This window comes from Musa acuminata, chromosome BXJ1-6, assembly GCF_036884655.1.
Source record: "Musa acuminata AAA Group cultivar baxijiao chromosome BXJ1-6, Cavendish_Baxijiao_AAA, whole genome shotgun sequence".
In the NCBI taxonomy this organism is placed as follows: domain Eukaryota; kingdom Viridiplantae; phylum Streptophyta; class Magnoliopsida; order Zingiberales; family Musaceae; genus Musa; species Musa acuminata.
The window spans coordinates 7,494,393-7,962,211 of NC_088332.1; the positions used below are offsets into that span (position 1 = coordinate 7,494,393).

At 40.8% G+C, this 467,819-nt stretch overlaps 67 protein-coding genes, 3 long non-coding RNA genes, 7 other non-coding genes and 3 pseudogenes across 114 annotated transcripts; 38 read left to right on the forward strand and 42 right to left on the reverse strand.

The window, feature by feature from the left end:
- The first annotated feature begins 3,237 nt into the window (after positions 1-3,237).
- On the forward strand, positions 3,238-6,912 carry LOC103987264 (transcription factor ICE1). The gene is given in 4 exon segments (XM_065186676.1): positions 3,238-4,534; positions 5,473-5,703; positions 6,271-6,441; positions 6,589-6,912. Coding segments are annotated over 4 exon segments (1,662 nt in total). The 5' UTR covers positions 3,238-3,361; the 3' UTR covers positions 6,676-6,912.
- Positions 6,913-9,189: 2,277 nt separating this feature from the next.
- LOC135675972 (auxin response factor 24-like) lies at positions 9,190-15,190 on the reverse strand. Its single transcript, XM_065186677.1, has 15 exons — positions 14,665-15,190; positions 14,447-14,559; positions 14,196-14,291; positions 14,040-14,096; positions 13,758-13,910; positions 13,595-13,679; positions 13,055-13,145; positions 12,814-12,978; positions 12,490-12,609; positions 12,315-12,390; positions 12,070-12,241; positions 11,042-11,988; positions 10,134-10,324; positions 9,850-10,045; positions 9,190-9,521 (listed from the first exon to the last, which is right to left on the reverse strand). The coding sequence occupies exons 1-15, from the start codon at positions 14,816-14,818 to the stop codon at positions 9,513-9,515; spliced, it is 2,625 nt and encodes an 874-aa protein (XP_065042749.1). The 5' UTR covers positions 14,819-15,190; the 3' UTR covers positions 9,190-9,512.
- A 6,439-nt stretch (positions 15,191-21,629) lies between these two features.
- LOC103987266 (chromophore lyase CRL, chloroplastic) lies at positions 21,630-26,665 on the forward strand. Of its 2 annotated transcripts, none has more exons than XM_065186681.1 (9): positions 21,630-21,929; positions 22,036-22,085; positions 22,634-22,694; positions 22,794-22,829; positions 23,304-23,354; positions 23,725-23,829; positions 25,836-25,940; positions 26,061-26,153; positions 26,250-26,665. In XM_065186681.1, the coding sequence occupies exons 1-9, from the start codon at positions 21,753-21,755 to the stop codon at positions 26,391-26,393; spliced, it is 822 nt and encodes a 273-aa protein (XP_065042753.1). In that variant the 5' UTR covers positions 21,630-21,752; the 3' UTR covers positions 26,394-26,665. The 2 variants fall into 2 exon arrangements, with proteins under 2 accessions (XP_065042753.1, XP_009403792.1); XM_009405517.3 differs by having other exon boundaries at positions 21,631-21,929; positions 23,725-23,817.
- A 325-nt stretch (positions 26,666-26,990) lies between these two features.
- Positions 26,991-30,944, forward strand: LOC135675973 (obtusifoliol 14-alpha demethylase-like). 2 transcript variants are annotated; one of them, XM_065186678.1, is made up of 3 exons: positions 26,991-27,163; positions 27,273-27,836; positions 29,721-30,944. In XM_065186678.1, the coding sequence occupies exons 2-3, from the start codon at positions 27,360-27,362 to the stop codon at positions 30,720-30,722; spliced, it is 1,479 nt and encodes a 492-aa protein (XP_065042750.1). In that variant the 5' UTR covers positions 26,991-27,163; positions 27,273-27,359; the 3' UTR covers positions 30,723-30,944. The 2 variants fall into 2 exon arrangements, with proteins under 2 accessions (XP_065042750.1, XP_065042752.1); XM_065186680.1 differs by having other exon boundaries at positions 27,357-27,836.
- A 911-nt stretch (positions 30,945-31,855) lies between these two features.
- LOC103987269 (endoglucanase 12) lies at positions 31,856-34,805 on the forward strand. The gene is made up of 6 exons (XM_009405520.3): positions 31,856-32,200; positions 32,444-32,834; positions 32,927-33,234; positions 33,302-33,905; positions 33,993-34,165; positions 34,244-34,805. The coding sequence occupies exons 2-6, from the start codon at positions 32,465-32,467 to the stop codon at positions 34,643-34,645; spliced, it is 1,857 nt and encodes a 618-aa protein (XP_009403795.2). The 5' UTR covers positions 31,856-32,200; positions 32,444-32,464; the 3' UTR covers positions 34,646-34,805.
- Positions 34,806-37,453: 2,648 nt separating this feature from the next.
- LOC135675975 (ethylene-responsive transcription factor ERF113-like) lies at positions 37,454-39,396 on the forward strand. The gene is made up of 2 exons (XM_065186684.1): positions 37,454-38,163; positions 38,709-39,396. The coding sequence occupies exons 1-2, from the start codon at positions 38,013-38,015 to the stop codon at positions 39,263-39,265; spliced, it is 708 nt and encodes a 235-aa protein (XP_065042756.1). The 5' UTR covers positions 37,454-38,012; the 3' UTR covers positions 39,266-39,396.
- A 1,621-nt stretch (positions 39,397-41,017) lies between these two features.
- On the reverse strand, positions 41,018-41,090 carry TRNAK-UUU (transfer RNA lysine (anticodon UUU)). The gene has a single exon. It is a non-coding gene; the product is annotated as a tRNA-Lys (tRNA).
- Positions 41,091-41,712: 622 nt separating this feature from the next.
- On the forward strand, positions 41,713-45,999 carry LOC135675974 (probable glucuronosyltransferase Os01g0926700). 2 transcript variants are annotated; one of them, XM_065186683.1, is made up of 5 exons: positions 41,713-41,941; positions 42,075-42,311; positions 44,421-44,809; positions 44,900-45,141; positions 45,234-45,999. In XM_065186683.1, the coding sequence occupies exons 2-5, from the start codon at positions 42,206-42,208 to the stop codon at positions 45,745-45,747; spliced, it is 1,251 nt and encodes a 416-aa protein (XP_065042755.1). In that variant the 5' UTR covers positions 41,713-41,941; positions 42,075-42,205; the 3' UTR covers positions 45,748-45,999. The 2 variants fall into 2 exon arrangements, with proteins under 2 accessions (XP_065042755.1, XP_065042754.1); XM_065186682.1 differs by having other exon boundaries at positions 42,086-42,311.
- A 341-nt stretch (positions 46,000-46,340) lies between these two features.
- LOC135675976 (mediator-associated protein 2-like) lies at positions 46,341-49,632 on the reverse strand. The gene is made up of 6 exons (XM_065186685.1): positions 49,508-49,632; positions 49,234-49,339; positions 49,045-49,129; positions 48,731-48,814; positions 46,977-47,075; positions 46,341-46,822 (listed from the first exon to the last, which is right to left on the reverse strand). Exons 1-6 carry the CDS (start codon positions 49,519-49,521, stop codon positions 46,512-46,514), a joined length of 699 nt encoding a protein of 232 aa, XP_065042757.1. The 5' UTR covers positions 49,522-49,632; the 3' UTR covers positions 46,341-46,511.
- Positions 49,633-50,208: 576 nt separating this feature from the next.
- On the reverse strand, positions 50,209-51,571 carry LOC135675407 (chalcone synthase 2-like). Its single transcript, XM_065185560.1, has 2 exons — positions 51,554-51,571; positions 50,209-50,775 (listed from the first exon to the last, which is right to left on the reverse strand). Exons 1-2 carry the CDS (start codon positions 51,569-51,571, stop codon positions 50,209-50,211), a joined length of 585 nt encoding a protein of 194 aa, XP_065041632.1.
- A 1,023-nt stretch (positions 51,572-52,594) lies between these two features.
- On the reverse strand, positions 52,595-54,241 carry LOC103987271 (chalcone synthase 2). Its single transcript, XM_009405523.3, has 2 exons — positions 53,959-54,241; positions 52,595-53,803 (listed from the first exon to the last, which is right to left on the reverse strand). Exons 1-2 carry the CDS (start codon positions 54,134-54,136, stop codon positions 52,803-52,805), a joined length of 1,179 nt encoding a protein of 392 aa, XP_009403798.2. The 5' UTR covers positions 54,137-54,241; the 3' UTR covers positions 52,595-52,802.
- A 1,494-nt stretch (positions 54,242-55,735) lies between these two features.
- Positions 55,736-55,816, forward strand: TRNAL-AAG (transfer RNA leucine (anticodon AAG)). The gene has a single exon. It is a non-coding gene; the product is annotated as a tRNA-Leu (tRNA).
- A 3,046-nt stretch (positions 55,817-58,862) lies between these two features.
- On the forward strand, positions 58,863-62,458 carry LOC103987273 (nudix hydrolase 12, mitochondrial). 8 transcript variants are annotated; one of them, XM_009405525.3, is made up of 6 exons: positions 58,863-59,644; positions 59,807-59,913; positions 60,470-60,584; positions 60,680-60,763; positions 61,629-61,778; positions 61,874-62,458. In XM_009405525.3, the coding sequence occupies exons 1-6, from the start codon at positions 59,618-59,620 to the stop codon at positions 62,036-62,038; spliced, it is 648 nt and encodes a 215-aa protein (XP_009403800.2). In that variant the 5' UTR covers positions 58,863-59,617; the 3' UTR covers positions 62,039-62,458. The 8 variants fall into 8 exon arrangements, with proteins under 8 accessions (XP_009403800.2, XP_009403803.2, XP_018683654.2 ...); XM_009405528.3 differs by having other exon boundaries at positions 58,865-59,644; positions 61,956-62,458; XM_018828109.2 differs by having other exon boundaries at positions 58,870-59,644; positions 59,813-59,913.
- A 2,535-nt stretch (positions 62,459-64,993) lies between these two features.
- LOC135675977 (retinoblastoma-related protein-like) lies at positions 64,994-74,645 on the reverse strand. The gene is made up of 18 exons (XM_065186689.1): positions 74,270-74,645; positions 74,062-74,163; positions 73,852-73,985; positions 73,672-73,768; positions 73,538-73,584; positions 70,770-70,971; positions 70,562-70,628; positions 70,274-70,453; positions 69,971-70,164; positions 69,008-69,878; positions 68,080-68,233; positions 67,916-67,985; positions 67,621-67,797; positions 67,320-67,439; positions 67,121-67,247; positions 66,913-67,025; positions 65,504-65,619; positions 64,994-65,419 (listed from the first exon to the last, which is right to left on the reverse strand). Exons 1-18 carry the CDS (start codon positions 74,378-74,380, stop codon positions 65,269-65,271), a joined length of 3,033 nt encoding a protein of 1,010 aa, XP_065042761.1. The 5' UTR covers positions 74,381-74,645; the 3' UTR covers positions 64,994-65,268.
- A 488-nt stretch (positions 74,646-75,133) lies between these two features.
- Positions 75,134-79,766, reverse strand: LOC135675978 (multiple organellar RNA editing factor 8, chloroplastic/mitochondrial-like). The gene is made up of 4 exons (XM_065186690.1): positions 79,309-79,766; positions 78,370-78,467; positions 78,219-78,284; positions 75,134-76,211 (listed from the first exon to the last, which is right to left on the reverse strand). Exons 1-4 carry the CDS (start codon positions 79,686-79,688, stop codon positions 75,415-75,417), a joined length of 1,341 nt encoding a protein of 446 aa, XP_065042762.1. The 5' UTR covers positions 79,689-79,766; the 3' UTR covers positions 75,134-75,414.
- Positions 79,767-80,081: 315 nt separating this feature from the next.
- LOC135675979 (probable magnesium transporter NIPA8) lies at positions 80,082-87,322 on the forward strand. Of its 6 annotated transcripts, none has more exons than XM_065186692.1 (15): positions 80,082-80,358; positions 80,515-80,568; positions 83,505-83,757; positions 83,912-83,999; positions 84,102-84,163; positions 84,722-84,807; positions 84,898-84,971; positions 85,050-85,152; positions 85,312-85,437; positions 85,543-85,642; positions 85,762-85,881; positions 86,006-86,096; positions 86,175-86,238; positions 86,799-86,898; positions 86,986-87,322. In XM_065186692.1, exons 3-15 carry the CDS (start codon positions 83,665-83,667, stop codon positions 87,205-87,207), a joined length of 1,329 nt encoding a protein of 442 aa, XP_065042764.1. In that variant the 5' UTR covers positions 80,082-80,358; positions 80,515-80,568; positions 83,505-83,664; the 3' UTR covers positions 87,208-87,322. The 6 variants fall into 6 exon arrangements, with proteins under 6 accessions (XP_065042764.1, XP_065042767.1, XP_065042763.1 ...); XM_065186695.1 differs by having other exon boundaries at positions 83,569-83,757; XM_065186691.1 differs by lacking the exon at positions 80,515-80,568.
- A 981-nt stretch (positions 87,323-88,303) lies between these two features.
- LOC135675980 (uncharacterized protein At5g41620-like) lies at positions 88,304-93,511 on the reverse strand. The gene is made up of 3 exons (XM_065186698.1): positions 91,505-93,511; positions 91,286-91,408; positions 88,304-89,966 (listed from the first exon to the last, which is right to left on the reverse strand). The coding sequence occupies exons 1-3, from the start codon at positions 91,958-91,960 to the stop codon at positions 88,557-88,559; spliced, it is 1,989 nt and encodes a 662-aa protein (XP_065042770.1). The 5' UTR covers positions 91,961-93,511; the 3' UTR covers positions 88,304-88,556.
- Positions 93,512-97,237: 3,726 nt separating this feature from the next.
- LOC135677679 (uncharacterized) lies at positions 97,238-98,773 on the reverse strand. The gene has a single exon (XM_065190048.1). It carries the CDS (start codon positions 98,166-98,168, stop codon positions 97,476-97,478), a length of 693 nt encoding a protein of 230 aa, XP_065046120.1. The 5' UTR covers positions 98,169-98,773; the 3' UTR covers positions 97,238-97,475.
- Positions 98,774-100,663: 1,890 nt separating this feature from the next.
- LOC103987281 (ribonuclease TUDOR 1) lies at positions 100,664-111,121 on the reverse strand. Its single transcript, XM_009405541.3, has 17 exons — positions 110,941-111,121; positions 110,056-110,219; positions 109,675-109,749; positions 109,474-109,587; positions 109,281-109,385; positions 108,766-108,972; positions 108,418-108,633; positions 108,225-108,332; positions 105,923-106,093; positions 105,631-105,828; positions 105,208-105,555; positions 104,893-105,123; positions 104,624-104,812; positions 104,405-104,482; positions 104,126-104,320; positions 101,985-102,362; positions 100,664-101,152 (listed from the first exon to the last, which is right to left on the reverse strand). The coding sequence occupies exons 2-17, from the start codon at positions 110,203-110,205 to the stop codon at positions 100,967-100,969; spliced, it is 2,949 nt and encodes a 982-aa protein (XP_009403816.2). The 5' UTR covers positions 110,206-110,219; positions 110,941-111,121; the 3' UTR covers positions 100,664-100,966.
- A 2,866-nt stretch (positions 111,122-113,987) lies between these two features.
- Positions 113,988-118,392, forward strand: LOC135675981 (uncharacterized). The gene is made up of 3 exons (XR_010514095.1): positions 113,988-114,206; positions 116,194-116,359; positions 117,535-118,392. It is a non-coding gene; the product is annotated as an uncharacterized LOC135675981 (long non-coding RNA).
- Positions 118,393-121,765: 3,373 nt separating this feature from the next.
- Positions 121,766-123,336, forward strand: LOC103988292 (BOI-related E3 ubiquitin-protein ligase 1). The gene is made up of 3 exons (XM_065186699.1): positions 121,766-121,945; positions 122,088-122,520; positions 122,631-123,336. The coding sequence occupies exons 1-3, from the start codon at positions 121,887-121,889 to the stop codon at positions 123,156-123,158; spliced, it is 1,020 nt and encodes a 339-aa protein (XP_065042771.1). The 5' UTR covers positions 121,766-121,886; the 3' UTR covers positions 123,159-123,336.
- Positions 123,337-126,429: 3,093 nt separating this feature from the next.
- LOC135675982 (nascent polypeptide-associated complex subunit beta-like) lies at positions 126,430-129,182 on the forward strand. Its single transcript, XM_065186700.1, has 6 exons — positions 126,430-126,538; positions 127,755-127,822; positions 127,996-128,144; positions 128,222-128,278; positions 128,426-128,464; positions 128,841-129,182. The coding sequence occupies exons 2-6, from the start codon at positions 127,755-127,757 to the stop codon at positions 129,002-129,004; spliced, it is 477 nt and encodes a 158-aa protein (XP_065042772.1). The 5' UTR covers positions 126,430-126,538; the 3' UTR covers positions 129,005-129,182.
- A 2,139-nt stretch (positions 129,183-131,321) lies between these two features.
- LOC135675983 (acetyl-coenzyme A synthetase, chloroplastic/glyoxysomal-like) lies at positions 131,322-137,978 on the forward strand. The gene is made up of 18 exons (XM_065186701.1): positions 131,322-131,663; positions 131,887-132,030; positions 132,116-132,271; positions 132,353-132,475; positions 132,556-132,724; positions 133,017-133,099; positions 133,252-133,353; positions 133,432-133,520; positions 133,623-133,713; positions 133,939-134,052; positions 134,967-135,043; positions 135,135-135,213; positions 135,375-135,443; positions 135,522-135,697; positions 135,813-135,869; positions 135,946-136,036; positions 136,133-136,231; positions 137,483-137,978. Exons 1-18 carry the CDS (start codon positions 131,439-131,441, stop codon positions 137,666-137,668), a joined length of 2,130 nt encoding a protein of 709 aa, XP_065042773.1. The 5' UTR covers positions 131,322-131,438; the 3' UTR covers positions 137,669-137,978.
- A 744-nt stretch (positions 137,979-138,722) lies between these two features.
- On the reverse strand, positions 138,723-141,496 carry LOC135675408 (uncharacterized). The gene is made up of 9 exons (XM_065185561.1): positions 141,433-141,496; positions 141,234-141,310; positions 140,808-140,923; positions 140,452-140,563; positions 140,212-140,328; positions 140,028-140,119; positions 139,890-139,956; positions 139,741-139,822; positions 138,723-139,657 (listed from the first exon to the last, which is right to left on the reverse strand). Exons 1-9 carry the CDS (start codon positions 141,494-141,496, stop codon positions 139,452-139,454), a joined length of 933 nt encoding a protein of 310 aa, XP_065041633.1. The 3' UTR covers positions 138,723-139,451.
- A 152-nt stretch (positions 141,497-141,648) lies between these two features.
- LOC135675409 (uncharacterized) lies at positions 141,649-144,034 on the reverse strand. Its single transcript, XM_065185562.1, has 2 exons — positions 143,629-144,034; positions 141,649-141,798 (listed from the first exon to the last, which is right to left on the reverse strand). The coding sequence occupies exons 1-2, from the start codon at positions 143,860-143,862 to the stop codon at positions 141,649-141,651; spliced, it is 384 nt and encodes a 127-aa protein (XP_065041634.1). The 5' UTR covers positions 143,863-144,034.
- A 6,174-nt stretch (positions 144,035-150,208) lies between these two features.
- On the reverse strand, positions 150,209-157,590 carry LOC135675984 (RNA-binding protein Y14A-like). The gene is made up of 4 exons (XM_065186702.1): positions 157,271-157,590; positions 154,405-154,541; positions 150,841-150,986; positions 150,209-150,493 (listed from the first exon to the last, which is right to left on the reverse strand). Exons 1-4 carry the CDS (start codon positions 157,533-157,535, stop codon positions 150,445-150,447), a joined length of 597 nt encoding a protein of 198 aa, XP_065042774.1. The 5' UTR covers positions 157,536-157,590; the 3' UTR covers positions 150,209-150,444.
- Positions 157,591-158,227: 637 nt separating this feature from the next.
- LOC135675985 (DUF21 domain-containing protein At4g14240-like) lies at positions 158,228-165,215 on the forward strand. Its single transcript, XM_065186703.1, has 13 exons — positions 158,228-158,660; positions 158,891-158,967; positions 159,418-159,501; positions 159,604-159,717; positions 161,525-161,611; positions 161,701-161,772; positions 162,668-162,735; positions 163,459-163,546; positions 163,655-163,728; positions 163,797-164,136; positions 164,425-164,471; positions 164,552-164,633; positions 164,891-165,215. The coding sequence occupies exons 1-13, from the start codon at positions 158,390-158,392 to the stop codon at positions 165,011-165,013; spliced, it is 1,527 nt and encodes a 508-aa protein (XP_065042775.1). The 5' UTR covers positions 158,228-158,389; the 3' UTR covers positions 165,014-165,215.
- A 426-nt stretch (positions 165,216-165,641) lies between these two features.
- On the forward strand, positions 165,642-171,282 carry LOC135675986 (cytochrome P450 734A1-like; annotated as a pseudogene). Its single transcript, XR_010514096.1, has 4 exons — positions 165,642-166,106; positions 167,015-167,259; positions 169,916-170,273; positions 170,643-171,282. The product of XR_010514096.1 is annotated as a cytochrome P450 734A1-like (transcript).
- A 218-nt stretch (positions 171,283-171,500) lies between these two features.
- On the forward strand, positions 171,501-172,504 carry LOC135675987 (protein DMP2-like). The gene has a single exon (XM_065186704.1). The coding sequence runs from the start codon at positions 171,693-171,695 to the stop codon at positions 172,308-172,310; it is 618 nt and encodes a 205-aa protein (XP_065042776.1). The 5' UTR covers positions 171,501-171,692; the 3' UTR covers positions 172,311-172,504.
- Positions 172,505-172,701: 197 nt separating this feature from the next.
- On the reverse strand, positions 172,702-173,199 carry LOC135675410 (uncharacterized). Its single transcript, XM_065185563.1, has one exon. The coding sequence runs from the start codon at positions 173,197-173,199 to the stop codon at positions 172,702-172,704; it is 498 nt and encodes a 165-aa protein (XP_065041635.1).
- A 2,909-nt stretch (positions 173,200-176,108) lies between these two features.
- LOC135675988 (autophagy-related protein 18g-like) lies at positions 176,109-185,264 on the forward strand. Of its 2 annotated transcripts, XM_065186705.1 has the most exons (9): positions 176,110-176,642; positions 179,245-179,703; positions 179,800-180,234; positions 180,383-180,628; positions 180,725-181,552; positions 181,647-181,819; positions 183,789-183,865; positions 183,992-184,570; positions 184,671-185,264. In XM_065186705.1, exons 1-9 carry the CDS (start codon positions 176,472-176,474, stop codon positions 184,673-184,675), a joined length of 2,973 nt encoding a protein of 990 aa, XP_065042777.1. In that variant the 5' UTR covers positions 176,110-176,471; the 3' UTR covers positions 184,676-185,264. The 2 variants fall into 2 exon arrangements, with proteins under 2 accessions (XP_065042778.1, XP_065042777.1); XM_065186706.1 differs by lacking the exon at positions 179,800-180,234 and having other exon boundaries at positions 176,109-176,642.
- Positions 185,265-186,008: 744 nt separating this feature from the next.
- LOC135675989 (uncharacterized) lies at positions 186,009-189,066 on the forward strand. The gene is made up of 4 exons (XM_065186707.1): positions 186,009-186,316; positions 186,408-186,551; positions 187,082-187,290; positions 188,493-189,066. The coding sequence occupies exons 1-4, from the start codon at positions 186,069-186,071 to the stop codon at positions 188,648-188,650; spliced, it is 759 nt and encodes a 252-aa protein (XP_065042779.1). The 5' UTR covers positions 186,009-186,068; the 3' UTR covers positions 188,651-189,066.
- A 1,206-nt stretch (positions 189,067-190,272) lies between these two features.
- LOC103987292 (leucine-rich repeat receptor-like protein FASCIATED EAR2) lies at positions 190,273-192,378 on the forward strand. Of its 2 annotated transcripts, none has more exons than XR_010514097.1 (2): positions 190,273-192,045; positions 192,116-192,378. XR_010514097.1 is itself a non-coding variant. In XM_065186708.1 (2 exons), the coding sequence occupies exon 2, from the start codon at positions 190,739-190,741 to the stop codon at positions 191,975-191,977; it is 1,239 nt and encodes a 412-aa protein (XP_065042780.1). In that variant the 5' UTR covers positions 190,273-190,451; positions 190,545-190,738; the 3' UTR covers positions 191,978-192,378. The 2 variants fall into 2 exon arrangements, 1 of the variants encoding a protein (XP_065042780.1); XM_065186708.1 differs by having other exon boundaries at positions 190,273-190,451; positions 190,545-192,378.
- A 3,981-nt stretch (positions 192,379-196,359) lies between these two features.
- Positions 196,360-200,677, forward strand: LOC135675990 (uncharacterized GPI-anchored protein At5g19250-like). Its single transcript, XM_065186709.1, has 2 exons — positions 196,360-196,563; positions 200,065-200,677. Exons 1-2 carry the CDS (start codon positions 196,494-196,496, stop codon positions 200,577-200,579), a joined length of 585 nt encoding a protein of 194 aa, XP_065042781.1. The 5' UTR covers positions 196,360-196,493; the 3' UTR covers positions 200,580-200,677.
- Positions 200,678-201,669: 992 nt separating this feature from the next.
- LOC103988294 (E3 ubiquitin-protein ligase SGR9, amyloplastic-like) lies at positions 201,670-202,829 on the forward strand. Its single transcript, XM_009406842.3, has one exon. The coding sequence runs from the start codon at positions 201,805-201,807 to the stop codon at positions 202,684-202,686; it is 882 nt and encodes a 293-aa protein (XP_009405117.2). The 5' UTR covers positions 201,670-201,804; the 3' UTR covers positions 202,687-202,829.
- Positions 202,830-207,313: 4,484 nt separating this feature from the next.
- Positions 207,314-209,438, reverse strand: LOC135675991 (WAT1-related protein At5g07050-like). The gene is made up of 7 exons (XM_065186710.1): positions 209,187-209,438; positions 209,035-209,097; positions 208,831-208,947; positions 208,486-208,744; positions 208,232-208,390; positions 207,997-208,148; positions 207,314-207,781 (listed from the first exon to the last, which is right to left on the reverse strand). Exons 1-7 carry the CDS (start codon positions 209,387-209,389, stop codon positions 207,451-207,453), a joined length of 1,284 nt encoding a protein of 427 aa, XP_065042782.1. The 5' UTR covers positions 209,390-209,438; the 3' UTR covers positions 207,314-207,450.
- Positions 209,439-214,226: 4,788 nt separating this feature from the next.
- Positions 214,227-217,942, forward strand: LOC135675993 (tubulin beta-1 chain-like). 2 transcript variants are annotated; one of them, XM_065186711.1, is made up of 4 exons: positions 214,227-214,376; positions 214,936-215,335; positions 215,969-216,238; positions 216,974-217,942. In XM_065186711.1, exons 1-4 carry the CDS (start codon positions 214,290-214,292, stop codon positions 217,651-217,653), a joined length of 1,437 nt encoding a protein of 478 aa, XP_065042783.1. In that variant the 5' UTR covers positions 214,227-214,289; the 3' UTR covers positions 217,654-217,942. The 2 variants fall into 2 exon arrangements, with proteins under 2 accessions (XP_065042783.1, XP_065042784.1); XM_065186712.1 differs by lacking the exon at positions 214,227-214,376 and adding an exon at positions 214,407-214,427.
- Positions 217,943-218,250: 308 nt separating this feature from the next.
- On the forward strand, positions 218,251-222,888 carry LOC135675994 (uncharacterized). 4 transcript variants are annotated; one of them, XR_010514101.1, is made up of 4 exons: positions 218,425-218,637; positions 221,168-221,331; positions 221,907-222,032; positions 222,186-222,888. It is a non-coding gene; the product is annotated as an uncharacterized LOC135675994 (long non-coding RNA). The 4 variants fall into 4 exon arrangements; XR_010514099.1 differs by having other exon boundaries at positions 218,434-218,637; positions 221,907-222,888; XR_010514100.1 differs by lacking the exons at positions 221,907-222,032; positions 222,186-222,888 and having other exon boundaries at positions 218,251-218,637; positions 221,130-221,533.
- Positions 222,889-225,930: 3,042 nt separating this feature from the next.
- LOC135675995 (protein THALLO-like) lies at positions 225,931-237,139 on the reverse strand. Of its 4 annotated transcripts, none has more exons than XM_065186714.1 (18): positions 236,833-237,139; positions 235,632-235,752; positions 235,504-235,542; positions 235,354-235,400; positions 235,011-235,113; positions 232,052-232,197; positions 231,805-231,960; positions 231,403-231,539; positions 229,436-229,520; positions 228,491-228,670; positions 228,184-228,324; positions 228,038-228,100; positions 227,817-227,941; positions 227,573-227,696; positions 226,610-226,872; positions 226,464-226,527; positions 226,309-226,377; positions 225,931-226,216 (listed from the first exon to the last, which is right to left on the reverse strand). In XM_065186714.1, exons 2-18 carry the CDS (start codon positions 235,741-235,743, stop codon positions 226,085-226,087), a joined length of 1,986 nt encoding a protein of 661 aa, XP_065042786.1. In that variant the 5' UTR covers positions 235,744-235,752; positions 236,833-237,139; the 3' UTR covers positions 225,931-226,084. The 4 variants fall into 4 exon arrangements, with proteins under 4 accessions (XP_065042786.1, XP_065042788.1, XP_065042787.1 ...); XM_065186716.1 differs by having other exon boundaries at positions 231,403-231,536; positions 236,833-237,087; XM_065186715.1 differs by having other exon boundaries at positions 228,184-228,321; positions 236,833-237,086.
- Positions 237,140-237,518: 379 nt separating this feature from the next.
- LOC103987299 (F-box protein At2g32560) lies at positions 237,519-241,619 on the reverse strand. Its single transcript, XM_065186718.1, has 5 exons — positions 240,251-241,619; positions 239,856-239,935; positions 239,365-239,543; positions 239,081-239,155; positions 237,519-238,032 (listed from the first exon to the last, which is right to left on the reverse strand). The coding sequence occupies exons 1-5, from the start codon at positions 240,728-240,730 to the stop codon at positions 237,845-237,847; spliced, it is 1,002 nt and encodes a 333-aa protein (XP_065042790.1). The 5' UTR covers positions 240,731-241,619; the 3' UTR covers positions 237,519-237,844.
- A 1,959-nt stretch (positions 241,620-243,578) lies between these two features.
- Positions 243,579-243,651, reverse strand: TRNAA-UGC (transfer RNA alanine (anticodon UGC)). The gene has a single exon. It is a non-coding gene; the product is annotated as a tRNA-Ala (tRNA).
- Positions 243,652-243,715: 64 nt separating this feature from the next.
- TRNAA-UGC (transfer RNA alanine (anticodon UGC)) lies at positions 243,716-243,788 on the reverse strand. Its single transcript has one exon. It is a non-coding gene; the product is annotated as a tRNA-Ala (tRNA).
- A 271-nt stretch (positions 243,789-244,059) lies between these two features.
- TRNAA-UGC (transfer RNA alanine (anticodon UGC)) lies at positions 244,060-244,132 on the reverse strand. Its single transcript has one exon. It is a non-coding gene; the product is annotated as a tRNA-Ala (tRNA).
- Positions 244,133-244,358: 226 nt separating this feature from the next.
- TRNAA-CGC (transfer RNA alanine (anticodon CGC)) lies at positions 244,359-244,431 on the reverse strand. The gene has a single exon. It is a non-coding gene; the product is annotated as a tRNA-Ala (tRNA).
- A 1,766-nt stretch (positions 244,432-246,197) lies between these two features.
- Positions 246,198-255,078, forward strand: LOC103987300 (probable peptide/nitrate transporter At3g43790). Of its 2 annotated transcripts, none has more exons than XM_009405560.3 (17): positions 246,198-246,623; positions 247,064-247,104; positions 247,243-247,303; positions 247,428-247,530; positions 247,663-247,765; positions 247,866-247,919; positions 248,027-248,089; positions 248,477-248,526; positions 248,605-248,680; positions 249,388-249,600; positions 249,930-250,017; positions 250,716-250,801; positions 250,894-251,001; positions 251,453-251,497; positions 251,599-251,687; positions 253,943-253,986; positions 254,516-255,078. In XM_009405560.3, the coding sequence occupies exons 1-17, from the start codon at positions 246,470-246,472 to the stop codon at positions 254,626-254,628; spliced, it is 1,491 nt and encodes a 496-aa protein (XP_009403835.2). In that variant the 5' UTR covers positions 246,198-246,469; the 3' UTR covers positions 254,629-255,078. The 2 variants fall into 2 exon arrangements, with proteins under 2 accessions (XP_009403835.2, XP_009403837.2); XM_009405562.3 differs by having other exon boundaries at positions 254,827-255,078.
- A 1,141-nt stretch (positions 255,079-256,219) lies between these two features.
- Positions 256,220-257,831, forward strand: LOC135675411 (uncharacterized). The gene is made up of 4 exons (XM_065185564.1): positions 256,220-256,640; positions 256,731-257,255; positions 257,326-257,385; positions 257,455-257,831. The coding sequence occupies exons 1-4, from the start codon at positions 256,496-256,498 to the stop codon at positions 257,829-257,831; spliced, it is 1,107 nt and encodes a 368-aa protein (XP_065041636.1). The 5' UTR covers positions 256,220-256,495.
- A 1,265-nt stretch (positions 257,832-259,096) lies between these two features.
- On the reverse strand, positions 259,097-269,000 carry LOC103988295 (COP9 signalosome complex subunit 2-like; annotated as a pseudogene).
- Positions 269,001-269,939: 939 nt separating this feature from the next.
- On the reverse strand, positions 269,940-273,936 carry LOC135675996 (probable protein S-acyltransferase 1). Of its 3 annotated transcripts, XR_010514102.1 has the most exons (7): positions 273,505-273,929; positions 272,836-273,039; positions 272,431-272,739; positions 272,087-272,320; positions 271,312-271,822; positions 270,114-270,291; positions 269,940-270,001 (listed from the first exon to the last, which is right to left on the reverse strand). XR_010514102.1 is itself a non-coding variant. In XM_065186719.1 (6 exons), the coding sequence occupies exons 1-6, from the start codon at positions 273,547-273,549 to the stop codon at positions 270,281-270,283; spliced, it is 1,314 nt and encodes a 437-aa protein (XP_065042791.1). In that variant the 5' UTR covers positions 273,550-273,929; the 3' UTR covers positions 269,940-270,280. The 3 variants fall into 3 exon arrangements, 2 of the variants coding, with proteins under 2 accessions (XP_065042791.1, XP_065042792.1); XM_065186719.1 differs by having other exon boundaries at positions 269,940-270,291; XM_065186720.1 differs by lacking the exon at positions 272,087-272,320 and having other exon boundaries at positions 269,940-270,291; positions 272,560-272,739; positions 273,505-273,936.
- Positions 273,937-275,070: 1,134 nt separating this feature from the next.
- Positions 275,071-279,473, reverse strand: LOC103987302 (probable serine/threonine-protein kinase PBL2). Its single transcript, XM_009405564.3, has 6 exons — positions 279,286-279,473; positions 277,026-277,402; positions 276,801-276,936; positions 276,520-276,656; positions 276,307-276,430; positions 275,071-275,634 (listed from the first exon to the last, which is right to left on the reverse strand). Exons 1-6 carry the CDS (start codon positions 279,344-279,346, stop codon positions 275,297-275,299), a joined length of 1,173 nt encoding a protein of 390 aa, XP_009403839.2. The 5' UTR covers positions 279,347-279,473; the 3' UTR covers positions 275,071-275,296.
- An 895-nt stretch (positions 279,474-280,368) lies between these two features.
- LOC135582537 (guanylate kinase 2, chloroplastic/mitochondrial-like) lies at positions 280,369-285,779 on the forward strand. The gene is made up of 5 exons (XM_065186724.1): positions 280,369-280,708; positions 281,779-281,910; positions 283,273-283,464; positions 284,392-284,738; positions 285,510-285,779. Exons 1-4 carry the CDS (start codon positions 280,439-280,441, stop codon positions 284,728-284,730), a joined length of 933 nt encoding a protein of 310 aa, XP_065042796.1. The 5' UTR covers positions 280,369-280,438; the 3' UTR covers positions 284,731-284,738; positions 285,510-285,779.
- A 339-nt stretch (positions 285,780-286,118) lies between these two features.
- Positions 286,119-287,364, reverse strand: LOC135675997 (uncharacterized). Its single transcript, XR_010514103.1, has 2 exons — positions 287,124-287,364; positions 286,119-286,944 (listed from the first exon to the last, which is right to left on the reverse strand). It is a non-coding gene; the product is annotated as an uncharacterized LOC135675997 (long non-coding RNA).
- An 81-nt stretch (positions 287,365-287,445) lies between these two features.
- Positions 287,446-291,265, forward strand: LOC103987304 (ADP-ribosylation factor 2-B). Its single transcript, XM_009405566.3, has 7 exons — positions 287,446-287,589; positions 287,865-288,023; positions 289,042-289,112; positions 289,401-289,520; positions 290,174-290,292; positions 290,725-290,806; positions 291,032-291,265. Exons 2-7 carry the CDS (start codon positions 287,876-287,878, stop codon positions 291,032-291,034), a joined length of 543 nt encoding a protein of 180 aa, XP_009403841.1. The 5' UTR covers positions 287,446-287,589; positions 287,865-287,875; the 3' UTR covers positions 291,035-291,265.
- Positions 291,266-292,279: 1,014 nt separating this feature from the next.
- Positions 292,280-295,078, reverse strand: LOC135675412 (putative disease resistance protein RGA3). Its single transcript, XM_065185565.1, has one exon. It carries the CDS (start codon positions 295,076-295,078, stop codon positions 292,280-292,282), a length of 2,799 nt encoding a protein of 932 aa, XP_065041637.1.
- A 1,326-nt stretch (positions 295,079-296,404) lies between these two features.
- Positions 296,405-298,384, forward strand: LOC135582542 (E3 ubiquitin-protein ligase SIRP1-like). 2 transcript variants are annotated; one of them, XM_065186722.1, is made up of 2 exons: positions 296,405-296,867; positions 297,248-298,384. In XM_065186722.1, the coding sequence occupies exon 2, from the start codon at positions 297,289-297,291 to the stop codon at positions 298,267-298,269; it is 981 nt and encodes a 326-aa protein (XP_065042794.1). In that variant the 5' UTR covers positions 296,405-296,867; positions 297,248-297,288; the 3' UTR covers positions 298,270-298,384. The 2 variants fall into 2 exon arrangements, with proteins under 2 accessions (XP_065042794.1, XP_065042793.1); XM_065186721.1 differs by having other exon boundaries at positions 296,413-296,698.
- Positions 298,385-300,425: 2,041 nt separating this feature from the next.
- LOC135582549 (NAC domain-containing protein 92-like) lies at positions 300,426-302,310 on the reverse strand. Of its 2 annotated transcripts, XM_009405571.3 has the most exons (4): positions 302,197-302,310; positions 301,851-302,045; positions 301,453-301,733; positions 300,426-301,318 (listed from the first exon to the last, which is right to left on the reverse strand). In XM_009405571.3, exons 2-4 carry the CDS (start codon positions 302,035-302,037, stop codon positions 300,743-300,745), a joined length of 1,044 nt encoding a protein of 347 aa, XP_009403846.2. In that variant the 5' UTR covers positions 302,038-302,045; positions 302,197-302,310; the 3' UTR covers positions 300,426-300,742. The 2 variants fall into 2 exon arrangements, with proteins under 2 accessions (XP_009403846.2, XP_065042797.1); XM_065186725.1 differs by lacking the exon at positions 302,197-302,310 and having other exon boundaries at positions 301,851-302,187.
- Positions 302,311-305,675: 3,365 nt separating this feature from the next.
- On the forward strand, positions 305,676-308,473 carry LOC135675999 (transmembrane emp24 domain-containing protein p24delta10-like). The gene is made up of 4 exons (XM_065186727.1): positions 305,676-305,923; positions 306,025-306,234; positions 308,034-308,110; positions 308,194-308,473. The coding sequence occupies exons 1-4, from the start codon at positions 305,711-305,713 to the stop codon at positions 308,336-308,338; spliced, it is 645 nt and encodes a 214-aa protein (XP_065042799.1). The 5' UTR covers positions 305,676-305,710; the 3' UTR covers positions 308,339-308,473.
- A 141-nt stretch (positions 308,474-308,614) lies between these two features.
- On the forward strand, positions 308,615-312,760 carry LOC135675998 (uncharacterized). Its single transcript, XM_065186726.1, has 6 exons — positions 308,615-309,651; positions 310,030-310,194; positions 310,299-310,478; positions 310,605-310,793; positions 311,192-311,356; positions 312,508-312,760. Exons 1-6 carry the CDS (start codon positions 309,124-309,126, stop codon positions 312,550-312,552), a joined length of 1,272 nt encoding a protein of 423 aa, XP_065042798.1. The 5' UTR covers positions 308,615-309,123; the 3' UTR covers positions 312,553-312,760.
- A 531-nt stretch (positions 312,761-313,291) lies between these two features.
- Positions 313,292-324,826, reverse strand: LOC135676000 (uncharacterized; annotated as a pseudogene). Its single transcript, XR_010514104.1, has 12 exons — positions 324,696-324,826; positions 323,617-323,812; positions 322,724-323,223; positions 322,410-322,491; positions 320,148-320,283; positions 319,944-320,020; positions 318,567-318,735; positions 316,483-316,571; positions 315,957-316,121; positions 315,725-315,802; positions 313,968-314,071; positions 313,292-313,493 (listed from the first exon to the last, which is right to left on the reverse strand). The product of XR_010514104.1 is annotated as an uncharacterized LOC135676000 (transcript).
- Positions 324,827-327,646: 2,820 nt separating this feature from the next.
- On the forward strand, positions 327,647-329,135 carry LOC135676001 (high mobility group B protein 6-like). Its single transcript, XM_065186729.1, has 4 exons — positions 327,647-328,087; positions 328,181-328,246; positions 328,384-328,449; positions 328,897-329,135. The coding sequence occupies exons 1-4, from the start codon at positions 327,671-327,673 to the stop codon at positions 328,966-328,968; spliced, it is 621 nt and encodes a 206-aa protein (XP_065042801.1). The 5' UTR covers positions 327,647-327,670; the 3' UTR covers positions 328,969-329,135.
- A 336-nt stretch (positions 329,136-329,471) lies between these two features.
- Positions 329,472-330,794, reverse strand: LOC135676002 (bZIP transcription factor 11-like). The gene has a single exon (XM_065186730.1). It carries the CDS (start codon positions 330,122-330,124, stop codon positions 329,705-329,707), a length of 420 nt encoding a protein of 139 aa, XP_065042802.1. The 5' UTR covers positions 330,125-330,794; the 3' UTR covers positions 329,472-329,704.
- Positions 330,795-338,494: 7,700 nt separating this feature from the next.
- Positions 338,495-341,391, reverse strand: LOC135676003 (trans-cinnamate 4-monooxygenase-like). The gene is made up of 3 exons (XM_065186731.1): positions 340,550-341,391; positions 340,327-340,457; positions 338,495-339,301 (listed from the first exon to the last, which is right to left on the reverse strand). Exons 1-3 carry the CDS (start codon positions 341,332-341,334, stop codon positions 338,712-338,714), a joined length of 1,506 nt encoding a protein of 501 aa, XP_065042803.1. The 5' UTR covers positions 341,335-341,391; the 3' UTR covers positions 338,495-338,711.
- A 4,481-nt stretch (positions 341,392-345,872) lies between these two features.
- On the forward strand, positions 345,873-349,241 carry LOC103987317 (CBL-interacting protein kinase 18-like). Its single transcript, XM_009405581.3, has 2 exons — positions 345,873-346,006; positions 347,413-349,241. The coding sequence occupies exon 2, from the start codon at positions 347,741-347,743 to the stop codon at positions 349,079-349,081; it is 1,341 nt and encodes a 446-aa protein (XP_009403856.2). The 5' UTR covers positions 345,873-346,006; positions 347,413-347,740; the 3' UTR covers positions 349,082-349,241.
- A 3,477-nt stretch (positions 349,242-352,718) lies between these two features.
- On the reverse strand, positions 352,719-354,710 carry LOC135676004 (adenine/guanine permease AZG1-like). Its single transcript, XM_065186732.1, has one exon. It carries the CDS (start codon positions 354,573-354,575, stop codon positions 352,860-352,862), a length of 1,716 nt encoding a protein of 571 aa, XP_065042804.1. The 5' UTR covers positions 354,576-354,710; the 3' UTR covers positions 352,719-352,859.
- A 3,359-nt stretch (positions 354,711-358,069) lies between these two features.
- LOC135676005 (peroxidase 4-like) lies at positions 358,070-360,022 on the reverse strand. Its single transcript, XM_065186733.1, has 4 exons — positions 359,772-360,022; positions 359,367-359,558; positions 359,089-359,254; positions 358,070-358,734 (listed from the first exon to the last, which is right to left on the reverse strand). The coding sequence occupies exons 1-4, from the start codon at positions 359,970-359,972 to the stop codon at positions 358,343-358,345; spliced, it is 951 nt and encodes a 316-aa protein (XP_065042805.1). The 5' UTR covers positions 359,973-360,022; the 3' UTR covers positions 358,070-358,342.
- Positions 360,023-364,024: 4,002 nt separating this feature from the next.
- TRNAG-GCC (transfer RNA glycine (anticodon GCC)) lies at positions 364,025-364,095 on the reverse strand. The gene has a single exon. It is a non-coding gene; the product is annotated as a tRNA-Gly (tRNA).
- A 1,954-nt stretch (positions 364,096-366,049) lies between these two features.
- On the reverse strand, positions 366,050-367,548 carry LOC135677680 (protein LIGHT-DEPENDENT SHORT HYPOCOTYLS 5-like). Its single transcript, XM_065190049.1, has one exon. The coding sequence runs from the start codon at positions 367,033-367,035 to the stop codon at positions 366,367-366,369; it is 669 nt and encodes a 222-aa protein (XP_065046121.1). The 5' UTR covers positions 367,036-367,548; the 3' UTR covers positions 366,050-366,366.
- A 4,194-nt stretch (positions 367,549-371,742) lies between these two features.
- Positions 371,743-374,513, reverse strand: LOC135676006 (peptide-N4-(N-acetyl-beta-glucosaminyl)asparagine amidase A-like). Its single transcript, XM_065186735.1, has one exon. The coding sequence runs from the start codon at positions 374,471-374,473 to the stop codon at positions 371,954-371,956; it is 2,520 nt and encodes an 839-aa protein (XP_065042807.1). The 5' UTR covers positions 374,474-374,513; the 3' UTR covers positions 371,743-371,953.
- Positions 374,514-375,300: 787 nt separating this feature from the next.
- On the reverse strand, positions 375,301-380,902 carry LOC103987323 (NADH dehydrogenase [ubiquinone] 1 alpha subcomplex subunit 8-B). Its single transcript, XM_065186739.1, has 3 exons — positions 380,745-380,902; positions 380,470-380,678; positions 375,301-375,634 (listed from the first exon to the last, which is right to left on the reverse strand). The coding sequence occupies exons 2-3, from the start codon at positions 380,655-380,657 to the stop codon at positions 375,499-375,501; spliced, it is 324 nt and encodes a 107-aa protein (XP_065042811.1). The 5' UTR covers positions 380,658-380,678; positions 380,745-380,902; the 3' UTR covers positions 375,301-375,498.
- Positions 380,903-385,855: 4,953 nt separating this feature from the next.
- LOC135676008 (large ribosomal subunit protein uL13w-like) lies at positions 385,856-387,948 on the reverse strand. Its single transcript, XM_065186738.1, has 4 exons — positions 387,566-387,948; positions 387,297-387,413; positions 387,121-387,208; positions 385,856-386,168 (listed from the first exon to the last, which is right to left on the reverse strand). The coding sequence occupies exons 1-4, from the start codon at positions 387,835-387,837 to the stop codon at positions 386,025-386,027; spliced, it is 621 nt and encodes a 206-aa protein (XP_065042810.1). The 5' UTR covers positions 387,838-387,948; the 3' UTR covers positions 385,856-386,024.
- A 241-nt stretch (positions 387,949-388,189) lies between these two features.
- On the forward strand, positions 388,190-395,203 carry LOC135676007 (isovaleryl-CoA dehydrogenase, mitochondrial). Its single transcript, XM_065186736.1, has 15 exons — positions 388,190-388,604; positions 388,875-388,958; positions 389,034-389,091; positions 390,487-390,611; positions 390,703-390,747; positions 391,175-391,223; positions 391,327-391,436; positions 391,786-391,862; positions 392,252-392,302; positions 392,395-392,459; positions 393,154-393,308; positions 393,404-393,444; positions 393,529-393,583; positions 393,915-393,971; positions 394,666-395,203. The coding sequence occupies exons 1-15, from the start codon at positions 388,494-388,496 to the stop codon at positions 394,810-394,812; spliced, it is 1,230 nt and encodes a 409-aa protein (XP_065042808.1). The 5' UTR covers positions 388,190-388,493; the 3' UTR covers positions 394,813-395,203.
- Positions 395,204-395,339: 136 nt separating this feature from the next.
- LOC103987327 (uncharacterized) lies at positions 395,340-398,600 on the forward strand. Of its 3 annotated transcripts, none has more exons than XM_018827816.2 (4): positions 395,340-395,804; positions 395,900-396,073; positions 396,168-396,613; positions 398,140-398,600. In XM_018827816.2, the coding sequence occupies exons 1-4, from the start codon at positions 395,799-395,801 to the stop codon at positions 398,390-398,392; spliced, it is 879 nt and encodes a 292-aa protein (XP_018683361.2). In that variant the 5' UTR covers positions 395,340-395,798; the 3' UTR covers positions 398,393-398,600. The 3 variants fall into 3 exon arrangements, with proteins under 3 accessions (XP_018683361.2, XP_009403871.2, XP_065042809.1); XM_009405596.3 differs by having other exon boundaries at positions 395,950-396,073; XM_065186737.1 differs by having other exon boundaries at positions 398,151-398,290.
- A 1,589-nt stretch (positions 398,601-400,189) lies between these two features.
- On the reverse strand, positions 400,190-402,701 carry LOC103987328 (ABC transporter G family member 20-like). The gene has a single exon (XM_009405597.3). The coding sequence runs from the start codon at positions 402,554-402,556 to the stop codon at positions 400,382-400,384; it is 2,175 nt and encodes a 724-aa protein (XP_009403872.2). The 5' UTR covers positions 402,557-402,701; the 3' UTR covers positions 400,190-400,381.
- A 932-nt stretch (positions 402,702-403,633) lies between these two features.
- LOC103987329 (ABC transporter G family member 16-like) lies at positions 403,634-406,025 on the reverse strand. The gene has a single exon (XM_009405598.3). The coding sequence runs from the start codon at positions 405,989-405,991 to the stop codon at positions 403,907-403,909; it is 2,085 nt and encodes a 694-aa protein (XP_009403873.2). The 5' UTR covers positions 405,992-406,025; the 3' UTR covers positions 403,634-403,906.
- A 7,920-nt stretch (positions 406,026-413,945) lies between these two features.
- LOC135676009 (uncharacterized) lies at positions 413,946-419,766 on the forward strand. Of its 3 annotated transcripts, XM_065186744.1 has the most exons (11): positions 413,946-414,090; positions 414,213-414,370; positions 414,519-414,579; positions 414,737-415,272; positions 416,030-416,063; positions 416,283-416,477; positions 417,878-417,967; positions 418,421-418,486; positions 418,579-418,670; positions 418,799-418,846; positions 419,371-419,766. In XM_065186744.1, the coding sequence occupies exons 4-11, from the start codon at positions 414,914-414,916 to the stop codon at positions 419,486-419,488; spliced, it is 1,002 nt and encodes a 333-aa protein (XP_065042816.1). In that variant the 5' UTR covers positions 413,946-414,090; positions 414,213-414,370; positions 414,519-414,579; positions 414,737-414,913; the 3' UTR covers positions 419,489-419,766. The 3 variants fall into 3 exon arrangements, with proteins under 3 accessions (XP_065042816.1, XP_065042815.1, XP_065042814.1); XM_065186743.1 differs by having other exon boundaries at positions 414,519-415,272; XM_065186742.1 differs by lacking the exon at positions 414,519-414,579.
- A 774-nt stretch (positions 419,767-420,540) lies between these two features.
- On the forward strand, positions 420,541-427,835 carry LOC103987332 (protein NSP-INTERACTING KINASE 3-like). 2 transcript variants are annotated; one of them, XM_009405603.3, is made up of 11 exons: positions 420,541-421,648; positions 422,372-422,504; positions 422,613-422,684; positions 422,906-423,049; positions 423,169-423,240; positions 423,356-423,415; positions 423,529-423,569; positions 423,760-423,909; positions 424,893-425,231; positions 425,920-426,311; positions 427,212-427,835. In XM_009405603.3, the coding sequence occupies exons 1-11, from the start codon at positions 421,546-421,548 to the stop codon at positions 427,527-427,529; spliced, it is 1,824 nt and encodes a 607-aa protein (XP_009403878.2). In that variant the 5' UTR covers positions 420,541-421,545; the 3' UTR covers positions 427,530-427,835. The 2 variants fall into 2 exon arrangements, with proteins under 2 accessions (XP_009403878.2, XP_009403877.2); XM_009405602.3 differs by having other exon boundaries at positions 420,542-421,648; positions 423,529-423,626.
- Positions 427,836-429,868: 2,033 nt separating this feature from the next.
- On the reverse strand, positions 429,869-436,903 carry LOC135582588 (NEDD8-conjugating enzyme Ubc12-like). Of its 2 annotated transcripts, none has more exons than XM_065186747.1 (6): positions 436,753-436,903; positions 434,480-434,592; positions 432,209-432,317; positions 431,739-431,817; positions 431,539-431,655; positions 429,869-430,273 (listed from the first exon to the last, which is right to left on the reverse strand). In XM_065186747.1, exons 2-6 carry the CDS (start codon positions 434,586-434,588, stop codon positions 430,136-430,138), a joined length of 552 nt encoding a protein of 183 aa, XP_065042819.1. In that variant the 5' UTR covers positions 434,589-434,592; positions 436,753-436,903; the 3' UTR covers positions 429,869-430,135. The 2 variants fall into 2 exon arrangements, with proteins under 2 accessions (XP_065042819.1, XP_065042820.1); XM_065186748.1 differs by lacking the exon at positions 436,753-436,903 and adding an exon at positions 436,534-436,556.
- Positions 436,904-437,583: 680 nt separating this feature from the next.
- On the reverse strand, positions 437,584-443,592 carry LOC135586073 (uncharacterized). Its single transcript, XM_065186745.1, has 7 exons — positions 443,382-443,592; positions 442,948-443,076; positions 442,241-442,327; positions 441,930-442,141; positions 438,213-438,260; positions 437,863-437,969; positions 437,584-437,728 (listed from the first exon to the last, which is right to left on the reverse strand). Exons 1-7 carry the CDS (start codon positions 443,491-443,493, stop codon positions 437,599-437,601), a joined length of 825 nt encoding a protein of 274 aa, XP_065042817.1. The 5' UTR covers positions 443,494-443,592; the 3' UTR covers positions 437,584-437,598.
- Positions 443,593-448,609: 5,017 nt separating this feature from the next.
- On the forward strand, positions 448,610-457,442 carry LOC135676010 (FKBP12-interacting protein of 37 kDa-like). The gene is made up of 14 exons (XM_065186749.1): positions 448,610-448,918; positions 449,011-449,065; positions 449,176-449,237; positions 450,355-450,422; positions 450,498-450,534; positions 451,127-451,214; positions 451,297-451,361; positions 451,449-451,526; positions 452,535-452,582; positions 454,039-454,092; positions 454,329-454,490; positions 455,232-455,301; positions 456,132-456,187; positions 457,102-457,442. Exons 1-14 carry the CDS (start codon positions 448,892-448,894, stop codon positions 457,255-457,257), a joined length of 1,026 nt encoding a protein of 341 aa, XP_065042821.1. The 5' UTR covers positions 448,610-448,891; the 3' UTR covers positions 457,258-457,442.
- A 2,053-nt stretch (positions 457,443-459,495) lies between these two features.
- Positions 459,496-462,655, forward strand: LOC135676011 (galactinol--sucrose galactosyltransferase-like). The gene is made up of 4 exons (XM_065186750.1): positions 459,496-460,818; positions 461,125-461,302; positions 461,436-461,803; positions 461,936-462,655. The coding sequence occupies exons 1-4, from the start codon at positions 459,565-459,567 to the stop codon at positions 462,497-462,499; spliced, it is 2,364 nt and encodes a 787-aa protein (XP_065042822.1). The 5' UTR covers positions 459,496-459,564; the 3' UTR covers positions 462,500-462,655.
- Positions 462,656-464,323: 1,668 nt separating this feature from the next.
- LOC135675413 (uncharacterized) lies at positions 464,324-465,301 on the reverse strand. Its single transcript, XM_065185566.1, has one exon. The coding sequence runs from the start codon at positions 465,299-465,301 to the stop codon at positions 464,324-464,326; it is 978 nt and encodes a 325-aa protein (XP_065041638.1).
- Between the last annotated feature and the right edge of the window lie 2,518 nt (positions 465,302-467,819).

Below are 467,819 nucleotides of genomic sequence, written 5' to 3' on the forward strand. Positions count from 1 at the left end.
ATTCTCATTTGACAGGCGACGTGGATGACCGCAACCGCCAGAGCTCACCTTCGGTTGGGTTCAAATCCGAACCTGGTTTACCCGACCCAAAACATTTGGGCCGGGAAATGATGCAAAACCCTATCTAAATTAAATCCAAACATAATACATTATTTACTATAGCTCATAAATTATCTTTAACAACTCCAGTAATTGACTCAACCCTTCTCTAACCCGATTCAATGGTAGACCAAGAAATTAGTGTGGGGATTTAGGATTTCTTATACGACGGACTTAAACGGGACAAGTACTTCGGGTTTGGCCCGTTTATTTGGGCCTTACATGGGCCCAACATTTTGAACATAGGAAGACAGGAATCAATATGCCAAATACAATCCCTGATTTAAAGATGAAACCGAGTAGAATGCTTCTCTTTCTAATTGAAATATCTACACTTTATATTTCAAGGAATATGGAACACAAAATTTGTTCACGAGATCCCTTTTTAAATCTTTTATTTATGATAAGGATAATCCTGGTAGTCCTCGGCTCCTCTCGCCACATAAACAATACCTAAGCAAAAGCCCGGAAATCACCTATTTCCTACGATCGTTAGTAAGAGGTCATATCGCCTACCATTCCTTTCCAAAATGAGCTCATAAGATCCACTCCTCACCGAACCCATAGCTGAGAAAGAGAATCTAACTTACATTAATAATCGATGGTATAACCTGGCTTCACTAGTTTTTCCTTCCGGATAAACGATGAATGGACCACACCCTGCCTGACCCAAAGAAGCAAGGAAAACAAATTGAAAAACCTCACCCCGACAATCCATAGGCATTGTTCTTGGGGGCACACGCCAACAAGCTGCTCGCATTAAATGTCTCCACTACAAAGGGTAAATGGGACATTAACGGAGATCCATTTGCTTTACCCAACGCCTAAGCATAAATGTCAAGCTGGGGCAAGTAAAAAAGATTCTTTATTCTATTATTTATATCACTAATATTTTTGTCTTTCCTTTTTTGTTTTATTGATTTAAGTATCTGAAGGATCGAGCTGGAACACCCTCGACATAGGCTTATTGTGCATAATCATCAACGTAGCTCGGAAGCATGCCTAGGAGACTACCCAACAGAGAGGAGTGCCCAACTCCTGAGTAATCATCACTCCCTACATATTCCTTCAGGGATTCGTATTTTTTATAGTGAATCAATTAGACTGACTTACCAGTCGATCGTTTTTGTATGTTAACAATTTATATTTATTTTGAAGAGTTAGAATTATAATTATTTTATTTCTCGAACGTGTTATGATATTACAATCAATTTTAATAGACACATCACGTAAATATAATAAAAAGATGTTGCATGACTTCATTTATGCTGCCCAAGATTGGATGGCATGGAGGCTGCACAGTCAACAGACACCGCGGAGGGGGTAGGCAGTCAGCAATAAAGAAGGAGAAGGCATGGGAGGTGGGGTTTGGACTTTTCCTGCTTCATCCTTCGCCTCTACTAACATATGCATTGCTTTGTTCTTTCATGAACTGAAAGATCACATACAAACTATTTTATTGCATGATCTGATGAACAAGAAACATCAAAGATGATCCAACAACAGTTTTACCTCAGCAGAAAGCCAAACCAAATCAAATCAAAGCTACAAGTCGTTCAGCTTCACAGGTTCTACTGTTTCATATTACCCATGTCTTCTTCTGGAATTGATGCTGTTAAAGTTGATCTCCGCCTGTCAGACTCAACCCCTTCTTCATTCTTGCTGCATGTGATCGTGATGTTGACTCCCTGAAGAGTGTTTTATTGTCCTCGATGCAGATGCAGCTCAAGTAATTCTCATCTCTTCCTAACTTTGGTCATAAATGTGAAGGAAACAGGGTGGTAAATCTTCCATTTTCGTTCTGTAGGAGACTATGTTGGGAACGCAAGCTGAAGCCAGTTGCTCTGATGGTGCGAGTTTAGAGAGAGAGAGAGAGAGAGAGAGAGGTGACTGCGTGCAGCAAATGGACGATGACAGGGCGAGCTTAGCAGTAAGCATCGGTGCGACATGCATGACAGCGGAGGAAACCGATCCCAAGTTGAGCAGAGGGGACGATCACGAGAGTCTTGGGTTCCTCCAATCCTTTTCTCTCTCCCATTTATTCCCACCCTGCACCACTTGGCAGCCCCTCCCTCTCTCTCTCCTGTCTCCCTGTTTGTCTCCTCTGCCATTAATGACGCCTTGCTTGGGACCTCTTCCGGCCGCTCATGCACGGCCCCCACCCACCTCACCCCCTCTACCTCCTTGTGCGGTCATTGCCCGTTTACCAGGCAAGACAGTAGAGCTCCACAGCTTGCCCAAGTTATTATTACCACTAGAAGAACTCCGTTCGCCAGCTCTCGAAACGTTGGCTGGCGTCTAAAGTTCCCTCGGCACAGAGTGAGAGAGAGGACTTGCCCATGTCTTTGTTCCCTTCTCACTCCATAATTTTACGCACAAGAAAACCTTAATGTCCTTCACATGAACATGGCTGGCCTCATTTGCTGATCTCCATGGCACATGGACCACTCCTCGATCCAATCCAGACGTCAGTGATGTTCTTCTACCTGCTCTTGTAGCTGCCATTGCTACAACAGAAGGTACCGCCACACATCGGTGAAAACTGCAGGTCAAAAGCTTTTATTCTGAAAAGCAGCAGTCAGATCAATAGTTCTACGCTTTAGAGTTTCCTCGCAATCGATAAGCTTATTTGAACTGTCTTGTATAGATCAAGAAGCTGAAATGTTTTTTCAGCTCTTTTCGATCTCCCATCAATGGACAAAATCGACACAAACTTCGCCTTTGATGCAGAAAACTTCTGTTCATTGCACGAGTGGGTGGCCACTCGATGGCCAAGCAAAAGCAAACCGAGCCTTATTATATTATGTCTCATCTTAGGCCACCACCTCAGGACATGATTCCAAGCAGAGAAGCTGTTCCCAGAAGTAGACGCAAGTCGCAGATCTTTGACATGGATGAATTACCAGCTGGCGGCATTACCAGCTGCATTAGATTCAGAAAAAGAGGCGTGAGCGGTCCGTCGAACTTGCAAGACACCAGATAAGACAACAGCCGTGGGAACGTAAAATGAGTGTGTGCATTTAGCCACGGCTGTTTTGGGACTGTAAAACGCTGTAAGAATAGCTAGGGGCAGAACAGGGCAGACGACGAGCACACCACGCGTCTCTCTTCAAGAACAGGACGAAACGTTTCAAACCCCACTCCTCCGAGTCCGAGAGCGACCGCTGCAAGAGGTTTAAAGCCGGAAAACCGAACCGGGATTCCTCCGTCTGTCTTCTTCTCTAACACGAGCTAGGAACAGGGGAAGGAGAAGGGAGAAGCCATGCTGTCCAGGATCAATGGCGTCGTGTGGTCAGAAGAAGGAGGCGACGAGGAGGAGGACGCGGCGTCGTGGACGAGAGCAAGCGCGCCCGGGGCCAGCGGTGGAGCGATGGGCCAGAGCAAGGACGAGCTCGGCCTCCCTAGCTTCAAGTCCATGCTCGACGACGACTGGTACCTGGGCGGCGTCGCCGCCGCCTCCAACGCCTTGCCTTCAGGCGACGCCCAACACCCCTTCGAAGCCTTCCAGACCCATCAAGACGTAGCCTTTTCCTCGAGCGCGAAGCCGCACGAGGCCTAGCTGCTCCCACCCGTCGACGAACTCGATCAAAACCAGCCCTTTTTCCCGGCAAAATCCGCCCTTTCCTCTCTCTTCGGCGCCGTTTGCTCCAATCCCTTCGACGCCGGGCTTGATCTCGGGTGCGACGCTCCGGCGTTTCTTGCGGCTCCCCATATGTCCCATTCCCCTAACCTGATGAACAGAAGCGGCAGCGGCGGGGATGGAGTCCTTGGTTTCGGCGGAATGGGGGCGGACGACCAACTCGGTTGTGCCGATCTGAGCCCTGGAGCTGATTTCTCCGGTGGCCGCCTGCTGCCCCCGTCCGATACTTGTTCCGGTTCCATCTCCGGTGGCACCTTCGGCCCCATGGGCTTCGACAGCTTCGAGAATTCTCCATTGCTCAACCGTTCTAAGGTGTTGCGGCCTCTGGAGATCTTCCCTCCTGTGGGCGCGCAGCCGACTCTGTTCCAGAAGCGGGCGGCGGCCGCTCTCCGCCAGAATTCAGGGGTTGCTGGCGAAAAAGGTGGCTTCTTGGGGCTATGGGGCTCGGAAGGAGTGGGACACGGTAACCGTGGGAAGTCAGCTCTGGAAGAAGAGAACGAGAAGAAGAGGAATGGGAATGAGGACGACGAGATAGACGATGGAAGCATGGACGCATCAGGATTGAATTACGACACGGATGATGCTGCAGGGGAGAGTGCCAAGGGCGAGGAAAATGCGAAGGACGGTGGTGGAGGTAGCAACTCGATGGCCAACAGCACAGTGACGGGTGGTGGAGACCACAAGGGGAAGAAGAAGGGCCTCCCTGCAAAGAACCTGATGGCGGAGAGAAGGAGAAGGAAGAAGCTCAATGATCGGCTTTACATGCTTAGATCTGTTGTCCCCAAGATCAGCAAGGTGAAAAATCTCACACCCGTCAGCTCTTGGTTACTGCCATAGAGTTTCTTAAAGCTTCCTTAATCTTTTAGGTTATTCAGCTGCATGTCTCCTGTAAACCAATTTGTAAGAAGCAAAATTTGAAGTTCTCGACTTTTAGTTGTTTGTTGCTCCTCATGTTCTTGCAGTGTTTGCTTGGCATTCAATTATCTGATTGATTGCAACAAGGAAACTCACTTCAGCTTCTGCATAATATAGCAACACATGTAGTGCTAATTAGTTTACCCTTTGCACAGTTTTATCAAATTCCAATCATCTTGTTTGTAATTATGTTTGTTTAATCTGATTGTATTTTTTTTTTATTTTTTTCAAATGACCGCAAAATTGTGTAACAAATCTTTTTTTTTTCTTTCTGTTTGGGTTGATGATATGAGATGATTCTATGGTTGGTTTTGCCGGACTTCTAAGCTTTTTATTTCTTGTTTTAGAACCTTATTGCCCCTTGTTAGTTAAGTACCTTATTTTGTATACTTTATGAAGTGGATAATGTTGTTCATCCTTCATTTGGTTTTAGATGCTAGATTTTTAGCGAGCATGTTATAAAGCTCTGGATTGCTATGAATCAAAGGACTTTTGTTGTGACTTTTTTGGTAGCTAGGAATTGAGCAGTACTCAATTTATGTTTGTTAGTAAAATATTCATAGTTTTCCGAAGCTGGATCGAACAGAACATATGGATTCTCTTTGACTACCATGTGAAGATAAAAGGTGGATGCCACTATGCATACGGTATCATCTACATATGTTTCCTCTTCGCCGTTAACAGCCATCTAATGTTTTTGTTGGTAGAGTGATTACTAATCTTTGACATCTATCTGAATTACTAAAGGGAAAAAGGTCATCTTGTTATTTGCATCTTTCTCAAGAGTTTAACATAACTGATTCTTCTTGTCCTACTAGATGGACAGAGCTTCCATTCTTGGTGATGCAATTGAGTACTTGAAGGAGCTTCTGCAAAGGATCAATGACCTGCACAATGAACTTGAGTCGACACCTTCCAGTTCTTCAATGCCAGTTGCTGGTGGGACAAGCTTTCACCCTTTGACCCCAACACTACCCACTTTACCATGCCGTGTGAAGGAAGAGCTCTGTCCAAGTTCTTTACCAAGCCCAAATAGTCAACCAGCAAGGGTTTGTGTCCATCTCTCAGTCTCTTGGTTTTATATTTTCTATCTGCTAGTATCATCCTTTATCACTATTGGAGAGTCATGATTATTTTAACTGAATGATGCTTTTCTACCTTTCTTGTCATCGGTCAACCCTGAAGGATCCTTCCTTTTGTTGATCGACAAAGGTTTCATGAAAAATATCGACAAATTTGATAACTAGTTGTCTACCTGATGTCAATCCTAACAAACAATCTCGGCAAACTATTTGTTGCAAATCCTGAGGCCAAATCGCCAAGTAGAATTTTAGTTATGTTGGTGACTGCAGCTCAATGCTCTTATAGAGGAAACCTTTGAAGTTCATTTTTTTCCCAAATTATCAGTCCTTGTTACAGTTTAAGTTATGTGCAAAGCTGTTCTTGTCATTCGCTAAGATCGGAAGGCTGCTGTGAATCCTTTCTTTGTAATTAGATATTGGAATTATAGAAGGCATATTTGCTAACTTTAAAGGACTGGAATCTGGTTTAGACAATTTGCAACCTAATTAATGTTGTTATGTGATGCAAACTGATCTACTCTGTGTGATCTATAGGTTGAGGTCAGGGTACGAGAAGGCCGAGCAGTTAACATTCATATGTTTTGTGCCCGTCGACCTGGTCTATTGCTCTCCACTATGAGGGCACTTGATGGCCTTGGGCTTGACATCCAGCAGGCTGTCATCAGTTGTTTCAATGGGTTTGCCCTAGATGTTTTCCGAGCTGAGGTGAGCTTTGCTTTCATTGCACCACCTGCAAAAACTTAACTTGTATTCTCTCGGTGACGTTGCATCAGATTAGTGCCTCTTGTTTCGGCTTGCCTCACTTTAGTTTCATCGAGGGCGCTAAGCTTCTTCTTGTCACTTTCTTTTCAGCAATGCAAAGAGGGTCCGGGTGTTTTGCCAGAAGAAATCAAGGCAGTGCTCTTGCATTCCGCAGGCTTTGACAATACGATATTGTGAGAGATCAGAGGGAATCAACAATTGTATCGATGCCAGTGGTGCTCGGTGGGTCATAAACAAGGTGATGAAATTGATGGTCATATTAGCATCGTAGTAGTTTCTTAGTACCTGTTTTCTGTATCATTGAGGAAGTTGCCGAGCGGCACTATTCCGAATCTAGCTCGCAGCCAGATAACAGTTTCGCGCTCTGTCTCATTGTGGAATAAAAGTTTATCTATGGTCTAAAATCTCTATCTACATGTGTTTGGATTTTAAGGTCACATATAATCATGTTACCAAGTAGCAGTCACTGCTTGTGCTCTGAATCAGATTGGTGAAAGATTGTATTGCTCCTTGCCTCTGGTCAGAATCGTTATGTGAATGTGTTGTTCTATCTAAATCGAAGATAAGAAAAAGGCCTTTCTTTCATTCGATTAGCAGCATGGGATATGACGAAAGCTGAAAGCTTCCTCAAGAATCTTAGCTGTTCAAGAAAAATAATTTATGGTGCGCAGTGAGTGCATGGCCTTCGGTAAGGCCTCGAGGTATGAGGGCTGGTTGTATGAACAGTGCCATGGCTTCTCAACTGTGTTCTCAGTAAATGCCGCAGGATAATCTGCATGGCTTGGCATGGCAGGTTGTCATGACCTCATCTTCATTCGCTCGCCCTCATTAAATTCTGTCACTCGAATCTTGCGTTGTTGTCATCGTCTCCGGCTCATCTTTTCCTGTGGATCACCAGCCCATTCGCCATTGCCATTACCAGTACCGACAAGATCCTTCGCCGTCGCTACTGGTTGCTGCTCCGAGCTTGCTGCTGGTGTTTGCGTCATTATTTGGCGCTTCTTCGCTGCCGTCAACCCATTCTCATCTGGCATAGCTCGTCTACGATCTTCCTTGAATATATGGTGCAATGAAAAGAGGGTCCGGGTGTTTTGCCAGAAAAATCGTAGACGAGCTATGCCAGAAAAATGGTGCAATGAAAGCAAAGCTCCTCAAAAAACAGTTTGAGGAGAGAAGAAAACCAAAAGCCATGATGGACTTGACTATATGACATCTGTCTCTGTCCCTTCATACTATTTATTACTCGTAGCAGAGTGATCTTTCGTTTACAATATTTCATGGCAGATTTGCGAGAACGAGATGTTGCGGTGCTACGGAACGGTAGATAAAAGGGAAGAGCCAAAGGATTGCAATTACTGATTCCCCTGCAAGTACTTATGGGTTGGACATCGATCGAAGTTGGGGCTTCGCTGACAAGATAAATTATTGATCGAGGTCTATTCCTTTCTGCACTACTGAGAGATCACGGCTGGGGCCGGGCAAGCCAACCAGCCATAAGTGGGCGATGATATATGTCTTGACCGTCACCGGCATTAACACCCCACAGCATCTATCTCATCAGAAAAGAAGCGTCTGCAATCCTGCCCGGGAAAGACGAAGATCTTCCTGTCTCTGGTTTTTCCACCCAGCAATCCGCCTTTGTTTGCCGCCAGAAAGAGAGAGAGAGAGAGAGAGAGAGAGAGAGAGAGAGAGATTCCCCGGTCCTTGTTGAACTTTCGCCCAACATAGCGTAGCTCTGACTGGAGATCCGATGTGCTCATCTGCTGCTGCTTCCTTCCTCCGTTTGGACAACGCAAAGTCGAGCGGGAAAGAATTCCTGCTCGAGAAAGGATGGAACACAACCGGTGGTTGATGCAGGCTCGATCGATGAGATTCCCCCTCGAAAAGGCCAAGAGAAAATTGACGCTCTCGATCAAATCCTGTGGAGTGGATTAGGAGGCTGGGAAAGTGAGATTCCAGCCGACACACCTATCAATCACTGATTTATCATGCTTGATCTCCAGAGTGGAACACCGATGACTACGTAGCATCCCGTGTTCCGAGTGGCTCCCCTGGCCCATGTCCCAACCGTAGGAAACACTTCACGACAGTTAGCATCTGCAATTCATACCAACTGTAGAAGGCACTCCCAGTTTGAAGCCCTGTCTGTGGTGATGCCTCCTGCCCACTAGCCGATGCCCATCTCATCAGAGAGTCAAAATTTACGAGACGAGATGATCAACAAACCCATCTTCGATTCACGGTACCAAGATCTGTGAACATGGAAATAAAATACAGAGCTCAATCGTTGTTCCTATAACAAGATATACACCGTAACAAATACACATCACGTTCTTCTCGTCCTTTGACCGTCGACCAGTAAACACCAAACCCTTGGGGGCGCGTACCAGTGCGTGATTAGCAGCTTTCAAGCTCGTCGGTAGAATTTTCAGGTACATTACATTGCACAGGGCTCTGGCCACTGCATTACTTTAGCAAATCGACATAAGAATCAACAAATATAACTATCAGAAACACTATCTCGATGTTTAGGGCAGAACCAGTGCCCGGAACATGTATTTAGAGTATTAAATCACAACTTGGTGTTAACAAATACACCACAGAAAAGTGCAGAACACAGCCATTTCCTAAGATCGGTATGATTTCGATTCATCCATACATTCTATGAAAATTATCATGACAGCACAGAAAGAGGCAAAAGGATGGGGGATGTGCATTATACTTACTATAATAAAACTGAGAAGCTATTTACATCATAGGTGCAAAAGATTAAGACGACTTTACCTATTCGGTATATATATATATCACAAGCGATTTTGTAAGGAAAAAAAAAATTACAATACCAGCAAAACTGTAGGAATAAGAAAGGTTCCATGCCCCGGGCTAGGGGAAGAAGCACGAGCGAGCAAGGTGGACAAGGCCGGGCTTTACCAACAAGAGTTTCAAGTATCTCATATGTTGGACCCACCACAAAAAGCTACTTCAGTGTTAAGTTCGTTGCTTAGCTAGCATCTTCAAAAGGCCTGCACAAGACAACCACACACTAGAAAGATTACTTCTTTCCAGTTCAAATCATAGAAAATAAAAAAGGATGCTCCAAATTAAACAGAAAAATATGTCTGCAAGTATATATTGTCATCATCATGATATATGGTGAATGGTCAATGATATGGTCATTTTGACATTAAAACAAAGTTCAAAGATACAGAATTCTGCATTTCAGATGTAAATATGAAGATATATAATAGCCTCATCTTTTCACAGAATCAACAAATGAAAATCAGGAACAGCCACATGCATTAAAATCAGGCTTAATTGTCAAAGTAGGAAAAGCTTAAAACCACAATATACCGCATCAACTCCAGGACAACCCTCAGAATTCTCAGAATTAGCAGTAGGCACAGGGCGCTTTGTTTCTTTGCCAGATATCCTTTCTTCAGAAACAGCTGGAGACTCTTCAACTCTAGAATTTAGTGTTCCTGGATTCATTCTTTGGACCTCCTCTCGAGTGTAGATGTAAATCTTACGAACCATGTTACAGAATTCACTGCAACGAGAGATGAGTCATCTTCCCTGGCAATTAAACTGTACCAAAGTGAAGGTAAGCAGAAAAAATGTTAAATACAATTACTTACTTCCAGGGATCATCTCCAACAAGCATCATATCACCTTCATTGTCAGTGTATACGACAAGCCAAATTTTGTTGGGAGCTATTAATGCACCCTCAAATTCAAACATTTGATCTAGCTCAGCAATCAGTTCATCATAACCATTGAACTTGGTAAGATCAACAGATCTGCCAAGAGCAATACCTTGCTTATGCACCTGAAATGAAAAGAATTAGGTCAAAGTCCTTGCTACATTTACATAAAATTTTAACCTTTTCAGAAATCTACCATATTCTCACAATAGTCCAACACCGTAACAACTAGTAATGACAACTCGGCAAATTACTCCATACAATGCAGAATGAGAGAATCATATATTTCAATAGTTCCAGAATAGGAAAACTTGAGCCAAGTATTGGTATCTGTCAGCATTTATTCATCGAATTCACTCCAGCTACTACAACGTTCAAGAGTTACGTGGATCTTTATAACTATTCGACAACAATCTAAAGGTCTTTTACACCAAGAACTTGTTTCATGAAGAAAGCTGCTGGTTCAAAGATTTTTTTTTTTCTGAAGTTATTGAGAAGGCACTAACTTTTTGCAACTTGTCGAATAACAGCATATTTACTTGTTCTGATTACTAGTATTCTGAGGTGGAAACCTACACTGTAGTACATATGATCTCCAGCTGAAAATGAAATATGACTTCCATGATTAAAACCAAGGACACATAGCAATAACACTTACATAATGCATAACAAAAGTTACAGCTTCCAGTCCATGGCATTTTATAGCTGTAACATGAAAGAAAATTGTAACACAGCAGCCAAAAATCATCACAGCAACATACCAATACCATAGATTAAGACAGCAACAAAATGAATTTTATAGAATCATGTCCAACATTCATTATGCTAAAAAGAAAGGTTACCTTGGTGCAACTCCTGGTTGAACCACCTTGCATTTTGTTCTGAACATCCTTAGAAGCCTGTGGACAAACCTGAATAGGTTTCTCTGTATCACCATTTGTCAGTGTGGCGGAGACCAACTTTGCAGCTATGCATGACTCAGAATGCTTGGCAGCCTCTAGACCTTGCGGTTGGGGCAATGCTGCAGCTAGATGGCTATGTGGCATCAGAATTTCTGCAGAGTTGCTCTGTCGTACAACTGATTCAGATGCCACAGGTTTGCTGTTTAGATGAAACCCAAATAGCTTGCAACCACTATTATTTGCTTTGTACTTTGCCACATCATTTTGGGATGGTACCAGGGGCTGAAGTGTGATGACCCTGTGCTGTGGCACGTTATCGGTTTGAGAATCGGGAAGCGAACATCCTAACCAATCTGATGACTGTTGATCACCTCCTAAGCCCTTCAGTTCCGACTGGCCTCCCTGCATTCCATATATGCAACTTCCAACTTTCTGAAAGGATAGCTCACCAACATGTGCAGTCATTTTCAAGTTGCATTCACCCAAATTTAAATTTGAATTTGAAGGCATCAAAGACCATAAGCCAGGAGAACAGTTATGTTTGGCCTCTTGATCCCGGAAATGAGGCTTTAAAAAAAATTTATCACCTGAGGCCTGCTCAAGAAATGGTGAGTGAAACCCACTTGAATCACCAGAAGGCTGAAATCCTGATAACATGTCAGTGTACATAGGTTCCTGCCTCTTTATGTGCATCCAGCTCTCAGATCCCAATCTTCTCTGAGCAGAAACATCATTTTTCTCTTCGTCATGTGTCAACCACATGATTGGCTTCTGAGCAGTATCTGCCTCGTTGCTAAAAGTACTTCTCAATGTTGCCATGTCTTGACCTTGCAATACCCTTGGGACTCCATGTGATTGGGAAGGGTCCATAGAGATTTTCGAAGAGGCTGACAAACATGTTCCAATAGTTAACTTTCATTTGAAAAGAAAGCTGGTGAAATAGTAGGATGGCACAAGTCAGACTTTACCTTCTTTTGTAAGAACAGATGAATCCGGGGAAGAAGGAAAGGCAGTTGTTCGAGGCCTTTTTGGCCTAGGCATAGGAATAGGGTTAGGAGGCAGAGGCAACTGAACAGGTTCAATTTTCCATGGGGACACCCTATCTGGACGAGGAATTGAAGAGGCTTCATCCCAACGTACCTAAAATTTAAAACATATTACCACTCAATTTAGATCAGGTAATGCCAACAGCTGTAACTCTAGGATAAATCACCTTCAGGCATCTCCATTTCGATCCAGGCCACCTGCTTGGTTCAGAATCTCCAATGCCAACAATGGTGCCAGTGAACCTTCAGGTACAGATCAGAAACGATTACTTCAATTTATCACAAGCACTCCTAAGGTAACCTTATGTATGACGTGAAATGAAAGTAAAATACATTTTATACCTCTGTTCTGGGGCTTCTTCACCTTCAAATCTCATTTTGAACCTCATTCCTATAGAATGGTTGTTTTTTATTGAATCAACATATTGATCAAAAGGAACAATGAATTCAGTTGGACAAGTCCTGTCAAAAATAATCACATGGAATAATTAGACAAAGGAAGTATCTCAGTTGGTTTGTACTACAAACAACTGTAGTGGCTTGACAAGTAATGAGATTCTCTTCTCCTACAATCTGTCTCCATGCTTCAAATCTATACCAAAATACATTGCAGTTGCTTTATTAAGTGTGATATGTTGCATGTAATACAATGCATAGGCCACATACCGTGGTTTGTAGTAAACAGTAAACATGGTTCCAGTGTTGACAGCATGCCATGCTGTAGCAAGGACACCCAGGTGCATACTGTGACTGGATATAACTGAAGATGGAACATTTGTCTGCTGTCTCATAGCTCGTCTCACGCCTACACGTAGTTCGCCATTGTCCCCTCTGCTAGCAATGGAGCAATCACTTAGTAATAACCCTGAATGTTGAACATGTTTGGAGGGGTTGGACATTAGTAGACCTTAGAAAGATAAAAGCATCCCCAGCAACAAGCCTTTTAGAACTAACAAAGACGCTCCATCCACTTTGAAGCAGGTGTCTTCGCGGTTGACCTAGTTTAACAACACAGCAGATTATCAGGTCCATGGATAACTAGCTACCACAGGTGGCCATAGTAACCAGCACGAGACTAGAGCATACAGATCTCTTTAAAGGCATATAGAGCTTAGAAACAGATGTGTGCCATGTTGATGTCTGTTTCAACCGAGCTTGCTCATTTGAGCTAATAGGCTAGCCATCTACAATAAAAAGTCGGAAGAAAAAAAGAAACCATCTATGATAAGCCAACATCAAACGATTTCACCAGAAAGCCAACATTTTTGGTGAACAAGACTGGAGAAAAAAACACCCATAAAACCTTTAAAATAGACCGGGGAACTACAACCTTTAAAACCAACAAATCCAGAAAAAAAAAAAAAAAAACAATAAAGGAATTCCCACAAACCCCATTGATTCCATAATCAAAGAAGTATGAAGGGCACAACTTATAATATAGTCTTACCACGAAAGATGTGGCGGAAGCGCCATTCAACTCCATGCAAGTCCTTCGCCACAAGCTCTTGACTTGGCGGCTGCTGGCTCATATCCTGATCACCAACCAAACAATCAGCAAAAGGGGAGATAAACCATCCACAGAGGGGAGAAAAGGATACTCGAAATCTAACCAGCGGAGGTAGGCACTCATCAGCATGCCGTCTTAGCACTGAGAACCCACCGTGGGTGCTGGTGTCTGACGCGGTCAGCGTCTTGCAGAAGGAATACACATGAGGCCGTGGAGGTGGAGGCTGAAGCGTGTCCTTCTCCACGGTGTTCTCATCCTGCTTAAAAACGAGAGCCGTGTTGTTATTATCTCAGCGAAATACTCTACTTTATCGCCTTAGCTCAACAAAAATCCACAGCAAAAACAACCAAGAAGTAACCAAAATGCATGGTCACTGAAGAAATACCTTTGAATCAGGGAGCAAAGTGATCTGAGCAAATACCTCATCGGTGTCTGGTTCGGCCTACCAACACAGCGATAGCTCTTTAAAGCTCAGAACAGAATATAAGGGAGAAACAACACTTACTTTACAACACGAGATAGGAGGGTTCGCGGGAAGCACCTTCAGATGGACGTTCATCACCCGGCAGAGGATCTTCCACGGGAGATTGTAGACAGGCATCTGCTGGTCCGCAACCTGATTTGTTGAAGCTTCTACCTAAAACACCACAAAAGACCACCAAGAAACGGAGATTAACAGCACCTTTACAAATGCACAAACAAGAAAAAGATGACCCAAAACAACCGGGGGGATTCCGAAGCGTCACAGATTTTGGGAGGAATTCGAGCAAAGACGGTGCTCTCAAGTCTCACCTGCTCCATATGACCCTGTGGGAAGTAGAAGACCCTCTCCCCCACTCTGGGAATCGTCACCAGCGGGCCTGCGCAAGCGTGCCATAGCTCCGTATACAACGCATCCACCGAATCTGGAACAAGAACCATTCCAAAATCAAAACCTAACCGAAACCCTAATAGTCAACAGAGAACCCTACTTCTCCGGCCAGCGAGCGGAGATCGAGGCCGGAACTCACCTTTCCCGCCGACCGCGCCGCCGGAAAGCCCAAGGCTCCCCTCGGTGTCGCTTCCCCTCACCGGCGCGCCGTCGTGCAGCTCGCTACATCCCGAGGACACGGTATCCCCTCGTCCTTGACTACTCCCCTTCACCGACACCTCCGACGACGCCATCCAACCCAACCGAGCTCACCAGCATCCACCGCGCTTCGGCAATTCCCTCATCCACCACCGATCCAACCAAAACAAACCATCAAAAACCCTAAATCGAAGCCCCGAACGCCTCCCAACCCAAATCGTTCGAGATCAGAAGCCAAAAAAAAAAGTCCCAATTCTGAGAAATAGCTCCCAAAATCTCTACGAACACCCAAAAGTCTCCCCCTCAGTCGCCCTTCGCAACCTCCGCTCGCTTCTTCTAAATCTTAAGCCGCTCTCCATCCTTCTCTCTCTCTCTCCTCTTTCTTCTTTTGTGCGCAGAGAGGAGCTCGGAGGAGGGGAGAGAGAGAGAGAGAGCCGCCGTACTGTCGTCGACCGGGGCCCCTTCGGATCCTGTCCAGCACACGCAGTCCAACAACCGTCCTTCTAATTGTTGTGAGGGGATCCGGAGTGGGACCCGCAGCAAGGAAGAGCCATCATTCGAAATGACATCGGCTTGTTGCGTAGCAGCCCAGCACGAGATCACACCCGGCTTAACTCGGGTCAAAATCCCGAAGCAATCATTTCAACCACGGTCAATTCCCCAACCGGAACCGGCCGCGAGGACGCCGTCAATGTGCCGTTAGGCGAGCGGCTCCCTCGAAAAGGAAAAAGCCATGACGGCGTCGTGCCTTCCCGTCTCGCCCCCGGGGGACGCCTGTGTCGTGCTATTAACGGACAGCGCCCTGAAAATAAAAAACCATTTTCCTCCAGTTTTATTAATTCGAGTCCTTTTCCACTTTCCATTTTATAAATCTACCCTTTTAAAATTCTGCAAATAACCACACTTTACTCCTGTAAAGTCTGGTACCACATATTTAATTTCTTAAATATTAAAATATATTTTTAGATATTTCTGTCAGAAAATTCATGATTACTATGATCCTCAGATGTTAATTTAAAATAGATTCTTTTTCCAAATATATTAATTAAAGTCAAAGAATTAACAAGAATTTGTTTTTTTAAGGAATATATATGTTAAACCGAAATCTAAACGAGTAAACACGGAAAAAAAAAAGGATTTTAAGGTATATAAATATAAGTTTCTCTTACTTTTTCTTTGTCGTGCTCCGGTGGTCCCGGGCCTCGACATGACACGCGTCGGATTTCTGGTGGCCGTTATTGGGCCCAATGAAGTCCTATGCTGGAGCGGTGTCGGTTTTTCGGGAGGTGAACGTAACGCCACCCGCACCACGCTTCGATGCGTTACTCGTCCGAGGTAACGGCCTCCTTCCTTCCGAGTAGGTGTTTGGATGTGGCGCTACAAACAGCGGCCTATGAACTGCCAAACGTGGCGTGTTTCGTCCGGCTATTGAGGACAGCTTGCGCGATATACGAAAATGTAGACACTGTTTTCTGTTCTATATAGACATCTGATCACAAATCCGGCGACGGAGTAGGTAAGTGGCGAAGCTGCTTGGCCCATACAAGCTCGATGATACGATCCTGGCCGTCCATCGAGCTGTGGGTAGGCAGGTGATCGTGGGGAACGTTTTGGCCAGTAGAAAACGCGGGTGGGTTGTTGGGGGGTGAGGTAGGTAATTAGCGAATAAAATGGAGGGAAAAGCAGTTGTCGCCAGGGTGCGGGCCCCGAGGAGCTGAGGAGGCGGGTCCCACACATGCCCCTTCCTGACCCGACAACTCTCCCGCCTTACCCAAGCAAGGAGGGCCTCCGGTCCCCTCTACTAACCAAACCCAACCAACGTGTCAGAATCGTTAACTCGGGTTAAAGCTATCAGCAGAGTCACTTTTCGTACGCTTTACCGCGACCGGTCTCACCGAAAGGTGGGCTCCTTCGGTCCTGCAATCGCGAGGCAGGTAGGCACGCCGCGTGACTGCACCAGGGTTTGGAAGAGCATCTCTCGACGATTGCTTTGCGGGTCTCAAACTGAAGTGCGACCCGTTCAGGTCTCGAAAAACCGATCCGCTCTAATCGTGCCATTCATATCTCGCCACGTCCGATCTTCACACCGTCTCTGCTCGACACGAGTAATTTTTGACGGGTCGGGGTGCGAATTCGGGTTTCTACGCCACCCGCCACGTGTGAGTTAAACGGCGGTCATTAGCGTGGAGATTCGTGTTCCCTGCTACGCTATTTTAAACGAGACGAAGTCACGTTAATGTTAGCTTAATGTTCGGATCAATCACACAATATATATATATATATATATATATATATATAGAAAACGTCATGGTATTATCATATTTTTGGTCAGACCAGTCGATGTGACTGTAACAGTTCTGCCCTATGTTCTTCTTTTGTCTTCTTCGTAGATAATATCTAAATATTCTTCATTTAATTAGAAGTTTAGAACTTTTTTTAAAATAATAATAAAAATTTCATGCAAACGTTTAAGCTAATCGAAACGTCATGTCCATATGATACTTATGTGAGTATATATTTGATAATAAAAACAGATTATGATGGTTGAAAAGACATTAAATTAAGTAAGATATGATATTTATGGATCCACAAAAAATAAATATTTATTTGTCACGACCGTCGACGAGACAAAGGCACTCGATGATGGCAAAGAAAGGTCGTGAAAAGTGGGCGTCGGGTACACGGAGAGAGGAACAAGAGGATGAAGAAGACCTGTGATTGGAGCCTAGGGCAGGGGCCCGTCCATCCACCAACGGGGGGGCGCACCGCGTGGAGCAGAGCAGACGTTGCAGGCGGCCAGCGAGCTGCCGAGACTCGTGAGAGCTCCGCAGAGGTGCGTACCGACGAGGCGCTGACCGTCTCGTTTAGTCTTCGATCCTCGTTTTTCCTAATAGGAATATCATCAAACGACTCGAGTGCTGTTGGCCGGGATTAGAACTTTTGATATTAAATCTATATAGAATGAACTTTTGATCCCCTTCATAACTCTCGTCCTAACTGAGAGAGAGAGAGACAGAGAGGAGCGGATAGAATCCCTTATGGAGCTTCACTCTCTTACAGTTGGTGATCAACCATGAGAGACTTGGGAGCCTGTGTTAGAGGAGATGTAGTTGGCATGACTTGAGATTGGGTGTGTGCCAATTGCTTCGAATGCGATAAATAGACAAAACCACTCCTATTAATGTGATAATTATTTTTCACATTATCATCTTCATATATCATCATGTGATAATTATTTTTCACTGGTCAAAATGTAAATCATCCAATCGATATTTATTATACGTGTCATGTTAATTTCAGAACAGACAAAAAAACCTGTTAGACGTGTCATATCAATATAGCATATATTGTATATTCTCTCAGTAAATCGATAATTATAATAAAAATAATAATTATATAAAATGATATTAGTATGTGTGTTTTTCGAGACATAAATAAATACGGTTGTATATCCAATATAAAATGATATTAGCATGCATGTCCCACTGTAGACATACATAGAATGTATACATTTTATGTGTTAAATTTTTTTTTTCCATCATTCAAGTTACAGATGCTAAATGATTTCTCATATGGACACTTTGAAAAGTAAATTACATTGGATTAATTTAAATTGGATATACAACCGTATTTATTTATGTCTCAAAATGCAAAATATTCGGACATCTTTCTCATTGATCAAGCTAAGTTATTTAGGTTATAGGCCAATATTAATATAATTTTTTTTGGCTATTTAGTGGTTTACATATGTGTATATTTATCTTCTTCTTTTTTTTCAAAGAATATTCACCTTTATATCTACACATGAATATCATTTTAGGACTTAGTCACTAATTTGAGAGGATCAAAATATTTTTGTGTTGTATTAGTATCAATACTTAAAAGGATTGAATTTGGGTAGCTTAGAATAAGATCTTGCTGAAATGCTAGTTTAATTTTATTAAAGATAACATTAAGTGTTGATTCAACGTATTAGTGTAGATTATAGTTATTCAAGTTGGGATGGTGATTCAAATCAAATCGATGTTCGTTCTAAATCAGTTTCACTCTAGGTAGGTTATTATTCATAGAGTATCAAACCTGTAAAACTAAGTTAAGGATATTTCTGTCTCTCTAATGGTTAAGTTAGTTATTGGGTTCGATCTGGTTGGATTGATTGGATCGATCGACTTATACTGAAGTGAAGTAATGGAAGCGCACATAGGATCTCTTTTACGAGTGACTTTAAGGACGATTATGTTTGTAATCATCGATGATAAGAGGGGAATGTGTGACATTATCAAGCAAAAACTTTACGTGATGTTTATTGAACCTAGCACCTACATAGGCTGATAGTTCCAATCATAAGTTTGGACAAACATTCATTTGACCATGTATCATCCCGTGATGAGCATATGTCTTATAATAAGACTGTCACCTGCTAGCTATGTATGATTCTTGTGTTTTTTTATGATCAACACATTGGCTCATTAGTGGACATGTATCGTCCTATGGTGAGTATTATCTCATGATTTGATCACCACTTATCAGCCACATGTGATCCCCATGTTCTTAGTGTTTGACTTATTGGCCTATCAATCCATCGACCATGTGATGATATTATATCCAACATGTAACTATTTATCTATTACTAGACTCCCACGTTGGGTTTAATAGATTATAGGATTATTAAGCCAATGACGCTCTGGCCTATGTTGTTGTCTCTAATGATAAGTTTGTTCATCATTTTTTTAATCATATGTAGTCAAAATGCACGTTCAACCCTCAAGATGTGGAGAGGCGCAAGTCGATAGAGCCAACGAGGAATCGATGTCTTGAAGTAGTTGATAATTAAAGTGAGTGTTGACTAATATTGTTTCAGTGATGTACTACTAATGTCATATGCAGATATCATCGAGAAGGCTCAATTGTAGAGGGTGGAGGGGCTCATCGAGCAGCTTCGGGTCCAGGAGACTTGGTGCCTCGAATATGAGATCGACGAAGTGGTTAAGTATAAAGTGTCCAAGAGGTTATAGGTTTGGTAATCTATAACTTTCCTTATCACCCTCTAAGAGTTATTAAAAATGTATGACATACGAGGGAATCTACCATCCCGAATAATGTTATATTTGAGGTGAATATAACTATGTAACTATATGTTTGGTGAGGTCAAAGCTTCCTGCATATGGTTTTAAGATTGACATTCGAAGTCCCTATGCGATTGGATCCTTCATAATACTTGAAATAGAACCTTATATATAGATCGACTTTAGATTACATTTCATTTTTGATATCCTTATGGTCCATCTCGAAAAGTTGGACTTACATATTTTGAGATAGTTCAATCATGACTCCTTTGGTCCCTCTAGTTTTTGGGATGGATTATTGAGTGGCCCGTGAGAAAAGTTTTGATGAGAGTTATTCCTTTAATATAGATCGACTGGGTGCAACTCTACCATTAAACTAGGGGCTATAGAAGATGGTGGAATTGGAGCTAGGAAACAAGGAGTAACTGGAGTTAAGTGTAAATCATGTTGTATCATTTGGATTAGCAGAAGAAGATGAGAGGCCACGATTTGGAATGCCCAAATCAACTTGTCAAGTTAGGTTGTAGAAGGTTTCCGTGGGTATAGTTATAATTTGAGTATCATTACGTTGGAGGTTTGGCAAACGATGATAGATTGACTGTTGAATCTTAGAATAGTCGACGAAAGAGCTAAATCTAACTTAGGAGGATTGAGAATGATGAGTTTTGTATAAGTAGGATCATAAGGCACGGTCTCAAATTGCAACTAAAATTTTTTTCTTATACAAGTAGGATTATATACATTGATCATTTCTAAATAGGAGTTACTTTGATTGATTCATCCTTAATTATGGTTTTAGATGAGTTTTTACCTCACAAATTATAAAATAATTAATTATATTTTTTATTTATTAATACAAGATTCAATCACACATAAATAATCAAATGACTTATGATATCGTAGACCAATGCTAACTCAATACCAATACGAAGGTATACAAGATCTTGTGTTATAGTTGACAAGTCATAGCATTAGTATGAACTGTTATCTCATAATCATTTACCGAGTCAATTCTCATTTCAGTTCATTGATTACATAACACAGTATAAAAGATCCTTAGTATGTACTTATTTCATTGAAAAAAATTTATTTTCTACACTTTCTTAGAATCCCATAAAATTAAGTATTAAAGGTATCTTTATCAATAAAAAAAAAAATAGATTCGAATGGTTGACATATCATAGCATCGTAATCTAATCGAAAATTCGATATATGATAATGCTAGATTATTTTAAATAATTATTTATCGAGTCTTTTCTTAATTCAATTGACATATTAGAGGGTCGTAATCTAACTGAAAATTCGATACATGATGATTATAGATTATTTTAAATAATTATTTATCGAGTCTTTTCTTAATTTAATGACATATTAGAGGGTCGTAATCTAACTGAAAATTCGATGTATGAACTTATTTCATCGAAAAAAAATATTTTCTATAATTTTCTTAAAATCCCCACAAAATTAAATATTAGAGGCATATTTATTAGAAAATAAACCAAACTAAGATCCGAGTGGCAGACATATCAGTCCGTCACAATCTAATTTACGATCTATTATGTAAAACGTTAGGTACGCATATAATGCTAATTTCATTTCAATCCTCACTACAAATAACTTCATTAAGTTGACATGACACGGCTACACGTTTGCTCTTAATAGCATGTGAGCGTCGGTGGTAGGTATTTTTGTAATATCTGACATTATCGGGGTTTAAAAGAACCAGCATGTTTGATTCTAAAAACAAAAACAAGGAAACAAAAAAACAAGCCGCAATAGTTGCGTTTGACGTGTCTTTATCCCTCCCCGTCCCTATTTCGCCAAGCATTGCAAGGAGAGAACCAGACGCCACTACACCGCGACGCGAGAGTTCGATTCGGTAGACTGCTTCTCGTACCCCGGCCGTTGATTTCTCTTAGAGGAAGCGCAGCGGCGGCGGCGGAGGAGGAGGAGGAGGAGGGCGATGGGGACGGGGACGGAATCGGAGTCGAGCAGCGGTGGGGCCGCGGGCCGCGCGCGAGGGCTTGCTCTGAAGGCGCTCCTGCTGCTGGGTGGCGCGCTGTTGCTGAGGCGGATGAGGAAGTCCACCACCCGGTGGGATCACGCCCGCGCCGTCGCCGATTCCCTCTCCGGAGAGAAGGTTCTCCCCATCTTATAATCCATCTTTCTCCTTTCTTGCTTCGAATTGGGTTTCTGTATGCAGTGTTATGGATTCTAACTAGTTTGTTTCGATTGCTTGTGTAAAGTTCTCTCGAGAACAGGCTCGTAATGATCCCGACAACTACTTCAACATAAGGTGCGCCCGTGTATCTCAGTGATTAATGCTTCGTTTTCTTGTCAAAGATTGTCAAGTTCTCTGATCTCGAATGCCACGGATGTGTGTGCATATCAAAATCTAATAGCTTATATTTGGAGTTGTGTGTACATCATTTACATGTTTTGATAAATAATCATCATGGTTACATTTGTTTCTCTTCTTCAAATTAATTTCGTTCCAGTGGCTTAGCGGGTCGCACTAGTAGGAGTTAGATCTTTGAACTAGTGATTATTTTTAATCAACCAAATTGAGTTACATCCGGTGCAAATATGAAAAACGTTAAGATGATTCAAATGCTCAAAGGCATAGTGCTCATTATGCTGAAGTCTCCATCTAGGTCGGCTTATTGGTGAGTTGGGTTGCTTTTCAGATGATCTCTTTGCAGCTCGTACCAGTGAGAGTTGCCTACATTCTGTAGTTTTTGCCTTTTGATATGTGATCAGCTGATTTTTTTTATTAATAAAATGTCATTGTGGTCATTCTTTATGTTGCAAGCATTCTTCTTTAATAGCATTACTTCTAAACAGAATGCTAATGTGCCCAGCGGCTGAGATGGTAGATGGCTCAAGGGTTTTATACTTTGAACAGGTCCCTTCTCGGCTTTTCCTCCTTGACGTTTTGTTCTGCTTTTTTTTTTTTTTCAAAATATGAATTTATTATTTTTTTTCTTCTTTTATCTTTTTGCAGGCATTTTGGAGAACTCCTCACAAACCTTTTCGACAAGTACGATAACTATTTATTCAGAACTTATGCCATCAGTGTTTAGTTTTCCTCCTCTGTTATTTCAGATTCAATGAATGAGGCCTCCCCCCTTCTAAAGAATGATAGAAGAATTGATCACCGTCGTCCTCACTCCTGTCTAGAACAGGCTTGACTTATGTTACCTATCCATTTCCTCGCTTCCAAATCACCTGCGACTCTCTTATTTATGATTATGTGATGTTTCTTGTTTTCTTAAGCTGGAACTCATCCACTCCCCTTTTCCCAAAAAAAATGAAAAAGTATAATTATGATATTTTCTTTATTATTCCTAAGGTCTAAAAAACATGTAGATCAGTTAAAAGACTATGAGGCTCAAATGTTATGTCCAATTCTAGCTGTTGCAGTGTCTCTCTTCACTTTTGACTACAGTTTTTCAACCAATATTGACTTGTGTGGAGCATGATAAGCTGCTTATGGCTCTTAACATCATTGCAGAGATTTTATATGGTGAAGCCTTGTCCAAAAGAGATGAAATGTGATGTTGAGGTGAGAATGGCTTTAAATTCCTTTAATAAGTCAGCAGAAAATCTTATTCTATCTTAATCTTCTGGATTGCTAATGTTGCTGTTTTGGTTCCTGGACTTCATATTATTGTTTTTATCAAATTTAGAATGATTTACATCTCAAAACATTCAAGATTTAGTCTGCCTATGTTGTCTAACAAGTTTCTGAATGACATTGCATCCAAACGGTCTTATGAACTGGAAAAGATACCAACATGTTCTGGCTAGTACACATTTTTACCTGAACCTTGGAGCCAACTGCATGCTTGTTGATACTCCTATCAGTTGCCTAGCATCATCTTATGTGTTTACTATCGTGGACTCTAATTCTTTGAAATATTTTCAATTGACAGTTGAGTTCATATGCAATAAGAGATGTGGAAGAGTACAAAAACTTTTGTGATCGTCCAATGGATCAGAGGCCACAGCCTGAGGAGGTTATTGGGGTATGTCTTAGTGTAAGGAACTTGACTTGATTTCTAGTATCTGTCCTATTTTTTATATGGATATATTTGCAGTGTGGTCTATATAAAGAATATTTCTTTGACAATTGAAATGGAAAAAAAAAGGGGTTTTACAAGATATCATATTCTCTTCTGGTTTTAATCTTGAAATCTTTATTTTAATATCTATTGATTTGCTGCAAACCATAATGCTTAATTAGCAATGTTGTCATTAGTATCTTATGACATGGTACTGCTAATGTTGCAGTATTTAAACCTCTCATGTTTAATCGCATTATAACACACAAACAGTATGCTCATTTTACACAAGTTTCCAAATAATCGGCAAATACTCCTGAAGATAGATATATCTGATCACAGGGGGCTTATTCATGAATTTGGAAAGATAGGATTAAATAAGTTAGATGGACAAAATTATTATCATAGTTGAAACATGAATAAGATTGCTCCTAGGAGTAGCTCCTGGAGTTGGGAGGTACAGTTGACTTAAGAATACTGCAGGCTGATATTCTAAAACAAATCATAATAAAATGAAAAAAATTGTAGCAAAGCTGTTGGTGCCACTGTTTTCTTTTTTCAACGATGCTAGTCACAAGTAAATTGCTTATTCAAAAAAAAGGAAAAAGAATCTCCCACATAGTTCCACTGATTGCTGCTCAAATTTGATAGGTAAACCTAATTGTAATATTATGAAATATTATATTGCAACTGGAGGAACATGAATTACTTATACAAGGAAGTTTTTTTTATGTCCTTAAAATTTGAATTTTGGCATTATTAGCATGATAGTTGGGTAAGGTAATACTGAAGATTTGAACTTATCCAAAGATACTTTAAGTGAGTTGTGGGAAATCTGAGTTGATTCAAATTTATACATTTTGTTGACTCAAGGAAAATCATGTCAACTTGTTCAAAAGAAACTTCAATTGACCATTAAAAATATCGTATAGCTAACCCCTATTAGATCATACTAAACAATTTATGTATTAGATTTATGTTGTCATATTTTTAGCTCTAATTTTTCTTTCAAGACTGTTATCAGGTGTTTTCTATTTGCAGCTAAATTCCATTGCCAACTAAGACTACAATATTGGATCTTTGTCACTGTCCCTTCTGTTCTATCAGCAAAACATGGTAAATGAGAAAGTAAGGAAAGCAAAAATGAGATGCACTGTGAATTCAGAAAAAATCTCCTTCAGTTAATTCTCACTTTGAAATCATTTTCCCATATTTTTAATCCTTAGGACACAAGTTGTGAGAAACTGAATCACAGCAATCTACACAACATTTTTCTGTTCCAGTTCATCTTCAATATCTCTCCCATTTAACTGCAATATGTTTGATTTCATGTCTCTCCCTGTCCTTTTCTTGTATTTTTCTCTTATCGCTTTATTATTTTGCTAAGTGTAAACCGCCCTGAAAGTTTACATCTGGAGGTCTCAGATTGCTGGAACTCTTGGCTGATCATGTACTCTTTGGAATTTGCATAACTGAAGTGGTAGAATGGAGAATAAGAATCATGTCAGGACCCTAAGAGTAGAAACATGGAATTCCTATGTCTGGCTTTGCGCAATTTGAGTTTATTCCACCAGTTAGCTTCTTCCATATTGATAGGGTTATCTTTAGATAGTTGTACAAACTTGATGCAAAATTTCTATATTTAATCATCTGTTGTTTGAATGATACCCTGATTGTTGTAACAGTATACTTTCGTTATTTGGGATAATATTTTGACATCCCCCATGCTACCCGAGATTGTTCAGCAGTAGGTTAAGGTATACATAAATTATTGCAGGCTACTGATTGAGCTCTTTCCCTGCTTGCTTCATAATATTTTCTGGACAGCTAATGCCAATGCTCGTTACTTTTTTTAAGTTTTTATCCTTTGTCAGTTAAATGTGTGGAGCTGTCAGTGTAGTAGCAGCAGCAGTGAAATTCAACATTGTTGCATGTTTGTTTGTCTATAACATGTTCAAACATTTATTATGGTTGTTTTTCAGGATATTGCAGAACATCTAACAACAGTTCACCTCAACCGTTGTGAACGTGGAAAGCGTTGCTTATATGAAGGTTCAACTCCACCAGGTGGCTTTCCTAATACATGGGTATCCTTCTTTGAACCTCTTATCATAGTGCAGGATTTGCTTCCACTCAACTTTGACTTAGACTGAGAATTGTCCTTAATTCTTCACCTTTGAATAAACAAGATTCATCTTCATTGACAGAACGGCGCATTGTACTCTACATCTGAGCTTACAGTTCATAGAAACGGTGAAATACATACATGGGACAGAGGTTACGATGATGAAGGCAATCAGGTGGTCTCTAAAATTTGCTGCACTACAACTTTCCTACATATTGTTTCATAGTAGATTCCAAGGGTTACTTAATTGTGTGATTTCACAAAACCACAGGTCTGGGGTCCAAAGGCAGGTCCTTACGAATTCAAACCTGCTACGCCGTCAAGTTACGACGACATGTTTTCACCATTGAACTTCCCCCCTACATTGTCACTCGAGAAGAAGATGGATAATCCTTTTGTAGTCAGTGAACAATAGCCTTCATAATGTAAATATTTGGTAGATAAAATCTTTATTCTATGTTCGTATTTTGACCCACTCACCCTTCTCCTGCAAAGTTCATCGACAACACTCATGGTTTTCCAAGGAGATTTCTGTATCACCAGATAACCTCAGTGCATGAAGAAGATATATAGTCCATGGGATCTGTGTTCTCGACAGTGTTAGTCACTGCAGTGATGCTTCACAGGTGAGCAATTTATGCCCCTTGGAGGATAATTGTCTTGAAACTGGATGTGGTTGATATTTTACTCTGCTGTTTCTGTTCATCCAAGTTACTCTCTGGATGGCACAATCATCAGTTGTCTACACGAGAATTATGCAGCATCTATGTGATCATCGACAACTACAGCATCGTTCCTCTTGATTTTATATCAGTCTTTCCTGCCTTTCAATTATGTTAGCAGAAATTTACAGGTTGACACGATGCGTGGCACGAATCTAAACCAAAAGAGCAAAACAGGAAACACAAACTGTACCGGTCGCCACACAAGATCCACATTTCCGGAGTCACGTGGACTCGAGCGTACAAGCAGCATTAATTGTTGGTCGGATACGACCCAAGCGTGTCGATCGATGTATCGATTAGCGAGGTGAGACGGAGCAGTGTGATTTTTCTGTCTCGCATGCGTTTCACGTTGTTGGGATGTATCGCGTACCGCTACTTATGCCCTCACCTGGATCTCTCCGTATCCAAACCCTAGGGTTCTCCGAGCCTAATCTGCTCCCCCCTCCTTCTCGGATTTGAGGTAGAGAGTACACACCCCTTCTTTGCCTTTAATTTTTTCTTTGTTTGGTATTGTTTCGTTTTCTGACATTTAAACTCGATTTGTTGACCTTTTCCTGCCTCTTCCTCAGTTTTTGGCTCCCAGATGATGTTCTAAATCTCTTCCCCTCCCATTTTTCGAAAGATCGAATTTTGTTTAGTTTTTCTCGGTGCAGATCATGGTTTCAGCGATGGATCTCAAGGAGCACAAGTTCGTCGTCGCTGGGCTCCTCTTCTTTGTGACCCTTGTCCTCGCGAAGATCGTGGCCGCCGTCCTGGCGCCCAAGTCCAGGAAGCGGCTGCCGCCGACGGTGGCGGCCCTGCCGGTCGTCGGCGGGCTGCTGCGGTTCATGAAAGGCCCGATTCCGATGATCCGGGAGGAGTACGCGAAGATCGGTAGTGTGTTCACGGTGAACATCATCAACCGGAAGATCACCTTCTTCATCGGGCCGGAGGTGTCGGGGCATTTCTTCAAGGCGCCGGAGGCGCAGCTCAGCCAGCAGGAGGTGTACCAGTTCAATGTGCCGACCTTTGGGCCGGGCGTCGTCTTCGACGTGGACTACTCGGTCCGGCAGGAGCAGTTCCGTTTCTTCACGGAGGCGCTCAGGGTGACCAAACTGCGAAGCTATGTGGACCAGATGATTGTCGAGGCCGAGGTAATTATGCGCCTCTTAACTAAAGGTTTTGGGTTGCAATTCCTTTATTCTATGCCACTTGAGCATTTCTTTCTAATTATACCGATCATTATGAACAAGCTTTTGGTGGTCTAGATTGTTATTAACATTTATTTCTTCAACGTTAGATCCATGATCTACATAGCCTACTTTTTCTGGCCATAACTCATGAATGTTAACTTTGTCTCCTCTCACATAATTTTGTCATGGCATAGAACTTTTGAGACAGATGCTTTTTGAGAGAACCGCTCTGATGTGATGGTAGATGTTAATGTCACATATTAGGTAACCTTTTTTTTTTATGTTTTTAGATTTCATGAGCATTTATTATTTACAAGAATCAATGTGCGCCATGAACTTCTGAGATTTCCATAATTTGTATTAAAAGTTTCATGGTCGTAATAAGTATTCTTAACTGATGAGATATGGTCTTTTTATTTATGTTAAAAGTTCTATTGGAAGTTTCATAGTTGTACTAAAAGTTCTAATTGAAGTTTTATAGTTGTCATTCTATCTAAAAGGCTAACCCTTAGATGAGACATGATCTTTAAATCTACATTTTTAGCAGAGACATATACTTCTAAAAGGAACCATTTTGATGAGATGATTCTGTTTGTGATGTCACATATCATGGAAGTATTTATCTCCAATAATGGTTTTTAATATTGAGGACTTTTTTCGTTTACAAAAATCAACATTTTGGATGCCATAGACTTGGAACTTATTTACCAGTGAATTAAACAGTGAGTTCTGTGATTTTCATAATTCAGAATAAAAGTTTCATAATTGTATATAATATTGCACCTCCAACCCTTCATGAACTTCTTATGAAGAATGGTTAACTACTCCTATGCTTCATGGATACTGGAGTAGTTGTTACTCCTAACCCTTCATGAAGTTCTTGTAATTACAGTTTTGTTTTACTTGATTGATTCTTACATGACCATAATTTAGAACACATTTTTTCTACGTAGAAATATTTGTTCAATGGTGGATTGCTCAAAAGTCCATTTCTTTTCTGCAAGTTCTGTTATTGCTATTTCCAGTTCCCTAATGTTTATTGATGACAGTAGATTCTTGTAAACTTGTGAGGTATAACTTGTTTTTGAAAAAGAGAAACATGAGCCCTGCAACACAGAACATTATTTGTCTTGAATGAATATGATTTTGTTGTTTATCCAGATTATTCTTTTATCATATTCTGTTAGATGTTTGCTTCCTGGATCTTGAGCTATTCTCTTGAGATTTATAAGCATGCGAATGCCACTTAGATCAGCATTTGCTCACTATGATGTGGCTGGAGTTTTAAATGTCAGACAAGTTTTGTTTTGCGCAAAGATATCATGTTATTTAGATGGACTGAGGTGTGATTACCCTCAGATGCCATGCATGGAATCCACATGTGGGACTCATTCATCAGGTCTGCAAATAATGACATCACACGATGAGATTTGGTCTACCTTAATAGCAATATCCTTTTGCAAGGGGTCTAAAAGTGCTGCCCCTTCTGTCTTCATTAGAAAACCTTTGTTAATGTATTGGTTCAATATCAGTTGTTTGGTTGGGGTGAATCTCTCTATCCAAATACACCCAATCCTCATAATGTATTTTTCTTATATTTATAGAAGAAAAGCCCAAGGTTAATGATGTAGATGGTCCTTTTCTTAAGGTCTCATATTTAATTTCATCTTCTTCCGGTTTCACTGCTTCAATCAACAATGACATAGTTTAATGTTAACATTGGTAAAAGTTCTAGTTTAAAACAATAAGGGTTAAATTAGTTTCTGTATTTCTCCAAGGACCATGTGCAACTGCTGTTTTATAGTTCAAGTGATTATGAAAAATGTTTGTTATTAATTTCTGCAGGACTACTTTTCGAAATGGGGAGAGAGTGGCACAGTGGATTTGAAATATGAGCTGGAGCATCTGATCATATTGACAGCAAGCCGATGCCTGTTGGGGAGGGAAGTTAGAGACAAGCTCTTCGATGATGTCTCTGCCCTCTTTCATGATCTCGACAATGGCATGCGCCCCATCAGTGTCATATTCCCCTACCTCCCAATCCCAGCCCATCGCCGACGTGATCGTGCCCGTGCTAGGATAGCTGAGATCTTCTCCACCATCATTAAATCGCGCAAGAGTTCTGGAAAATCAGAGGATGACATGCTGCAGTGCTTCATCGATTCAAGGTACAAGGATGGTCGTCCAACCACTGAAGGAGAGATCACTGGGCTGCTCATCGCCGCCCTCTTTGCAGGACAGCACACCAGTTCTATCACTTCCACCTGGACTGGGGCTTATATGCTCAGCTACAAGAAGTACCTCACAGCTGCTCTCGAAGAGCAGCGGGGGATAATGAGGAGACACGGCGATAAGGTGGACCATGACATCCTATCCGAGATGGACGTCCTCTACCGTTGTATCAAAGAAGCTCTGAGGCTTCACCCTCCATTGATAATGTTGCTCCGCTACTCTCATGATGACTTCACAGTTGCAACAAAAGATGGTAAGGAGTATGATATCCCGAAGGGCCACATAGTAGCCACCTCCCCAGCTTTTGCAAACCGGCTACCCTACATCTACAAGGACCCAAATACATATGATCCCGACAGATTTGCACCGGGGAGAGATGAAGACAAGGCAGCTGGAGCCTTCTCATACATTTCATTTGGGGGTGGGAGGCATGGGTGCCTGGGGGAGCCCTTCGCATACTTGCAGATCAAGGCGATATGGAGCCACTTGCTGAGGAACTTTGAGTTTGAGCTGATATCTCCCTTCCCTGAAAATGATTGGAATGCGATGGTCGTCGGGGTCAAAGGAGAAGTGATGGTGCGATACAAGCGGCGTAAGCTGTCCATTGACAATTAACAGGTGTGATGGTGCAGTACAAACCACGGATGCTGTCCGGGGACATTCAACTGTTTGTTGTCTCCATCTCTATCCTAGTTCGAATCTGTCATCGTTCTTCTTCGAACCTAGCTGTTTCATTGTTGTAGTATGCATGATCTTAAATCTAGATGTAATTGTAGGATGCGTGCTTTGGTCTTGTGGTTTGCAGTACTCTTGAAGCCATCCAGTGTTCTACTGTTCTGAGTTGTTTGTCAGTGTGTGTTAAGCAGTTGGCAAGTTGATCCCCAAATTGTCATTTGTCACATAGTCGATGCATTCCTTCAAACCAACCTGGACTGGCTTGAAATGTTGATCTAAGTATAGTTTATGATTATGAGGGATGCATAAAATAACAAGAAAAGGAGAGTAAATGCAATTGCCATTCAAACTATGTTCATACAAAGAATATTCTTATGTTTTCGACTTGTATGCATAACCTTTTAAATCAACCCAATTCATTTGTATCAATAATTTCACTGCTAATAAATGTTGTCTCATAACTACTGTGAAAGAAAAACAATTACTTATCACATCAAACAATGCAATTACCATAATTTATGATGGTATTTAAAATTTACAACAATGATTATATTATATTTTTATAACAATATATAAAAAATATTAAGCACAAAAAATGACATGTAACAAGAATAGATTGACGCCTCTGACGTATCGAGATGGTAACGACATCGGTGCATTCATATGATCCAGCAAAGGTTTTCTTTGGAAGGATAATTAGCAGACTTATAAGTTCACTTTTTGTAAGGCGAGAAAGAGAGAGATAGGAGAGGTGCGATGCATGATAGCTGGTGCCAATGTGGGATCCAACTGTGGGAGCAAATCATAATGGTAAAGATATTTCGGAAAAACCAAATAAATATCGTCATAAATACTAAAAGCTAAAGAAAGAAACGGATAGCATTTGATGTCTAGCTGTGTCAGAAAATGCCAGAAATAAATAAAATATATTATAATTTCTCTCTCGTAAAGAAGAAAAAAAGCACCCGATCTCGACCGTAGGGTTTCTAATTAACGGTACAGATTGGTTGAATGTTTTTGTAATTATACATTACAAAGGTGCTGTTTTGTGGATTTCATTGCTCCTCCTCACCGATGCGATTCTTCACCCCGGAATATTAGCGTCACCGCCGCCGCCTCCTCCGTCCCTCCCTCATCGTTGCCTCTTTACCTTCCTCCATCTCTCTCTCAGGATCGATCTGCTGCTCCGCCGTACCCCATCTCTTTCGTCGGCGCTTCCTTCACTGCCTCTCTCTTTCTACCTCGGTCGCTGTCGTCGTCGTTGAAGTGGGGCACCACCACCAACAGAACGAGATCCTTGTATTTGACGAAGGGTCATGGCTTGTTAGGAGGAGGAAGAAGAAGAGAAAGGGCGGGTGCAATCCTTAGAGACCGCTTCATGGGGAGACCGACTCGGCATCAGTCTTAGTTCCGCACCAGTAAGTGGTCGTACCTCAACCCTAATCTCTGCTTCAGAATTTTGGGCGTGAACTCTGTTACATATCCAAACATGGTCCATTTCTTGTCATTGATGCTTTGCTGCTGCTGCTGCTGTTGTTGCCCATCGTTGGTGACGAAGATTATCCGCACTTGCAATATGATATTGTTTGTGTTACGTTACATGGCTATTCCAATTCCTAACGCTCTTTACTTTGACCCAATCGAATTCCGATTGTGGCAAGGAATTACCTAAGAACACCACGATGCATTATTCCAATCGATGGGGCGGGTCGTTCGACATCCAACACGATTCTCACGCGGATGACGTGCAAAGCAGCAACATGGCGATCGACAAGGCGGCGCTTCTCCGCGAGCAACTAGACGAGACGCAGCAGGGGTGGCTTCTCGGTCCCAGGGACGTCAAGAAGGACAAGTACATCGACCTGTGGATCGTTGTCTGTAAGAAGGAGATGGCGAAGTGGGTAGTGTACTCACTTTTGATTGCATTCGTTGTCATCGGAGTCCCCATCATCGTCGCAAAGATGATTCCGACGCACAAAGAGCCGGTGCTGCTGCCGGACGAATACACGGTGGCCCTCCGCCTAGCCCTCGAATTCTTCAATGCACAAAAATGTAAACCTCTCATTCTCTTCTTCTGCTCTTTCCCACCTTTCAATTGACTCATAATTTCGATTCTTCTCATATTGTTCTGTTGAATTCATCAGCTGGTAGGCTGCCGAAGAACAATGGAGTGCCATGGAGGGGGAACTCTGGCCTGCAAGATGGATCGGAGTTATCGGACGTGAAAGGTGGGTTAGTTGGAGGTTACTACGACGGCGGGAACAACATCAAGTTCCATTATCCCATGGCCTTTTCCATGACACTGCTAAGCTGGTCCGCCTTGGAGTATGGTTCAAAGTATGAAGCCATCGGAGAATACGACCATGTCCGGGACATCATCAAGTGGGGCGTCGACTACTTGCTTCGCACCTTCAATTCCTCTGCCTCAACCATCAACAAAATGTATTGCCAGGTATCAAGATGTTGTTTCCAAGTAGAATTCTTTTCTCCTTCGAGCTTACTGCATCTACTGACGTTAGGTGGGGGTTGCACAAAGAGATTCCAACAATCCGGATGATGAATACTGCTGGCAGAGGCCAGAGGACATGAACTATCCTCGGCCGGTGCTGATTTCTACTTCCGCGCCTGATTTGGGAAGCGAGGTGGCTGCAGCCTTAGCTGCTGCTTCACTTGTATTCACGGAGGAGGACACTGCTTACTCTACCAAACTGGTCAAGGCAGCGAAAACAGCTTACCGGTTTGCTACAGAGTCAGGGCAGCAAGCACCATACTCATCTGGGAACCAGCAGATAGCAAGGTTCTACAACTCCACTGGGTATTGGGATGAGTTCATATGGGCCTCTGCTTGGCTGTTCTATGCCACTGGAAACTACACCTATCTGTCGCGTGCGACCGATCCCCGCGTCTATCGTAATGCTAATGCTTCCTTCTTGAAGCGCCCGGATTCGAGGGTGTTCAGCTGGGACAACAAGCTTCCCGCAGCCCAGCTACTCTTGTCAAGGATTAGGGTTTTCTTGAATCCAGGATACCCTTACGAAGACATGCTCAGTGAGTTCCATGCTAACACGGACATAAACATGTGTTCTTATCTCCGTCAGTTCAACGTCTTCAACTGGACCAAAGGTAACTTCATCTGCTCCAAACTTCAGCCTGCAGTGCCCGCACGGATCGAGGTAAATACACATCTGTTATTGCTTGTGTGCTGTGTAGGAGGACTTGCTCAGCTGAACCGTGGGCGGCCTCGGTCACTGCAGTATGCAGCGAATGCAGCCTTCCTTGCATCCCTCTATGCTGACTACATGAATGCTAGCCGAGTCCCCGGATGGTATTGTGGACCCAATTACTTCAACTCAAGCACACTTGGAAACTTTGCAGCCTCTCAGGTGCAGTATCAGCCTCTCCTCTACTTGTTTGCGATTCAATTCTGTTTCCGAGACCTGTGTAACGTTTCCCTCATGCAGATCAACTACATCTTGGGAGCCAATCCCGGTAATATGAGTTATTTGGTAGGCTATGGGCATAGATACCCGAAGCATGTGCGCCACCGAGGTGCTTCTACCCCCAACAATGGCCGCCGGTACTCGTGCACTGGTGGACGGACGTGGCGAGACTCCAAAGCAGCGAATCCTAATGTCATCACCGGTGCCATGGTCGGTGGCCCTGACAAATACGATCGCTTCTTCGATGAGCGGAAGAACGGGAACTACACCGAGCCGACGCTGGCCGGGAATGCTGGACTCGTTGCAGCTCTGGTCTCTCTTACAAGCAGCAGTGGCGTGGGCGTTGACAGGAACACCATCTTCTCTGCCGTGCCATCTCTCCACTCCAATAAACCTCCGCCACCATCCAATTGGAATCCATAACTCACTTTTGAGTGGAATTAAAACAATAGCGTTCATACCAAATTCAGTCAAAACCTTGCTAGTTCTTCTATTTCCTGCAGAAAAAACTTGCGATTCACATGGTGGTGGTGTTGAAAGTTTGTCTTAGTACAATAACATGCAACAGTAGTTTTTATTAGCAGATGATTGTTCGTTAGCTGGACCTCTCATCTTTGTTTGATCTCAAATCTGCCTTCATAATGGTGAGAAAATTAAGTGGTCCGTAAGTTGTCTCCCTCCGTGCTCTGCATTATTTGTTAGTTTATCATGTTAACTGCATTATTATACATTTGCTCAACAAATTTATATTGGTTAGTAATAAGATACATTCGGTATAGAGAAGAAACACTATGCACTTAGAGTAAACAGAAGGTACTTTGTTTTGTTGATAGCCATGGTACGCTAACTCCAAATTTTCTACTACATTGCAATTTTACTTGTGCAGCAACTTTGTCCAGGATGGGGTGATTGCCTATTTTGCAGGAAACAGAAGATGCTCTGGAAGGCTCTGATCTACCTTTGTCAATTCTCATTGTTGGAGTTGGTGTGACTGACACTTCAAGAAAATGGAGGTAAATTTATTTTTAGATAATCATAAACCTTCTTTTAGCAGCCAATTTTGAGGAACTTTCTTTTGTTTGAATTTTCAGTCACCGAAGCATCAATAACAATCTCATCTTGAGTTATTTGTTTTATCCTCTGTAACAATCTCACTTACACATGGTAAATTTGATGTATCTTTATTTAATTTAGTTTTCGATATTAAAACTTTTTTTGTATAATAGTAATGTAATGATGATTTTTCGCATATTATTAAGTTAAAATATACTGTTGTCGATCAGCCATTAATTTCATAGATGTCTTCTTACCACACCTTTAGCTCAGCTTCAATGAGACTCTGAAAGGAATGTTTCGGGGTATTCACATGTTGAAGAGATAAATTGTGGACTTGCATGTTCGTTGGGACAGATGAATCCTCTTGGACAGTGGATACTGGGGTGAGTCCCTTCCTGAAAGAAACAAAATTATTTGATTCACATTCGTTTCGAGATACTTCATCTTCTGCCACATACTATTTAATCTTCATTCAATCTCTCTAGGTTGCATCTATTGCTTATAATTTGTACTCAGTTCTATCTAATGTTGCAGACATTGTTTACAATTTGCACCCATCAATTGTCTTTTTGCTCCATGCCCAATTTATGATTTCTCCTCTTTGACCCGTCGACTGTAACTTCACGTCTAATATCCACTTGTAGGACTGACTACAAAGATCACTATGTTTTCGTTTACTTTCATGGCCACACTATGACACATTGCTACTTTTTCTTGGGTTACAATAATTAGAGCAAGTTGAGAGAACAGGGAATCACCCACCACTTTCCCAAAGTCTGCCTGTCAAGAAAAACATGCTCCTCATTGGAATGTGTCTCAGTTAATAATGCATTTGGTGCCAGTCATTGTGTACTTTACAATGCATTTGGTGCAATTTCTCTCTCATATGTAAAGATTATTCTTCTTCTTCTTCTTCTTCTTCTTCTTTTGGATCTCGTGTGTAAATGTTTTATAAGCTTAGTACTGATGGTAACCTCCTTGTTCTCATACACCACTCATTTGCTTGTCAGGTTGAGTTTGGGTCACATCTAATTTGACAACAGTGTCAATTTTTTTTGTTGTAGTGTAGCCTTCTTCTGCAAGCAGTTTCTTCGATGAGATTACGGGTGCAAGCATCAGTCGTCATCCAAGTTATCTTGACAAGGTATGATGATTGGTAGGTAGGTTTAGTCCGGATATTGACCGGACACAACTGTGATGGACACAGATGTCCGCCCGATCATTGTAAATGGTTCGTCGCATGTAGCAAAGTTTTACTCCGTTTATTCCAATCATCGCTTAAGATACACATCCATTTTTGGGGGGCTTATTGTCTTTGTATCCGATGATGCAGAACCTTTGGAATCCCGGCATGAAAAGGCTCACCCACATTGGTACGTTGATTCATATATACCCGTCTCTTGGCAAGGATTAGGTTACTGTTCTTGCTTTTCTCGATCAGGAGCATCATGGGGTGATGGAAAGGCCCCATAGTGCTTTCATGTGGTGGTAAATGCCCTCTCAAAAAAGTGAGAAGAGGAACAGGAAGCAGCACCGAGTCTGATGGGTTTTATCATACAAGGCGGTGAACACTGAGAGCTTCGCCAGAACAGGGAGCTAATTAAGTCGATGCCATCGACTTTGATTACACCTAAGAGAATTTTTCTTGAAAGGATGTTCAAATCGAAGAACTTTCTGTGACGACCGGGAGCTTAATTCGGAAACGTATCCGGTGAGAAGAAAAGGCAGAGTGGGAGGGAGACACCTGCGATTGACCACGAAGGTCCTTTATGGCTGCCTGTAGCTCGGGAACTGCGAAATGGAAGCTCCGAGAAGGAAAGAGGAAGAGGGCGAGGGGGTGGGAAAAGGCCAAATCAAAGGTATAGTTTTGCAGCGGTAAGCAATCTCCAGAAGCAAGCAAATAGCCAAGGAAAGCTCGAGGGGAGCAAAGACAGGCACGGCACGTGTCTAGCTTGGCATTTGAGGCTCGGTAGATGCCACCCAGAACAAGCTTAGATACTTGTTGTAGACGCTTACTTTGCACAAAAGCAACCGTGATGCTGATGCTGAGAATAAGTAGGTAATTAAAGGTTTTATCATCTGGCTGATGGTATCGAGTAGGGATGACAGAAACTTGCTTAGGTTTTAGCAGTCATCTGCTCTTCTTGTGTTCTTCTTCCTTAGTGTTTGACCTTGAAGCTGCAGGGAAGGAAGGAGTCTTGGTTCGATTCACTAAATTCTATTGACTTTTTTGGCATGATCAACACTACGCTTTGACCTTCTCATCTCATTTCTTCTATCCATCCTTGGTCAACGGTCAAACGGTACAGCAAGAATGTAGAGCTCATCAAAGCCGTCGCCCAGCCCAATCATCAGAGCGTCTGTTCTTATCGCAATCCCGAATCATCCACTCTTTATCTTTCCTTCTGCTGCGACTGCTCCTCGATCGGCTGCCTCTCTCTCCTCTCTCTGCTGTAAATATCTCCGTCTCTCTCTCTCTCTCTCTCGCTGCTGTATATATCTCCGTCTATCTGTAGTCTTTCTTTGTCGTCGACGTCGCTGTCACCACCAACGTATATCACCGGATCCTTTGTCGGGGGGACGGAAGGAAGAGGAAAGGTCAAGAAACGATAAGGTGGATCGAAGGCCTGGGAAGAGGCCCCTTCCTCCTGATGAGCTGGAGAAGAAGGAAGGAGACCAGCAGCAGGCGGTCTCACGCTTCGCCTCGTCACGCGCCGACCACGACGCATCGGCCATGGTGTCCGCTCTCGCGCACGTCATCAGCTCGAGCTCATCGGTTGTCGACACCCGAGGAGGGGAGCCAGCGTCGACCCAACAGGGCATAAAACTGGAGGAGGCTGTAGGTCGCGGCGACACGGAAGCCGCACAGGTCTCGGAAGAGCAAGGTATACCTTAACCATCTTGCACCACCATGATCTTGAGCGAACCTGAAACTTAGGTGACCAGATTCCACAGTTCTATAAACCGGTGAATGCAATAGCAGACCTCCAGCTACTGTTACTATCTCGTAGGTTTACTGTTTCAGCAAAATCGTACTATTTATTTGCTGTTAAACGAAGAGGAACACCAAGCTTTTGGTTGCAATAAGGTGACGGTCTCGAGAGACTTCCGAGCACAAGCGAGAGAGAGAGAGACAGAGAAGAAGCCACAACAGCAGTCTCTGGAAAACGCTAGAAGTAGGTAGATTATTCTATTTCTTCGTGGGCTTAGTACTGTACCAACTATCAATTTTTCGGAATTTGACCAAAAATAAGCATCAAAATTGAAGTAATTGCCCCTTGATTTCTTGTCGTTCGAAGCTCGTAATTAAAAGTCTTCACAGATGAATTATTGGTAGGGCAAACTGGTCGTAACATGTCAGTGAGTTATCACGTCTCTCTATATAGTGCTCGCTACATGCATGTCGTTGATGTGAACTGAAATGATGAAGGGAATGTGAGGAGAAGACACTACAGGGGAGTGAGGCAAAGGCCGTGGGGCAAATGGGCAGCGGAGATAAGGGACCCCAGGAAGGCGGCTCGTGTGTGGCTCGGGACCTTCGACACGGCCGAGGACGCGGCCGTCGCCTACGACGAGGCAGCGTTGCGGTTCAAAGGCACCAAAGCCAAGCTCAACTTTCCCGAGAGAGTCCAAGGCCGGACCGACCTCGGCTTCCTCGTCAGCCCAGGGGTCCCCGAGAGGCAGCCACCCCGAGTACCGCTACAGCTGCCTGCGACCTCGTACCCCGACCTGCTGCAGTACGCTCAACTCCTCCAGAGTAGGGATGAAGACTTGCAGAATGTAGCTTCGGGGCTGTACGTCGGCGGCACCTTCACGCCGGTGTCCTCTCAGACGCCAACAACTTCTGCTTTAGGGTCTTCACAGCACTTCTTGGACTTCTCATCTCAGTCTCAGTATACGAACTTTTCTTCGTCTTCTTCTTCTTCGTCTTCTAGCTCATGGGTTCATGGAGAACAGAAGGACAAAGACGGCAGTCGACCTCCATGAAGATCAACAATCGTGTTGAGGAACGAAAGTAAGATAAAGTGAAATGGTATTTATTTGGTAAATGTACCTGTTTGTTTTGTATCCACAAACTTTTGTTTGTGAGAATCCATCTTCCTTCTATTTTGCTTTCATCTTCATCTTTCAACAAGTTTTTGCACGAACAGTCTTTGTTCTCTTCGTCGTCTGCTACTGGTGACTAATGAGCTCACGTAAGTGCAATTGCTATACATATGAAGCACGATGTTTTTGGATGTGGAAACAATAAGATTAATCATTTAGAGAGAGTAGCAGATGGGAGAAAGATGATGGAATACCATGAGAGAGTTTGGTCAAACGATGGAGAGCAGCATGTAGAAGAGAGAGCCGGAGTCTGGTCAGAGGCTCTTGCCGCATGCACGTGTATCGTATTTATTACTAGGAGGGCTGCTTACTATGCACGTCTCCTGCACTTCATATGTTTCGGGTCACAGAAACCAAGTCAATCTGTTCTTGCTCAAACGGATGGTACACGCACACATGCAACATGTTCTTGTTTCACTGTGTTCTTGAACAGTCAACGCGAGCCTGTTTCCACCATGATCTCTTCAGGTGCGCACGTACGAGCGTGAGGCCGAAACCTGGGTCGTATGATATCACTACTTCCGACATGACATCAATCGGTATCTACCCAACGATTCTGCAGCCTTCCTGTCTGTCTTCCGGAAAGTTCAACCAGCTTCCACGATTAATCTTCTTCCGCTCGTCTTCACTGCAAGAAACGGTGGTCACCAGAGGAGGTCGATCTCAGATGTCCAACACATGATAAAGAAGCACCAAAGTACAGTCTAAGATGGAGGAAAGAGAAAGAAGGAAAGCCATCGATGGCATGGTCTTTGTTCAACCTCTCAGCATCATTCTTTGCGTTGCTGGTCGTGGAAGTCGGCAGCTTTTTTACGGTTTGGTCTTTGTGAGGCACGTGAATTAATGAATGAACGAAGATAACATTTGTCGAGCAGAAGAAGACCGGGAGGCATATAATAATGGGAATCTCAGCTTTATGGCTTGCTTCAGTCAGTGACTCTTGGGATGACAATTGGCGAGTGAATACTCGTCCACCGTCACAGTCATGGATTTTAGTCCTCACGTCTCTTTCTCCATCAAAGCCACTCCTACGGGACACGTTCGAGTCTGCCCTTTGATCCATCTTCTCCTTCTTTAAGATTAGGAAAAAAAAACAATCAGGATTTACTTGCACGCGGCCACAGTTAGGTTTGCAATAAGAAAAACTTTCGTACCTGGCAAAGACTACCCACTGATTTACCTGATATGTGGCTTCTCAGAGAAATTTTAGTCGCTGGGAGCCCACAATGGACCCTACATTTTTTTCCGAGCATTAGGTCAGCGAAAAGTTGATTCGTCTCCTGTAAGAGTGCAGTCACCGCAGGTTAGAAGAATCCGGAGGAATCTTCAGGGATATAATTTTCTTGGAGCCTCTTTACTCTCTGAGTTTTGAGCGGTAAGCTTACCGTGAAATGATTGGACCTTTAATTCCTTCCTGGGCAAATATTTGGGGTGAGATCTTACATGTGGGCCGATCCGTTTGCCGTACGGCCCACGATTACAAAAGAGCCCGTACATCGTTGGGCCATGTTGTGCTTGCCAAACAAGGCCCAGCAAGGTAATGGTCCGATAAGTATCAGGTAAATTTACCGCCAGCAACCTCAAGAGAAAGGAGGCTGTAAATAACTTTTAATTTTGGCCTCGGTTAAAAATCGCCGTCTGTGGGAATCGAACCCACGACCACATGGTTAAAAGCCATGCGCTCTACCGGCTGAGCTAAGACGGCTTACATTTATGAATTAATATAAAATTATATAACAAAAAAAGTATTCGAATGATATTAATACGAAAAGAAGTTTCAAACTATATATATATATATATATATACACACACGCACACTTTGTCTCACTCTCCATCAAACATAGAAAATGAGATTTCTTTAACCTATGAAATAAAGGGGGAAATTATGAAAACATGCATATCACATTACATTTGAGGAGGACCTGATGGTAGTCCTACAACTGTTGATGGCCAAACTTTGAATTTTCCACATAAATTTCTTTGATCTGGTCTACACCTTCCATCAGTTGTTTTTGTCTTGAAATTAATATTGTCTTTTGTTGAATGACTTGCTGCTGTCAATGATGGCAGAAAATTGACTTAGATTGAAGTCAGGTGCATTACCTATGGGAATGAATACAAAAGAGAGCCCAAGTCATGGTGAAGATGATGTAACATGGATTCTGATAACATGTGAATAGCAATGAGAATGCCAGCAGAAGAAGCAACAGAAGTTGCCACTTCCCTGTCATCCATAGCTTCTTCTACTGAGCTAAATGTGAAATGTATGAGAAACACTTGAACATCGATGCTTTGGGCAGAGGCAATGAGGGACTTCCCATGTGGTTGATGTGAAGATAACATGAGAAAGGAAGAAAGGAAGGAGGTCGGTGGGTGATGGGCGAGTGAGGGGAGAGTTGTTGAATTGTTAATGGAAGGTGCCCCCTAAAGCTCTTCATTAGGTGAGAGGTTGACTTCTCATCAAACACAAAGCCTTCGAACTCTCAAGAAAATTACATCTCCACAAAATCTACAAGCAAAAGGACTGCTTGTTTTCGCTTCATCCTCAAGCAAAAAGTACATTTAAACCAATCTCTCTCTCTCTCTCTCTCTCTCTCTCTCTCTCTTTTGAATTAAATTTTATATATGTATATATATGTAATACTTTTTCCCTTTTTTGAATTAAATATTACCTCTCACCTTCTATTAGTTTCCATTCAGCGCAACCACCGTCTTTAACATTCCCACACTCTTGAAAGGGAATCTTCCACTGTCCTCGCGGAAAGCTTTTTCTTTGATTTCTTTGGTGATTCCTCCGTCCGAGGGGCTGAAGCCACGGCTATGGGGAGTGGGACTTGGATTCTTGCACTTTTAGTTCTTCAGTCTGTCTTTGATGGGATCTATGGCCTGGAGCAGGAGGTCAATCGCCGGACAGAGAGGATTTCTGGTGAGTTTTGTGTTCAAAGTTTGGTTTTTTGTTCTGTTGATTTTGGATTTTGTTAGGATTTTATTTTTTGTTTTTCGAGTTTACTCTGCTCTTTTTTCGTTTGCCGGGGGGGGGGGGGGGGGGTGGGGGTCGTCTGGATCTGCGTTGGGTGTTGATCCATTGGGATGATGATTATGGCTATATTTCCCCTTTGGAATCTAGGATGACCTTTGCTGTGCTGATAATAAAGAAATTTGATTGCTTTTGGACTCGGCTTTTGCTTTGCCTGTTGCGTGATGACTTCGTGACGATGTTCTGCTTTACGATGGCATGTTTTGCTTGATAAGTTTAGTGGGTTTTCAAGTTTATTGCGCACTTCAATTTGTTAGAGTTGTGGAGTTTTCATTTCTTGTTCATGATGCCCTGAAACAGAATGCAGGTTTTGCAAGAATGAGAGAGAGTCTTCATATTTTACTGGTTAATTGGTGTAGTTGAGATTACCATGGTTCCCATAGCCATTGAGAATTTGCTACTTATTTCTCGCAGTTGAAATGTGGCTTTATCTGAAAAAAGGTTAATGGGATGAAGTTTGTGAATATTGGGATGGGAAATTTGTGGATATATCGATTAGAGCTTAGAGAACCATCTTGTTTTGTTCATGTTTTCTCCTAGCCCAACATATTCGTATTGAACAAGCAGTTGGTTGACATTCACCATGTCTTCTTTTGCATGGTGTTCTCATATGAATATCTTTCGAGTTAAATTGTCGAATTGCCAGTGCACTCTCATCTACCACTCATATGCTGACTGAAACAAATAGTCCTAACATGGGAACCAGGGACAATCATGTGACTCTTGGGACTCCAAAGAACTGGACCAGAATTCTTTTAAGATTTGCTTGATTATGTAGTTTGTAGCTCTGCAAAAGGATCTTCCTCATTGTTTACACTGTTTTTCATGATAGTGTTTGCCTGTGATGTTCCATTAGTTTGCTGCATTACTACGTTATCTGACTGACGTTTGAGGCAAAATTACGAGTAGTCATCCTTGTGATTACTCCTCCTGAATATCATATTTGGGTGGTTTTTCTCATGTTTTAGGTTGATGAAACTTATGCTTAGTATCGCCTATGTTTGTGAAGTTTGAAGAAGTTGAAGGCCAAGATCTTAGTTACCTCATGCATGATGCGTGTGTTTGATGAAACTTATGCTGCACTCTTGCTTCCTGGAAGACGAGGTTATCTGAGATCTTGAAGGGATCTCCATCAAAGATTGCTATTTCATGTATGGTACCAATCTCGAGCTAACCAATATGTACCGGCCACCAAAGTATTCTGTGATACATGCTGATGGTCCATACCCATCAGATTTTCAAGGATATATTGGCACGACTTGGCACAGCATGAGAACCCATATCAATATCCTATCAGACTTATATGTACTGGCTGGTTAATCTCAGTATAATTTGTCATTAGACTATCGATCCTCAATTGGATTTTCATCAGTTTAGTAACAAACTAGGTTTTATTTCAAGCTACAGAATAAATTGAATAAAAGTCTCTCGCTTGACTAGAATTTTAGATAGAGAAATCTTGAGATATGTGATGATATCAAATTTGATGATACTTTGGGATCCATCCTTAGTTTGCCTACAAGAAGGTTCCAAAAAGTTGTCTCATGTTAGCATATGTTCTTAAACTTTGGCTGAAGTTCAATTCTCTACGTTGTAATTAAAGGTTAACTATCTTACCAAGTAATTCACTAAAAATATTACCTGCAACACGGCTTTGAGCCAGTAATAGCTCTAACTTGGTCAGCAGTACTACTGCCAGACTATTGGAGGGCTAGGCCCCAATTTAGCATTACTAGTATTTTTCAATGAGTGCCTATCATAAATCAAGGTCAAGAAAGTTGGTTTATCTTTATGGATCATGCATGTATTTATGCTGGAAAATATGTTTGTATGTAATATTAGGTATTTCACTGATATGATTTCTTCTTAACAATTGTATACAATTTTGATGACATTTCCAAATTTGCTAGCTGTCAAACTTGTTGGTTGATCTGGAATTTCTTATCAGTTTCTGGAAAGAAATTCTGGCCTCTGTTTAATGGGATATTTTTACTGTAGGGAGTGCCGGTGATGTTCTGGAAGATGACCCTGTCGGTAGGTTGAAGGTGTTTGTGTATGAGCTACCCAGCAAATACAACAAAAAGATTCTCCATAAGGATCCCAGATGCCTGAATCACATGTTTGCTGCGGAGATCTACATGCATCGATTCTTGCTCTCTAGTCCTGTTCGAACTCTCAATCCTGAAGAAGCTGATTGGTTCTATGCACCGGTGTATACCACCTGTGACCTAACTCCTAGTGGACTCCCCTTGCCCTTCAAATCACCTCGGATGATGAGAAGTGCAATAGAGTTGATTTCCACTAATTGGCCTTACTGGAACAGAACCGAAGGGGCCGACCACTTTTTTGTTGTTCCACATGATTTTGGAGCATGCTTTCACTATCAGGTGTGAATTTTATAATGGTCAAGAATATTGCGCTTCTCTTTGTAATGTCTTTTTATTTTGTTATATGTCGACCATTTTCCTGTGATTTAGGAAGAAACAGCAATTGAACGCGGAATCCTTCACTTGCTCAAGCGTGCCACGCTGGTCCAAACCTTTGGGCAAAGAAATCATGTTTGCTTGAAGGATGGTTCCATCACCATTCCTCCATATGCCCCTCCACAGAAAATGCAAACTCACTTGATTCCTCCGGATACTCCTCGCTCAATCTTTGTCTATTTTCGGGGTTTATTTTATGATGTTGGCAATGATCCAGAGGGTGGATATTATGCAAGGTAAGCTTTGATCCTTTTATATTTGTGCATAAATCTGCTATGTGAAGCTTATATCTGGTGCAATTATATTTCTTACCGACTCTGTCATGCAGAGGCGCGAGGGCATCAGTATGGGAGAACTTTAAGAACAATCCACTTTTCGACATCTCTACCGATCACCCTACTACTTATTACGAAGATATGCAGCGGGCTGTTTTCTGCTTGTGCCCATTGGGCTGGGCACCATGGAGCCCTAGATTGGTAGAAGCAGTGGTGTTCGGCTGCATACCTGTTGTCATAGCAGATGATATAGTGCTTCCGTTCGCAGATGCAATACCATGGGAGGAAATTGGTGTGTTTGTGGCTGAGGAGGATGTGCCAAAGTTGGACACAATCCTCACATCAATACCGATAGAGGTAATTCTAAGAAAACAAAGATTGCTTGCTAACCCTTCGATGAAGCAGGCGATGCTGTTCCCGCAACCAGCCCAACCCGGTGATGCTTTCCATCAGATACTGAATGGACTTGCTCGGAAGTTGCCACACGACGAAGGTGTTTTCTTGAAACCAGGTCAGAAAATTCTGAACTGGACCGCTGGTCCTGTAGGTGATCTCAAGCCATGGTAGTGGCAGCTCACAGCCCTCTGCAGTTGCCGCTCCAAGCTGCATGCTTAAGCTTTGTTGCTCTTAATTGCTTGAAGTTTACACCTTGTTTTGTTGCCAAACCATGGCATTATCCATTTTTTGTAGCTTTAGAATGTTAAATACCTGATGCATGGTATGGGTTGTATGACTGAAATATGGTGTTAAGCAGTCAAATAAAAAAGATGGTATGAAGAAACTGTCCAAATGATAAAATATCATCATATCCTTTTAGCTTGTCTGGAGATTTTTTGCTTCTTGTGAGTTCACATCAGATGTGAATCGCTTGCATAAGAAATCTAATGTAATTTTTTAACCAGCAAGACGAGAATGGGGATATCACAATTAGAATTGCAAAGGATCTAACAAGCACTCTTCTCCCAACAGCAGTCAAAATAGAGAAGATGCTGCATTGATGCCAGAGAATTACATCAGTGCTTGGCCTTTTACAGATTCCAAGCCATGCAAGAAACCCAAGTCTTCCAGGTGCTTTTGGTGGTCATGTGTGCTAAAATGAACTCAAATTGTAACTTATGCAAACACATTTTGGTTGCTGCTAAAAAGTACAATTAATGTCGTAACTATAATCGACTTTGAGCGGCAAGTAATTTGGATAATTTGGAAAATACAATGTTTGTGTTAGATCCGAAACCCTCATATCATGCAAAACACACAAGATGATAGTGGCTTCAGAGAGCAGTAGCAGAAATTTTAATGCTTTGCAGCTTTATAGCAATAAACAAAAATCACTACTCCTCCAATTTGATCTTCTTCTTCTTCGATTTCTCCCTATGAGATCTCTCGGATGTTAATGAATTATTGGTAATCTCACTTTCTGGACCTGAAGCATGGGAAGAACGGTCAGCAGACCTTGCAGATATCTCTGAAGGTGCTGTGCTAGCTGCATGTCTCTTCCTGGACTTCAATGGAGTTTCCATGCTTCTTTCTTCAGGGTTATATACAGAGGTGAAGGTATCATGAGAAGTTCCTTCCGTTCCTAGCAAGCTTCCATTTCTCAGTGGAGTGACAGAAGGACGAGAGATGCTTCTTCGAACTGAACCTGTGAAGTCAACAGTTGTGATGTCAACAGATATGTCACACTCAATAGTGTGTAGATAATGTACAAAGTAAAAACACAACTATTGGAAATTGACTGGATCAAAAATGTGCAATTTGAGCAAAATCTCAAAAAATCAACATGAAGTGATACATACCACCCTCAGTTCTCTGACTGCTTAGACTGAATCGAGTCTTCTCCAGTTCACCAGGCTCTGGATAATGAACCAGACAGACTCTGCGAGAAATCTTCCCAACTGAAGAAAGACAGGTTTGGGTGAGAAGATGGTTCTTTAATTTCTGGACCAGGAATGCAGATTTAAGTGAAATGATATTACAAGTTAAATACAACCAAAACAAGAACTGATAAATATGTGACACATGAAGCCACACAATCAGGTTTATGGTCCTTAGTAGCATGCAAGAGTGGCATGCCAATCAGCAAATATCACAAGTTATTGTATGATGGGACAAGATGGAGACAAGGTCACAGTGTTCTGTATATTTGTGAGGCAAGTGGCATGGTGAAACTTGCTTAAAATTAATCAATTTAAATCTTGATGGTACATGATGAGTAATATTTAATAACAGAGTTCATCAGTTCATCAGATTTTTTCATGGAGTTGATTAAATATCAGTTGTCCTGGAAACAGAGTTGATGATAGCTGATTGCGGAGTTGTGGAAGTCTCCAAGAATATGCATATGACACTATGATACAGATATTAGTTGTTAAGGATCATGGTACATGCATAAACCATAGATGTAAATGTACACATACACACTGAGAAAACTTTGTACATGCCCAACCACTCGCCTCTAGTTTTATGAAACCCCCCACAAAGTTGCAAATACTACAAACATTCATCAGAAGTTAATGAACTTTTATAGATGCCCTTTTAGCTAAAATGCAGTTTGCATCTGTAATTTAATCACTACCAATAGAAATTTCCGTAATTGCCCTTCGTGATCCTAAATTAAGAAAAAGGTACATGATTATGGTATACTGAGCAAAACACTGCCAACTGATAGATAATATTAATAATAAGTCAAGCTAAATCAGCTGCAGTCTACTATACAAAGTTCCACCAATTAAGAATAAAAAATTGTAAATTATGAACTGTGGAAAGGAAAACAGAACAAGAATAAACTTCAAACTAAATAGAACTTTAGCGCACATGTTTTCAAACTGTATCAAATCAAAACCGACATAACAGACTCATTTTTCAAAAGTTGACTAACGTTGGCTGTCGAAGCATAGAAACATCATCTGTCTAATTACAATACCCTTTTCTATTATACTTAAAAGACTAGTCTAATTAGTGAAATTTAGCCACTCTGTGATGTTTCATAAATAATGAGTGAGATCAAGAAGATATTACTTAGTCAAACTTTGAACATCGATAGGAAGTTAATTTAAAGAATGACATGGAAAGCCAAGAGTAATGCACTAAGAAATCGATTGCCAATCACAAAAGTTTAACTGTGACTGCCTCGTAATTGAACAAGTTCAATTGATCAAGGTAGAAGGACACACAAATTAACCTAATGACAGAGGTATCTAAACTTATCATGCCATGTTGACAAATAGATAAATAAATAAAAAGGCTCACAAATATCAACAACAACTGCCAAAAGGAGACCCGGTTAGTGGATTAAGCTGACTCTGCAACCCTTATACACAAATATTTCTATTACTTAGAAATAAACAAATGCAGTCAAAATTTAGAACAAACTAATAGCATAATCATGAATCTTTGAAACAACAAAGTTCGCAGACACATAAATACTAATGAGAAATAAACCTTTCAGACAGCTTGTCGGTTTATTTATTAACCAAAGGGTAACATTTGGCTTAAGTAAACACTGAGAACATCAGACAAGGAGCAGGAATGGCAAAGGTCTAATACACACCTACTTTCGTCTCTGATCCAGAGGGTACAAACACGGTGGCATCCGGCTCATGTGCAGCAAAGCTCACAAAATCATAAGACTTACCTGGAAAATTCAAAAGCTAAAAGATCTCACATAGTGACCTACTGTGTCAAATCACTAATTCTTCCCACAGTATCCAACAAAAAAGAGATTTAGATGTAAAAGCTGATAGTAACATATAAAAAACTTATCACCCATCCACCTCAAACTACAAATTCTGTTAAAAAGGGTGCATAGGTGCACTTGTCAGCCCAAGAAAATCTCTATGCCCATAACAAAAGAGTACATCTTACCAGATGCACTCTCGAAGCTGCCAAGCTTCCCATCTCGATTGAGCTTGAGCGTTAGCTCTTTCCCGTCGAAATCAGCAGGTTGTAACTGCATCGTCAACAGCAACAAGACCATATAATGTTAGCTTCAACGAATAAAGAACAGTAACCCAATTAGCACAAAACCAGAACGATCAAGCCAAAGGCACTCGCTTGATTAATGGGCCACTGGATGAGCCAAAGCTCCGTCGAGTCCGTCAACGAGACATCAACCAGAGGAGTCTTCGTGTCTTCTTCGAAATCTGGCCCTGGCTTGTACCTAGGAACCACAGACACACAAAGGTAAAGAGGAATTGAAGCCACGCCTCAATCAGAAAGAAAAGCTTTTGGAACAATCGGAGGAAAGATCGCACTTAGGGCTATCAGAGCCACAAAAAAGCGAGCCTTTTTAGGACAGATAGTTAATGAAGAAGATCGAAACGCGTACCCTTCGTCTTGCATGATGACGGACTTCGATCGCTCGCGTCTGCGGCGCCGCCCGACCTCCACCAGCGAGCGAAAGAGGCTTCGATGTCCGATGAATCCACCGAGGGTTTTTTCAGGGGACAGGATTTCTAGGTCGGTGGTCCCACTGCCCTCGAACCGGGTTCGATGATTCGTAAAGCTTTCTCGAAGATTTACCGAACCCGACCGAACCGGTTGATCCGAAACAAGTTCGGCTCGAATCAACATGGGTTGAACCGATTGACCGAATCCAGGTTTACTATCGAACATGATTCCGTACAAATCATCATATAATTTTTTTTATTAAATTATGAATATACTGAATTTGTTATAACTCAAAAAAATAATATCATAATAACTTTAGATAAAAATTAAATTTAGAAATATAAAAATTAAATTAATTAATATCCATCAAATGAATCATGTTTAAAGATAGGCTAAAACTATTGGTCAAAATTATTTTCAACAACGATAAATCTTTCATAAAATAAATGACAAGATGAAATCTATTCATTATCACAAACATAAGACACGGTCTTATTCTTAGGACGTGCATGCACGTCTTCCTTAATACACCACAAGTTTTGCCTCGCATATATCTTACTACATACTACGTATATTTATAGTAATAGAATCACAACTGAACAAGTCGATCCAGTTGACAGTGGCGAAGTGAGGCTTGTATCAAAGGATGGCCATTCTGCTTTCAACGGGAAGATATGGCGACGCTGCGCAAGACCACGGTCTCCACAGTGAGGCCAGGACCGAACCCGTAGAGCACCCCCCACTCCAACCCCTCGCCGGTGGTCGCCTTCGCTTCCTCATCTCGTCGAGGATGAACAGCACGCAGGCGCTGTACATGTTCCCGTATTCGGTCATCACCTGCCTCGTCGCCTTCAGCTTTTCCTTCTCCAGCCCCAGCTTGGCCTCCATCGCGTCGAGGATGGCGGATCCACCGGGGTGCACGATCCAGAAGATGGAGTTCCAGTCGCTGATCCCCAGCGGCTCGAAGGCCTCCACGAGATTCAGCTCGATGTTCGTGGAAATGATCTTGGGCACGTCCTTGAGCAGATGGAAGGTGAGGCCGACCTCCTTGAGGTGGCCCTCGATGGTGCCGTCGGAGTCGGGGAGGAGGGTCTGGCAGGTGGTTGAGCTCTGGGAATAGTCGGGGTGGTTGTTCTTCGTGATGCGGAAGTAATAGTCGGGGTAGTCAGCCTGGAACACGACGTCGTCCGGGTTGGAGGTATGTAACTATAAATATGGGGGTAGTCAGCTCTGAGAATGTTATAGATATACTCACCAAGCTACTTTCATTTTAGAAACATGTTTATTTTATATTTTAAATCGATGTGTGTAACTATAAATATGGGGGAAGTATTGAGAATTAATTCATAGGTAGTTAGGTAGTTACTATATTTTAGATCATTTTAAATAGTTCTAAGTAGCTCATTATCTAAGAAATTATTATCATAGGAATAATTTACATATATAATTTAATTATTAGTGACATGATAGGTTGAGATAATTATCTATAAATAGGACTATGATTTATGAAATAAAGATATATATTTGGAAATATTTCATAAATATTTTTAGTTTTAATTCTTGTTTAATATAACTATAGTTTTCTTGATTGAAAGTATTCTCTTTCAATTATATCGTAATATGCCTCATATCTACTAATTTTACTTTTCCTCGAAGAATCTCTGCGTTTGGCAGATTGATGAGCTGGGATTCGTATGCTTAATATCAGTCAATAAAAGCATTGTCAGAAATATTCTACCTTAACTGCAATCCTTGGTCTTCTGTTCCATGCATGAAGAATGTATTACTGTGAGAAAAGCTGTAATGGCATCGAGAGGACGAAGTGTCGTTCATTTACTCATATCCAGGCAAACTTGCCTTTTCTCTTCTCAAGTTGCAGTTTCGTCGAGTTTATCACCGACCGCTCTTTCTTTACCTATGAGAGGCAGTCTTCTCATCGCTACTTCCATAGATAGGGTTGAAAACGTAGCAGATACGGACCCACGGAGTAGGAAAACACCATCTGTCTGAAACAAGCAGTGATATGAAACGGATGTATTGCAGCCGTATCAAGTGACGTCGGTACGTATACGTTATGAGATTAGAGCTTTGGATCGTGATATAAATTTCGTCACCGAGCTGCAACACTAGAAGAATCAAAAGGAGGTGACAGTGGTTGTCGTCAACTCCGCGATGTCGTTTGCGGCCTGCCATGGCTTCCAGAGACGAGTTGGTGGCGCAGAAGACTGCAATGGTAATAAAGTTAAAACATTTATAATATATTAATAAATATAAATAATAATTGGTAACAATTGTTGAGATGGCAGAGTTGGTCTAAGGCAACAAATTTGTTTTCTTTATTATTTTACTGGACTGCGTTGCACAGGCCAAACCTTGTCTTAAAAGTTTTGTGGATCCATTGGAGGAGGAGATCGCCAAAAGCATGCTAATTATCATTAGAGAAAGGAAGAGATTTAGTTATCATTTGATGAATTATTTTATCTCTTATTGGGCTTTGATGTATTATGCTCAACCAAAGACAACTTGCAGTCTTATATTTCAGAGTTGAGCCTTACTGCATTGCACGGTGACAAGATGACAGGTGACAAGATGACAAGAGAAAGGTTTCAAGGCAAAAGTACAACGACAAAATGAAATATATTAATTACCACAAACATACTAGCCACCGTCTTATTCTTCGGCACTTTCTTTAAGATATGCATGCAGAAGGTTCACATGGTCCGAAAGGAAAAAACTGTATGGGTAATAAAGTTGCACAAGCCAAACTTTGTCTTAAAGGTTTTGTGGATCCATTGGAGGAGAAGACCGCCAAAAGCATGCTAATTATCATTAGAGAAAAGAAGAGATTTAGTTATCATTTAATGAATTATTTTATCTCTTATTGGGCTTTGATCATCATATAAACATTTGATGTATTATGCCCAACCAAAGACAACCTTGCAGTCTTATATTCCAGAGTTGAGCCTTGATTGCATTGCACGGTGACAAGATGACAAGAGAAAGGTTTTAAGGCAAGAGCGACAAGATGAAATATATTAATTACCACAAACGTACTAGCCACCGTCTTATTCTTCGGCACTTTCTTAAGACGTGCATGCACGTCTTCCTTAATACATCACAAGTTTTGCCTCGCATATATCTTACTACATACTATAATAGAATCACAACTAAACAAGTCGATCCAGTTGACAGTGGCGAAGTGAGGCTTGTATCAAAGGATTCCCATTCTGCTATCAACGGGAAGAAATGGCGACGCTGCGCAAGACCACGGTCTCCACTGTGAGGCCGGGACCGAACCCGTAGAGCACCCCCCACTCCAACCCCTCGCCGGTGGTCGCCTTCCCGTCCTCGGCCGACCGCTTCCTCATCTCGTCGAGGATGAACAGCACGCAGGCGCTGGACATGTTCCCGTACTCGGTCATCACCTGCCTCGTCGCCTTCAGCTTTGCCCTCTCCAGCCCCAGCCTGGCCTCCATCGCGTCGAGGATCGCGGGTCCGCCGGGGTGCGCGATCCAGAAGATGGAGTTCCAGTCGCTGATCCCCAGAGGCTCGAAGGCCTCCACGAGATTCTGCTCGATGTTCTTGGCAATGATCCTGGGCACGTCCCTGAGCAGATGGAAGGTGAGGCCGACCTCCTTGAGGTGGCCCTCGATGGCGCCGTCGGAGTCGGGGAGGAGGGTCTGGCTGGCCGAGATGAGCTGAAAGAGGGGTCGCTCCGTGGCGGGGTCGGGGTCAGCTCCGATGATGACGGCGGCGGCGCCGTCGCCGAACAGGGCCTGTCCGACGAGGTTGTCGAGGTGAGTTTCCGCCGCCCCGCGGAAGGTGACGGTGGTGAGCTCGGAGCAGACCACGAGCACCCGGGCGCCGCGGTTGTTCTCTGCTATGTCCTTGGCGAGGCGGAGCACCGTGCCGCCGGCGAAGCAGCCATGCTGGGACAACGTGAAGCGGTTGATGGAAAGGTTGAGTCCGAGGAGCTTGACAAGCTGGTAGTCGTGGCCGGGCAAGTCGAAACTGACGGTGGTGCAGAAGACCAGGTGGGTGATCCTGGACTTGGGGTGCCCCCACTCTTCGATGGCCTTTACTGCCGCCTGCATGGCCAGCTTCGGCACCTCCACGGCCATGATGTCCCGCCGGACGTCCAGTGACGGTGCCATGTACGCGCCGATGTTAGGGTACGCTTTCAGGATCTCCTCGTTGAGGAACATGTAACGTTTACGGATCATTGTCTTGTCACCTGAACCATCACGAAGTACGAGCATCACAACCAAGACTCTATCTTTCTTATTAGCGACGAGTACAGTTAGTAGATCTCTGTCTGTCACTAGTAATAACGCCATGCAACAAAGCAACTACCAAAGAAACGGTAGAGAGTATGTACAAGTCACTCACACATTCTCTTAAACTTCTGTTTGAGCTCAGGGAGGTGGTTGCTCCTGGTGATGCGGAAGTAGTAGTCAGGGTACTCGGCCTGGTACACGACGTTGGCCGGGTTGGCGGTGCCGATGGCAAGTACCGTCGCTGGCCCCTCTGCCCTCTGCGATCGCCGGATCTCCTCCACTTTGGCCATGACTCCTGCTTTTCTCTCTTCCTATCCTCACAAACAACTACCACAAGCCGAGCACTTCAGCTTGCTTTGGATGTGGTGGAGATGGATGGAATGGAGCTTGAAGATTTATAGTAGATGATAGGTGGGAGGGACCGGCTATACGTGAAGCCACGAGGGGTTTGGTGAGTGCGTCGGCATCTTCCTTGTTGCATCAGCTGGAAACCTGGAGATGCGGCAGCCCAATGTGATGGAAACCTAGACGTTATGCTATGTGTTTCATTTAGAAGTGTTTCCTTTCGTTGTTGTAGTAACGAGTAAGTGTTGTCTTTTCGACATAGAGAACCCAAGAAATTACACCACCCGCGCATCCTACCCTCCACCAATTTAATCTTAGGTTAAAAAGATTTATGACTTTTTTCCTTCTGAAACAGATTATATTTTAATTTTAATCACATAAATGTTCTTCTTTTTTCTTTTTGATTTTTTCCCCTCAACTCGGTGATCATTTTTACCTTTTGCTTTAAGTTAGAAATCCTGCATAGTTTCTAAATAAAAAAGACAATCTAATTAAATGAAACAAACGAAAAAAAGAGACTGAAGAAAAGAATATCGAGTGAAATTGAAGTTGGAAAAACGTTTGAAGGACCTAAGCTTGTGGTTTGGTGAGTGATCACCATTGCTTACTGTTGTTGACATCTTGTTGTTCTCCAGTAACAGAAGATGGGCAAAAGAGACAGATAAACGTGGAGTTGGCTCCCGTTGTTATCATCTAATCGTGTCCTCTTTGTGGTCGATCTGCTAGATATAACATGAATGAACACCGGCCACGAACTTTTCCAGAACAGAAGGATGGGAAGTAAAGGAAGTGCCATTGAAGTAAATCCACCTAAACCATCATGCCCGGTCAATAAGATTGTCTCTTAACTTGGATAATATGCCTCATATCTACTGCTTTTACTTGTGGATACAGTTGGAAGTCCCCGAAGATTCTGTGTTTGGCAACTTAATATCACTCGTAGCAGTCATCGGAAACAATCGATGGGCTGGGATTCTTCTACTTAATATCACTCAATAAAAGCATTGCCATAAATCTTCTACTTTAACCGCAATCCTTGGTCTTCTGTTCCATGCCTGATGAATGCATCACTGCGAGAAAAAGCTCTAATGGGTGCGAGAGGAGGAAGTGTCACTCATTTCCTCAGATCCAGGCAAAGTTGCCTTTTCTCTTCTTAAGCTGAAGTTTCGTCAATTTAATCACCTACTACTCTTTGCTTCTGAGAAGCAGTATTCTCATCAGCTATTCTCAAGTCACCCACCTACATGTTTCCGTAGGGTTGGAAACGTATCAGATACGGATCAGAGTAGAAAAGGGCAATCTGTATGAAACAAGTAGTGCTACGATACCGATGTATTGCTTACGATATGAGATAAGAGCTTTGGATCGTGATATAAATTTCTTCGCTGAGCTGCAACACCAGAAATATCGAAAGTGGTGACTGTGCTTGCCGTGATCTCCGCGCTGTCGTTTGCGGCCGTGCCTTGGACAGACAGTTGGTGGCGCGGTAAAGTTAAGAATATTAATTTATAAAAATATAATATAAGATGAACTACTGTCATATCGTTGAGATGGCCGAGTTGGTCTAAGGCGCCAGATTAAGGTTCTGGTCCGAAAGGGCGTGGGTTCAAATCCCACTCTCAACAAGTTTCCTTTTTATTTTGAAGAGTATACTGGACTGATTGCACAGCCCAAACTTTCTTCTAAACGGTTTTGGGGGCCCACTAGAGAAGGAGACCGCCTAAATCATTCTAATTATCATAAGACTATGTAAATTGATTTTTATTATTATTTTCATTAAAAATGATCAAAATATCTTAAAAATAATTATTTGTATCACTATTGAGAAGGGCAAGTTATGCATTTCACCCTTCAAATGATGCTCTCAGTGTCAGCCCAACGGAATGCTTTCGTCGTTGGTGTTCTTTTCGATCTCTATGTATTTCATCGCTGTACTGAAAATTTCATCTGGGCTCTTTTTTATTTCTAAAATTTTTTGAGAATTTGAATATGATAAAAGTGGAGTGTCGGAGTATTTTTATGGATCGATCATGTCATATAGGCTCGGTCAGACATCAAATTGCTTAAGAAGGAAGCTCGTTTTAAGATTACAACAAGAAAACATATAATGATAATATCAAGGGATATAAATCTTTTTATATAATAATTTTAATATCGATAAATCATTGGTCCGACCCGATTCAATTTCGATTGAGTCCGATTTGATTTTGGTTCGAAAGGAACCGGGGCTACCAACATGATGCCAAACGGCTACGTGTCATCGCTTTAGTCCACTGCTTTCCACTCGATTCTTTCTACGATACGCCGCACGAAATGCGACAGCGCAGTCGACAGGAGCCGGCCTTATCGTTTCCACCTGCATGGATTCTGTTCTCTCCCACGTACGCAGCCGCAAAACCCGACACCTCCACCCGCCGTCGACAAGGACTGCCTCTGCCACGTGTCTTTACCCACTTGGTGCGTGTCATGGGCCCACACACGGGAGAAGCTGAGGGCGTACCTGCAGCCGGACGCACTCCATGCATGGACCGCGGGGCTTTCACGTGGGTGGACTCCTGCGTCCCATGCACGTCAGAGGACGGCAGGAAACGGAACCTCCTCTTTTGTTGTTTCTCTGCAGCGAATGGGTGAGGAGAGATGACAAGACACCTGCATGTTTTATGCACGTTGGAATCCTTTCTAAAAGAGATCTGCCGTCAGATTAGGACTCTCCCTCACTATATGACAAAGAATACTCATCCGGAGGAGAGAAACATGTGGCGCAGAGAGCTGATCATAAAGAAACTTCCGAGCCGGTCATGTCCAATTCCCATGTCGATCACTTGCACCTATTGGTAGATGTGATGTTAGAGAGAAGACTACATGTTGCCACGCTCACAGATTTTTTGGCAACACGCCACGTGCCATCTCTCACCTGGTTCAATGGGTGGGGCTTAAATGATAAGGAGACCATGTACATAAGGAGCCGTGCAAGGAAAAATAGGGGAGAAAGAAAAGGAGAGAAGTACAGCTTGTGACTTGGAAGTCAATGTTGACGACCATTTTTATCAGAAGCATAGGTTGGATTTTGATCCCTCTCCGGGTCTTGTTGCAGGGGACTTAAGATTTCCTCGGGGCTGGAAGAAGCGTCAAAGAATTCGCTTCGAAATGCATGCACCTCATATACACAGCCTAAGTTCATCCAGATGCAGGAACTGGGCATGCATGAGAGCCATGTCTTCGATACATGCACCTGTCTCCTCCCTCTCACGACCAATCTCAAGGTGGTCGCTTGATTCAGTAAGCATTGGCATGCCAATGAATAAAAGGAAGAAGAGAAATATATGATCCAAGTCATGCAGTAGTATATATAAATATATCTCCCATCTAACAATGTGCAATCAATCGGAGATAATATTCCTGCTGTCCTGAAGCGATTCTATTATTTCTTGAGAACTGCAACCCTAGTCGAGCCCAGACTGTACAATGCGCAACTAAAGAAGACCCTAAGGAGTTGTCCATGCGACTTTAACATGCTTGCAAATGGGAGCATCCATGCGTGTGGAAGACACAACACGCAAGTATAAACTCCACTTCAAAATGGAGTATCAACATAAGTACGTATATGTACATATACATACATATGTAGAGAGAGAGAGAGAGAGACTCGTGATAAATTTAAGAGGCTGTCACATCATCTATGTCGGCACACAAATGGGGGCCACCAAATAGAACCATCGATTAATTAGAGAGGACTGGTCATCATAAACTTTGAAACATGGAGCATTTCACATTGCCACCGACCAATCCTAAGCTTGTTATTGCACTAAATAAAAGCAACATTAGGTGAGCTTTAAAGAGTCGCTCACAATAAGTATGTAAGAATGCCTTTGCTAGAGATCATCATATCTTAGGCAAGGATGGTGCGGCTTTCGTGGATGGACGAACCTCCACATAAAAATACAGGTTAGTACACAACTACCGAGGTATACAAAGAAATAGTTTAAAGGGGGGCGAGTGTGAGTTCATACGGGCATTAAATGTGCATGTGGATGGTCATCAACAGTGGCCTGTGCCGATGTGGTGGAATGAGTCAAGCGGGCGAGTCCTCCTCGAGTTTATCGAAGTCATTGTTGAACCACTGAGACGTTGATGGGCGACCAAATGAAATGCAAAAGATCGGCATAATTTGGTGTTGATGGAGAGAAGACTACGTCATTTAGTCTCAAGGACTTATAAGTCTGTCAGATTTCTTTTACTCTTAAATATATTTTTTAGAATTCATATGTTTTGAAAGAAAAAAATTGTACACGAAATATATTGTAATATCTAATATTTTAAAAAAATTATAATAAAATTAGATAAAAATTTGATTTTGATTTTAATCTGACGATGCACGAAGTTTTCATTATAGATACGTTGACATCTGAACACACTTGTGATCGAGACAATTTTCGAGCAGTTGAATCTTTCAAGCAGCTTACGAGAGAATCTGCAGTTGGTTTGTCCGAGCGAGGTCAATTTGTGAGACAGTTCAAATCAACAATCGACGTGTAGGTATGTTTCGTACGTTGAATTCCATCAACCACAACCTACCTGGATGGATCGAGCAGTCTCGTCAGTAGATGAGAAAAACGCAGCTTGGAACTTTCTGTTCGTGGTTTTAATTGCCATGAGAATGCATGACTGCAGGCCGTGGTTGCGGTTTCCAGTGGCGTGACGGAGGAAGAAGACGCCGCCGCAGCTCGAACGGGGTTCAGCAATGGTCATCCATCTTCAACAAAGTTCTGCTGCTGAGACAATTCCGCAGTCTCCCTCGCATCCGTCAACTGTTTCTCCACGCGACGAGGATGCGAGAGTAACTCGCGGTCACTTTCGCATTACCAGGAGCAACCGAAACGGGATAAACCCTCTCGCTTGGCTGTCCCGTTAGCAGAAAGTTCGCTCTTTTCTGTCACCGTATACGCCAAGAGTTGATTTGGTCTCCCTCGCTCTGCGCTTCGGTGCAGGGGAGCGCGGCTTCGCTGAAAGATCCCAACACCTCTGGTTGGTAGTTGCTACGAAATAATTTAGTGCGAGTCCAGTAATGCGCATATATGGAAAGGATAAAAAGGAGAGCAAGTCTTCGTTCCGAGGCGCGCAGGGTCTGCTCTCATCCTTCCCTGTTGTCAGTTCCGAGCTCAATATTTTTTGCCTAACATACAGAAGTTTGGTTGACCGATGAGGCATTAAATTCGGCGGGAAGAGGCAGCAGCTCCATCCGACGGTCGGTCTTCCAAGTTAGAATAACGTTCTCTTCTCCCGTGGCCCTAGCGTTTGCTTGGGGCTTTGGGCTTCGGAAACCTCGATTGCGGCGGCGAGGAAGGTTGGGAGAGCAAGCAACGGGGTTTAGGAGGAGAAAGTTGTGATCTTTTCGGGGGGAAAAGAGGGTTTGAATCGGTCTCCTGATGGCACTGTCCGGAGGGGGTTTTGAGGTTGGTATCCTGCTCCTTGGTTGTAACAGTTGGTGGTAGTCTCAGGTGAGATAGGAGGAGTTCATATATCTCTCTTTTCCGTTCTACTTTTCGCAAGGAGACGATACCTTTTGGCATTTACTCATCTCCCTTCTTCTGTTTGGTGTTGTTCATTTGGTTGAGGTTAAGAGCTTTTCTTTTCGTTGCGCAAGGATGTCATCGTCTCCTTTGCTATCCCGCAAGGGCCGCCACCAGCAGCGGTATGACAACCAGCGCCGGCTTGTCGCAGGGTATGACAACCAGCTCCGGCTTCTTGTCTGTTAGATCTTATATAATCTTATATGTTGTTTTTGGGTGGGATGATTTTGAGCTTCATGTGGTAATAATTCTTCGATGATGATCTTCTTAAGTAAATGAAGATGGTAATTGGAGCATCCAGATAAGCTATAAAACAGGGTTTCTGTAGCTCCCTAAATCAGCAGTAAAACCGGGCTTATGTAGTACACACACCACGCTAGCAAATGGCATGGTGAAGTCTGTCACTGTGCAACATCAACAATCTCCACCAATGTTGTCTATGGCTAACTTTCATCCAAGCAACAACAAATAATGTGTAAAGAGTTACGGTTCCTAATGCTAAGTTGTGCTATAAGTCATCAATGATTTCACTTCTATGTTACTCGGTGTGGATTCTGCATGATCTGAACTGTGTAAGAAGCATAAACTATGTCAAGGTGTTACACCATTCACTGGTCTATAATTCCTAGATGCTAAAATAGCATGAACTATGTAATTGTATACAGTGAATCAGTGCTTAATTTATCCATGTTGTTTTGGTCTGAGCAGATGTATTCCTTACAAGCTAAATAGAGAAGATGATACTCAATCTGATGATTTGCTTGATAGAGTGGAAGTCCTCATGATATCTTCTCCAGGTCGATATGATCTCATCTTCCCGAAGGTAAGAAATCCCCTTTCTCTTTGGATCTCAGCTCAGAAAGAATAGTTATGTTGGTTTGAAGGTTCCTTCTCTGAACTATATATCTGCTGTGACAGGGTGGATGGGAGACTGATGAGACTGCAGGTGAAGCAGCGTGCCGTGAAGCTTTGGAAGAAGCAGGAGTAAGGGGCATTTTGAATGTGAGTATTTGAGTATCAAAATTTTTTGCTTACCGAGCTATGATTGGCCGATCTAACTTTCAATTTCTCCAACCTTTTTCCGAAGACAAATTCACTTCTGTTTCCCAACTGTTATAATTCGATTACTAATCATGCAACAGTTTAATTACTTTGCAAGAGAGACTTGGGTCCTTTATGGCTGATTGCAAGACAGTATAATTTGATTGTTTTGTATCTGTCGAAAAATCCAGTTATCCTGCACCTTCATTTATGCTTCTCCATCAAACTGCTCTTTACTTCTCAGTAGTAGGATTCTGTTCTCATCCAAACACCATGTTCTTGCTGCAGAAAAGTTTTAACATGACTGACAGTCTTATATTTCTCATATCTTATATGTTCATTATTTTCATCATGGACAATATTTTACTCATGTAATCCTTTTGAATCCTCAAGTCAAAGAGATTTCATTATTTTGCAGCCTTGTCTAACTACTGTGCATGTGATGTATTTCTTGTTTGTCCAACTTCTGCAATCTCGATTTTTCAGTGACGAGGCTCTGACTACTCAAGCAAGTTACTTACAATTTTTTGAAGTGCTACGGTAACCTGGTTTTGATAACCTTATGTTCACTTATTTAAGCAGTATTTTAGTTAGCATCATTGACAAAGAGTAAACCTTTTGTGTGCCAAGGTTTACTCAAAGGAGTCTTAAGTGTGCCAATCGACTTGAAGAAAGCATTTTTTTTAAGGACAGAGCATACTTAGGCTGAAATTTTTGTGTCCTCGATCTTAATAATCATCCATGGGCATCCTTCTTGATACTTTATATGAAATGTTTCGACCATTTGAAATTATTATGTGGTGATCATTGGTCTTTCACTTTCTAGGATACTGTCCTAGGTGTTTGGGAGTTTAGAAGCAAGAGCACACAGGATACCTGTAGCCTAGAAGGAGCTTGTAGAGGTTACATGTTTGCCTTGGAGGTCACTGAGGAGTTAGAATGCTATCCAGAGAAGGACTGTCATGAGAGGAAATGGGTATCTAATTCTACTACTCTCAATTTGTTACTGATCGAATGATGAACTCCAAACTTTTTTTTGCTAACATCATTTTTCTCAAAAAAAAAAAAAAGGTTCATTTGGCAGAAGCCTATAAACGTTGTCGATACGATTGGATGCGTGAAGCTCTGAATTCATTCAAAAATCTTCTGACAGGAAAACCTGTATCGACTGTTCCTGAGTTATCTGAGTCATCAAGCCTCTGGATTGTGAAGCCTAACGCCATAGCACTGTGCTGATGGTTCCTTGCCACACTAAACATGCCACATTTTGATGAGGTTGTCCAGCATTCAACTTCCTACCATCGTCACCTAGTGAAGTGTTTGCTGTGTGGAGTCTCAATCAAATGCATTGCTTCAAGTTGTTTTAGGTCTATCCCTCACAAATCTTTGATTAACCCAATGGCTGTGCTTGAGAATCCATGCCAGTTTATGTGCAGAGTTTGGTCATCCAGATATCCATGCTACCAAATTGTGTTGTTTAGTTGGAGGTACATGGTAGAAGTGTCATCGATGTGGTGAAAGGATCTTGTTTAGTTGTGGCTGTTATCCTTGTTCTCTGGATGTGGTGTTTGGTCAATAACTTTGTTGAACTTGGTTTTGTTTGGGTGTTGGGTGTAAATTCTTTTATTCAGTCATTAAACTATGAGATGATGAACACATCTTGCTGTTTGATAGGATGCAGCAGTGGTTAGAGTTATCAACTCTCTTATATTCTCTAAGAAGATATATATTTAAGTACCTTAAAGCAGGTAAGATATATTGTACTCAAAAAAAGTATGGCTATGATGTGGTGGGTCTTCAAGTCCCTTCTTTTTGTCAATATGCTTCATCTTTCATTTATTTCAGTCATGTGCTACACAAGAAGATTGGCATCATACAGGCAAGAGCAGAGAACGAGGACAAGGTTCCATGTTGGAGTACTGTACCATCTCAGATTTAAATATGCTGATGAGCATGGGTTGCAAGAGGTAAACTGTTTGTTCATGATCAATGCAATCACATGCCCTCAGGCCATCTTAGTCAAATGTGCATAAGAAAAATGGATATTGTTGTTCTCTTCTCATATCCTTCTCATGTAAACTATGGACGCCTAACTCAACTCTATCTTCCTCAATCCTGGATTTGTTTTTCCAGTGGTAGGTTTCTTAGAAGGGGTGTGGTGGTCAACCTATGTTTCAGTATAGGTTTCAACTGATCTTGTGCAGTAGCTTCCTTTTGATTTCCTTTCCCTATGTAAGAAGGCAGTGGAGAGGAGCTATGACAGGCTTCTTTGTTAGGAAATCTTGTATGTTTGTGCTCTTTCCAAGTCCATCTTGATGGCAGTGAATTGATTTGCTATGAGTTTTCCTTTGCAGTAGACAATATTCTCACTCAGCCTTGTATGGAATATAAATGTGTGCATCAATTGTCTCACTGGAGACCACCATCAAGAACAATTGGAATAAGTTGTTCTTACTCAATTAATGAACTGATTTGGTTTGAAGAAGATATTGTGGGTTCATATTGGAGTAGACTAAGAAATAAGAGAACATGAACTTAATTTAGCTAGTTAATTTCATAGCTATAGGATCATATTTGTGGATCAATTTCATGAGTTCCTCAGAACCCAAACTACTTTTGAGTTGAACAGCCACATGATCATTTGGTAAGACTGCCCCTATGATTATTTACTCAAAACAGTGTATTGGATGCCTTTGGTTGATGCTCTTCACAAGCTTGCAACATCTTATAAGTTCCTCTTTAGTTTATCTTCCTACCAAACTCTTCTGGTCTCCATTACCATCTTGTATAATTTACTCCATTTGTTGAATAATAATAATAATAATAATAATAATAATAATAATTATTATTACCATCTCAAATTTTGTTGTGCACTGACTCTTTTAACCCCTACAAATTTTGCTTACAATACCAATTTAGCATCTTAGTACCCACACACTTTTTTTTGCCAACATCTTTTACTCGGTTAAGATGGTCAAAGTAGTTTGTTTTCGGTATATTTCATGAAATATAAATGAAACTTCTCATTCTTCCATGAAATATAATCGATCTGTTCAAACGAGTGTGTGTAAACAAATATATTCATCCATCTTTGTATATCCATTCAAGTGAATCCGTACAAACAAAATCGATCCATCCTCGCATATTCCTTCATTCTGGACACTCTCCTTGCACCTCATCCATATCCATACTATCATCACCCAGTGAAGATATATTGGACGATAGCTCTCTCCTCGCACCACCTCTTCCAAAATCATAATAGTATCTTCATCTAGGAAAGACGTTGGCTGATAGCATTCTAAACGCTCTGCTCGCACCCCATCCTCCAAAGTCATACACTATCATCACCCAGTGAAGATACATTCCGGTGGTGACACTCTAGACAATCTCATCGCACCTCATCCAAAATCGTACTATCCAAGATACATGGAATGACAACATTCTCCTCGTCCCTCATCCAAAATCGTATTATCTTTATCTAGTGAGGATGCATTGGGTGACGACATTTCGAATGCTCTCATAGCACCTCATCCATAGCTATACTATCATCACCTAACGACGATACATTGGGCGATGGCATTCATCCATAGCTATACTATCAAGATATATATCGAGCGACAGCACTCCCCTCGCACCTCATCCAAGTTGTACGTCATCGCATAATGAAGGTATGTTGGACGACAACACTCCGCCCAGTTAGTCGCGCCTGGATGCTCCCCCTACCTCCTCATCTAAGTCGCGGCCTCTAAAGATTTCTATAACCTCCCAGCATCGCCCGCTTGCAAGCGTTCTTCATCTTCTTCTCGTTCTCTCCTCAAGTTTTCTGGTGACGTCGTCCGTTGCCGATCAACCTGCAAGGAGGAGGATAGCACCACCATCGGAACGCTGATGACCTATGGCGGTGGCTGCCACATTCCTCGGCGGCATCGACGACTAGAGGAGAAGTCATACAGCATCGCCGGCCCACTCGTTGCACCAACCATCCTCTGTTACCTACAAGTGTCACCCTTGCTTCTTAATATTAACGATCCATGTACCCCGAATTAAACTCAGTTAAATAAGAATGTTATCAAGACTAGATAAATTTGTAAGATACATTCACCCATAAATCCAATAAGTAGCACACACACACACTACAAGATCTCTATGTGTGCACTTAGAGAGGTCCCATCACAGCAAGTGCGAGCTATATACCTAAGAAAATAAATAAAAATTTTATTAATTTAAATCAGTCATTCAACATACATAAGTCGCACTTTGGACGTGTATAGCAATTGGGGAATGACATGCAGCAGCTCTGTTGGTTATTCTACAACTCGAGCTGCTAACTCTATATTTCTATGTACCTATCAGTAAGCACATGTACAAACCACGAATCAAACTTGAGATTCTCCTGGGTAAAAACCTAAACTATTGTACTGGTTATAGATTGGCTAGTTAAAGGCATGTGTGTATCAGAGAGCTATTCAGGGGTCAGGTTCGTCACGCTTCATGGGCAAGTTGGTAGTGGCACAGGCATCTGAGGAAGCAGAACTGTTCTTCCCGAGAATGCGAGCGACTACCGAGTCACTCACGATGTCGAAATTTATTCTGCCCTTAAGATTCCTGCCATCGCCGCTGGAAAAGTCCAAGTAACAATGGGAAATCAAAGCATCCCCTGAGAGGCGAAATTGACCAAGTTTTTTGTTTCAGTATACATACCCATTGAGGCGGTTGTTGATGGCAGTTAAGTCACTGGATGGACTTCGATAAGCATGAGTGCTCTCACCGATGCACGCATAGAAACTCCTTGAACTCGGAGAAATCAAAGCATCCATCTGTTCAAACAAGTAAATATGTTGCTCACTAACAAGCTCATAACCGGTAAAAGAAACCATATAAACCCTACCGGTAACTACCACAAAGATATCCCTATAGCATTAACCAACTTGATAAGACTGTGTGCAGAGGTGCCGAGTACTTGGATTTATTTATGATAAAAAGGTAGGAAGAATCTCATAAGACATTAGTGTGGTATGTGTTTCTATAAAAATGACCAAGCAGCCATAAACAAGCCATGTACTCAGCTGTCGGTCAAGGATTTTTTCAAGAAGGGCCAACTAATGCTCCAACAATCTCATTCAACAAAGTTCTATATCTAGGATGTCAGTTTATCTGGAATTTAACAAAAATGTAAAATTACACTATAAAACACAAAAGGAAATAAAGAAACATCAGAAAAAAAAAGAACAGATGAACAATTTTGAAGAATACAAAGTTAAAGATGGATATACACCAATTCAAATGATCCCCAGTTGATTATCAACTGTTACAGTGAGATTTGAACCACACTAATGGCTGGTTTCACTTTTCTTTTTTCATTTTCCTAATCTTTAATATTGAGCTCAACATCTGTGCATCTAAATATGCTAGAACGCACAAAGATGATAGGAAAAATCTTATCATACATGGACACATTCATTTTGATCAATATCTGCAGAACTATAGCTAAAATAAGATCATTCTTAATCTTTGTTTTGGCAATGCAAGTCTAAATGAACTTCAAATCAGATATTACCAAAAAAAACAAACAAATATTAAAGCTCTATTATGATACAAAATATGTATAGTAGACTAATAAATAACCAAAATATAATTTTTAGGGTCATCCAAGCATTTCTATAAGAAAATTAAATTTAATCCATACAATGTTCTGAATGATCTCTGGGTTGTGCATAAGTTCATGACCAGTACTTCAGAGTTTAAACACGTTGATTAAAGCAGTTTGATCTGAGAAGTTTGATAAAATTATTATGAAAGTTTGTCCAAAGTTCATTGGTAAAATGCTACATCTTATTTTTTTCTCAATAAAATACTGATTAGGTGTCTGAAAACAGCCTAAGGGAACATACACATAACTGAAAAATTGCATCATACATATGCACTATGGTTCTCATTTCTCATCATCTATTCACCTCATTTCAGTTTTACGGATCCTAATCCTTCAACAAAGAGGATCATCGGCAACAAAATGATTTCAAAGAATAGAGAAGGCATTATGTTGCATGTATTCTGAAAAACAGTTCCCAATTCCATCAAACAGAATTACATAGTCGAGCATGAAGACACACCTTTGTTTGTCGTAAGGGAGAAACATAGACATTATGCGCAGCAGAAACTTTCTTTGGTGACATATCAGGAAGATTTGGGAATGAGGACAACTTAGGTGACCCAGGAACTTGACCTGTTTGGCATAACACACACGCAAAAATCAGATTCATCAGTAAAAGTTTCAGAAATCACCATCCAACAATCAGAGGGAAACAACAGGCAACATACTGTCAGCATGATTCTTATCTTCTGCAGCAACTCCAGCTGGGACTAGCTCCACCAACAAAGGCTTTACAGATGGAATAAATATTTGATTGTAGAAAGTAATAATATTCACATATTCCTGGACCATTCTCTGTTTGCAGCTGGCAACAGATTAGAAACTTAATAAGAAATTAAGTTAGTTGGACTAGCAAAAGTATTTTACCCCATTTCGATTTGCTGATGGCACAGCGACAAAGATGTTTTTGACAACATGAGGTTTACACTGTGGTTGAGTCTTGTAATAATTGACAATACTCTTGAAGGTCAGATCTACACGACAAACCTGCACCAAGCAACATAAGCTTTGAACTTAAAGATTGTCATGAAAAAAAATAAAAAGGTAAGCATTTGCAAAATTCTGCCAAGTTGATTAATAGGCTTTGATATCATCTGCCTAAACATCTAAAGAAAACAAAATTTGACTAGTAACAAGAGGTAGCTTCTGAGGAAGTAAATTGGTGTACCTTAGCAACTCCATACAAGCTGCACAGAATAATTTGATCAATGTGTCGGTTGAAAAAAAGAGATGTCCTTTGACAAAGGATTTGTTGAAACATACGGTAGACATATTCCAAAATTTGCTGAGACAGCTGTAGCTTCTCACCCAAGCTTTTGATCCTTATAGCAGCTAACTTCAGAATCTACAAGGACCAAAAGACAAATAGTTGTCAAATCAAAAGGCAACATCATAAACAATAAACAAATACAATATCCACTAAAAAAAAAAAGTAACTAACACAATATCTAGTAAACAATTACTTTATTGCAGAAAACTCTAATTACTGTTTCAGCACATATTTCCCCTCCGGCAGGGTTAGGTTGGGAAGGACTGCAAATGAGAACCAAATGGATAACTGGCGTTAGACACAGACCTGATATGTTTCAAAATTAGAGACCAACAAAAGAGCAATTCAAACACAAACCTTGCAAATTTGGACTGGAGAGGTGGTGTCTTGAATTTGAGATAATTAAAGGTCAACATGTGTTCCTTGCGTGTTGGTGTAGAATTACATTGCACAAACAGACTTCTGTTTTCGGTGCATGGTCTCTTTGGTGATCTGGCATCGTCCCTGTTATCTGCAGTGGGAGTAATATGTTTGAAAATCAACACTGAGAAATATGGCAAAGTTCAGGAAGATGATAGTTTGTCTGGAAAACTGATATTTTTGTTCTAAAATTGACTTGAGACATGTCAAATCCACTATGGCCACTACAATATTTAGCATGTGAATCCTCATTCAATCACTTTTCTTGTTCAAAATGGCAATTTCCTTTCCCAAAATTGAAGAAACACCAGTGCAGTCGGTGCTTTCATGGGCAGCTGAGATTGTTGCAGACCTTAAAGCTCAAGACATCAAGCTAGCTGCTTCAACAATTTGAAGATTGTGGCCCTGACATTTAATAATCAAAAGAATAAAGAGATAAACTTGGACCATCAATGGGCCGATCCAAGGGAAACTACACTATTAGAAAACCTAAAATTTTTATGAACTTCTCTCTAAAGATCCAGGTACGAAAAGGCAAAATAATCATCCACATAGAAGTTTTCAGCAGCATTGTTTGTCATGCAGACGAGTTAGTTAGGTGATTATGTTGTATACATTTTGCCTTTTGGTCACAAAACAAAGCATTATTTGTTATGCTAGTTATGCAGATCATTACTAACAGAACTTTTAGAAGTTCTCATGCACACTTCACCCTGTTTTATGCATATTTGTTCCACAGCATGTAATAGGTTCTCTAAGTAATTATTAACAGAGACTGCAAAGATTGTTATTTATTGAAGAACAAAAACCATAAGCCAACATGATTTCTCAAGACCATGAATATTCATCTAAAGGATAAAGCTACCTGGACAAGTAACTGCTTTTTGGGAGAGCTCAGGAAGCAAGTCTGCAATTGAATTATCATGATGCATTCCAATTGCATCAAGAGATGGCATTGGTTCAGCTAATAGCCCCAGGCTATTTATTTCTGCAGCAAGAGCTGGCCTAGCAATGATCAAAGAATTGTATAACGATGAACCCCTCTCCCATGCCATGCTTTCAAGGAGTCGCTCTTCCAAAGAATTCAGATGTCTCTTTAACTCTCTTGGTAGAGTCTCTTCGTATCTAATGAAAGTCTCGATCACCCTGCTCATATCAAAAGCTGTTAATCCAGTTCTATCCAGGACAGCAGGAAACATCAAAATAACTGTCTTGTGTGTTGCCAAAACTAATTCTGCAGAACAAGCAAGCATGCACCGATGAAAACGCTCATTGGATAATAGTGATGTAAGATTATTATGATTCAGGAATCGTGATTCTGCTAGACAGATTTCCCTCAACACCTTATAGTACAACTTAAGGGCCTCCATTTTTCTCTCTTGTGCCCATGCCACGTCTTCAGTCATGTTAACACTCTGAAGACTCCCAGAAATGGATCGTTCTCCAAAAGAACTACTTGGAAAAATTGCCTCCAGTATTATGTTGGCCCTTCGGGTCACAGTGCTAGTAATGTCTTGATCACAAGATGTAAGGAAGTGCTCAAGTTCTGCTGAAGGTTTGTAATGAAGAGGGGAAATAAAGTCTCGAAGCCACTTCGCAGTTGTCATTGCTGTGCTTACAGGTGTTGGAGCTATCTTAGAGTTACAATTGAGCGAACCATTTAACAGTGGAGGAGAATGAGGAGTCAAAAGGCTAGCTGCCCACTGTGCAGGAGAGGCTAAGTCATCCAAATTCGACTGCAAAATATAAAATGCACCATAAATATACTTCCAAAGGGAAAATTAGTTAACAACAGTGGAGTAACACGGGCATGCTTAGGCTAACATACCTTAGTGCTGAATAACCTAGTAGTACCTCCAGACACGTTTTTAGCATCAAGTAAACTATCTTCAGTGTTTATGAAAATGCGTTCATCCAGCTCATACTTAGCGTTCAATAAATCACTATAATCTTTTTCTAAAATTTCCAAACTTGATTGCAATGACTTCTCCTCCAGCAAATCCTCAAAAACCTTCAGTCCTTCTGTCATCAGGTATAGTTTTAAAGAAATTACCTTATTGTAATTAAAAAAAAAGTGTTCATAAACTAGCTTCTGGGACAATGGAGAAAAATGCAGTAGCAATTTTCTTACCTGTATCAATGTGGTCTAAATTTTCTGTTTTGCATCCTGAAGCACAGCACGGATTCTTCTTCAAAATATCTATTATTAGAGAGTAAGTTACTTCCATTGATCTCTTCAAATCATCTTCAGAAGTATGATAAATTTCAGATAAAGAAGCAAGAAGGTTCACTCTGCCGTTTGATTGCTTAACTGAAACACAGGAGTTAAAATCAACCATATGTAGGTCGTTAGCAACATGTTAGAACCAGAAGCATTAAGAAAGTAGAAAATTTAACACAAGTGCAAAGGAGCCACTACCAAAGAGGGACATGTCTTTGACAGAGAAATTCCTGAATCCTATAGGCACATGAAGAATGAGTATGGCCTGTCAATAAGAGACAAGTATTTAACATTTACCATGATGTATATATTTCCCCATGCTAACTAATATAGCATGATATCCACGGGACAGGAAATATTGAATATAAAATATGAACAGAATGAGAAAAAATGGAAAGAGACAAACCAATATAGAGACTAGTCCATTGGTGCATATCACTAAATTTTTGCAATGGGTAAAAACATGCGTGCGAAGTGCTAAGAATAGCAACCATCCAAAGCGGTAGAAGTCCTGGACATTTCCCACACTGCCAGAAGCTGCAGAATCTTGATCTTTCCTCCTCATGTTAGAAGTGGAAAAAAACCTCCCAAATGCCTTGTCATAGAACCTGGTGCCCGTGCCAAGCTCATTAGCTAATACTACCATGATCAATAAAAAGTGTAAAACAAAAAGTATCCAAACTAGTATTACCAAGTAAATATTAACCATCAAAAAATAAATAGTATAATATTTCTAAGGTGAAACAAAAATCAGAGATGACAGTTGAAAGATTAGGAAAATGCCCTTTCTACCAACAGCCCATTCACTAGCCAACCCTTATGCCAGACTAGCTAGTAGTGGTTGAAAGACAAAAAATATGCAGTGTATCTTCATTCTAATTACCACTTTCATCAAGCAAGCTACTCCATGTTGACATCTATCATCTATTTCCTCATCTTTTTCTCAGAGAAACAATTAATAGAAACAACTAATATTCTTTTGATAAGCTTTTTTTGGCCAATCAAGAAGGCAGTGCACAAGTCATAGTGTGAAACTCATGTACCTTCAAAACACTTACAACTTCAGTTAATTCCATTCCACTACAAATTGATAAGCAGCGACTGGTCATGTGGCCGGTTCAGCATATCACTTATATAACAATTTCAGCTTCCTCACTCATTTATCCAAACGACAGTTGGGGATGCATTACATCATAATGGATAAATGACCAATCAATCTCCACCTTTGACACTACATAATGTTCTATGTTAGCCTTCGTTCATTAATAGTCTCATATCAGCAAAGAAAATTAATTTGCTCTCATTAATATTTTCCACTAATTTTGTCTTAAACAAAACTTAGATGAATATGATGATTAGAGCATGTACACTAGGATATTTCACTTTTCCAAATAAACCACCAGACCAAGTTTAACTAAACTAACTCTTGCTTGACGTGTTGTTACATGAGTTGGGTTTTCAGTTATAGCTGCACATGGACTGTGACAACCTGCCAATTTAGGTTGCTCACATAAGGTGGCCCACTTGAACTAAGAAGGCTGATTGGGGAAAGTCCAATTCTCCAAAGAGATACCACTATGTTCGGACCACTACGGTGGGTTCTGGCCCTGTTTTGGCCAGTTCAGATTGGGTCCTAAACAATTCAAAATGGCTTTGAATAAAACAGATACCAACCAGCTTCAAGCACATCTCAACCAGTTCTAACCAAGTCTCAACTGGTTTCCCACTCTGTTCCTTTTCCAACTGTAACAAACGACTTTTGTGTTTTTTAATCAATTTTTAGTAATGTCCTACTGAGCCCCTTAACAAGTCCAGACTAATCAAATCCTAAATTTTAGAATGGATCTGAGTCCAGCATCAATACTGATACTTTTTTTATGAGCCCGCTTCTGGTACTTGCCAACTCTGATTCTAACTGGATGAGTTGCTGATCAGACTCAAGTCTTGGTCACATAAGGCTCAAAACTTCACATATCCATAATTTGTTAGATCATCTCTGGTTTCTTCAGAACCAAACAAGGAGCTTGCAGGATGTGATTTTGTCAAAGAGTTGATATAAGGCAATGACAGCCACTTGTTCTGAGCAAAAGTGGTTTCTTGTTCTTCAAGTAAAACTAAATTTCTCTCTTATTCAATGTGCAAATGTAGCATTAAGACACAATAACTGCCTTAAATATAGTAACTACTAGAAAGGTAATAGAAATTATTGTCTTATAGCTCTTGCTGTGTTGTAGGCAGAAATCAAGACTAAATATGTTTAGAGTACCAATTAGCTTGCAGTTTTGAAGTCCGGCAATGGCAGCCACTTGTTCTGAGAAGAAGTGGTTTCTTGTTCTTCAAGTAAAATTAAATTTCTCTCTTATTCAATGTGCAAATGTAGCATTAAGACAAAATAACTGCCTTAACTAGAGTAACTAGAAAGGTAATAGAAATGATTGTTTTATAGCTCTTGCTGTGTCATAGGCAAAATTCAAGGCTTCATATGTTTAGACTTTAGAGTACCAAGTAGCTTGCAGTTTTGAAGTCCTTTGGAGTTCGACAATTGGATCAACCATGAATTTGAGTTTGTGTTTTAAAATTAGAACAAAAGATTTGATGGTTGCAATTTATCACTGTGCCCTCAAAAACAGCACTTTTCTACTTCAAATCCATTAATCCATAGTGCAAATTTCCAATCAATAATGCATTTAGGTGGACTGATGAGATTGAAAAATCACTTCAATATCAACCATCAAAGACATAGCTTTATGAGGGATCACCTTTATTATATTTCTCTTTTTTGACCCCTTTAATCAAGGATTGACAATGTCATGGTATAAGACAGAATTAAATGACGAGTTCACTTTTTCCATGCTCAAGTTTGTAAGTTAGAGGAAAAGAGTTTCTTTGATTTTCAGAGCCATGATTTTGTCCTGATCATAAATCAACGTTGATCACCAATCACAAACATATCCAATTTTCAGTAAGAACCAGTGGTAGGCAGGTCTAGCAAATTCAATAGTATTTAACAAGGGCAGAAGGGTCCTAAGCCTTAAACATCAAATGAACGATTTTCCCAACACAATGAAGATCACCTTGCAAATTTCATCCCTCAATGAAAGATCAGAATTACTAGTGCAGTCAACAACAATCAACAAAGTGGGTGTAAAAGGATCAGGAAGTCAGACTACTTACTTGCTGAGATCAATTAACTGTGTAACATTCTCCTGCAATTCCTTCAACTGTTTATCAGGTATTAAAAACAGAAAGTCAGAAATATCAAGACCAAAAAAATTCAGAAACGATGATAATCCCACTAATAACTCTACCTCAAGCCTCTTGTCCCAGTCAGAGCCATAAAGATCAGTCAGAATATGGCCTGCCTTGAGAGGAAACAACGGCAATTCGTTGAAGAAATCCACAATTCTACATTGAAAACCATAAAAGCATTATAAATACTCCATAGAGACAACAAAACACTAACCAAAGAAAAGGCAGGAAAAACATACGCCAGATCGCAAGCTCTCAAGATCTGACACAAAGTAATCCTGCCTTCCTTTTGGCCCTCCTGTGCCTCGCCTGTGCTCAATCTCCGCACGCAGTAGAGAACAAATGCTGACCAGTATCTTCCGATCTCTTCCGGCTGATGATTACGAAAAATTACGAGAAAACCAACAACTTGAACAAAGAGGACAACTAAAGAGAAAAGAAAAGTTTACCGATCTGCTACCAAATGATGTCACAGAAGCAAAGAACAGATTTTTGCCTTCTTTAAACACATTCATCGCTTCTCTCTCGGTATTGCCACCAAGAGCCAATCCCTTCAAACCGACGAGATCACCAGTTCAGATTGCATACACAGAAAGCACTATACAGACCAAAAAAAGAAGGCGAAAAGAATATTAGGGAACTCAAAGCGAAACAAACCTTGCACAGATCGGCGAATCGATCGACAATTCTATCGCCGCCTCGATCATCTGCAGAAGAAATCAGAGGCTTGGGGTCCTCCATATGCGCGACACCCACGCCGGGGCTCATCGAACTAAATAGCTGCCGCAGCTAAACCCTAAAAGATGAATTAAAGCAGGCGGGAAATCGACGGATCTTGCCCAAGGGATCGATCTAAGACGTGACAACCGTGACGAGTCGTCACTCGATCGAGGCGGTGATCTGGGCGCGCACGGCGGCAGTTTGATTCCCAATAGGAGCAGGGAGGCAATTCGGATGTCGGTCGAGGGATCTGAGCTAAGATCCACGACGATGACCCCTTCCTTGCCCCTTGCGCCTTCTCACCTTCGGTGCTTTTTTAACCTTCCCCTCTTTATTAGAGAGAGAGTAATGATCGGATTAATCTCGACGTTTTGGCGCGCGAAAGGGTAAACATGAGTGGGCCCCACTACGCATCGTCCAAAGGCAGCGAGACGCGTGGACTCTAGGCGGGGGTGGGCATCTTTTACCGCCAAGGTTGATGGGCTTTAGGTGGACTCAGAGCGAGGCCTGGTGCCTTTTACGACTCGGAAATCATGAATCCTGCTTGGGCTCCACAACCGACCTGCTACTGCTTGGGCTCCAAGGTTCCTTTTCCGAGTAGAAAGCGGTAGCAGGCCCGGGAGGGACGGCGATTCCGAAAACCAGCGCGGTCACGGTCCAGGCTTCCCATGAACAGATTTCCTCTATCATTAACATTGGGCGTGGTTTCCTCTAACGGCAACAATGGGCCTTGTTCGGGCTAGAGAACGAAAAAGATTCAGCAGTTTGTCGTGTGCTGAGAAAACTGTACACCTAAAACACTGAAACAAGTTTCAGCAGTTTCATGAATATAACAACCAAATTCAGCATAACGAAACAAGAGTTCACTACAACTAGAAGCACTAGATGACACTTCCGTACTTCATATATTATTGGATTCATGCTCTAGAAACTAAGGGACAACCTATAAGCAAGCCTAAGCAACAACATACAGATCAAGATAAAGATCGAGTCTCCAAAGAGTGCACCCCGCATGTCTTACAACAGAAGCAGAAACTGTAGCACCTTATATCAGTTTTGTACAGAATATCCAAGGATGCTGCCTATTGATCTCTTCCAGGCAAGTCTCTTCCTTGATGAGGAGGACCCCCTTGATACCCAGGTCCACCTTGCTCGTAGTTGCGGGCACCTCCTTGATAACCAGTGCTGCCTGATGGGGAGCCAGAGAAGCCACCTTGATAAGGTGGATTACCTCCCTGATAACCAAGGTTTCCTGACGGGGAGCCAGAGAAGCCACCTTGATGAGGTGGATTGCCTCCCTGATAACCAGGGCCACTGCCTTGATATGCAGGGCCACCTCCTTGATATCCACCAGGACTGCTTCCCTGATAACCAGGCCGTCCTGCTTGATAACCAGGACCACCTGGCATATTGCCTCCAGGGTTACCACCCTGGTATCCTTGACCACCACCTTGATAACCCGGACCTTCTGGATAGCCTTGACCAGTTCCTTGATAGCTAGGTCCAGCATTTGGTGGCCTATAGCTGCTGCTCCTGTTAGGTATTTGATTCTGGTAGTTTGGTGCATTAGGTGGCATGGCATTGAAATCACGGGTAGGCACTGCAGAAACATCTCTCGGAGGCATCGGATTTTGAACATTTGGAGGCATGGCACTCTGTGCATCACGATTCCGGATCTCCTGGTTTGGCACTGGTGGTGCTTCTCTATTCTGGAAGTTCTGCATGTTTTCCCTTCTTCTCTCAAAATTTCTCGACCGATCAAAATTGCGAGGCCTGTCATTCCGCCTCGACCTCTCTTGTGCACGTGCATTATTCCTAACCCATTCTTCATGGTATTTAGGGTCATAAGGAACAGCTTTACCATCTATGAATGGTTCTCCTGCAAAGGCAGAAAAGATATTCTGTTTCTTTATCTTATGTGGTGAATTTTGCTTCAGAATTTGCATGTTAAAGTAATAGCAAAAAAAAAAAAAGATGAACAAAAAAGAACTAATCAAGTCATTCATCATACTCTGTTAATGATGCAAGTAACAATATCCAACATCCAAAGGAGGTAGGGAATGCCAAGTGATCCAATGAAGACCAAGCCTGACAATCTGAAAAGCACTAAGCATCCAGAGTAGCATCTTGCAAAGTGTCAACCGCACAAATCCGACAACATTCCTTGGAATAAGCTTTCATTTTCATGGGAGGATAAGATATGAGCCCAAATTTATATATGATAAAAAGCCAGATTAGTTAAGTCTACATGTGTGCTCATCCCCTACTTTCTTGTCCAAAATTAATAAATGCCATCTTCATTTACACATGGAAACCTATTAATTTCTAAGTACTGCAAACCCTAACAGAGACGGGACCCAGTTGACTTCAAAAGGAAGTACAAGAAGTTTATCAATATTGCATACCGCAAAGAAAGAAACAAAAGAAAACCATATTGACAAAACCTATACTCCATATGTTTCATGCTTTGTCCTATGAATGACATATCCATGTTGCTCATATATAGCTTCTCTATTTCATGAGATGAGTTTCTCATGAGGACCGAACACAATCATTACTAACAACCATCAATTATGTAAAACTTGCAATAGACCTACATACCATCCTTCATTGAAAATGATGAACTGAAGCCTGTACTTGCTTCTATGTTATGTGGATTGCTCTGAACCATCTCCTTATTCTCTTTTCTTATTCTTTTCATGTTTACTTTCAAGTTTTCCAAAAACTTTCGGTCTCCATGTCACAAACAAAAATAATTTTTATTTTCCATATTGCAGTTTCAAGTTGTCTCCTTCTTGATTCTGGCATAAACTTCACACTGCAGACCAAGCTGAATATGGTACCATGTTTAGGATCTGAAGAATTTAGCTAAAAATGGAACCGACCATAAGTTTTCTTCATAACTGAAGCATGAAAAAGCCTCAGGAAAGAGCATCACTCCATGAAACCCTTTTTATTTTGCCATCAGAAGTCTCTAAATTCATTGCACAGAGGTGCATAACAATGAACTTTGATTTAATTTCTTTAAGAAAGGCTGAAGGCAAAGGTCTTTAACTAAAGGAACTCTTAATCAGGATTTTGATCAAAAGATTAGCCTAAGGCAAACAAAAAAAATCTTCATGTTTTATAGAAGAGAAGCAATCCTGGTTCAAGTATTGGCCTACATGAACCCTCCCCCCATTTAGGGATAAGGCAATCATTTTTAAACCGATTGGTTCGGATTAGTTGTTCCTAATCGTGTATCAATCCCATTGGCCCCAACCGATGACATCCAAACCCAGGCCAATGGAAGCAAATCCTAGGCTAGTTTCATTTCAATGGATTAGATGCATTCAAATGAATCTCAACCAACACAAATGAAGTTATATCCATTTTGACACATAGTGGGCTGATCTCTGATTAATTCTAATCCAATGATCCAGGCAGACTGATCCAATTCAGTCCCAAAGTTCAATGTAAACCATGAACAGTTGCAAATTTTATAAACCTTTTGACCACAATGTACACAGCATGCAGATAAAGCTGCAATGACTGTACTATCTCATCACCTCCTTATCGCTATCACTTGTCTCGTATGCTCATCTATGCCTAAATGCTGCAAGTGCAAGTTAAAAATACAATGTCTTGGATTGCTGAATAAGAAAAAAGGAAAATGAGAAGCAATTACCCAATAATAATAGTAACAAACTGAGATCACAGGCTAGTCGTGTATAAAGGACAAAATGCTGTTTTTTTTAATCTTTAAGTTCTTTAAAAAGAACTGAGAAAAGAGGGGAGAGAATGTTTTTTTTTTTCCTTTCCCTTACCTCAACCACAATAATTTTTTTATCTTTTACTTCTTAAAAGAAAAGAGAAGAGAAAAGGGGAAGACATTTTTTTGTTTTACCTCCATAATCTTTGTTCTTAACATCCAAATATGAATCGGGCAGAACCCAACGGACCTTTGACAGAGCTGCATTATGAGTAGGAAATTATGAGAAAAAGAAGAAACATATCTTTAAAGGAGTCTAAATAAAAACTGAGTGAAACAGGCATACGCTTTATCTTATACGAGATCTCCTCAGAGACTTTACACCCAAAGGCAAAGTAATGCTTTGTCGATACTGAATAAATTGACATCCTCGCTTCTTCTTCACTGTAACATGATGTTAATTGAAGTGCAGAGAGAAGATGCAAACACAATCAAATGTAAAGGCAACTGAAACATACAGCAGCAAATAGTGAAACAATGCTTTTATAATCCAGCTAGAAGGCCTTTGATGCATAACTTGGAAAAAAAAAGAACATTATTCGAAATGTCACATAGGAACACCCAAATGGCGAACAATATGTGAATTCACATAAATTTAGATAAAAGACAAGATTAAAAAATACAAAAGTTCTGACACCAATCACTTTATAATTTATGCTGTTGTTATCTACATTTTAAATCACCTGAAACATCATAAATGAGGTACAAGATGGTAACAGATTACACAGGATAAAGCCTATGCAACCTGAAGAAAGAAACTTGTAGAGCTCACAGAAAAGTCCAGAACCAGTGAAGATATTGGTTAATTAATCATCATTTATGGCAGTATAAGCTAAAGCTACAATAAGACCCCCGTGATAGCAACACAAATGGGTAGCACATGGAGTTTATAAAACTCTTAATAATTTTTCATCCACTCTAACAACTCCAGCTATTAATCTAGAACCTTACATGAAAAGATAATGGAGCTAAAGAGAAAACCTTTTTGTTCCAAATTACCGTCACATGAACAGTGTAAACCTCAAATAACTCCAATAATCTGATAGTAGGTTACAAAGCAAATAAAAAGTAATCCCAAGATTTTATCTTTCCAGCGCTACAGGTAATTTAACCTCCTTTTTCTGTTTAATTCCCAGCGCCTAGTGCTTAAAAAATCCAACCAGTAAACCTTTTCTGTTAGAACATATAAGATTTAAAGGAGGAAAACAGGAAAAGAACATATCACCTGCCAAGGACCTCGGCCAGGGTGTTGATGTAGCTATCGATGATTTCGTCGCGGGTGAGGGCCGGATCGGGGGGCTCCATGACAACAAGCCAATGCTCGAAGTCACAACCATCGAGAAGGATAGTCTCTTTAGGAGGGCGGTTGCTCCAGTTCGGCGACGGGTCATTGAGAGAAGACGTAGTCGGCCGGGTGGAGAAGCACCGAAGCCCAGCGGCGCCACAGGTTGAGCTGAGGCGAAGCAGTGGGTAGTCGAAGGCGGCGGCGGCGGCCAGGAGGGGGCGGAAGCGGAGTAGAGGGGACGATCGGGCAAGAGGGAGCGAGATAACCCGAGAGGAGAGGGAAATGGAGTGCAGCTTCGCGATCAATGTTCGCCCCGCCATCACGTCCCGGAGATTAAACCCTAGAAATGTCGGCTAGAGCGTGGACGGAAGAAACGAAACAGAGGCACCATGGGATTTTAACGGCGATCAAGTGCTATATACGTGCCATAATGAGCCGGCTAAAAGGGGGCAGGATCCACTGAGCCTTTTGGCCCAATATAGTTCATGTATGGCCTTTGTGATGGGCCCTTACAGCAAATTGTCTATCCCTTCCTTTTCTTTTCATCTTTGTATACTTCCAATAGAAAGCAAGGTGGCTCCACGGGTAGGAATCGGGTAAGGAAAGAGTGTTTCTTCCCCACCTCTAATGTTAACTACCAAATTAATTCTTAGACGATGTTGTCGACGACTCGAGTTACGACAGATGTTGTTGGCGCACATCGTCGGGTAATTTTGGCGAACAATTTCTTTCCCTTCGTTGGGTGTTTGTCCTGGTTTTGACGGCTGAGGACGGCGGGAGAAGCGGTCGGTGAGTCGCGCACGCATCTCACAGATCCTACCCCCTCCCATCTCCATCGGCGACGACCGCAGCTTCCTCCCCCTCTTCTTCCTCTCTTCTCCTCCTCCGACCTCTCGAGAGAAATTTCTACAGGGTTATTTCTTCTTCTTTTTCTCGTATTCGTCCCGGATCGATTCTTCTTGGGTCCCGGTTCGGCGGCCCTCCTACGAGGTAAAACGCCCGTTGGCCTCTGCAGATCCGATGCGATCGCTCGTCTGCTTGTTCTTTTTAATCGTTAGCATGCTAGGGTTTCGATCTCATCGTTCTTGCATTGTTTCTTGAGGTGTACCTAAAGTTTTTCCTGATTGATCATTTCGTTGTAATCAGATCTGGCGCTAGCTATCGTATCTTGAGCTGAAAGCATACACAGCAGAGAATAAGGTTCATAGGCCATTTTTCCCATTTTTTATACAGATTCTGTTAAAGATCTTAGGCCAAATATTTTTCCCTTCTGCTGACCTTCAACGCATGCGGATTTCGTGACGCTATCTCCCATGTGTTTGTCATTGGAGATTATGTACTCTAGGATTCAGATTCGCGCTGGGGTTTCTTGTCCTCTAAATGATCATCAATTATTAACTCTAGCAGTTCATGATGTGAATTAAGGTTGGACATGACAAATGTCCTGCCGAAGTGTAAAGGAAAATTAGTTTAGGGAACAGGGAGGCGAAAAGAGAGATCTTGGAGCACAGCTAAGATTAATGTCCAAGATAATTGGATTATCCATGCCTAGAGAAATTTTTTAACAGAAACCACGTAATCACTTTCTTAAGGTGAATTGAGTAATAAGAGAGGTGTCATGGCAGTGTGTATATTTGTTTGTGGATACCAACTAGGAACGCACTCCATAATGTGTCTACAGTCTACACTCATAAATGACAATAGGTAGCAATGGAAGAGCAACATAAGCAGGAGCATTAGGGTATTAACTTGAAAAGGAGCCTACATGAGTTCTTGGAGGACGATTATTTGTTTTAGATGGACAAGGTAACCTATTGTGTCACTGGATTTGGAAGTGCAAATTGATAATGCATTGAGAAATTAGAATGTGTAATTAAAATAGAAGAAATCATTGTAAGGATCTGCTCATGGAAGATACTTCTGAGAAGAAAGCATGAGATTGTGAATGTGAGATCTCCATGATGCAAGGAAAGAGACTTCACTTTGGAGTGATTCAAGTACTTGGAGCTGCGACTCATGATTGTGAACTAATGAAAACATTAAATGATATATCTTGTTTAATGTGCCTAATGTTGAATATGAAGAATGGGTAAAGGATATTAAAACAACTTTTTCTGCCTTTTCAAGGATCCAAAAAAAAGGCAAGGCCACCTTTTTCTGTCATCCTCTTGTAGTCTCCTCATTGAATCCCTACATGGCTGTACGCCATTTCAATGTAACACACATCATTTATTTTTGATATCAGCAATTTTGTTGTGTCCACTTCTTTGAAACTTCGGATATGTGATGAACAAATTTACTGGATGTTACAAGTGAAAAAATTTTAATTATTAATACCTCCCTTTTATCTTGTTTACGTTATGTATGAGCTGAGGGATAACTTGGCCTTGATGACATACATTGTATACATTAGTTTGATGTGAAATGGCATCCTCTTATTATATTGTGCATGTTTACAGATAGAAGAATCAATATTATAGAAAGAAATGTCAGCAGTTAGGGTACCATATAATGCATGTGCTGCATGTAGCTGCATATATGGACCACACTTATGTAGTTCCATATATAACTTATGCAAGAAATTCATATGATTGCATCTACATGTATGGTCAGATGATAGCTTTTTGAACACTAAGGCTTAAATCAATGTTCAAGATTTGAGATAATCCAATTGAATGTATTTGCCAAGAACTAAAAGCATATCTGAGATACTAGTAATTGAATGACAATCATATACATTGTTTGCCATATTATGGTGATGATAGTGGGCTTGTTCAAGACAGCATTATCAATAGTTGCATTTCACATACTACTAATTATTCAACAGAAAGCTTTTACTTTGTCTGTGAACTAAACAAATATGATGCAGGATATAACAATATTGTTAAGCCAAGGGAAAGATGACTGGAAACATACTTCATAAGCTGTTAGACTTTTGAGATATAGAGGAACAACTATTGCGTGTGCATGCACCAATGGAAAGGGGAATGGTGGTTCATGTCCTTTGTTTGCAGAGTTCTCTGACCCTTTCTGCCTTAAGTACCTCTTTTGGAAGCCCCTTAATTGACACCAATTTGATGTTTCTTGTCAAATTTACATTGAGGCACAATGTGGAAGTATTTTAATTAGATCATAGCCAGGAAGGTGCAAACACAATTTTGAATGAAGCCCAAGTTTTTTATCTGAGAGATCATCTTTGAAGTTTCAAATTTAGTTTACAAGTTGAGTTTCTTAATTAAATTGGAGTGTAATTGTTATTTAACAAGAAGAGAATTTAAAAGATGCCACGTGATTTTGATGGGAGCGGCAAACTTAAGAGTTATCACTCTTTAATGGTGCTTTCTCTCTGAAGTTATCATTGCATGGAAAAGGTAATATTATGTTTCCTTGATAGCAAAGGAAACATCTCAACTTTGTCTACATGAATGAACTGTGAGATTTGAGACCTGGCAATGTGTTCCTAAACTAATGATGTCTTATTTTTATTTAGTTGTTGAAATATGGAGGATATGCACTACTTTTTCCAACTTATGCTAAACCACCCCAGACTCCACATTGTGGGAACCTTGCACTACGTCATCCCCTTTTTTGTTACTTGTGTAAAACTTAAAAAGAAAGATTCTACCTAATTCAACTACTATTATAGGTTCTAGTGTGTACAGTTGCAACTATAGAACATTAAATATGATTTCACTATATCTAAATCTGATCAACTTTTGTAATTTTTTTACCTATAACTTCATCTTTGGATGAGTTATATACAATGCCTTCACTTTGCCCCCAAAACCCAATTTGGAACTGAATTGTTAATATCATAATCTGAATTAGTTAATTTTGTTTAAAATTGTTTAGGTACATTTGGATATATGAGTGCAACATAATGTCTCCAAGCAAGAATCTTTATTTAAAATATTGGTGCAGCCATAATTTACCGTTCTTTTTTTACATTATTTGTTTTTCCCAATCACTGAAGGTCTTTGTCATTAATCATTGAGCTAGTCTAATAATCTAATTGAGCCTTTTAATTATTATCTTAAATGTTCCTTTGAAGGGTTTAATTTGTGGAAACTAGTTGCTGATATTACCTTCAAAAATTGCATGTTTTTAAGGACTTCAATCATTTGTACTTCCTGTAGTTTCTGCATGAAATTCAGTGGGCTTTAACCACCGGTTAATAAGATTCTTGCTGGCTTCCTGAAGCCCTAAGACTGCATCAATGACCTGCAATGGTCAACTACGAACAAAGTAAGGAACTGGATTTTATACTTTACAAGGTCTCTTCATCATCATTGATCCATGGGCGAGTGGGTTATCGGAGCATTTATCAACATAATTGGAAGTATTGCTATAAATTTTGGGACTAATCTTCTAAAATTGGGTCATGATCAGGTAATTCTCTATGTGCCTTCTTTGACCTACCTTTCATTTCCTGGCACAGCTAGTTGCTAGTCAAGGAAGATTCATTTGTTGAGTACTTTAAATATTGAATATTCATACCTACATGTCAATGTTTTTCCTATGGTATCTGTCTCTTTGTTTGCAGCGAGAGAGGCACTCTATGCTTAGCCGTGATGGAACCAATAGCAAACTTAATGTGAAATCAATCATACATTTCCAGACGTGGAGAATTGGTAATGTTTATTGTGTAATATTCTGACTCTTTTTTGCTCACAGTTAGTGTCTATCTTGATAAATATCTTTAAGATGCTTAATTGATGTACCTTCTAATGCAGGTCTTCTTTTATTTGCTTTTGGGAACTGCCTTAACTTCGTTTCCTTTGCATATGCTGCACAGGTCAAGTCACATACTCTGGCTTTATGGGTCTTTTGATGTAATTTATCATCCTGTATAAAAAGTTTGCCATGTGTTTATATGCCTTTCAGGGGTTTTTATTACTCGAATTTGAGGTTAGCAAGAAAATTCTGTGGAATTATTGTCTTACTATCTCATGGATGTGATGCACACTGTGCTTTTGATTGATATTTTGTTCAACTATGATAGTCTTGGAATGTAGATATTTGTGTTGACCTGATGGATTTGGTGAGCAAATTTGTACATAAATCTTATTGCTGGATTTATTTCTCTTTAGTACTTATTTTCTTTGTTTTTTAAGTGCATAAGCTATGTGTGGCATATTGGCTTTCACAATTGAGTTGTGGCATTAGTACACAGTCTTAATTGGCTTGGTAATGATTATCTGCATAATGCATTTAAAATTAGGTTTGTAAGGCAATTGTGGATAGCCATCTTGTTGAGAAAATTCAGCTTGTTCTTCTTTAAGGATCAATAATAATTACAAACCATTTATTTGGTGATTTTGCTAATAGGTTATTCTTTTTTCTGTGTGTGCAGTCACTTCTCGCAGCTTTGGGGTCAATTCAATTTGTTTCTAATATTGCATTTGCTTACTTTGTGCTAAGTAAGACTGTATCGGTCAAGTATGTCATTTCAGAAATGGCATTATTTTCATAATGGAACTATTATACTTTATTCATAAATATGATTTCATATACCAACTTGTCTTGCAGAGTCATGGTAGCGACAACATTTATTGTTTTTGGCAACATCTTTCTGGTATCTTTTGGAAATCACCAGTCACCTGGTAAACCACATTGATCCTAGTATGAAGGGAAGGAATATTCATTGCTTCAATAAATAATAATTTCTTTTTTTGTCTCAGTGTACACACCAGAGGAACTGATAGCAAAATACACCAGCTTAGTTTTTCTACTCTATTGCTTCACCTTATTATTGGTGGTCATCATCAATCAATATATTTACAGGTGATCTGACACCTCTAGTTTTCAAAATTGTTAGCATGTCAAATCCAGTTTACCTTTTGCTGTTAAAAGTCAGCCTTTTTTTTGGTTTATAGTCACCATTGTCTTACTTTTTGGCAGCAAATCATGGTTATCTCAATTCCTGACTTTTATAACTGACAGGAGAGGAGAAGCATATCTTGCAGTTTCTAATCATGACAGTCTCTATTGGTGCACACTGCTCCCATTCTCCTATGCCACTGTTTCTGGTGCTGTGGGATCCTTCTCAGTGTTGTTTGCAAAATCCTTGTAAGTTGGGATCTTAAAGAAAGATTTCAGCTGTAGATTTTTCAGTATGTGTTGTCACATTCTTCTGACATATATTTTTTGTCTCTTTATTGCATTGGCTTTCAGGTCCAACATGCTAAGACTAACCATGAGTAGCGTATATCAGTTCCACAGCTGGTTTACATATTGTATGCTGTTGTTGTTCTTTAGCACAGCAGGATTTTGGGTAATGATGTCAATAAGCCAAAGCTGAACTGTATGATTGGTTCAATTATTGTTCCTAGGTGTGCTGTATCTTTTAATTGCCTTCCTCTGAGACATCTGATTCTTTTTCTTAAATTTCAGATGGCAAGATTGAACGAAGGACTGTCTCTTTTTGATGCAATCCTTATCGTCCCCATGTTTCAGATTGCATGGACCTTCTTCTCCATATGCACAGGATTTATATATTTCCAAGAATATCAAGTGAGCCTTTGTGTGTGTGTGTGTGTGTGTGTGTGTGTGTGTGTATATATATATATATATATATATATATATATATATATATATTGCTTTTGTTAGATGAAACTAACTTTAACTGCTTTAATAGGTATTCAACATATTAAGGATAACAATGTTTATAGTGGGGATGGCATTTGTATTTATTGGCATTTCTTTGTTAGCACCTGATGAATCTAAAGGTACCAGCTTTTTAATAGTTTCTATTTATTCATCCTTGCTGTTAGCTAAATCTTGCTAACTTTGCCAACGACTTTTAGGAAGTGACACAAAGGAGCCTTCTTTTCCTACTGCAGCTCAAAGCCTTCCGACTAATATGAACAGGTACCTTGCCATTCTCTCTGAATGGTTGCTTCTCATAGAATTGATGATCAATGTAGTAGTTAAGAATCTATTTTCAGCAAAATTTGATCGGTGTCTTTTCATGTAGTTATAATCTCATAGCATAGGTACTATTCTAAAGTTTTAAACATCATAGATACGCTAAAGTTGACAAACTTTCATGAACACCATTTGAAATATCATAGACAACCCTCTAAATTTAAGAAACTTCATCAATAGCCATTCTTTTCGAAATTTTGTGCATGTAATATTTTAAAGACGAGTATATGTAGGAGCTTGTCGATGTCACAGGGGAATTCATGATATATGGAATTTAATTTGGCATACACAAAATTACACATAGGTTGAAGGGTATGCAATATGCAATGACTCCTCTATTGTTCTTATTTGCACAATCTCAAGTATGTTAATACATGTTGGATTTGCCTCGTGCCAGTCACATGTTTTCTATGTTAAGATGGTTGCCTTTTTAAGCTACCAATTAATGATGATGTGTATTGAAATCAGTCTAGCTGATATAATGATTATTATCCAAACTGCAGACTTGCCAAGCTGCCAACGGAAGAACCTGAAATAAATGATGTGGGTTCATTTGCACAAGCAGCGCTTAGCAAGGCAAAGATTATCCTGTTGAAGGCAAAGGTACTTTGATTTTTTACACGGGGGTATATATTCTTTTTTCCTTTGGTAAGATGGGCTGATATGATTTTTCTAATATTACCCTTGCAGGCTGCTGGTTCTCTCTCGCTGGGTCTTGGCGAGGAGTCAATAAGTGCATCTTCAGTACTCGTAATGCCTATGGTTTCTTCAAGGACAACAGGTTTCAGAGAAACAACTTTCGATCGAACAAAATTCATTCCTCTGAGAAACAGTAGATGGAGCAGCCCTTCAATAGATGATAACAGCGATGATGATGTGGAAATTCAGGCAAGCAGATCATTGCTGTCTTAATTTTGTCGGTACGGTCGGAAGGATGGTTATTCTTTTCATTATTTCCATATGGCACAAATGTATAGATATATTAATCTTCTCCCGTCAAATGTCAAATATGTAACGTTTTGAGTTCCGTGCTTCATGAGTTGTCTTGGTATTTGGCATCCAAGTATGTTGATTTTGTGGGAGTTAAAGACTCTTCGGAGTTGCACACCTATCATGTGATCAGTAGATTAAACTTCACTGTGGCACCATCGACACCATCCATTCACACTCGTGAGTCATTGATTCGAGTGCTTGTTTTAAATATTACATTCATGGCCGTTTTTAGAAATTGGCTTCCTTTTATATTACAAAAGCTAGTTGGGAATGATTTTTCTTGAGATCTCCGTTAGCTTTTATCAAAAAGCCCCTTTTGATCCTCCCGAGACCCAAAACTGACGCGAGTCTCATACCCCATGTTGAGTCCGGACGTTTTTTTTTTTTTTTAATCTCCGTTAGATTTTCGCTGTTGTTAACAATCTTTGTATCAAAAGATGATCGATGTGGATCTTACATCTCGTGTTATATATATATGTATATATACACTGTATATATACATATATATATACATACATATATATATATATATATGTATGTATATATATATATATGTATGTATATATATATACATGTATATATATATGTATATATATACATACATATATATATATACATACATATATATATATACATACATATATATATATATTACATATATATATATATTACATATATATATATATTACATATATATATATATTACATATATATATATATATATATATATATATATATCGTGTGTACATAGGAGAGATCATATCATTTTGTTTAGCAAATTAAATATGTTTTAAATTTACTTACTTTTCCATTGCATTGTTGGTCATATCACAAGTAAATTATGACATTCTATTCGAGCCGCACATATATGGTATTTCTGGAATTAAAATTAAGATATTACAAACAGTGCCTTCAAGTTCCTAATGAAAGGTTATCTGCCACAAGATCCAGGTGAAAAAAGCGTTCATTCTGCTAAGCATCACAACAACGCAATCCTCTGCTCCACAATGGTGCATAAGAGGCAATTTGGAAAGTAATCATTTGATCAATACAATGGGAAAGTCCAACTTCAAGTTCGATACAAGATAGCTGCATTCATGCTTGCCTTACCATTACACCCCACAGTTCAGATATACAAAGTAAATTCTCACATCTGTGATGCTGTTGTTCTTGATGGACTTGACTTGGAAAAAGAAAATTCTCATATCTGTGATGCTGTTGTTCTTGATGGAATTGACATTGAAAAAGAAAATCTTCGTCGGAAAAGACTATTGAATGGTAGCCATCTGCAACTGGGAGCGAATCTTGTTCTTCCTCACCAAACTTGCCTTTGATTCACTCTCCCTAATTGCTTTCACCACCTCAGCAACTTTTGATCCTACACAAGCCTGGCCGCCTATGCTGTGTGAAGCTTGTTGTCTGATGCATTGTCTTGTTGAGTTCAATAGCCCATGGGGAAGAAAAATTCTAGAACCTGCTGAAGTTTGATCTCTCAATTCTTCTGCTGATATGTATCGATCCCCAATTTGGTCCAGCATCTGGGCCTCATCTATGAGACTGCTGTCGCCAACTGGTCTTCCTCCATCCAAATCGTCATCCATATGCTGGAAGTTCCTTGCAAAGTTTCCTTTGGTCATGTCTCTGTCGGAAGAAAATTCACCACAGGATACATGTTCTTTAGCTAAAGCTACTTTCCTTTCATCTTCGGTCGCTCCAGAGGCATGGCTCCAATTGTAGCCATTGTTAATATTGAGTTCAATTGAATGCAAATCACTATCTTCTGAGTCTGTCCCATCGTTCTCTTCTTGATCCTTTTCTCCACTGGTGTCTCTTCCATCCACAGTTAGATTAGTCAACTTGCTGCTTCTGCTTGGATGAACCACTTGCATTTGGCGATCACTGTCCTGGCCATCAGCGACACTCTGTTGTGTACTTACAACTTCTGTTCTTTTAGCTGCTAGAAATGCTTCGAGCTCGTGCCTCAGTTGGTCAACAGCTGCATTTTTCTCCTCAAATTGGCATTTGGCTTCAGAGAGCTTCATCTGAACTCTTTCCTCGCGCCATTCATCAGCAAGCTGGAGCATTTCTCTCTCCTTCTCCAGCTCTTCTCGTACCTTGGCAGATTCTCTCTTCAGTTCTTCTACTTCAGCCTTGTCCTCACCAATTCCCCTTATCATTTCACTACAAACTTGTTCAATTATTTCTCTTGTTCTCCTTTCGCTCTCGAGCTCTTTACCTGCATCCACCAGTGAATTCTTCAATTGGGATAACTCGACTTCGAGTTTCTTACTGATTCTCTCAGCTCTTCTTCTCAATTTTCTTTCTGTCTCAAGCTCCTCAATCATGGATCGAAGAGAAACTTTTGTTCCTTCCCGTTTCTTGTTCTGCCAAGCTTCCTTTTCTTCCACTAACTGCTTCATGATGTATCTAATTCCAGTGTGATCAGATCTTTTTTCTTGGATAAGCTGATTAACCTGCACAAGGGCCCGATCGAGCTGACAGTAAAGGGCTGTAGCAAGAGAAACTGCAGATGGTTGCTGCTTTCCTATTCCACAGAAATGGACCAATATTTTTAAAAGCTCTTTTGATGTCACCAAGCCATTTTGCAACTCCTTCAAATAATTCTTTCTTCCTCCATGTGAGCTTCTTGGAACCAGGCCTTGAAAACATGCTTCAGACTGCAATACATGACAACATGCCAATTAATTGGAATTGGGGCAAAAGGAGGAAAAGAGAGTTGTAAAAAGAATAACGTTTTCAAGTGTATTTTAGAGACGAGTTACTCAAGAAGACAATAAAATCATTATAAATAGTTCTCTTTTTTTTTTCTTTTTCGTGGACTTGTAACTTGTGGGGATGTATTATCTTCAACATTTCTTCCTTCAAGATGTTATGCTGTTTTCTGTATTAATTTATTGAAAGGTTGCTCTTCGGTAAAATAAGCTTAAACAACAACAATATATGTGAATTTGCCCACCAGCCAAGTGGCATTTTAGGTTTTATGGCAATACTTCTTTTTTCTATATTTTCCTAGGCTAGAAACCCAACAATATTTTGAGAGATAAGATTACATTACACCGATTGATTAATTATTTTCCCAATCCATTACAGATCATCTACTGATTTGACTCAGACTAAACACCCTTACGGATCTTTACGGCAATACTTCTTTTTGTCTATATTCTCCTTGACTAGAATTCAACAATAGAGTTTGAGAGATAATATTATACCACACCGATCCATTAATTATTTTACTAATCCATTATATGGCTTAGACTAAACTAATAAGCATCATATTTTGTCACCATTATCAAGTAAAAGCTTTTACACATCCAAATAGTATACCCATCTACATGTCTAAGAAAATTAGTTTCTGATTACCAAGTTGTGCAGAAACTGTGCATACAGCAGCTTAGCAAACACTTCATATTCGAGGCCTGGTCACCTATACATGAGATGCCAACTTGTAGTGAGAGTTGCGATGAAAAATGGATGGGAGGAATAGTTCTCGATGTCTTTTAGGAACACAGAATGCAGTTTTGGTCCTAAAATCTTGGCATTGGCAGATCAATAGAGCCTTCAAAATATGGTTCCTTGAATTCTTCTTACTTTCATGGAGTACCAATCTGCTCCCCCAAAAAGGCTTACTAGTCAGCTGCTTACCAATTTTAGTGTGTTTAGCTTCAATACCAAGATTTTTGTTACCTATGTTACATTTTAATAGAAGATAATAATATTACTTTTCGGTCTTCGGAAATCATTTGAAGAAACAAAAGTAGATTGATGTGAAATGAGATTATTCAATTTCTGGATAAAAGCAAAAGTCAGTATGTCTCAAACATCAAAGTACATAATAAATATTACATGCATATTGTCCTATAGGTTGTTTAGCAATCACAAGAAAAATAGTAGTGCTAACAATCAACAGAACCAGACAGAAACAACCGATTGCTACAGATTTCTCTCGATAAGAAAAGGCACTGATAAGAGCTGTTACCTCCATTAAGTCGACCTTGCTCAGCAAATCTGAAATTACATGATTGTGCTCCTTACAGTGAAACTTCTGATGAACCGGTGGCAACATCTTCCTGTGACTACTTGATCGAGGTCGATTACATAGCTGCAAGATAACCAGCAAATTGTGGAGATCAACAAAAGGATGGATAAAGATAACTACCTATAAGCTGACACAAAAATGGAAGATTCATATACTCACTTCTGAGATAGGGCTGTGTAATCGGTTGGATAAATGATAAGACAGAGAACCAGCCCCGAAAGACCCAGATGTCCTGTCTTTTCTCATGATATCCATTGGCAATTTTCTCTCATGTCGATCCCTGATAATTTCTGGTGAAGGTGTATGGTTCAGTTCCCAAAGAGCATTGGCTAGCTTCCGAGCTGATACTGATATTTGGGATTCTTTGGCACCGCCTTTGGATGGCTGGTGCAGAGATGTTTCAGAAAAGCTTGCAGCCAAGCATGGTGATCTAGCATTCATTCTCCACAAGGGAACTGGCGTGGTTGATCCTTTCCTCTTCCCAACCAAAACTGTTCTCTTAAAGCGGTAATTCTTCGACATATAAGATGTCGATGAAGGTGAAGAAGAGAATCGCTTTTGGATACCGCCATGTCCTTCCAGGAGTTCGTTCACTCCTGAATCATGCCTCGGCATTCTGCAGTTGGCTTCTCTACTCCTCCCAGAAAACACACCCAAAAAACTCAAGTTCCTTACAATCTCCTAATTGAGAAGAGATCAAAATTAAGAACACCAAAGTGCTTTACGGCAAAAGAAACGAAGAGGAAGAGGATAGAGTTGGGACTTGTCGAGGCAAGGCAATCAACTCGACAAAATGATATGTCTCACCAAATGTATGGCATATCAGAAATGGAACTACACAACCACTAAGGCAATCCAACAAAAGAACTCAGAGACTTCAGTGGGTGGAAATGGAGAGAAGCAAAGTGAATAGTAAAGCCCCACCAATTATTCATAGATTTCAGTGGTGGAAAATGGATTCTTTTAACCTTCCAAAAAATCGCAAAATAGAATCATGAGCAGTGAACAGACCTGCAATGAAGATGCTAAAGATTGAGGCTTGGGGTTAAATTGTTCCCCAGAACCTGGATGCGTGCTGAAACCCTAGATTGCCCTAACTAAAAACAAGGAGAAGATCTTACTTCAACGGTGAACTTTATTTCCTTGTAGAGGGATTTCTATATCTTCTTGAACGAATGATAAAAGGAACTATAAATGCTAAACGATTTCAAAGATGACACAGCGCAATGGACGGAGAAGGGAGGTCTCCAGCTCCTCCAAAAACCTAGAGAACAATCAAAGATGGCATCTTTATTTAGATCGGGAAACCTACGATTCGCATCAAAGAGACACGGGAACCGACATTCCCATATCTCCCCCGATTCCTTTCTTTCCAGGGGTCGCCTTTTGTTTCCTTCTTCGGCTACAGCACAGCGGACGATGACAGGGGAGGTGGAGAACGCTTCTTAAAGACGATTCATGAAAGGGAAAGGCAGAGAGGCCGGGAGAGCAAGAGAGCACACGAGTGGGGGCCGATTCCCATCCTCGAACCTCTCGCCAACCTTCGATTCGCCGTAAAAATCCAATTTTTCTATGCCATCGCCAGCTGTCCCGGCGCCATCGAGCTGCTCGTGGAATTCCAGAACTGGTCCGCTGTTTCTCTGGAATCTTTAGTTCAGAAGCTCTCTGTTTCGCTTGTGATCTTCATATTGCCAAAATGACATCTCGATCACCTTACGGCACAGCTTCTGTCAATCTCGGTGCTCAGAGATGTGGGCAGGAGGGGAAATGCATCTGCAGAGAAGGCAAACATCTAATCCATTCTTTTAAGCGCCATGATCACACAATTCCAATCCTACTTTTTAGTGAAGACTCCACTTCTATCGTCAACTTGGCACAAAGATGTGGGTTAGGAAGAACATGATGTCGATTTGCTACTGTTCATTCATTTAGGCCTTTTGATCATACAAATCTAACGCCACTTTATTCGTCAAAACTGCATCTTTGTCATCAGCTTAGGCACAAAGAGAAGCGTCCGTCATCAGCTTGGAAGCTTCACCACGACTTAAAATTTGTTTCCCCGAGAAAGAACTTTGACTGTGAAGGAACATTGTGTTGCCTTTTCATAAAGCATCAGTTCAACAAAATGCTTGCGACTTTGTCTTCCGGCACAAAGCACCGATCATTTGGCAAGAACAAACTGAAAATAAAGATCGGGAATATATTTCCTGTTCGTGTTCATTACGACTAGACTAGCCTCAAGCTCTGAGTCAGAATTCCATCGAAGCACATGGCCGCCGAAGAGTGGAGGATTAGATATGAGAGCCAAACTAATATGATATTTTCATTGTTGTGTAGATCCAAAACATTCCGTTTTCGGCGACCGAACCTGTTGTGTTTTAGCATAACAAGGATGAGATGTATGAGTGTAATGTCAAGCAGGGCCTCTACCGATCATGCGACGACATGGCACAAAATGCCATCAGCTGATGGCTTTGGGGGAGAACACCTTTTGCTTGGTGGTGATGGGCAGTAGGGCAGTGGCCATTGGGGGCTGCACCGAGGAGGCATTCCCACGCCCTCCTAACCCCACTTCACACTGTGCAGTCATTGTTAGCTTATCACAAACAAGATAGGGACCAGTACAGTGTACACGCACCGATCGATTCTTTTGCTTTGGCCATGGAGTGTGATCATGATGTCAAGAAATATTTCGGAAGTAAAAGCTCATTTATTTCTGCAACTCGCACCCATTTGCCATGAACACGATCCAGAATACATGCAAAGATGATGGATTCGGTGTCAGGGCCTTTACTGCAACGATCACTCATCAAAGCTGTGGAAAATAGAAGACACGATTCCAGCTTTTATCTTGCTGTATATATCGTAGCATCATATCATCATATCCTCAATATCAGAATATAATCTCGTGGAAACACCAATCTTTTCTTGCTACAGCGTTTGCTCAATCATTACTCGGTGGTTCTGAAGCTGAATACATAGTAGTTTTACTCATTGAGGTAAGTACAAGAAACTGGACAAAGTGTAGCAATTCAATTTCTTGACGACTTCCTGAGACAACTCTGCTGGATGGAATCTGAGATGAGTGACCGACATGTTTGTTGGTTTCTAAAGCCTTCGCTTTTGACATATGCTCTGTCATTGTTGTCGCCGAGCTCATGGAAACAAAACAAAGTCCATACAAAATGAACTCTGACTTTGTGATGTGCCAAAGAACATCCGGTCAGTCATGTGTGTTGTTTTTTCTTTTCACCAAGAGAGATTTGAATCATTGGTGCTATGAAATACTAAAGGCTATTGGATCAAAAGAAGAAGAAGAAGACAATGAGTGAGAGTCCAGATAGTTTTGTAACTGTCTGCCTCTATCTTCTCCATTTTCCTTAAGAATCCATTAGGATTTATTAGAAGTGGAGGGGAGGGTGTAATTATAATATGCCTTCATGACATAAATCTTAATTAACTTAAATCAATTACCATTTGATTGAGATATATTTAAATTATTAATAATGTTCATGATTCAGACCAGACTTACACCAAGTCAAGTAGGTAGATTTTTATTTTATTTTCTAACTCAATATGTTTCACTGATATGAGAGCTCTTAAGGATGCAATGATGCCTGTTTGAGAAAAAGATGTGTAATAGACACAATAATAATTTCTCTGCTGAGATTTTTTAAGTTATTGTAAAAATTAGAATATGATTCTCATTACAAATCAGTTTCCACCACCATCTTCAATTTCATTCCTAGACATAAAATAGGATTTTTGATTAAAAAAAAAATTATGATAGATACTCTTGCAATATAGTCATTATGCTTTTAATCATGCATTATGATGTTGTTCATATGTTTTTAATGATAGATGGATCCACAAGTTTGATGCCTTTTACCTTTATCAATGGTGTGATCATTTATAATTATATGATTGAAAGTGATAATTGTCAAACCTCACACTACATAAGCTACATTTTGATGGACTAATTATATATTATCCCCCTAGTTATAACTAGTAGTATAATCATCCTTAAACTTAAATTTTCGAAAGATATATTGAGATATCTATATTTATAAAAATAAAATATTTATACTCATTTTTCTCACGTCATCAATTTTATTGATAAAAATATCATACATGTTCAATGCTAAATTAAAATAAGATACAATCAGTATATGTTCAGTGATATACCTTACAATATTTTTGTTAGTAAAATTGACGATACAAGAAAAAACGAGATTAAATGTTTCACCTTCGTAAGTATATGGATTCTAATATAATTTTTAAAATATAAAAACTAGAATACTAAAACTAACTAATTATAGAAAATAATATATAATTAATCTTATTTTAATTGGACAGGAAATGTAAAATAATTAACATGTATTAAAAAAATTCTTAGTATCTAAATATCTTGTACAGTGTTCTGATCCTTCTCTATCCATCCCTCAATGACCTCATATTAAGAGCTCCGTTAAAACTATGGGCTACATTCAAGATTAAAAGTGTCCTTGGTCACTCGTGATGGAGTGAGTACAAAGGGTCCATAAACCCAAACCAAATTACCAAATTAAGTCTGTTCTTGCGTCTTTGATGATCAATAGAAAGTTTGGATTCATCAAAGCTTTCGAGGAAAACACTTAGATTAGGCCAACATAATAAATATATACCAATGAGAAGTTTCAGAACACTATAGAATTCCCTTAGTCTGAGCTTTTCTGATGTTTTAGCTCAACTTAAATACGCTGAGCTTGCGAAACAATGCCAAGAGCAAGAGGAAGGAATGACCCATTCTCTATCCATCCCTCAATGACCTCATATTAAGAGCTCCGTTAAAACTATGGGCTACATTCAAGATTAAAAGTGTCCTTGGTCACTCGTGATGGAGTGAGTACAAAGGGTCCATAAACCCAAACCAAATTACCAAATTAAGTCTGTTCTTGCGTCTTTGATGATCAATAGAAAGTTTGGATTCATCAAAGCTTTCGAGGAAAACACTTAGATTAGGCCAACATAATAAATATATACCAATGAGAAGTTTCAGAACACTATAGAATTCCCTTAAGTCTGAGCTTTTCTGATGTTTTAGCTCAACTTAAATACGCTGAGCTTGCGAAACAATGCCAAGAGCAAGAGGAAGGAATGACCCATTCTCTATCCATCCCTCAATGACCTCATATTAAGAGCTCCGTTAAAACTATGGGCTACATTCAAGATTAAAAGTGTCCTTGGTCACTCGTGATGGAGTGAGTACAAAGGGTCCATAAACCCAAACCAAATTACCAAATTAAGTCTGTTCTTGCGTCTTTGATGATCAATAGAAAGTTTGGATTCATCAAAGCTTTCGAGGAAAACACTTAGATTAGGCCAACATAATAAATATATACCAATGAGAAGTTTCAGAACACTATAGAATTCCCTTAAGTCTGAGCTTTTCTGATGTTTTAGCTCAACTTAAATACGCTGAGCTTGCGAAACAATGCCAAGAGCAAGAGGAAGGAATGACCCAGCAGAGACGGCTGCACAGGAGTTTGACCTTTATTTTGTCGTTTCCAGTGTTCAAATGAGTACGTCATGGCGACTTCTCTGTTCTCGCCAAGGAGCAATGGCAGCGGTGGCTTCGGTGAGTGAGCTGTGGGCTGACATCTCCTCCACCCGGCTGACCAAATACATCAAGCTGATGTGATGCCTGTGCTGCAAGTGTCAGAACTCATGAACTGGGCGCTTCTGACACTGAAAGAAAGAGCATGAGTTGAGCCATTATTCTCCTCACTGAAAGCAATCTAATCCAGGATCTACCGCACAGTGAGAGGTGCCGAAGGATTGAGTTGAAGTCAGACATATAACTATGTCATTGATTGATCTAAATAATAATCAGTAAAAAGCTAACGCATGCCATAAACAAGAGATTTAAATTATTTATATCCTAATACCCAGTAAGAATACAGTCATCTTTACACTGTACGAGACAAAACTTTTGGATCAAAAGGAGAAGCAAAGTAAAAGAGGTGAAGACTTGGAGCAGTGACAAGAAGAAGGAAGAGAGCCCTCCATCTGTTCCTGCGACTACTTTTCTGTCTTGCTTTCTACAAATGCTGAAGAGTTGAGTGTAATGGAGCTGCATGTGATACCAAATTCATTGGCTCCCGTTCTTCTTCTTCTTCTTCTTCTTCCTCCTGCTCTTGAAGACACCAAATAGTCCCACCCCTCTACTCCTCCTCTCCGACTCCGTTATGGTCTCCAGCTTCGGCCTCCACTGCTTGGACTTGCACCTCATCAACAGCTTGTACTCCTTCTCCAATGCCTCTGTGGTCACGACTCTGCTGATAACAGTACAGCTCTCTTCCTCTCGGACTCCCTCGATTAGGAACTCATCGGAGACCCTTATCTGAAGCGTCCCGGTGGCCGTCTTGTGGATGTCGAACGGCCTGAGGGCGCTCTTTCTGGCGCCGCCGGCGGTGGGGGTGACGAGGGAGGTGGCGAGGGTGACGAAGGAGAGGACGGAGCGGAAGAAGTGGGAGGGGAGGAGGAAGTAGGACTGGCCCGGCTGGAGCTGGTCGCCGGCCGCCAGCGGCGGGACCTTCTGTCCGATGAAGAAGGCGTCGGAGCGGCAGACGAGGTGGGAGGGATGCTCCCTCATGAGCTCCGCGGCCGCCACCGGCCGGCGGTACACCCTGACCCGTCCGTCGCAGCCGATGAGCCGGACACCCGCCCCCGCTTGCGACGGCGGGGCCGGGTTAGTTCGCCTGGCGGCCGCCGGCCGCCACGTCGCGCCCACCACGTGGAAGCACCACGGGATCACCTGCAGACTGAGGGACTTCAACCCCATCTACTGTACTTGTACGATCTTTCTCTTCATGCACGCCCGGCTCTGTATGACGCGTTAACACAACCAGACACACACAAACACACAGAAAGAAGCAGCAGTCTCTTCGTACTCTTGTTTAGAACAAAGAGCACACAAGAGAAGCATTTCAGAGAGAAGTGGACGGCAGAGGAGGAGGAGGAGGAGGAGGAGAGGAGTGTTTATAGAATGGATGGTCAGAGTGCAACCAGTACTGGATTCAAACAAAAGGTGAAGGCTGTACTCCTGTGGTGGTGATGGCACACTAGCATATGATGAGCTTTTGGCATCTCTTTCTTTGTGGGCATGGGAGGTGAGTGAAGCGTGAGATCTAGGAACAGCTTTCCCTTACTTTCTCTCTCTCTCTCTCTCTCTCTCTCTCTCTCTCTCTCTCTTCTTTTTTGCTTGAGTACAGTATTCTTTATTTTTAGCATCTCTGGTCATGGATTGGTGACAGGTTTGTCTCTTTGACCGAGTTCTCCGACGCCTCTCTGGTTGGTTGCTGTGGTCTTCCACATGGGAGACCTCTCTCTCTCTCTCTCTCTCTAGCCGAATGAAGGAGGAGGAATGGTGGGCCAAAATGCAACTGAAGAAAAAGAAGTATAATGGTTTGATTACTAGCAGTAATCGTGAACAAAATGTTGTGGAAACACTCATAATTCTTATTTAATTGCATCAATTATCATAACCTTCAAAGTGGTAGTATGGCTTGTTTAATTTTTTATAATTCATAATTTGAAACTTGATGATAATAAATTCTATTAATAATCTTTATTGAGAAAGTCGAATTGATTAGTAAGTTATTAAAAAGTGATAAGTATCATCATATACATCATTTGATATTATAATATATTTTTAATTTAAAAATATATAAATAAATTTTACTAATCCACGTGTTTAATCTTGAGCATTCAACGCAAATAATATTTGTTAGTCCAATAAAAAATAACCCGATTCAGCTTGTCCAATCCACGCATGCAATAGATTTCTTTTATACATATAATAATGGTAACGATCATGGATCCAATATATTGCATTCTGGATGGTGCATTTCTCACCATTGATTCAACTCAACTTGGATTTATGTCTACTTAATTTTGACTCACTCTCACATTCAAATATGGGTGTGTTTGACCACTGTGCATCTCGAGAAAGTTTGGAGTACCCCAACATAGAGTGAGACACAAACGAGACGCCTTATCCAACCCCCTTCGGAAACAAACAAAAGGAGATGCGACGAAGAAGCCGAGACGCAGTCTCTTATTCAATCACCCACACCACACGGTTCAAATCTTCAAAGGCAGACTGTGTCTCGTTTTGGATGCATGATTCCTCTCTCTCTCTCTCTCTCTCTCTCTCTCTCTCTCTCTCTCTCACACACACACACACACACACACATCACCCCAAGGTTGCATGTGAAGAAGGAATGGCTATGGGTAACCGTGCAAGATCCAACTCCTATGCATGCAAAAGGAGCTCTCTTTCTTAGCAAAGAAGTCTCAAAGCCTCATCCCGCCCAATACTTTGATGTCAGAAGAAAAAGGGAACGATGAGGAACACAAAAAGAGAGGACGTACGTAGAAGAATGCATGGCATCAGGCGAACCTTTGGTATCAGATAGATTTGTTTGTCTGTAAACAACACCGGTGTTGCCTCATTGCACATCTCCAAGTGTAATCAAACGATACATTGCTTGGTCGGTAGGTGTTGAAACAGGAATCTGTAGAACTTGGAACTAATCTAAAAGCAAGTTGAATGTTTTAGATTCTAAAAATCGAGAATCTCTGAATGGATGTGAATGGATCAAACCCAACCCGGTCCGGCTGAACTCGGGTTTAGGTCTATTTTCCTTTGAACTGAGATCCTTTGCAATGCATAAGATTCACAGAGAGAGATAAACCTAATCATAACAGCATGAAATGTCTGATCATGAGCATGGTTATTAGAACTCCTATGATGGCCCCTCCTAACAGAGTAGAAAAGGTGCATGAAATCAGAGTTTGACATTACTCGACACTTCTATGTGGACAAAAATTGGTCGATCAAATATATATAGTTGGATCTTTGGAATCAAGGGCCAGAACATATTGCTAAGAAACAAGGGAGTTGCAACACAGGAATCACATTCTACGGATTGCTTTAAGATTTTGAAGAGGATGAGGTATGTTCTTGAGGCAACAGTTGAGGAAGAAGCTCATGAAAACTAATCAGGAATGTCTTGTATCACCCACCGTTACCATAGAAACATTAAAACAATCGCAGGGTCAGGAAGGCAAAAATTCTGAAAAGACTTCCATCTCAGCATAACCCTGAAATTACTCCTGAAGCATATTATAAATTTAGCAGATGCAACTATAACGCCAAAAATAATTGAACAGAAACTAACATCACAAAACTGGTGATTCCATGGTAGTGTATATTATGCTATCTGTCAGCTATATGGCTAAATGAAATCTACCAATTGGTTTCTGAAAGCGGAATAAGAATAAAGCCACCAATAGTTGATTTAAATAACAACATAACTCTGAGTTGCAACTACATCTAAGGATACATATAAGGCCTATGTCATAAGTTCTCACCAATAAGGTCTAGGCATCCAGATGGAGATAGACAAGCTATGTTTGCTTTATTTGAACATGGGAAAAATAATGTCTCCTCAAATCTTGGGTTAAAAATAAAAGCAAAACCAGAAAGGAGAAACACAGAGGTAGAAAGAGCTGCTGAAGTGAGATCTTATCTCTGGACCTAATCACTAACCTCGGCATGTTTTCAATGATTGCTCATCAGCGACCTCCAGCTTTCCTTGGAGGAGGAGCTGACTCTTCATCATCAGATTGGACATCACCATATTGCCAAATATTCAGTCTATCCCCTTTTGCTTTCCCTTGGAACTCTTCCAAGTTATCGAGAGCTGCCTTGCGTTCTCTAGTGTCCCATCTCTTCTTCCTTTCTAGTCTGGCAAGCCCTTCCTACATAATCGTAATTTAACAAATCAGAAGATGGAACACCAAAAAGACTTGGAGCAAAATGGGGAAACGTTATCATAATTGAGACTATACAAGAACAAACAATTGGAATGGTCATAAACAACCATTCATCATTTCCAATATGGTTTGTTACGATTGTTCCAAATATGTAAACACGCATGCATCCTCTTTGGATCTGATAGGAGGATATAAAATTCTAAAAATAGAACAATGTTAACTTCTACAGAGATTTCATTCTCCTACTTCAGACAAATACTATTGTAGATTAACAAGCAAACATTAAAGAAACTAATAAACCTCAAATCCTAAACACCAAACCCATCGTAGACTTAATCAAACGGAAAAAAAACAAAAGAAACATAGCAATTCATGGTTAGGGGAGTTCAGCCAAAAAGTTGAAAAAAATTGAACCTAGGGGAAATGTTTCACGAAAATAAGAAGATACAAATTCCATAAGGTAATAGCATCTAAGATAAACCTAATAAAATAAAAAAGTCCATGCATCTAATAAACAAAAGCATCCACCATGACACTAACGAAAGAAATAAACTTACCTAAGGTAATGGCATCTAAGATAAACCTAATAAAATAAAAAAATCCATGCATCTAATAAACAAAACCATCCACCATGACACTAACGAATGAAATAAACTTGACATGAAAAAAAAAAGCATAATGCATATACATGACATGGAGACTTATGGGCTAAATTGGTTTCAGTATTCACCATTGATGTCAATTGCCGATTCGGAAGATAAACAAAAAAATTAAGGCAATATGTTTAAATAACTAGGACATAGTCAGGTATTCAAACCTGCAGCATAGTAGCATTAATACTGACTTCAGCTTCAACATCAACGAGAGTCACCATTAATACAGTTCCACTTCCTTGTCCTCTGGCTTTCCCGCCTGAAGTATCTCTTTCTTCAATCATTGCTCTGAATTCTTTTGAATTGTTCATAGTGCACTCACTCAAATACTCTGCAGCTTCTTGACCAAAATCATCCTCCAAATTAGGCACTTTAATGTAAGCAAGACAACAAAGCTGAGCCAACCCAGGAGCCGACGATACTGAAGGATCAAGGGGCCTTAAGCGACTATATGGAACAATTTCTTGGTTCCCATAGTCAATATAAAACACTTCAAACTTGTCATTAGGTGATTCCACAGCTCCTCGTGGTCCACTTACAATCTATAAACGTATCAAATTAATTATATGACAATAAACCACATCTTTCAAATGCTATTACATGAAAAGTAGAAAAATGAAGAGAGATATCAAAAAAACATGAACCAAGTAGTAAAAAAAAATCTAAAGCACAATTATTTTACAAATGCATTAAGTACTAGCTTACAGAGCACAGATACATGTTTCTAAGAAAAAAGGCTTATTGTTGAACCAATACAACATACCATAAAATATTTACCATCAGAAGAACTAACAAGTAAAATGGCAATAATTGCCAGATGCTCACATTATTGCATAGGGTAGCTGCAATTGAATTAATGAAAATGAATTTTTTGGGCTTGTAAAAGCAATTTTTTGTAGATGATATTAAATGTCTTCTAGCATACCACTCTACCAACCAAATGGATCAGTGTAGCAATCATCAATGTATACACTCAACATAGATGTTCTAGAGCAAGGTTCTTAATTTCGTACCGTACCGACGTTTCGAGCTTTGCTCAATACAGTACAAAATGGGCATACCGAGCAGTACGCGATGGTGTACCTCTCGGTGTGTGTGTATATATATATATATATGTATATATGTATATATATATATATAATATAAAAAATAAGAAAAAGGAGGTGTACACTGCCTCGACAACGTCGCCTCCTTTTCTTCTCCTTATCGCGTCAGGTGAGGAGAAGACGCGGTCTTCTCTTCATCTGCAAGATTCAGCGAAGACGTTGAAGACCGCAGACGTCTCCGAAGAATGCGGCGAAGGCCGAGGCATCTCCAGCCTTCGGTGAAAAAGAAGCCGAGCCATCGCCTCTTCGTTACCTCCTGGATCGGGATCGTCGAGGGAGGGCAGCGCCAGATCGGGAAGCATCAAGGTTCTCCCAAGTCTCCCTCTTCTTCAAGCGTCTTCTCCCTCGACGCTTCTTCTTCCCTCACCGTAGCCAGGCTAATGCCGCCCGGTAGCGGGCGACGACGGTCAAAATCGATCGTTACCGACCTGTTTCGAGCGGTAACGGTCTCAATATCGACCGGTATCGCCCGATACAGCCATGTATCATTCGATACGGGGCGAGATCAACGGTATTGCCCGATAGCGAGGTATCCGCGTACCGATCTATTAGCAGACCGGTACGTATCACCCGATACGGACGGTATCATTCAAAATTAAAATCTTTGTTCTAGAGTGCTCAAGAATGAGTCCTCTTTTATAGCCTCATCGTAGAGGTTGGGTTAACCTAGTGACATGTCCCGTCACAGTATCCTGATTCCAGCATGGGGCTTGGGGAATGTAGCCAAACTTGACTGTGTTCGATCTTATGAACTTCTTCTAGAGTACATATGCCACATTAGAGTTTAGTCTGATCTCTAACTTGAGAAATCTGGGGCTAAGCTAGGTTTGAAGAGACATAGGTATTTGGGGGCATTGCGCAACTTGTGTCCTAATCATCCTACTTAAGTTTGCCTTGATTTTCTTCATCAACAGATGCAAGTTATTAACTAACTATACACTGAGCAATATAAATTGCTCATTGTCTTGCTATTATGCTTATCTTATTGCTATTGCATCATACTCTGGTCTATAGAACTCTGCTTTGATGCTTTGCTAAGGAATGGGTGAAGAAGTCTGACATCAATTTTAGCAGTGATGAACCACAATCTTTTAAACATAACAACTTTAAAAAACACTTCTATGGCAATTGAACCTTACTAAGGAATGGGTGAAGAAGTCTGGCATTAATTTCAGAAGTAAGCAAAAATTAAGTCATACCATGGCTCTATTCCAGGAATCATCGATGCTGAACTGGGCTAGTACAACATCACCCTTTGCAGGATTAAAAGAACCAATGACCGGAGCTTCTTTAATGTTTAATGCAGCAAGTTGCTGTTGAATGGCATCCACCTTCTGATCACCAACAGTTTGGACATAAAATTTTCCACCACCAAGGACTTCTGTAACCACCACCTGAATTCATCAACGAGGAACATAAGATGATCATTTTTAATATATAATTGGAACAAGCATGTTAAAGGACTCCTTGTAAAGTACCTTGAGGACTTCTTTCTGCTTTGCTTCAGCAGAGGGGCCATTTGAGACTTCTTGCCCTTCAACATAGTTCTCCCAGATCTAGCAAAAAGAAAAAAAAGAAGTTACATGTACATGTGAAGCTTAAAAGGGCAGCTCAAAACACAAGGTTCCCACCAATGCAAGGTCTCAAACAAACATAAGAAGTTCCAATAACAAAAAGAATCAGTAACTGTAGCTTACTTTTAGCTTCAGGCGCCTTGCAGACTGTTCAGCCTGAGACAAAAGGTGAGCATCTGCAATCTTGTCTGAACCAAAGGAAGTTTGAAGTTTTGCCAAACCGGCTTCCAAAAGAGTAATAGCCGTATTGGTCTTTGACTCCCACAAAGAGCCTAAGAAAGTTCCAGTCCTATCAACTGTTTCTACCTCAATCTGTCCAACATAACCAGAAAATTTGTTTAAGTGTATGAACAGGATAACATTTTAAGCTCAAATAAATAAACTATTAGCACCTCAACATCCCGTTGCAGTATTTTCCTTCTCATCAAAGCAATAGCTTCATCTGAAAAAGGCTCCTCTCGACCAGGACAGCGAACCCCGGAAAACGAGAAGGCAATACTGCATGTTTCCTTAGGAATCAACAACTTAAATCGATGACCGCTGAGGACATATTCAACAACGGCAGTATGCCTCCTACTTCTTTGCAGAAAAGGCAAGAAATCTCGAGCTTTCTTTGCGGATGCCTGTGCAGATAACATAATACTAATATTATATACCATGACAAACATATATTGCACAACACACAAAATAGTGATTCAATTTCTCACCGTCGTCAGATCAGTTATATGCATCACTGGAGGATCCCTGGCAGAATGAATCCCTTTCCTTGAATTAATTGCACGTGATTCAGCAGCCAGCAAGGCATCATAATGATTCGACCTTTCTTCAAAATCTCGATGTCTAACTATAGTGGCAAAACCACGTGAGACAACCATCTCAGCAACATTTGTGCCTACCGGTTGGTTAGGAGAGGGAGAAGAGGTTTCATCACCCTCACTCTTCACAAGGAAAACAGACCCAAAATCCATGACTCTAGTATCAGCTGAACTAGATACTATTGCATTGGGTCCATCAGCCATGCCAACCTTCCTAGAATATTCCATTGACACGTTTACCTGATAATAAATGCATTATGAGATAACTAACTTCACAGATCTGTTCCACTAAATACACCAAGCAAATAATCATACTTGATGGCCAATAAGACGAGTACGTAAAAACTCCTTAGCTTCACGGGCGTAGGGTGCTGGTTTTTCATCTCGACGAGGATTTCCCATCTTAGGTGCTCTGATGCTTGAAAGGTTGACTCTACGCTCAGCTAATGGGCTACCATAGGGAACAGCATCATCAGCAACAATTATGCAGTCTCCACTCACTATCTCTACGACCTAAAATTAACAGAAAAAATTGCACAGTTCAAAGTATATGAATGACAGGTGCAAAACAATCAATTTCATGAAGGCTTGGGTAAAAGTCACATACTTTTCCTGTGAAATTTTGATCATGAATTGCCTTTGAATTTGAAGCTGGAGGAACATAGTTTGTCCAGATTCTCAAGCGATCCTTCTTTGCCTGAAGATCAGCAGCCTTCAGTTTCCGTTTGGCATCATCCTCCATCATGTTTGCACTCCATTCCACAAACTTAGCAAAACCCTATGAAGTAGGGAAAACAATGTTATTTTATTAAGGACACCCATGTTTGTTTTAACGAACAAGGAAGTCAATGTTTATGAAATCTTCAGTCGTATGGGTAAATATTAATAATGCATATGTAACAAACTAATAACAAACATTTAGCTTTCTAACCTGAAAATAGAAAACACAAAAGCATCATTTCAGACCATAGAGGATAACAAGACAAAAAACGAGATAACAGGCAAAGGAAATACTTGGAGCATGACCTATTTTTGCGTAATCCTTGATTAAATTACTCGATGAAATAAGATGGCCAGTTTACCCAGAAAATCCACAACTAATTCGTTCTTAGCAGATGGCACCCCTTTATCTGGAATTAACCGAGGGGCACCTTTTTTCTATAAATCCTATATTTACCCTCCAATTGCAATCATTTTTTTTTCAAAAATTCCTGAACCAGTTCAGATCTTGTTCGGATCACTAAACTGATCCAGGCCAATTCCGGTTCAGGTCAACCTAGTTAACCGATTCCCTCCTCGGTCGCCTCCCCCTCTGTTCCCTCCTCTTCCTCTTCAAAGGAGAAGAAATAAGAGGTGGAGGGCTGGTGGAGATGGGTGAAAATAGAAGGGGGAGAAGGTCGAATTGAATCGGTCTGATTCAATTTGATCTGATTTAACACAACCACATTATGAACCAGATCAAGGACACATTTATCCATTTATGAAAATAAAAGATGCCCCTAGGTAAAAACTAATTTGTAAGGGTTTTTTTGGGTAAATTGTCCAAATAAGATTAGATGTGCCCCACCCTATTTTTAACTTCCATAGGCAGTTGCCTACAAAATGCATACAGTAGCACCAAAGGTCTGTCACCTCAATAATAACACTCGTAAGCAGTGTACACCAAGCATAAGCTTTGTTTGAGTAAAAGTTGCATAGAAGGAAAGAAATTCAGATGGTGAAAGTTCGGAGTTAACATTTTTTCTGTCAGTAGGATATATTCAATAAAGAGTTCAAATGTAAGAAAAGACAAAATTGTCACTTCTCAGTTCTCATTGGAATTGAAGCAAGATGAGAAAGAGGAAAGAAGAAGCAGGTCACAGCTTTGCATCACTTCTTCCAAAGAAAAATCATGATTTAAGGGAACGCCGCATTCAATGGTGAGTAATTATTTTGTTTCAATCCATTGTCAAGGGATATTATGTTTCTGTTAGAACCGGACCTCAGTTGGGCTTGTACAAATGGTTTAAGGGTAACAGAGACTGTCATATTGAAGTTCATAACTAAGAAATGTAAGAACCACTCGTTAATAAGGATAATTTCTAATTATTAATTGCACTTGCAGCTTTGCAGCAGAGGTACATTTTTGTGGCACAAGGATGCAGCTGAAAAGACATGCTAACTTGACATAAGTTGAAGAAGATAAGGAAGAATAATCATGAACAACCAAGAAACATCAGAGGAAGATAATCAATGAAATTTTTATACAACCTGAGATGTGTAATATCTTACACATCTTAGGTAAAATTGGGGAATATATATTTTATTCAATATTGATTTTGGTCGAGGTAGAGCCAGAAATAGTTACATAAATAAGTCTCTGTCACATATCCATTGTCATATCTGAATTTTGTTATACAAATCTTCAGTACATGGCCTTGGGCATGTTGGAATATATCCATACCTTTATCCGTAACTAAACATCCAAATAAAATCCATGTTAAATCTACCTATATAACGTAATGAAAATCATTCCTTTGTTGGTATATAAAATCTATATTTAGCATATTCTCTTTTTTTCATCCATCCTTAATGTTTTTCATTTTTAGTTTTGCTATACAAGAAACATTGCCGATAGAATTTGAATTATTTCCTTAATTGTTTGTTTACGTTATTCCAGGTTTATGTATGTATGAATTTGTCGCATGTGGATTCATATTCATAACTATTTGAAGATATCCATATCCAAATTCATGTATGGTGATCACTAGTCGATAGGTATCAAGTTTTTCCTGCATCTAATCCACTTTCACTCTTAGTAAAATCATCACAGAAAAAAGATTGTCATTATCTTTTTTCAGCTCACATAAGCAAAGCTTCTGTACTAAAGTTACTACTGCTTGGTATATGGTTGCAGTATGCATACATACATTCTGTACAAGCTCCAGAGCAAGGTCTTTTGCAATATCACCATCCGGATAATAAACTGAGCCAATTAGATTGCTATATTTGTCTACACCTTCCAGCACAATCCTGACCTGCACAATTTGAAATTAATTTGATATGAATTATAGATAAACAAATGCAAAAGTACATACAACAAAAGAAAAAAAAGGAGCCCACGTCTCTGTTTAAAACACGAGTTTCTGTAAAGTGTTTGGCTTCCCTCCCAAATGGATCTGGTGCAACTTCGGTGAATGATGCTGAAGAGGCAGCAAGCCTTTGGGCTGATGTTACTGGCTGCCGATTTTCACCCGAAATTTCACCATTTGTATCATCAGTAGTGACATCACTCTCAGGAATGGGGTCACTAACAGGCCTTCTTCCCATTGAAGGAGCCTATTTTTTTTCAAGAGAAACAGATTTGTCATATAAAGAAAAAGAATCAAAGTGAACACTTTCTCCTTCCAAAAATTTGTTCAGAAAATCGCATTTGAAATAAAATGTTCTCGATCACATTATAAAACATACCTGAACCCCAGCGACAAAAACTTGAACAAACTGGAACTCAGGGAGGAGGTAGACACGAACAGTGCCTCCATCACGGACCTGCTCAACAATCCCTTGCATGGGCTTGCCCTTCTTTGCAGCTAGCAGTCCCATGGCATCAAAATTACCAGGATCACCAATGGCTGAAGGTGGTAGATTTCTTACAGCTGACTCTGAAGCACCCGGTACCTACAGTAGGTGAGCAAGAAAAGCACATGACTACTCCAGCTTTTATTAATCATGCTCATGTTTAGTGATTGCTCTTTGTCATCAGTTGGCTCCTCAACATTAGCTAGATTTCCGAAGGAAAGCAGACAGTTAAGGTTTAAACATTTTAGGAGCCATTAACAGCCACACAAGCATGAATAACAGAGCCTCAATCTTTTCAGCATAGGATAAGCAAATGTACTAGACATGCTTGACATGAGAACGAAAAATTTCATCCTGTACAAAAAAAACATTCAAAAACCAACAGAACAGAGAGAAAGTGTACTAACCTTGCTCCAACGCCCTAAACCCTGTTGCTTGGCTTGCTCTTCCAAACGTTGTAGCTCTGCTAAGTATGGGCTTGCTTCACCTTTCTGTTGACCTTGTTCCCTTACCTGATGAAAACAAATGCATACACAAATATCAGCATTGAAACCATTGGAGCAGTATAGAAAGAAAACAAGGTGCACAAGTTATTCTTACTTTTGCCCATCCTTCAGAAACAACTAAAAATGCAACATTCTTATCTCCAAGAAAAACAGAACCAAACTCTCGCCCAATTGTTGGAACTGTGTAGTCCACCTTGAATGTGACATCCTGAAGGAATTAATCAAGACTGAGAAGAATGTTACCTACTGCAAATAGATATTTAAGATATTCAGAAGGAAGACTAGAATTAATAACCTTTCCAATGCAAAGTTTCCTCAAAAATTCCCTGCTCTCCCATGCAAATGGTTCATCAATACCACCTCGACGGGCCTAATTCATTATACAAAAACCAGAGAATATTGCATTAGGTGCAAGTATTATTACTTCCCATGAATCGACAACATTTTCAAGCACAAAGTGATCCTCACTGACAACAAAGAAAAAGAGGATGATTATAGTCATTACATATAGTATCATTTTAGACACAGGAATATAGCAAATAATTACTGAATAATTTGAAATGTATCATTTCATGATCAGGATTTCCTGAGTGCATAATGAGACGCCAAAGATTTTTTTTAATGATTGATTAACGTGGTGATTACGTACAATGCAACCCAAACTAAATATTCATACCAATCTAGGGGCAATCAGAGAAGACAAAGTGATGGTCTTCTCAGGAGGGATATCTGCTTTTGTGCTTCCCATAATAACCAGACAATCCCCCGAGGTAACAGCCTTGACTTTCCCCCTCAGCCATCCCGTTGCTCCTGCCGCTGATGCCATGCCAAGTGATAACCCTACAATCACCGTTAGAAACCTAACGTCAATAGAAGTAGCGAGACAAGATAACAATTGACAATTCTATTCTCCAAAGATATCCCTTTTCAAAGTGTGCAATAATTTTGCATGTAATCTTGAAAGAGTCATCAAGATAACCCATCAAAAAACTTGATCTGTAGTAATAAAAAAGCCAAAGATGAGCAGGGAAGAGATGAGATCAATCAAAAGCAATCATAACAAAGAATCATATGGGTTTAACAGCATAAAGATTGACGTTGCTCGAATTTATCCTCGCGTAAATAAAACCCTAGTATACCTAAAAAATGTTTTTTTATACAATCAGCAGCTACAGGAAGCGGAAGTTCTTTGATTCTACAAAAGGTGACATTTCTAACGATAACATCTTCATAGGAGCATGAGACGCGTACAAAACCATATTATTTTCGCAGATCTGAGAGACGAGAATGGCAGCAATCGATCTGATACAAATTCGCAACAGATCTCCACTACCTCGTAACGATAAACAACTACAGAGCCTCGACAAGCATATCAAAATGAAAAGCAGAAATCAGCTACGAAGAAGTAAGGCCATGACGGGATCAAATCAGAACATGCAAAAATCCCGGCTAAGGACGCAAATCTGTAGTCATCTCGGAAAAAAGGAACGAGTTTTCGCGATCAGAAAAAGATAGAAGAGCCGATCTAGTTCATACTCCATGAGATCCAGGGGAGGCCTACCTTGATCCGATCTCCACAGGGGACCAACCACCTCCGGCTCAGAATCGCTAAATCTAAGCCGGATCTCCTCTACAACCGGCTCCTCCTCGCCTTCGACGCAACCAAAACGCGAGGGGGAAAGTAGGGGAACGCGTCGATGGAAACGCCGCCGCAAACGAAGCTGCGAGCAAATGCAAGCCGGGGTCGGGGGGGGCAAATTTGCATATATATCTCCGCAACTCCTGAAGTTACGTATTTATCCCTCAAAATTGAAGATGCATATGATTTCTTTAAATTATTTCGAATATACCCAAAACACATCAGGCCCGCACATCAACGCCGGCACGACTTTTGATGAAATCACTGTCAGTCTTATCGGGTAATATTTATGTAATATATCAATAAAAATATATTTCTATATAATGACAATATCCAAATAAATTATTTTCTAAAACTAATAGAATGACTTTGTATACGAACAATATAAAATGTAAATGAAACTTTATAATAATGACTCCAGCTAATTTAGGGGATGATAGCCGTTATTAGATTCACTCTTGTACTCACTGGGATCTTTGAATTATCTACTTTTAAGTAATAACATATAAAACTAAAATTTCTCAACAAATTAAACATCACAGGAAATAACCAAATTATTATATATTTATATAACAAGAATGATTAAATCAATTATACTAATCAATTTATAAAATCATATATGACTAACCAAATTATTAGATATTTTATCAATTATTTGTATGAATTAACTTTATTTTTTTTCTAATGTGTACATTAATAAAACTCATTATGCATATCGAACATAAGAAAATTTTGAGATATAATTTATTATTCTTATTATTGTTATTATTGAAAAATCAAAATCGATGATTTTAGTAGTTTTAAATCAGTTGTATGCTTAAAAAAAAAATACATATAGAACTTGTGACACAATGGTTAAATTGTTTAGCTCAAATTTGGGTACTATGAGTTAGATCTTGAGAGAGGTATTTAGTTTGATTAAAAATTTTATAATTTTATTTTTTTTATATCGGTTTTGCTCATTATAGTTATACATCAATTTTTCAATTTTAGAAATAAAATTATAATTTTTTATATTTTAAATTTTATATTTATTATTCTCTAATTTTTTTTTCTTTTGTAAATGATAAATGACGAGTATGAGATTTGAATTTTAAATTTTTAATTAAAATAATAAAAAAAAATTAATAGTTCCAATTATAATTGGAATTGTCACTTCCTATTCCGAATTCAAAACCATGACAATTTTCATTATTGTAATTATCCTTTTTTTTATAGATTTATTCTTTCGATTTCATAGTATGTTCTTAAAAAATATTATTTATTAAATGATACGATATGTGGGTATGTATATTAAACCCACGTATTGCTAACTTGATACTCATTTAGTCATTGGTGTGGTCAGTAGACTCGTGAGAAATTGTCCGTTTTAAGCGATGAACGTACCAACATGTGAGCTCAAAAAACACATTTAAGAATAAAAAAAAACTTGACGTACTTAAGAGTCCTTGATTCTCATATTCGAATTATTATCGATCAACACATTCCATCGATCTCCACGAGTATGCCATCCTCAACCCCCATTTGCATGTATGTCTCACTTCTTAATGGACAAACATCAAAGCACCGAGACAATCGAGGCTGTAAGCCCCAGCATGCAATGCAAGTAAGACCGACCCTCTTACCTCCATGCACAACGATCCTGATCTCCTATAAGGAGTTGGAAATGAGGTTGTCTATAGTACAAGGGGATGAATGAAGTGACAATTAGACAAACTTGCTTGCGGCCTCCTTAGGAAAAGATTGACGTTGAAGAAAAGGAGGAGGTTGACATCATCAACCTTGGATCGGAGGGTATAAATAATGGATTAACACTAGCATGACACCTACTCAACCTCTTTTCTTATTGGAACTCGAATTGTTGTGGCTGGTTTCGATACAATAGTCGATCATGGCCAGCGTCCCCACATCACGACGACCTCATTTACGACTGATGCCTTCCGGACGTGCCCGTCTCGGCCATCCTGCCGTGACGTAAGCGGCGACGTGAATCGTTATCCCCGCAAAAAGAGGCCTTCCCTCTCATCACACTTATCCGCCTTCGATGTCACTAATATCTGTACTGTCGTTCGGAAAAACGTCACGCTGACCAGTAGCAGAAGGCCACGTAATATCGAGATGCTAATCGTCCAATCAGATACCAAGTGCCACGTCCTACTTACCAAGTCAACCAATAAATACAAATAAAGATAAAACGCGTTGGGAGGCGAAGGCTCGCCACAGAAAGCGGCGGTATGTTGGCGTTATGACGGTAACCGTGGTAATTCATATATCTCCGACGCGATCCAAGTTACGAACGGAAAAAAAAAAGTAACGGCAGGAATGGACGAACGTTCAATTTTCTACTCTTGAGTACCTTTGCCTGGGGCCCGCGCCTTGCATGGACCCCACAAAACTTCTTTTAGTAGGGTATTCGGGTGGGGGACGCGTGTCGGAAGTCGATATCCAAAGGGAGCGCCTTCTGTCACGGCGCTAGATACGAATCGTTACAAAAGAGGCGGTTTCTTTTTGCGGGAAGTGGATGGAAATCGCCTTTGTCTGGGAAGACAGGAAATACCACATCTCAATCACCAAAATCCAAGTATGGGAGAGTTTTGTGGGTCCCAGAATCTTTGTGAGGCAGGGGATAACGTGTTCGCTGGTTTGTCAGAGACAGGGGAGCCTTCACCCCTCTGATTTCCTGTCGACGAGTCCAAATTAATCATGTCATGCTTATGTATGGGTCCACAAACGCAAGATAACCAACTAACAAAAATGCATTTCGCATCTGCAATACGTGCGGTACCCGCTTTCTTACTTGCTCTCCTATTGGGTTAACGGTGGTCCACTTGCACCTTATTGAAGCAGGGAGGTGAGACAATCTTCCGAATGAAAACATACGCGGAGAAGAATTCGGGTGCACGATCTATATTTATTATTTTGGCCCTTTTCCGTCAACGGTGACCGGTGGAGACCGAAGAGAGAGACGTGGGGGGGTGGGGAAGGGGCGGATCCGGTTGGGAGCGATGGCGGGGGCGATGCTGCTGCTGGTTGGAACAGGCCGGCGGTAAGGGTTTGGCTCCGAGGTGGCTCTCCGGCCGTTCCGACGGCTGGCAAAGCGGCTGGGAATATGGGCCATCCCGGCGTACGTGGTGGCCCACACCGTCGCCCTCGCGCTCTGCTGCCTCCCCTAGGCCGTCTTCTTCGAGGTCAGCACCTCCCTCTCCTTATGGATCGGACGGTCTGTTCTCAGCACCACGTTCGTTACATTCTTTCTTACTTTTTTTCGCTTGCTCTGTTCGATCAGTGATTTAATTATTTTCTTGATCTATTTCTCTTCATACTCGCTCCATCCTTTTTCTTCTATCGTCGAGCGACATCAGTGAAAAAGAAGGGATTTTGTTAGTTCTATGACGAGAGTTAGTATTTTTTAGGGTGTCAATGCCTTCTCTCATTGTTAACAGTAGGAAAGGTTAATTGGGGCGTTATGGGAAGGGCATTCAGTATATACTTGACAATGCTGACCCACAGGTGTCACAACCCGGCCTGTACGTCCTCGTCAAGGCCCCTTAGCCCAGTGGAGCTATGTCCTCGTCAAGGCTCCGGGCCTGAGCTATGTCCTCGTCCATGTTTAGCTCCATGATGTAATATGTACGGTGGCTTCGTTGATGGATATCCTCTTACCATACACCCTAATTCTAGGTTCGTTTTTATACCAATTATCATAATTCGATGTGATGGGATAATTGTTTTATTAATTTTGTTGAGTTCAAACCATTGATTCAAAATGCTGAAGTTGGTCGGAATGCACCCATCAGATCTTATGTGACACTCATCGGGGTATTACAAAAAGATTACAAGACTTTTAACGAGTTTTGTTTGCTGAATAAATGGAACAATAATTTTGCTGCAATATATAATGTGATTTGAGCATAAGTTTCTTTAATTTAACCTACTCATGAGGAGTATTGGTCCTGCAGAATTTGGTCAAATGTTTGCATTATTTTTCGGAAGGTAGGAGCAACCAATATAGTGCTTATGTAGAAAGAGTTTCAGCAATTGCAACAAGGCATTTAAAATTTCCAATTCGTGGTTGTCTTTGAAAGACATACTTGTTAATGCTAATATTAATGGATTTTAAATTTGGATGTCCATTTGGTGGCCTATAATATCAAGAAGAGTAAACCATGGAAAAATGGATTGCTCGTTTGCTGGATCTGAACCTAATTCAAGGCTGATTCTAACTCTCGCCTTTGGAAATTTGATGGTCAACTCTTCCTCCATAATGTAGACCAGATCATTGGTGAGCTTGAGATTTTTTTTTTAAAGTAATTGGAAGGCATTATGTATTCGAGGATAGAGATCCGATGCTTCGCTATACAAACAACACAGCTTGAAGAGTGCACTGAGACTAGACTACGAATGAGATATTTTAAAATATATTATTTGTTATGATTCTCTTCTCATTAGTTGGATGGAAATTTTAATTGAAGATTCAGATTTATAGTTTTTTAAGAATTCTAAGGTGTATATTGCTTCTGATGGATCATCAATTCCGAAGTTAGAACTGCTTTAGTTCCTTAACCTAAGAGCTGCACTATTCAACAACAACAGTGGCAGATTAAGTCCTATGCCTAGGCATCAGCATTGGGACCTAGAAAGTATCATCCAATTTCCAAGTAACTCGACTCTCAGTAATCTACTGACCAAGCATGAGGTGATGGCATGGTCATAAGCAGATGGGCCTTTGGCTAATCAAAGTTGTCTGTATGGGTTTCATTGATTCTGAGTCTTGATTTTTCTCAATTGAAATAAAGTGTAAAGTCTACTTTAGTTGGTTTGTTTCCTCAACACTGTCCTCCGACATGGCAAGATAAAACTTAAATCAACTATTGAATACTGCACTAGATGTAATAAGTAAATAATCGAGGAGCCAATGAGGCAATATTTGATGTAGGAAACTGCATTTGTCAACGGTTCATACTTCATTCAACATACAATGTCAAATCTAAAAAAGCCACCAGAAGTAACACTCCTGCAGGCATGCACAATATTGCTGAAGTGGCCAGTAGTGATATGCCCTACATAATACATTCCAATTATAACTTCAGCTGGCCATGCATTTTGATCACATAATACATACAAGCCTATGCCTAACATGTCTTAACCAATAATGCCTGCTTTCATGTTGTCCAGGGCAATTTTTGGGAACTCAAAACCAGTAGCAGAGTGGGCACACAGCAGCAGATACTTCCGTCTCCTTGCCAGAGGAGTTGAACGCAATGGTTGGAGATTTGTGCTTCTTCCTCGGTTCTCACCCTTGCCCTCTTATGTCATTAACTATGGATTGGCTGCCACTTGAGTAGGTTTTCTTGTCCATTTCCTTCTTCCTACTATTGTTGGGTGCTTGCTTATGATCCTTCAGAACACATCTCTCAGCAGCCTTGCTGGGGCAGCTGTGGCCTCAACAACTGGCTCTAAGAAGTCCAGTTCTATTCATATGTTTTTCCCGTACTTGGAATTATTTCCAGTATTCTCATACCTTTGAGGATAAAAAGATATTCATCTGGGTTTGCTGAAGAATTTAAGCAACCTTTATCCTAGACGAGCACTGATGGGAATATCAATTCTGTTTGGCCATCTCATAAAAACAATAAAATGGAGGAAGAAAAATAAAATGATTTCCTGTTTTTTTAACCTCTTTACGAGCCTATTTTAGATGATACATTTAGCATTTGGACTTCAAACCAAAATTGTCAATTAATTAAGCTTGGTGCTTTCCTTTGAGGGCATGCTTTGCTCTTTGGATAGAGCATTTTGTCTCACACAAGCAATTTGTCAGCAATATTTATCCATTGCACCTAAGATTTTCACCACATGTGCACAACAGCATCTATGTAGTGGATTCATATTTTTTTATTGTTGATGATTTTAGAGACATTTTAAATCTAGTTTGACATGTTTTATATTGATTATGAGTTTTAGTGTGGCATATACACCCCTTTGATATTTGTAAAGTATCTGCATACAACAGCCATGTCATGGTAATTTGTCCATGAACATTATGTTGGCTGCAGTTTGCTATTCTCATTCCAAGTTATCAGAAGATCTCATCCTCCTCTCTGATAGCTCATGAGAAGGGATGTCACTGCCGGCCCAACAACTCCAAACCCGATCCGGAGGAACTCGATCCACAATTTTGGAATTGGATCCAATCATGGAATTGAATCCATTCATGATCTTCACCGTAGGATATATCATCTTACATCACTGTTTTGTTTTTAAGAACAATTGAGCAGATCTTCCATGAGCAGATCTACATATATAATTATTGTTTCTAATTGTTTATTATTATTTGCATATCTCGTGTACTTGCTAGTGTAGATAAATTTGATAGAGTGAAAAGGGCAGTATATATAACCTTGAAAGAAATCATGATCATTTTTGTTGTCGGTCCATTGATACTAATTGATTGGTGTTGTTAGATGTAGAAGAGATGGTCCATTAACCAGCTGCACTAAAATGTTTCACGTGTAGGTCTCCGATTGACTGATCAAGTGGACCCAACTGCTGTCTTGTCACAACTACGGCATTAAAGTTTTCATTGACATGAAAGATTCAAAAGGAGACAGAGAGCTGGGGGACCGTGTTATGTTGGTGGTTGTTGAGTCCATGTCTGTGTGCTCAAAATTAATACAGGTCAGGCATGTCTACGTGAAAAAAATGGCAGAGACCACAAGAGAGTTGGAGATTGGAATGGTGGAAGTGGCAGCCACAGAGTCGTTGATTTCTGGTGTTGGTCAAGACGAGAGAGGGCTATCAACAGATGGGAACAAGAACTGAGTCAGGGGTGGGTGAACTCATGCCTCACACATGAAACAGAGATGAGGGTCGTGAGGAGGATGTCACACGACACCGTTCAGATTATGAATGATACAAGAGGCAGGTGGGGTGAAAGGGAGAGGGCTTCATCTTGTGACAGAGCTTGACCGTATGCCTTGGTGTTTCAACTGGATGCTCTCTTTTTCTTTGTGTGTGCAGTGCAATGAAACTTTGCAATAGATGCGGCCTCCTCTATGACCACATCCAGAAGTAAGGGAAGTCCATCTTATATTTTCTACAGGTTACCAGAAAGCAGAAAATTGTCATATCTCAATAATGAGGAGTCTTTGTCTGAAAGATTATCCTGCTCAGCAGTATCTCTGAGACCAATAAGATTTAAATATTTTCTCGAAGATTTTCTCAGAAATTACACCAGTTTTTGTACCCCCTCAAACATTTTGTAGTCTGTAGGTAGGCTTTGACTTGTCAAAAAGAAATGTTGTTCATGATATTTTGTTTTCTTTTCTTTTCCTATCAGACTTCTTGAAGAAAAATTGCAGTTTGTTTTGTTAAGGAAGCCTGATGAGAATAATGATGTCCATGTGAGATTAACAGTAAACAGTTCATGAGAAATTTAGCTATTGGAGGATTGACTGTTCTGATCAAAATCCTCCCAGAGGTTAGGAGATATTGGAACCATCAAAAACGTTATTCAGGTTTCAAAGACATTCCATCTATATCACATCAGAGTCAAGTTGATATGGAATTGCATGTTTTGCATCATATTAATTCATTTCCAGAACAATATATCCAAAATCCAGCAAGTCTTAGTTTAAGCTGTACCTGAAAATTTATATCGGAGAACCTGCTCTGAACTTTCGATCGAAGTGTTCATCGGTAAATTCCCGAAAATTTAAGCCGGTCAACATTGTGAATGTTTAAAGACTGAAAAAATAATTATAATTACCTGAAATTATTAACATAACCAAACCTGATTTGTTTATAGTGATGGTCAAAGAAAGAAGCATGTATTCTGAATATGATTTTGATGAATCAAAGTCCACATTCAGAACACACACTTCTGGAATAACATGTTCTGACCATCGATCCAGAGCAAGGGATAAGAGGAAGCGAGAAATCTACCATCACTAGTATTTGTTTGTCTTCTTTTACCTTCCTGTCACATATAATTCAAACCTTTCATTGTCTTTATGTCCTTGTTCTATTATCTTCTTTATTTCTCAGAATCCTTTCACAAGTATTTGATGAGAGAGCTTTGTTGGAGAAAGCTACTGGGTGGTGTTGGCATGATTCATGATGAGGGGGGGGTTGGTTGGAGAGCAGATGATGATGTACACATTATATTGGCCACAGTAGTCTTTTGCATGGCTCCAAAAACATAAAAACAGAATCTTGTTTTTCTTTTATAGTCTGAATGGATGTGAGGAAGACTTCTCTCCGTCATGTTTTACCAGAAAACTTGGAACTGAAACAAAATATCCTGTAAGGAAGAACCAAAGCATGCAGAGAGGTATCAATAGAAATCTTCAAGTTCTTTTAGGGAAAAATAATTACTTACATTTAACTTAACCACCAAATCTAACTCCTTCCCTGCCACTAACAGCAGATGTCAACTCTTAACAAAGCTGTGCTTTACTTGCTTTTCTATTAGGTATCATAAATCTAGTAATCCTTGTTAAGCCTCTTAAGTTTGCTTAGATCCAAACTGACCCTCAAGGGATGTCAAAGACCCAAGGATATATATAGAAATAGCTATACTGCCTGCTTTAAGTAAGTAATCTACCATCTGCTTGCTAATAGCTTTGGATCAAGCTTCAATATCTAAGTACAAAAATCGAGTTCATTGATAAAGAATTGTGCAGCTATGAGTACTGATACTGCTGCTGTTCACTCAAGAACTCATAAGTCAATTTGCATCAACATGGGGAGGGGGAGGGGGAGAGGGAGAGAGAGATATTTACATCTGATGCAGTGAAGTCATCACCCTGATTCTTCAGTTCATGTGGCCCCTATGGTTTTTATCTATCATTCATGTCTTTTTCTAATCTTGTTTGATTCTCAGATGTTTTCACATGGAGGCTGCTACCTGTTGTTAAAAGCTTGTGACCCCATTGAAAGCTCTTTGTTTAGTACATTCACCTTTTGTTAGGTTAAAATATCGCCAATTGTCCTCACGTCCACCTTATCAAACATCTTAATCCAATCAACAATATGACCAATGCAAACATGCTTAAACTCTCATACTGTGAATACCATATGAGAGAGAGTGAGAGAGCAAAGGATCTACGGCACCAGTAGCAAAAGTTGAGTAGTGTAGTTCAACACACAAGCACCAACAATCTATAAAGCAAAGGAACTTTCAACCTTCTAGGGCTGGGAAGAACCTAAAAGGTGCACGGTCACTGTCCCTAGGAAGATGTTGCAAGATCCACCATAATTGGTGTTTATTAGCTATTATATCAATTCAATCCTAATCTATGTAGCCATCCTCCATTGACCTTGCCTTGAAGGCATTGGGCCACAGAATATGGTATTCCAAAACCCCCTTCATGTCAAAGACACGCACCTACATCTTACTAGAACCTCTTCATCAGAGATGTGATGCACTCGATGAGGTTAGGTGGCCCATGGGATTGAGAGAGAAGTAGCTCGCTTGCTCTCCAGATCTCCAAAAGTCAATTAATGTCATCCTATATATTATATTTCTCCTTTGTAGCTACGTTCGGAGCAAAAAAGGCTATTGGAAGAGGCAAGCTTTTAGAGCTGGCACTGTCTAGATCAGATAAACCAAGACAAAAGAGCGACATTGAGGTCAAGAGAGAGATTAATGTAATCTTTGGCTCGTTTGTTCCCATCGACATAGTCACCTGCATCAGAGTCGTTGTCCATCTCTCACATGCGATGATGAAGCAACCACGAAAGAATACGTCGGAAAAAGCAGACAGGCAGAAGAAGAGATAGATTTCTCTAGGAATGCAACAGGAGTGATGGTGACAAAAGCCCTTGCGCTAAGTCACGGCTACCCCCATTCGATCAAGTCCTCGAACAAAGTTTGGATGACTTCAGACGAGATGTGAGAACGGGTCGTCCTCAAACTTTGTGATCTTCCAAAGTAATGTCGAGATATATGATGTGAACAAGACTTGTACTGCTGATATGGAGGGAAAAGAAAAGCTGCAGCAGAGCAGTAGAACTTCACCCGTTCCAAAGCAAGCAGGTTTCCCAAGCTGAAACTTTCATCTACGTTGCGGACGAAAGGATCTCGATGGCATACTATTCACGGTATAGGATGAATAGTAGATGAGACGAAAGCACAGGCAGAAGAGGGATAGATAGAGTGGGGGACACTGTTGTTAGCTGCAGTTTGTGTACTTATATATAGAGATTTGACACCAGATCCGACACTATCAGTGCTGATGACTGTTTCCTGTGATCGCAGACGACTATCTTTCTCTCTTTCATTCCTGCCTCCTATATTCTAGTGATCAGGAGGTGGTGAGGGAAGAGAAAAGAAGAGATCAGGAGATACACTGAAAGGACTAGTGATGGGCAGCAGCCCACCCCATCCTGAGACCACCACCCACGGGGGCCGAGATATCTTGGAGATCGGTGAGCCAGAACCACCACCGTAACCACACTTCCGTGATTGCCGAGACACGGACGCGCTCCCGCCGGCGACGGGACGTGGGCGTGGCTGTGTTGCGTTACACGAACGTGTACCAGCCTCAGCTGCAAATTTGCATAGATGATGATGACATATGACGCTATTTATGTGTTTATTGACGCCAGCAGTCCCCATTAAAAAGTATATGGTTCGATTTAGTTTGTATAATGCAAATGATATATGTTCTGCAACATATATAATAAGGTATATATAGACCATATAAGAAATCACACCAAATCATAATATCCAAACCAGACCTTATGCAGATCTACTTACATCATGCTGGTCTTTACTGGTTCTCATGTGTGTATAAATACACCACCCCACGCCTTCCCCCCACATTTCGTTCCGCGAGCAGACCGTCATTGCGTACACGAGGAATATGGCCGTGCAAGCGCAGCATCTCTCCAACAGTACTTTCTCGCCGGACTTCCGCAGCTGGTAAGCCAGCCTTCCTCGCTCCAGGGCGCTTCCTTTATTCTCTTCATGTGCATGGGATTCCTTACCCTGCATGTGTTGTGCACCTCATCACGGTTTAGGAAGTCTTGTTACCGATCCATCGTATGTATATATTTGATCGCAGGGCCGGGAACGATGTTATGGAAGAACTCCATCTGGTGCAGGACCAGCGCAAGATGCTTGGGGTATACACCGGCCGTCCTGGCGGCGTCAACGATGGCACGGTGTTCAGCGACCCCAATAGCGAGCTATCTTGCAATGCTTCCGGGCCGAGGAAGCGGCCGCGGGAGGCCGAGCTGCTCGTGGCGCTGCAGCAACCCTCCCAGGATTACAAGCTTAACCTCGAGTCGCGGCTCCGCTACCCCAACCTCATGAACAGGCTGGTTCCGTTGAGCTCGATCGCCGCCAACGTCACCCCCTCCGGCTGTCAGCACAGCCGCTTGGTCGAGTCGGGCGGTACCTCCACCAGTGGCCGTCCCGTTTCCCTTCTCACTCAAGACCTTGTATCCCATCTCTTAACCCAGAAGATCGAGATCGACGCCCTCGTTCGTCTTCAGGTGCCATCTCCATCCCCACCTTCTCCCTCTCCCTTCCTGCATAGGTTCGATCGGTTCTTTCTTCCTTTCCTTCCTTGAAGTCTAAATCTTTTTCTTCCAACTATCTGGAGAGCGAGCGACTGCGGGGTGGATTGAACGAGGCGTGGAGGAGTCGTTGTTGGACGCTGCTGCAGAGGGGGGAGCAACATGCTGCCAAGCGGCTGAGGGAGAAGGACGTCGAACTGGAGAAAGCGCTGCGGAGGAACTCGGAGCTAGAGGAGAGGATACGGCAGGTGAGTGCAGAGATCCAGATGTGGAGCAGCGTCGCCAAGAACCACGAGACGGTCGCTGCCAACCTGCAGGCCAGCCTCGAGCAGGTCCTCCGGGAAGCCGCCGCTGCCCCCGACCCCCAGGAGGGCTACGGTGACACCGACGATGATGCCCACTCAGGCTCTTTCGCGGATGCTCCGGCGCCTCTGGAGGTGGATGCTCGCCGGCGTCGGAAGGGGACCTGCCAGGCGTGCGGGCATGGGAAGGCTTGCGTTCTGCTGCTCCCCTGTAGGCACCTTTGCTTATGCAAGGTCTGCGAGTCGACGGTCGACGCGTGTCCTGTGTGCCACTCCGCTATGAACTGCTTCATCCGAGTATTTATATCGTAAACATATCACAGCAACCGATTCGTTCTTTTCGGTTCCGCTTCTTTCTTCCTTAACGGATGTTGTTATCTTAGCGCATCGTTTCCTCACCGTCAATAGGCGGATTGATTTGCTGTCAAAATATTTCACTTCTTTTAAAGCACTCACTTGGTGCTGTTGATTTATGATTTTCTAACTTTAACCAAGTCATTAAAACAGAATGAATTTTCCTTTGGGCTTATTGACCTGGTGATATAAAGACTTTTGTACCCTCAAGCTAGCTTGGATTACTGTATGCATTCCATGGTCACTATTGTCACTCAGGCAATCCTCTTTTACCGTAATAGCAGGACATCATAGGAGGGAAGAGGAAAGATCCTGTGGGCCCTGCCACTGTTTGTGTGCCATGGACAAGTGATGGATGGGTGGGCATAGCAACTGCTCCGGTATTATATGGGCATTATGTAGGAGAGAACAATGACATGGGGGGACACCAAGGTGGCAGTGTTCTCCTGTGACTCGATCAACAGCTAATGTTGACACTAATGTTCCCTGTATATATTCAAGAGAGGGATTGGATCACGGTGATGCATCATGAGCTCATGCCTTTGACGGAGCCATTTGGTGGATGGATGGTCGCGGCAGGGAATGGAGGCGCATGTCATGCAAGTAACAGCCGGAAGAGACACGATGCATGCATGTGACATGATGGGCATCCGACATGGGCCTGATGCTTCGCACCTCATCTGCAAATGGCTTCTTCTCGGTATTAATAGTACCGTGTACTGGACATGAAAGTTTCATACAAGCCTGAACTCATAGGTTGATTGTTACTGACACACAGGACAGCACATAAAATTCGAGAGGTACTACTGCTTCGTGTTTGCAATTATTGCTCTCGCGAAAAGAAAAAGGGGGGGTTGTCCGTATGAAAGGCTCATGCGATGTTACAGTCAATCGCCTTACGCAATTGAAATGTCTGCAGAGACTCCCATGACATCAAATTTTCTTGGACGGGTCATGGAGTGGGCGAGAGGGCAAAGCAATTAGGATCTCATTTATGGCATCAGTTGCGTTGCATCCTGTCGTCATTTTCCACTCTGGTGGAGGCTATGAAGCCCCACCTCTTCTTCCTCCTTTGGCGGAGAAGATGAAAGAAGAAGAAGAAGAAGGCTAAGCAATCACCCACAGCTTCTGCTGATGTCTCGGAGTCCTCGTGACGGAAGATTAAAGAAGCTGTGTGCTTTTACCCAACACTCTTCTCAGCGTTCCCCTGGCTGAATAAAGAAAGTAGTGACTTACCGTATGGATGTGGACAAGCCTCATCAACCACCTTTGGCCTTCTCTCCTCTTGTTCCAATCTCAAAGCATTTTCCGAATACAAATATGAACTCGTCCCGTCCTTCATGCTGGTGAAGCAAAGGTGCCTTCAGGGCTGCTTCCCTTCGGTATCATGTGATCGATGCAGTTCTCGTGACACTTCTCCTCCTTGCCATATTCTATTCATTCGATATGGTGTCGCTACTCATGTAATCCTGAGCTGAAACAGGGTGGTGCATGTGTGTCCACGAGCAGCATGCAAACAGTCCAAAAGAAACACAGTGGGTTATGCGAACATGGAATACTCTGAAACTTGACCTAAGAATAAGCGAAAAATGAAGAGAGTCATGGGATATTGTATTAGAGTTTCCACCTGACAAGATGCATTTTAAATGGAGGGGGGATGCGCACTGTATATTTAGTCTTCATGGAGCCACGGCTGTGCAGATTAAAGAGGGTCTGCAATGGCCGGATGCTTAAAATATGAATGATTGCTGACGGGAACTGTTCGTGGAATTTGCAGAAGTTTGTCGCCTGCCAAAAGATACCATTCACATCAATCTGTTCATTGGCTGAAGGTCCAATTCATTGTCTCGATTTCGTCTTTACAGAGTACATACAATATATGAAAAAAGAGAGATCCATCTCCCTCTGCAATAATCATCTATCAGATCAAGATCCTTGTTTTGCTATCGTTTTTGAAAGTCCAAATAGATAGACGATATCAGGTTCATTCGTTTATATCTAAGACAGCAGAATCCATCTACTTCCAAGCTTCTGAGAAATCGATCAACCTGCTGTTGCCCCTCGAAGATGTGTGCTTTCACAGGAAGGACATTTACTATTGGACCGGACAATAAATGCATCGCCGGTTGGGTCCTTACCATGTCCTCTTTCTTGTTCCTATCCTGCAAATTATAAGTCCTACCTGTACTTGTCAACAACAATCGAAAAGCCACCAGTGTAACTATTTACTTTTCCGGGCGAGTCCTTGAAGAAAAAAGAATACTGCTCGTTTCAGCGGTAAACTTCATGAATGAGCAGTGAGGGGAAACAACATTGATCTGGGCTGGCCCTTGGAATCATACTGGACGAATGCAAGCTCATCCCAGCAGACAACACAGACGTCCTAGCTTGAAAGAGGCTTTTGGACTGAAGCCAGGAGAGAGAGAGAGAGAGAGACTGCAATAATGAACAGAACGATGCCAAGGACCACCACCACCACCAAAGTCACAGTTGCGGGCAGGACCGGAAGAGGGTGGATGGAAGCATACGATGAGCCGGTCCCATCCATGCATGGGCTCTCGAATTGAACCAGTGCTGCAGGATGGTAAGGCTGTGGTGGTTGCTGGGGCTCCTGTGAATCTGATCCCGACAAAGACGAAGACGTCCCGTCGGTGCGCCGGTGAGGGCCAAAGGTGCAAGGTGTTTTCAGTGTTGGCCATGGTGGGTTCTTCTTCCTGCCGCCTGCGTCCACAAATTGAACGCGTGATCCAGTAGACGTTTCGGGGTTAACAGCAACGTCATTGTCATTTCAAGATCAAAACCAAGTGTATTATATTTAAGGCGCACACTTGTACTTGGCACTTCACATCTCATTTCGATCCTATGCACGCTTCCTTCTTACTGCAACTCCAAATACCTACCTTGGCTCTCATTATAACTCTTCAAATCATATTGTTTTGACAAAGACCCAATTCGATTCTGTAATCTCTTCTATCAATAGTCAATGTGTTTATCGACTAAACTGATTGATATCTTCGAAAGCGAACACGAGTGTCGGCTCGAGTCACAACACGCTTCATATTGGGTTGGGTTCGGGCCGAGCGAACGTACCCAAAAGCTCGGGTCGGGTTGGGGTTTGATTTAGGGCCCGTTAACAGCCCTATACGCAATTGCGCCAATTCCGCGATTCTGATAGATGTTTGAGGGCAAATCAGTAATTTGGTCTTGCGTTGAGGCATTTATATTCCTTCCGCCCTACTCGCATCCTTTCGTCGAACCAAGGTTGCGGCATCGGCGGCATCGGCGGCGGTCTCCTCTTCCACTTCGTACCCCGCATAATACCTTATCCGGTTGCGAAGGTGATAATTCCTCGTCTTTATGATCCTCAAATCCGTTCGCATCGCTGATCTGATCTCTCTTCCGAAGGTTTTGGGTTCTCGCCGATTAGGTTTTTGGGTTTTTATCCGTTTCAATAAATGTTGAATGAGTATCTGATCTTGAATGTGAAGCTTGGTTTCGGTGGGCTCCTTTCTTTTAGGTTCACTTGTCCATTCGATGGTATCTTTTGGACGGGCGATCCAAGATGATCTTTCTGTGTTCATCTTTGATGGTCCTACATTTAATCGCTACTGGAGATGCTTCAAGCTACTTCTATTACTGTTCTATCTTGTGCATTGGATGGGTCATATGACTTTCTTGATTCATTATGTCAGTTCACATTCTCATTTTGTACCTCCACGAGTATAATCAGTATGCAGTGCTCTTTCTCGCATCTTCGCAGAATTGTTGCTTAAAAAGGAAAATTTGTTCTTCTCTCTCTCTCTATATATATATATATATATATATATATATATATATATATATATATATATATATATATATATATATATATATATGCGCGCGCGCTCCCTCTTTCATTGGTGTGGTTCATTTTATTGCGCCTCCTTGATATGGCCTTCGGAAAGTAATATTACTTAGTAATAATTGTTTTGAAGAGGGTTAGTGACCTATGGTGAGAACGTTGCGGTAAATGAGATTCCTTCCAAGTTTGTGGTTCTTGGTGCTTTGATGGGCTTCAAGAACTGATGTTCTTGTGCCATATATGTAACTGCCTCAACTTTGTTGCCGTATATGAGATCCTCGTCTGTGTGATTTCTTGATCTAAGTGAAATTGAAGCATATGGGGATGATATAAATGCTATTCTTATACTCAGTTCATTGTTACTATGGGTTTCTAGTTTCAGCCATTTGAAATGTGCAAGATTATAATATATTCATCAATCAAATAGCTGAAAATGGCATTTTCGTTAACGTATAGTCTTCTTTGAGGATCAACTCTTCAATGTGTAAAATGAAACCCACTATTTGGTTTTATTCCAGTTCAATCTTGGCCAAATAAGAGTGGATAGTTGGGATTTCATGTTTTACCTGATTGTATTGTATATTCTTGCGACTTTCATAAGTGTTCGAATCATGGATTCCCTTGGAAGTTATCCTCTTTTGTTTGACTGGGAACTGAAAGCATAGTGAAAGAACCTTATTATCCAAGTCACGTGGTGTTTCTTTCCCATACAGATGAACGTAGAGAAGCTTATGAAGATGGCTGGTGCCGTTCGCACTGGTGGAAAGGGCAGTATGCGCAGGTTCATTGTTGTCATATATATATTTTTTGGAATGCGAGTACCTTGACTATTTGATTATCTGCAGTTATAAATAGAGGTTAAAATTCTTGTTAATGTACAATATGTGTTAGTATTATAGAGAGGTGTATTAGACACACTCAAGTGCCTTGTATTGCTGGTTCCATTTTGATCAGGAAGAAGAAGGCAGTTCACAAGACTACAACAACTGATGACAAGAGACTTCAAAGCACTTTGAAAAGAATAGGCGTGAATACTATCCCTGCTATAGAAGAAGTCAACATTTTTAAGGATGACTTGGTTATTCAATTTGCCAACCCTAAAGGTAAAGCATATTATATTCATCAAACGAAACACTAAATTATTTTGCTAAATGACATATGGGTTGCCTTTTTTCCTCAGTGCAAGCTTCAATTGCAGCCAATACATGGGTTGTTAGTGGAACTCCTCAGACAAAGAGTATGCCACTTAATGAATGCTTCTTAGAGTAGCCTGGCTTTGATTGTTACAAGATGATACATGAGATCATGTTTTAGAATTTTATGTAATTATTATCTTTTTCTTGTATCCTTAGTTAAGTCAACTAACACGTATTTCTGGTGACAGAACTTCAAGACCTGCTACCTGGGATCATTAACCAACTTGGTAATCTAATTACTACTATGCACTAGCCTTTTTGATCATTTAATGTTCTTATAGTTTGGACATTATGTTCTGCTTCCGCCACAACCTGTGTGTCGCTGAGGGTTTACCAATTTGCAACTGCAGTAAACTAGCTTTTGTTTCTTACCTTGCTCATTTTTTAGATTCATTTTGACTACATTTCACTGCTTCCCCAAGTATGGCTGATGGTTTCTTTATCCACTAGCTCACTGAATGTGGTTGTTTCTGCTGTTTTTGCAATTGTTTGTATGAATAAGCTAATTCAATGACTGAACTTGGAATTTAGAATCTTTAAGGATTTCATATTTGATAATTTTGTTTTATATAAACTTATGAAGATATTTTAATTTTTTTTCAGGGCCTGATAACTTAGAGAACCTGAAGAAGCTTGCAGAGCACCTACAGAAACAGGTGCCAAGCACAGGAGCTGCTGTGAAACAGGAGGATGATGACGATGATGTCCCTGAGCTGGTGCCTGGAGAGACATTTGAAGCTGCTGCTGATGAAAATCAAGCTTCATAGAGAAGATATGCTTTCAGACTATCTCTAAGACCATTCGTGGAATCGTTTCTCATTTCGGGTGATCTAGATGGGATGCTGATTCTATTATTCATGTTACATGGATCACTTGAAAAGCAAACGTTTTGTACTTTCTTTCAATAGAATGTCTTAGAGTAATGCTAGTATCGTACTTCATGCATGAGATCCATTTGAACTTGATGAATTGCTCAAAGGCATAATCTACCTGTCGTACCAGCTTTTAATATTTTGTCAAGACTTGGTGAACCATTGAGCAAGATCCTGAAAATGATCTCAACAAAACTGGCTGTCCGTCTGTCTCATCAGCTATATATGCTGTTTGTGAGTTACAGAATTCTTCGGTTCATGGATCCTGATGTTTGCATCGAACATTCAGTCGATCAACTGTTGATGCATATGTTTAGTAGCTCTAGTTCATTGACATGGATTTCTGAGTTTTATTAGAGCACCTAGTGAAAGAAAAACGTAAATTACTGCTTAATCAACAATCTAGGCTTGTTTTTCTTGAATTTAGTTGTCTCGGTGCCTGTACGTGTGCTATGATAATGTGAACTAGTGTGTCACGCATCGAGAGAAGTTAACAAGTATGTGCAGTGGTTGTCATGTGTGCTGTTGTGGCTGTCTAATATCTCTTTGCTTTTCTGAAGTTACACCATTACAAAGATCGAAGGTTGGAATGTTGACGTCTAGAGTGGGGGGTGTGAGAAGCCTTACATCGTTTATTTATAGCGGTATCATGAACGCTGCCGGAAGTGACCACTGCACCGTAGATAATTTTCCCGGAATGAGTCCTAAGTATCTGATACACAACAGCTTGCTCAAATTTCTATTATAAAGTTGATGATGCAGCATCATCGGATGGCGAAGTCTTGCCACACATTCTTGGGTTTGGGCACTGGTGGGTGGGTTGGTTGTGGAGCTGCTTATGGTCTTTATGAGCTGCCGTGTTGTGATGGTTGTTCCTCCCATACTGTGCGTGCTTAGACTTTTCATCTGATATTACTCCCGATATAGTAATCAACAAAGCATGGCCACAAGAATGTATGGTTTGAGCAATCACCGCTTTTCCTTTTGGGGATTCTCTCGTTGAATTGCTGCATCATTTGTCTGTTCCTCGAGGACCCGTAGCTTGTTGTAAAGCTGAAACGACCGTCATTTCCCGGCCATTGCATGCCTTCATTATGTTGCTTTCTTGTGCGTTCGATTTGATGTTTGCTGGACGCAGTTCACCTACCCGTCTCTTTAAAGGCATCCTATCTAAACATTTTCCTATAGTGATTTGATCCCCTGACAGGTACTCACCAAAACCGCTTGCCATATTCTTGGTTTGGTGAACTCAGCGAGTATGTTGCACCGCATCATCCGTCACTATCATCACAACCGGACGTGAATTTAATTTGAATGGAAGATGGACATTAGCAGATATTTCTCACCTTAAATCATAATTTCCTATCGTTGCTTTTTCGAATTGAACGGAAAATAAAAATATAAAATTCTATAAAGGAAAGATTCAATAATTACCGAAAGAAAATTCAATAATATCAGGCAGATGTACGAGTTTGAATGGAAGATAAGATTATTATCGAATGACAATAATTCGTGTTTCAATAGTATTGTCATTTGCTACATGTTCAAATCGATCTGGAAATGGAAATGGAAATGCAAATGCAAATTCTGTGTCATTTCGGGCACTCTGAATTATTTGCAGAGACGAAACACGATAATCATCAACAAATTGATCCGATCAATCTAATATAATAATAACACGAGAACGAGAGATCCACATAGATCGAGATCGTTCATCTTACTTCGAATTGGGTCACGCACGAGTCCCACACTAATCTTACTTTAATCTATGGGAGCGTATAACGAGGAGTGGATCATTGACATCCATAGAACAAAGTAAATATAATTTAACGTTCTTGCCATATTTCAACCATGGAATCCCAAGATTTGGTTCAAAGCCCAAAACAAGAGATTTGCTCGTCTCCGGTTATTATGCAAATCCTCCAGCCTTGCTGATATACGTACATAATAGATATACAAATCTGTCATGCTAAGCAGTGCATCATTTTTTATAGTTCCTATTTTGCCAACAAAATACTGTCAACTCCTCACCATATCTCAACACTAATCTACTTCTCATCGTAGTCGAATCCAAACATCCGAACCCTTTCTTTTTTATAATAACAATAATATATTTTTGTTTTTGTTCACAGAACTGCCCGTCATGTTTGCAGTAATTAATAATAATAATAATAATAATAATAATTATTATTATAAATATATGCCGAAAACAACCCGTTTCTCATGTCAGATCTCTTCGATTCCATCTTCTTCGTCAACGCCCTCCGCCTCCTCCCGTTCTTGCGTTCCGTTCTTGGTCTCCGCGGCAGCGGCGTGACTTTGTCCTGAGATGACGACGGGCGAGGCGGCGGTGGAGGCGTCTCCGCAGCGGAGCCTGGCTTCCTCGGACCACCTCCGGCACGTGGAGTCGATGACCCAGCTGCCATCCGGCGCCGGTCAGATCTCCCACCTCAACGCCGTCATCCTCGGCGAGCCCCTCGCGTCCGAGGAGAACGACCGCGTCTTCCCCTCCCACGACTTCTCCCGCCAGGCCCTTGTCTCCTCCCCCGAACAGGTGCGTGCGTTTCGTCTCCCTAAAACCCTTAATCCGGCCTCTTGTGAGCAAAACATTAGGTTTTGAGCTAAAAACCCGACCTCCGATGAAGATTCCGTTGCTCCCGGAAGAATATATGCTTTCCTGGTGGTGGAGATTAAACGATTTCGCAGTTTGAGCAAAGTTTGTTTCCTTCACCTAATTGTATGCTTGTCATCATTGCATTTATTTCATGGACTACTAGTATTGGAAAATGTACAAGAGGTCGGTGGAGGATCCTGCAGGATTCTGGTCGGAGATCGCTTCCCAGTTTTACTGGAGAGAGAAGTGGTATCCGGAGGTCTACAGTGAAAACATTGATGTGAGCAAGGGGACCGTCAAGTTTGAGGTTGGTTGTGTAATCTTTCAGCTGGGTTTATTCATATTTATGGTATGTCGAAGACGCTGATTCTGTACTACTGTGGCGATCACAGTGGTTTAAAGGAGCCAGGACGAACATCTGTTACAATGCTGTGGATCAGAATGTTGAGGCAGGAAATGGTGGAAAAGTTGCTATCTATTGGGAAGGCAATGAACCAGGGGATGATGGGCAGTTGACTTATGCTGAACTCTTGGAGAAGGTTTGCCAGGTATGCCAGAAGCCATCCTAAGGTTGAATTTAATAGCCATTACTTTGTCTTGTTTAATTGATCAAGAGTGGTCTGTGTCAGCTTGCCAACTACTTGAAACATGTCGGGGTTCAGAAAGGAGATGCGGTGGTGATTTACCTCCCTATGCTGATGGAGTTGCCAATCACAATGTTAGCCTGTGCTCGTATCGGTGCAGTCCACTCGGTATTTTCCTAAGCTCATGAACTTCCTCTCAAGCTTTTCGGGGGCAAGATTAGTTTTAATATGTGAAATGGTCTGTTCAGGTTGTGTTTGCAGGCTTCTCAGCGGAGTCTCTTGCACAAAGAATTATCGATTGCAAACCTAAGGTTGTAATAACCTGCAATGCTGTGAAGAGAGGTTCCAAAGCCATCCATCTCAAAGAGATAGTTGACAGCGCCCTCATTGAATCTGTCAAAAATGGAGTCCCTGTAGGTATGTTGGTTCTTGCTACGAGCATCTTTAACATGTTATTGAATAATACTTGTCTATCATGGTAGTCCACTAAACATTTGTGCCTCCTGTCTCATCTTTGATGAATTACATTCACATTTGACTTCTGTTCTTTTATGTCATTTAGTCCACTTCCAAATTGTTAATTTTATTTTGGTTAAGCTAAATATGAAGAATCTTACATAGTACATATATGATCATGTTAACTAGCTTATGCACAGAGATAGATGGAGCACAACAGACTTACATGTCTGACTTTCTGTGGCTTGAACAGGCCTGTGCTTGACCTTTGAAAACCAGTCGGCAATGAAGAGAGAAGATACCAAGTGGACAGAAGGAAGAGATGTCTGGTGGCAGGTCAGTCTGCTGGTTTTCTCAGTACTGGCATATTACGGATATAACTTTTCAGTTATTCAGTTGTCACAAGACTTTCATTTTTTTGTTCACATCTTTTAATTTGCAATTGGTACATGAAACACAACTTTTTCCTTTCATATTGCAACAATCAGGATGTTGTCCCACAATTTCCAACCAAGTGTGCTGTAGAATGGGTTGATGCAGAAGATCCATTATTTCTCTTGTACACAAGTGGTAGCACTGGAAAACCAAAGGTTATGGAGCTTTCTTGTTTTATTTTTTTCAGCATTATTTTGTTGCCAAGTGCTGGGTACTTATGCCTTAATATCCAGGGTGTTCTGCATACAGCCGGGGGATATATGGTATATACTGCAACAACATTCAAATATGCATTTGACTATAAGCCATCAGATATATATTGGTATGCTAGTATTTTCGTGGTTAACCCATAGCATGTTTCTTAAGATCAGTTCCACACAAGTGTTCTGGACTGCCTTCACCTCTCTTATCCTACTGACCTCAGGTGTACTGCCGATTGTGGCTGGATCACAGGACACAGCTATGTTACATATGGCCCTCTTTTGAATGGAGCTACTGTTGTGGTATTTGAAGGGGTATTGCCTGTGATGCCATCCTTTTCTTTTTCTTTTTAGTTTTAATGAAATTGTATTATGTATTTTTTATGACAACATTCAGAGTTTTGATTCATAAAATTTTATATTCTGGTTCCTTAGTTATATTTCTGATCTCCTGATAGACGATTGACCCTTCAGATCTTTTTCTCTCAACTATGTCAACACTATCTTTTGATCTTGTTACTACAATGGGAATATCTGCAGGCTCCAAACTACCCTGATAGTGGACGTTGTTGGGATATCGTTGATAAATATAAGGTTACAATCTTTTACACTGCTCCAACTTTGGTGCGTTCACTGATGCGTGAAGGAAATGAGGTAAAAGATCTTGGGATATTTCCTTGATCATCAACATAGTTTTTTGGCTTGTTTCATAGTCAATCGTTTCAAATCATGCTTGCTCCAAAATTATCTGCTTGGTTTCAGCATACCAATAATTGTATAAGATGGATCTGCTCAGTTAGATGCTATTTTCGTCGCATGGTGCATGTCTCTTATTCAAATCCTGAAATACATGGTGTACAAACTGCAAACTAAGTAGATTGTTGAGCATTTTGTTGGTACTCATCTGAACTTTCTCGCACAAGTTTTCCTTGTCAAATCATCTCACCTTATAAAATTCAGAAGAAAGTTTTGAGTCATAAACCATTGCATTCTACCTTGCATGTGTTGTAATATTCTCGCATACCTTATAAAGTTGCATCACACAAGTCCTATCTTTAATCCACCCCCTCAAGGTATACTTTACTCTGACTCTGTTATCTAGATGATAAACAAAGTTAATAAATTATTCTTTTATACATTTTCTAACTTAGTGATATAGAAGCCAAAGACTGCATACGTTTAAAGATAAGGCTGCGTACATTGACCCTCCCGAGACCCCACATCGGCGAGAGCCTCGTGAACTGGGTATGCCTTTTTAGTGATATAAAAGCCAAAGACTGATGATCCACAGTCTTTTTAGTCAGATAAGATAATCACGAAAATTTATTGGCATGCCCTTGTGGTAGCTAACCTTGTCCAAAAAGTTGATTGAGACATACGTTGGCACCTATAGCATGAGTCAATGGAGTGTGTATTTGGGTGCACATGCGCTGGTGCGTATCTGACATGACACATTATGACTCATGCCAGTTGGCACAGCAGTCCTTGAGTTGTTGTTCAACCTATGAATAGCCAATTTTAATATCTGATTATTTACGTTTATTTACCCTTTTCGTGCTTTAATGCAGTATGTCACTCGTTACTCTCGGAAATCTCTCCGTGTTCTCGGTAGCGTAGGAGAGCCTATCAATCCTAGTGCATGGAGGTTCATTCCTGTCTCTTTGATCTAGGAGCTCTTTGCATCTTGTTTTTTGCATTTTAACAACTTCCTTATATATATTATATAAAACTTTTAGGTGGTTTTACAATGTTGTCGGGGATTCACGGTGCCCTATTTCAGATACCTGGTGGCAAACAGAGACCGGTGGCTTCATGGTAAGTAAACATCCCATCTTTCCATCCATGGATTTGGTAATATGGCCAGTAGCCATTTTGGTATATGTCTGGTTTTCTGTGGTAATATGAGTTCAATTCCTAGATGTGAAGTTTTCTGTTAATCTAATTCCTAGGTTTTAACTAACATAATGCATGTGCAGATTACACCTTTACCTGGTGCCTGGCCGCAGAAGCCGGGTTCTGCTACCTTTCCTTTCTTTGGTGTTCAAGTATGTAACGATCTAACTTGAAATAAAGGTTTTAGATGTGAAATATTTTGTTCTCAAATACTGTTAAGAGTGCTGCAGCCGGTTATAGTTGATGAGAAAGGGAACGAGATAGAAGGTGAATGTAGCGGATATCTTTGCATCAAGAGGTCATGGCCTGGGGCATTCCGCACACTGTATGGTGATCATGAGAGATATGAAACAACATATTTTAAACCATTTGCTGGTTATTATTTTACTGGTGATGGATGCAGCAGGTAACTTTCTTTCGAGCATCAATTGGTCCAAAATCACTCTTTCAGGTCTTAATAGATATTATAAAACTTGGTTTTGATGATCACAGTGTTCTTGTTAATTACATTGATATTTCAGGGACAAGGATGGTTACTATTGGCTCACTGGGAGAGTTGATGATGTCATCAATGTCAGGTACTTTGAAATTACTACATGCTTACTGTATACATTTGGATAGAGTTTCATTATGTTGCACTTGAATTCTTTTCAGTGGACATCGTATTGGCACTGCAGAAGTAGAATCTGCTCTTGTTTCACATCCCCAGTGTGCTGAGGCTGCTGTAGTTGGTGTTGAACATGAGGTACAATGCAAAACCTATCTTCTGCTGGCTGCACCATCATAAGCATCAACCAGTTGTCAACCTTGATAGTTATACCAAAACCTATCTTGTTGTCAGATTAAAGGACAGGGCATTTATGCTTTTGTCACTTTAGTGGAGGGTGTTCCTTACAGTGAAGAGCTACGGAAAAGCCTCATTTTGATTGTCCGAAACCAGGTGTGCTTCTTGTAAAGTTATCATTATAAAGTTATTTAATCCACCCAACATCACAAATAAACTGGCCTGTCACTTGTAGATGTTTTGCTGGATTTGTTTTCGTGTCCCATGTTCTGTGGTAGCTTCAAGTCTCTGGCTGTATGCTTACGATATCATGTTGAATACTGTTTTGAACCTACTGCCAGTTTATGCCTCAGTTTTACGAAACATGAATCTCTATAAACTTAATATGCAAATCTGCATGACTGGGAAAAGGGTGGCAGGGTGCAGTGCAATGTACATCTGTACCATGCATGTCAAATGCATGATTCATCTGGCAATAGATGTCTAGGTTAAGTTTGTAAAGGATGCAGTCATAGCTTGCAATTGCTGAACCCTTGTTTCAGATACAGTGACATAGATATAGAAGCATAGGGATGAGAAAAGAGACATGGATTGATTAGGACTTGGAATCATGTGGGATTATATGGTTCAGAATTGTATATGTAGTTGAAGCGTGGCTCTTTTATTCTTCTTAATCAGTTTTTTCAACAAGTGATGGTGCAGAAGTAAGTTTATTTCTAAGATTGTTGTATTCGAGTAGAAGCATGATTCTTTTATTTTGCTTATTCTGTTTTTTCAACAATTGATGGTGCAGAATTAATTTTATTTCTGGAATTTTTTACCTATTGTTAGATTTTTTTTTGGGTTTAATTTGTAGTACCATGCCATTTTTATATAAGATTTTTCACCTATATTCTGGAAGTTAAACACCATCTTGGAAATTGAATTCTTAACCCCAATAGAAGGATTTCTTTTTTGTGTCAATTTAATGTCTTAAGTTCAAGTTGTCTAAATCAAAAGGAATGAGGCTACAACAAATCACTTTTCTTTTCCTGCAGAAAGCTACATGTTTCTTGTAAATTAATTGTCAATTTAAACTAATTCAGAATTTTGATCTCATATAATAATTTGGCTTCTTGGTCTAGTTCAGATTCTCAATCTAAAATGTATTGACTCCAATGTTCAAGTGATCAATAAAGATTGCCTATCTTATTAGCATCGAACTAGAAGATTGTGTTTATAGATCAGACTAATGTTTAGAAGTGTGTGCTTTCCTTGCTTTAACTTTTCTATTGCATAGAAAATATGAATGTGCAATGTCACCTTGGTAGCGCAATTTTGCATCAGTACGATATATCATGGTCTTGACACAAATATGAGTAAGCTTATTTGGCAATGCACTAACTTCAAAGATTCCTCGTTTGTCAGATTGGTGCATTTGCTGCCCCTGACAAAATCCACTGGGCACCTGGACTTCCAAAGACAAGGAGTGGAAAGATCATGAGGAGGATCCTACGAAAAATTGCATCCAGGCAGCTAGATGAACTTGGTGATACCAGTACACTTGCCGACCCAAGTGTTGTGGACCAGCTAATTGAGCTACGTGATTGCTAGTACAAGATTATGAGATTCGTCCATTTCCTTGACTCTTGACACATTTCTTTGAGGTCTAATACGATTGCAGAAACAGAATACTCGAATTACTCGTGCCTAGTTTTCGTTCCCCGCCAGGGGAAAATCAACATAGCGCTTGTGTAATAAGCACAATAAGTGTGTGAGAGCATTGTCAGTAAGTCTTTTTGTGGTGAATGTTTCAGTAGCTTAGCCAAATGCTACTTCAGTTATGCTGTTGTCATGACATTATCTATTTGAATCTTTTGCTACATCAATAAAAGTGAGGGTCAGCCGACATGCAGTTGTGTTATATTACAAAGATGTTTTGTCATAATTGTTTTCTGGATTTTATATGGTGCTTAGGCACTTTAGCTTGAACTATTCTGTTGATGAGAATTATGAACTATTGCTTCAATTCTTGCGTAAGAAGCCATTAGCCATGAGAGCTTTTTCATCCCGTGTATTGTTATGAGGTTGTGCTGGTTATGGCAACCCTCTTGCTGCCTCTCGATGGGTCATCCGGGAGAAGACTCAACTGGAGTCGTGAAATTACTCATTTGCAATTGAATCTTTCTTGGATCATGAGTGAATTATTCGCCAATTCCTTGATTATCCTTCTTGTTCCAAGGTGTAGACTCGTGGCATGATCTTTGAATGCCTCTGACCATGCCAAATTATTCAATGCAGACTCATGTCTTTTGGTGTTTGGTTTAATTATTTCTGTATGTTTTCATGCAGATGAAAGTGCCAGTTTGAGCAAACCATGAAAGGATGATTGATGGGATCAAGGGACACTACAAGGGATGCAATCAATTCCATCTCACCAATCACAACCCGAACATACTTCTCTAAATCTATTGTCCACCTAGGTATGCGAGCATGACTTGTAAATACGGTTTTCATACATGGTTTCATCCCATCATGTCTGCAATATTTGTCTATATGTCACTTCATAAACTGATCTATCAATTGTTTCCTTCCATACGACTAGAGTCAGTATGCTACAATGATACAATAGAACTAAAAAATAATTATGTATCATAATTCATAAAACAGTTCTGACTGCATGCATAATCATAAGACCTCACAAAGAAAGTTCAAATTGTGTTTATCTTGATGTCATCACGTGGCAGTTTTTCTTGGCTAGTTTCGATTGCCCAGCTTTGTGAATGGCATTTTCCTTGTAGAATCATTAACCCACTTTTGCTAGATTCAATAGTAAAAGAAACTGATAGTTATCGTGTCATCTGGTGATCCTGAGTGTAGAGCAAGTAATGCTTGAAATGCACAGAGCTAAAACTTGTAGATGATAAAACTTGTAATATCCATTTTACATGCTCAGAAAAAACATGGTTGATCATGCATTCACACCAACACAGCAGATCCTGTTCTGCAAGCATTAGAAACTTGAACTAAGAAATTGCATACATTTCCTTCCCTTTTTGTTTGTAGACAAAAGTTACATGTCACGAGATCCTGCATTCCTCTTGTTATTGTTGAGGTTTCAGGAAATGCCAATGACCTTCAGCTGTTCGTAGATCACAACAACAAAAAGTTGTTCCACTTTCCCTGTTTGTGGTTAGCATGCACTTGTAAAAGCAAAAGCTGGCACAAGGGAAGGGTTTGTTAGATTAAGCTACTCATGACATTGTTCTTAGGCTCCCTCCAATAGAATCCCTGTATAAAGACTGGCAAGATGTTGCAACCTATTAGAATGTAGATCATAAGTGCATGCATCCCCAACCATTCCATAGCCAAGGTTGGTTTCCTACAGCCACAGACATCAACCTGTAGATATCAAGAGTGAGTAGTCATATCTGGTTGTATCCCTAGATGAAAGAATTATACATATTGAATGGAAATGTTTGAAAGAAGTGAACAGTTTTGGATCTCTAACCAACACATATAGTCCAGTGAAGAGAATCCCAGCAACCCCAGCGGTGAAGCATGTATAACTTAATGTGTACAGGGCCTTGTTCATATGCATTCCTATAACAAAGATAAAGTTTACTTGGTGTTGGAAGTTAAATCAATCTGTAATCACAGTGATATGAACTAGAAAGCTGGTATACCAAAGCCGAAGTCCAACAAAAAGGCGAACACTAATAGAAATAAGGAAGGAATCATCCACTGTATAATTCTGTTCTTGTGACCCTGCAGTTCGTTCAAGAGTGTTAAAGATGTTTTTGAAGCTAAGACAGATTCAATATATAACTAGTACCTTAAAATGTATGATAGCATGCCCGAATTGCAACCCGATCAAGCAAGTAACAATTGCCATGACAGAACTGCATCATTAACTATCATCACTTCTAGTTGTCAGGAAAAAAAGCCAAGAGACCTAAGTAACAAAGCTGACCTAAGTAGCCCTTCAGGATCAAAAGGAGCTTGGCACCATGGAGGAGCATCAGATGGAAGTGGGCCACTAGCTGGTGAATTTATGCTGCATTGCTGAAGAAAGAGTAAGAAACTAGAAGATTATGGATGGAAAGAAAAAATAATTGGGGTGATAGCTAATGAAATAAAACCGGTGTGTCTGAGACCTTTGTTCTTTCGTACACGGGACGTTGATACAGATGTTGGATGCCAAGGACTTGACGATCAATCATTCCCACAGCATTGCAAGCAGGTCCTATGTCACCCCTCACCCCACATTTGACCTGGTATTTATAAAATTTGTTAATTATATGTTTAGGAATTCATCTTAAAAAATATTTATAGGCCCAAAATGATAGTAGTTTCTAAGCATTGGTGGAGCGTGTAATGAGATGCATAGGCTTAACTGAGAAGGACTTGGTCTTGGAGCCTGCCACTGGTATCTGATATTCCCAATCAGGAACATATAAACCATACAGGAGAACCATGTAAATGGTAGTAAGAATCAAACTCACCAGCCTGAAAGAAGTCAAATTGTGAGTATGATGAACATAGCTTCATAGACAGACAAGGCAATTCAAGGTAGTTGATGGTAAGGAACTTCTAGGTATTTAGCTCTCTTGAAACGCTCTCTATATATCTGATTCTCTATTGAACTCTATTTCAGTTCCTTTCTTTTCCATGTTTTTACTTGAGAATTTCAACTTAGAGACCCATCAAATAACACCATGATTGCACAAAATATATGTACAGTAATACTTACAGTTGAAATCGGTATCGCCTGATTAGGTAGTATCCAGAGTAGACATCACTATCATCATCGTCATTTTTAAGCCGGATTTCACATACTGCAGCCAACAGATAGGCTACTGCAATTCTCTGCAACAAAATAATACTTGATTAGGTAACCTTTAGAAAGACAGTGACTCGTTAAAAGAATGCCCAGTTTTCGGAGAATGATATGGGACTTTGTTATTTGCTTCCAACTTGGAGGTGTATTGAGATTTTATGACTATGATAGATCAAAGTATTACAATAGTAATGTGCTTGAATTCATGGATAGAGAAATGATGCATGTTGGATCAGAATTAAAAGTATTGCTAGTATGATTGTATAGAAGGCGTTGTAAAGATGAATGGTTCGATAATCCATATAAATTATCTTGCTTCATAGCAAATGAATGTACTACCTGTAATATGCCCATCCATCGTATTCTCAAAATGTCAACTCCATAAGTTAAATTGTGAAGGCCATGGAAGAAACCACCTAAGGAATCAACCAAATATTATCTTAAGATAACGAAGAAAGGAATCAAAATTCCTTGAATAAATGCTTTTATATGATAAAGATCATGTATTTTGACTTAGTGAAAAGAAAGAGTGGCATACCTTGAACAATAAGGCCTACAATGAAGAGCTTCATTGCTCGAAGTACAGCTTTCTTGGTTGCCATGGCTTTGCTTGAGACTCTCTGAGAATCAAGTAAAGCGTTCTTAGAATCTTACTTTCACTTGAGAAAGATGCTTTTACCGAGGAAATATGCATACTTTTTGATCTATAATAAATTTTAAAAAATGAGCATAGGATTAAATATTTTTCAAGCCATTAGGCTTTTACCTTGTATGTGAGTGCAAGTGCAACTCCAACTATGAACAAGAAAAATGGCATGACAACATCGGCAAGGGTTATGCCACTCCAAGGAGAATGGTTGGTTGCAGGAAGAAATGCTCCAGCATAATCTACGAAGATCATGAGCTGCAAACAAATGACATTTATGAACTTCTTCTGGAGGTAAGAAATACCTACATGACTAGTAATCATACAATTGAGTTTTCTTCACAACACTAGATGGAAAACTAGATAGAAGTATGTCCATATGAAATTCATTAGCATGAATAATGAGTATGAATGTCAACACCAGATGGTTCTTTACTAGTGAAAATACGACTTCCTGACATGTTTCTCATATACTGCAGAAGTTTATTTACTCTGATGTTGTTCAACTTTCCGCACGCACACAAAAAAAAAAAAAAGGCCATATTGGCCAAAACTGGTGTTTAATTTGGTGTCATCTGAATATTGGCTGCAAATTCTGCAATGATTCATCATTAAATGTGAGGCATATTTCCTGTACAACTGGAACCTTTTCAGGATAAAATCAAGTGATATCATCCAAAAACCTGATGGTTTTTCTTAATTGAAGTAAATGTTGAATCCAAAGTACATCTTTTTGTAATGCTTTTCAGATGTATGATATAGTTTTATTTATGTCCATCATGCTTTGGTTTGTCCCAAAGAAATTATGGAAATGGGCATCAGACTTTCGATTTAATTGACAGCTTGAAGAACCTGTAATCTTCTGCTGTACATGTTAAATATCATTCAAAGTCATGTATGTAGTTCATATTCATGAAAACATTCTCCTTGCTTGTTAAAAAAATGATTTCATCTTCCCTGTTCCTTATTGTTTCGACATCAAAGAAACAGGGGATATGAAAACTCAAGCGGAATCCATAGAAACTGAGGCTTCAGACTCTGATTCGAAGGACCAGTGTCAGCTACAATGACTTCCTATTCCTTTCTGCTGTGACTCATCTTGGAGACCAACAGGACACCTGGGTGGCAGTGGCACAGCAGCTGCACCGGAAGAGAGAGTAGCAGAGATACTTCCGCAACCTCTCTGCAAGCATGGAGAAGGTTGCCTCAGTGGAGCACTGCTCCACCGATACCTCTACGCACAGCAGTTCTATATCAGAGCCATCCGCATGCCCGGTAGAAAAGCTTCATGTGCGGAAAGCACCAACCACGTTTAACATATGATCACTCCGAGAAGTCAAGGGTCGAAGGTCAAAGAACTCGAGTATTTAAAGGTAGGACGCAGTGGTCAACTGAAGTCAACTCGTGAGTTGACAACACGCAGATTCTTAATGCAGGCGAGCGCCAGATGGCAAAGCAACAGTTGGTCTAACCCAAGGAGTGATGAAGTGGCCGTGAGGTGTACGGAAGGATCGTCCTGTCCTTAAGATGTGTGCAACGATCCTGATAGACGGTGTGGATCTTGGAAGGACAGTAAAATAGAGAGAAATCAAATGAATAATATTTACGTGTGATGAATCATCATTGTTATGTTCACAACGAAAGTGTTGTTGATGCGTCTGATTGCACTCTTCCAATGGAGACAAGCCCACGCAAGAGAGCAGACACGGTGGTGACGAAGATGAGGCTGGCGAGGAAGAAATAAAGTCACAGGCGCAAACATTATTATCTATTCTACTCAGCAAAATATGAATTGCAGCAAAGTAGTCAGTAATACTGATAAAAATAAAAAAGAAGTATTTTAGAAATAAATTGTAGAATAATTAGTGACATGAATTCTAACAAAGCATGCTTAGTTACATGTGCATATAATACGTTATCGAAGAAAACAATCGTGCAGTTATTATTATCCTATTTAATGAGCTATTAAATGAAGGAGAAAGTAAGGTAATTAAATGAATAATCAAAGAAGAGAGAGAGAGAGAGAGAGAGAGAGAGAGAGAGAGAGAGAGAGAAATGGAAACAATGCGGAAGGAAGGTCGGACTTACTGCGACGGTGAACCCCCGGAAGACGTCGAGGGAGACGAGGCGCGACCCCTGGGCGGCGGGCGCTTCCTCTTTCTCCTGCGGGGTATTCGTGGCGTTCCGGACGCCGGCCTCGATGTCATCCTCGTGCAGGGACAGCAGCGCGTTGTCCGCGGCGGCGACGACGTTGCTGAGCTCGTTGTTAGGCTTGGACGGCGCGGTGGCCTCGTCGCCCTTGATGAGTTCGTACATCACCATCTCTCCTTCGAACTACACCGGAGGTGGCGAAGAAAACGAACAGTTCTTCTCTCCACGTGGAAGGAGGAGGCGGCGGAGAAGGAGAAGGAAAGGAAACTGAGGAGAGACTCGAGAGAGCCAGAGAGTCCTCTTTCTTGCGTTTCTTAACCACAAGTCATTGGGTGTGTTGGAGTGTGTCGGGTTCGCCATGGACTCTTTGCTCCTAGTATTGTATTTATAGAAAAGGAAGCCGCATAATCACCATTCTCTCTCCAAAAAAATTATATATTTATTTTCTTTTGCTATTTCAGATTAAATTCTTTTAATCCTCAATACTCAATTAAACCCTCTTTTTTTTATTATTGAATTTACCTCTACGATCTTATATTTAGTAACTCCTAAATTACTTTTTTAAAATACTATTAGTACGTAAAATATCTTGTTCGATATATATATATATATATATATATATATATATATATACATATATATATATATATACATATATATATATATATATCCATTTTTACCTTTTAAGATAGATTAACTAATCTAAAGAAAAAATAAAAAAAAATTCCACTGAAATATATTTTTATTGAAAAATCAGAATTAGCACCTGTAATTCTCTAAAAGGTCCAATATACTACACACATGGACCTTTTGAATAAGAGCCAAGATGATATTATGAAAATTAAATATTTTCACATTGAGGATGTAAAAGAGGATACGGGACACTATACAAGTATTTCACAATTGATTTACTTAAGAATAAGTTTTCATTTTAAATCCATTATAATTAGTTCATCTTCTTTTTCTAATATAAATAGAAAGAAATATTTATAAAGAAAAAAGAAGAGAATTTGTTTCTAATCTTTTTTAGACAATCTGTATTTTGATGGAATGATCATAATCAAATCGATGTATCTAAGAATAACAACTTTAATGACTCAAATTATTTATCCCTCGATCTGTTAGAGAACTATCTACTATAAAAGACATTTCACTAAAAATATTTTTGTTATTACTTTAACTCATATTCTCCAAAAAGTGGATCTTGTTTTAATGGCTCCTAATAAATTAAAGAAAATAAGGTTCAAGGAATTATATGTAAATTGATATCAACTCCTCAAAATTTGGTAAGGTCAATTTCATTAACAATCATTTAAGAATCGTTTCTTGTCTTACATCCTTTTATCTTAAGTTTAGATCTAACTAATCTATTAACACAAATAGTTCATGGGCAAAAATTAAGTTATTTGAGCCGACGTGAGTCGCTAGTTTTCGAATACAAAATATTCATCCTAGCTACTATGAACATAATTCTCTCTCTCTCTCTCTCTCTCTCTCTCTCTCTCTCTCTCTCTCTCTATATATATATATATATATATATATATATATATATATATATATATATATATATATATATATATATAATTTTATTTCATTTCTCCATTGTAAGCCACTCGCACGTCTCTTCCACCGTAGCTACGATGATGAGATCCATCCCCCTAACATTACCGCTTTCTCACCTTATATTTCTAATCACCGTAGCTTTTCCCTCATCTAATGCAACAAAAGAATATTATTTGTATATGTACACATATATAATAACGCATAATAAAAAATATATATAACTTTATTTTGATTTATATTCACTATGGCAAATCCTATCATAGGATGAATGTAGCCCACAATGGAATAATTTGAGAGATTCTTAACTATTTTAACTTGAGGAGGTTGCCAAAGATGATATCAACCGAGTTTATAGATTTTTCTAATCCATAAAATTAGTAAAAAAATAATGATCATGATATATCATGATGATAACGATATGTCATAAAACTACTGACTTGACTTGACAGAAGGATGTATACATGGTGAAAATGGATGTCAAGTAAGTTATTATCCACGTGGATGATAATGTATCATAATATTATGTTAGGATCCTCATATCAATTAAAAAAAAATTATAAATGATATCTTAAGAATATCTTAAATATTCGTTAGATAGTTGGATTTGATTTGGGATTAAAAATAAAAATAAACCCTCAAGTGGACCATTAAATCAATTCCCTGTAGGGGTTATAAATTGCAACCTCATTCCAAGATCTTAGATGTTCACTTTAGTATGGCGGCCGCGCCGTCATGGACGCGTCTCCCCCACTAAGACTATAATGGGCAAATCATCCATTAACAATGGCTAGAATTTATGCTAAAAGTTTGATGATGTTGGATTGTCAAAAGTCAGCTGTGTGTTTTTCCTCTCTCTCTCTCTCTCTCTCTCTCTCTCTCTCTCTCTCTATTGTCCCAAATAAGTAAAATTTTCATTTCTTATGATAGGAGAAACCAATACAATTTCAAACAATAAAAATGGTGCAATATTCCAGAAACAAGAATAAAAAAAAAACAATTATCATGAACGATGACTAAAATTAATCGTTTATCTTATTATTATGAAAACTTATTGTATAAAAGGTAACAACTGAACCATAGCAAACATGATTGAGTAACAACAAATGGGTGATTGACTAACAACAAATGGGGGTGGGAGTAGTAGGGTGAATCTAGACCCTACCATGACTTTTAGCTATCATAACACTTATTGACTAGCTTACGACTTCACAACATAGCATAAACCATCGCCTCTACTGATCTCTTTTCCGCTGATGGAATATATTTCGATTTTAGTTATTCATATTCCCGGCTATAACGTAAGCATCAATGGAAAGAATATATGTTCAACTTTTCTCGTGCAAATAAGAAAAGATGTTTTGTTCTTTTTGTCTTATTTGTATGGAAAAGAGTGACCTTTTATCAAAAAAAGAAGAAAAAACAAAAGACAACATGATGATGAAAAGACCCATTTCACGACGTACTACTTTTTGCGTTATTTGTGGGGCGCCTCACAACATTATTCTCAGTGATTGGTGAAGACGGAGGTGCCTCAATTATGTTGTTGTTGACGTAATGCGAGAGGGAGCGACAATGGTTGAGAGCGTCTCACGTGTCGAGCTCAACTCATAGGAGAGGCATCTCCCGCCGCAATTGAAAGAGGATACAATGGATCCCTCATTGGTGCAATACTTCTACCATATGCTGGCTGTGTTAGCTCCCTGTAGACCATGACTGCTCTTCTGCGTTAATACTATGAACCCTAATAAAAACTATAGTCACTCTCTCTATCTCTATCTCTTTCACACACACACACAACACAGGAGCTTCAGGGAAACAGTGCTTAGATCATAGTACGTGACTCGGATCAAGGTTGGCGTGGAAAGGGACGACAAATTGCAGAGAGTGCAACACGCAGTTCATGCATGACGACGAACGATAACGCTGCAGCAGAAGAGACCGTAATGGCCGTAGTAAATTAAGGATATGGCAATGACGCGTTGGAGTTGTGCTCTTGGCAGTTCCACAAAATGCTGTACTTGCGGACGCAGGTGTTGGGAATCGGGATATGCTTTACTATAGCAAATTGGCTACTTACCATCTTGTTCGTGCGTTCTTGTGCATGTCCTTCGTCCACTTGGCCAAATTTTTATTCTAAGGTAGCCATCGTCGATCGGTCTTGATAGGAGCTCTCCACTGCATCAGTAGAGACTTACTTAGGTTGTCCATGACCAACCGTCGGCTGCTACGAACTGCTTCCATATATCAATCTTACAGAGACGATCTAAACCTGAAACATCTGCAGGCTTCTTAGGTAGGATTTGTCTGGAATCAGATGGAAACATAGGGTCTTATGCCTCGATGCGTTTAACTGACCTAAGCCTTGTTATCATCTCATTTTATATATAGTACTTGGCTGCTGGCATCATCGTTCCAGTATTCTAACCACTCGAACTCGATTGTTTGTGACATGCGACGTTTCGATTATTCTTTGGAATGATCGATCGTGAGGTGTGGCAGTTGGTGGTGAGCGGAATCAACAATATATCCTTCCTGCCAAAAGAGGAGGAGGAGAGCAATCCATTCGTTATCTCGTCGATTGCTCGGCTCATTCATCGTCGATTACTCTGAAAATAATCTTTTCACACCTCAATACGTACGTGGGAATTCTTGAGGAAGAACAAACTGTAGTTGGGTTCTAAGAATGTGAGGAGTAAATGGGATGGAGTTGAAGAACACGAGATGACAAGGATGACATGCCAAACGAGGTTGGTTTTAATGCTGTCAGCATTCACGCAAGAGTCTACTTTTAACTTCCAATCGATGCCATTCATGGAAGACAATAGTGTCGTCGTAACGAGAATTCCATAAACTACAAGTAGAGGGAGTACTAAACAAGTATTCCTAATTCTAATAAAGACATTATTTTAAGCCAAATTTATAGTTGATTTGTTTGTCTTGTATTTGCTAATCTAATGGCCGTCTTTTTGACATACAGAGTATTGGAGTAAGATTTTTCTTTTTTTTTTTGTTGGAAAATTTATAGTCTTCCTTATATTACTCGTTGGTCCTAAATAAAAATATTCATAACAATATTCTCATGATTATTTCATACCAAAATAAAAACCTCTCATTTTTATTAAAAACATCCCCATATTTTTAAATTTTCTAATGAAGTTGATTGATTGGATTATAACCTTTCTATTCTTACCTTATCGATGATATTACCTCCGATTGATTCAATGCGGAGTTAGGTACTGGAGATCGGCTTTCATCCTAAATTATTCAACTAGTTTAACTAGTTTTATTTTTTCAATTTTTTTTCAACTTAAAAGGAGTAAAAGTCTTGCATATTATGTTTGTCGATTGTAACACCCTTGATCTGTGTTATGTTGAGTCTGGTGAGGATATCAAACCTTTGAGTATGAGAGATTGTAACACCCTTGATTAGTGATTAGTCATATATCGGAAGTGGGTAAGATTAAGATTGACTTATAAGGGTCTGATGAGTGCATTATTATTAATTTTAACTTAAACATTTTTGTTAGCCCATCAGGTCAAACAAAGTTAATATGTCAGTTAGCCCATCAGACTCGGGTCATGACATTGTGGACGATCTACTCCACGCCTACAAAGATAACTATAAATCTTGCTTCTACTGTTCTTAATATTTTTGAATAGATTTTCATATTTAAATGTTAACTCTCACAACCCTAACATATTCTTTTGAGAAAAAATGTGATCCTTCTATCAATTCTCTTAGTATTTTGAAGGATAACCAACCATTCAAGTAACTTGGCTCATTTCTTTTCATCGGTAGACTCTCTCTCGAGGTTATCAAAATATTCTGTTAGATAAAACCCTTATTAAAATTAAAGATTGGTATAAACAAATGATATCCCAAGCTGGTAAAATGACCTTTACAAACTGAGTCATCAACTTTATGCTTTAGATAGAATCAAATTTATTTGTGTCATCTCCTATTAAGATTATTTAATATGGAGCCTAAACCCTTTCGGCTCTCTTTCGATAAGTAATACTTATATAATATGGATCTTTGACTTAATTGAAAGTTATTATAAAACCTTTTAGTTACCGCTAAGGTTAAACCTTTCTGTAAAGATTCTTTTCGAATAAACTCCCAAACTCGGCCACTATTTCACTTATTCTTCAAAGCCAAATTGAATGGTACCTATTTGCAAACTTTTCCTCTCTCTCTCTCTCTCTCTCTCTCTCTCTCTTTCTCTTTAAATTTGAATAATATAATTTTCTTTTCCTTATAAAAAAACATGTTATGAGATGCATCCTTTTTCACACAAAAAATAAAAAGGAAAATACAAATTCATCCTTCCAAAGTATGAAGAGTATTTATTTGCCTCTACAAATCTTAACTCAAGATCCGCCTGTTATTAATAATGATTGATAACCATGGTCCTTAATTATTTTCTTGAATTTAAAAATATAAAAATACCTAAAATATTTATCGCGTTCTGACTATAATACCAAAGTTCTCAAGTGATATTAAAAAAAACACTTCTATTTAAATATATCTCTAGAATGTCGACCAAGAAGATTACTTTTTTAATTTTGCTTACAAATAATTATGTTAAAATAAAACTATTCCATTTTTTAATTTTTCGAACCGAGATACTTTCGACCTGTTGTCAAGTGTCCTAATCTATACCCGAGGCAGATCCCGTATTAACATGGTTCTGTCAAACACTGGCCCGAGCCCGAGATACGTCGATTCTAATCAACCATGTACGTAACTTCCTTTCAAGACACAAGACATTGTTTACGACAGGTAGAGCAGTGAAACTATCAAACCGATCCACTAACACTATCAACACAGCAAAGGAGGCAGAAATGACTCATAAGTTCCAACCCAAATCCAAAACTTTTTAATAAGAAACTTGGTCACAACCAAATCACAGATGGCATAAACTGTTAATTGTGCAAGATAACGCAGCAGAAATCCTCAAATTAGCCAATGCAAGCATTAAACAGAAAACATTTAACACCACTCGATCTGTTCAAACGGAGTCTTTAAAGCAGAGGTACATAGCAAGCGTTAGATAACTGTTGATAGTACAACCTACTGCTGCTTACTCTTGCGCCATAGGCTTCCCCAACAAGTTCTCATGGGCCTTGAGGTACACTGGAAGGAGCCAGCTATCCAAAAATCACGCGCTGATGGGGAAGAAGGCAGCTTCAGTATCTTCTCCTGGGCGGGCTCCTTGATCGATGAGCTCGTGGGGATCTGTGGAAGGAGAGACAACTTTCATATGGAGTAACAACACATATGATGATTATTAGAACTATGGGAGTCCTGATGATTTTTGAAGAATTGGTTGAATAAGTTCTTGATAGAAACTACAACACCTGCAACTTTGGCTGATCAATGCGTACTAGGGTGGGTCTAGTCATACTAGGAACTTTTTTCACTCACTTTGGTTCTTTAAAAGCATCAGCATTGAGATATCTAAAGTACCCAATCTAAAACTAAAATCATGCTATATTATGTTTCCTGACAAAAAGCCATTTAAAGGTCTAGTTTACTTAAACATGATATATAAGCACAAAAAGTGTTTGTATACATAACATTACCTTCTCCTTGTGTTTCTCCGCCTGATAGGGCCTTTGCTAAATGCCCAATCAACATAAATTGTTTGGGTAAGGAGTTCAGATCCATTAAGTGATGCAATTGCAGCTTGTGCTTCCTCAAAGTTCTCATATTCAATCAGGGCATAACCCTAAATAAGTGGAAAAATCAAAATTGTAACATATAAAAGAATTCTAACCAAAATAAAAAAACATAAATAGCAATATATAATGCACATTTTTAAATAATTAAACTGCAGACACAAAGGAAAATATTTAATAAATTTACTAATTAAAGATTTACTACTTATGTATGATTTCTTAATAGAACACACTTATGGCACATAAGATAAGACATGTTGGTACAGTAGAATGCAAGCTGATTCAATCATGGTTTGCTCTACAGAAGTCTAATTTGGATATGACTTCATTACATGGACTTGCACCTAATTCATTGAACAATTTAGAATAACTCACATGCCCTTTAATAAGCATATAAGGCTAGACCATGAAAAATAACTATTAACAGGTTTGACCATCTACAGGACCCAACCAATAATGTGACATAATGCAAACCTCTACACATTATAAGGGATTAACTATGATCAACTTTCACATGCAACTATAACCTAGCAATTATTTAGCTTAAACAACTCGACCAATTTGCAATCCTTGCCCTAAGGAACAAGAAGACTTGCCAACAAATAATTGTTGGGTAAAAGTAAAAAGTCTGTTAATCTACAACAATGAGCTGTGTAAGTCTGATAATCAACAATTATAAATCAAACAAAAGTCTAGTCTTTCTAGCCTCTCAAGAAATGCAACCTTGCTGCTGTTTGAGGTCTTTCTTTCTTGTGTTCCAATGCTCCTCTTCCTACTAGCTAGTCCCTAAACCTTGGTCTTAGTTCTTCAATCGCTTGTCTTCCATCTTCCATTATCACTGTCCCAGGCCTTTTATTCTGCCTTAATTTCTTATTTCCTGCTACCCTGGTACCGGCCCTATTCCCCTTCGGTTTTCTTTTTTTCCAATTCTTATTCCTTGAGACAGTTGTCAACTGTTGCATTCTGTTCCTCTTTCCTTTTATATATTTTGGTAAATGTGGAAGTACTAATAAGCATAACAGCCAGATGTTATGAAAGCCAATGCGCTGTTATTATAGATTACAACTCACCATAATCTTTACATATCTGGTACTTTCTTGTGATAAATGTGCTTGTGAATTGTGATTACGCACTTTAATCAAAAATAGCACCATCATCATCTCAGGCGCCATTCCTTTCTGTGTCTACACAGAAGTTAAATAGGTCTAGGTAACATTATCTCTCTAGCAAAAAACATCTCCACCTTCTGGTAAAATTACAGACATACGAGTTTAAGGAAAAGTGAGCAAGTAAAAGATCCATAGATTCAAGCAACACATATCCACCTTCTGGTTAACGTTGTGCTATGCTAAAATTACTGAGAGAAGGAGGGCAAAACCAACAAAAACCGATTGGACACAAAGGAATAAGAATTGAGGATAAGTTCAGATGTCAGTACACATGACAGAAAAATAATCATTTTATCAACATTGACATGTAGGAAGCAAATAAAAGAAGAGGATTGCATACACAACATCTATGAAAAAAAAAAGATCACATATGACTAGGCGGTTATCAAATGTATAGAAGAGTATAGGTCCAAGATATAGAACCCCAACTATTATGAGGCTTTCTATAGATGAAGCAACAAAAAGTACATACAATAATGTACTAAACAAGACATGTGGTTCCATAGTTGGATTATATGAATTTGTGTGAAAATTGTGAATTATCAGCATTTGAAGCTCATTAACTCATACAAAAAAGAAAATGTTGTGCATAAATGTTCTTTTGTAACTGAGTATCTTGAAGACAAAAACACACTACCGCCTCACAAGTTGTAACATACAAAGCTGCAAAAGATCAAGCAGGAACAATGTTGATCAACAAGGTATCTTGATAAATACTTGTCCTATTATGTAATCCATATTTACATATTTGATAATTGAAAAAATATTGGGAGTGAGGAAAGCCAAGAATGCAGAAAAAAGAACACAGTTTTTTGTATATTCACCACAAGATTTTGTATGATGCTTCACCGAAAATCAAGGCAATATATGCAAGTGTTATGCATTGTTAAAGTATAACTAAGTTAGCAACAATTTCATCTCATTCCAGAGTCTCATGTAAAGAGCACATAAGTCTGCAAGTTGATATCTGAGATTTCATAACAAGTAGATATTTCTATAGGAGCAAAATCTAAGCTATGATATAACAGATTAAAATATGTGTCATGATATGTTCTCCATACTCCTAAATTAAGAAATATACACACTTAGTTTTTCGATTGCCTGCTGCAAGATGTATCTTTGACAATCACCACTTGATTATTTAAAGAAGAAGCTACAAATAATGGTTTCTGCACAAAATAACTCAAAAACAATATGTTAAGCTCATGAGACAGTGAACTACTGACCAGCCTCGGGACCAAATGACCGGTTGCCCAATCTCAAAGACCCCATAAGGGCTCCGGAGAATGAGAAAACAATAAGGAATCACATAACAAGGGGCACAAAGCCAATCAACATAAACTATGAATGATCCAGATTGAAATGTGGAGTTTATGGGCTACATTAAGAATTTCACATCCCTAACATGGTATGCACTCAAACATCAAACAGAAAACAGTAACTAACCATATTTCCTACACTAGATGACTACGATCAAGTCAGACACCTGTACCCAATAAACTAGCCATACAGATCATTCCTAGTCAACCTAGAAGCAACCCCTCTAGATAGTTCTAGCACACATGCCAAATTTTCCACAGCCTTCCTTATATGGTCAGAATAGCATCAGAAGCCATATGATGAACACATACCAACACCACAATCATCAATTTATCGAGATTATCTTACTGATGTGTGACTCTCCCAAAGTCAGCAATATGTCTAGGACGAGACAACATCAACTTGTTTAGGGTTGTCAACAGATATATCCCATATTTACAAAGATCCTCATATCCCTCTAGAACTGTGATTTGAGCTATGAATCCTAGTTTGGTATGCTTTTGTATCCAAATTCCAAAATGGTGCTCAACCATTCTTTGTGCAACACAATGCCTAAGCAGCAACCATGGGAATGTGACACTCAACCCCAAGCTTAACAAACACTTCACTAATTTATCTGCAAGTCTCCATATATTGATCTCCCATATCTTGCATGTAAAAGAAATTATCTCACTGAAGGACCCCATTAAAGCTACTAAATTGATTAATGCCTCTCTCCCTTCATTGAAAAATGATATAGTTGAATCAAAAGATTATGGATGGATAACATGACCAAATATAACATCTGCAAATTAATAATTATGTCTAGAGAAGCATTGTATTCCACAACTACAAATAGAAAAAGACCAAATAGTGACTAAGCACAATTATTTCTAATAATCTTAAAAGAAAAAAATATATTCAAGAAAAAGGTTACATGATAACAATTGGAAAAGAAAATAAGTGCCTAGAAAATGACAGTTTTAACTAGTTTCCCTACCTTCACAAATCCAGTGCGACGGTCAAGATTCAGATGCAAGTTTTTAACCTGGCCAAATTCACGAAAGGAATTGTGCAGATCATCTTCTTGCGCCTCTTCATGAACTCCAGTTACTAGCACAATCCATCCCTCAATAGCTGTCACATTAAAAAGTGTGATGATCATATACAATTTCCAACAACAGAATCATCCTATGAAAATCTTTATATGAGCCTGTTATTGGCGACATTGTTCATCTTTGATAACATCAATCTGCTGTAACATTATTTGAAAAATAAAATACAGCTCCTTTGGCAAACTTCCAATGTGCATAAGTTATTAGATATTCTTTATCGAACCAAAATGTAGCAAATAAATGCAACTTAAAATAGTAACCTTGTAGAATAAGCAGCAAACAAGGAAACAGTAAGAACCTTCCAATAGATATCTTGTAAGAGACAAATAACCTCATAAGCAAACATCAAATGAAAACCACAATGAAGAATTTTCAGCAAGCATTAAATCTTCTTAACCCCACAATATCATGATTATCAAAATGCAATAACTACAAACAAACTATTGTCACTGGCATCAGCAGGATTATATAAAATATAATATGTTACCCAACTTTTAATAAATCACAAACATATTATCTTAAGTTATTGCAGTATGTCAACGACGTTGACACTGATAACCAACTGAAACTTTCTTTTCTATTAAAGAAATCAGCAAATTATGCTGCACAACAAACTCAAGCTTATATATTTAACTCGGTTTACAGTGTCCTACTAAACTTCTACTGGACAGTATAAGAAAATGTAACATTTCAAAAGTAATAAATTGTCAAAAGTAAAAATAAATAAACACACACACACACACACACACACACACACACACACACAAACAAACATAATCTACATTCTACAATCTAGGGATTCAAAATAGTCGGGATCCTGATTTCTCGTGGAACATTATTCACGCTTAGAAATCTTCCACCTTAAATATCCCACTCTCTTATTTCTTTCTGCCAAAAGACTTGTACTTATACATATGCAATGATATTTTGAAATATGCAACTTGAATAGTGAACCAAGTTATAAACATGGCACTAAGCACATAACATAATGAGAAGAAAAAAAACAAAGATGCCTGCCAATGTACAACTAATGCAATTGGACCTGCAACCAGATTGACTTCAAACAAAGTAGCATGACATGGCACTGTGTCATACATAATACACACACCAAACTTGGCCATCCTTTAACTCAACCGACATCATGCCACATAATATTGTGGCTTATCGAATCTTCCATTGATGTGATTGACAAACACATATGGCCTTAAAATCATCTCATAAGTCCTCAATTTGGTTGAAAGATATTTATTTTCAATTTTAACAAGTTTAAAGTGATGAACAACAGAGATTAAAACATTTATAATCAATAAAGTCAAGACAACTTATCCAACATAGCAATAATTTCAAGTCATTTGCACTGCTGATTAATAATTTAATGCCACACAAGGTTTAGTTAGAAGACCGTAGAAGCTTTAAATTGATTATAACGCACAAAAACAACTTAACCACACAAACTGGATGATATTCGAGTTAAGAGGCCAGAGGGCAGCCCTATTTCTCTTTCTGATCTCGTTCACTATTTGTATATTTTCTAAAAATTATAAAATACTCTATTATGGTGAAAAGAAATTAACGAATCTTATCTCTTTTTTGGCTACTTGGGTGTTATCTTGTCACTCACATATCTGTCATATTCCATTACCTCTTGTATTTCAATTTTCTTACTATTTCATCCCAATAATCTGGTTTTCTTCATGTTAATGTAGAACTATAAAGTATGGCATCCATCATCACTATTTTTTATGAAATTTAACCTTTCATTTGTCAATAAAGTATGGCATCTAACCTTTCATTTGTCAATATTATACAACACTGACAAGCTTTACCTTACCCAAAAAACGACATTCCAAGATCTGAAATATCATAATTTAGGGTTTGAAATGATGCATACTTAACTACTATCAATTGTGCTTTCATGACAACCTTTTTACGAATTGATCCTTCAGTAAGAAACTAATGACAACTTTTTAATCATTAAAGAAATCCAGCAAGCACAACTTGTATCAATCACAATTTGAAGTTTTGACCAATCTTAAGTTGAAACACAGGCCAGGGCCAAGAATGGAATTAGATAAGAAAGCCACATGAACAAGGCCTCCATGCATGCCTATTGCCTATACTGTTATAACTCTTCCAACACATAATGCTTTCTTAGTGAAAAGTTTTCTTCAAATTTCTTTTGGTCACCATAGATTTCAACACATAAATGCGCTGTCAAGGCCTCAATAACAGAACAAATAAAGATGTTCAAGCCCTATATGGATCTAAATACATACGGACATAATGAGGTAGAAGTTTAAGATGATAACTCCTGTACATACTATATCGGCCAATCAAGCATTTAACTACCCAATTTGCAGACTCCGTCTCCAGGTTGTTCTTATGCTGATAATAAAGTTCTAACAGTTTATTTAAGACCAGACAGTAGCCAGTTAGTTTTCATCAAAGAGTAAGGCACAAATCTCCTACTAATGCGAACGAAAGCCATGAAGATGATAAATCGTGTCAAATTATCCAAGAAAACAAACCAAGATAAAATCCAAATCGCCTCTTTCGTATCCAAACATACCAACATTAAAACGAATAAATAAACGGTCAAAAGACACTAACTCAGGGCAAATATCAGGAAAGCAGGGCTCAGTACAGCAGGAGCATAATGATGAAAAAATAAGCGTAGATCTAAAGCCCATAACCTAGAAATCGAAAAGAAAAAGAACCGAAAACCATCGGACTAGGGTTTCCCAAACATACATCGCTGGGGACCAGGACCCCCATCGGAGTCGAGGGAATCGAAATCCTTGGCAGCTAGGTGGCTGCCACGGTCGGGCCCAGACTCCTCGCGGAAGCCCCGGCCTTTGGTCTTCCTAGGGCCCGAGGAGCCGCTGCCGGCAATGGTGGATCGGAGCTTGGGGGCAGGGGAAGGGTCAACCTCAGCGGCGCCGATCTCCTCATCCATGAGATCGTCTTCGTCGGGCTCGAAATCCACCACTTCCACATCTCCCACGGCAGCCGCCATCGTCGCCTCTCCCTCTCGCTGATCTGGGTCGGGGTTATAAATTAGGAACAAACCAAACCAGCGCCCATTTTATGCGGTCGGCATTTGACATTATATATATATATATATATATATATGTGTGTGTGTGTGTGTGTGTTAAAATTTGATAAATATATATTATTATTAAATTTTATTATGAAATCATCATTAAATATATTAATTACATCATTAACATAACTAATTATTCTTTTATTATTATTATAAACATGTCGATTATTCTAATAAATGTTAAACATATTTAATTGAACTAATATGAGTCAAAATTTGATAATATTAATATAGTTAATTAATCTCTAGTTAGTCCTCTTTATATGTATGTACATATACATATACATATATACACATATATATATATACATATACATATATAATAATAATAATAATAATAATAATAAAAATAATGGTAGAAAAGGCAGTTGGCTGAGTCGACCAAGAAATAAAATGGTAGAAAAGGTGCTTGCACCCGTTTGATGTTAAACCTTGTCCGCGATACTCGGTACCGCAACCCTCGTTCTCTCATCTACATCTTTTGCGGATCAGGTGTGTGAGCCAGACACAAGTTGGAAGTCATCTATGATTGGTTTTAATCTCATTCAGCCCGACTTCGATGACGTGACTTCTCCTCATAGGTCTGTTTACTACACGGGTGTTTGGCTTCATACTTGAACCAGTTCCGTATTTAGTCGTTCATTATATTTCCATGCCTTCATCCCGGCGATCCGAGCCGGGCGCCCTCTCCATCCCTCATCGTCCTCGAGCGCTCGTCACGGGCGTTTGTCTCGAAGGAGCGGTTTTACGGAAGGGGAAGACCGGCGATGCACACGGTGAACGCGATAGCGGTGACGAGGATGATGACGACCGCGACGATGACGTCGGCCGCATGGGGGAGCACCGCGGTGGTGCTGCAGCAGCGGGAGGACATCCCGTTCGGGTCGCTGATGTGGTGCGCGTACGCGGGGATCTCGTGCGTGCTCGTCCTGTTCGCGGGGATCATGTCCGGGCTCACCTTGGGGTTGATGTCGCTCGGCCTCGTCGAGCTCGAGATTCTGCAGCGCAGCGGTACCCCCGCCGAGAAGAAGCAGGCAGGTCGGTTTACCGGGTTCGATTTTGCTTGGATGGATGGAGAATTCTAGTAACACCATTCCTATGTTCTTGTTGTGTCTAGAAAAAGCCACCGATCTTTCTTTTTCTTAAAGAACTTTTTGTTTTTTGCTCGGTATTCTTTCTACTTCCCTGTACTGAATTATTGCACATTGTATCTATTCTCTCTTAGTTCGTTTGTTTATCTTCCTATAATCATTGGTTCTTTCTTGCAGCTACAATTCTTCCTGTTGTTCAGAAGCAACACCAGCTTCTTGTGACATTGCTTTTGTGTAATGCTGCTGCCATGGAGGTTTGCGTCTATCTATTTCCCGTGTCCATATTATTCAGTATTCAAAATCCTTTTCCAATTCCTTCGTGCGCCATGGTTGCATACACTGTTCCGATTTAATTCAACGCAAAACATACTACACTGCCAATGCATCAAGTACCTCTAGCAATTGCCATATATATTGGTTATCCATGATAGTCAACACGAAGAAAGTGAAAAGCTGCCAGATATACCCATGAATTTGTAAAAGATAATCCTGCATTCTATATGCAATAATGCAAATCATCAAACACATTTCATGAACATTTATTGTTCCCTTGCAAAGAAAAAAAGGTCTGTCAACAATTTTAGCAAGTTATCTATTTGGTAAATATACTTTAGCTTTTCATTTGTTAATTTTTCTTATCTTCTTTTGTTTGTTCTTTGGAATGACACTAATGGTGCTGAGGCTTATGCTGTTTTTTCATGCAGGCTCTTCCTTTATACCTTGATAAGATTTTCAATCCATTTGTTGCTATTGTCTTGTCTGTAACCTTTGTTCTATTTTTTGGAGAGGTACTTTACTCTTGATCAAATATAGCTTAGCATCACTCTTAAGTGCTGAACTATGTTCATAAGTTTAAGAAGGTTATGCTAATCATATTGCATTTTATCCAGGTTATTCCTCAAGCTATATGTACAAGATATGGATTAGCAGTTGGTGCTAGCTTGGTATGGCTAGTGCAGATTTTAATGGTCATCTGCTACCCTATAGCTTATCCTCTTGGCAAGGTAATTCTGTATTAGTATACATAATTGTTCCTAAGAAACAACTTGTATGACATGTAATTTAAACTCATACTGCAAAAAACTTCATAATTCTATTTGTTAGTACTTCAAGAAGTTCTTTAATCTCTTGATCTATTTTGTGATGAATTTAGTGCTTGTGTTATGCATGTATAACATAGTTAATAACTAAGCAATGGAGATGAAATTATAATCTTTCTATTCCCTTTTCTTCTGCAGTTGATTTATCCACTACTTACTTTAGACTAAAAAAGTAATTCTCAACTTTAATTTCATGATGCTAACAAATTGCAAAAATTCCCCAAAACAACTCTTTCGACTTTCTGAACAAGTAAATCCAGAATATTCAGTGATAGTAATGGTAGTTTAGTAGACTTTAGAGATTAACTAAAAGACCATGTCCTACATAACAATGAAGTATTTCAAATCCAAACTATAATAACTTGAGAAACGCAAAGGTTTCTCCTTTTTTGATTCTACCAACTTTATATGAATACTCAGATTAATTAAAACTTGGTGAAACTTGTCCTACATTATGATAAAATGAACTCAAAAAGTTCTTCCCTGATATGCATTCTCAGCTTTGAGCAGTTTCCTGCAGAGAGACTATAGCCTCATGATTATTGATTTTAATATATGATTATAAATTTAGAAAATTAAGGATAATGTACGATATGTTGACAATTAATAACATAAGGTTGCCTTTTCTAACTGCATTTTATAGGCTAAATGCAAATTTAAGCACTGGTTTCCATAGTTGGGTAGTGAACAAGAGGAGCCTTCATCTTATGTCATTGATTTTTCTATTAAATAGCAACTTATATGTAGCTATTGTCAAAATTGAAGCATTTAATCAGTAAAATGTCTTTGCAAGCATGTCCAATTAAGACAAAGGTTGACAATCTCCAAATTAAGTTGCTACATTGGACAAATTGATCCCACAAGTCTAGATTTGTTTTTCTGCAATTTGTTGTTCTCAGACGGAAGCAGAGTCTTGGTGATGTGGATATGGACATAGCACACAAGACTTGGTATTTAGATTGCCTCTTACAATAAAACCTGCCTCCATGATTGATCTAGCAAATGTCTAAAAACCTTAATCTGATTTGCTAATTTTTGTAAGTAAACCATGAAACAGGAAAGTGGAGGAAAACTATTATCCTTTTCTTTAAATGACACCATAGAGATTGATCTTTGGTTTCATCATGTGTTGTTCCTTTGGACCTAGAAGATCAAGTATTGAGTTATATAAATAGTATTTCTACTGTAAGTCTAAAGCTGTGTTTGCTGATTCTTTCCGAATTCTGTACTGGCAGTAGTCTCATGCACTCGGCTGCCCTTGCTCGATTTTTTTTTTTTTTTGCAGCCATTCTATATTTGACCTCCTTGTTTGCAACCAATGGTACATAAGGTAATGCCCTTTGACTAGGATAACAGATTCACCTTATCCTTTTTAAAAGTTGTAGAGTTGAGTGAATTTAGTGGCATTATCCTAGAGACTTTGTTGCATTTTTCCCTTTTGTCAGTTACTGTTTTTGTCTCTCTAACTCTATATATCTTTGGATGATATAGTCCAAGCTTCTGCATTTTCCAGCTGATGTATCTTTGCTTATTATCAGACGATACGTTCCTATATTCTGCTAAGTTGAATAGTATAATCAGTGCTTTACATCTTCAAATGTATATGCTATTTTCTTTCTGAGAAACATTTGCAGGATATGCTGAATGTTCCTGTCTTGTGTTAAATGAAGGCAATGTTTGTATCATTTCTAATTATTTTGTGTGGTTTCAGATTCTAGATTATGCACTTGGACATAATGAATCTGCACTTTTTAGACGTGCTCAGTTAAAAGTTCTCGTCTCTATCCATAGCAAAGAGGTAAAGTTAAGTAGTGACATTCTTGAATATGTGTGTGTATAAAATACATGTGTGATTTGTAGTACATCTTTATCTTCCAATCATTTCAGGCTGGTAAAGGTGGGGAGCTCACACATGACGAGACCACAATAATAAGTGGAGCACTTGATTTAACTGAAAAGGTATACTCATTATCTTCTCATCATTTAATTCTCAATTCTATTGTCATCCCACAAGAAGAAATAGAAGAAGCTCCTAGTTCTCTCTTTGAAGAAGTAACTTCAGAAAGTCAAAGATCTAGGAGATCTCAAACCTTATGCCCAAATTTGTGTATATACAATCAGGTGCATGTGGTTTTCCTGCTGTCTGCAGCAGAGATATTAAGATTTATTGAGCAACAGCATTCTCAGCTTAGTCTTCTCACAGTAATTTCTTGTAAAATGATGATGAAATTATGAATTTCTTTGCTTGAGAGTAGTTCTACCAGAGTATGGTTTGTGACACATTGTCCATGCTGGTTGGCACATACCAGTCCATCAGGGGATTTGTATGTGGACCTCACGGAAAGTATATATTTTCTTAAATATTTTTTGTCATTTTTTTGTTTATTTTAGATAGATACCTCCTGCTAATATTGGACATACCAGTGTGCGTTGCTGATTCTGATGGATGAATACCATTTTTAAAATCCTTGTATCAAGATTAGTTGTAGAGTTAACTTCAGGAGCTTATATTTGATAATTTACAAGTGCAGACCTACAGTGGCAGGAAACTCATGCACCGACCTGTCTTTTTCTTTTCAGTTAGTGTTGGCTCTTATCTGTTGAATTTTTTTGGAATCCTTGCATTTTGGATAGAAATAAGAAAATAAAAGACCTGTCTTTTTTTTTTAGTTAGTATTGGTTCTTATCTGTATGATCTTGGATTCTTGCTTTCTCTATTTTAGCAGGTTAACCTTCCAGATTACTTTCTGTGATTTCTAAGTCAATTGCCATCCACAGAACTATTTGTTGCCCATCTAAAGTGTCACTATGAATGTCTGGGTTTGAATTTCTAACGATGTGCTTTCTTATACAGACAGCTGAGGAGGCTATGACACCCATCGAATCAACATTCTCATTGGATGTCAATTCAAAATTAGATTGGTGAGGCTTTCTACATGTATAAATCTCTCTTTTCAGTAATGTGGTTGTCCTTTTTCTATTAAGGAAAATTTATTAGAAACAACCCTTTTTGTAAATTTTAATTAACAATTTATTCCTGGTCAGATGCAACTGTTTGATAAATTATTCCTCTATCTGTTGTTTACATGTCATGTTCTCATATCCATAGTATTATGTTAAGATGTTTGATTTCAAGATTAAAAATGCATCTGAGCTAACTCATTTTGAACCAGAATTTGAGATGGTGGAGGAACATGGAAGGCCATCTGGACTCACTCTATATTTTTCAGCTCTAGTATAAGATATAGTTGGAAGGACCAGAATCATGCCAAGGCTCCTAGACTCTTTAGGGCTGAGTAATAATCATTTCACTTCTCTTTATTTAGACTCATATCAGTAGTCAAATTTAACTTGAATGACAATGTCATATTTGTCATGAGTCTCTCTGAATATCCAAAAGCAATACTGGATTCAAGCCTGATACAACTCAGTTATAAAAAGCAAATTCGACCTGCATAGCACCTTTTAGCCACATTAACATGCTATTTATTACCTTAATCATAAGCCCCTAAGCAAAGTATGGTGCTTGATAAGATGACAATTTGAGCTTTGTGGTAATCTATTTAGACATGTTTCAAGATGCATAAAGTGTTTTCATATTATTTACATAGATTACTTTAATGAATTGGAATTTTTCTTATTTAGGGAAGCTATTGGCAAGATTCTTGCTCGGGGTCATAGCCGCGTCCCTGTTTATTCAGGAAACCCAAAAAACATTATAGGCCTTCTGTTGGTACACATCAGTCATCATTTTGATCTCTTTATTTTCTAGCATAGTAGATTTTCCTTGCAATTATGCACTTGTCCTATTTCGCATTTGGCATATTGCTTGCTAAAACAGGTAAAAAGTCTCCTTACAATTCGTCCTGAAACTGAAACTCCTGTCAGTGCTATCTCTATAAGACGGATTCCAAGGTTCTTATCTTATACTTTGTGTTGTATACTAATAAAAAACTGCATTACTCATATCCGTAATGCTTCAGGGTTCCAGCAGATATGCCTCTCTATGATATACTCAATGAATTTCAGAATGGAAGCAGTCATATGGCTGCTGTTGTGGCAGCTGAAGTGAAAACTAAGAATATCTCACCTGCTCATGGCGACGAATATAAAGAAAACAAAGAACCAAGTGGAACGTCTGAACTTACAACTCCTTTGTTATCTAAAGCAGGAGAAAAATCAGATAATGTTGTCGTCAACATCGACAAGTGCCAAAATAAACAGGTCAATGAAACTAAATCTGCTCATTCATCAGAAGCTACTGAAGATGGGGAGGTTATTGGTATCATCACACTTGAGGATGTTTTTGAAGAACTCTTGCAGGTAAAGTTACTACCATGCTATTCTTTTTGCGGTAGTTGTTCTAGAAATTGGATGTTTAGATGTCTGTGGTATTAGATTATTTCCTTTGGTGATGTAACTGTAACACTGGATAAAGCATGCGTTGTTGTTGATTAAATAAATCCCTTTATCTTTTACTTGCTTCTAAATTATAAGCCTATTTATAAGATACAGTTAAAAATTATATCAAAACTGTTAGCTCCTCAGAAGTGGAGCATAATTGGAATTTTTTAAATTCTAATAATTATGTACATAATGTTTAACTTGCAGGAGGAGATAGTGGATGAGACAGACGAATACATTGATGTTCACAAAAGGTACTTCTTGATGTCAATTTTTGCTGCAAGTTGATTTCTCTTTTTTCTCATCCAGTTCACAGTAAGGACCATTTTTCCAGGATTCGTGTGGCTGCCGCTGCTGCTGCTTCTTCGGTTGCACGAACTCCAACCTACAAAAGGTTAACTAAACAAAAATCAGCGGTGAGTAACTCTGTTAGCTCCTTAATTTCTATTCTGATGTCGTCGTAGAACAAAGTTAACTATCAGAAGATTAAAACCTGCAGTTTAGTATATTGGAATATATCAGAAGATTAACTTTTCGTGTCCCAATATAATTAATGACTGTGGCTTTCACGGCAATGGTTCATTGAAATCCTTACATAATTATAGCAGCTTAAGAAGGTTCCATTGCATCAAGATGTGTTTCAAGTGTCAAAACTTTCTTTTTCCTCTTCCAGGGACCTGTTCCTCGGCAAGGACAGCAATCTACCGGGTTCCCAAGGAAATCCACTGAATTAGATCCAAACACTCTGCGACATCAAGTGACTCTCGTGGAACCAATATCAGGAACCAAGAGATAACAATTTTATCCGAGGAAAGAAAGCTATGTTCATGAACAACCAACCTAAGCCTGTGGAAGTTATATCTTGTTTGTCGAGATGTAAGTGGCATAGACACATCCACTTGGAACATGACTATTATCTATTATGCATGAATGATTTTTTCGTTTGCAGGGATGTCCAAGTATAATAGTATTATGGAAAAAGTAGCAGTTTTGTCCAAGGTGATGTTGGGTATCTGTCTGGATACAGTATATAAATATTTTTTCATGAAACAATAATACAAAATTTAATTAAATAGGCTATCGACTATCTGATTATTCATTCAAAACAACAGATAATCCATGTTTTTTTTGGGGTTAAATTTATCCTCTGTGATTATCTTTTTTAAAAATAAAAATTTCTTATATTTTCATTACATGAGTGCTAGCAATATAAGGCGTAAAAGCCCTTATGAAAGGCGTAAAAGCCCTTATTACAGGCCCGTGATACCTTAACAAGCCCATTTATATAGGCCCATAAAATCCAGCCCATAGAGCCTGTCTCCTCGTGCATGTTTTCTTTGTTGATTTTTTTTATCATTTATTATCTATGCACACGTGTCCCTTAAAGCACTCCATCTCCACCATCCGATAGTCCCTGTAGCAATCAATGGCCACTTTCCTCTTCTCTCTCCTCCGCCTCTCGTTTTGTCTCTTCTTGCGCGCCGTCTACTCGCTTTTATGGCTCCCGCACCGGACCCATCTCCACTTCCTCCGCCAGGGCGTCCTAGGCCCGCCCCGCCGCCCGCTCGCAGGCAACGCCGCCGACGTCCGCCGACTTTACGCAGCCGCTCAGGCGGCGCCGCTGCCGGTCTTTAGCCACGACGTGGCCGGGCGCGTGGTGCCCCACTACGCGGAGTGGTCGGCCCGTTTCGGCCGGACGTTCGTGTACTGGTTCGGGACGCGGCCGCGGCTTGCGGTGGTAGAGCCGGAGCTGGCGCGGGCGGTGCTGACGGATCCCACCGGCGTCGGCGCGACAGCTGTTCGGGGAGGGGCTGGTGGGGCTCAAGGGGACCAAATGGGCCCACCACCGGCGAGTGCTCACCCCGGCCTTCAACATGGAGCGCCTCAAGGTCCCTTCAAATCTGCCTCTCTCTCTCTCTCTCTCTCTCTCTCTCTCTCTCTCTATATATATATATATATATATATATATATATATATATATATATATATATATATATATATATATATATATATATATATTTGATTCATACAATTTGATCGTGTGTTTCAATCACCCGAAAAGATTGGCCTGTGCTTTGTCCAACTTCAATCCTACCGACTCTACGACCTTACAGATAGAGCCAATTGCAAAGAAGTTTATCAGGAACTTTGGACATAGTGCCATAGTCTTTACTGCTTTTCCTTTGCTTTTGCCTTAAGAAATGCTTAGGTTATTTTTAGCATGACAAAAGGGCTAGGTATAGCTTTGCATTTCTGTATCATGGCTTATATTTGTAGCTGGTACATTTCGTTGAATAGCTTTAAACGGCGATGCTTGATGCAAGTCATGCCCTTTTTGACTTTTGGAACATCTTATCTTTTTTATGTTTTATCATATGAGGCATGGATGTGAACATCTGACAAGATGACATGCCAATGCAAGAAATCCTAGAAAACTATTTCAGCTTGCCGACATGTATTTTTCTTGCCTTTGGGCAGTATATATTAGTCAAACTATAGTTAAATATCCTTTCATTGTTACTGTTGATGTTTTCTTGGGTGTCACTTTATCTTCTCCCATTATTCACTCTAATTGACTTATCTTGCAGCACCATTCATATGTCTCCTTTAGAGGTGTTGTACTGTACTCCTAATGCACAGACATGGTACTGTACTCCTTGGATTTAGCTTCCCGGTGCTTTTTATTTACTCAAAGTCGCGCTACCATGAAAAATTGTTTATTAGTGAATTAAGAGAGAAAAAGTTGCATTATGCTTTACTGATTGGAGGATAAAGGCTAACTAAATTTTTTTTCTAGCGTTGGGTACCTGCGATTGCCAGTAGCACATCAAGCATGTTAGATGAATGGGAAGCGCGGGATGAGAACAGATTTGAGTTTGAGATAGATGTAAATAAAGAGTTTCATGCCTTCACAGCAGAAGTCATTTCTCAAGTGGCATTTGGAAGTAGCTATGAGGAGGGAAAGCAAAATTTTCAATTACAAGAAGAACAAATGCTACTTGTTTCTCTTGCACTAAGAAGTGTGTATATTCCAGGGTTCAGGTGAGATTTAGTTATTAATTCTCTATCATATTTGCTTGAACTTGAGACACTATGTTTGATATGTTTTGCAAGTCCAATAGCATTCTTAGTGAGAAACATACTTTTCTTGTCACTGACTCTAAAGCATACGTACACCCCCATCTTTAGTAGTTGGACAGGGATAATAAAGATACCCTTGTAAGATGTTAGTAGCATACGTCTTGAGGACTCACATGACAAGATGATACAATTGTAAAAGCCAACTAAAGAAGCTTTTGAATGTGTGCTGATTCTACTGAAAGCAGGGCAATGTAAACAAGGAAAGCATGCTTTATTATTTTAGATACTGATCTATACAGCTACTAGAGAAATTAATACTCATTTGAAATTTTCATACATATTTTGTTTTCCTTTCACTTGTAATGACTACAGTGACATGCTTGTGTGGCACACTTAAAAGTTCATATTATGCAAGGTTCATCGTTTTGGGTATCGGACCTGTCTCAAAGATTTGTTAGATCAATATGTACCAGTCAATATTGGTGTACCAACACATGGTACATTGGTATGTATCGATGTTTCCGGGAGGAAGAAGAAGAGGGAGGAAGGGACGATCGAAAGAGGAAGGAGGAAGGAAGATGGAAGCAAAGGAAGTAGTGGAGGAGGAAGAAGAAAGGAGGAAGAGGAAGAGCAGGATAGATATAGTTACTTGAGAAGTGATTAAGGCAAAGATTGTGCATGGCAGTGTGCAAAGAGGTCACGGCAAGCAGAGGTCGCTGATAGCGGGAGCGGAGGTGTCGGTTGTGGTGAGAAGATGGAGGCAAGAAGTCACGGTGAGAAGTCGTAGCATTGGTTGCGATTGCATGAGAAGCGAAGGCTGCAAGGAAGTGAGATTTAGGGTTTCCCATTTTCGCTTTTATATGGTGGAATTAACCGAGGGCGGTTCGCTTACGGGTTGGCGCTTGGACCTGTACATGTCATCTGTTTTGTACCGGCCTCGGTGAAACATAAGTTGTGCCTTCATTATCATAAAGTCTTCTATTGAATATAATTGTTTAGTAGTTATTTCAGAATCATGTCTATTTTAATTTTCTTTGTGGAGCTATAGAAATATGGTTAGAAAGAACCATGATAATTATCTTCCATGCTAACGTCTTGATTGTTTCCTCCAGCATTCTTCCTAACTTGCTTTAAGATTACTTTGCAAAATCTTATTCTTGAATTTGGGACCACTTCTTCAATATCTACTTTTAACATTACAACAAAAGTCTCATATATGATAATTTTTAGTCTTATCTTAAATACAAAATTCATACCTCAAACTTGAAGGAGAATTTGTAAAATTTTTAACTTGTAATCACTTTAGTTAATTAACTTGTAATCACTTCAATTTATATCATTGGATACCTTTAAGATTAAAAGAGAATTATATAAGATAATTACGAGACCAATAATACTTTATGGATTTGAGTGTTGGGCAGTTAAGGAATAACATATTTAAAAACTTTGTGTTGTCGAGATGAGATGAGAATATTGAGATGGATGTATAGGTTAGTAGGAAAGATAAAAAAAGAAATACTTTTATTCGTGAACAATTAGGTATCGCTTTGATAAAGGATAAGATAAGAAAAAATCATATAAGATGGTATGAGCATGTGGAGCTCTCCGGATACAGTAGTCAAAAGAGGTGAAATGTTTAATGTTAACGGTATGAGCAGAGGTAGAGGATGACCTAAAAAGACTTTAATAGAAACTATAAATAAAAACTTAAATACCCTAAATTTAACTAGACATATGGTTTTTTAAAGATCTCAATGACGGTAAAAGATCCACATAATTGATCTAAAATAGTTGGGACTTACGATTTTGTTGTTGTTGTAATCACTTCAATTTATACATGAAAGATTTAAATGCTTACTCATACTGGATAGTGATACAACATCAAATTGGTTTAAGTGTCTCATTAATTAATAAATATAGAAATATGTTTTCAATCTCAAATATGTTAGTACACTTGCAATCATGTGTTCAAGTTGATAAGGATCATTAGTTGAATCCATTGTTCAAAAGATTTACAACAAATGTTTGATATGTGTTAATCTCGGATGGGCCATTTTCATAGAAAATGGAACCTCAAGTTGGAAAGGAAATTGTTGGTAAATTGTTATGTTGGGTCCTTATGAAAGTAACAGACCTGCAAGCTTGGTGTGAACATAGGTTGAATAAAGTAGTGTCTCATAATCAATGAAATTTAGTCTTCTAATTCTAAGATCTATATTAGGAAGAGTGGTTTGATGCCTTTTTATATTGTAAAGTGAGTTGCTGTCTATTCACTGCTGTATATAAGAGATTTATTAAAAATGGTGCCTTGAAGATTAGTTGCATAGCAAATGAGCTATCTGAAGTGAATTTTTACAATGCATTTTTGCATGTCTGTATCTGTTGCTGTGGAAATATTTTTTGTGGTGGCCAGTTGCTAAATATTGGAACCTGCAATTATGATAGATTACAAGCTATAGAGTAATAGAAGAAACTGTTTTTAAGTGTTTTGCAGAAATCCGTGTCTTGTGTTGATAAAATCTGTGATATGTAACCTTTGTCCAGGAATAAATTGTAAGTACCTTGTGCATTTAATAACTTGAGACTAAGAAGATATTTTATGCACCTCCTTTTACAGGTTCGTACCTACAATGAAGAATAAAAAAAGATGGAGGCTGAATAAGGAAATACGGAACTCTTTGAGAAAGTTGATCGAAATCAATGGCAACGAGTGTGAAAGTTCTAGGAACTTGCTTGGTCTAATGATTTTAGCTAATAAGAATGATGAGGAAGAGAAAATGGGGATTGAAGAAATTATAGATGAGTGCAAAACATTCTACTTTGCTGGGAAGGAAACAACAGCGAACTTTTTGACATGGGTAATTCTTCTTCTTGCGTTGCATGAAGATTGGCAGAAGAAGGCTCGAGAAGAAGTTGTTTGTGTTTTTGGCCTCCATAAACATCCAAATGCAGAAGGCTTAGGCAATCTTAAGATTGTAAGTTACTCTCCCCTGACTACGAAGGATGAAATCTTTATTATTCAAGTTATATTGATTAACTAAACTGAACTTTGGAATACTGATCTCTATTTTTTATATGATCTTGCACCCCTTTGACCACACTCCAAGTAAACTTAGGCCTCATTTGGTTCAACACCATATAATGATACATGAGTTTTATTGAAATGATTGATTTCTAGGATCGAGCTATTTTCTGTACATCCACACATCTCTTATGGATCGGATTCTGATCCATGCCAGTCCTCCTTATCCAAGTAATCAATGAAGTATCATCTCTGACCAGCTCAAGTTCTCATAAACTCTGTTTACTCCATAATGAAGATTCTTATTATATGTCATTTGTAGGTAAGCATGGTGCTGAAGGAAACTCTCAGATTGTATCCACCTGCTGTGGCGCTCAATAGGCTAACCACAAGGAGTGTCAAACTAGGCAATCTTGATGTCCCATCAGGCACACACATTTACATTCCGCAAGTCGTCATTCATCATGATGTTGAAGTATGGGGAAGTGATGCCAATGAATTCAATCCGTCGAGGTTTGCAGATGGTAAAGGACACCATCTTGGTGCCTTCCTTCCCTTTGGGATAGGGTCCACGGTGTGTATTGGCCAAAATCTAGCACTTCTTGAAGCTAAAGTTGCTCTTGCAATGATTCTCCAGCGGTTCGAGTTCACTGTCTCACCCTCTTATGTTCATGCCCCCATGCTGCTGATGACACTCCAGCCTCAGTACGGTGCGCAAGTTCTCATGCGAAAGATTTGATGCGTTGTTCCGTCTTTACTTGCGTCGAATGGCATGTAAATTTTCCAGAAATGTTAACTGGAAATGTATTTACTTGTGGATCACCTAAACTTAATTTGCATGCGACATTATTAATATCAAACATTTGCTGGTAAGCAGCTTGTTGGAATTTGGACTTGGTGTTCCTATCGAACCTTTGTCCAGATCAGATGAATATACAGAAGAAATATTTTACTTGTTTTTATTTTTCGCATCAAATATTCACTTGCTTTCTGAGTAAGCTACATTAAACATTTCTAGGCTGACTTCACAGGAAATCATCTCCAGTGATCTATACAGAAGTGCTTAAGATGTTAGGCTTATCCAACAAGAACAGAATATTCCTCTTGAACCGAAAAGAATTCTTTGAAGGAAAGATGGATAGCTTTAACAACCCTCTACGACATTTGAGAAGGATCAGTTTGAGTAAGAAAGCTTGCTGTTTAAAGAGGAAGATGCCACACTCGAGACGAAAGAGTGCAAGCAAAACAATGCCCAAACTCACTATGCTTGCAAGCAACCCTTCTCCCCTCCACCTGAGTGAGCAACACCGATTGCTCTGGGTATAAACGAGGGAGATCAAATGCTAGTAGCAAGTACTTCAAAGCAGCAACGATGGCAGCAGAAGCCCAGCAGTCCACTGACAAGATCATCAACTCATCCTCCACCAAGGCCCCCAGAGATGCTGCCCCGACCATAGGAGACAGGGCCTTCAAAGGAGCAGGAGACCTCATCAAACTCCTCCCGAGCGGGACTGTCTTCCTGTTCCAGTTCCTCAGCCCTCTCCTGACCAACACAGGCCACTGCAGCACCGTGAACAAGTACTTGACCGGCGTCCTCCTCTTCGTCTGCGGCTTCTCCTGCTGCTTCTCCTCCTTCACCGACAGCTACGTCGAGGACGATGGCAAGATCTACTACGGCGTGGTGACCAAGAACGGGCTGTGGCTCTTCTCCGACCCCAAAGCCGGCACAAGGGACCTGTCCAAGTACAAGCTGAGAATGGCGGACTTCGTCCACGCCTCCCTCGCGCTGGTGGTGTTCGCGGTGGTAGCGCTGCTGGACGACAACACGGTGTCGTGCTTCTACCCGTCGTTGGTTTCGAAGGAGAAGACGCTGGTCATGGTGTTGCCTCCGCTAGTGGGCGGCGTCGCCAGCTTCGTCTTCATGCTCTTCCCCAACAACAGGCACGGAATCGGGTACCCTCCATCGAGAACCACCACCAAGGACACTTGAGTGATGCCAAGAAGACAAAGTGGCGTTACAGTCCGAGTCCCTTCAAGTAAACTACTGCTCTGTCTCGCGTCTTTAGAGGAGAAGGAGAAGGAGAAGGATCCTCTCCTTTTCCTCTTCTGATTTGTTGGTTTATTGTGTGCGCGCCACAAACACCTCATCAGTTCATCTTCTGCAATCAATATTGGTTTCTACTATGTTTCATTTAACATACATACTCATGGTTGGATTTGAAGCCACCACCAAACCACATTGAGACAACAATTTTTACATAGATTAAAATTTATTCTCTAATTTTATTTTTCCCCCCACCCATCAACATATTTAATTTAATACGTGCTTCCAAAACTCGCACGAAACAAATGACAAATTCGGATTTGATCTCCACGCCATCTCATTCCAGCCGAAGCAACCGCCGCAGGTCCCTGGTGGCCGAGCAATCCACCACGGCCGCCGTCGCCGGGGATCCTTCTTTCCTCCTCGAGAAGCGCGGCAGCGGCAGAGCACGAGGCGACGGCGAGAGAACGAACCCGGTTGCCGCGTCCATGTCGTCCGGAAGCAGCGGCGCGGCCACAGGCGGCAGAAGCCGAAATTCCCTGGGGATCGTGGCCGGATCCGGACCCAGCGGTTCCGCGCCTAACACCGCGCGGTCCAAGTCGGCGACGGGAGTGGACGTCGGCTCGCCCTTCTTCGCCATCATGGCCTCCAGTGACTCGCCCCGGCGGAGGATCGTCACCCGTCCCATTGCCAGACGGGCTGCGCCAGCGAGGGAGCGGGGCTTGGCCGGCTCCTTGGGGGAGGCGTCCCTCCTCCTGCGAAGGGGCTTGTGGTTTCGGAGGGTGGGGGAAGGGCGGACGAGGCAGTCCTGGGGGCGCAACACCTCGGTTCCCATGGTGGCGATCTTTGGCGACGAACTCGAACAGAGAATCAGAGGGAATGACGACCCTATCGACTTCAACCCTCTGTCCTTACTCTTCTTCTTCTTCTTCTTCCCCCTCCTCCTCTCGTTTCCGATCCTAAAGAAGGAGAAGAAGAAATCAAGAAGCGAGGAATGAGGGAGGAGCGTCGTCTCGGGGCTACATTTATGGACTCCATCGCCATCGCCCCGCGCGTTAACGCCGTCCCTTCAAAGCAAAAGGTACTCCTCCTTTCCGTAACGCCGTTCGTTCGTTCGTCGTTTCACATTTCCATAATAAAAAAAAATCTCTTAATATTCTCTCAGCATTAATATCAATTAAAACCTCGATCATAATTAATTATAAGGCATAATTAAAGTGAAAGCATAAAAAATATTGGCCCCACTTGATTGTGACTTGTTGGGTATAACATTGGGGTGGCACCTTCGTGGAACTTGTATTATTTTGACCCAGCGCCACGCCCCATTAATTAATTAGGTGGTGAGTAATGCTGTCAATTTGTTTTCTTCTCTCTTTTACTTTGAATAAAGTATATTGACAATAAGATATCGGAAAGAAAGAAAGATAATGGTGTTGCGAAAATGTGCTCATTCTGTCGTTCTTTAATTAGGCGTAGTTAATTTGGTCAATTATTGTATGTCCCTGACATTAGCATAGCTAATTATATTTTTTTAATAATTAATTATTTTTAGTATATTAATTTTTTATTTTTAAAAATTATATTGAGATCTCTATACTTATTAAAGTGAAATATTCAATCTCGATTCTGTTGATAAAAATACCCGTAACATTTATCATTGAGACTTTCGCAACTACTTAAATTTTTATATTTTATTTATTTAATTATAATTACACGAGCAAGTAACTAAAGCTACTGGATCTCTTTTAAATAATATTTTTTAAATAATATAGAGTGGAATGATGTAAAAAGAAAAAGAAACTTAATTATCTTTTAAATAGTAATCGATTTAGGCTTCAGTATGAAGGCATCTGCATTTTTTTATCTCAATAAAAGATTTTTTCTGTGAAAAAAATATATAATAGCATGTGTTTTTCGAGTCTTCCATGTGATTAATATGTCGTTGAACGAGATCTAAACTATTTAATTTGGCGTTGACCGTTTGACCGCGTCTGTATGAATCTGACCATTTCGCGTGGATTCATTCCAGCTCTATGATTACATCTTACTATAAGATAAAAGTAAGATAATATATTTTTGAACACATATAAAGTATATTATGTACATTCTTGTACGCTTTGCACGATTTTTTTTTCATTTTAAGTCATTCACTGGCAAAATAATATATTAATTTTGTTTAATTTTTAGGATAAATTATTGTAAAAAACTTGGGACTTTCTCATGTCCTTTTTTTCTCGAAAAGATATTTTCTGTTTATCAGAATCTTTTTAAGTGTCTATAACAATATATATATATATATATATATATATATATATATATATATATATATATGTATATATATATATATGTATATATATATATATACATATATACATATATATATACATATATATATATACATATATATATACATATATATATACATATATATATATATATACATATATATATACATATATATATATATATACATATATATATATATATATATATATACATATATATATATATGTATATATATATATATATATATATATATATATATATATATATATATATATATATTGTATGTTATAGATTGGTTCATAAAGTGAATCGGTTATCATTGTGCTATGCACTAATCTAATTTTCCATAAACAAGATTTAAGATGTAACTTTGTTTTTATACTTTCAGTATAAGTCTATTAAAACATAAATCATATATAAATATTTTTATTGATTTAAAAATATGAATCAGATATTGCTTGGATTATCTTATCAAATAATTATTTTAAATATTATAATAAATAGTATTATTTGAAATTTGTGAAAAAAATATCACCCACAAAAGCTAATAGGCTTCAAATGGACTATGCCCAATAAAAAAAATTCACATATGGAAATAGAATCTTAAATAGAAAAAGAAAGTAAGGATACTTTTATATTAGTTATACTACATCTTTATATGGTGTAATCAAGCACTGTATTATCATTAAGAAAAAGGGGTACTTTGAGGATTATGATAAATTAGATATGTACTTTAATATATATAAAAAGATACCTCTTGTGAAAAACTAAAATAGATAGAAAAGCCTTTTCGAGGAATTTGTACCAAATTTTATACTTCCACTGCAATCCAATCATTAGGACATCAACAAATCACTACCGTCCGTACCCATCCTATCTATGATGCCATGGGATGACAAAAATGGCACAACTGACCCGCTTCTGTACGTGACTCGTGAATGGAGAAAGGAGTGGTACCCCGGTGGGCCACCCGAAAACGAGAAACAACAGGAAGTTGCAGTACAGATCCCGGTTGCGTGCAGCGAACCCATCTTTGGAGTTCCCTCTACAACTCCGGTTCCGCTGCCCCGCCGCTGCACGGCTCTTACCGTGTGCCCCTGGCTTGGGCGGGCCTGTAGCGGGTGTCGTAGGAGCCTGGCAGATCCGACCCAAGATTTCGACCTGTCCACCATTAATCCAATTGAAACTGACGGGTGGGTTGCTGAGACCCACAACACCGGTATCGACTCTAGGCACGACACATGACATGGCACATGGTACGTATCGGAGTGCCTTAAGTTGGGTACTAAATCGCAGTTTGTTTAAATCTTATTACGACCTGGATTAGGGCCAAATTTCGGGTGCGGACTTCTGGATTCGTCTCTATCGAGATCCGATCCAACGAGACAAATGACTGCCAGCGGATCATCGGAAGCCCTTTGGTGATTATTGTATAGGAGGCAGAGAGAGAGAGAGAGAGGACAGAGAGAGAGAGAGAGAGGTGAACACGAAAGCAACGGCGAAGAGGGAGCGGAAAAAAAAGAAAAAGGCGAGAGAGAGAGAGAGAGAGAGAGATGGTTTTGGTATGGTTTTTATTTGTTGTTGGTGGTGAATTGGGGGGGTCGAAAACGTGAGGAAGAGGAGAGATGATGATGACGGCGGTGAAGTCAAATCGTGCAGCGAGGAGGTGAAGAGGAGGAAGAGAAGGGGACGCAGGATTGGGAATCGGATGGTATTGGTCATCGGCGGTGGGAGTTGGCGATGGGCGGCCGGGGGACGGTGGGCGGTGGTTGGTAGCGGAGGAGGAGGACGAGGAAGAGGCGAAAGGTGGGAGGCGGGGGGATGAGGAGGGGGAAAGGTAAGAACGGCCTGCTTCCGAGCTCGTTGCGGATCATATCGTCGTGCCTCAAGACCGTGTCGTCAAACGCGGGGTCCGTCGCGAGTACCGTCCGATCCGCCGGGGCGTCCGTCGCCGCGTCGATCGCGGTGCCGGCAGAGGATGAAAAGGACCAGGTCATTTATTTTTAATTAAAATACAATTTCTCCCCCTTTGCTTGCTATTGGGTGAAAGATTGGTGTTCTGGTTTGTGGGTTTTTGATGTTAGATCTAGTGTCTTGTTAGTTTGATCGGTTTGTGATGGCATGTTGTTGTATGATTTGGATATTGTTTCTTTTATGATCGGATATACTGTGATGCACGGGAGGTAGTTGATGGGACTTCGATTTGTGGCTCTCATGTTTCTTGATTATCCAAATGGACTTTGATTCGTGGCGCTCACGTTTCTTGATTAGACAGGTTTGTGGTTGTCAGGTTTTAGCGATTTACAAGAACAGATTTTTCCCCAAGAAGTTCATTAGGAGGAACTGGGAGTTGGCAGAGCTAGTTGTTAATTGTACATAAGTAAAATTAATTGAAAGGTGAATGAAAACCGTCATCCATCTGGAAAAAAACAAAATTATATCGACCACAATAACCTTAGGGATTTCTAGGGCATTTTATTATAGTAGAAATGACGGCTTGTCATTGTCAGGTTTTAGCAATTCACAAAAACAGCTTTTCCCCTTAGAGCTTCATTAGGAGGAACTGGCAGTTGGCAGAGCTAATTGTTAAATGTACATAAGTAAAATTAATTGAATAGAGAATGAAACTTGTTATCAATCTGAAAAAAAAAAAAAACAAAATTATATTGACCACAATGTCCTTATGAATTTCTGGGGCCTTCTTTTAGTAGAAATGATGGCTTGTGGTTGTCAGGTTTTAGTGATTCACAACAACAGCTTTTTTCCCCGAGAGCTTCATTAGGATGAACTGGGACTTGGCAGAGTTAAGTGTTAATTGTACATAAGTAAAATTAATTGAATGGAGAATGAAAATTGTTATCCATCTGAAAAGACAATTATATTGACCACAATATCTGTAGGGATTTCCAGGGCATTTTGTCATAGTAGAAATGATGATTTCGTGTTCATGATTTTGACATGAATGACTCATTTGATTCTTGAAAAACTGAGGAAAATATGTCCTTTATTGATGTCACTCAAACAATTAATAAGGGTTTGCATGTCCATTTATTTTGATCCTTGTATTTCTCCTTTTGTGTGTATTTGTTCATGTATGTGAGTGCATGCCTGGAGTTTGGTTAGGTCAAGTTTTTGACACTATGAGACACAAAATTTGATGTATCTGTGTATCGTCGAGACTAGACACAATTTTATGCGGTCAGGTAGGTTCTGTTTTAAGTAAACATCATTTGGGTTGAGTCCACTAGACTCTAATTTCAGGTTCTTTATTTTCCGCCAATTTCTTTATATTTTCATGATTCCTCTTTTAGGTATATATTAGGAATGTTTTAGAGTTGCATTTTTGTGATGGATTGTGAGACATTATTTCAATGTGGTTTTGTATTGGTTGTCCTATTAGGTCATTGGGATTTGTGTTTAAGAATATGCAGAGATGTTTTTTTCTTCAATGTGATTTTATATGAACTTTTTAAGAGAAGGAAAATATTGTTCCACAAGTTTAACTTCACAATTCTCATTGAGTTATTATCTTTTCTGAATACAAGAAGCAGTTTGATTGCATATGTAACATTTCATGTTGAGTAGTTGCAATTTTAGTGCTGCATTTCTTGGTTGAAATTAAAGCTAAGTGACCCCTTAAATTGGATTCTTTTCCTGTTACTCAGTGTACCAAAAGGTAGGCTCGTTTTCTAGAATTCCGTGAGAATAAAATCGTTGACAGGTCTTTTTTTCCCCAAGATCCTTTACCAGGTATATTTACACAGGACTTCAAGTTCTGGCTTATAATTGAATGTCAAACTTTAGTGGTGGCGCTGGACCACTGGTATGGCTTTGGTACATGTAAGCTGTTGGCAGATAGAAAGCTGGACTTATACATTAGTGTATGGACTAGGTCTTTCGTGATTGTTGGTTGACTACTTCAAAATGTCTTTGTAGAATTAAATTATGTGTATCTGAACCACAGGAGAGTGGATTGTGCATCCACCATGCATGGGCTGATATCTCAATGTTTATTCCTTAATATGCATATATAAACATTGGAATTAAATTATATATAAACATTGGAATTTCCATTTATGACATTTACAAACAGAAATGACACTATATCTTTTTTCCTTGCAATGATGAAGAATGTGCCAATTAAATCTGGCCTTGTTAAGTTGGTTACAAATGTATATAATGATCCTCTGTAAATGCTATAAAATATCACATGATCTACAAGCAGATTAATACAGATTTTTTGTGCCTGTATTTTTTCCACAAGAAAAGACTGAGGAAGCTTGTGAATGGGGTGTAATTTGTTTAGTATGTATAATTTGTTTATATTAACAATTTAATCTGTGCATAGGAAAATTTTCTGTGATGTGCATGCCTGTAGAGTAACATATGTTTTAACTTGATTATTTTTTTTGTGCTGTATTTGGTTACTATAAATTATTTGTTTGTTGAGTTTGGTTAAGTCTCTTTGGTGTCACATTCCTTGTATTTGGCCAGTGTCATCTCCAAAATATTGTTCATGTTATACATTTTTACACTTAGTATTCTTAGTTTCTGATATGTAAATTTTGATTGTGAACATTTATTGATTTAACAGGTTTTATGGGCTGGCTTTGATAAGCTAGAGCTTAGTCCATCTTTCTTTAAGCATGTTCTGCTTCTTGGATATTCAAATGGATTTCAAGTGCTCGATGTTGATGATGCCTCTAATGTCTGTGAACTGGTTTCCAAGCGTGATGGCCCAGCTACTTTTTTACAAATGCAGCCCACGCCCATTAATTCTGAAGCCACCGAAGGATTCAGAGCATCACATCCTTTGCTGTTGGTTGTTGCTAGTGATGAGACTAATGGCTCAGGTGCGGTCCAAGGTGGCCGTTTGAGTGCATTGATCAGAGAGAGCAGTAGTGAGCCTCAGGCAGGAAACTGCATCTCATCTACAGTTGTTCGGTTCTACTCGCTCAAGGTTCACAGTTATGTTCATGTTCTGAGATTCCGCTCTGCTGTACATATTGTTCATTGCAGCCCCCGAATAGTTGCTGTGGCACTTGCAGCCCAAGTAAGAAAGCCTTTATTTGGATAATTATGTTGATTTGAGGTTATCAGATTGATATAGTAATTTATCCTTTTCGATTTCTGGAATTTGTCTTGGCAGATATACTGTTTTGATGCAGTTACTCTTGAGAACAAGTTCAGCGTTCTGACCTATCCATTACAAGGTTCAGCCGGTGTTAACATCGGTTGTGGTCCGATGGCTGTTGGTCCTAGATGGTTAGCTTATGCTTCCAATAATCCTCTCATATTAAATACAGGTCGCCTTAGTCCACAAAATCTTACTCCCTCTCCAGGCGTAAGCCCATCAACTTCTCCCAGCAGTGGAAACTTAGTTGCCCGTTATGCGATGGAATCTAGCAAAACATTGGCTGCTGGAATAATTAATCTTGGAGATATGGGTTATAAAACTTTATCAAAATATTGTCATGAGCTACTTCCTGATGGTTCTAGTTCTCCTTTGTCATCAAATTCGATCCGAAAATCTGGAAGACTTCCACCAACAGCACACCCCAGTGAACCTGATAATGCGGGAATGGTGTGTATGTTATCATAGCTAGATGTGTGTTCCCACAAACTCATATTTGCAGGCACTCTCTCATACTAATGCAGACCGCTTGCAGGTTTGAGTTACATATGGTACTTTTCTGGGTATATTGATGATTTTTTATGGTCTTCTTCTGCAGGTTGTTATAAAAGATTTCATTTCAAAGGAAGTCATTTCACAATTTAGGGCTCATACCAGTCCAATATCTGCTCTCTGTTTCGATCCAAGTGGTACTCTTTTGGTTACAGCTTCAGTACACGGGCACAACATAAATATTTTTCGGATTATGCCAACCCGTATACAAAATGGTTCTAGCCCAGCAAGCTATGATTGGACATCATCACACGTTCATCTTTACAAGCTATATCGTGGACTAACAGCTGCTGTATGAATTTAAGAATTCTCTTACCATAATTTGTAAGGCAAGCAACGTGCCATTTGTTTAAGACATTTGATTAATTTCTTTCTTTTTTGATACCAGGTCATACAGGATATCTCCTTTAGTCATTATAGTCAGTGGATTTCAATTGTTTCATCTAGGGGTACCTGTCACATATATGTTATATCACCTTTTGGTGGTGATGCTAGTCTTCAACTGCAAAATGTTCCCGGTGAAAGATCAATTCTTATTCCTAATCTCACAGTGCCATGGTGGTCCACTTCATGTTGCATGATCCATCAACAGTTACATCCACCACCACCTCCACCTTCGGTTACATATTCTGTGGTCAGTAGGATAAAAAATGTTAATGCTGGTTGGCTGAGCACAGTTACCAATGTTGCTGCTTCTGCAGCAGGGAAAATATCTGTACCATCAGGTGCTATTGCTGCTGCTTTCCATAATTCTCTGAACCAAAATACTTTACCAGCTCCCTCTAAGGCCAAATCCTTGGAACATCTTTTGGTATACTCTCCATCTGGTCATGTCATACAACATGAACTCCTTCCATCTTCATTTGTGGAGTCTTGTGATAACAGCTTGAAAGCTGTACCTGCTCCTCTTTTGCAACTTCAAGATGAAGAATTATGTGTAAATGCTGAGCCAGTTCAGTGGTGGGATGTTTGCAGAAGATCAAATTGGTCTGAAAGAGAGGAAGATGTTTCAAGAATTATCCCTAATAACCAGAAAAATAGTGAGACAGTCTTGGATTCTGGAGATTGTGAAGACAATGGAACTTCATATTCTATGACAACTGCCAATAGTTTATCTGGAATGGAATCAGTGAAAAGTGAAAGGTCCCACTGGTACCTTTCCAATGCAGAAGTACATATTAGCGCAGGAAAGATCCCAATATGGCAGAAATCAGCGGTATCCAATTTTATTTATTTATTTTGTAGTTCATAAAAGAAAGAAAAATTCTTCAACTTGGTTTGTCACTTATATTTCCCAATTTACATTGTAGATTTGTTTTTGTGTGTTGAATCCATCAAAGAGTATTGAAGGTTTTGGTAATGATCTTACTGGTGGAGAAATTGAGTTTGAAAAGTTACCTTTCGATGAGGTGGAAATAAAGCGGAAGGATTTGCTTCCGGTTTTCGAGCAGTTTCACTGCTCCAAATCAGGCTGGAATGATAGGTAATGTTTAAAAGATATCACCGCTATTCACATTAATCTAAGGGTCTTGATCAAGTTTGATACTAGTTTTATCCTTATAGACTTACTACATTATGATAAAGGCATCATCAAGAAGTTTATGTCCTGATCTTTTCTTACTGTTTATTTAATATTTAATGTCATAAACTCTTTGTACTTGACCTTGAGTATATCAATTTCAGCAATGTGTTGAAAAGGGATAGGAATAGAGACATACTTTAAAGAAATAAAGAAGGTGATTGTTCGATTTATAACTGGAAATATATCTTCCTTTTTTTTTTCTTACAAAGAATTAGCAGTGAAGATGGGATTTTATCCAGGACATCACCATCAACAGTCAAAGTTTTCATAAATATATTCAGAAATGTCTTCCCCACACACCATGAACTTTTACTATTGACTCCTATAATATACTTCTGTAGATGTTTTAACATGGCTTGCAACATAAATGTGATGCTGTAGGTCTTAATTGGACATGTTTGTCTTATAAAATGATGGTCGTTTGACTTGATTTTCCATTTCTCATTATCATGCGATCAGTCTTTTACAACACATATCAAGCTAGAGATTTTTTTGGCTAGGATAAGGTCAACAGGACTTGGAGTTGGATCCTATCACACTAAATTAACTAATTATTATTTGTTTTATTAACAGTTAACATGAGCGAATGAGAAACTGTGGTATGCTGGGTCTTTAACCTAAAAAAATAATAAAGATCACAAAAATAGAATAGACTTTGTATAAAAAAAATTTATTTGTAAGAAGAGTCAATAGATAATGCAGCAAGTAACTGATATTCAGTGCCAATTTACTCCTCAAAGTACATGCAAAATTTGTTACACCTCTCTTAAGTTGCAACTTGCAAGTATTATGAAATGCTGCTGCTGTTTTAAATGTTGAATTCGTATGTATCCTCTTATGCTGTCATTATCTGCTTACAAATATCCACTTGATAGTGGTTCAACTGAGTTTGAAGTTTGAACTAAGGCTTAGTAGTGCAGACTAACTAATCTACTCTTGATTTATTGCTTTGTTTTTCTTCTGTCATCACTATGTCCTTTGTATGGTGAAAAAGAGGGGTATATTTAAGAGGAAGAAAGGGGAAGGAGAGAAGAAGTCTATCCTTTAGCTGCTTCTGGATTGTGGTTCTCTTCATTCTCTAGTACGAATACAAATTTAGGTTTCATATCTGAACATAGTATTCGAACTTAAAATCCTATATTATGTGGGTTGTTGTCTGCTTCTTCACTTGGCTGCAGCCATCTAAAGACAAGTTGCTACATTCAGCAGAAATTATTTTTTGTATGTTCTGATCTAAACATTTGTTTCCATCAACAATGTAGCTTAAATAAGATCAGAAGAAGCTGCATCCTCTTTTAGCTGCAGTTAGGTTGTTGTGACTTAATATCTTATTGATGTTTTAACACTTGACCTCTGAGATCGAAAGATTATTTTAACTTTTTCTAAAGTGGGTTCCCCCTCTCCTTTGAGCCATAGTTCGTCGTACCGAGGCAAAACGCTCGGTATAGGTGGTACGTACCAGTCTGATAAGGGATCGGTATGAGCGGTACATCAGTATGCCCCTTGTACCATGTGTTAGTACACTCAGTATGACTCAGTACAGCTTGATACATATTGTATCGACAGCTGATTGGTACACCGGTACGAACCAATAACGCAAACCATGCTTTGAGCAACTTGTACAACCACAAAGCTCTCATACCAATACAAAAAATAAATTGCATAATGTGGATGGTCGAACTTGGTATAATACAGTAGGAAATTGTGACCATAGATGTATGTGTGAGGTTGATGCTATCTTAAATATGGCTTGAGCATTGGCTCTTGCATAACAAAAAAAGAAAAGAAATATAACAAAGAAAGATTGAACAATGGATGATAACCATCACAATTGTGTAATCTGACTATTCCATGATTTACATTTTTGCAGGGTTGTAGGTGGATATCAGACCTCATCATCAGGGTTTTTTCAAGCCAAAAATGAGTTTGCCAGTGGTACCATTAATGGTAAATTTGGTCCTTCTTCTTGTCCATATGTATCAGATTTCAGTAAGAATAACTTATAAATATGATGAAATTAAGATATGGAATTTGGTAACCAGAAACTCATTGGTGTCTATATGCTTATTCTAGGGTTGAGAACCACACAAGGTTTGTTTGATAAAGGAGGGCCTTATGGACCTGTTAGCTTGCAATCAATGACGAAGACTATTTCGGATGAATCTGTTCATGGTTTGTCTTCGATCGTCAGCTACAACATTGCTAGAACATCAGAACTTGATGCATCGGCTACAATGCCTATAAAGTGCTCTGTGAATGGCTGCAGTCCACTTCATTCAGAAAACAACGGTAGTTATCCTGCCAGTGATGACTCGGTTAGTAATGGTGTATCGACAAGTAGCCTGTCGTGTAATGGTAAATTGGTTGTAGATAATCACTCTTTGAATGGTAGCGAGAGCGGTAGAGTTCCAAAGGCCTGTACTACCGACGTCCACATGGAACAAGATGGAATTTCTGATTCGCACAATTCAATGGAGTTTGAGACATGTTTCAACGAGGGCTATTGTAAAGTATCAGAACTCGATGACTGCCGTGAGTTAACTGAAGCTGTTACAGATGCAGACAGCAACAGCAGCCACTGCGAGAGAGAAAAGCCTGATGAAGATGGGGACAACGATGACTTGATGGGATGTGTATTTGCTTTTAGCGAAGGTGTGAAGTCAAAGTTCTGTCTTTTGTTATCATCACTGAATCTTGGTTTCTCTATGGTCTCCCATTATTCATTATCTTACCTTCTGATGATGTGGAACAGGTTGATGACACTTGATGATGTGGATGAAGTGCTACTGTTGCATTTGCTTCCTTCTATGATGCCGGAGATGATGGTGGTTTCAAAATAGGATGTTGTAAAAGTAAATTTCTGTGCTGGACGGACGGCTGTTCGACGTATGAACTGAAAGCTCTCATCATGGACCTCTAGAGTAACAGTTCTCTTTCTATTTGATTCTAATTTGGCAGTAAAAAAAGTAAAAGTACTGTTTATATGATTTAATGCAACTGATCGAGAGACCCAGAATTCAGTTCATGAAGTGGGGGGGAAATGGTAGTTGGAAGTCTGCCTGTCGAGCCACCTTTCCATCCACTATTACTGTACATTCTGTATATTTGGATGTTTAATTCATGCAGTTGGACGTGCATCCCTACAGAGAGGAGCCCTCCATGTTTACATGTACATAACTCTTTGCTGCTGTTAACGAGTTGTAAGGGGACTCGCGGTGGTTTACTCTTCTATTTTTCTTTTTCGTTCTTGATATATGATATCAACTTTAAACTTGTATTGTTTCATGTGGATCATCCGGACTCTTACCTTATTTGTGAGAATAAACTGTAATTTGTTTGTTCTGCATATTCGTTCTTCTTTATCTTTTATTTCCCAGCATTATTGAACTTGGAACTTCCGTCATTGTTCAGCGTCAGATTCATCCACTGAGCTCACGACAGATTGACCAATTTTTGAACGCCTACAAGACGGTGTTAGGCTTGTATTTGTCATTATCAGACATTGTCGAAACCTATAAAATCATTTACAGAACTTGCTTCTTTATATAGGTCGTCTTACATGCATGCATAATCAAATTAGGATATTAGGTACTACGAAGGATAGATAGATTCAAAATAATAATAATAATAATAATAATAATAATAATAATAATAATAATAATAATAATAACTGAGATATTATAAGCACCTTTATGAGGACCACTTAGGTTAGTTCAATTTAGGATAAATTTTCTTTAAAAAAATTTTCTAATTTCAAAAATGACAAATTACCCTCAACCATTCCTTTGTCCTTCTCTCTTTTCAAACCCATTACATTAAACCAAGTCAATTTTTGAAGTGGTTTTTGTTCCAACGTTATGGTAAATTCAGCTTAAATTGATTAAAATTTTAAAAATAACATACTTTTATACTTTCAAAAAAGTAAAACAATTGATCCATATAGTCTGTATAAGTTTTTTGAAATTAAAATAAATATTTATCATTTATTGATTTATTTAATAACTTTAATGTTATTCATCTAAAATATGCAAATAATAAATACCATTATATTATGTTGCCTTAATATTCACTAATTATCTTTATATACAACTCGTAAATCTATTTCCTCCCGAGGCGGAGGCGAGAGCGATCGAGAGAGGAGGAGGCGACGATGGCGGACTACCACTTCGTGTACAAGGACGTTGAGGGAGCGAGCACGCAGTGGGACGACATCCAGCGGCGCCTCGGCAACCTGCCGCCTAAGCCTGAGCCCTTCAAGCCCGCGCCCTTCTCTCCCGCCGACGACCCCGACCTCGCCCCCAAATCTAAGGCCTGGATCGACGACCGCACCCCCGCCGAGCTCGACGAACTCGAGGACGATCCCGAACTCGATGACGACCGCTTCCTCCAGGAGTACAGGTAATCTTAGGGTTTTCTTTTTCCTGGTTCCCTGTTTGGATCTCTCTCCCTCTGGTGATGAATTGGGGTTTCTATCGCGGCGGGAGCCTAGGAAGCGGAGGCTGGCGGAGATGCGGGAGGCGGCAAAAGTTGCTCGTTTCGGGTCAGTGATGCCTATCTCAGGCTCGGATTTTGTCCGGGAGGTGTCGCAGGCACCCGCAGATGTCTGGGTCGTTGTATTGCTCTACAAGGACAGGTGTGCCCCTCGTTCAAATGTCTAGATTTTTTATGACATCCTGACTTTTTTGTTGCTTGATTTGCTACCTGGCATGTGTCCCTTCGGTAGGAGTTCAAGATTTTCTTCACAGATCGAATTGCCTGCGTCTCCGATTTCCTATCCTTTGCCAAACTGTATCGATCTCTCTGGATTCTTGTGTTTCTCTACTGACATAGTTTGTCCACTGGATTCTACCTTTTGTTTTCCCTGTTCTTGAAAGTTTTCTACCTTGATGAGCGCTCAACCGTCTCTTTGTTGTGATGTTTTGGGTGATTCAGAGCATTTCTAGTCTGCTAGAATTGCCAGTGATCCCGCTTATATCTGCGTACAGTATGTTGAAGATCGTGCACCGTTTTGAACAGGAATAATTTGTCCATTTGCGTTGATTATTACCTTTTATGATAAATTCAGATATTGGCAGTCAAATCATTATGTACTTTGAGGAATCTACCCAGGATAAACAATTATCTTTTTTCAGTTTTTATTTGGTTCTTTTAATTTGGTGACAGTATACAAGATTGCGGGTTACTCCTATGTTGCCTGGAAGAGCTTGCTACGAAGTACCCAGCTACCAAGTTTGTTAAGATAATCTCCACGGAGTGCATTCCTAATTACCCAGATAGAAACCTTCCAACCATTTTGGTGTACAACAATGGTGCTGTCAAAGGAACTTATGTGGGGTTGCATCAATTTGGCTCCCGGAGATGTACACCTGAAGGTATCTTTTTTTATTGTGTATATCATAGAGATTTTCTATCTAATAAACTGCCTGAGTTTATAAGCTATATTTTTCTCGACTACTATTTGCCTAAACAAATTTGGAAATTTGACATTCCCTATGTACCCTCGAGTAATTATATCATTAGGATGCTTGTCTTCATATGCTTGTCAGTGCAATTCTTTTTAAGGTTTTCTTGTTCTTATGTATTGATTAAAGAGTTCCCGTTTCGGAGAGGTCTTTCCATGATGATGATCAGAGACCCATTATAAAGAGCTCATTGTCAAGGCTGTCCAATAAAAATATAATTATAAGAACTTTGATTGATATATAATGGCTTGGCAAAAGAGGCTAAATGGTTGTTAATGAGGAAACGTCTGAGCCCCAATACTTTAGGTTTTAAAGCTAGACAGATGCATATTTAGATTTGTAATAATGAGGGAAAGAAATATTATGGATTAGATGATATTAGCAAAATGTTACAAACTCCATGCACTGTCGCTTCTGGTCTTAGACACAGTGAGTTTGTCCACTTGTCAGCCATCATATATGTGGTTGTAGCATCATAAGGATATGGTTGTCATCGACTGGCAAAAGAAAAAGGTATCGGCACCTGGATATGTATACATACTGAGTTTTCTTGTATGCTTGAAGCATGTGCATGTATGTTGTGCTTTTGCTTATGTGGGCGCATGAATTAACCACCACTTGGATGCATTTCTAATATAAAATTGAGTCACTAGTTGTGATTTATGGTTGTTGGATTTTGATGTGGAATTATAATGAGATAGTGCGACAGGAGTTCCTGCAGCAGATAGCACACATCATCTACTTCGACGTGTGAACCCCTTCTTTTTTTTTAGAACTTTCCTCCGGCATGTAAATTTTTCGAGTCCTCAAGTCTGTGTTACACTAGTTCAGTTGCTGTGTTGCACACCTATCTAGAATCATATGTCACAAATGCAAGTTGCAATTTCAAGAGTTAAACGATATTCCTGATGTTATATGTCTGATGATTGCACACATCTGCTCTCTTCCAATTCCCATGAAGATATATTGCCATTAACTTGAACGCTTGACAAATTTGCTATTAAACAAAATGCTATTAGAAAAAAGCAACCTGTTTGTCTAGAGTTGCTAATGAAGAAAATAATGAATTCCCTAATCTTTATTATACTTATAGCTGTTCTTTCTTTGTTCAGCTATCGCTTTAGCCCTTTGCCAATCTGACCCGGTGCTCAATGATGGACAAACTGAAAGTAGTTCGAGGGAGGGCATCATAAGGGGAGTTCAGAAGAGGTTCATAGAGAAGTTTGTAGCTGATCACGAAGAGAAAGAGGATGATGACTACAGTGATTAGCTTGAACCTTTTTCCTATGGCATTTCTGCTACAAAGTACTTAGAAAAGCTTTGTCATGTGTGGTTTGCAACAAGAGGTTCTGAATTAATTACCTGTTAAACTTAATTTTGGATTTCATCCATTCGGAGTCTGTTTGTCAGCCTGTAAAATTTAAGAAAACCTAGCATGCGGAGAGGGTAAAATGGGATTTGCATTGAAGAGGTAGCTTGCATCTCTGGTAACTGGTGCAAACTTGAATTTCATCCTCCACCTTGCATGAAGAGGCTTTCTCTTTCTTCTTTGGTTAGGTTTTGTTTTACATGTGAATGCCTTGAATGCATGTACTTACAAAAGGTTTCTTCAGTACTTAGCTATGTAAACTGCATGAGAACATCTGTTTGGCTTCTATTTTATCACATGAGATAGTTATTTGTTTACTACAGGTGTGTTCTGTGTCAATGTTGGTTATGAGGACAAAGCATGACTGTCATGACTACAACTGTTTGATGTATTTCTATCTGGCTGCAAATTCTACAACAAATGTTTTCATTGTCTGTTGTCATATGCAATAATATAATTTTCTTCTGGAATTTTTTTTTTGTTTTTTTGCAAATTGTAGGTGATGCACATGGAATTTGATGTTAGTATCTTACTAGCAGTCAACTTCTTTACTAATTAAGCTAACTAATGCCTTCATAATCTTCTTGTTTGTTCATATGTATCTTTTTCTTAATTCTGTCGTTTTCCTTTAATAGCCTCCTCTGTTCTTGTGAACATGTACAATGAGCAGGCGTGTACCCGAGTTGATCCTGCGCCAGCATGAAATTAAAAGGTGTGCAACCCAACGCCAAACTTCAAGCTTATCCTTTAATTACAATGAAAAGCCTTTCGGTATCACTAGACACCGTCGACAAAGACGATAGTCGCACGCTCCCATGCGATCGCCCTGCGCTTCCTTCTATAGCACTGCCTGTTTCACGCTGTCACGCCTCCCACCGCCGACGTACCCTTTAGGCTCGTCGTTCGACAGACATACGCGACAGACAGTGGGCCCGAGTGGGTCCCAAAATATGAGCCACTCTACTCACGGATGATGGATGAACAAGTCTTGAAAAAATAAAGGGCTGTCGACGTCCTCTTGTTTTGCCCTCTTTCACGTGAATGTCACGTGCTAGGGAGGGTAAAAGAGGGAAAAAGCGGTGGGATAGGGGAGAAAAGAAGACCGTTGCCTCCCGGCGCCCAACCTACCTTACACATCGGCAGATGTTCGCATAATTTAATTATCGCGTCGATCTTTTACTCGGGCCACTCAACCACCGAACAGCTGCACGTTTTTTCACACCTTCTCGACCCACCCGTCAATCTTACCCTTCTTGCAATCGGAAAAGAGAGAGGCCCCCCCCGAAGGGCCCCTTCAGTCCGATCACCAGTAAAGTCGTGGTTGAGTCAACTAACACTACAGGACGATGACGCGACACGTACCAGACCGCCACGTGTCTTGACAACTCGACTGACGAGTAGGTTTCACCCGCGGCTCACGTGGGATTCCGAACCACCTGCCTCGGACAACCGTTTGCGAGCCCGAACCAGACCCCCTGATATATATATAATGTTCATAAATAAATAAAAAAACAATAGAAAAGACCAATAATACAAAAAAAAAAAAGGATGATGCTTCTTCGCCTCTACCGTGGGATGAGCGGCTTGTTGGGGTGCCGGCATTGATTTCTTCTTCCTCCCCAAGCCAACATCAATTACCACAGTAGAAGAAAAAGAAGGAAGAAGAAGAAGAACAAAGAGCTAAAGAAGCCACCCGCTCCAGGTTAAGCTTCTCCCCCAAGTCTTCTTCCTTCCTCCTCTCTCTTCGCTCTTTCTCTCTCTCTCTCGCTCTCTATCATTCTCTGTCCCTTTACAGATCCGCCATTAAAGCGCTCACGCCCCTTCCCCACGAGAAAGCAAGCGAGGAGCAACCAACCAAGCAAAGCTGTAGTCCGCCTTGACCTTTCACGCACATCCACGACCACATCCCTCTTCTTTATTAGTCCCCTTCCGCGCTCTGCTTCAAGAACCAAAGAAAGAAAGAGAGCAGAGCAGACCGGAGCAAAGTAGATGATGATGGCGATGATGGTGGAGCGATGCTGCTGCGTTCGAACTCACCGTTTCTTGGCTTTGTTCTTGCTGCCACTGGGGTTCGCATTGTTGGCGTCTTCCAGGGACGTGGTGGGAATTCTGGACCCGGTGGACTTCCTGGCGCTTCAGGCTATACGCAAGGGCCTCGAAGACATGCCTGGCTCCGATTTCTTCTCCGACTGGGACTTCACGGCCGACCCCTGTGCTTTTCCGGGCGTGTTCTGCGCTGGGGACCGCGTCATGGCCCTCGCCCTGGGCGACCCCCGTGCCGGCTACCCCGGCCTCCAGGGCAGCCTCGACCCCGCCCTCGGCCGCCTCTCCGCCCTCGCCGAACTCTCCCTCGTTCCCGGCCGCGTCACGGGCCCGGTCCCCGACGAGCTCGCCGGATGCCCCGACCTCCGCTTTCTCGCTCTCAGCAAGAACCTGCTCTCCGGCCCCATCCCTGCCGGCCTCGGCGCCCTCCCCCGCCTCCGCACCCTCGATCTTAGCTACAACCAGCTCTCCGGTCCCCTCCCCGCCTCCCTCACCGCCGCTCCGACCCTTTCCAACCTCATCCTCTGCCATAATCAGCTCTCGGGCACCCTCCCGCCTTTCCCGGACGCCGCCTCCCTCCTCCGCCTCGACCTCAAGCACAACCAGCTCTCCGGCCCCGTGCCGTCGTTGCCGCCATCCCTGCAGTATCTCGCCCTCAGCCACAACACCCTCACCGGCCCCGTGGACACCGTGCTTCCGCGCCTCACCCGGCTCATCTTCCTGGACCTCAGCTCCAACCTGCTCGAGGGTCCCATCCCCGGGTCCGTGTTCGAGTTCCCGCTCGCGGCGCTCCAGCTGCAGCGCAACGCCTTCTCCGGGAAAGTGGAGCCGCCGCAGGAGGACGTGGTCATCCCGGTGGTGGACCTGAGCTACAACCGGCTGTGGGGGGCCGTGCCGCCGCAGCTGGCCGCCGTGGGTCGGCTCTACCTCAACAACAACCGGTTCTCCGGGGAGGTGCCGAGCCGCCTGGTGCAGGGGCTCAGCAACGGGATGCAACTGCTCTACCTCCAGCACAACTTCCTGACGGGTATCGAGATAGGGCCCGCGGCTGCAGCCATCCCCGTCGGTGCGTCGCTGTGCCTGCAGTACAATTGCATGGTGCCGCCGTTCGACACGCCCTGCCCACTCAAGGCCGGCACACAGAAGATGCGCCCCGTCTATCAGTGCCCCGACTGGAGAGGCTGATCGCCCACAGCCGCCACTGCCGGAGTGGGCCAAAGAATCAACCAGGGGAGGGATCAAAAGAAACAAAGGTAAAGAAAAAAGAAGTATATATATAAATATATACACAACAATAATATTCTTTTATTAATTTTGGGTTAGGGAGGAAGGAGGAAGAAGAGTTGCTGATATATATTTGAACAGTGGGTGGTAATTTTGGGATGGTTTCTGCTGCTTGATCAAGCTGTTGTTTTGATTGGTTATTTGTCTTCTTAGTTGGTGTGTGCATAAGGTATGAAATTAAGTTGTCATGTAGAGAGAGAACTTATATTGCTGTTGCATGATTTCATGGGTCTCTTGAAGTACATGATATCTGTTTTATATTCTATCCAGAATTTATAGTTATTCCTTGTTTGGCTTAGGGATGATTCTGACTATTTGTGGGCTAAGTTTTTTCTTCTTTGTGTCCATGTTAGCGAAAAAACCTTCATTTGTATCTATCATAGCATCTTCATTCCACCTAAAACATGTAATACACTGTTTGTAGTTGAGCAGACTAGCAGAGTGTGCGTGTGTGTGTGTATATATATATATATATATACAACAACTCATAGCTAAGCATTTCTTATTTGCTTTGAAATTAGTCAAAATGTTGATTTGTATGCGCTAATTCCCTTCAGTTTGATGCAACACATTTACCTAATGTGTATGATACAAATAAGTATAGGACAAGGCTACCTACTTCTTTGTGTTCATGCTACAAAATCTTAGTTTCTGCATGTTTGTCTTCAGAACACCTACTAAAGTTCATGCACTGTATATGGCTGAGCAGACCATGACAACATATATTGTCTATTGTGTATGATCTGTTGTACTGCATATGGTTAAGCAAATCATTGCAACAACTTTGCGCAATGTGTATGACTGCATTGACTATAGAGATCAAGTTTCTCATGTGTTCATGTTACCAAAATCTTGGTTTATACATGTTACTGTCTTTTATTCAGGCTGTGAAATTACGGTCCATGCGCTCTATGTTCAAGCAGAACATTGCAACAGTTTCTAACTTGTAATTCTCATGATCACAGTTTCTAACTTGATAAATGTCTCAACTATTTGAGACGGGCTAAATGGACTAATTAATTGATTTTGGTTTGAGAACACTAGATTTCTTCTGACTGGCTTCTTCTGGATTTGATTCTACATGTCAAAACCTGAAATGCCTGAATAACTCCTCTGTAGATCATTCAAGAAATGTTTTTTGATTCTTCATAATCATGATCTGTTTGTGTTTTGTTTTGTTCAATTTGGATCAAAATGGTGTTCCCTTGGATTCATTTGTAATTTGGAATGGTATATATCATGTTGACTACATTGGCGATGGAGGATGTTAAAGTTACCATAGAATGGAATATATCTGTATTATTATACAAAATGATATGTCTTAGATTGAAGACCATATGCGAAGATCATATCTTTGTAGAGTTTATGATGATGTGAATTCCGATATCTTTTCATATAAAACTCAAAAGGATTACTAACAACAACATAAGTTCATCTTCAAATTTATGGGAAGTACAAAGTAATAATTAGGTGTGTTGTCCCTATCATCTTTTATCTTATTAAATAGATTGCGAAAAATAGTCCCTTGAGAATAGTTTTATTTGGGCTATGATCGATTCGTGGATCACAAAATCAACAGCGCATATTTAGATAAAAGAAATCTTTAAGCGACCAATTCGTAACTGGGTTCTAATCACCGTGTGTAAGAGTAAGAATGCTGAAGTAAAGGATTTTGGCGTCGATTTGATGTTTATTGAGGGAATTTGTTTTTCGATAACTAGAGGATAAGCTCACCGCATGACATGAAACGCTGAGGGTTCCGCTCACCGCATCCCTGAATAATTTCGTCAAGGTTTAATTTTTAGGAAAATTTCTCAAAAACAGTATAAGTTTCTTTTTTTTTCCAGGTGGCACCGTTTTTCTATATTCCCACATAGTATTCTTTATTTTTTAGTAAACGAGATTACACGTTCCTTTGCCTCGTGCATCATCGCTTTTGTCGTTTGTCATCACCCATCACAAAGCGTATCGGTCACGATGGCAAAGAGATGGTTATTGTAAAGGTCAAGCAAGATGTAGAGATCAAGGGTGCCAAGCATAATGCTATGGTCATGGATGAAGTGGTGAAGGGCGTCACAATTATTATTGCCATAGAGGAGGGAGGTGAGAGCACGGTAGTGGTCGATAGCTTGGAGTAGAATGCAGTTAGCGATAGCACGATAGTTGCAGAGCTTGAACCTGAGAAGACTCAAGATGCAAAGGGAGAAGACGAGGGAGAAAGGGCCACCATCGATCCCCTTAAAGGCGCGTAACTATATCTACTTGAAGCCAGCACAATAATGCCATAACCAAGAGTTTATGATCAAAGATACAGATGTTGAACGGCAAGCTCTTGAGTGATAATAGCATGAGGGTCAATTGATCCTCATCATCATCCTTATGATAACTCTTATGATGTGAGCAGACAAAAGATAAAGACTTTCCTATTGAGAGGAGGAAAGAGAGAGCTAATGAAAAGAAAAAGAAAAGAAAGGAAGGTGAGGCCAAGAGAAAATAAAGGTGGATGAGATCGGAGGTAACAAGTTGGTACATTGCTAAGTTGAGATGAGGACACCATGAGGTGGAGAGAAATATAAGGTAAGAGCACGACGAGACAGAGTGGGTGAAGGTGAAGGTAACCACAACGATGGAAAGATCAGTCATAATATCTTTTACGATTTAAAAGACGCTTTGTGGGATTAAAGTGAGAAAATGACATAAAAAATTAGTTTTTTTAAAGAATTTGTCTATTTTTTTTTAATAGGTAAAAGGTAAGCTCACCACAAAACGGTTGATATTGTGGATTTAGCAGGGTTCTAGTCACCAACAAGAGAGTGTAAGAACGTTGAAATAGAACGATTTGACGCTAAAATATTTTTATTGCTTTGCTTCGTCCTCGAATTGGTGTAGGTACGCTCACCGCGTGCCCACCGCAAGCCATCCGCTTCAGTTGGTGATTTAATAGGATTCTAGTCACCGCCATGTGAGAGTAAGAACATCGAAAAGGAACTATTTCACCCCGAAATTATTATGTTTTGTCCACTTCGACCTCTATCTAGCACAAGGTAAGCTCATTCGCATGTCTCTATACCTTTCGTAAATTTTGTGAACCCTTCCTCCGCTCCGGTTCGATCTCCTCCGCCGTTCTCTGGATGCGCTCCGCTCCTCTACCTCCGCCTCCACCTCAGCCACAACCAACACACTACCCTCATGCTGATGAAAGTCTCAAAGCAGGTGTCTGTACCATGTTGCCTTTATTAGTTTATGACTAATAAAGAAGGTGTCTCATCCAACACACCCGATTGTTTATGACTACCCCCATTCAGACGAGGAAGCTTCTTTATTAGTTTTTGACTAGCCAATGATTCTTTGGTTCATACACAGAGATAGAGATATAAATGATATGGAGAAACACAGGTATCTCATTCTACCTCATATTAGTCTTTAATGTTCCTCAAGTCTTTAATATAAATGATTCATACTTCTTTGCATGATTTACCTCTCTATTTATACGTAGAAGGAATAAAAGTACTTTTATTTAGTCTTATACTAACAAAGAAATGTTATAATAAATTGACATTTATCCATCAGACACTCAAATTTAAGCTTTTTTATCTGTGCATTGGAATGGAGTCTTTGGGATCATTCTGAGTAATCCGCAAATGCATGAGATCATAGATCAATCAAATGATTGTTAGTGACTAATTTAGCAAACTGTTGCACATTTTTAATGATGTAGAATGGTAATCCTCAAGTTGCTACAACAACAAGAACAGTATTTAGGGATTAGTAATTCTTAAATCCCATCAAGTGATTATTTTTGAGAAATTAAGCATAATTCTTTGGTCAATTCCATCTGCTGCTTGCTGAGCACCCTTCCCCAGAGGACATCATACCCAAATAATTGCTTGGCCTTCACTCCACTACATTATTATTATACTTGTATGGAAATGCATAATAAAGCCAACTGGTGTGAGTTAGAATGTCATCCCATCACTTGGAGTAGTTAAGCTTTAGCTCATGCAGCTTTGTCCAAGGAACAGTAGTGCAATAACACTTGGAAATCTGCCCCTAATGCAGCTAATTGGACAGTAGTATGCATGAAGGAACCTGCGCTGACTGCTGCAGCTCACACATCACAGCTTTCTAGACAGTGGATTCACCAAATCAAAAAAAGGGACATTGCAGCTGCAGCAACCCATGTGTGAAGCTGGATTAAAGAAAAGGGAAAGAACTGAACAAAGTCTAGAGAGAGAGAGAGAGAGATGATGATGGGTGTGATGGGAAAGCTTTAGAGTAAATAAAGAAAAGAGAAGAAAATGAGGTGGGTGTGAAAGCAATGGACTTGCTCCCAGACCCCTTAACCTCCTCTTCCTCCCACTCTTTTTCAAGATCTCAGCAAAAGGAAGAAGGAAGAGTGTTGAAGAGGTGGTGAGGAATGGGCCTAAGGATCTCCCTGTTTTCCTGCTTCCTTCTCATTGTCCTGCTTCATTCAGCCAGATCTGATGGTACACTCACTCAACCTGTGGTATCTTCTTCTTTCTTCCATATATTTATGAATTATGAGTTTTGATGAGGATGATTGTGAATGACTGTGAAATCACGTTGTTCAATGACTGGTGAGTGAATCAGATTTATTAACTCCAGATTTGAAGGGTATGAAGAATGGGATGAATCTGTTCATGGAAATGACCATGAGATGGATTGTGGACTCCCTTATGAATGTCTAATATGTTAAATGATCCGTGTGGAACAGGAAACAGAAACTTATGGATTATATTTTCCATGTCCTATTTCCGTGGGACACGAAGGAAGTAGCTTCATACTGCAAGAGGGGAGCTTGAGTTCTGTGCACCATCTTTATTGATTTAGATCTTTTTGTGACCTTATTCTTGTGATGCTTGTGATCTATTGGCTTGTTCTTAGCACACATACGATGAAACGTTTTAGTATTGTTCTTGTGAATGGAGTTTACCCTGGCAGAAGGTTATTCTTGGCAACTATTTGCTAGATATGCCTCCTTCTGGCTCAGATTGCTCCAATATGGGGAACTCCCTATGCAGGGAAAACATTCATTTGAGTGAGTTTGGCCCATCTATCTCAAATATCTCTTTCATTTTCTTTCCTCCCTTTCTTTTCTCCTTCTAATTCAATCTGACTGAGTTTTCTTGTATTCTTCACATCCCTATTTTAACCTTTCTTTTCTTAAATTCATTCTTTTGTACTCATAGGCTGTTTAGCTTGAGAACTCACAGTAAGTTTGCTCCTATAAGACCTGACAACCAGGGTTTTTAGTCATGGTTATATTCTTTCTGCTTGCAAATGTAAGATTGCATGTATTGACCCTCACTAGATCCCCTCATTCGTGCAAATCTCATGCACTGGGCCAACCTATGTTGGCTGCTTAAAGATTGCTATTATTGTCTACAATTCACCCATGTAGATAATAGTACTCGACTCTTGTCATTAAGTCTACCACTCATCTCAGTTATCAAGATAAGCACATCAATCAATTGCTGATTCTATTGACTTCTTCGGGGGCCATAGGTCATTTAGCTGTCTACCAATTGTTTAGGACGCTGTTATTAGATTAGAGGTCTGGAGAACTCCAAAGAAAGCCTTTCATCCCTGCCAGCACCTCAAAAGAGTATAAGAAGAAAAATTTCCACTTCTCCCCTGGACTCGAATTCTAAAGGGCAAGTAATCTTCCCCTGGTTTTGTGTCATCTGTTCATTCCATTTCATAATAATATAGGTTTTGCCCGATAGGTAAGCTAATTATTTGCTTAATTAATAAAACATTCATATTCATGTTGATGCACATGTGGTAGTATTATGAACATAATCCAGGTCAAGTAAACTAGTTTTTTCTGCTGGAGAACTGGAATGATTGAATATAGGATGGGAACATCAGATGGACCTATAAGAAGATTATGACCAGTAAGGTCTTACAGTCGATAGCATGTCTTAATGCATATATAAACTTTGATGCGTTGTTGTACAAGGTCCAGAGATCCAGGATTACATGACTGGAGTATGTCTCAGGTTTGGGAAAATGAAATGGAATTTCAAAGTTGTATAGGCTTAAACTGCGAAAGTCATTTAAGAGCTACTGCTGAAGAAGTATTTCCTGGGTAGCTACAGAAGCTAACTAAGAGAGGAAATCTTGTTACCTGTCAGATTGTGTAAGTTGCTTGTTTTTTAATGGTTCTGGTGCACAATTCATTTGCTGCATAGATGTTCGTTATAAGTGACTATATATATGATCCAGATACATACTTGAGTACTCACATCTTTTTTTCCTAGTTGTATCATAATAAACCAATTTTGTGTTTTTTGCAGGATCTTCTACTTGATTAACATACTTGTATTCATTTGCTTTTGTAAATATTCAATGCTATTCCTCATAGTCCTTGCATTAAGGTCATCATGGTGAAAAACACAGAGAATCTACTTGATTGACGTACTTGTATTCAATTCCTTTTGCAAATTTTCAATGCTCTTCCTCAGTCCCTGCATTGAGGTCATCATGGTGAAAACCACAGAGAAGAAACAAATAGATTTTTGAAATAATTTCTCATGCAAAAACAGAGAGAAGAAACTTTGAGGCCTCCATAACTTGTAAAGCAGATAGAAGAAACAAGTAGCAAGAAGAAAGCTAGAGTAGAGAAGTTTGAATAAATTAAGAGGTAGGCAAACTGGAAAATAGAAAATGATTCACCATTTTCATGTCAAAGATCAGTAATGAAACCAAGTCAGTTATATAACATGTCCAAAAATCAGTTATATACTAAAGTGATCTTGATGTTAGCCTCCTCCCCCATTCCTATTCCCAGCACCTACCAATCCTCTCTTAATACAAATGTCGGTGGTGCGACATCATCAAAGATGATATTCTCGGGATCCTGGTTATAGAAAATGCAAATTGATTCATGACCATTTGGTTTCTTGTAAGAAATGCTTTACTGAGTTTAGTTGTTACAGGTTGGTTGTTGCTTATGCATTTGACACACGTAACGATGCTGTGGCACAAAGTATGTGGTTTGGCTTCCATGAGCAACCCAATCCTTCTGCTGTTGTCCCTAGTTCAGATATATGCCTTCTTAGTTGTGGCAGCTTCTGTATTTGTTATGGTTACAAGGATGTCTAGAGAACAGTTACATGTGCTGATATGCCTATGATCTGTTTCATCAACAGTGATTCTTTTCTTGTATGTCACGACTTCCATAAGAGCAAACAAATCCAGTAGTATCTAAATCGGAAGAGGAAAAACAATCCAAGTTGAGTCATCTAAGGTTCTCTTGGCAGTCTGCCGATACTGGGTGGATAAGTTTGGCAGCTGCAACTTAATTGACTGTCATGCTCTTGAAAGAGTCCCTTCTAATATCCTAGTCTGGTCTCGGAAAATTTTGCTCTCTTATACTAGTAAAAGTGGCATAAAAATTAGTTTAATCACATTCTGGTTGTTGTTGTCTGACCTGATTATTGATAATCACATCACTTTGAAACCCTAATCTACAGCATTCATATAAATTTTCATTAAGCAGGAAGCACTAATAAGGCCACTCTTGTATGAGGGTTGCTTGATATTGCCTTTCATAGATGTATAGCTTGACAATTGCTTGTTTCACCTTAATTCTTAACTTGATAACCTTTCCTAATGCCATGTTAAGTGATGTGTTGCCATCAGAATATGCATCGGTTGATGAAATTGATTCCCTTGCACCTTAATGGTTGTTGAAGCGGGGAACTCCACTTCTCATATCTGATTTAGGTTGTCTAGAGTGACCATTGCGGCTTTAGACACAGTATCAGCATGAATTTGCAGAAACAGTGAGTTCTTTACTAGTGTACCACCATCCCTCAACTATGATCTAATAAGTTTATAGCTCGCCAGCATCAGGAATCAAAATATTGTGTTATTTATCAGATTTTCACAGTACTTGTAAATTTCTCTGATTTCTGTACTTTCCATTGGAAAACATCTCATAGTCAATACTTTCTTTGCAGACACAAGCAGTCAGCTTCTTAAAGGGATTAATGACTACAGAGTTTCCCTCAACCTTTCTCAGCTGACAGCAAACCAGAATGCAGATTGCTTAGCAGAACAACTTGCATCGGCATACAAAGGTCAAGACTGCACCAACACGACTGGATCCGACACTGTTCCCGGGACGGAGCAGCAGTTCTCAAACTTCCCTGATTTCCTCAGCAACTGTCACCTGAATGCGACGGTGATTCGGGATGGGTCGATCATGCCAGCTTGCGTGCCAGGATTGGATCCCCAGCTTGTCTTGGCCAACTTCACCAAGTCCCAGTACAACCAAAACCTGAACGATAGTCGCTACGTGGGAATCGGGCTGGCTGATGAAGGCAACTGGGTGGTGGCGGTTCTGACCACAAATACACCTGCCGGAAACTATGGCCCAGCCACAGACACAGGAACTGGCTCGGTGGTTTCCATTGCTGATCACCGCTGTGTGATGCTGTCGCTGCTGGGCTTCTTCATGGTTTTGATCAGCTAATTAGTTCTTTTCTTGCATGACGATCGAATTGTTCCAAAGAATATGACCTCATTGGAAAGACTTGGAGGTGTTATCTGACGAGATCGTTTTCATCGCAATTCTTTTAGCTGTTATAAAAAAGGGAAAAACCTGATTGATCACATCCTCGTCTACCATTTATGGATGGAATGCAGTGCTTTGTTTCTCTGTTCTTCCGTCTGCTCCGGAGGCCACATCTGGTGAAATGAGTTCACATGGTGTGTTGATGTAGACGGAAGGATGGGCGTCGTAAGAAATCTGCACCTAAAGTCCAATCATTTCGGGAGCACAAAGCCGTGGCCTTCTCCCAGGTTCCTCTTGTCTGCCCACGTACCGACGAGACGACACTCTCTTCAATCCCGAGGGTCAATTATTTTGATCGCACCACCACCTTGCCTGCACATATGCAGATCTGCTCCCCTGCTTTGTATTCCTCTGATTCCCAAACCAATAAAATCACTGAATACATCTTTTCAAGCCCATTTGCCCTGTCCTCTGATTCCCAGCCTCTTCGTGTTCTACCGGAGGATTGAGCAAAATGCATTATAGTGTGAGTTTCCAGCAAGAGACTTCCTTAAAAACTTCCGCTCTGGTTGTAGAAGACCATTAAATTGTTTCCCCAGTTGTTAGCTTCACTGAAACTCGAACATACTTCTCTGTTTCTTTCATGTTGTGGAGAAAATGTTATGGAAAGGAATGGGTGCCCATAGTCTGAGCAGAGACCACCTCTCTCTATCGGCTTTGATGCGGAAAAGGAGTGCAGAGCTTTACGTGGGGACAAGGATATCTACGTTTATCTTCTTAAAACAACAATCCATGGGGACGCAGCCACATGACGCTACTGCCTTCTCCCATCGAGCAGAACAGTGCATGGGAGGAACAAGGGAGAAAACGACGATCGAAGCTTAATGGCCCAGTAGGACACCTGCATGTGGACGCATCTCCTACCCTTTCCACTTTCCGAGAACTCATCCTCTACACGCCTGCTGCTTTGCTCAAATGGCCAATACGTCCTCCTACAGCACACGAATGTTAGACTTAGTTTCTGCAAACCAAGACGAGGTAAGATTTTGATGAGGTCTTGCTAATTTCGTTTAGAACGGGACGTGCATGTCCGGCCTTTTATCTAGCGTACAATTAACGCAATAATTGCATCGAACACATTAGTCCTACTCTCTAAACCCCTCGTCCATATTTGTCATGCGTCATGGCATATAAGGAAGGCCTCCTGCTTCACCCTCTCCTCAGTCCTGCGAACCTGACTCTAATCCCCATGGACTTCTCTTCCCCCTCCTCTTCCTCCGGTGAAGTCGTGATGGCCGCTCTCCTCGGCCTCCCCTCCCGCTCATTCTCGGATCTCACGCGCTCCCTGTCCTCCAACGTCCGCCTTCACCGCCGCCGCCTCGCCTTCCTCCTCCTCTCCCCCATCCACTTCTCCCTCACCCTCTCCTACCTCCACTCCCTCTCCCTCCCCGAGAAGACCCTCCTCCTCGCCCGCCATCTCCTCTCCTCCCTCCAAAACCTCCTCCCCTCCCTGTGCGGGCCCTCCCGCCCCCTGCGTCTCTCTGACCTCGACGCAGCCATCCTCCTCATGGCCATGTGCGACTCCTACATCCCAAACACTACCCACCACTCGAGCTGGCACTCGACGGTCGCCGACAACGTTCTCCGCTCCATCTTAAGCCCCTCGGGGCTCGGCAACGATGCATGGGCCGTCGTCTGCGAGTACGTCGATGCCGCCGTCAAATGCCGGCGGTTGATGGAAGTTCTCTCAGGCAGCAGCGGCTCTAGCGAAAAGGTCGAGGGTGAAGTCGGCGCATCGGTGGCGGCGGTGGTGGCGCTGCCGTCGGTGGAGTGTAGAACCGGAGGGAGGGAGTGCGTCATCTGCAAGGAGGAGATGGAGGCCGGGAGGGACGTCTGCGAGCTGCCGTGTCGGCATCGGTTCCACTGGGGGTGCGTGCTGGGGTGGCTACGGAAGCGGAACACGTGCCCGTGTTGCCGGCACGAGCTGCCGACTGAGGATGTGCTCTGTGAGATGGGGCGGCTATGGAGAGCTGTGACCAGGATGGGCAACCAATGGAGGACATGAGCAGGCCACAGTGTTGGGAGGAAGATGTTTGAGTTGACTGTTTTTGGTTTATTGTGCGTGTACACATGTTGGTGATCATGTATTGGAGGGGAATATTAGCTCAAATTGACATCAATAATGGAGCAGCTTACTGGATGTTCTAATCAGCCCATCTTCTTTTCACCCTTCCTGTAGTTGCAAAGTATCATCCATTCCATCTTATTTCTTTTCACTGTATCCTCAAACCGGACGGGAAATATTTACTGCAAACCATGAAATCTGCATCTGCAATGCAGTTTCCCATCACAGCAGATGTTTCTTACTCTTCACGATCAGAATATAAAGGATGCTACGATCGATGCTTCTTCGCTTTGCTTAGACTGGCCTGTGCCTACCATTTGTCAACCGATTCAATTCTGATGGGTGATGCATCAAACCTATTTAATTACCCTATGAAAAGGGAAAATAAATAGATCTGACAATCCTCGACAACTTTTACCATCTTTTCCTTTGCTTGTTTACTAGACAAAGGTAATGTTCTCCACATTTGTTCCTTTTCATCTGACTGATAGATTTACTACGATCTACCTTTCTGATTTCTTGTAATTGTGATCTCACAGGATCTTTCTTGATCCTTTTGTTTTTAACACCAATTGACGTTTGTGACCATCAGATATGAACCAAAAAGAGAAAACGAATGGTGCATAATGTAATGTAATGTAATGTAAGAAGTCGGTCGATAGTTGGTGGGAAAAAGCTATAAAAATATAGTTGTTGAAACAAACGATTATACTTTTATTTTGGAATACTACTATCTAATTAAAAAAATGATAAATTATGTCATCTCCGATGAAGATCTTCTCTTCCACCTTCGGCCTTATTCCTCCCCAACTTATTTAAAACCCCTAAACCTCATCCACAAGGATTTCCCCCCTCCTCGTAAAGTCGAATAATAATATGCATGATACCTTCGAGGCCGTAGATGTTACCTTCGATAATGAAAGATTATACGGGATTCAGATAGACATGTTGGAATAGTGGTTAACGAAGATAGTGAGGTTATTGCATACCTCTCCTTTTTAACTTGTTTTCCATACCTTCATCAAGCAATGAGTAAGGAAGGTCTCCAGAATTGTTACTATGTGGATTGACCCATAGAGTGCCCATATTTGAGGATAATAAAGAAGAATAAAAATAAATTATAAATAATGGTATAATAATAATAACGTAAACAAAGGATAAAGATGATAAGACATAGACAACAAATAAGATGAAAATAGAGAGTAATTCCATCTTTTAAAAAATAAAAAATGTTCTATGAAAAGCATGTTTAAAAAAAATAAAAGTTTTTTAAAGAAAATTTATTTTAATGAAAAATAATAACAAATGGAAAACATTAGAAAATCACAGCCTCTTTTTTATCATTATTATTTGTACTCTGTCACTAGACCAGAATAGGGACCCACTGCTTTTTCTCATAGTCGAGTACGGTACTCGGTACTCGGCAGTGGTAGAAGAACATGTAATTGTACTGATTGTCAGCGAAGTCATATAAAAACAAAAACACACACGCTGTATTATACGTCAGAATTGATAACTACCTTAATAACACCACACCGTAATTTAATTTTACATTAAAAATAAATCAATAATTACATATCTACAAGCGTTTGATGAATATAAGCATCTTACAACAATAATTTAGGATCAACAAGTTAATCTATCTATTATATAATCTAATCTAATCTAATCAAATCAAACCAAAACAAACCTCCTCAGCTATGGGACTGGAAGTCATTGTTTATGCTGGATCGATCCATCTCAGTATTGTGGATGGATTCGTTGCATGTCTAATACCCAAACCCATTGAGAATTTAATGCTTCCTCACACCTTTAATAGATAATTTTATCTCTAGCAGCTTTGTGCTTTCTCTGGTACTACTCACCTCCTTCTAAAACATCAAGTCTATCATTGAGACTTAATGCCTTCTCACACCTTTAGTAGATAATTTTATCTCCTGCAGCTTTGTGCTTTCTCTGGTACTACTCACCTTCTTCTTTTCCTTACATGGGAGGAAGAAGAGACATGATGTTTTTTTTCAGAAAGGTGTCACCTATATTTTCATCTAATATCCTAAATACTTCTCATCGTCATTAATACCTCTTCTTCTTCTTCTTCTTTTTCATGATGATGACGCGATCAAAATGATAGAATTTTATAGTGGGACGAAAGCGATAAGCCTCGTGAAAGCGAGGGAGGCGATCACGATGGATAAAAGTGAAAGAGCCTAATGGAGGGGAAATCAATTAGGATATCATCTAAAAAAAATCTAAAAAGATAATTTTTTTTAGGGAAATGATATATTATTTTAATAGTTATAAATTAATTAAATCGTTAGCATTATCTTTTAACATAACCCCGTCGAGCATTTTTCTCCGACCCACCTCCATTGTTGTTGCAAGTTCAGTTCTGAGTGCGTTTGGATTCATGGAATGGAGCTCAGTGGCGTTCTGATTCACCATTCTGGAACACTGCAGCAGCCACACAATCTGTCGAAGTGTGTCAAGGAACAGTAGCTCCAGTCTTGACCACGTAGTGGCCATTAACTTCCCACATAGAGAGAGAGAGAGAGGAGAGGGGGATGGTCACCAGGATCGAATCCACACGCTTGGTATGCTTCCTCGATTGTTCCGTTTGCTGTCAGTTCTTCCTTACGAGGTCAAGCTTACGAGTGCTCAATACAGCACCCACATTACCTCTAAACAAAAGCTGGAAACGAACAGCGGTGGGCAGGTGTTGGAACTTTTTGGTGCATGGATGCTGTTAAGAGGCAATCGAAGGAATATGACTCGTGGATCCATGATGACACCGTCCGCAACCTATTTATGTCGTTCTACGTCTTCTCGGTAGTTCTTCCGGTGAGAAGGTAGGAAGTTTCACAGAGATTCTCGGATTGAATAATCTGCTTCCATCTTTTCACAAACCACATTCACGACTTCGATCCGAGTAAACTCAAAACTCGGATGACTGAGCCTAATTGTCGTTGTGCCTATCTATGTGATACAAGTTGAGCAACAGAGCTAGAGTGAAGTTCATCTAACACCTTGATGTGATTCTTAATTCGATGTTTATCCTCGTATCAATCATATAAAGCCCCCTCAGGACCACGAGAAGATGGCTGTGCATCATGGCCTGAAGAGCTGTCCCTTCCACGGGATCCTCAACATTGTTCGGATCTTGTGATGCATTCCTGCTCATCTGCACTATCGAAAGAGTAATTGGCAACCCAACACAAGCACAGCCACTAAAGAAAGATATCTTCTTCTCCGGTGGAAAGAAGTTGTGAGCTGAGGCTGAGATCTGTCGAAGTTTGAGCTCGGTGACGTGAGAGAAGGACTACCATATACTTCACGCACAGATAATAAACAATGCAGCTGATATATCAGAAGAACCGATCCATGAATATTCTACAGATTGGTGTATGTCATGACGAGAATCTTGTTGTCCGTAAATGATTGGGATAGGCAACCCGACAAAGCTTGGCCATGAGGTCAGATTCCAATTGCAGAGATATGCGGGGAGTTGTTGACGACTTAATCATGCAAAGGTGTCTCTCCATAGTGACTTCCATGCAGACCTGAACTAGCTTGACAAGTGGAAGACGACATCGGCAATAATGATTGTGTTGGTACCTCAAAGTAGCAATGATCTTATCCACTACCTGCGTCATGCCTTTTTTTCTCTCCCCGCAGCCGATGATTCCAAGAACACAAGGAATTCAGACACCAATCAAGGTGACGTATTAATTGGTTCCACCTTTGATTCTTGAGGAGGATCTGGATCGAGTGCCGAACTACATCTACTCTTTGTGTTTTCTTGAACTGGTCGTGGATGATCTGCTCTAACTTTGAAGAATCCTTCATTCGATTAAGACATCAAAAAATGGAAGATCAAACTCTATTCTTGTGCCTCATTTGTAGTTCCTCTGTTTATCTTGGTTGTCATCAGTATTTCAACTGTAGCTTGACCTTCTCTTCACAATGAACCTTATGAACATCATTGAATCTTCATTAAATCACAAGGTGCACGAACATGCTAATTTTAGATTCCTTTTAACTTGATTATTTCTTTTGTAAATGAAATTCTTCATTTTAGTACAATGCATATGTACAATATTTATAGTAATTCAGGGTAAACATTCTGTGATGTGGTTGATTCATCATCTCATGTTTGAAAATTGCTATACTATGGAAAGGCTACGTGAGTTTGCCAAGATAATTTGGTGATCTAATGAATGGTTATTTCTATGGCTTTCCACAATATATATGGCCATGGTCATAGGTCTCTAATGTCATTTCAATGTGGAGACCATAAAGGTTGGAACTATGAAGCTGACTTCGAGGTTTCAAATGTGTAATGATGCTGGACACACATGATTACTATATTACATGGAAGAAAATTTCAACTACGTACTAAGAGAATGCTACTAGCCAAAGAGTAGCCAGCTATTGTGGTAATTACACTTCAATATTAATTCCTTTTAATTTGTTGCATGCTTCTCGATGCACTTTCTTTGTGTGTGTTACTAATCGAAACAAGTTGGAGTGCTAATCACTTCACAATGGCATGCTTGCTTGAATCAGAGGACACATAAAACTCTGCACTGGCATTTCTTCCCACTTCCAAATTATTGGCTACATGAAGAGCTCAGACATCATGAAAGGAAGAAAAAGCAAAACAAACAAGTAAAAGAAAAGCAGCCATGAGTTGAATGCCAGTGTCGATCACTCTGTTTCTCTCTCTCTCTCTCTCTCTGTGATTCCTTTCAACCTTGCATGATATCTCGCCTCCTTGTTGACCTTCATGTGATTTGCTGGGACTGAAGCATTAACCGGTATAATGGCCACGTCGGCAGCGTCGATCACCTTGTTACCAGATTTGGCTTTCTCCAGCTCAACTTCATCGAGTTCTATGATCTCCATGACCTGCCCATCTCCTTGAGTTCCCTTGATGGACACTGGAATGTCAGCTTCCGTCGTCTTCTCCTTGTTCTCCTTGTGCTTGCCCCAGAGAACCGAATAGAGGCCAACAACAATGAGGACTGCGCCAATTATTCTACAAGAGAAATTAGTGAATGTTTTAGTCAAAGTCCAAATGATCGTTGGTTCGGAGGGTGACGAACACATGAATGATTTAGGTTTAGTATTTTGAAGATTATTTATGTAAACTATATGACTTCTTGGAGCCATGTTTCCGTATCAACTGTCTTTGTTGGAAATAAAGCAGTCAATGTTCTTCATGGTTGTTATATATGGACTTAGCAAACTTACCCTCCCAAATAGATCTTCTCAGAAAGGATGAAGGAGCCCATTATGGCCACTAGGATCATCATAAGAGGGCTGAAGGCAGAGGCAAAGACAGGCCCTTTGTCTTGTATCACAAGACCTTGGACATAGTAGGCAATGCTAGATGTCACTATTCCCTGCACATACAAATGGCAAGTGAGTGGAGAGAGAGAGAGAGAGAGAGAGAGAGAGAGAGAGAGAGAGAGAGAGAGAGAGTTACAGCATAGGCAGCAGCAAGGAGGTTCATATCCCAGCCTATGCGCCACACAGAAAGCCTGTGCTCCGTGACGAAGGTGACAGCAATGGCTTGTAGGGTACCCACGAAGCATATTAATGAAGTGAGGGAGAGGGGAGCGTTATATCTTCTCAAGGCTGCAGCCTGTTGAAGCAGGAAACTAGCATGAGCCATGCTACTAGGCCTTATTCTTATTATCACATGGAATGCGAACCGAGATGATTCCTGCAAAGGATCACCTGGAGGATGAAGAGAGAAGCCCAAGCCAGAGTTGCAATTATAAGGAAGATGCAGCCCTTGAACCAGTCCTTGTCGGCCGAGTCCGGAGCAACTGGTACGTCAACGGCTTGGTGGGCTTGATCATGCATGTGCTTGGTCCACACCATCTCCATGATAGGTCCCTTGTACAGGGTCATCAACATGGCCCCAGCCACTGTCACCAAAGTTCCAACCACCTTGGCTTGGCATCTCACCTTCTTGAGGTCCAGCTTCTCCATCCTGTCATGCAACAGTCCAATATAATCACCAAGTCTGCGTGCTGCAACAGTACCATGAAAACATCTCTCTCTCTCCCCCCCACGTACCTGCAGATAACAGCCAGCACAAAGGTCATGGCTGGCAGCATGTTGCTCATGGCGCAAGAGAAGGTTGGCGAGGTGAACTTCAGACCAGCATAATAGAAGTTTTGGTCAATAACCGGCCTTCAAGAAGATATTTGCAGAAACTATCAGTAACTACTACACCACCATGATGACATAACACTCGATCGGAAGTGAGCAAGTACTCACCCAAGGAGCCCCAGCACGAATATTTGCATGAAAATTGCAAATGTCATCCTCGGTCGCACTTTCCTGCGATCAGAAGCAAGAATGACGATGAGTACAGGAGCTGGGAATTCTACTGAGAGAACGTGAACAGCAGCCAGTACTGCTTGGTCTACCTCTCGAGGATGAGGGCGAACGGGGCGATGGAGAGGGTGGCGAATGCATGGCGGTAGACGACGAGCACGTAGTGGCTCATGCCTTGGTTGAGGGAGAACTTGGTCAGTATGTTCATGCCGGCGTAGCCGAACTGGAGCGAGATCATGGCGGCGTAAGGCTTGCACACTTGAAACAACTTCCTGCGGCTTCCTTGGTTCTTCATCTTGGTTAGAGCTTAGCAGAAAGCAAATGTAGAGAAACCCGAGGACCAAAAACTTATGGGTTCCTGTCTGCTACGGCTGGTATTTATAGCAATAGGCAGGCATCATCGGTCGAATTGACGGAACCCAACCGGGACGTAGATGGCCAACTTGGGCATGGAATCCATCCACCTGGCAGCAATAGGATGGAGTGTATGTGGAAGCAGGGGTGGCTCATGGGCACTAGTTGAGTGGCAGATGATGTGAGGTGCACCCACGTAATGGGAATTCTGGTGCGCGCTGATGATGCCTTCACAAGGCCCCGGTGCCGGCACTCCGGCCTTCCGGTGGTGGACGCTGCAATCACCGGTGGCTGTCGCTCTCGTTCCGAGGTCTGCGTCGATGCCAAGGATGCATATCTTGACGGCAGAGTAAGCCTTTCATGATGTCGCTCCCGTGGATCCGAAGCGTCAAATTAGCTGACATTTGCTGCGAGTTTGCCACTTCTCGCATTCCACTTGTCGATGTTGTACAGGTACGAAGATGTCAGTGCTTGTCGTGTTCTTTGCGTTGGATGTGTCTGATGATGGTCATTGGCTACGATTTCTCTGTTACACTGGAAAGAGAGAACGCAAATCATTAGCAATTTGTTTAAGGTTCGTGGAACAAATTGTAAGGATTCCACTTTCAGTCATCAGCTTGCACTTGCAGTGTCTCATGGCAAGAAACAGAACATCTTCTGCTAGTTGCAGCTACTAGTTGGGAATACATGACATGGTATTGTCTGTGCCTGATGGAAATACTTCATTTCATGCTTTTCCAGTTGACAAAACAGCTGGAGAATTCACTTTATTTCTTGCATGTCATGGTGGATTCTCTTTCCACTTCATTCAGCTTTCTTTGGCCGTGGATGCCTAGTTCTAAGACCCTTCGGTTTAGGATGGAAGTGAAGAAGATGAGACACAGAGTTCAGACCAACTCTGGTGAGCTGCTGAGAAAAATGAGACATCGATATGGCATTGCAAGGCAGGAGGGGTGCAGGGGAAGTTGGTAATGGCAGCATTGTGTTGATTTCTGCTCCTTTATACGAAGAGATGGTAACCTACACAAATGACGAGGTTGCAGTTCCTGCTCGCCATGAGATGGATGACATGGATCCCACTTGCGCTAGTGTTGGGTTACAGAGAACGAAGATTGACGCGAAGTGGATGCTCTTCCAACAGTTGAAATGAAATATTATTCGCAGTACTCTCACAATTCATTGCCTTTCTATGTGTTGGCTCAGTGGAATGCATGTACTGTAGACGGAAAAGAAGAGAATTCGGAGTTGAACATGCGACTTACAAGCATCAAGCGGACAGTGGTAGCTCGCGAGTAGTGCGAGTCATATCCATGGTCTCATCCTCTGCTCTGGAAACAGCACCTTGCCGAAGTACGCTTCTTGCTTTCTTTCCTTCATAGTCGTGAACAAAATCATAAGAATTCAAAGAGCAAGCTCTTCTGCATTTTTCAGGGCCATGAGACCGTCTGCTACCCTGGTGCTTGAAGGCCATAATGGCTACCGCGATGCATGATTTCGCTGTCTTCCAAAACACTGAGAAAAGCCTTCAGAACTCTCCCTTTCCTCCCCCCACCACCCTCTCTGCCGCCCCTGCCATTGACTATTGATCTCCTTGGTTGGCTTTCCTTCCATGTTAATTTCTAACCATCATTCACATCAGGCCAAAGACGCAACTTGTTCGGTCAACGATTCATCACTGTTATGATACCTCAGAACTTGGATCTAGCAGCCAGTTTTCCTTTTCTTGCTTTTGTTCTTGATTTAGAGAAGAGAAATAATATCAAATCTTTGCTCGCAGAAGTATGATTGCCTTGCAATTGTAGTTTGTTTTCTACAGCACTCTGAGTTTCTGAAACAGGTTTCGTGTGGAGTAAAACAAAGGGTGATACTGAAGGCAGGATCAAGAAATCCGAACTCCATCTGACAAACAACTAAATGAACTCTCAAGCAATCATCTTGTGTGCCTAACAAATCACAGGAGGTAATGCATTACTAAGAAGGGCCTGATCCATATAATCAACTCAATCTAAGATCACTGGCTCACTTTCCACTGACCCATTTATTATCAACCAGCTGTGTCATCCACTCTCCAATTTTTTGGTTGCTCAAAAAATGGGAGAAAAGTATGCTAGGGAAATAATTTTCTTCGAAGCTAGAACTTCAGGATTCAGACCATCAGATCCATGGGCTTGTCATGTATCAACTGAAACAATAGTAGCAAGTAATTGCTCCTGTAACATTCAAAACCTTACTAACTTGGCAATGCTATGACCTCAATGCTACAGAAAAGAAAATGCATTCATGAGAATGACTATTCCACCCAGTGACACCTCAAGTGTGTTGGTGACTAGTTCTCCTTTTTAGTCCTCCATGACTGATTCTGTATCCCTGGGAGCATTGTATGTTGTAAATGAAACACTGTGAGTTCACTTTTTAAGTCATTTACCTTGCATTCATTGCAAGGATTCATCCCCCTTGTACTCATTTTGACCACCGGCCTCAAGTCCCTCCCTATATTCTGGTAGGTTTCAAGTATTGAGGTGCCAGAGGTACTGTCTCTGTTTAATCTGTCCTTTGACCCACTAATTTTAATATTTGTCAGAATTTTCACAGCAAATTCATAGAATAAAGTTCATGTGATCTTGCTAAATAATTTAGTAATATACAGTTATTGGAGAAAAATAATCATATTCTTCCATTATTTGCTCTTTTGAAGTAGGATGCCATTATTGCAACTGATCACAGTGTTTAGACTGTATAATTCAGCTTCAAAGAGGAGGAAACATGGAGCACTTCAATCATCAGGGCTTCTGTTACATTATAAAGAACCAATTCTGTGATTAGAACTCACTCATCAGTGACAAGCTCTGCCGAATGAGAAGATCCAATTGCTTTATGGAATCACGAGACACTTGCCAGCACTAGCAATGTCCTCATCAGGGCATTCGAGTCTTGCTTTTCTTCATGTTGCCATTCTATTGTAAGCAAGCACACCGGATGAGATTTTGCAGACCTGATCATGAACATCCTGCCCTTCACAACATGATGATTTATGTTCCTCGACATGAGCAAGTAGTCAGTCAGGCTAGCTGATGCAGATTGGAAGTCAAAACTCAGCAATCATACTTGATAGGGATTGGAAGTTTTGTAATAGAAGAAGTTCATCAAGCTGTTTAGACTCAGCAATACATGATAGGTTGCATGCCTCGAAAAGTACATGGGATGTATGGGAACCACATCAGGAAACCAGTTTAATCCAGTTGACTCAAACCATGGAGAAGCATTTGGAGAGACAAGACAAACATTGCTTGACGGATTTAAAGAGAAAGAAATAGGAAACGAATTAGCCAAATCCTAAACTCGAACTACTCAAACACACTGCACTCTCATTCATGTGGGTTTGTCAGATGGAACTCCCATGGGAAGGATAAAGAAGGCAGACAGAGTCTCGACGGTGCATGATTGGCATGAAGTCATTAACAAGCTTAAATTCTAAACTACGTAAGCTCTTATGGAGGCAGAACAGTCAAGGCAAGAAGAAGTTAATGAAGGAAGAAGAGCCGAAAGAAGCCAGAACTGAAGGCAATGGGACAGAACTGTGTCAGGGCGGCAGCTCACATGGTCTCACGGCTTCTACCATGTGGCACTGCTGACAAAAACTCTGCTGCTGTTTGTCTTTTTCGTTGATACGATGCTTCACGCATTCACCTGCAGCAAAGCATGCTACGCTTTGGAAGGAGCACCCACATCACAGGTGAGCAGAAAATTATCTCCATTGAGGCCTAAAATGTCCTCATGTCACTCATTTTTTATTCCTTGAATCATGCTCCTCCAATTATTGATCTTAAGAGTACCTGCAAAAGGATGATGAAGAGACACTGGAACTTAAGGATCATCATGTCACACAAATTTGGATGATAGCTCGGGGAACAAAGAGAGAAAAGAAAGAAGAAAAGACAAGGAGAATTCTATCAACACTTATTTGAATCAAAATAGAGGAAAGAAGGATCAGTTGAAAACCTTTGGAGACAAACAGAGAGGCTGGAGAAAAAGCTGGTTCTCTCCATTTCTCTGATGAGAGAAAGTTACATTTTCTCTATTTCTTCCTCTATGATTGAATAATATCTTCTGAAAAAGAATCTCAACATTCTTCTTCCCAAGGATAGGGGAGACAATCTTACTGTAGAAATCCATTTTCTTCTGAAAATTGAAGGTTCAAATGTGTTACATTTACCCTTCATTTTTATTATAATTAGAACATTCCAAACAATAGATTTTTGACAATGAAACACATTTACTAAAATTTTCATTTCAATTCCCCAAATCATCACCTAAACATGAAACTTCTATATTTTCCTGCAAAATTGACTACTGTCAGAACAAACTCCGGAATAAAATGAAGCCAACAGGATCATTGTCAGAAACATGCATTAAATCCATTAATCCTATTTGTTAAGACACTAATATTCCACTGCTTTTCTTGATTAGAAAGAAAAAGAACTATCGCAACAAAATATCTGAACCGTCGGTCCTGAATCAAACGGCTCCCGCTGAACATAAGTCAACGCTGTTCGATAGATTCTCGCTCGCAGCCCCACGTTCTGTACGAAGTGCAGCCTACGCGTGTATGGAACTGCCCGAAACCAGTAGCAGGACAGAGAAGTCATTTGGTATCTTGTTTGAGGGCTTTATCGTCATCTTATGCTATGATTTTTTCAAAATCGAAACACAGGTTGCCTACTTCGAACTGTGTGCGATTGACCGTTCGATCCATACATCGGACGGCATCCGAGAGCCAACATGGAAAAAAGGAGAGAGGGAAAGAGTTGTGGCCTTCCGATCCCTTCTCCATCACCATTTATATGATGCCCCCAACCGCAGGTCTCCGCCTCGAGCCCTTCGCTATCCTCTCTTTCTTAGAAGCCGATCTGATCTCTGCATTCTCGCCGGTAAGCTCTCCATCTCACAAGCGATTCTTGCTTGCTGCAGATCGCTTCAAGGTCTTCGCTTCCCTGAGTCTTCTTCAAGGATCTTGCGATTTTACTCTGGTTTAATTTTCTCATTTGAAAACGGTAGATTATAGGTCTTCAGTTGTTTCTCATGAATGTGGAGGGACCTGTTTTGGTCCATGTTCTCGGTTCTTGGATCTGAGTTTGTCTTGTTCTTTTGAACTCGACATAATGAGTTTTGATTTTTAGGTGATGTTGGAATCGTTGTGGAACATTTCATGGATACATGTCCTGATATTGTGTATGGTCTATCTGATCTTTGGGATGCTATGGCTTTGTGTTCTTTTTCCGAGTGTTTGGTATTTCGTGGGCAAGTTTAACTTGAACTGTTCTACATCTTACGAACATTTCTTTTGATTTCGAAGAGAATTTCTAAGATCTTTATGTTTTTGTTTTTAGTCGAAACGTAGCGATTAAGTTCTCTCAGGTTTCTCGACAATGTACGGATATTGTGGTTTATTTGAGGGCTAATCTTTTGCTTCCTTGTGTTTTGATTTAGATAAAAATGAGAGAAATCCTCCACGTCCAGGGTGGTCAGTGCGGTAACCAGATCGGTTCCAAGTTCTGGGAAGTGGTCTGCGATGAGCACGGTATCGATCCCACCGGGCAGTATACTGGGACGTCAGACCTCCAACTGGAGCGCGTCAATGTGTACTATAACGAGGCCTCTTGTGGGAGGTACGTCCCCAGGGCAGTGCTCATGGATCTGGAGCCCGGCACCATGGATAGCGTTCGAACGGGGCCCTATGGCCAGATCTTCCGCCCTGATAACTTTGTCTTTGGTCAGTCTGGTGCTGGAAACAATTGGGCTAAAGGTCACTACACTGAGGGAGCTGAGCTCATCGACTCAGTTCTTGATGTGGTCAGGAAGGAGGCAGAGAACTGTGACTGTCTTCAGGGTATATTTGACATCTCCTTATTATGTTGGTTTAGTTCCTTTATGTTCCATGTTGATGTCTCCTTGTTCTGGTATTATCTTATGTAGTGAGACGAGTTGGTGTTGACACTTTCTAGAGAATCGTTTCATTATTCACTTTATGGGCTAAACTTGATTGTCATATATGAATTTTGATTTTTTAAAATTTTGATTTTCTTGAAGTAATGGTGAGTCTAATTTTTGTCTATTCTTTTGCTCCTGAAATTTATATTTGTTATATTCCATGTCTGATTTGCCTTTATGTTACTGTATTGACGGGCTTATGCATGTGATGTTTGAAAACCTGAGATTCTTATAGTTGCCTGCGTGGTCTTAATTTTGAAAGAAATCTTAGCTGTGAAAAAGATCAGGATGAACTAAGCAGTTTTACCACCAAAAACTTCCATTTCATTGTAAAAAATGCATTTGGACACAAAAAATCCATGTAAGTTCATGGAGTTGTTGATCGACCTTTGAGATTCTTGTGTTTGTTAATCTTGGTTTGATATTTTAATTGTGGTTTTGTTTTCATGAACTTATTTGTTCAGCAGTTATATCAGTTTGAATTTGCTTCACCTTATGCTGTTTAGATATGTTTCCATGTTATTTTTCTCAGGCTTTCAAGTGTGTCACTCTCTTGGTGGAGGAACTGGCTCTGGAATGGGAACACTTCTGATATCAAAGATCAGGGAGGAGTACCCGGATCGGATGTTGCTCACCTTCTCTGTTTTCCCTTCCCCCAAGGTTTCTGACACGGTTGTCGAACCATACAATGCAACCCTGTCTGTCCACCAATTAGTTGAGAATGCAGATGAATGCATGGTGCTGGACAATGAGGCCCTTTATGATATCTGCTTCCGAACTCTCAAGCTAACCACACCCAGCTGTAAGTCAACCAACTTAATGGATCTTTATTCTTGTTGGTGACTTATGATTCCATTTGGTACTAAACATTGGTAGCCAAAAATTGAATTTTGGCTATAATTGATAATCAAGTCACGGCATTTTATTGAATCATATTTTCTTTACTGTTTGATATGACAAAAAACAAAGGCATAATATCTGTTAAATATAGTTAAATATAGTTTCCTAGTGATACAAGGAGCATATTATTTTCCACATTTTTGCATTAATCGTTGGACATATTCAGTCAGTCGCATGAACTTTTTCACTAGGTACTTCTGGTTTATGATAGTTTTGACATGACAGTCACTACGACTGGTTTTTTGCTTGAGCTTTGTGGAGTTTTACATTTATTCTGCTCAGTTTTTTGTTGGATTTTCCATGGGAGAGAAGGAATTGTACAAAAGAAATTTGAAAAGAACGGCAAAATGAAATGAATTCCTGGCCAAAAGCACATCTTTTGTTTTATAAATTAACATAGCTTAATGAAATTACAATCATTATTATGTTTTCGGTCTCTGAGTACGTTTTCAACTTGACATTACTTTCTCTTGTGTATTTGAGTCAGTTACTAGTTCGGCAGCAAATATTGTGATGCTCCTTATTTGTGGCAACTCTTTGTGCTTGTTATGTTTGTCTTTGATTTTGTTGCTTGTCTTTGTGTTTTTTTCTTTGGCACTAAGCTGACACATGGAAGAAATTATTTGGTTGTCATCAGTTGGGGATCTGAACCATTTGATATCTGCGACCATGAGTGGTGTCACATGCTGCCTCCGTTTCCCTGGTCAACTGAATTCTGACCTCCGAAAATTGGCTGTGAATCTGATCCCCTTCCCTCGCCTCCATTTCTTTATGGTTGGTTTTGCGCCGTTGACCTCAAGAGGATCACAGCAGTATCGTGCGCTAACCGTCCCTGAGTTAACCCAGCAGATGTGGGATGCTAAGAACATGATGTGTGCTGCTGATCCTCGCCATGGTCGCTACCTCACAGCCTCTGCTATGTTCAGAGGCAAGATGAGCACTAAAGAAGTTGATGAGCAGATGATCAATGTCCAGAACAAGAACTCATCTTACTTTGTTGAATGGATTCCTAATAATGTGAAGTCCAGTGTTTGTGACATACCACCCAAGGGTCTCTCTATGGCATCCACCTTCATTGGGAATTCGACGTCAATCCAAGAGATGTTCAGGAGGGTGAGCGAGCAGTTTACTGCAATGTTTAGGAGAAAGGCTTTCTTGCACTGGTACACTGGCGAGGGCATGGACGAGATGGAATTCACTGAGGCTGAGAGCAACATGAATGATCTTGTTTCAGAGTACCAGCAGTATCAAGATGCCACTGCTGATGAAGAAGAATATTATGAGGACGAGGAAGAGGAGGTGCCACAGGAGATGTGAGTAGTCTGAAGAAGTGGCTGTGGTTATTTTACAGTATTTCTCTTGGTATTCTGCTAAGGTGGAAGTAGTTATTCCCTTGCCTCTAGGACTCTCTGTTATTTAAATATCTGTAGTATCAGTATAAACTGAAGCGGCTCTATGATGACATATTGCTCAATTTGCTTATGCAGTGGTTCTGTAAGGGCTGTTGGATTTACTACTTAGGAATGTCTGTACTTTCATGTTTATGTTAATGGCATGATTATGAATGCCCGGGCATTAATCTATGGGTGGTGATCGTTCAAAATCATTTTTAACAGAAGTCGTAGTTTCGCTCGTTATTTTTTTGAGTCTTTTATGGATTTTCCTTTACCCTTTTTTTCACACATCCAGTCTTTTTCTTTTGACGTGTCCATAATTTTATAAACAATTATTTATCATTTTATTCCCAATTAGCCGTAGTTGATATAATATGTCCATATTTCTTATACTCATAATATAATTTTTTAGTAAGGAGATTATCATTTGTAAATTTTTTTATTGTTTATATTTTTAAAATTTTAAATATTTTAAAATTATTTTTTATGAATGGATATAAATATTTTTTTTCTTTTTTATCCGATCTATCAGTGGTACACAATCTGGTAATAAACATGATTCCAATCGTACATTAGCGTCATGTAGCACATCCACTTCATTTGAGTCACCCGTGCGGACAACACGCGGAGCTCTTACAGAATTAGCTACCATATTGCAATAGTGGTAAAAGCTAGCGAAATACAGCGACCGAGCGGAAACCGGTACACGCTACGGTTGGGTCCGATAAGCTGGAACAGAATGTTGCGTCGCCACGATGTTATTATAAGCTGCCAAATGCTCTGTGGCGTCGGCCCGACTCAAAGATGAGGGAGGATCAGAGGAAGCGGAGCCCCCACGACATCGACGAGCGCGAGTTCCGACGCCTTCTCGACCTCCTTCCCGTCGTCCTGATCTCGAAACCACCGCGTAATCTTCTTCTATTTGATGTCTGATTTCGATTGCGTTCTTGAATTATTGAATGATGTCCTTTCTTTCTTCCGTGGGTTTTTCGACATGTTCCACCTGTGAAATCATTGATTTCTTCGCTTCGATATAGTATTTGTTCCCCGATCATATTTCCTTTTTTTCCTCCTTGTTTGTTCTATATCTCGATTTAAATTTTACGTTACCTTAGGTTTTATTTTAGATGAATTTAGGGTGACTCTGTTTCCTTATGGCTGTTCTCTGGGCATTGGGTGATGTATGGTGTCTTTGATGCGGTGATGATTTGTAGTTAGCTCACCAGCCAGGTCTAGTGGCATGAAAGACATGTAATTATAATGTGCAAGATTGATGGATAGGGCGAACATTTGAGTTGATCTGGGACTTTCTGGAGATAAAGGCAATAATCAAATGTTCTTTGTACAATTTTGGAGCAACAATTGGAATGATAATGTTATACTCAATGATGGTTGTCAAATGATTCAAGAATTGCAGATATACTCAAGACAAAGCCATTACTATTCCTTCTTCTAATTTGTACATAAATGATTGGTGCACAAGAGTTGTTGTAGGAGCCTAAATTGGAACAGGCTTGCACTGGTTTGTGAATTTGGCACTAGGAAAATTGCTTTCGGAATATGCGGGGAGAAAAAAGAACTTTCTACTTCAAATCTCTAGAATCTGGGCAAGGCCTCCTCGCTCGTTTCGGTTGAAATCTGAGGAATCTTGTGATTTTATCTGGTTACTTGTCGATTTGTTGCAGGAGTCCCTGTACATGGCACATTAGTTCTTAGTGAGTTGCTAGAAACATGGAATGTTGCATGTTAGAGAGGTTCGGTAATATTTGTTTCATGTATTAGAGTTCTGCAACTAAAAATATTAGCTTATCCTCTATAGAAGTGAAATATTTGAGCACATAAATATGATGTTGAGAAATTTTTTACTCTGAGGTTTAGCTACAAAGCCAATGTGCATTTGCCAATAACATGGGAATGAATGGTTCACTGGCATCCAGATCATTAGCTTATCCAAAGCGATCAGACTCTGAAGTATATATATTTTTTAGTCAGAATTCACTGTTCCAGGTATATTGAGACTACTGTGGAAGTGACCTATCAAAGTTGTAAATCCCAAAATTCCAAATGTTGGGATTACATATGACCTGGGTGGTCATTTCCTTACCACATCTTGTCATCCTGGTATGATTCTGCACAAAAGTTCATCAATATTTATCCTCAACTATATGGATTTGCCACGAAGTTGTAATCTTCTGAAGACCAGTATGATTTTGGTAGTTGTTGTGTCTAATACCAATAATGCTTGGATTCGGAGAACACAATGTAGGAGTCAATCCATTTTTTAGGCCTTGATCCACTCGAATGAAGAAATCATCTACAGGGTGTCAAGTGCTGGTTTGGGTAGTGCAGCAATCTTGAATCGTTCATGGGCTTTGTTTGGAGGACACTTCTGTCGTAAAAAGCCTGATCCCAAAACATGTTTGCACGTCTCAGTGGACCTGCTTGGCTTGCCATAGGGTGGAGCTTGTCACAGCCAATAAGCAACCTAACGTAGGAAACCAGAACAAAATCTTGTCTTTTGGTGACACTAATCTTTGCACAGCATCAGAAACAAATTATAAGATGTGTGATTACTGATTAAATAGGGGCAATTGAGTTTACCATGCGCAAAAGATATGTGTTAAAGCAACATGACAGAAAATACCTTGTCATTATTTGATCTTTATTGGTACAATCATTGTTCAACAAATTGTATGTTGAGTTCCATCAGATCTTATCTAAGAGCAGACATTTTCTTAAGGTTTTCCAGCAGTAAGTGCTATCTCGAGTCAGATGTTTCCGAGAGATGCACATGCTTCTAGTACTTGGATCATATATATATATTATGGATGCTTGTCGTAGGTCATTTATGGTGTAGCAGTCTAGCAGTAGAGATGACTCGAGTTCAGTGATAACCCGTTTCAACCAAGCAAACAACAGAGACAACAAAGTAATTTACGAAAACCAAGCCCAGACTTGGGCAGAAAGTTTGGCATCTCTCTTTCTCTCTCATTCTTATATATATATATATATATAGCTCGCGGCTGGGCAGCTCTCCCCAGGACAAAAAAAAAAGGCTCTGAATTCAGAATCCAAAGAAGCTTCCAACAACAAAACTGTCATATTTAATTATAACTGGCACCATCACCCATGCAGTTTGACTCTCAATGCGACCTTGACCAAAAGGGTAACATGTTTGCAGACTTCAAGGTATCCCACAAGCCAAAACATGGAAACACCACCACCCATACCCGTATATTAATTTCCTTGTGTCCAAGGGTTTGTAGTTTCCATCCTCACCAAGCTTCCTTTTCGCTTGTCCTCTACAAGAGTCAGACAGGAGCAGCATGAGCGTAGTTTAGGAGGATGGGTTTAAGGAAGGACATCATCTTCTCTTTAATCCTGTTGATGTTGCTGCAGTTGGTGACCTGTAGCTCATATGCCGATCGCTTCAATAGGTCCAGGAGACTGAGAGGTGGGTTTGGCTTCGCTAACTCGAGTCATGTTCAACACAATGCAAGCTTCGGAGGAGAGACACAGAAAGGAGCAGATGGAGCTGTTGATGATGAGAAGAGGATGGTGTACACAGGACCCAATCCTCTGCACAACAAATAGAAAAATGGTCACAGCTTTTTCTTTCTTTTCTCTAAACTTTGTTGTTCATGTTAATTTTTTCCCTTTCCTTTTTGTAGTATCTGCAGTGATGTTAGACTGGTAATTCAACCGTTGTTTGTGATGTAGATGCAAGTATTTCATGATTCTTAATCTGCCTCAATAGAATGACACAGAAACATATATCTGCAAATACGATATTTTTTATCTGATGTCGGAATGATGTGCGTCCCCAAAGATTTTTTTTTTTCTTCTTTCAAATCTTCAGCTTTGGTTTCTTTTGATACAAAGTTCCTACTTAAGGAGACAAGACAGCAGAAGGGAACGCAGTGCTAGTTAAACCTTCAAGTTTCTTGATAATATTGGGTGCTATATTAGCTCCACGCTCTGTTCGTATTGTGTTCATGTCAACTATAACACAGTGGAAGCACAGTCCCTTCTATCTTCAGTTGTTGTTTAAACTGTTCTAAGCTTTTCTTCTTCTTCTTCTTCTTGTGCCGGAGTAAAAGGCAAGACACCATTTCCCCCTTTGTTTTTCCGCTTTTGCTTTATTGTAACCCTGCCCTATATACATCTATACTGCAGGTAAATGTTTGAGATCACAGTTAGATTATTGGCAGCCAAGTGAGCGTCATTACTGCTGACCGAAATGGTTAAAGTTGATGGAGATCGTCTCAGTCACACACATGATGAGATTCAACCATATGATCGGTAGAGTTGATCTCAACCTGTCCCCCCTTGCCGTGGTTATTGTCCTTTTTATATCTGCGCCGGTTCTCTTCTCTATTACCCTGATGTGAGGACATAGTGTATTATCACAGCAGAGGGATCATCTACAGATTAACAGCTTCTAGTTTCTTGCAGAGAAGACATGAAATCTGCCTGCCCCCGAGAAGCGATCTTAAATCGGGAAGAAGCTTTGGGCATTAGTTTCGGAAAACATTATTCTGTGACAAACGTAATTTGCACAAGAGACAGGTAGAAGAGCCCACAGGTACTTGTGACCAGTCGGTACGTGATTACATGCTCAAGCAGACGATGGATGGCAGAGAAAGGGCATCCAAAAGGCTGCTTTACGGTTCCATCCTGTAAGGTCAGGGTGATGCCTCCAACACAGTAGATGAGACAGTTTTGAAAAGGAGGGAGGCAATTAAAATACTGTCTTTGGCGATGCATGGCTGAGGGTGGAGACATGTAGATGAGGCAGGGAGTGAGTACCCTTGGTAGGATGTACAACCTACTAAGAGCACAATAAATGCGCTCAGCGGAGGCTACCGAGAAGCGAGAGCTGCTCCGGACACAGAAAACAATCCCCAAGAAAATCTATACTTGTTAACAGATCTGACAAGTCTCGTCATAGTGAATACTTCAAAAGTCTGCCTTTCTTGTAACAGTTTCTGCTCGACATTTATTGCTCTCTCTGTCTCTGTACATCTCTCTGTCTCTACAGATATCTCCTCCTTCGGAGACAAAACACCGGAGATTAGAACATACATGTCCTCTATTTATGGTTCCCCCAACTATGCTTGTGAGTGTGGAAGTAAAGTCTTGTCCTTTTGTGTGGTCACATTGTCAACGCTTAATTTGGTATTGGTTTATAATCCTCTCTCTGTGTTCTCCTCTTCCAAGCTTGCATATGACTGCCCCCAGGGATCTGCATCGACCAATGTGGGTGGGGATCAGAGTTGTAAAGATCCCCTATTTTTTTTTTTACTCTTCACATCTTTTTAATATAAGAAGAAAATTAATTCAATGCTCGAGATCATATTATAAAACAAAAGAAAAAAGGCTGGGCCAACTCTTATGAAATTAATTAATTCAATCAGCTGCAATCATGAAGATTCAGGCGTTTTGCATCTTAATAATCAATTAAATTTTGCAAAAAAGAAAAATTGACTTCTTAAAAATAACTAATCAGTTCTTGAATTAAAGATGAATTATTATAGATATTGAGTATTTTATTATTTAATTTATAAAATCTAGGATGGATTACATGTGGATGAGTCCAAAAAATCAAATAGTTTGCTTAATGCAACAAAATAAAGTGTCGAAAGATTTAAGCCCTTCTTGTATATATACTTTTAAAACATAACATAAACATCCAATATTAAAAAAAAATACTTCTAATTTAGCAATAGATGTAGTATTTGCAAACGCATAATCGAAATCAATTGAAGAAAATTCCAAAGTCTAAATGATAATCCTTCAAAATAGTTTTTATATTTCTATAGATATTATCAAAAACTCTAAACGTAATAAATCTTTTTTCATAATCTAATTACTATCTATCCAATGATATGTGATTTTCACATTGGAGTGCATTTGCTAATGGATTATTACTTTAAATATTATAACAAGAAATAGATGCGAATAACCTTTTCTTTTCATTTTAATAAGAGGGAAGAGGGAAGAGGGAAGAGGGAAGAGGGAGAGGACTCCCAAAGGACAAAATTAATTAATTAATTTCGTCGATAATCAATCTGTTTGCATAGTCAAGGAAATAAAAATTCTATAATGATTTTTTTTCTTGCTCAGGAGATGAATAAAAAATAAAGCACAAATCTAATAGGAGATTCTTAATTTTGTAAAAAGAGAAAATATATATATATATATATATATATATATATATATATATATATATATATATATATATATATAACTGATGATTACAGAAAATCCAAACGAGGAGCGACCGAGAGAGTGAAAAACGTAGCGGGGAACGACTCTGGAAAAGCCCAAATGCAGTTCTTGGAATTCACCCAACATCATCGACCGATATTATTGCTATAAATCCCCGCATCCGTTCTTTCTCCTTGAAACCCTCTTCTTTCTTTCGTTGTTGTGCTTCTGCAATGCAATGCTGTGGTTACCGCCCGATCCGAAGAAGGAGTCTCTGATTCTCGGTCGCTTCGCCATCGATGAACACAACAAGAAGGAGGTATAAGTTATTTTATTATTTGGAAATTATGTTCTTTTTCCCTTGTTATCTATCATCCAGCTACAAAATTATCGGTTTCTGATCGTTCGATCAAATGTTTGTTTGTTGAGCTTTGATTTTTCGGTTCTGCCTCGTCCGATTGGTCGTTCTGGGTTTTAATCTGCTTACGCAATTTTCGCTTGCACCATTTGTAATAAGTTGCCTTTTCTATAAGTACTTTTTATAAAAAAAATATACTATTTGTTGTTGTCTTTGATGCCATCGATCGGGAGTTGGCATGACTTAGTCTTGACCCAAAAGCGTGAAGTCGTCTGAGTGGCCCTCACGATAGTCTAGTGGAGCGATGTTACGAAGGTGAGGTGACCGAGGTTGGTCTTCGGGCATCCATGGCTAATCCAAGGTAAGTTCTAATCTCCTCGAGGATCTTGTATAAGGGTCGATGTCAAGAGGGATTTTTCGATCCGACCCATCTAACACATAAGTTAGCTTTGTAGAATAATCGAGGTAAGAAGGTTTTCTATGTAAGAAGTCCGACCCCCAAGAAGGCGCCAGAAGTTGGCTTTTATACATAGGTGAACGTGAGGACCATTTGTGACTGACACAACGTCCTCCTCTTGTCATTTGCTCACATGGACGATTGACCCGAATGGCCCCCTACGACTTGTTATCAAGGGAGAATTGATCTCATCGACCACTCGAGGAGCATTGCCCTCGGTGGTCGATAGGATCAGTTCGAATGGCTTCTTGTGGATGGTTATTCACCAGAGTCGACAAGGACTTGACAAGTTGTTACTTCTCCCATATTGGCTGAGTGGAGATATGATCTAACCTTCGTTCTCCGTATCAACTGTTATGTGACAGTCAGTTGACGAGTTATGATTAGCGTCAGAATATTCTTTATCATTATTTATTTCTACTATTATAGATAATCTCTTACTATTTATACTCTTAAAAAATAATAACATTATTTTATTATTTATAACTCATGTATTATCGATTTGGATATCTTCCGTTCTCTCTCAACCTCTTCTGTATGAGTTAATCGTGTCCAAAATTATTGCCCATGGATGCAATCGGTGTAGTGGTGGTTGATCTCACGTAAAACATCTTGTGTTATAGAGTTCGATCGATCTTCTACCTCGCAGAATGCGCTTCTGGAGTTCTCTCGTGTGGTAGAGATGAAAGATGAGTTTGCCCACCTTACACGTCATATTTCTTGGTCAAACCATTGTAAGAATGGCTCCATATAATCTAGTATGGACCTGGGTAGCGTACAGTTCCTGTAGACGATCTGGAGGTCAAAGAAGCAGCAAACACCGTCATGCGGTTGCTCCAGTCGTTCACTAGCACAATATAATATACTCTTGTAAACTGATGGAGATCCTTCATCCGAGAGCAGAGGTTAGGCTTCTCGTCGTCTGTGATATCGTGCTACTATATATTATGAATCGTGTTTCAGTTGTTCTTGTCGACGTAGGGTTTTCGATTCACAGGTGATCGAAGAAGAAACTGCGAACATTAGCTTCGCCATTAACGTAAGGCGTGGAATCGAGTACAGGTTTGCGATGCACAAATTACTCGACGGTGCTTCTTATGTGTATTGGATGGAGTGGCCTCATCGGCACTAGTGGTATTTTCTTCAACTAATACAAAGTAAATGCCATCCGTATGTGTGTTTGTAAAGCATGCAGATTTACTGGGACTTGAACCTAATGAATAATGTGTGAAATAAACCATTCAGAAGCCGAGTGATGACAAAAAGACAAAATCATCAGTAAAATTTCCCCGACAAAATCCAATAAATAAGATCCATATCTCATTGCTCTCAACTTTTGAACCTAATGCTACGGCTAACACTGGTGTTGATTCCAGTGGCTTCTCCACCGTATGGGCCAGTTGGCTTTCTGATGTCACGTACTTGGCCTTTTCGCCGTATAAGTTGCTTTTGGTGTTTTTGCTGCAACAGCAAACATAGCATTTAGTCTAAACTTTGATATAACTTTCAGCCTAATCGGATAGATCAATCATCTCAAAACGGAAAAAGATTACCCTGTATTTCTTTCGTGGATTTTTTAGAAGCTTCTTTCGGGGGCGAGTTAGTCCTCTATTCTTCTCCATCTGGTCCACAGATTGATTGTAAGTCATAAAGATGTTAAATTATCCCACATAAAATCCATGTTTCTATAAGAGCGGGTAGAACTGACCTGATATGTGATCTGCCTCTTACCGTCAGTTTCAGCTTCCACAAAAGATGGAACAGCTAGGGTTCTGTAACATAACAGAGGGCTCAAATGAGATATTCGTCAGCCAATTCATAAACACTGTAATGAGAAGCCCATTTCTTGCTTACCCTGAATATTTTTCTGATTTAGCCCTGAGCTTTTCAACCCTTTGCCTTTTCACCTCTTTATAGAATTCATCTTCCGATTCTCCCGTTTCATCAATATCTTGATCCTTGACATCCATGGACCTGCTTCCAAGACCTCCATCTTCATCTTCCATCAGATCACTGTCATCTACAGCCCCTGCCCTTGCAAGAACTCGTAGTTCATGTCTTCGCCGCCTTTCACCAATATCATCTCTTTTTGGCAAGTCATCGTCACCGGATACGATCTACGTAAACAATAAGTTCAAAATTATGTTACTAATAATGATCCCAAGTGCTTTCCATGAAGAATGAAACTCACAGGTAGCAACAAGTAATGATTCCACAAATAAAATATTAAGGACCACAAGAAACGAATGAGAGTAATAAGAGTACGCAATACGGACACACTTATCGTATCGAAAGCAGAACATATATATCTATGCTAGTACTGCTACATATGTAATTACTAACTGATTTTTGCACAATACTTTATCTTTTTTTAATACATTTGTGATGTTTTTTGCATTGGAAATTAGTTTGGAAACTGCACTACTACAAATAAATGTTTCCATAAACCCATTATCCATTAGGATAGTTATGAAGCATATGATATTATGATAGTTGTAAACCTTATTAGAACATGAATCCCTTCATGGTAGTGCCTACAATGTGCATGTATCTATGTGGTTTGCACAAGCCCTAGCCATGCCATGCCTTTGATACATGAATAAACAATCAACAACGTTTCTAGATAATGAACCACAAGAACTGGGAAAATATGAAAGCAAATTCTACACTACACAACTGTATCTTTTTTGAGTAATGTTGCACGTAAAACTCAGCAAAATCTGTCACTCAACATATCAGATATCAGTATGCAGAACAAGTTGGACAGATCAATAATGATTTTGAAGATGTTCCAGTTGTGATCTAAGACAGGCATACCTTGGACTTGTTTGCTTTAGTTCCAACAAGCTGAGACAGTTTTCGTGACTCTGACAAACTTTCAAGATTCTTGACTGCTGTGTGTTTAATTTCATCATCAAAATCATCCAATGTCTCAAGCTGTCTGTTAAAAGTTTAAAGGTTCTTCAGATTAACCAAAATGTAAGGTAGATCTAATCTAACCAATTTAGAAAAAGCAAGCCTTTTGATGCTTGAATAGTGAAACAAAGCCACACAGAAATACCCATTAACTGCCTTCCGAACATCCTTTGGTTTTGTTAAATTGTAAATGCCTTTCTTCTTCAACTTTGCTTCTAGGTTTTCTCTCACTTTCAGCATTTCCAAGCTTTGTAGGCCCATTTGAACATCCTGGTTCATCATTTAACACTCTTAGTACACTATCAAAATGCAATACCTAGATGACAACTATCAGAATTTAAGCATGTAAAAGTCGTTCAGAAGAACCTCTTTTTTCTGACTGGCACTTGCATTATCAGCATCCTGTGATGATTTGCTTTTTTCAAAGTCCTGTATAATTATTTATAATGAGTGATTAATTGAATATTGCATAACAAAAGATAGATGTGTTGTTTTGACAAATATAATGGTACTTTAATAGGTTTTGGTTGTTGGCCTGTTGTGACAGGTTTGACTTCAAGTGGAACATTTCCTCTTGTCAGCACATTTTTCAAGCTATTTATTGCCATATCCTCAAGCTGTGGATGAAGATTCACATCAATCTGCTTCATCTGCTAAAAAGACAGGTATCACAAGTAAATACATAAATTATTTAAAGAGCCAACCTAGAACAAGAAAAAAATCAGAGAAGGAAGAAAAAATAAATAGCGAGAAGAAGGGTAAAAGCTAAAAAAAGAGAAGTGGTTCATTTGTCCATATTTTACCAAGGTAGAAACAGACCTTTTCCAACAAGTTCTTGATCTCCACTAGTCGAGCTATTACTGGATGATCTCGAACAGGATGTCCCTCCGACTTGAGAAGAAGATAAAAACTTATTGACTGGCAATAAGTCAACAACAAAACTTGTTTCACCTCCAAAAAGTGCATTCCTACCCTACCTCTCTCAGTTGTTTCTCCAACCTGTAAAAGAGACATTCACCATAGTCGAACAATCATAGAACAGGTCTAGTTTTGTCGAAGGAAATACAAGTCATAAAGTCCTTAGTAACAAAAACAAGACAAATAAAACTGAAACCTTAAATCATTTAAAGATTTTAAAAAGGAGCCACAAGATATATAAGATTAAATTTCATCCAGAAGAAAGTAAGAAGAAGCTTGATCAATCCATTATATGACGCAAAGATCATTGTACTGCATCCCACTATGCTTATATCGTGCTCCCTGCTAATGTCTTGAAGAATAATCACTGATTGTGCAAGAATAACCACCAATTCTTTAAAGAAATCCCAGCACCACCATAACAATGATTGTAGGAAAACTAAGTCAGAAACCTGATCATGAACAATGGCAAGAGGTTAAGGGCACAGTTGAATGGTACAAAATGCATTGCTGAACTGTAGCAACTTTCAGTGGGATCAGCTCATGTCAGTTTAGTAAGATGTTAAAAAACCCTAGTTTGAATATTATCATCTGCACTCAAAGAGATAAATAAATCTAGCCATCGGAGAAAGGAGAGGAAGCTACTAGGAGGAGCGGTAGCATGGTTAAGTTTTCAAATTAGCAAGGTTCCAGTAACATAGTGCATTTGACCACTTGATCTGGTCAAGGCATCAAACAATGGTCACTGTTAACATAGCTGTTCTTATTAGTGGTCAGCGTCAACGATACACTTGAAAGTTGTCCGCAAAAGAATGATCTCTCTGATCATGCTGATTAAGTGCTCACCTTGTGTACAATTGGTTTTACTTCTCGAACTTGGTCTAGAGCATCATTTAATTCTGCAAGCAAGCCGACTAATTCAGGAGCAGAACTGCAAAAAGAAATTATGGAACTTAAAACATATAGAAAAATATATATAATATCACAATATTATGCTCATAAACAGCAGTATAAGCAATAGCATGTATCTACCAATAAGCCTGCAACACTTTAACTGTAACAAATTCTGTGGCTGAAGTGCAAATTAAAATTTTATATTTCTTATAGCTGTCGATAATCTGGTTCCATAGATCCCCTCTTTTCTCTCCTCAAAAGCTACAGTTGAATAAGGTGGCAAACAAAATGTTATTCTGCTACTTGCCAGAAAATAAAGAAAATGCAGCTTGCACATGGTGCCAAATAACTGTTTAAGCAGCACTACTGTACACCCAACAATGTCCTTTTAGTCTGAAAGGATAGGCCCACGGTATAAAGCTCTTACCAATGCAGGTCGACGCATATTTACTAAACTACACATAATAATGAGAGGGAACAATCCAACACAAAAAGATATTATCACAATATCACCATAGTAGTCTAGCGGACACTACATTCACTTGAAACATGTGCATCCAATTGAGAGCTGTTTTGTCTTGAATTATTTGCATGCACGCACATAAAAAAAGGAATACAATGTCAAACATGCTTCCAATACCAGATTATCACCGAACTTGTCTTATTGCAACCAAACTTGGCCCTAAGATCAAGTCAAGTGCATCTAGCTATAAGACGGGAACTTATGCACATATCAATTATCCAATAACCATAAATTTTCATTTAATTACACTAAAGTTACATTAAAATATTAAAAAAATTGATTTGATAATAATGAACCTAAATCAATTCTAATCCGACCTAACATGACCCTCATCAAAACTTACAATCACATTTTCAATTTAACAGACAATTTAGCTAAAGGGTGTATGCTTTTGATCCAAAAAGTAGAATCAGAAGTCTTTTCACCTTTTTAATTTTAGAACATGACTTGGTTTAAAATTTTGATAATAGTTATCAATGAATGATAATAGTTATCAATGTGGACTGGTATTCAAAGGTCTGATGCTGACTGGTACTCGAACTGAGCAATTTAATAAAGTCAAATCTGAAACTAAACTTATCACCTAATAGGTTAACCATATCAGGCACACAGGATGGTAATCTGACCGGTACCAAGTTGCACCATTGATGGTCCCATTTTTATATTCTAACATTTTTAAAAGTTGTAGACAATGAGAAATACTTGTGTTGTCTTTTTTCTCTCTCTCCCTCTCCTTGCCGACTCTTCTTCTCCTCTACAACCACCTCTTCTCTCTCTCTCTCTCTCTCTCTGCTGGTCAGATATTTACTGATCAGCAACACATACCAACACTAGGTACACTGTATGGTACCAATGTCACACTGATCTGGCCACCAACAAATATGAATATTCAACCAAAATTTTAATCCTTGTGATATGAACTCAATCTTGATACGTTGAAGCCCAATATCCGGAATTAAACCTCTATCATCTACATGGATTCACAATTATAAACATAGGTTTTCTATTCTATTTTGAAGAAATACAATCTCATTTTTTGTCCTCTTATATCACCTCTTCCTTCTCTTTAGTGCAGCCCTAGCTGCAATAAATGTTGCTTCTTTTGGTCAAACGAGAATCATTTTAAGGACATTGTCTTGAAATGTAAATTAGCATGATGGCAGCACTGCCACCAAACTATAATGAAACTGAAGAGCCATACTCAATTTTTCTGATAAAATATTAGACATGAATCAGTAACATGCATCATCATATGTGCTCTAGAAGTACATAAACCATATTGAAGAGTTGTATATGAGATTGATCATTGTTTCATGCAAACAGCAATGATTTTCAAATTTTCCAAGAGCCAATTAGACAAGATTCACAAGTTTAGATGCAAAGTTAGGATGAGTACCTATATACAACATCCATCTGCTCCTCCTTTGACAAATCAGTAAAATCTTTCTTAATTTCCTCATAATTTTGATACGAATTGTCATCATCTACAGCAGATCTTCTTCCCATGGCTGTCTTCCCAACTAAAGCATCCTGCTAAGTGAAGCATTGCTTTTATAAGATACATTTGAGTATAAAAATTAGGAAAAAACACCTACCCAAATTTAGCATTTTGAAATATTCACTCTAAATTGTTGTACTCTGTGGGAAATTACTGTATAATAGAAATTTGTCTGATTAAACAGATTAACTACTTGATGTTAGTAATTATCAATCTAGTCAATACTTTCAAATACTAGGCATTTAAGTTTCTATATGTAGAAAGAAATGACTTACAAAGCAAAAGATGTAGAATCAGTACCTGATGCATGTCATTCTGCCTATCAGAATCACTTTCATCTTGTTCATTATTTTCGAGGCCAAAGTCTTCCATTGAAAGGGTTTTTGCCTTCTCTCTCTGAATCTTCAGTACCTCAGCCTCCTCCTCCATGGGAAGGTCTTCATCACTTGATTGGAGCTTGCCATATCATATAAATGGATTAAGCCATCAGAAATCCTGCAAGCTTCTTACTTGGAAGAAATATGAAACAACGGACAAGATTCACTACCTCATAGTCAACATTGTCAGCATTGTAATACAAACTCTTCCTTCTACCCCATATAGCCTTTCTTTCTTCTTCCTCTTCTTCATGATCATCCATCTCATCATCATCTCCTCCGAATTTCTGTCGAAGATACTTTGCCTGTCTTGCAACTGAATAGGATAAAATGAAATGAACATAACTTAGTCGTCAATGTAAACACTAAATAACATATACAAAAGGGTAGTAGGCCTCAAAAACTATATCCTCAAGCACATAGTTCTTTCAATGGAAACAAATATCTTCGTATTAAGCATCACAATACTACTAAAAAAGAATGATGGTTATGATTTATTGACTGCAATAGAAATAATATAAAGAAAGTAGTCTAATTATCATGGGTGCTGAGTAACACAACTATTAACCATCCATGGCAACTTGAAGCTCTAAATCAACCTGCTTGGTCTTTCAACTACTATTGGTGCTTTGCTGCACAACTCATCCATAGCTCCTCTTCAGTTGCAACACCCCAAATGTTAATCCCAAAATTATTCTCAAGAATCTCCAATTGGGCAGTGAAGTTAGTGTTCAGATTGAGTCAGGCCACTTTCATTTGTTATCAATGTGTCAAAACAAGGCCAAAATAACACAACTAAATGAACTTTAACTATGACCTTCCCTTACAAATTAGAACATCTATTAATTATCAAATGGTGAGTTGAGTGTAGCATAAAATACCTCCAAGACAACAATATATTCAGTAAGAGTTTTCAGTCACCTTTCAAGAAGCTTAACTGAGGCCTTCTTAGGTTTACAACAATACTAACCCTGCATACAAATTATAAATCTTGTTTCAGGCAATTGGACAGCACTTGTTTCCTAATGAAAGGGGTGGTGATGAAACCACCTGTATCAATATGGAACAAATTTTCTTCTCATGCCTGCTTGTTTTTATCAAATTCAGGCCAGCTCCGCCGTGTCAATCCACATGAACATATCAGACTGAAATTAAACCCTTTTAGTTATTTGAAAGTAAATTCCCCAACTTTCCTATCTTTTAACCCCTTTTTCTCTTGTTGGCTGTCAATGCTGCACCACAAGAGAGAATCAGACACATGATTAGCATCTGACAGCATCAATTGACTGCTCAAGGATGAGAAGTCACCCAAAGAACAAATCCTGGACGAAACCACCTCAAAGGCAACATGTGCACCTTTTTGAAGGGAGTTACTGATTAGGTCTTGGACATTTTCCCTCACAAGGTATTGTCACTGGTACCTGTGAGGCATGCAATTATGTTAAGATTTAAGCTTCTCCCCTTATTTGCTATTGGCAACATATGTATCATATAATGTCAGCGCATCACTCACCAACATTACAAGCTGCACCAGACACCAGCTAGAATAGAAGGTGCTGAAAGCTCTTACAGAGGAAAAGTTATCACTCAACTTATATGATCTAGTCTATGTGGTGTGGAACTATCTGCTGCTGAGATATACAGGCATGAATAAATTGACTTATCATTTATATTTCTTTTTAATTCAACAGCAATAACACAAGAGGCCAAGCATCATAGTCTTATATAAAACCATTCACCAAATCATATATGAACTTATCTGCTCCTCCAAAATTTCATGATCCTCATCTTCATCAAATAAATCTTATGCCCATTACTGGATAATGATACATCATCCAGTCCCCAAACACTATACATTGGAAAACTCTTATGCCCATTACTATCGTTAGTTACTAGTTTCAAGACAGTTTTTTAAGCCTCACTGAATTTCTTAATACATATTGAACACATAATGCAGGTTCAGTGGAAAACATGTAATACAAGTTTTTAAATACATCCAAAATATTTACCTAAATCAATTGCCTTCCTATAGATAAATAGCTTTGATTGTCATGTTAGCATACCAATATCATGGTACATGTTGTGCACAGTGCTATCCTTGGCAAAATTGTCTAGAGGAAAGGATGTGTCAATATTTCATTAATGGCACAATAGCCCCCACCCAAATGTGCCACATCATGTTTGATACTGGTCAAAAAATTTTCACACTCACCACTATGAATCATGTTAGATACAAATCCAACATGTCTCCCATTCAAAGCTTGATCACTTCAAAAACAATTTCTGTACATATGACACAAAGTGAGAAGTTGACTTTATCTTTTGGTTTCTAAGCCTTCTGATCAGCCCCTCTTATAACATTGCACATTCTCAGATTTTTAGAACATGTGTACTAAATGTATTACAACTATCTTTTTCCTATAAATCAAAATGCTCTTTGTGTGTCCCCTTGCCCCAATGAACATGCACATGAGTTTGGCTTCATTTGGCAGTTCCTCCACCAGTCACTTAGTTTAATCAATATTTTACCTTTTTTTTCATGTTCCTCAGACCAACTTTAGTGATCATGAAACAGCTAACACTGTTGCCAGCAAGTGCTTAATTTAAATTTTCCATATGACCCATGTCAACAACTTTGTACAGTCAAAGCTGTCATCTGGTTCCAAGCCAACTAGCGCCAGGTAGCATTTTCTGTAAGGGCATGTCTGCACACCACAGAATGGGATATATGTTGTACCAGTATCATGGTATGAGATCCAAAATTCTTTTAAAATGGAAACCATGAATATTAAATTATGTCTTTAAACACATTTTCAATGCCATCTTAGCTCTATAGAATATTTCCCATCACTAGTAATAATCTCAACATTATGCCCTGCATCACTAAAGCACAAATTATCTTTCTTCAGCAGTAAAGCAAGAAAAAAATAAGATTATAAAAAATCACAGTGATGTACAGCAAAGAATAGATGTTTCATCTTAAAAAACAAAACCAGTCCATGTATACAATCCCTATACTATGCATATAACTAAGTCCAAATTAGAGTTTTAAATCTATGCCTAAAAGAATATGTAAGTTTTGTATATAGAATAAGGCTTCTTTTTTTTGAAGAAGAAAATCACACTTACTTTTTGCAGCAAAGCCCTTGTCTTTGATGTTATCATTAATTCCATCAGATTCCTCACCATCATCATCACTTCTGGAATTATCACTATCATCCTCATCAATACCCTATACACCACTGAAAGAATAAGTACCAGAAGAAAGTATGGTCTTAAATCAACCATAAGAAATAGATAAAATAAAACCAGATTAACATAATTATTAATACTAACAAAAGTTGACACACTTGTTAACAAGAAATGTTACTGTATGTAAATCTGAAGTTCAAAAAACTGGGCCCTCGATGTTAAACGAGCATTATGACTTGCAAGAAAATCAGCATTATGACTGTCAAAATGTATTTCTCACCTCAAAGTCAAAAACAGGCTCAATCAAATCTTCATCCTCAGATTCACCTGTCACATACATATGCAAAATGAAATTTACAACACTAGAAACTATAGAATCCGAAAATATTTTTTGTTGGAAACAAGTCACCGCAATCATCTCCAATCTCACCATTAACATCGAGAGGCACAACATCCCGCTGCTTATGAACTGCACGTTTGAATTATTGAGATTATTAAAGACATCATAGGAGATGGGTAAAAAGAGCAAGAGTGTAGGGCCAAGTATCTGTTTTGTACAAGCGTCAATTTCATCATCGATGTCATCCTCTCTAAAAGCATTGTTTGTAGAATGATTCTTGGCTGAGCTTCTCACAGCTTTCCTTGGACTCTTGGTTCCTTTTCCCATCATTCAAAATGCCTGAGTAAAAAACCATGATTCAGAATTTAAATGAATCAAACAAACTTGAGTGTTCGACGACTTCTTATTCATCCTCAAGATAAAATGTGGTTTCAAAGATGTACTAAAGCGATATGCAAAGATGATTCTAAAGCATGGGTACCAGCCCCATGCAGTCTGTGGCAAGGCCAGTACAGGTTAGATCTATATCGGCTTACCGACAGAATAAATCTGTACATACTACAGTAACAAAAGGGGGGAGAAGGAGAGGAAGAGGTGGAGGAAGAGAAAGAGAAGGATGGAGAAGGAGAAGAAGAGGAGGCGACGACAACAGAGGAGGAGATCAAGGAAGAAGATGAGGAGGAGCAGGAGTGCTGCTTGGTAGTGTTGTCAAAGGGGCGGTAAAAGGCATCAAGGTTCCAAAACACCAAAAGCACTCGCCTGATATAATAATCGATAAAATAAAATTAGACATAATATGAATTCCATATCATTTCAAAATTCAAATTATCACCACTAAAACAACGAATTACTTTCATCTAACCATCTACAAAAAATTAAAAACATTAAAGTAGCAAACCGTCCTAATCTAACAACAAAATAACAAAACAAAAGAAGATTAACAATGCAAAATTCTAGCAGTCATAAATACAGTAATTAACACAGTTCATAAACTATTATTCGCAAGCAATTACCAATTATAAACAAAAAATTAACACAATTTTGCAAGGGAGGGGACTGAGGATAGGAGCAGGTCGGCTGAGAATAGGGGAAGGCAGGGGAGGGAGGCCGATAGCAGGCGAAGGCAAGGATGCAGGCTGAGGGGCTAGAGAGGCGGCTATCAGTGAGTCGGAGAGGGCCGTCAAAAGAAAGGGAGAGGCAGCCACGAGAGAGAGAGAGAGAGGGAGGGCTACCCCGAATCCTGCTATCAGCCTCCCTATCACCGGGGGAGGGAGTGCGGACTCCTATCACGGGGGAGAGGGATAGAGAAAGCCAGCGAGTAGAAAGAGGGAAAGGGCGTTGAGAGCGAGGAGAGGGAGGAGGGGGGGGGGGGGGCTGTTGCAGCCGCCGGAGAGAGGGGGAGAGGGAGAGAGGAGGTACCGGGGGAACGCGCCGCGCTGCACTCGCCGCTGGGAGAATCGTTCAGGTCGCCGGCCGACTTGCACCGTACCACGGTTGGAGAGTCGGGGATGCCTATAGGGTTTCCAGCACGAGGGAGAAGAAGCGGTGCGGAGGGTTTTCGGTTTGGTATTAAACAACTTCCTGGTTAAATCCAGCCAGTGTTCAACTCAGGCGTGATCACATCGGGTGCCGTGCATGGGCCTCCCAGGCCCAGGCCTAGGCCCCACTAGGCCCAGGCCCAGGCGTCGGCCCAGGCAAAACATATGCCCAAATTCTCACTTGGGTCCCTCCTCTTCCTGAAGGTGGTCATGTTCCATAATGAATCAACAAACATATGCCCAAATTCATATTTATGCTTAAACCAGAACCTGTAAGTATTTACATCCAAGAAGATCTCAGAAAAGAAAATATTTGATAGCGTACAAAGCATATATGAAAGAGCATACTTCTGCATGGCAACCAGCATCAGCATAAGGCAAGTGGTTGTGTTACTTAGGACTCCATGGAACCAAGATGGAACCAGAAAAACTTGCTGGTATCCAAGCGTTGCATGAAATCTGAGACCCCAACACCAAACAGTTGAGCAAACATTGGCATTTTGATCGGTAGTCCAAAAGAATTTTGGTTGCGACAGCTACAGAAATGCTGCTATGTAACACCAAAAGTGAGAAGTTCAAAATGTAATTTACATTGAGCTGCGTGTGTTCGACGTTACATTATGTAATCTGCTGAGCCATGAATTAGCTCTGCTTTGCCAACAGCCAAATAAAAAAGATCACGATGTGTACTGCATTGCATCATTTTTCAGCTACATGCCTCCTAGTTCATGTCTTCTGATTCCGAGCCACATGCACCACCCATAGACAGTGCAGGTAATAATTTTTGACACAACGAGTTCCAAGCAGCTGAGAGGCCTGGAGCAGAAAGGGTTAATGTCCTTGATTATGTTTTAGGGATCAAGGAGTGAGCACAGATGGACTAGGAATAAACTCTATTCCAAAATATCTGTTGGCCAAAGCTGTCTCCACTTAGAGATCTCATCCTTGCTCTGGAGTTTTCTGATCCCCCCATAAAATCCATCTGTTTCACTACCTTCTTCCCTGTGATCCTTCCGATTAATCAATGCGCGTCTCCACCTTGAGCCAGGCGTGTACTGGTTGAATTCCAAGACAACAGTATCTGAAAGTCATAGCAAATTATTAAACTTTACTGTTAGAAGATTTTAAGCAAAATCACAACCATTAGAAATTCAAGAGGAACTAATAGAGATGCAAGAATTTTGTTCATGGCACCAAGTCCACCCACGAAATGGTGGCTTAGCTTTTTGTTCAATTCATAAAGTTCTTTGTGTTATAGTTTGACGAGTGTGGGTATTTATGAACTCAACGGTTAGATGAGGTAGACAATACTGAAATTAACCCATAAAAGTGTTCAATTTTTATTTCTCAGTTACAGAGTTTTCTTTTGACATTGTTGATGCCAAACACCAATAGTTTTAGAGCATGGCTATGGATAAAGCATTTTGGTTGTCAGAGTTTTTAACATATTCACATTATATTAATGAAACAGAAAAGACAGTCTAACATATTAACGTAGATTAAGACTCAGAGATATCAGGCAGTCGCAAGATGCTTCTAACATATACATATTTTCACATTGTATTTATTGGAAGAGAATGTTATAAGAAACTGAATATGGATGTTCAGCTAAAAGAATCTCAAACCAGCCTAATCGAAGGGAGAAAGAACTGCAACATTAAGATCCATAATTTGTTAATCATGCTAAGGTGTTTCAGTGAAAACTTCTAAAATGAGATGTTAAGATTTGTGCAAAACTGATAAGAATCGCAGTCAGTTGTCCCATAGTTGTTGGCTGAAAATTCTACACAGCATGAGTGTGAAGTGTGTTAGTGAATTCTGAGATTGGATATGAATGTGTAAATCTATATTTGTTTGTGTGCTTTCTTTCAAAAGAAAAGAATGTATTCCACCATGTTCGAAAAGCAAATATAAAGATCAAATTTTTCATTAGAATAGAAACTTGCAAACCAACGTATGCAACTTTCAAGATTAGTTGATTAACCAACCGTTGATTGTATATTCTGGGAGAGACAATGATGGATCTACTGTTCTGTGATGCTGAAATAATTCATTGGCAGCCATAGCTGTTATCACTTAATTCTAAGAAGCTTAAGATCTCTCTCGACTCAACGACAAAATGAACTTACCACTAAGATGACAATGGCAGAAATGCTCACTTCCATCGCAAGATTCCAAGTGACCTATTACTCCATACCACCAGCCTGCAAAACATAAGAATTGTTTATTTTCTGCTTTTCTTACCTCAATTTTTCTACTGCACTTGATAACAACAAAAGATTTGATCTTCTGTATTTAATTGCAGACGGTATAAGAAATTTAGTTCACCACAATAGTTCATTGTCATCAACAGAAAAGGATAATAAATGTTTAGCAGTCACTGGAGAGGAAAAGAAATGGTTAAAGCACCCACCATACGGAAACTCCTTGTTTCTTCTCCACTGAATCTCAATATGATCACCAGGGCGTAAATCACTCAAGCAGTCTGAGATATGAAGTTCATGAGCAGGAGTACTGATAGGGGGTGCTCTTAGTCTATCCCATTGCACGCCCTCCTCTATGACTATAGCTCGTCGTCCATGTGGTGGGTACCTACAAGTCAGGTCAATAGATAGCAAGCTAAGTATGCATATATAAGCATCACGACATATCAAGCCAGGACAGTAAACTAATACACACTCCAGTCATGCACTTAATCTAGACTGCATAATTTCCTTTTTGAGAAACCTAAAAGAACAAAAATGTCGATGTTCAGCTCCTGCTAATACTTCCAATTTCAACACTTAATTTGAAGCATGCACTATGTGATTTTCACAGGAAATTACTACCGTAGTCTGTTAACGCAGTACAATTTATACAAAGGAGAACAGTCTAAGCATACAATTGAGGCTCATTTATTCATACCTTGCATGAAAAGTATCCGTGTGGCTATCATACCTAACTTCCGCATCATAGCACGATAACATAAACCCCACATGCCCATGCTGCAAAGAAGCATTATAACTCTTAGTAAACTAAGCTTCAAGAAAAAAAACTACAAATAATCAAGCACCAAAATCTTCGCATAAGACACCCAAGTAATGAGTGCATGGCAGGATGCATGATAAGTAATCTTGTTTCCAAGTACTAGCAACTTAACCATCATTATGTCACAAAAAACATCATAAGCTTTGGTTATGAAAAGGTTATGATAAATGACAGACATTCACAAACACTATATGAGGAAGCAAGCCATGATCAAAGGTATGAAATTTGCAAATCGAGATCATTTGTATCAAAGAATTTGTTCTGACCAATACCTCACGGTTGTAAATCTGAGATGGGAACCAGAATTTGCCACTCTCGAGTGACTGATACCAAGACATAACGGAGTCATCGGGCGAAGGGCTCTTCGGCTTGTAACTGCCGTCGATCCTAGACTTGAGCCAAGAAATAGGCCAGACACAAGAGAGCACCCCAATCCACTTCTTGCTTCTGTTGCTGCTGGTGATAGCAGCAGGCGAAGAATCCTTTGTCGAAGACAAGTACTGCTTCCACTCTCTGCGTGCCGCATGGCCTATCAATCTCCCCCATTTCTCTTTCATATGCTTCTCCCAGAGATGATCGCTCCTGCATCTCTCCCTCAGAGAGCTACAAACAGCTGCCATGTTAGACAATCCCGTCGGCGACAACTTCCCGAGGATGCACTCCAAGGTCAACTCCGGCAAATCCAAGACCGACATCTCCTCCGACTCCTCTACATTCTCCACCCTGTGGACGAATCGGTTCCTCGGAGACATCGTGGACGATCCGACACTAAATCTCAAGACGAATGAACCAGGAAAGACGTCAGCAGGGACCGCAGAGGAAGAGACTCGAAGAGGGGATGGACGGAGGGGAAGAAGTATACAAGGAAGAAATTTGTATCAAGAGGAAAAAAAGAAGCAAAGCAGAGATTTTTCAGGCGGTTGATTGGGTTCTCCACAGGAAAATCGAAGAATAATATGAAATTCCAAGTTGCTTCGAAAGCAATGGTTCGATAGCAATTCCTGCACCAGGAATGATCCTGATGCTGTGTGTAGTGCTGACGCGACGAAACCCACTCGAGTTGGGGTTCTTCCAATCGGCAACCCCAAGCAACAAGATAGGCTTTTGGAGGGTGACACCAGCCTCCTACTTTCGCAGCACCTTTCCTCGAATCAAGCCTCTAACGAAACAAAAATGGAAATCCAAGAGAGATTGAAGAAGACGAGAGATTGAAGAAGACAAGGGGTGCGCAGTCGGGGAATGGGCGAGATTAGGTGCAACCAACACCAGAACTGCAGACCTGACACAGACCCAACAAGGGCTCAAAAAGCAAGCTGCAGAATGGAGATCCGGAAGAGAGGGTTGGAGGAGAGGAAGATTGAGATGAACACGAAGTGGCAGGGGAAAGCCCTCCTCGGTTCATCAAAGACCTCCCGCCCCCAAATCTCTGTCTTTCTCTCTCTCCCCTTCCCTCGGAGAACCCAGGAAACAATGTTGAGGTAAGAGAGGGAGGTGAGGAGGAGAGATTAAAAGGACTCCAGGGATAAACTATAATTGGCTGAGAGGGAGTTTAGTAATCTTTTACTTTTCTTGGGCGGGGGAGGTTGCATCACAGCCTTGACGAGCCACCAACCATCACGCCCATCGTCCTCACAACCCACCATTATCGCCTCTTCTCCTGCAGCCACCAACAGCTCGTTGTGGTTGGTAGAAAAATACCTCACACAGTCACAACTGGTCACTGACACGACCCCAATCGAGTGCCGACAGTGTCATCATTCTTGGTAAGATTCCATCTTGCATTCATCATCATCAAGTCAGAAGATAACCTCAGGCGTGATAATGGTTAGATTACATGGTTTTTGTCTTCTATTCTGTCTCACACACCATGGCAAATATGTTGGTGTCAGATTGACTTTGAGACAGAAGCTCGTGTGAATCGGTCAAGGAATCATTGTTACCACCGGAATAGATATGTTTGTAATGGATAAGCTCGATCGAGAGGGTGGTGGAGGTTGTCAAATTCCATTGGGTTTTCTCGAAATCAATGGATGATTGGTAGGAAAAATTCCACATACGACATTGCAACATACTATTTATAAAGGTGGAAGTTGGAGTTCCTTGTAAGCTAGCTAGCTAGAGTTGATAGAGACAGCCAAAGTGGCTATGCTCCATATAAAGAATTCATTCTAGTTAAAGTAACTGGTTCTAAGACAAAGTAATACTACTTCTCAAAAGCATTATTAGTTTAGTAGTGGTAGCAAGATTTGACACATGGATTTGAGGCATGAGAATGATTGCAGATGTGGTCTGGGATGATCTCATCAAGATCTTATCTAATCCATCCCCAATCAAGGAGTCTTTGGTGTTAAAAGAAGGATGAGAATGATGGCATATGTGATTTAGTGAGGAAATATGCCAAGCAAAGAACCAAATGGATTTTGCATTTGATGCTACAAGTAGCATAGTGCCATGGAAACCAGAGGGGTTAAGTTGGAGGAGTTGTGATTGAGTAGATGCTGACAACACTAGAATCAAGAATATTTAATTGGAAGTAGACATATAATAGTGTCATAAAATCCTATTAGTACTGATATGATGCAAATCCAGAAAAAACAAACTTGTAGGATTTATGTTTGTACCATTTCAGAGTCTAATATGCCATAGTATATTGTTACTTGTGACTTAAGCAAGTAGGATTAGGGAGGATCCAACTTTCCCAATCAGTTTATTATTTTATCAACAAAATGAATTTAGTGGTGTCAAAGCTGGCATAAGGATAACAAGACTTGTTCCTTTGATTATTTATTCTCGTAGACGTAACTCTATAACAAACAATTACACAGTTTTATTTGATAAAATTATATTTATGAAGTTTATTAAATATTTTATGATAAATTTACTATTATAATATTTTTAATATTTATTTAAAAATAAAATATATTTTTATTTAAAATAAATAAAATAAATGTATGTATACGTATGCATGCATGTATGTTTGTAATCTTATAAAAAAAATGACACATGCCTAAATATATAATAAATAGAATATAATTTTAAAAAAGGAATAAAAAATCATCTTATAGAAAATATAAATCATGTTGGTTTCTAGCTGAATCATTTTGATAATTTTATAATTTCAGATAAAATCATATAATATTTCAAAAAATTTAAAAACTTACATTAACATTCCATAAGTATTGAGATGTTAATACTATCATGAGGTAACATCAGCATTTGAGCATTTTTAATATAATATTTAGAACACGGATTAAAACTTACTGTACATTTCAAATATGTACTCAAATACATATTTATTTATGTGATAAATAAATAGTATTCATGCATGCAACTGTGGATATATACATAAAAATTGGAGTTGGAGAGATGTTGATTAGGAAAAATTTGCATCATATTCATGTGTCTCGTTAATTCATCTCCCATTTTTCTCCTCTATCATCTGGTGATGGGTCCCAAGGCTTTACCTTTCTCAGCATAAAAGTGCATGGAGAACCATTGCGCAGGCCGAGCCCTAAGAAAGAGTGGCAACAAATTGGACCATGGAATGGAAACAGAGCAAAGAATTGATCAGTCGGCCCATACTAGGAGCGTAAAAAAAAATGGAGGTGCGGGGAATCGAACCCCGTGCCTCTCGCATGCAAAGCGAGCGCTCTACCATATGAGCTACACCCCCTTGATGACAGCCGTCCGAAATAATTATACATATACATAATATAAAGGTACGTAAAAAAGGTAAATGGAGGTGCGGGGAATCGAACCCCGTGCCTCTCGCATGCAAAGCGAGCGCTCTACCATATGAGCTACACCCCCTTGATAACAGCCGTCCGAAATAATTATACATATACATAATATAAAGGTACGTAGGAGAGATGTTGATTAGGAAAAATTTGCATCATATTCATGTGTCTCATTAATTCATCTCCCATTTTTCTCCTCTATCATCTGGTGATGGGTCCCAAGGCTTTACCTTTCTCAGCATAAAAGTGCATGGAGAACCATTGCGCAGGCCGAGCCCTAAGAAAGAGTGGCAACAAATTGGACCATGGAATGGATCGGCCCATACTAGGAGCGTAAAAAAAAATGGAGGTGCGGGGAATCGAACCCCGTGCCTCTCGCATGCAAAGCGAGCGCTCTACCATATGAGCTACACCCCCTTGATGACAGCCGTCCGAAATAATTATACATATACATAATATAAAGGTAGGTAAAAAAGGTAAATGGAGGTGCGGAGAATCGAACCCCATGCCTCTCGCATGCGAAGCGAGCGCTCTACCATATGAGCTACACCCCCGTGATGACAGTTGATCGGAATAAATGTATATATATACAAAGTTTAAAGGAACGTAAAAAAAAGGTAAAGGAACGTAAAAAAAAGGTAAATGGAGATGCGGGGAATCGAACCCCGTGCCTCTCGCATGCGAAGCGAGCGCTCTACCATATGAGCTACACCCCCGTGATGGCAGCTGTTCGAAATATATTTATATATATACTTTAAATTGATGACTCCAGTATTGTACAAACAAAAAAGTTTGTTGTTTTAAGAAGTTTCTTATGATCATCGAGAATAAAATTATGTACATTAATCCTCTCCGGACTCCATTTTGATATAAGATTTTACCTTCATCACTATATGCCTTTGTGCACATCAGAAAAAAAAAAAGGAAAATTGTAGCAAAACCTTTCGATTTTGCGGGCCTATAAGTTGAATCATGCATTCATGAGTTTTGTTTTATGTTCTCCTTTTTCTATAAGAAGAAGACAGTCATGGCTCATACAAAAGGTCAGCTGACGTGTGTGTGGAGCATAGTCGAGGTCACATCATCCATCCATGCGTTCCACTTTTCTGATCAATCGTTTTGCTCGAATCCCACAAAACGAATTTATAACAGAGAGAGAGAGAGAGAGACGAATTAGTTGTACGACAACGATTTTATTAAGACCACTAAATTAAATATACGTTATTGACCGATGCGATGACACCGACAGTACAACGTGGCAAATAATGGCAGCACGCGTACAATGCGGCCGATATGTAATTAACGATAATAATAATTATTTATGGCTGGTTGTCATACATTATTGGGAAAGGGTGCCGCATACGGTTGGATTGAATAGATCTCTTAGGATCAAATCTCACAAAAATAAAAATAGAAAAACCCATATGTCATGATGATGTTGAAAGGGAAATGTATTCATAACATAACATAACATAGCATGTCACTTATTCCGACTTGCATTACTAACAAAATCAGGGCATCAACGCAACAATAAGAAGGTCCGATCAACACTGAAAGGGAATATAAAGAACTGAGCTTTGATTCGAGGAACTGATTTGACCACCACCATCGAAGTTTGCAGCATCGACCGTTGATGGAAGACCGCCATTATTGCCGCAACGGGAGATTTCTAAAAGGAGAGGTCATCTCCCGGTAACTTCGAATGGGAACTAAACAACTGGAACCGACAATTGGGTGGGTCCATATGATTCCTATGCATGTGCTCGTCGAACCCTATTCGAATTGGGCATGCGAAATCACATAAATATGGCATCGAAATTAAATATTGTATTTTGATCAAAATCAAAATGGAGACTAATAAAATTTAGTGATTTTTTTTTATTTTAAAAAAATTAAACTTATTATTAACATAAATATCAAAAGATTTTAGTTATCTGACACGTGTTCGAAATAGATCTGCAGTCCTATTCTCTCAACACCATAACTCGTGACAAGTGAACTTATTTGGATTCAAACCCACTTTACATATCAAAATCAGGATATGACTTAACACAAGCTTTGCGTGAGTCAGACGGAGACATTCAAAATTCGCAGACACGTTTGACCCAACCAAATAATCGCGTGTTGATTTTTTTTCATTAAAATGTATTTTGTTTATTACATGTTTATGCAATAAGATAATTGGGGCTCAAAATAATCACACTTAGTTTATCCTATCTCGATTAACTTATGCTTACGTGGTATTTTGATGCGACTTGTTGTCCCTCAGCTGCATCGATCGTATCATATGCATCGGATTTAACTCGAGCGCGTTCTCAAGTCGGACGAATAACCCATCCACACTTGGGAAAATAGAAACTGAAATTTTAGGGATAAGGATGCAATTTTGAGATCATTGCGAGCGCCGTCCGTCTCTCGACGCCGACTTCCCTCGTGAGAACGAACCGGTGCGCGTCGACTCCAAGCACAACCTGGTCAACAGCAAGGACATTGCCATCCTCCTTCCACGCGCACGCAATAGCACGAGGAGCATATTGAAGACGGCCATCGTCCTCGTTACTCCACCGATAATTATATGCCGATGTCACGAATTTGTCTGACGTCGAGTCGTGGGAGCCATACATCTCGTCGCTGCCACTTCAGCCATCAAAGGCCCTTGGACTTTTGTTCGATTCTATGGGAGCCAGATAAGAAGACGTGTCTCTCGTCCTTGCAATCGACTGCAATCGTGTTGGGGGTCGGTCTGTTGTAGCAATGGCGGAACGAGCCGCGCCCTTGTTGGCGCCGTCGGAGGAGGCGACGCACCACGAGAACTGCCCCGGCTGCAGGCAAGACCGGCGGAACCAGCTCCATCTGGGGATTCCTTACCGCGAGTTCTTCTACGTGTGGATCGTCGCCCTCTGCTCCGGTACGACCCATCATGAGTCCACTGCCCCTTGGAACCCTTTTCCGTATCGGTTCTTGTCTCAGTGAGAATCTTGAGATCGCCTATTTTTTAAAAAAAACTTTTATAGTGCATATAATATTTTATTTGTATGAATGTATGTCGTTTTTTTCTCTTTTATTTTGTTTCTTTTTTTTTTTCCTCTTTTATGCGAATAGGTTTGGTCGCAGTTTGTCTCTGAATCTTGTTCTTCAAGCGGTAGGAATGTTTGCTGATGCCACAGACACAATTTTACCCAAGTTTCACCAGTAGAAAGTGAAATCTTAAGAAGGCTCTGTTGGTACTTTTGAAAAAGGAAAATCAAAATAATTGTTGTTCCAAATGTTGCTTTGCCAGTAGTTTATTGCCGTACATAACTTCCTTCTACATGATCTCTAATTTGTTTCTTCTTATTGATTTTTCAGCCTTACCGATATCATCATTGTATCCGTTCTTGTATTTTATGGTACGTTCGGCACAGATCGAAATCTCAACTTTTTTTTTTGTACTTGATGCATATGTCAGAAAATACGTACCTACCCGAAATATCTTTCTCCAGTTCCTATGGCTTTATACTGTTGGCTGTTTATTGTGATTCATTCAGATACGTGACTTGGATATAGCCAAAAGAGAGGAAGATATTGGTTTTTATGCAGGTTTTGTTGGTAAGATCTCTGTTGCTTTGTTTGCCACATTATTAGAATGAAACATCATGGTATTACCGTATCGTGAAGGAAGGAAATCAGCTTTTGCATGCTGACAACATCTTGTTTTTCTCTTCTTTTGAAGGATCGGCATTTATGTTAGGAAGAGCTTTGACTTCGATACTCTGGGGAATGGTGGCTGATCGCTATGGAAGGAGACCAGTTATTATGATCAGTCTTCTTGCAGTGTAAATATCTTTTTTTATGGTTTGTTTATCAATAATTGTTGGGAAATAATCCACATGGATATATCAGGCTCCGTCTTTGCTTGGTGTGTTCTGTGGTGTCCTGAACTCGACCTGTCTTCTGATCCATCTCAGAATTGTGTTTAATACGTTATTTGGGCTTAGCACAAGATACTGGATGGCAATCATGACAAGATCTTTTCTTGGTTTCTTAAGTGGATTGCTTGGTCCGATACAGGTGATTATTCTACTATGTATTGATGATCAAGTAATTATTACGAATTCTCTCGATTTTAGCTCTTGCCTCACTGTAAGCTTTTGGTTTGAACGCATTCCAGGCTTATGCCTCAGAAGTCTGCCGAAAAGAGTATCAAGCTCTAGGATTGTCAGTTGTAAGTAGTAACTTCATATATCTATTCCTTTGCTTCCCTTCCTTTTTGATTGACGAGGCTAGCTTGCTTAAATCTGTAATGCAATTTTAATTTGATATGCATTCTAGGTTGACACATCTTGGGCCATGGGTTTGATTTTTGGTCCAGCTATTGGTGGTTTTCTCGCACAGGTAATATTTCCAAAATATTGAATATAAACAAGGTATCCATCATGGCCATGTTGCCTGCATCACAGTTGGTGTGGCATCAGTGTTGAGCGTGCACCTGTCTAGATACCTTGTCCATTGTAGAATCCGGTTGCATGCTCACCATACTGTGGCCTCAGAAAGTAAACCACAGGAGAAGCATCATCTATCAACAAAATTTGAAAGAGTAACACAGAAAGTGTTGTGAACACCTGAATGTGGGACTAAATCTCTGTCCAGCATGTAGACATTCTTCCGGTAGGGACCTGCAGAATATGTTGAAGTCACTAGTGATTAACAACAATCGGTTATGTTTTGGCATGATATTAACATTTTATTGTGTTGATAAATGATGATTGTTTTTTTTTTCAGCCTGCAGAGAAATATCCAAATATATTTTCTGCAGAGTGTTTGTTTGGGAGGTAAACTCATAATTGTTTGTCTCATTGCTTTACCAACCATACCTTATCCTAAGATATGTTTTCATGTCATAACTGTAGGTTTCCTTACTTCTTACCCTGCCTCTGCATTTCACTGTTTTCAGTTGGTGCATTGATAGCCTGCTTTTGGCTTCCTGTAAGTAAGCAGAAGAGTTTTATGATTTTCAATTTTTGTCATAGGCTGTCTCAATTGTGTATCGTACTTCATTTTTTTTCTTTTCTTAATCACACAACTTGAAAAGGATGTTCTAGTTCTGTTTATTTGAGACTTTCTACTCCTTTTCCAATCATGGCATTTAATTAATAGGGCAATAAGGTATTATTGAATGCTTCTAACTAACATGCAAGACAAATGACAAGGGCGAGTTTATTTACAGTGTACATCCACTTCAGGGTGGCATTTCAAGCTAACAACAATTTTGTTTGCCTTAATTTGACTAGTAGTTTGTTGATCTTCTGAAATTCTTTTACTGTAAACAGTAAATATTTTGAGACTTTCAACTTGATGATTCTTTTTACAAATTTATTTTAGATCCTTCACATAACAATAATTTTAATGCTCCATCTGTTCTCTTATCCATATTGGGATCTCATATATACAGGATCTTATGCAATCAAATTTAGCTTCTTATAGGAGCAGTAGCAGAGCTAGAAGTTAAAAGAGTCTTAAACATTATGGATACCTCATGAACTAACATAACTCAATCAAGTCCTTGTAAGCCTTATACTAGACCTAAAAAAATAAACTAAAAAAGTGTAATAATACTTGTACTTCATATTTTATTTAATTAAATCAGAGACCATATTATTAAATCTATCTTTTAAAATCTATTGGTTTTGCAGGAAACTCTGCACATGCATGGTGAAAGTAAAGTGGAGGATGAACATATTAATGTCCTGGAGGCATTATCAAATGGTTCTAACTTGAAAGGATACAGAGGAGAAACTAAACAGAGACGATTGTTTTCTGATCAAAGTTTATTAAAGAATTGGTTGTTGATGTCATCAATCATTGTTTATTGTATTTTTGGACTTCAAAGTACAGCATATTCTGAGGTAAGATTGTTTATTTGATCACACAAGTCTATGTTGAAGTACTATTGATTGATGTCACAATTTCAGCATCTTGTGGTGTTGATTTTCTTTTTTCCAAAAGCTCAACTGTCATACTTAAACGATTAATATCCTATGATCAGTGTGTGATTCTTATGAAACTTTGACTGGGATTGTTCTTTTAAGAGATAAATAGTTGCATTTATGGAAATATTTTTTATTCTAATATTTGACATTTTTGTTCTGTTAAGAGGAAATAATAATTCCTCTATCGAGATGTTACTATCTTCTTTTCTTTATTTTATTCTCAGTCGCCAGTTTTCTGTTTCCAGATTTTCTCTCTATGGTCTGTGAGCAATAAAAAATATGGAGGATTGAGCTTTTCATCTCAGGAGGTGGGAATGGTACTTGCAATCTCAGGTACATAAGTTCTTGAAATTTCTGTGACAATTGATTCATAAGTAGTTTAAACTTTAAAGTTAAGTGTCACTTGGTTTGAAGGCAAAAGGTTTTTCATGGTGAACCTGTGCATCTCAATTCTGACTATTTGATTTATTTGCATGTACAGTAGTTAGCGTGTATTTTCTTTAGCAAAGTTCTATTATGTTACCTATCTGGTATTGTGAAGTCAAAGCAGCGTCGTCTGTTTTGGGAAAACTTGATGAAATTTGCAAATAGAAGACATAGATGTACTTTTCTTATTAATGACAAAACAGTGTATTGTCAACTGGACAGTTGCTGTAGAGTTTTATTCCACCGACTAACAAGATTCAAGTGACTAAGGAGCTGGTTAGCATGTTTCCCCTATATCAGATTGCTTACCAGTAATGGATCAATGAATTGCCACAAGCACTTGACTATTGAGTGTAGCCTCGTAAGATTGTGCTTATTGCATTTCTTGGCTCCTTTGCCTGTCAAATATCAGAGTTCATCATCACTTCAGTGATACCACTAGGATGACCTCGGTGAAGCTGACTGCCCATTTTATGTTGATTGAATTAAGTGGGCATGCCATGAACTTTTCAAAGTGAATGTAGATACATGCATTATTAAGTATGTTCTGTTCATTCTTGAATTTTTTTGATGGAATATGATGCTTGCTTAACATTTGGTATTAGGTATCAGTCTTCTGGTTTATCAATTAGTTTTGTTCCCACATATTGAGAAACATCTAGGACCAATCAATTTAACCCGTGCGGTGGCGGTATGCAATCTTTTTCTCCCTTTTTGTAATACTTTGATATTATGATTGATTTGTTTTTCTTTGTGTGATGCCGTGCTCTTTATTATTTTTAGGCTTTGTTGATACCATTGCTTGCAAGCTACCCATTCATGACAAAGTTATCTGGATTTATTCTAAAACTGTCAGTAAATTGTGCATCTTCATTGAGGAGTATTTTCTCTGTGAGTATCAATTGAACTCAAACTTGTTTATTTTGAATAAGGTGGTGACCTTTTTTTCAATAACATTACTTGCAACCAATGTTTTCTAGCATATAAAAAGCTTCTCAGATTTTTAGTTGTAATCTCCCCAACTGACTCTTTATATGTTGTCTGCAGCTGTCTAACACTTTTATATTAATTGATAACTGTCATGTACCGTTTAAACTCAATTATATCTGTCAATTTGTCAACAACACATTGTATTCTTTACCACAATAGGAGTTAACCTCCTTAATTTAATGCAGATATATATGCAATTTGCACTCCCTTTTCTCATGCAAATTAAATATGTGCGTAACTTCATATCATTGATTTGGATTGATAGTTGAAATTGCTTTTATTAGGAAGTAAAATAGTTGCTGTTTTTCCTTATTGGAGAGTGTTCTAATTTGCATCTATCTAATGAATACAGTCAACCATCACTGTTGGATTGAACATTCTGCAGAACAATGCCGTGGTAATTTTGTCCTTCTCTATTTAACATGTATTCTTTTCGTTGTTTTAGACAAATGTGCACTGTCAGGACATCTGTGTTTTGACTTAAATCCATGTTGGCAGTCTCAACATCAAAGAGGTGCTGCAAATGGTATGGCTGTGACTGCTCTGTCCCTGTTTAAAGCTTTTGCTCCAGCAGGTGCAGGAATTTTGTAAGTATCTTCTGTTGCTTGTGGTTCAGTGCCTTAAAAAAAGATTTACTTTTCCTTGTAGCTGATTCTCAATAAATAAAGTGTTGTTTTATATTTCATTAAACAGTTTAGTTTCTTTGTTGTTTTTCCCCTTTAAACAGTTGAAATTGCCCCCAAAAGATTCCGGCATTGTCCTGTGGTTCCATGTGTTCCTTAAGGTTCCTTATTAGGTTACTTTAGGTTACCATCGATGGATAAACTTCAGATGAACCTTATCAGATATAAGAATGGAGGCAATTATTTTCAGAATTAGGACCTAGGCTATCAATAATTGTGACTTTAAATTGCCAAGCAATTCAACTGTTAGGAAGCCTTCTGAGATGGGTTATAGGAGATAATTGGTTGGTGATGTAAATGATTGTCACCGAACTCATTTTTTCTGAAGTAGCCCTGTTGCTTATTCTCAGATGGTTCTTGCATTAAAGTCATAACTCTGTAAGTTGGTGTTTGATTCTGAGGTCATAAAAGATGAAATCTGTATTACATGAAATTTGGGCTTCTGTCCAGGTAGACACTGTATACTGATTTATGCAAATTCTTATGAATCCAGTTCAAAAATGTTTTAATTCAGTAGTGCTTTCTAATTTTTTTCTATTTCTTTACTTGCCAAAAGGACCAACAATTAACTAAATTGCCACCGCTATCATTCTTTGGCTTATAAAAGATGGTCCTTCGACCTGTCTTTTCTTCTGGAGAGGCTAGTGATGCAGATCTGATACTGCAGATCGTGATATAATTTCCAATATCACTTACAATCATGTAGTTTGAAACATTTGGCAAGTGTCCCAACAGAGCCAGCATACAGTTTGTTGACATCTAGGAACCAATGAGTTATGAGATCGAGAAGCTTCAGTAAACTAACCATGACCAAACTTGGAAATGGAGAGCAGACTTGAATTCTCTTATCATCGAGAGTAAATAGGCTTAGGGGTTAGGGGTTTAAATCATTAAGGTTCAAGTATAGTAAGAAGGTAATGCTGGAAAAGGAGGGTAAAAGGAGAACATTGGGATCTTACAAGTTCTTGCTGTTGGTATAAGTGTAAGAATTCTCAGATTCCAAGTAACTGGATAAATATTGTATTTTCTACCTGAAGCTGCAGTGTTAGATAATAAATTTGGATAGTCTGGCTAGTCAGAGGCAGAATGTCATAAGTTTTGTTCTGAAAGCACAAACAAGAATAAGGTTACTGGAATTAATAAAATTGGCATAGGCAGCATAGGATAATGGGTTTACAGGGCCAGCAAGTGATAACTAACTGTTGCTCAATATTCAGATGATTTGATCTCGACAAACATGGTTGCAGCATTCCACTTCTCTTAATTGATAAAAAAAGATTGTTGAGTGTCCTAATGTGATTTCTTACTGTCAGCTTCAAATAATTGATTCTCTTAATGTTAAATAATTATAATAATGTAGGCCTGAAGGTGCTTTCAAGAAATAAAATTATAGAGAAAATCTTTGGTGCATGTCATAGTCAATTAGGTACTTTTAGTACTGTTTGATGAAAATAGTTGGCATTCATTGATCAGCGGGTCAGAAATGCATGCTCATTCTCATTCAGATGAAATTGGAAAACGTGATGCATGCCTTGACCATCTCAATCCAAGCACATTTTTATACAAGGGCATGTTATTCGAATTGCATATTTCTTTGACTGGGCTTTCTTTCAATTACATGAATCAGCAACGAAAAGTTCATACTAGAATCTGGTGATTATTTCTGGATGACTATCCATAAGATGATAGTACTAGGACAGCTTTTACAATGTTGCTGTGCTAGTAAGATGGGACAGCAAATCTACATGCACAAGCTCTTGTGACAAGAAGTGAGAAACACATTTGATAGAGAAGGAACTGATACACTTCTGTAATAATTATAGCTCAAAATTTAGAAATATTCAACACCAATGATTAAGAGTTGGAAAGTACGGCTGAAACATGAGGTAGACGTTAATCAACAGATTGTGTAGTATAATTATCTATGTTTTGCGTGTACACAAATTGAAAGGATTTTGGATGAGTTTTCCTAATATCTAGAAATTTAATGGATCAAGATCTTAGATAAACTTAGTTACTGTCATGCCTTCTCCAAAAGCTGAGTCTTCTTAGCAAAGCATAGAAAATTTTGCTACTGATAATATGTTCATTTTCCAGGCATATGTCATGGCTACAAATATTTATGTTGTTTTCCCTTTTTTTTATTGGTTATTTCTCAGGTTTTCATGGGCACAAAACCATCAAGGTGTTTCCATTTTGCCAGGTATGAGTTAATTCATGGAAGATATAATGATATTGTACTTGGAAGTGTCTGGGAAAGGCTGTTAATTTGTAAATTGAATAAAGTCTTGATTAAGAAATTTGTTGATTAAAACAACTCTACTGCAAACAAAGTGTCAGTCCCTTTATGTAGGCCGAAGCCATACGGTCATCCAAGTGGAATAAGAGCCATACATACTAAATATTAACCGAAAACAGAAGAGGATCAGGAACAAATATCTAACAGAAAAAGTAGAAGTTGAGCAAAGATGCTAATTTAATGGATGATCTATATATCAGACCAAGAACCTCTTTGCAAGCTATATCAAGTAGGTTTAGCCTGCACAATCTTGGTCCTGCTGCACACTTAGTGTTTTAATTGATTAGCCAGCGAGCTCCTAGAGGACTGACTTGTGAATTATCATCGTAGATTTGCAGTCAAATAAATGGTTTCGTTCAGAAACAATCAACGTTGATTCTTTTGTTAATCGAAGGTAAATTTCAGCAGAACTAACTTGTTTGTTGGGATACAGGTGACTATATTGTTTTCTTCGTCTTAGACATGGTTGGGGTCGTTGGTCTCTTATTGACCTTCAAACCCTTTCTGACTCAACCTGGTAAGAAGAAAACCACAGTAAACACATAAGTGTTTCTATGGGAGGAGTGCTGCGTGAGTTGCAGAGTTGCTGGGACTAGATCAGGACATGATATAGAGTGCCTTATTTTTATTATTATTTATTTTGTTATATGGTCTTTTCAGAATGAATTTATGATGTTGTGTTGTCTCATATGTTGTAAGTTTTCATCACAATTGTATTGTAAAGGAGGGTGGGCATTTGTACAGGGAAAACAAGCAGCAAGAAGGCTTTAATCATGCTGTCAAAATAAAAAGGAAAACAAAAAAATGAAGAGAAAGAAAGAAAGGAAAAAAGAGAAAGCCCATTAAGTGTTCATCTTTTTTGATGTTATCAAGAAAGAAGCTTTCAGAGTTTGTCAAAGCTCGACTGTCATAAATGTACTTGGTTTCAAAAATTACAACCAGGTGATGATCGGAAATCTCCGAAGATGACTTCAACTGGTTCTGCCACTTTGCCAAGATTTATTGCTGAGCATATCCATACACATTCTTGGAGTTTCTGTTAAATTAATTTTTATTTTTGAGTGTCTCCAGCGTGTAAGCTGATGCATGTTGGTCGATATGGCAAAGAACGGAGGAGATGTAGCCATCAGTATCTTCACAAAGGCAGGCATGTATTCCATCATTCAGCTGCTGGCATGCTTCTTCACCCTTCTCTCTCCTCCCTCTACCATCATCATATCTTCACAGACCAGGGCACGTGAATCTCATCTGACATGCGAAGTCTCCTCCTCCGCTCACCTTCGTCGTTGGTGCTCGGCAAAACTTAGTGGGTGCCTGAGCTCAATGATGTCACTCTACGCTCCTCGGCTCTCCCTCGACCGGTGCACGGCTCAGAAGCCGATAGAGTGGAATGTTAAGGACTATCGTCATCTTACTTCTCCTCTCTATTATCATAAACCGAAAGAGATAGATGCCTTGTACAATGCGCTTTCAACGTAGTTAATGAGCAACAGAAAGAAACTTCACATTGATCTCTCCGTTGCTTTTTGTTATTTAGTAGATTGTTCAAAGGGTTCCTCCATCAAAGAACTACTAAGTCGAGAAGTTGGTGTGGCTTTCTGGATGTCTCCATGCCATGTTCCACGCATCTGCTCTCACTCCAACAGAAGAAGAAGAGAAGAACATGTTCATCGATGGTGGTACTGCTCTCACTCCGGCGAACTGAACTGTTATCCTGGGATGCCACTTTAAAGTTCCGCAGGACTACGTGGGTCATGTCTCCTCGGCCAGTTACAGCATCATTGTCCCCTACCCCCGGGCCCCACCACTTCAACCTTTTCTCCTCTTTATTAAAGACCACAAACAATCTTTATTGAAGACGACAAAAAGCTACTCACTGTGGGCCACCGCTGGACTTTACATCGCCACCGTCCGTCCCCGTTCACCGTCGTCCGATCGGATCATGCGTTGGTGATATTCTAAGAGGACGAACTTAATCCAAATAATCGCGATTCATTTGGTTAATGATCGACGTCATAAGAGAGAAATCAAGAGAGGCAAATGCTATGATTGTGGGATGAGTTGATAGGGTGTATATCCAGCTCGGGTCGGTCGGGCGAGCGAGCGAGCAAGCAAAACAATGTTGTTCGTGACTTAAAAGTCTGTCACCTATCAAATAGGTCGAATCACAGCCGTCCGATGTGAATTTGAATTTTGAGGCGATTGGTGTCCACAAACCACCAAGACGAGTGATCGACGCGCGAGAATCTGCAGAACGTCTGTTAGCGTGAAAATGGCATCCTGGTAATTTTGAGATGGTCCCAGCAACAAAAGCCTGGCTTCGCTCCTTCCTGCCACTCTCTCCGTCTCAACTCCTCCCTCCTCCTCGCGAAGAAGCTAAAGAGAAGAGAAGCGAAGAGGGGAGAGGAGTCGGATGGGAAACGTGGAGACGATGCGAACCTCGTCATCGCGCCGGGAGATGGGGTCGGAAAACCGCCCCAACACCATCGGTTGCATGTCCGGCATCTTCCACCTCCTTTCCCGTCACCACAACCGCTCCCGTAAACGCCTCACCTCCGGTAACCACACATCTCTCTCTCTCTCTCTCTCTCTCTCTCTCTCTCTGAAGGCCGTCCTAACTCGCCGTTTACTCCCCGTTAAAACTTCAGCGAACAGGAAGGAGAAGCCCGCCGTCGCACCTCCATCGAGACCAAAGCTGCCACCTCCGCGGCCGATCGACGACGAGGAAGGGAAGAAGACGGAGCCCCAGCGGTGCTCCTGCGAGACGCCGCGGAGCCCGACAATCCCTCAGGAGATACGGCGGCGGCCGGCCGCAGCCGTCGCCGCCGCATCCCCCGATAGTCCCCGTCGACCTTCGGCACTGGTGGCGAGGCTGATGGGGCTGGAGGACTCGCCGGCTCCGCCGGTGGCAGCGGCGGCGGACAAGCGGCGGGAGCTGCTGCGGGCGCTGGAGAAGTGTGACGAGGACCTCCAGGCCCTGAGGCGGATCATCGAGGCGGTGCGCTCGGCGGAGATCAAGGCCAAGGTGGTCCCGTCGGCAGGCGGACCAGCGGGGCGGCTCGAGTGGGACGGCGGAGATCCCAAGAACCAATGCAACGGCGAGCAACCGAGTCCCGTTTCGGTTCTCGACGCCGTATCGTCTCCTCGGAATCGGTCGAACGGATCCCCGAACGGTATGTAGCGCCGCGCTTCGTACCTGTCAAATAATTTTGGTCATCACGTTTGACACGAATCGTGATGCAGAGAAACAAGAAATCACGACCGCTGGATTGAGGATGGCGAAGCCGCCGCCGCCGCGCTTAGGTGCTCTCTTTGTTGGTATGCATATTACTTACATATGCTTCATGCGTGCGTACTAATGCCGTTGTGCAGGCGAGGAGAGATGTAATGCTGCCCAAATCTGTTCTTTCTACGGTCGGATCTCGATGGAAGCGATGCCGCGGGTGGTGGAGCCGAAGGGACGGGCGATCGTGGAGGACTTGGGACCGGCGTTGCTGACAGAGAGCGTCCGACAGCAATGGCGAGGGCGGAGGAGGCGGAGGAGCGCGAGCCGGGCGATGGGGGAGAGCGTGGAGGAGGTGTGGGAGGACGGGGTGTGGGAGGAGAGGTGGGAGGCGGGGAGAGTAGGGGTGTGGGTGGAGGCTGACATCACGTGGGACTTGGTGGAGGAGCTTGTCGTGGAGCTGTTTGGGTGGTGTCTCAAGTTGTCGCCTCCGCCGGGGACCTGCAGGAAGAGGTTGTGCTTCTAGTTGCATGGTAGCTTTGCTCACCTCTACAGAAGAAGCTCTTGTGCCAGTACTGCCTGCAAATGAATAAGATACTAGGAGAGATGATACAAGAAAACATTGTACTCTCTGGTTGGAGAAGAAGCTATCGGTGTTCATATCAAGCGAGAAGCTGGCTGACGGACGTCGATAGTGATGGCCAGATCAACCGTGAGAAGTTAGTTGGTTAAAGAATGATTGAAGCGCGCAGGTGAGAGTCGGTTAGGAGACATTCCAATGATTAGTGTGGATAGTTAAGTGATCGATTGTGTGTTACCGAATACAGTATCGGGAAATTTCATGGTAGATCCGTAAAAGAAGAAGGTGAACTGCTCTGGTGGTGGGTAATTCTCCATACGACGGTAGGCATGTGAGTTAAAAGGTGGCCCTTTTGGTTCCATTAATCGTGCGCTTTTCCTTTTTTCACGCGCTATGTACTGGAAGGAAGTGTGCGTCTGTCAGGTGGTGCTTGTTTTTATCCAATTTTTGTTCATGACAATCTGTGCGATCGCATGGTATCTGTTTGTTCCCTCTCGTGGTTCTCATGGCATCTCTCATCATTTTGCCACCGGAGTTGCTGCTTTGGCTACCCAACATCACCACTACTACTGCTACCACTTGACGGTACGTATTGGTCCTCATCTTCCTTCTATAGCTCAGAAATCAATCCTCTCTCCGTGACTGGAGAAGTCGAATTGCTCGCATGCTTACTGGGATGGATATCCTCCGAAGTAATCCAAAGTAATAAGAGTGAAGTTTCTTTCCGATGAGGTGGAGAAAATATTGGTTAGAAGATACCTATGCTTGCAATGGACGGAGAAAGAAAGAACAATAACTGTACCAATAGTCCAGCTATTGTTTTACTGCACAAACTAAAGGCTTCCACATCAAGACGTTCCGCGAATGATTTCCTTGGAAAATTCAACTGCTGCGCGACAAGGAAACAGTAAACCAGTCAGTTTCAACCAATCTTCGACACGAATATAACACAAAGAAAAAGTTCCAACCCTTTAACCTCGCTGTAAACATTGATATCTGAGAGAAAAAAATAAATAAATCCAATGAAAAAAGGGATCTCCACAAAATAAAATAAGTAAAAGATATTTTAAGAACCTCCTAATCCATCTAACGACAGTTTGAACACAGATCCCCTGGACAGTTCAGCTGCCACCTAACAAAGATAGAAGTCTTGCAGAACATTTTGTGACATTCAAAAGACAAGCAGCTGATAATTTTAAATAGCATGCCCATGAGAAAGAACAACCCACCAGAATATATAGATTCCTCTCCTAGTGTGGCCAAAAAAACCACATTCTTTGCACCAGTTATCTACACTACGAATGAACATATAGCCCTAAAAGCTCTTCTGAAGAAAATGATAATCTTCACCAACTCCATACGTACATAAGTCGAGCATACTCTTTCACATGTAAAAGGATATCCAGCAACAGCAAATGTCTCTCTAGAAGAATGTACCCTCTACAGCCTCTAACTTACTCTATTGGAAATTGTTTGGTACAGTAATCTAAGCTGAGTATTCCACTTGTCTATGGCAGTATATTTCTTCAGTCCCTTTGACCTGTACAAGAGAAATTTATTAATTTCATATCATAAACGAAAAACATATAAATGGAAGCTAGATTACAGAGGAAATTGAATGACCTGTCACTCCGCTCTAATAGTCTGTTGACTTGATCAATGTGACCTTGGATACAGTTGTCCAGAATCAAGGAGACCAAGAGCTGCTCTACATCTTTCTCTGGCACATTGAGTTCCTAAAAAGATGGAGCCAAATTTAACCCCAGCGGAGACAGGTAAGTACTTTACAAGGGCCCCATACCCAATTAAAACTTAGTAAAGCAGCAACCACAACTGCCAGAAAAACAAACTTGACAGTAATCGGAGGCAAAAGAACACAAAAATTGCTCTTTGAAACCCAAAACAGATGATTTGTGCAGTACTTTATAATCTAATGTTTGAAGCAGTAACATCAGATCTAGGATTAAGCAAAATTCTGCAGATGCAGTAGCGTTCTGAGACGAAGCCTTTTTTTAAGTGCGGTAAACAGAAATTCAATTGTCTTAACAAAAATGTCTTTCACAAGTCTATGATGAATGAATTTATGTATGTTCAAATAGTGATTGAAAAAGACGCTCGGGTGCTCGCCTAGGCGCTCGGGCGAGGCGAGGTGAGGCCCGAGCGCCTCGCTAATCTCCCAGGCGGCGCGCTTCAAACAGGCACCGCCTGGGCGCTCGCCCGAGCCCAGGCACTGGGCGCTTCGGGCGAGCGCCTGGGTAAACCAAGGCGACCGAACCAGGATTTTAGGTCTGGTTCGGTCCTGGTTCGATTGGTTAGTTGGTTCAATCGAACCAACTAAACCGATATAACCCTTACCCAACCCTAACCCGCTGTCGCTGCCACTCCCGATCCCGATCCCGATCTCGCTGCTCGCCGCTGTTGCAGCTCGCAAATGCTGCCGTTGTCGCCGCTCGCCGTTGTCGCTGCTCGCAAACGATGCCTCTGTCGCCGCTCGCGCCTCCCGCTGCTCATCGCTCCTGTCGCCGCTGTCGTTGCTCGTAAACGCTGCCTCTGTCGCCGCTTGCGCCTCCCGCTGCTCGCCGCTGTCGCTGCTCGCAAACGCTGCCTCTGTCGCCGCTCGCGCCTCCCGCTGCTCGCGCCTGTCGCTATCGCCGCTCGCGCCTCCCGCTACTCGTCGCTCCCGCTGCTGCTGCCGTTGCTCGTCGCTCGCCGCTGCTTCCTCGTTACTCAGTCAGCAGGCTCAGTATACAGTATACTGTTAATATTAAGTTTATTTGAAATGATTAATTTTCAATACTGTTAATAGATTAATAATATATTATTTTGATTTTAATGTTGTTAATTTTTATTTATTTGAAATTATTGCTAGGTTTCAACATAAATGGCAAGTGTAGAGAGCAACTCAATAGAGTCTCCAATGGTATAAAAAAAAGATCCTGCACGGAAGTATAATTATTTGAAGGATCCGAAAGATCCTAATGCAGTGACTTGCATATTATGCGATAAGACTACCAGAGGTGGTATTTTTCATGCAAAACATCTAGTAGGAAATTTCAAGAATGCAGCAACTTGCAAAAAATGTCCGCCTGAGGTAAAAGAAGAGTTACTGAGTTATATGAATGAAAAGAAGACACAAAAGGAATTTACCAGAAGACAATGTTGAACATCTCAAGGATGAAGAAGATTATTCTAATGAGTATTAACCCAAGTGAAAAAAGAGTATACGACAAAAAAGAAAAAGAAGTTATGAGTACTAAGAAAGGTAAAAAAGGACCGATGGATCTATATATGTTTCAAGAATCCCAGAAACAACAAGGGCAAGCAGGAGGCTCAAAATTTAGACAAACAAATATAAGTGATGCTTGTGATAAAGAAATAAGAGGAAGAACAATTCAGCACATTGCTCGCTTCTTCTATCGGGTTGGTCTTCCCCTTAGTACAACTCGTTTAGACAGTTTTAAGGATATGATTGAAACTATTGGAAGATATGATGCAGGATTAAAACCTCCAAGTTATTATGAGATGCGAGTTTCATTGCTGCAAAAAGAGTTGAATTATACAAATGACTTACTAAAAGGTCATAAGGAATCATGGGCAACACATGGCTGCTCTATTATGTCAGATGTTTGGACTGACAGGAGGCGCAGGAGTATAATTAATTTTATGATTAATTGTTCTTTAGGGACTATGTTTGTGAAGTCAATAGATGCTTCATCTTTTGTAAAATCTGGAGACAAGATATATGGTTTACTTGACAACTTCGTGGAAGAAATTGAAGAACAAAATATCGTTCAAATCATAACCGACAATGGAAGCAACTATGTTTTAGCCAAGGTTCGCAATACCGTACCGTACCGGTGTTTTGACTTGGGCTCGGTACCGGTACGATACGGTATACCGAGCGGTACACCCAGGTGTGCCGAGTACTGTAGCACTCGGACCGGTAACAGGCGGTCCACGTACCGACAATCTGTCAGACCGGTACGTACCACCCGTACCGGGCGATACGGGTCGGTACTACAGACCATGGTTTTAGCTGGTAATAGTCATCTTTTGATTTTGTTAATTATTTTATCTTTAATTAAGTGTGTTAAACTCTTAAGTCTTATCATTTTTGTTATCCTTTGTCTCAAGTAAATTGCTTGGATCAAAAAGACAACACTTGTATTGGACTCCATGTGCAGCACATTATATTAATTTAATGTTGGAGGATATTGGAAAGATCTTAGAAATCAAGAAAGCCTTAGAAAGGGCAATTTTTGTTGTTGGATTTCTTTATAATCACATTGGGGCTTTGAAAATGATGAGAGAATTTACAGGGAATAAAGAATTAGTGAGACATGGTGTCACCCGATTTGCTACTTCATTCTTGACATTACAGAGCGTGCATCGTCAAAAACATACTATGAGAAATATGTTTACCTCTGAGAAATGGGTGACAAGCAAATGGGCAAAAGAAGCAAAAGGCAAGAGGGCTATTGATATCATCTTAATGTCATCCTTTTGGAATCATGTAGTTTATATATTAAAGGTAATGAGCCCTCTTGTTCGAGTCCTTCGGTTGGTGGATAATGAAAATAAACCTACAATGGAATATATTTATAAGGCTATGGATAGAGAAAATGAGACGATTAAAAGATCTTTTAATGAAAATGAAGAAAAATATGAGAATTTTTACAATCATTGACGAAAGATGGAATTGTCAACTTCATCGTCCCTTACATGCAGCAGGATATTATTTGAACCCTGAATTCTTTTATAAGATTAAATCTGTTGGATTTGATGCAGAAGTTTTAGGTGGGTTATATCAGTGCGTTACAAGATTAGTTCCCAGCCTTGAGGTTCAAGATAAGATTATTCATGAATTATCTTTATATAAAAATGTCGAAGGTCATTTTGGAATTCCAATTGCTGTTCGATCCAAGACAACTACGTCTCCAGGTATTAATAATTTGATATAATTAATTTCATATATATTATGACTATGTTATTGCTAATAATAATATAAATTTTGTAGCTGAATGGTGGAGTCTATTTGGAAATTCCACCCCGAACTTACAGCAATTTGCTATCAAAGTACTTAGTTTGACATGTAGTGCTTCGGGTTGTGAGCGAAACTGGAGTGTCTTTGAGCATGTAAGGATTACTAAATATTTTTGTTTTAATTAATTATTTTATTTAGATATATATATTAATATATTTTTAAATTATATGACATGACAGATTCACTCGAAGAGAAGAAATCGATTAGAACATCAACGATTGCACGATCTTGTTTACATAAAGTATAATCAAGCTTTGAAGACTCGTCATGATTTGCAAAATAGATTTGATTCAATCTCATTGCAAGATATTGATGATTCAAATGAGTGGTAGGTAGGAGAAATGGGTGCTAACTTGCAAGATGCTGAAGATGAGCTTGTATTTGAAGATGATAGATTGATATGGGGAGATGTGGCAAGAGCTTCAGGTGCTAGAGAATTACAAACATATACAAGACAGATGTCAAAGAGAAAAATGAGTGCAAAAGCATCAAGCTCGGCTCTTGCTATTGTTGAAGACATAGAGAATGAAACATATCTTGATGAAGAGGAAGGAATCGAAGGACAAAAGGAAGAAGACGAATTCAATGAAGATGATTTGTGTGAAAATGACGATAGTATTGATTATGATGAATGACTTTGATGTAAAATTTTATTGTTTTGAATTTTGAAACTTTTTGTTAATGTGACATTGTGATTTTGTATCTTAGATTTTCTTAATTTAATAACATATTTTTATTTAAAATTTTAAATAATTATATTTATTAATTATATTATATATTTTTATATTTTAGCGTCTCGCTTCGCTCGGGCGAGCGCCTAGCGCCTCGGGCGTTTTTGGACCTTGGCGTCTTTTGGCGCCTAACGCTTTTTAAATCACTGTCAGTTCAATATCCCATGCACATTTTACATTTGTTCAAAATTGCTAGTAAGAAGTTTGTAAGCTACTTGTGCGAACATGATAAGAAAGAAAAACAATCACCTTTGAGATGAATGGAATCCTGATTGAGTGTAGGGCTTTATGAGCTTGAGGAGAACTTGGGTTCTAATATTCTTCAAAAGATCCTCAATATAGTTTCGGATGAAGGGATCATCCATGATTGTTCGTCTGTTACTCTGCAAAAAGCATCTTCGGCCTAGCTCAGAATGCATGTAAATTATCATGTTTCCAAGTCAAATGGTTAACAACATAGCACATACTTGTTACCTTCAAGATTTTCTCAAACTCCAAAATCTCATTTCGCTGATATGCTGCTATCAGATTTGCCATTGCCAAGACCTCAGGATCATTCTTGTATCTGCATAAGGTTTCAACTTTCAAGCAAATCTTTACAGGGACCAAGTCTCAGAGAATAACATTGATGAGTGTGAACCTCAAGAAACTTACGGCTTTGCCTCTTGCCCATCAAATGGATTCACTTCAGATTCCATCAACATGTTGGCAAGAACCAAATATCTGATGTGTGATCCAACATATTATAGAGAAATGAGAGCTGGACTGTAATAATTATGCCTCCAGATACACAATTCACCAAAATAATATGTTAGATATTTATATACTTAAGACATTGGATGCAACGCTGATTTCCAGCTTCATCTCTTCAAAGAAATCAGTGGCAGCTTCTGCCCATTGTCTCTCAGCCATGTGCATTTTCCTGCCACATTCATGAATTATTCCCATGATTCTTGGATGGGGTATTGCAGACTTTATGGTAAGAGCCTTCTGATACAGTTGCTGTCATACACCATATATTTAACAAAGTAAACACATTTCAAGAACTTGAGTTGAAGTTAAAAAACCAAAATCAAATAAATAACAGAAATAATGATAGCAACCTCAACGAAATCCTTACGTAGAAGCACTAACAGAGAAATCTTAGCACCAGTGCGAAGACCGGAACTAATCCATGAACCAATATGGCAATCTTTACTGGATCTTCATGAAATTAATGAATGATAATCGGATCATCTTCCGAAGAATAGAAAGCAATCCTCCATCTGCTCTTCCGAAAAGAATCCTCAACATAGAATTTACCTCTGCATAACTAGTCTTTCCAGATAAGCTGTATCCTACTTAAATAAATTTGATGGAAGATTATCCATTATTTTTGTTAAATGGATGCTTCCGCTTATATAGCCCTGCATACTACATATGAATCAACTATATATAGTTATGCAGGCCACAAAAGCAACCCAGATAAGCATCAATATGGAATTGGATAATTGCAATTATTTTTGTTATGATATCGTTTAACAGTATCAAATATGGTCACTGATAATATTTTAATTACATACATATATACACCATCACATATCATATCACTTAATAACTTCTTTAAAAGCAAGGTCTGCAATTTCGTATCGTACCAGAGTTTCGACATTTGCTCAGTACGGTACGAAACTATATACCGAGCGGTATACCGTTCGGTATATATATATATATATATATATATATATATATATATATAATATAACTCGGCGACATCGCCTCGTTTATATATATAACACAAAACTATTTTGCCAAAACAAGGATTATAAAAAAGAAGCATTCTACCTAAATAAAAGCTTTTAAACCCAACAACTGATAAAAAAAACTGACATTTCAGTTGAGAAACCGGTCTACGTGATTTGGCCATTAATTTAAAACACATCACACATGCAACTCAAATAACATCTGGGAGTTCATGTCAATTACTCTTAAGCATTAGGTATATGCAAAAGTGGGAAGATGTCAAGTTCCACAAGTATCTCCATCCTGCATGTGCATGCCATACAACCATTAATTGACAAGATTAATTTGCGCGAATGATTTTCTAATCCACATAAACACAAAGCTTTTTTCCTGAGTCACGTATCTATAAATAATTGGCAGAAAGACATGAGATAAATGTCTTGTAACCCACTAAAGACATTTTAGCCTTACTCACATTCCTAGGTTACAGATATCCTTATGCCAGTGTTTGTAAAAGTGTTAAATGCCAAAAGGCATCAAAGTCCCAAAACACCCGAGGTGCTAGGCAAGCGCCTAAGCTCCCAAATATTAAAAATTTTAAAATATATATTACGATTGATAAATATATATCTAAGCAGTATTTTAAAAAGGGATGAAATTTGAGGTGGGTGCTAACTGCTGAGCAATGTTTTTTAACCACTGTTATGTTTTAAGTAGTGTTCTATACAGTGATTTCATATCAATGTGATATTTGTGGCTAAACAGAAATATGCTAAACAAGTTGCTACTGATAGAGACCTATGCTAAACAGTGGTTTCAATATGATGCAAGTTAATCGAAATGAGAAAGAGTGGACTGAGAAGAGAAATAACTGGCGACTGTGGAGGAAGGAGAGAACAATGGACAAAAATGCAACGACAGACGGAGCATATGAAGGAGGCGAACGAGGTTGCCGATGACAGCGAATAGAGCACTTTTTCTAGCAATGGACGGCGCGTACGAAGGAGATGGACATATGGTTTCACTTTCGCTTCTGGTTTCTTTCCCTGGAGGACAGGGTGTGTTAGGGTACATTAGTTGGTTCAGTTGAACCAACTTGTCTAATCAAACCCAAGCTCGTGGCCGATCAGATTTGGCTTGGGGTGCCCCCTCGAGGCACCTGACACATGGGCTCAAGTGAGTGCCCAAGCGGCAATTCATTGAAACACCTCGCCCCAAGGTTTCGCGAGGCGCTCGGGTCTTGCCTAGTCTTGCCCAAGCGCCTTTTGAAAACACTGCCTTATGTTCAAGATAAACATGTTTCTTGTAGCCACTAATGATTAGACTTTTGTTTGTATATTAAAACAAAATGTGACCTTGAGCCATTTGCCAACCAAAACATCTGTGTATCCAACCATCTACCACATTAAAAAGAAATGTAACACCGAGCTACAAGTTACTGTATAGCGTCATGTACCTCATGTATTCTACATATATCATGCATCTTATCAAACAAAGCACAACAATCTCCTGGTAAGTGGTTGCTGTCCCATGGAACAAACCAACGACAATGATAAATGTGTCATATATATATATATATATATATATATGTGTGTGTGTGTGTGTGTGTGTATACATAGTGTATACTATGTATATATGTATATATGTATATATATATATATATATATATATATATATATATATATATATATAGTGTGTGTGTGTGTGTATACATAGTGTATACTATGTATATATGTATATATGTATATATATATATATATATATATATATATATATATATATATATATATATATATATATATATATATATATATATATATATATATATATATATATATATTGTGTGTGTGTGTGTGTGTGTGTGTACATATACACATTATATATGTACACACACACACACACACACACACACATATATATATATATACATATGTGTGTGTGTGTGTGTGTAATAGGGAAGTTATGTAACAATATCAGATGGTTACCACTCAGCTTTCTCAGGTTCCATGCACACTACTTCAGCAAAACCAGCAAGTGCTTCCTCAGGATCAGTTTCCACTAAACCTGTAAGACAAACCATAGATTGAAATGTTCAGTCCAAGAAAGATGCATATCATAGTTAGCAAGATGATTATCTGAGATGTCCACCATTTCAGCATATTACAGAAATGCACATCATCTCAAGACAATATCAAAATTAATACAAACACAATTTGACATTGAAAATGATATTACTTTAACATGCACAATCAGTTACCATAAAGAAATATAATCCAGGATCTCCAACAGTTAATGGCAGAAATGACAATTAAATGTTTTATCACATAAAAGAACTTATTGCACCAACCATCATATAGAATAAGCTGACAAAAGAGTCATCTAAGCTAATACATGTTGCCTTTATCGCATACTAAAACTCAACAGGGAAAAACCTAGGATGGTCATACAACAGAGAGCTGTGTTCCTTGTAGAGCGTCTTTCGGTGCTTGATATATGATACAGTCTGCAGTGCACTTTGTGTAAGCTTATGAAAATTATGGAGAGCTATATTCAATCTTAGTGGACTGCAGAGTGTAAATGCAAATTATGGGTCATTTAGGCCTGATTTGTTACTGCAATTGCACACTGTATGGAATCAAGTGTGATCCAGATTTGGGTTTGGCATTTGGGCTAACTTATAATATTTAGTTCAAGTAGTAAAAGTGTTAGCTGGAGAGATTGCCCTGCTTTTTCTGGCCTCACAAGTCAGATATGGCTTCCAATGCCATGGGGATCATTTTTTGCAGATTTCACATTAATTCAAGCTCATTTATAATTGGGCTGCAAACAGAATAGGAATATATAAGATTTACCCACCTGCTTATAAGGATGATTAGCCAAGCAGTTACGGACTTGCACAAGATGATTGCTAAGTGAGGCCAACAAAATTTGGCTACCAACAATGATGGAGATACAGATACCTTTGGCAGTACGTCCTTCAGCCACGATTTTAATGGATAAATTATGAAAGGATTGAGTTAGCCTTGGTAAATTACACTCTTTGGTGGAGAGAGAAAAGGAAAACAAAGGAAGGACAAAGAGACGCTATAGGGTGATCACCTTTAGAGTTGTAGTATTGGTTCTCGATGTCAACATCCTGCTCCTCAGGCTCCTCGTCGGAGTACTCGAACCCGTAGTCCTCGATATCAGCATCTAACGGACCAAAAAAGACAACATTTTCAGGACAATATGCAAAAAAAAAAAAAAAACCAAAACAAAAACAACAACAAAGTCAGTATAACACACTCATTCTTTGACAACCATTCATGAAATAGGAGGTCTAAATCCAATCCGGAAACGAAGACAACCCTGAGACGCAGCTGCCAATAAAGATCTACAACGATGACAAATCCCAAAAACATCAAAAGGAAATAGAAAGAAACCGCAAGATCGCTTACCGGAACCCATGGTTTGCAACTAAAGTTTGGTCTGGTAAAAGTATCTGGAGCTTTATACGGAAGGGTTTCAGAGAAGAACCACAAGAGAGGGAGGAGAGCGCGAAAGAGAGAAAGCCGAGCCATCGAGTTCGACCAAATTGATCGCCCCCGTTACGGGAGGTCGGGCCCTAAAACCTTAACTGGGGCGAAACCACGCCCAAACCTCCTATGGCCATTGGGCCGGACGTATTTTACAAAAATATAAATAATAAATAATTCCTCTTTTATCTGTGAGTTGAGGAACACGTGTCATTTCAAGCACAAACACGTGCTGAGTGAGAAAAAACATCTCTTATTTATTATCCTTCAATTTCATTTAAAAATCGACCAAATCGATTGGTGTCGGCCGATTGTTTTGACACATCTGATCTCCTAATCGAATCAAAAGGGTTTCGAGTGGATTTACCAATCTATTTACTATATATACCATCTTCTATCACCAGCCAGCCATATTACACTCGACACAGAGAACCGAATACAAGTGTCCGATGTAACATAACTAGAGAAAAAAAACACTCCATAAATATTAATTAGGCTAAAATAGAGTGAGATGCATATAAGATTTTAATTGATATCTAAAAAGCCTTCAAGTGTCACTGCTGAATGGGAAGACAATGACTCGATCTATATTGAGCTCTGATGCTGAATGGTGTCACTGCGGGAAGCTTTGTTTGGATCGTATATGGATGTAGGTCAAGTTTGACTCTGATGCAGGAGTTGAGCCCTTCTGTAACTTGATTCAGAAGTCTGTATGTGTTTTTCCTGAGGCACCTACGAACTCAACAGCCAACCACCAACATAGAGAAAGAGAATGTTTTCTTGTCCTTGTTGCAGCTCAACTTTTTGAGGAAATTCCTGAAGCTTCATGAATCTCTTATCACTGTTCAGCCTCTTCGATTCTCCTTGTTGCAGCTGAGACTTCCTGAGGAAGTTCTTGAAGCAGCATCGATCTCTTATCATTGTTCAGCCTCTCTTCCAGCAAAATATAACGAAAAGGTTATGCAAATCTGATAAGTAGTTCTTGAATCTGCACCCATCTCTTATCATTGTTCAGCCTCTCTTCCAGCAAAATATAACAACAAGGTTATGCAAATCTAGTAAGTAATGCTCTTGCACAAAGAACAAAAGTCCCAACTTATGCACAAGCTGTACATGAAAATGAACCAAAAAAGAAAAAAATAAGTATTAGAAGAAAAATACAAACAAAATTCCTCCAGAACTACCCTAATAGTTCCATGGATCACTAGTATGGTGCAACCTGATTGATTGTTTCTGCTTTCTTTATTGCAACATGTAACAACAGCTGCAAGGTGATCAACCATGGCAAAAATGTGGCAGGCTGATGAACATTTCTCCTTGGAGAAAGGCGCGGCAAGCAACTCTGTTTCATGTACGATGCTCATTCCTAGTGTATTGAAAGATTTGTCAAGTAACACCTGCAAAAATCATGTGCAATGATACAAATATCATTTCGCAGAAAGTAGCCTCTCAACAAAAACAGATGAATTGGAGAGAATGAAGCACAGAAGTGCCAGTCTGCTATTTTTATATTAGTTTGCAAGAGGTGAAGGCATGACAAACAGAGAAGACTAAACATTTATCCATGGCTAATGTTGCACCAGCTGCGGAGTTCTCTCTCCTCCTAAACATGAATACTTGTTCTTTTTTCTCTTATCCTTGTATCTTATTTTTCATCAGGAAGAAGCTATTTTAGTCATAAATCTTCTCTGACAAAATCTTTCACCATATGATACTTTCATGAATTTGACTGTTATCATTTTTTTCCTATATATATATATATATATATATATATATATGCATTCCAGCCGTTTCAATCATAGAACATTGATAGAACATCTCTTGTATACCATTGAACAGAAGAAGGGGAAAGAAGCTAAAATTTCATTTCAGTGATTTATAAAGAGCTTGTATAGCACCGTCTGAATAAATCAGTTAAATGGCATGCAACTTAGAAGATGACTATTTGAATCTGATAAAGCTCCTGATTGTTGGTTATACACGGGCATTGAGTAGATTAATAGTCTTCTTTAATCAGCTATTTCTTAATCATACAGAAGACTAACAATATAAACACTGGTGACAACCAATATAAGTTTTAAAAGCCTTGCTTGTCTTAAGCCTTGCAAGAGCTTCGTGTCCAGTTTCAAACTGGTATTCTTTATGATGATAACACCAGCTTCTAAATGGTAAAGAAGAGAGGACACGAAGCTCATCGCTATGTTTCGCTATGTTTTCAATCCACAATTGAACTTGTACTTAAGGAAAGAAGTTGCCTGTGCCTACCCTCTATTTGATTTTAGGTTCTGGTTCATAGCAGACACCAAATCAAAATTAAAGATATCAATAGTCAAAGGATGATATTGCAGATGGGTATGCCATTATCATAAAGGAGTTGATGGTCGTGACGTTATTCTGCTATAGGAAAGAAATCTTACCTTGCGTCTCTAGGAGATGACCATCATCATCGACATGAGTTGAAATGTCGTTTAAGCAGCTCTCCTCATCAGACATTTCATCCATAATCATTCCATCTGCTCTTATGCAGGTTTGGTTGTTGCATGTGGATGCTTGTTCTGTAGGTTCTTGAACAACAGGAAAAGCAAATGGATAAGAGGCAACATCTTCATGCCTTCCTTTTTCCTGAACATTATCATCAATGGCAGTGCAATCCAAGTCCTGCATTGTATTCGTAATCTGCATATTGCTGCTTAACTCGGTCATATTGCCCATTTCCAAGTCAATTTTCTCCTTTGAGCCAACGATATTTATCCCGCTATTCCAAGAAATAGAACTAGCTTCCGGTGAATCTTCAAGCACCCATGACCGGAAATCATTCAATGAAGGAGGAATCTTTGAGAAGAAAACATCTTTAAAATTTTTCAATAAGCCCTTGTTATATGGATTCTCCTTCTTATCATAACAGTACCGGAAGTTCTCGTATGTCGTCTGTGGAAGCATAAACAAGTAAAATCAAACTAAAAGTTAAAGAACTGGAAAACATGCAATCCGTATATAGTGATGCTGAAGTTATAGCTAATCAGACAACAAGACGAACAGAATCATATATTTGACCAGAATTTAAATTCTTAAGAAGCCAATGAAATGCCAGTGATTGCTGATGGATTAATCATTCGTGAACGCAGATCTATTTACACACAACATGATGGATCCAACAAGTAATGATGACCGCCAAATATTACATAATGCTACCTGATTTGTGCTGATTAAGTAGACATGGAATGCTGTCAGTCCACCGACAAACCAAATGGCTATGAAAGTGTACACAATGAGAACAAGTGATAAGACCTCGCTTCTCATGGACTTCCAGACAGAATTGTGGTATCGTTTTCCTTCTATAAGAATGTTTAACCATGAGAAGGTGAAGACATATATGCAAAGAAAGGTTGATGATGATATAAACAAGAAGAAGAACCGATAGTTGCGCTGCAGCATCAATAGGAGTTGGTCAAATTACAAACAAAAAATAGTGATAACAAAAGTTCTGCACTTTGTTCAGAAGGGAGAATCAAGCATGAATTTTGTAGGTTGCTTACTACTCCGATGCACTGATCAACCCATGGACAGTGGTGATCGAACTTCTGAACACAATTATTGCAGATCGAGCAATGGGAAGCCCGGGGTGGGCGATAAAGCAAGCATGTATCACAGAACTTGACTCTTACGGTAAATCCATCAACATTAACATCCTTTGTACGGGGCAGCTGTAAGTGTGGAGTTGCTGCACTCACCCACTCCATGGAAGGAGTGGTGACATCAAATGCTTCATCAGAATCCGGGGGTCGAGCATTTCTTGGCACTATGCCTGGATCTCTACTAGAAGTCAACAACAGAAAAGCCAAATCCTGCATCATCATCATCATAATAAGGATGTCACTTGGAAATTAACAGTGGGCTTTGATGGAAATTAACATGCTGATTTCTCTTGATATATCACTTACTGCTACAGTGAGAAGTGCCGTCACGATCAGCACTGGAGATCCAAGTATTCGATTTTGGTTATCGTCGTCGGTCATCTCATGGTTAAGAATTTTGGCAAGCACTTGAGAACAAAACGCAATCGATGGACCAGCAATGAGAAGCATTGATAGAGATAGTGAAGCACCATCCGGACCAAATATTAGCCTCCCACCACACCAGAACCTCTGAGAACAGACAAAGATACATGCGTGCTCATCGACGAATTAAGTGTTAATCCAAACACCAGCAGCATAACCAGTAGCAATATGATAACTTCAATGCAACAAGGTCACTGTAGAGTAACACTACCAACTATATATATGCAAAATTCACAAATTAATGACAAATAACAGTATAAAAAAGAAAACTTTGTAACCTATCCAATCAATGTACTCATCAAAGGTTACGGATAAAGTAGGAATTGCATAGGACTAAGAAAAGAAAAAGGATCCGTGCATCATTTCTTCCATGCCCTAAATGAATTTGGAGGCAAAACTCATCCGCAAATTCCGGTCATCCTTTATATGTCAAATACTCAACTAAAAACAATATAGATTTGTTGTAAAGCGAACAAATTCCTCCCTAAAAATCACAAAAAGCAAACAAACATAGATTGCACGATTAAGGGGGGAATGGCTGAGAGCCCTTACATTGTTTCCCTTCCAAACTTGATAGAGCCTCCTGAGTCGGGGCATTGCGGTGTCAGCAACCAGCAAAAGGCTAGTAGACCTTTGCAATCACTGATAAAATCCAAAGCTCGTCAGAAACTGAGATCAGAGAAAGAATCGATAAACTGCTGCTCCTTTTTCCTCTCGTCTCTCTGGTCCCCGGATGCTTGGGATTGGATCCAGACCTTCTCTAATTAGGAGAAGATCTCTGAGTTTTCGCTTGGCCAATATACGATCTTCTCAATTAGGCTGCGGGCTTTTCGCGGGAGATTAGCCAACGACACCAGCATCCGACATCCGTGGCTGATAAATAGGTAGAGAGCTACGTGACACGTGCACTCCAGACGACAAGCGCCCATCACAAGGTGCACGTGCGAGACACACGTGTTTGCCTCTGCATTTGCGAACCTGAATCCTGTTGTTGGATTTTACTGTTCTGGAAGTTCCTGGTGGAGGCGGCGGGATCGGATCCAAGTGTCTTAGGACTACTGATACGAGAGATTATTTTGGGAGAAGTAGGTATGAGTCGTATGGACAGTCATCGTACACCACTCTTTCAGAGTTCACGGTGACCGGGAAGTGGTGTCCATGTTCTTTTCAGTATTCGATCATATTATACTTGGAAGGATTATGCAAGGGTTTGACAACAATTTATGAATTCTATTCACAAGAGAAGAAGCTCGATTGATGAGCTTTCGGGATAACGTGAAGCCAGCTATCCCTGACCATGGTGTAGTTGGCACAAATGACAGGTTACGCATGCATTTGATGCAGGAAAAGAGTGCCATGAGAGTACATGGTTTTGCTTCGGTCAGAGTTCCATCCTTCGACAAGGTCAGGGACGTGAGTAACTTGCATAAGTAGTCTGAGAAAACATTCTTGCACGTTTGCAGCTGTGGAAATGCTGAATTCTGTCAACTTGATTATGGCGTTCACGACTGTGGCTTGTAGAGTACGTGGTTGACTAAGTTGTCCGCCATGAGGAAGACCGGCTCTTGATGTTTTTGCAAGGGCTGTTAGCTGCAGTTGGATCAGACGTACATGCAGGATGGTTCGAATAGCAGAGTTAAGGAAGTGATCACAAGTCAATTTGACGTAATATGTACCGGCATAGAGCTAACTGTAGGAGTTATAGGAGTCTTTCGTGTTCATGGACGGATCTCTTAATATTATGCTCTGTTTCCTGCTGGCTTCAGTTTTGATCGGTGGAATGTTGCTAGCTGTTCAGCTGTGTAAGTTTTTCCTTTTTTGTGTTTGTTTAACCTGTACAGTGTATATTTTTGCCAGGACGGATTGTGCAGTTGGCTTGTCACAATAAAGCTCTGCTTAATTATCCCCCAAAAAGTGGGTTCTTGTGAGATTACAAAGTCAACATGATCTCCAGTGAGCAACCATCACCTGGCATTATTAGCTCAGTGGTTGGTTGCACCGTTCATCTATGGCTTTAATCTGAATCTAAATAGAAAAGAGTAAGCAAACCTGCAACTCTTTTGGCACAAGTGACTACTATCTCTCCTTAATTATTTAAGCACGATTTACTTCACATGATAACATAATGAACAAAAATTAGCTGACAAATTTACATACTATTTATCGGCTTTGATGTACAACAACAACTGGTAACTGAAAAACACAAATGACTCGGATAACCAAGCTATCGAACAATGCAATTCTTGTATCTGACCATGGTTCTTAAATTCGAAGTTATCCTTGTTGCCGAGAAACCGTCTGAAACACCAGAACATGCAGTCTACACATCACAATAAGAGTAGCATTAGGCTCTTGAATACATGCGAGGTGTGTCTTTAGGTGCACGGAGCTGTTCTAATGCTGGAAGAATGTGTGTCATGTTGGGTCTGATCCTGGGATCTGCATGGAGGCACTGCAAGGCAAGAGCAGCAATTGTTTGGGCTTCCTTCTTCGAGTACTGTCCTTCCAGTCTTGTGTCCATGACCCTTAGCATCTTTCTTTTATCATTTAGGAATGGCTTCGCCCAGTCCACCAGTATCTTCTCTCTGGATCCATTATCTTCATCGAGTGCTCGCTTCCCTGATAAGAGTTCTAACAACACCACTCCAAGGCTGTAGATGTCACTCTTCAAACTCAAGTGACCTGCCATATAAATACCTCATAGGTTTGAGTACAATATATGCCACCAATCTTTCGATATGCCGAAATGATAATAGAATGTCAATTGAAACAAGAATATTATTTCTTACTTCTTTGGATATGCAAGTCAAACCGCACATAGGGCAATTAATTACAGGATCTGGTGATACCGAGTTCCAGAAGGTGATAATTTCAGCTCTAATTTTAACCTCATAATTAGGCCATTAGCCAAATTAAGGAAATTTAGTCCCTGCACCCCAGCTTGACTTCACATTGATCTTCATCATTAGGTTGACTTTCATTAATTTTCATCATATAACCATATTGACTGATTTATACATACGGCTGTATGCAAAAAGATAAAACTATACTGTTTTTATATACACCGAATATAGGACATTTTCATCTTAAATTACCTCTGTAGCTATATAATCTGTACAACCATCTAACTTAGACATTGTCCAAAGAAATTATATGACAAAACCCTGGCTTTATATATATATATATATATATATATATATATATATATATATATATATATATATATATATATATATATATTATTGAACTTTGAGTAGGCCACAGTGATCACGAGACTTTATATTTTACTTCAGCAACAATGTACACTTAACATTGCCTACAATGTACACATTATGATCTTTGAGGAGGGCTTACCTGTAGCAATGTACTCAGGAGCAGCATAGCCACGTGTTCCAACCACCCGGGTTGAAACATGACTCTTGTCTCCAGTAGGACCATTCCTAGCTAAGCCAAAATCTGACAATCTAGCATTGAAATCCTGCACATAATTTGATAGCTGAGATTCAACATGTCATAGAATATTCAAGAATTCACTTAATCAGTTATGCTGATTCAAGTGCAAACTACCGAGTCAAGGAGAACATTTGAAGCCTTTAAATCACGGAATATAATTTGGGTCTCTAAACCATGCAAGAACGACAATCCTCGAGCTACATCGATGGCAACCTTCACTCTTACTGACCAAGGAATAGGCTGCACCCCTCCTACAATAAGTAAAACCAATTACATTCATTTCATCATTAAATTTCAAGGAAAACATCCAGACTATGAATTTTGACATAGTCCCGGTGAACATTGTAGTCAAGCAAAAGAAACTAATAGAGGCTAATTTCAAAGAAGGAACATACTTTTGAATAAATGGTTCTCCAAGCTGCCTTTCTGCATATACTCATAGACAAGAAGCTTGTTGTTTGACTCCGAGCAGTAGCCTATCAATTTAACTAGATTTTCATGGCGAAGCTGACTCAAGTAGGTAATTTCTGCCTGCATGGAGAACAGCGAAGGTGAAGTTCACCTTAAACATGAGAAGCCATAAAAGAACTCCTTGCTAACAGATGCAAGGGGTTACATACAAGCCATTCCTTGTGCCCCTGAAAGCTTTCTCGTTTGAGTTTCTTGATGGCAACAACGATGCCAACTCCTGGTCTAGTGGGAGCATAGGTAAGCTCATCGATCCATCCTTTGAAGACACACCCAAAACCTCCTTCGCCTAGATATGAATTGGAGCTGAAATTTTTAGTAGCGGTCTTGAGATCATTCAAACTAAAGGACTTCAGACTGACAGTGGTCGATGCATCTCCCTTGTTGAAACTTTCAGCTGCAGTCTCAAAATCGCTCAAGCTGAAGGACTGAAGACTGGCAGTAGTTGATGGCTTGCTTTTGAATGATGAATCATAAGTTGTCTTTGACTTGTTTGAACTAAAATTATTTATGCTGGACAGTGGATTCTCTGGAGATAACATGTGAGTCATATTTCCTTTAGCAATAATTTTAAAGATGTACAGAGCATTTGAAGTAAAATTTAAAATGAAAGAAGTTTCCATAAGGAACTATGTGATCACAAATAGATCCATGATTGTATATAAAACTGGAGTACTATAAACAATTTCTAGAGTCATTATTAAGTACTGCAAACATGGTATATTTAGCAGATAATCATGACTATACTTGCTTAAACATAGAAAATCTTGTTGTCCAAGTTCATCCCTTTTCCACTTATTGCAATGCAAGAATATATCAAATTAGACGGTCTGTTTGTAACACCTCGATTAGTTCCAAATCGAAAGTGCGTAAGATTAAGATTGACTTATAACGGTCTAATGGGTGTACCACTATAAACTTTAACTTGGGCTTATTGATCGGTGATTTAGGTCAAACGAAGTTGATGGATCAATTATCCCATAAGGCTAGGGCCTTGATATCCGATCTAGTATTTAGGTACCTTGATATTTGGTATCAAGGCAAATGACAGATTTCAGGAATGGCTAGGTGGATTGATATACACCTTATTTGATATAGACAATAATCAGACAGTAAGGTTTCCCTATTACATTGTTGTTGGCAAGCATATTTGAGATTGGAGCATCAGAATCAAGCTGCACAACTGTCTTAATGCAGAAATTAAAATTGCAAAAATCTCTGTTCTAGTTAATCCTTTTGCACACATCAACCCTAGGTTATATAAACCAGATATATAACCATACTTCAAGTCTAAAAGAACAGAAATATGAAGCCTTAGGAGATGAATCCACAGTTAAGACAAAAACATGACATCTCAATCTTACAGAACAACACTATATGTTATTAACTTGTCGACGCCTTTGCTGCAATAGCACACTTCCTGTCTGAATAATCTCGCAATTAGCATGGTGCTGTAATCCTAGATCCATTCAAGTCATGGCACTGGTAAATGCTATGCAGGCTGACTTCTAGCACAGTGCTGTTTATGCGTCGAACAACAATAATTTGGTTGGTAATTTATTTAATATAAATTACTTGTGGAGGAGAAATAATTAGATGGTGCCATGGGAATTCTCAAGTGTTTGAGAGAGAATCAGAGACAATTGAGAATACAGTCTCGTTTGGTTATTTTAATTTTTGGGTTATGGAAGTACATATTGGCATGCTGAAGCCCTACTGGTTTCATGCAATCCCCACACAAAATCTCCCAAACATTCAGTTTTGTCCCTTCAAAATCAAGATAAGATCAAATTCTGAGGTTTATCTATCTGATTTATATTAGGTTGCACATCTTCTTTAGAGCAAAAAGTTCATTATTTTCTCTAAAGTAACTTGTTGCACAGAAAAAAAAAGAACAGACTGAAAAGAAGAAAAAGAACATATATATCCAAACATCTTCCCGAGCAATAAAACTACTGCAAGAAAAACGCAGAAAATGAAACCGATATCCGACCGATGAAGAACGCAATCGAGTATAGAAAAGGATAAACAATTTTGCTTCCGGGCATGATTCCTTTTTGGGGGGGGGGGGAATGCCTCTCATGGTATGTATGACATCTAGGGTTTAATCACCTCAAATTGTTCTCGACCTAACAATAATTCGACAACTATTACCATTCAATTTCTGCACCAAAAGAAGCAGGCGAGGCGGTGGCTGCTTCGAACAGGCACTTGAGGCACTACTGTACCCGGAAGCATTGCAGTAAGATTATGCGTAACACATATAGTTTCCCCCCACTTTGTACTTGTCGTTTCGAAAAGCTTATGTGAGTGATCTCCTCGGTTCTTCTCCCCCAAAATAAGAAATAGCAGGCAAACAAAGAGAAACGAGAACGAACACAGTAGAGAAAGGAAGAGTGGTTGGTTTCTCACTTGAAGCATAAGGAGAGGAAGCGTTTGCCAGCTTAGCAGAGCCCCCGCAGAAGTTCCCCATTAGAGGACAGCCAAGAAGACCTCAATCACCCATCGGCCATAGCCAACCACATATTACAGGCGTCGGAGATGCTTCCACCGTCAGCAGAGATCGGTCAAGTCTGATCTCATCATCAGATAGTATAGCTAATCCCTGACTCAAAATTGGCGGAAATTTCTATGCTCTTGACCCGTTCCAAGTCGACGCAGTGATGGGATGGAAACTTGGAAACATCAACTTCATAAAAAACTTCAAGAAATCGAGGATGCTGACACGTTGTAGTTTAAAGTCAAGCATCGAGTCAACAGATTTGTCGGAGCTTTCGTCGGAAGGAAGCAAAGGTGGGTGAAATCAACGCACCAACGTATCTTCTGGTTTGTGGCACCGTTTTATGTGGTTCTCATTTGAATTCACGGTGGCCGGATAGGAAAAGCGCCGCAAAAGCTGGAACTTAACGGGGCTGGGGCTGCTCTGCTCTTCTTCGGGAGTTCACATGGGCGAGAAGGTTTGGCATCTCCATCGGTCATCGCCGGTACAAGTGAGTTCTCCTCTTCCTCCAAAGAAGTCAAGCTTTTATCACAGTAATATGAAAGGAGATCGTGTCCGAGTTAGACCAGTGCTTGGCACCTTATGCTAAAATAACATCATTTTCCCAGTAACTATTGCCAAAAATAATATTGTTTCTCTTTCTTCAACTCTTAGCAACATATATATAGTCTTTTGATCTTCGAAGATATTGACTTCCAACTTTTTGCCTTGTTTGATGTTTCATTATGCTGACCAACAATTTTAACGTGTGTTCTAATGAGCGACACTCGTTTGTTAGACTTTTCAAAGGTTGACTGATTAATGAAGTATTTTTTAGGTAATAAATGACACGTAAGAGAACTTATCCTTTCAATGTGGGCCCGAATCATCAAAGCATTTGTTTTGCAGTAAATCCTCTTTTGGGATTTCCATGTTTTTTGTTTCTTGTAACAGAAAACAGAAAAGCGTTGCCAGATGTATGTATTATAGTTTGTTGGGCTTAAACGAGCGAGCGGATGGAGAAGGCCCGATTTCTTGCGGAGGCGCCTCTCTCTCTCTCTCTCTCTCTCTCTCTCTCTCTCTCTGATGCTGCTCCCTTTCTCTCCGCCTTCCTCGTCTCCCTTCTCCGCGATGCTCTTGCAAAGACTTCTCAGCTCCGTCGCTCGACGCCAACTCCCTTCTGCCTTCCCCCTCCCGAAATCGGTCTCCACTGTGATCTCGAGGCCTGCCGGTCGGAGTCGGCTGGGGTTTGCCCCGAGCCAGAGCTTCGAGTTGCCGCTCATGGCGTCGTCCGCCCCCACCGAGGACGCCCGCCGCTCCTCCTTCGTCCCCCTACCACCCTCCACTGCAGATAAGGTTAGGGTTCTGCCGTCCCCTCGACCGTCATTCTTGATTCATTGCGGGTTTCTTCTTGTTAACTTATCCTGCTTGCGCGGTAGGATCGTATTCCATTAAACCGGGCACTCGTATGACGCGATTTTGTGGTGTCATATTTCTTTTCTTTTCTGCTTCTTCTATTTTGTTGCAAGACCGTGGGTTTTGTAACTTTTATTAGTGAAAAATAGGAACAAAGTAATAAGTATGGAAAATATCCTTTTATTTAAAACACAAAACTTTTAATTGGAGGCTCGACCGCCCATTTTCAACGTATTGTTCCTTCTTTCGATGTGGGAATTCAGCTGCTTGCTATCCATGCCTAATAATCTAAAATTTCCTTGTGTTGGTTGTACGAATAGAAATTGAAGGAGTTGAGAAACGAGGAGGATATAACAATAGTGAAGTTTTGAGACAAAAATAAAAAGAAGAATCCGGTGATTCTGGCTGGAAAAGAAATCAGTTGCTTTAAGGTAACAAGCAGTGAAATGTTCCAGTTTCACCCCTGCTAAAGATAATTTCGGTGTAACCTCAGTGACACTTAGTATCCGATTTCAAATGGTGGAAGTTGTGTCTGCATTCTAGGGGAAGGTTGGGCACATATAATAGTACTGCTCGAGGCAAGCAAACCGTGATGAGAGTCTCACGCTGTTTGTTTCCTTTTTGAGTCTGGACTTCCTGTAATGATAAGGTTGCTCTATTATGACTTGCAAATTCGCTTGAATAGATGATCTTTTTGCATATGAGGTTAAGGTTGTTAGCATACCAGGAACCATAATGGTGGTGAACTTCATGCATGAGGCTATCCATTTTACATAAACTACAATGACTTTGAGGTGCATTTTGAGGTCTATTTTAATAAAGAAAGTTCATTTTTAATATATGATTGACACCTTCTGGTATATATGAATTCTAGTAAAATTTTAAGCTATACAAGGATGTCGATGTTGAAATTTTAATGACACTTGGTTTTACTCGTATACTCCTTTTTATTGTCTATGTTCTTGCATGTTTTTGTCCATGTTTTGAAACTGATATGATAACTATGGTAGGCTACGTTGTACAAAGGACTTGAAGCAACATTAGGATCAACCTTCAGTTCAGCTCCTTCTTTCCCGCCACCAAATCCCTTGATCCTTGTTGTCAGTGGACCAAGTGGTGTTGGCAAAGATGCAGTTATCAAGGTGAAGGACCTTCTTTGTTTTGTTAACTTCCACCATAAGACATTGATGTCATGAATCAGTATTTATCCTAATTTCTTTTGGGTTATATTAGCCCCCAGGATCTTTCATTTTTGCATATAAATGCCCCTGTAGTTTTCATCGGTTTGTGCATGTTAGTCCCTCCATTAACTTCTCTGTATCGATGGTCAATTTAGTTCAACCTAACTGTTATTGAATAACCTGAAATATTTCATTAGACATATTCCTAGGGACTAATCTGCATGGATTAAGAGTTTTTGGACTTTCATGTGCATGACTAGAATTGGGGACTTGTGCACAATATGAAAAGATTTGAGGCAGTAGCATACAGAGAACTCAAGATTTTCATACTGTCTAATGATCTAACATGGTACATTCTGTTGCATTGTTCTTATGCTTTGCTTGAACATAGTAGTAGTCTTCATTTCTTGTAGTTTGCATCACCTGATTGGTTAGATTTTTTTTACATCACTTTTCTTACTTAAGAAATATGCATTTCTTTTAATATTAATATGCTTCATATTTGTTCAAGTTCTAACATGACTAGCTTTTTCATGACTAATACAATTAGATGAGTGTCTGAAAACTTCCAGTTCACTTGACTAGATTTTCACTCTCAGATTAGTTTTTTGTGACTAATGATGACTAAATGATGGCTGGAGATATCCATTTTCATGGCTAGGTTTGTGCTGTCAGATTGAAACAAGCAGTTTATACCTGCCCTGGTGCTAACAACGGTTTGTAATTGTACAACTGAAAAAGAAATTAAATCATTTGTGTTTAAATTTTTATGTGAAATTACTCCTCCTAGCAGGATGATTGATTAGGAGAAACTTGAACCATTGAATTCTAAAATTTATACGTAAAATGTCACTTTGTATCAGGAAGATTAGTTGTCTTATTTGAGGCATGTGTGTGTGTATATATATATATATGTATATATATATATATATGTATATATATATATATATGTATATATATATATGTATATATACGTATATGTATATATATGTATATGTATATATATAATATGTATCACTATAAAACTATATTGATCTCTGTCTATTTGATTCTGAGTAACTTAATTAACTAATATTGTTTTAAAAGGTAAGAAAAAAAGGGCCGTTGGATTAGAAACATAATTTTCAGCTTCTATATATTTTTTATGTTTCACAAACTATTTTGGAGGTACTATGTTTTGAATTTTTGGATATGTAGTTGCTGAAATGAGGCATCATTTTTCTTGTCCTCTAAATTGGGTATTCTGGATTTTGTTTCAAGTACAGAAATTTGAACAATTTGTAGATGGCTATTATCAATGCTTATTCAGTCTTAGCTTAGCAGAGGCTACTAGAAGTCCGGGAAGGAATTCGTTTTGTTGTTACAGCAACCAGCCGACCACAACGACCAGGTGAAGTTGATGGGAAGGACTATCTTTTTGTAACCAAAGAGGAGTTTCTTTCAATGATTGAAAGAGATGAGCTTTTGGAACATGCTCTTGTTTATGGGGACTATAAAGGAATCCCTAAACAGCAGGTATTTATTTTGAAGTTCAATCATCATTCTGTCTTAAGCTGTTTGCTAACAAAAATTTGGCATTGCGTTTGATTGAGTTATTTACCGTATAGATTTTTTTTTAGGGTCTAGGTTTGTTTTCGAATAATTCTATGTTGCTTTTCGATAGTAGTCCTTAACATTAAAGCTTTAGGTCTTAGCCAAACAAACATACTTCCGGCTTAAGAAACTGGTTTGTCTGTCATTGGGTGTAACTATCTATTGTGATGGATAAGCCCAAACTTTTGTTATCCTGGACTGGCCCCGGCCAATTACTGCTCGTTGCTATGTCTTATAAAAGGTAAGGTATCTTACGTTTAGCCAAGGAGTTCAATAGAATGTGATTCCAAACATGACTGATACTCATCTCAATAAGCTACTCCTAGAAACATAATTTCTTGCAATACATTCTCGTTCATCCAGAAGACTTTAAAATGATATTTTTGTGGGCCATCAGATCTTTTTGTTTGTATTCCTCAAGCTAATACTTAATTCATTGGCTTTAAATTTAGAACTTTACTTCATGTCTATATTCTCCTGTTTTCTCTTGAGCTTGCTGTTAGGATTTTGCCTTAGTTGTCTTCATTTGTTGTTTGGCTATGCTGGCTATACTGTGTACTGAGTTAAGGAACCTTTGTGTCTGACTATGTTGCACATGAGGCATAAATATTTAGAATAGTCTTTACTGCAGTACTGTTACATTTTCTATCATTTGCAGTAATTGCAAAATGTGAGCTGGTAGAAACATAAGCTATTCACATTGACATTGATTCTTATAATTGCTTATGACATGTAGCTTTTAATCAATCAGGCATGCATCTGCGTGTGTAGCTAGCAATTGGACGAGTTTTGCCTATCATGCTCTATGCTTCTATTGTTCAATTTGTCAATCTTCCTTCTTGTCTCCAGATTCGTGACTACATGGATAAGGGTTTCGATATTGTATTGAGAGTGGACATACAAGGTGCTGCTACACTGAGATCGATACTTGGCAACACAGCAGTCTTCATTTTTCTGGTCGCAGAAAGTGAAGAAACACTAGTAAAGAGGCTTGTAGCTCGTAAGACAGAAACAGCAGAAATGCTTCTAGTCAGGATTGCAACAGCTAGGGAAGAGGTTAGGCATCTCAAAGAATTTGACTATGTTGTTACAAATGCTGAAGGAAAACTGGACGACGCAGTTGAACTTGTGGAGTCCATCATTGATGCTGAGAAGGCTAAAGTCCACAGGCGCAATGTCCAGATCTAGTTCAAGAGGTTCGCCATCACTCCTTTCATTTATTAAGTTTAGTCTTCTGTCTTTGCCTATCATTTGCATTTGTGATATTTTATGTACTAGTGACATTTGATAATATCCTTTGCATTTGGACTATATGAGGTTGACTACATGAACCTTTGCCCACTATTATGCTTCATGTAGGATAGTATCCATAATCTAAGAGCAATCGAGTCTCTTGTTCTTTTAGGTCTTATCATCTTCTTCCACCATTTTGATTTACCTTATTTAATCATATAATCTATAGGTCTCATGTAAGTTATGAGTCACCAAATTTAGTTGATTCCATATAAGAAGGAATTGCAACTGGTATCCATGAATTTCACCCTACTTGTTTCCAAGCCCGACTGACAACTCAAGTACCCAGTCTCTTCCCAAACCATCTGTGTCTGGTACCTGATTTCGGGCTCGTACCCATGCTCATTCCAAACTCAATCAACAGTATCATGTTCTGGCTTAAGTGGTTCAAGTAGGCACGATGTTAGTGCTCTTAACTTTGTTATTTTCATGTCAATTAGCTTTGAAGACCGAAGATTTTTGCGTCTTCCCCATGTGCAAATCTCGTTCAACATTAAATTTCAAGAGGTTAAAAGATATTTTTTACATCTATCGAATTAGGATGCATCCTTTTTGTTTCTATTGCATGTGTATGATTAATAATATTTGCACGGAATGACTATTTTGTACAGATCATGAAATGTAATCTTGGTTCTAGAAATTATCAAACTTTATCTGCCATTTTTTTCCTGCAGATATTTCACCATCCACTTTTATCCTTCGAGGGAAACCACAAGGACGAAAGAACTCTTGTATCCGTAGTTGTTAGGGGCAGTGTACATTGCCTCCTGCAGAGTTTTTGCAAGGATGTAGGTGATAAAATTGGGTTTTATTTTTTCTCTTTATTTTCTTTGTGGTGGTGCCCAGTTTATTATGAAGACGAAAAGGTGGCCTGTCACTGTGTTCCGGCGTGTTGTTGGCCATGAATCTTACCAGAATCAGATATGCCCCCATTTTCCATGCAAGCCTACCTACTTTCACTTTCCAAACATTGCAACTGTTCATTTGATGATTCAGGACATGGTGCCCCAATTCATATCCATTGCTTGTTGGGTCCACAAATCATGCAACATGGAATGGATTGGTCGGTAAAGACGTGCATACGAAAGAAGCAGGCTGAAGAATCACCGAATGAATCAACCGTTGTTTAAATGGAAGGAAAAGGTGTCCCTGACTTCGCCTGACGCCGTTGGACTCCGGGGAATGTGCTCGAGGATGAAGCAGGCAAAACATAACACGAGATGTATGCCAATAAATGGACTGCATACGCACATTTTGCCAACACTACCAAATTGGAACTCTAATGAAGTCTGTAGAGAAAGCTATCATTCCAACAGATAATTCGTGTGTTTAGCCTCCGCTGTCTCACAAGCAAGCAAGCAGGCTATTTATACAAAAACAAAATTGCAGATATTGACATTATATGAACAATACTTATTTCAGCAGACTCGACTGTACCAAAACTTTCCACAGCATCATTCCAATTTTCTTCCATGAAACAGTGTCTGAGCGTCCCCGAAAGTTGATGGCGAAATCGAGCTGCGAATCCAAAATAGTGTGGTTGGCACTGAAGCAACGTTCTCATGCTTCCCCCTCTCTGGGTTCAGCGCCGATATGGGTTGTACATCCAATCTGAGCTTCTTTCCAGCATCCCATCCCAAATTGATTAAGCAAACCAAACTCACCCGCTTTGGTCCCACATAGGTCCAAGACGTGATAACTCAACTGATTACAAGTAAATGAAGCAACGCTACAAGTTCCAAGCAATTAGGCAAACACATCAGATGCACTATTGTTGGAATGCCTCGGCAAAGAAGCCGGAGAAACTACATACGTGGTGTCGACTGCTAAATCTGCAAACTCATTTAGGTATGTTTATTATACTAAACAAACTCCATATCCTCCTTTAGAATGCAAAGAAATTTTGGTCAGTCGCAGCCAAAAAAACGAAAGCCACATTACTCATAATAAAGTCATAAACACCACCTAATGCAGCTTCTTCACTACATGATTGTATGACCAATAAACCGCAACCTTTGCAGAACAACAAAATCCCTAAAATGATCATACTTGTTTTCTATTTTGCGAGATTCCCAGAACCTTCGAGTCCGATAACGGAACACTCCCTCGCTGCTCCCTCACAGAAGCCAAAAAAAAAAAAAATCGCAGTTTTCAGCAATATAGCTCAGATAAAGAGACAACATACACGAGGGAAGAAGAGAAAATGGACTCGAAATTTAAAATTTCCGTCTAGGGCTTATGAACAGAGGAAAAACAATAAATGACCAAACCAAGATCTGATCTTTTACCCGGAGGAAGCAACGATCGGCGCACCCCGGCCTAGAATTCCGTCAAATCGATCAGAATGGAAAACGAAAGAGGTTGTATGGAGATATGTTAAGAAGTGAGAAGGAGAAGGGTCTCGGATCCTGTGACAGATCGAGAGACAGAGAAAACAGGGCAGGGTTTTGAGGATCGCAAAGATAGGAGGCCGTAAAAAGGCCGTTTTAAAGAATCTCTTCAGTTGTTATCTTTATTATAACGCAGTCGTGAAAAATCATCATAACGGCGGTGCCGTTATTTCGAACAGTTACGAACCTGACCTATACCGAACACCATATGACAGTCACGTGACATCGGTTGCGTTCTTTCTATTTATTCCCTTGCATCTCCATTTTCCCTTCCCCTCTCCGTGCGGTTTCGAAGGAAGGGAAGAAGCGGAGGCCTCTCTCGCCCCATCCCTCTCGATCTCTCCACCTCTTTCGCGATCTCCAGGTGATTCCGATCCTCCTCTCCTTCTTCTGTATGTCTGATCCAGAAGATCGCCGCAATGATCGATCGCCGAAATCCTCAATCTTCTTCTTCCGTCTTAAATCATACATCGATCTCTTGTGGGGACTCTCGGATCGGAACCCTATTCATGTGGATCTTGGGTTTTTTTAGCCTTTCCATATCTTAGTCTCATTTATTATTGTGTTGGATCTTTGATCCGTGCATTTTTGTTGTTTTTACCTTTTGGGCTGATTTTTCGTTATGTTTTCTCTTGATAGCTGAAGGAAAGATGGGGTTGTCGTTCGCAAAGCTCTTTAGCCGCCTGTTTGCGAAGAAGGAGATGAGGATCCTGATGGTCGGGCTTGATGCCGCTGGTAAGACCACAATTCTTTACAAGCTCAAGCTTGGAGAGATCGTCACCACCATTCCAACCATTGGTGAGTATTGTTCGCTTCCCTAAATGTGCTTTTCCCAATTAAAATTTAATATTCTGGAATGAAGTGTTCTTTATTTCTGTGATGGCTACTTGATACTTCAGATAATAAGGCTCACGTTCGTGTTTGGATGGTGCGCTGGTGATACTGCGCCGATCTAATTGACATGTTTTTTTTTTCTAAATATATAATAGGTGGTTGTGAACATTGATCGTCTTGTTTCATAAATTCATATTTGCTTATGCTCTATTTGCTCACAATCATAATTTTAGCTTTCTGCTTCACGAGAATGGGTCTAAAATTATGGGAGGAAAGAAACTTGAAACAAATTTAAATTCATGATAATTCTCTTTATTTCACCTGTCGAATTGAGTATTTTGTTTGCGGAACGGACTCATGGAATATGTTATCACAAAGATACTGACAATGTCGGGGCATAGTCTCCAAACCATGATTTATCTCTCCTTTATGTGTACCTCTTAACTTCTATGAAAGAAATTCCTGAGTTTTCTATTAATCTTTTATCTACTTATTGTTTTTGTTGCATTGCTAGTGTAACTGACAGATATTGCCAACAATCATTGTATCAACAGTTTTACAAAAAATTTTAGCTTTTTGGTCATATCCTGATTTGTTTGGACTGTAGTAAATGCATATGGAGTATTTAACTAGATTAGTACTTTGTTTTCCTTTTTCCTACTCTAAATATGACCTTCACTTTTTGTCCTCAAATAGCTTTATATCAAAAATAAGTTCTAGAAATCGTTGGTTGAGTTGATGAGGCTTCCAGTTGTGATGATTACATTTTCATTTAAACCGTGTTTACTTATTCAACACATGAGCAATTAAGGTTTTTTTTTGTCAATGAGCATAATTTTTTGCTTTCTTATAGCAGAAGCATGACTTTTAATAAATTATGAATGACTTAATGGCTGCTTGGTGTTTAGCAATCGAAATGTACATGCTTACACAATCGTAGATTTAAAAGTTTTTTAAATAAATTTGGTTGATTTTAATGCAGGATTCAATGTGGAGACCGTTGAGTACAAAAACATTAGCTTCACTGTATGGGATGTTGGTGGTCAGGACAAGGTATTGCTGTGATTATGTTAGCCTGTTTTTCATTATCCAAGCATCTGTGACAAGAGTTGTTTGAAGATGATCATCTTATGAGGTTAAGTTGCCTACAACAAATTATTATTTTACAAAACATTTAGGTGTTCTAAGGTATGGTTATCTTAAATTGGTATGCTACATATCAGTACTTTACTTGTAAAAAGTAGCCTGATTCTGTCTCTATGATTATTCTGGTAAAATGCAACTTGTTTGACTGTTTACTCAACGCCTATGTTCTGGTGATCTTGCTGTTTGGAAGAACAGATCAGACCTCTGTGGAGGCATTACTTCCAGAACACACAGGGCCTTATTTTCGTTGTTGACAGCAATGACCGTGATCGTGTTGTTGAGGCAAGAGATGAACTCCACAGGATGCTAAATGAGGTAACTTCTTCTAGTGATGGTATGCCTTTAAATATGTAATGTTCTGTTCGCATAAAACAGATTTGTTAAAGCCTAACTCAAGTAGAATTGTTGTGTTTATTGGATTATGTTAAATAAGCTTTGACTTCTGCCATCAATTAACCTTAGAAATGAAGAAAATGTTCTTGTTCTGCACTACTTCATACATAATCTCATACAAAATTTCACTTACATGGTTATCTAGTGGATTAAGTGAATGATTCCTACACGTGACAAAGTTGTTGATTGGTGTGATAGAAGGAACTTATATGATAACAGTTGTAAATTTCTTGTGATTTTAGATGACAAAAGAAAAAAAGATATGTATGATCATTATACCGATAAAAGCTATTAAGATCCATTTTTTATATTTTTGGATACAAAGTTAGTTGAGAAAGAAACTAATTGGGTAAATAATTCACCGGATGATTCTTTCAAATGATTTATCTAATCATGATTTTCATCGTTTGGTGGATCAACATTTTGGTATTTGAATGCCCTTTTAACCCATTTTACCAATCATTTAGTTCATATGAAATTTAAAACATGTCAGATATCTTCTTTAGCAACGTAGCATCTTTTTATTACTATGGATTACTGTTCCATCTGTTTTTAATGTGTTTCGATACTGATAGGATGAGTTACGGGATGCTGTCTTGCTTGTGTTTGCTAACAAACAAGACCTTCCAAATGCAATGAATGCTGCTGAAATCACTGATAAGCTTGGTCTGCATTCCCTGCGTCAGCGACACTGGTAAGATATTCTTCACTTGATGAGCTAATACATATGTATGTATATATATATAGGTGCAGAAATGTAAAGGAGTTGATTTTCTGCAAATAGATCAAAGCATATGTTTGATGGTGACATTAGATAAACTTAATATTAGGTAGCCTTTTGTTTGTTTCTTTTGGTAAAGGACCACTTGACTTTCATTTGAAGGTTTAAAATTTTGGTCAGAAAGCTGCTTTTTAGAAAATCCAGATTGGCTTTCTAGAAAGGACCATTGACTTTCTTTTTTTTTTTCCCAACCAAACCGGATGTTTTAGAAAATCTCTTCATACATCTGGTGACTTTCTTTTTTGAAAGGACCACTTGCAGAAATTTTCAGGTTTCTTATGATTGATTAAAAAATATAGGTCGTTCATACTGCTGACTGGTTTTCTGCACTTTATATTGTTTTAGGTACATACAGAGCACTTGTGCCACATCTGGTGAGGGCTTATACGAGGGGCTCGACTGGCTTTCTAGCAACATTGCCAGCAAGGTATCTACTAACTCTTTTGTTCATCCTTATGGTTGGTTAGAACTTTATAATCCAAGTCTATGTATGCGTGCATCGCATGCATGCACCAATTCCCTTTTTATTTGTCAAATTCTTGAGAGTCGTGGCATCATTTTCTTCTTTTTCTATTTAATGGAGGAGAGAGTTGGTATATATGCAGTCGTGGTGACCCAATATTTTGGTGCTTACATGCTTATTATTTGACAGTAACCAAGGTTGCTTGGAGGGGCGCATGACAGCATCAGTATTATGGAATTTCCCACATTGTTGCACGCTTTTGGGACACATCGGAACCAACGCAACTTATAATGTTTCACTTGAATGGGTCATCTTTTTCCCTTGTCTTATGCTTTTTCAAAACCTAAGTAATACTTTGGCAGTAAAATAACCGTGTTGGCTACCTTACACCTGTTCTATGTTTATGAATTCTTTTTGCTGGTATGCTACTCGCTTTGTTGAATAGGTTTGGGGATGATGCTGGCCCTATTATTTTATCTGATATTTTATTTTGACATAGGATTTGCTTATCTTGGTAGGGACGATGCATAATGGGCTTTTTTTACCAACCGAGCAATTAATTCAGATGAATGTAGAAAGTTTACCTTTTAGGGTGGGTGGTCGAATGTGATCAACTATATTGCCATCTGAAAAACAAAATTTTAGCATGGAATATTTGGCATACGTTAGTTATTATATTATGACAGACAGACTCATCCTCCTAAGTTCTTCAGGAAAATTAAAAACAGAGAGCTATTTATCACACTTGTCAACTCCTGAAAGAGAGCCCCTCTTCTAATTCAAAGTGAGAAAACAAAAGAACAGCGTCTGCTTTCCCTGTACCAGCAGAGAGTCATACACCTGCTGAGAAATAGAAACAAGAGAAGGGGCCAAAATGATTCCCAAGAACAAACGATGGAACCGAATTCATTACTCCTCGGCATAAGTGCTCCTCCCTTTATTTTGCACTTGCAGCAGTACAAACACTAGAGGCCAATAGGATCTTAGCTCATTTAAGGCCATGGATTCCACTCTCTTGTCACAGTTGGCACCAAATGACTCCCAATAATTCCAGCCTTGTTATGCTCTTTCGTCTAAGCAGGCCCTACATCCGTGGCTTGCCTCTTTTCTTGTCGTCGATGCGAGTCCCAACGCAAGTGGCTTCTATTCTTATCACACAAGCTTCGTCAAACATGGCTGGCTGGCTTTTCTCATCCCTCTTTCCATCCTTGCATATGCGGTCCAGTCTCGAATGAATGGTATACAGATGCAGCAACTTAATACCAATAACACCAAGTACCAAAGATGATGTGATGAATTAATTATACATGAAATTTTATACCGACGAAAAAAATTGCAGAACGTCCATCAGATGAGCCTACCTACATAAGCAGCAGCCGTACACGTGAGGTTTGCAACCGCTGCTGAATCATGATACAATTACAGAGGCTATAGAATTCAAGAAGCAGAGTTCAGAAGCTCGCAGTCACTTATTTCCAGTTTTATTGTCGTCGATGGAAGTGGAATCAGCTCACGTAATTTGGGGCAGGAGACGAGGTTAAGTTCACGGAGCGTGCGAATCTCACCTGCTTCCACTTCAAACAATTTCTCCAATAAAAGCATGTTCCTAATCGTAAGAACCTCCAAGGTTGGAAATCCCAATATATTTCCCAAGTTTCTCAGCCGGTCCATCTTTTCTACGTGCAACTTCTTGAGCCGCGGTAGCCGCCCAAGCGAAGGCAAGCGTTCGCACTTGACACAGCCGGAGAGTCTCATCGTTTCTAGCTTCCACAAAGACCGATCATCCATCCAATTCGGAAATGTTCTTCCCGGATAGTTCACAATCCATAGATGTTCGAGATTCCTATGAGGACGAAGCCTGTCAGCAACTTGCTCATGCGGATTCCTTCTTCGGTTTTCATCGGCTGAGGTCTGAAGAGGCTGAGCGGTCCACCGCAGCGCCAGCTTCCTGATGTACTTCTTCCCCATCAAATTAGCCGCTCCGGCATCGCCTGCATCCGCCATCTTCTCTAGCTTAGAGATGCAAAGCTGTCCTTTAAGATTCAAATCCTTCAACTCGCCGATGTTGCACTCGCTGCCGGCGGTGACGGTGAATCTCGACAGCGTCTGCAGAGAAGTTAGACGCCCAATTCCGGGTGGCATGGAATTCAGATCAGCATCCCTTTCCCAGTCGAGATGCAAGCCAAGATGCCTGAGGTTGACTAATTTGCTCGTTCCTTTGGGCAACTCCGAAAGCTTGTCGCACTCGCTCAGCTCCAGAGTCTTCAAATTGTACAGGTTGCTCACCGATTCGGGCAGCCGTCGAATGCCAGTTCCCCTGAGGCCGAGGTACCTAAGGAGAAGTAGATCACCGACCGAATCTGGCAATTCTTCTATGTCACTATTGCTCAAATCCAATAGCCGCAGCCATTTTAGTTTGAAGAAAAGATCTTTCGGAACTTGCCCCACTTTAGATTCGCCATACGATCTGAGTGTCCGCAGACATTCGTAAGCGTAGAGCTTCTCCAATGTCACCGTACTTAGCTTTGGGTGAAACAGAGATGCATAACGAGGCCGTCCCGGCGGATCATGCAGCACGCCATCCTCTACGATCAGTAGCTCATTCTTGGATACGAGGCGGGCTAGATCATGGATCAGGCTGGGCATTCGGTATTTCTGCTTGTGTGACCTCTCGAAGAACGACCCCCATAGCAGGCGATCGAAGTACCTGCCGCCGATGGCCTCCGGCTTCCTCGTCCCGTTGCGCTGAACCAAGCCTTCTGCTATCCACATCTGGACCACCTCGTCTTTGTCGAATTCGTATCCGTTTGGGAAGAGGGAGCAGTAAGCGAAGCACTGCTTTAGCGGGTAGGTCAGATGGCGGTAGCTTATCATGAGACGGGACAATATCTCATTGTTGTTCTCTTCGAGAGCCCACATCTCCTGGTGGATGCTCTCCCAGATTTCTTCGTCGTTTTCGTCGTACAAGATGGCGCCGAGCGACTTTGCGGCCAAAGGTGATCCCTGGCATCTGCTCACTATCTTCCTACCGATCTCCTCCAGGTTAGAAACGACGGTCTCTTCAGGATGCGGGAATGCCACACCACGAAGCAGCGCCCAGCAATCGCTCTCGTTCAGGCCTTCTAAAGGGAGCACTTGCTGCGTCGTCATCCGACTCGACACCACTTTGCTCCGAGTCGTAATCAAAACCTTGCTTCCTTTGGCTCCGTACCGCAGAGGAGCGCGCAGCGTGTCCCAGAAGCTGCAGTCGTCCGCCCAGAAATTGTCGAGCACCAGAAGGAACTTCTTGCCGTCGAGGAGTTCCTTGAGACGATGGTGCAGGATGTTCAAACTCCGATCGTTGCAGGTTTTCTTGGTTATATCATCGACGATCTCTTTCGTAGCCGTGATAACATCGCAGCCTTTGGGCAGCGACACCCATATCTTCAAGTCAAAGTACTCGTCGTCGCCAACCGCAACCGCTGGTCCTTTCCCCTTGTCATCTCCAGAAGGCCGTTTAGGATTGGGGTGATTCTCCCCTCTATCCTTCTCAGAGAAATGGTCGAAGACTAATTGGGCAAGAGCGGTCTTACCGACTCCCGCGACGCCATAAATTGGGATCACGGAAGGAACCGTCTCGCACTCCTTTGTCAGGGCACGCACGATCCTCTCGCAGTCCTCGTCTCTCCCCACGACGTTTGATCGATCGAAACACGCCACGGCCGATGGAGGAACCGAATCCGGGGAACTCTTGGCTCGCCTGCTCCCATCGGAGGGCTTCAGTTGGAGATTATTTCGGCCATCAGCGATCTCCTTGAGTCTGTCCTGGATCTTGGCAACCTCGATTCCGATGCTGCGGCGCTGGAGGAGACCGAGGTCCGGGCCGACGGAGCCGAACCAGAAGCGCTTCCGCTTCCGCGAATCACCGTCCTTGGCGAGCTTGGCGACGTCGAGGAGGGTCCGGTAGCGGTCGAGGAGATCGTCGGCGTCGAAGGCGACGGCCTTGAGCTCGAGGAGCCAGCCCTTGACGGACTCGTCCACGATGTAGCGGCGGTCCTCGGCGTCGGAGAGGAGGGATTGGGCCCGAAGTAAGGTCCTATGGAGCTTCTGGGCATCGTCCTCCACGCTAAGGAGGCGGGAGATCTCGGATCCGACAGTGGAGCATAGCCATCCGAAGCCCTTGTTCCAGAGTTCGACGAGAGGCGCTAGCTCGCCGAGCTTGGAGACAAGATTTCTGAGAAGTTCCTCCCGATCCATGGTAAGTGATCGGTCGAGGGGACAGGAGCAGGAGAATGACAAGATGGAGGAGGTGGTGGTGGCTGCTGCCGCTGGATCTTTGTGCGGAGAGAGGAACTGGAGGTGGTGGATCGACTTGACTTTGACTCGGAATACCTCTACCTAATTAATAATGATATTAAAATTACATAATTACGCCAGTACTTAAGAAAGATTATACACCTCACCTTTGGGCAATTTCCACAAAACACTTTTTTTTTATTTGTCTCATATGATGCATTTCATTTAAAATTTTTATTTTTTTATTTATTTTTTATATTTTAAATATGTAAATTGAATCGAGTAAAATAACAACTAGGGTAGGCACACAATTAGATGGAGTTAACCTTTGAAGTTAAGTAAGAGATTAGCGAATTTAGTATTACTTTAATATTACGATGCACAATGAGTAAGAAGTTAGATAGACGAAAACTATGATGGAACTAAGGGTTAAATGAAGTCGATTATGAAGAGAGTCGATCAGACAACAATGAGAGATATTTAAGGTATTAGAGAAAAAATAAGGACATCAAATGAAAAATCTAAAAATTAAACTAAAATTAATACCTTTAAATTATTTTTACTAATATTTTAATTATTTTATAATTATAAAAAAAATAAATTTAAAACTAATTTTTAATAATACAGAGTTAGCCGACGTTAACAAGAGGGCATAAGTTGAAGAATGATATTACAAAATTGGGTTCAACCACAATCCAAATCTAAATTCGATCAACTAATGGCATCTCGGCCGTGCTGGTTTCTTGATTCAGACCACGCGATCACCGAGGAGTCTCCGATTGGGCGAGAGCTGAGTTGAATCGAACGCTCTCATTGGGTCGCACCGCATCAACAACCCAACAATAACCTCAATGGTGCTGCTGCTGCATTCACAAATCTCCGTCTTCCCAAACTGTCGATCGGAAGATCCCTTTTAATCGGCAGCAAAACTGCAAGTGAGACATTAAATCCAACACCCCATAATGTCCCACCGCATTAGATCGATAGAGGTACAACCAATCCGAGCCCAAATCTATGAGACAATGATTCATCGTGGTGGGATCCATTCCAATTCTGTATAAAGCGTAAACAGCTGTACAACAACATGGGACGGTTGGTCCGACTGCCCTGCACAGCATCCGCACTCCAAATAAAATCTAAAGCTGGCTTCTTGCTGTACAGCACACGCGGTGGCGTCCCTCTTCTTTCCGGTCGTTGAGTGCCAAGTAAGGATCCAATCCCCTGTCTGACCCCCACACACACACACGCACAAGTGTGAGGAGCTCCGGTTTAGTATTGCGGTACACATAAGGTGGGCGGTGGGCGGTGGCGACGGAGAAAGCATACATTAACATCAACCACCGTCCGGAAAAGAAGACAACAGCAAAACAAAGATTTAAAATAGGAAAACAAGGAAGAGAGAGAGAACAATTTTTACAGATCAGTCGTATGGTGGTAAGTGCACAAATAGACAACCAAATGATAGCCTCTGTTCGTATATAGGGATGGTGGAGAACCATCGGATGTGCTTCTTTTTCTGACCTCCACCATTCTTTCCACCACCATACTCGATCCATCCGAGCCCTGCCCTCGCCTCCGCAGGTATATCTATCTTTCTCTTTTTCCTCGCACGAAGATGTATTCTGGGAAATCTTCCCCTTGCCTTTCTTCGGTCTCGCGACGACGGATCCTCCTCCGCATCCTATGAGGCGTGCGATTATTCTATGACCTGAATTTTCTGCCGTCTCAGATTTCGGATCCGTTGTCACCTGTAATGTTCGATCTCTGCACTCCTTTTGCGAGTTTTATCGGGGGAATCTTGATCTTGATCTCCTCGGAATATGATGTTCCCTGCGTGCAAATTGCTTTCTTGATTGGATGAATGAAGAAGAAAGTTGATGTTTTTGATGATCTGATACGGATCTGTTCTTCCGCATGTTGGAAGGTCCAGAAAGCAGACTAAATCGGAGAAACTATGTTCTCCTTTAATTCTTGTCAGTAATGTCAAGAACACAAATTTCCTTTATCGTTAGGATTTTTCCCTGCTGGATTAACATCTCGCTACGACTATTTTCACCTTTCGTGTTTCCTCTAAGCTTCCTTTGTTGCGTTTTCCATTCATCGCATCTGGTTTTGTTGTGATATGTTTAGACCGGAGGAGGGCTGTCTGTGGAGGGCGAGCGGCAGGAAAGATGGGTGAGAGTGAGGCCATAGCCGCTAGATATTGGTGCCACATGTGCTCTCAATTGGTGAGTCCGATCGTGGAGATGGAGCTCAAATGCCCACATTGTAACGGTGGATTCGTGGAAGAGATGGATGCGAGAGGAGACATGGACGATCAGGCCCTCTCCCTGTGGGCCCCGATCTGGCTCGGAATGCTCGGAGGTGGCTCCTTGCGCCGCCGGAGAGTTCACAGGGAAGAGGAGAGGGAGAACTCGGACCCGGACGGAGACCGCCAAGTGGAGACCATTCGACGAAGGCGGAGGAGGACCTCCGCCATCCTTCACTTGCTCCATGTCCTCCGGGAGGGGAACCGACGGGAGTCCGATGGGGCCGACGCCGAGAGGGAGAGCGGAAGGCGTCGGGAGAGCCTCATCCTCATCAATCCTTTCACCGATCCCATAATTCTGCAAGGATCATCGGATGCCAACCAGCTGCTAAGCCACAGCAGCAGCACCACCGGCGTTTCTCCGGGAGACTACTTTCTTGGCCCGGGTCTGGATCTTTTGTTGCAGCGTCTAGCAGAGAGCGAGACGAGCCGGTACGGGACGCCGCCGGCTCTGAAAGAGGCCGTGGATGCAATGCCGACGGTGAAAATCGAGAAGAATACGAGTTGTTCGATATGCTTGGAGGACTTGGAGGTGGGTGATGAGGGCAGGGAGATGCCCTGCAAGCACACGTTCCACAGCGGTTGCATCTTGCCGTGGCTGGACCTCCATAGTTCGTGCCCTGTTTGCCGGTTTCAGATGCCTGCCGATGAATCGAAGGTGGTCCCTAGCGCAGGCGGGAGTGTCAGCAGAGAGGGCGTCGGTGGTGGGGAAAGCCTTCCTTGGCCTTCCCATCGCTTGTTCTCTTTGCCAGGGTCTCAGAGCAGCAGTAGCAGCTCTGTTTCGTCGCCCCCATCATCGTCATCATCGACCTCAGGGAGTAACTCTCAGCCAAACGAGAATTGAAGATGCCGCTGCCTCGAGGGTTTTTTTGGGTAGCTTCTTGTACATATATCGTTTCATCTGCTGATTTAGCATGCCGAAAGAAGGAACGAAACTACATGCACTGTTCGATTCTCGAGTTCCCCTTCTATTGTGATCGTTCGCTTTGGACGCGTATACCTGCAGCAAACAGCAGGTAACAATATCTCATCATGTCTGATCGATTGCAGCGCCGGTTGATACTAGAAATCATGCAAGTTCAAATATGGAGATCGATTGCAGCAGTTCCTTGTGTTTTGGCCTGTCGATCCGCTCGCCATTCTCGAGCTGCTTTCGATCTGACGAACACGTGAAGACGTGAACTCGATAAAAGCGTGCAACAATGGAGAGTATGACTTGAGAACCAGTCATGAACAGAACAGCAATAGATCATTCGTCTTCGCCTGTCTGCCTCAGTTTTCCCAGAAGATTAACTCGCAGCACCTAACCAGAATCATTCTTTTGGGAATCATCAAGCCATGCATCCGTAACTCGGGTGGCCAAGCCAATTCTAATCGGCGACCGGAAGAGGTGTCGTCGGCTGCATGGATGCGTGCCATTTTTCTTATGACGTACGAATTGCGATGGAAGAAGCGACGAGGCATGACTTGCAAGACATGCTCATGTTACATAATCGTCTCACTTTTCCGAACTAAATAAGTAGCATAATCATCTCTTATGATCAAAAGCTTGCATAATCTTACCTCGTTGTTCGATTAAACTAAATAAGGCAAAATGCTTGCTGCCAGTTCTCGTTTGATAGACACATTCTTCATGGTTAGCATAAACAACAATACTGGTTTAGGTAGCACTATGACCAGCAGCAATTGATTGGTGTTGCCTAAGACATCCATTGGTTATCCGGTTGCTTAACATTCCAGAACTCATGAAATCTCTTGATAAGCATCACATACAGCATAGTTGGAAGTCAGTTTTGATCAAACACAAATAGAGACAGAGACAGAGAGAGAGAGAGAGAGAGAGGAGAGGGAAACACTAAGAAGGAGCTGGTTGAACAAACCATGTCATGACTTATCCAAATCATGGATGATGAGAATAGCACACTCCCGGGATTCTGCATCACAGAAAGCAATTTAAACTCGGAAAACATGATGAAAGCAAGCGACAAGTGTATACGTACACGTTAAAAGATCAGCATATTTGTGCATGTAGAAGATATTGGTCTTTGTTTTGGGAGGGGGAGGGGGTGCAAAGACAAGCCATGGCGTGATGCAATTAGCTGAGATGCCTCTCCTCAAAGCTCAGCAAGATCTGGTGCCGCTGCTCGACGTGGATGGAGAGCTCGCTTGTCGCTGTAATCTACACGGTGCTTGACGTCATACCACTGCCGAGGATACGAACTGCATGAAATAATTACAAGATCCGGAAGTCTTGGTTAGCACAGGTATATGGTGTGCTATTGCTTCCAAGAAAAGTCGTCGGGTTTCCGTAGCATGAAGCAAGGAATATATGAATGTTTCCCAACGATGACTGTGTTGCAAGTATCTGCCACTATGGCATTTGTTTTTTCTCTGTGCCAAGTTATTTGTTCGCAGTACACAGTGTTGCTTCTTGGGTGAGTTAGAACACGCTGTAGTGCAGCTGCATATAGATAGATAGATAGATAACACCAAGATTAGGGCACAAGTTGCACGTGTTCTACATGAGTAGGCAGAGAGTATTTGTCGCAAATTTTCTTTCTTTCTCCGGATTTTAATGCATGAAAGCTGAGCCTAATTACTGTACCATCGTGCAAGGAGTAAGCCATTAAGCCAAGCAAATCACACGAATAGAAGAACCCTTCCTCTTCCTCTTCCTCTTCCTCTTCCTCTTCCTCCCTCCTCAAACTTATCTTGGCTCAGCTCATCTTTACAGATTACAGTCATCGTGTCGTTTTTAGATTTTTGAGCAACTCAAATTACTGAAGAGAAGAGAAGCCGATGACGGATGAAAGGACGAGAAATTTGAAGTGAATTTAATTGATCTCAACGGGACACGCTCTCCGTGCAAATTAAGAACAAGTCTGAAAGGACTGAACAAACCAAGAAAGCAACGACGCCGGATCTAATTGCACCATGGAAAATAGTATCTGGGTGAAGATATATCATCGATTAAGACATCGAATATGCACATCCAGAACATTTTAGAACACAAAACCCAAATGATCTCGTTACAACAAAGGTATACAATTTGCAGCAGTTCCATCTGACACAATTAAGTATATGATACAGGACAGGAATCCCGGAGATAGATCAAGAGAATAAACATTCACACTAGTTCTGACACCTCCTCCCGTTTCTCTGTCCTTAGCGTATAGAGAGAGAGAGAGATACACTACGCGTACGATAGGAAATTTATGTACAGTAAGAGTCCACGCAGTCTCCTCTATGATTAATAAGACATGAGAGGAGTTGGAGATAAGATATTAAGCGATCGTAACCCCATGGAGTTAGCCCCTTCAGTACTTCCATATATTGTCCAAATTTATCACCGGTCCACATGAAGTATTGTCGAAGTCGCCAAAGTGATTTGACACCATGGAGGAGGAGATCTCGGTGTTGTGATCAGTGCTCAGGCCGGTGTCCTGGGAGGGGCAGCCCATCGAATTGTTCCAGCACTGCTCCATCTTGCAATGCCTCCTGATGGCAGAAGATGCATCATGGTCGGCAGCCAAAGCTCTCGTCATTGCTTGCTGCTGGTGCAAGTGGCCCGGAAACGACCAGTAAGGGCTTTGGGCAAGGACTTGTGAGTAGAAGACCGAACTCTGAGGCGGATTTGAGCTCACTTGATCCTCCATGCCCATCATGGCGGAAAAGCTAGGAATATCTTTGAAATCAAAGCCTTCCTCTTTGTCGATGAAGCATGAGCTAGGTCTCGCGTCGGAGTTGAGGTAAGGAGGATCCATGAGAGGGGGCAATGCGGTAGAGTCAAAGAGATCTTTTCCAAGAGAATCAATCCTTTCTGATCCAGGTGGTGGTGGGCTTCTCGTTATTCCCATGTTCTTATGAAAGACCCTACACACGACCCATTCATCCTGCGATCACAAAGTTCAGATTTCCGACAACCCGTAAGTTTTGCCCTAAAGGAATTAAGGAACGGAAAACGATTAAGTTCTCTGATGAAAGGAAATCTCGTGGTTTGGTCGCCATGGAGAAGAGATGAGTTTACCTTTGCGGACTTTGGGACACCGGGGAATGGGAATTTGCCTTCGAGCCTGAACTCATGCATCACCCAATTAGTCTTGTGTCCTCTGGGAGCTCTTCCTCTGTAGAACACCAGCGTCTTCTTCATCCCAACAAGGACTCTTCTCCCCCTGTAGATCTCCTTATCTTTTCCTGTGGCCTTCCAATAGCCAGCTTCTGTGGCCCTGTTGGTCCTCATGCCAGTCGGGTACTTCCTATCCCTCTGACAGAAGAAGTACCATTCCTTCTCTCCCATCCTCGCTTTGCCTTTAGAATCGAAACAAAGTTTGACGCCCGAGTCAACACGATCAGAAAACCAAGCAGCAAAAGGAATCAGGGTGGAAGAAAAGATGTATGAAAGAGGAGAAGCAGCAGGTCGATTACTCGGAAGATCCCATGGCTCGCACTTGTTGAGGTCCACCTCTCCCATGGCTCTTGCGCTGAAGCCGCGGTCGATAACCTTCTGCGAGAGGTAGTGAGTTATAATCTCCTCATCCGTGGGGTGGAATCTGAAGCCGGGGGGCAAGTCCATGCAGTCATCATCCATGTTGAGCACCGAAACATCGACCATGATTGCACCTTGGAAACACAAGAATAAAAAGATGAAGAGAAAGAACACAGAAAGCTATGCAACCTCACGACTTCCCAAAAATGCAAGACGCTGCAGGCAAAATGAAGACCCAGGAGTGGGAACAAAACAAGCGAGGATACATGTGAACGGAGAACATACCAAATTGTGCTGCGACTTCGAGGTGGATTTAAGAAAGAAGAAAATAGAGGGCAGGGAGCTACTTAAATAGGCGCAGGGTGGGTTCCTCGAAGCCAAAGATCCGTGCCATTCAAGTCATTTCTAGGAGAAGCCTCATGGGGGAAGGTCCCCAGTCTTTTATTGCTGCAGTTACTGGTTTTGCAGCCCACATAATTCTTTACATGAATAGAATATAACTGTTCCCACCCTATATTTTAGTGGAGGAATAGATTATACTAAGTTTGTCCTGGTCTCTCTCTCTCTCTCTCTCTCTCTCTTCTTTATGCCACTTCCTGTCCATTTTGGTAGGTATCTCAGTGCAACATGACAAGAGAGCTTGTAGTAAGGTGGTTTCAGTGTGTTGCGGCATTGATCTTGTGAGGCCAGAAACTAAATATGAATGTCAACTTTATGGATTAGTTTAAGAGGAGATGAGGTAGGCAGATGCATTCGTACGTGCAGCCGAACCGACCTTTCGAAGTCGGAAGGACATACCTACTGGCGAGTTTTTGTTCAACGTTGTAAGCCGCAGCGACTACGTGCCTTCCGATGATGCATCACCAACAGGAAGGCTCACGTGTTTCGGCTCTGGCCAAGCACATAGCTCGGCGATTGTGTTTCCACTCGGACCGAGCTGTATACTATTTCGTTGAGTAATAGTAAAGGCGTCGATGAGCCGAGCCGCCGAGGGAGAAGCATCATGTTAAGCATGTCCAGATATATATACAACCAGCGGGAATTCACACAATCCTCGCGGCCATATACTCCCAAAAGCTAACAACGGCCAACTCCCAAAGGCCTCGCTTTCACGCCCAGCAGGCCCCCCAGGCTGCCGGAAAACCCGGCAGCGGCGCGGCTTCGGGTTCAAGCCACCGCTCCTCCTCTACGTGTGTCAACGCTCCTCCGCCACCTCACTCCAACGTGTACCTGTGAGCCTACTACACCCACCTCCCCATCCCTATTCCCTATCCTAGTCCACGTAAAGGAGAAAGAGAGAGAAAGAAGAAAGAAAAAGCATTTATTCTTAACCATGGTTGCACAAACGGATGGATCGATCCATCCGGAAAAGCAGAAATCGGAGCTCCTCGTGTCTGATTCTGCTTTTCCATGGGATAAGCAATCAAACCGGGAAGAGATGGGTTGATCCCATGGGATACTTCCTTCTCGATCCACATCAACGATCCGGTTGATGTAAAGAAAATAAAAGAAAGAGTTGGCCGAGAAACATAAAAATGAAAGAAAATTGTTGTTGTTTGCTACATCGATCGACGACCAATTGTAAGAGAATAATAATTAATGGCGTCGAAAGCCGCACCATCAACCGTGTGGGACCCAACCAACAAGCAACGTGTGGAAGCTAATCTTGCAAGCTTGAAGGCAGAGCAAAAGGTTGGCGGCACAGCCAATTAATCATCCAACCTCTCTCTGTCGAGGTGCTGCTGCTGATGCCCACGATGACGTCAAAGGAACCCAAGCCGGATCGTCCTGACACCCTCGGATCGGCCGTCTAAATCATCGGATTCATCAAGTCAACGTTAAAAGTATCCAACGATGATCAGTTCGGTGGTGTGAATTGTCTGAGCATCGAAACCTATTGGGTGGGCCGTACCAGTCCAAACCAACCAGCTGTTCATCTCTGGTCAGCCATGGATTAGAAACACCGCGTGTGACGGTGATTTCCCAAGTCATCCGGTCGGTCAACGGATTAGCAATTAAGCTCACGATTTTGTTCCCCTCGATCGACGCATGGCAGGCGATTCGTGTTCTCGACGCGCCAGCGTGATGATGTATTTATGATAAGTTGAGTTCGTCGTCGTCGGAGGATTAGATGAGTCTGACCATGACACTACCCTCTCTCTCTCTCTCTCTCTTCCTTTCTGGTTTATTATGTGAACCGCAAAGGTTCTCTGCATCAGAAGCTTAGGGATGACTACAATTCCAGAATGGCATGTGGCGAGCCCTATGTTGCGGATTTGCCAGCTAAGAATACTCGTCTGCCTGTCACAGGCAGAGACTCGGATGCCAAGTGTGGGATTTTGCGATGCTTCGATCGACTGGATGATCGAGGAAAACAATGCTATTCGACGTGGATGATAAAACCAGATACTAAGATATGTTCTTCATAGCGTTCGTTATATGTCGATTCCATGCAAGAATATATTTTTGCTCCACCGTAATCAATGTGGGAATCATAATCAGTTGAGGCAAAGCATATTGGACCACTCCAAGATATGGCTTGCTAATTACCGTCGACTATTTATGGTGTGAGATCTTTGGAACGGTGACAAGTTCCAAATGCATGCTTCGTATCTGCTAGTCGCATCACATGGCCGCATGCATCCATCCTTCGTTCGTCTGTTTGATTTGTGTGGGACTCGACAGCAAGATGGACTTTTTGTGCGATTACTTATGTCTCGGTCGGAGACAGGCTGCCGAAGTATGTTCTCCCAAGCCATGTAAAGCTGTGTAAGCAGAAGCCGTGCAGCCATGTGTGGCCCTTCAGCGTTCCACATCTCGACTAATTAAATGCACGACGTACGCCTATACTTAATAGGTGGTGGTATATACATGTGAAGGCTTTAATATTTACTGTGTGGGCGAGCGACTAATGCATTCGCATTGACACCACACTAATCAGTGGCGATAAAATGATAGATAGCTAATGAGATAACACCGTGATAAGAACAAGACAATAGATCCATGTGAGACGTACGAATTAATTGGTCCGTATATATTTCTCCACATGCACGCCTGCCTGCCTGCCTGCCTTGATGCGTCCGCTCGGCATACAAGTCAAGCCAGCAATCATCTGTCCATCGCCGTATATGCACCATTGTCAGAGAAAGTGTCTGTCTGTTTGTGTGGAGAAACGACGAGGAAGAGCCCCCTACGGAATCGCATCTCTCTCTCTCTCTGAAAGCCGCAGCTCAACTGTCCCAACTCCCCCGCAGACCAGCGTCGATGTTGTGTTCGTCTGCCGTCATTGGACACACCTCCTGCATGACCAGCGTTATAAATGTGTGAGATTGGGGTAGCAGGCAAATCAAGATGGGACTCTTCTACTCACCGGCAGCTATCCGGCTTTCGATTTCACTAAAAGTCGACTACTACATGAATATTCTGCTCCAATAGATGACGACTCGATGGATCGAACCCTCGATCTGCAAAAAAGGGCCCCCTAAAGTTGGGTCGGCCTGCCTGGAGATTGTGTTACCCAGTCCAAGCCCAACTTAGACCGTTGAATGTTATCAAAGCGTGCTTGGGACGCTACAACGCGTTAGACAACCATCACGTACTAATTTAGCTTATAATGGGATGTGACGAGGATTAATGCTTGTCCTGACAAAAATATAACTCAAAAGTATAATTTAAATTACTTTACTAATTGGATAAAATAGGTAATTATGGTCCAAATATATTTATTTATATTTGATGGGATTAAAGCATATGGCCAGCCTGCATCAGATCCGGTCCTCCTCGGTCTCGCCCCTCCAAAATGGACTACTCGTCCTCTCCTCTTCGACTACCGCTGCTACTGCTGATGGTACTAGCTTTCGTGTGGTCCTCTCGACCTTCGCAGGCGCTGGTCTTCCACATCCCCTCCGGCCGCGTCAAATGCCTCACCGAGGACATCCGTGCAGGGGCAATGTCCCTCGCCCACTTTCGCGTCGCCGACGACCCCGCCTACGGGCACAACATCTCCGCTAGCGTAATCCCCCTGATCCGCAATCCCTTTACGGCGATCTAATTTTATCTCGTTGCGAAATTGATTTGATTCGATTCTCCGGTTGTTGTTATTTGGGGTCGCAGGTGATGGATCCGAATGGGGAGGACTTGCGACGGGTGGTCGGTGTGGAGTCGGGGGAGTTCGCTTTCGTGGCGACGGAGACGGGGAAGCACACGGCCTGCTTCTGGTCGCCCCATTTCCAGCTCGAAGCCGCCGTGACGGTGGATTTCGAGTGGAAGACGGGGATTGCCGCCAAGGATTGGACCTCCGTCTCCACGAAAGGGAAGATCGATGTGAGTTACTCTCTTTTTCCTCGTACAAAGTTGCGCATTTGTGAAGATTGAATAAAGAGCTTGATCCTTGTGCATCATTGTGTCCGTGATCTGAACCTTTAGGTAAAATGCTTGGGAAGAAATTTAAAGAAATTAGGTGGTCCGATTCTCGTAATGGGATAAAAGGGTTCTGAAATCATGCAGATTTAACTCAGAAGAGGTCCTGTTATTGGTTATTGGTTATACACTATTAATAACTCAGAAGAGGTCCTGTCACAAAGAGAACCAACAGTTACTATGACTAGAACTCGGAAGAGAAAATTCAAGCTCTAATAACAAATTTTGATGGATGGCATGGAAATCTCGAAATTGAGACAGCATGCCTTGTTGTTGTTGCAAGATGAAGGTCTGGAAACTAGAAAATAATATGTGACTCGAGTCAGAGCAGCTATATTTGCTAGTCTGACTCTTCACAAACAATTTGGTCTCGTTATAATCGTTTAATTTCTTGTCTTCTTAAATACATAATAACCACTGACCCCTTGATTCGCTGGCAACGGATCTCTTAGTATCTAATTCAATCGAGGCAAATAACATAGTATGAGGACTAAGTGAATATGAATTATGGTGCCTTCGAGAAATGCCAGAATCTAGAAGAAGCGAATTTAATCTTGTGCTTTGTTAGTGTTCTGACCTGATTTTATAGGAGAATTGTTCCAATCGATTGACAGATTATCTTAAGCCCAAATTATGGTAGTAGGCTCATCCAGCCTCATGAATTATCGTAACATTCTTCGACTTACTATGTGAGACTAATTACTTGTACAATCTCCCTCCTCAAGGCCTAATATCTTTGTCGAGATGCAGGCTCAACATATAGCTAAGAATCATACCCTAATATGTAGGTGGTGCCACATTGTAATATGTCTCCAACACAGAATATTTAAACTCAAGTTAGAGATAGTGTGGACCTTTTTAACTATAATAAATCATCACATAGTGCTCCTACTGTTAAGATTGACAACCTCGTCAAAACCTAAAGCCTCGATGCATAGTCCATAATCACACACTATTAGATGACGTGTGAGATCCCCCTCATCATACCTATAGTATTAGGACCACTCGTATACCAGTTATCATCATTCAGTCTATTGAAAGAACTAACCAAATGCTTTGTTAAGCTTGTATCTATAGCAATAACAACAACAAAGCCAAGTCCCAACCATTTGGGTTTGACTACATGGATCTTTTGCCATCGTTGAGAACATGATTGTCTAATTATATAAATCATCACAACACATCTCTACTTTTGATATGAGAGTAAGTAGGTAGTGACAACTACGTTGATTTTTCTTTTTGTTCTCTAATTTTGCTGTTGATTTTTACATATTTTGTTTCCTTCATATAACATGACCAGTGAAATCGTGAATAAGGAATTAGTTTACTTGCCAAACTTTGTAAATGACTACAAGATGTGTAATTGAAAAGAGTACAGATTCAATAACAGTTGAAAGAGACATTTCATCTGCTACAAAAGTGACCAGTAACATCTAGATCATGCTAGGGATCCATGGGAACTGGATTTCTATTTTTGAAGATACCGAAAAACATTGTTGGGTGGTATTCCTCTGAAAATTGGGGTCTAGCACATTATATATGAATAATTTGGATGACAAAAGAAATGGCGACGAAGCCAGCTTTTCTGTGGCTATTGAACTGAGAATGTGTTTCACATATTACGTGTTACTAAGTAAATGCTTACTTGAGCAAGCATTTTGTTAATTAATCTAGAAATGCTTATCTAATTTATCTGTTTTCAGGAGTTGGAACTGGAGTTGAAGAAGCTGGAGGATTCAATCAATTCCATACATGAAGAGATGATATTCTTGAGAAATAGGTAGGCATAATTTCTACACTGTATAACATCTTATTATAATTTTTGGGTGAATCTACCGACGCATTCTCTTCTTGCGGATCAAGGGAGGAAGAGGCCCGGAGACTAAACGAAACAACAACATCAAGGATGGGATCTTTGAGCATTTTGTCCTTCATTGTCTGCATGGGAGTGGCCGGTTTGCAGCTTCTTCATTTGAAGACTTTTTTCCAGAGAGAGAAGATTCTATGACGCCGAGAAGATGAGATGCAGAGTCTTTATTTTGTCAAGTTGAGAGCTCAAGATTTTAGCTACTATGCAATCAAATTCTTTGTATGTTCTATTGGACTTGGCCAAATCTCCTACAGACTTGTTTTCGGTTGGATATCCCTTACGTTCATAGGGTAAGAATTTACAGGAATGTAAGAAGCGTTCTTCACCTGAAAGGTACGTGGAACCTTATTCCGGTACAGAGTCGTGTCACCGACACCCGCGCATGGGTATCAACATCAGTTCCCGCGTTTCTCATCAGTACTGTTGTTCGGTAGTGTGTCCATGAAATGCTTTCCATAGGTTTCTTGGCGAGGCGGCGTTTTGCGATCTCTCATGGATGGAGCTCACATGCATGTGATGTGACCACGAATCGGGTGAAAGCATGGTGATGTAGCGCTGACCACCCATACATCATCGGGCACGGCACGGAAGCCAAGGCACAAGGCTCTTCCCTTCGTTGCCCATCACGCCACCCTCGAAGGAGACGCCTCGCCTCGGCTGCCACCATCCATCATCGGGCATACCCCTCCTCCTCCGGTGGCCCAACCGTGAAAACGTTGGCCCCGACACCCTCTTCCCCCTCGCGGTAAATCCCGTCTCCGTCAATCCCTATCAGAACCAAAGCAAACCAAGCACGATGAACTCCTCCCCCCTCCGTCCTCCGTACACACCCAACTCCTCTATCGTTATTGCTTTATTGTTGTTGTTGCTACAGAGCCAAAACCACCCTCCACTTCTTGAGTTCTTGACGCTGCCACCCACCCATGCCGCCCTCCGCCGGCCGGCCCGTTGACTTCAACGAGGACGACTTCGAGGAGTACAACCCCCACCCCTACCTCGGCGGATATGACATCGGGCACACCTACGGCGATCCCCTCCCCCCCTCGTCCGCCACCTGCTACCCCATCTCCTCCTCCGCCTCCCCTCCTTCAGAGCAGACAACCCCCCCTCCCCCTCACGCTACCACTCCTACCTTCGACCATGGTTTGCCGGAGAAGTACCAACCGGAGCCCTTCCCGTCGCCAGACCTGTTCAGGAGCTGGCCCTACTCCACCTGGGAGGACCGCCAGATCTACCACGGTGATGCCGAAGCCGGCGGTGGCTGGAACGGCTGGAGGCGGGCGCTGGATTACCTCTTCGGCCACGCCCAAGGGTACGGCGAGAGGCGCGTCGGCGTCGACAGTTACGGGATTCCCATCTATGCCAACAAGAAGCTGGGCGGGGCTGAGTCCGTCGTGGTAGAGGTCGAGCCTGCTCCGGTGCAGAGGCTGGAGTGCTACCATCCTGATAGTGTGAGTTGGAAATATGAACCTTCTCCGAACAATTCTCGGTCGCTTTGCATCTTTGGATCCCATCCTAATTCCGACATTGTTGTGCGGACGGAATTAATCGACTACGAACCTTTAATCTGGAAATCTTGCATCTTTCTTGACAGCAATGTGGGAAACTTGGAACTTTCTTGAAGCAATTTGGAAATCTTGAAACTAATCTTTGAGCATAATTTGGAAATCTTGGACTTCTCTTGAAGCAATCTCGCAAGTTTTCTCATTCGATCGTGTCTTCTTTTTATGCGTGTTTCTTGCTGCGCGGACAAGTGTGAGCGAACTGTTCGAGCTTTGTTTGGCCAGATTTTGGTGGTTGCATTCTGAATTGTTCTTGCTTCCTTGTAGAGGGCATCATGCTACGGTGAGACAACAGAGGAGAGGCATGGTTATGAGAATCCTGTTCTTGCTTACAACAAGCACTACTCCGAGGGGGCTCTTCCAGTGGCGATCGATCCAAATGAGTCCGTTTGGCATCAGAAACTGAGCCACCATGAGGCTTACCAAGATCAAGTGCATCACTTTCACTTTGAATTTGTTGGCTTCTTATCAGCTCATGGACCTCCTGTGATTCTTGTTGAAAGCAATGTTCGTCCCCTTTGTTTTACTTGGTGTAGGCATTTGATGAAAGAGATCATGTGACTGCCTTTTTCGGAGGCGCTGGTGTCGCCTACGATAGGCACCACTATGAGCAGCCACTGCATCTGCAAGTTGAGCCAATTGAAACAGCTCGGTCTCGCAGATCAAGCTGCAGTGAGGAGGTCTATCAGGAGTCAACATGCTCAAAGTCAGATTGGGTGAGTAGAGGATCTCATTCTCGAGTATCATGTGGTTCATATAACTTGTTGGCATACTCTGATAGACATCACTGTTCGAATCGATTATGCTCGGCCTTATGGCCATCCTGGTTTATTTGTTTTCAGAATTCCATGTCCTACTATGATGATCGAGATAATGAAAGCAGTTTCTTTGCAAGTTCAAGCTTTGCCTATGATAGGTATTCCCATAAGCCGTCCGATCATGTCGAGCTCGAGCCTTTCAAGCCAACATGGCCCCAGAATATGGGTTACTATGAAGTCTATGGAAACGAGGAGTCTCCCAAGTTGAACTGGGCAAGTACCTAATCTTACATGCATTTTGTGTATGTACACCATGTCTTGTTTTTTGTGTTTGTTTTCATGTTTTGATCCCAAAATGCTTTCTACTATTCTCAACATGTTAATGTTTCGGCCACAAATTTCTTTTTCTAATTTATAGTGAAAATTTTATATAATTGCTCACTTGTCACAGTGTGATTGTGGCTTTTAACTGGAATCATACCACACACACCCCAGTTTCTCTTTCATTATGTGATGATTGTTCTTTTTACTGGTGCTAGAGATCAAGTTACAATGAGGATTCCCCTTTGTGGGTGGCATTCATATTCTATATTTGTATGATTGATAGCATTCATTTATGCTCACAAACCCAATAATTCCTTATGTTAGTCCTATTGTTGTTCTGCATTCAGAATTCAATGCTGTTTGGTGATGAAGGGGACAAAACAACCGTTTCTGAAGCTCCTAGCTATTCCATCCAAAGCCAGGATTATGAGCAGGCCCAGAGCGCTCAGCTTGAGCCTTACAAGGCAACATGGTCCCAGTGGCCAAGTTATTATGAAGCCCACAATGAACATGTGAGTAACATTGGCTCCTTATGTTTTCTCTGTTTCAGTTTGGTTTTTGAACTTTTTTGCAAGGCATATATTTAGATCCTGTGCTTGTATCTGTTTGGCATTTTCTTGATTAAATAATCATTTGTGTTTTAGTTGACCTCAAAAAAAAAAAAAAAAAAAAGATGTGTTTGAATTTGTGGTGTTGTGAATGTTTCGAGTAAGAAAAAAAGATTATATCGTAAAGGACTAGGTTTCCGGCATTCGCATATGGGAACTGTGTTTTCTCATCGCTTCTAGGTCAAAAGTACTTTTTATTTGGTCAGTCAATAAGTTGAGGTGGATTGTATTGTCGTGGTAATCGATAGATATTCCTTTGTGTCGTGCCGATGAAATAAAAAAAAAATCATTATTAGTGCGCCGGCTGTGACTTTTAAAGATTGTACAGCATGTAAAAGCTTGCTAATTGGAGACTAGATGTATGGTAGTGTTATTAGCTTTAAAAAAATTTGCTAATTTTTTTTATTTTCTTTGAAAATTAGACTTGATTCCATTTTTATTGGCAGTGAGAAGAGGACTTGTGGGAATTTTGAATGAGGAATTAGAATGTGATTAAAATCAAATAAGAGACCTCTCGGTTCAGAAAAACTTACTGGAGAAGAATAATAAGATTCAAGGGAAAAATCTGCATCAACCTGAGTGCATTCTTTAACTGCTTAGTTGTAGGATCGTCCCACTTGAAGTCTTATACAAGATGATGTGGGTCAGTCATTGAACAAACATGCCATCGAAATGGTTTCCGACTGCAGCTGCATTTGTGAACATGCACTATCACTTGTTATTTGGAATGATAGTTTTTGACTTTTGTGTTTGTGCGTTGAGCTTGCAAATAATAGCAGCCTCTGATTTATCATGTTGGAGACATGGTGTTGATGCTTGTGTGTGTTAGACTTTGGTGCCGCATTGTTGATGCGTACATACTCCATCAGCAATTCTGTGATAAGATGATCGATGTTCATATGCGCATGTTTTGTTGTGAGTGATTATATATTTGCAACCAACCAAGATCATGCTTGACTTAAAAGGTCTACTACTTTCTCGACACAAATCTGTTTGACATGGTCAACTTTCTTGACACGAATCTTTTATGCACTACGTACTTTTGGAACTTACAGGGCAGCGATTGGCATCCGGACCCCTTCCCCAACTTCTTGGAGTAGGATGTGTAATCGACTGCTCCACGACGCTTTCGTCTCGGTCATGAAGTGTCATCGCAAATCTATATGGTAACACAGTTCATCAAGTGTACGGTCATGAAGTATCATTTATTTTGTTTGTTTATGATCGAGTCAAAAATACATGAATGGCGACAGTGTGATTTATTTTTAATGTACATTTGTGAGCGCGTGCTACTGTTGAGTTTTGCTAGACCTTATTCCTCGTGTGGTTTAGCTTGAGTTTTGGTGATGCATGGCCGCTTGATTAGTAAGTAGGTTATGTTTCGAGGAAATTTTTATGTACGTGCGTGGTTGTCCTGCTGACTCACCAATATCGATTTGGATCTTCGTATGAGTAGCAGTACGCAGTGAAGTCAGGGCGAGGGCGATGGCGATGCCGATACGGTTATCCATGCTGCTAGATAAATACAATTTACATGATCTTTTAACGAGATACAACCAATCCAGTCACAGTAACAGCTCGGTTTCCCTTTGGCTTTGGACCAAAAATGCTCATACCATCCATGAACAGCATCGTGAACCTCCTGAACAACATCGTGAGATAAAAATATGTTTATATATATATATATATATATATATATATGCTTTCTCTTCTGTCTATTCTGTTTATATTTCCGGAAATGTGGTATATAAATTGAATATAAGAATATGGATAGATGGGGAGGTGTCTCATCGAACTTTGATCAAAAGCCTCCCGGGAGGTGACATGGAGATCAAATCATGAGAGAACAGCAACAGCACCACAGCAAGTTCATTCCTGCATCCTTCTGACCAATCTGGCATCCGAGGAAATCAATTTATGTTACAGATGCAATAATCAAAACAACTGGTAGAATAAGCTCGTGGAACCATCGCCGAATGACCTCAGCCCTGCTGGCTTAACCACAGCTCTGCACAATGGGCATGTCCGTTCTCTTTCAAACCTGAAAATTTTCACATCTGGGTCAAGAACAGGAACACTCAGAACGTGATTCCAACTCCAATAATAATGCATATGAAAGTAAGAGGAATGCTAGGAACTACATCATATATGTATTTATGTATGTATGTATGTATGTATGATTAACATCACAGACAAAAGAAGGGGATACAGAACTTTTAACTTATTTTCATCGAAAGCAAGCACACTGGTGACACTTCAAAATATCCCCACTTATCTAATGCAAAAGGGAGGTAAGAGAACAGTCTTATCCATGTGTTTTTACAACATGGCCTTCTGCTTGGATCAAGTAGATGCACATATTTAGCTCACATTTTTTATAGATGATTAGACCAGAGTGGTAAACTTCCAATTTCAAAAAATCTATAAGGCTGTATACAGATAAATCCTAGCAAAAGAGGAAAGGAAAAGCAAGAAAAACTAAGAATGTTGAGAAGCTTAGGCATGATAATGTTACCATTCAGAGACACAGTCTTCACAAAAGATGTGTTTACAACGAAGTAGAATAGGAGAGTGCATCTTCTCTTGGCAAATGGCACACATATCACCAGCTGTAATTACCTGCATTTGTTACATAACAAGTGATATGAATCGTCAACATCACAAAAAAAAAAAAAGGAATATTTGCAATGTGCATATAAAACCCTAATAGGGTTCCTAAATATTTATTACAATAGATTTTAGAAAAGAAATATGTATTCACTAATTATATTGATGTTATTAAAGATATGTATAATAATGTAGCTACTAGTGTTAGAACTATAGGGAGTGTATCTAGTGAGTTTCCTATTAGCATAGGATTACATCAAATATCTACATTAAGTTCCTAAATTTTCACTTTGATAATGGAGGAACTTGCTAATTATCTACATGATAGACCTCTATGGTGTATACTATTTGCTGATAATATTACCTTAGTTGGTAAAACCCTAAGTGAAATTAATTATAAACTTGAGCTATGGAGGCAAACCTTAGAAACTAAAGATTTTAGATTAAGTAGGACTAAAACTAAATATTCTAAATGTAAATTTAGTAATTATAGAAATAGATAAGAGAATATATTGAATCAATTAAATAAAAACTTTAGGTATATTGAATCAATTATTCATCAAGATCGAGATATCATGAAGACATTATGCATCGAGTAAAAACATGATGATTAAAATGGCAAGAGGCGTTAGGAGTCTTGGGTGATCATCGAGATTAAAAGAAAAATTTTACAAGACAGTTGTGAGACCAACAATACTTCATGAATCTGAGTATTGGACAGTCAAAAACAACATATAAAAAAAGTTTATGTTGTCGAGATGTGATTGTTACTATTAATTTTTATTTATTTAAAATTATTGTTAGGTTTCAGAATAAATGGCAAGTGTACAGAGCAACTCAATAGATTTGATGTAAAATTTTATTATTTTACTTTTTGAGACTTTTTATTAATATGACATTGTGATTTTGTACTCGATTTTCTTAATTTAATAGTATATTTTTTTATTTAAATAATTATATTAATTATATTATATATTTTTATATTTTAGTGCCTCGCTTCGCTCGGGCGAGCGCCTAGCGCCTCGGGCGTTATTGGACCTTGGCACCTTTTGGCGCCTAGTGCTTTTTAAATCACTAATTGTGAGTTAGTTTGATTCCAACCATGGAATGATGACAAACAACTTGGACAATGATGAGGATGATTTATATTTCACAACCACATATTGGATGATGTTTTTTTACCACTCTCATGCATCTTGCCAGCATCCAGAAAAGGAGGTCATGTTTAGGTATATCCTTAGTTGTTAAGTGTTATAAAGAGGAAAAAGAAGATAGTCCTATATCATGTAAAAAGGATTGTAAAAACATATTACTGTTTTTGAGAGAAATTATCACAGAAAGACAACAAAAAATAATTAATGGCAATATATATAACCAAATTCGACATATAAACTACAGGTGCATGAATACGAGTACAATCAATAAAAAAATGTACTGTGTTGTAACCATATTGTAAATAAACTAAAAAAAGCACAGAACCAGTGCCAAATTATGGCAAAGGACTTTAAAGATGCAACACGTAATTAAAAGCATTTGACGTTGACATAAATCTGAGTTGACTAGAAATATATCTTAAAGCATTTGATAAAGAATGATAAACAAATACAATATGCGAGATGGACAAAATTAAGATTTCATATATGTTGGAACAGATCAAGACTTCACCTGTTCAGCTGTTGCATAAGACCCATAACTTACATCCTTGCATGATAGCGCCTTAAACGCAGAAATAAATGATTGAACCTGGAATTATAACCTCAAAAATATCAAAGAGGATTCGTTTTTTATAATTCATGAAGATGTTTGCCAACCTGAAAACTTCAACTTGATGGGCACTTTTAAGAATATTAAAACTACTACTGGAAACTCATTATGGAAAAACAGTAAAATACTACACCTTCTCTACTGCTGATGTCAGCTTCAAAGTAAGGTATAGCCCCGTAGTCAGAGATGAAAAGAAGCTCCCATATTCCTTGTTCAGGAAAAATCGGTACCAAACAGGAGTTGGCAAAAAAGAACGGTACAAAAGTAGAAGGTACTCCACAAGAGTAAGCATTTGACACTGGTAAAGAAATAAACGTATGAGTTACAACTATCCAAAAATCATATACTATAGCACAAGAAAAGCAAATGATTTTCTGAAGGACATGAAACTAAGATGAAATTAAAAATTAGAAATAATTAAAACAAAAGAAATGGCTTTATGAAATAGCATGACTTCTTTTCCCATAACCAGAAATGGCAATGCATGGAACATCATGAGATTGATACAAGAATAAACAAGCAAAGGACTCAATTTACTGATATAGAATTCCACAACATAACATTATTGCCAGCCATCTAAACTATAAAGAAGTGACACAAAAATAAAACAATCACATAAAGTTATTAATTAATTAATGAAAACATTAAAAATGACTAACCTGCTGACGATAGTTACGACCTTTACGATCTTTGTAATACACCAAGAGAATACACTTCACAACCATAGCTGCTTGCCGCACCATTATATCTAGACAAAAGTACTCAATAAGTAGTTGTATAGCTATGGATCCAGGATATTGTCACTATAAGGTTACAACAAATGATCCTAAATAAATATAAATTTAACAAGTAATAAACCTACAACTCGTTCAGTGTCAAACAAATAAAAGATGCAATAGAACTGATATCATAAGTTTCAGTAAGGCGGATTGAATATACTAGCAGTTTAAATAACACTTGGTTTTTGTAGAATAAATAGCATATAGTGAAATAAAGAATTACTAGAACAACCAAAGAAAGATGGACAAAGAGGCCAAAGGCCAACGACAAAAGAAACTATATTTGACATTAAAAAACTATATAAATATATTTACATGGCCCTATGTAACATCCCGATTAATCCCACACTAGAAGTAGGCTAAGATTAAGATTGACTTGTAAGGATAGTTGTACTACTATTAACCTCAGCTTAAACATTTTTAGATGGTAATTTAAGCTCAACAAAGTTGACAAGACAGTTATCCCATCAGGTCGGGTCATGACAATTGATATCAGAGTCAACCTACTATTGGGGCATGGTGAAAAGTTTGAATAGGAAAGGACTATCCGTGGACGGGTCAAAGGATACATCATACCGTGGAACCACCGTTGAGCTATGCCTCAAATGTACCATGCCAGGATTTGATCTGGACTATATTGGACCTTGACAAGGACATCAAGCCCTTAAGTAGGGAAGATTGTAATACCTCGATTAGTTTCACATCTGAAGTAGGCTAAGATTAAGATTAACTTATAAGAATATAATGGGTGTATCAAAAACAACCTACTATTGGGGCATGGTAAGAGGCTCGAATAGAAAAATCTATTCGTGGATGGAGTCAAAGGATATGTCACAGCATGGAGCTACCACCAGGCACAACAAATTTGACAGGCTAGTTATCCCATCAGATCGAGTCATGACACCTTAATTGTAGCCAAATAGAATATCTCTCTAAATAAACCTCATGCTATAGTTGTAAATAAACCTAATGACTAAATTAAAGATCATCTTCGAACTAGTACAAACCATCCTTAAATATATTACAATTAATCTCAATCTAGACTAACTAAACTAAAATATGGATAAAAATTGATAGAATAACTTTGATAAGTGCAAAATAATGTCAATGAACTCATGGTTTATATTTACTCCTTAAGGATTTTCAATGATCTAATAATTACTATTATAACTAAAATACATCCACGAAAATGATAAGAGTACTTTCAGGAGGACCCTTTATCTACCATTTCACAATAGATGATTCCACTTTAGATTTGTCATTATTAATAGTGCATCATTACACTACAATCATGTTTAGCATCATATTGTCTTATTGTCCTACCCCATGCTTTGCAATGGGGATCCATATCCACCTTCCAGTAAACAGATATTATGAAAATGACAGCTAGCATACAAGTTACAACATGGACAAAACTGCACCAGCACTTAAACCATTTGGTATGTTATATAAGATAGACATATATCTAGAAGTTACGAATACGTGCATCTTAGCATGGGAATTATTCCCACTTTCCAATAAACAAGAATTAAGAAAATGGCTGATAAAACACAGCACCTATGCCTTTTATTTGTCATAAATATGCCAATAAGCTGCACATAATCCATTTTTTTCTTGGATGGTCCTGCAACTTTTGGCTTCCAAATCCAAGAAAACCAAATTTTTACCTATATGACCACAGGTAATTGTAAAATCCAGCATGACTGATGCACAACATAAACCTACATAGAGGAATAGGACATGCAAAAAGGCGTTCTTCAAAGAATACATGAATATTTTTCATTTGACTCTAAAGTTACGAAAGCTTAATTAATTTACCTTATGCAAGAAAGAAAATAAATATATGACATCATGAAAGGCAGAGAATTAAATCTTAGACAAGAAAGAAATTTCGCTCGACATATAACAAGTACGTGCAACCGAAAGTATAATATTTGGAAGGGTTAACTAAGATCAGTGGATACCATTGACCAAGATAATAAATATGGCATGCCAAAATTGTGGTATTGCTTGGGGAGAAAACATGATAAGTGGGTATAAGATATCATCATTTCGATACCACCAGTAGATGCCAAATACATGTAACATGGAGAAAAATGCAGTTCCAACAAGCACAGTCAATTTTCGCTCTCCCTGCAGAGACCAATAACCAGTAAATGTGAGAACGAACCAAGTATTAATAAACATGAGTCTACCCAGTGCTACATAAGTGAAAAAAAAATGAGAACTTTGCAATACCAAAAGTGCCCCTAAAAACTAATATAAATCTATAATAGCAAACTAACATTGTTGAATGGTTGACCTGTCTTCATGAATTGCTGCTTCTTAGAAGCACAGGTCTCAAACCATTAACAAACAGTGGATATCAATCTAATCATCCACCAAGGAACTGGTTGTTATCAATCCAGCCATCTGACAAGGAAATCAATCTGCATTACCAAGTACTAACTATGTAGAAATTGGTTGTAGAGTTCAAGTCATAGGGGGGTCACGAATGCATGCATTGATAATTGGGTTATCAAATGGGCAGTTCCTTTAAAGTTTTCTACCTCAATTCCTTCAATTTCACCAAGAACAGCTAATCAAAGCTTACCATTGTCGATATGGATAATGGGTGGCTGAAGTCTATGAAATAGTTACACTCTACATTAAAAATCATTTGAAGCAACTGAACTAGGAGCAACTCTCATTCAATATCCCAAAGACCATTTGTCAAGGCAAATGTGTAATATGTGTCAACTAAGTTTCTAGAGTCTCTGAACATTTCTTAAATATGTTATTATAGAGATCTCGAAAGCACCTCCAAGACTTTGAAACTCATAAGCATAAAAGTTCAACAAAAATCTTGACTCTATCCCTTACAGAATTCAATAATTAATTAGAAAAAGAGCATAGAACTAAACTATCTGAACAATTAGAAAATGGGTGCGGTCTATTTATCTTCAATGTAGAGTAGGTTTAAATTGTATAACCATCAATTCAGTCGACAAATTAGCATTGTCAGCCAATAAATTTTTATCATCTATGTTGAACCCAACAACTTCCACCCACCCAAAATATCTGTCAACAAACAGGCTTTGCAATTCACAAGTGACCACAGAGGAGACAAGAGACACAAATTCATGATTTGTAATTATTATTTAATAGCATTCTTGAATGCAACTACATTAACAAATTTGGTTTACTATAATGTAGCAAATGGTTGTAAAAACTATGGAAAAACATATGACAAGCTGGTTCTTTATTCAAAAAAACTGTCTCAATATGATAGGATGATGAAAAATGAAAGACAAGTGGCACGTAGGATGAAAAGAAATCGTTATGTAGTAAAACTAACAAACCTTTAAAGCAGTTTGTTTTTTCAAGATATCATTGGATTTAAACATCACTGCTGAAATCCAAATCGTGACGAAAAAGCCTGCAGTTTTTCAACAAAATCAGCTTTGAATAGTCAGAGAAAAACAAACTAAAGCAAACCAAGACTTTATTTCCATTACAGATAATCCTCAGAGTTTTCCAAGAACATAAGATGCAACTGACATTACCTTGCAAATGCTGTCTGATGAAGACCACCAAAAGAAGCAACGAGAACGGTAGTATTTGCTCGATCCACCGTGCAACCTGCTGAATGTCATATCTCTGATATGATGAATCCCTGTTGCGACCACCCGTCATACTCGCCTCCGCGTCCGTGCTCGGGCCATCAACAGCCGCGATGGATGCTGACACAGAAGATGCGGACGAGGAGGCTGCCTCTCCGACCCCGCTATTGCTCCCTCCATCTCCTCCTCGGTGCCTCTCTGAGAAAGCAGGGTTCGATTCACCAGAGACACCGCGGCCGCCAGAATTACCCTGTCCACCAGACCAGGCAGTCGAAGGCTGCGGCTGGGTCGACGCCATCCGGAGGCTCTCCTGATCGCCACTCCCAATGATCCTAATCGACACCTCGCCACGGTCAGCAACGGCGGATACGGACGACTCATCCACCTGGGCAAGATTCAGCTCCGGCAGCGGAATCAAGCTCTCGGTCTCCGATTGGCTGGCACCAGGCCGCAAGATCCCGGAGTATTCCAAGAGCGCCGACAAAGGCGCGTGGATGAGATTCGCCGAGAAAGGGACACGGTACCTCCTCGAAGGGCCACCACTGATGCCCCCGCCGGCGGAGGAGGAGGGAAACCGAGACCCGTACGGATCGGAGTCTCCGCCGGGGGTTTCCATGGTGCGGGGGCCAAAGCCGCGGAAGCTCAAGAAACGGCGATCTATGAAGCGAAGACGGGCATCAACGGATCCCGGTTAAGATTTGCAGAGGAGAAATCGGGAGTTGGGATCAATGCAGCGGGATTCCTGGGGGTCAATCCAAAACCCTATTCGGGAAGGGGGATCAATGCAGTCGAGGGGATGCCTCGAGGGAGGAAGGCAGGGAAGGGGACAACGAATTGTTATGAGGTGTTTGTTTTCTTGCAGCCAAGGATTCTCTCTCTCTCTCTCTCTCTCTCTCTCTCTACTTCTTTTTGTCCGATTTGGGTGAGATCGACGGAAGCGGAAGGATCAACCGAGAGCGTTATAATTTAGGAATGCCTTATCGACCCGCTCGTGGGTGAATGCCAACAAATAAGAAAAACAAAATAAGTAATATTATTTTCCCCCTAACGTGCTCGGGGCCAACCAAATTGTTATTTCCCAGGTTTTGTTCTCCATACCCTACAATTAGAACACCATGTTTGTTTACTACGCCCGGCAAGCAACCAACCACACGATGGCCTCCAGCTCGATCTTAGGCAAACCGATGACCAGCGAGCTACCGAAGGGAGTCCATACCCAGCTACGTATTCTGTCGACGTGCGGGATCAAACCATAATATGTGACTGAATGCTCGACTTCATGACAAAATATATCCACCTAACTGGATATGTCCGGAGCGAGGAAAAGAAAAACCAATAACGCACCACACCAATCGCCTACATAAACACATCAATCGAAGAAATAAAGGTTGCCACCACAAGACAGAAAATAAATTTAAAGAAAATCTGATAGAAAAAAAATGGACATAATAAACTTGCAAAACTAAGCTGATAGCAAGAAAATCTCAGAACCACTAGAGCTTTCATCATCCTCCAGCTGACAGATTCTATGAAGCTTCTGCCACAGCGGCGCTCAAGAAAGCCTTTCCAGGTTGACGATTAGCAAGTGGGCATGGCACCCAAGTAACTGCACGATCAAGACATGTCGATAAGAAACCATATCGTTTTCTAGGTGGATAATAGATGACAAAAAATGGAATTCTTAAGATGTGGTTTTCCACTACCATTGCGAAACATCTGAATGGGGCAAGCAATATATTGTGGGGAGACAATTACTACCAGATGGGTGGTTAGGCCGTAACATGGTGTTCGGGGACAATTACTTCATGTACTGACATTTTACACAGCTGAATAGCAGGAAAAAGGAACTAAGCCGAAAAACTTAATGACAAACTTGATGATGTACAGAAAACTTTTTTTGTAGTGTTGGAAAGCATTCATGGCACAAAAGAGGATAGAGTAGCCCACCCAACCTCGTGTGCATTGCACATGCCATGCAGCCAACCCTTCTTTTTTGCCCATTTGAAATCTCAAAAGAAACTGATACTAAGAGTTGAAAGCCCGGACTCCACAAGCCTCTGCAAGTGCAAAGCACATCCCACACCAGTGAAATTATGGTAAACACCAACCAACAAGTCAGCATGTAAGCCTAAGGAAACTCAAACAGGTTGACACAGGTAATGTATAAGGCAGCACGATCAAGTTTTTGTCTGAAATAAAACTTACCTTGGCATTGACACCATCTGGAATGATTCTGTTCTCACTCTTCCATTTCGCATATTCAGCACGGCTAAACTTAGTAAAGCCCCTGACAATTATATTGTCATGTCAGAAACCACACAAGCAAAAAGGAGACATGTTTCTGGAGATCATATAATAGCCTAAAATATTTTGTTTTTAACATGGTTAGACCAGATGTCAGAAACTGGAATTTTGTATATAAGGAAAATAGCACCTAGAGCAAGGATGAATTTCACACCAATAATAAATCCGGAGTGGTTTGTATGCCTAGTCAATTGGACTCCCTTTTTAAGGCTTACCACTTTCCGCTGATGATTATCTTCTGACGGCCAGGAAACTTGAACTTAGCATGACAAAGGGCTTCTTGTGCATGATTGCTATTGCTATCCTTGCAGCGAACAGACAGAAGGACCTGACCAATGCTTACCCGAGCACGTCCCCTGAGGCTTCCCAAATGCACCCCTCATCCCAGTCTGGAGCCTATCTGCCCCAGCACAAGAAAGCATTTTGTTGATACGTACAACATGGAATGGGTGAACTCTCACTCGTAAGTGGAAAGCATCCTTTCCAGCATACTTTGTCATATACTTGTTGCATGCAATACGAGCAGCCTCAAGAGCTTCACTGGAAACATTCTCCTTTTCCCAGCTCACCAGGTGAACACAGAAGGGAAACTCGTCAACTCCTTTCTTCTTCATTCCAACATCATAGATCCTAATTTTAGGATCTGGAACACCACGGCAGTACCGTGATTTTGGATATGGTTTATTCTTAATCTGGCAATAACATCTTGCAGGTCCTACATGAAGAATAGCCATCTCAAGGAAAATAAGAAAAGGAACATAAACATCATGAGATGCCTAATCTCTATGATCTTAAGTCTTTTTAACTAAGCATAAACCTGCTAAGTGTCCCTGGTTTTGAAAAAATGCATTTATGTTGTACACAATTGTCCAAGAATTCATAGTACAGACTCTAAGAAACAACAAATTCCATTTTGGAGCAGAATACATATCATAAGCATCTTTTCATAAGTATAGAATTAAAAGCATAGCAGACAGATTATTTCAATGCAGGCTTTTCTGACAAATGTATTTATCCTTCAAACACCTTATTGAGTTACCGACAATATGCAAAATATAAATGAAAATGTATTTCATAATACCACTTTTCAGGCTGAAGGTATAATTACCTGACATTAGTAATTCTTCGTAGCTGGTGGGTTAGCCACCTCAACTGTCTTGCCACCTGCAGTTGAGGCATGATCGCAACCTATAGTGCTACTAATGTGCATGGAGAGAGATTTGTTGGCCCTCATCAGCTTTTGAATGTTGTACTCGATCTCACATGAGGGTTGATAACATTGTTCTTTCCACCTAGGATATGCACTGCAATATTCAAAAGATCGTTTTCTTATATAGCCAACACCATAGCTGTTGGAAAAACTCAATTCATCTTTTTGAAATTTACCTGCTAATGTTTGTGACCTCTTAAATGCGGAGCCTACTGTTCATTTGTTAAAGAATTTTGTAATAACCTTCAAGCCCCCATTTTCTTTACCCCCCAAAAAAAACCTACTCCTATGAGTTATACCATTGATCATAACTCAGAAGGAACTTTTACTTTATCTTAGGCCTCCAAACTTCCACACGTTCTAAAGTAAACCATACACTATCATATTCCAGGATCCTCTATTTTGCACCATCTACTTTCCAGTTGTCCCTTTTTTTTTGTTTCGTTGATTAAGTAGATGCATTTTTATGTGCCAAATGATCTTAATTACAATTATATATTTTCTTCTCATGATCTGTTATGTGTAACATTTTAAAGATAATTTCAACTATTAATTTTTTAATGGTCAATAAAATAATTATACAACAGTCTTTATCTCACGTCATCATTGAGGCAAAGGTCTTTTTTTTTTTTTCATGAGTAGGGTTTGTAATGAAAAAATCGCATTGAGATTTTAAATTAAAAATACTCAAGTTTCAGGAAAGAAAAAACTTCTTGAAATTTAATCTCTAAACAATGCCAGATATATTATCAAATCGATCAAGACGGGAACAGAATCATTCATACCATCAAAATTCATGGAATGGGACCAAACACTGGAAGATAATATATTGCCTATCGTGTCAATAAAACTAGATATTATTTCTGATCAGTGACCAATTTCGGTGATATATTTCATCCATCGAACGACCACAAGAGACACGATGATCGAAAGTATTAACGCATTGCAAACGACGAGGTAGAGATGGAACAACTTACGCCTCCCCATTATAGCACCCGCCGGCAAAGGATGAGATCTACGCCGCAAACACTATGGGCGCCACACAGGCAGCTCCTTATATACGGAAAAGGGACACAAGAGACCCTAACAAGAAAGAACCCACGGAGCGAGGCGGGCCGTGGGCTGACGACACTCACTGGCGATGTGTCACGTTACGGACTCATGAAGCTGCCGCTGGTGGACCAACCTGTACACGGCATGTCTGAAGCAGTCGGACTTAAGGCTGATCTGTCGCCAACGTGGTATGACATGTGCTCATCCTTCTCGTCGACAAAAGAAACAGAGTGGCATTTTCATGATGGTAATATGGCTTAGAAAACAGAACTCATGAATCTTTTGCACTAAGTTAGTTGGGGTCAATTACATATAATTCTTTTTATAATTATATTTTTAAAATTTTTATTTTTTAATTTAAAAATATATTAAAATATTTATAATTATAAAAATAAAATATTTAATCTCATTTATCGACAGAAGATATAACAAATACATGAATGATACGAAAATGATAGATAAAAAATATAATTTCAACAGTGATAATGGACGATGACGTCATGAATGGATGTGATGGTTGTACTATTCGAGCCTCCATTTTATACAATGATCAATCCTCGTCATCCGATCGAATCCCCTCCAATCGCAAGCAGTGTTGATCTGGAAGCAAGTTGACAACCACGTAATCGTGGTCGAGGCATACACATTGTTTGCAAGCCAGCTAAAGCTTGAGAGCTCGAAGTAGGAACACCTCTTCGTCGTGCTCGCTCACTACTAAGACTCCTCGCCGCCCATCTCTCTTTTTTTTAATCCATCGTACCATTGAATGAAGTGACCATCCAAGGCTTTGAGCTCAGTGCTTCACTTACCTCCTCCAACACTAACAAATGCGAGCGACTCTGAAGGATAAAAAGAAGGCAGAGTGATGTGGCATCGAGGCAGATGCCTCATCTCCCTCATTTTTCTTCTCATAATTAATGTTTAGATTGATATCGATACGGTTGACTATCGCATCGTTGTTATCGACCATCACCGTAACTACTACTCACAATATCAGTTCATTGTTGATTTTACTCATCTATGTCATTCATGCACGTACTATTACGTGCTACATCTTTCATCAATAAAACCAATGATATTAGAATAAATAAGATTAAATATTTTACTTTTATAACTATATAAATTTTAATATTAAATTTTAAAATCTAACGATCAGAACACTAAACAAATATAACTACATAAGCTAATCTATAATTAGCTAGATTGTTGGTTAAATACAATGGCTACTGACTCCAACCAAAATACATGTTCTGATCTACCCTACGATATTATGATTGGTAGAATATGTGCATAATCATGTAACAGATGATTTATTTATGTCACAAAATTAAGGATAGTTACATCCAAATACGGACATTTCTCAAAAATTAGCTTCATGAAAATACAGATCAAAAGAACATTGATCGAAGCAACTAGTACGAGGAGCCTTTGATGTCCTCGGTGATCTTGATTTCCGGCCTGTACACAGCACTCGTAAGAGGTGTGCTGCCGTGCAAGTCGTTTACGAGGAGCACACATCCCACGTGGCTGAACCGCATCGACAGATGCAAAGCCATCCACGAGTCATATGTTTGACGCAGTTTGTCGCGAGTCAGAACATGAATCCGTATGAGCAAGACATCATCCTCTTTATAAGCAAAAGACGCATGCATCGACCAAAACATCAAGTAGATGCATACGACCATCCCTTTTAATTTACTTCATGACTACCGAGAACATCATAATACAACCTACTCTCGTTGTAGCATACATCTAACTATCTAACGGCAGTTCCAACAACATCGTCTCTTTCTATTTATCATGGCGATGCCCATTACGATCCTTGTTCGATCGAAAGACCTTTGAGCTCTCGTCAAAGATTTGCGCCCTTCGGTCATAATCCTTCGGCTCCCGTCCATCGTCCTGCCTCGTGATTACCTCCTCTTCCAATTCCTCCACCTCTTCCATCCACCTCCCCTCCTCGTCCTCCTCTAATGCTTCTTCTTCTGTCTCCTCCTCCTCGAACACCGTATCGTCTTCTGCATCCCAACCCGAAGCCGGATCCGGTCTCAGCTGACACTGCATGCTCTCGCTTTTGAGCGGTGGCGCCATGCGAGCCTTACGCCTCAGCCGACTCGATAATGCCGATCTAATCGACGTCGCCACTGGCAAAGGAGGGGTTAAGACGTTCTTGTGAGACGCACAAGAGTTGCAGAGGGAGGAGGTGGGAGCTGGTTTAGGGCAAGAAACCAGGGAAGGGAAAAGAACGTTGATAGAACGGAAAACGCCGCTGGACTCCATGGCGGAGGGAAGACGACGCTTTGGGTGGAGCTGGTGGGCATGCATGGACGGGAGTCACTATGGTGGGGGCTTCGGCTGTCACGTGGCAATGTGTCGAGACACGTGTGGGATGGCAGAGAAGGTACGCTCTCATAAAACAAATCTTTTGATATATCATAACACATTTCAAATCTTTTGTATATCATAAAACAAGAAAGCATCCAACATCCAAACAAAAATCCACCTCATCAGCGCGATCATCTTTGAGAGCCCATAAAGCACACGTTGTAGTAAAGGGACGTCACAGCATCGACGGCGAACCACGTTGACCATGGTCGTCTCGTTTGACCAGCCATGCCACGTTAGAATCGCAATGACTCTCGGTTCGAGTCAAAGCCGACAGGTTAAAAAAAAAGTAGGTTCCACATCTCCTTTTTCTCGAATATCCGCATACCCACAGCGGTAACCCATTGATGGTTCGTCGTGGGCTCCACATCTCGAGGACGGTTGGTGTGACTGGTAAGGTGGGACCAGGTAAGTTGGAGTAAAAAAAAGGTTTAAACCGACTCAAGCTCCCACTGATTTAGTAGTAGCCGTTGCCACTCTTGCCATTCGAATTCAAATCTCCCATTTCGGTCACATGGACTCCTCCCCGGCCGCCGCAACGCCGACGCCCGGCCGGAAGCCCCTCCAGCCGAGGAACTTCAATCTCTCCACGACCGCCGGGCTCCAGCCGAAGCCCAAACCGATCGCACTCCGGATTCCTCCGCCGATCAAAGGAAGCCCTGGCAAGGAGAACTGCCCGATCTTGCCCCCGGAGCCGGAGCCCGAAGCGAGACCGCGGGAGGCTTCTCTGGCCGAGGAGCTTGCGGCGGTCCGGCAGATGAGGGACCGGCTCCGGGCGGATAGGGAGAAGACGGAGGAGGTACTGCGGGAGAGGGACGCGGTGATGCAGAGGTGGGCGGTGGAGCTGGAAAAGCGGGCCGAGGAACAGCGCAACCTGGAGCTGGAGCTCCGCCTGCTGATCAAGCTTCAGGACTTGATATCCTGTTCCATGGTGAAGACCCCCGTTTTCTTCACCTCTTCAGCAATTCATGGCGCCCTCGCTGAGTTCTGACGTCTTCTCTTTCGCAAAAATTTTTGGTTGCAGATTCCGTCATCCGTTCAATCTCTAAGACATCAAGAACATCAACAGAGTGCGGAAGTGCAGTCGCAGGTAGGGAAGTCTTCCCCGATTACAGATTCGATCTGCTCGGTCGATGCGCTGACAACGTGAATTTAAATGATCTCAACGATCATAGTGTTATTTTTGGGCACTCGGTAACCATGCTTAAGATAATATTTTGGTCGCAGATGACTTCACCGGTTCGATCTCTGAGAGAGAAAGAAAGGCAGAAGAGTATGGAAGCGCAGTTGCAGGTAAGAAAGCCCTGTAGGAATCATATAAGCTTAAGCCTCAGTGTATGCATTCGATTGTTGTACATGAGCTCACGTGGATACATAGAACATAGTATTACTGGCATTTGCATGACTGCATGTTTTTCTATCATCATAACTCCCTTCAATTATTTTTGTAGGATCGATCGATCGATCGAATATTTTCTTAATTTCTTAGTGTGCAGAGACGAGAAACAAGAGGCAAAGTTTAGAATTATTTCCTTTTTTTGTGTTCAAAGATATAATCTAGCATCCTTAACAATGAACAGAGAAATCTTCTAGAATGAGCACAAATTTAGACGTAGATATTGCAATCTTAGCTCTGTGGTGCAGTCTGTGATCATGGTTCTAAATCTTGTATGGATTTGTAGCAGACGAACAGAAACACCATATATATCAGACAGCTAAAGAAATCAAATTTCTGCGCAGGCACCACAAAGCGCAGAAGAGAATAGCGAAGCGGACAAACCATCAGCGACTCGGGAAAACGAGACGGAGTAGTATCTTTTCTTCATCAATGTCACTCCCTCCTCATTTTTCGCTATTGTAGGTGGTGCCTTCGGATGACGGAAGTCAAATTGCTTGTTTGCGCTCCTTTGTTGCCACTTTGGGTGTGTTTCTTTTTGGTGATCATCGATGATCATCGTATATACGTCGCTCGTATAGTTTACGACAACATTTCCATGGCAATCGATATAGTTACCATGATATCACTCGGTGCCCCCTTTATTCGCAGAAGACCGGTCTGCATCGATGGACAAATAGTTCGTCGAAAGATGACAGCAGCGTGAAGAATTCTTCCTCTCGTTGATGACGATGTGTCCAGAGATGAAAAAGACGAGATGCCGACCCGGAGACTAAAATGTGAAGGTTGCTAATCTGACTTCTTGTCTGCACAGGGAAAGTTCCGTGTGACACCAACTTACGTGACACACACAGGAGGTAGAGAGAGAGAGAGAGAAGTTCGTACACGGTCATTGCTAAACAAATAGAAGAGAAGAAGCTGGTGGGAAAAACCTTCCACAATAACAAGCAAGCTTCGTGGTCGTAAGACTAATATTCGTACATAATGGGGTGGGTCCCCATAAGCCCAAATGATAAAATATCTTGGGTGCGATTCACCCCAAACACGAGAATAACACGCCGGAAGAGTACGCAAACGGGAGATGCATGCCAAACAAGGAGGAGCAGGCACCATTATTAGCTACGGAATCTATGGCTGCCGCTCATGGATCAATCAGTAGTAGAGCATGTTCTCTGCGGACGCCATGATAGGCCGATTCATACACAAGAAGTTCCATGGGCTGATGCTGTTTTCATTCAGGTTGTCGACGATCTCATTGAGAGACTGCAGCCTGTAGGTGAGCTCCATCGCCTGAGCCCTCAGCACGGAATTCTCGGCCTCCACGACGGAGTAGCTCTGCGTGGTGAGGTTCAAGGCCACGACGGCCTGGTCGTTCTCCCTCCTCAGCCGCATCACCTCTGCCGTGAGATCGGCTAACTGCTTCTGCTTGCGCATCCTCGACCGCCTCGCCGATTCCCGGTTCGATATCATTCGTTTCCGCTTCTTCTGGTCCATCACGGCTTGCAGGTCTTCTTCTGAACCAGAGGTAAGGAGCTGGCTGGATCCGGAAGAAGTGCCACTAGGAGAAGCCATCAGAAAAATCGTGAAACAAGAAGATATCTGAATATTTAGTTGCCTTGACAAGTTGTGCTCCGGGAAACACTGCGTTCTGGTGGAGCGACAGCTGAGTTATGTTTCTGAGAAGCAAGAAAGAGGAGGAGATTAATTATTTATGAGAAGAGGGACGGGGTCTCAGTTCTTCGCGACGAGCTCATGAAACACATAGAACCAGTAAAGAAAGGCCACAGAGAAGGACTGAGCGAGGTTTGTCATGCGCTGAAAAATGGAGTGTATCATAAACTCGCGCAGGAGAATTAATTTCACTTGGGATAAGCGGCAGCAACGAGAAACATCAAGAGATACAGACACTGCATGTGAATGGAACGAAGCTCAGATATCGGTACGTAGTTACGAGTAAACCTCCCTTGCTTTAGCGGCAAATTTCGGATGCTGGTTTGTAGGATTTGGTCAGATAGAGTGTGTATGAAGATGGATTGCGCAGAACAGGGAAGAAACTTGCGAAAGGAACTCCCGAAGACAGATCTTTCTCCAAGAATGAAGTTAAACAGAAGCTAGTAGGAAGAGTTTTTCGAATTTGGATCGAGAACCCAAAGAAATTATGATCAAAAGAGCACACAGGGGAAGAAGACTAATCAAGAGCAGAGCAGCAGAACCTCAAGAAACCTAAGCGAGTGAAGAGGGGAGAAGGAGAAAAGGGAATTGCAGCTTACGAGAAGAACGGAATTTATAGAGCAAAATGGAAGAGAGAGAGAGAGAGAGAGATGTGGGGGAGTGCTTCGTCTGGAGGGTCAAAAATGGTACGACAATTCAACTCCACCGAGTGGACAGAACGTCTGCCTTTGCTTGGATGATTTATCTCTATTTACGCCCTCCCCCTCAAAAAAAAAGAGAAAAAGTTGTGGGATTCCACCATTGGCAGAAGCAGTACTGTAGCCGCCCAGTTGTGCTGGCAAGGAGCAGTATCAACCGGAGCTTGATTTCATGTCAAGATCTCAGTTGATCAGCACATACACAAGAAACACGAACTTGGGTGTTCGAGAGGAAGCCATGCGTGTTCTTGGGTTGGGCGGTCATCTGAGTAATCGGGACGTGTCTTTTCATTCGAGGGTATGGTAAAATGCTGCCACATTCCTGGAACCCACTAAAATAGAATATTCGATGATGCTATCGATGTTATTAATGAAATGCTGTGGACACGCTGATGTGGGTTAACTCGATAACGCAGGCGTGGCTATCAAATCTTTCAACTGTGTGACACGCTGATACTGTTTTTGTCGCTTAGGGACCATTTCGCGTTCGCTATCCATCCCCCGACAGGTACTGCGGACACGGCGGCCGCTTAAAGCTGATGCTCTTGCAATCTATGCGACCAGATTTAATGGTCAATTCCAAGACGCCAGGAATTCAACGGACAGCAGATCATCACGGGATGCTGCCGTGTGAGTGCGAGAGATTAGATCTCGGATTCGTGTCCAACTCCGACACCTGGCCAGAATCAAGCCTCCGCAGAAGAAGATGGCAATCTGAGGTCATGTTCATGTCAGAGCCGAGTGAATGATTCGACTACGTATACTTTCGTTGTTTTGTCTCTTCAGGCAGATGTTCGATCGATTGCTTTTACCTTGTAATCGACGATACAAGAGCTCTTGCATTCGGTGTGCCATCCATCGAATTAGCAGAGCCTCTGAGGCGATTTTACTTGTAACAAAGTGAAAAGCTGAGTTGGCAGCATCGAGGAGTTGAATGACACCAGTTTGGAAAAAGAAGAAGAGGGCGAAGCAACCTCTTCATCTTCTTCCGCAGCAGTACGACTGGGACCAAAGCAGGTAAAGAAGACAGTGATGTATTAGCTTTCCACGAGAGCCCTTAAAACATCTCTAAAAGCAAAGAAAAGAGAAGACAGTGAAAAGAAGGAAGATTCCACCTGAACCGGAGAATAAGCTTCGAGGGCCAAATACTTCAAGGCGAAGTCAATATGAGAGAGAGAGAGAGAGAGAGAGAGAGAGAGAGTCGTGGCTTGTTAATGGGGTGACCCAAAAGTGACCTCTGAGGTCCCAAAGCCGTCTCAACAAATTGCGATCGAGCAGCTGGCGCACCGAAGATACAAAACGATGTCACTCCTGACGCCATGGCTTTGGACTCGTGATTAAGATCTCAGCCAATGGTCATCGCTCGGGACGGCAAGTGCGACCGGGCGCAGCAAGCAGATGATGATGTTTTGATTACTCGGTGTCGTCCCTTCATCTCTTAATGGATACATTCGTCGGCCGATTCAAGGGTTCTTTCTTCTCCTGGGCATCCAACCCGAGTTCTAAATTGGAAACAAGTGCATGCATGCACGCCGAGATGTCGTTTTCTTATTCCCCGAGCCAACCAGTTGCAGGCGTCTTGCAGGACACCTTTCGAGCTAGCTAGCTAGCTAGCTATAGCTAGTAAAATACTACGTCAAGCCTTAACTAAACCCGACCAAGTAATAGACACTTGGGTGATAACTCTGTGATGAGATGATGGTTTCAGAATTTAAATATGCGATTTCAAGTGGCATCCTAAAAATGCAAACATGACATCATAACAGTAATATAAATCAATGTGATTTCTTCACAGCTCCCAAGACCGAAATGTCATGCAACAAGGCACGTAAACGATGATCGTCACGTAAAGCACGATGACAACTACGGTGTTAAGAAGTTGCAAGGAAGCTGGTGCTCGCACGTGTTTAGGAGGGTGATTGACACCGAGATTTCCGCAAGTGCAGCCTATGTCGGGCGAATCTAAGGTAAAAGATGGGGACCATTTAGCCACTGGAATCTATGGTCAAGACGTGGACAAGCAAGCATCCATGCATCCGTGCCCTTTGCGCATCCATCCATTCACGGAATAACGCAAAATAGTATATTTTCTTCTTCTTCTTCTTTTTATTTATGGGAAGATCTCTAATTGTACCTACTTGTGTCAGCACTTTGGTTCATCCCAAGATGGGTGGACGGGCTGCTATCGCTTTAGCATCTTCTTTAGCCTTCTGCTCGGATCCTCTAATCATTCCAAACGTGTGAAATGCGATACATCCAAAGAAATTAAAGACGAAAGCAGCAAAGCAAAAAAAAAGCACAGCCATGCTTAGATGAGGATATGTTGAATGGAGTTAATTGGCCGTTCAATATCTTTGTGGGTTTCAATCTTTGGCGATCAGAAGTGTCACCGAGGCTCGATCGGATTTGCTCGGTGGCCGACTCGATCGATCGACCTATGCACCAGCCGTCTAGGTCTTAGCAAGTAGGTAGCACAGTCTCTCCGAGAATCGAAAGACAAGACATGGTGGGTTACATCTCAGGCAGAATAAAGAAGCGAGACATAATAATTGGAAGGGTCCTGTTCTCTCGGTCTCTTCGACGAGGAGTTCGTCGCGTTTCCAATGGAGAGCCGATAGAAGATCACACACATCAAGCCAATGTTCGTGTGGCTACTGTGATTGCGTTGCCTGCACCGTGGACATACTGTAGGCCACAGTCTACTCCATATTGCACGTACCGTGCATGTTCATCTTAGCGTCAGCTAATTCAGCTTATGTGAATCTCCAAATGTCCCGTCTTTTAGGTGCATGCATGATATTTTTAGCTTTCCCGTAAGGAGGAAGAAGAAGAAGATGCTATGGCTGCAGGTTAATTTGAGAAGTCTCTTCACCTCTCGACATCTTCTTTATTGGTTTGTTGCTTTCTGACAAAGAGAATACGAAGACATATAACGTAGCATCGGATCGCACTTGGCCTTCGACGGCACATGAGCGATGGTACAGATCACGAAGGTAAGGTCGTCTTATCAACTTTGTTTGGGGCTCCTCCCACACACGAGCAATGGTGTCTTATCACCTTTTGTCCCACGTTGATGGATGGCTATTGCAGCAGAAGCTCCTTTACCAGTCACCTTTAGCCATCACCACCACCACCACCACCACCACCGTTGCTCTGTGGGTAGTGCGCGACATGTGCCTCCCAGTAACGAGAGAAGCTGGAGGGCAATCACATCCATACCTCCTTTTTCTTCTTCCTCTCCACTCCGCCGCATGGACCAACGGACGTCTGATATCAGTTGAGCAGTCGAGGTTCTCGTGGCGCTGTCGTGCTTCGTACGTAAAAGCTGTATTGCACCACGAATAATGCTCGACCAAAGGTTTTTTCTTTATTTTTTTTATAAAATTAATTTAAATAATTAGAATTAGATAAAACAACACAAACTTAGATTAAGATAAATCGACGAGGACGAAAATATTCAATGGGACATGATCGATTTTTTATTATTTAAAAATATATATTTTATCTTTTGTTTTGTTTTTATTGAATCCACTGATAAAAAATTATCATTGTTTCTTCTATTATATTGTTTCCGGAGTACGTTAAAAAGCTAATAAATATTTTTTAAAAAAATAAAAAAGATTAGTAGATCTTAAAAAAAAATAAGAAAATGGTATGTATTGGAGTAAGTGTTTCTAATAAGCTTTTCTTTATCTTCAGAAATAAAAATTATTAATTTTGAATCATTAAAATGTGAATTCTATTTAAGGATTATAAAATTTGATAGAAAATAATTTTATTGAATATGATCCACAAGATTCTAATATTACTAAAGACCATACTCAACAAAATAATTTTATACTAAATTTTACAGTCCTTATGATATTTTTTTATTTTTGAAGATAGGAATAAGTTGATTATAAATAATTACTCTAATATCTATCATCTTCTTATTTTCTTTCTAGATTTACTATTATTTCTTTCCCTCTTAGTCGATGTACTCTTTATTTTATTATTATTATTATTTTCTTTCTCTTTTTTCTAGATTTTGGTAAAGTGTGATATCAAAGTCTGATTCGAAAAATATCAATATTTTCTACGAAACTAACTAGCAGAAAACGAAAGATAGGTGGAATGAGTTACAAAAATCCATTATGTGAATTAATAACATTTCCTCTAGAGTTGGGCTTAGGCGGACGGAATCACATTTAAGAACACGCTTGAGATGTCTACGATAGATGGCCTTTTCCGACTCATTTTGACGTCTCACACGAGCCCATACACAAACCCCGCCCGAGGCCGATTCGGTTCCATGATCAGGCCTCGGTTATACGATCATCATATCATGAGAGAGATGAGTCCACCTGACAAGGTGTATTTTGGCTGAACCACCGACAAACGCTGCAGACCAATGCAATACCGTACGCCTCCAGAACCACGGGGTACATGCCACGTCAAGCTCCAACTGTGCGATTGTACGGCCTGGCCACCCCAAGGGTTGGGGGTGGTGTCATCTGTTGTTAGGGCAGTGCCTTCTGACGTCACTCAAGCACCCCCGAAGATGCCACCTCGTCAGAGAGGTTGCTCCGCCCCCAGAGTCCACTCGAGTCGTATCTTGGATAAATCTAGCGTTCGAGCCATGCACCTCGGCCATCCAATGCCCGAGTCGCATCTTAGCCAAATCCAATATCCGAGCCATGCACCTCAGCCATCCAACACCCAAGTCGCATCTCGGCTAAATCCAGCATCCAAGCCATGCATGTCGGTCATCCAACGCCTGAGCCACGCACCTCAGCCAAATTTAGCGTCCAAGCCACGCATCTCGGCCATCCAACGCCTGAGTCGTATCTCAGCCAAATCAAGCATTCGAGCCACGCACCTCGGCCATCCAACGCTCGAGTCGCATCTCGACCAAAATCCAGCGTCCGAGCCATGCACCTCAACCATCCAACGCCCGAGTCACATCTCGGCCAAATCCAGCGTCCGAGCCACGCACATCGATCATCCAACGCTCGAGTTACATCTCGACCAAATCCAACATCCGAGTCACGCGCGTCGGCCATCCAACGCCCGAGCCACACACCTCGGCCACTGTAACTCCGGGTCGTGCCAAACCCATTATCCGACCTATGACACGTCGATTTCGCCTTGACAGGCCCCTATCGTTCGATCGGCAGAGTCAATCTTACTCGAAGCACGGGGCACCGCCCCTCTAAAACGCCCCCCGACGAGTCAATCCAGCCTTGTCGCGTAGGTCTCACCTTGCCGGTTTCGACGCTTCAGTTTTGCCTTGATAGGCTTCTACCGTTCGACTGGTAGGGTCAGTCCTGCCCGGATCACTAGACATCGCCCCCCTAAATTACCCCCGACAAATCAATTTGTTCTTCCCACAAAAAGCCCAATGCTGTCATATCCCTCAAACCCAAGCATGCCTCCTAGACCGTGGGGGGGGGGGGGGGGGGGGGGGCGGGGGCGGGGTTGGAGAAAGTGATAATGCGTATTTTGGCCCTATGTGAACCACCGATAAACGCTGCAGACCGACACAATACCATACGCCTCCAGAACAATGGGGTGCATGCCACGTCAAGCTCCAACGGTGCGACAGTGCGGCCTGACCACCCCAAGGGCTGGGGGTAGTGCCGTATGTCGTTAGGGCAGTACCGTCTAATGTCGCTCAAGCACCCTCGAAGACGTCATCTTGTTAGAGAGGTTATTCCGCCCCCAGAGTCAACGACCATGCCGGACCAGGGCCCGACCAATTCCCGCATGTAGGTATAAATACCCCCGACCTGATCCAGGAAAAGGGGGGGGGATCAATTGATCACTCCACTGACTTGCTCGTCGGAGAAGCCTTGTCGGATGATCCCGACGAGGGTCATTTTTGTAGGAAAACACGATCATCTCACGAAGACGAGCTGCCAACCACCCCGAAGAAGGAGAGACGTAGCACAGCATACATAGTGCCTGGATCAGCACACCAAAGAATGCTGATCAGCACCTCATCGTGAGGGTCTGATCGATCTCGGTATCCAGCTCAGTCGACAAAAGACTCTTCGACATTAACCCATGGATCAAGCCTAACTCATCAGTCATGACACATTTGTTCAACACCAAGAAAACCACGCATCCTATCGGAGTAGATGCGATGTCATCGGAGTTGGCAATCCACTGTCCGCCTCTGCTGTTGCTGCTTGCTGGATCCATAATCTCGGTTACAGCGTACCTGATGCGTTGCCATGGTGTCGTACCTGATGCTGCCCATCATCCTCTTCCCACATGGCGCTGCCACAGCCACAGTATTCCACGTCCACCAAGTCTTCCATTGACCCAAGCGTGTCTATAAACAGTAACGTATGGTTCCACGGTGACTACGTGCAGAAGCCGCTTCGTCAATCCGTCTTTGACGCACTCAGCAACGTGAACTTCGGCTCCATCCTTCGGTTGACCGTTGGATCCGCTCAGAATATTGGAGGAGAGCGGTGCGGTGTTCCAACGTGCCATCTCCGAGACTCTTCTAATTTAAATGGCCAACGCAATCTGCAGCGCTGTTCGACATCCATATCCAGCGAGGGAACTTAAAGAGAAGTATGAGTTACAACTACTCAGAATCAACTCCATCGACCATACGAACTCATTTATGATCGATTCTCTACCTGGTAGGCGCTAATGGCAGACTATGACAGAATATATATTTATACCACCGCCACCGCCACCACCACCGACAGCCTAAGAACACTAATCGTGGCGTTCTATAAACTGGATTTTGGCAGGCAGTGTGGGGTCGATAGAAGCCCATCTTTCGAGTGGTTGCCTGGAATCTATCCATCCATCGGCATGTTAGTCTGGTCGGAAGCCGGGAATGTTGGTCGACCGGACTGACTATTAATTAGGTGAGGGCAACCTATGGTCGGGCAGCCCACCGCCTTGTTTCTTATAAATATCTTTGTTACGTGACGGGAAAACAGAAGCTCTATGCAATTCAAGATCTAAGAGATCCAAGGCGATGTATTCCCATAAAATCATAACAATTACCAACAGAAATCTTTACGCGATTGCGCATATTATTGAATGGTGCTTCTCCTCTATGGAACCGGTAAAGAGACAGTTTATTAGCTTGCTGACATGCATATGCCCCGAAGCACACGCAAAGGTACGCATCCTGCGGAAGACTACTCCGCAATATGTGTCGGTGTCCATTGGGTGGGATGACTCGAGTGCGATGGGTTTGGCTCACCTGCAAGTCTTCTTTTCTTCTTCGTGTGAAGTGCTTCACATCCTTCACCCGTGATTTATGTCCGCATATATGGATCTCACCTAATCAAGTTGGCGAAAGAGTACATTGCAACACCATCACCCAAGGACGACCGAAAGTTACACTCCGCCAATCCAATCGAAAGCCCCCATCGGACAGACAAGTGTGCTGTTTAGGCGGTGGGACGTCGGTGGATGTTCCTCCTGCTGCTCGTGGAGACATTTCCGAGTCGATGCATGTAGCTCACCGACAGATATCAACCCATTGCTTCTGCGGGACGAAGGTATAGAAGAAAGGTGGAACACACACGGCGTTCTTAATCATGTGGATTTTTCCTCCATGTAGTGATAATACTTCTCGGTAGCCATTAATATTATCACAAGTATGAACATACTTTAACTGTCCTCGTCGTCGCTTATCTCGTCACCCTAATTCGAAGATCACTTCACCCACACACCCACCACACCATGACCGAATCAACAAAACCAAAGAAGAAAACCCATCCGTCTACGAACTCCCGGAGGCCCCGCACGCCCTGCCAGGAACGTTGGGATTACGCTCAGGGCTTGCAGACGATGGTGGAGTGCTTCAGTATATGGAGGCTGAACTGGCCGCCCTTCTCGGTGGTGTCCACCTGGTCGGTCCCCGGCGGCGGCAGAAGCTCGAAGTTCTGCACCAGGCGACCGAGGGTGATGCAGAGGATGGGGAGCGCGAGGATGATGCCGGGGCAGCTCCGGCGGCCCACGCCGAAGGGCAGGTACCGGAAGTCGTTGCCGTTGGCCTCCACCTTGGCTTCCTCCTCCAGGAACCGCTCCGGCCGGAACTCCTCCGGGTTCTTCCAGTTGGCGGGATTGTTGGCGAGCCACCAGGCGTTGACCAGGATCTTGCTCTCGGCGGGGATGTCGTAGCCGCCGAGCTTGGCATCGTGGAGGTTCATGTGGGGGACGAGGAGGGGGATGGCCATGCGCAGCCGGAGGGTCTCCTTGATCACCGCCTGCAGGTAGGGCAGCTTCGGGATGTCCGGCTCCGTGATCGGCACGCCGGGGCCGAGCACGGCGTCCAGCTCCTGCCGGAGTTTGCGCTGGATCCCAGGGTGGTTCACCAGCTCCGCCACCCCCCACTCGATGGACCACAACGTCGTCTCGATGGCTGCACGCATCCACGTTAACAGACGATCAAAATCCAAGTCCTCATCTCAAAGCCGAAAACAATGATGTACACAAAAGATTTTAGATTTATCTATAGGAATTAATCTGATTCCATGAGAGCCATTACTACCATACGTCCTAACAAAAATTTCACTCCCATCGCATCTCATCATTATCGTGCACATGTGGTGGATACATGCTAAGGTCCTCTCAAGTCTTGCTTTCTTCCACGAAAGTTCAGTCCACAATAATCTTGTGGTTGGAGATATGATGGATGCACCGACGGCATCATGTTAACCTTAGTTAAACCGACTGCCTCAAAAGAACCTCTTGTGAGCCGACACACGGGATAAGGCTTTTCAAGGAAAACGTGATGGTGAATTATTATTTCCGGTGACCAAAAGCCGTCGAGCCGATCTCGTTTGACACCGTCGTGATGATAGGTCAGGCCAACAGCAGTCTGACCAACCTAACTGGGGAGGATCAATCCTACTATGAATTATAGAGCTGGCAGTGAAAACTAAATCACTAATAAAACGAGTTAATATCTTCAAAAGGATAGCGGAGAAATTTCACAGGCTCAAGTGAATAACTTTGGAATATTATATCTAAGCGTGTGCCAAAGCTAAGTTACTCGATTCTCACTTCTCACTTTGCTTTGCTCTCAAGCATGCAATGTACATCTTTACGTGCGACGTACGTAATCCCCTTGATCAACGCAGACTGTAGCATAGAAATAGACAGATTCCTTTGTCCCTGTGACGTTTGTTTTGGGGATTGTCGTTTGTTCCTCCTTTGTCAATGTTGGAGAAGAAATCTTCTCACAAGCTGTCATCTTTGACAGCGTGCATGGTCCCATGCCAGCCCATGACTTCGATGCATAAGCTGCCTTGCAGAGTGCAAGAATAGACCGACACGCAGCTTCGTTCGAAGGAACAATGAATCATGTGATCCGACGCTTTACTCACCGCTTCGAGCTTTTATGCGTGCAGAATAAAATGGTGGAGAAAACAGGAGCGCTCGTACCTGCGACGTTGATGTTCTCGACGATGTACAGAACGTTGTCGTAGTTGATCTCTCCCCTCCTCTCCGCGTCCAAGATGTGATCGATGGCGCACTTGAGCTCCATCTTGGATCCCAGTTCCTCCATCTTCTTCCTGATCCATACATAGTTCTCTGAATTAGCCCGTGGACGCACGCGAGAAATAATTCTGGAACACAAATACGGCTCGGGTGTGTCAGTCCTCACCTCTTCTCCGCGACGAAGTGGTCGTTGAAGAGCTTGAGGCGGCTGTCTTTGAGATTCTGACACTTTTTGAGGTAGCCCCTGAGGAAGGGCCTCAGGATGGGGATGAAGTCGCCGTAGTTGTACTCGAAGCTCTGGGCGAGGCGACTGCGCTCGCCGTTGGCGGCCTTGAGCTTGTTGAAGATGGGGTCGTCCATGCCCTGGAACCGGTAGTCGAACATGATCCGGTACATGTTGTTGTACATCATCAGCTGCAGCCGGCGGCGGAGAACGATCCCCTGGGTGGCGGCCTGGGGGTCCCGCTTGACGTCCTCCACCACCTGCTGCGCCTCCTCCTCCCACCCCTGCCGGTTCTGCTGTACCACCTTGTTGGTGAAGAAGGGCACGGTCATGATCCGCCGCATCTTGCGCCAGTGGTCGCCGTACACGGTGAACACCATGTCCTGCCCCTTTCCGGTGAAGATGTCGAACACGACGTTTCGGGTGCGAGAGCCGAACTCGACTCCCTGCGCGTGGAGCACCTCCCGGGCGAGCTCCGGCGAGGAGACCACCACCAGGTTTCGCACGCCCATGCGGAGGAGGAGGATGTCGCCGAAACGCTTGGCCAGGGCGGTGAGATTGCGGTGGTTGAGGTCGTCCCCCACCTGCAACCAGTTTCCGAACACCGGCACGGGGAAGGGGCCGGGCGGCAGCTTGAAGTGCTTGCCGCGGATCTTGGAGACGACGATGGCCAGCGTCACCGCCGCGAAGAGGCCCAACAGGGCCTTCTCCAGCAGGAGCAGATCCATATCGAGGACGATGGTGAGAGATAGACGTCGGTGGCAGTGGAGCTGTGAGAGTTAAAGATGAGAGGGACATACATATATAGAGGCGGTTGGACTGGTGGTAGGTTTTGACGGAATCCGTTACTTCTGACGGCGTGAAAGAGCGGAAGGTAATGAGAGTAGGTGGGGGTTGCAGAGCGCGTGCGGTGTGGCAACGTTGCTTCCGAGAAGGTGATTGCTTTATTTGACCCTCTTACGCACCTGCCGTTGCGCTGCACCAAACTCGACTTCATAATACCAATATATATATATATATATATATATATATATATATATATATATATATATATATATATATAATTTAATGGACAAATATTAGTGTTTATGGCCTTTGACTTGTGTTCTCCAGATTATGACACTTGTCTTCTTTAATACATAGATATATTTGGGGGAGACGAAACGAAGCCTGTTGTCTTGCATCCGTGGACGATATGTCCTAAAGAAATAAATGAAAATTGTGTGTGCTCATCGAAGATGGTCGACGGGAACGTCCTTTGCAGTTTGGTTGAATCCGATTGCTTGCGGATCTTACTTGCTTCTCTGCCCCATGATTTAGTGGGTTGGTGGAAGCCCAAATTGACGGCTACGTGGTTGGTGGACGGAAACGCCAGAGTTGATTCCGTCCAAGATGCCATCCCATGTCAGCACATCTTTCCCCCCATCCTTGGATTTGGATGTCCTTCTCAAACCTCCCATTTTGTCAAATCCTGATATCCGCACGTCCATTTCCGTGATCGATACAATGATGCGCTCCACATCAATTGACGGTAAGAGATCGGCCGCCAGAAGCGTGGAATGCTTCTCCTCGACCATTCAGCATCCCAAGAAATAAAAGAACGAAATGGTGGATTCCCGACGGGAATGTGTCGGTCAAACTCAACTTGGCATGCTTCTGACCCAACAAACAACGCTTCGGCCACTCGGTGGCAACTTATACTACGTTTGTCGTGGCAGAAGGGATCTACCGACGATGGTGCGGTGGTGAGGCTGTCGATCGATGGGAGACAACCGGCCTGCTACAATTTCCAGAGCGGATCACGAGACTCGGGTCAACGGTGCAAGTCGGAACAGCCTCTGCTATAATTTTCCGGCGGGAGCATACGGGCCTGCTGTAGTGTCCAGGCCGGCCACGATGTGCCAACCTCCGACGATCTGCTATTATCTCCCTCCCGGACGCGCACAATGGGCCTGCCATAGCGTCAACGTGAATTTGGCGACGCTAATGCATTCTAGAGGATAAGGGAGGCTTCCGGAAAAATCAAACCCCGGAAAATTTATCCTATTCTCGTTCGCCCATACTCAGTCCATCGTCATCTCCTCTTTAGTCTTTCATTTTTTTCTTCTTTCCTCCTCGGAGGGGAAGGAGACGACGATCGAGAGGGAACGAGGAGCGTGGTGTTACTCGTGATGGATGGATGCGACGGTGATCGGACATCATTGGCCAATACTAATGAATTTTTTAGATAAATTTTTTTTCCACGAGGAAAGGGCGACTTCTTTTAATAGCATCTCATCCTTCGTACGGGTGCGATGACATTAAGCTCATCGAAAAGCATGATCGGATCTCCTTTCCTGTTCTCGTGGTAATCCATCATGAAGGTCAAAATTTTTACCTCGTTATCATGTCAAATCTTATTACGTTGCTGCTTTTGTGCTTTTATGCATTCTTAATGTTTTTTTATTCTTTTCTCCTTTTAACATCCTATGCTCCGCCACTGTCATCTGAAAGGATCATAAAACTAAGATCCAGTGAAAAGTCAGCATTGGGCATATTGGACCACCTCCCTTGTCACTTGCCAAACACGTGTGGGGCCGACTTGGTCGGTGGTAGGAGGAGATCGACAGACATGCTCTTCTCCTACGCTGCCCCGATCTCCCTCTCCGTCTCTTTTGTTTGCCTTCCTACTTCCTCAGATATCAACATTCGACGCTGTTGCCGTGCCGCCACCGCTCTTTCCAAAGAAGAAAAATAATATATGATTCTTTTCAAACAAAGCCTGTGAATAACGTATCACAATCTATTCCTATATATTATCCGATACATATATAGCAAAATCACATCACCACACATTCTCTCTTACACCAATATTTACAGAAAATGAAAATAAATAAAAGAACGTAATGGAACTGCACGTTTGTGTTTTTCGGGAAGCAAATCGATTCATACTATAACCCTTGTCCTTCCGCCGAGTCAGTTGTTTCCTCCGTTGATACCTCCGATGGGGCCGGACGGCGGCACGGGTCCTCTAGGAAGCATGGAGAAGGCCAGCTGCGCCACGTCGAGTTTCTTATTCGTCGACCTCCTGCTCGAATGATCGAGGGCGGAGCTTTCTTTTGGTAACCCAACGTTGAGACCCCGCGTTGCACCGCATTGGTGACACCCGAGCAAGAGCAGGAGGAGGAGTAGGAGAGACAGAACTTTGATAGATTTTGTCGTACTGACGGCCATATTGGAGAACAAGAAAGAGCAAACTTTGTGACCACTAGATGCTTTGGGCAAAGGTGGAAGCGGCAGCAGCAGCGGAGAGAGAGAGAGAGAGAGAGAGAGAGAGAGAGAGAGAGAGAGAACTTTATCACCACTAGATGCTTTGGGCAAAGGTGGAAGCAGCAGCAGAGACAGAGAGATGAGGAGACCCGGGAAAGCCGATGAATGGTGGAGGAGGAGGAGGAGGTGATGTTGGATGGCTTTTAATACGACGAGGAGTGCAAGCAGCAGCGGCAGCAGTGCATGCCAAGAGCCCGATCGGAATGTCCACAACGAATTGTTTCGAGTTACAAGTGGGAGGCTACACCTGTACACCACTCCACCATAAAGCTCATGGATGATATCTAAAGAACACCTACCTAAACGCGATGCTAGTCGGTGCCGTATCCAACAGTTGGGTCATCCCGTTGTACTTGCGGCCGCGGAGATGGATCTCCGGAACGCAAGTAAACTTTGTTAGGTTCGATGCATATATCATTCATCACACGGTAAATGCCACACCCCAACGAGTCAACTCGTAGCGTTCTTCATTTCGTCGTTCTAAAATTTCTGCAAGTTATTCAATGATAATAATAAGTAATTTAAGATAAGATGGACGGGCAAATTAAATTGGGAGTTGATCGGGAGGGTCAACCCGAACACCAACGACCCCCTCCCACTTTGTAGTTGGAACACCGCGGGAAAGGAAGCCGACCGACCGACCGACCGACCTTCCTCGGCGTGTCTCGCTACGTGTTTGCCTCTTCGACACGTTCCACACCAAAAGTGGCTGGGTCCGAACTCCGCCTCCACTTCCGAGTGGCTGATGCATCTCATTCCGCGGCTTCGGCTGCAACATTTGTGTGGGAATGGCATCATGCCGCTGACTAATAATTCTACGCGCAGGCGAAGCAGGACGATGACGGTGCCCACCAAACATGGAGGCGGTTGCCATCTTTTGTGGAACCCAGGGATGGCCTCCGTATGAAAAGAGCCACTAGCACGGGTTTCGATCTTAACATTCGTCACAATCACAATGGTCGAATAATCATCTTCTCAGGAGGAGTTTAATCCGTGGTATCTGTCAAAATGTTCTTTCTTGGCAACTCGATCTGCTTCTCTCTCTCGCGGGGTCATGATCCAACTCGATCTGCTTCGTTGAAGGAGCTCCTTTCATCAGCCTCGACTATCTGGACATACCGTTTTCGTAGATCAAACTCGACGGAGGCAGAAAGGTTGATAAATAAGCGTACGTCGAATACCAAAAACAAATGAAAGCAGAAGCAATGAAAGAAAGCTTTACACGCCCAGCTCAGGGCAAAGGCTCTTTTGTGTAGACATATGAGTTCTAGGAATCGAAGAACAAGAAAGAAAGCTTTATGAGTCGTATAAATCGAAGAACGAGAAAGAAAGAGAAGAAGCTTTTCGTGTTCTGTGTGTATGCTTATGACTCGTGTTGTAAACGGAGAAGAAGCTCAAAACTCCTACTGAATAATGAATGCTATTGGAGAAACATCAAAGACGTAAAGAAGGTCAGCCAGCGAAATCAGTGCACCAATGCTGCAGATTGGGGCACACGCAACCACCACCACTTTCGAAGCAAAGGCTACCGGTTGTCATGCTACCTCATACGTACTCGTATCACAATTGCCAACGTACCATTCTTGGCATGCAAAGAATCCATATTTCATTAATAAACTTGAAATTAAATTGGCATTTGTATACTGTCTTGAGAAAAGATCTTATCGGTGCCATAATTTGCTTAATCGATGTGATTTATTAGCATAAACTAAAATAAGACAACAAAGACTCGTCTTTTAATTGATCTGAAATGATTCTAACGTATTGTTTAATTCCATAATTTGATGCTAATTTGGGTGAGTCGACTAAGTTTAGTAACCATCAATCATAAAATTGCAAGGACGGGAAGGTAACGACGAATGGGGGCCAATCGAAATGATGCGCTACACCTACACAAGAGGAGGCCGGCCGAGGGGTGTTTTTGGTAATCTACTTCGGACAGAGCGGCATACTCTCTATTTTGGGAGGGAGAGGCGAAATTAAAAGGACGGCGAGGGGTTGGGGTTTCTCAACTCCTCTCTCCCGTTTCTTGTTATTGCTCTTGGCGATTCATCCTGGGCATCGCCACCACGCTCGCCGTCGGTTCGTAAGGTATTCTCGCTGTTCTTTCCCTGTCAGTGTATTTATTTCATTTTGGCGATTGGTTTTTCTTGGGTTTTATCTCCACGAGAGATCCGATTTCGATGGTGTGTGTTCTCTTTGAAAAATCTGGTTCCGGTGGGTATGACGTGAAAGAAGGATTTATTCCGTTTCGTTATATTCTAATATGCGGTCGATCTCGTTTCTTGATTATATCATATCGTCGTCGAGGGTTTCTTGGCTTGATGTAGGGTTCTTTTGTGTAGACATTTGTGTTGGGGTTTTAACTGTTTTTGTGTTTTGAGATTGGTGTTTGCTTTTAAACTGCCCATATAATCTCAGTTTTAATTACCACTTCGTATCTCCAGAAACTGTCTGATTGTAGTATTACTTCGGATTCTAAACATTCTTGAATCTGATGCTCCGGACTAGCATTGGAATGATCTTACAGCGAGCGTGGTGGATTTACCATCTTACAGCTTTTTTCACATCATTCTTACTTTATAAGTTATATAGTTGATGGTTTTGAAAATCTTGCATTTGTTATGTAATCCTTAGCCTGAATTCTATTATCATTAGCATAAACCATTGCTTATTCTGTATGTATGCTGCTTTTTAGACTGGCTTGTCTAAAGTACGTCATCAATCCTTTCACGTTTTATGCAAATCTTTGGCAAGTATTTCAAAATCATTTGCCTCGAATGTGATTAAGAAGTTTATAATGCTTTTGTTAGTTTACATAATTGGTTAATGTGATTACGAAGTTTATAATGCTTTTGTTAGTTTACATAATTGCCTCGAATGTGATTACGAACAGGATGAAAAATCTGCAAACAGCGGCTTACTATTAATCATATTATGATTCCTTCTATAACACAATTGGTTACGGAAATTGAGGGCAGTAGGATGTATTGATGAATAAGTGGGAAAGTAGAGTTTATGGAAGATAAAACAGGAAACAACTATTTACAATCACCACCCTTCTTGCTAATTTCTATTCGATTTAATGCTTCAATTAATCAATTAATCAGAACCTTACGGGTATACCATAGAAATCAAGAGCGGTGAAAAATATTGATCAATACGTGGTAAAGTAGAGGTCATGGAAGATAGAAGGGGAAATAGTTTTTTACAATCATTACCCTTCTGACTAATTTCTGTTCGATTCAGCACTTTGAATAATCAAGGAATAAGAAACTTATGGTTATATAAGATCACTAATATTCGAAACATACATGCAAAACTATTTAAGTTATTTAAGCAGTCACAGCACCGTAACTGAGCGAAGCTTGATGACTCAACTGGACCAACTTAAGTTAACCTTTTCAATCCTATTTGTGGGACCTGCCAGTCATCCTGTAAATATGCAATTAAACTGTGATTTGCTGACATCACTATGTTTCTTTCATTGTCGCCAGCAAAAATTAGGAAGACAATTATCACGGAATGCTGAAAGATGTGCTTGCACACAAGAACCTTTTCTAAGGTTAATTACCATGGTGTTGCTCCGGATAAGCTATCATTGTTCGTCTTTGAGGATGCTACAGTACACATTCATTTCCAATCCATGCTAGATACACAGTCACAGAGTGGATCTATAATTGTTCCAGTGGCTTTGATGTCTTATGACCTTGTGGAAGATGGTTGAGCTCAGCTTTGCTGGATATTGAATTCCGTAATAGTATATTACACTCTAGCAGGGGGATTTAAGACAATTTTTTCCCCAGTGTCCTTGCTATATTAGAGATGGAAATGGAAAGTAAAGGAACTGTGTTGATGCAGAAGTATGAGTTTGGGAGATTCCTAGGCAAAGGAACTTTTGCTAAAGTTTACTACGCTAGGAATTTGAAAACTTCCCAGGGCGTGGCTGTAAAAGTGATCGACAAAGAGAAGGTCATGAAGATAGGGCTTACCGATCAGTTAAAGCGAGAGATTGCTGTGATGAGATTGGTGAGTCACCCAAATGTTGTGCAGCTTTATGAGGTAATGGCCACAAAATCTAAGATATACTTTATCCTGGAATATGTAAAAGGTGGTGAGCTATTTAACAAGATTGCGAAAGGTAGGCTCAAAGAAAATGTTGCACGGAAATATTTTCAGCAGCTGATCAGTGTCGTGGATTTCTGCCACAGCAAAGGCGTCTATCACCGCGATTTGAAACTTGAAAACCTTCTTATTGATGAAAATGGAAATTTGAAGGTTTCAGATTTTGGCTTGAGTGCTCTTGCTGAGTCCAAAAGGCAGGATGGTTTGCTCCACACAGCATGTGGTACTCCAGCATATGTTGCTCCTGAGGTGATCAGCAGAAAAGGATATGACGGTGCAAAAGCTGATATCTGGTCTTGCGGGGTGATTTTGTTTGTTCTCATGGCTGGTTATCTCCCTTTCCTTGATTCAAATCTGATGGAGATGTATAGGAAAATTGTAAAAGCCGACTTCAAATGCATGGGTTTGTTCCCATTGGATGTTAGAAGACTGCTTGTGCGAATTCTAGACCCAAATCCAAATACTAGAATGGTGATTGCAAAAATTATGGAAAATTCTTGGTTCAGAAAGGGACTTGATGGAAAATTATTGAACGATAAGAAGGCAACACAGGAAATTGATCCTTCTGATGATGTTGATGAAGTGTTTGATTCCTGCGGTAGCAACGGTGTTGAGGCAAAAGAGGAGATGGGAAAGCTTGCTAATTTAAATGCTTTTGACATCATCTCTCATTCGGCAGGATTTGATCTTTCAGGTTTATTTGAGGAGACCGATCACAGGAGAGAGGTAAGATTCGCGTCTGACCAGCCAGCTTCTTCAATAATCTCAAAACTGGAGGAAATAGCCAAGCGCCTGAAGCTAAAAGTGAAGAAAAAGGATTACGGGGTACTAAGAATGGAAGGATCAAAGGTTGGACGAAGGGGGGTTTTGGGCATTGATGCTGAGATTTTTGAGATTGCTCCAAAATTTCATATCGTGGAGATCAAGAAGACCCAAGGGGATGCCTTGGAATACGAGGAGATGTGGACGCAGGACATAAGACCGGCCCTTAAACATATTGTTTGGACATGGCAATGCGACCAGCAGCAACAGAATCTGTGACCTTGCTAACAAAGTTAAGTTTGTTCTGATGCTTTTTGGTTAAGTGGTTCGCAGATTGGCGTTTGGTTTTGTTTGCTATCTCTGTCTCGGTTTCTTGTTGTGCTGTCATGTAGCTCTATGTTGTCAACATGTCGGTAATGCATGCTTCATCGATAAATTATGTCTTGTACGGTGGACCTTAGAATAGATGTGTGAGTGGGATGCTATGTCTAGGACAAATTCAGTGAGAAGTCATTCATGGAAGGTTGTCTCTCAGATAAAGGCATATTTGAAGTGTGATGACGAGAAGGATGCAAAAATTAGTGATTAGATTGTTTTCTGTAGTCGATTTTAGTCGTTTTGGTTATAGGTTAGCTATTCAGAACGAGCTTAAACGTCATTTCTGCTGCCAAAATGTTGGTATTGCTCCTGTGACGAGCTAAATGTTAGGAAGAAAATGAGGAGGAGGAGATACGTTAGGCATTCAGTCAGTTGGTGTTTGGTTTACAGGGTTTGAATCTCTTGAGAAGTGGTGGAAGATTTGATGGGCATGGCCCTCTCGTTTTGGACTGACTAATCGGTAGCGTAGCCTTCCTTTCGTCTTTCTAGACCCTGTGAAGGAAGGGGAGAATGTTCCACCACAATGAATTATTTGCGTCAAGCATTAGCTGATGTGACGGAAGGACTCCTCACAATTGGAAGCAATCATTATGCCGCCCGGAACACGCCATTCGAGGAGCGACAGAAAACGGTTGTATTATATTATATGCAGAATCAAACACTCATCGGTTCGTCGGTGCTTCTTTTGACTCGTAAAAGGTAATGGCAAAGCACCTTGCAGAATAACTTAATGAGTGAACTTTGTAAGCTGCTCCAGTATTTGCTTTTAGAGGAGCGGGGTTGGGGGGTGTTTTAAACAAATAGAAGTTGGTCCAACTTAACCATCACCGATTATTATTATTTTTTGAAACTTTAAACTCACAGAGATATTTGACTCGTGTATTTCTCTTGCCCGTCCACCACGAAGCGAAGCACATTAATTAGCAGTGGGAAGAAGAAGCTGAGGCAGCCAGGAATTGTGCGGAGCCTCAAACCTCCTCCCGGCGTGGATTATTGGATGGGTAAGTTTTCGGCGGCGGCGGAGGCGGAGCGTAAGAGAGTATATTGTGTCGTTTTCAGTCATAGTCTTGTGTAGAAACACGCCAGCACCATTGCTGTTCGAATCGATTCATGGAATCCATCAAAAGATACTAATGAATTCACCAGTTTGTTTATTAATGAAAAAAGGTTAGGTTTTGCTACTACTATCCTAGCTAGCTAGCTATAGCTAATTTACTTGATAGGACACCACTCGGCGTTGACGATAGCTTTGCTTCCTCAACTTTTTCGCCTTGCATCCCATTTACGGTTCTGAGGGTAAGCATCATGTTCTTGGATGGAGGGAGGTGGTGCCTTGCCCTCTTTCCCTTGCAACCACTATCGGGTCCATCATCTTAATTGCCGGACATTCAGATTAGAAGAAGAGGGTGCATTGAACATGGCGGTGGCGGTGGCTGGTCATCATCCTTCCATGTGCTTCAAGAACAGAGTCATGAGACGTGTGCGTGGTGGTCCACCGCACTATTCCATCGTCATCCTACCACTACCGCTACTGCTACCAGAAAAATCGGCAAGGTTGTCTAACCATAGGAGGTGGTCCGAAACCTAATCCCTAGCTTACCTATCTATTACGATGACATTGCACACGTCGATGCTAGAGAGAGAAACCATCCAAACAAACACTTTCTCGATGAACCCTCCCTCCTCTTGTCATCTCGCGACTACTCTAACCTCTAAAAACCTTTTCCTGTGTCGGGCACTTAACGGTAAGAGACCACCACCTACAGAGCCTAGTCAAAGGTGTTGTTCCATTCCAACGCTTTCAGACACACAGCCGAGTGTTCCTTCCCACATATATGTATCGAATCATGGCTTGTTGGAAAAGGTCTGCAGGTAGAATGAAGTCTCCATCGGATGGATCGTCACGTTCGACCACCCACACACATCGAGCGTTCTTCTTTCTTCCGGTGAAATGCTTCTCACACCCACATAGAATAGAGTCCTTGCTGTTTCGCTAGGTCAAGATGGGGGGTGGTCGATCACGTACATGTGCAGGCCAAATTGTGGCGGAAGCTATTTGGATTGACCCCAGGCGATTTAATGAGATCGACCGCAGCGATTACGTTATTACGATGAGCATGGACCATACGCGACACAAACCAATGACAGGCCACCACCCCCCACCCAGTGGGTCTAGGCGTACCCTCATCGCATTCATTCATGTACTTACTTCTTGTCCATGGAACCGAGACCCCAAACAAAGGAGCTTTGACCTCTTTTGGAGGAAAGCAAAGATGGGATGCTGCTCACGGTCTTCAATAGGCCATTGAAAGTGACTGCCCCATGTGACACACACACACAAAGAGGAAGCCTCTCTCCCGTATGGTCCATTTGAGACATTACATCAACTTGGCCTCGTAAGTGGGTGGTTGTAATTCGTGCACATCCGGCAAGCAATTCATCTCTTAAATTTTAATGCCCGTCGGTCAAACGAGACATAGAAGAAGAATTAGATCTCTAAATCCATACCAAACCATATCGGACTCCGATTTCCCCTCGTTAAATTACTACCTTGTGGCCCATCACATGTTCCAGAAATGGCGATCTAAGGGGGCATCGAATGAGAACACGAAGAAGTGATCCTCCCTCTCATGCTCACTGTCTCACAGACATCAGAACGTGTGTGTGATTCCTCGTTGCAAGGGTCCCGATGGTGTGTTAGCATCGATGAATCATGGGATCTTTAATTTGTTCCTCCTCCTCCTTGCTTTTGCGTGTACAACATGTCGAAACAGACTCGGCTCAATCCATTGCATTGCTTGTGGACTTCTCATACTGTTTTGGACGCTTCTCCTCTTTTTCTTTGTTTCAGCTGCTACGGACAACCAAACTACGTCCAACTCCTGCGACCGATGATCTCGACCTTAACCACAAAGTATCCGACGGAGAGTCCGGCACTGATCCAACTGGATACGAAAAAAAAGGGAAAAAGATATGCCCCTCCCTCTCGACGGAATGATTCCACCGTAGAATATTCTTGCCACTCATTTCAACGCTTTGAGACTGCCTCTTTGTGAAACAGGCGCCTCCAACAAGATTCCTTTGCGTAAAAGCATACAGCTCGTGGTGTTTGGCGACACAGTCCCCTCCTTCCTTCCCATATGCTTCCGAGGATACATGGTATGAGGAGAATGGAAGGCTTCAAAATAGAAGATGGGAAATCTAATTATTTGGCGTCGACGAAAATTAACAGCAATCGTTGCTTTTGTCCATTGGCAGGAGAATAACTATTGTGATTCATTTCACTATTATGAGAACATAATGCGATGGGATCGCCGTGCGGGCACAGTCAATGGCGATAGGCGTAGCTACTTCCCATGCGTGCTTGCTGTGTATTTATTTGTCCGCTGCAAAAGCGAGCGCCACCACCCATGCCTTTCCCCAACACTAGAGACCAAAATAAGAGTACAAAGCTAGTGCAAAGTACAAAGGCCACCCATCCACCAGCACTTCCCCCTCGGCCTCCAGTTAGCTCCCACCGCTACAAAGCAATAAAAGCAACACGAAGAAGAGAGCGAGAGAGAAAGACGAAAAAGGAGATCCCAGATTAATTACCCTATTTACGACTGGTAACCTGTCCTTTTCCTCTTTCCCTTCGAGTTAACGATGATTCCTCGATGATAATAATCCTTCGAGCGTGTCATACCGCTTGATCATTCTCATTCTCCTTCGTATCGCCAAGGCCGTCCCCGCCGCCATTGCCCGCTGCTGCTGCAACAACGGCTCCGTCGCGGCCGCCGCTATCGCTGACGAGCGGTAGGCTCTTGGTGACACTGCCGTGGCGAGTCCATGCGGTGACGGACCAGTCCCAGGCGCGGAGGACGATGTAGGTGCCGATGCCACCGATGAGTCCGTAGGCGATGGAGTAGGTTAGGGGCATGAGGATCATTGTCATGAAGGCTGGGATAGCCTCCGTCATGTCCTCCCACTTGATTTCCACCACCGCCTTCATCATGAGCACCCCGACCAGCACCAGCGGCGGCCCGACCGCCCACGCCGGTATCGAAGCCAGCAGCGGTGTGAAGAAGAAGGCCAACAGGAAGTAGGCCGCCACCGTGAGCGCTGTCATCCCGGTCCGGCCCCCCTCCTTGATCCCCGTCGATGACTCGATGAAGGCCGTCACCGGCGACGTGCCCAGCAGTGAGCCCACCACGATGGCGACCGCGTCCGACATAAAGGCGAAGTACTGCCCCTCGAAGTCCCCGTTGTCGTCCACGTAGCCCGCGAAGCGCGCCATGGAGTAGAGCGTACCCGTGGTGTCGAGCACGTCCACGTATAGGAAGGTGAGGAGCGCCTCCCAGAAGCGGCCCGTGCCGATGCCGCTGAAGCTGAGCGCCCCCGCCGTGGACTCGATTCGGTGTACGTCCACCACCTTCTTGAAATAGTGGTAAGCCTCGTTCCCCTCCAGGGTGTCCGGGAAGGCGGTGACCGAGGTGTGGCGAAACCAGGAGACTGCGGTGACGAAGACGATGCCGTAGATCATGGCGCCCTTGACGTTCTTGATGAGACAGAAAGCTATGATGAGGAAGCCGACGACGCCAAGCCAGAAGGTAGGGGATTCCATGCGGCCGTGCAGACAGAGAACGTCGCCGGAGACGGTGCCTCCTGGGATGAGGGCCACGGTTCCGTTGTCGAAGGCCTCGACGGGGGCGAGGTAGGCGCGGGCCTCGGGGGGGCAGGCGGCGAGGGTGACGAGGGTGGAGGAGCTGTAGCCGACGAGGCCTACTCCTTGGTTGCTCTGGAGGCCAATGAAGGCGAGAAATAGGCCGATACCAGCAGACGAGGAGATGCGGACGGGACGGGGCACGAGCTTGGCGAGGCGAGCGCGGAAGCCGAGAGCAGATATAAGCAGGAAGAGGAGGCCCTCTAAAAAGACGGCGGCGAGAGCGGTGCGGTAGGGGAGGTTGCCGGAGCCGTTGAAGCCGACGACGGTGTAGGCGAAGTAGGCGTTGGTGCCCATACCGGGGGCCAGCGCCAAGGGTAGGTTGGCCAAGGCGCCCATGATGAAGGAGCCGACGATGGAGGAGGCGGCGGTGGCGACAATGAGGTCGCGGCGGGCGCGGTCGACGCAGGCGGCGTAGCCGGCATCCACGGGCGGGAGGAGGCAGGAAGGGGAGGGGCGGAGGCAGTCGTCGATTGAGCAGGTGGCGCCGGAGTCGGCGAGGATGGAGGCGTTCACTGCGAGGATGTATGCCATGGTGAGGAAGGTGGCAGTGCCGGCACGCAGCTCGGTGGTGAAGGTTGTACAGCGCTCCGCCAGCTTGAACCACCGCCCGACCCACGACTTGGACACTGCCTCGTTGAGGCGCCTGAGTCGGGATCCGCTCGACGTCCCCATGTCTGCCGTCGAATCCATTCGGAAGAGAGAGAGAGAGAGAGTGAGAGAGAGAGAGACAGGGGGGAAGATACGAGAAGAGCGGGCACTTATGCTTAACAAAGAAAGTAAAGACCTGAGGCAGGCGGTGGGTTTTTGTAAGAATCACAAAAGAATAGGAAGGGTAGTGGAATGAGATGGACATGTGAAACCTCCATCTTCGCGCATAACCTACGAGTTGGATTATACTGCACAACATTGTTAAGTCCTAAGTCCCTCATCAGCCTCTCCAAGATATGGGATCGTCTCAGTTTAAATTCTCATATATATATATATATATATATAAAAAGAATGTCACTCAGGATTCTATAACACCTTTTTCCATTGTACGTAAGGCTAGTTGGATGATGGATACAAGGGATGATAGCAAATCCTCAGTATCATGCATAGTAATCGCACAGCTACAAATTCTGAAAGTGTAGTTTCGCCACAGTTCTATTTACTTACTAGTCCTCACTTTACAATCAAAAGTCTTTCGCCGCTTATTCCTCCACGTCTAAAAGAGCATGCAAAAAGATCAAAAAGTATAAAAGGGGAGGCATCGAATGGAGTGTTCTTCCTATTAAACTCTGTGTAGGGCCAAACCCTTAATATGGAAACAATTGAATTTAAATGTAAAGGATTATAAAGAGAGAGAGAGAGAAAAGTTTAAGATGAATGCGGATAACATGCATCCACGATGCTATTCTGAATCACTAATCTCGGTGTAAGACCGCTATACCGCATTGTTGGTGATATATTAAACCTTTTGCAGTTCTTAATTGCTTTATGGTTAAAAAAAAACAAAAGTCACGATAGATTCTTTTGTTACTTTCATCGAGGAAGAAGAGAGTACAGTACTCTCCTCGACCCCACCGGTGCTTCATTGCTTTTCAATGGGGAGTCCTTAACACTGCAGTGGATGCTCACTGTACTTAACCCAAATGGTATATTCAGCTTTGCTTCTTCTAATAACGGGAAGAGAGGGAGAGAGATAGTCTTTTCTGTAATTTATTACCTTAGTATTTTGATCTTTATATTTTTAAAAATTATATTAAGATCGTTATATTTATAAAAATAAATTATTTAATTATGTTTCTCCCCACATCATTGATTTTATTAATAAAAATATCATAAGATTTATCACTGAGTAAATACGGAATATATTTTACTTTGATTTATTAGTATGAAAGAAATGAAACTAAATATTTTAGTTTCGTAAGTATTAAGTATAAAAATTTAAATATAACTTTTAAAGATGTATGAATCAAGATATTGAATTTCAGTTTTACGATAGTAAAGAAATATTCGTATTCATATGATATAAGAAGAAGGCTGCAGGATGGGTTTTTTTTTTATTCAACACGTACGAACGTGTATACTAATAGAATAAGAACACAAACGATGGACGTTCGGTGCATATGATGATCTCCAGGACACCAATATTTCTCCTTCTTAGGAAAAGAATGTATATAAGAGAGAGAGTATAGTATGATTATTCTACGAGTCTTCCCCGGCGGCCGGTTCATGCAACTTGCGATTTATTTATGTTCAACGTTACGTATGACACTGCCGATTCGTGCAAGCCGTTTCCTTATGCTTCATCACCATCAACAACTTGATTCGACACCCCTTCTCCATCGACCTCAACTTTTCACCCTTAATTACGATCTATCTAACATCAACCTAATCCTTAAACTACTCCCAACCTAATCCCTGCCGTCACCCTCGTTGTCGCAGGCAGTCTACTTATCTACGATCATCACCATCCCCGCTTGTCTACTACTCACCGCAGCCCGAGAGAAACATATGCATCGATTCAGTTGATGGGGCCCGTCATCTATCTCGCTGAACCAACAAGGAACAGCTCCTCGATCGATCGCCCCCACTTCCATCATCAAACACCAAGCACTTGATCTTATCACCGTATTGTTTGTGTGTGTGTGTGTGTGGGGAGGTGGTCAAATACTAATGAAGAGGTGAACAACCATCACACCATTCCCCAAGTCAACAACCAAATGCCTTTTGCTTTATATATAAAAAAGAATTGTCGAGGAAGCATAACCCAAATTGTTTATCTATACTGCATGCGGCAGCTTCTTTCATAGCCTATTCTGATATATGTATCACTCGGAAGGCTCCGGCATTCCTTCACCGGAGGTGAGGTGCTATTTCCTTCTTTTCTCGTTTCTTTCTCTCTATCTTCTCATCGCACCTAAATTAGGATGCTATCCCGTTGCTCAGAACTCTCCGACGACGACGTCCTTATCAAGCAGGATGATAAGTTCCACTCGAGGCTGCTCTCCAGAGAAAACTCTTCGGCCAATCCTTCCCTTAGAGTCTACTATGGAGTGGCCGCTGGAGCTGTGCCTTTCCTGTGGGAGTCTGAGCCTGGAACACCCAAGAACATCATCTCCGACGGCACCCTCCCTCCCCTCAGCCCACCACCCTCTTTTTTCTCCAGCCCCGGGAACAGAGAACCCAAGAAGTCCACCAAGCCCACTCTCATCCGTGCCGTACTGCCTAAGCTCATACTGAGGAAGTTACAGAGGCCATCTTCGTCTTCCATGACGTTGATGTCGCCATCGGAGTCGTCTATCTCCGCCTCCTCCCCAAAGGCTTCAATCGCCGGTGATGCTTCTCCGACATCGTTCTTCTGCTTCATGGCGCGACTGGGAGCCACGTGTGGGCTCAAGGGTGCTACTCGGTAGCGCTCATAGGGAGCCCATGGTTGGTATGGGTCGTCAGGTGGTCGGCAAAGTTACTGCTGTCCAATTTGTAACTTCGTGGGACAAACTCTCCGGTTGTAATTCTCATACGACGCATAAAAGAAAAGACGCATACGGTAACAGTTACAGATCGGTGTCTCAAATATTTGTTCTAAAAGTATTTGCATTAGCATAATTCATGCGACACTACAAACCCATCTTCTTCGCCAATATTTCATACTCGACGCGTGGTGTAAGTGGTGACACAGGAAAAGAGGCTCGCTCCGATTGATGAGATCCATTGACGCATCCCCGAGTACAGAACAGTCAGGTAATCTGTTTTAACTCGGGAGATAGACGCCTCACAAGTTTGCTTTTCAACGAGTGATTCTTGCCAAGTTCTATGTCAATGCAACTGTAACAAAGCAAAATCTTCTCTTGGGTTCGCTAGAGGACCAACCAATGGATTCGACACATGTTTGGGCCTGTCGGAGTAGTCGACTTATCCTGATTTTGTCACCTGAATCAGTCGACTTATCTTCGATCGTAAAGGAGCAGTCGCTGCCAAGCCTCGGGGATTTTAATTGAGCCTTCTCAAAAGGTGATCATTGCATGTCTAACGAAACCCAAAAGTTGTGCTTTAGAGAATCAACTGTTCCAATCACCCCCTGATTTAATTAGGTAATTAGGTGGGACGACGTAAAGTTGTTAGCACTTATATCTCAACCTAAGATCGTAAGAAAAGTAATCCACTGAACGAGCTAATTTCCAATAGAGAAGGCAGATCCAGAGGCTGAAGCAGAGCACATATATATCGTGGAAAGGGACGGTGCACGGTACAGAACACCAACGAGACTCGACTTCATATGACGTTACATGAAAACTTCGAACTGCTCCACGGAAAACCATGACAGTTCGACGACGACGGGCAGTAGTACTGACGACCGAAGAGGGGGACGTACCACAACAACAATCACAGAATCAAACCCTAGCTACCATATTATTAGTACTGATTAAAACAAAAGATAATATCCTTTTCTTTCACTCGGTTCATCTATAACCTTAATTGACCATCCTGCAGTTGTTCCTGATCTCCCCCTGGGAGCCCGTGAGAGGGCTGATGTCCCCCATCTTGATCATAGCTGCGGCAAAATCCGACGCGAACTTGCTGGGGCTGGCGCTGTAAGTCTTCACCAGGGAGTCAGTGGATCCGTTGCTGAACAGCTGTTGATCCGAGTGAAGGAGGCCCTTGAGGTTGACCAGGTTCTTGAAGTAGTCATTGTCGAAGGTGGTCGGAGTTTGGAGGTCCAGCGGTGCCAAGTTGCCGTCGCCTGAGCCGGAAGTGCTGGGACAGTTGGACTGCCTGGTTGTGGCAAGGGAGCTATCGATGTTGGTGTCGTTGTAGATACGGGATCTGAAGGAGATGCATCTGGCTTGGCCGATGGTATGCGCTCCTGTTACAAGGAGAAGATAGAGTACTTGTATCGGGACAAAGTAGCAGCCCATCTAACTAATGCCGTCTGATGCTAAGAGGTTTTTGAGTTCTTGAACTCATTTGCCACTTAAAAATATCTTTTACCGATCGACAGTAGTGTTTCCCATCACCAATAGAATCAATCGGTCAGGAATTTCTGGAACGTATCGTATGACAATTTATGGAAGTCGAAATTGTTTTAGAAAGGAATGCATTGCCAGAGAGAAACGCTGATTCACAATACCACTAAATATTGTCATACGATATGTTTGGCACGGTGGTAATGATGAAAGCAGAGAGGAATCGGTACCGGAGTTAAAGAGGGGAGTCAAACCTGCAAGTGCAACCATGTCTTGTCTGGAAAGACCCTGCGCTGAGAACTTAGAGATGAGATTGCTAAGGCTGGAGGATGGGGGTGGGATGTTATTGTTAGCCCCGGAGAGGCTTGCAGTCTTCGCGTCCCTTCTTCCCAGCTTCACATCCCAATTAGGCCCACCTAGCTGCATTCACCGTCAAACAGACATTTACCATCCGATTCTTAGTCTACGACAAGAATAGATCGAGGTGGCAAAAAAGAAAGTGGAAAGGCGGAGCGTTGCGAGTGGTACTTACGATGACCACCGCATCTCTTGCAGTGATAGCGAGGATGTCGGCGCAGGAGACCACTCCCGGGCATGCCTTCTCCACCGCCGTTTTTATCTTATCGATCACGTCGAATCCCCTCACTGAATTCTGATTGGGAGTTGCGGTCTTTTCCCCCGTGAAGTTTGATGTGTCATCCAAGAGCAACGACGCATCACATCCCTGTAAACAGAATCATGGTCGATGCATTTTATCAGAGCATGATAACAAGAGGTCATCACTGCAAGAGGGTAAGTCCACACTCCTTCGTAGATGGACTACGCACGGCGTGTGGCCGGTCAAAAAAATGAGAACATGGTTCTAAAACCTCTGCATCAGCTTGCGACATAGCAGAGCAGCTGAATGATTAGCTACAGAGCATGCCTGCCTACGTACGTTGACAAAGCAATCATGGAAGAAAAGGCGAAGCAGCGAGGCGCCCATCCGCTGCTCGCTGTAGATGGCGGAGTGGACCACTGGCTTCACCGTCGACAACAGATTGGGACACGATGAGGAGTAGAAGCCGGTGGAGAGCTGCGCAGATGCGCTCCCCAAAACTGAAAGTAGCAGCACAACGGAGACATAGGTCGCGGCCATACCTCTCCTTGTAGTGTAACTCTATCCGCGTTTGGGTTGGGAAGAGCGAGCCAGATATTGGGTGGTATATATATCCATAGGAAGAAGCATGAAGCTAGCTAGCTGTAAAGCAAATTTCTTACGACCTGTTGGTGGGCTGCAATATCCATTACTGTTCACCCCTGATTGGCAGAGATTCATTTGGGCAAGTTTGACGAAAGTGCGACACGTACGCTTGATTAGATGCGAAGGAAGCGCGGCCGGGTTTGACATTGGAGGTAAAGCATTGTGACAGACGTACAGCGACTGCTTCTGCTTCTGCTTCTTCTAAGAAGAAGAACCACAGCATGCATCCACCCACCCACCGTGGTTCTCCATCAATTTTCTCTCCATAATGGGGGTTTCATCATCAAGAGAGATGATAAAGTGATTCTTGATGGAGAAGAAACTATATGAAGTCTCTGACCTCATCATAATCCATCCGTCCTAATGTCATTGCTATGGTCTGTTTCTCCGTGACTCGACGAGGTTGCCAATGACAAGTAGTTTTATTTTTCTTAGTATAAGAAGGTCAGCGTCTTCATAAAAGTCATCGGTGGCCAATCATTAAATTGATTTCTTTGTACCTTATTATTATTTAAGAAAAATAATTGAGCTAGCGTTGTTATAGGTCATGACCCGAGTCGTGATCGAGACACACACACAGACGCACCACGAAATGCTCAAATCTACCTGAACTTGAAATCAGCCCTCCATCGTGCATCGCATTCAGCAACTTTAGGTTTATATCCTGGGGATCTGATTTTTGTTCCAGTTTATAGTCGGATCTGACGACATGCATCCTTTCTTCTTCCTCCAACCACGACCACGATCGATCCACAGTCCAACTTGTTTAGTTGAGGAGTTAACATCTTTCTCAATGCTGATAGATCCTTCCTCCAAACCTGCTGCAACAAAACAAGTGGACTTTTTAGGGCTAGAGAGGCAACAATCACGGCACTTGATAGCATGAGCAGACAAGTCCAAGAAAACGAGTGTTATTTCGACTGAAAAAGAGTGAGTGCAGAACGTCGATCACTGTCATGCGTGTCAAAAGCTGCAGTCGCCATGTTTTATGGACTCTCACCGTCAGTTTATGCAACACCTTGAGCCAATAATTGGTTTGGGAAAACCGATAGAACATCAGTTTTAACGTTGTCGATGACAACGTTAGGTATTATTAGAATGCGTCAAAGCGGTGCATGTAATGATCTCCACAGTCCCACCCGACGACATTTCCTACGTGCTTAGACAAGACTGGACAGTCAGAAATCTTCTGCCACTCCCTATCATATCGAGGCACAGATTCGGCTGCCCAACCAAGAGGAAGAAAAGATTTAGCACGAAGAATCGAGCTGCTTTTGGTTGTTGAAGACTGTTTCGAAGGCGATTCATTCAGTTCACATTCAAGTCTCCGTAGACTTGGATATGATTAGTTAAAGCCTATGCGTCCTTTGTGTTACTTCCTTCTCAAGCCTGCAACCCCCAAGTCCAAGTTGTCGGCGACTGCCACCTTCTACTGAAACTTTTAGTGACGGGCTTTGCTTTTTCTTTTATCTTTTATTATTATTATTATTTTTGGTGCACGACTTTGTCGTGGTTGTTATTGGCTTCTTTCCTCTCCTATGTTCGCGGTTTCCAGCGTGAAATTGGTGGCCGTCATTATTACTATCATGATTATTATTTTGCCCTTCCAGGTAGGAAAGGATCTCATTGAAATTGAATTAGTCTTGAGGTGTGTGTGTCTCTGTGTTTTAGCAGTTGGATTCACACCACGCCTTTGGGGTGTTGCTTGCGATGGGCCTCCGCCGCCCTCCGCCCCAAGCCATCCGACGGTAGCGGGAACAACTCAACAGTCTGGGCTGGCTCTCGGTCAAGCCTGTGTAGCGGGCTTTCCCACATTGGCACAATCATCGTAGAAGGCCTTCAAAGTTTGGCCCATAGTTCCAGCTTAAGCATCATAGAAGGCTGTCGGAGTAATGCCCGATTTGTAGATATATAACGGTTCAAGACTAATTATATATTATTTCTTGTAATTAATTCTTTTATCATCTAAATTTTTTTTATATTTTTAAAATATTATATCAATATTTTATATTTAAAAAATAAAAATATTTAATCATATTTCTTCTTATTAGCTCTACTAACAGAAATACCACATATACTGCCATATATAAAAAATAAAACAGTGTTAAAAATATAGTTTCATAGTGCTAGTATTCTCATCATCCAAAGAAAAAAAAATGGATTTTGTTGAAAATCTAAATGAAACAATAGTATTGAATTGTTCCAAATTTTTTCTTCACGAGATCTTGTTTGAAGGTGAAGAAAAAAAAAATCAGGAGAAAAAAAAAGGATTTTGTTGAAAAACTAAATGAAACTATGTAGAAAGGATTTCTCTCTTATGATACTTCTTCCTCCTCATCTTTCGATTGTTGCAGAGTTATGTTAGGCTGACAACCCATGGTTCAGTCGATAATGGGCTTGAGCAACCCATAGCCTACCTCCTCTTTTAATGTAATCCTAATTTATATTAGGGGGTGTGTGATAGCTACAAGAAGAGGAGAAAAATTTAGTTTGTGATAGTATCTTGATTGTGATTTCTATTTAATTTCGCTGTGTTATAGCATGTTAGTATTTGTTAATATACAAAAGTTTAGTTTCACTTTATATCGTTATTTTTCTCGCTGATAATATCATTATAATTTTTTTTTTAATCTTGTTTTGATGTCAGTTTTCACGTATTATAGTACGAGCGATAATTTCGTTGATAGAATCGACGGCATGAGGAGAAAGAGTTAAGTGTTTCAATTTTATAATTATAAAAAAATAAATATAATTTTAAAAAATATAAATTATAGATAATAAAAATTGAAGGTAACTAACCATATGGGAGAATATGTAAGTAGCCTATTTCATACTAAATATATAGATAATAAATATATTAAAAATGAAAAAATAAAATTATCCATGTAGCTGAATAATGTATTTATGGTTCTGACCTTCATCACTCCTATGATGAAGGGATAACTTTTTAATGTCAATTTTGATACATTTCATTATATTTTATTCTAACAAGACAACTTATGATCCATGCATGTATCACACTTTGATTGATAGGAAATGTTTCTCGTATCACACTTTGATTCATGCACGCCCAGCTCCGAGTCTGATTCAAACGCCCTTCCCTTCCCGCCCTCGCTTCCCAGGAAGCCACTCGATCTCAGATCTCGATGTGTGTGTATCAAGAAATTGTCACGGCGGAGGAAGAGGTCGAGATGGAAGCCGGCGGCGTCGGGGCAATCCCCTCATCTCCGATTCGGGTAAGTCCCCTCATCTTCCATGTCGATCGATCGACGAAAGCCTAACCCTCTTTTCGTCCAGTTCTGTCTTCACTAGTCGTCTTGATTTCTTTCTTTGCTCGTGTGTTTGCCTTCTTTTGATCCGCGTGGTTGGCGCAGATCAAAACCCTAACCCTCTTTTCACTTCGTTATCTTGTTAAGAATCTTGATATCTTTCTTCCTTCGCGTTTCGATTTCCCCCTTTTCTTGATTTGCTTTGACAGCGTAGATCACTTCGTTATCTTGTTAAGAATCTTGATTGCTTGCTTGCTGTGCTTTTCCCTTTTTCCCCTTTTCTTGATTTGCGTTGTTGCTTTGACAGCGCAGATCAATATCACAAACTGGAACCCGGTCCTGTGCTTTTCCCTTTTTCCCCTTTTCTTGATTTGCGTTGTTGCTTTGACAGCGCAGATCAATATCACAAACTGGAACCCGGTGAAAGACATCCTCGCCATGGTCGCCGAGGACTCTAAATCCTGAATCTAGAGCTGGCCCTCTACATACCCTGCATGGTGCACAAAGATAAGAAGGAATCAGTTCAATGGGATTCATGGTATCTGCATATCATCATGCTCTTTTCTTGATAGGGGCCAGCCTACAACGCCCTGCCATTAACTTAGCGGTAGCGGCTTCACCTCGCTAGATTTGTTTAGCTTGTCAATTGTAGCATGCCAAAACAAAAACATAAGCATCTGCACCAGCCGGGAATCGAACCCGGGTCTGTACCGTGGCAGGGTACTATTCTACCACTAGACCACTGGTGCCGAACGTGTAGAGTCTTTAAATAATATTACAAAAGTAAGTCATGGTCAGCCAAAAAAAAAAGATTTGTACAATAATAGAATCATCTTTGATAATCAAATAGATATTTTTAGATTTAAATCAAAGAATTAACTAAGAATTTTCACCATCTTATCAGATGGTGACTAAGATCCTTTTATCACCAACAACAAAAGTAAAATTATAAGTTCTAATTATTTTAATTAATAATATGATCTTTTATAGTCATTGAGATCATAATTTTTCATGATTGATAAGTAACTTAGGATTATAGAGCCAGTATCATGAGAGGATGACGAATCCTTATATGAAAAAGAGTCACGATAATTATGATTTAATTCTTCTAAAAATAAGAGATAAAAAAATATTTTAGATGTACTTGGAATGTTTTTCTCTAATAGATCTAGAAAAACCTGAGAGAAAAATTCTTCAAATCTATGTAAAAGAGTATATAATAAGAATTTATTATATTTAATTAATTTATATATTAAAAAAATAAATATTCTTCGTGAACATAAACAAAAAGATTACTAATTTTTTTGCTTATTAGTTGGTCTGTAAATTTATTTCTTTAATTGTTCTGTCTTAGTCAATTCTGATGCGCATCTTTCCACCATGGTTGATGTACGATCTTCTGCAGAAAGAGCCCAGCAGATGTTGATTTCCTTCAGGTGCTCCACAAGTCGGGCATGACAGCAACCTTTTGTTTACTTTCTTAATTGGAGGTGGCGATCGAATTGCTTGGAGGCAAATGTTTGTGCGTTATTTAAAGAATAAGCACCCTCCAACCACAGAGCTGATGTGCCCTCGTCTCGCGTCTTTTCACAACTACTACTTTTATCCTTGCAAGGAACCGGCAACTTGTGTTATCGGAGGCGAGGCTCTCCTTCAGCATTGAGCACACCCACAAAGCCAAACCTCCTCGGCCAGCATCCACAGCGGCAAAAGGTGTCTGTCTTTGCTGCTGTTTGTTGCCTTTGATGTTGGATCGGTAACAAGAAAGAGTCTGGTTCATGGTGTGCACAACTTATTCCGGGTGATGATGATCTCCGGCACTATATGTGTGTACACTTACAACATCTATCTCTATGATCTCCGTCGACCATCACTGAATGGATCAAATACTTAATTCTTTTCTGTAATGGTTCTTTTTACATCTCATGATCATAGTGTTTCATGGCATCGTACGTCATGATAATTAAGGTGAGGGGCACTGAATCTGAGGTGAATTTGTTGGATATCACCAGAGCTAGTAGGGTTCCACCAAAATATTAATACAGGAATCAGAAGGAAAAAAAAAAAAATGCTATATCACATATCACTCCAAAAATGTCCATTCCCATATTACGTTCCAGTATTCATATTGGTTTGAACACTAGGTATTATTTAAATGCACTTTATGTTTTCAGGGAAAAGCATGCAGATTCTCTCTCTGAAACCCTTAGGATACAGATTTTTGTGTGCTCTCCAAAGGTCAAGAATTTTGACGTCAGGTAAAGATCAAAATTTCAATTACGCAACAAATTCTGGCTAATATATTCATTCGATGTTGGAGACACGGATGGAGTACATTTTTTTACGAATATTGGCAGCATATATAGCTTTTAAAACGATAACGATGCCATATAGCAATAGCTGTATAATCTGATGAAGAGGAAGGGGGGATTTATATCATCTTGCTCGAAGAAGAATGTCAAATAAAAGAAAAAAGACTTTGCTATCGGAACCACCCGTGTAGCACGAAAATGAACCAGACAGATCAAAGCAGCAGCAGCAGAGTTTGTAATACTACAGTAGTTAATTTGCTTTCAAGGATACAATCACCGAAGAACACCAACTGATTGCCAGATGAGAAACTAAAACATGCGCAAACCGATGGATGGACTTAATTCACAGCATGCTCTTTCCGACACAAACGACCACAAGAGTTTACTGCAACATGCACGCTGACGACAACACTAATTTATCAAATAATTAAGAAAGAGACATCGATCAATAGAGTTTTGGTGCCCTCCCCTCGTATCTCAGTTCAAAATTAAGGATGAGGAGTAGAGGAAGAGGCATGTCAAACCCCAAGAAAACTCCTAAATTCTAACTGGTCAAGAACTTCTTTATATACATGTCTTCCTTAGAACACAAGGAAAAACTGTGTCGTTGAGTCGCAAGCTTAACTGTTACCCTCTACTTCTAACAGCTTAACCAAGAATAACTAGGATGCACTGAAAGTAAAATATAGAGGACAGAGAAATCTGCACTCATGAAGCCGACCAACTCCCTGGATCTGGATCCCTTCCAGTAGAACTAGAAGCGCTAGCGGAAGCAGTCTCCGGCTTCACCTTTGTTGCCACAGTCACTGGAGCAGTACTAGTGATATTATCCTCCGCACCTCTCGAGCTCCCTTCCCCTACGGTGAAGGGCAGGCGCTGCTTCCGCTTCTTCTTCTCATAGGCCACGCCACGAGCTTTTGCCTGGCTTTCCCTGACTTCCCGGAGGTGAGCTTTGACAGCCCTGGCACCGAAGGGATTGGACTCCGGGCGGCCGCCTCCGTTCTCGTCGTAGGCCGCCCGGAGTCGCCCGATGAGGGCGTCGAGCGAGCCCCAAGCCTGCTTCGTGGGACAGTCGCATGGCCCCGGCGGCCTCGGGTGGCCGAAGTAGTTGCACCCATGCGTGTGCACCTTCGTCTTCCCGAACTGGTCCAGGTACTTCAAGAACTCCACCACGTGCACACCGCCGCACCTCGCCAGCGTCAGCGGCGGCTTGTGGTTCGCCAGATATTGTAGAAAAGCGTTCCAGTCCCGCCTCTTCTGCGACTCGTACCGGCTTGGCTTCTGCTGCTGCTGCTGCTGCTGCTGAGGTTGACAAGGCGGAGGCGGAGTTGGGACGTCGCTTCCACCGCCGGAGACCGATTGGGTTTCTGGTTCCATAGACCAGTGGAATTAATTCCCTTCCCTCTTGTTCTCTATCGACCTGCTACTGTTTGGGACACTGCAAAGCGATGCATCCGTTTTCCCTCAAACCCCTCTTGCTCTCCACTCCTTTCTTCTTGTTCTATAGAGTCGAGCTTGCGAGGAAAAGTTGGTGAAGAGAGTGAGAGAGACCAAGTGTTGCTGTAGAGTTGAGATGTAATCAAGTAGGTGGCCCTCTATGGTGGGTTGAGATGTAGGACAATCTTTGATGTCATTCATAGGGAATACATACGGAGGTGGTGTAGCCCTAAAGTTTGCTTCAAATACCATTTCTTTGAAGCCCTGGTTTACGTGTGAGATTATACAAGACACTAAGGTGAAACACTGCTGGAATCGATATGTTAGGCATGAGCTGAATCAGAATTAAGCTCGACATCAATGGAAGCGAGTTTAAATGAAGAGTAAAAACAAGAAAAGAAAACCTAATTCGAGATAGAGTGACTGTTCGAATGCTAATTCTTATTTGCTACTACTCTATCGAACTAGCAATATTTTTGCTGCAAACATGACTAATTACATCATTGATTTTGACCCCAATATAAAATTCAGGTTCTGTTTGGACTACCTTATTAGCTTTTATTCGAAATTAAAGTGTCTGATCTTTGTCAAGAGGCGACATGGAAATTTCACTTGCCTAAGAAAGAAAGATCCGAGCATATCGTGTCCATCACAAAATGACTTCGCGTTTAGGCTAATAAAAGAACCGATTAAAGATGGAAACCGATTCTCTCCACACTAACCAACCTTGATTACTTAACCTGGCATTGAGTTTAAGCTCGATTAGTTGAGAGCTGGGAGGAAGGACACAAATTCAACTCTGGTTGTTCCTGCACCGAGGATACTGAGCAAATAAAGATAGGAACACGGGAGAGTGGAAATGCGAGCGAATAATGGAAGCTGCTTACTGTCCCTGTGCATGTTTAAACAAGGGGGGGATGTGGGTAACGTAGACTCTATCATCATCATCATTTTTTGGCAACCACGAATCGTGGTTTGTGGAGAGTAGAAATGCCTTTGGCAATAAGGAGTAGGAATTTCTTCAGCATCTGGGGATGAAGGCTGCATGTCATTCAACAAATTTATCGATCACCATGTAACTCCATCTGGGGATGAAGGCTGCAGAAAGTCGAAGGCCATTCCTAAGCAGACTTGGGACAGGTTTAAATGTGCACTCAGAGTCCTCACTATAGCCTATAGAAAAGAAAAGAAATCTTCTGCATGCCTTTTCGATCCATGGCGGAGACAAACTTTGCACCAGACGGAGTGGTGTGTCCATACCATCGCACCACACACCAAACGGAGGAGAAATAACTAATGAGAAATAGATGATCGAGAATCTACAAATTGTTTGAAAGCACAAAGACAACAGTAGTTTAGCGAATGCTAGAGAATAGGTATCATCTAATGGGCCTGCCACTTAACACCGCTGAGGTATAATATGATTTATGGGTCAGCGTGATTAGCAACCCACTACTATTTAATGGCCAAGTTCGCTACATTGTACGGGTTTTAAGCAAAGAAAAATCTACTCATTTCAAGATTAATGAGAATATGAATCTGGCGATAAAAGAAGCTTATCCTTTGTTGCTTATGATCAGCCGGAGCACATGAAGCCAACAGATGATGTGCTTGATGGCTGGGCTACCTCCTTCTTCTTGCACTTAGAAATGCCAATCTTGTACCAAAAAGTGCTTGAGGTTGGGCAGCAGAATCCAATGCTGGTGCTCAGTCCTTCCCAAATCCCTAGAGTGGCAAATGCCACCCCTACAAATCTCCCTATTTTTGGACACATTATTGCGGTTTTGTAATTTATCTGGAACGCAAGAGATTCCTCCAATAATTTCAGGTGTCATGCAAGCAAAGCTATCTGTCTATCTGGCAAAGTCATTTCTCAACAGGTTAGCATAGCATCTCATGTTTAATATCATCTTGTAAAGCACAGTCGAAGAACCTCATCTGCGTTTTAGGCTGTGTAATTGGAATCTGGCAAAGACTGCGCATGGATTGAGGAGTGCGTAGTATCATCGTAAGTTGCTTCATCAAAATTATTCTCAACGCGTTCGTGGTGGCATCGGTGATGCCCAAGCAAACCTCACAGCCAACGCTTCCATCGTCAAAATAGCATCCCTAGTAGATGGCTTTGGTTAAACAGGCAAATTGTGTTCAGGATGTTTGACTGGTTAACCCATTATCAGTGGTGATGTCGACAAAGTTTCACTACTTGTTTCCTTCCTTTCCTCCGATGGTCCAGCTAAGATTGGAAATATACCACGCCTGTGCATCGTCTTCATGGTGTTATCACGGTTCCAAAATCAAAATCATATTCTTCCTCGTTGAGGTCGCCAAAGAGGCGTCGGCATGGGCGGCGCCCTTGCCGTCCTCCAGGAGCCCGACGACGCGCTCTCTTTGCCCGCCTGGGCCGTCCATGCCTCCAGCGTCATCCAACGGCGAGCAAAGAGATGGATGGGAACATATATAGTCTCCAAACTTGCTATAGATGGATCCAGTCCTTCAATAGTTAAGATCATCGGATGCTTCTCTAAGTTGGGATCGTCCAATCAAAAGACTAGACCCATGGCCACATGTTCGACTGCCAAACCCATGTCATAGTATCATCATGTCTCTTAGTCGACTGATAAGCCGTGGAGTGCTATTTTGTTGGTACGGTGCGGCTCACAGGCCTTCTCCTCTTGAAAGAGAAGGAGGAGGAGGTATCGTATAACATCTAGAAAAGGTTTGGAGACGGAAAAAAAAAGAGAGTACATATAGAATTGATTCATACTTGTTATCTAGATAGTTATTATGTTTTAGATAATTATAAGCATGTTTTACGAAGTATTCCGTAATCTAAAAGTTATAGGACAGTTCCTATACTTTAACTCAATCGTGGATGACATGATGATGGAGTAAGATAGTTATTACTAGATTCTATAAATAGGACCATAGTTAATAAAGCAAGATAAGAAGTATACACTTGGGAATATATTATAAGTGTTCTATGTCTATCCTCTTGTTTAAATACTATATCGATTTTCTTGATCGAAATGATTTCTTTTTAATACGATATTCTGTTTTTTTATCATGGAGAAAGAGAAGATGAGAAAAACAAAAAAAATAAATGAAAAAAGTGAATATGTATTGTGGATTTGATTCGATATTAGATTAAATCATATAGTTTTAAAAAAATTATATTAGGTATGATTTTTGAATTATATTATATTTTTGATAATTATATTAGCATAGAGGATTATAATTTGATTGATTAAATCTGATGTTATGAGTTTATTTGATATTTATATCCTCAAAGAAATAAAAGAAGAAAAAAATAGTTATATTAGAAAAAAAAAGAAGTATCATAATTCTAAGTTTATATCCAGAATATGTTATCATATTCGATGACTTCATTTATTCTCTTTTTTAAAATATTAATATATATGAAATTTGTAAATGTATATAATATACATAAATTACAAGTCATTTTATTATTTAAAAGCATTGTAAAAAGATTTATATGTTAATGATTTCAAAAAGTATATGATTTGAAAAGTTATTTGTTGTGTTATCGGTATTTTTTTATTGATTTATGTTATCTGATTCATATGAAAATATGTGTTCGATATTATATTTTTAAAAAGATTATATATATCATTAATTTTAAATGATATATAATTGCATCAATTAGAAATGATATGGAAAAAGATTTGTTAAAACTCTTAATTTATAAAAGAATTATTGATTTATTATTTTTAGTCTCATGATAGCTTTCTGATTAGAATGGCTATGATAGTTATACATTTAAATATATTTTAAAAATTAATTTCTTTTAAGTCTTGACATAAAGAAATATATATTACATACACTAAGAAGGTTAAACGTGGTTCTAGACATTGTCACGGGATATAATATAGTCTTAACCATTGATACTACTATAATTTTTGTTCTAATATGTACATCTTAGTTTTATTTATGTTTATGAACCCTTAATTATATTTATATGGATGAAAATATTTATTCTAAAATATTTTATACTTTGATACATGACATTAGTTATACTTATGCTTTCATTATAAAAATATATATAATTTGATACATGACATTATTTATGCTTTAATTTGAAAAATATCATTAGTACTTTATGTGATTGAAATACATGTATGTTGTTATGAAAAGTATGCTAGCATTTTATGTTAATAAGTCATGTTTTTAAAATACATATAAAATTTAATTTTTTATAAATTATACGAGCATAAAAAAGATATTTGATAAAATATTTAATTATGATAAATTTTGGTCAACATATGAGTCACATAGAGCTCGCTGACCTATTTGCTCATAGGATTATCTCTTAATTTTTGTGAATTATAAAGTAGAGGTACGATGGATCAATTAAATTATGTAATTAATCTATTAAAATTAGTATATATATATTGAGATTAATTTATATATATATATAATTTATATTTAAATATTATATATATATTTTTAAAAATAAATATATTAAATATCATATTGGTGAATTAATTATTGATTAAATTACATAATAATATTTTGTGAAAGTTCTTTGTTTCTTTTTGTTCCCTATCAGTATATCATATCATACAGTGACGACGGTAAGCATATGAGGAAAACACGAATGGTTCACATCCCGAGATTTGGAACCAAAACTAACCACGGTAAATATATATGGGAAATGGTAAAAGACGGCATTGGTTGAGGTACAAACGATGACATGGAGGAGGAAGAAGGAGAAGAAGAAGAAGAAGCGAATTCGAGAGCCGAGAGGAGATACTCCTTCGGCCAAGCTAAACAAAAATACATTACTACATGCTTTATTGTCTCTAACGTCTGCTGGCGCACCAGTTCTTAGCTTTCCTCATCAAGATGCAGCCACCGCCACGCATGAGGCCGTCTCCTCGTCCTCCTCGACCTTCCCTCCGATCATGTTTACCGTCCGCATGTAACACGATTTTTCATCGCGGAATTTGTACGTCGACATAGTGTCGCCTTTTCCCCATAGCGCCGCGCCGTCCTCCGTCAGCACCGAGCCCTCCGATTCTTGCCGGTCGGCGAGCGTGCTGAACGCCGTATTCTTCCCCTCGATCAAGCTCCGCGTCTCCTTCAGCTGGTGCACCAGCTTCGTCTTGTGGAACAGCGACCGGCCGCCGCCATTGGTGGTGATCACCGTCATCTCTAGCGGCGCCTCCATGTCCATCGCCGCCCTCTGCAGCACTTTGTGATCCTTGACGGTCCTCACATTTGTCCTCGACCTGCTCTCCACCTCGATGTTCTTCGACTCGCCATTGTCTTCCACCTCAACGTGACTTTTAAACTTGATTCTATGCCTGACGCTGGTGGTTATATTTCCTCTGTATGAGTTAACCCAACCGGAGAATCGTATAGTGACCTGCCCCTCGATCTCCGACTTGCCTTCATTGGCCTCCCAGTCGGCCTGCCGGTTCAACCGGAGTGGTGGTGCTTTGTAGCGGAGCAAACCTGCCTCAACGGCGTCAGACCACGCGTCAAGCCATATGTGGAGATTGGCTGACACCAGCCAGTATGGCTGGCTGTCTCGAACTGTGAGCCCGAACTCGTGCGGCTTGCTATCGAGGAGAAGGCTAATGAACGGAGTGAGCTCGAGATCGTAGGACGGGTGGTCATAGGCGCCGATGGGCGTCACCGGCGCCCAAAAGAACGGATTGATTGAGCTCGGGTAGATGACAGGAAACGGCAACGCGGAGCCGACGTAGCGGCCATCAATGGTGGCGACTACCTGGCGGAAGCCGCCGTTCGGCTTTGCAGACTCAAGGCCGTCCGGCTTCAGCTGGAGGTCGCCCGAGCGGAGGGGGTTGGCGTACCAGTACTCGTCGCCGCCGTGGTGGGATACGTAGACCTCCAGCACCGCGCGGTAAGTGTTGTTGGGGATGACTACGGCCGTCGTGTGCACATCAGTCTCATTCTCAATCCGAAACCAGAAGCCAGCGCCACCGGTACCGTTCGATATCGGGATAATGAGATCAGCCGGATCTCGGTGGATACCTTTGATGATTGGATAAGCAGTGAGAACAGAATTTAGCTTCGCCTCTGTTGTTTCCGTGTTTGATTGCATTACGCTGCCGCAAAGGGGGCCGCGGTAGAAGTGGAGAGTAACGTTGATGGTGTAGACGCCCGGCAAGGTGGTAAAGGAGTTGTCTAGCATCATCGAGAAAGAGTTGGCAATGTGGAGGAGCGACGTGTAGCGGGTGATGTCCTTATGGACGTGCCAAAAGGCGCCGGGAGCCATAGGGAGCGGCGTGGTGGTCCGGAGGATCTCGGCACCGCCGAGCCAGACGGCGGCGATACGGTCCTTTTGAGCGTCAGAAGCTGAACCAGAGAGCTCGAGGATGACCCGGGACCAGGGGGCGGGGCAGTTCAACGGCGGCTTGTAGTTCGCATGGATTGGCGGAGCGCCAACAGCGTTGGCGAAGTCCCGCAAGAGGATTGGGACAGAGCACTTTGGGTCATGAGCGGGGAGGATAGGCGGTAGGGTGGGGTCGATGTACTCAACCATTGTCTCTGGCCACGGAGACGGTGGCAGCGGTGGCGACGGAATTATTGGCGACGCTGGTGCCAACGGTGATGGTTCTGGAGGTGGAAAAGGTGAAGGTGTGGGTGTTGGTGACGGAGGTGAAAACGGTGAGGATGAGGGTGGTGGTGATGGAGGTGAGAGAGGTGAGGGTGTTGGTGATGGAGGTGAAAAAGGTGAGGGTGAGGGTGTGGGTATGGGTGGCGGTGATGGAGGTGAGAGAGGTGAGGGTGTTGGTGATGGAGGTGAAAAAGGTGAGGGCGAGGGTGAGGGTGTGGGTGTGGGTGTTGGTGATGGAGGTGAGAGAGGTGAGGGTGCTGGTGATGGTGATAGAATTGGGGACGACGGTACTGCTGGCAATGTGGGTGGAAAAGGTAGTGATGGTGTTGGCGATGGAATTATTGGCGATGGTGGTGCCACCGGCGGTGGAGGTGGAAAAGGAAGTGACGGTGTTGGTGATGGTGATGGAATCGGTGGCGGCATTGGTGCCGCCGACGACGCAGGTGAATCTGATGGTGGTAATAATGGTGAAATTGATGATGGCGATAACGATGACGATGGTGGCAACGCAGGTGATGGCGGTGGTGGCGAAGCTGGTGGTAACAAGGGTGATGGTGTCGATGGTGGTGATGGTAAGGGTGGTAGGGACGGTGATGGCGTCAACGAGGGAGGGAACAACTCGGGCGCTGAAGACAAGGGAGGAGGCGCCGGCGAAGGCAGCGGAGAGCAAGTGAAACCCGTAGGAAGGCAGGATGGGTCCAGAGGCAATGCTTTGACGGCACTTGTGAGGAGAAGAAAAATACATGAGAAGAGTGGAAGGCGGGTGAGATGCATCTTTGATCTATAATCGGGTGGTGGTGGGTTTGGTATTCTCGCTGGCTGGTGGGATGACGACTGGGGGAAGGAGTCGGAAGAGTATAAATACGTTCCTTCAACACCGGCAAGGGAGGGGTGTTTAAAATGTGAGAACTACAGTCACCGTACGATGTTGATTTTTAACCACAATATAATAATAATAATAATAATTTATAATTTTTTTATGTTTTCTACAACAAGTTGGAGAAGGTGTAAGAAGAGGGGTGAGATGCTTCCCCGATGGTTCCTGGCGGACCGTGGTGGCGGTGCAGCCGGACTGTAGATTTTTTCCGGCGGTGTAAAGAATCCAAGGATTTCTGAATCCCGTTGCATTCCCCATTCCGAGTCGCCTCTATTTGCTTCTTTTTCCGAAAATTAAAATCCAAGGATTTTTTTCGCTCGTCGAAACAGAGAGCCAAATGGGCCTCCTCACGAACTTGTGATTCGCGTGCTCCCAAATAGCAATCGGCTGCTTCGTAAGCTCTCTCTTTCCGAGGATTTTGAATGAGATTACTGTTTTTTATGCTTCCAATAGCCATACGCCTCGTGACCGATCAGTTAGCAGACGGAGCAACCGAACCGGATTCGAAAGGCAGTGTTGAGCGCCGATGATGGCCTTTCCATTAGATAAAAGTAGAATTATTTATGTTGTATAGATCTCTCGTTCGAATCCATGTATAAATATCTTTAGTGTAATGATAATATCTTATATTTTTTGAAAAAATAATACATGCACGAATAAATACTTACCGATGTGAATATTATAATTGCAAAATCGTCTTTAATGGTCCACAACCAGAGAAACATGCACAACTAATTTGTCCTGTGAGCTTATTTTTCTTGCTAACACTGAGGAAAGTATCTTGAGCCACATTAGTTCAAAAGAAATGTAATTTCACGAATAAAGTCTACTGATGCAGACACTAACGAAAATGCAATTTGAGCTCACATATAGTTTCTTCGGTGGCAAAAAGCAACAGAGGATGGGAAGCAATGTCCCAGGACTATTCTGATACTGGGCATGCCTTCTCAAATGCTTCCTGCTCTTTGCGGCACAAGTCAAACTCATTAGTGTAGTAATACATGCAGCCTGCATATGCATCCATCTCTTTCGGGCACTTCTGGTGGAGCTCCTTCAGCCTGCAAGTGACGGATCATCATTAATTGATAAGTTAGTTGCCTACCTATTTTTTGGGAAAAAAGTTGAGCTGATTAACAGTTAACAGCCTAGTGGTTAAAGAAATATAGAAACTTCTTGCAGAGATTTCATTTCACCACTATACACCGTTAAACCATGTATAAGCAGATAATATGAAAAAGACAATGTCCTACTCATTAGGAAATCAAATGTTGAATAAAGAATAGGAACAGATTTGCAATCATTTATATAAAATAACAGAATCAACCAAATTGAAGCAGATCAAGTTGCAGAATGATCACAAGTGACAGCAAGCAATTTTCTAATATAAATGGCCATTTACCGTACAACTTGTGAATCCCTGAGATCAATGTGGCGAAAGTAATTTTCCAACTTCAGCCATTGGTTACAGATTTCTTCTACATGGATGGCAAAAAAGGAAAAAATATATATTTACTAGTATATCATGCAGTAGTCAGACTTTAAGATTCATAAATTGTGATGCCAATGGTTTTCTTCACCTATTATTACATGGCTATCTCCCTTTTGCTAGCATTATGTCATCATGGTTTCGAGTTATTTGTCTTCTGTACCACAATGTCACGGACTTAACTGGAATTACCTAAACCGTGTGGCACACTTGTGGCAAAGTCATGGACGTAGCTTGAGTTACCTAAGTCGTGAAGCACCCTTGCGCCAACTTATCGGACTTAGCTGTGATTGCTTAAGTCGTGACGCATCCTTACGATATGCGTCCGCAAAGGGTTCGCTAATTTGCAACCTCACTCAGGTTCCGAAGGACCTGTAAAAGAAGCTTCACAAGCAATTCAACGAGCACCTTACGTGTGTGAGAGAAAAAAGAGGAATGATGAAAACAAGGATTTTAGAAGGTTGAACGAACAGTTACAAGTTTACAAACAACTGCTCACTGGATGTCGGGCTCACACCTTGCCTGCAACATGCTCCCTCAAACCAGCACATCTCCCAAAAGGTGACACAACATTAAGGAAAGAGAAACAAAAAGGAAAGAAAAATTTTCAATGACAAATAATAGAAAGAAATCCTAAAAGCATTAGTATGTCTTGTTGTTTCTCTGTTTACAAAGTAATCCAGAATCAATCTTTAGTTCTCAACACTCCTAAGCATATCTAAGTACAAAAACCTATATGCAACCTCCACAATCCAGTCAGAGTATAAACTGGATACCAGACATGTAGTGAAAGGATTTATATTCATAAATCATGTTTAGACTGATAGTCTGATACTCCATCATTTGCAATCAAAAAATTGACATCATAATACATGATTCACCAACACTAGAAAGAGTAGAAAAATTGGGCAGTTGCAAAGTTCATAAACTAGCTATGATTCCTGCTAAAATACCCGTTTTTCCATGGAAGATATTGGCACTACTTGGTCAATACCATATCTTATAATTTTGCATTATATTCCAATTACTATTTACTATTAACCAAAATATTACACAAAAGGATAATATGATACTTGTTGCATAGTGCAATAGACTGATGAACAAGACTGTTGGAATTTGGAAATGAAACAAAGGTTTTTCAGGATAATTATTGTAGGAAAATTATTTTTATGTTACATACAATGTATAGAAGGTACCTATGTATGTATTAGTGGTGCATTTAATAGAGTGTATGAGTACGGATCTCCCATTAGAGCAGTAGAAATGAAAAATGTATTCCAAGGATGGTTAGAAAGTTGAATGAAGATGAATTTTGCCCTTTGAAAACCATATTAATGTTTCCAACGACAAAATAGTTAGCACTAACAATTTGGAGCATCACCAAGGGCTTTGTGATCAAATCATTCCACCAATTTTTAACACGCGAAATATAATAATTTTGACCAAGTATATACAGAACAAATACTCAACCTGAAGCAATCAAAACAAATGTAAAAGCCAAAAGTTACGAGGACTTTGTAAATATTCAAATTAATATAATCAGTGATTTAAAAAGCGCTAGGCGCCAAGGTTCAAAAACGCCCGAGGCGCTAGGCGCTCGCCCGAGCGAAACGAGACGCTAAAAATATAAAAATATATAATATAATTAATAAATATAATTATTTAAAATTTTAAATAAAAATATGCTATTAAATTAAGAAAATCTAAGATACAAAATCAAAATAATATATTATTAATCTAATAAATAAAAATACTATTATTAGTATACTATTAACAGTATACAGAAGGAGAAAAAGGAAGAGGAGTGTAAGGGGGTGCTGACTGAGAAAAGAGGAAGCGGCGACGGGAGCGGCGACAACGGTAGCGGTAGCAAGCAGCGACAGCGGCAACGAGTAGGGTTAGGGTTGGGCAACGACAACTGATATTGGTGCTTTAGTTGGTTCGATTGAACCAACTAAAGTACCGGAGACCGAACCAGACCTAAAACGCTGGTTCGGTCGCCTGGTTTAACCCAGGCGCTCGCCCGAAGCGCCTGGGCTTGAGCGAGCGCCTAGGCGACGCCTCTTTGAAGCGCACCGCCTGGAAGTGAAGCGAGGCGCTCGGGCGCTCGCCTAGGCGCTCGAGCCTCGAGCGCCTAGGCGAGCGCCCGAGCACCTTTTTAAATCACTGAATATAATTGATTGCAGATTAGTGAACAATATGGTTGAGCCTAACAAGAGACAGAACCAGTGAAAATAATAGATAAATTTTCTAAAGTAGTCAAGAAATACAATACAAACTTGGAAAATGTCACATTGTTGTAGCATACAAAAGAACCAAAAAAAAAACCATTGATGATGCAAAATGGTAGATGGCACTTTATGGCTGCAGTGCTACCTGCGTCTTGATCCTTTTTTATCGTCTCTCTCTCTTTTAGCTCTTTTGATGCATGTATACATAAGATAGAGAAAAAAAGAATATCGGCGATTTCCAGCTACATGTCCATTAATATGGGTGCATTAAAATTATGTTTTACTTGGTCACAATTTTTTTTCCTATTCCAAATGACTTTTCGTTGGATATTGAGGATATCTTTACCAACCCAACTCAAAGTGCTTCATATGTAAAGATTAATCTGTGCAGTGTAGCACATTTGTAAAAGATAACCTTCAACACGACTTTTTGTTTGAATGATACTTGAATAACTCCAACTTTTTAAATTCAGGTACTACCAGTCCTTTTTCACAAAAATGTTTCGACATATGGCTTCATGAGTCCTAGAATCAAGTGATGAGTTAGTCACTATTCAAGAGAACACATAAGATGTCTTACGTTCCCTTTTATAATATTTTTCAAAATATTAAGAAACAGAGATTTCAAACCTGGATTTGATCATGATGAGTGTGTTCCATTTTGGAAAACCACTTGCATCGGTAGTTACCAGTTCTAGTGGCTTAAAGTTGGAAAAGGTCAAACCATGTCCAGTTGCGCTATGCCAAGGTCAAGGACTCAAGGCTATGAATTGTTGCGCCTGATTTGCAAGACTAGAAACAATGCAGGGTCCATCATCCATGACAAGATTGATCTTGGAAAGAGATGTAAATCAGTCACCAAGTAGTTGATGTAAACTTCTTTTCAAGTAACAAAAGAAAAAAGTTGCCCAGGATCACTGCTTAAGTCACATTAGCTTTAGGCAAATCACTATCCGATCAAACTGCTTGTCTTCCTTACTAGTCTATTACATAACACACAACAACACCCTAATTTTCCTCCAGTTATACATCTGTTATCAGGTAAATCAATAAATTGATTCTCCATAGCCACAAAGGATTTTCGAAACAAGGAACATAGATCTTGAATTACAGCCATAAGTGGTTGGTATTTAAGATTCTTTCATGGTAGCAATGGTTCTTCTTGTAGTTACCATTGTTGTTATAGTTTGCGAATATCCATGATGAATCTGCAACATTTACAACATTGTTTTTAGCTGATGAGGTAAGAGTGTTTTTCTTGTCCAGGACTTTCCCAAAAGTAACTTCATTTTTGCCATCTCTCATCTTTTCTATGTGCATTGATGCAAAACATTTGTGATAATGCAACTAATTACCCATCCATCATGCACGTAATTTCACTTCAAAGAAACAAAAAACAAAAAGCTGGTACCTTTCCTTTCCTCCTCATTTATCGGTGAGTCATAATGCTTGTCATCCTGGGACATGCTCTTCATCTACCAAATTTTATATCTAGTTATTGATCCTATACAACTGCATCTTCTTCTTGACACCAATGGGAATGCAACTACATTCTGCTCTATTAAGAGTGATCTAGGTACATAATACAATCTTGATTTTGTAAAGCATGGCAACCGGAAGATAGAATGCTTACGGTGGGCTAAGGACTAGTTTCTAGATTGGAGCAAGAGCACAAACAAATAGCAACATTATTGATGCAGTCCAGGGTTTAAAACCCTTGGTATCCCAAGTCCTGCCATGATTGGCAAGATCAGTTGTTTACTCCCAATTTCTTGATGATCGCAGCCTACCCTTGGTCGTCGAAGAAATCAAGATCGGTTGTCACGACTGTTATAATAGTTTCACAACAGAATTGATGACACCACAGAGCTAATGAATTTGTGGAGCGGAGCAATATCTTATACAATGCAGAAGAAGGTAGAAACGACAGAAACTTACAGCAAATCATTCAGATACAATAAACGTAGCAATTCCAACCTAGTTTCTTCTTCTGTACAAACTACGAGACCCAATTTTAACACGAATGGCTACCGCCATCTGATCCTCATAGAGAGACGAACGAGAAACACAAAGGGAACAGATAAAAAGCGGATCAACTGAACAAATTACCTACCGACCAAATCACAAGAGAACAGAAGTCAAATTGAAAATTAAATAAATGGAGTGGGATCCTTACAGGTTTAGGACGCAGCTCGTGACCTGGCGGCCCTTATCGAGGCATTTCTCCGGGTTAGGGTCCTTCTTCTTGCACTTGATGAAGGCCACGTTCTCGGCTCGGCACCGCGCCGCGATGTGCTTGGCAGCCGCCATGAGGACCGCCGAAGTCGGGATCGGCTCCCCCCCCGCGTCGATGGTGCCCGACATGTCGACCCTGCCCTGTTCGCCCTGCGAAACCGAGGCCACGGTCGGAGGATGAGGGGATCCCTTTTCTAGAGTTAGAATTGAGCATACCTTTTTCCGTAGCTTTGCCGCCTTCTTGATCGCAAAGTGGAGGACTGCGTGCGGGGTGGGCTAGCCGATGCTGCTCCTGAGCCAGTGGCAGAGTCGAGGAAAGAAGGAAGACCATTGGAATTGTGGCCTTTAATTGGGCTATCAGGCCGTATCTGAGCCCAACCGAGAGGAAATGCGGACGATGCACATGTCTGCCCCGTCCAAGTCATCTTTCGTTACTGTATGTATACATAGTAGATGGACGGAAGAAAAAATTTGAATCAGTTCAAATTAATTGACTCGTTCCAGGAAATCTGGTAGCAAATGAATGAAACTGTTGAAAACATTATTCGGCATTGCCAAGTGATTGGACACACACACACACCACTTCGACTTAGTTTAAGAACATCCATTACACGATGGGGTTCCTAATATTTCTTATCGCCAAAAATAGACTGGAAAAGGATAACACACGAGGGATGGGGATTTGTCTACAATGGTACAAAATTTCTAGCGAGACAATCCATGACATGAGAAAAGACGAGAGCTTTGTGTCACTATGACAAGGCTCCGTGGGACCTTTGTCCATAACACTTATAATCAGTTCATCATCTAAAGATTTCATGCATTGGAATTTGCAAAATGCTATACCAAACTAGCGAGAAGCTCTCAGGATCAATCACCAAAAATAAAAGAAATGTAGGACTTTTACGAGGCGAAACAGTAAGGAAAAAGAGATCCAACTCCTCTTTCGCGCCATGACAAGAACTAGCTGATGCAGGAAACAAGAGTGAACTCCAGTCCAATTCACCCCACTTGACATCCCCTCTTGAGCTCCATAGGCCGTCCCCCAATAACATGCATGGAGTGGAGATCAGCAAGATTTAATATTTTTCATAACTGCAATCTGTTCATTAGCAGGTAAAAACAGGAGCTCACAAAAATGAGAGTAAAATGATTGAACAGCAGTGGAATATTTGTGCCCCGTAACTGCAGTCTGATGATCGAATCTCTAAGATGAATCGAGTAAAATGATTGAACAGCAGTGGAATATTTGTGCCCCGTAAAATTCCTATGACAATCAGTCTGTACGATGAATTGAATAGAAAAGAAATATCTGTGACCAGTAAAACAAGAAATACTTCTGTCAATGTAACCATGACAATAGCTTCATATGGATGTCATCATCGCTTCAAATCATTCAGACAAGAGAAGAGGTTAACTGCGAAACAATGTCAAATATTCTATTCGGTAAGAATCAAATAAAATTTTTGCGAGAGTCATCCATGGCATAAGAAAAGAAAACAAAGATGATGAGCATGAAATTCTTATTGGTCAATGATAAAAACTTCATAAGATGTCTGTCCATAACTCATAATCAATTCATCATCTAAGAGATTTCTTGCATCTGAAATTTGCAAAATGTTATAGGAAATTAGTTAAAAGCGCTCAAAATCAATCACCATAAATAAAAGAAATGCGAGACTTTTATGAGAGTCTTGCAGCATCATGTGGCATCACTACAATCTGCATAACCAAAAAAGGGATCCAAGAAGCAAGACAAAAGATCTAGCAGACGCAGCTAACAATATTTGATGAAGATTCAACCAATAAATGGGCCCATCGAGGAAACTGATCTCTCAAGTCAACCCACTAGACTTATGCCTGATCTCTCAAGTCAACCCACTAGACTTATGCCCTCTGCAGCTCCATCAGGCTTATCCCCATATACTGGGCCCAATAACATACACGGAGTGCAGTCCAGCAGGTTTTCAAAACTGCAATCAATTAATAGCAGGTGAAACAGAAGCTCACAAATCAAGCATGTGAAATTCCCATGATGATCAATTCTATAATATGAATCAAGCAAAAAGATTGAACATCATAGAAAAACATGTGAAATTCCAATGACAATCAATTCTGCACTATGAATCAAAAAGCAAAGTAATTTTTACACAAAGTAAAACAAGAAATGCTTCTCTGTGTGTAACTATGACATGAACTTCATATGGATGTCATCCATCACATCAAATCACATTTCATCATCATTCGGAGAAGAGAAGAGGCAAACAGTGAAACCATAGCATAATTATTTTATTCGGCAAGAATGAAAAAAAATTTCTATCAAGACACAATCCATGACATGAGAAAAGGAAGATGATGATAGGAGCATGAAACTCTATCAGTGTAACTATGACAAAAGCTTCATGGGACATTAGTCCATAGCTTATAATCAGTTCATCATCACGAGATTTCATGCTTCAGAAATTTGCAAAATACTATACAAAGTATCATAGCAATATGCAACAAAAGCATTCTCTTCAAAGAGATCCAACTCCTAAAGAAAAGAAAAGAGAGGAAACAGGAAAAGAAAAGAGATCCAATTCCTTTTTCATGCTGTCATGCAGCATCTCCACAATCTAAAGCATAACCAAAGGAGGGATGCAAGAAGCCAGGCAGAAGAAGTAAACAAATTCAATATGCCGAAGGAGACATTTGAAGTGTCTTTTCTACCTGACTTGTCAAATGGAAATGGCTACATCCATGGACAAACAACAGTAACATTCAAAACATTGCTATGGATGCATCACTAAATTAGTTACTTCCATTACAAAGCACTTCAACATAGAAATATATTAATAGGAAAATTCTATATAACATACTTCGAATTTCAAATGAAAATGTTCATAATAAAATAATTTAGTAAATCAAGTCACTGTTGCTTACCATGATTCTTGATTCTAAAGACAAGTAAATATGTATAACATTTCTGTCAAGTTAGGACATCAGACCACACATTGTTGCAAATATCATAGCAATATGCAACAAAAGCATTCTCTTCAAATATACTGTGGTAACTCGAAAATGCTCACAGATCAAATATACTGTGGATATAGGGTTTTTAGTTTTGCAAAAACTTTATTACCACTTACATCATTAGGGAATCAATAAACAATAGAAGTGTTCAAGCTGAACCAAACCTGTTCTGAATTGGTTCAGTTTGAACTGGTCCATCAATAGTTCGATTTTGAAGACCACATTTGAGAATTTTTAAGGTGACAATTGTGACGGGAACTTTTTTTAAATGGCCAACCCAATTGGACCAAGACTCTGGTTCAATTCACTGAACCGAATCGATTCATTTTAAAAATATGTTTATTAATTTCTTGAAATTAAAAACCGACTAACCAAGTTAGATTAATCAGTTTTGAACCAATTAGGTTAGGTGGGCACGAACTTGTTCCAGTTTGAACTACCTTATCTTAACTGAACCAAACCAATTTTTTGATCGTTTCAATCTACAATAAAAAAATATAAATTCACTACAGTCTAAGCCAGGCCCTCCTGAATACAAAAAAAAATTATATCTTTATTGACATTTTATATATATACATACATACATATATATATATACATACATATACATATATACATATACATATACATATATATATACATATATACATATATATATATACATATATACATATATACATATACATATATACATATATACATATATATATATATATATATATATATATATATATATATATATATATATATATATATGAAAGGTCCAACCTATCCTTTATTAGCAATATTAGCAAGTATCAAGTTATCATCAGTTTTTCACAAATCAAATATACTTTGAAATAGATTCTTAGAAGTTAAAAATCGAGTATACACATTATCCTGAGTAGGTAAGCAACAAAATACAGCTTATAGTTGAAACGTAAAAGAGAGCATACCGCCGATATGATCTGACCTTAACGGTATCCTATTAATTCCATCCAACCTCAGATGACAGCTGACCAAACAAGCAGTATCTACGGACGGGTTGAAACCTCAATAACGTAAAAACACATCGAACATTTCATCAACAAGACCACATAACGAAAACATTTGCACTCGAAATCAATCAAACAAAAAACTTACACTTGAGGGCGTCCGAAATAACCATCCTCTTCATCTTATCGTACGGAGGTGGCACCCTCTCGTGTGCCTTGAGCCTTGCCAACTCAGCGGCTCCACGTTTCGTCTTGTGAGGAATCATCATGAGCAAACAGAGATAAGAATTCAGATAGATCATTTAGCCACCGAGACGATCCAAAAAAAAAAGGCAAGATCGCATTTTTTTTATCGTCACAAGGGTCGCCAAAATCAGTTCTTCTACCTGTCATCATGTTATGTCAAGATGATTGAGATTACCCGCAGACGGTGCGCCAGAGGATCGTGGCGGGGGTGCGAAAGTGGACGGGGCCGTGGGAAGGCTCGGAGTTCATGCGCTTGCGGAGAAAGCGGAGGTACTTCATCTTTTGGCGGACGAGCCCCTCGGAAAGGCAGATCTCCTCGCAGCAGACGGCCACAACGGGTTGCCCGTTAGAGGAGTTCCTTGGGCAGGATCGACGGTAACGTCCCACCAGGTGGTGCCGAGCGCCCACCACCAACCGCCTCGCGCACAGCCCAGACCCCGAAACCATATGATTGGCCAAGCCGCCTTCTTGACCCGTCAAACGGAGCAAGAAACAGAGTCGAACAGTCGCTTCGGAACACGAACGGCGGTGGGATCCCAAGCTACTGTATATGCGTGGGCGGCTAGGGTTTATCGCCTCCTCTCTCTCTGGCATTTATGATATGAATTGGGCCGGGCCGGATCGGACAGACTCGGGCCCGGCTTTGTTGTTTCGACCAGTAATCAAGTATATCATCAATGAATTCTAACTTCGCTGTGCTCTCGATCCACCGTATCATTGAACAGCTCCCCGGCCCGACACTGAACCGTCAGACTAGGGCTGCGCCACTGCTAGCCGGCGTCAAAACGGATGGGAGAATTAAGGGTGCGGGGAAAAGAAAAAGATAGAATTATGACTGCAAATAAGAAAAATAATATTTTTATTATTTTTTAAAAAGATAAAAAAAATTGTCAGTAGTAAAAAAGATAATTTCATATTTTTAAAAAGATTATGGGAGTTATCGATAAAAAGAACTGTAAATAATAAAATATTACACCTTGCTTAACACCACACTCTGAAAGGTTTCATGCATCTCTCGCGCAAGTGACGATTTAGATTGACGTGCGCACATAAAACCAGAAGTAGCCACAGCTTCAGCATTAACCCATTCAACAATTAAGGGAGAAACCAATTAATAAAGGACCAACGTTTTCCAACCAATGCAACGCTCAATACTAAGAAATCCAATGTCGCAGCATACACATCCATACCATGATAAACTCAGTCTAACCAAACAAAAATGATAAAATGGCTAATATTGTTGTGACAAAACTACCCAATCAACTCAGTACTTCAATGGCGCAAGGATATCAAGCTGAGAACCAAGCTTATCTCCAGCAGCCTTTTCTGCCTTCAACCTAAGCTTTGTAAGCTGCTTTCTCCTCTCATAAGCTACCGCGGCCCTCTCTTTCCTCTTTGCCTCGAGCACCTGCACGGTAGCATTAGCATTTTGATCAGTTAAGCACACAAAATCTAAATAGCTTTAGCACAACAATAAAGACAGCTGACGGCTCAGCACATGGCACTATAAAGAAAGTAACTGATTGACAAACTGAAGAATGCATCATAAAAGTGTGGTATACAAACAGTGGAATAGCGATACATTATGGATAGCTATGAACTTACGAAAAATTTACTCTTTTAATTGTTGGTTCCAGAACACAAAAGTAAACAATTTCAGTTTGCCCATGGAAACATTTCAAGTGCCTTTTCTATCTAATTCGTCAAAGGGAAATGGCTAATACCATGGAGAAACAACATTAAAATGAAAATTATAGATAGTAAAGTTCAATATAGCATATTTCGAATTTAAAATGAAAATTTTCACAATAAAATAATTCAGCAAATCAAGTCACCATAGCTTGGCATAATTCTTGGCTCTAAAAACAAGTAAATATTCATCACATTTCCCACAAGCTAGGACATCAGGCCAGAAATTGTCCCAAATATCCGAGTATCGTGCAACCAAAGCATTCTCTACAAGAAGTTAACATGTTAGCTCGAAAATTCACAGATCAAATCTGCTGTGCACATAGGTTATTCAGTTTTGCAAAAACATTGTTATCACTTACATCATTAGGGAATCAATAAACAACTGATCATTTCAATCTACAATGAAGGACCATAAATGCATTACAACCTAAGACAGGCTCTCCTAAATATATAAAAGATTCAATCTACATTGCTGTCGACTATTTATACATATGATAACTTTATTAGTGGATATCAAGTTATGATTACTTTTTCACAAATCAAATGTGCTTCGAAATAGATTCTTAGATTTTTGAAGTCCAGCATAAACGTAATCACGAGCAGGTAAGCAAAAAAATACAGCATATAATTTAAACATAAAAGAGAGCATAGGGCCAATTTGATCTGACCTTGACGGTATCATAATAATTCCATCCGACCTCCGAGGACAGCCGGCCAAGCAAGCAGTATCTATGGCCGGGTTGAAGCCTCAATACCCTAAAAACACGTTGAGCATTTCACCAACAAAGACCAGATAACATTGAAACATTTGCAGTCGAAATCAATCAAACAAAATACTTCATACTTGAGGGCGTCAGGAATAACCATCCTCTTCATCTTATCATACGGAGGTGGCACCCCCTCGTATGCCTTGAGCCTTGCCAACGCAGCGGCCCCACGCTTCGTCTTGTGAGGAATCATCCTAAACAGATACAAGAATACAGATAGAACATTTAGCCACTGAATCCATCCAAAGAAGAAAACAGCAAGGTTGCATTTTTATCATACTAACGATCACCAAAATCAGATCTTCAACCTGTCCTCTATGTTATGTGAAGATGATTTTGAGATTACCCGCGGATGGTGCGCCAGAGGATCTTGGCGGGGGCGCGGAAGTGGATGGGGCCATGAGAGGGCTTGGTGTTCATGCGCTTGCGGAGAAAGCGGAGGTACTTCATCTTTTGACGGACGAGCCCCCCGGAAAGGCAGATCTCCTCACAGCGGACGATCACCACGCGCTGCCCATTGAGGAGCTCCTTGGCCACGATCGACGCCAGCCGTCCCAGCATGTGGTGGCGCGCGTCCACCACCACCCGCCTCGCGCATAGCCCCGAACCCGAAACCATGGTTTGCGAAGCCGCCTTCTCGACCCTCTACAGGAGCAAGAAACGGAGGAGTCCTATAATTCGCTTCCTAGTTGCTGTACATGGATAGGCGGCTAGGGTTTTTCTCCTCCCCTCTTTCCACCGTTTTCGACATGGGTATTGGGATGGGTCAGGCCGGGTGGATAGAGTCTGGTCGGGTCGGGTCGGGTCGGGTTTCAAGCATTTGACAAAGATACCGGCCATCAACGCGACCCAAAGATTTTGCTTGAACCCAACCCAGCCGTACTGTATGTTTAACCCATGACATCCTCCCTACAAATTAACTCGGGTTCATGTGAGGCTCGAAGTTCACCACCAAGTCAAACATGCTGTGCGGCAGCACTTACGTCTACCAGGGTTTCAATTGGCGAGTTCAGAGCTGCCGGCGGAAGCCCTCGCCGCTGCCTCCAACAATAACAACATATGACGCGGCGCACCTGCTTTTAGAAGGGAATGGATAAGGGTAGATTGTAGCAGTAGGGAAAACGTATGCGCGACGCACCTACCTTGATCGTTATCTCATGGCAACGTAAACCGCGTCGCCGACATTTTTTCTGTTCCCGTTCCAAGACTATCCATACATAACGCGATTTTTCTCTCCTCGTTTTCGCTGGAATTACCGGTTAATCGATTCCAAGATGCAGCGATTGCGCGCTACCAGACGCGCTGCTATCCTATGCTGGGATCATTGGAGTAAGCAGAGGGCTTTTTTCTCCACCTCCCTCCTCTTCGATGATACACAGAAGCAGGTGAAGTTTCTAAACCTCCCGACTCTCAGAATATGGTTTTTGCTAAAGCTCCCGAGCTACCGTTGGATTTCTGATTGAGATTAAACTATTGTTGAGGCTAAGGTTAGAATACCAACATGGTTCGGTGGTGATCGGCTGATTAATAGAACGGGATAACCAAATTGATTTGGTTATTTCTTTGTGCGATCCGTGGATTATTATTTTTAATTAAAAAGTACTTTTTTCCCTTTCTGATTTTGTTACGAGCTTTTGTGTCCGTGATACTTGTAGTTTAAAGAGAGCGTTCATCAGTTCGCACAAGAAAACATTGCTCCGCATGCGGCCAAGATTGATGCTACGAACCACTTTCCCCAGGTTGTGTTGCTGTTGATTGTTTGATGGGGCTGAAGTCATCACCGTGGCATCTGATGTTTGTGTAATGTCTTTTAGGATGTGAACTTGTGGAAACTTATGGGCGATTTCGATCTCCATGGCATCACAGCTCCAGGTAACGGTGCCACTGCTGTTGCTTTTTTATTCCATGAGTTTCTAAGTTTGCTTCACTAATTTTCTTTTTTAGTTGTCTAATAAATTGAAGATGAGGGTAAGATTTGATCCTTATATTTTACTTGTTGAAAAGCAATTGTCCAGAATAAAGTATAATGTGTTACATCAGATCTATTATATTTAATATGTGGAACTACGTTTATCACATTAGTATACTATTTTGTAGTATATTTGATGTCTTCCGTTAGATCTTGACATATTTATTCTCTTGAAAATATCATCATATCTATTTTTGAGGTGACCATTTGAAGAAATGTGTTTTCATGCTCTCAAAACCAAGTTTTTTTAATCATACTTTTGAATCAAATATTCTGAAATCTACAGAAACTAACCAGAGAACCAGATTTCTAAGAAAACATGAGTACACTTTTTACCAATTTCATCTTTCTTAATTTGTTCTAAGAAAATTATAAAACTTTCCTGGAGTGCACAATTTTTTAAGGGTGAATTCTGGGAAAAAGTCCATAGCGTCCCAACTTTAAAAAAATCTCACAGAACGTCCCTTTTTCTTCAAAATGACCATTCTACCCTTGTTGGCCATCGCCCTTCGTCCCGAACAATCGCCTGCGGCGCAGGCATGGCCACGCATCGAAGCGACCAACGGTGGAGTCCTCGCCATTATCGAACCCAATAGCCACCTCTCCTCCCTTGGTTGTTTGTGCCTTCATGCGTGAGCTAGCCCCGTTGACTATCCCCTTTCGCCCCAAATAAGCATCGCGTCTACACCTCCGTGTGCGGGTTGGTCTCGTCGGTCGCCCCCCCTCAGCCTCGAATAGGAGCTTGTCACCTGCGGCAAGCGGTGGAGGCAATTAGGGCTGGTGTGGGCACCCATGATGCCCTTGACGAGTGTGCAGGGGTGGTGGCGGAAGCGGTGCAGGGGGGAGGAGCCAGCGAAGAGCCGAAGAAGGCAAGGGCAAAATGTTCTTTTCACGCGGCCAGGAGTGCTTTGCAAGAATTTTTCAAAGTTGGGGCGTTCTCTAGCAAATTCTCAAACTTAGGGGATTTTTCGATTATTCGGCCTTTTTTTAATCTATGAAATGATTCAATTTCCAAAATTGAGGATATTTTTCTTGACTTTCTAGTATAGTTCCACTTAATCAACTAATTCATCTACATTAGTGTGCTACAGACTTTTAACAGCCTAACTGAACAAAATGTTACGGTAAGTTAGCAAGACCTGTCATTGCACATAACTTTTCTTCCTTGTCTGTTTTACTTTCATGTATACCACTAGTTTTGTCATCAAAAAGTATTTTGTTATCTATCAGAATGTTCCATTTAGATAGAAATTGTTCCTAGTCGCCTACCTAACTTGCAAATGGTTGATTCATCGTAGAGGAATATGGAGGGCTTGGACTTGGTTACTTGTATCACTGTATTGCAATGGAGGAAATTAGTCGTGCTTCTGGATCTGTTGGCCTTTCTTATGGTGCCCATTCCAACCTATGCATAAATCAACTGGTACATGGAAGTTCTATAGTTATTAACTGTAGAATACATTGGCAATTATCTAATGATGTAACTAATTGTAAATTTAGTTGTCTTTTTGTAGGTGAGGCATGGGACCTCTGCACAAAAGCAGAAGTATTTGCTGAAGGTTTTTTCCATCACCTCTTATCACTATTAGTGTTCCCTCTTAATGTGGTTATTAATCTTGAAAACGTTTAGATGTTTCCTCATTTGACAGAAATGACAGATATGGTGCTAGCTTTGTGTGTTACAAAATTAATTGTGGATGGTAACAAGATTTGAAAAAAGGAGTAAACAGCTGATATTTGATCCATAACTTGTTACCTTTTTGTTGTCTTTTTCACTAATGTTGGACAAACATCCTATTCAAGTTTCAATAATTTTCTGTATATGCTGACTTAGATCTGTGCTTACTACTTTGTAATTTTGCTGAATCTTTTTTATAGAGTGTTGCGTCATGTTTAATTGCATACATTCATTTTTACAATACTTTTCATATGAACAGTAATTTTCCTGTTTCTGTGCTATTTACTCTTCTTTGTCTTAATGTGAAGCTAATCAGTGGGGAGCATGTAGGGGCTCTGGCAATGAGTGAGCCCAACGGTAATAAATTGGTCTGATGCTTTAAGTTTCATTCTTTTGTTTTTGAGCAGTAGTTAATGTTTTCTGCTTCTACAATTTCTTATGAGTTTGTCGAACACTTCAGCTGGTTCCGATGTTGTCAGCATGAAGTGCAAAGCTGATCGAGTTGATGGTGGTTATGTGATAAATGGCAACAAGATGTGGTGTACCAATGGACCTGTTGCCCAAACTTTGGTAATCATTTTGTTAATTACATGAATTATAGTTGAAATATTGTTAACTTGCCTATGCAATTTTCTGCCTTAATCCTACTTCTATATAGTATCTTTATTTAACTCGAGCATGTTCTGACCACATGTTTATTATGTACACATACGATTTTATGGTTCTTGCACTTGCAAGAACATCACACCCATGTGTAATCATGACAACTGTAGCTGTCATGAGTTCAACAACCTGATGTACCAATACTGAGAACTCTTGAAAACAACAAACATCCCTTCACAACAGTGATAGCTTCTTCATTCTTTGTCCTTTTTTCCCAGGTTTCTTTTGATGTAATTATTTGGTGAATCTTCTGCAGGTCGTTTATGCAAAAACAGACATCAGTGCTGGATCCAAAGGAATTACAGCATTTATAATCGAGAAGGGGATGCCTGGGTACTTATAGCATTCTTTAGTGTTCACCTCATAAATTTCATGTTGAATGTCTAAATTGTCTTCAGCCTTTTCCTTTTCAAGCTGCAGTAGATGTTATGTATTGAAGAAGAAGAGAATTATCATTTGCTTGTTAGTTCATATTGAATGACAGGGTACATTGCTGAAATTCTTTAGGTTTAGCCCTTTTGCCTGAGTTTAAAGGTGTCATCTGAAAATGTCATTTTAGATTCTAATAATAAAAAAATCAAAATAAATGGTATTGTCCGGGTCAGATCAGTAGATACCTGTAGTTGCAGGAGAAAATATCTGTGCCTGTAATCAATTGTCATTAGGTTTTGCTGCAATTATTTTTGAAGTCTTTCTCTAGTGATTGCTACATTTTCTTGCAGATTCAGTACTGCTCAGAAGTTAGATAAACTTGGCATGCGAGGAAGTGATACGTATGATTTCTTTGACAATTAGATATATATTTAAAGTTCATGTGTCCTTATGTGTTTCTAAAATGATCTGAGCAAGCTCTTATGTATTGCAGATGTGAACTTGTCTTTGAAAACTGCTTTGTTCCTAACGAGAATGTGCTTGGACAGGAAGGAAAAGGTGCTGATACAAAGATTTCGAAGTTTTTCTCAGAAAACAGAAATTTTGAAAAAAGATATAGGAGCATTATTACCGAGTCAATTTCTTACAAATTTAGCATACATCAGATTAAAAATCTCATAGTTTTTCTAAAGTTATGTCAATCACATAGTGTTGCTAAAGCTATGTCACATATGTAGAATCTATAGTTGCATACTATCAAAGATTCAGCCCAGTTTGTCTGAGGGCTGTATCATGTGTAATACAGGCTTTCCATATTAATTTTCGGTCTCAAGGGACCTGGACAGCAGAAAATTATGGAGACCAAGAACTGAATGCAGTGATGACCTTCAGTTTATTTTATTAATGAAATCAACAACAAGCTGCATTTGACGTGGAAAATCTGTCCTCTTCATTTAGATCTTTTTTGTATTAAAATCTTTTGGGAAAATCTGGAAATCTTTCTAGGTTAACAAATGCACCAATGTTCATGACTAGCATAGTTAATTTGGAGAATCAATATGTAGTTATTTGATTTCTTGGTGAAGTATGTTATCTTTTTCCCTTTTTTCTTGATGGTTAGATGCTTGCTTTATGAATTCTACTATTCTAGGATGCTGCATAATGGCTAGAAAGCATGTGCTTGTTCTTTTGGAATGTTTCAGCAGAGAAATTGAAATTTCATTGCACCATTAATTTCTTATCTTTCTCACAGGAGTTTATGTCATGATGTCGGGGCTAGATTTGGAAAGACTTGTTCTAGCTGCTGGCCCTCTCGGACTTATGCAGGCATGCCTTGATGAAGCTATTCCTTACGTTCGACAGCGAGAACAGTTTGGCCACCCAATTGGAGAGTTTCAATTTATACAGGTACGAGATGCAATTAAGCTGTGCTTAATCCTTCTTCAAGATGTAAAGATCTGAACAATTTTGTGGGACTCAAACCAAATGTATCATCCATACAGGGAAAGTTGGCTGATATGTATACTTCCTTACAGTCATCAAGGTAGCACTTTGAATTGCATGACAACATACATTAATGTTTTAGCAGTAAGATGTTAGAGAGACTGATTGCTTTCCTTGTTGTCAGAGCATTTGTTTATTCAGTTGCTCGGGACTGTGACAATGGAAAAGTTGACCGAAAGGTACGTTTGAACATCATTATTTCACCGTCCCATACCTCACAATGCTAAAGGCCATATGTTTTATTTGTTGTCATTTGCTTATTAGTATTTCATGCTTTACAAGTAAATATGTGTGATTCATCTGGTTTGCATATCAAAATTGCTTTCATTTTGATAGTGATAGTATATTAAAAGCTTGAACAGTTCATGCTAGCGGGGTGATGGATCTAAAAACTGGATCACTACTATGTTTTCTGATGCTCTAGCTTTTGTTAAAATGCATGCTCTTATCCTCTTATGACTACAAACTGTACTTTCTTTTCCTAAAATCTGCAAAATGCAAATTGTTCAGGACTGTGCTGGCGTTATTCTCCTGGCTGCTGAAAAGGCTACTCAGGTCGCTCTTCAGGTACTAGAAACTTTGTCCTTGGATTTCACGTTATATTCTCATAGTAGAGTACATCTTCTTTTCTCTGATACTTTTCCCTGGGATCCCGTGAGAAAAAGATTCTGCTTTGTGTGGACAAAGTTGGAAAACCTGCTGAAATTATGAATGGAATGAAAGGATAAAGTTTCAGCTATTTCAGAAGTTTAGCAAGAACTATTCATTGGGACTATTTTTGAACAAATTTTCTACATTAATTGTACATGTTGAACTTTTGCTTCAATTCATCATTTCCTGCTTCATCATATGGGCACTGCTTTATAGTTTTATTGGTTTTGTGTGGTACACTTTGGTATGTTTTTGTTTTCCTAGTTACGAATTGAGCTTTCCACACTCGGTCCTTTTTAGAGTGCATGGAAATTTAGTTAATGAAATTTGGTATGTCTACTGCATGCAATTTTATTTTCCCAAAATTTGTAGAGGAAATTTAGTTAATGAAATGCTTCATGTATGCATAACAGAAGTATACATGGTCCAATTTGATGTAGGTCATAGGTCATGCAAGTGGGTTCTGTTGGTATGCTTGAAAAACTATTACCTGCCCAATTGCCAAGACCACGCTTTGTCAACTGTGATTAGAGCATGCATTCAAATCACATGGTTGACCATTTCATTGCAAAGTAAGGTAATATTCCTTTGTGGTCACTGTGACATGCAGGCTATCCAGTGTCTTGGTGGGAATGGGTATGTAAACGAGTACCCAACCGGTCGTCTTCTCAGAGATGCAAAACTGTTCGAGATTGGCGCTGGGACCAGCGAGATCAGGCGAATGATCATTGGGCGTGAACTCTTCAAACAAGACTAGCTTCCAATTCTACATTCTCTCGAAAGCAACAGGCATTTTGTGCCCAAAGATGCAGAATTAAATAAATGGATACAAGGTCTCCCAACCCAATCAAACTGATGGGTATTTGCCCGAGTCAACATCTTCTATCTTCGGTGTCAGAAATTAGCATGCTCGCCATTACTTTCTGCGGATTATTTAACCAAGTGGTTGATATTTTTTTTGTTTTGTTTTCCTGCAAATCTGTGCAGTTGCTTATGGGGATTGCATGCTAGTTGATAATTTGACATCTGTCGATACAGATCGTTTGACAGAGCGTAGGGTACCTGTGCTTTGGTTGTGCTTTGTTAGGTTACATGCTGTAGACAATACTGATCATAATTCATATCATAACCAGAAACCATATTGTGCTCGTTGGGTTTTGAAATTGTTACTTCTATTACTGTAATAGTTAGTGGTTTTGGAAAATGACAATTGTCTGCTACAGATGTTACATAACTGTCAACTGCAACGACGATCATCACAGTTGGATGTTAGATGTGAATCTGCCCATAACACCATTAAAATACGTTATCATCGCAATTTTGGGTGGTTCCGTTGTTCCTGTTACAATGGGCATCCAAATGCTTGGAAAGAAACGCAGCATATGGGTGACTTCGGTCGGCGTCTTCACCCATCGGGTGTGATGTGGTATGGTATTGGATACTACACCCCTCAAGTTAAGATCACACGTCAAGTACAAAATATCAGCACTGTACTCACGTGATCACGCTGCCTAGATTTGAATGCTCAAATTTCGAAATCCAATGTCTGCGACCCTCCCTTCTACTACTGTTGCTTGCTCCGGACAAATGAAGGTACAGAAAAAGACACGGGAAGAGATGTGCCTTCCCAGCCGCACGCTGGGATTCCTTACCAAGGGATCGACACCCGCATCGAGCACTTGGAAGGACACAACGGAGAACAGTGTCTCCTTCGCACGACGGGATGCTAGCTTCTAGCAACCAATGCAGGTAGAAAAAAATCTTCTTCTTCTTCTTCTTCTTCTTCTTCTTCTTTTCTCTGCAGAGTTCCATGATCTTCGTTCTGATATATACTCAACTGACAGAGCCTCCTCTTTTCCGTTTTGTTGTTGTTGCTGTTGTTAATCCTGGAAAGGGCTATGATGGGGGAATCAGAGGGTGAGAGACTGAGGACTGTAGACTGTTTGAGGGGAAGGCTTCTTGCAGAAAGAGTAGCTTCCAAGGCTGCCAAGAAGGAAGCAGAGAGCCTGGCTAAAAGGGTATGATGGTTCAAAGAAAAAGGAACTCCTCCTTGGCCTCGTCAATTATCTTGTTATTATTAGTATGTAGTATCGTTATGTGATTTGTTGACAGTTGGAAGAGCTAGAAAGGAAGCTGGATGACGAGACAAAATACAGGAACAGAGCTGAGAAGAGGCTCAAACTCGCTTTAAAGAAGCTGGAAGCCCTGAAAGATGCGAGGAGCCAATTGACCCTTCAGGATAGCTCCTCTAGTTCTTCGTCTTCCCAGTGCTTCTTGAGCCCACAAAGACTAGAACAGGAAAAACCTGGTGCACCGTCGACGGTGGATTCCCAACAATTTGGTTCGATGGAAGTGGCGAAAGAGATGCTGAGATCCTCGAGCTCTGAAGATCTTCTTGGAGATAATGTTTCTGGAACTGGTAGCTCTTCCATCTGTTTACATCAACCGTTGATTTCTCAAGATGAAGGGAGCTGCAGTTCCGTCGGAACTGCCCAATCTCAAAACGAAGACTGTATCCAAGTCATCGGTGCTCAGCAATCGCCTGCTGACGATATGAGGTACGTTAAGTGAAAGGTCGAAAAGAGCATTAGATTTCATCCTATATTCTTCGATTTTGCTTCTCCTCCTCCATTGCTCATTCTCTTGGCATCTAACTGCACAGCTGTTTGCTTGAAGAGTACTAGCATATACTGAACGAGATCTAAAGACGCTTGTTTTTGGGATAAGGAAAGACTGCATGCACAACAAATGTGGATTCAAGAGGCCTTGTGCAAAAATTAATCTAATGCTCTTTTATGATTATGACATTTCCTTTTGATTATAAATTATATATGTGTCATTTACTACCTTGCTCAGTCAAAACCTACTCCATTTAAAACGAAACAAAGGGAACGAATAGACGGAGATGTAAATTTTAGAGGTTAAGCAATCTGAAACAAATTTATATCTAAATGTAGCTTACTATCTATTGGTCGATCAAATTTATTAGTCTTACTCTTAGATACTGTGTGAAACAGGGATCTATTCAAGTACATCAACGATTGGTTCTGTGAACAAATTGAGCAACAGGTCGCAAAGTTTACATAATATGTTAATTTGATGTGCGTCGACTCTAACTGAGCCCATAGTATTATGAAGTTATGGATTGCGACACAGTCTTGCTGAAAGTCCAATTCATTTATGCTAAAGAATCCTACTGTACTTGCATGAGCACAATTACTCACACACATTTAGTTTACTTCAAGATTATATTAATATGGCAAAGGCTTTGGCTCAAAGTTAGGTAGATCTTGACTCTAGAATCACATGCGTGTTATGAGCTTTTCTTTAGATTCTGGACTTTAAAAAGTATTGGCAGCAGGACTAGCTTGTATCCACAAAAACATCAAGTCTTCACCGTCAGGCTAAACATTAGGTGTAAACATTATATATATCTTTCCGGTGCAAAGATGATACTCTAAGATAGTTCCCCATTGAGTATGAGCTGAAAGACTCTTGATGGAAGATGAGCCGTCACCTGCCCTCAAGAACAACTTCTAAGTACTGCTCTTTGGGAGTTGGACCCGTATGATTGATTTCATATGAGTAAAGGAAGTTGTGATACTAAAAATAATTTTAAAGACAAGATTTTCGATAGCATGACATACTTAAAACCACATTCTGAGTACCTTTCTTGGGGATTCATTCGTATAGTTTTGTAAAAGGGCCATGAGATAAATAATCTTATTTATGAAACCGATTAAAAGAGGATGAGCTTTTGCTAGCAAATTAATTTCAGCTTAAAATTATAGGGAAGGAGAAATTATGATTTTATATAATAAATGAGTCACTATCTGTCCTCAGATAACTTATTGAGTCCTTTCGTAGGATAGACCGTTGTGGGTTTATATCAGGGTCGTTGTATGAACAATCATAGTTATGAAATCAAGTTCAGTTTGGTTTAGATAAGAAGTGGCAGTTATAATTGTAGTTCGATATCAATTGTTATGCACAAAAAATGAAGGAGAAATTCCTATTTCCAAGGTAAGTTTCTTTGCATTTGAGCTTCTCATTGTTGCTAAATGATCACTTCATCTTGAAACAGCATAACTTCAGGTAGTGATGCCGAGCCAGAGACAGCAATCCATCAGGCTGAGAGAGAGGACAGAATGCTCGCTATCGTTCCAGCAAGCGTACAGCTGAACTTAGAGGCCTGCAGACCAGAGGTCAAAGAAGTGCAGGATGTTCTTGATGCCCTAAGAAATATCAAAGTGCAATTGCTATACTCTATGAGGATTCTAGTTAGCCAGGGAAACTCCAGTGGAGCAGCCTTTTGCCGCCAGAGCAATCAAGTTTAGACACCAGTTGCTGTTAAAAGTATGTACAACGCTCGCTAGAACATCATCCTTTTCGATTATTTTGGTTATGCACTATTTGGAACGTTTATATCGATGATGTATCGACCATAATGAGTCTTGCTCGGTGATATATGTATGGTTTTATCAATCCAAACTTGCAAAGTACGAGTAAACTTCAATAAGAGCTTGATAAGTTGGAGCTGATCAACGACAAGTGTGGCTTTAGTGTCGACGACAATTCATATCACATAGCTGATATAAGATTCAGCTATTTGTTTCAGTTCATGCCACATTGGTAAAATGCTGAAGATTATTATTATTATTATTATTATTATTATTATTATTATTATTATTATTATTATTGTTATTATTATTATTATTGTTATTGTATGCAAGACACTATAAAGTCTCCATTTTGCTGCTACTGTAAAATGCATGGTCCCCAAATTCACTTGAGAACCATTGAAACAGTTCAAGCTATTTTGTGCTACGGATGCTACTCTGTGAGTAATGGACAGCGTCAGTTACTGTGCTTTGTTTCGGACGATATGCTCGAGTTCTACTGCATCTCGACTAATTTAGTAGGAATCTGCTTCAGTATCTGTTTTATGGTCATTTCTGGTGTGCATAGCTGTTAAAAGAAGAGGTAAGGAAGGATCCTCTGTAAGACCCTTTCATTCTTCTCTTTTTCTATCTCTATCGAATTGATTTTATGTTGTGATCACTCTTCCAGTCCAATAATTATTCGATATGAAAGATGCTTTCTGCTAGTAGTTTGTATCTCCTCGAAGTATCATCTTCGTCTTAGCAATGTATATACGAGATTCTTTACCATGTTGATCATCGATATCACGACTCTCTTGGATCCCTAACAATTCAACTTAACACTGATGTCGATTCGTCCGTACTTATGAATCGTCAAGGTAACTATCATGAATCAATAAAAATCAAATCGAATCAAATCAAAGATTATAATTAAGGCAACATGCCTATAGAAAATTGAGACGAGCAACACTCATGCATATCAAATCAAAGATAAATACATAGAATGTCTCATCAATTGAATTAGCCACGAAGAAGTATCTCACTATAATTACAAGAGTAAATCAGTCACAAAGAATTTCGTTCGAATGATGTGAGTGAAGGTTGCATCCTTCGAACAATGTGAGTGAAACTATAGCGGATTCGAAGGTTAACTAATCTAGCTATAAAACTTTGGTCGATGATGATGCGACCATAGTCAACCTAAAAAATAATCATCATAGGTGACCATGCAACAAGTGATATGATCGATAGCCTATCAAAGATAACATCGTGTCATGACCTCTTTCATGTTGAAACATGACGAGTAACCCCAACTTACTCCCATCGCAGAAATGAGGGGATTTCAAACAAAAAAGATTTCTTGCTCTAGTTTTTCCTTTTAAAATAAAAATAATAAATATGTAAAACACCAATCACCTTTGTGAGTTGTCTTAGTGAGTATTGCAAAAGCTAATTAGCTTTGTCACAAGAATTATTAAGTCGGGAATATGTCAATGTATACTAAGTGCTATATGTTAGATGGTTCAACGAGTGTTCATAGAGCCTTTTTATTTACAATTCATTCCACCGCTGATCACAATGACCTCAAAATAATGATTTATTGGATTAATTATAAATTATCTCTTATAATTAACTATCGTTAGTATTTCGATCTTTATATTTTTAAAAATAATATTTAGATCCCTGAAAATAAAATATTTAATTATGTTTCTGCTCGTATCGTCGAAACATCACAAGTGCTCAGTGATAATATATAATTAATCCCGATTTATTTGATTCAAATTTCATCAGCCGCCAGGCCACAAACGAAGTCGAGGAACAAAAACAGAACGCCTAGGATTATGCAACACTTACATAGTGAAACTTCATGCGTTTAGAAGAAGAAATGCAGCTCAACAAGAGGACTACTTGTTCTTCCATGTATGCCTGACTTGTTCGATCATCTTACCTCCTCTTGTTCCTACTGCCCAGCAGGAGTGTGATGTAGAACAGAATCCTAAACAAGAATCCCCAGCCCACAGTCACCAGCAGACACTCCCACTTGTTGAGCTGATTAATGCTCTGCTGTTGCAGCACATCCGGCCCTGTGACGATGCAGCTGTCGCTGGTCAAGTTCATCTGCAGTGTTTTGCTGATCGCTCCAAGAACCTGTACCTTGGTCTCCATGGGTAGGCTCCCAATGGACGTGCCGTCGAACATCTGAACCCCTCTCGAGAAGCACTTGGACGATTCGCCACCGAACTCGTTCTGCAGCGCTCCCTCGTAAGCATACTTCAACATGGAAAGGTAGTGAAACCAAATCCAGTAGTGGGGTATCCGATTCCTGTTGATGAAGAAGCCACTAAACAGCAGGTAGTAGGACAGTATCGCCGCTGCCACCGTGTAGCCTAACACCACGTGCGACAGGACGCCGGAGAGGAAGGTCACGAATCCGCTGCCTGCCCAAAAGGATGCCAGTATGATGAGGAAGAAGAAGATGAGCCCTTCCCCTCCTCCGGCCAGGCCGACCGCGAAGAAGGTCGACGCCGCGAAGGCGACGGATAGTAGGATCAGCGCCGGGATGCCAACAATGGCGTTGGATAGGACGTAGGACGAGCGGCGGTAGGCGTTGTAGGCCGTTTCACGCATGAAGATGTAGCGTTCTTGGATGAAGACTGGGAGGGCGTCGGCGCACGTGAAGAAGACTGTCGTAATGCCGATGGCGAAGAAGCCGAGCCGTTCTGTGACGTCCTTGGGCGACTCGCCGAGCCGCCAGAAGATGGTCCCCAGGATGAAGGCGGAGACGAGCACGGTACCGAGGCGGATCGCGAAGATCTCCGGCATCCGCCTCATGTTCATGAACGCTCTCTTCGACAGCACCAGCACTTCCTTCCAGGCTGGGTTGGCGAACTTCTGCAACGACGAAGCCGGGGCAACGTTGTCGGCGACGCTCACGCTGCCGACGAGCCTTCCGTGCGAAACGCTAATCCTCATGGCATCTCTCAGCGACAGTGGGGTTATGTCGGCGGCGACCAGTGCTGATGGACGAGTCTGCCACCGCCGATTGAAGTCGACGAGGGCCGCGGCGCCGGCGTTAGTGTCCTGGAGCTCACGGGCGAGATCCAGGGCGAACTCAGTTGCGTTCTCACCTTCAGGGATCGGACGGCCAAACTGCCGGAAGAAGCCAGGGAGGTCATGCGGGGGCCCACTGTAGACCGTCTGGCCACGACAAAGAAATAGGAGGCGGTCGAGGAGAGTGAGAATCCGATAGCTCGGCTGGTGCACCGACATGACCACGATGCTCCCGCTGCGTGCGATCTTCTGCAACACTTTGACCACCATGAAGGCGCTCGTGGAGTCGAGCCCCGACGTGGGCTCGTCGAGGAAGAGGATCACGGGATCATGGATGATGTCGGTGCCAATGGACACCCGGCGGCGTTCGCCACCTGACACGCCGCGGTGGCCTTCGTCGCCAATGATGGTCTTGGCGGCTGACCGGAGGCCGAGCTGGTCAACGAGCGCTTGCACTCGCTCCCTCTTCCTGGACGCCGAGACCGAGCGAGGCAACCGCAACTCGGCCGCGAACATCAGGGTCTCCTCCACGGTTAGCATCGGGAACAGGAGGTCGTCCTGCATCACGTAGGCGGAGATCACCTTGAGGAGCCTGCTGTCGAGGTTCTCCCCGTTTAGCGTGATGCTTCCTTGGAGGCTGGTCCTCTCTATCCGGTCCGCCAGTGCGTCGATGAAGGTGGACTTGCCGGAGCCGCTCGCCCCGAGCACCGCCAAGATCTCCCCTGTCCTTACCTCGCCGGTAATGGAATCCAAAAGAACTCTCCTTCCAGCAGGGGGTTGCTCCGGGTCCGCCGCGGCAATCCGGTGGCATGAGATTCTCCGAGACCTCCATACAGAGTAAGAGAGATTGCAGAAGGCGAGGACGAAGTGGAACTGTGGGAGCTCGACCACTTGGTCGTCAAGATAAGATGGATCATCGTCCCCGCCGTGGCGGGGGTGGTGATGGGGCCCAAGGAGGGGGCTGGGGCTGTGGCTGTGGCTGTGGCTGTTGCTGTGGCTGGTGGGTAGATGAGGTTGATGTTCCATGGGCGGAGAGGGTGGACGGTGGAACAAGCAAGGATGGGTCATGGACAACCGACAGCGTCGATGGTGCTGCGCTGCTTTCCCATCTTTATAGCAAACATGAAAGGAGACGAGTCTCAAAAGAGGGAGTCCACCTGGGAAGAATGGGATGGGGGAGGAGGAAACGCTGCTATGGGTGCTTGCGGTCGGATAAGCTTCCTTATTATTACTAATTGTAGTTGGTTTCGGGGCAGCTAATTATAAATCCTAATACCCCATGCGTTTGTTCCATCGATCGAATCAAGCATTTGTTGGTGTCTCGTTCTCACTCACGAATCGAGTGCATTCCATGAATCCACAGCCGGCGTTGTGGTCGTAGGAAACCATCAGCTGTGCTGTGGCCTCCAAACCTTGCTTTCGAGTATGCGGTGGATCATCGAGTCGCAACATCGAAAGATCTATTAGTTACCTCTCCGGAAGATGGATCACGACATGCATTGATTACGGTGGGCGGTAGTAGTTGTCTGTTGGAGAATTATGAGAAAGTCTTCTTAGAAGACAGTGTTCCTGCACACTTTATCGCTTTTAATTTATTTCATTTTCAATAAGTTTATATCTTATAAACATTTTCTAGACGTATAAAGGTAAAGTTAAAATCTAATTGATACTAAATCTAATAATGTTCATCTGTAAAACAAGAGTTGTTATTCTATACGTACATGAGACGAATTATGGCGCATGATCCGAAGGAGTCTCGACAGCTAGCTGGTGCTGCGGTGCCAGGAGATGTCTCTTGACAGTCTATTTCTTACCACCCATTGCATCAACCATCCATCCATTTATTATGTGCCATAACTCCTCACCAAACTCGACGAGTGTCTTAATTGCCAAGCCTACTGCTTCACCGAACCGAAGAGACCGGAAGCTCGTTCTCCCATTCCTCCGTCGGCCGAGCAATTACAGAGACAAGCAAGCAGCTCTCTTTCCGTCGAATTAGTGCTAGCCCAAGGTTGGTTCATGAAATCATATTTGATTGATGGTTAGTAGATGTTTCTTGATGCATTTATTTTGTTACAAGCATGGGAGCATCCTCTTTTGGTTCCCTTCAATGTATGTTCCATATATATCAGAAGATCGATCATATATAAGAAAAAACTTTGTTTCTAATTTAAAAGAAAAACATACAAAAGAATTACTCAGATCCCAGAAATGGAAACCCTAATAAATGATCCAAAACCCTCGGTCATGTATGCTCGCTCACTTGTATTGCATCATTTTGTTCTAACCAGGGTTACTTATATTTTCTGGGACCCTTTTCGTGGGTTACTTGTATTTGCAGTCAAATTTTTTCCTCCCCTTCTTCTCCATTCCTCGCATATTCTACCTTTTACTTCTCATTATTTCCTGAACAGTCGACTACTTCCTCTTGTTCCTACTCCCCAGCAGCAGACTAATGTAGAATAGTAATCTAAAGAAGAACCCCCAAGCCACGATCACCAAGAGACAGCTCCATTTGTTGAGCTGATTAATGCTCTGTTCCTGCAGTACATCTGACCCGGTGATTATGCAAGTATCGTTAGTGATGTGCATCCCCAAGGTTTGGCCGATCGCTGTAAGAACTTCCACCTTCTTTGCCGTCGGCAAGCTCCCCAGCGCCGAGCCGTCGAACATCTCTACTCCTCTAGCGAAGCACTTGGACAAATCCTTACTGAACTCGTTCTGCATTACTGCCTCGTAAGGATACTTCACCAGCGACATGTAGTGGAGCCAGATCCAGTAGTCCGGTATCCGATTCCTGTTGATGAAGAAGCCACTGAGCAGCAGGAAGTAGGAGATCACAGCGGCTGCCACGGTGTAACCTAACACGACGTGCGATAAGATGCCTGAGAGGAAGGTCACGAACCCACTGCCCGCCCAGAATGTCGCCAAGATAGTCAAGAAGAAGAAGCCGAGTCCGTCCATGCCTCCGGAGAGGCCTACCCCGAAGAATGTGATGAACGCCAAGGGAATCGTGAGGAAGACCAGGGGCAGAAAAGTGGTGACAGCATTGGCGACGACATAAGACGAGCGGCGGTACGTGTTGTAGGCCGTCTCCCGCATGTAAATGTATCGTTCTTGAATGAAGACGGCAAGAGTGTCGCCGCTTGTGAAGAATATGGTCGTTATGGTGATGGCGAAGAAGCCGATCCGCTCTCGAACATCCTTGGGCGTGTCGCGGAGACGCCAGAAGATGGTCGCGAGCAGGAAGCCTGTCACGAGCATGTCGCCGAGGCGGAAGGCTAAGATCTCCGGCATCCGCCACATGTTTATAATCGCCCTCTTGGTTAGAGCCGAAACCTCGACCCAGAACGGGTTCGCGTATGAAGCCAGTGCAGCGCCGTCAATCATCGCGCCGGATACGAGCTTGCCAGTCGCGATGCTGTTTCTCACAGCCTCCTGCAGCGGGAGGCACGATCCTGTGGCGGCGGTGGCGGACGTCCGTGCTCGTGCTTGATGATTCAAGGCGTTTAACGTGACGAGGTCCTTGGCGCCGTCAGGAGCTGTGTCCTCCAGCTCGCGGACGAGATCCAGGGCAAACTCGGCTGGGTTCCCGCCGTCGGGTATTGGGCTGCCGAAGACGGCGAAGAATTCCGGGAGGCCTTGCGGGGGGCCGCTGTACACCGTCTGGCCGCGCGAGAGGAAGACGAGGCGGCCGAGGAGGCCAAGGATTCGGTAGCTCGGCTGGTGCACTGACATGATCACCATGCTCCCGCTGCGAGCGATCCTCTGCAAGACCTGAACCACCATGAAAGCGCTCGTGGAGTCAAGCCCCGACGTGGGCTCGTCCAGGAAGAGGATGATGGGGTCGTGAACGATGTCGGTCCCGATGGACACCCGGCGGCGCTCACCCCCGGACACGCCGCGGTGACCTTCGTCGCCGATGATGGTCTTCGCTGCCGACCGGAGATCGAGCTGATCAATGAGCGCTTGCACGCGCTCCTTCATCTTGGATGCCGAAACCGAGCGAGGTAGCCGGAACTTGGCCGCGAACATCAAGGTCTCCTCGACGGTGAGCATTGGGAACATGAGGTCGTCTTGCATCACGTATGCCGATATCGCCTTGAGGAGGCGGCCCTCGAGTCTGTCGCCGTTGAGCGTAATGCATCCTCGGAGGCTAGCCCTCTCGATGCGGTTCGCCAGTGCGTCGATGAGGGTGGTCTTCCCGGAACCGCTAGCGCCGAGCACCGCCAAGATCTCGCCCGTCCTCACCTCGCCGGAGATGGAGTCCAAAAGCTTCCTGGTTCCGCGGAGCGACTCCTGCCGTGTTTCGTTGTTCTTCTTTCGGAAGAACGGGAAACTGCGAGGCTCCTTGACGCTGTAGGACAGATCGGTGAAGGAGAGGACGAAGTGGCATGGATCGACGGCGGCAGCTGTGGCCAGGGGGTGGTGGCAGTACTGGTGGGCGAGGAGGGGGCTGGGGCTACTGAAGGGGGTAAGATTGACTTCCTTGGTCATGGCCATGAGGGAGAGGCGGGGCGGACGAAGGATGAATTGGACGATTATATATGTGTCCCATTTTTATAAGAAGAATGGTGTAGGAAACATCACATCACGCAGTGCATGGAAATCCAAGTGGCTGATATTTTGTAGTATAGATCTATTACTGGTTGTCGGAATTTGTTTTGTTGCAATTAGCCTACTAAATTCTGTATTTTCCACTACGTAGTAGAAAATCTGTATTTTCTACTAATTCTGGACAAGGAGAGAGGTCAAGATCCGTGACTTCTCTCTCTGCTCGTTCCGGTCAGGCAATGGCATCTCTCCATGAGGGTGAGGTAACCTACCTTTAAGGTGAGTTGGAATACTTACTGAGATCACGGTGGAAAAGGAGAGCTCGGCGATCATAAATTCATGAAAGCTACATTTATCCGTCGAGAGCAGCAGTCAGCCTCCGATTACAACGGGCGCAAGCTGTCTGCCGCACTGTCACACGAGATAGAGGTGGCATTTATTGTAGGAAATTAGAGTGGTCGTCCGTCTTGTGTCCCTTTGCCCTCTACGACGACGATGAACCTGAAATATCTTTGGCAAATCCGATCGATAATGGAAGGCGAGAAGATACATAATGCCAGTGGACTACTCGAGGGTAACTGATCTACGCACCCAAATGAATTACGCAGTCCTCCCTCTCCTTGATGGCAGCATTTATGTATAGCATTCGCCTATGGCTACTTTCAATGGACTCGATGGAGCATGGCAGCTCTGATAGATAGTAAGAAAAAATTAGAATACGTTCCAATGATTGTTGGATGGACAAGCAAGCGTTCGCCCCCTCTCTCCTCCTTCCGTTGGTATTTTTATGGCGACTTCCCAACTAATTTGCCATGAATTCCATGTTCGAAAATAAATAGGTTGGCCCATCTATTAAGTTTGCGAGCCGGTATCCTTTTGCAAATCGCTCCATACTAATTGTGTCGTTTTCAAAATCTATAAAAAATATATTGAAAAATATATAAACATTGATCATCCCAAGTGTATGAAAATTTATTATTATACTTAATCATCTCAAGTCTTATCGATATGAAAATTCATTGCTACACTTAATATTTTTCGAGAGACAATAAAATAAGATATTTTATACGTATATATAAAGAACGGTTTGATAGGGAAAACCTACATTTGATTTTCTTAGGAATACCATGTGTTATTATTATTTGTTTTTATGTATGTTTGGTCTCTAAAAGTATAGATAACTTATTTAGGTTAAATAAGGAGAAGAAGAAGATAATAACGGTGGGGTGGTATCTTCTGAACTGAGAATTAAAATAAAAGAAAAGGCAGTCCCCTTCGAATCGAAAGCTGGTGGTGGAATAATGGTAGATGTCAGAGAAGAGAGTTGAATGGTTGGGAGTTATCTTTAACTCATGGAGCCGAACAAATGAGATCAAAAACATAAATTAGAAGGTCCACCACCATTGATGGGGGAGACAGGTCACAGTGCTCATTCAGTGCCCTGTCTAGTCTCAATCACGATGCCTCCTCCAAAGTACTCCGCATTCAATGGTATGAAGTAGAGATTCGTATGGGAATTGTCTCTCGAGGAATAAGGAATGAATTGTATCTCATGTACTATTCAATACATACAATATTACTCCTCAAAACCTTTTTAGCGTACGTAAGATGTTTCTACGTACGTTTTGTGTTTCTAATCTATTCTCCGGACATATGTTTCATCTCGAGGCGTTTGCGGGAAACAACCTTGAGCCGTGGACTCGAGGTTGACGCGACTCGATTCGGATTCGGATGATGGGGGGATCTTCCTGGGATGACATTCGAGTCCGTTGAGGTGACCGAGCGCGATGGTCCGATCGAGACGGTGTCACCGTTTCCTCCGGAAGGGATCTCCTCGCCTGGGGGTCCGGTGGGAGCCTTCGGTTTCGCACCTGCACACAGGTCGAGTCGGGAAGCTCGACCCGACCCCTCCGACGAGCAAGTCAGTGGATGATGGAAGGGGTTTGTTTAGCTAAGTTGTCTGCCTTTTTCTCCTTTCCTACTAAACGCGAGGGTATTTATAAAGAAAGTTACTGTTGTTTGATGTGCCTGCCCGCAGGGGCAGGTAGCGTCTGACCTCGTCGTTGACGTAGCATGAGGGATCGAGTCTGAGCAGGAGTTTAATGCGTCTCGATCGACGTTCTGATCCGCGTTGACCAGGTGCTGTGAGACGTCGTTTCGACCAACTAACGTCACCCAAATCTTATCGTAATTATTATTCCCATCACTTATCTCCCTTTAATCGATAAATCCTGTGTAGTTTTGCGTTTCTTGTTTTTGAACAATGATGGGTAGCTGAAACAGTCGAGATTATATCCAATATATGAACATGTTTCTTCACGTAGGCAGATGACTATGTTAGAGAATTGATGATGTTTCTTGAGACAAGATTCGGGAAGTTTATGGAAAAAGAAAGAAAAATAATGGGAGCAACCGAGAGATTTAACACGAATGAAAACCAAGTCCCTTCAACCTTTAGTTAGCAACTCTAATGTAATATCTGCAAGGATAATAAACTTGTTCGAACGCTTTTCAGCGCATAAGAAAAATAATGGAATCTAATAAATAATTACATTGTAGGTGCTCTTGTGATTGTTTCTAATAAATCTAAAGAATGTTGTATCGAATTTTATATTTTGATGATGAAATTAATTAATAAGTTTATTAGATTAATATATTTTTTAGAGAAGTGACGAAAGAAAAACTTTGATCATTGACTTAGACCACCAAATTATCAATTATTGAGTAAGAGGGTCGAACATCGTGTCGAAAAATTATCGTGTTAAAAATTATATATCAAGCTAAATGATTGATCGATATGTTAAAAGTCAGACTTCATGTTAAAGATTCAGACATTGTGACAGAAAATTTAGATATCGTATCGAATGATTATATATCGTTAGAAAGTCGAATTGCTGTTGGAACAAGCAATATGCCGGAGGTTTGAACAAAGTGTCGGAAGATCAAAAGATATGTTGGAATAGTATTCAACATGTGGAGAGCTTCCTAAATATATCATCTGTGTAGTTGACTTATTAAAGTTTTAATCGAGATCATTATATGTCAATTTGAATTGGTATTAGGTTAAAACTATGTCAATTTATAAATAAGGTCATTAGGCTTAAACTAAAACCAAATTGAGTCAGTTAGAAGATCAAATAGATAGCTTGGGTAGTGATATCATTAGGCCTAGGCATTTGTATCAATCGCTATAGACTATTTAATTGTCAATCTTTTCGATAATGATATCGCCTAAGTCGATGGTAATATCACTTAGTCCAAACTTGTACTCTGGTTATGGTAATAATATCATCCATACTAAAAAATCTTAGATAATTTAAATTTTTAGTTTTATTCTTGAAGTCGGTCTATAAATAACCCACTTAAGCTTTATTGATAGAGCATTTATTCATAAGCTAAAGTATTTAAACTCTCATTTTCAATTTGAATCTCCTCCTTTTGAATTTAGTTATAATTCTAAGTTATAAAAGATATGAAATATTATATAAAAAGATAGTACGGATGTTATCTCCTATTTTAAAAATAAAAAATTATAATAATAAATAATTTTTATTAGAAAAAAAGATCGATAGTAAAAACTGATGATCATGAAAAAAAAATATAAAAACTATAGTTGGTCTCCCATGCACCTATTACACTTTTTTTTCTTATTTATCTTATATTTCATGTTGTAGTTTTTTTTTATTTTTTGAATGATAGATGTCCAATTAATTCAATGCATATCTTGCATGTTATCTATGTTTTTAGTATAGTTATATCTGTTGAAAATTTGAGATGATACCTTGCGGTCCTAATTTAGAAATCAATTTTTATTTTCTTGCTTGGTATCGTAATTTAAAAATATTAATTTTTATTTGTTTATTTATCATTATGATATAGAAAATAACTATTAAGTATTTCAAATAGAATGAAGTCATATTTATTAATATATTAAATAAAAAATAATAATAAATAAATATGATAATTAAAAAAATCCTTAAAGGAAGGGCTCATCTCCTTCTATTTAATGGGAGAGATTTTATTTTTTTTAGGATAAAATATATTGTATGAAGTTCAAAAATATTTCTTGATCCTTTAAATAATATTGTTAGATTAAAATATATTATCTAAGTTTTTTTTTTATATTTTTTGATCCTTTTAAGGTTTAGAATTTTATTGTTTGATTATATTAGGTTGAAATTATTCATGTCATATATATTGAATATATAATTTTTAATTATTATTGAATTAAGAATGTTATTTTCTTGTATTGAAGTTTATCTTTTAATCTTATTTAATATGTTATTATATATTTTTTAATATATTATTGTTAGTGAATATACATTGTCATATTTTAATATTGATGAAATTGTATAAGAATTGAGTTGAAATAGCCCGGCTAAGCCCAACTCATAGGTTAGGCCACAATCCACTAACTAGGCCCAATTAATATATTGAGCCTAACTCTTAGGCTAGGCCTTAGCCGACGGGCTAATTGAGCCACGTAATATGGACTCTAACGTGCGACACACATGATTAATTCATGGGCTATGAGTTAAATCGACCTGATGCGATACATGCAAAGTCATATATAGTACGTATAACCACTAGCAAAGTCTAACCTAGCTATGTAATAATTGAATTTGAACCTAAATATTAATTAATTTAAATTAGACTTTGATTAGTCTATATCAATTCAAAGTGATTTCGAATTAGTTAGATTTATTCAAATCAGTTCTATAATGGTTCCAAACTAATTAAATAAGTATTAGAGATCGATTTAATTAAGTTCTGCTCATCCAGTTAGATAAAATCTCCTCATCCGTTGTTGGAAGGAGTACTTTTTCGGATATTTAATATACATCAATAGGGTGAATAATTTTTTTATCATATATTTATTTTTAGTCGATTTATAACGGTTTCTACTTAGCATTATTAAAAAAATTATTTTTAATTTTTAATATAATAAATTTATTTATTTTTTATTTTCAGAATAACCTCTGGATGGAATTCGGAGAGCAAACTTTTTTCTACCTGATAGAGTTAATGATTCTTCTAAGTTATTTATTCGACTATTATTCGAAAAGATGTGATTCGGTAAAAAGAAAAAAAAATTAAGATGTGAATATTGTAATGCCTCCTACTATGTCGGAGATTTATGTTCACAGAATTGGGCGAACAGGAAGGGCAGGCGCTACAGGAGTATCTTATACATTTTTCTGTGACGGGGACCCTTTTTAAGTCGTGAAAATTCTGAAGGGGTCTAGCCAGCATATTCCTTTGGAATTGCAGGATATGACATCTCGTGGTGGATACGGTGAAAAATCTTGGTGGCGGAGTTCTGGTTAGTGCTGCAGTTGGTAGTGGAAGTAAATGAATAACTTTATTATCCTTAATAGAAAGAACTCTGTGGTATAAATTGCCTAATCAGTACAATTAGAAAGCTTGAAGATTTCTCCGTTAAAGTTGACTTACATTTGTAAATGTATCTGTCATTGTATTTTGCAGGTCTGAAAGTGGTTATCGAAATGATTGCAATGGCAATGATTACATCAGCTTTAAAGCACGCATTCCCAATCAAGGAACAGGAGGCAGCATTCCCTGCAGAAACCGTAGTCGAAGTGTCGGCCCAAACTGCAATGAGAGACATGAACATTGGGGCGATAGCCATGGCCAAAGCAGTAGCAAATGTTCAGAACCAGACGCGAAGCCAAAGTAGGAGGGCAAGATTTATCATCGTAGGAGGCTGTTTTGAAGTATGCTGAATGTTCCCACGCCATCCAAAGCTATTGGGTCTACCGCAGTGAATCATGCGTCGATACATGACACCATTTTCTGTGGCGAATGTTCCCTTACCATTTTAAAGTTTGTGTGTATGTTAAAATTGGGACCAGCGGCCGATATTTCAACTTGTGCTTCTTTTTGTGAACTTGCATCCATGAATCGTCACTGCTGGATAACTTCAAGGCTTAATCAATGATCTTTAGCCCTTATGTGTGTCTGATGTTGCTGTTTGTAGGATGATGTTATTTGCTTATAAAGTGTAGTTAATGTTTCTGCAGCCCTTACGTATGTCTGCTGGTGCTGTTTGTTTCCGCAGTACAGTTTTAAGTACATCTACACTGATCCCTATTTGTTATGGGAGATGGAAGACAAGGGTGAAACACGGTGTATATACTGTGAGACCAGCCAACCATCCACAGGGCAAATCATCTTTTGCCTATGGAACGCGAATCACTATAGTTCATAGCATTCTTTCCATTACCGATGCTAAGGGCAGAACTGAGAGAATATTTGGTCAGTCGTGTTCTTTTGGTTGCACGTATGTCCGTTTTTCGAAGTTTTAGGTGAACTTCGATTGGTGCAATCGGACAGCAACCTGCTGTCTGTTCACTCTTGTTGTCTCTATTTTGGGACTAGGCTCGAGCGTTCCTTATCTACGAAGCAACACTTGGGGGAGAGTGATAAGTTCGTCGGATTGAAGGACTCCAGTTTTGAATTCGTCTTTGATTGCAACATCTATTCTTATCCAAATAAGACTCCGGTCGGGATGAGATTGTCAATGATCCTATCATCGGAAGATCGACCATGAGATCCTCTTTTCTGGATGGTCTGTCTTCTTAATCTCCACAGCGGGTGCTGAGGAGGGTTGATGTAAGATATTTCGGCACGCATGAGGACAGTTTTGGTGCTTACATTGTAGCCACCACAAATCTTGGTTGGAACGTGTACTGATCATTCAACATTTGTCAACCTCAATACCGGCAGAAATCACGCGAGGTCTCCAACAATGGCATTTTGTTTTCAGGTAAATCGAGCTTCGGTTCTTCGATGCATTTACGACACTTCCACGTTATGCGCTCGACATTACTGATATTTAATCTAGCAGGTGGCTTCCACTTGGACGATTAAGCGCAAGAGGATTTTGAGACGATGCACTTCGGTAAGGTGGGTTCACCCCCTGCTTGTACCGAGGATGACGCTGGTGAGCCGCTTCAAGAAGCAGCACAACAATGACGCTGTGCAGGTGGGCTCTCCTGAAAGCAAAAGAAAATGGCGTCGCTTCTGGGGTTAGCCAAAGAAAACGTGCCAGAAGTTTAGTCAATGATGTATAATGATTAACTTGGATTGGTGATATTAGGACGCCATCCGAGGTAGGGATGAAAATGGTACCCAAGATGTAATTCCCCATTTGTTCCTTCCCCATTGTCCTTGTACTTGTTTATCTCAAATGGTTCCTTCTGCAATTGATGGCATCACAAATAATACATTACCATACGGACAAACATAAACATTGTTGATGTAAGTTTTTTCCTCCAAGATTTGAGTTAAGAGACTAAATTCTTATACTCGAAGTTAACGAACTTACCGGATCCTGTCACTGAAAGAGCTATGAATCTACGCAACCTGTTGCGGTCGGGTTGGATACGGATAAATTTATGTCGGTCTTTGGTATCCCGACCCGGCCTGTTGGACTCGGACCCGTTGGCTTACCCAGCAAGATGCCTTGGAGACTCCAACCGTCGTCGTCTTCGGGGCCCTCCCGCTTTCCCCGACGCAGGGACAACAGCATCCGCACGCAATCGATTCTTTGGCGCACATTTTTTGATGCTAGGCTAGGCTGCAAACATGCTGATTGCTTTGTCGTGCGCATCGCGTTCCCAGAAGGTCGATCTATGCGGTATGGGTGCGGGGACACGGTCAGGCGTCGCCTCCTGCTCTTCCTTGGTAACTGGGAGAAGGAAGAGATTCGAAAGCGACGGGAGTCTGCAAAGAAAGGTACCAAACACGACACGAAAGTTGAGCCTCTGTTTGTTTATGGAGCTGTGATCCAACTAAAGTGCTTCTCGTTGGGTGCGAATCGAAGCTTGTTTTAAAAGTAATTAAGAAAAATAAATAAATAAATAAAGCAGAATGACTGATCCGAAGTCGGCATCGAGTCGGTGTTCGCCCTCCGAAGGCGGAATAGATTATTGTATTGCAGTGTGCACATATGACTGTTGTTTCCCGATGGATATGTTTTCCCTCCAAAGGAGAGAAGCATCTCATTAACCCTCTGCTTTTCGACTGTGCGTATCCACTCCGCTTTTCCTTTGCTTTCCTTTCCTCATATCATCTCCTCTTTATTCCTTGCAAATCACAATAAATTAATAATTGCGCGTTTTTGCCTCTTTGTGATGGAAAAAACCAGCCCAAAGTTAAGCATCTTTCCTCCGTCGTCATCCCTTGATCAGTTGCCAAATTGCGTGGGTCTTGTCTCCTTTCGCTTGCTAATGTTCGCCCGCTGTGTTGGACGCTAAGTGCATTTTTACAGACGTCTCATAGGTTTCGCGCATTTGGGTTCTGCTGGTGAGTCTTCTCTGATTTCTAGTTGTTTCTTGATCGTTTCGGTTCTTGCTGAATGTTCGTCTGATCATTTGTTGCTGGTTTTCTCTATTTTCCCCTCCTTCCTTGTCGTCCTTCCTCTCTCTGTTATTGACGACCTATGAATTGTCAGGTCCATTGCAGACGAGTCACAACCGGTTGATTTTGATTTCACTTTCACTGGTTCTTGTGAGGTTCTCTTTCCCATTTTGTTCTTGTGTTACGCCTTGTGAAAAAAATGCAGACTTTTGAGTTATGCTGGAACTCTTTGCCCCTTTGCTCTCTCATTTCGTGTTGATGGTGATCTCTGCTTACGAGTCCTGCTCGTTAATCGCCTTTTATTCGTTTTAGAATTACGGGGAACGCTAGAAGCTGTCAACAAACAATTTAGCCATGTTCCATCCGTGAGTAATATACAACTCCGCATGCGTTGAGTGTTTTAGAACAAGCGACATCGAGTCGGGAGGACGAAAGCAGCAGCGGAAACAGTAGCGTCATTGATTATAGCAGAGGGAAAAAATTTGCCCCATGCATTTCTCAACAGTGCCTTCATCAGATTCCTGGCAGCCCGTTTTGACGGCTGATTCTACGGACGCATACTATTGGTTGAACTGGAGAGTTTTGCTATGTGCTATTTGGGTGTTATCTTCCATGATCGTTGCATCCATTTTGATATGGAAGTTTGAATGTTCGAACACAGAGACACAAGGGTCCTCGCCAGAGAGCCACTGTCCTTTGTACGAGGATGAGCTATGGAGACCTTGTCTCACAGAGGTCCATCCTGTTTGGTTGCTGGTTTTTCGACTTATAGCCTTCGCCATACTTCTGGCATTTCTTATCATCAATGGCGCTGTGGACGGGCGGGGCATCTTTTATTACTATACCCAGTAAGCCGATTTTGCTTTTCAATAGAAGACATAATTCTTTCCAAATGCTGGATTAATTATTTCTAAATCACGTTTTGCTTGTCCATGTCTAAATATTTTCCAAGCATAACATATTGATTGTATTATTTAAACCTGGTCTGTGTGTTCTTTTTTGTCCCCTCACTCGTTTTGCATTATGTAGGAATTCTACTGCTTTTTTTTTTCTTTTGTATATATTATATTTCCTTCCCAAAGTTGGTCCTTATCTTTCCAAAGTTGTTCTAGACTATTAGGTAATCCTCCTCGAGTAGAAGGTCCTCTGCTTGACCAACCACATATACTTGTATGGTGATGGACTGGCGGAGCACGATGTCCTTCACATGAGCAATTTTAGACTTTTCTTAGCTCAATAATAGTTCCACTGATATGAGATATGCAGTGAAAATTTTTTTAACTTGACATCTAGTTCTTTTTCAAGTGCACTTTTGCATGTTTTGTGTAGGGCGTAGATCCTCTGGTTGTAGCATCAGTTACAGGATGGCTTCTTCAGCTCATGAATGCAAATTTTTATCCTGCTTTTGTCTTGTAAAATATGTTGTGACCTTGGCTGCTCCTATCAATTCATGTAGCTTGGTTTTTCTTTCTGCATCTTATTATCTGTAAACTAATTATATTTAGCACATTGTATGATTGCTAATGGCATTACATCTTGCTCTATTCATAATTCAGTATCTTCTCTGTTTTTGAATATCTTATAATCTTTTTTCATGTTGGCCAGGTGGACATTCATTTTGGTCACCATTTATTTTTTGGTATGTCCTTAAACTTTGAAGATTGCAAGGCTAAATTTCTTGTATTTTTTCTTTTCTCCATTGCCATGTTGATTGATGCTCCCTTTTGTTTTCCTTGTGTGAATAATATTTTGGCTAGCATGGATAACTTTTCTTTCACCTAAACCATTCCAAGTGCTCATAAATAATATTTTGGCTAGCATGAATATGCATGGCTCACACATGAAACTACACTTCTAGCTTGGCTCAGTGCTGTCTGTCTATGGGTGCAATAAGTATCTTCGTAAAGTTACTGGGGATAAAGTTGCCGTCACAAGGTCAGATGCAGAGCATGGAACATATGCAGCTCCTGTGAATGGTGCAAATGGAATTATTCAGCAGTCTGGTGTGCGTGCAGCTGGATTTTGGGGTAATTTGTTTCAAGTAATCTTTCAGGTATTATCTTTTCTTTTATTTAATTAAGTAGTCATATTGCATGTTTAACTCGTGTAATTGCTCAGATTGAGCATGGTGTAGTCACTGACTTTGTAATTTTTGGTAAATCGTTAATTGATTGTTATTAAAAATGAATCATGACCAACATAAATCTGTCTGTATAATTGTAATACCATAAGCTCAATCAGTTTTTGCATATATTACTTTTTGTTTGTCTTGCTTTTGAAGATTTGTTGAAATGTGCCAGGTGTATAGATAACTTCCTAGCATGCCTTTATTAGGATTTTAGAGTTTGTGGTTATATTGAGGTTTCTTGAGCAAAGGCTAGTAATTTTACCGAGGTGTATTGGACTGTCCAGTATGTCAAGTTATGCAAGGATAAACTTGTTGGAGATGGCTAAATTTCTGATGATCTGAGAATCTTGTTCTTGGTATTATCATTGTAATGATTGATGATGCCTATTTTAACAGGGAATGGGACATAGGAAAAAAATTTAAAAAAGGAAAAACACAAATAATTTGAAAGTTAAGATAGGAAAAGGTACAAAGAATTTAGAAGTTGAGATATGATAGATACACTAAGATGCTATAGATATGACCAAGACTCGATCACGTCATGTAGCTGAATTCCACAGCATGACAAGGCAATTCTTCTTTATGATTGATTGGTGAGGATCTACTCAGGGCAATTGAAAGAGGTAATACAGCAACTCCTCTGAGCTGCATAGTCTTGCAGCATTTTGCTTTCAAATTTCAGCAGTTCATGTTTCTGATGGATAGTAATGTGACAATAAGTTTGAAGGTATTTAGGAACAATGTATTTGTTCCAAGAATTAAGCCAACATCATTTGTCCAAGAAAAAGTACATGAAGATTCTAATGGGAATGTTGGTTTTAATTCATCTACATTTTTTTTCTTTTTTACTTGTGGCAACTATCTTCTGGTCCTAAATATACAATTTTGTCATTAATTTTGTGGATATTTTTTTACTAGTGTGTCATTAAATCTATGGTTTGTATCAATTTGGTCCTTGGCTTATTTGTGCTTTGTCACTAAAAGATGAAGATGTAGTCCTGTGGTTTGCTTTGCTGGTTAACATTCTTTTAGACTCTTTTGACCATTGGAGTTTTTCTCCATTGTTATGAATTTTGGCACTGAACAGCATGGTAGACCTTCCTGCAGTCATCTAGAATTTAAGTCAATGTAGCTAGTTCTTCTCTTTGTCAATTCAACCTTCTTTTGACCACTGGTTAACATAAGTTCAGCCAATGAGAATTCGAGACACTGCATAGAATTGTGATATTTGTTGGCATATGTACCTACTAGCTTTTGTGTCAAAAGCCTTTTCTTTCATATACTTTTGTATTCAGGTGAACTGATATGCCTCCTAATGTTGCCAGACAAGTGCAGGTGCCGTAATGCTCACTGATTGTGTCTTTTGGCTCATCATATTTCCGTTTCTGGCCATCAGAGATTATAATCTGAATTTCGTAAGTATGCCTGCTCCAAGAAATTAACTTAATTTTTATTGAGACTAGAAGGCCAACAATGATGGTGAACTTCAACCGAGAAATATTATGATTTATCTTCTGGCACATCAAGGACATGCAAGCATGGTAGACTTATTAATTCCCTGATGGAACTGCTTCTTCTTATGGTACTTGCAACAGGGAGGAGCCTTATTTTAGTGGGTCAACTGTAATATAATTTGCCTACGCTCTTGATTCTCAATTAGACATCAACAGGGACTAAGTGATAATGTGGTCGAGTCATTGCATGCCTGTTATAGGACTCTTGTGCAAACTCTTAAGAGAATCACCCTTTTGTGCTTGATCAGATTTGGTTTGAACGAGGCTATAGCATTTCTCTAAGGAAAAATAAGATACATTGGACATCAAAGATAGTTCCGTCATTTACAACGGACATTTGCTTTTGTATTGCAGGTACTGATTTGTATGCACTCGCTCAATGCAGTTTTCCTTCTTGGTGACATTACCCTGAATAGCTTGGTAAGTTTTTCCTTTTCCTTTTGTGATTTAATTGGAAAAATTTTACAACATAGTATGTCCATTATTGACACTCTCTCATGTAATTTTACTAGAGTTTCCCCTGGTTCCGGATTGCATACTTCCTACTTTGGACTGCAATCTATGTCATATTCCAGTGGGTGATCCATGCATGTGTGGATATCTGGTAAAAATTATTTGATTTCTTTGTAGTTTATACCACAAGAAATGATTTTTGAGAAAAAAAAAAAGGTTTCATCACTTGATCTGTTACTAAAATTTAATCGCTTGTTCTTCTTTTTCTTCCTCCTACAGGTGGCCATACCCATTTCTTGACCTGTCCTCCACTTATGCCCCTATATGGTAAGTTGTTTTATTCAGATAAAATTCGATTCTTTTTGTCTAACACCATGATTAGAGGAGTTCTGCTGATCCAATTGGATATATTTTCTTTATAGTTTTTCATTTGAGCTGTTGCTTTCTTTTGTCTTCAAAGGAGTCCAACCTTTTCGGCAACCGACTTTTGTTAACTGTCTTCACAAAGTTGCATTTTTGACATGCTTTGTTGGAGTTTCTTGAAATTAGCACTCGGTCCAGTCTCTCGATTAATTTCCTAAACATCCGACGTTGTTAATTTGACAACAAGCTAATTTACTATGTTGAAATCAAACCGCAACCAAGTTCAGCAATATTTTATCTTTTAGGATGGTCATCACATTGAATTGGTTGGTGCAAAGCAAATTAGGAAAGGGGCCTCGGTTTGATTTACTGGCTGTGCAGACCTTGATTCTCTCTCTTGATGTTATAAACTTTGCCAAGCGTGGAAGATGAGAACTTTTCTTACCATAATTTGAACTTGATACTTAATCCCTTTCATGAAACTGCAGGTATTTCGTGGTGGCGGTGATGCATATCCCTTGCTATGCTGCATTTCCTTTAATTATAAAGATGAAGCACATTCTACTCTCCAGATGGTTTCCTCTGTCCTATTCTCCAACGAAGTAACTGCCTACTAAACAACTAGCGGCCGATGAGAGTACAAGAAGTAGTTCTTCCCTAAAGATAGTGGCCAATTGAAAGCAGCTAAACCGGAAATGACACTGAGTGGGAGACACTTTGGGTTATTACCACACGGAAATGACACTGACATTATCAGGGCTCGAGAAAATAGATGAAGATTGGTTCCTTATACTATTGTGAATTTTGCTTTTGGATATGCTGTAAATTTTATAGACACATCAAGCATTCATATTCATTCTTTCAATAAATCTTTCATATCAAAATTTTCCCTCCTTTTTAATTTTCTCGAGTATCTAATACCCCTCCCTTCTTTCAACAAGTAACATTTGAGAAAATGTGATATTTTAACAGTCTAGCGGTTCAACTAAATCTCTTGCACAAACGTTCTATAGCAAATTTGTTCTTAAAGCAATTGCTCGATGATAACACAATCAAACTTAATGATAAGTTATATATTATCGAGCATCTTCTTAATCCCGACATACTGATTACACAATCATCCTATAGTGATATCGACTCATTTTTATTATCGATGTTTATTCATCTTGATATGTTAATTAAGAGCTTGATATTTAGTCCCACGTTAGTTAAGAGTAGGAGAACCAATAACTTATAAATTTGTCAGACCATCTTTACCTTTAATAACTCATGAGCTCCGAAAGGATAAAATCATGCGTGATGAGCCCACCAAAATATAAAATCGTGTGTATGCTCATCATTCAAAATAATAATTTTTATTTATCACGTATATGTATATATATATATATATATATATATATATATATATTCTGAATCATCTAATATATAATTTTATTTGAAAAGATCACAGGTCGAATTTCCAGAGAGGGTCTGACAATAACTAAGATTAGCTCCAAATTACTAATATGTTATATAACTAAATTCCACCTTAATAACACTAAAATTCGTTGTTGCGCGACGATGCCGTGTATTTTATTTGTACACGACAGAAAGAGACGGTGACAGTAATTATAAAGAGCATCTCTGTTCTTTCACGCACCCCCACAGCGTGGATGTTTTCGCAGTACATCTGCGCCCGTGTTGGCTTTGGCAGTTTTCGTTGGCCCTTTGCTTGTCTGCTTGCAGTGTGGCTTTTGCCCTTTTGTGAGGGGTCGCCGAGGAGAGACGAGATGGGACTCCCAGAGGCCAAGGAATCCATCCGTGCCCTTGCCCTTGCTGTTGCTGCTTCTGTCGCTTGGCGACCACCACCGCTGCTGCTTCTCTGCTGCTATAGCAACAGCTCCAACAATAACAACAATCATAACAGCGTGACCTCGCTTTTCTTATATACCTCTCCTCTTCCGCGACGAAAAGAAGGAAAGCCTCGTTGAATATGGCAGCGACATCTGTGGCTTTCCGTGCCTGCCCGCGCTTGTGTTGTCAACTCCAATCCTGAGGCCATAGAGCGCTAAAGTGGCCCCTCAAGGTCTGCGGAAATACAACGAGCCAGAGAAGAAGAGAAATCTGCCTTGCTGCACGATTTCTTACGACTTGTTATTTTCTCCTCTCTTCTCTTTTTCTTTTCTGGGGTTAACCGGGTGAAGTTTCAAGAAAAGGGAAAAAAAAAACGAAGACGGATTAAAATATCCGTGATCTTTGCTGAAGTTGGAGTTCGCTTCTGATGTTTTGGGTTCCATCAGGGTTCCTGTTTGGATTTTGTTGATTCGCATTAACCCGAGAGGGCAAGTTTTAGGGGAAAGGTGGCTCCTTTTGAGGATTGGCAGAAAAAAAAGGTGGTTTCTTCAAGGATTTGGGCAGGAGGATGTTTCTTCTTGTTGGCCTTGGACACTGGTCTCGGAACCGCGCTAAAGATTTCATCCGATAGCTCGCTGTTTGCATTTGTGGGTCTCGCGGGCTTTGGATTTGGTAATAAGCTGGAATTAGGAAGCTGAACTTATGCTATGATTTGTTTGCCTGGGATGGTCATTGGGTGGGGGATTAGTGCAAACATGTTGGCTGCGGCAAAAGGGTCGTGACCGAGAAGGACACGAGAGGAAGGGCAGAATTTGGAGTGGGGAAGGAGCATGGGGAGGAAAGCTCTTCTCTTTTGGACGCTTTGCTTGGTGCCGATGGACTTCCTCTGTTCGTCTTCCGCAACACTCTCACCTTCTGGTATAAATTATGAAGGTCAGTAACACTCCCGTTAGTTCCCTCGTTTCTTCTCTGTTTGATCTCGAACTTAAACAACGACAACAGCTGGTACGCTTAACCATTATTGTGCTCCTATCACGGTGTCAGCTTCAGCCCTTACCAAGGATCCTCTGCTCTTACATGTTCAAATCTGTTGCAAGCTTTGGAAGATGGGATGTTACTCGGAACCTGCCTTTTCCTCTTGTCGCCTTGAGTGTTTACACATCCCGTTTTCCTTCCTTCGTATTCTCAAATTCTATTATTGTGGCATCTGAATCTCCCCGGATCTGTGATTTTGTGCAACAAACTCTCATTGACAGAGAGAATATCCTGATCTTCCCTACCTACCTCTTCGTTGTGCCACTGGTGTTCAATCACTTCTATACAGCAGCATTATAAAGTAACTGTAGATATAAAATGCGATTGATCACTACTAAGGCGCATTTGCTTCTTGAAAAGCTGGTCTCTTATTCTGATCGACTTTAGTTCGTGTCACCTGCCTAAAGTTCCATACTTGATACCTGCTCTGAGTGAATCAGTAATTGTACACTTCATCTGGTGGCAGCCATTTCACTTCCTGCCCTGATATTCATTTTAGTACTATTCTAGCAGGTGATATACTTCTACAGATATAGCCATCTAACAATCTTCAAATGTTCTATCTAGTTATAGTTTTCTTTCCGTTTCTCTGACGTTTGATTTTGTCATCTGCCAATTCAGTGGTTGCATTGATGGCTATAAAAATGGAACTACATGACCCTTACAATGTTTTGGAAAATTGGGATATCAACTCAGTAGATCCATGTAGTTGGAGGATGGTTACCTGCTCTGCAGATGGATACGTTTCTGCCCTGTAAGACTAAGTGCCACATTTTGCAGCACCAAACTGCTTTTCTTGTTGTTGCATCACTTAGTCATATACCTTCGTTGTTTCTTGTTGTTTGCTACTTTCTTCTGACAGGGGACTACCCAGCCAAAGCTTGTCTGGCATGTTATCACCTGGGATAGGAAATCTTACAAATCTTCAGTCTATGTAAGTGGCCAAACACTATTTGTATTGGTTATTGAAGTTTAAGCTGTATTATCAAAGTTAAATTATATCAACACAGATAGTTAACAAATGATATTACAGGTCTGCTTGTACATTTTTACCATGAAGGATTCGTTCCTTCAATTAGCTGGCTACTTTTATATGGATGTTGTTATTTTTATGAAATATTTAATGAACACAAAATCTGGTACTTATTCCTGTAGGCTGCTTCAAAATAATGCTATATCTGGACCTATTCCTGCTGAGATTGGCAAACTGGAGAAACTCCAAATGCTGGACTTATCCAACAATCAGTTCAGAGGCACTATTCCTAGTTCACTTGGGGACCTCAAGAACTTGAATTATCTGTATGATTTATACAATATTCATAGTTTGTGGTTCTTAAAAAATAAAATTTGCATCACTCCATCAATATTTTGGATCTAGAGGCTTATGATCTTTGTTTTTTTTTTTTTTTTCTTGACAGGCGACTAAACAACAACAGTCTATCTGGACCTTGCCCCGATACATTGTCCAACATTATAGGCCTCACTCTTGTGTTTGTCTTTTCACCTCTAACTCAATTCAATTTAAAATGTAGACCCTGAGTATTCACTGTTATACATGCCCCTTGAAATTTATGATGCAATTTTAATGGTTAATAATACGTACAGGGATCTTTCTTATAACAATCTGAGTGGTTCCTTACCAAAAATATCCGCGAGAACTTTTAAGTAAGCTGTCCATTTTTTTTCATCTTTTCTCTCTACTTTGTTGCGCTTAGTGGATTAGCCAACATTTAAGCAATGAACTCTTACATATAGTTCCTTTTCGAGTTTTCAACCAGCATTATTGGAAACCCTCAAATGTGTGGATCTGTCTCAAAGAGTAAGTGTTCTTCTGTATCACTCGATCCACTTTCGTATCCGCCAGATGATCTAAAGGGTAAGCTTTAATTCTGTAGTTCCTCATGCTGGAGAGTTTCTAGTCTCATGTATGAGGAGAATACTGAAAACACTTAGGTAATCTTTCAACTTCCAATGACTGCTCTAATTAGTAGGCATCTTGGATTTCTCAGCTCAATCACAGCTTGGAGGATCAAACAGCCGGTGTGCTGCTGTCATAGTTGGTGCCAGTGTTGGTTCTGTCAGTTTGCTAGTTACCGTCATTGGCTTGCTTCTTTGGTGGCGGCATAGACTCAAACAGCATATATTTTTTGATGTAAATGGTAAGGAGTTAGTATTCTTTTTAAGTTACTCATATATTTTTTGCATCCATCTTTCCATTATTCTACCATTTTAAGGAATGGATGACTGACAAATTTTAGCATTTCATGTACCGTATCAAACATTTACTGTGCTGATTAAGATACTGTATATTTATCTATCTCTTTGACTTTGACACTGAGACTAGATTCTTGTCATATAATTATGCTGCTTTTGGCACATTGATGAACCATCCTGGACATTGGTAACTAGTTCATGTTATGCTTGGAAAACTTCATCTAGTCAACTTACAATTCATTTCTGTACCTTAGATACATCTTGAACAATCAGATATTTCAATTATCAAGCATAATGATTTGTCTGTTGTGAGTGATTGTCTGCAGTAACCATGTCTCCAACCACATCCATGGAAAGGGTAATTTGCCTCTAGCCTCATCTATGGGAAGACTTTCTACTTAGACCTGCTCACCGTTCTTAGTACTAGGTCTACTGTGATACTAATTGTCACAATCCAACCTGATCGAAAAATCATTGATAGGCCAGAGACCAAGTGGTTTAAAATGTCTATGACCAAGTTAATGATAGCAAACCCATTGAGTCCTACATACCAACACAGATTTTGTTACCTTCTAATGTCAGACTAAACAAGAGTATCACCGGGTTCCCTATCTTGATTATCCATGCAGCTGGATTGATTTATCAACACTCAGATTGCTTGTACAGGGTAAAATTTGAGCAATTCATTAAACATTCAGAAATTTTTTTTTTTTTAGATCAGAAGATGAGGAACTAATCTATGTAAACATTCCAATGATTCATTTCTCAGGACTCTCAGCATATCTTGGCTGGCTTTCTAATTTGTCATTCAGGATGTTATTTGAAAACTTCTTGTGTGAATTTGTGGCTTTTAATAGCTATATAGCCATAGTTGGTAAGTTGGTTTTGTATGTTCATGTACACTCTTAAGACAATTTTTCTTTTGCAGATCAATGTGATTCAGAAGTGTGCTGGGGGCACTTGAAGTGGTATTCATTTAAGGAGCTTCGAATTGCCACCAACAACTTCAACTCCAAAAATATTCTTGGAAAAGGAGGGTATGGTATTGTTTACAAAGGTTGCTTGTGTGATGGCTCCATAGTAGCTGTTAAACGTTTAAGAGACTATAACACCATTAGAGGCATTCAATTCCAAACTGAGGTTGAAATGATAAGCTTGGCAGTTCATCGTCATCTACTTAGGCTTTGTGGATACTGCACGACAGAGAATGAGAGGCTCCTGGTCTATCCTTACATGGCCAATGGTAGTGTAGCTTCTCAATTAAGAGGTGAGTGTCCTACATGATTTGCAAGAACTAAAGAAAATTATGAAGTTGTAGGATACTTATCAGATTCATTCTTATCCAGTAGCAACTACTGACCATTCATATATTGATAATCAATATCCCGAAAACACAAGAAATTTTGAACATCTAACATTCTTTTTCAGCGGTCTTCCTTGGTGACTGAGGTAACCTAACATTACACGCCAATCTTATCAGTGTTCTCTTATGAGTTCTGTCATGATAATGACATTTATTTAAAATAATATCTGCATCCTTTATGAGAAGATACTGGAAATTGCCAACATGGGTTGCATCTTAATGCTACCAAAAAAGTCAATTGAAAATATAAATGTTTCTTATAGATTAATGCCCCATCTAATTATGGTATGATATAACATATGGCTCTGATTCCTGTGAATTTCTTTTTACAGTTAAATGGTGCCTTTTCATGTTGTTCCAACTTCCAAGACCTTCTAGACTATTTCTCTTGCTGCCTTTCTTCCTAGGGATTTTGCCCTTCTGTTAACACACACCTCTGATCTAACTGCAGAAAAGTTCATCCCATGATGACTTAAACCTAGTGATAAGATGTAGAAAGTCCATTTTGTAGTATGACTGCTGGTTACATAAATTAGAACATTTAGCAAACTGTTTGAATGTCTGCCTTCTCATTGTTATTAATTTCTGACAGAACATATTCATGGTAGGCCAGTTTTAGACTGGTCAAGACGGAAAAAAATAGCTTTGGGGACGGCCCGGGGATTATTTTATCTGCATGAGCAGTGTGATCCAAAAATCATACATCGCGATGTAAAAGCTGCCAATATTCTTCTTGATGAAGATTTTGAAGCAGTGGTTGGAGATTTTGGGTTGGCAAAACTTTTGGATCATCAGGAGTCACATGTCACAACAGCTGTTCGTGGAACCGTGGGGCATATTGCGCCAGAGTATCTTTCGACTGGCCAGTCATCAGAAAAGACCGATGTCTTTGGATTTGGTATACTATTACTCGAGTTGATTACTGGTCAGAAAGCATTGGATTTTGGAAGACTTGCAAACCAGAAGGGTGTAATGCTTGACTGGGTAAGTTATCTGTCTGCTACAAGTCGATTCTAGTATGTCAATATGCAATTGTCTAATTTTGACTTTTTTAAAAAAAGGAAAAAGAGAAGCTCAATTGATGCGTGTGAATGTAGCTAGAGTAGCTCATGACAAAAAAGCAATAAACTTCTTACCCTTTTTGTTTGATGTCTCAATTTAAGGCCCAATCTAAATCAAAATGACTGAAAGGAAGAACCGATTGTTTGTGTTTGGGCAAATTTATGCCGACTAGCCGTTTGAGAATGATTCCTGCACTTTACTGTTCATATTGAGCCAATAAAAGCCAAAGGTCCAAGTGGGACCTGAATGCATGGTCTTAAATGGTAATGCTGAGTGACATAATCCACAATATAGTTCTGTCCTATGTTATCTGATTCACAAATCTTCTCGATACTCCAAGACATAAGAGTGTCATGTGAGACCTTTGGCTGCTGTACACTGCAAAAGTTCACATGTATAAGATACTATTGTGTGTTGACTGAGATAAACTAAATGCTATGTGCTCCTCGGAAATTGGAGGAGTTGCATTGAACATAGTTTACTCGGAACAATTTTTTGATTCTCTACAGATCTAATATTAGTGAGAGCTTTGTGCACCAGACCATCTTTTCTATTTCCTGTGCTTGTCCTAGTTCGGTTTAGAATTTTGTTTCGACAAATTACCATAATTTTGTCTCCTTTATAAGAATGTGGTTTCACCTTTTTTTTTTAATTTGATTCATGAAGAATAGGAAAACTCAAGATTGATGTCAATAGGCTATAACCTTCAGTAGAACCAGCTGTACATCTTCTGAAGCAAATGTACAATTTAGGTTGCTCGGTTAGAGATGCTAGTGCAATTCGCTTAACCATCGTATTTTCTTCTTTCTTGGGCATTTGCAGGTAAAGAAACTCCATCAGGAGAATAGACTGAATATAATGGTGGACAAAGACCTTAAAAACAACTATGACAGGGTCGAGCTTGAAGAAATGGTTCAAGTGGCTCTTCTTTGCACACAATTTCACCCTTCTCACCGCCCAAAGATGTCAGAGGTGGTGAGAATGTTGGAAGGTGATGGCCTTGTCGAATCATGGGATGCCTTGCAGAAGATGGACACCCCAAAATGCCGATCCCTGGAGCGACAATCTCCCAAGTATGTGGACTTCATGGAGGATTCGTCATTGGTGTTAGAAGCGATCGAACTTTCAGGCCCCAGGTGAGCATGATAATGTCGTTGATTGTAAGTAAATTGGTGAATTATTTGGGAGCTTGGAAACGGAAGCCAAGTTGTTCCCTCGTATTTTTAGTCAGAGAACCTGTGTGCCATGCATTTATTTGTGCAAATGAAGAGAGGTTTGTATATGCAAAAAAAATTAGAAGAACGGGGGACAGTTCGAATATAAATGTGGCTATGGTGCTCACGGTGGTTTAAGCCCCGCATTGCCGGTCAAACCATCCATCCATCTGCATGTCGACAGTCCATCTTATTCGAAAGAAATAGATGAATGAGTGATAAATTGAATTCGCATTACATCTCCCCGTGCAACCAAGACATCACAGACATCATCCCGTAATCCAACATACCATGAATTGTCACTTCCTAGCAAATATCACCTGCATCATAGGCCACCACTTGTTGCAGAAGACACCGCATGATTGCATCCTCGGATTCTGCATGGAGCACAAAAGCCGCAACTTGGGGGTAAAGCTATTCACTATATCATCTGGAGTACGTCGAGTGATCACCAGCTTCACACGCGATGCATCATCCCTCAAACAAGCACCTTCACGGTTTCCAGGGCCTATCGGAGAACTGCAACCGATTGATTACTTATTCATATGCAATATGATGTTTACTCTTAGATTGGAGGTCGTGTTAGATGTTATTCCGTCAGGTTCTGTTTTGTGCTCACGCAGCTATGCACTTCTATGGTCACGTTGTATTTCATCGATGCCCTAGAATTCATAATCATACAATATTTCAGTCAATATCAAAATGTTTTACAATTTATATTTTAAAAAAATTATATTGATATTTCTGAAATTATAAAAAGTAAAATATCTAGTTTCATTTATTATAGCATTGTCGATTTTACCAACGGAATATAAATAAAAAAAGTAAAAGATAATTTTAACGTTTCAATTAGTAGTAGTGAGCAACGTCAGTGGTGATGGCGGATGGCAGCATCGGTAAGGGTTGTGGGTGAAGAGAGTGACGACGAGAGGTAATGGTCATTTTGCATTTGCACTAATATCGACGTAGTTGTTGAGCAATCCTTTTGTCACTCGACAAGTACGTCAATGTAGATGCAGAGCGATGAAAAGGTTACACGATAATTGTGTCGATAATAAGTATGATGATGTACTCAGTGTCAAATTTTGGGACCCATATTTTCCTATCGTCATTGGATACATTCATCGGGAGCTTGATAATCGTTTGCGTGCTATCCTTCCAGAGCGTCCCTTCTCAGTCGGTGACAATCACAATGAATAGAACTTCTCCAACAAGCCCCCCATCTCCCTTTTTCCATGCCCATGTTAGAACTCATGCGATAGCGAGGGGAGCAGCATGAGCTTCGATGACCCCAACTTCTGGTCGAGCGATCCGCCCAACGAGTCAATGGGGAGACGACCACCATCTTTGCTATAGACTTCGCGACAGCCACCATCATCTGCATCGACACCAATGTAGTCATCGAGCGATGCAAGGGCCACTAATACAAATGTCAATCAATCCTTTCATCACTCGACAACTCTATAGACACCAACACAAATGGAGAGCGACGCCACTCGACAACTACGTCAACATATGCAAAGCACTCGACAACTACATAGGTGTCGATGCAGAGCGACGAAAGGATCACTCGACAACAACGTCAGCATCAACACAGATGTAAAACGACCATCACCTTTCATCGTTACTCACAGCCACAATCACCACCAGCAGCCCCCAATAACGTCATCATTCACACTATTAACTGAAACATTAAAATTATTTTTTCATCTTTTATTTGTATATTTTCGTTGATAAAACCAATGATATTATAATAAATAAACTTAGATATTTTACTTTTGTAACTATATAAATATCAATGCAATTTTTTTAAATATAAAAAATCAAGATAATAAAGATAACTAACTATAAAAGATAAAATGATAATATATAATTAACTCATCCTACGATGACACTTGATTATTATTAACAAAATTACTACTATATTTGTAGGATCCTTGACACTATGAATTACATATTCATCGTAACCTTGGATTGAAGCATAATATCTTCGATTGAAGCTGAGAAATACAACACAACCTTCGATTGTTTGGAACAAAGTACCAAAGTGATGCTCTGCATTGACTCGTCAACGTGTTGTCTCATATTTCAACACAATTAGCTAGCAAAGAATTTTGCCTAAGAAAAATCTTGAGCAACTCAAGATCCGCTTAAGAAACACAACATATATAGAAAATAATGGAACACATGATGCAGCCAAAACAAGCAAACTATGCTCAAAAACGATCTTAGAAGATTAAGCAAATGCACTGCCTACCAAAACCATAAAAAACAGAGCCCTTCTGGAATTGTAGTAGTGAACCACACAAATGAGAAAATGAGCTAACATAGGCATATTCTCAATCACAATCATGGAAGTGGAAAGCCCAATTCACCAATTTACACTGATGAGGTAAACAGAAGAATCAACAACAGAGTAGAGTTTCACGCCAACAGAACAATCAGTCTGGCCACTTCCATGGTTCCAAGGTAGTATTATATACTATAACAATTTGCATACCATGCTTTACAGGCTCCAATTACATGGCATCATCACAGGCATCTGGGAAAGTAGTTTTGACCCACATAACCTCCAGCAATTGCCCTTCTAACATTTGTCTCAAACAATTTAGGGTTGTCACGTAGAACTGCGGCTGCATCATGGTTTAATGGGTCCTCATCGTTGGGTTGCTGCGCATTGTGGCATGCAAATAAGACAGACAACCTTGGTTATATACTAACAAACACTGACACAATTCCTTTTCGTAAAGTATACGGAAAAATGTTATTCAAGTAGTAAGAAATCAAAATACTAAAATAACAAACATCTAAAAGGCCACTTATCATTTTTGTCCTGACTAATAATTTCATAATCAATAAAAAAATTCCAAAAATAAACTATATGATTTTACTGAATATCAGCGAGACGTGTCATATCAGATGACATAAGAAATAACCAACGTCTTGTCATGGCAAAAGGAGAAGTGTTTTTTAGAAGGAAAAAACACCTCGAAGCTGGACAAATAACAAACAATCCAAACTTTGGATGCCAAATAACGAACAATCAACCATTCATGATTTAGTATTATGTAAAGATTACTATACGTCTAGGTTTATAAGATTTGTGTGTGAAAAACAAGAGCATTACTAAACACCAGCAATTTTAAATTTAATGATTAACATTGCATGTATTATAATTTGAGAACTTAATGCCAAAATTATATTTTTGCACCGTCTACTTCTGTTACATATGGAACTAGATGACAACAACCACAAAAGTCATAATAATTGCAATTTTGGGTTTGCAAGTTTGAAATTAGCTAGACATGACTACACCAAACTTATTTCACAAAGAGAGCATGTCAAAGAAGATGAATAAACCAAGTTCCAAAAGGAAGCTCCCTAATCCAGTAGCAATAGAAACATAACGGACCTTAGCCAAGGTGAAGGCATAAACCAAAGCTCTATATTTGCTATAGAACTTTGGCTTTTGAAAAATAAAGTGATTTTCCAAGTGTATCTACGATGCCTAGCTACACAAAGTAGATGAAAAATGTTATGTTCCCCACGTTATATCGACCCATATCCACATGGTAGAAATCAATCTCAGGACAAACATTACAAATAATGACAGTTATGCCACAGGTTTAATAACCAATATATAAGAACCTTGACAGAAATAGTTACTAGCATAATTAAAGCTTGATATTGCAAAAAAAAAAAAGTAACTTTAAATAATATATTAAACTTTCAAAAAGTGTGAATGAATCTCAACTATGAGCAGTAGATAAAGATATTGGTGGTCAACAAAAAAGACTGTTTTCCCTCGCTACATCCACAAAAAAACCAACTGAAGATAGGTAAACACACATATTAAATAAACAAGGAAATCTTCAGATTATTTATTAATTAGACAGTATGAGAAATTTGGTAGAGCCAATAAGCTAAAAGAGTACCATGAAAAGAAGAATTAAGCCGTAAATAACAGTGTTTATGTTGAGCACAGGTTTCCAATCTTCACGCAGGATATTAAGGCAGACATTTCCCTCTAAGTCAATATTAGGATGGTAAACCTGGTAAAAACAAAGATATATGTCATGCAATCAAAAAGGCAAAATTTCATTCAATACTGCCAAAAAATCAAAGCCAGTTATACCTTGGTCTTGCATTTGACCTTTGGTGGTTCATGAGGATAAGAAGGAGATACATGAAAGGTAAAATGAAATGTACCACCTCTATAAGAAACAATAAGCAGAACATTGTTAGATAGAGCACATAAAGAATCACCAGAAGAACAAGATAACATACAACAAAAGAAGAAACTACTAGAAATGAAAGTTCTATACAGAGAATTTAGAAGAACCTAAGCATCATTGCCAGAGGACATGTAAAAATTATAAGAATAAGAGTACATAAGTAACCACAAGAAATTATGCAAATGACAAGAATTTTAAAATGAATGAATGTATTCAAACTAAAAGTTAAAAAAATTATATAAGTTAATTTGTAAAACAACAAACAAATATCAAGTCAAGCCAGCGATAACATTCATGTTAGATAAGCTCTGCTGAACAGTTTATATGAGTGTATCCAAGAGAAGGAGATAATTGAGGGACAATTACTCACTGATAGTATCCTTCATCAGGTCTTATGCTGATTTCAAAATTCAACAGATCATCCTTCCCATTTGGAAATGATATGATAGCGCTTTTAGGCAGATTAAGCTCACTAATATCTGAAAAGTAGAAGTAGCAACTACTGAATAAAAGCCCCTAATCCTACTACGGGACAGAACAATTCAAATTAAAGAGATGCATAAGTTAAAATATCATGCTAAATATCTATAATATTTGATATATAAATTTCAGAACAGTCAATTTGATTTCATAACAAGAACGTATCATCCAACACATCACAAATATTTATTTACATAACTAATTCAAGCTATAATTAAAAACCAACAGATACAATAAAAGAACAAATTATTTCTCAGCAGAATTCACAAGAGAGAGAGAGAGAGAGAGAGAAAAAACAATACAATGACTAGAGATTTGCTACAACAGAGTGGCTACATCTATTGAATGTAGCACAGATGCGACATGAAGTCAACTAGCTTGAGTTGTTGATCAGAACTGGAATGGAAGAGATTGAGATAGATTTGATTAGTTGTTTAGATTAATTTGCTTTGATTTTGTTAGCAGGTCACTTGTATCAGGGGCCCCAAAACTTTATCAATTGCAAAACAAAACAAATCATATAGTTAATACCACTGCAAGATATTAAACAATACTAGAACAAAAGAAATTGCACAAAAATGTAGAGGTTTATGTTTACTAATTAATAGCTGATGAGATGAGATATGGTAGTACCCACATAACACATAATAGCACCTTAATACTTTACCAAACACAAGAATGGTTTAAGCACAATGCAGAAAGAAAGAAATCTACTACAGAGAGATTTGGTTTTGAGAGTAATCATTAGTTGGATTAAATATTATTTAAACTAAATTCTTAAAATTCCTGCAGAAAAGTTAGCCAAGATGACTTCAGCATGTAAAGATGTGTTTCCAGTTCACAAAAAGCCTTTGCCACCAAAGGAGATATACTAACAAGGGACCTTTTGTCCTAAAAGAGAATTATTAGTTCATAGAAAAAATAACAATAGAAAAATAATCTAACTTCGCAGGCTACACTTTTTGAGACTAAGTGATCTATGATAACAAAAGAAAAATCCCATCTTATTGATTAACTAGCAAAGAGTGTGGCACAGATTCTTCAATGTGCAGAAAACTCTGAATATGTTCCTTTAGAATGCATAAAAGAGAACATGAAAACTCTTGTACCTGTTCTTCCATGGAAAATTGCACAAAATGAGCAAAAATTTAAAGGACAGGGACTTTTTTATCACCAAACTTCCAAGTCATAAATTTGAAAAATATACTTAAAAAACAAGTTATTTAAAAGAAGCTAATATGCCATAAACAACTCAGGCCACCTTCAAAGGTGAAACTGCAGTTATAGTATCTGTCAGAACAAATGGCCAATAACATGTTCCAACATGAGATAGTGTAAATACACATATGCTCTAGATCCAACACATTTGTTTTAAGACCAATCTTAACATCAGCATACACCATAACCATGAAAGCTTTGCACATAAACGAATTTGATAAAGAAGAACCAAAAAAATCAGGTCCATCAATTCAACTCAACATCATCTGATGCCATTAAGAGTGAACCACGAAAAACTTCCAGTTTGAAGATTTTGAACCATACAAAAAAAATTCCATTTTTAAGTTGAAAACATAACATAGAAGATATCCCGCTTTGTCAGTAGTGAATGTAAATAGTCAAAGACGAAGTATATATCAGGTCAAAATAAGAGAGAAGCCTAAAACAAGTACATTTGGGCTAGGTGGTCATGACTTTAATAAGCTCTTAGGATTAAGGGTAATTTGCCTGAGTCAGAGAAATATATTTGAGTTTATTGATCCACATGCCTTAGGTAAATCATAAAATCAATTACATATCTTTCCCTAAAATCAATTACATTAGTATGGTAAATATATAAGTTAAACTTCTACCCATTTGAGATAAATATGGAGAAGCAAAATCTTTTAATGGCAAGGACCTTCTATGTAGCAACACTATAGGTTTTGTTATCTAACCAGGAATCAGAATATCAACATTGAAATTTGTCACAACCTAATAGTGGATTTCAACTTTAGAATGGAGCACTGATAGATAATACGCATAAATACTTGAATTTAGAGAAAGAAAAAACTGGTTCAGTTTACGAAGTCCGTACTGGAAAGCGCCCAATGACATTTAGAGAAAGAAAAAAACCACAAAAGAAGTCAAAATGACTCTAAACACCACTTGAATTTAGACAGACCTTTGTGAAGACGCAATTCTCCAGCACTTTGTTTCTTTACAGGAGCGCTTCCGTTGGAATTTGCTGCATCCTCCCGCTTTTGTTCCTTAATTTTGAAAAGTTTTATCATTGCTCTGTAGTTAGATATAGAAAGAAACAATCAGAAGAAATAAAAGCATTTTCGAAAATAAGATCCAGTAGAAATCAGAAATGCAATGAGCTCCATAAATATCTTTAGAGCTTACAAAAACAGCATAGGCCAAAAGAAGATGAAAAAATTCATGTTCGCTTTTACTTCCATGACTATATAAGATTAAAAACGTGAAAATGCAGAATTCTACATTTGTCAGGGCTTCAAATCATTGCTTTATATAACCACATATCCTTACCGTGGTGATGGTTCAACAAAGGTTTTGAAACATGGTTTTTTACTTTCAGATTTTAGGTTTAGACACTTTCAATGGCTTTCAAAGTCCAACAGTTGGTGCAGTTCACGAAGCAGATTTGCTGGTTTAGACTTGGGCAAAAGAATAATGGTCTGTAAAAAATTCTAAACAGAAATAGAAACATAAAACGGTTAACACAAACATTTAAAATTCTAAATGTGATGATTTAGATAATTTTTTATTTGGATTTAGAATGTTTCTTGTAATGCAGAAACTAAAACAAAAAACAAGAAGGCATTACAGAACAATGCTCATGTAATTTGGCTTCTACACTATTAGTTGCCGTTCCAGAAGGTAGTAGAAGCTACTTATACTTACAAAATTGAAATTAGGTTTTCGTTCACTATGGAAATGAAATAGAGACTTATAGAACCAATAAAAAGGCAACTCAAACTGCAGGCAATTTGTCCATTAAGTAGTCTGTTTTCACCAGAAGAGTTAGAACAGTTGAGACCTTCAACTGATTTCTCAGTTAGAATATAAGAACATTTGTATTTAGTACACTGATACTATATTTGATAAAATTAATAATTAGATGCATAGAATACCTTTCCCTTCGACATCTTAACATTGACCACATGCTTTTTGAAGTAGATAAAAAGTGGCAAAGGTTCAGTTGAAGTTTCAGATTCTGCTCTTTGATCAAATGTATTATAGAGAACTGCCAAACTCCTTAAACACCTAAACTATTGTTTTTACAGCATCTGATGTGATAAAGTTTACCGATAAGGTAACTAAAAGTTAGTCACATAACCACAGTTTCTCCTTTGATACCTGAAAAGTGGAAAGTTTGTCTCCTGAGACCATATACATCTGATACCATTATGCTTATCAAGACATTTTCAACCAGCACAAGCTGGCTAATTAAAGAAACCTTTAAAAAGTGTCTCCTACTAGGTGTTGCAGATCACTGAGTTTGTCTTCCTCTGGGTTAAGTCCAGAAAAAGCAAAAAATGAGAGTCATAAAGAATCAATGATAAAGTATGCTTGATGTTTCCTTTTATATGCTGAGTTTGTCTTCCTCTGGGTTAAAAAGTGTCACCTACTAGGTGTTTCCTTTTATATGCTGGATGTTTAAGCAAAAGCCTTGCTGTACTATAGAGTTACTAAGATCGAGACAAATAAAGTCTCAATCATAAAAGACTTATTTTTTTCAATATTTTAGCACAAGATCTCCTCATGATCAACCGGATACAGATAAAGAACTTTGTCCATATTAAGAACATCCTGATTTTGGCCGTTAATCTAACTAAGATATTCTTCATCAGGTAACCAAATAGTTGCAACAGAATTTAATAGTCAAAACCTATTGAAAATGATGCTTGTACATATAATTTATATATAAATACAAGGGCATATTGACTTCAGATGAGCGAGAGATAAGATGCCAGGGAATTACAATGCATGGATAAATACAAGGGCGTAAGACAACGACAGTCTTGAGACGAAACATGAGTTATTGTACATCCATAAACCTATGAATTTATGGGAAAGAAAAATACGAAGAAAAAAAGAAAAAGAAAGGAAGGAAAAATAAGAATGATTAGCCGTTTATATAATGAACATAACACGAACCAAAACTAACTGGTGCAGAAAAAAAAATTTTCGAATCAAACAAAAATTCACAACCTCACTCCCTATCTTCCCTCTCCCTTCCCGATCACAAACTGAGAAGGTAAAAATAAAATAAAACAGGCGATCTTTTCATATGATGCATCTACTATTACCCATAGCGGCGAACGAACAAGAAATTAGATGTTTTCCCTTATTTTCTCTTATCCCTACCATCAATCATCGTCATCGTCATCGAGAAGAGAGAGAGCGATGAGGGGGGGTCGGTGGGTGTACCTGGAACGGGGACGTCGAAGAGGTGATGATAGACGGTGACCACGATTACACGAACAAAACAGCAAGAATTTACAAGAGAACGCCGCCCGTTGCCCTATTAATAATGATCGGAAAAGAAAAGACAGCTAGGAACGATAAAAAAACGGAGGCAACATGTGTTGGGTCGTGGCCGGATGGAGGTGACTCCGCTCGATGTACCAGTCGATGCTCGCCACGTCCCTTTGGTCCCTCGTAACGTAAGTTCAAGTCGTCGTTACAAAGAGGGAGAAAAATAAATAAAAACAAAGGAGTCCGTACACCAATCGCTCCTCCACCGGCTTCTGGCATGTGAATGCAACAACGTACACCAATCGCTCCGCCACCACACTGATGGGGTCATGGGGCACGAAGTTCTGGCAGTTGGAGGCATCGATGAGGTTAGTCGGTGCTTCTATGATCCCGTGGGGCCTGGTGCCTCCGATCTGCTGGATCTGCTCCACCACTGTGTTTGAATATAAGGTTGTTCGGTCACAGTAGCGTAAGCTCTCCACTGCTAGCTCGTCGGTGCTTCTAAGATCCGCTTGGGCCTGCTGGCTCCGATCTGCTGGGCCTGCTCCACCACTGTCGTAGTTGATTATAAGGTTGTTGTGTCACACTAGCGTAAGCGCTCCACTGCCTCTGGGGCGGCCTTCTCCATCACCACGACGACAATCATGTTGGGTGGTACCGGACTCTTTATTTAAACAAAAAAGCTCTTTTCCCTCTTTTTTTTTCCCCCTTTTCCCATGGTCCTACCGGGGATGAGTCGGCTCGGGTACGACCGGAGAAGTGCGTTCCCTACCACCAAGAAACTGGAGAAAAGATTATTTAATGCTCATCTTTCCCTTCATCAAAGTTCACTCTATTGACAAACACGCAACCGAAACAAAACGAAATTGGGACGGTCTCCTCACATGGACTAGAGTCAGAGAAGTCGGAAAAGCCCACCAGATCAACCCTGACAAGAACGACATTCACAATGAAAAACATCAAAAATAAACTGTCTTCTTCAGGTTGAGCGACACAAAATTTATCCATGATATGGAGAGCGCCAACATCATAACCTAAATTTTCGATGTATGAACCACCCACCAGCTGCCTAATATTCCAAGCAGGTTCAGCTTCGTGTCCCCTTGTTCAACCGTGGCTAAGCACAAGAACTTGTAATCTTCTACTTTAACGTTCTTCCGGTGAAAAACCTGGGGTACATGCCCACAAAATAATCAAAAATTAGTACGGGTACTATGGAATATGGATAATGTTTAACGAGTTGGTAGGAAGGTAAGCCTCAGTCTGTAAAGCCCATAAAAAGGTGATGCAATCAACAGAGTTGTAAGATGCAAGATTTTAAACAAACATATTTTCCAATTCACTCTTATAACATTCTCCAAAAACAGTAAGCAATGTGCAGGGACTTGATAATTAACATGGACAAGTCTCACCTTTGATTTGTACCATCCAATACTTCGATTAAGATCTCTTTCATGCAACTGCAAGATTTTAAGGTCATATTGTAAGACAGATGCAAACTAGCCAGATAATAACAGAAGCAAATAGCAACAGAGAAGTTGAGCATTTGATCTATTATGTAGAACAGAACAGCAAATTGTTATCTTCATAACTGCAACATTGGTCATCAACTGGACTCCCTTTTAATAAAGATGTAATCATCATAATTCACACACACACACACACATATATATATATATATATATATATAGAGAGAGAGAGAGAGAGAGAGAGAGAGAGAGAGAGAGAGAAGCTCTTTGTTCCACAATGTGTAAGTACAAGGAGGCTCCTGTTGGATACAAAAGAAAGACCTTTACTGTTGAGAAAGTAGTCACCTCAACAAAAAAAAATGAACAAGCTAAAATTTGTAATCTCATGAAGTAGTTAAATCCTGTGTCACTATGCTGACCTACTTAGTGATTCTTAGATTGCAAAATTGAAATTAAAAATTGGAATAAGCCAGCAGTAATATAATTGTGATTAAAGAAACCAAAATCAGTAAAAATAATTAATATAAATTAAAAAAAAAAAAACAAATTTGAAATATTTTAAAAATATATATATAAATATAAAATAAAATCTGTCTTAAAACACCTCATTGCTTAAGCACATGGTAGCCTCCTATAATCCATACATGTTATCGATCTGCATAAAATTAATATACCAGAAAAAGGCAATAAATCACAGGCACATTTCATATGAAAAAAAATAATATAAGAATAAAGAAATGTATATATAACCCAAGATACAATACATCTAGATATACACAACATATGAATATAGTATATACTTGTTGGTAATATATAGCCGTATACTATATCGTATGGACTGCAATTTCACCCAATACAGCCAGTATATAGCTCGGCCACTACCCGAAACTCAAACCAACCAATTTAGAGCAAAATCAGGCCGGTATAACATGTATCAACCGATACACTCACTATTCTTCGACCACTACCAATCGTGATGGTTCAATTTCAATTGGTACCATGCACCAAGGATCAAATTTGACCGTTGGTCCAATTCTACGGGTTATTTAACACCCCTCTTGGCTGCCTCCTCTCCCCATATCTTTCACTAACTCTCTTTTTCACTCTCATTTTTCTCTTTCTCACTCTTAATCTCACTACTCACCTTCTTTCGCTCTTTCGATTTCAAGTTGCGATCAATGAAGATCGATTTGAATAAAAGTGGCTTCAAATCTCGAGGTCGAGTGGAACTTGTCTTCTCTCTGTGTTTTTTCATCATTTTATGTAGTTAGCCAATGATTATTGGTAATTATTGATTGATTAGGGATTAATGACTAATTAAGACCTAGTTAGAGGTATTCTAGCATAAAGAGCATAAATTGATCATGTTTCATTTTTTTGCATGAATCAATAGCTTTAGCTACTATGTTTAATGACTAATTAGAGACTTATTCATGCATGTCTAGATAGATTAAGTGTGATTGATTGTCATCTAATTAGAGGCAATTAAGGAAATTAAGCTCATTGTACCATGTTTCAACTTCTTACATTATTTAAGAGATCATCCTAGTATGTATTATAGCTAATTAGAGGCTTATTCTTGCATTATTAGGAACATTAATCTTCTATAAGGCCTAATTTCGGTTGTTTTCTTACATTTAGATATGGTTAAGGGATAATTTAGGATTAGTTACAGCATGCTTATTCTTACTTGATTATGAACTCATCGATAGGTTAAGGGTTTACTCTTCCATTTACATATGATTAAATGCTAACTTAAGCTTATTAAGGTCTTTTTTTTCTGGTACATACCAGTTCCGCCATGGACCAGTATGCATCGTCGGCACCTAATCTCATTCCTTGCTATATACCCTCTTTTTCTCTGATCCTCACCAAACATGCACATGCGTGACAGCAAGGTTGAGGATGAGCAAGCATTAAGCAAATGGTCAGCAGGTAGCCAATGGGCAACAGGTAGAAGACAACTACAGGTCACTGATTCCAACTGATTTTGTTTGATTCTAACAAATTTGACCATCCTTGTTGGTATGTTGATAGAATATCCAAGGGATCAAGATTATTTGGTCAGAGAGGAGCCAATCACAATCTAATCAATAGATTAGATTTATGGGACTACTAGGCTTAATCAAACACTGAAAACCTAGTACATTTATGGGACTACTAGGCTAAATATCACTCTAATATCATTAATCAATCATTCAAAACCAAGTATAGTACATTTATGGGACTACCAGGCTAATAGCATTCTGATATCCTTAAGCATTTAAGACTGGGAAAGGAAAGAATTAGCAGAAACGTGGGGCTTTTTATTTTGGAAAGAAAGATGCTTCATTAGGAAAAATAACACAACATAAATTGAAGTTCAATGAGTAGAAAAATCTAAAAGCGCAAGCAAGTTTTATATCTAACAAGATTTGCTACCGCCAATATACCAACTACCTAATACCTATGGAGGATTATCACCAGATAATATATTTATATTAGAAGTTTGTCGCAAGCCTTTAAGAAACAATATAGCTAAACACAATGGCAAAGACCATAGCTTTGGAGAGGAGACAAGGAATTTGATAGAAGGGCTTTTAAAATTAATATATACATCCATATTCGTGAATAATGAGTTTACAATATCAGCAGTCAAGACTCGTAAGAGGAAACAGAGTTACAACTGACAACAGCTTTCATTCTATTTACGGAAGTATCACTTGAAGCTCAACTAGCTCCTGAGTTTAATGCTATAACAACCATAGCATATTCCTTTCTTTTTTATTAAGTGGTTACTTTTTTCCGTTTGTCCTTGCCAATATTTTTCTTAGAAATTCCTCAACAAGGAAACTCAAACTTTTCATTACTTCAACATCTGTCGTCTATCTCTTCTACACCCCACTTATCCATCTTATCCAAACTAGTTTTCTTGTGTATTGCAACCTGTAGCCAAATATTTGCATCATGAAGCATTAAAGCTAACATAGATGTCCAAAATAATTTCTTGGGAACTTGGTGATTTACCAATATTCTAGAAACACTATCAAAAGTGGTCACTGCAGTTTTAAACTTAGGTGCAACATGCTCATTGATCTTCCAAAAAATTGAATACTGCTCAATTGGATGAAACTAGTTGATGACTGATATTAATTCACTGTTTATCTTCAACTGCTTTAGTTGATCACCTAAATCCGTTAAAGTTGCGGTCAATTTCATCTAAGTTTATCTAAAATATAGAAATCCTGAGGTTCCTCTATATACAACTTCTATGTTATCTCGTCTGTTCTAGCTCTGAAATTGTCTCAAGTCCTGACAACTTCAGGGTTATTTATGGGCAAAAAAAGAGAGATAAACTAGAATGTATGTACATTCTAGTGTGTGGACTGATAATATGATAACATAATAATGCTTCCTTTTTTTTTTCTCCATAAGAATGCTTCTTGAAATAATTTAACCGAATTGTCACCAACCTATAAGATCAAAGTATAAGTACATTATCTTATCGAAAATAACAGCATTAAGATAACTGTTTTAGCTGTGGAAGTTTGAAAATCCAATCAAAATCAGAATGAATGGCATAACTCTTTGAAGTTCATGTTTAAAAGAACAAATAGGACATGCTCATCAAATGATATATGTCCAGAAACAGGAAAACAAGGTAGGAAGCATCCAACTGACCTGCTCAATGAACATATAAACTGAAAAAGGGTTAGGCCTTGTGCTAAACAGAAGAAGTGCAACATTGATGGCAAGAGTAAGAGGATGCCTCCATCCCAACAACAATGTTATAACCAGAACAGCAGGAAGCTGAAATTTCCTCACAAGAACCCAGAAGGTATGCAGCTCATCTTTCAGATATCCTGCACGTACTCCAAAGTCTTCTTGTTCATCTGCAGAATCTGATTTTAAGTAGACTAACTTGAACAAATACTTTCCTTGGAATGACTAAAGTTAGCTTATGTGATCAAATCAATTGAATGTCAGCATACCATCCAAGGCATATGCTGTACATGAATGGTGAATAATCATTCCATCGACAATCATGAATCCAAGCACACACCCAGTTAACTTCTTTCCTGAAAGAGCATCAAACTGCAAGGTGTTAATCCATGGACCTTTGTGTCTGACTTCTAGAGATACAGTCATAAAACTAAACCTGGATGTGAAATATTTATTAGATTTAGTGAACCAGATAAAGGACAAAGATGTGCATTCTAACACATAATATTCTGACTAAGCCAGGAGAGTGAATCAAGATTCATAAGTAACTAACATGATAGTTTACAACACAATAAATGAAGCATAAAGAAAAAAGTTGACTATGTTGTTCATTCTATATTTATTATAATCATCTCAATGCTTCATACATGCTCTAGATGTCCTGAATTGTATGTACTGTCATCACCTTCACGTTAGATGCATTGGCACATGAATAGGGTTCGAAACGCTGCTGTATATTTCTTTTCGATGGATGGCTCAGTGAAGTTGTCTTTAGCTTGAGCATGTTTAAAAGAAAAACAAGCTATTATAGTCTGAAATAATCTCAGTTCAACGTAATATATAATTCGGTAGTACCCCATCACCTCAAATTAAGTGGAATTTAAAGGCAGGCTTAATTCTCAAGCCAGATATAAGGAATGATGACCAAAACGGTGACAAGTCAAATTCGCAAGTCAATCACCATTGCATACTTTACCAGATAAATTCAATCCCTGGCTAGGTATCCTCCGCTTCGTAAACTCAAACGGTGGTACCGAACGATTGGGTGAAGCAGGCTGGATCCAAGATTTGCCCCAATTCTTCAACAGTCCGTATCTTCCAGGTACTGAAGAAATGCATACACAAAGACAAAGACAAGATTAACAAGACGAAGACGAAGATTCACGCATCTGGGCAGGAAGGAGGCCTGGCACAATGCAAGTAAGAAGACGAAAAGGGAGGAAAGAATAGAATAACCAACGTAATGGATGGAGAAGCACCAGATGCATATTACACACTACGACATCTTAAGGTTCACTCACCTGAATCGCTCGAGGCATATATCACAAAAATCAGCAGATGCATATCACAAAAATCGCTCGAGGCGGAGAGAGAGAGAGAGAGAGAGAGAGAGAGAGAGAGATCACTCACTTGAAGTTCTGGAGGAGAGCAACAGCGGAGAAGGAAGGGAAGGAGAGAGGACGGCATCTATTCTGCAGCTGCCCCGAAGGGGCGAGAGGAGCCGCGTCAGGCGTGCGGCCATTTCCCCCCTCTCTCTCTCTCTCTCTCTCCCCGTCCCTAATTCAGTTCTCGCCTCTCTGCCCCAACCCACCCTCCGATGACGACTTACGCAAAGTGCGAGGAAATATGTCCTCGAAGGGGCGCAGCGTGTCGCGGCTTCTGCCTTCCTCGTCCTCCACAAGCCTCGGGTGTGATCAGGGCCGTCGTGAATCTGATAGGCACCGCCCAGTAACAGCCCAACAATGGAGCGGGCCGTCCCTGCAGCACGGAGGATGGAGATGTACAAGCCTTCCCAATAATTGATAATGGTGTTAATGTGTCGTGGCATGAAATAACTGAATGAAGGAGATTGTTTGTCATTTTTTAATATCAATAATCAACTTAAAATTATTTCAGATCTTATAAAAATAGATCTTGATTGATTTTGGACATAAAAATTAATTAATTAATTAACTTATTTAATAAAATTATGATATTCAAAAAGATATCTAATGAATATAGAAATAATTTTTAAGAGTGAAATTCAAAGCTATTTAAATTATAAATAAATTAAAATCATAAATCATATTATAAAACGTGAGAAAAAAGTCATTGAAAGTATGGTAAGATATGAAATAAATATTTTTAAAAATAAATTTAATTTTATATCTAAAAAATCAACCATAGAAAATATTTATTTATAAAGACAACTAATGAAAATACATAAAGAGAAAAAAAGATTTTTATATATTAATATTATTAAAGATATATATGATGATGTAGCTACTAGTATCAGACCTATAAAAAGTATGTTTAGTAAGTTATCTATTATTATAAGATTATATCAAAAATTCATGTTAAGTTTATTTTTTTTATATTAATAATGGATGAACTTATGAGTCATTTACAATATAGACTTATATAGTATATGTTATTTATTGATTATATTATTTTAATTGATGCAAGCTTAAGTAAATTTAATTATAAAATTAAATTATAAAATTATATCAAGGATTACTTAATTATAAAATTAAGTTATGATATTATATTAATTATAATATTACACTAAGCATTCATGTTGAATCTATGTTTTTAAATAACTTGCAAGTTATTTACAAGATAGACTTCTCTAGTATATATTATTTGTTGATGATATTATATTAATTGATAAGAGTCTTAGCAAAATTAATTATAAATTTGAGTTATGAAGATTATCTTTAGAAATTAAAGGTTTTAGATTAATTAAAACTAAAATTTAATATATAGACAAAAAATATATAGTTGAGTTTGATTAGAAAAAACTTCATTTAAGTAAAAATTTTAGGTATCCTATATCAAATATTTAATATGATAGAAAGATCGATGAATATATTATTCATGGAGTAAAAACATTATGATTAAAATGACGAAATGTTATGTCTTATATAATAATCAGATACTTTTAAGATTAGAATAAAAAAATTATAAAATTATTGTAAAATTATTGTTTTATAATTTTGAGTATTTAACAATTAAAAAATAACATATATATATATATATTTATATTGTTAGGATGGAAGAATATCGAGATGAAAAAGATATAAATATATATATATATATTCATAAATATATACATGAAGTTACTAGAAAATATATGAAAATAAATATATATTTTCATAAACAACTACATATTACTAAAGAATTACGATAAGAGAGGGTCATTTAAATTTTAAAATAATTTAATACCAATGATAAGAGAATAAATAAAAAATATCTAAAAAAACTACATGATGAATCTCGGATTTTGATTATGAAACCAAATGATAAGTGTGTTAGGATCAAGAGCACTAAGAGAGGGGAGGGGGTGAATTAGTGCAGCGAAAAACTTTCTGCGATTAAAACGAAACTGCGTTCGAACGATAAAAATGATTTCTGTTTGAAAGCTGATTCTAAGATTACTTTAACTTAAGGCAGTTTGCAGTTATGATGAAAACCAGAATATAAGCGCAAACTGAAATACGATGTTCGTACGAAGAAACTGATTTACGTCTAAATGATAATTCGTAAATCACTTGATTAGACGAGATGCTGTTTAAGCAAAGGTATAAAGACAATTTGCAATTATGGTAATAATCAAAATGTAAACGTAATCTGAAATATGATGATCGTACGAAAAAACAGATTTACGTCTAAACGCTGATTCAGAAAGTGCAAAGCTTGAAACCCGATCGTATATGCGCAGAAAGTAGTAAGCTTCAGAGGAGGTTTGCAGTAAAGATAATATGCTCAAAGTAAATGCAAACCGAGATTTAGAGTGGTTCGGTCAATCTTGACCTACTCCACTTTTGACTTCCTCCACCGACGAGGTCACCGACGTCAACTAGAGGCCTTCCTTCAATAGGCGAAGGCCAACCACCCTTTTACAGTTTCACTCCTTTTGACGGGCTCAGGAGACAACCCTTACATAAATTTTCTCTCCTCTCTTGACAACTCTGAACTTGGAAGAAAAGAGGGAGAAGAACTTTTGGCCTTTACAATAATTTTGAGCTCTAAGAATCACAGAAAAATATCAAGATTTTGGTGTATGTCTGTGCTCTTTTAGTGTTGAATGGGTGGGGTATTTATAGGCCCCAACCCAGTTCAAATTTAGAGCTCAAAACTATCAAATCTCGGAATTCCGGGATCAGGCGGTTGCACCTCCTGACTGGGCCGGTTGCACCGCCTGGCAGAGCTCGAAGACTGAGCCTCTAGGCGGTGCCACCTCTGTCAGGGGCGGTTGCACCGCCTGCCAGAGCTCGAAGACCGAGCTCAGGCGGTGCTACCTCCTGTCAGGGGAGGTTGCACCGCCCAGTCTCGCTCGGAGACTGAGCCCAGGTGGTGCCACCTCTGGCTGGGGTAGTTGCACCGCCCAGTCTCCCTGGTAGACTTAGCCCAGGCGGTGCTACCTCCTGGCTTGGGCGGTTGCACCTCCCACAGCAATCAGGGTCCGAATGGGTAGATCCATTCGGCCCAATTTGGGTTTTTCAGGGGCCCAATTGCCCCAAGATTAAGCTAATGGGATCACCTCCCATTTCCAACTTTATCATTGTGCTAACTACGATAAATCCTAAGACAATTTCTGCAGCTTGCTCCGGTGCGTCAATCGCTTCTTCCGGCCAGTTTCCGACGAACTTCCGTCGATCATCCGATGAACCCTCAGTGATGCTCCTGCGGACTTCCGGCAAACTCCTGGACTTGCGACGATCCATTTGGCGAGTTCGGACGAGCTTCTTTTGGCAAGCTTATGGACTTCTCGGATTTATTCCTGCAGAATCTCCGATGACTGTCTGAACTTCCGTCGAACTCTCGAACTCCCAACGTGATCATTGTCTTGACTCCGACGCAACTCCTGCTGCATGTCTAACTTTCATCGTAGTTAATCTTGCACACTTATCTCAACACATAGATTAGACAACAAATGACAATTGACTTCATCATCAAAATCCGAGATTCAACAAAGTGGTTATGATTTGATCTACATTTTGAGTGACGTAGGATGATTTGATCAATGAGAGATAATTAAAGCTGGAAGAATCATATTAGATCGAAGGAAAACATATCAGAAGATTGGATATCGGGCCGGAGGATCGATCAACATATCGACAGAAGGCTTTATGCTATGGATTCGGGCATCAGGCCAAGAAGAGCGGATATTGCGCTAAGGATATCAGAGTTGATGAGTCAACTGGCTGATTGAGCAATAGCCTACAAGAGATGACGATACATTGAAGAATCGAACGAAGCGTTGATGGACCAATGATATGCTGGATAACATGATTCAAGCTTAGTAATAATTGTATAGTTCGAAGTGTGTTGTTACATATGTAGGATTAACTATGATAGCAAAATGAAGTCTCGGAGTCAAGAATGCGATTTCGTTGGAAGTTCAAGAGTTCGTCGGAAGTTCTATCGAAACCAACCGAGAAATCCAGGAGCTTGCCGGGAGTCCGCTGGAACATTCGCCAGAAGATCATCGGAAGCTCGCCGGAAGAAACTAGACTTACGAACTTGTTTAGCTTAGGAAATGTCGTAGAATTTGTAGTTAGCACATAATTATAATTGGAATTGGGCCAATCCAATTAGGGGCCAGTTGGACCCATGTAAGAACTATGTTAGGCCCAATGAAAAAGGCCCAAACAGTGACCAATCAAGTAAAATCGTCGTGGCACAGCCTCCGAGTTTGTGGCAGGCGGTGGTACCACCCAGACTCAATCTCCGAGATTGTCTGGGCGATAGTACCACCCAGTGCAGGCGGTAGTACCACTCGTACCTTGAAATTTAGGGGGTTTGAATTTTAGGCTCCAAATTTAAATCTATTTAGGGGTTTGAGAGTTCTAAGGAAGGTGTGAGAGAGATACATTGTAAAAAAGAGTTGTAAAATATTCTCTCATGTGAAAAGAAGAAGAGGGGTGTAAAATGATAGTTGGTCTTCACCCATTGAAAGAAAATCGATAGTGGGTACCAATGACCTCTGACCTCGACGGAAGAGGAATCGACGAAGTGGATGTAGGTCACGACGATCGAACCACTATAAAAATCTGATTTGCGTTTCTCTTATACAATTTCCTTTCCTGCAAACCACTTTACTTACTTTACATCCACTACGCTCTTCCGTACGCTTTCAAAATTAATATATTTATGAAATAATTTTTCAAAACAAATTTAATTGTAATGAAGTTTTGAACCGACGTAATTTTTACTTGTGCACTAATTCACCCCCTCTTAACACACGAACTCTTTTCCTAACACTATATAGATATTATATATAAAGACTTAAATAATCAAACTTAACTAAATATATAATTATTTTAAATAAATTTTAATAGCAACAAAAAGATTCATATAATCGATTTTAAATAGTTGAGATTTATCACTGTGATTGTTATTGAATTTTTATCAATCATGTGATTGTCTTACAATAAAATTTTTAAAGTAAAAAATTTAATATCCAAATTCATCTCCTCGAGTTTTTAAGCAGCGAGGGGTTTCTTACGGATTGTTTTGTTTCCAGATGAAATAAATCAATATATTATTTTTTCCAAAAAAAAAAAGGTGGCCGGATCCATGGACAAAGCAAGTGCTTTAGATGTCTACCACCGGGGAAGCATCGGTCGAGTAGACATTCAGTTCAGCCCCATTCGGCTCGGCTCGTTTTGATTTCCTTTTCCCCTCTTGACAAGTATTCTGCGGCAACCGCAATCGAACCGGGTGAGATAAGCCCTAACGTGGTCTTCCGCATGTGCATTTAGTGGGTGGTTGAAAGGGCTAGTCCCTACCCAGTCATCGGCATCGGCGGATGGGATAGTTGGTGTTAGCTTTTGCCTTCGCGACGAGGCAGTCTCTTTTCCTTTTCCCCTTCCGTTTCTCGTGGGATTCTAAGGCGAAAGTGGGAAGTGGATTTTAGGGTTTCTTCTTGATTGCTGATGGCATCCGATCTCCATCTCGACGATGTGACCGCTCTCTTCCTTTCCTTCTCCTTGTCCTTGTTGGCTTATTGGAGCTAATTAAGTTTCTGTTATTCCCTTTCGTTTTCGGCATTCAGGAGGATGACTTTGGAGGAGATGTTCCTGGAAGCCAAAGTAGTGCTAAACGTTCAGGTTTCAATTTTTTTTTTCTTTCGGTTTTCTGAGTCATCCTTTTACGTGATCGACTGATTTGTCTGGTTTTATTGATGACTTATATGCCCCGTTACATGGTATGATCGCAGGTGGTAAGAGGACTTTTGGAGATCTCGACGAAGAAGAGGATGATGTCTTCGGCCCTAAGAAGGTAACTGTAATGGCATCCCCTTTTGGCCAATCCGAATGCTCCTATTCTTTCTTTTTCAAATTTGACTTAACCTTAATTGTATTCCCGTCACAAATGAAAAGGTATTTGGATTTTATGGCTTTAAGAATTTGATATGTCAAGGATAAGTGCTTTAGCTTATAATCAATAGCATCGTAAACAATGAAACCGACCTTTTTTTCACTGACTTACTGGTACATTCCATGCCAAGAAAGGGTTCAAATAACCTTCTTGATTCAATTCTGACTTGGTTCTTCGTACTGCACTGGTCTTTTCTAACTAGGATGATCTTACAAGAATCCTGTAATTGTCTTTGTCATCCTCCAGCATTTTGTCCAGCAAGCTATTTTGGTTGAATTTTCCCCTTGACCAGCGATTTAAAAACCAGCTTAGAAGAGACGTTTGAAATATTGAAAGCAATTTGTGTATGAAAGAAATTTTTTTTGATGCACCATGTGGATCAGTTCTTGAGATTTCTGTGAAATTTGTTATTTGGAGAATCAGCTGAAGGGTTAAGGGTTGTTGTTAGGGCTTTCGGCTTTGTTGTTGTCGTTGAACCAGCTGAAAGGATTGCAAACAACATAATAGAGGCTATAGGATATCAACAAGTTAGCACTTAAAAAACTAACGTGATACATCTGTGTGTTCAAGTTGTGGATGGTGTCTAGTCTAAGAATAATTCGTTTGAATGCTCTGCAAATCCACATATTGTAACACGTGGACACCAAATTGGTTGTTATCATTACTTGTTTGGTAAATATTATACTGTAATATGCCTCATCAATATTATTCTATTCTTAATATATTTGCAAACTACTTAGTGCACTATTGGCTGAAGCATTTTCTCTTACGTGTTGCAGACACACCCACAGTGTTTCCTTTCAAACCTGATGTGACAGGTCTTTGTGTCATTGATCAATGAAGATTGTGTTACTTGTCTTTTTTTTCTCTTTCTGTACTTATTATATGCTCATCTGTGATTATCATAAATACCTTAGAAGAATCCAACACTTCAGCCCACGCTGTTATGCTGAAAATAAGGAAAAAAAAAGGTGTAAAGACAGACCGGTAGCACTGAATTTCTTTCTTCACAATGCAGGGAAAGCCAAAAGTTGAAGAAAGTGGACCTGGTATGACCACTGGAATGATTTTGTCTTTGCGTGAAAGGTACAATTAAAAACAATACCTGCTGTTGTTTTCTCATGATAGTTCCATCACTCTTTTAATTTGATACTTTATTAGCTTGCAGAACTGTAAAGATAATCTTGCAACATGCCAGGTATGTTATTGTATGCAGACAAGAAGAGACACTTTGGTCTTATAGTTTCTTACATAACTTTCCTGTAGTGGAAATAAATTTCCATGCTTCATTTTGTTGTCATTTGTCTCATTTAAACCATGCATAAGGTATCTTCTATTGGTTTATCTTGTTGATCATCGTATAAGAAATTTCAACTAACTAGATTCCAAGAATTTTCTTGGTTGTGTATGTTTAGGGCATCAATTTTTCATTCAGCTATATGCTAGATTTCTCCATGAGTTCAGTTTTAACTTCCAATCTGAATTCTACTAATAAGTGAATTTAAAACTGAATCTTATGCTATAGTCCATAATGTGTACTAGGATTTATGGTTGGCCTAATTTGGTTCTGAACAGAGTAAATATTATATGGTTTGTTTTATCTAACCACATGGTTTACTAAAATTAGGTGATATGCTAACTACACAGTTTATTTTGTGTATGAAGGGATGGTATTTGGTCTATTGAGATATTTATCATCAGAAGATAATATTTAATAAAATGGTAAACATTTGGCCAACACTAGATATTTGTCTCAGTGAGCATTCTTGGAAATTATTTTGCATTATCAGGAAGAGCTAGAAGCTGCTAAATCAGAGATTCAAAAGTGGCATTCTGCATTTCAGAATGGACCAGCTACACCTGCAGGCACATCTCCAGGTTTGTATCTTCTTCATAATAAGTTTGTTCCTTGGGTTAAGAATTAAGATATTGAGACCCCATCTTGGTTTTGTAAATGTAGAGCCTGGGTTGGTGCTAACTTATCTCCAGAATTTGAAGTCCTCTGAGGAGTCTTTAAAAGAGCAGGTCGGTTGAATGTTTCCTTTTACATGCATAAGCCCAACAAAAGAATCTTCTTGCACTACCACTACTGATGCCATCTATTGCTTCCAGCTAGAGAAAGCCAAGAAAAAAGAGGCTGCATTCATAGTTACTTTTGCAAAAAAAGAGCAGGAAATTGCTGATCTCAAGGTAACTCTGTTTCTTCTATATTCTATGTTGTAACAATGAGCTTCAATTATATTAATGTAGTTTCATTTTTACGCTGTTATATGCTACTCATAATACATAAAACCAATCAAGTGATTATTTGGTGAACCCATCAGCAGATTTTCTTAGCTGCTGCAGTAAGCTTTATTGTTATGCTAGATCTTCTTTACCTCTACTCCCCCCATAGTGTAATGTTTATTAGCTTTCACCTGTTACTACTCGTTGGAAAAATAACAATAATGCATGTATGATATTTTGGAACACATTTCCTTTATGACATGGAAGACCATGTAAGGATCAGGTAATATCTCATCAATTCCTCTTTATCTGTCGCTAGACATCAAAGATCAATCAAGTGCTTCATGCACAAAATCATTCCTGTTGTTTGAGGAAGAGAGTAAATTTTACGGTTATAAGCATCTGCAGGGAACTACATAACTTTTGTTTGCTACTTGAATTGGAAGAAAACTTTGATATTTGTAAATTTTTTCTATGTTTGAATCTCGGCTTGCTATATGGCTGAAAATAATCTTTATAACCGACCCCAAATATGGGGACAATTATGGCTTCTTATTGTTTGTTCCTGTCTCACTGTGTTTATTATTATCTCTTTCTGCTTACAAGACAATTTTAACTGGAAATTTCTGGATCAGCTTTTGCATGTCTCATGTGGGACTCTAGCTAGTTGTTCACTTTGTTCATATTATGTTTCTTTACATTCTTATTTTCAGAAATAACTTAACATATTTTTGTTTATCTTGTAGTATCATCCTCCAAGACTGTCTTTCAATGCTATATGAAATTATTGCATAAAAAAGTAGAAAAATAGGTGTTACTTGGTTATTCCACATAATATCTGTTAACTTGTGTAGTTGTAAAAACTATTAATGGCACCTCCTTTGTGGTATTCTGTCTAGTTTATTGTCTTGGGGTGAAGTTTTTGCACTCAACCTGATCTTCTGAATCATTTTTTTAATTCTAAATATCTAGTCTGCAGTTCGAGACTTGAAGACACAGTTAAGGCCACCATCGATGCAGGTATGAGTGCCAAGTTTGTTCCTTTTTACTAATGTTTACCTGAATGGTTCACCTATAAATTGAAATACCTTTGGTCTTGGATTGAAAGACACTGAAGATGTCTGAATGCACTGTTCTCAGATTGTAATCTGAATGAAAGAGCAACCTGTCACTGACGTCAACTCATCGATATAGAATCACTAAGATTGGATGCTTTAGTAAGAGAATGTAATTCCATTAAATGTTGTTACATAACTGAACCTTGGGATATTCAATAACATTTAATATTGAAGTCCACTATAATATAAGTTTGAATCAAGTATAACTTTAGGTTGGTTTAGTTTGTAGGTGGTTAGAGATGTGGATTAGGACCTGTAATGCATTCCAAAGTTTGTCAAACTAACAGGTTTGTGCAGCGATGGGCTTGTGATGTCTAAGTATCACAGAATATTCTTTTCGACTTCTATGATGAGAACTACATTCCAGTTTTTAATCATTTGGTGACCTTAAAAACCTTACTTCACAACTGGTTATATATTACTGCACAGTTGAAGATGGATTAAGAAAACATCTAGGATGTACTCATTTCAAGAAACACAAGATTCTAGCAACTACATTTAGTAGCATTGTCCAGAGTCACCTTACTGACAGATCGAGTTCTATACATTTTTTTAGCATCTTATGAAAACTGAAGTGTGTAAACAGTGATCCATGTTTGTTTGGTTGGACTTTGGAGAGTGTACTCATGACTGGAGTTTATATGGAAGCGAGCAATTTCAGCTGTTTGGCTACTGGAAGTATGGTCAATATCAGGAACTTTAGTTCTCGAACTTGACTGTCTGTTTCTATAAATGGGAAGACCAAGTAGATTTAGCTGGTACATGAAGATCAAGCAATTTGGCTGAAATAAATGTCAAAAAATAATATCGTCCCTTTGCCAGATTGTGGGAAAGAGTGAGAAATGAGGATGGATTTTCAGTAAGGTAAAACAATTTTAACGAGGAGAGATTTTGAGTAATTTGCAAGAATGAGACTATAGCTCTGATCATTCTTGTCCTCCAACAACCAACAATAATAGTAGACATTTAAGAATGTAGTGCATCCTATGTTCTTAAAAGAGACTCATCTTCACAAGGTATATTTTTAGATCAGTTAACGACAAAAATGTAACTCCTTTAAGTACTTTGGACACATATGCTTTGCCGATTTCATCCTCTTTCTTTTTGTGACCTTAGTTCATTGTACTTATGTGACTTAATTCTTGTTTTATTTGGTTATGAAAATATTATTTCTTGCATCTAAATATTTTTTTGCTGGGCTTGGGAAAATCTCTTGTTTCCAGTACACGTTGATGTTCCCTGTTGGGCTAGTTGTTAAAGCAGTCATGGGCTCTTCATTTTATGTGTCATCAGCTTAGAAGTTGGTTCACTTTGGAAATATTTATTATTGTGGTATTTTGTGTTATGTTCTTTAACAGACAAGGAAGTTGCTACTTGATCCAGCCATTCATGAAGAGTTCACACGGTTGAAGGTGTGTAACAAATATTTTTTTCAGCTGATTTTTTTATGTTTTATGATACTAGATGTTAGATCATTTTCTTCTTGATATATTCCCACCACCATGTTGTTTGTTTTCTTGCTTTTAATTTTTCTTATCAATATTGATCTTTTTTCTTGTTGGATCAATGGTTTTGCAAATACCCAATTTATCTTATAAGCTTAATATCTTTTATTGGTCTATCATACTTACGTTGCTTTATGTATCAGAATTTGGTTGAAGAGAAGGAGAAGAAAATTAAAGAGTTGCAAGACAATCTTGCTGCGGTCAATTTTACTGCATCCAGCAAGCTTGGAAAAATGCTAATGGCAAAGTGTAGAACATTGCAAGAGGAGAATGAGGAGATTGGAACGATGGCATCAGAGGGAAAAGTAATGCAATCTTGCTTTATGCTACCTAACATGTTATACATGATGTCTGACACAAATTGTTGTGCAACTGCATCAACCTTCACAATATTGATGTCCATATTTAGTCCTACATAGGTTGGAGATTTGGAGAGGCAATGTCTAAAAAAAGCCAAGGGTGACTCATCTCCTATAGGTGCGTTTTGCGATCCACCTAAAAGGCCAAAACTGTGCAAGGTCCACACTAAAGTGGACAATTTTCTTATGGCTCAAAGAGATTGCACTAGTGAAGACTATTGTAAAATCTTCTCAGATGGTGCTCATTGTGTGGTCCTAAGAGGACTTAGCTAAACTAGAGGTCTCATTTATTTCCATATTGATTGGAGAGCCAAGTCTTAACAAAGAGCCAGAGGGTCCGCCTAGAGCGGACAATTGCTTGCTGCTTAGAGAGCTTACAGCTGAAGTCTAGTGTGGACCATATTATCAAATAGCGAAAGGGATAGAGTGAGAAATCTCATGTTACTTGCCTTACCAACTACCATTGTTTAGCTTTGCAAGCTAGATGCGAGCCATGATAAAGATATTTTAGGTACTAAGGGCTTCATTATTTTTCTGATTGGTCTTTAATGAAACTTCTAGTTGTATTTGTTATATCTCTTACTGAAGAACGATGCCATTCTTGTATTTTCTAGAATCAATTCACACAAATCAATATTTATGCAGTGAGTGTGTTAGTGATGTTTCTGACCTGATACTAATTTATAGATCCATGAATTGGGAATGAAGATCGTGGTGCTAAAATCTCAAAATGCAGAACTCAGGAACCAGTTTGATGGTGAGTATCTGAATCCACTCCAATTCGTGATGCCTTCTAATTGTGCATATTTTTTAATATATATTCTTTAAAGATTATCAATACTCGGTTTCCTCTTTTATCTGTGTCTTTAAGATGCTTCTTCTTTTTTTTTTTGCTTTTCACTTTTGCATTAGCATAGGGTATGTTTGTTTTATCATTTTTCATCTCATCAGTCAACTGAGTCTGCTGCTTTTTTCCCCTGTACTGCCGTTGCTATTCTTCTCTAATGTGTTTTCCAGTTGGTGCTGGTGCAAATCACATAATGCAGGTTCTATACCAAATGTGTGCTATGAGATGTGCCACTTTAGAGCCAATTGATATCAGTAATGTGCCCTGCTAGGCACATTCCAGCAAGTTGCATAACATAACTTTGACTGCCACAAGTATTGACGTGGCACGTTCCAATGATCCCTCTTACTCTCTGTAGTCTGTACTATTGTCATAACATTTGCTTTCAGAGGGTATGTTCAATTTTAGAAGGCTCTACAGATCCTGATATATTAGCCAAGTATTATATATATGTCAGCGATAAACCATTTTCTTGCTGGTGATTCTGTTGTAAGCTGTCTTTATTATCCCATGTTCTCAAAACCATTTAACAAACATTATGCATCATTCTTTGCCACTAATTTCTGTAGATAATGCCCTTTTACTGTGAGTTTATAATTATCATGACTGGAATTTTTTTTTTTTGCTTAAGAAATTGTTATTGACTACTGTTCACTCATGACTATCAAAGTTATTTTCTCTGCTCTGTTTCCTTAATTTTGTTCAGGTATTCTTGATATTTTATATCTTGTCTCATGCAGCATTGTACAAGCACATGGAAGGACTAACAAATGAAATGGAGAGATCAAATGAAATGGTAATGTGTTTGCTAGTATTCTAAAAAATTGCTTTTCAAAATGGTAGTTGAAACATCTGAGAACTGTGACAGATGTGTTCAACTTGTAACACTTTGGTTTTACTTGTATACTATGCATATTCAACCATAAACATGAGATGCTGTGCTTTGTTTCTATAATGTTTTCACCATATGACAAAATCTCTTTCATTTCTGAGATTTTCAAAAACAAGTTGTGTCAACTTGGGGATCTCTGACAAATATACATGGAATAATTATTTCCAGATAAGCATTTTGCTTTAGAAGATATAAATTTTGTTAGATTGCCTTGTCTCACTACAAGGTTTGCCTGATTGGATGCCATATTGCAAGAAAAACTTGTCTTAAAAGGGTTTCAGATTCTTAATCAATTTCTTCCAATGGGATATTGCTAATTTATTTTCATGAGAAAGCTCGTTCAGTACCACAAGCGAAACAATATTCTGTTGTAAATGAGATTAGCTGTTTTCTATTGCTAATTTAAGAGTAAAAAAGTTTCGCCCTTACACAAGGGTGAGAAAAGCTCCAGGACGTCTATGATGATGGTTCTGTTTAAGGCTTTTGTGTTTGAAGTAAATATTTACATCTTGAGTTGGCCTTTTGGGCAGTTGCACTTGGTATATCCTTGGTGTTGTTGAACAGAGAAATTACTTATACAAATCAATTAATGTACCATATCAGTATATATTTCTGGCTTCAAACATGTTAATGTCTGTTTATCTGAGCCCAAGCTGGATTGATTAACCATCATATAAGAAAGATATTGTGTGTACTTTTGCTCGTACTACTTTGTGGACCGTTCCACATTTGATCTTCAGTCAAATTGACTAATATCTCTGGTCACTTGATCTTAAGATACTTATTAATCTGCCTACCATGGTTTGCGTGCATTTCAGGTCTATATATTACAAGAGAGGCTAGAAGCAAAGGACTGTGAGCTAAGAAACTTGAAGGAGTTATTAACCCAGAAAGAAGCAGCTGAGGAAAGAGATGACGATGATGGTGACAAGGAAGAAGCCAATGAAGGAAATTCTGCTGATGTTGAGGCATGAGATTTTGGAGGGGAAAATTTTCAAGAATTTTACGCTGATGTTGATGCTTCAGATTTTGAACTTTTTATTTTTCCATATGAAAGGTTGGGAGCGGTCAGCTGTAGTTGTAACCATGTTAGACTCCGAAGCTGGTAAACCATGATATTTTTGGCTCTGTTGCTAAAATGATCATCCTGGTTCTATGAGTGTATTGTTTATCGATTACGGTCCTTCTAAGGATGCGATGAGGACCCTTTGATAGGATTTCTTGAAATCCATGAGTGGTGGCTTCTTCTCTCAAGTTGGATTTCTTTGATATGGTAGTGTTGTCATGCGTAGATAGAACCCTGGTGTCTAACGGATTTATGGGAAATCCAACAGCGGTTTGTATAGCCGGTTGGTGTCGTTATGGAACTCTGATGATGTCAGTTAAGGGGGTGGTCTGCAAGCAGCAAAAGATGCCAGAATAAGCCCAAAGTTGTTTCTGCTGTCTCTTGCCCGAACTTGCATGGCCCTGGGACGAAGTTGCACATAAGTCAGCGCAGTGGACTGGCTACAAACAAGTCCATCAAGATGACGGGTCCGCTGATCCGGGAATCAGGATGTCGGCCGAGAGAGAGAGAGAGAGAGAGAGAGAGATCAGCACAACGGACTATAAACTAGTCCATTTGGATGACGGGTCCGGTGCTTCGGGGATCAGGACGTCGGCCGAGAGAGAGAGAGAGAGAGATCAGCCCAATGGACTATAAACAAGTCAGTTGGATGACAGGTCCGGTGCACCGGGGATCAGGATGTCGGCCGAGAAAGAGGGAGTGAGAGCAGGATCAAGGCGATAAGCAACACCCGTGATATGCCGTTGGCGTCCACAGACCAGACTCTGGCGTCGGTCCAATCCGATACGCTTTCTTCGCTGCGCTCCCATAGATGATTCTGAGCGCAGAGAAAAAGGTCGCTGCGTGGCAACCACCTCCCTCATCCCGCATGAGGACGACCACGTCGTGTGGCGGTGGATTGCAAAGTGGAAGTTATCACGCGGTCCTCTTTTTCCCCTTTTTGACCAAACGTCGTCTGCTGATTCCTTCGCCCGAGGGTCTTCTAGCAGCTTCCTCGTTCGTGGCGCACGGACAAAGGGGTCCAGCGAGAGCGGGACGGGTGTAGAAGGGTGTAGAGGCCAGCAAACAAGGGGAGGGGAGCGGAGGGAAGAAGCAAGGAGCCAAGCGTTAATGAACTCATCAATCAACCACGTGTCCCAACAAACGATTAATAAAAATGGGTCGTCCAAAGCTTGGCCGAATGGTGTCATGAGATCGCTCGAGGACTGAACATTCGGAGGAGCTCGACACGTTAGATAACAACTTACTTTTGACATTTCCGATTTGGCTCGCTGTCCGTTCTATTTGGGAAATGCTGCAGTCGTCAACATTTCCGTTCCGTCGGTACCGTCCAAAGCTGGACATGGATGGGGCGCTCGAGGAGGTGACTAGAATCGGGAAGCCCAGGCCACAGCAAAGAATAGACCAAGGAGGTGAATTGACTCGGTAAGCAGAAGCAACGGCGTAGAATAGCATCCGCCTATGGCGCGAGTCCCCCATCGAGAAGGGAAGCTCCCAGACGAAAAGGGTGTGTTTTCCTTCAATGCTCAATTTAAGGGAATGGGACGTCGTCTCCCCTGCTTCCTCCGTCTGGTTTAGTTCCATCTAGCTGAAAGGGAATGGGACTGTCTCCCTCAGTTTAGGTTCCAACGTATGACTATAATCCGAGAAAATATAAAACATTCGGGGAAAAAAAAGACAAAATATATTATCCATTCGTATGACTATCTAACGACCGCCTATGTGGCCTAGAACATGTGTATAAAAATATACACACAACCGTCGATCTGCGCATGTTACTGTTTGTGCCAGGATGGCCAACGGTGGCCGAGGATGAGACAGCCACGTAAATATAATGTGATGTGAGTGGTGAAGAGATGAAGCATATCCAATACATGGAAAAGTCTGCTGCAACCAACACGCAAACCGCTGGTCTACCGTCCGCCCGCCACTAGGGAGCAGATCGAGAGATATATTAAGGTAATATATATTTATATATATATTTGAGTGAGAGATATATTGAAATCGATAATGATAATTGATCTCAAATCATAAATTAACTGATAATTAAGGAATATAAAGTTATTATTCTATATTTATCTGATCCTCCATCAGTCGGAGGTCGGGCCTCTGTCTCCCTTTATAAATTGGCCATTGCAGCTCCCAGACTTTGCATCAAGCGGCAGCTAGAAACCTAGCACACCTCTCTCCTGCGTCAACCGAACACACCTTCGCTATGGCCCCAGACCTGGGTAAAGCCGGCTCGACCGACATTCTCACCGGGCTCCAAGGCGACACCCGGTCATCTGCTTTCGCACTCAAAGGCCGCAACCTCACCGTATGCGGCCACCAATTCCTTCTGGATGTCCCTCCGAACATCGTCCTCACCCCGTCCTCCACCACTTGCGAGGGCAAGGACCAGGGCCAGAGCCAGGGAGCGGGCGACGAAAGCGGATGCTTCGTGGGGTTCGCGAGCGACACCCCCGAGAGCAGGCATGTCGTGCCGCTGGGCCGGCTGCTAGGCATTCGGTTCATGAGCATCTTCCGGTTCAAGGTGTGGTGGACAACCCAATGGGTGGGCAACAGGGGCAGCGACGTGGAGCACGAGACCCAGATCCTGATGCTCGACCACTCCCGACAGTCCGGTCGTCCCTATGTGCTCCTCCTCCCCCTCATCGAGGGGGCCTTCCGGGCATCCCTCCAGCCGGGGGAGGAGGAGTACGTGGACTTGTGCGTGGAGAGCGGGTCCACGCGGGTGAGGAGTTCCGAGTTCCGGAGCTCCCTCTACATGCACGCTGGAGACGACCCCTTCGCGCTCGTCAAGGACGCCGTGAGGGTGGTGAGGTCCCACTCGGGCACTTTCAAGCTCCTGGAGGAGAAGACGCCACCGGGCATCGTCGACAAGTTCGGGTGGTGTACCTGGGACGCCTTCTACCTGAAGGTGCACCCGGAGGGCGTGTGGGAGGGGGTGAAGGGCCTGGCAGAGGGCGGTTGCCCCCCGGGGCTCGTCCTCATCGACGACGGCTGGCAGTCCATCTCCCACGACGACGACCCCACGGATGAGGAAGGCATGAATCGGACGTCCGCGGGGGAGCAAATGCCCTGCAGGCTGATCAGGTTCCAGGAGAACTACAAGTTCCGAAACTACAAGAGCAAGAGGACCGACTCCGCCTCCGACACCGGCATGGGGGCGTTCGTGAGGGACCTGAAGGCCGCCTTCGGGAGCGTGGAGCACGTGTACGTGTGGCACGCGCTGTGCGGATACTGGGGAGGGCTGAGGCCGCGGACGCCAGGGCTGCCACCGGCCGAGGTGGTGAAGCCGAGGCTATCCCCGGGTCTGCAGATGACGATGGAGGACCTGGCGGTGGACAAAATCGTGAACAACGGTGTGGGGCTGGTGCGGCCAGAGAGCGCCGCAGAGCTCTTCGAAGGGCTGCACTCCCACCTGGAGTCGGTGGGCATCGACGGCGTGAAGGTGGACGTCATTCATGTGAGTAGTAGTAGTAGTCGTCGTCGTCGTCGTCGTTTCCCTAACACTTCAATTCCCAGATAAACAATCCGACCTGCACAGAGGTTTCATCAATTCCTTCGATTTTTGGTTCCATCAGCATAAGAAAATTAACAAATCACTTGTGACAAGAGATATGACCGCCTCAAGAGTAAGTGGGGTGGGTGATGTGATTTGATCAACTCACACGGCACCGTCCTTTTTCTTTCGGACATATAAAGCTCTGTAGCATCTTAAAACCTGGATGACGATGACGATGAGGACGATGATGTGACATATATCGTGCAGTTACTGGAGATGCTCTGCGAGGATTACGGCGGGCGAGTGGAGCTGGCCAAGGCCTACTACCAAGGGCTCACCGACTCGGTGAAGAAGCACTTGGGAGGCAACGGCGTCATCGCCAGCATGGAGCACTGCAACGATTTCATGTTCCTCGGCACCCACTCCGTCTGCCTCGGCCGAGTCGGTACGTGCGCGCGCGTGTTAGATCAAGTTCTATGGACCTTGCTTTCTCATATGCTGCTGCTGCTGAAGATTATGATATCCGTCAGTCTTCTCCCTCTGCAAGTCTAATCTTACGCTTGAATGAATGCGTGCAGGGGATGACTTCTGGTGCACCGACCCGTCGGGCGACCCCAACGGCACCTTCTGGCTGCAGGGGTGCCACATGGTGCACTGCGCCTACAACAGCCTGTGGATGGGCAACTTCATCCACCCCGACTGGGACATGTTCCAGTCCACCCACCCCTGCGCCGCCTTCCATGCCGCCTCCCGCGCCATTTCCGGCGGCCCCATCTACGTCAGCGACTCCGTCGGACACCACGACTTTGACCTCCTCAAGCGCATGGCCTTGCCCGACGGCACCATCCTGCGCTGCGACCACTACGCTCTCCCGACCAGGGATTGCCTCTTCGAGGACCCGCTGCACGACGGCAAGACCGTGCTCAAGATCTGGAACTTGAACAAGGTCTCTCTCTCTCTCTCTCTCTCTCTCTCTCTCTCTCTCTCTCTCGATCTATCTATGTCCCCGCTCGCCTCATCACCAAAAGACGATCTTTTTGCTCCCGGACTGATCCTTTTTTCCACTTTTCGGCTTTAGTTCACCGGCGTCCTTGGAGCCTTCAATTGCCAAGGCGGGGGATGGTGCCGCAAAGCCCGGAGGAACAAATCTGCAGCCGAGTTTTCACGCACCTTAACGGTGACGACAAGCCCGATGGACATCGAGTGGCAGAACGGAAAGAAGCCGTTCCCGGTGGAGGCGGTGGAATTGTTTGCTGTGTATCTGTCGCAAGCTGGGAAGCTAATGCTGCTTAAGCCGACAGAGAAGGTGGAGGTCACCCTGGATCCATTCGGGTATGAGCTGCTCACCGTGTCTCCGGTGAAGGCGCTACCGTCCAAGAAAGCCGTCCGGTTTGCTCCCATCGGGCTGGTGAACATGTTGAATTCGGGTGGCGCCATCCAGGCGCTCCAAGTGGCGGGCTCCAAGGTGAAGATGGAGGTGAAGGGGGCGGGTGAAATAAAGGCCTTCGCATCGGCGAGGCCCGTCGAATGCCGGATAAACGGAGAGGAAGCAGGGTTTGTGTACAAGGAGAACATGGTGGACTTGCAGGTTCCATGGTCGGGATCGTCCTCTAAGATTTGTCTCATCGAATACACCTTCTAGTTTGCTGGTCAGTGACAGGCCGCTGATCCTGTGTCGATCATGATTCCAAGTAGTAGAAGGCCAATGATATGACTCTTTTTCTTCCTCTGTTTTACTTCTCCTCTGCATATTATGATTCAGCTTATAGTAGGCCAATGATACAACTCATTTTCTTCCTTTGTTTTGCTAACTTCTTCTGATTATTTCTGCCTGTATAAATCATGCGTCTCATCGCACCTTCCGGCTTTGACTCTTCTACAGTGACGGTGGGAACGAAAAAGAAGTAGCTTGGCCTCGTATAATTAAATAGAATCGTAATCGATTAGAATATTAAGATTTATGTAAAAAATCTCTCTATGAAAAGTAAAAGTAACGTAAACTAAAGAAAATTTATTATAAGAATAATCAGAGTCTCTTACCAGACAATAACTTGTGATACAAAGATTATATCACTGTGCATAATATCTAAAATTATTATAAATATCTAAAATCTTCGTCAGTAATCATAGTAAAAATTTACTATAGATTTAATTATAAATTTGATCTAGAGATATTAAAAAATATTAGATCAAATATTTATTTTTAGATGATGATGCATATTTTGATCTATCTTTATTTTTCAAATATTTGTTACAGTTTTCTCCTTATTTTTCGCAACCACCACACCTCTATTTAAGTTTAGGTTAAAAGAAAGATGATTATAAATTATTAAAATTCATTAAGAGCTGAACTCACGAGACTGTCAGCCCAAGAGCATTGACATCATGAATGGCGTATGTGATACTGTCGGCTCTTTATTTATTTATGCCTCCGAGCTAATGGCATTTGACTGTTTTCATACGATGAACTCCTCACAAAAGTTCCATTCCTTGCTTTTCCTCAGCTATCTAAATATTAAAAAAAATTAGAATATAAAATAGAACTTCTGAGCTTAGCTACTATTGGAAACACTTATTTACAGAGATGGTAAATGTTACGGTATGTAACTTTTTTAGCCGAGACATAGGGTCTGCACGGCTGGTTCTGGGATCCGAATGGCTGGGATCAGGCGCGTTTCCACTCGAGATCTTGTGGCGGCCGATCGCGGGGGATTTGGCTGGAGAGGTCCACGACGTCGGGTCTGCTTCGGTCGAGTACCTGCACACGGGTCGGGTCGGCGGTTCGGCCCGACCCCTCCGACGATCAAGTTAGTTCCTCGGAGAGGGGTTTTTTGGACCCAGTCTGTGAAACAGAGAGGGTCTTTTGTTGAGTAGTTCAACTTACCACTTCGTCTAGAACTCCGGGGTATTTGTAGATGAGTCTGATGTTACCTGATGTGGTAGTTTGCAGGGCACTGGGGTTGCGTGGTGAACCCGGCTACCGCAGGGTATGGGCACGCCTCGGTCGATGCGCCCCTTTGCCTCGGTCGGGCGCATGGAGTCAAATGCTGAAGTTCGTTGGCCGAGGGCCGGTGACGTTAGCGCACATCAAGTCGGCATTATTGCTCGCTTCCTCGGTCGACGCCTTCTTCTGGCTGGACCGGTCGCGGGGGTCAGACGATGAGATCATCCAGGCACGGCGTGCGAGGGTGCACAGGGTGTGGGTGTTAATGCTCGTTCCCTGGGGCGCCGTGTCGCCCATGGTTAGCAGATGTCATGGTATGTTATGTCAAATCCGGCGTGTCACGTAAGGTCTGTTTTTACCCCTATCATATTCCCCCCCCCCCCCCCCCCCCCCAAAGCGTTATGCGTCGGTTTTTTGCGTGCAGGGGGTCCGATGCATGGCTTCTGACTTCCAGTGGGCTGGCCACGCGCACCCGAGGGATGCGACGCAGGCGGGTCCGCCGCGCAGAGTCGGACTCGGGGGTTAGGGAGCCGGCGAGGGCCGAGGAGCACAACGCAGGCGGAGTGGCCGCGCGGGTGTGGTCTCGGGCGGCGTAAAGCCGAGGGCCGAGGAGCACAACGCAGGCGGGTGAACCGCGCAGGTGTGTCCCGGGAGCCAGAGTTCCGAGTGGCACGACGCAGGCGGGTGAACCGCGCAGGCGTGCCTCGGGAGCAAGGGGCCGAGGAGCACGACGCAGGCGGGCGCACTCCGCAGGCGTGTCCCGGGAGCCGGAGGGCCGTGCAGCACGACGCAGGCGGGTGAACCGCGCAGGCGTGCCTCGGGAGCAGGGGTCGAGGAGCACGACGCAGGCGGGCGAACCGCGCAGGCGTGTCCCGGGAGCCGGAGGGCCGTGCAGCACGACGCAGGCGGGTGAACCGCGCAGGCGTGCCTCGGGAGCAAGGGGCCGAGGAGCCCGACGCAGGCGGGCGAACCGCGCAGGCGTGTCCCGGGAGCCAGAGGGTCGTGCAGCACGACACAAGCGGGTGAACCGCGTAGGCGTACCTCAGGAGCAAGGGGCCGAGGAGCACGACGCAGGCGGGCGAACCGCGCAGGCGTGTCCCGGGAGCCGGAGGGCCGTGTAGCAGGCGGGTGAACCACGCAGGCGTGCCTCGGGAGCAAAGGGGGCCGAGCAGCACGACGAAGGCGGGTGAACCGCGCAGGCGTACCTCGGGAGCAAGGGGCCGAGGAGCACGATGTAGGCGGGCGAACCGCGCAGGCGTGTCCCGGGAGCCAGAGGGCCGTGCAGCACGACGCAAGCGGGTGAACCGCGTAGGCGTACCTCGGGAGCAAGGGGCCGAGGAGCACGACGCAGGTGGGCAAACCACGCAAGCGTGTCCCGGGAGCTGGAGGGCCGTGTAGCACGACGCAGGCGGGTGAACCGCGCAGGCGTGCCTCGGGAGCAAGGGGCCGAGGAGCACGACGCAGGCGGGCGAACCGCGCAGGTGTGGTCTCGGGCGGCATAAAGCCGAGGGCCGAGGAGCACAACACAGGCGGGCAAACCGCGCAGGTGTGGTCTCGGGTGGCGTAAAGCCGAGGGCCGAGGAGCACAACGCAGGCGGGCTGGCCTGGGAAGCTGCTTGTGCCATTTTTCCCCCGTTGTCCGTTCAACGATCGCGGGGACCGGACGCTTCTTTTCTGCGGTGGAGTTGGTTGCTTTTGCCGCACGTTTCCGGACGTGGAGATCGAGGCGTCAGCCCGCTGCCTCTTCAGAGGAATCCCTGCGTCCGGTTTTTATGAAGGCTGGGTGCCTTTTGTCATTTCCGATGCAGCGTGATGGCTACGCGTGTGTGCGGGTGGGCTGGCGCCCACCCTCGGAAGGTGAAAAGGTGCTGGTTCAGGCGGGACGGCTTCTTTAAATAGCGAATACCCCGCTTCACTCCCATTCTTTGCCACTGAGTTTCTTGTTCCGGGCCTTGCCATCTCCCCTCCCCCCCAGTCTTCTTCTTCACCTCTTGCGTCTTCTTCCTCGTAGCGTCTTCCGTCAAGGTTAGTCAAGATGTCGCCCCCTTCTTCTTCCTCTCCTCCCCCTTCCTGTGCAGCTTGAAAGGAGCGTCCTCCATTATCTCCCGCGGAATCCTCTGACGGGGAAGCGGCGCGGGCTTTGGAGGCCCAGATGTGGCCGCATGACAATGACTCCACCGTGAGTGGGTCGTTGTTGGGGGAGCTCCGGGAGCGTTACAGCATCCCGAATGACTATATCCTTAGTGCCCCGGAACCGGGACAGTGGGCTTACGACCCGGTCCCGAAGGGTTTCGCGCTGACCCTAGACGCCCTGGAGGCGGGTTTGCGCTTTCCCCTTCACCCCTTTATCGTAGCCTGTATCTCTTTCTAGCGAATTTCGCCGTCTCAGGTGGCGCCAAATTCCTGGCGTTACCTAGTGGTATTCCTAGGGGAATGCCTCCATGCCAACATCGTCCCCACCCTCAATCTATTCTTCTCTTGCTATCGTCTTTCTAAGGGCTCGGGGGGCTACTTTCTATCTGCCCGGACGGGCTATCAAGTCGGAGGGGCTCCTTCCAGCAATAAAGGGTGGAAGGGGAGGTTCTTCTTCATTAGTTGCGCGAAGGACTGGGGTTTCGGGGTCCGTTGGTCCGCGAGGATGATCGACAACACCATCCCGAGTTTGAGCGAATCAGAGTGCCATGATCTGGGGAGGCTGCGGGAGATTCTTCCTGGCTCCCAGGCTCTTCGGAGTATGACCGTGCAGTGGTTGGTAGAAGCGGGTCTCAGCCCGCTGTCACTGGGTACGTTAGTAACGCTTGGCTCGGGTGTCCGCACAGTTTATACTTGATATTAACATTTCTCTTGTCTTTTGCAGAAATGGTGAAGCTCGGGTCACTCCTCGGAGGGAATGCATCGCAAGCTCCCCTTCCCGCGTCGCCAGCCCCCCTTCCCGCGTCGCCAGCTGATTCACGGCCAGGGACGAAGGAAGCTCCACTAGAGATCGAGGCCGGATGCCCTCGGAAGAAGGCAAAGCGGGGACCTCTGAAGGGGGCTGAGGCGGGCCCTCGTCGGGGGGACGCCGGCCCTAGTCGACGGGCGGTTGGGAAAGTCTCGCGCCCTCCCTCCGCTCGTGACCTGTGCCGCCTACCGATCGGGAACGAGGAGCCATTCCTGACGCATTTGGTGGGCGAGATCTCACTCGGGGAGCCCAGTGACCCCTTGGTAGCCCGTTGGGGGGATCTGTCCCGGGGTGACAAGGTGTGGGCCGGAGGGGACGCCTCCGCGGCATTCCTCCGAGGCGCACTACATCCCGACATGGCTCGGGATTTGTATACCTTGCCCTCGGAGGCTTTGCTCAACAGGTCGGCCAAATCCTTGACCTGGGTAAGTGCTCCTCCTCTCTTTTCGTTCGGGGCCGTTTGTCCTCTGCTGATTCGTTCCACTTCTACAGGGCCTTCACTATGCGACGGCCTTGATGGACAGGGTGCGCGACGCGGGCCGAGTCATCGGGGAGCTCATCAGTCGTAACGCCGAGCTCCGCCGCCAAGTCGAGGAGGTCCGATCCGGGGCCAGTCCAGAGGCTGTGGCGGCCGCCGAGAAGCGTGCGACGGGGTCCGAGGAGGAGGCGGCCCGCCTGAGATCGGAGCTCGAGGCTTCGTAGAAGTCGAACGAGGAGCTTCAGAAGACAATAAGGGTGGAGCGGACTGAGCTCCGCTTACTGAGGACGGAGGTCGGTACCCTCAGCAAGAAGCTGGAGGAAGCTAAGGCCGAGGTGAAAGCGGCCTCGGAAGCGCTGGCAGAGGAGGTCCGTCTCCGACCTGACAAGGAGAATGAGTTCCTCGAGGCGTATAAAAAATCTGAGGGGTTCGAACTCGGCCTCACGCGGACGGGGCGGGTGTCCTTCGAATATGGATACCGGGTCGCCACGTCCCGCTTCCGTGTTCGGCACCCCGGCCTCGAGGTGGAAGAAAATCCTTTTACTTCCTACCTAGAGGACCTGGAGGTTGACATGCCCGAGGACGTCCCTTTTGACGAC

Coding starts and splice junctions, on each gene's coding strand:
- LOC135675408 (XM_065185561.1), bottom strand. CDS start 141,496: ATGGCAACCAAGAAAGCTGTACTTCGAGCAATGAAGCTCTTCATTGTA. Junction 140,924..141,233: donor GATGGATGGGCATATTACAG/GTAGTACATTCA, acceptor ATTTTGTTGCAG/AGAATTGCAGTAGCCTATCT. Junction 140,329..140,451: donor CCAAGACCAAGTCCTTCTCA/GTTAAGCCTATG, acceptor TATAAATACCAG/GTCAAATGTGGGGTGAGGGG.
- LOC135675976 (XM_065186685.1), bottom strand. Junction 48,815..49,044: donor CAGCTTCGAGAGTGCATCTG/GTAAGATGTACT, acceptor TGAATTTTCCAG/GTAAGTCTTATGATTTTGTG. Junction 47,076..48,730: donor TGGATCAGAGACGAAAGTAG/GTGTGTATTAGA, acceptor GTCTTTCTTCAG/TTGGGAAGATTTCTCGCAGA.
- LOC135676010 (XM_065186749.1), top strand. CDS start 448,892: ATGGCATCCGATCTCCATCTCGACGAT. Junction 451,527..452,534: donor AGGAAATTGCTGATCTCAAG/GTAACTCTGTTT, acceptor CTAAATATCTAG/TCTGCAGTTCGAGACTTGAA. Junction 454,093..454,328: donor AAGAGTTCACACGGTTGAAG/GTGTGTAACAAA, acceptor TTTATGTATCAG/AATTTGGTTGAAGAGAAGGA.
- LOC135582542 (XM_065186722.1), top strand. CDS start 297,289: ATGGGTGAGAGTGAGGCCATAGCCGCTAGATATTGGTGCCACATGTGC.
- LOC135675982 (XM_065186700.1), top strand. CDS start 127,755: ATGAACGTAGAGAAGCTTATGAAGATGGCTGGTGCCGTTCGCACTGGT. Junction 128,145..128,221: donor TCAATTTGCCAACCCTAAAG/GTAAAGCATATT, acceptor TTTTTTCCTCAG/TGCAAGCTTCAATTGCAGCC. Junction 128,465..128,840: donor TGGGATCATTAACCAACTTG/GTAATCTAATTA, acceptor ATTTTTTTTCAG/GGCCTGATAACTTAGAGAAC.
- LOC135675984 (XM_065186702.1), bottom strand. CDS start 157,535: ATGGCGGCTGCCGTGGGAGATGTGGAAGTGGTGGATTTCGAGCCCGAC. Junction 154,542..157,270: donor GGGTCCTGGTCCCCAGCGAT/GTATGTTTGGGA, acceptor TTAATGTGACAG/CTATTGAGGGATGGATTGTG. Junction 150,987..154,404: donor GTCGCACTGGATTTGTGAAG/GTAGGGAAACTA, acceptor CCACTTATTTAG/GGTTATGCCCTGATTGAATA.
- LOC135675995 (XM_065186714.1), bottom strand. CDS start 235,743: ATGATGGGAAAAGGAACCAAGAGTCCAAGGAAAGCTGTGAGAAGCTCA. Junction 228,671..229,435: donor TAAAACCAATTGTACACAAG/GTGAGCACTTAA, acceptor TCTCTTTTACAG/GTTGGAGAAACAACTGAGAG. Junction 226,873..227,572: donor CTAAAGCAAACAAGTCCAAG/GTATGCCTGTCT, acceptor TTGTTTACGTAG/ATCGTATCCGGTGACGATGA.
- LOC103987281 (XM_009405541.3), bottom strand. CDS start 110,205: ATGGCATCAGCGGCAGGAGCAACGGGATGGCTGAGGGGGAAAGTCAAG. Junction 108,333..108,417: donor CTCGTGTTTTAAACAGAGAC/GTGGGCTCCTTT, acceptor CAAATTGTGCAG/GTCAGGATTGTGCTGGAAGG. Junction 105,829..105,922: donor ATCAAAATTTCACAGGAAAA/GTATGTGACTTT, acceptor TGTTAATTTTAG/GTCGTAGAGATAGTGAGTGG.
- LOC103987269 (XM_009405520.3), top strand. CDS start 32,465: ATGCATTATTCCAATCGATGGGGCGGGTCGTTCGACATCCAACACGAT. Junction 32,835..32,926: donor ATTCTTCAATGCACAAAAAT/GTAAACCTCTCA, acceptor TGAATTCATCAG/CTGGTAGGCTGCCGAAGAAC. Junction 33,235..33,301: donor TCAACAAAATGTATTGCCAG/GTATCAAGATGT, acceptor TACTGACGTTAG/GTGGGGGTTGCACAAAGAGA.
- LOC135582549 (XM_009405571.3), bottom strand. CDS start 302,037: ATGGTCGATGTTTCGGTGCTCAACATGGATGATGACTGCATGGACTTG. Junction 301,734..301,850: donor CGAGCCATGGGATCTTCCGA/GTAATCGACCTG, acceptor TCGATTCTAAAG/GCAAAGCGAGGATGGGAGAG. Junction 301,319..301,452: donor GTGTCCCAAAGTCCGCAAAG/GTAAACTCATCT, acceptor TTGTGATCGCAG/GATGAATGGGTCGTGTGTAG.
- LOC135675974 (XM_065186683.1), top strand. CDS start 42,206: ATGGGGAGTGGGACTTGGATTCTTGCACTTTTAGTTCTTCAGTCTGTC. Junction 44,810..44,899: donor GAGCATGCTTTCACTATCAG/GTGTGAATTTTA, acceptor CCTGTGATTTAG/GAAGAAACAGCAATTGAACG. Junction 45,142..45,233: donor GAGGGTGGATATTATGCAAG/GTAAGCTTTGAT, acceptor TCTGTCATGCAG/AGGCGCGAGGGCATCAGTAT.
- LOC135675977 (XM_065186689.1), bottom strand. CDS start 74,380: ATGAGCCCCGGCGTGGGTGTCGCGCATATGGAGGACCCCAAGCCTCTG. Junction 73,769..73,851: donor TTGAGAGCTTGCGATCTGGC/GTATGTTTTTCC, acceptor TTTTCAATGTAG/AATTGTGGATTTCTTCAACG. Junction 70,972..73,537: donor CAGTTAATTGATCTCAGCAA/GTAAGTAGTCTG, acceptor CACGGGCACCAG/GTTCTATGACAAGGCATTTG.
- LOC135675975 (XM_065186684.1), top strand. CDS start 38,013: ATGGTGTCCGCTCTCGCGCACGTCATCAGCTCGAGCTCATCGGTTGTC. Junction 38,164..38,708: donor ACAGGTCTCGGAAGAGCAAG/GTATACCTTAAC, acceptor GAAATGATGAAG/GGAATGTGAGGAGAAGACAC.
- LOC135675972 (XM_065186677.1), bottom strand. CDS start 14,818: ATGGCGTCGTCGGAGGTGTCGGTGAAGGGGAGTAGTCAAGGACGAGGG. Junction 14,097..14,195: donor TGATGAACGTCCATCTGAAG/GTGCTTCCCGCG, acceptor CTGTGTTGGTAG/GCCGAACCAGACACCGATGA. Junction 10,046..10,133: donor GTTGGAGATGATCCCTGGAA/GTAAGTAATTGT, acceptor CTCTCGTTGCAG/TGAATTCTGTAACATGGTTC.
- LOC103988294 (XM_009406842.3), top strand. CDS start 201,805: ATGGCATATAAGGAAGGCCTCCTGCTTCACCCTCTCCTCAGTCCTGCG.
- LOC135675980 (XM_065186698.1), bottom strand. CDS start 91,960: ATGCCGAGGCATGATTCAGGAGTGAACGAACTCCTGGAAGGACATGGC. Junction 91,409..91,504: donor TACACAGCCCTATCTCAGAA/GTGAGTATATGA, acceptor GTTATCTTGCAG/CTATGTAATCGACCTCGATC. Junction 89,967..91,285: donor GCAAGGTCGACTTAATGGAG/GTAACAGCTCTT, acceptor CATGTATTGCAG/TCTGAAGCATGTTTTCAAGG.
- LOC135675999 (XM_065186727.1), top strand. CDS start 305,711: ATGGACTACTCGTCCTCTCCTCTTCGACTACCGCTGCTACTGCTGATG. Junction 306,235..308,033: donor CCACGAAAGGGAAGATCGAT/GTGAGTTACTCT, acceptor ATCTGTTTTCAG/GAGTTGGAACTGGAGTTGAA. Junction 308,111..308,193: donor ATGATATTCTTGAGAAATAG/GTAGGCATAATT, acceptor TTGCGGATCAAG/GGAGGAAGAGGCCCGGAGAC.
- LOC135675989 (XM_065186707.1), top strand. CDS start 186,069: ATGGCGGACTACCACTTCGTGTACAAGGACGTTGAGGGAGCGAGCACG. Junction 186,317..186,407: donor CGCTTCCTCCAGGAGTACAG/GTAATCTTAGGG, acceptor GCGGGAGCCTAG/GAAGCGGAGGCTGGCGGAGA. Junction 186,552..187,081: donor GTATTGCTCTACAAGGACAG/GTGTGCCCCTCG, acceptor ATTTGGTGACAG/TATACAAGATTGCGGGTTAC.
- LOC135676005 (XM_065186733.1), bottom strand. CDS start 359,972: ATGGCCGCGACCTATGTCTCCGTTGTGCTGCTACTTTCAGTTTTGGGG. Junction 359,559..359,771: donor TCCATGATTGCTTTGTCAAC/GTACGTAGGCAG, acceptor TTCTGTTTACAG/GGATGTGATGCGTCGTTGCT. Junction 359,255..359,366: donor CAAGAGATGCGGTGGTCATC/GTAAGTACCACT, acceptor CGGTGAATGCAG/CTAGGTGGGCCTAATTGGGA.
- LOC103987329 (XM_009405598.3), bottom strand. CDS start 405,991: ATGGCCATGACCAAGGAAGTCAATCTTACCCCCTTCAGTAGCCCCAGC.
- LOC135675413 (XM_065185566.1), bottom strand. CDS start 465,301: ATGCCGCCCGAGACCACACCTGCGCGGTTCGCCCGCCTGCGTCGTGCT.
- LOC103988292 (XM_065186699.1), top strand. CDS start 121,887: ATGGCCGTGCAAGCGCAGCATCTCTCCAACAGTACTTTCTCGCCGGAC. Junction 121,946..122,087: donor TCGCCGGACTTCCGCAGCTG/GTAAGCCAGCCT, acceptor ATTTGATCGCAG/GGCCGGGAACGATGTTATGG. Junction 122,521..122,630: donor ACGCCCTCGTTCGTCTTCAG/GTGCCATCTCCA, acceptor AACTATCTGGAG/AGCGAGCGACTGCGGGGTGG.
- LOC135675988 (XM_065186705.1), top strand. CDS start 176,472: ATGAGGAGGGGGAAAGGTAAGAACGGCCTGCTTCCGAGCTCGTTGCGG. Junction 179,704..179,799: donor CTGTGGCACTTGCAGCCCAA/GTAAGAAAGCCT, acceptor TTGTCTTGGCAG/ATATACTGTTTTGATGCAGT. Junction 183,866..183,991: donor TGCCAGTGGTACCATTAATG/GTAAATTTGGTC, acceptor TGCTTATTCTAG/GGTTGAGAACCACACAAGGT.
- LOC103987332 (XM_009405602.3), top strand. CDS start 421,546: ATGGGGAGGAAAGCTCTTCTCTTTTGGACGCTTTGCTTGGTGCCGATG. Junction 423,050..423,168: donor CTCAAGAACTTGAATTATCT/GTATGATTTATA, acceptor TTTTCTTGACAG/GCGACTAAACAACAACAGTC. Junction 426,312..427,211: donor AGGGTGTAATGCTTGACTGG/GTAAGTTATCTG, acceptor GGGCATTTGCAG/GTAAAGAAACTCCATCAGGA.
- LOC135675993 (XM_065186711.1), top strand. CDS start 214,290: ATGATGCCCCCAACCGCAGGTCTCCGCCTCGAGCCCTTCGCTATCCTC. Junction 214,377..214,935: donor TGATCTCTGCATTCTCGCCG/GTAAGCTCTCCA, acceptor GTTTTGATTTAG/ATAAAAATGAGAGAAATCCT. Junction 216,239..216,973: donor CAAGCTAACCACACCCAGCT/GTAAGTCAACCA, acceptor GGTTGTCATCAG/TTGGGGATCTGAACCATTTG.
- LOC103987323 (XM_065186739.1), bottom strand. CDS start 380,657: ATGTCGGGCACCATCGACGCGGGGGGGGAGCCGATCCCGACTTCGGCG. Junction 375,635..380,469: donor ACGAGCTGCGTCCTAAACCT/GTAAGGATCCCA, acceptor CGTCACTTGCAG/GCTGAAGGAGCTCCACCAGA.
- LOC135676007 (XM_065186736.1), top strand. CDS start 388,494: ATGCAGCGATTGCGCGCTACCAGACGCGCTGCTATCCTATGCTGGGAT. Junction 390,748..391,174: donor AGCAGAAGTATTTGCTGAAG/GTTTTTTCCATC, acceptor CTTAATGTGAAG/CTAATCAGTGGGGAGCATGT. Junction 393,445..393,528: donor ACTTCCTTACAGTCATCAAG/GTAGCACTTTGA, acceptor CCTTGTTGTCAG/AGCATTTGTTTATTCAGTTG.
- LOC135676004 (XM_065186732.1), bottom strand. CDS start 354,575: ATGGATTCGACGGCAGACATGGGGACGTCGAGCGGATCCCGACTCAGG.
- LOC135677679 (XM_065190048.1), bottom strand. CDS start 98,168: ATGGGGTTGAAGTCCCTCAGTCTGCAGGTGATCCCGTGGTGCTTCCAC.
- LOC103987273 (XM_009405525.3), top strand. CDS start 59,618: ATGGCACTGTCCGGAGGGGGTTTTGAG. Junction 59,645..59,806: donor TGTCCGGAGGGGGTTTTGAG/GTTGGTATCCTG, acceptor CATTTGGTTGAG/GTTAAGAGCTTTTCTTTTCG. Junction 59,914..60,469: donor CAGCGCCGGCTTGTCGCAGG/GTATGACAACCA, acceptor TGGTCTGAGCAG/ATGTATTCCTTACAAGCTAA.
- LOC135586073 (XM_065186745.1), bottom strand. CDS start 443,493: ATGGCCGCACGCCTGACGCGGCTCCTCTCGCCCCTTCGGGGCAGCTGC. Junction 443,077..443,381: donor GCTCTCCTCCAGAACTTCAA/GTGAGTGATCTC, acceptor GCATTTCTTCAG/TACCTGGAAGATACGGACTG. Junction 442,328..442,947: donor CCAGGGATTGAATTTATCTG/GTAAAGTATGCA, acceptor ATGCTCTTTCAG/GAAAGAAGTTAACTGGGTGT.
- LOC135676009 (XM_065186743.1), top strand. CDS start 414,914: ATGCATTTCTCAACAGTGCCTTCATCAGATTCCTGGCAGCCCGTTTTG. Junction 416,064..416,282: donor TGGTCACCATTTATTTTTTG/GTATGTCCTTAA, acceptor CTACACTTCTAG/CTTGGCTCAGTGCTGTCTGT. Junction 418,487..418,578: donor ACATTACCCTGAATAGCTTG/GTAAGTTTTTCC, acceptor TAATTTTACTAG/AGTTTCCCCTGGTTCCGGAT.
- LOC135675987 (XM_065186704.1), top strand. CDS start 171,693: ATGGCAGCAGAAGCCCAGCAGTCCACTGACAAGATCATCAACTCATCC.
- LOC135676011 (XM_065186750.1), top strand. CDS start 459,565: ATGGCCCCAGACCTGGGTAAAGCCGGCTCGACCGACATTCTCACCGGG. Junction 460,819..461,124: donor TGAAGGTGGACGTCATTCAT/GTGAGTAGTAGT, acceptor TATATCGTGCAG/TTACTGGAGATGCTCTGCGA. Junction 461,804..461,935: donor AGATCTGGAACTTGAACAAG/GTCTCTCTCTCT, acceptor TTTCGGCTTTAG/TTCACCGGCGTCCTTGGAGC.
- LOC103987327 (XM_018827816.2), top strand. Junction 396,074..396,167: donor CAGAGAGCCTGGCTAAAAGG/GTATGATGGTTC, acceptor ATTTGTTGACAG/TTGGAAGAGCTAGAAAGGAA. Junction 396,614..398,139: donor TCGCCTGCTGACGATATGAG/GTACGTTAAGTG, acceptor ATCTTGAAACAG/CATAACTTCAGGTAGTGATG.
- LOC135676008 (XM_065186738.1), bottom strand. CDS start 387,837: ATGGTTTCGGGTTCGGGGCTATGCGCGAGGCGGGTGGTGGTGGACGCG. Junction 387,414..387,565: donor CTCTGGCGCACCATCCGCGG/GTAATCTCAAAA, acceptor GTATCTGTTTAG/GATGATTCCTCACAAGACGA. Junction 387,209..387,296: donor GTTATTCCTGACGCCCTCAA/GTATGAAGTATT, acceptor ACGTGTTTTTAG/GGTATTGAGGCTTCAACCCG.
- LOC135675996 (XM_065186719.1), bottom strand. CDS start 273,549: ATGCCCCGACTCAGGAGGCTCTATCAAGTTTGGAAGGGAAACAAT. Junction 272,321..272,430: donor TTGATCAGTGCATCGGAGTA/GTAAGCAACCTA, acceptor TTGATGCTGCAG/CGCAACTATCGGTTCTTCTT. Junction 271,823..272,086: donor ACTTAATCAGCACAAATCAG/GTAGCATTATGT, acceptor ATGCTTCCACAG/ACGACATACGAGAACTTCCG.
- LOC135675983 (XM_065186701.1), top strand. CDS start 131,439: ATGACGACGGGCGAGGCGGCGGTGGAGGCGTCTCCGCAGCGGAGCCTG. Junction 132,031..132,115: donor AGGGGACCGTCAAGTTTGAG/GTTGGTTGTGTA, acceptor TGGCGATCACAG/TGGTTTAAAGGAGCCAGGAC. Junction 132,476..132,555: donor GTATCGGTGCAGTCCACTCG/GTATTTTCCTAA, acceptor TGGTCTGTTCAG/GTTGTGTTTGCAGGCTTCTC.
- LOC135675411 (XM_065185564.1), top strand. CDS start 256,496: ATGGGAAACGTGGAGACGATGCGAACCTCGTCATCGCGCCGGGAGATG. Junction 257,256..257,325: donor GTCGAACGGATCCCCGAACG/GTATGTAGCGCC, acceptor ATCGTGATGCAG/AGAAACAAGAAATCACGACC. Junction 257,386..257,454: donor GCCGCCGCCGCCGCGCTTAG/GTGCTCTCTTTG, acceptor GCCGTTGTGCAG/GCGAGGAGAGATGTAATGCT.
- LOC135582588 (XM_065186747.1), bottom strand. CDS start 434,588: ATGATAAAACTTTTCAAAATTAAGGAACAAAAGCGGGAGGATGCAGCA. Junction 431,656..431,738: donor AGGTCAAATGCAAGACCAAG/GTATAACTGGCT, acceptor TGTTTTTACCAG/GTTTACCATCCTAATATTGA. Junction 430,274..431,538: donor GCTTAATTCTTCTTTTCATG/GTACTCTTTTAG, acceptor CACAATGCGCAG/CAACCCAACGATGAGGACCC.
- LOC135675991 (XM_065186710.1), bottom strand. CDS start 209,389: ATGAAGAACCAAGGAAGCCGCAGGAAGTTGTTTCAAGTGTGCAAGCCT. Junction 208,391..208,485: donor CTTCTCTCTTCATCCTCCAG/GTGATCCTTTGC, acceptor CTGCTTCAACAG/GCTGCAGCCTTGAGAAGATA. Junction 208,149..208,231: donor TCCTTGCTGCTGCCTATGCT/GTAACTCTCTCT, acceptor TTGTATGTGCAG/GGAATAGTGACATCTAGCAT.
- LOC103987300 (XM_009405560.3), top strand. CDS start 246,470: ATGGCGGAACGAGCCGCGCCCTTGTTGGCGCCGTCGGAGGAGGCGACG. Junction 247,920..248,026: donor AAGCTCTAGGATTGTCAGTT/GTAAGTAGTAAC, acceptor TATGCATTCTAG/GTTGACACATCTTGGGCCAT. Junction 248,681..249,387: donor TAGCCTGCTTTTGGCTTCCT/GTAAGTAAGCAG, acceptor TTGGTTTTGCAG/GAAACTCTGCACATGCATGG.
- LOC135582537 (XM_065186724.1), top strand. CDS start 280,439: ATGCTGCTCCCTTTCTCTCCGCCTTCCTCGTCTCCCTTCTCCGCGATG. Junction 281,911..283,272: donor GCAAAGATGCAGTTATCAAG/GTGAAGGACCTT, acceptor TTAGCTTAGCAG/AGGCTACTAGAAGTCCGGGA. Junction 283,465..284,391: donor AAGGAATCCCTAAACAGCAG/GTATTTATTTTG, acceptor TCTTGTCTCCAG/ATTCGTGACTACATGGATAA.
- LOC135676002 (XM_065186730.1), bottom strand. CDS start 330,124: ATGGCTTCTCCTAGTGGCACTTCTTCCGGATCCAGCCAGCTCCTTACC.
- LOC103987271 (XM_009405523.3), bottom strand. CDS start 54,136: ATGGCCAAAGTGGAGGAGATCCGGCGATCGCAGAGGGCAGAGGGGCCA. Junction 53,804..53,958: donor ACAGAAGTTTAAGAGAATGT/GTGAGTGACTTG, acceptor GTGATGGTTCAG/GTGACAAGACAATGATCCGT.
- LOC135675990 (XM_065186709.1), top strand. CDS start 196,494: ATGGGCCTAAGGATCTCCCTGTTTTCCTGCTTCCTTCTCATTGTCCTG. Junction 196,564..200,064: donor TCATTCAGCCAGATCTGATG/GTACACTCACTC, acceptor CTTTCTTTGCAG/ACACAAGCAGTCAGCTTCTT.
- LOC135676003 (XM_065186731.1), bottom strand. CDS start 341,334: ATGGATCTGCTCCTGCTGGAGAAGGCCCTGTTGGGCCTCTTCGCGGCG. Junction 340,458..340,549: donor CACTTCGTCGCGGAGAAGAG/GTGAGGACTGAC, acceptor TGTATGGATCAG/GAAGAAGATGGAGGAACTGG. Junction 339,302..340,326: donor CGAGAACATCAACGTCGCAG/GTACGAGCGCTC, acceptor GGATGCGTGCAG/CCATCGAGACGACGTTGTGG.
- LOC135676006 (XM_065186735.1), bottom strand. CDS start 374,473: ATGCATCTCACCCGCCTTCCACTCTTCTCATGTATTTTTCTTCTCCTC.
- LOC103987299 (XM_065186718.1), bottom strand. CDS start 240,730: ATGTCTCCGAGGAACCGATTCGTCCACAGGGTGGAGAATGTAGAGGAG. Junction 239,156..239,364: donor AAACAAGGAGTTTCCGTATG/GTGGGTGCTTTA, acceptor TATGTTTTGCAG/GCTGGTGGTATGGAGTAATA. Junction 238,033..239,080: donor CTGCCATTGTCATCTTAGTG/GTAAGTTCATTT, acceptor TATGACTTTCAG/ATACTGTTGTCTTGGAATTC.
- LOC135675978 (XM_065186690.1), bottom strand. CDS start 79,688: ATGGCGGGGCGAACATTGATCGCGAAGCTGCACTCCATTTCCCTCTCC. Junction 78,468..79,308: donor CTGGCCGAGGTCCTTGGCAG/GTGATATGTTCT, acceptor ATCATGTTACAG/TGAAGAAGAAGCGAGGATGT. Junction 78,285..78,369: donor GATCTCGTATAAGATAAAGC/GTATGCCTGTTT, acceptor CTCATAATGCAG/CTCTGTCAAAGGTCCGTTGG.
- LOC103987292 (XM_065186708.1), top strand. CDS start 190,739: ATGATGATGGCGATGATGGTGGAGCGATGCTGCTGCGTTCGAACTCAC.
- LOC135675410 (XM_065185563.1), bottom strand. CDS start 173,199: ATGGGAACCGAGGTGTTGCGCCCCCAGGACTGCCTCGTCCGCCCTTCC.
- LOC135677680 (XM_065190049.1), bottom strand. CDS start 367,035: ATGGAACCAGAAACCCAATCGGTCTCCGGCGGTGGAAGCGACGTCCCA.
- LOC135675412 (XM_065185565.1), bottom strand. CDS start 295,078: ATGGATCGGGAGGAACTTCTCAGAAATCTTGTCTCCAAGCTCGGCGAG.
- LOC135675409 (XM_065185562.1), bottom strand. CDS start 143,862: ATGGTGATGTACGAACTCATCAAGGGCGACGAGGCCACCGCGCCGTCC. Junction 141,799..143,628: donor TCCGGGGGTTCACCGTCGCA/GTAAGTCCGACC, acceptor ATTTGTTTGCAG/CTCATGATCTTCGTAGATTA.
- LOC103987328 (XM_009405597.3), bottom strand. CDS start 402,556: ATGACCCATCCTTGCTTGTTCCACCGTCCACCCTCTCCGCCCATGGAA.
- LOC135675985 (XM_065186703.1), top strand. CDS start 158,390: ATGCACACGGTGAACGCGATAGCGGTGACGAGGATGATGACGACCGCG. Junction 161,773..162,667: donor CACTTGATTTAACTGAAAAG/GTATACTCATTA, acceptor TTTCTTATACAG/ACAGCTGAGGAGGCTATGAC. Junction 164,137..164,424: donor TTTTTGAAGAACTCTTGCAG/GTAAAGTTACTA, acceptor TTTAACTTGCAG/GAGGAGATAGTGGATGAGAC.
- LOC135675973 (XM_065186678.1), top strand. CDS start 27,360: ATGGTTTCAGCGATGGATCTCAAGGAGCACAAGTTCGTCGTCGCTGGG. Junction 27,837..29,720: donor AGATGATTGTCGAGGCCGAG/GTAATTATGCGC, acceptor TAATTTCTGCAG/GACTACTTTTCGAAATGGGG.
- LOC135675979 (XM_065186692.1), top strand. CDS start 83,665: ATGGGCGAGTGGGTTATCGGAGCATTTATCAACATAATTGGAAGTATT. Junction 85,153..85,311: donor ATCAATCAATATATTTACAG/GTGATCTGACAC, acceptor TATAACTGACAG/GAGAGGAGAAGCATATCTTG. Junction 86,899..86,985: donor TTATCCTGTTGAAGGCAAAG/GTACTTTGATTT, acceptor TTACCCTTGCAG/GCTGCTGGTTCTCTCTCGCT.
- LOC135675998 (XM_065186726.1), top strand. CDS start 309,124: ATGCCGCCCTCCGCCGGCCGGCCCGTTGACTTCAACGAGGACGACTTC. Junction 310,195..310,298: donor ATGAGGCTTACCAAGATCAA/GTGCATCACTTT, acceptor TACTTGGTGTAG/GCATTTGATGAAAGAGATCA. Junction 310,794..311,191: donor AGTCTCCCAAGTTGAACTGG/GCAAGTACCTAA, acceptor TTCTGCATTCAG/AATTCAATGCTGTTTGGTGA.
- LOC103987304 (XM_009405566.3), top strand. CDS start 287,876: ATGGGGTTGTCGTTCGCAAAGCTCTTTAGCCGCCTGTTTGCGAAGAAG. Junction 288,024..289,041: donor CACCACCATTCCAACCATTG/GTGAGTATTGTT, acceptor ATTTTAATGCAG/GATTCAATGTGGAGACCGTT. Junction 289,113..289,400: donor ATGTTGGTGGTCAGGACAAG/GTATTGCTGTGA, acceptor TTGGAAGAACAG/ATCAGACCTCTGTGGAGGCA.
- LOC103987317 (XM_009405581.3), top strand. CDS start 347,741: ATGGAAATGGAAAGTAAAGGAACTGTGTTGATGCAGAAGTATGAGTTT.
- LOC103987266 (XM_065186681.1), top strand. CDS start 21,753: ATGGGGACGGGGACGGAATCGGAGTCGAGCAGCGGTGGGGCCGCGGGC. Junction 22,830..23,303: donor CTCACAAACCTTTTCGACAA/GTACGATAACTA, acceptor ACATCATTGCAG/AGATTTTATATGGTGAAGCC. Junction 23,355..23,724: donor AGATGAAATGTGATGTTGAG/GTGAGAATGGCT, acceptor TTCAATTGACAG/TTGAGTTCATATGCAATAAG.
- LOC103987302 (XM_009405564.3), bottom strand. CDS start 279,346: ATGGGGAACTTCTGCGGGGGCTCTGCTAAGCTGGCAAACGCTTCCTCT. Junction 277,403..279,285: donor TTCCTCTCCTTATGCTTCAA/GTGAGAAACCAA, acceptor TGTTATCTCCAG/AGAATCCACTGTCCAGCATA. Junction 276,937..277,025: donor AGGGGCACAAGGAATGGCTT/GTATGTAACCCC, acceptor TTCTCCATGCAG/GCAGAAATTACCTACTTGAG.
- LOC135676001 (XM_065186729.1), top strand. CDS start 327,671: ATGGACTCCTCCCCGGCCGCCGCAACGCCGACGCCCGGCCGGAAGCCC. Junction 328,088..328,180: donor ACTTGATATCCTGTTCCATG/GTGAAGACCCCC, acceptor TTTTGGTTGCAG/ATTCCGTCATCCGTTCAATC. Junction 328,247..328,383: donor GTGCGGAAGTGCAGTCGCAG/GTAGGGAAGTCT, acceptor TTTTGGTCGCAG/ATGACTTCACCGGTTCGATC.